A 417064-nucleotide genomic window follows, 5' to 3' on the forward strand; every position below is an offset into this window, starting at 1 on the left:
TTTTACTACCGCAAATGATTTCTTAAAAAGTGTTTTAAAATGAAATCTTATTCCTGATTTATTAAATTGTGACTATGTTAAAGATATGCTCTATTGCTCTCTGTAAATAATGTTAATGTTAATAAAATACAATTAAACTCCTGAAATGCATAAGATTGTTCAAATGAGTCTATTCCTACAGCTACACATTCATGAAGATTATTAAAATCAAAGTATTTCACAGGTTGACTTTTCTTCTGAAGAAATAATTACAACGAGGTATGTACAGTCTTTATTATTTTACATTATATTTTGATTTTATAAATGTACTAAATAACACTTATAAAATATTCCTACTTAATGATGCAGCAGTGGAGCCGTATAATTAGTTATAATAGCAACAAAAAGCTTGGCTGCTTGGAATTCAATCTATTGTTTGTGCCCATCAGTAAGTCGCTCTTTATGGAAGAAATTAATCATGGATTTAACCGAACACACAAATGGAAACTTTCTGTCTTCCACTTCGTTCTCAGTTGTTGTGGTCAGTGGCTCACGTAAGTGCTGTATAACGAAGTATGAGCAATCTTTATGATCGGCCACGTGGCTATAATTTGGAAGAGTAGTTCGCGTTAAGTTACAAAGTTTACTGAGTAAGAGATAGTATTAAAAGATAAAAAGAGAGAATTTTAAAGTTATAGCATGGCTCAGAGTAATTATTAAGATGTTTAGAGGACTTGTTCTTTCATTTCTTTTTGGGACCAGCAAGATTTAAATTACATAGATAATGCATTGGTCTTAATTTCACAATAGAACAACTTTCCTACAACGAGTTTCCCTTGAACTGCTTTCAAAAAGATGGCCTGACCAAAATGTTAACTGGCCATTTGTTTAAAAGAAGCAACACTACTTGGCCCTCTTCAGATAGCAAATGATGTCTAGTGGCATAATTCAGGCAAAATATATAGCTTTAGCTCTAGGACTTCGAAGCTCTATTCATGTATAGCATGGCACCTCAAATCGGACAATCTTAAAACTGTTGTCTGGAGTATTGTCACAAGAGGTCACCTGCTATAAGGTGAGGGTCACTTGCTAAAAAACAGACTGCTTTTTCTTTGATCGCAGTGATTATTGGATTTCTGTTGGCGTGTTCCCGTTCAAATTCTGTCACCAGAAGTGGTGTTCGTGTTTTCTATAGTGCTGAGGAGTGTTGGTGGGAACTCCAGCTATAAGTATTGATTCACAGTAAACCCTCGATTTTGGGATCTCGTTTTAACAGATTTCGCATTTAAGGAACCAAAAAAGTGACACACCAGAGTATATTCTGAGGTGCTCGTGAAATCGAGGAAACTGGGAACTCATGTGTCACGATCAAGTGTCTCAGCGGCCTAAAAGCAATTGAATTACGAACAAACAATTCCAAGCTTCGTAGTGCTAATGTAACGGTCTTTATGCTCACAGCAGGAAAACACTTTGCCTTATTATTGCACTACTTTAAAGCTTTTGAACTACTTAAGCGAGTTGCATTACTTTAAAGTAATACAACACACGCCTGCAGTGCTAATACTGTAGGTTTAAGGAATTCCTGTGTTGATATTTAACCTTATCAAGCTTTATTTATATAATAAATACAAAGTAGCAAACTTAGTTTGTTCAGTACTACTTGCAGACCGAGACTATTATGTCTTACTTGTACAGTTATATTTTATTGATTTCTCGTAGTAAGAGGCTTTTGACCTAATTTGTTCAAATTTCAACTTGATTGAAAACTTAATTTTAGTAAATAACTTAGCTGAATTTCTTAAACATGTAAGTGTTTGTGAAGGACTCGTTACAAATGATAAACTTGTAATATTGTCTTTTCATTAAAGATTTCTTCTGATTTTTGCACTAAGTTAAAATTGCGTTTAGGATTCTTCTGTATTTTCGATTATGGCTTAGAGTTGATGATGTACGAACTTGTATTACCACTGTAGCATGACTCTTGCTTAACTGGCGTATGTAACAAAAAGGAAATTCGTCCCATCAACTAAAAAGGAGTTCTTCATATCCAACTAAGAATGCAGGGCAATGGATGGAAAGACGATATTAATCAATGGTCAACCAAACAGCAGAATTAGCCCAACTTTAGAAAGAAAAACGAACATCAATAGAGAAAGAACCTCAGACGTCACACAGAAAGAAAGAATAAATAAGCAACAAAAGTATTAGAAGAAAGAGAAAATGATAAAGAATCGCTCAAGGCAAGATGATAATGGCGCATATGGGAGAAAAGAAAAAAAAAAAAAAACAATCCTATTACTGCAGTGGAGGCACAATGAGCTCCCAATACATCATGGCAAAGTCCAATTCCTTGAATCAGCAATGTCCATAACTCACCGCTGTATATTAGCTCTTCCATTCTGAACATTCAAACCTTTTTTTTTAAAAGAATGGAACTGTTCCATGTCTTCGGAGAGCCATCTTTAAAAAAAAATTATCTGTCAGTATCTTTAGGAGGTAAAGAATACCAGTTACTAAAAAAATTGTAAGAATTGGTTAAGCAAATATATTTATTAAGAAAGAACATTTTTTAACTTTCCTATTCTCCCATAACTTCATTTTGAAATTTCCAAACTAGCACGCTTTTGAAAAAATGATAATTTCTTCCTTTTAAAGGTGCATTTAATAAAACATTAGCATGATAATAAGATGCATTTTAATAATTCACTTGAAACAACGATCTTGCGAGAATAAATGCTCTGAAATTAATAATTTATACTTTGAACAGTCAAGTGTTTTACTGCTTACTATTTATGCAAGTATTTTCTTTTGTTGTGAGTTTGTTCTTTTTTTTTTTTTTTAATTGGCAGGAAGTGATATAGGGCGACAAGCGGAACTTTTGCTTGCATATTTTCAAAACTTCGGTTTTTATTTGATTGCTCTTGAGTGGTCAATAACAAGAATACGGATGAAGAGAACGAAGAGTTCCGATTAGTACAAATTATCGATTTAAATCAATTCGCTTTGTGAACATCGAAATAAAGATTGAACCACACAAAAGCTAGATTCAACTCTTCTGATATCCAATGAAATGTCCTCGCAGGTATCGCAGCATAAATAGTATTGTCACAAGAGATCACCTGCTATAAGGTGAGGGCCACTTGGGTTTTTCATCCAACAAAGCAAGTAAACCGAGACCGACAGTTTCTTACATTCAATTTGCAGATGCCACGTGGCCTTAGTTTCCTGGCACAAAATGAAAACGAAAACAGCATCCATTCACATACTGAGACTTTTTTCAATAGCTATTGGTCTTGAAGAAATTTTGTAAAGTTTTCACAAATAGAGTTACCATTCTTTTCCTTTCAAATCTTCGGATGAAACATGGCTTCAAAGTAAAGAATACAAAAAGTAAAGATACACTATTTTCGGGGTCAGAATTAAATAATAAGTATCACATTAAATAGTTAAAATTATGAAATTGTTTGTTTATCACATTTTAAATCGTTTGGTCTGTCCTTCCTCTATAAGTGCATAAGTTTCCCCGGTATTACACTATTTCCAGTTGTGGGCTGTTCTTGTCTTTGGGAATTTTTGGCACATCGACTACCCAGGCCACATAGGGAAGGGGGTGGGCAAGGTGATTTGGCATTAGTTGATGCGTCTACTTGGATCTCTTAGTATGCTCCCAGCCGTTAGAGTGTGCGTCACATTTTCTAGCAGGAAATGGGTCTGGGCTACTAAAGTGTTACGATAATTACTAGCCTTTTAAAAAACATTAATTACATTTTTTGTTTTCCTGCTTTGCTTAAGATTGCTGATTGCTTTACCTTCAATGGAGGAGTGCAGTTTGACCCCGTGAGTTATTCCAGGCCTTACAGTCCTCTCTGATAATGAAGGGATTTTACTACTTGCCATTCGTTTCGACTGGAGTGATATGGGTTCCTGGAGGAATTATTAACGGTCTCTACAATCGGAGCTATAGTTAGTCAAACTCATGGGGACCGTGCTCTCTCTGTCTGCCTGAAATTAGGCAAACAGAGACAGTATGGTTCCTATGACTTATTTGGGGCTTTCATCCAGCAAAACATGCAAATCGGTACATGAACACACACTAGATACAGACAAATGTATAAAGCACAATATGGTTTTAGATGTTGATACATCATAACATTGATAAGGAAAATGCCATGCGTGCATCTACTGCCTAGTCTAATAATAATTATGTTAACGGCTCCCAAATGTAACTTATATCCTTATAAATATATATCTGTAGAAGTGCGCTCACGAGCCAATTTGTATTCGCATGGGCAGAATAACGGGGGGGGGGGGGCACCCTCTGCCTCACATCGGCTATATGCAGCCTCAATTAAAGAGAACTTTAGAAATTCCTCGTCGTCGGGAATCGGGCCTCCAAAAAATTGACAAGTGACGAAACCATATACTGTCGCGGAGGACTCTGGTTACTATAAATATCAAATATCACCAGTCAGGAGACTCATGTCGAATACCACCTGGTCGAAAAACTGTCTCATCATGCCCAGTTAGCTATTTAACTACCTCTTCTATATTACTTTTGATCTTTGTTTAGTTGTTTTCTGTTATTTAATGCCACGAATAATGACTCTAAATGATGATAATAATCCGTTTGATAGTACACAATGTGCTGTACACGTACCAGCAGCCGTTCAGCTTTTCATCTTTTATTAAGCTGAAACTGTTCATTCCTCACGACTGAAGGACATATTTCAGTTGTCATTGAGTGTATTTAAATATCCTTATTTCTCAAATTTACCACCTCACATTAAGGAAATGAATAATCTCATATCCAACGTGTCATAATACGTTTATATTTACTCTGTAATTCATTTTAAAATTCATATCAAAAATCACTTACGAATTTTGATATACTTTCGAAATTTTATAATTAAAGTTTCAGGATTCAATGTTTACTCTTTGTGACTATTTCTCGGTTTTTATTATCAGCTTACTTACTCTGTCATTAGGCTTAACTGTAGGAATGTGCATTACTGGGGTAAATTGATTATTACAGTTTTTTTTAAATTAATTATCGACTATCATTCTAGCCGATATCTGAAAATGTCTATTAATTTATCTCCCTAATCTCTTTCAGAACTTACCCTTGGGTTACTTGAGTAACTTTTAATTCTTAATTATCTCTATTATTCTCTCATTATTCTTGGCGATAGAAAAACCACTATCGCAGATTTCTGATACACTTGCGGATAATTAGCACTTAAATCGACATAATATACCTGGCCAGCTCTATAAATCAATACATGCTTTCGCATTAATTTTCTCTTCATTTTGTTTTCTATTTGTCATTTTATATGGTTTAAAAATTACTCTACAAAAAGAACTAAAAATTTCGCATTTTATTTAATTTTTCAACTTCGATTGGTGGCAGAGGGCGCCACTGTCAATATGAATTTTAATTTTTAGTGTATTACATAGTTTGGAAAGAGTACAATTAAAAGTTGCTTTATATTTGATTTCTTTTTATTGTATAGCAACAGATTAAAGATTTATGAAGATTTTTATTTTTTATTTTAAATACAAGGTGCAGCTAAAATGAAACGAGAATCGTTGCTTAATAACGCCTTACTACTGCGCGTGTCAACAACATTCATTTTTACAGGAAAGAATTGTTATTATATTTTTAGTCTCGGTAAAATGATGTTGAAACGTTGGGGATGTTATAGAAAGTGTACGGTGATGAAACCATGAGTCAGCCACGTGTGTACAAATGGCACTGGAAGAAGTTTGCAGTGCAAATTTGGAAAAATTTGCACTGCAAACTGAAAGTGCCTCATCTATTTCTAGTGGCAAATCAGTAGTGAATTAAAAAAAAATGTCCCCAATAAACTGATAGACTGCTTAAGAAGAGTGGAAAAACAATGTTATAAAGAACTGGAAGAACCATTTATGCATAAAATATATGATAATATTAATAACGTTTTTTTTTTTATTAACTGGAGGAACGCAGAGGAATCTTACATATAAATTCAAAGAAATCAGGCGTTTAAAAAATAATAAACAAAAAACTGCAGCATACAACATTTACGACAATAACAAGAAGTGAAATTCAGATAAGATCACGAATTGTAGCATAACTTATCTCACAGTTTAAGACAAATGCGAGTTTGTCCAGAACATTTGTTAATGGATTTTAGAGTGCTATCTTATAGGAAGGCATATTACTCCACTGATCAAAGTCAATGTTTAATGAGTTCATGGTCTTCGGAATGACAGAGGAAAATTCTGCTTGAAAAGGGACCGTTTATTTAATTTTGAGGGCACCTTAGAACACTTCTGGGATTTCTCCAGCCCAACGTAACCCATATATTGATATGGTATCATAAGGTAGAGCAGATAGTAAGGCAAGTGGTGGTCTTTCGTGAATAGGCTTGACGTTGAATTGGTGTATACTTCGAGATCCAGTATTCAAGGTCCCACACTTTTATTGGAGCAGGGGGGGGGGCATATTTCAGCAGCATATAGTAGAAGAGATATTTTCTGTATATTTTGTTATCGGTTCAACAAAGTTGAAGTTCAATCCCAAAAGTAGTTATAGGACCTTGAGTCGCACGTACTGGATCTGATTCTTAAAGATTAAAATTCGGTCTAATAGACGATTATTCTCAGGAATTTGAATTCAAATTAGATTTAAACCAAATTTGCAAACAAATTTCACCTTACATTCACACAGAAGCGAATCTATTAATCAACTCATTTCTTCACCTTTTACAGTGGCCACGCATTAGCAATCACAAAATCGGAACCCATTGAGCATGCAGATCTACGCAAACTGAGTTTAAAAAGAATTAAGGAATGACAATTGGGCGTTTTTTGAAAATGTTCGATAATCATTATCTATTGATTAAGAGACCAGGAGACATAAACAATCGTGTGTATAGTCATTAATATAAAAGTGGCAATAGAGATGCGATAGTGATTCTTAAGAAATTATAGAAGAATAGTCGAAATATAATATATATTTTTTTAAATATAGTTAATATAATATACAACATATTTTAATAAAATTTTAAGTGTCTTTTTATAAATTAAATTATTATAAAGTATATAATACACCAACATTTATATTTAATTTTGATTGCTCCTAAGGCGATTGACTCTAAAAGTCAGCTTTCAATTGGAAGAGCATTTTAATCAGATGGAAGCGATTTAGGAACAAAATTGCTAATTGCCATAGTAACCCAATTGTCTTTGATAGGACAGAATTCATGGGGCAACGCGACGCTACCTCTCGCTAGTGGACGAACCCACCGCTTGGCAGGTATATTGGTACACTACATTCACGTAGACGTTAATTCGATGTCAGTATGGATAAACGTCGTGAGCTAACCGACTTCGAAAGAGGGACGATAGTGGGTGCTCGACGCATGGGCCACTATCACGGAGGTGGTAGAAAAACTGCACTATTCCCGTTAGACAGTATCAAGAGTGCATCGAGAATACGTCGTTTCGGTATAACATCTCATCGTGGACAGCGCTGTGGGTGGTGAATGAACGTCGACGTCTGTCTCGCATTGTTTCAGCCAACCGGAGAGCGACAGTGGCACAAATCACCACCGACTTCAACGAAGAAGGTGCCAGAAACGTCTCCATCAGGCGATCATTAGTCGCAATAGGTTATGGAAGCCGCCGACCCACCAGAGTCCCATTAATAACACCACGACACAGGACTCTACCCCTCAACTGGGCGAAAGAACATCAGCACTGGATCTTGGATGATTGGAAATGGGTCTCCTGGTCCAATGAGTCCCGTTTCCAGTTATTTCGAGCGGACAGGAGGGTGCGTATCTGGCTGAAACTGCAAAGCCATGCACCCGTCATGTCAACAAGGAGCTGTTCCGTCAGGTGGACGGTCGGCAATGGTCTGGGGCGTGTTCAGCTGGCACGCGTTTATACCTCTGCTACTTCTAGACGCATCTCTGAACGGTCCAGGTTACGTGTCAATAATTGCAGACCATCTGCATCCCTTCATGGTCATCGTGTACCCACAAGGCAATGGACTCTTCCAGCAGGATAGTGCGTCTCTCCACAGAGCCCCGATGACTAGAACATTGTTCGAAGAGTATTCCGCAGATTTTATCACCATGGAATGGCCCCGTTCACAGAACATGAACCCTGTGGAGCACCTTCGGGATGTTGTGGAAAGGTCCATTCTAGTTTTGGATCCTCCACCCAGGAATGCGACGGAATTATGAACAGCGTGCAGCAAACATGGATGGAAATATCTGTGGAACGCTTTTGTGAACTAGTGGACTCAATGCCTCGTCGTGTGACCGCTCTTATCTGGGCGAAAGGTGGGCCTTTCCCGTTACTAGGTAGGTATCCCATGATTTCTGTCCACTCAGTGTACATGTAGTGCAAATGCATCATTTTGAATTTTTGACATAACGAAAGAACAAAGCTTTCAAAATGCATTATCCTGTTGAGCATTGGTGAACATTGCGTCAATAAGTCTGGTCACATGAGAAATAATTTTCTTTATCTTCTCCTTTCTTAAAAATGCAGGAAAATACGTTAATTTATTTATTCATTATTATTATTTTTTCATAAAATCGCGTAACACATTTCGCGCAATAATCAAATGACACAAATTTTGAATATAATTTTCTTTTTAAGTTCTCAGTCGCGTTTACCTCCATTCAGTTAATAACTTTAAAGAACTGTTGATACCCAGAAAATATTATCAGTCGCACCATTAACTACAGATCACTTACGCTGCGTTAATTTAAAATAATTACAAGATAAGGAGGCCATCTTTCAAATATAAATTAGTTGTTTGGTTATCCCAAACGACACGTTGTGTACCCACTTAGCGCTGATGGAAGATGACTTATGTACAATCACGTGGCAATCTTTCCAAAGGCGTGTAAATATTAAATTACATTTGCAACATTAATTATAAATCTTTTAAAGTTCATAGAACACATTGAACATTTGTGATTAATTTAGCGCTAAATTTGCCAGCTAAAATTTAAGATTATATCTAAATTTATACTTATAAAGTTAGTTAATAAATTTTTAAGTGCTTTTGGTAGAGTTTCAATGAATTGTTCGAGCGCTAGTCATAAATGATCAGGAAGTAATTTTGTATTGAAGTAATTTCTAGATATTTGGACATTTATAATGAACTTTCTGTAAATTCGCGTGAATACATTAATACAATGTATACACTACTGTGACATTCGTTTTGTTCCTCTGGGGTTAGCATAGAGTGATAGACTGACAAACATACTTAACAGGAAAATGCTAGCTAAATGTAGGTAAATTAAATATTAATGCAACTTCCAGAATGTATTCCGATAAGTCATAGAGATGCTTGTCAAGATTTTGGATGGTAGTTGTTAGAAGAAGTGCAACATGTACAAGTAATTGGAATTTTGTCCTATCGAAATAAGAACCGGGGGGGGGGGGGGGTTCGAGAGTCAGCAGACCCCAACCTTTTCCTTTTAGTTCCTATTTTGTATAGTTTCCAATATTCCTGACCACTGCAGGATGCTCGGACCTTGAGCAGCTGACCTACGTCCTCTCACCCCCACCCCTCCTTCAGCCCTCGTGGGTATTGCAGTTGGTGGAATCGCAGTCCTTCCCATACTGGGCAGAAAAAGACTTGAATTCAATGAGACAAGCAAATTTTATGGGCATAAATTCGATTCCTGGTTGAGACTTTTCGAATTGTCTTTATAGATGCCAAACTCAAGGCCGATGGATACAGTGTATCTGCTTATTTTGCTGTATGCTGCTCGTATCATCAGAAGTTTGAATTGTTCTATAAATTGTACACTGAGTGGACGGAAATCATGAGATACCTAACTATCAACGGGTAGGTCCACATTTCGCCCAGATAAGGGCAGTCACATGGCGAGGCATTGACTCCACTTATTCACGAAAGCGTTCCACGGGTATTTCCATCCATGCTTGCTGCACCGCTGTCCATAATTCCGTCGCATTCCTGAGTGGAGGATCGAAAACTCGAACGGACCTTTCCACAGCATCCCAAAGGTGCTCTACAGGGTTCATGTCCGGTGAACGGGGAGGACATTCCATGGTGATAAAATCTGCGGAATTCTCTTCGAACCATGTTCTAGTCACCACGGCTCTGTGGGGGACGCACTGTCCTGGAAGGGTCCATTGTTCTGTGGGTGCACGATGATCATGAAGGGATGCAGATGGCCTGCAAGGATGGACACGTAATCTGGACCGTTGAAAGCTGCGTCTAGACGTAGCAGAGGTCCCAACGTGTGGCAGCTGAACACGCCCCAGACTATTACCGATCGTCCACCTGCCTGCACAGTTCTTTGTTGACATGATGGGGGCATAGCTTCGTGCGGTTTCCTTCAGATACGCACCCTTCTGTCGCTCGAAATAACTGGAAACGGGACTCATTGGACCAGGAAACCCGTCTCCTGTCATCCAAGGTCCAGTGCCGATGTTCTTTCGCCCAGTTGAGGCGTATAGTCCTGTGTCGTGGTGTTAGCAATGGGACTCTGGTCAACACCATAACCTATTGCGGCTAATAATCGCCTGATGGCCTTGGTGGAGACGTTTCTGGCACCTCACTCGTTGAAGTCGGCGGTGATTTGTGCCACTGTCGCTCTCCGGTTGGCTGAAACAATGCGAGACAGACGTCGACGGCCACGTTCATCCACCACCTTTCTCCAACCACAGCGCTGTCCACGATGAGATGTTATTCCAGAAACGGCGTATTCCCGATACACTCTTGATACTGTCGAACGTGGATAGTACAATTTCTGTATCCCCTGCGCGATAGAGTGATCCATGCGTCGCGCACCCACTATCATCCCTCTTTCAAAGTTGGTTAAGCCACGACGTTTATCCATACTGACATCGAATTACCGTCTACGTGAATGCAGTGTACCTCTATACCTGCGTCGCGTTGCCCAGGAACCAGGTATCCCATGAATTCTGTCCTCTCAGCGTATATCTTCAATAAGCTGAAGAGGTCTGAAACAAAAAGCATCATTAGTACAGTATATAATTTAATAATTTATAATTAAATTTACAGTTTTTCGTGTGTTATATTTTGTTTATGTTATCTTTTATTTATTAAATCCGGAGCTACTTTACTGAACGAAATTATCCAATGAAAGTCAGTTCAGCGAATGGTAGTTAATTATTTGAACGATTCAAAGCTAAATTATTTCAGCGATACAGACAGCAACACTAATTAATTATCTCTGATAATCTACCTACACGAAAACACAACCATCGAAGCAATGCAAAATCCATTGAAACATGTTGCAGAAAAAGCTGATGTGTATGGACATTAATTCTATCACCCAAGAATTTAATAACTTGAAAAATGCAATTCAACGCTTCTAAATTGCAGGAAAAGCTGACGTCGTTCGAGTCATTAAATCACGTGGGTCATTTATGAATACAATTTATAAAGGAACTTAGGCCTAACACGTACTTCCACAACGTCCTGTATATTGTTAATGCCACTTGTTTATAAAATTGTCAACGGAATTTTATAGTTTGGAGTTGTTTATTCATGGAGATTCGCTAATTTATTTATAAAATAAATTAAACAAATAAATAAACCAAGGTTATAAATGCAAAAGTATAATTATTATTACAACTCATTAAAATAAGTTACAACAGAACTTCAGACTTATTATATTAGATAATTATTTTAATCGAATAATTAATTTATTGAATTTATTAATGCAAGAAACTATAAACTTATTATGTGAGAAATATTCAAATTTATTTCAATTTATTGAATTAAAAAACATATCACGCTAGGGTCACCCGGAATATTAATTCATCTACCCAGGTGTATAATGATCCTAATTGCATGTGTTCTCTGGTCGGTTTGCCTGCTTTACTGGACGAAAAGCCCGAGTTTCCGAGATGGGAGGGGGGGGGGGACCTTGCTATCTACGCCTGAGACAGGCTAACTCAGCCACGGAATGAAAAGAGCCCACTCGGCGTGAGAAGGCCAATGACGATTCCACCGTTCATGGCATATAGGTAATCCAAGTTATTGGATTACCTATATGCCATGTTACGTGAGTTCAATCTCAAAATATTTCTAGATGTTAGACGGCAGGCGAAGCAGAGATTTTCCTCTGCCATCCAGTCCGCTCGAATTAGTGACTTTATTTGTGATCTACTGGTATCAAATCCCTGTAGAGTGGTTCCAGGGTCTTGTGGATTCCATACCACTCCTTATCGGGCCACTGGATGAAACCAGAATAACATCATACTGACTGATTGTGTAGAACTTTCCATTATTCTGTCTACCACCTATACACTTAGTGAAGGTTTCTTAGTAAAGATGTATTCTATTTTATGATTTCAATGTAATTAGCATGAAATTATAATCTACATCTAAAATTTGCGCAGTTAATTTATTATAAATGCAAATATCGGGAAACTTCAAATTTCCCAACGTCACGCAATATTTCCTAGGGCAGAATGGTCCAAACCACAGTAAACCTTTATGGAATCATAAGGATTCTTTAAATCTGTACAAAACATCTATATATTTGTGAATGGTCTCAAACTGTTCTCAGTAATTTCTCAGTGGAATGAAAATTGCAGAAGTTAAAGGCAATAAAGCGTTGCTGGATAAGAGATGGTAGCTGTACCCATTTTCTTATCCGGTTAATGAAGGTTGTCTTTATGACTTTAGCCGCTGTCTAATTATTCAGAGTATTTCAGCAGGAACATAAGCATCGTAAACTAAGTTAGCAAACCCTCAGTTGCCCTCCCCCCCCCCCAACCATTCCATGCAGCATAACTCTATAAAGTGTTTTAACTAAATAAATACCTTTTGTATCTAGAAACGTGCCACAGATAGAGATCCTACGTATAAACTTTCCTAATTCGTTAAGGAATTGCCTACGTTAGGGTTTTATGCAGTACTCGTATATGCTGACATGAATACATTCTTTATTTCTATTCTTATAATTTTTTTTCGAAAATAGAATAACTGCTACTTTTATGATACTTTCGTATGTTTTTAAAATATTGTGATTTGCGCACCGAGTTTGCGCTCACGTGACACATGACGTCATGGTTTAATATGGCTCTATTCTATTCTCACGATTTGTTGTGTTCTGCTCGTAGAAATTTGAAAAATAACAAATAAATCATAAACAATAAAATTTCTATCAAAAATTGCATTAAGATTTTTATTTATTATTTAAAAATTTCTAGTTAGTGTTTAATTTTAATAGTTATTTTCTATTTAATAGTTACTGATAGTAATAATGGCGTTTATTTTATTTTTAAAAAGTGTGTTTGTCGTTGTATGAATTTATGTTTTTTTTTTGGTTCTTATATTTGTATTAAGAAAACGAGAATGCTTCATTTTTATAAATGCGATTCTCTGTCGAGTTTGATACAGCAACGAGGATTCTCTACTAATAACCATACGTCTCTGGAGTGGTGCATTCATAAAAAAATTCTATATATTTGGTCAACAGAGAGAATTTGATTGACTTCAGCTTCCATCTATAAAAAAAAAAAAAACAATAATCTTTCAAACAAGCTACTTTAAGTTTAATATACAGTATTATCAGTAAGCAATTTTATGCGGAATGCGTGGCTAGTTTTTCTAATACAGTAAAGGATTTACAATATCTGTTCAATGTTTCTTCATTAAGTGTAAGCATTACTAGAAATAGCGAAATTTTCTTCCGTTTTTGTGTGCGTGGAGTTTATGTTATTTTATCAATAGAAAACCAATGTATATGAGATATCAATAGTTAAACGATGCATAGGATAACGTCCCTATAAAATATGCAAGAAACAAATACGGAAAATTAATGTAAATTTTAGGAGTTTAAAACCGCTGATGTCTTCTCGAAGAGTGAATTCCTTGTTTTTATTTTTATTTATTTTCTTATTATAAAAGTGTCACTCATACTTTGGTGGGTATGAGAGTGCGGTTCTTTAAGCAGGGAGTCGAGCATTAACATTAGTAGAGGCTTATGATGCAAGAAAGCAAGCTTATACAGCATCAGCCAAAAAAACAAACAAACTTCCCATTTCACCCATCCATTCGCTTCAAAACTTTGTCTAGTTTTTCCTTGAATTCGTTTAAGCTATCAACTACAACGGCAGATGAAAGTCTGTTTCAGCAATCAACCACCCGCTGGCTAAAGGAAAATTTCCGCACATCGATTCTACAACTGTCTTTCCTCAATTTGAATTTATGCCACCTCAGGTTCGTAATCTGAGCAAGAGGAAGAATCCCATCAGCATTGAGCCTGCTCAAACTATTCAAGGTCTTATACACTTCAATCAGATCACCGCGAGGTGCCTAGTCTCCAGCCGCTACAATTTGCAGAACTTCAGCCTCTCTTTGTAAGAGGATCCCTTCATTCCCCTCACCAATCTTGTTGCCCTTCTCTGTACTCCTTCTAGCAACTCTACATCCTTCCTAAATGAGGCCTCCAGACCTATACGCAGTACTCAAGGCGTGGCCTGACCATTGCCTTATACAGAGGGACAATCACCTCCTTTTCCCTGCTAGCAAAATTCCTATATATCATTGACAAAACCCCATGACCTGCCCTGGCAGCCTGTCTGCATTGCTCAGAAAACTTCATATCTGCCTGCACAATTACTCCCAGGTCTTTTTCATTTTCTACCACCTTAAGTGTAGTACCACACAGTTGGTACGTTCCTCTGGGGTTACTTCTACCCATATGCAGTACTTTGCATTTGTCAATGTTAAACTTCAGTTGCCACTTCTCAGCCCATCTGCCCAATTTTTTTAGATCCTGTTGCAGTGGTACACTGCCATTACTGTCATTAACAACCCTGCCAACCTTTCTATCATCTGCAAACTTGGACATTAAGTTTGATATACCTTCATCAATACCATTGATAAATAGGCAAAGCGACAATGCATTTGCGCAGTCACTAAGGGTGAATGTTGTTTTGTGTTTCTAATTGTAGTTAATTTTCTGCATTTTCCTTGGCAATTAATAAAATTAGCTTTCTATAATAATAATAAAAAGATTAGGTATCATTAAACAGAAATGTTGCTGATGAAAGTTTTTAAAATAATCTTAAAACACGCGTTTGTTTTATAATTTAATTATACCATCCAACACTTTTTATAATGCCTTTACTAATAAAATTTGAGAAACACAAAAACAATAACTTAGAATTCATATTTATTGTATGCAATTTATCGTCGAATGAGTGTTTAATGAATGCAGCTGTATCATGCGTCTGTTTGTGGGTGGAGAATCATCCGATGTTATTCAAACGCAAATTCAGTTATGGAAAGTGTGTGGGTCTCCACCACCCTACCTGCCAAATAAAAAAAAGAAGCTGTATAACTGAAAAACATTATTTGTCCAAATATTCAGCAATGCAATGCAAAACCCTTCTCCACAAGAAGAGGTACTGGATAAGAATATTTCTGCACACCTATAATTTAATTATAATTACACATAATTAAAACGATGCATTAAAACTACCTTGGTAGTAGGACTGATGTATGTATATTACCCATGCATAAGCAATCTCCTTCATACTCTTAGGCATTTATCCAAGAAATATCTTTCAACTAATACAAATTATAGCAGAAATGCATGCCCACTTTTAAAGTTTCCTGCTTTTTACGGTTTTTAAAACTAGAAAAAGGAAGAAATTAATAGTTTCACCTTTTATATTTTGTGTATAATGCTTTTTTGTTTGTTTGTTTGTTGTTTTTTTTATACTCAGTAGAATTTTTGTTCTTTGAAAATAAAAGTTGCAGAATAAAAACAAAAAAACTTTTTCCCAGAAATTAAAAAGAAAGTTTACACCTGTCAGGTGTAGCACCATCATTTTTGTAACAATAAGGGCGCCACGACGGCCATCATTTTTGTAACAATAAGGGCGTCGCGCACCCACTATCATCCCTCTTTCAAAGTTGGTTAAGCCACGATTGACATCGAATTACCGTCTACATGAATGCAGTGTACCTCTATACCTGCCAAGTTGTGGGTTCGTCCACTAGAAAGAGGGGTGACAGCGTCGCGTTGCCCAGGAACCAGGTATCCCATGAATTCTGTCCTCTCAGCGTATATCTTCAATAAGCTGAAGTGGTCTGTCCTCAATTAATTCTGTCCTGAAATCAATTAAAATCAGGGTTAAATTTATCCAGACTACCCACTTCAGCAATACCAGATTGAAACTTGTTCCAATAATCAACTATCCTCTGGCTGAAAGCATATTTCTGTACACCTATTCTACAACTATCCTTTCTCAATTAAATTTATGCCTATCCCCTTATGTGTGTTGTCTAAGCTAGGGTACACATGCCATAAAAAGGACATCTCAAGTAGCAATCGGTCATGTTACTCGTTATGAGAAGTTGTAATATATTTCTCGATATATTTGCATCTGGAGGGATCAGAGAATCAGATTCCATCCTTCTAACATATTGAAAGGGACAGGTTTGGAAGTGATGATAGGATGCATTCGCTGTATGACTGAGCACCATCTGTTCCTCCAGGAACTATTACAGCTGTAAGGCATCAAGATCCTTGACCAAGACTTTCTTTTAATTGAACAAGGGGCTTGTCCTCACAGAGCTCTCCTAGCGAACTAATACTTTCAGTGGGAAAGTACAGCCAGCAGACTGAATGGCTGGCCAGCTAGAGCTCCAGACCTCAGTCAAATAGCGTATTCCTCAGTTGCTCTAGGCAGGAGAGTGCCAATCACAGGTTCCATTCCAGAAATCGCACTGAGCATGGGTTAGTCCTTATGGGATTGGGAACTGACATCTCACACACTAATTAGAATCGCAATCTTAGCATGAATAATCGAAGTTAAGCCTGTATTGCTACCCATGATTATTATTGTTGTTGTTTTTGATTTTGCGCTAAGGTCGTGGCTGTCAACTATTGGTTTTGTAAATTGCGAGGATTCTATGGTCAGTTTGCTTATTTGCTGTATTAATATCCAAGTTTCGCGAACAAAGGAAACCCATGGTGACAAATGCCCTTATTGGATGTTTATCGACGAGCTATTTTGGTCGCTCAGAATGCCGTCTGTAATATCAAATAGAAATTTGTCCATTCTTTGTGCATTATTAAAGAGCAAACATCAAAACGAATGCTCACTAACTTTTTTGCCAGAAATTCTAATCTAATAAAAGATTTTGATTTATTTATATTGTTTGTGTTTTAGATTTTGAGCACTGATGTGGGTTAAACATGATAACATTTCATCTCCATTGAACCAGAGCAGAGATGGAATTGTTGGAATTCAACAACACTTATCACCCAACTGCAATGAGACTTTTCTTTCAATCGTGTAAAATCTGAAGGCACGAAGGGGCCAACCCTCAGAATTTTAGTGTGACTAGACTTTAAAATAGTTAAAAATAGATTATTATTACATTTTTGGGTTAATTTGGCTCTAACATTATCAGTTTCAAGGTCAATTAAAACTAAAATAAAAATTAAAAACTTTGGCTCTTGTATAAGGCTCTTATTATAATTCACTTTACAGCTTTTTTAATTCAGGATTGGATTATTTTTAATTTTTGTCGAAGCAACGAAGTTCACATGAGGCATCATGTGACCCTTGTTGCTTCGAAATTCTCTGAAGCGATGAATATCGATGTATGCCGTTTCCATCAATTAGAAGCTTTCGAAACTTTCTTCGGGGCCAACCCGAAGAAAGTTTCGAAGAGTGTACCATTTCCAGCTGTGAAGACTGTCTTGGTAGTCTGATGGTCAAGGCCTGCTTTTAGTGATGGCTTTTGTTGAAGAAATCATGAAGAAGGAATGATATTATGACATCCTCGATAAGGCCATTCTTCTAACAAAGATGCAGTTTTATGACGCAGGATCGTAGGATTTTCAACAGAACTACGTCTCCCTCGTGGCACAAAGCTCCGCGCGTGACAGCTTTTGATTTGGGAAGAATAATATGACACCGATAGATTATCCCGATCTGATCTCAATAGACCATTGTGAGACGAAATGAAAAGCGATGTGTAGCCTCGACCCTGAAAACCAACATCACTCCCAATGAATAACTGTTGTGTTTGGTAAATGTTTACTTCTTTCTACCAGTTTAGCTCCATACATGTCATAAATTTCTAGAAGTGTTCCACGAAAACTACATGCTGTTTTATAGCCCAAAGAAGGCCCTGTACCAATTATAAATCTGATAAATCGTTGTCTTTTCTCTTAGTATCGCCATATTGCTAACGTGGTGTACCTTAATTTAACAATATTAACTTGATTCTCCAGTAGAGTTAAAATAAATCCCGTATAAAAATCTTTAAGGATCAGTGAGAGTGAGGCCACACTGTTAGGAAAAAATTCTCATCCCTTTGTTATACTCCTATAATTCTCTCTATTTTCCCTCAATTTTCGATGTCCCATGTCAAAGTTGCACATAAAATACTGAAATCATTCGAAGGCATTTCCCTTGTGTCAACAATTTCACTTCACTTGAAAGATCCCTAGCGATTTCCGTTCACCGTCTACTTCATAGCATTTATTACTAGCTCCCTGGTTGGTGTGATTATTTCTCTTATTGGTGATTAGGGACTGTTCAATTCTCTTAGGTCGCATCCCTGATCATCGCTGTTAAAGACTGTCTTGAAGTGTTCCTTCTATACAAGTAATGTGTTCTTTAAGCGCCTCACCACTGTTGATATGTTTAATGGGTTTCAAACCAGCGATTCTAATTACTCTGCCAATTAGTGTAGAAACCGCGGCTTACACAGTTTCCGATGTTATTTTTGCTAATACTTTCTTTAAGTATTCCCTCGAGATGTTTGGATAAATGATACAACTCAGGATAATATATTTTCTTCGCATTTTCCGCACACTCTTCATGTTTCGAGTTCACTTTAGACTGCAGCCGTTTTATACAGTACAATAGTTACATTATACTTCTTACAACATTATTAATTCACTTGCTGGAATTTCTCTGTTACTCCTGATTACAAGTTGAATCCCTTGTGGTCTATTCCATATAAAGTTTATCTCGTAAAGGCCAAAGAACGTGTAAACATGGATAATTTTTCTCCTGAACTCCATTACTGTTTTTAAGTAATGTCTAATCTTTTTAATTTTAAACAGTAATTAAAATTTAAAGATTTTTTTGTTCTCCCATATCCAGATAGATGAATAGAGGAATTCTACGTTTAGGTTTTGGTTTTGGTTCATACAATACAGGGTATTTCTAAATTACACTGACAAAATTACAGGGGTAGTTTTACGTACCAAAACAAGTAAAAAGGTTCATATAAACATGTTCCCAGGAAAGATTAGGTTAAGTTAGACGTGTGTTAAAATGCCCGGGCATTCTTTTTTTCATGTTCAATGTTTATGTTTATGTTCAAGCTGATGAAGAGACCCTCAGACTCGAAAGCTGCTTTGCTTTGTTTTGTTTAATTTAATTCATTCTATTCATTTACTTTACCTTAATTTGTACTTGTAGTTTCTATTAAAGGTTACCTTATTTGTATCTGCAATTTCATTATATTATTTACTATTTCGGTTCCTCCAGTGGAGAACAATATTCGTACTTCTTGTACTATGGATCCTGGAGCAAGAGGCCAATTTAGTTTTGTTATGTTATATTGTTGAATATATAAATCAGTGTGATTTTAGTGCATATGGGCTTATTGCCCTGGTGGTACGTTTAAGCTGGCGCGTTGAATATGATGATGATGATCTTAACCATGGCTTGACCACATTCTCAGTTTTTTTTTTTAATAAAATGCAAATCCCATTAATCCCAAACCACTGCAGAGCTCGTCGAAACTAGTGCCATGAACATGTGACTTGCAGCTCTGACAAATGGGCTACAGTTGTTCTCTGATGAGTCCCGTTTCAGCCTACAAACAGATTCTAGACTTTATTTCATCTGAAGACAACGAGGAATGCAGTACCATCCTTCCAACATCAGGGAAAGGGACCTGCGCAGAGGTACAGTGAACAGATCCTCGAACCTTATGTGCGACTTTTTAAGGATGCAGTTGGCCTAGAATTTCTTTTCATGCACGACAACGCCACTGCACATTAATTTAATCAATGCATTAATCAAAAAATGTTGATTAATGCATCATATAAATCATCAAGGAAAAAACGTGTCAATTCCAGAACTTGTTCCTGGTGGTCGTCAGAATTATCTTCGCTTCAGAAACAGGTCCACCACGCTCGACGCACCTATCAGCGAAATCGTCATTTGTCTCAGGCTGATGTCCGCATCTTTTATAATTGTTACGTTGATCTCAAGAAACGTTATGCGAAGGCAATTGCTGCCAGGAAGAAAAGGAAACTTGGACAGAATTTGTGTACAACTCTGGTAATGCAGACCCGTGGGTGCTACTTTATAAAATTGTAAGAAATAAATTATTTACACAAGAAGTGTATGGATCGATCGTATACAATGGTCTGGAGACCACTAACTGGACAGATTCTGTAAACATTATTCTAGATAATCTTTTTCTATAGGACAATGTGTGCTCCGACTCTGATTTTCACACTAATATTCGTTCTGCCAGTTCTCTGTATGTTTCTTCAATTAAGACTGAGCCTTTTAGTGCCATCGAGTTGGACACAGCGGTCAAACAAGTGAAAGTTAAGAAATGCCCAGGGATGGACATGCTGGAGAGTACCTTTATTGTACGGCTCGCCAAGATTAAGCCCAGTATACTTCTACAACTTTTCAATAAATGTTTAAATGCTGGGACTTTCCCGGATCTGTGGAAGACTGATTAGCTGATTAGGAAACCAGACAAGCCCCCTCAGGAACCGAGGTCTTATCGGCCTATAGCCTTATTGGCCAACCTTGGTAAGCTATTAGAACGTTTAATTGCCCTGCGATTAAACAACTTGTTATTGGAACGGGGACTAATTGCGCCTAATCAATACGGATTCACTCCTGGAAGGTCCTGGGAGGACGCCCTTGTAGACTTCATTTCTTCAGTTGAACACTCCAGTTTCAAGTATACTCTTGCTATCTTTATTGACTTCGAGGGTGCTTTTTGATTCCCTTTGGTGGGAAAGTGCCCTCGAACGTTTACGTCATGCTGAATGTTCCCAGAAACTTTATCTTCTAATTAAGAGCTATTTCTCTAACAGATTTATCACCGCCAGATCTAAGTACAGACAAATTTTGCGTCAGGTCTTTCGAGGGTGTCCTCAAAGCTCCATTTTGGGACCACTTTTCTGGAATTTTGTTCTGCAAGGTTGGATTACCCGAACCTTTGACAACGTGAAGATCATGGCATATGCGGATGATTTGACAGTCCTTGTTGGTGGCAATTCAAGATCTTCTATTGAAATATCCGCTGAGAAAGTTCTATCTGATCTTCAACAATGGACAGTTAAAAATGAGTTCAAAATTAGTTATACCAAGACAAAATTATGATCCTTGGCTCTAAATTGGACGTTCGTCGACTACCAAAAGTTAAAATAAATGATAGACAAATACCTCTAATAACGGAAATTAAACTTTTGGGAATAACTATTGACAGCAAGTTAAATTTTCTCCCTCATTTATCCAATCTGCGAATTAAGATCAGAAATTTTACCGGAGCTCTTGCCAGAGTTTCTAGAACTGAGTGGGGTCTTTCTAGAAGATGTTTAAGAATCTACTATAACTCTGTCTTTCTCCCTGTGGTTACCTATGCTGCTGGCGCTTGATTCCATAGGGTGCGGACTGTACAATTTCAATCAAAATTGATGTCAATCCAGTGTACAATGTTACTTTGTATTTTGAAGATTTGTCGAACAGTTTCAACACCTGCTTTGCAGGTTTTAGCTGGGACGTTACCACTCGATCTCTAAGTAGTTTTCAGAGGCTTATGTTATAGCTTGAAACGTTAGATTCCCACTCAGATCCTTGGAATTTCTATTAACACTCAAGTCGATGTTAAAGCTGAACGACAAAGAATTTGGCAAGAGTTGATCAATTTGTGGCAGAGTAGGTGGGATGGCACAACACTGGGCAGTGTAAAACGTAGGTTTTTTCCTGAAGTTGACTCTCTTATGGATAAAAAATCTACAATCTAGTTTAGCCTTGACTTATTTACATCCTATTTGATATCAGGACATGGATCATTAAATAAGAAACTGTTTAAATTTCGCTTGTCTCCTACGGAACTCCGTCACTGTGGCGGTGTGAAAGATTGGCAGCACGTGTTGTACTCTTGTCCCTCATACAATGAATTTCGAGTAATTCTACAGAATGCAATTCCCAACTTTTCATCAGGATTGGAAACTAATTTTGTATCAAATGCCACGAGTTACAGCGCCCTTCAGGATTTTGCTAAGGCAACCTTCAATAAAAGGCTTGCAATCCTTTCTGCAATGACTGCACATGCCAATGTTTCAAATTCGCTCAAGGCTCTTCACCTTCACTGCAATGACGTCTATTTTCTCAACAAGATCTACAGTTCTGGACTTGTGCTCTGTGTGTGTTGTTTTTTTTTTTTTTTTGTAGTTGTAGTTGTAGGACACTCTACAAGTGTCCTACAACTACAACTCAATTAGGCGATGAAAATTCCTGTGCTCCTCTTTGCTCAGATGGCTGTTAACTGACTGTGACTTTGTTATTGGTGATTGACTGTGACTTTGCTACTAATGACTGCAAGACTTACTGGATTTAACCTCAACTGTTTATAAGGTTTGTGCCTGCTCTGGGCTAAAATGCTTGTGTAAAGTTTTGTCGGTTGAATGGCACTGTTATCCTTAATTATTTTCTTTGACCTTGTATTTTTTTTTTTTATTTATGTTAATATGCAAAAGATTACTTGCATTGTTTACTTTGAAACCTCAAAGTATCATCTGCGTTTACCTCAATCTGTTGAGGTTATCTTGTGTACAGTATTTAATTTTTGTATAGTTGTATATGTTCATTTTTTTTTTTTTTTTTTTGTTTACTATTTTTGGCTCGTACTTTGTTGGGCACTTGGCGTCCCACTCTTCTGTTGCCGCCGGTTGGTTGTCCGTGGTGTACCTTCCCGTGGTGGTGGCGCGTTTCCGACCTGCTGACTCCGGGTAGCCAAACAGCCAGTTCACTTCTGGCCATTTCTGCAGAATCCTCTAATTTAAAAGTGAAACGAGGCGGAGATGAACTAACGTTCCAGGTGCCGCCCAAGACAAATACATACATACAACGCCACTGCACATAGAGCTCAAGTGGTGGAGGAATATCTCGAAACTGAAGATATCTAAGGGCTCCCGTGGCCAGCACGATCAGCAGACTTAAATCTGATTGAACATGTGCGGGACGCCCATGGGCGTTGTATTGCACGCCTACAGCCAACTCCTCGCTCTCTTATGAGCTATGGTCTGCGCTGGTGGAAGAATGGGTTTTGTTGCCACAGAGTCTTATAGACACCCTTATAACGAGCATGGTTTCCCTCTGCCAGGTCTGTTTAGCCATTGAAGGGGATCATATGACCATATTTTCAACCACCTTGTATCGACTTCTGTAATGTGACCTTTTGATAGTTCTTATTCAACCCCTGTAAATGTCCCTTATACCTGTCCGAAATTTCTCGCTCTCTCCTCATTTCACCGTTATTCTATGGTACACCACCATATCAACTTTTGTCCCTCTTCATCACAAGCCGCACGAGTTACACTGCGTTTTCTACGTGTTCTGTTAATTTTGTTGAGCAATGTATTAAAAGCGTTCTCTTGCATCACTTTTGTAACATATTGTAAAACAACAGCTGTAACTTAGAAAAGGAGCTCTTCTGGAAATAGGTTTGCTTGCCACTTTTTTACTATTTTGGTACACAGAAATGGCTCTATATAACTGATATGCTATTGTCATTAATTCAATAATCACTCAATCCAGAAAAAAAAAAAGCTGTCTATAGAAGATCTCAGAAGAGCCTATGTCATCCCTCTCATCTGCCGCGTTTCGTTTTCGAGGATCTTTCTGATCACTGACAATTTCAATTATAGATGCAGTAACATTTTCTCTTTCTTCCCTCTCCCATTCTGAACACAGTATAAGGGATATACACCTTGACTCGTCAGAAACAGTATTCGATACTCAGACCTCCGAGTGTCTATGTGTTTGGTGACCTTATGATGGAACACTGCATTTTATTTTATTTTTGCTTTTATGTGATGTAATTTCTCACTGTAAAACAGTTAATATTATTTTAATAACTAATAGTTTTAAAAAATATATAGCTCTGAACTTTCTTTTATAAAAATATGTTTTGATATGTATTACCTTCTAGCCATTGATGCTATGTAGGTGTTAATTGAAATAAATAAGAATATTTTACTGCTAATCAGAACCTACACAGTAAGTAACGATAAACATGGCAGAGGGGAAAGTAATCCTAAATGAATAAAATCGATTGATTAATTTCTATTATAATATGCGATTTTAATTTCTTATTTTCTTCATTCGATGTGGTCATTTGCAAACCAGACTACGAAATGCAATGTTATAAATCTACTTGCAATGCTAGTTCCCTCCTCAGGTAGTAACCCAAATCAGCGTTGTGGGGACTTTATAGTAGGGTAGCAAACCTTCATCAGAAATTAAAAAAAAAAACGTTATAAACCACTCTAGCAGTTAACGGAATGAATTTTCCAACTGTCTCACACACACACACACACACACACACGCTCTCCTTTGTCCAGACTATTTTTATTTATGAAAGATTCTTATTTTTACTATACTTTTCTAAGAACGATGAAGTTCATTCGGAAACGTCAGGTTTTTAAGAAAGTGTTTAAAGAAATGTAATTTTCATTAAAAATAAAAGTTTTTTGACTAGAACAAGTGCCCTTCCCTTTCCTCCTCTCTATCGGGATTTACGCACGCCATATGGCAAAATACCAGAACTCACGTACTATGCCTATATATTATTTAGAGTCACCTATTTAATATTACATAGGAGGATTGTCTATACGAGACGGACATCAGGATAAAATGATCAATATTTCACTGCAATTTAGAACATGATTGTTCAGGCAGTTTTGTTCTTTAAAAAAACAAAAAGATAAAAAGGTAGCCTAAATATCTATTGGAAAATGCGTATATTTTATCATAAATTGAATATTTTATCCATGATATCCAAATTTAAGACTCGTCGATTTTCTGATATTGTTCAGTAAGATTATGTGGAGTTAGTTTTCGTTAAAAATTCATATTTTTCTCTCTTGCATTATTAATAACCTATACAAACTATAAATCGTTGCAGTAGCTGGTTCTCAAAATAACAACAAGCGAAACAAACCATGAAAGAAAATTAAACAATAGAAAAATAAAAACCACAAGTGAGACGAAATGTTACTGATAAGTGATGTGATTAATGTAAGAACGAATGTACGAGTGAAAATTCAGTGTAGCAGTATGTCTTCGCTTTTGTATCTTCCAAACATGGTTTATTTTGAAATATTATTATTATTAGCATCAGCACCTGGGTGTGCCAAGCCCATACTCACAGATTGCGAACAAGGAACAGTGACATTAAGAAAGGAAAAGAGACGTCAGTATCTTTGGGTTTGGACTCCGTGTATAGGGTCTTCGATTGAAGTTGTTATTTAGAAAGTTATAAAAAATGGGATCGAGGAGAGGTCGATTACCAAGCTGTTGTCTGTGCTGGTTCTTGGCACAGGCAACCCCTAGCGATAAGTGTTGACTAGCCTAAACAGTTCATGTTTTACGATTTGTTTCTTGCTGTATCATTCAAAAGTCCTCGTGGTTAACACTAGCACAATTCTCTGATACTGTGTGGAAAGATCTGGCCGAGTTAGTCGGTCACAAGCGATGATCAGTTGGCTTTTAATCTCTCAAACTCGTTTTTTTTTTTATTTTTCTTTTTTACCCCGTCCAGCAAACGGACACACCGGCCAGAAAACTCATGCACTTTAAAGAATTATGAGCAACGAGTTTCTTGTTCGGATAACCCGAAATTGAAAAAAATTGTCTTCGTGTCCCTCAATTTTTTTATTTTATATTTTCGTGCCACAAAGTCAATATATTTAACCAAAATATGACAGTTACTTAAAAATATGAAAATAATTACTTTATATAATTACTAACGATTACTATATATGCCATATATCGCATGTTTTTATATGTTATTTTATATTAATATTTATTACTATACTTGGTGAATTTTTACCTATCGTATAGTGGCGCTCTATTTTATATTGTTAATCATTAGGTAGAAATTTATGAACTGTGTTAAGTGTAATTAATTTTTGCTTACTGAAAAGCAATATTTTGAAATACTGTGTGCCCATTTATCAGTAGTAACATAAAGTAATTCCTTCAGGTTAGTTTTATTATTATTTTGATGTTTTCGCATATTATTATTTTGCTGTTTTTTTAATTAGCGAATTTTTATGAGTAACATTCTTTTCTCGCGATTTTCTGATCTTTGTAGCTGATTTCGTTCTTTCAACTTTAAGAAACTGATATTAATAGAGTTATACTTTCAAATACTGAATATACGTACTGCTTCATGAAATAATTACTAATCATTACTGTACTATACTTTGCATATTTAATATTATATTATTTTTTATATCAATATTTATTATAGTTGGTGACTTTTTTGCATATCGTGTGGTGGCGCTGTATTTTTATCGTTTAATTCGTCAGGTAGAATTTTATGAACTGTGCTAGAATTTGAGAAAGTGAGTTGGTATTATTTTTATGTAAGAATAGTGTCTTCATATATTGTACGTTCATTCTATATTATTAATGGTAAAGTAATTCCTTTCAGGTTGGTTGTATTACATGGTTTCTTATTTTGTTATATTTACTTTTTTTTTTTTTTTAATTAGCGAGTCTTAGGGTAAGTAACAATCTTGTATTAACAATATTCGTTGCTATTAGTCGTTCCAGCAATGAGAATTTATACTGATAGCGTTATCCATTCAAACACTGAATTTATGTACTGCTTCGTAACTTCCTTATTGAGTTGTATGTGCAATTGGTTGTTCCACTACTGATCTACATAATGGTTAAACACGCCAGCCTCTGCTTAGCCGACAGCCTAGCAGTAGAAGCATTAGCTTCTGGTTACCCTTGTGAAATTTAGAATTTCACAGAGTGAACATCTAATCGGAAAACGTAGATACGCACCAATGTATTCGGTGATTACCACTGTTCGGTCTAAATGACAGTTTTATTGCTTTATTTTCCAATGCACCGTTAGCCATATTAAGGGAGGCATTTAGGTGGACAGTTACACGAAAACAGAGGCAGCTGAAGTATTTATTGATTGTTGTTAGAGGAAGAATGGCGTTTAAGGCAAAACTAAAAGTGGTTTGTTTCCTTTAATGACATATTCGACTCTTCATTTAATTTGCATCTTTATACGCAACACGATTTTACTTCGATATAAAGGAAAGCAATTTGGTTAGCTGAAACAGTGTTTCCTTTTCAGAATTTAAATGAAAATAAGTAAATATACCCATACATCAATTTTTTTTTTTTATTATTGGAGTTATGCAGCAGTATAGGATATAAGAACACAGAGTTTGTAGTTAATATGCTCACACGGAATGAGCATACAGTCAGCTTGACACGTGATTTTATTGGTTGTTTTGAATGCCGGTTTCGAATTTGTATTATGGGGTGGGGAATAAAAAGGTAGAAGTGGTAAGGAGAAATTAGGAGTTATAATATTTAAAGTCGCATATTGATTTCCGTCGTCTTTGCTATTAGTAGCAAGTGGACTCATAATTATAAATAAATGAATATCCTCCACCTTCAAAGAATTTCTGGAATATCGAAAACCACACTTTTTATATTGTTCCAAGTATTGTATATGCATATTTGGTGTATAGTGCACAAATCTTTGCATATGCTCTGTTTAAAGGGTAACTCAATCAGAAATCACTTTAAAAAAAAAAAAAAAAAAATATATATATATATATATATACACACATACACTGGTGTTTAAAGAAAGTGCATCACCCCGTAAAATTGTAATTGTTGTCCGAATAATGTAAGTATATGGCAATATTTCTTACAGATTGCATCAGATAAGATTGACGCGCGTAGGTGATTTTATTTTTTTTATTTTATTTATTAACACACAACTGTATATACATTCTCAAGTTATCTTAATCAATTTACATACAATATTAATCAATTTATATACAATATTTATATACAGATTTATATACATGCTCTTATTAGATAGTAATTTACTAATACATGCTCTTATATATACTGTAGTCTTTCTGTACATTGATTGTGTGTGTCCTGATATGAAGGGTGGCTCCTAGACACAAGCCCATCTCCACCTTTTACTCCTGAGAAAGCTCAGAACGTCTGCAAGACAGGCCTGAAAAAAAGAGCATTATGTCAGGCCATTTCGCCACCAGGGATTAACTAACACCTGGATCCACCATTCTCTATGTGTGCTGTAATGCACAAATCCTGCACCTACCGGAAGTAGTGCTATACTGGTAGGTGCCAGCAATTCCGCCCCCAAGGCTGCCCAAACTTGGAGGCCAGCGAAAAAAAAAAAAAAAATAATAAAAAATAAAAATAAAAATAAAATAAAAAATAAAAATTTTCCAACTAAGAACAATGTACACTTGTTGAAAAAAAAAAAAAAAGCAACATTATACGATTATTTACATGCAAATAGCAAATACATACACTTACATTAACTTAACACTTAGAAACATTAACATTATCTCCACTTTAGAGTCCATCCACAAATGCAAGCCTGAATTGGGTGTCCAGGAGCAGAAGATCATCTCGCTGTAGACAAGAAACATCCTATAAAGATGACATTACACGAAGTGTTCTGTCGTCAAATGTGCAGCACTTCCCTTAATTGGTATCCTGCAATAGATTTCTTAGCTCCTGTCTTCTTTTAAAAACTTTGGCCGAGAATTCCTGAAGCAAAGCAAAGATGTCCCACCTCTGAACCAAGAGAGGTAAATTATTCTCCGTGAGGTTTGGCAACCTATTTAGTAATTCCTGCTTGTCTGAAGTATACAGTCCGCATTCAAGGATGACATGTCTCCAAGATTCCACCTCACCGCACGAACAGTAGGGGTCAGGTTCTAATCCTCTTTCAAATAGTTTGGCCCTTAAGCCATGTCCAGTGATTAAGTAACTCGTTGTCATGGTGGGAGCAAACCAAGACGACACCCTCCTGTCTATTGCAAAGCTTACGGCTGGAATGAAGCCTCTTGTAATGGTTCCATACTCACTCAAATCCCAACGTTGCTGCCAGCAATTCACAAGCTCGCCCCAAATTCTACGTTTTTCCTCCTTTATGTTGTTATTTGGATTAGAGGTGATATTCAATATTTGTAACGCCCTTCCCTTCTTTAAGTTATATACAATACCTCGGAAAATAATGTGTAAATCCAAGGGGATGGTACCTGCAATAACCTGTAAGGCATTTGTCTACACTGTCCTTGGAGCGCGTATAACTGTAAGCAACATTGTACGTTGCAGGGACAGAAGCTTGGCTTTAGTTGTAACCTTGGTAGCAGCCGCAAACCAAATACCAGCACCATAATCTACAATGGGAAGAAATATCGTCTTGTAGTACAATACCAGAGTTTTTTTGGATAAACCCCATTCCTTGCGGGAAATTCTAACAACTGCAGCTACGAACTTTTTGATTTTTTCATTGATTTTAGTGACATGTACATGAAACCTGAGACGATCATCTAAAGTTAAACCCAGATATTTGGTGTTCTGTACATATGGAATTTGAGTACCATATAGGGTTACCTTTGGCGGCCTTCCATAATCGAAGTGGTGTTTAAACACCATGAAATTGGTCTTGGTGACAGAAATCTTTAGTTTATTCAAACCCGCCCATGCCACTAAATTATTCAAAACTGACTGAATTTTTTGTTCGAGAATTTGTCTTGATCCTCCCTGCACCGCCACCACCAAGTCATCTGCATATGCAACTTTGATGAACTCATCGCTATCCTTCGTGAGCCACTGGTCTAGCACTGCATTCCAAAAGAGAGGTCCCAAGACTGAACCTTGAGGGCATCCTCTTGAAACGGTAGTCGTGTATGATAAATGCTTTGCACATACTCTAATTTGTCGATCCTTAAAGTAAGATCTGAGGACTCTGAACAGGTAGTCATCACACTTTGCCAGTTGCAGTGACCTGAGAGCACTCTCCCACCAAAGGGAATCGAAAGCGCCCTCAAAGTCAATAAAAACAGCAAGAACATATTTGCTGTTTGCCTCCTGAATGTAAGTCAGCAGGGTTGAGATTGCGTCCTCAGTGGAACGTCCTTTTTTGAATCCAAACTGGCAATCAGAGGAGAGATTATGTTCTGTAAATAATTTAAAAATCCTTGGGGCAATCATCCTTTCAAATAATTTGCCAAGATTTGCCAATAAAGAGATTGGCCTGTATGCTCTGGGGTTTGTTTTTGGCTTTCCCGGTTTATGCAAGATTTTTAAGAGCGCAAGCTTCCATTCGAGAGGGAAAAGCCCTTCTAGCAGGCATTTATTAAATAAGTTTAATAAAATCTCAGGGAAGAATTCATAAAATTTTCCAATTACTTGATTCTCAATGAGGTCAATGCCAGGACATTTTTTATGGTTCAATTTAGCTACTGCAGCACCTAGCTCAAGCATATTAAAAATGGCAGTTTCGGTTGTCCCCTTATATTCACGATTAATGCGTCTAATTTCCGCTTGATCAGGGCTGTCCATAAACGGCAAATCTTCCGGAAATAGGCTACTCACTATCCCTTCGACTGTAGATTCCCAGTCCGAAGTTTCTTGATTCTCTCTAATTATCGTGTTGTAAATTTCACCACACAAAAGTTTATTTCTTGAAAGCTTATAGATTATACCCCAAGGGTCAGCATTTCCTGTTTCCTTCACCAGACGTTGCCAACAATTTTGCCTGCTATCAGCAATTGCTTTATGGTACCTCTTCCTCAAGTCTCTGTAATCATTTTTCAAAGCCTGAGTGTCTGCGTCCGATAGATGCCTATTCCTTTGGTATGCTTTTCGTGCTTGTTGAGTTTGTTGTCTCAATTCAGCTAGTGTCGAAGACCACCATGGGACAGAAGTTCTTCCTGTCTGTTTTCTTTTCGTCGAGTAGGCCATCGCTTGATATAAATGATATTGAACCAGAAAAACATTCTTTTGCTGTTAAGGTGTTAATGATTACTTTGTTATCTCCATTAAAAATTGTATTCAGATATTCACGAAACTTGGTCCAGTTCACCCTGTCCATCCGAAAACGCCTTAAATCCCTTATTGTTATATTCACTTGCCTATCCTCCGGTAAAATCGAGAAGGTGATTGCTCGATGGTCACTATTAATTAGATACGGATTGACGTCCCAATTTTGCACCCTATCCACCAGATTAATGGAGGTTAAAGTAGCATCTATATTAGATTCACCATTTGTCGTCGAGAATGTATATGGTTTATTTGGCAAGTTCTTTACACAGAGATTATGATCCAAGATCAGATCAACCAACTGCTCGCCTCGAGCATCAGAAAAGCCGCTGTTCCAAAGTGTAGACTTAGCGTTGAAATCTGCTGTAATTAGTAAGTTTTTAGCTGAAAATCTGCTACATACCCTGTCAAGTCTGTGTAAGGCTGGCTGAATATCTTCTGAGGGAGGAAAATACTGGGAAACCAGATAAAATGACTGGTCCCTGGAGGAAACCAGGATACAAACTGTGGTAGCAGAACATTCACTTGAGATAGTTGTTATTACTAGTTCACTGTTAAAGATAATTATGGCGGCCTTGGGTCGATCGTCACTTGAGGCAATAATCCTTGCCGAAATTGGATATCCTATAACTTTATACGCTGAACCCCCTACCTGAGAAGAGTAATACGGTTCTTGCAAGCATACAATATCAAACCCCAGATCATCAGCAGCTTTCCTAATCTCGTCCGCCGCTGCACGAGATCTTTGCCCATTAATCTGAAGAATTTTTATTTCGCCGTATTGCAGGTTAACACTTGTTGAATCAATTACCGTTGTATTATTCATGTCTGGTTCTTCGGTCTGTCAATTCAACAGCTTTAAGATACTCAGGGCATTTATTATCCCTGACCGAGTGATTACAATCCCTACCTCTACGTTTACAATTAACACACTGTGGTGGTTCCTCCTTGTGAATACAGTCAGAAAAAACATGGCCTCCACCCCCGCAATGGCCACAAGATACAGCTTTATGGGAACAGAACTGCGCACTGTGACCATATCCTAGACATCTGAAGCATTTGCTTACAAGTGTAAACTTACGAAATCTATGTGACGTGAAACCTAGATAAATTTTGTCACTCTGAATCACGTGTCCCATAAGGCGTGGGCTGAAACCAATAACCCAATTGGTCACTCTTGTTCCGGTGCCAGAGTTAAATCTGAATGTAATCTCATTCTTAACTTCCTCCTGGCTAAAACCAAAGTCTTTTAAATTTTTATTAATTAAATCCTCCAAAATATCCTCCTTAGAATATTCCTTCGGGACACCGTAGATCAAAATTGTAGGATCGGACAATCTGGGTTTTTCTATTGATAATCCTGCTTTTTTTAATGCAGAAGCACTTGAGATCTTCTTGGCATCATCAGGATTTGTTGTCTCTAACAACACACCTTTATTTCTCAAAAGACGTACACCCTTGATTTTCATGTCCTTGTGATCTTTTTTAATCACTTCAGTAACTGCCTTCCTGATATCCTGGCTAGACGCCAGGGAAGATTCTGCTGAGGGCCTAAGTATTAGTATGTTTTCGGAATCAGAGATCCCACTTCCGGAATCCATCCTATCTTCACCAGCAATTGGTCTGCCCGAAGAAGCTGCCACCTCCACTGAAGACGTTAGCAGAGGAATCTCTGTTATTTCAGGAGTCTGTCTATTACGCTTTGTCCCACCACGAACAACTTCCGTAAAAGTCTTATGAGGATGTAGATCACGTTGGATCTGTATCATCTTGTCCAAAAGACCTGCTCTGATTTCCAATTCAGATGCTTTGGTCTTAAGTCGTTCATTGTCAATTAAGATTGCGGTGGTAACTGCCTCTAGATCCGCCCATAGACTATGAATGCGGTTAGAGGCAGACTTAGTTATCTTGCTAGAATCCTTTGATAGAAACTCTCCCAGAGCTTTCCTGATTTTGGCAACCGTCGCATATACAATTGAAGCATTCAAAGACCCACCCAGGTCCAATCCCTCTGTTAGAGAAAGATCTTCAGAAGATTCTGTTGGAATCGAGTTACTATCGACAATGACCATCGGCGGCTCAGAAGCCAACGAAACAGAGGGACTCTCCACCACAATGTTTTTATCTCCTCGAGCTTGAGTGATTCTAGGAGTTTTGGGAGTTTTCTTCCCCCTGCATCCCTTTTTTTTTCTTAGATGAATCCGTAGACTCTGATCCAGAAGAATTCTCAATGTCAATATCTTGTGTCAGTATCCTAACTTGGTCATGGTCCAAGTCAGTATCCTAACTTGGTCATGGTCCAAGTCAGTATCCATGTCAGATAAGTGTAGGCAAAAAAAAAAAAAAAAAAACAACCACACGACTATTGTCTATCCTCTTGTTCTAAACTTGTCTTCTCAATCCTAATAGGATACTCATTAGTACCCTAAAGACAGAGTTATATCAATATGTCTATGTTCAATATGTATTTCACTTATCCAGCTGGATGGAAAGTGGAAGGGAAGTTCTGAAATCTTCGAAAAGCAGTGTCTAGATCTCGCGTAGGTGATGACGTAATATTGCATCAGCTGTTACTTTCAGCTATATAAGCACGCCCTGCATGAGTTGCAGTCATTCCTTGCTTGTGTCAGAATGGCGAGTTAACGTGCAGTTGACGCCATGAAGAAATAGTGCTATTTTTGGTTTACGTGAGGAAGGATGTTCTTCCCATCATATTGCTTATAGAATGTATTGTAATCAGTCGACAGTGAGTAGATTTCTTTCCAAACTCAAGAATACTGGTTCTGCCGAACGCAAACGAGTCTATGCCAAAACAGGACTGCGTTTGAAGCGCTTATGCCTTAAAAACCGTAAAGCTTCTTCGTCTAAGCTGAAAAGAGAATGGGAAGAACATACAGGAGTGGTAGTAAATGCAATAACAGTCAGAAGACGCCTCTTCAAAAATGGACTTGTAGCCCGACGTCCTAAGAGGAAGCCCCTCCTTATACAGAAAATGAAAAAGACCGATTAATTTGTGCAAGTAGCATGTCAAATGGACCCCCGAGCAGTGGAAGTCAGTTATTTTCTCGGATGACAAGAATTTCAACCTGCATGGCTCTGATAGGAGAGAGAGAGAGAGAGAGAGAGAGAGAGAGAGATTCGCCGTAGACGTGGTGAAGAATTTCTGCCGATATCCAGACTATGGTGTCTACAGTGAAATTCCCTCCAGTCAAATGATATGTGGGTGCATTTCGTATGGCGGAGTAGGTCACCCACAGTTTATAAAAGATTCTGTAAATGCCAGTGGATACCTGGCTATATTGGAAGGCAAATTGCTGCCAACCATTAGAGACCATTTTAACTTGCCAAGTAACTGCATCTTTCAGGACGACTCAGCTCCTTGTCATCGGACGAAAAGTGTAAGTAGGCACTTCTGTAGTTACTTTAGCTTTATTTTTTATGCATTACAGGTTCGACAGTAACGTGTTTACATTTGTTACAGGTGAAAAAATGGAAGAACGGTCCATTACAACTCAGCTGGCCAGGAAACAGCACGGACCTGAATCCTGTTGGCATCGTGCGGAATCTGTAGTTGCCAGAAAGAAACCAATGACCCTTAGTGAACTTCAGGAAGCCATAATTCGTGTTTGGAACCACGAACTACCAGTTGATTATCTTCAGAAATTGATCTTGTCAATGCCTCGACGGTGTGCTGCTGTCATCAGGGCCAGAGGCGGTTAAACTAAATATTAGTTTGCACCTAGTGAACTTTTCATTTTGTTTTCCATTTAAAATGATAAAACTGAAGCAAGTTTTGAGGGCTTCTAATACCATTTCAGCCATAGTTGTCGTGTTTACCAAAACTGTTGTATAAAGGTTGCAAAGGCTCATTTTGGAATATTTTGAGAGCACCTGTCAAATATTACTTGGCTTTGCCTTAACTATTAATAAATATCTTTTGTTTATATTTCTATTTGCGATGCTAGTCATTAATGTAACATACCATCGTGAAAAAGGGTTAGAAATGTGAAATTCCTAGGTATGCACTTTCTTTGAACACCAGTGTGTGTGTGTGTGTGTGTGTGTGTGTGTGTGTGTATATATATATATATATATATAGCGTAGACGAGAAAGTAAATGCTAATAAAAGCAATATTGTTATAAAGGCTTCGAAATTTTTTGAAAAACAAAAAGCTGTTTCTCAGTTCAAAAACAGTCGAAAGTTTTCTCTCCCATGCGAATGTTTTTGAAATGAATGCATTATGTGGTTCGTTACGTTGTGGGAAAGGAGCATACGCCTGGTGGAGCATATATCATAAGTTTTCTGGCTGCCTTCTGACTATAATCTATTCCTGCCGATAACCGAAGAAAAATTGTGTAATGCTGTCTGATGTTATATTACTTTTATTTCCCGTTAGATTGCAGTACTTTTGAAGTTCGCTTCATCACACACATGCAAATATGCCCACACGATTCATTCTGCGAAGATGAATCGACCTACCTGTTACCAAAGGAACCATTTCCAGCACTTTGTTTTGAGGGAGTTAGCTCATGAGAATGCGAAGTTGGCATATGGGTTAAAGCTGACTCTACGCTGTTGCCTTGGTTACCATGCATTGTTTATTCGAAATCTGTGAAACACGAGAGAAATTTAGCCGTGAGGGGAAAAAACAGTTTTTGGATATTCGAAGAGTGTTTTTAGCTATCATGTGAAAGTATTGAGAGACTGGATTTGATATGAGTTTTAAAAAAAAATCTGCAATGACCTCCAAGATGAATAAGGAAGTTATTCAACTCGTAGGGTGTGTTGCAGCGCCAAAAAAAAAGGTAACTCTGCAATATTCGCTGTTTCTTAAGTTCAATTCATTTAATTTCTTGTATTACTCTTGTTCTTGAGTTTGGAAATCGGTACAGGCAGAGCTGTAATGGGCATACTTTTGGGATAGTCAGTACTTTTTGATTACTTTAAAAACTGAATTCTAGAACCTAAACACTTAGTTTCGTTCAAATATGAATATCCATTTAATACTGTGCTGCGCCATCCCTTACCCCCATTGCCTGCAGATACTGACGTCAGTGCTCCGTGGCATATGGATAGCAAGAGGTTACAAAGTGCGTCCACAGATATGGTTTTTTATTTATTTTATTTTTTTGCTTGCTCCCAGGCCTGGGCAACCTGGGGGCGGGATTATTGGTACCCTCTTGTCTAGCACTTCTACCAGAGGGTACGGGAATTTTGTGCGGTCAGCGCAGACAGTATAGTAGACCCGGGCCCAGCTCCACGTTCATAGGGACGGGCATCGAGTAGCAGTCATCCTGGATGATGACTGCTCCCTGGTAGCTAAGTGGCCTGTGGATAACATAAACCCACACTTACACAAACCTAACACTATACTTTTTCTTTTTTTTTTTCCAAGCTCGTTTACGTAGTACGTATAATAAAGTCAGTGATATTAGGTGGATTTGGACAACTAGGGGCTACTAAAGGCTATAATAAATAAAAAGATATGGTCTATCACGTCTGCATTATTGATTGGTTATTTTGGAGATTTCTGACCCATCGACTACCTTAATGCGTCAATTCATATAGTTCTTGACTTGTACAAAATTAATATAAGATATGGGCCGATCTGCATGTTGTATGGGTTGAAAAATCCAGAATAACTCGGAGGGGGAATTCTAACTTCCCCATCCAAGATCGGCTAATTACAGCTCTTTGAAGAGACCTTTTAGCCATTCTCCAAGGGAATTCGAAATACCACGCCTCTCCAAGCGAGTGACAAATAACGAATTCATTGCGATGTATACTGAGTATACCTACTCTTTTCAAAAAGTGGAGCGCTCCTTTGGTAACAGTATCACGAGTTCGTACCATGTGATACAAAGCAGGTAGATATGTAGATACTGCCTATGTACTTTTCAGTGTGAGAACAGGCAACATGAAAGATTTAAATAACTCTGAACTTAGCATGACACTCAGCGCCATAGCGCTGGTATTAATACCTTGGAAACTGCAACCCTGCTGGAATTTTCACGTATAACATTTCCGTGTGTATTGAGCTTAGTCCAATAACCAACATCCAGCGATCACGTGCCTGTTAATAATTGTAACAGATGTCTGTTACTAATAGGCACCTGTTACTGGCAAAATATGAATACTCGCAGCTGTTGCTCAACTTTTTTTTTTTTTTCTTTTTATCAACGCTGAAAGGATCCATTCTCCACCTTCATACGGAATTGTTTTCAGTGAACACGTAAGTTTTTAAAGGTAAGAAATACATTTGATTGTATGACTATAAATTAGAGCACATTTATTTGGAAGTGTGATCTCAGAGGACAGTCTCCGACGAAAATGTTTAATTAGCGTGGTTCTTTCAAACGTCCTTTTTTGCACAATTTCAGCACATGTTTCGACTACATGGACCACGAACTTCGTAGTTTATGTAGTCGGAATAACTCTGTTCATCTCCCCCCACTCCTCGTCATAATAACTAGTTCCACTTTTTTATGGCTGTAGCAGATCTGAAAGAGTAACTGACAAGTCCACGTTCAAAGAGCATAACTTCTATTTTTATAATCTTTGGACAGTGTTATGGGAAATGTACCGCCTCGACTACGTGAGAGGAGAATTATCGTTTCAACTTGATTGGCACCGTCTGTGTACTACTAATGCAGTTCCGGATGTACTCGCAGATTCCCATAACCGGTATATTTGGATTTTCCAGTGGCATTTGTGGGAGATCTTCCACAAGAATTGTTTTTATCTCAGTTAGGCATCAAGAGTGTAATCATTATTGCTAAGTGGCACAAGTTTTTGAATAGGATCCTTTTCATGGACGAAATATCATTCACAAGGGATGGAACCTTGCACTTGAAAAACGAAAAGCTTTTTTTTTCTTGGTGTCTTTTGGTACGATACATGCTCCAAGACACCGCCAAAATATCGAAATGAAATCCTGCGTGATCAGACGATTGGTATCCCTCCTACGTTACTGCCTAGTTTTAATATCTACCTGCATTTCTTTCGCACAAAACAGTTCTAGCTAGTTGAAGATGACCCACTCTACATTTTAATGGAGTCTGTGATGGGGATACCGTGCATATCACAAAAGCTTGTTTAACGAATACAGGATGATCAACGCAACTTAACTGGATATTGGTAGGTAGAATGAACGGTGGCCACCATTCACTGAGCGCATAAAAGTAAATAAAACACCCCACTAGACGATCTGCTTTATGTTTTTCACATCGCACCACTACATTCTGACTACTTGAATCATACATTGTGTCACTATAGCGCTAAAGTTCGGTACGTTTGAAAGGTCTTTGGCAACTCTACACTTCACTCTGGTTTGTCCTTTAGAGTAGTTCCCGAGAGAATGTATTCTATCAAATTTCCTTAGCTTTAATAATATACTTTCAGAGCACTTTTGTACCACCAGTACCTATCGAATGTGCATGAAATTATGCCATACACTAATCCAGTAAGCATAGCTCGGCAATCAAAAAAATCTTTCAATTACAAGCCTTCCCTATAAATAAAATTACATTAATAAATAAAATACTGCAAAATTCGCCTCATGCTCACTCACTTGTCGGTATTTCAAAGTTAAGAAAATAACAATAAATAAATATTTTTAAAAGTTATCTTTTTGTGCCCATGGTTTTGAGACTCCAGGGGTAAGTGCCATGGCATTCCCAGTCATAGTTACAGATATTTATAGCTGGCTGTACGTCCAGCATTTCACATCGTTAACATTAGCTCTCTTCTCACTCTGTAACCCTTTCCACCATTAAAGTGATCGCTCTCCTTCCACGCCTTTGTGCGAAAAGTTTTGATTCGAATTCTGCCTTTGACGGTAGGAACTTTTATGGATTTTTCCCACACCGTGATCAAGTTAATCGGTCTCAGGCCAGAGTTTCATGGTTTCTTCCCTCAGAAATTCGGATTTTTCATCCTGCAAAACATGCAGTAGAATACACGCAGCTACAAATACACTGGTGTGCGAAACTTAAGGGCCAGTCAAGTTTTCACCTGTAGCTTCTCATAGGAGTAGCCTGGATATGGGAAAAGCATACTAAAGGAACCTTGTGAGGTACAGAATTGATGAAGGAAACAACACCGACACAACAATAGAAACAAAACAGTACAGAGGGACTTTATTCAAAAATGGCAACATAGCACTGGCTGCCATGATACAGATGCATCACTTCCAAAGATGGAACAAAGGGAAGAGGTGGTCCTCAGTAGGAGATATGGCCACCCCTAATGTCGATGCAGGCTTTGCGCCGCCTGTCCATACTTAGAACAATGTTGTTAAGTTATTGCGGTAACATCGTCCATTCCTCTGTCAGTGCCATCTTCAGTTGGTGAACATTTTCTTTTGGGTGTGGACGTGCTGCTAGGCGTCTGCGCAGAGCGTCCCCTATGTGTTCGATGGGATTTAGATCGGCTAAAACGGGCAGGCCAATCCATACGAGCAATGCCCTCACTTTCCAAAAGCATGTCAACAGCTGCAGTGCGATTGGGTGTGTCGTTATCACCCATAAACACGAACTCTGGGCCAATGGTGCCTCGGAACAGACGCACATGGGGAAGGATTATCTCAGTACAGTAAAAAAGTGTAAAATGTATTTAGGGTCAGACGGCACCAGGCGTTTCCCCCCATCTCTGCGTAGTTTACATTGTCAGGGGATACAGTACACTGTAAACGCCAGAGATTTAAAAGTGTGTAGATCTTGGGATGTGTAATGTCATGTACCATTGTTCTTCTGGCCATTTAGCCCTCAGACCTCTGCTGAGGCCCAACGTTGCCCTCATTTCGCCCCGTGGAGACAGATCAGGTAACCAGTAGTTAATTTACTCTGGCATGGCAGGTCCTGCCACCTAGTTTCCTGAGATTTCAGTGGCGAGGACCTAAAAAAAATTTTTTTCGTTCGATTGCGAAAGGAGAGCTCTTGAAGTATGAAAGCCCGAAAAAGTGGACGAGAGTGATTTGGGTAAAGTTAGATTTTGTCGTGTGGGCGTACGCTAGCTTGCAGATAGAGAAGGTGGGGAGACTGAACGCTGGGGGGAGAAAGACAGAAGTATGGGTCGATAGTGAAGGCGACTCCAATCAGATGTCAGTGGGGCATGCCCATGCCCCACCAGAGGGAAGGAGAGGGGTGGCAAGCAGGGGGAAGACAGAGGGACCGTGTCCCCCCTTCCCGACAGTAGCGTGCACCGGTTACAGTACCGCTTTCCAGTATCTGGAGTCGTCCATCCAAGATAATGCCTCCACAGACGAGAACACTTCGCCCGCCATATCGAATCCCTTTCAGTGATGTTTCCGGGGTGATACCGTGTGCCAACTTCTCGCCAGATTATCTGACGTCGAGAATCGCTGAGACTGAATCTACTCATCAGTAAAGAGTACCTTACCTCATTGCGCTGCTGTCCAGTCCTTGTGTTCGATGCACCATTGTAAACGGTGTCTCCGATGGGCAGGTGTTAAAGGGACACAGCGTACTGGTCGTCGGGCAAACAGTCCACCTTTGTAGAGTCGCCTGGCCACAGTAAACTGCGATGTCCTATGTAGCTGGTTTGCAATGGTGTCTGGTGTCGGTCCCTCTTGGGCTGTAGGAGTATATAGTGGTCCTTGGGCGTTGTTTTGCGTGGACGACCACCACTGGTCCTTCGAACAGCTGTGCCTGTCGTTCTGAAGGCCGACCACGCACATGAGAGGATGCTATGGGTGATACCGAACTTTGCAGCCACACTCTTCGACCTTCCTGGAGCTTTCCCAATTATTCGACCCCGTGTAAAGTCATCCAGATATTGTCTACTGGCCATTTCGTTGTCTGTAGCACTGTATGAAACCAATCGAAAGTCTGTAATAATCGTGCGCACCATTCGGTAATTTGCACATAACTGCTGAACTGCTGCTTTTATCTGTTTATGTGAGCTCTCTCATCACGATTCAAATTTTTGCATGTGCACCAGCTTTCTACTGAACGGCCACAGTTATGCAAATCGGCACAGGCTCTTTAGTTTTTTTTTTTGATTTTGTGGTTGACCTTTAGAAATAGTGTTGGTCCTTAAGTTTTGCACACCATTGTATGATCTACTGCGCCTCATGGTCTCAGTTAACTCGGTGGAAATTATAAACAATAATGACATTTATAGAACGTATTTGTTTTTCAGGGCCCGATTGTCACACATTTTTAGTCTTAGCTACTAACAAGACTAGCATTTGTGAATACAGTACGTTTAGGTGAGGGTCTCTGAGAAGCCGTTCCAACTGGAATCTCTTCACTGCCACATTTGTATCTTTCATTGTTAGCGTAGTCAGCTTCTATGCAGAAGATTTCAAACTGCCCAATTGGCTGGCCTCGCCAATTGCAGAGGTTAATAATATATTTTTTTTTCTTCTCTTTCTAATGATAAATCCAGAATTCTGCGATTGACTTTCTTTCAAAAGCCACATCTAAATATACGTTTTCTTATGTTTCACTCTGTATTCCGAATGTCAACAGCCATAGACTTGGAAGACATTTCGATTACAAACTTAGCTTTATAATGATATTAAAGTAACTTACCAGTAAAGTTTCATACTTCTGCTGTGTGGATTCTAAATTTCGGCTTCACCACTTTAAAACCGCTTTTAGTAATCATTGTTAACTCTAGAAGTGGACCATGTTCAGGAAAATTCCAAATAAAACATACATTGTAAACGGAAAATACGCTTAACTGTGAAAAGAGTTAAAAAGATGGAGGCTGATACGATTTGTCTAACTATGACTATCAAAATGACCGTAGGAATAATTAAAGCCTGGAAGGTTTGTGAAGAATAAATTGTGGAAGATTTGTGAAGTCTACTTTCTGGCAGTGTGCTATAGATCATTGGAATGAATTACATGCCACACTGGTCGAGGTTGATAGTTTGGCAGAGTTCAAGCGGAATTGGATAGGCACTTTTGGCGACGGGAAAGTATTGTTGATAGAAATTTTAGTTTATTTTTTGGTAGATGCAGAAAAGGCCTGTTTTGTGAGTTTCAGCGTAGGGTAAAGAAATTGCTGAATTCATTTTAGGTTAATAGTAAACACGACGCAATTTTGTTTATAGATAACAATTGATACCAGAGCTCTGAAGAGAAAATGCTTTGCCGATGGTGGCCCACTTTGATATGAATTGCTAGTTAATAGCTTTGATGTGAGATTTTATTAATCTTATCAAAACTAAAGAACTAAAATGGTCTTGGGCAGGACACATAACTCGAAGACATGATGACAGATGGACTAAGAAAATAACAGAATGGTACCCAAGAGGAGCTAGAAGAAAACCTGGAAGACAAAGGCGGAGATGGATAGATAAAATTCATGAGTTTTTGGGTAGTAAATGGATGGCCAGTGTTCAAAACAGAAGGAACTGGAAAATTGCTGGAGAGGCCTTCATCCTGCAGTGGATTGAAAATGGCTGATGATGATGATGATTTATTAATCGAAGTTGATACCATGGAAATGATCCGTTTTTTAAGTTAGGGGAATTTGATTAATACATTAACAGCAAACACGCATCTCACTAGTTTAGTGGCTATATTATTTTCTATGAATCAATTGGGTAAATTTTTCCAACACCTAATCAAAAAAAAGTGTTTGAGGAATGGTTAGTTAAGTTTTTTTTTTTTTTTTAGAAAAATTCAGTAATGGTTATTAAACTGCAAAATTTAGAATAAAGTTAGTATTTCTCTCTTGTGAATTAACATGGAAAATTTCCTTAACCAGTACTAAAACTGACTTAAAGAAATATTTAGATAAGTTCGGAAGACATTGCGAGATGACAATTTTTCTGTATTATGATTTCCATCCAATGCTCGGTAATCAGTACCATGGCCGGCCATAAGCATATTCTCGAATAGCCTTGAAGGGTGGGGAAAACATCTGGAAGAAAATATATCTGAAAAAAGCACTCGGTTTTTATATTAACAACGATATAAAAAGTGATCCTTCCATGTGGCTTGTAAATCAAACTGAAGCAAAGTAGAAATATTAATAGTAAATTCTAATGCAGTCTCAGTGTATCGAAAACAGATTCCTTTTTCACGCGATAGTGCTAATATCTAATTAAACTTCATAAATTTATTCATACATTCTGCAAGAGCAAATGACACCTAACCAATTTCTCAGTTAAAACTTCAAGAAATGTAGAAAAATTAAAGAGCTTTATTTCCATATAAAATGCAACTAATCTTGCAGATCAAAACGATTCATCACTAGAACGTTGTGCCATCTACCGGCAAATATTTCAAGTACAATGGACATGGTTCGTTTTGATCTTTAAGATTTTTAAAGTTTGTGTTTAAAATTCGAACCGACTAAAATATGAAAGAGGTGTTATTAAAGACTTACTGATGTCGCAATTTTTACTAGAATCTACTATTTAAATTACAGCAGAATTATAAAGTTTTCTCTTTGAGTACTTCGGTAACTTATATTTATATATGTATTTATTTATTTTTATGGTAATCCCAAACTCGAAAGATTGTTGAAATCTATAGTATTCCGATACCGTGTATGGATCGAGAAGATATTTAGTTACGTGGGGCTCAGATTTTTGTAGATTATAATTTTAAGTTGTTTGGAAGGAAATATTCAGCAAGATTGTTCCAGGAAGTGGTTGCTTGGCAAAAAGAAGTTAGTGTTCGGCGATTTTTGAGTTAAACTTATGATTGGATGTTACCTGCTTTGTAAGAAAGAGCTGCACTTGGATGCCAATCCAGAACCGTGCCCATGGAAATATCTATAGAAAAGGCCATCAGCAGAAACTGAACTTCTGTGTGATAGTTTACAGGAGACGGGTCATAAATTTTCAATATCTTCAGCGTTCCATTGTACTCGTACAGGTTTTTTTTTTTTTTTTTTTTTCATGTAAATACCTTATTTTATTCTTCAATAAAAGAATTGTTCTCAAAATTTTCTTTATGGTTTTTGTTAATAACATTTTCACTATGCGATTCTTTATGATGATTATTTGTTTTTGTTATTTGTAATTCTTGCCTTAAAAATTTTACATTTGGGTCATAATTCTGATATTACTATCTTGTTTTTATTGTTTCAGCTGTACTTGAGGTATAAAGTACTTCTCAAGTTTAATATGAGATAACCGGTAAGAGTTAAAGCTATCTTCATTTGTTTACATTGATTTATCTCTTTTTAGGAGATAATTTCACAGTGGTATCTAGAATACATTTTGATATTTCTAGTTTAATTTATCGTTTCTGAATTATTTTTAATTTTCTTCACAATATAATGCGAATTCGTCCATCGTTGCTAATTCAGAACCGTCTGTGCGTGCGCCATATTTTCTTTATTCTTTTGTTTTTTTAAGAAATACAAGCATTGATTCTTTGAGTTATTAAAATTTCTATAGACTGATAGAGGTCATGAAGTAAATATTTTTTCAATAAATGAAACATATTACTGTATTTTATGTTGTAGTAGTTAAATATTTTTATTTGTAATTATCGACTTAAATATTTTTTCTTTATAATTTTTTTAAATATTAATTTCCGTTAATTATAATTGAGAGAGTTGAGATTAGCTATTGTCAGTAGACAAAATGCAATTATTTAAGTAAAAGAAATCACTAAATATCTGTAAATAATATAAAAAAAAAAACAAAACAAAACAAAGTCAGTACAAAATTTTGAAATACAGAAAAAAAAAGGGGGGGGGGGGTATTTTAACCAGATCAGAACAGAATTTTAAACATGCTGAATGAAAAAAATAACGTTCGTATTCAAATTTTCGTAAAATGCTATTCTGAAAGCCAAACTCATACGGTAAGAATTTAAAATGGCATTTCGATAGAGCTTTTGCACGATTTGAAATCAATAATTTAAATATGCTTCTCCGTGTCTTCCACCTTCTAGAACGTCTTCGCAGAACATTTGCTGCATTATTCAGTGATAGTGTATAAACATTTTCAATGAAAGTTTTATTTTACAGCTGTTCTGTGCCAAATATGTACGAATCCTAGAACCCCCCATCACGACACAAAATACTGACGCTTTATAGTCTTAGTTGCTTTGGCGCTTAACACATACTTAATTCCGTCGTTATTAACGGCTTTCCTTCTCTCAAAAAAGAGGTAAAAAAACTGTAAAATTCTCACAAGAGGTTTAAAAATCCTCTTTTGTTATCTAGATCTGAATTCTGCACTTCTGCTAAAGTCGCGATCACTGTGTGATTTCTGGTTTTATGTATGGTGTATATAATTTGCCAATATTTAACATTTCTGTTATCCGTAGTTTGAAAATGGATCTCTAATATCGGACATTTGAAAATTCGCCACCAATTCCCGGGACCGGAGAATAGAGAAAGATAGAGATCAAATTCTGAGGCTGAATTTCCGTCATCAGTTGTAAAACATCTATCATGCATACATGCGTAATATTATACGTTATTCTTCCCAAGAGTCAAACTGTGGTGCTTCAAAGTAAAGTGTTTTTTTTTTTTTTTTTTTTTTTTTTTCCTTTGAGGTGTCAAAACCTCGACGATTGCGTGTATGAGATTGGTAAATAAACTCTTTCTTGCGTTTGAATTTCCTGTTTAGCAAAAACACCGTTTTCAGTGTACCGATAGATCTAGGAAATATTGCAAATAAACATCTGTCGAGGAAAGAAAGGAACAGCTGTCTCCACAAACAAAACTGAGAAAATCTGACACGAATAGAACTGTTCGTTGGTACGCTTACTATGCCACACTGTGTTAGGAGCTTTTGAAATGCAAACATATCAGCCTCCAGATATCTGTTCTTTGTTTTTAAAAGTTCAGCTTTCGTTATTTGTTTACCCATCTGTAAATAATATTCAATGGCATTTGAGCTATTACCTGTGACATGTTTACTACGCTCGCTGCTGACTTCTATATGAAGAAGGAGCGTCTGTCCCAATCAAGTTGGTGATGCGTGGCTATGGGAGTTTCAACAGACTGTGAGTGATTGTTTGGAAACTTATTCGTGTTTTCTCTCTGTCTGTATTGAAAAATTTACATGCATCAACTATGGAGGAGTTTGATAGGAGAACTGAAAGGTATCAAATACTTCTCAAATCTACACTTGAGAGCAAGGTAGACTTGATAAGTTATCATTTTATGATGCCATTCTCCCCCGAACTAAGTGTAAGGATAGATGTTAGTATTGGCAAAATGATGCAAGGAAAATGCTTATTTAGCATCAGCAAAAAAAAAGCTGTATTCCTTCTAATATCCTGTGTAATCCTTTTAATTTATTCGAACTGCTTACTATTACAACTTAGGTGAAGTTTATTCCAGTAATTAAATTGCTCTCTGGCTGAAGAAAAGACCGCAGTCATCATTTTATAATTTAAATTTATGTCCCCCCGTATGTATGTCTGAGAAACAGTAATGGTCGCCTTCAGTATTAATTTATTCTGGTTTAGATCGTATTGTAGTATTAATTTATTAAAGTCTTGAACTTAAATTAGGTCACTACACAGATGCCTAATTCCTAAACGCTGAAATTTTCAGAATCCCAAACTTCCTTGGTAAGAATGCACTTCTACGTTCCGCCTAACCTTGTTGCTGTTCTTTGAATCTTTTCCAATAGATCTACGTTCTTCTTAAAATGAGGTTTCCAAACCTGTAGGCAGTATTCCAGTTGTGGCTTAACCGTTATATTATACACTGGGATAATCACCTCTGTCGCTGCTGGAAAAGTACCTATATTATTATTGGCAGAACTCCATGAGTCGTCTTAGTAGCCTGTCTGCGCTATCCAGCTTCATATTGGCCTTATACAATCCCAAGTTATTTTATTTATTTATTTATTTTGTTTATTATCAGCCCTTCCATGTTACTGCAATGGTTATGATCGCCATTCTTCCACACTGTGTGGAAAAGGCTTGGGTTCGAATCTTGGAATCTCATCTACAAAGGAAGTACTTTTATCGACTTTTCTTTTAATAACGAGGCCGAATTTGTAACTCTCGGACGAGAGTTGCAGGGAATTTTATCTCCCGAAAATTCTGGTTCATTGTCCATCAAACAGGCAAAACAACCGAACAATATACGCCATTAAGGACACAATATATTAGCGTGTCATAGTGTTAACTGTATTGGCGCTTAACGTTTTCATTATCAACTATCTTCAGTTTGGTGCTATCTAAATAATAGCATGCCCTTTTCATTCCATTAACCACTTGCCCACCGACTTTTGCATCAATATCATTAATAAATATTGAAAACAGGGGCCTTATCTTATGAGACCCCACTCATATCCGTCCATGTAGAGCAGCGGTATTGTATAACTACTGTCTCTTGCTTCCTAACTATCCCTTTATCCATAGCAGTAATTTGTCCCTAATGCCAACTGGCATTTAGGGACAGTGTTATAACGTAAACAAATCGTTCATGTGGAATAGTTTACAAAAAATCATGAATTTAATCGTATTTAGCAGTGACAGTCTTGAACCCTGGTCCGCTCAACAAGCGTGTACTATTGCACTCTCGCTCTCGACCAATTGTTGCGTCATGGACATCATATACTTTTTATACTATTTCACTTGAACGATATGTTTACGTTGGAATTTATAAGTGGAATTGCATAATCGCTTTCCTCTTCGTTTCATAAATTTGCCATTCTAATACTATTAAAATTCTTATTTCTTCTGTTCCCAAATAAATAGTTTATTACACTTTGTAAATTCCAAAAAAGAAGGAAAAAAAATTCTAAGCAGAACTTCTTCAATTGAGCCCTTTTCAATCATTTGAAGATGGCTGATGGAAGCACAATTGTTCCTCCTGATAAAACACTTGTATGTACTTAAGTTTCAAATTGTTTTTTTAACAGCACTGGAACTGTAGCTCATATTCGTACAGTTTCGTATGTTTGTTTGTGTCGCGTAGGCTGAAAAACGCGGAACAACTCGCTGGAAAAACTCCTGCTCCTCTGTCTGAAATTGGCTATAAAGGCTTTAGAGATTCCCCAAGTCTTCTGCTAAAATTGAGCCCAGACCATTTCCAAAAGAATGGCAGACGGCGATGTATCATGCCGACTAAGCTGATACGGAGGACAACTGTGAACGTACTGCAACGTAGTTTCGATAGGACTGCCAAACAGAAAAGCTATTAATAGGTAGTGAATAATCTGAATATCCACCTCCCTGTTTCAAGATGGCGGGTTGAAATAAAGATTTTTCTTCTTTCGAAAATACACCAAAAAAAAAAAAAAAAAAAAAATTAACAAGTGCTTCTCAAATCTGCGATCTGGTGTGTCAGAATTTCCGAATAAGACTTCACGTTTCAGATTGCACACAGACTATTCCTGCGAAACTAGCATGATAGATCTGATTAATTAAGAGCTAATCACAAGTAGGGTAATTAAAAATATATTTTATTTTATTTTTTAACATATAATATACACAACAGGCATGCGCCCAGTTAAAGTATATAACAAAGCAGGAAAAGATAACAGAACAAAGATTGTACAAAACAAAAAATAAATAGTAGAATAACGCACTTTGTACAATGAGAGTTCTTCAACAGAACAGTCCAATTCAAGGAAATAAAAAAGGTATTCATGACTTAAAGTTCAGTGCCATGAAGAAAATCGCAGAGAGCAAGTTGTTGCAGGAGACATCATCACATACACACGAATTAATGAGGACATTTTTAACCCAGAAATCATCGGTCAACCAGTCAACCTACTGAAAATAGTTCTGTGAAACTTCTGTTCACAGCCATATCCAAATCAAACTTGTTCATGAGCGCCAATGTTCTTTGAAGGAGTTCCTGGATATTTCTAATCTAGAGTTACCGATGTGGAATGTAGTCTTCTGTCTAATGGCCACCGCTGGAGAGTGAAGATCAACGTGGCATAGAAGATCCGGCAGGAAGGTTGAACCAGCGAAGATATGGTACAACGGTTTGAGATCGAGAACAGTTCGCTGAGTTTCCAAAGATTGAAGCTTGAAGTAGGAACAGAGATTCCGGTAGAAGGTTCTGTGGTAAAACATATACAGTTATTGAGATTCAGTATTCCAGCAGATGACTATTGATTACTAAGACAAGTTTAGTCCAAGGCATAATTTCCAGTTTACCACATTCAAATTCACAATACACACTACTTTTAAACTGCACGTCAATTAAAAAAAAAAATTGCAGAAAATTTCTGTTTTATAGCTTATTATATTGAATGATTCAAGGTAGATTTTTATTATATAATTTTCTACAGATAACATTAACCGAAATTGGATCCTTAGTCTGTCTTCGTGATTCGAAATATTTTATGCAACTTTAGTTTCGTCGTTCGCAAAATCGTGATAGGCATCGCAAAAAAGAATTGCCCTATTCGTAGCCGACCGGTCAGGATACAAGTATATAGCTATTCACGGTGCGTGTTCTAATTCATGATCAGTGGATTATTGATCATGGATTTATGAATGTTATTTATACATTTCAGTAAGAAGAGCTAAGGGAGATGTTTCTGTGAGAAAGTTTCAAATTTAAAAATTATGATGTCGCACGTCCTTAAATCATAGAGAGAGTGAGAGTCAGTCTTGTATTTTGTTAGACAAGTGAAATTATTATTGATATCCGACAAATTTTCGAACCGTGACTGAAACTGCGATATTAGGGTGTCACGGAGGTTGTGTTTTGTTATTAATGCCTGTTCGGGAAGAAAGGGTTTCATCCGGTGTCATTTTCATTCATCTTTGCCTTTCTGTTCCTTTTTGATTCAAATTTCTTTTCCAGTGAGATTTTTTTTGAGAAATGTCAGTAGCCAGGCCTTATCATATTTATTATATGCTGAAGCGTATTCCTGAGTGCTTTCTACACTTTTCGAACTTTAGTCGACTGAAATATGCGAAATTTGTCAAACTTTTCTTTACTGTGCCATAATAGAATGATTAGTAATCGAAATAATAAAATAGTAATTACTAACTGCTATGATTAGATTATATTAATAATTCGAATGAAATTACGATTTTCCATAATCGAATGATATGAATATAAGTGAATGAATTGCTATAATCTAAATAATCGATTTTGCCATCACTACTTAATACTTAGTCCCAAATCACTTGGAATCCAAGTAGTGCCCATTTTGTCTTTGCATTGGAGAGGACTTAAATGTGAATTTCAATATTTGAGTTAAAAGTATTAGTACATATTAGCTACATGATGCAAGGAAGCCCTAAGAATTTGCTGCACCATCCAAAAACAACTCAAGACCTCACGTAGGTAGCAACCAGCTGTCCAACGAATTTCCCAAAGCTATTGGTCTCAATTATCCATTCATGTAACTTATTCTCGTAATCCTCCTACCGTCCAGTATACCTTTTCGCCAGTAATTTGAATTTATGGCCCCTGGTTCTAGTATCATTAATATCCGTGAAAATTTCGCCTTCATTTTACTTTCCTCTCTTAGAGCCTTATAAACCTCCATCGGATTCCTTCTGAGGTGCCTAGTTACCAAGCTTTGTAACCAGCATAATTGAAGCCTTTATGGACGCTCTTTTGCTGATTTTAAGAAGCCTGTCGCCCATCTATGAATCTTTACAAAAGGCTCAATATCTCTCTTTTTATTATTATTATTATTAGGTTTGGTCGCTCATACTTGGACACGGTACTTCAAGTGTGGTATCACCATTGCCTTATACAGTGGGATTATGATCTTGCTGTCTGTACAAGCAGATGCTCGATAAAACACTATGGGCAAGTTACTTTTCAAATATTTGGAGTTGGGTCGCATCAAAAACAAACAGCATACGGATGGAAATATTTATGGCTTGGAAAATCAGTTAAATTTGAAATGTGCAGTTTAAAAGTTAAAAGTTAACTTGCATGGCATGAATATATTGTGTGAAAAACGTTATGTGGGGTGAAAATTCATTTTTTTCTAAATTACACTCGACTTCACGCTATTTGATCAGTTTTAAATGGTTTATTGAATATCCTAAGTAGAAATTTATACAAAAAAACTTGCTACTTCCTATCAAACTCAACTGAATACTGCAGTCTTGTCGATGTTTAGAATCGAACTCTGGGTATCTTTTATGAAGACAAAGTTGAACAAGTACCAGGTCTCCAAGTTTGCTTTCAAGCAAACTTAGAGGAGAAGGCATACGTAAGGGATGTGTCAGTGTGTGTCTTTGGAGACAATTCATTAAAAGTGCAAAAGTTAGGATTATATTCGTTACAATAGTAAAAAGCTAGGATAGAAAATTCATAAAAATATGTAGATTATTAGTGATACACAGTAATATAAAAACTAAATTAGACTTGATAAAATGCTTTGGTCGTTGAATTAGCCAGATGAGAACGAAATTTAATATTCAGTGAGGATCAATAACCATGATGAGGCTTTCATTATTTTCTGGTTCAGTTTTCTTTTTCGTGTCACCAGTGCCACCCATCGATCCATTCATTGTTTATTAAGTCTAATGAATAAAGTTAATTTTAGGTTTTAATTTAATAATTTTGGTTAATTAAAATTCAAATACTGTTTCAATTGGATTATGCAATGAGCCGAAAATAAATTTAATTAACTTTTAAAAGTTATACAACTAATTAGTGCACTTAAAAGATAAATATGCTTCACTGAGTGTTGAGCTTTGAAAGTCCTTAGATGATCAAATCCCATCAAAGCAGTACATACTATGGTCTCATTTTTTTCCAGTTTCTGTTAACATTCGCAATGAGTGTCCTTAATAAGTAATAATGGTGTAAGGTAGAAGATTATTACGGTCCTGTTGAAGATAGTTATAATCTATTACCGAAACACAAATCTACCTAAGCGTTGGAATGTATTGTTTTGTAGAGAAAGGGATACAGAATACTGGTTTCCATACATTCCAGTGATTTGGCTGACATGTTCGTCCAGGAGGAGTAAACAAACAACAGGGTTCGTTATCTTCTCGTATGCATCGATTGCTTTTAATGTTATGCGTCGATGAGGACATTGAAGAGTAAAACATTAGGGTAACGTTTGGAGCATTTGAATCTATCTTTAAAGGATAAGTTCCTGTCTGTATGAAATACGGATCAAGTCCGCGAGTTTACTAATTCGTGAACTTGAGTATTATTCAGATCTAAAAATTTTCATTTCAATTGCGACAAGTGAGAAAAAAGTTAAAGTGAATTTTTTTCATGAAACATGGAAAGAAAATATAAACAAGTGAATAAACAAAAAGGAAAATTTGCAACAAAAACTCTTTTCTTCACAAAAAGACCATTATGAAATAAAAAGTAAATTGAGTAACATCTTATTTTGAGAATATTTTAATTAAAGATCAGATTTTTTCAAGTTATTCCATTTCTCTAGTGTTTTATTAATGCGAAATTAAGAATTCAATTCAATAAATACAGTAAAAGATAAATTTTCCTTCTCAAAGTATAATAAATTTTCTGTTTCTACTATGCAGGATCAGGACGGTTTAAAAGATGGACAAAGAATATTGTTAATTTTAATGACTAATCGGCTATCAGTGTCTGTTTACCAAATATATATTCGGACTGGTGTGAGCAGATTTACTCGAATATCAAGATCAGGTTTTATTTGTATCTTTTGGAGGGTTCTCAAGAACAGAAGTTATAAAAAAAAAAAAAATTCAAATATTGGCAGACTTTGAATTATAGCATTACAAGTCTTGCCATCACAGGAAAAACTTACACGAAATAATTACCGTTCACAGCATTTGATATCAATAATTATCGCATTGAATGATATGATTATATGTATACTGTGAACCCTGTTATGATTTCTCGCACCCGGACTGTAAAAGGCTCCAAATCCCAATAAAGGAGCTCTCACTCCAGACAGGGCCAATTCCTCATTGCTATCCTTTTCTTAAATTAATTGATTTTTTTCTATGATTAATAGAAACAAAGTAAATAACTAATTATCTTGTTACCAATCAATTACTAATTAACTAATGATATACTGTATTAGTTAATGCCCTGTAAAGTTGTTTTATTATGAGGCATACATGGATCTTGATTCAGCGAAGCGTGACCGTAATATCCCACACTTGGCATATACACTGACTGTATTTCATATACCCAGTCTATAAATTCTTTGTCAGGAGCAAATGGCTAATATCTATATTGCGGGAATGTTCAACGCGAAAGTCAAGGTCAAAGAAATTCGTGACATGTAACGGCGTTAATTATCCAATCTGCTCCCTCTTAAGATCGACGCCAACGTTTTACGTCCAACTTCCCGCCGTAGCCGAGTGGTCAGTGGCAGGAGTGCAGTAGCACACGCTCTGAGTAGACTGGGGTTAAAGCCCCTGCTAAATACGGTCGACCTTCCAACCCGCACTGTACCAGCGTGGCAGATTATGGTCCATTTCCCTCAACATGAATCGTTGCGGAGGCTTATATCCTATATTGGATTGATAATGGCTGCAGTTTACCTTTACCTTTGTATCCACCGATCCACTTAAGTTGCTAATATCTTTTTTTTTTTTAATTGTATTCCTGTGGATTTCCTCCTTGGTTTCAAGAGATTATCGTATTACATCTGTTGTGGTGTACCTCTTGTTTTCCAGTGTATTACAATTGATACTAATTCCTTGTGATACATTTTCTTTTTTGTAATACATTGATCACAAGAAAGAAAAATCTAGGTGTTGAAACATTCTAATTACATGCTGGGAAGACAGATGATCCACTACTGATAAAGGATCTATTACCAAAAAATATCTCATGCTATAGCCAGAAGTTTTTTTTTTTTTTTTTTCTTTTTAAACTGATTCACGCCTGGACTTTACACCTCTTTCACACTACAGGACATGGATCACTCAGTACTGAATTGCACCAGTTTAACATATCCAACACCGTATCTTCGTTTTTTTTTTTTTTTTTTTTTTTTTTTTTGACGAACTAGAGGACTCAACTCATATCCTCGTCAACTCTCCTTATACTGATAATCTGAAACTATTAATACCTTAAGTGCCAATTTTTCTCCTGGTAAAGATTAACTTCTCTCTTGTTGAGAAAAGTTCTAACCTCTTCAAGATTTTTCCAAAGCTGTCTTCACTCGAAGGAAATTTCTGCTCGCCAGCACACCTTGTAACCGTTGTTCTAATCATCAAGACTAAGCTCATGAAGCCTTATTTACTCTGTTCCTGCTACAGCTTAGCAACAGATTCACCTGTTCTCCGTTTCCTGTGGCTTCTTATTCTTCAACTACCAGTTTCCTGATCGCTCCAGTTTTGTTGGCACTAATTCCCAGTACGAAATTTTATTTGTTGTGTTGTACTGTTCGTCCTCTACTATTATTCATTTTAACTTTTTAGTCATTTTGTGCTGATAACCATTGGTTGAACCCCCAATGCTACCAGATTGTTGGCATCCATAGGTTTAATGTTACATCCTATATCTGCAAGATATTGAAGTCCTATACAATGTCTTACCATTGTATAGGACTGTAGAGAAGTAGACCTACCCCTCGTGGCATGGACGAATAGCGTTCGTAGTAGCAAAGTGATTAGACGCAAACCTTTCAATATAATGCACACACTACACAAACATTACATGTTGCATACTTCTGGCCCTCTTACAGAGCTTAATATTATTAAGGAGAACTGCAGCAGAGTTGAAGCAATGCTTTGTACCTGCCTTTCATAAAATGCAATACATAGCATCAACTGAATAGGCGAATCCCCTGTGTATTTTCAAAGTCTGAGACACCACGAACAACTTCAAAACTTATTGACTTCTATTAGCAAAAGTATGCTGAAATGTGTGAATGTAACAAGTGAAAACGTATATTTTTCAAGATTAAAAAGAAATCTGTAACTAAAAAATTTTTTTATACGGTAAGTTATAAAAAATCTTCAAATACAGTATATGTTTTTAACTTTTTAATAAAGTTTGCATAGTTTATCTAATCATAAATCATATAAAGGACTATATTTGCCGTACTTCATTTTGAAATTTGAGTTAAAAGGAGGAAATGTTTGTTTTCCACTCTGAAGTTTATCTACTTTAAAATGGTAACATTATTACGTTGACTGTTAAGTATAATATGAATAAAATTTTAACATTGTATCTGTCTACGTTTGCACACTGGTTTCAGGTCTAACTAAATATGCGAAATAGCGGTTGCTGTTAAAATGGAATACATCAACATGACGTAAAACATATATTTTAAGATTCTGGTTTGTATAGTTTATATTTTTTCGATAAGATGGAAGGGGGGGATTTGGTAACCACATTGAACATGAATTTCAGAATTGGGAGCACGGTAGTTACTTATAAGGTTAAAGTTTAGAATTATGTAAAGAGGAGGCAAAACATTTGATAAAGCCAATTTTTCTATAAGCTCGTTTAATTAGATTACAGTATATATAAATATGGCAGAATAAGCATGTTAATCAATGTTAAGTTCAGATTTTATTATTTAAATCTTTACTTTAAACTTAATTATGGTTTCAATTGGAAAAACATCTAATAACATGTCACTGGATGCCATAACTGATGGGGGAATTTTAACTGACAATTCACCTGGGAGTTTGTCTCTTTCCTTTTTATCGCTGTCGCATGCGTGCAGAACTTTCTCTAGCAGATAGTGATATTCTTTTCTGTGTGCTATATGTAGAGCACACAGAAAGTGCAACGACCTCAAATTACAGTTATCGTTAGGCGAGATTGAGTCTTTGAGAGCACGAGTTGATACCCTTGAGAAAAATAAGGCTTGGGGCTGTTCAGATATGAGGGAAGGGAATATTTTTTTATATATATATATAAACTATCATATTAGGGTTAACCTCATCCACACATGTATGATGTCCATAAATTGCGTGTGTTCTCTGGTCGGTTTGTTTTTCTGGACTAAAACCGAGTTTCTGGACGAAAAAAACTTTGTCCTCGTTGAGATAGACTAAATCAGTCACTGAGTGTAAAAAGCACAATTTTCTCGCATCGTATTCACGGGTTTCGATCCCGAGCCTACCCAGAGGATGATGGTTATAACCACTGTGCTAACTGCGAGGACTATAGAAAATACTAATGAACGATGCACTGTTCGCTGTACTAAAAATGAGAATTGTAGAAAAGTAATGTTGAAGTACAGCCGAAGGTAGAAACATGGTGTGTTGTTTTTTTTTTTTTTTTTTAATATTGAAGTACTATATATATATATATATATATATAGGATAAATTTTTCATGGTGTATTATTATTTATACTTGCCATGTAATGGATGGTAGCGTGGTTGTTTGGATAGAGACGTAAAGAAAATTACGTTTTACACGTATATGGCTATGTATCTCCTTTTAGCATAATTAAATTATCTTAACGTTTCCATTAATTTTTTTTCTTCAGAATTTCTTATTTGGCTGCATTTATTTATAACAGAATGTCGTGCATGTGACCTCCGTTTTCCACGTCACAATAACTTGAACCTTTTCCCTTCTTTAACGTTTAAGTTATCAAAATTAAGCATGAATTCATTGCATGAACACTACTTTTTTTTTCTCTCTTAAAAGTCTTACGAAGAGCACAAATTATTACTGATATTCAGTGCTGTTAACACTTGGATTTTTTATGCCTAACACGAATTTCTAATTTAAAAAAAAAATGACGAAGTCGACGTTATAAATAAAAAAATTACGTATCTACTGAAAGATGGTGCAGATGTCCATGCGTAACAATAAACTCCCCATATTCGTTTAACAGATTTTTTTTAAATAACAAAGGTAATTAGTAAAACTATATTGAATGTTATATTTGAGGCACATAGTGAACACGAATGGACAGGGGCGGGCCATCCCGAGGGTGAAGGGGTGACTGCACTCGGGCGTCAACGTTCAAGCGGCACCTGAAACTTACATACACATATGAAGAAAATTTTAAAAGGGGCGCTAAATTTCGATTGGCACCTGGGCGCCACATACCCTAGGAACCCCTAGGGTATTATATTTCGATTCCATTCGCAGAGGCGAATGGAATCGAAATATAATACCATGACATGAAACTATTATGATAATACAAGAAATTAAATGACAAAATGTTATATTAATGTGACTTTGAACTGTGATGTTTTTCAGAAGAGTATCAACGTTTAGCGAAATTTCATGGCTGTTCATGAATCGTTTAGGAGGGTTTGTGAGCCTCGTTTTTTGTATTTGATTTTTGGAAAATAGTTTCCTACATTTATAAGTTTTCCCGATTAGGGATTTTTTAGAGATTGTTTATGGAGAAGATTAGATGGGATGATTTGGTCCCATTCACAAATTCAGAGAATTAACCGAAAAACAAAAATTTAAAGTACTTGGTAGATTTTCTTTCTCTATAACAGGAATGGACAAATCATGGTCGCAAGATACATAGAAATGGTCTACGACCACGTCTTGTCCATCCCTGTTCTATATCAAGAAATTTCGTGATGGTGACTTGTGGGATTCCAGACTGATTTCCGGGGCATAGATAAAAGTGAGGTTAAATGTTTTTAGATAATCGATGATGTTGTTCATTTGTACATTAGCATCTTGGTAAATTTTTAAAAATGGAATTAAATCTAGTTATTGTCTTTTTTTTTTAACCAAGAAAAAAAAATTAGAATATTTTTTCTAATCAATAATACCCTAGTATCTTTGTGCATGCACGAACTACACCATTTCTACAGAGTAGCAATGGTGTAGTTCGTAATACACCATTTTAATAAAAATGAAGGTAACCTTTCTGAAACATTTCTGGAAATGTAAAAATCGAGGTATATATTGGACATTTAGCTGCCCTGCGATTAACAGGTACGACTGTGACACATCAGCATCACTAACTCATTCCCTCTCTTCCCTTTTTTCTGAGCCTTTGCTCTTATCCTGCCTGTGCTAACAGACTAGCTATATTATAAGGGTATCTTGCATAATACGAGTACTTTGATACGCTTGCAGTTGGTACCGCTCTAATACATATCGAATTCTCCCATTGGCTGCTTTAATGAACTTTGTTTAATTAGCCAGATAATGAATCATTAGTGTGTTTTACACGTCATAAAATCCATTCAGCAATTAGCATTATACGAAAATTAATATTTTGAGTATATTAAAACTGTGTACAGACTGCCGGGCATGTTGTGGTAACATAAATGAGTTTCAGAAATGCAGAGTTCTTCCTAACGCTAATTCATTCTTAATATTATGTAAAAATGAGACAGTAGAAAAAAAATCCAAAATAATTCATAAAATATATTTTTCACAGGGGTTCGTGGTCAGTTTCTCATTTCTGATATTTAGCCTTTTCTTTCTTTCTTCCATCATTTATTTAAATTTTTGAGAGAATTGGAACTTACTCGTTGGAACGGTATTCATTTTCTCCTGATGAACTTTAAATCTTTTGGACAGTCGCCCTCTTATTACTTATTTAGAAACTTGCTCCCTATTAATAACATGTACGAATAGGTAAGTAAGGTCTCTTTTTTTTTTTTTTTCCCCTAAATTTAGCAAAGTATAGAAAAGAAATTACGTACTTAATAAGAGAAATGTAGTTTGCGTATTTCTCAACATAATCACGATGAATATGTAAATATTTATTCCAGTTTTTGGTGAGATTTTTGAAACTGTCACTGGTAACACGACTCTAGCAATGTTTATGTAACCTCATTGTTAAGGAAATGATTTCCTGAAAGATGTCGTTTAAGGTGTGACAAAGAAATGGAAATCTGATGCTGTTAAGTCAGGGCAACTGGAGGATGCTGTCAAGTGTTACATCCAGTTTATCTGTTTGATTCAGCTCCTAATGGATGATATCTCAAGCTGTTGAAGGCGGCTCCGTAGCCGGGTGGTCAGGAATACCAGTGCGTAGCACACGCTTCTTGATTAGACCGGGGTTCGAGCCCGTGACCACCAAATACGGAGTATGCGGAAAGGTCAGGGAATGACCACCGCATATCCCCGGAGCAATATGGCCTTAGTTGCTAATGCTCCTAAAACCAAATAACAAACAAACAATCAAGCTGTTGAAACGTCCCAGGCATAAGAAATGTCAAGCATTTGGCTATTGGTTTTTCAGAACCAACCTTTCTTGAACAACTGACATTGCTGAACAGTTTTGCAGACATTGCTGTTTCACCATTCACGGTCATAATTTTTCCGTGGATTTTTGTTAGTTTCTTACATTTAGCCCAACAGAAACAGACATGCTGCTCGCACGTCCTTTGTCTTAGGTTAAGTTTGTGTTAAGCGCCAAAGTAACTAAAGCTGTGAGGTATCATATTGTGTCTTTAATTGCATGTATCCTTCGGTGTGTTTGCTGTTAGCTGAAGTTTGAAAAAAACCCCTGGTTTGCTGACTAAAAACCGAGAAACCCTCTCCGGAGAAAAGTGAATGATTATACTACTGTGCTACTTAGCATTAGTAAAGGCATATAATAGAGGCAGTCAAAAAAAACAAAAAAAACCCCTTTCCATTTGCTTCAAAAGTTCGTCCAGTTCTTCTTGAATTTCTTTAAGCTATCAACTTCCACAACGACAGATGGAAGTTTGTTCAGCCACCTGCTGGCTAAAGGCAAATTTCCGCACATCAGCACTGAGCTTGCTTAAACCATTAAAGGCCTTGCACACCTCAGTCAGATCACCTCGCAGGTGCTTAGTCTCCAGACTCTGCAATCTGTACAACTTAAGCCTTTTTCTTCTTAAGAGCAACCCTTTGTTCCCCTCACCAATCACATTGCCCTTCTCTGTACTCATTCCAGAAGCTCCTCATCCTTCCTAAAATGAGGCCTCCAGACCTGTATACAGTACTCAAGGTGTGGCCTGACCATTGCCTTATACAAAGGTATAATCACCTTTGTATGATAGTATAATCACCTCCTTATCCCTGCTAGAAACATTCCTGCATATCATTGACAAGATACAGTGAGCTACTTTTGCAGACCATCTGCACCGCTCAGAAACTTCATATCTGACTGCACACTTACTCCTAGGTCCTCTTCATTCTCTAACCACCCTGAGTGTGGTACCACACAGTTGATACGTAACTCTGGGGTTACTGCTACTCATATGCAGTACTTTACATTGTCAGTTGCCACCTCTCAGTCCATCTGCTTAACTTTTCTAGATCCTGTTGCAATAACGTATTGTCATTAACAATCCTGCCAACCTTCGCATCGTCTACAAACTTAGAAGTTAATCCTGATATACTTTCATCAATATCATTGATAAATACAGAAAACAACACTGGGCCCAACACCATGAACTAATGTTATTAGTGGGGACTCCACTAATAACATTAGTCCACGAAGAGCCCATTGATTATCACCCTGTGTTCTCCCACTCAACCATCCCTTTATCCATAGCAGCAATTTTCCCCCAATGCCACACTATTCCAATCTGTACAGCAGTCTTCCATGTGCAACAGTATCAAAAGCCTTCCTAAAATCCAAGTACTCTAGTATTAGTAATGGCTGCATGGTGTAAGAAAACCTATGGCTTATGCTGCACCAGCCAAAAAAAAAAAAAAAAAACCCGAATAATTAATAAAAGGAAATTAAACCTATCATCCTATGCGCTTCCCTCACCCGAAGGTACTATCCAGATCACCTTTGAATTTCCCCAAACTGTTAGCTTCTACCACCCATGTAAGCAACTTATTCCAGTAATTTATAACTCGCTGGCTAAAATAAGACTTCCTGCAGTCCAATCTAAACATCTCCCCCTGTAACTTGAATTTGTCTCCTAGTTCTAGCATCATTTATAATTTTGAAAATTTCGTCCTCATTCGTTTTACTGATGCCTCTCAGAACCTTAAACATCTCAATCAAATCTCCTCTAAGGTGTCTAGTTTCCAAACTCTGCAACCCACATATTCGAAGTCTTTCTTCATAAGGACGCCCTTTTTTTGATCTCATCAGGCGAGTTACCCGTCTTTGCACCCTTTCAAGAAGCTCGATGTCTTTCTCTAGGTGCGGTCTCCATACTTGAACACAGTATTCCAAGTGTGGTCTAACAAAAGCCTTATATAATGGGATTATCACGTCCCTATCTCTACTTACAAAAGTTCGATAGATCATCGATAGGACACCATGGGCCTTCCTTGCAACCTATTTACAATGCTCAGAGAATTTCATGTCTGACCGTATCGTAACACCCAAGTCCCTTTCCTCCAGTACTGGGTTTAGTTGAACTCCAAGTGAATAAGTTATTTTGGGATTACTTTTTCCCAGGTGTAATACCTTACACTTTGTTGGTTTAAAGCATAGCTGCCATTTTTCTGACCATTCCTGAAGTCTATCTAGATCTTTCTGAAGAAGCTCAGCTTGACAGTGATCATTAACTACTCTACCAATTTTAACATCATCTGCAAATATTTAGACATCACGCCCATCTATCCCTTCATCAATGTCGTTTATGAAAATTAAAAACAACAGTGGTCCTAATACTGATCCTTGGAGAACCCCACTTCTTACATCAACCCAATCTGAGGAATAGCCATTTATCACAACCCTCTGCCTCCTGCCCTGAAGCCATCCTGCTATCCATCTAAGGATTTTCCCAGTGATTCCAACCTGTTCCAGCTTATAAAGCAACCGCTCATGTGGGACTGAGTCAAAAGCTTTGCTGAAATCTAAATAAGCAATGTCGAAATTATTCCCTAAATACAGCTCGTGAGTGACCCTTTCAAAATAGCGAACCAGATTTGTTAAACATGATTTTCCCTTTACAAAACCATGCTGAGTATCCTTGAATTTCAATTCGATCCAAATGATCCTGAATTCCACCCTTGATCATTGCCTCCATGATTTTCCCTACCACTGAAGTCAGACTGACAGGTCGATAATTTCCCACTTTACTCTTAGAGCCACCCTTATGTATGGGAGATACATTGACCCTTTTCCAATCCAAGGGAATCTCCCCAGAGTCTAGTGATGCTCGCATAATCAGCCTCAATGGTTCAATGCACTCACTTCCCGCCTCCCTTAAGATTATAGGGTATATTCCATCAACTCCAGGAGCCTTACTGGCCTGTTGGCTCGAAAGTTTTTTTTTTCATTAAATAATCTTGCGAAATTCAGTATCATTAATTACATATTTTTCAACTTCGCTCCTACAATTTCCCATTGTCACAAAAGGTTTTCCTTCTGTAAATATCGATGCAAAATAACTGTTGTTAATCTGCAACCGCAGCTGGTATATTTAATACTATCCCCTTTCCCATACGGAGAAAGGTCCGATCTGATTTGTCCTGCTCTTCTTGGCATTTATATATGTGAAGAATTCCTTATCCCCCCCCCCCTCTTTGCTCTGTTTGCTAGCGATTTCTCATAAACTGCCTTTGCCTGTCGAACCTTTTCTGTGGCTCTATTACAGATCATCTTGTAGCTGTTATAGGCTTCAGTATTTTTTATTGCTCTGTAACCTTTCCATGCCACCTTTTTCTAGTAATGTGGTCAAGTAATGGTCAAGTTTTCAAGTAATGTTGTCCAACTTGGACCCCCTCCTCGTGGAGTATTTATTTTTTATTTATTTTTTTTATGGTAAATACGCATTCAAGGCGTCTGTGATTAATGTTTTAAAAGCATACCACAGTTCAATCGCATTCATTCTCTGTGCGATATCTACCCACTTAATAGAGGCCATGTAGCACCTTAAGGCATCGTAATTTACCTTTTCTGAAATTAAAACCCATTCCTTTGCCTTTTATTGCTGCTACCTCTCTCGTCATCATCCACCGTAGAACTCCTTGATCACTTCCTGCTACTGGTTCCTCTACTGTCAGCCCTGTTATATCATCTGATTCATCGGTGATGATGAGATCTAGGATATTCTTTTCTCTAATACTTTCCCTGACATGTTGATACAAATAACAGTCATCTAGTTGATTTAAAAATTGTTCTCCATGTTGAGTTTCTTTCCCATTTTCTCCAATCAATTAGAGGCAAATTGAAATCACCCATAATAAAATATTGACGCTTACTTGCCCATTCCATTTGCATGTAGAGGCTTTCGTCATAATCTTTACAATCACCTGGTCTGTAAATTACTCCTACTCGCATTATACCTTTGTTTCCAACTATCTCACACCATACAGATTCGATACTAGCACGTGAAACGTCTGAATCCGGGAAAGCTATCGTCGCACACAGGCTGCTTCTGATAAGAAGCATTACCCCACCACCCCTTCTATCTACCCTATCCTTCCTAAATACATTATACAAGCCGTACTGAAACTCATCATCCCCAATTTCCGGGTGGCACCACGTTTCCGTAAGCCCTATTATGTCCGCGTCACTTGTTTTAACCAGCAGTTAAAACAAGTATCAAAATTATTCTTCCCCTTTTTTAAGGGGAAGTCTTGTCTGACCAATTTGATTGGATACTATGATGTGGTCACAAAGGAACTGTATGCAAAGAATAATTTTGATATCATATACTTCATAGGCTTAAGTTCTGAAAATTGTAGCAGCTTGACTCTAGGTGTGGCCTGACCATTGCCTTGTATAACGGGATTATCACCTCCCTGTCACTGCTAGCAAAATTCCTATATATCATTGACAAAACTCCATGACCTACCCTGGCAGCCCGTCTACACTGCTCAGCGCAAACGGGCTGCCGGCCAGGTCATGGAGTCTGGTCAATGATATATAGGAATTTTGCTAGCAGGGACAGGGAGGTGATAATCCCGTTATACAAGGCAATGGTCAGGCCACACCTAGAGTACTGTGTACAGGTCTGGAGGCCTCATTTTAGGAAGGATGTAGAGTTGCTAGAACGAGTACAAATAAGAGCAACAAGATTGGTGAGGGGAACAAAGGGGTGCTCTTACCAAGAAAGGCTTAAGTTCTGCAAATTGCAGCGCGTGAAGAGTAGACACCTGCGAGGTGATCTGATTTGAGTTTTATAAGGCCTTGAATATGTTGAGCAAGCTGAATGCTGATGGGATTCTTCGTCTTGCTCAGACTAAGAACCTGAGGGGTCACAGTTTCAAACTGAGAAAGGATAGTTGTAGAATAGATGTGGAAATTTGCCTTTAGCCAGTGGGTAGTTGATTGGTTGAACAGACTTCCATCTTTTGTTGTGGAAGTTGATAGCCTAAATAAATTTAAGCTGAGCTGGATAGGCATTTGGAACGAATGGAGGGATGAAATGGGAGGGTGTTTTTTTTTTTTTTTTTTTTTTGGCTGATGCTGCATAAGCTTGCTTTCTTGCATCGTATGCCTCTACTAATGCAAAGTTCGAATTCGCTCATTTTATTGACGACACTTCTAACATTACTATATAAACAATTAAGACTTGCTGTTCTTGTATATTTAACAACCCTTGAAGTTTTTTAGGCTCTCTTCCCTGACATTAGTAGTAGTAATAGCGGCATGTGATGCAAGAAAGCAAGTGTATGAGCTTATGCAGCATCAGCCAAAAAAAAAAAAAAAAAAAAAATTTACAAAACAATCCCCTCTAAATGTTTGTCCAGTTCCTCCTTAAATTTATTTAACCTATCAATGACAGATGGAAGTTTGTTCCAACAATTAACCACCCTCTAGCTAAAGGCAAATTTCCGCACATCTGCATCTGTCTTTCCTCAGTTTGAATTTATGCCACCTTAGGTTTGTAATCTGAACAAATGGAAGAATCCCATCAGAATTCAGCGTGCTCAACCCATTCAAGGCCTTATACACCTCAATCCGATCACCTCGTAGGTGCATAGTCTCCAGCCGCTGCAATTTGCAGAACTTAAGCTTATGAAGTATATGATATCAAAATTATTCTTTGCATCCAGTTCCTTTTTGACCACATCATAGTATCCAATCAAATTGGTCAGGCAAGACTTCCCCTTAACAAACCCATGCCGTGTCTGAACTATAACTGAAGTCTTGTCTAGATGATCCTGCAGTGCTTCTTTGACAAGTGTCTCCATTACTTGCGCGAGTATCTTTTGTGTACCTATCTATGCGATTGTCTTTTTCTGATATATCACTGTACAGTTATCTTAAAGGAAGTTAATCAGATCAATTTCATCTAATTTGTCACAGCATTCTATAAATGTTCCAAGTTACTTTTTGTACTCAATACCAGATGTAAGTAATCAGTACCCTGGCGAAAAATGCGAGAGAATCCCACGACCTTATTTTTAGGGCATCTAAAAATGTGGTTGCGGAAGCCTCTTCAGCCATAATTCTGTTATTCAGGGATGGTCGCCGCGGAGCATCTACGCCACTTCGCCTTGGTAAATCCGTTCTTGGCCGTACCAGATCTATTTTTTAAATGGTGACCTTGTTTTTCGATGTGACCTCTTTCTTGAACATTAACAGAAGTATATGCCATTTTTTTTTTTTTCAAAACTTAGTGTATCCTATCGCTTTTACAGCATGTGGCAGAATCTCATTGGTTAAGGTGGGAAGAAGTCACTTCTTCATGGCTTTGAGGATGCATGAAACTTTCATTATTGGTCTGAATTGTGTCGTTGAGGTGGTTCCTTGAGTTTTAGGAATGGGTCGAACTATATATTGGTTCGAGGCTGTTGGGAGGCTTTGAATGGTGAGGATGCTATTTATGATTCCCAGGAGCGCATCTATGACGTAAACACTTCTACTCTTTAGGATAGGTTTTTTAGGATTGTATCATATCCGGATTGGTAGGAGGCCATTACTGGCATGGATTAGCTCTTTTTGATATAATTATGGATGTGAAGCACTTACAAAATCCCTCTGGCACTTTGTAAGTGCTTGCAGTCTGATACACCTTGTGGCGTAAATCTTGTCATGGGGTCACGCCGCTCAAACGGGTTGGGTAGTTGGGGAAATCATCCTGCCTCGCCCTGAATGGGGTCTCTCCAGTCTTGGTTATTTTATCGATATATGCTTTTATAGCTTTAGATTTGCTTTATTGAACTTAGCACGAGGCTCTAAGTATGAGATGCTGTCTACTGGGTCTGGTGTGACGTTACAGTTTGTATGAAGCCTTTGGTTATTCTGGAACTCCAGTTTGAGCTGTTGGTTCCACCATGCTTTGCTTCGGCTAGAGATTGACAGTTGAAGCTGCAGTTCGAGCGATAGAATTCATCCAGCAAGTAAGAAAAATGCTGCCCGAGCTGTGGGTCTCATTAATTCAAGGCCTCCTAGGGAAAAATGGAAGCTGCTGTGGATTAAGGAGTTATCACAATTTTCTTAACCGATTTCTGTTGCGTTTGCGACTGGAAGTGAAAAGGCTATTGGTACGTGGATGCATTTGACAGCCAGCCTGGCCTGAAACATGAGTGCTGTTTCAGGCTGGCTGTCAAAGGTGATAGTTTCTGTTGCAAATTATAAGTTTACCGAATTACCTTTTTTTTTTGTTGGTTACTTTTACTGAAGTCTAAATGCTTTGAGTATAATTAGATATACCTGTATGTGTGTATATAATATATCTTCTCATTTGTCTTCTATAAAAAAAAACACGCTGTAAGACTTCGAAGTCTTACACGGGTTTTTAACATAAGAGCTTTCGTGGTGTGAGGTTCAAAAGCCTATGCAAGGCATAGGCTTTTGAACTTGAATCCGTTCTCGTCTACGTTCCAAAGATTGAGGGACACCTCCGTTTGTATATGCAAATATAATCAATATTTGCATATACATGCAATTGTGTGTGTGCAGTCATGTCATAAGGGGATACTCTTTCTAATAAATTTCCCACTGAGTGCATATTTACTATCACTAAACGCGGTGCTTGCATGAAGTAAAGTCTCATTACAATGTTTAAGAAGCTGAAGTCGGTCAATTAGCTGTGACAGCACACTAATTAAAATATTCATATAAAATAATTGATAGAAATGATTCACTTCTCATATCCTGTCCTAACTTTGAAACAGCGTCAAAAACCACCTTGCAGAATGCCTTGCAGCAAACTTTAAAACGTGGTTTAACCTGGCATTAAACGAGCATGCTTTAAGCAATCAGTTTGATAGCGAAATGTTTTGAGACATTAATATACGTCATCTCCGATAGCATTTTGTTTATCTGTTAGCTGTTCAAACCTAACAGCAAGATGTGTACAAAGTTCTTGACCTATTGCGATTGAGCTGTCATAATGTAAGACCTCCGTCGTGCACAAATCAGGTACGCGTTCAAGCAAAACGCAATCAAGAACAGGGAAAACTGACACAATAACTAACTTCGGCGAGAATAATTAAATATAGAAACCATTTGCCATTTTAATGGACACGTTATAGGTTCGTTTAATTATGCAGGTGATGAATCATTAGTAGATTTAACCCGTCATAAATCACTTCGGCAATTAGCATTATTACATGAAAATTAATAGAATTTCTAGCAAGTAATAAAATTGTGTTAGACAGCCAGGCGCGGTGTTAACGGATTAATAATGCGGAAACCGCCTCCCCAACACATAATTCTGTTAAACAATAGTTTTGATAGACGAAGAGAGAACGAAAGAGGAAAATAAGAGATCTCTTGTAAAAATAAATAACTTTCTAATAACGTAATGTCAGTCTATTTAATTTGGTTGTTTAAGTTTAGTAGTTTCGAAATTACAGTTGAAAATAAATCTTTTTGCAAATTTCTAAAAATAACAGAATTTTAACTTGAATTTTATATAGTTCTAATCGACTGATTACTCCGGGAGATATCGTTTGCGATATTTCGACGTTTACTCGCGCATGCGCGCTTCATGAACTGTTCGGTTTCTAGTGACCCGTTATTTCAGCCATGGAGCAGTTTTAAAAGGTGACATTTAGGTATATATTTAAAGGAATATAAATTAAAGATATATAATTTAAATATAAAGGTATATATTTAATGTTAAATATTATTTTATTTAACATTATAAAAACACCCTTTGCCGACGGGATATGTACGCTTAATGGTCATTTTATTAGGCACACCAACCCTTTTCATGAGATGCAGCGTTCCTTCAGTAACAGCGTCACGAGATATAAATTTTATATCCTAGGTATCTGCCCATGTACCTGCTTATTATATCGCATGGTTCGCACCATGCGAAATAAAGCAGGTTCATGTGCAGATACGTATGGATGCTGTATGTATGCAGTTCGGTGGGAGAAACGGGTAAGGCGAAAGATTTATGCGATTGAACGTGGAAAAGTAGTCAGCATCAAAAGCGGGGGAATGAGTATCTCGGAAACTGCAGCCCTGTTGGTGAAGGGTTGAAAATTTCGATACACTCGTGAAACAGGTGTCAACGATGTAAGGTGGTGATGACGGTATTGAGATCTTTGATACTAGTTGGTTGACATTTTGGATGCTAGTGGTTGGCATAGTATTTAGGGTCAGGCGCCACCGGTGGTTTCAGACATCTGCGCCGTATCTACTCTGTGATGGAATGCAGAACTACTACAAAACCAGAAAAAAAGTGTAACATCTGGTTTATGTAGTATTGTGCTTTGTTCTGTTGTTGTCTCTGGCTGCTTGGCAGCAGGGCCCCTAGTGGGACCCTACGTTGTCCGTCACAACCGCTGGGAGGTTGAGCCAGGCTTCCCATAATACTCTGGCTGGTCTCTGCCAGAGTCGCCTGGGGTTCCTGACAGAGGCAATAAAAAAGTTGTTGTTGAGTTTAACGACACATAGGCTGCTAGGGCCATATTGTGTCTTTCTAATGGTGAATATGAAATATTGGCTTATTGTGATAACTATATTTTATGATATATTCCTATACGATTTAGGAAAGTAAATAGTTCTTTTTCATTAGAATCATCTCCCAGAATCTGTAATAAATTTATTGATGACTGTGTATTAGCTTTTGATTTAAGGGTGTTTAAGCAGTTTTTGCTGTGAAGAGAGCATATTGGGGAGTAAGAAGAAGTCAATGTGGAGAACAGTAGTTCGAGTGGAAGGCAGTCCACCCAAAGGTAGGGAATGGAGAAGGGGTTGAAAGTCAGGAGCAGGTGCTCCTGTGTGAGCGCCATGCCCTCTAAGTATCCTGCACTCTGAGGAGTGCTAGCATGAATCCTACCCTTATCGGGTTAGCAGGTCAACTTTCCTTTGAAATCCTGCAACCAGGGTGCTTGCCTTATCCCACCCCAGTCGGGGTTCGAGGGGTGGCGCGTTATTCTGTTCTGTCCTGAGTTCCACAAGTCTAGCTCTTCTAGAATTGAATACCGCCTGGGCGTAGCGTGTTAAGACTAGGTATGTGGCCTCTTCTTGTAGTAAAGTTGACTCCTGATTACAGGAGTTTCCTTGTATCTCTGTGAGGAATTGAAGTCTGGCGTTGTCGTAAGCGAGACGCTCATACATAAGGGGTTCCCCGGATTCCAGATGTTAGTGTTTTTGTCAGAGGTTATCTGGAAATCGTTTCCGAACAGGCGCATTGTTTAATGGAAGCAATATATACGTCTACGAATGGATTCTTCCAACAGAATAATGCGCCAAGTTATAAGGCAAGAATTGTACAGGACTGGTTCTAGGAACATGAGAGTAAATTCATTCTACTGTGGTGGCCTCCCCAGTTACCAGATCTCAATCCAGTTGAGTTCCGGTGGGACGATTAGGCAAGCGAAGGCACATTGCGAGAAATCTTTGGCAAAGAATGCTAAGAAAAACAGCAAGGACTTCTTTACTTATATAAACTCTAAAAGGAAGGGGATGAATCAGATTGGTCCACTTGATAAGGTTGGTTCGACTGTTGACGATCCTGTTCATTAGCTGATAATCTGAATGAGTATTTTGCATATACATTCATACATGAGGAGTTATTAAGTGAGGAAAATGCCAGAAGTTAATCAAACTGTAACAGGGTGCTTAATGATTTTGTACTAACTGAGAGCAAAGTGGAGGAGAAATTGTTGAAGTTAAACATAAGAAAGGCACCTGGGGTGGATGGGTTCTATCCAGTTATATTAAAGGAGGCGACGAATGAAGTAAGCAAACCTTTAGCCATAATTTTGAGAGCTTCCTTGGACTCAGGGGAGGTCCCCATGGACTGGAGATGTGCAAATGTGACCCCAATTCACAAAGGAGGATCAAAGGGCGACACAAGTAATTACAGACCTGTTAGTTTAACTTCAATTCCAAGGAAATTAATGGAGTCACTGGTTAAAGATTCATTGCAGGATCATCTAGACAAGACTGCAGCAATAATTCGGACACAGCATGGGTTTGTTAAGGGAAAGTCTTGTCTGAAAAACTTGATTGGATACTATGATGTGGTTACAAAGGAACTGGATGCAAAACATAATTTTGATATATACTTGGATTTCTGGAAAGCTTTTGACGATGTTGTGCATGGAAGATTACTGTACAAATTGAAGCAGTATGTTATTAAGGGTAAATTGTTACATTGGATAAAGGGATGGTTGAGTGGGAGAAGACAGCATGGTTATCAATGGACGCTGCTCTTCGTGCACTAATGTTATTAGTGAAGTCCCACAGGATTCGGTGTTAGGCACACTGTTGTTTTTTATATTTATCAATGATATTGATGAAAGTACATCAGGCTTAGTGTCGAAGTTTGCAGATAATACGAAGGTTGGCAGAGTTGTTAATGACAGTAATGGTAGTGAGCTACTGCAACAGGATCTAGAAAACTTGGGAAAATGGGCCGAGAAGTGGCAACTGAAGTTTAACATTTGAAAAATGCAAAGTACTGCATATGGGTAGAAGTAACCGCAGAGGCACGTACCAACTGTGTGGTGTACTACACTTAGGGTGGTAGAAAATGAAAAAGACCTGGGAGTGATTGTGCAGTGAGATATGAAGTTTTCTGATCAATGCACACAGGCTGCCAGAGCAGGTCATGGGGTATTGTCAATGATATACAAGAATCTTGCTAGCAGGGAAAAGGAGGTGCTTATCCCTTTGTATAAGGCAATGGTCAAACCATTCCTTGAGTACTGCGTACAGGTCTGGAGGCCTCCTTTTAAGAAGGATGTAGAGTTGCTTGAGCGTGTGCAGAGATGGGCAACAAGATTATGGGGAATGAAGGGGTCCTCTTACCAAGAAAGGTTTAAGTTCTGCAAATTGCAACGGCCGGAGACTAGGCACCTGCGAGGTGATCTGATTTGAGGTGTATAAAGCTTTGAATGGGTTGAGCACGGTGAATTCTGATGGGATTCTTCCGCTTGCTCAGATTACGAACCTGAGGGGGCATAAATTCAGATTGATGAAAGACAGTTGTAGAATAGATGTGCGGAAATTTGCCTTTAGTCAGGGGTTAATTGCAGAAACAAACTTCCATCTGTCGTTGTGGAAGTTTATAGCTTAAATAAATTCAAGGAGAAACTGGACAAACGTTTGGAGAGAATGGTGTGAAATTGTGTTTTTTTTTGGCTGATGCAACATAACCTTATACGCTTGCTTTCTTGCATCACATGCGTCTATTATTACTACTTCTACTACTACCAGCTCTTCGAACTAGAGAACTGCATCCATCCTCCAATTTGCAACAACTGTGGGAAGCAGTTGAAAAAACATGAATCCATATTCCTGTGGCACGCTTTCTAGACCTCTTAAGTCCATGTCACGACGAATCGAGGCTGTTCCGAGGGTTAAAGGGGAGGGGGAGATTTACTTACTATTAGATGGGTAGACCTAATAGTAAGTAAAGAGGAGAGCATAAGTTTTTAACTACAAAGACAGCAGAAAACAAATAATTATACACAATCTAGAGAATTATTTTGTATCAAACAGCAGCAAATATTCGAGCACATTCAAAAGTATACTTTCGACCATGTTTTTTTTTTAATAATATTAAAAGCATAATGCATACTTTTACAGTAACGCAGTACTTGGAGCAAGCAAAATGTTGCTCAGCCCATTTTACTCCATTAATGGATGAAGTACAAGTACGTAACTAGCTCTTGAACCACCAATTACAATCTGGAATTTCGTTTTGTGGGTGACGTTAAAACATGGTGCTGCTTAGCCACGTGGAATACACATCCGAAGAATACACTGCATCCTGTTTTTGATATCCATTAAACACCAGTAGTATCAAAGTTTTAAATATGTTTAATACCTTTTTTAACTTTGATACCATAAGATGGAATAAAAAGGAAAATATATTTTTTAGAATTAATTGATAGAAAAGATAAATGTAATTATTTCGTGATTCAATAAAATATAGTAGTTATTTTAATGTTATAGAGAAGAATGAAAGAAAAGTCTGTATTAAAGCAATTTAGGGGATATCGTGATAAGTTTAGAAATAAACAGTAGTTTGTGATAAGATTTTGACGCAGTTGGAAAGGAGCCAGAATTATTACAAAGGATGATATAATTGAGCTTATAATATTCAATTTTATGGCAGTAATATAGATAACACACACATGAATCTGTCAGAGATTTGATAATCTCTGATAGGTATTACTGATAATGTCAACGTATTTGGTTACAGGCAGAACGAGGTGTTTACTTAGATTGTTCTTCCATTTTAATAGGGCTGTGGAGGTTTGACTATATGTAGCAGTCAATGCAAAAATATGTAGATCAAAGAAATCACAAGGTGACTTCGAGCGTACTTCTTTGATCTTCGATAAAGGATGACATGCGCAGGAACATGTTATAAAGCCGTGTTACCCGACTAGTGCTCAAAGCAGTTGATTATCAGTGGGACGCAGACAGACACTCACGTGCTTCTAGACAAAAGTATAATTATCGGTACGCAACTATCAGGTGATATAGCAGAGACTATTCGTGAACTGACACAACTGCAACCGAAAAATGTAAGGTGATGGAGGAGGTGGCAACAGCTGGAACAAATTATCAAGTGCAATCATCACAAAGAGGTTATGATTGCGGAGGCTGGTGAGGACCTTCATGGAAGTCTATAATCTTGGATACCAACGTAATAAATACTGCTGCGTTGGTGTCAAACTCAGGAGGACTGGAGGAAAGACATGGTCTGATTAATCCCTCTTTACGCTTTTCAGCACATATGGAGGAAATCACAGGAGCACTGGAACTACCAATAGTACGGCCTGCTGGAGAAATGTTCTCCCACACCATTTTAATGATGTAGGAGAATGTTTTCGTGCATATCCTTGGTCTCCTGTTCCCAGGGCCGGACCAGGGTATTTCTGCGCCTAGCGCCTTTTACAAAGGATATATATATATTTTTTTTATTTTAATTTTTTCCTCCCTCATTGTTCTGTTTTTAGCGCTCCTTAAAGAATCGCGCCCCTTAAAGAATGCGGGATTAAGGTAATAAAGAATAAAGAATGCAAATCACGGCAATGCGGGATAAAGAATGCAAATCACGGGCTCTGCTAGTCCGTACCTTAATCCCGCACTGCTTGATCCCACTGGAGGAAGCCATGAACACCATAGCTTATTTAAACATACTGAGTTCACCTGGCAATGTTGCATGTGTACATCTATGGATAGGAAGTAATTTCAAGATGACTGCCCAACCATCTATCTCTCCAAATGTGTGAAAGAGTGGTTTGAGAAACACTAGAGAGATGAAACATCTGCCTTAGCCAACTCAATCCGATATCAGTCTCATTGAGCATCTGTTGGGCGAACTGGTAAGGCTTATTCGTCAGTATAACTACTCTCTCTGCGTCACTGTAACAATTGAAGGTGTTGTTTCTCATGTTCACTGTATGCCGGGTCACGTTGGAGTAGTAATTCGGACCAACAAATCATTGCTCGGATGTCCTACACGATCTTAGTTCATGGTACTGATAAAGAAACTGGCCACACAGTGCAGTTTTAATGATTGCATCATAAATAAGCGATTCAGGTGGTTTAAAAATTGTTGACCTAGTGGCCTTTAAAGGTTTATTGTATATGTTTCTAATGTACTTTAAAAAGTGGAAATCCACATTTAAAAGACCGATGTAAGACTTTCAGTTTGGGTAATTGAATATTAGGTGGCGGCTCTTAAGATTAAAGTGATATTCCTTTATTGACATTAAGATTCAATTTATTCTGGACTAAGCATTCTTGAACAGAATTTAAAGCTTATTGAAGAGTGAAGCAATCAGAGTATTTGTAAACGAAATATGATAACGATTTGAATATCATAGCAAAAAGCATTATTGGAATGCCAGTTGCAGGAAAGAGATTCGACAGATCATTGTTTAATATTGCAAAAAAGAAAAAAAGGGTAAAAATGGACCCAGTGAGGAACATCAGTTCCGACTAGGACGGAATAAAAAGAACAGAACTAACTGAAGCCTGCATATTGTGAGAAAATATTTAAAAAATATTGTATACTAGTTAAGTGGGAAGGAAATACCATAAATTTCCAGTTATCTGAGTAATAAAAATACAATTTTGTAAACAAGTGCCAGAGATAAATTAAATAGTAAGGATTTCATCCTGATCTAAATTAATATGCATAGTGTTAGATAGTTTTCAAACCAGCAATTGTGGACATGAACGAACATTGGAGAGGCTTCCTGCTGGATCTTAAATAAATTTTCTGTTTTAAATCAGGATGACCATATCTAGCCAGAAGTGTTCATAAGAACAGTACCATATTTTGCATATACCATATGGTTTCCAAGCATCATAAGTTGTAACTCTTAACTTGTACCCTGAAAACTTGATTCTGCATTATTTTTACGTTACACTTCATGTTGGAGTGTTGATAGAGGTGTATAAAGCCTTGAATGGTTTAAGCATGCTCAATGCTGATGGGATTCTTCCTCTAGCTCAGAAAAATCACCTGAGAGGGCATAAATTCAAATTGAGGAAAGACAGATGTAGGATAGACGTGCGGAAATTTGCCTTTAGCCAGCGGGTGGTTGGTTGGTGGAACAGACTTCCATCCCTTGTGGTGGAGGTTGATAGCCTAAATAAGTTTAAGGCTCAGCTGGACAGGTATTTTGAACCAACAGAGGGGTGAAGTGGAAGTGGTTTTTTTTTTTTTTTTTGGCTGATGCTGCATAAGCTTGCTTTCTTGCATCAAATGCCTCTGCTAATGCTAATGTTCAGAACACCTCGCGGGTAGAATAGTGGTTATAAACACCGTCCTCCCACACAGAGCGAAAAAGGATCGAGTTCGTATCCTGTGAATGATGCAAAGAAGTTCTTTGGGCTTTTTTATTCCGTGGCTGAGTTGGTCGGCCTCGGGGTTGCATAGTTTTTTACTCCATCAGACACGGGGATTTCATTTAGAAATCAGCAAACCAACCGAAAAATACACCCAATTATATTAAAGGGAGCGGAAAAGGAAGTAAGCAAACACTTGGGCAAAATTATGAGAGCATCCTTTGATTCGGGGGAAGTCCCCACGGATTGGACATGTGTAAATGTGTTCCCAATTCACAAAGGGGGACACAAGTAATTACACACCTGTTCGTTTAACTTCTGTTCCGGGGAAACAATGGAGTCACTGGTTAAAGAAGCATTACAAGATCATCTAGACAAGACTGTAATAATTCAGACACAGCATGGGAAAGTCTTGCCTGACTAATTTTATTATCACATACTTGGATTTCAGGAAAGCTTTTGATACTATTGCACATGGATGACTACGACTACTGCACAGATTGGAGCAATGTGGCATTAAGGGCAAGTTGCTACAATGGATAAAAGGATGGTTGAGTGGGAGAAGACAGAGTGGTAATCAAGGACACTGCTCTTCGCGGACTAATGTTATTAGTGGAGTCCCACAGGGTTCGGTTTTGGGTCCACTGTTGTTTTGTATATTTATCAATGATATTGATGAAGTTATATCAGGCTTAATGTCGAAGTTTTCAGGTGATACAAAGGTTGGCAGGGTTATTAATGACAGTGAGCTACTGCAATAGGATCTAGAAAACTTGGGAAAATGGGTTGAAGTGGCAACTGAAGTTTAACATTGACAAATGCAAAGTTCTGCATATGGGTAGAAGTAACCCCAGAGTAACCTACCAACTGTGTGCTACTCCACTTAGGGTGGTAGAAAATGAAAAACACTTGGGAGTAATTGTGCAGTCAGATCTGAAGTTTTCTGAGCAGTGCAGACAGGCTTCCAGAGCAGGTCATGGGGTCATGTCAATGATATACAGAAATTTTGTTTGATTATCCCTTTGTATAAGGGAAAGGGCAGGCCACGCCTTGAGTACTTCGTCCAGGTCTGGATACTTCATTTTATGATGTAGAGTTGCTAGAACGAGTAGAGAAGAGCAACAAGATTGGTGAGGGGAACGAAGGGAATCCGCTTACCAAGAAGGTCTTAAGTTCTGCAAATTGTAGCGTCTGGAGATTAGGCACCCGCGAGGTGATCTGATTGAGGTGTATAAGGCCTTGAATGGGTTGAGCAGGCTCAATGCTGATGGGATTCTTCCTCTTGCTCAGATTGCTCACCTGAGGGGGCTTTAATTCAAATTGAGGAAAAACAGTTGTAGAATAGATGTGCAGAAATTTGCCTTTAGCCAGCGGACAGTTGGTTGCTGGAACAAACTTCCATCTCTCGTTGTGGAAGTTATAGCTTAAATAAATTCAGGAAACAAGTGAACAAACGTTTAGAGCGAATGGATTGGTGAAATGGGATGGATTGTTTTTTATTTATTTTTTTTTTGCTGATGCTTTCTTGCATCATATGCCTATGCTAATTGTAGATATGATACAGTACTTCAATGCCTATAGTCGCTATGGCGTTTAATATACACGGAACTAAGTATCACCTATCACACATGCTCCTATTGACGGAGCATCACTGACTTTCATGATGCCGTTCTCGAACGAAAATTTCTAGCGAATTTCATGGTTATGCATCTGTTGCCATAAAACCGAACGGTGTATTTGCAAAAACGGATATTTAGTGGCCACCTTGATTAGTTTTTTTTTTTTTAATGAAAACCCAAACACGAAAGGCATTACAACCTATAGTACAAAGGGTACTAGGAAAGTTTTGCAATACAGCTTTGTTTATTTAATTTTTTCAAAGTAATTTCCTCTACATTCAATACACCTCTCCATCCTCCGAAACCAATCTTTAAACCAGTTCTGCCAAGTTTCACTAGGGAGTAAAGCACACTCGTTGTCCCAAGCCCATAGAAGGTCCTCATCACTGGAAAACCGCCTCCCTTTTAGCTTCATTTTCACATGCGGGAACAGTGCAAAGTCGCAGGGAGCAAGGTCTGGACTGTAGGGAGGGTGCTCGAGAAGTTTCAGTCCTGTCGTGGTCAAATATTCGGTGCAGGCTTTGGCGCGGTGAGCTGCAGCATTATCGTGATGGAGGTACCAGGTGTCCATTCTTGACTTTGGCCGCAGGTTCTTCATAGATCCAATGACTTTAGGCAGGCATTGTTCAGTATACCACTTAGCTGTGACTGTCTTCTGCGTGTCCAAAACGACACGTTCCACAATTCCACTCGATTTGAAAAATACAGCTATCATTTTCTTCTTTACAGATCGGGATTTTCTGACAATTACGGGTGTGTCGTCATCATCAAAGACCCAAACTTTGTTTTGAGCCTTGGTCGGCAGATCGTAATAGTACAGCCAAGTCTCGTCACCTGTCACGATGTTGTTCACATACCGAGATTGTCCCTTATCAAACTTTTTTAACATCTCCCGGCACCAAGTCACACGTTGTGTCATCTGCTCTTCAGTCAGTTGATGCGGCACCCAGAGAGAACAAAGTTTCTTCACGTGCAAATGATCTTGCAGAATCGAATGAATTGCTGGTGCATTTAGGCCCAAAGTATCCTCTATCTGTTGGTAGGTCACTCGCCTGTTTTCCTCAAGCATTTTCCTCACAGCAGTAACGTTTTCCTCCGTAACTGACGTTACGGAGGAAAACTCGCTCTGGAGGATTCTGAGAGGCCTTCCCGGCCTCTCAGAATCCTCCAGAGCGAAATTTCCCCTTTGGAATTCTCTATACCACTTGAATATCGTTGTACGATTTGGACAATCATCATCTAGTGCAAGAGTCATTTCTTCTAAGCACTGGTCTATGGTTAAACCACGCAAGAAATTATACCGCAAAACTGTCCCTATCTCATTTCGTGACCACGATGCCATCGCAAGCACTTTACACTCTCACTACTAATGAATAACTGAGCCCATCGACTTGGCGCGGCGGCTACTATGCACGTATGAACATGTCTCAACATGCAGCAACAAGCAGCTTCTTGTGATTCATTGTTGCGTCATATTGCAAAACTTTCCTAGTACCCTTTGTACTTAGTGCCGTGCGTGCGTTGAAAGCTAATAGTTGACAGAATTTTCCAAATATTTGCAAGAATATTAATACACTAATTAATGCTTATGACTTATTAATGTTTATTATAATTTCGTTTAAATAGTTTAATGCCATGAATTTAATAGTTAAAGTAGTCAAGGTTTTGATCCTTTAGCCATTTCTTTTTTTTTTCATTTATTTCCAAAAATTAACCGGACACCCGCATGTTTCAAAGAACATTTTATTGATATATTTCAGTGGCGTCCAACCTTTTTCCTTATGGGGGACCTACTCAAAGTTAGATTTTTTTTTTTTTTTTTCGTGGACTGTACTGAATGATTCGAGAAAAATTAGTGTGCTACATTTTCTGTATCTTGTTACACGTAAAAGGAAGTTTCTGTTTTTATGTTACCGTTTTTTATTTTCATGCAATATATAAAAAAATAAATTCCCAACACTATATTTATTTTTTATTTTATTTTTTTTTTTTCAAAAAAAGTTTATTTTTTTGATTTTATTAAATTATAGAAATGTGACTTTTTTTTAAATGCATTACTTTTGCTTCTAAATGCTCACTTTGGAAAATTTACAACCTGAAAAGAATCACTGCTTTTCAATATTGAGGTGATTAAATAAATATGATACACCTAAAATTGAAATTATTCGAAAATTTTATTAAGTACAATACACAGAGGAAGAATGGGCTCGTCCCACAGGAAGAAGTTATCGTTGATGACTCTATTGTCAGGGAGACTGGGAATATACTATGCAAGAAGGATAGGTGGAACAGGACCAGGGTATGTCTGCCAGGGGCAAAAGTTAATGACTGTACAGCAGATATCATCTTTTAAGGGCACAAAAGGTGATATTGTTGTACACATTGGAACTAATGACATTAAGAGTAAGAGATCTGCAGATTTACTCAACCAGTACAGGTTTAGGTTGAAAAAAAGTCGCGAGTTAGGGTTGAATATGAAAATGTCTATAATTCTACCCAGCCACGATAGTAGGGAGTATATGATGAGAGCCTTGTCGATCAATTCGGACCTGGAGAGATTGTGCAAGGTTAAAGGGGTAGAATATTTTTTTCAGCCTGGTTTGTGCTTGTTGACAGGAGAGACTGCTTCTACAGGGATGAGGTGCACTTAAATAGAAAGGGTGCAAGAATATTTGCTGATGCTATCGAGGCAGTGTTAGGTGGGTCGGAAAATTGCTAGCTTAATGGAGATACAGAATAAAAGGTTAACAGTCGCTTCAGGCAGAGGTAAAAGTGATTCTTGTACTGCTTCTATTAGAATGAGCAGAAACCTGGAAAGCAACGTAATGGAGTCATAGGGCAACAAGTAAATACATGGGCTGTGTTAGGGTAATTAAGAGTAGGAACAGGTGCATGTATACTTGCATGTACACCAATGCTAGGAGTATAGTTAATAAATTTGATGAGCTTGAAGTGCTAGTCAAGACAAAGGCAGATATTGCTGGGATATCAGAGACGTGGTGTCACACAAACATAACAGTGCAGAATTGAAATTTGCGGAGTACAATGTGTACAGAAAGGATAGACAGAACAGGAGGGAGGAGGGGGTATGCTGTTAGTTAAGAAACACATAAAATCTAAGGAAGGGCATCCAATTAATTTTGGTGGACAATGCAATGTTGAGTCTTTATGGTGTGACATTTCGGGTCACTCGAAAAGGAAAAATGAGAGTAGGTGTGTATTATAGGCCTAATGAAGCTAATGGGTATAATGAGCAATTGTGCAGAGAAATAGTGGGCCAGTAAATTAGAATGTCTTATAATGGGGGATTTTAACTTTCCAGATATTGACTGGAACCTGTGATTGGTCACTCGCACATTAGCAAGACGTTTTTGGATTTATTGGATGGCTGATTACTACAGCAGCGTCTTCGAGAGGCAACCAGAGGGAGAAATACTCTTGATCTGATTATTAGCAGAAATCATTCATTGCATTAAGAATTTACAGATAAAAGAACCACTGGGTGAGAGTGATCGCAGTGTACTGATATGGGAATTACTTAAAGATGTAACTACCATCGCCAACTGGGCTAGCCGGGTGGGTAAAGTGCCTGCCAACCCAAAAGTCGCGGGTTCGAATCCCGCCTCGGGCTTGGAGCAAAGTACTGCAAAAAAAACCTTGGGAGGTGCACTATGGCCGCTGGGCCAATAACTACCAAAAAAAAAAAAAAAAAAAAGTAACTACCATCAAGGCTAAAGGAAAGGGCTTTTGCTTTCGAAAAGGTGATTACAGGAGTCTCAGACAGTTTTTTTTAATTCTGTACATTGGGATCAACTGATGATGTCACCAACGTTGAATTCTAAATGGGAAGCCTTCAGGGATTTAATTTTGGAGTTTACTAGGCTTTTCATGCCAACTAAGAAATACTGTTCAAGGTTTAGGCCTAAATGAATGTCAGATGAATTAATGAAGCCCGTGGCAGAGAAGAAAAATGTATGGGTTGCATATAAATTATCAGCTGACACAGAAGCTTATGACAGATATAAGCTTGTCTGTAATCAAGTCACAAAAGAGGTTAGGCAGGCGAAGGCAGATTACGAGAAATCTTTGGCAAAGGATGCAAAGAAAAACAGCAAAGAGTTCTTTACTTATGTAAACTCTAGAAGGAAATGGATGAATCAGATTGGATCACTTAACGTAGATAGATGGGTTGACTATTGATGATCATGCTGAGGAAGCTGATAAACTGAATGAGTATTTTGCATCTACATTCACACATGAGGAGTTATTCAATGAGGGGAATGCCTGAAGTTTATCAAACTTTAACAGGAAGCTCAAGTGATTTTGTAATAACTGAGAGCAAAGTGGAGAAGAAATTCTTGAAGTTAAACATAAGAAAGGCGCCTGGGTTGGATGAAACCTATCCAGTTGTAATAAAGGAGGCAGCAAAGGACGTAAGTAAACCCTTAGCCATAGGGGAGATCCTCAAGGACTGGAAGTGTGCAAATGTATCACCAATTCACAAAAAGGGTTGAAAAAGTGACACCGGTAACTATAGACCTGTTAGTTTAACTGGTGTTCCAGGAAAAATAATGGAGTCGCTGGTTAAAGAAGCATTGCAGGATCATCTAGACAAGACTGCAGTAATAGTTAAGACACAGCATGGGTTTGTTAAATGGAGTCTTGTCTGACCAATTTGATTGGATGCCATGATGTGGTCACAAAGAAGCTGAATGTCAAAAATAATTTTGATATAATATACTTGGGTTTCAGAAAAGCTTTTGATACTGTTCCACATGAACGAGTGCTCTACAAATTGGAGAAGTATGGCATTAAGGGTAAATTGCTAAAGTGGATAAAAGAATGGTTGAGTGGGAGACGACAGAGAGTAGTAATCAATGGGCACTGCTCTTCGTGGACAAATGTTATTAGTGGAGTTCCCCATGGTTCGGTTCTGGGCCCATTGCCGTTTTGTGTATTCATCAATGGGCCCAGAACCGAACCATGGGCCCATTGTCGTTTTGTGTATTCATCAATGATGTCGATGAAGGTGTATTTTAAAATGCACTGCTTGCATGATGTTTGTGGAGAAATCGGGTACGAGACATGATATTGCCATCTGGGATGTCTTTGTGTGTGCGCAATGCAAGGAGTGTAACGAAATGAGGCGACAACTCAGCGTTGTTATGGGCCTATATGAGAGCTTGAAGGACAGGGTGGATACCCTCAAAGGATCTAAATTGAGGGGCCCATCAAGCTCTCAGCTGCCCACATGAACTCCAAAGCTTGCACTTGGTCATCACCAAACACATCGGCAACCCCCAAGGCAGAATGCGCTGGTCCCAGAGGAACTAGTACTTGTGGTGACTATTGTCAGGGAAACGGGGAACATGATTTGTAAAAAGGATAGGGGAAACAGGACCAGGGTATGTCTGCCAGGGGCAAAGGTTGATGACGTTGTAGGGCGGATATCATCTTTTAACGGCACAAAAGGTGACAGTTATACACGTTGACACTATTGATATTAAGAGTAGGAGACCGGCAGAATTACTTAACAAGTACAGGTCACTGTTGAAAAAAAGCCGTGAAATAGGGTTGAATTTGAAAGTGTCTGCAATTCTGCCCAGACGCGATAGGAGGGAGTATATGATGAGAGCCTTGTCGATCAATTTGGCCCTGGAAAGATTGTGCAAGGCTCAAGGGGTAGAATTTTTTTTTCAGCCTGGTCTGTACTTGTTAACAGGAGAGACTGCTTCTACAGGGATGGGATACACTTAAATAGAAAGGGTGCAAGAATATTTGCTGATGCTATCGAGGCAGTGTTAGGTGGGTCGGAAAACTGCTAGCTTGGGGGGATACAAGGACTAATAGATTAACAGTAGCCACTGGCAGAGGTGAACATGATTCTTGCACTGCTTCTATTGGAATGAGCAGAAGCCTGGAAAACAAGGTGCAGGATATTTCAGAGACTGCTGGGAGTCATTTCGGTACATGTAAACACATGGTTGTGTTAAGGTAGCTAAGAATAGGAACAAGTGCATGTATACTTGTGTGTACACCAATGCTAGGAGTTTGGTAAATAACTTTGTTGAGTTTGAGGTATTGCTCAAAGGCGGATATCAGAGACGTGGTGTCACAGAGATATGAGGAATGCAGAACTGGAATTTGGGGAGTGCAATGTGTATAGGAAGGGAGGAGGGGTTATGGTATTATTTAAACACAAAAAATCCAAGGAAATGAAGCCAGTCGACATCGCTAGACAGTGCAATGTCGAGTCACTATATCTTGAAACAGGCCTATGGGGCTGGGAATTTCCATACTATAATAATTAATGATAGACACCAGCCAGGAATTAAACTAAAAATTTACTATACAATGAAATAATATACAATGAAATATGATGCAAATAAAATAAAACACTGATTAAATTATAGTTAAAATCAATAAAATTAATTAAAATAAACTAGATTAAAAGCGATAAAACAATACAATCTGGAGCTTTCGGAGAACTGCCGTCTCCTTCTTCAACAGCATACTACCAGTGCTAAAACACATCCTTAAGTAGCCGGTCCATGGCACTCATGCACGTGATCATCAGACACATGATCTACATTCTCCATGCGCGTATCGGAAATGGAAGTGGCTCGGGAGCGTGTCAAACAGAAACGGTCATCCCTTCTGAGGACAACTGCCTTAAACAGGGGGTGTAAACGGATCCCCCTGTCCCTATTAATAGTATTGTGACTGGATGAACCGATTCGCAAGCTCTCGAGCCACTTGCGTTCCCAAAATCCATGGGCGCGGTCGGTAATGACCGCGTCTTCAGGGGAGATCCGATGCTGCTTTTCCCAGAAATGCTCTGCCACAGCAGAGCATTTCTGGGAAAAGCAGCATCGGAAAAGCAGCATTAAAGGACCGTCTGGGGGAACACACGACCGCTATCAAGACTGCTAACTATGCGAGGTCTGCTGTGGCAGAGCATTTCTGGGAAAAGCAGCATCGGATCTCCCCTGAAGACGCGGTCATTACCGACCGCGCCCATGGATTTTGGGAACGCAAGTGGCTCGAGAGCTTGCGAATCGGTTCATCCAGTCACAATACTATTAATAGGGACAGGGGATCCGTTTACACCCCCTGTTTAAGGCAGTTGTCCTCAGAAGGGATGACCGTTTCTGTTTGACACGCTCCCGAGCCACTTCCATTTCCGATACGCGCATGGAGAATGTAGATCATGTGTCTGATGATCACGTGCATGAGTGCCATGGACCGGCTACTTAAGGATGTGTTTTAGCACTGGTAGTATGCTGTTGAAGAAGGAGACGGCAGTTCTCCGAAAGCTCCAGATTGTATTGTTTTATCGCTTTTAATCTAGTTTATTTTAATTAATTTTATTGATTTTAACTATAATTTAATCAGTGTTTTATTTTATTTGCATCATATTTCATTGTATATTATTTCATTGTATAGTAAATTTTTAGTTTAATTCCTGGCTGGTGTCTATCATTAATTATTATAGAATGTCGAGTCAGTTTGGTGTGACATAAGCATTGGGAGATCAAAATTGAGAGTAGGAGTGTGCTATAGGCCTAATGACTCTGATGAGTATAATAAGAAAATGTACAGGGAAATAGTGGCCCAGTAAATCAGAGTCTTATAATTGGGGGATTTTAATTTTCCAGATATTGACTGGAATTTGTGGGTTGGTCATTCACATGCTAGCAAGGCTTTTGTGGATTTATTGGATGATTGTTTTCTACGTCAGCATGTTCGGGAGGCAACTAGAGGGAGTAATATTCATGATTTGATTATCGGTAGTGATTCTTCATGCATTAAGAATCTGCAGATAAAGGAACCAGTAGGTGGCAGTGATCACAGTGTGCTGAAGTGGGATTTACTCAGAGGTAACTACCATCAGGGGTAAAGGTTATTGCTTTCGTAAAGGCGACTACGATGGTCTGAGACAGTATTTAAATTCCCTACATTGGGACCAACTGATGCTGTTACAAACAGCAAATTCAAAATGGGAAGCATTCAAAGAACTTATCTTGGAAGCTACTAGGCTTTACATACCAACTAAGAAAAAGTTCAAGGTTTAGGCCTAAATGATGTCAGATGAACCAATGAGACACATGGCAGAGAAGAAAAATGCATGGGATACATATAAATCAACACGTGACACAGAAGTCTATGATAGATATAAGCTTGTCTGTAACCAAGTCACAAAGGACGTTAGGCAGGCAAAGGCAGATTATGAGAAATCCTTGGCAAAGGATGCAAAGGAAAACAGTAAAGAGTTCTTTACTTATGTAAACTCTAGAAGGAAGGGGATGAATCAGATAGGTCCCCTTGATATTGATGGTTCAACTGTTGATGATCCTGCTCAGGTAGCTTACAAACTAAATGAATATTTTGCATCGACATTCACACATGAGTTATTCAGCGAGGGGAATGCCAGAGGTGTATTCAACTCTGGCAGTAAGCTAGATAATCTTGTAATAACAGAGTAAAGTGGAGGAGAAATTGTTGAAGATAAACACAAGAAAGGCACCTGGGGTGGATGGGATCTGTCCAGTTATATTAATGGAGGCAGCAAAGGAAGTAAGCAAACCCTTAGCTTCCTTGGACTCAGGGGATATACCCATAGATTGGAGATATGCAAATGTGACCCCAATTCACAAAGGAGGGTCAAAGGCTGACACAAGTAATTATAGACCTGTGAGTTTAACTTCAATTCCAAGGAAATTGATGGAGTCACTGGTTAAAGAAGCACTGCAGGATCATCTAGACAAGAGTTCAGTTATAGCTCGGACACAGCATGGTTTTGTTAAGGAGAAGTCTTGCCTGACCAATTTGATTGGATACTATGATGCAGTCACAAAAGAACTGGATGCAGGGAATAACTTTGATATTATATATCTTGGATCTTAGAAAGGCTTTTGATACTGTTGCACATGGAAGACTGCTGCTCAAATTAGAGCAGTGTGGCATTGGAGGCAAATTGCTGCTATGGATAAAGGGGTGGTTGAGAGGAGAAGACAGAGTGGTAATCAATGGACACTGCTCATTGTGGACTAATGTTATTAGTGGAATCCCTCATAGATCAGTTTTGGGTCTATTATTGTTTTCTGTATTTATAAATAATATTGGTGATGGTATATCAAGCTTAATGTCCAAGTTTGCAGACGATACAAAGGTTGGCAGGGTTGTTAAGGACACTACTGACGCTATGCTGCTGCAACAGGATCTGGAAAGGTTGAGCAGATGGGCTGAGAGGTGGCAAATGAAGTTTAACGTTAACAAATGTAAAGTACTACATATGGGGAAAGAGCAACGTATCAACCCTGTGGTACTACACTGACAGTGGTAGAGAATGAAAAGGACCTGGGGGTAATTGTGCAGGCAGATATAAAGTTCTCTGAGGAGTGTAGACGGGCTGCAAGAGTAGCTCATGGTGTCTTGTCAATGATATCCAGGAATTTTTCTAGCAGGGATAAGGAGGTGATTATTCCCTTGTATAAGGCAATGGTCAGGCCACACCTTGAGTACTGTATACAGGTCTGGAGGCCTCATTTCAAGAAGGCTGTACAGCTGCTGGAACGAGTACAGAGAAGGGCAACAAGATTAGTGAATAGAACAAAGGGTTGCTCTTACGAAGAAAGGCTTAAGGTTTGCAAATTACAGTGTGTGGAGACTAGGCACCAGCGAGGTGATCAGATTGATGTTTATAAGTCTTGAATGGTTTGAGCATGCTCAATGTCGATGGGATTCTTCCTCTTGCTCAGAATAATCACCTGAGAGGGTATAAAATCAAATTGAGGAAAGACAGATGTAGGGTAGATGTGTGGAAATTTTCCTTTAGCCAGCGGGTAGTTGGTTGGTGGAACAGACTTCCATCCCTTGTTGTGGAAGTTGATAGCCTAAATAAATTTAAGGCTCAGCTGGATAGGTATTTCGAACGAACGGAGGGGTGAAGTGGAAGTTTTTCTTTTTTCTTGGCTGATGCTGAATAAGCTTGCTTTCTTGCATCATATGCCTATGTTAATATCAGGATTAATGTCCAAGTTTTCAGATGATACAAAGGTTGCCAGGGTTGATGTTGTTATGGAAGTTTAATAGCATATAAGCTGCTATGGCAATAATGTGCCTATGGCATGGTTGTTAACGACAGTACAGACAGTACAGACAGTATACCACTCCATCTCGATCTAGATAATTTGGATAAATGGGCTGAGAAGTGGCAACTGAAATTTAACATTGACAAATGCAAATTACTGCATATGGGTACCAACCATGTGGTACTACACTCAGGGAAGTGGAAAGTGAAAAAGACCTGGGGGTAATTGTGCAGTCAAATATAAAGTTTTCTGGGCAGTGCAGATGGGCTGCCAGGGCAGGTCATGGCGTCTTGTCAATGATATATAGGAATTTTCCTAGCAGGGACCCGGAGGTGTTATACTTTTGTATAAGACAATGTTCAGGCCACGCCTTGAGTACTTCGTTCAAGTCTGGAGGCCTTATTTTAGGAAGGATGTAGAGTTGCTGGAACGAGTTCAAAGAAGGGCAACAATGTTGGTGAGGGGAACGAAGGGGTGATCTTACCAAAAATGGCTTAAGTTCTGCAAATTGCAGTGCTCAGAGAGTAGGCACCTGCGAGGTGATCTGATTGAGGTGTATGAGGAGTATAATGGGATCAGCAAGCTGAATGCTGATGGGATTGTTCGTCTTGCTCAGACTAAGAACCTGAGGGGGCACAGTTTCAAATCGAAGGATAGTCGTAGAATAGATGTGTGGAAATTTGCCTTTAGCCAGCGGGTAGTTGATTGGTGGAACAGGCTTCCATCTTTTGTTGTGAAGCTAATAGCCTAAATAATTTTAAGGCTGAGCTGGATAAGCATTCGGAATGGATGGAGCGGTGAAATGGGAGGGTTTTTATTTTTTTGGCTGAAGCTGCCTAAGCTTGCTTTCTTGCATTGTATCCATATCCTAATGCTACACAAAAATATTTACTGAACAAAACTTAACATTTAATGAGATGATTGTGGCGGGATATCTTTAAATAATTCTTCAAGATTTTGTTAAATTTGGAATGCCAATTCTGAATACGGAATGAAAGTATCTTTTTAAATATTCATATGATTTCATTCGTGAAAAAATGTTTTCTCGCAAACATATGAACAAAGAAGCCATTTCATGGCATTTTTCTTTTATTTGTGCGAAATCTTCAGATGGGAGGAGAGCCTTGTAAAATTGATGTCGTTTATTTTTGCAGTCTTAATATACTTATTTTTGAACCAGGTTTTGGCTTGAAGATCAATGATTTCAACTTGCAAGCTGGGAATGCAGTTTTCAGCCATAGAAGTAGATGGATTTTAAAACAAGCTTATGACTTTTTCATGGGATCTTACGTCAGGAAATCGGCTTTCAGACTAATCAAAAATTAATTGTAATAACGAGAGGCACAGATTCTTTTACTTTTGTTGGTTTTCCTTTTCCTGTCATAAAAATATAAATTTCATGATGCAGTTTAAAGAAACAATATAAGATTTTGCCACGACTAAGCTATCTCGTTATGTAAAATTACCTGTTTCGTAGCTTCAATTTCTGAAAGGAACTATTGAAACATTTGGTGATTTAAGGCCATGTGATCTTATAAAATTTACCGTTGAAATAACCACATTCATAACGTGTTGGAGATCCAATACTTTCCCACAGAGAGCTTCTTGATGCGCAGTGAATTCCAATCGGAGGTTCAACTCCGATATTTATCGTTTTCTTAGTTATTCTACCCATACGCCCAATGTTTTTACCAATCATATATTTTTTGCATCGTCATTTGTGACTCCTCCCAGGTTTTTAATATTTAATCCTAACTTTTCAATAGATTGGCAAAAATTTTCAAAAATATTTTCTCCTGTAGTTGTTTTGTGCATACTCTGTAGGTTAGCTAAATCTTCAACCGGTACAAAATTATTAATTCCACATATGAAGATAAGGAACTGGGCTCTGTCATTTATACCAGTACTGTCATCCAGTGCCACACTAAAATATTTCATTTGTTTTTTGTTTTCCAAAAGTTGTATGAACAGATTCTTTCCAATATCTGCTACTCTTTGCATAATTGTTTTTCGAGACAAACTAATGTCTTCTATCATTATTCGTTTCTCCGGACAAATTTCTTCCACAACTTCTAACAAACAAAGTTTAACAAATTCACCATCACTGAACGATTTTCTTTCAAAAGTCATCAAATGTGCAACTTGATAACTGGCACTTACAGCAGATAAATTTATTGACTGATACGTTTTCGGTGTGTTTTGTTGTTTTCTTAATTCATTTAGTAACTTTGAACACTTTTCTTTTTGCAACACTCCTTTATATTGATCATAAGATTTATGCTTAGAATCAGTGTCGTTTTAAATTAGGTTCTTTAAACACTGACAGTCTCCTTACACGCCAAGCGCAATGCATTTTCGTCGTACTCAATGAAGAAATAGACTTCGGCTCACCTTTCATTAAAAACACGACACTCCAAATCGACTTTCCTCGTTTGGAACATTTTTAAGGATGATGTTTTTAATTCAATACAATAAACAAGTTATATATGGCTGCACTGGACTACATGCACGCGTTTGATGCAGTCGAGCTCGACGCATGCCTGTGCACGCGGTGGCACGACTCTAAAATTCTGTTTTAGTTCACTTTCCGCGCGGGCCCTATAAAACTTATTCGTGGGCCGTAGGTTGGATACCACTGATATATTTAATAACAGGTAGCCACACTTTTGGCTTTAATTACATACTGTGTTTTCGTGTAGACGCTGAACCAATTTTTGTTATCAGGATGATTGTGTTTTGTCCATACCTCCTTCAACAAAACCGTGCATTCAGCCACTGGTTATGGACTCGTTGGCCTTGTCGGCAGCCGACGTTAGAGTTAATCCCAGTGGTGTTCAAGGCGGTTAAGCTCTGAGGGGATGCTAAACGCTATAGAAACTATGGCAATTACGCGTCAATATGTGTTTGTAAATTGCGTGTTGTATTTGTTTGCTGGAGGCAAACCGTAGTTTCCGGAAGAAACCTTTGCTGAGATCGAATAACTCAGCCATACTCTGAAAGAAGCCCATAAAATTTCCTCTCGTCATTGACGGGATCCAGTAATCTAAAAATGTCTATTTTTGGTGAAAAATAGACATGCCTCAGTCATCTGGTCAGAGGTTTTGAAAAGGTGGCAACTCTATTTCCAAACTAAGGAGATTATTAATTAGTTGTCTGTAGTAGGTAATGTTAATGAACAGGTCTCCCATTTTCAAGCGTTAGACAACCATGATATTTAAAGTCGTGAATATAGTTATTTTCGCTAAAATTAAATAAATGAAATCACAGCAATTCATAAACATTTTTGGTTTTGTTTAGCGGTTTATGGAGACAGCAGTACTTTGTTTGCTAAAATAATCAAGTAAATTTTAAATATTCCGATTTTTATGTTATATACTGATACAAATATAGACCACCGTTTCCTCTGGCACTTTTTCAGCATTCACCAATAGGTGCATAAGTGGGCGCATCCATGTTTATGTGCTGCAGAAATACTAAAAACTAAATGCCATTTATATTTATTACTTATTAGATTTGTATTTATAACCGTTATGAATAATTGCGTTATATAATGTAGTCGTATTCAACGGAACGAGGTGATGGTCCACTCTAAAATTGGCTCTCATTTCTTTGTGATGGGAATGTTGTGTTTTTTTTTTTTTTTTTTTTTTTTTTTTTTTTTCAATGTAGAATCAGTTTTCTTCCATTATTAAGCCATTTTAATATTAACATAGCAAAGTACCCATGCATGCGTATAGCGACGCTGTGTAACTTGCCAAAGGATGACAAAATTGTGCCACAGTAATATTGGCTCAGTTCTCTCTACTTTTTGGTAGTGTTCTTTGCAATAGACAATATTAAAAATAATAATAATAAATCGTGCCATGATAAACTTGAATGATTAGCCGGACTTTTATGGAAAAGCAATGTTCAAAAAAAGTAATAAAAATATATATATATACACAGGGTGATTCACTACCAGTGCGACAAGCTTGCAGGAGGTGTAGGGGGTACAAAGACGAATCGGAATCTCATAGCATTGGAGGGTCCGAAATGCCTTCGTCATGCGGTAGAGGACGTTGAACGGGAGGTCGCGTGAACAGCGATCCCGCTGGAAGTCAGCATTTGCGAACCATATTTGTTGAAGAAACCAATTAGCAAAAGTCCTCCGGAGTGGATAATCCGCAGGCTCCAATGATTGGACGCGTTGCAGATGGTATGAACTCATTTGGTTTGTTGACATTATCCTCCATACAGTGGATTGGGAAATACCTAATCGTTGGCTTATCGCTCGAGTACTCGTACTCGGATTGCCTTCTGCAAGACGTAGGACATTCTCCTCGTTGTCTGGCGTCCTCGTCGTTCGCTCTCGATTCATGGTACCTCTCGTGAAACAACCAGTCCCACGTAACCTTCTGTGCACACGTGCGAAAATCGTATGATGAGGAGCACTCCTGTGCGGGAAACGTTCTTGGTACAAGCGCAGAGCGGCGCGCCTATTACAGTCCGCAGCTCCATACGCGAGGTGCATGTCGGCCAGTTCAACGTTTGAATACTCCTCCATCCTACTGCCTCGGGAACCGGTTCGCAAATGCTGACTTCCAGCGTGATCGCTGTTCACGCGACCTCCCGTTCAACGTCCTCTACCGCATGACGAAGGCATTTCGGACCCTGCAATGCTATGAGATTCCGATTCGTCTTTGTGCCCCCTAGCCGAGTGGGCAGGAGTGGGAGTGTAGTAGCACACGCTCTTTGAGTAGACCGGGGTTCAAGCCCCTGACTGCTGAATACGGTCGATCTGCCAACCCGCACTGGACCAGCGTGGCAGATTATGGTCCATTTCCCTCAGCATGAATTGCTGAGGAGGCTTCCATCCTGCAGTGGGTTGATAATGGCTGCACTTTACTTTTTTTTTTTTTTTTTTTTTTACACCTCCTGCAAGTTTGTCGCACTGGTAGTGAATCACCATATATATATATATATATATATATATATTTTTTTTTTTTTTTTTTTTGGCACTACCAGTTGAAATTATTAGTAGCTACTATTTACAGTAACCCTATGTTTTTCCTTTTACCAAGCGTCTTTATGTAGTACTGTACTGGTAATTTCCATTGCACGTTTTCGAATTACTTTTCATCAGATTTGAAGGGATTTATTTGTTTTTATTTCATTGTAATAAATGTAGGGTGGCGCTACTAGCGAATTGACAAACATGTGATTTGATAACATTATCAACGTGTTTGGCGTGTTTTGTTTCGCTTACTTTGAACGTTTGTGTGTTATATTTTAATTTTTTTTGGTACTAAATAATGTGATTTTTTTTTTTTTTTTTTTTTTTTTTGCTGTTTCCCATCAAGTGTATATTTATTTTTCTTGGTATCATAAGATTTAAAAATAATAATAATAATGACATGCACACGATGGGCTTGTTGGATTTACTTTCACATAGTAGTTTCATCTTTAGGATTAGGAGCCGGTGTATTAATATTTTTTTTATTCTTCTTTAAATTTGAAAATATCAATGCAGCTGTATGGGCTCTGTTTTCTGGTAAGCTAGAGTTTCGTTTTGATTTCGTGTTGTACTTGCATTGCATTCGTGAACTAACGCATAACAAAGTTTCGTTCTTGTCTTGTGTGTGAAACGGTTCGAATTATATATGTTGATATAGTTACAATAAATAACTCGCGTATATATTTAATAATACTGACGTTATTTATTACTCTCAGGTTAGTTAAGTACAAATTTGCCAGTCTTATAGATTTTATAAAGTTTCGATTAAAGAAGCAAAACGGTCATGGTAAAGGATGGCCAATTGGTTTTCGGCTTTGTACGCTTACTATTGCTATGTTAACTGCTATATTGCTATTGCTATGTTAACCAGTTATTGCTACTATTTTATAAATTAAAAAAAATGCAATGTTCAAATCGCGACTGTGATTTTTATTATTGATTGAGCACAGACAGAATTTATATAATGGCCAGCCACATAACAGTGAAGTTTTTAAAACTTCTCCGGGAGTATTAATGAAAATTATGTAGTTTCACGTAGTACTGATTAACAGTGGAAAGCGCCTCAACGGCCTTCGAAAGTTTCCCAACATAGTCGAATAACAAAAAATATGTGAGATCCATTATATGTGCTCTTTATTAATATTTTCTAATGTTTTTATAGACCTTGTTTAAAGTTCCCTTTAATTTAGCTTCAGTTTTGCTACTAAAAATTCAATTAGTTCAACATAGCGAGCTTAAAAATAACATTTCTAAATCATTCACTAGCCATATAATTGTAAATATTTTTCCTGATTAGCATTAGTAGAGGCATATGATGCAAGAAAGCAAGCTTACACAGCATTAGAAACCCCCCCCCCCCCAAATCTTCCCATATCACCCAAAAGTTTATCCAGTTCTTCCTTGAATTTATTTAAGCAATCAACCATCCACTGGCTAAAGGTAAATTTCCACACATCTATTCTAACAACTGTCTTTCCTCAGTTTCAATTTATAACCCTTCAAATGCATAATCTGAGTAAGAGGATCATTCCATCAGCATTGAGCTTGCTCAAAACGTTCAGGGCCTTACACACCTCAATCAGATCACCTTACATGTGCCTAGTCTCGAGACACTGCACTTTGCAGAACTTGAGCCCTTTTTGGTAAGAGCAACCCTTTGTTCCCCTTACCAATCTTGTTGCCCTTTTTTGTACTCATTCCAGCAACTCTACATCCTAAAATGAAGCGGCAAGACCTGTATGCATTACTCAAGGTGTGGCCTATTCATTGCCTTCTACAAAGGGATAATCACCTTATCCTTGCTAGCAAAATTCCTGTATATCTTTGACAAAACTCCATGAGCTGCTTTGGCAGCCTGTCTGCACTGATCAGAAAACTTCATATCTGATTACACAATTTCCTCCAGATCTCTTTCATTCTTCACTACCCTGAGTGTAATACTGCACAGTTGGTACATTACTCTGGGGTTACTGCTACCCATACGCAGTATTTTGCATTTATCAATGTTAAATTTCAGTTGCCACCTCTCAACCTATCTGCCGAACTTTCCTAGATCCAGTTGCAGTACTGTACTGTCATTAACAACTCTGCCAACCTTCGTATCATCTACAAACTTGACATTAGGCCTGATATACCTTCATTAATATCATTGATAAATATACAAAACAACAATGGGCCCAATACCAAACCCTGGGGAACTTCACTAATAATATTTGTCCACAAAGAGCAGTGTCCATTGATTACCACTCTGTCGTCTCCCACTCAACCATCCCTTCATCCATTGTAGCAACTTACCCTTAATGCCATACCTCTCCAATTTGTACAGCAGACTTCCATGTGCAAGAGTATCAAAAGCTTTCCTGAAATCAAAGTATATGATATCAAAATTATTTTTTTGCATCCAGTTCCCTTGTGAGCACATAGTATCCAATCAAATTGGTGCGAAAAGACTTCCCGTTAACAAACCCATGCTGTGTCTGAATTATTACTGCAGTCTTGTCTTGATGATCATGCAATGCTTCTTTAACCAGTGGCTCCATTATTTCCCCCAGAATAGAAGTTAAACTAATTATTTGCGATTATAAATCAAACACAAATAAACTAATTATTTGTATCACCCTTTGATCCCTCTTTGTGAATTGAGGATACATTGCACATCTCCAATCCATAAGGATTTCCCCTGAGAATGCTCTCATAATTATGCCTAAGGGCTTGCTTCCTTTGATATAACTGGATAGATCCCATCCACCCGAGATGCATTTCTTATGTTTAACTTCAACAATTTTCCTTCCACTCTGCTCTCAGTTATTACAAAATCATTTAGTTCTGTATTAGAGTTTAATAAGCTTCTGTTCTCCACTTCCCTATATTATTCCTCGTCTGTTATTGTAGATGTAAAATACTCATTCAGTTTGTCAGCAACCTCCTGAGCAGAATCATTAACAGTCAAACCATTGATATTGAGTGGACTAATCTGATTCATCCCCTGCCTTCTAGAGTTAACATAAGTAAAGAAGTCTTTGCTGTTTTTCTTTGCATCCTTTTGCAAAGATTTCTTGTAATCTGTCTTCATACAAATCATGTTTAGTCTCCGAAGCCAAGTTCCGGTCAAACCTTGCTCATCTCTTCCATTATGCAGTATGACGTGTTTTGAGGTTATGATGGACATTATGGTGAGATACAAGCTTCATTACATTTTGTGGGCAGGTATAGCTCTAAAATGGTGTTCGCAGGCCGGCCACTAGTTAGCACACCGAACCTATCGGTAACTCTCTAGGAGGCTTCCGGATCAGCTAATGTATAATCTTGCTACCTCTATTCTGCCAGATAGTGACTGGACGGAGTCTGAGTAGTGTGTATGTGGGGGCATTGTCGAGGCCACGTTATGTTAAGGATCTGGGTATATTTTTACCATGTGTATGCCATATCCAAAAATTTCATTACTTCATACAGCACTCACTTTTCTTACTATTGAATATAACGTGAAAATTGTCAAACTAATAGAGTAAGCTTATCTGCAAAAAGATCTAAACCTCCCAAACACTTCCTAGTTTGGTCTCAGTTCTAATCTCAACGATGTCCATTTCCACTTGCAGTCTGCCAAACACCATGTACTTTTTCTGACAGAATCTCAGTTATCGGTTGGTTCAACCACTGCTCAGTTGCCCAAATTATTCACTGTATTATTCCTTTAGTCTCAAAAGTGGTACTTGTGCATATGTCCATTCCGATATTCCCTGTCAGAGACTTGGTAATTTGGAATCTCTTCTTTTCAACCTTCTCTGGCTTAAAATCTCTCTACCTCATTCTGTCAAATTCATCTATTGTCTCTACCGTTCTCCCAATTCCACTAATCACTTGGAGCTCTTTCACTTCTTCTTTGCAACTTCACTTTCTCCAGTCCAATTTTCCTTGGTGATTTTAATGTTCACAATTCCAGCTGGCTTCCAATTTCTAGTCACACAGATCCAGCTGGTCGATATGCTGAGGCTTTGGTAATTACTAATGACCTCGCACAGAAATTGTCATTTATCTACCAGAATACCGGACAATCCTAACCATACAGCCAACACGCTTGATCTTTTTTTCACAAACAACCCTTCTAAGTATATGATCGAAGCGAGTGGTCCTTTAGGCACCTCAGATCGCAACTTGGTGATTGTCTCTTCTCCAATGGAGCCTTATCTCATGGCTATTCCCAAACTCGTGTTGTTTGGCATTACAAGAATGCAAAATGGGATGACCTGCAAGATTTCTTCTCCGTGGTCGGATTACTGTTTTAATACTTCTGATGTCAGCATTTGCTCAGATCATGTCAGTGAAATTATTCTTGTAGAAATGGAATCCTTTATTCCACACTGCACTTTAAAATCTCATCCTTTATCTAAACCTTGGTTTTCCAATTATGTGCTAAGGTTGTTTTCATGGAATTTTACGTAACTTGGGAATGACTAATAACATATTGCTACTATATTATTATTGACAAATCTGAATTCCGCGTGATACTTGTTAATGTTTTGTCATTTTGATACATCCTTATTATAATGATTCCTTAGAGATTTAACAGATGTACCGTTTTCAAACTTTTGAATAATTTCAAGTTTTTGTTTAACTGAAAACACAACTCTTTTGTGTTTGCCCATCATTTTTGCGATTTCTAAACGGGGGAAAAAAAAAAAAAAAAATACTATAAAAAAATTACGACATCCCTGACATAAATAACGAAACAAAATTTGTCCTTTTGCGCTGCAATGGAACACAACAATTGACGCGACGCACTAAAACAAACTAAACATTTGGTCTTTTTTTTTGAGTGGCAGGTGTGAAGACAGCAGGGATTGCAAGATAATAGGTACACTAATCTCCCAATGACAACTTATAATGTGGCTTATTTACGACTTGCGAAATATTTGTTTATACCTATTCTAGTTATTACTTGAATTTTATTTTGGTTGATTTTTTTTTTTTTAAATTTGGAGTCTTGAAGTGTCCCGGTTAATCGAGTCTGCTGTATTAGCATCCAACTAAATATAAGGATATATTTAGTTTGATGCTAAATTGCTGCCAATTATATTCACAGATGGTTCACACTAAATTGCCTATGCAATCACTCTGAACCATTCAGCTTTAACAAGTATTCCAAACAGAATGCTGAATTTTCAGATGGGTTAACTGAGATGTCTAGGAACTCCCAACAAGGCTCAGAGAGCCTGGATGGTTGTCAGAGAGCACAGGGGCATTCATGAATCTCATGGGAAGGGGGCCTAGAGTTGGTAGTTTTGCCACCGGTATCTTTTCTTGTGGGAAAACAGTTTTTACAATCCAAGCTCAGTATTGATAAGTCTCTTCATGTAGTGCACTTTGAATCATCAGCTGTTTCAGTGTGATCAATTCTAGATCAGACATGCAAATGATATCCTGCTGATTTCATGCCACCGTATGGAAGACATTCATCTTTTCATCCATACTGCAATGATTTTCCCATATAAAATTTAATCTGGAGTTAAAGTAGAAAAACTTATTTTTCTGGATATGATTCTTGATAGATTTCCAGACTTGATCAATTTATCCCAAACTGATTGACTTTGGTTGTATCCTTTGCTGCTGCTCTTATTATCTTCACAGAGTAAAGGTGGACATCATTAGGTCTTGTAACCTTGAGAGCCATTAGGGTTTGTGAAGTTTTGCTCTTTAAGAATTACAAAACCTTATGTTTTACCATTCATGTTTGTTTTATATAGTTCATTAAATGTTTTATTTTATATTTTTATTAATTAGTCAATGAAAGAATATTTTTTTATCAGCTACTGTGATGTTGACGCTTCTATGAATTGGGGTATTATGACATTAAGGGCAACTTATTACTATAGATGAAGGGTTGGTTTAATGGTAGGAGAATGGCCATTGCTCTTCATTTACTAATATTATGAGTGGAGTCTTGCAGGGTGTTGGACCCTTTTTACTATCTTAATTCTGAGTTTATTAATGATATTGATGTAGGTATTTCAAGTTTAATGTCTAAGTTTACTGATAATACAAAGTTAGCCAGGGTTGTTAATGATATCAATCAGGTTGTCACTGCAATAAGATCCAGATAGTCTATCTGGGCAGACTGAAAAATAGCAATTGGAGTATTAACATTGATTAATGCTTGGTACTGCATTTAGGTAGTGCCCAGCTGGAGTTAGCTTATAATGGAAAATATGGCAGGTAATAGTCTAACATGAAGTTCTCTGGGCAGTGCAGCTGGGACAGCTCATGGAGGTTCTCTCAATGATATACAGGAAGTTTGTCAGTAGGGACAAAAAAGTGATTATCCCTTTGTATAAAATAATGGTAGGCATATAATGAATACTGCAATACATGTTTGGAAAAGCCTTATTTTAGGAAAGAGAGCAGCAATATTGGTTGGAGATGCAAACAGATAGTCCTGCCAAGAAAGACTCATTTTGTTAATAGCAACATGTGGAAACTAGGCATTTGTGTAGAGACCTAATTAAAATTAGGTCTTTATTAATTAGGTCTCTTTAAACCCTTAAGGCTTTAAAAGGGTTGAGAAAACTAAATGCTGAGTCCATCTTTACTCTTTCTCAGGTGAAATACATGCACACAGACATAATTTGAAAATGGCTGGTTGCAGAATTGATGCATGGAAATTTTCTTTCGGCCAAAGAGTAACTAAATGTTTGACCTCCACCTAGTGTTCTGGTGGTAGCATGGGCAGAAATGAACAAAATATACCTTATGATTTCTTTAGCATAATCTTGCTGTACAATGTAATTGCATGTCGGTGATTACAATTCAATATTTTTATTGTGTAGTACCACATGTCATTTCATTAGGTGTATTACCATTTTCAGTGTTGTCAATTTTAAAAAACATATTTAACCTGGCATTTATAACAAAAATAGTGGCAGGACCTGACAGGTGCTCATTTTCTTTGTAATTTTTGGAAATTTTTAAAACATTGTGTTTTATACCTTTTTTATCCTCAGAAAAACAAAAAAAATATTAATTTTTTTGCTAAAATTAGCGAAAACACATATTAGACATAAAATAGAAGCATATGTCTGCTTATTATGTATATAAATATTACTAATAAATTTAAATTTGACACTAGTCTTTATACTATGAAAACAATAATCAATTTTTCAAATACAATTAGGGTAAGACAGTAGATGTTTTACACACACACACATCATTGCTTGTCCAGTACCATGTCATTCTTTAAGCAAAATCAAAATAGTTGCAAAAATGATGGAATGCCTGACAGGTTCTTACAGCCAATTTTTGTGAAAACCACGAGAAAATCACTTCGTAAACTGTTGCAGTAAAAGTTTGACTACATTTAGGAAGGTAGAAAAACTTTCAGATTTTTAATCATTGGTTTATTTAACAGTTAAAAGTAGGAACATTATATTCTAGAACCTCTGAGGGGCTCCATCACTACTGCCCAGTTGATCTTTTGTGGGGTAAACATAGACCTAATTGTCCAGCATCACATATATGTAAGAAGCAACCTGATTATCCTGCTTCATTGCCTTTCTTGGGATAAATATCTTGTTTGTTGGCAAATTTCAGCAGGCTGATCCCTAGGAATTACAGTAGCATGTATCTCTTTTCATGTCTACACTGTTGTGTTATATTTTCAAATAACTGCCAAGAGCTTAATTAGTGCATGCTACCACCTAATCCAGAAATAGCCATTTGGTTAATTTCTTTTCTTTTATAAGAAACAAAACTGTGGTTATTGATCTCTCTCTCATCATTCAGTGTTCACTTTTTCTTTGCTTAATGAGATGTTCACTTGTGTAAGACTTGCATTTTTTTTATAGGTATATTTTCTGCATCTCTGCTACATCTCCATTTGTTATTTAAAAGAAAAAAACTGACTGATTGGTATACTGCAGGACAGGTAGAAAGCATCAAGTTCGTTGGATTAATTATATCTTTAGCATCAGTAGTTGCTATTGGAGTTTATATAGCTCTTGCTGTAATGGGTAAACAAAGTGAGTGTTTGTATATATATATATATATATATATATAACTATATTTGATATAATTGTTAAAAAAGAGTTGTCTTTTTAAAGTAACTTGGGTCTTGCACATCTGCTGCAAACATTATATCAAAAACTTTATTTCTTTTATATATTTTAGTAGGAAGCTCAACATGCTAAGCAGGTAAGTGAACCATGGACAGTCATATGCATAGTCCTGAATAGCTGTGTGTGTAAGGTGGTTGAGGGGGGGGGGGGGTATGGAAGAATTCACAACACAAAATTATAACTTAAGAAATTGCACATCAAAATGGTTAATTGAGTATCAGAAAAGATGACTTCGCTGAGCAGGTATTGAAAACTGAGCAGCTCAGTGAAAACCCTAAACCTGCTACCTACCAAACAAGTTCAGTTTCCTAATAATAATAAAAAGATCTGTTTCAAGTAAGCAAGCAAGCTAAGAGAATTTATTCATGTAACTTGCAAATTTTGAATAAATTCTGTTACCCTAGTTGAACAAATTTTCCTTTATCCTATGCCGAAACTGAAAAACATAACTGGACATGGAGGGAGGTCATCTTTCACCAGTGAATAAAATTTGTTCAAACATTGCACTGGTTTTCTATCTTATGCTTGGCATAGATTTTTTTTAAAAAATTTCAAATATAGCTTGACATAGACTAAATAATATCCACACTGAGGCACTCACTCTCATTGGAGTGACTCAATTTCAATGCAATCACAAGGGAAGATCCTGTCTTTTAAAATTTGGAGAAATCCAAAAGTGCTTGTGGGTTGGGTAGGTTGATGGGCTGTAACTCCTGCTGCAAGTTTGTTAGTGAAAAGTAAACAATTGAATATTTTAGTATACTGTATTTATAAATAAAACTTATAAGAAATTAATGAAACAAAGTGTAGTATGAAATAAAATCTTTTCTTTGAAATATTTATCATATTTGTTTCGATGTTCTTTACTCTTATTTACATAGAGTACTGTGGGATAGGCTATGTTCTGGGTACATGAAGTTCAATATGCCTGTGGATAGTGTCATTTTCTCCAAGTTGGACTAGTGTGGACTCTGTAAAAAATAATGGGGAAGACTAAAGTGACTCTTTGGAGACTGCCTATTTATCCACACAAACTGTCCACACTGAACTGTAACAATACGAGGTGCAGGAATTTTATAGTTGGAGACAATAGAACCTAATAAATAGAGCAACACTGGGACTTAACTCTTACTGAATTTTTGAAACTAATATTGTATAGAGCAGTTAGTAGTAAAATGCAGGGATCATCAAACTACTGTAGAAAGATGATGCAGTATTCTGACAGAATAGCAATTTAATATACAAGGTGCGGAAATAAAGTTTCTGGACTGGTGCAATAAAAAGAACGCAAAGTGAAGGAGCTCAAAAATGTTTCATTTTTATTCAAAGTAATCATCACCTGATTGAATATACTAATTATATCTTTCTAAAAGTTTCTGAAGAGTCAGCAAAGGTGTCCAAAGAGATGTTCAGTTTGCTGGTTTTCTTTATTTCCTCAACATCCTGCAATCTCTCTCCTTTAAGGGCAGCTTTCACCCCTAGAAAGAGTAAGTCCACTGGTGCTAGATCGGGAAAATTGATTGAATGATTGCCATGTTAAATGTCTTCACAAGTGTGGAAACATTCTTGTGCTACAAGAACCAGCTGCCTTTCTCTTGAAATTACTGCTTCACCTGGGAAATGTGCTTCAATTCAAGCAGCAGTGTCTCTCTCTCTCTCTCAGGTACAAATTCCTTGTGATGAATCATACTCTGTCAAAAGCAGGATCGGCATTATATTGTTCCTGAATTTCTGTAAATTAAACTTTTTGGGCCTTAGTGGTGATTCATGTTGACTCCATGCTCTGATGCTTCATCTGTAGGTCATACTGAAACACCCAGTACTCATCTCCAGTGACAATACAGTCAAGGAAATAGGATTATCTTGACAAGTCTGGATGAAGTCTTCGCAAACAAATTTTGAAGACTTTCCTTAATCTGCATGCAGATTTGATGATTTGTCTCCTTATTCATATCCAACTTATCATCCATTGTTCTGAGAGTCAAATGATCTCTTGCCAGTTTCTCAAACTTTTTCAATTCTGTCCTCATTTTGAGAGGTCGACAGATGCCTATTCCTTGGGTCATTGTAAATATCCTAGCATCTATCGAACTGTTTATATCATTTCAAACACACTGCTGTGACTTAATGTTTCATTTTCATAAAGTTTTTAACATTTAATTATTTCTGTTGCAGATTTTCCAGTTTAAAGCAAAATTTGATATTCATTTGTTGCTCCATTGCAAAATCATGACACAGCACTACTGAATAAACTGGTTGTTACTTGAAACACATTGCATACCTAAATCTTGTGTCAAAATTGATTGAAATGTCCCATAAGAAATACTAATTTCACTAGCAGCTTTGCAGATAGTGAAACATCTCCTGATTAGACCACAAACAGGAGCAGTTGAATCATTTGCTGGTAGTGTAATGGTATGGGGAGTATACTTGTGGTGCACAGTGGGCCTCTTCACACCAGTGGAGCAACATTTGGATGCCATGGTTTATCTGGAAATGGCTTCCAACCAGGTGTATTCCTTCATAGCTGCAGTGTGAGAATATGTTGTTCTGATTGTTCAGAAGTAGTTCGAGGAATATGAGTAATTTCATCCTACTGCAGTGGTTTCCGCAGTCATCAGATCTCAATCCAATTGAGCACTTGTGGGATGGGATGGCCCACTCTCTCTTGGGAATAGATTCCTAAGAGGAACCCAACAATGCTAATTAAAATCTTTTTTCCAAACGATTTCATGTATCTCCAGAAAAAAAAGTTGTATTGCTTTTTGAAATTTCTTCATGAAATTTCTTTGCATCCCAAAATTACCATTGACCAAACGAAAGATGTTATTGAATTGTCATCTGACGAAGCATTACATGCTCGTTTCAAGACTACTTGTGAAAACTTTTGGCTTTCTCTTCAAGATGAGTATCCAGAATTATCGAAAATGGTGATACAAAGGTAGCTAACTACCTTTCGTATTTATATATTTACGTGAGGTTTGTTTCTCAAAATAAAAAAAAAAAAAACGTTCCAGAAGATGACATGAGATTAGCAATTTCAAATATTGCATTTAAATAAGGACCAAATATTATCGGTTATCCAGGCTCATCCTTCTCATTAATTGTTTTGTAATTTTTCATTTTTTATTGTTTTTTAATCTTAATTGAAGAATAAGAAGTTGATTGTTTTTGCTGTATTCAATAAAAATATTAAACAATTATTTTGTGTAAATTAAAAAGGAACTTTTTTTTATTCATTTCTCAGCACTCAATTTTCTGCCACATAATTTATAAAATGTCATTTTTTCTTCTCTAAAAATCTTGTCATCCTCCTTTGAGTTTACATTGAGGGGTCGCGTCAATTTTATATTTAATAAAGGGGGTTGTGGCGAAATAAGTTTACACACCTAGTGCTATTCTGAAGGCTTAAGGAGTGACATTATCACAATGTATACATATCATATATTTCAATGCATTGTCTATATAAATATAAATTACATATATGTAAATATTCTTAACATTTCTGCAGTTTCTCTGCATTTATAGATATTTATGTGGTATTGAAGTTTTTATTTTGTGTCAGAGTGTATATGTTTTATTTATTTTGTTTTCCAGCTTTCACAATTGAAAGGCATAGCTACTATATATGTGCATTATTTGCTTATCTGACCTGGATGTTCAGTTTCACTCTTTTCTTCAGTGCCCATCGTTATAAGAGAATTATAGTTGCACGTAATCCAGCACTTTTAAGTGGAGTAACAGTTCATCCGGACTCTGATCCAGAAAGATGATTTTTCCCCCCTCCTGCCATTACCATGTGTTTTTGTAGGTACAAATGGAAGTGAATTGATTAAGCTTCACTGTAATTTGGTAATATGCTATGAATTATCTTCATCACATCTACCCCTTTTGGGAGTTTGACATTCCTTACCATCATTTTTGCAGGGCACCCATGCTCCTGCCAATCTACATTCCTGAAAATTAAGTTTGGTTTTAGAAAAACAAAAATGAATAGTTGATGAATTGTTTTATGCCGTTCATATAGAAGCAGTCCCTTTGTTGGACAGTATTTATCAAGATGAATTCCTTATTTTAGGGACCATTAATCCTCTGAGTTTGAGGTGCAGTGCTCCTGTGTGCTAAATTTTTATTAGACATCCTGGAGAAATTTAACCCTCTACTGGGCATGATAAAAATATAACATTAGCAAGCACGTTGGTGGACTTTTTACACCATTATTAAGTTTGCAATAAAGGTACGAAATAATTCTGAATTCTTCACTTTTTGATGATGCTGGCATTATTTTCTGAACACAACTGTGAAAAATACATTTATATATATATTGAAAATGTAGATTTTAAATTTAAAAAAAAAAAAAAAAACTCTGATGCACTTTACACATGTTTTGATAACTTGTTTATTAAAGCCTGCATGTGAGCATTATCTTTGTTTTTGGTGAGAAAAACATGAAATAAGTAAGAATCAAAAAACCCACATGCTTCAGTGTTGGATAATGGCAAAAATGTAAACATCTGATGCAAAGCATCAGCATTGTTTTTCAGTGCTTACACTTTGCTTGCATCAAATGTTATGATCAAACATGGAGCCAGTGCACTCAGTGACTGGACAAAAAAAAATGCTGATAATCTTAATTTGTTTTATAGTTCTTGATAATTATATGCAAGAGGCTTAATAAAGCCTAAAATATTATTTATTTATTTATTCTTTTTTGGCTGAACTTCAATAACAAAACAATTAATGATACAGATCAAAAGTCAAACCAGTAATGAAGAAATATTAACATAATTAAAATTAACAAAAGTTAACATTTTTATTTTGAAATTTAAGTTGTTCTGGCAGACAATTCACCACCACCGTGCCTGGTAGTGGGTTAAATCTGCATTACTATTTTTACTAGTCAAATCATGTCTTTCATATTATATAAAAATATGCTTCTAAGCAACGTTGAAATACTTTGGTACTTTTGTTGTATATATTGTTTACTTTTTTTTTTTTTAATTATGGTTTGAATATTTTTAATAAACATCTGTGTTTGATGGACAGGCATTGTTACTTAATGCAGAAATTATGCACTTCACAAATTTTCTGTCTGAACAATGGCTGTGGAAATTTCACAAAGAATATTTTTAATAGTGGTTATGCTGAATGAAATTTGAGTTTGGGAAACATGCTCAGATATAAGTAATCTATTTGTTTTTAATTTTAAATGACAATTAAACATTTGATAAAAGTAAATCGTGCTGTGTTATTTAAATCATGGTTTCATATTCAGATTATGACAAATCTGTTTGTGACCTGTATGAGCAGTCTGCATTTTGTGTTCCTTTTCCACATGAATATATGTAGAATTTTGCACAAGGAACAAACATTAAGTTTTGCTTACGACTAGTGAACTTTTATGGAAATAGGCTCTGGGACCAAACAGGCTCATGATGATAAATCTCTCTGAGACAGGAGTGTCCCAGCAGTTCAATAATTGGAAGGGTATCAGTGAGCTAAAAAACAGCTCATAATGGTAAACAATTGACAGACTTACAAAAATAAGTATTTCCCACGGCAGTTGCCATGCTCTTTTTTACTAACTTAATAGGCATCTAAAACACTGCAGCATAGAGTATTCTCTGAGATCTCTTCCTTAGGATATTGTGACTTGATAGTTGGAAACCACTGACTGAAGGTAAAAAATAAATGCACATCAGAGTTCATAAACTTTTTATTATTCTTGTAATGTGATGCGCATTGTTTTACAAGAGTTTTTAATAACCTAACTACCATTGATCAGTTATGGTTATGATGAATATAAGTGTTTTATTTTCTATAAATGCAGATTAGTTAAACCTACAGTACAATCTCAATAAACTACACTTCTTTATACTGCAGTTTTGGATATACCATAGGTATGATTATGTACTTCAAGACATTATTATAAAAACACTAACTTTGTATGCTAAAGAAATACTTATTTTACACTGAAAATTGGAAAAATAAATATCTATATTTGAGGAGTATCCAGTACTCGTTTCTCTCTCTCTCTCTCTCTCTCTCTCTCTCTCTCTCTCAGATATTCATTTTGTGTGTACAATTCTATATTATAAGTTGTAGTAGAGGTTATTTTTCCCACTCACCATGAGTTCATTGCTTCTATAGCCTGTGTTCCAAGGTCACTCTTGTAGATAATCCTTGTTCAACGAGTGATTCTCTTCAATATGCTAGATGTGTGAAAAACAAACTTGGCACGTTGCTGCTGGCTGAGACTAAATCACCAAGCAAGTGAGTTGATGTGCCCCAGGGGAAAATACAGCAACTCACTTGCAGAATACACTTGTTTGGAATTCTGCATAGGCATGTTCAAAATTGCCAACAAGTGTATTCTGCAATTCTTTATAAGAAAATATTGGTATCATCTTTCTACCAAGATGCTAGAAAGTGTAGTATTTGGATAGCAATATTCTTAAAATAATGTACACTTAGGAAACACCAATCTCAAAATAGCTAAAACGAAAAGACTTGAGAGTTATTACACAGCTTGATGTGAAGTTCTCTGAACAGTGTAAACAGGTTGCTAGAAAAGTATAAGAGATTCTGTCAGTGACATACAGGAATTTTTCCAATGGGAATGGAGGTGATTATTCCACTACATAGATTAGGAGCTAGGCTAAATTTTGAATACTACATACATGCTTGGAAATGCCATTTTAGGATAGATGTGGACATGTTGTAAAGGGTGCAGAGAAGAGCAACAAGGTTAAAGGCACGCAAGAGACCTTTTAAATTACTGTTTGGGTGACCTGATTAAAGCTTTAAAGGAGTTGAGTAAACTAAATGTTGAGGACATCTTTCCACTTATTCATGTGACAAACTAAGAGGGTACAAATGTGAATTGTCAAAGGAGATAACTGTAGAACGTATGTCCAGTATTTTCCTTTAGTTACAGTGACTGAGTATTGGAATAAACATGTACCTACTTTTGCAAAGATCAGAAGTTCATCTAAATTTGAAAGATTGGATTGGACAGTGCTGATAATTTAAGTGCCCTTTGTATTTCTCTCAAGTAATCTTCTTCAGTAATAAAGAAACATGGCCTGTTTTCCCCTTCTCTCTCAATAATATCACCACAAATTCAGTATATATACTTAATTTTGAGGACAAAGAGGAAAAAAGTATTCTGGCCATTGTAAAAAAAAAAAAACCTGCCATCACTTAAGATGCACACACGATAGGTTGGGTTTTTTTTTTCCCTTCTGAGTTCTGAAACAATCACTGCTGAAGTCTGGACTGTATGGTGGGTGGTTTAACTCTTGGAATCTGTGGTCTCTTAGAACAGCAGTTGTTTTAAGGGATGTGTACAGGAGCACTGTCATGAAGAAGCAGGACACCTAGTGTTAATTTTCCTCCTTTATGTCTCCTTGTTTTTTTATGTAGCATTCAGTCTGTCAGAATAATTCCTCCCATATCCTAAAAAACGGCGACAATGACCTTCCCAGCAGAGGGCCGAGTCCTGAATTTTTTGGGCAGCAATGACTCATGGTATTTCTTTCCATTGCATGGACCCCTGTTTTGTTTCCAGATCTCAGTAATGACTCAGTGTATTATTACCAGTTACAATTCTTGAAAGAAATGATAGAAACCCTTGTAGACATGTATTGTGCATGTGTAAGTGTTCCTCACAAGTTTGAGCTTTGCACTGTTTTTGAAGGATTTGTCAATACTGGCCCCTCAGAAATATCAGTCATGGACACTTTAATTCCATACTGCATAATTAGGTCTTCATTGTTTTGGCACATTCTGGAGTCACTGCTCCTGAGAGGGGACACCTAACAAAATTAAAAATCTCAGATTTTCAATCTCATTTAAAGCACTTAGACCAAAATTAGTGGTATTCAGAGCATCACCATATACAGCTTTCAGTGGTTGATGAATAACTTTTGTCTATTTACTTCTTTTTGTCAAAAACTTAGTGATGGCTTAATGCTCCACTTTCATGATTTCCCTTGGGTTGGCTGCTTTAAATCTTTTTCCTTCTGTTTCTGTGCAAATAATTTACAGATATTTAAGAGTGTGATAAAACTACAATGTTCTTTTTTAAATTATTATTATATATACAAAGGGTACTAGGAAAGTTTTGCAATATGACGCAACAATGAATCACAGGAAGCTGCTTGTTGCTGCATGTTGAGACATGTTCATACTTGCATAGTAGCTGCCGCGCCAAGTCGATGGGCTCAGTTATTCATTAGTAGTGAGAGTGTAAAGTGCTTGCGATGGCATCGTGGTCACGAAATGAGATAAGGACAGTTTTGCGGTATAATTTCGTGCGTGGTTTAACCATAGACCAGTGCTTAGAAGAAATGACTCTTGCACTAGATGATGATTGTCCACATCGTACAACGATATTCAGGTGGTATAGAGAATTCCAAAGGGGAAATTTCACTCTGGAGGATTCTGAGAGGCTGGGAAGGCCACAAACATCAGTTACGGAGGAAAACGTTACTGCTGTGAGGAAAATGCTTGACGAAAACAAGCAAGTGACCTACCAACAGATAGAGGATACTTTGGGCCTAAATGCACCAGCAATTCGTTCGATTCTGCAAGATCATTTGCACGTAAAGAAACTTTGTTCTCTCTGGGTGCCGCATCAACTGACTGAAGAGCAGATGACACGACGTGTGACAAGGGACAATCTCGGTATGTGAACAACATCGTGACGGGTGACGAGACTTGGCTGTACTATTACGATCTGCCGACCAAGGCTCAAAACAAAGTTTGGGTCATTGATGATGACGACACACCCGTAATTGTCAGAAAATCCCGATCTGTAAAGAAGAAAATGATAGCTGTATTTTTCAAATCGAGTGGAATTGTGGAACGTGTCGTTTTGGACACGCAGAAGACAGTCACAGCTAAGTGGTATACTGAACAATGCCTGCCTAAAGTCATTGGATCTATGAAGAACCTGCGGCCAAAGTCAAGAATGGACACCTGGTACCTCCATCACGAAAATGCTCCAGCTCACCGCGCCAAAGCCTGCACCGAATATTTGACCACGACAGGACTGAAACTTCGAGCACCCTCCCTACAGTCCAGACCTTGCTCCCTGCGACTTTGCACTGTTCCCGCATGTGAAAATGAAGCTAAAAGGGAGGCGGTTTTCCAGTGATGAGGACCTTCTACGGGCTTGGGACAACGAGTGTGCTTTACTCCCTAGTGAAACTTGGCAGAACTGGTTTAAAGATTGGTTTCGGAGGATGGAGAGGTGTATTGAATGTAGAGGAAATTACTTTGAAAAAATTAAATAAAGCTGTATTGCAAAACTTTCCTAGTACCCTTTGTATATATATACGAAGCATATTTATAGCCAAGGTAAATAACTTATTGACACAAATTTTGCACTCTTGGCAGTAACTTCTCTTGCTAGCAACATCCATTAATGTCTTGAATTGAGAAGCCTCCTTAAATGCTATTGACACTTAGATGTAATCCAGACCTAGTTTGCTTCTAATGCCAATTCCTGGACACTTACTTCATGTATGTTAAGTCCAATTGAGTATCTCCATTCAGTAGTTCGCTATCAAATGGTGATATTCATATATGATACTGTACTAGCAAATTTTAAATATATCCGATACATTTTCTATAATTCAAATTTTAGACAGAATAAAAGGAACAAAAATTGTAGCCATGCAAGATATCACATTCCAGCTGCTTTTATTCAATGAATTAATGCAAATAAAGGGTTTGATAATTTTAAAGGTCTTATTTCTTTACTGTGTCATGTAATTATTACATTGCAGTAACAATATAATGCAGAAAAGTAATTTTAATCTTGATATATCCACTGATTATGCTATAAAATATATTAAAAACAAAGTTCAACATAATTTCCCACTTTTTTTTGTAAGTATTTATTAATTTGAGCAGTTTTTACCCTTTTCTTAAAAGTTACCTCAAAACAAAAAAAATCTCTTTCAGCAATAATAAAGTATAGAGATGTATGGTGATTAAGCTTTATTGAGCCTTATGTGTTCTATTTACAGATTATACAATTTCTGTGACGAGTCCATTTATGGAAATTGGACGGAATCATGACACAATGAAACCCACTTATGGCATTTTTCAAGTGACCAATTAAACAGTATAATAGAGGGAAAAGTTTATTTGGTAGGATGTAAATTCATGTTTAGAATTAGTCCATAAAGTATCAAGCAGACAGAAGTCATACATGCCTATTTATAAGATTTTAAAGCAAAAGCCTTTAAAAAAAAGTAGCTATAAAGGGACCATCTGTCCCTTTTTTCTCACATTTAGTTAGATATGTAACACACCTATTGTTTTCACTATGTCCATCCATCTGCATATAACTCTACTTCCAAAAAATATATACAATCTAGTCTTTTACAAAGATATGTAACACCCATCTCGAATTTCAAAATTCTCCCCACCCCTTAATCCTGTATCTCGAGTTATTTACATATAAAAATGAATGCAGTTTTCTGTTTGGATATTACTAGAAAGGAAAAACTCTGATACAAAATTTTCAGAGGTGCATGGTTTTTTTTTTTTTTTTTTTTAAGCATGTTTTAAGCCCAATTCAAATCTACCACCTCCTCCCAGATTCACACTTAAATTTTCTGGTATCCTGGTCCAATCCACCACTAGTTCTCTAGACAGATTTGTCATAAGTTGTTTATTTTGGAATTGACCACTTTATTTGGACTATTGTAAGGAGGTAATCAGGCTACTGAAATCAATGTTTACAACCAGAACAGGTAAAAATGTAGGTCTTTTGACCTAAACCCACCACTGCACGTGTGATCAAGTAAATACAAAATTTCTTGTTATGTGTAAACAATAGTTCCACAAAGGTCTATCCAATAAAAAAGGTTTTTCTGATTGGACAGATTAATTATTGATTTTTCCCCCAACAGAGCTGGGGACAAGTCACATACTGCATAGCAGTCTGTGGTCAATTTTTATCCATTCTTGCAATTTATTTTTGTAAGGATGCATTTCAAGTTATATAATAGAAGATTTCAGGAAACCTTTTCCTTTCGTTAAGGAATAAAACTGTATATATCTCATGTGTAGGAGAAAAATATATAGTGCTAAATATTCTGCACTTGCATAAAATTCTCATAATGAATAAATATTATGTATTCATTATGAGAATTTTATAAAAGAAAGTTGCATGCATATGTAATTTAAAAATAGATGGCACTTTAAAGAATGCCTGAAGTGGGTTTTACTGCAGGTGGCACATCTCACACACGCATACATATATAACGAGAGTATTTATACAGCACAATTGAGTGATTTAAATGCGAAGGTTGGAACGTGATTTCTCCAAAATTTCTTTTCTGATTTTTGGGTAATTGGGATATTTTGCAAGAACCTGCAAAATGTAATATATGTAAATATTTTATTTTTATAACAACATAACTAAAAATAAGAAAAAAAATTGGGTTAAAATAAATATGAATGAAAATTGGATACCTGTTGTTATTCTAGCATGAAAATTGGCTAGCTAGTTATATTCATCATAATTATGTCAGATTTCAACAAGAATGCTGATTTAATAAAGAAAATTTTTATAAGGAGGAACTGCTTAAGGAATTTAGAAAACAGTGTGGAAAATGAAAATCTGAGTGGCTATATGGTGAATAACTGAACAGAATTTTTTTTTTTTTTTTTTTTTGTCATAAATATTTCTCACTGATTAACAGAACCCAGTATTTGTCAGAAATTAAATGTATTAAAAACAAGTTTCACACATGTATTCTTATAAATAATGTTTAATCTATTTATTTGTTACTATTTCCTGTTAATTTTATTCTTGACCTATTTATAAGAGTACACAAAAATGGAAAAATATTCATATATAATATGGGGAGAAAACCAGAAATGAATCAGAACATTTTAAAGGCATAATTATAATAAATTGGAATTGTATATATCTATGTGCAAATAAAAACAAAACAGTAGACATTATTTTAGCAGGATAATATGTCAGTAAATCAAGAAATGGAAATTAGGGTGAATATAAGCACTTCAACCTGCTTGGAGTTCAATCATACTTCCTGCACTACTTCTTCACTGACTATAAAGACGGCAGAACAGGCAATTGTGGTAATTTAATTATATATTTCTTTTAATATTTAAGAGTCTTTACTATTCATGAAATGGAAAATTGACAGTTAACTATTTTAATTTAATAGACAGTGCTAATAGTTAAATAACAGAATTGCTTTGCATAGTAACTTATTTAGTAATCAATTTATAAAAAAAATACAATTACTCACATGCCTGAAATGCTATCCTTATTACACCATCAGCCTCATGTACCAAAACAACTGGTTAATAAACTGGCTCTCCTTTATATGCATGATAATCCCAAACTAAGGTGATTTAAAAAAAATTAAATTCAAAGATAAGGTCTCCTGAGGCCAGTCATAGACTGGGTTTACCCTGAGTATAAGGTTATAGAGTATTAAAATAAAGGATAGGGAATTATATGTTATTAATCTGGCTTCCAGGGTGTTGCTGGATTAGAGATACTATTATATCACTTAAGCTGGATTCTCAAGCAACATTAGGAATTGGCAATCTGTCTGGCAGCTATCCTTGAACTTATTACTGTTATTTTGTTATCTGTGCTAAATAAAATCCTTGAATTTATTTAGACTTCCAACAACCCTTCTTACCACTGGCTGATAGTGATCTTATTTCTACAGGACAGAACCAAGGTCTAGAGCAGAAAAGAAGTTTGCTGCTCCAGGCAAGAAATAAAATCCTCCCCAAGGCAACTAAATATCACCCGTAGAGAAGTTCATCAGAAGCAGTTGCCTCTCCAAATAAGCCCACGCATTTAGACTTCCAACGACAGCAAATGGAAGACTATTTCAACAAACATCTGCCTGCTGGTTAAAGGCAAACTTTTGCACATTTTGAAGTGCCTCTGTTTTAAGGTCTGGGTGATTGCCTAGAAAGTGGGTATGTTGTAGGTCATGGCTGCTGCATGCTCATTTAGAACTTGTTTGTGGTTCCAATACAAATCAAATGTACAGTACATGAGTAAGGAAATTAACAATATCCTACTAGTGGTAATTTGATTTGTATTTGCCTTTTACAGGAAATAACACTTCATCAGATTCTTAGTAAAGTTAGTGGAACCAGCACTGGTTGATATCATATCTCATTTCAAATAAGACTTTTTTTTTTTATCTGCATACAAATGAAACAACTTTGAAGGCTTATAGCTTTTTATTGAAGAATGCAAAAAAAAGATACACACACATCATAGACAGTATGCTTGAATTTCATATGATATATATGCAAACATAACATCTGGGCACATAATGCGATTCCTGTGATGGTTCAACATCACAAACATTCTGTATGTCCGCCATTCATAGCATGGATTAAGTCACAGTGGTATTAAATTTCCCTCCACACAGTCTAGCATATCAGGGGATACAAAGGCCACTGCTGATATGGTGCTGGATAGTCTGAACAGTGTCATGTTCTCTGACAAAGTAACATTTCGTATGTGGATGAGTTAATAAACAGACTTGTTGCATCTGAGGTGTGGAGAATCCACATCTCACCCGTGAGGTTGAAAGAGACAGTCTACAAGTTAACGTTTAGTGGCTTTGTGCATAACAGGATCATGTCATTCTTCTTTGTGTAAAAATCTGTGACAAGCCATCTGTATGTGTATATGCTTCAGCTGTTTGTGGTGCCACAATTACAGGACTGCCAACTTAGCTTCAATATTTCGGGGGGGGGGGGGATTCCTCCTCACTGGTCTCATGATGTCTGAATATCCGAGCACTGGATGGGCAGAGATGGACCTGCTCCTTGGCCACCGCGATTGCCCAATCTTACTCCTACTATTTTATTTTTTCTGGGAGAGTATGTAAAAAGCAAAGTGTATATCACATCAGCAGTAGTTTCTGTATCCCCTGATATGTTAGACAGTGTATGGAGGGAAATTGAATACACTAACATAATATGTCTGCAATGACTATGATCTGTGTGAATATTCCTCTTTTTGCATTCCTCAATAAGAAGGTAAGCTTTCTAAGTTGTTTCATTTATATGTAGACACCCTGTATTAGAGTTCTTGAATACATACCCTCAGGGGTAGCACCATGGCTGCTGTATCCCACACCAGGCGGATTGAGAGGATTCAGATTCTTACCTTTTGGTAAGAGTCGCATGGTTTTTGTCTGGAAACTCGGGTTTTTTATTTCACAAACAAATTGACTGAAGAATACATCCAATTATGGATACAGTATACTAATGCCTCACAGCCTTAATTGCTTTTGGACTTAAGGAATACCTAACTCAATACCTTAAATACACAAACAAGACTACTGTTTATCACACTATATACAGGCAGTTCTTGCTTTACGAGTTTTTTTTTTAAAGTATCAACAAAATCGAAAATATGAACATTAATTGCAAAAAATGAATATTAAACATTCATAAATACAGTGTTTCAAACCACGTGTGAAACTAAACAATACAGTGTACCCCGCGTCATGATATTAATCCGTTACCATCGTAATGTGAACCCAATAACACATTGTTTTTTGGTAATTCAACCTTGGAAGTTCAAATTTTCGCTATAACTATATAACTCCATAATAAAAGGTCATTTTTATAGTGTAAATTGTATTAGTTACCAATTCAAATCATTAAGTGCACTACACTTTCATCGTTATCATATGTTATAAGAACCAATTTTGAACGGCTTTGTGATATTTTTCTAAAGCACATTTCTAGAAGTCACGACCAAAAAACAATTTGCACTTTCCAGTTTATTGGGCTTTTCTGTTACTGCAAGCAATTATAAATGGGTAGTAAACTCTGTTATTACATTTGTGAAAATACCGATAGCTGGAATTGTGTGGGATTTTACGTTATTATGGTGAAATGTGTTTGCTCTTTACTGAAATCTTCAATCGTATAAAAAACAAATAAATTTTCAGAATCTTCTCTTCATTCCTTTTTTTTTTTTTAAGCTTCGTAAACTTGTTACTCCATGCAAATTGTGTTAGTTGCAATTTTTGCATTCCGTTCAAAAATGCTTATGGATGCTATTGAAATTTATAAAGAAAAGAGAAGATTATCTTGGAGATAAACACCTCTTGAAGCATTTCTGAAGAAGACAACTCCTTGTGTAACAAACCAACGAGTGCTGAGCCAATAATGAGTGATCAATGAGTGTGCATTTAGATGATGAAGAATAAACATTCTTTAACATTTGTAAGTCATAAATAATTTCTCTATTATTATAATTTGCTTAATTTTACAGGCTACGTTTTCATTTCTTTGGATAAATCAATCATTGTTTAAACGAACTAATTAGCTAATTTCATTGTTGATGGTGTAACCCCTATTTTTAACATGTCTAGGGGGAAATAAATTCCCGCTTTACGAGTGCATGCTAGGAATGAATTAACTCAAAGTCGAGAAATACCTGTATACTGACACAAATGGAGGAGTTATTTGGTTTTTAGGAGCATTAGCAACTAAGGCCATATTGCTTGGGGAATATGCAGTGGTCATTCCCTGACCTTTCCTTATCCTCCGTATTTGGTGGTGATGGGCTCGAACCCCAGTCTAATCAAGAAGCGTGTGCTACGCACTGCTGCTCCTTCCCACCTGGCTATGGAGGCGCCCCAAATGGGGGATTGAAAAGTTTTTAGCCCCATATAGATCACAATGGTTTTTGTGACAGACAATATTGTCTATCTGTGCTGTGACTCTCCTTATGTGGTCAAAGAAAATTTCAGGTTTTTAACTGTTCTCCTTTAAATTTAGAGGGTGAAGTGTGGAAGGTGAATGATGTTATTTGGTTTTTAGGAGCATTAGCAACTAAGGCCATATTGCTCCAAGGATATGCGGTCGTCATTCCTCTGACCTTTCGCATCCTCCGTATTCGGTGGGTGCGGGCTCGAACCCCGGTCTAATCAAGAAGCGTGTGCTACGCACTGCTGCTCCTGCCTACCGGTGGAAGGTGAATGAAGGAGACTTACTGTATAATCACTGAGTGCCTTCACTTAAAGAGAATGTTGCTGAAAGAAGTTCATGAAGACATGCAGCAAACATGAGAATCTTGTCCTTCATAAAACCAAGTTTCAGAATTTAAGTGTGGATGAGACAGTGTTGAAGATGCATGCTGTGGTGGGAGGCCTGTTTCTGTGTTGGCACCTGCAAATGTGGATGCCATTCATGACCTGATCATACAAGACCGCAGAATAACATTGCAACACATTAAGACAACATTCAACATCTTACATGAGTGGGATCGTGATGTTGGGGTGAATATTTTAGGAATGAAGGTTTCTTTGGGTAGGTCTCTAGAGCAATGAAAACAAACTCAAAAGCAAGAAAGATTAAGGTGTTGTTATGAGATTGTGCAGCAGTTTGAAGATAACGAAGCTCCGTTTTGGGTACAGTTGGTATGTCACTATGGATGAAACATGGGTGCACCACTTCGGCTCTGAAACAAACAAAAAAAAAAAAAAAAAATCAAAACAGTGGAAGCATCCTCTTCTCTCCACCCCTTAAAAGTTTCAAGTGCAGAGGTTAGCTGAGAAAGTCAGGGCATTCATCTTCTGGCATACAGAAGGAGTGATCATAGTTGATTTCTTGGAATGAGGTGCAACGATCAATGCAGGGTATATTATTCTAACCTACTGAAACATTTCCATGAGGAACTTAAGCTCAAGAGGTGCAAATTGGTGAAAGGAATCAAAACGATGCACCAGTGCACACAATTTTTGTGAGTCAGGCAGCATTGTGTGAATGTGGGTTTGAGTTATTACAGAATCTGCCCTAATCAATGGATTTCACTCCATTGGACTATTTTCAATTTCCAAATCTCAAAAAGGACTTGAAAAGTCAGACATTTGTCAGCGATGATGCTGTGATGGATGCAGTCAACAAGGGGTTTGAGTCAAAATTTGAAATTTTTTGAGCAGGTTATGAAAGGTAGTAGATTAGTGTCAGAAAGTGTGTTGAATTAAGGAGTGACTATGTTGAAAAATAAATGGGTTTTCATAAACTTTCCAGTATTCCTTGTATATGAGGCTAAAAACTTTTCAACCTTCCCATGCAAGGTTTTTTTTTTTTTACATGAAGCACACTAATTTGATGTCATTATAATAAGGTTTAACAGTTAAGTCCCTGTACTGAATCGATTTAAAGAAAACTAGATGTTAGCATTAGTAGATGCATATGATGCAAGAAAGCAAGCTTATGCAGCATCAGCCAGAAAAAAAAAAAAAAAAAAAAAAAAACACTTCCACTTCACCCCTCCGTTCTTTCGAAATACCTGTCCAGCTGAGCCTTAAATTTATTTAGGCTATCAAATTTCCGCACATCTATCCTACATCTGTCTTTCCTCAATTTGAATGTATGCCCTCTCAGGTGATTATTCTGAGCAAGAGGAAGAATCCCATCAGCATTGAACATGCTCAAACCATTCAAGGCTTTATACACCTCTATGAGATCACCTCGCCGGTGCCTAGTACCAGACACTGTAATTTGCAAAACTTAAGCCTTTCTTCGTAAGAGTACCCCTTTGTTCGATTCACTAATCTTGTTGCCCTTCTCTGTACTCGTTCCAGCAGCTCTACATCCTTCTTGAAATGAGGCCTCCAGACCTGTATACAGTACTCAAGGTGCGGCCTGACCATTGCCTTATACAAGGGAATAATCACCTCCTTATCCCTGCTAGAAAAATTCCTGTAGATCATTGACAAGACACCATGAGCTACTCTTGCAGCCCATCTGCCTGCACATTACCCCCAGGTCCTTTTCATTCTCTACCACTGTCAGTGTAGTACCACAGAGTTGATACGTTGCTCTGGGGTTGCTGTTTCCCATATGTAGTACTTTACATTTGTCAATGTTAAACTTCATTTGTCACCTCTCAGCCCATCTGCTCAACCTTTCCAGATCCTGTTGCAGCAGCATAGTGTCCTTGACAACCCTGCCAACCTTTGTATCGCCTGCAAACTTGGACATTAAGCTTGATATACCATCATCAATATCATTTATAAATACAGAAAACAATAATGGACCCAACACTGAGCCCTGAGGGACTCCACTAATAACATTAGTCCACGATGAGCAGTGTCCATTGATTACCACTCTGTCTTCTCCCACTCAACCACCCCTTTATCTATAGCAGCAATTTGCCTCCAATACCACACTGCTCCAATTTGTGCAGCAGTCTTCCATGTGCAACAGTATCAAAAGCCTTTCTAAGATCCAAGTATATAATATCAAAGTTATTCCCTGCATCCAGTTCTTTTGTGACTGCATCATAGTATCCAATAAAATTGGTCAGACAAGACTTTCCCTTAACAAAACCATGCTGTGTCTGAGCTATAACTGAAGTCTTGTCTAGATGATCCTGCAGTGCTTCTTTAACCAGTGCCTCCATTAATTTTCCTGGAATAGAAGTTAAACTCACAGGTCTATAATTATTTGTGTCAGTCTTTGATCCTCCTTTGTGAATTGGGGTCACATTTGCACATCTCCAGTCTGTGGGTACCTCCCCTGAATCCAAGGAAGCTCTCATAATTATGGCTAAGGGTTTGCTTACTTCCTTTGCTGCCTCCTTTAATATAACTGGATAGATCCCATCCACCCCAGGTGCCTTTCTTGTGTTTATCTTAAACAATTTCTCCTCCACTTTACTCTCAGTTATTACAAGATTCTCTAGCTTACTGCCATAGTTGAATACACCTCTGGCATTCCCCTCGCTGAATAACTCCTCATGTATGAACGTCGATGCAAAATATTCATTTAGTTTGTTAGCTATCTGAGCAGGATCGTCAACAGTTGACCCATCGATATCAAGTGGACCAATCTGATTCATCCTCTTCCTTCTAGAGTTTACATAAGTAAAGAAATCTTTGCTGGTTTTCTTTGCATCCCTTGCCAAAGATTTCTCGTAATCTGCCTTTGCCTGCCTAACCTCCTTTGTAACTTGGTTACAGATCAACTTGTATCTATCATAGGCTTCTGTGTCACGTGTTAATTTATATGTATCCCATGCATTTTTCTTCTCTGTCATATGTCTCATTAGTTCATCTGACATCCATTTAGGCCTAAACTTTGAACAATATGTGTTAGTTGGTATGTAAAGCCTAGTAGCTTCCATGTTAGATGAATGATGAGGAGCTTTCAATATTTTTCAAAGTAAGTGCCTTGAGCAGCCATACATTTGTGAGATCACCAGTAGAACCATTGAAAACATTTTATTAAATGCATTTGAGCTGACCATCCCCCAATTCCTTTTAATTATCCTCTATAATGTCAAGTTGTCCTTTCAGCACAAGTTTTATTTTGATTAACGAGCAGTAGTCTGGGAATAAAAATCGGGCATGCAGGAGATCAGCTCCACAAGCTCTTGCTTACTAAGAATTCCTTGATTATCAGCACAGAATGTGGCCTGACATGTTGACAGGAACCAGCTCCTATACTAGATAAATTTTTAACTGAGTGGTCCAAACTGTGTGAATGACTGATATACTTGCTACCAAAGAGTGATCAATGTCACTTTGGTTTTTGATTTTTGAAAGCAAAATCTGTTGTGAGCCTACTGATCACATTCCATATATTGTCTTTGTTCATAGATCAATTCCACACTTATGATTAAATCAAGGAGAGACCATCATCAACAACTTGTGAGCTCTCTGCTTACTTCGACGCTGAACAGCTTTGTTTATTAGTCAACCAGTGTGGAATGAAATAGCACTGACCTTTGCCCATATCTTCTGTCATATTTGTATGAATTGTTTCTCTGTTAATGTGAAGTTCTTCCATTGTTCGAAGAGTCAGTCAATGATCAGAGACAATGAATTTGCAAACTTTTCAACTTTTCTGGGGCTTGAAGCATTGGACATCCACAGTTTTGCTGGTCTGGGCAGCAAGTGCCACTAGGGCCATCAACTAATAGTCAAGACATAAGTGATTCAGAGGGGGCTAAAACCTGATAGTGTAACCCTGTCTACAGCATTCATCAAGTTCTAGATCCTCATGTCTTGAAATCTTGCAAACCAGTGATAAAACATGTGACCAAAAGACAGCACTGTTACTGTGTGCTTAGTTTAGCAATTCAAAAGTTTCAGTCACACTTTCCCCCAACTTGAAATAAAATTCAACGTTCACTGTTTGTGCCATTACCTAACACTGAAAATGTCTTGAATAACTGTAACATGACTGCATGTAAATTATTTCCAATATTATATTTTAGAAGGAAGTAGTCATGCAGGTTGGCTGCCATAGCTTGTTGCATAATGGTCTTAATGTGCTTTAACTTGTGTGCAATTAACTCAGTCCTAGAACTTAACTGCCATACCTTATATAATAATGGTAGGTATACATGAAATAATATTAATAATTTACTAATATTATTATCAACGTAGAACATATTGAGTATGAATCAGAGCTGTAATACTATCTAATTAATTTTTAAACTCTTATTGACTATTTCATTCACTTCCTGTCTCTCCAGTAGTATACAATCGATACACACAATTATGGGAGATTTTTTGAATGGCTTGGTACAAAATTACATTAAATATCTACACTAAGGTACTCGGCCCAAAGTTACCATATTTCTTTCCTAAAATATTGCCTTCAAAACAACATCATTCCGAAGTTTGCCAGGGTGAATTTAAATCACTCAAATTAATGATCTGGTATACAACATTTCTTGCGGTGATTGCGACTCGTCTTACCAAGGTTCGACGCGGTTTTCTCTTAATATTCGTGTAAATCAACACGAAGCCTCAGTTCGTGCTTCTCGTTCAGCAGCGTCAGAATTAGCCTTTCATGCCATTAACGAAAAACATACTTTTTTATTTAACGAGGCCAAAATACTTAACGTTCAACGTAATTATACGCGCCTATTAATTGCAGAAACCGTTGAAATTAAATTACACGAGAATTCTGTTAATGTTCAGCGGCCATATTTGATCTCCGATGCGTGGACCTTTACGCGCATCCGCGAAGACATATATTCACTATTTAAGTTGCAGGTTTAGCCTGATTCGGTAATTTTCATTCCTGTGACCACGACAGTCAGTCGAAAAGCATTGTCAGCTTCAGGAAGGAAAATCGTTTTGAATATTTTCGTTAGATTCTTTTAATTGCGTTAATTTGAATTTTAATTGTTTTAAATTGATTTTGAATTGTGTTAAATTGATTATTTAATTATTTATATTTTACTTTAATGTACCAGTAAGTTGTCGTTTTTTCCGTTTTAATTTCTGGAGGGTATCATACGAAAGTGTTCTACGTACTATATTGAGGTAAACTCCTCTTATTAATTTACTAATATTATTATCAACGTAGAACATATTGAGTATTACAGCTCTGATTCATACTATGAAAATAATATAAATTGTTTACTTACAGTATGACAAACATCGATAGCATCAACATAACGCTTTGCTTTCATGTAGTTGAATGCCAGTTTATATCCTATAAAAAGGAAAATAGCATGCATTTTTTTTACTCAAGCTTGTAAAACAATTTTATTCATTTATTTTTTAAATGTGGATCAGTCCTTGTGCATTTTAATTTTGTCACCCTAAAAATAAAATTGATTTCCAGAAAATTATGAATTAACCACGTGTCTCACGCACCATCCTGGCAGTGCATCTCTATTCTAACTGCCATTCAAAGTATTTTAATCTGATGAAGGCTGCCACCCAGCCGAAAGCTAATTCATTTGTCATAATTTTAATGCTCTGTGTAACAAAATAAGATAAATAAATTATGAATCCAGAGCACACAGGCGTGTTTTATTATGAATCCTCTGTAAGTAAGCACAGTAGCTTGCTTACTGAGATTATCTTGCATGCTTCACTTCAAATGCACTGCCTGGTCACTTTAATCTGCAAAAGTTGGAATACATCCTAACCCCCAAAGGGGAATAAAAAAAAAAAAAAAAAAAAAAAAAAAATCACAGAGGATGTCTTTGAAAGGTCTCGTCCAATTTTGGGAGTGAAGGTAAGTATGTCAATAAGTAAGATAAGTAAATTTGAATCATTTGCTACCATCTACTTTTGGTGAGGTAACTGTTCGTAAAGTGAGCTGTTTGGTTGTTTAGTTTATCAGTTGTTGAAGTTACCTGTAAATAGTAAGTGAATCAGTATTCCTTGTTATTTTCAGTCCATGTGTTCTTTTTGTACCTTTACCATGAATTGGTATTCTCATAATGAAAAATGGCAGACATTCATTTCATTTATAAATAGGTGGACAGGAATACCAGTGAAGTTCAGCATCTCTACTGGGAAACATTTTTTTTCAATGACATCCAGTCAAGAATGCTTTTTGCAGCCATCCCTCAGCATCTTTGATAGCTAGGATCCTTTTCAACTGTTACTGCTAATTGGAGAAGAACCAGAACTCTCTGAACACCTACTTTAGAAGAAGAAGATGGAGGACATGATTGAGAAGGATCTTGGAACTAGCATAAGAAATGTAGCTGCAGTATTGGGTATTGCACATTCAACTGTATGGAAAATTCTTTGGGAGCAGCAACTCTACTCATATTGCATGCACAGATTGCATGCCCTCCCATAAGATTATTTTTATCCATGAGTCATTCTCCATTGTCTACTTTTCATGGATAAATTGCTTGCAAGCAATGTCATTATGAATTTTCATAATAATCACTGGTGGGTACAAAAAATGTTGCCGATGTCCTGTTAATTTTATTGTTTTAGGAGAACTAGAAGAGCTGGAAAATGACAAAAAAGCTGATTAACTTTTTTTAACCCTTCAAAATTTAATTAATAACCAGAAAAATTTCTTTCAGAAATATTTGTATACAGCAGTGCTATAAGCTTCTGAAAGGTGTTATTGTGAGAATCAGCACTTAGAAAATAAAGGGGGGGGAAACAACTTATGATTACAGCCACTCCCCAACTTACGTAAGGGTTGCGTTCAGCAGAATTCTACGTAAGTCGGAATTTCCCTAAATGCTTATGCAGCACTCGCGAATTTCATTGAAGCAAAAAAAAAAATGTTCAATGAACATATAAATAGAATTATTTATTCAATTTTTTTATCTCATGTGCAGGAAAAATTACAAAATTACAAAAATTTCAAAATTATAAAAAGAGAGGAGACAGGCATAGCGTCAGCAAGTTTTACCTTTCGAGCATCATTGCCAGAATTAACTCTCCAGCTGATAAGCACGCTGCTGCGGAAGTGAGGGCTGTGGAGATTTTTTTCCAACCCATCACAAAATTTCTCTGCAGCTGCAGAATCAGAACTGGCGACTTCGCTGCACATTTTAAGCATTGGACATCCACAGTTTTGGAAACCAGCACGATGCTTGAACCTATTAAACCACCCGTTGCTTGCCACAAACTTGGCTTGGGGTTTGCCATACTTATCCTTAATATCTTCATAAATACTTCTTGCTTTTGCTTGAATGGCTATTGGATTCAGGGGCGCTTACTTCTGAATCTGATTTTCCATCCATATTATTAATAGCTTTTTCATCTTCGATATAGCACCTGAATGCTGTTTGGTGATCACTACTGATTTTAAATGTGTTGATCCTTTAACATGTTCTTTTATACGTGCACTGTCCCTTAAAATAGTGTTCACCATTGAAGCAGTGAGACCTAATTCTGTGCAATAGATGACAAACTTTATCCTGTTTCATACTTCTTAATTAATCATCTTCATTTCTAAATCAATTTTGTTTCATTTCCTAGCACTGCTAGCACTTGCACTTTCCATTAGTCCCTTTCCCTTCGCCATTGTAATAAGTAAATAGGAATGAAGAGAAGATTCATTTGTTTTTTATATAATTGAAGATTTCAAGTGAAGGGGAACTCATTTTACTATAATAATATAATGTAAAAACCCACAGAATTCCAGTTATCAGTATTATCACAAATGCAATAAGATTGAGTTTACTACCTGTTTACACACACGGCCTCCGTAGCCGAGTGGGCAGGAGCGGGAGTGCAGTAGCACACGCTCTTTGAGTAGACCGGGGTTCAAGCCCCTGCCTGCTGAATACGGTCGATCTGCCAACCCGCACTGGACCAGCGTGGCAGATTATGGTCCATTTTCCTCAGCATGAATTGTTGAGGAGGCTTCCACCCTGCAGTGGGTTGATAATGGCTGCACTTTACTTTTTTTTTTTTTTACCTGTTTACAATAGATTGCACTAACAGAAAAGCCCAATAAACTGGAAAGTACAAATTGTTTTTACTGTTTTATGGTAGTGACCTCCAGAAATGTGTTTTAGAAAAATATCACAAAGGTGTTCAAAATTGATTCTTATAACGGAACATGTGATAATGATGAAAGTGCAGTGCAATTTCCGTTATGAAAATGACCTTTTAGAGAGATAAACTGTTTAGTTATATAGCAAAAATTTCAACTTCTGAGGTCTTGGAACTAATTACCAAAGAAAAACAATGTGTTATTGAGTTCACATTACAATATTTTCATGATTCCTCCATTTATTCCTACGAGATGCGAAATGTAAAGTCAAATTTCTGTAAGTTGCGTATTACGTAAGCCGGGAAATCGCTGTATAATATATTAATGTTATGGGGGTGAGTAGTATTAAGCCAACCAGAAAATAAAATGTGATGAGAAATATCCAAAAGCTACCTTATGCTGTAGAATACCATAAGTATTAATTGATATAGAAAATGGACGCCTTGTGTTCCTTTTGATAAAGGAAAAATGATGGAAAAAGAACTCCAACATCAGTAGCACTCTTTAAAAATTCAAAATTTTTATGTGTAATGCATTCATTTTCTTACATGATGAAAGTATCAGTTCCTAATTTTTTAAGGACCTGATGCTTTCGCCATGTGAGAAAGTAAGCTCTTACTGAAGTGTGCAATATTCAGTGCTAAAAACTTTTAAGGTCTTAGTTCGCAATTTTATTTTTATTAAGTGTGTGCTTCATAACATCTGCTACCTTGGTTGAACATATTTTGATGAAATTTAGTATTGGAAAGCATTAAAAACATTCAGTCTTGGACTATCATTCTACAGAAACCCACTCCACGTTTGAGCATCTGTAACAGTGGATCATAATTTTTAAACAACTGTTCTATTATACATAAAAAAATGTATCTATTTACAGCATGCTGTTTGCTATTTCATTTTTGTTATTTATTTCTAATATAGGTATGCTCATATATTATTTTTTATCTAAAATACTTCGTTAGAATACAGCAGGCTCTCAATCAGGTGTTTTTCAGTTTCCTCTTAGGGTTTTATTTTTTTTTTTTTGCTCTAAAATAAGTGTTAAGTTCTTAAATGGAATTAATACAAGCAATCCTTTCTGTAATCCTTTAAATAAATTTAAAGGATTAGAGAAAGGCACAAATAAAAATCAGTGAAAGATACATAACACATTACATACAATAGAACCTTATAAATCGTGTAGAACAGACTTACTGGAAAGTCATTTTAGGTTGGATTTTTTAAGGAACTGAGGCTATCATCATATAAGAAAGTATTACTTTGGAAAGCCTGTATGGCTCCAGTGGTAGTAAAGTACACAGATCTTCAATTTTTATAGAAAGATTATGTAATGTTCTAGTGAAGCAAGAAATAATTACAACTACTGCAATTATGGCATAATATTCCAATTTTAAAATGCCATGCATTCCTAAGCATTTGTAAATCAGGAATGATTTTCCCACAGTAATGTTATAATGAGGAGGGAATGCATGCCAAAGAAAAGTCAATGACTTATTAATAATTGCACTTTATACAGTACAGTGTTATATCACTGTGAAAACAAAGCTTCGAGTGTAAAAAAGTGCTATATACTCATACATTCCAAGCTTATACTGTACTTCTTAATAAATGAAATTAGCTTAAGACCTGGGTGTCCAAAAAGTGCATTACTGTCTCAGCAAAACAGATATGCAAATGTTGACTTGACTTTTTCCAACTGTGCATTTTTTCCTTCCCTTACAATTTTTTTTTTAATCTTCTGACATGTTTATCTCGTTTGGGAATGCCCTCTAAAAGTCTCACTCAGTGCTCCCACTCATGACTGTCAGCTACTATCAGAGTACAGCATACTGTACTCTACTCCCCCAACTTTCAGTGGCTTAGAATGTGATGTTAAGTAAACTTTTCCAAGGAGAGCAATGCATTATAATTGCCAAGTTCACAATCAAGAATGGCATGCATAATGAAAGTGACAAAGAATTTCTGACGATAACATTCTAAGTTTTTTTTTTTTTTTTATGAAAACCCTAAACACGAGAGGTATTACAACCTATAGTACTTAGTACCATGCATGGGTTGGAGGGTGAGAAGACGAAAGAAGATATTTGTTGACATTAGACTTGAACTTCTGTAGACTGTAATTTTCAGGAAATATGTATGAAGGTTGTTCCAGAAAACGGCAGTTGAATGAACAAACGAGGAAGATGAAAAGTTGGTTCAGTGAGTTTGAAGTTGGACAGTAAATGGATGTTGGCTGGTAGCAGCACGTGTTCTGATTGTTTTGAAAGAGAGAGAGTGAGAATTATAGAAGCCAATTAAGAACAGTACACATGGAAGAAGTATCTGTAGAAAAGGCATACAGCAGAAACAATATATCTATGAAACAGCGAGTGGAAAGACTGTTGGAAATGAGTCACTAATTAACCTAACTGCTCTCTTCTGAATGGAATCTAGAAACCTGAGGGAGGAATTTGGGGCACTGCCCCAAATATGGGAACAATATTCCATGCTAGGGTAGATTTGCGATTTGTACAGAGTGAACAGCTGTTTGGAAGAAAAGTAACGCTGAGAGTGTTACTTTTGGTAATTCGTTCCAAGATCTCGGAAGTTGAGATTTTCGCTATATAACTAAGCTATTTATCTCTCTAAAAGGTCATTTTTATAATGGAAATTGCACTACACTTTCACTGTTATCATATGTTCTGTTATAAGAATCAATTTTGAATGCCTTTGTGATATTTTTCTAAAACACATTTCTGGAAGTCACTACCATAAAACAGTAAAAACAATTTGCACTTTCCGGTTTATAGGGTTTTCTGTTAGCGCAATCTATTATAAACGGGTAGTAAACTATCTTATTGCATTTGTGATAATACCGATAGCTGGAATTGTTTGGGTTTTTATGCTATTATGGTGAAATGTGTTTCCCTTCACTGAAATCATATAAAAAACATAAATAAATTTTCATCATCTCTTTATTCCTATTTACTTATTACAATAGTGAAGGGAAAGGGACTAATGGAAAGTGCAAATGCTGGCAGTGCTAGGAAATTAAACAAAATTAAGAAGTACGAAGCAGGACAAAGTTTGTTGTCTATTGCATGGAATTAGGTCTCGCTGCTTCAATGGTGCATACTATTTTAAGGGACAGTGCACATATAAAAGAACATGTTAAAGGATCAATGCATTTAAAATCAACAGTGATCACAAAAGTGTTCAGGTGTTATATCGAAGATGGAAAAGCTATTAATAACATGGATGGAAAATCAGATTCAGAAGCAAGTGCCCCTGGCTCCAATGGCCATTCAGGCAAAAGCAAGAAGTATTTATGAAGATATTAAGGATAAGTATGGCAAACCCCAAGCCAAGTTTGTGGTAAGCAACAGGTGGTTTAACAGGTTCAAGCATTATGCTGGCTTCCAAAACATTAAAATATGCGGTGAAGTGTTGTTTTCGATTCTGCAGCTGCAGAGAAATTTTGTGATGTGTTGAAAAAAAACCTTCTAAATCTCCTGCAGCAGCGTGCTTATCAGCTGGAAGGTTAATTCTGGCAATGGTGCTCAAAAGGTAAAACTTGCTGACGTTATGCCCGTCTCCTCTCTCTTTTTGTAATTTCATAATTTTGTACACTTTTGCAATTTTTCCTGCACATAAGATAAAAAAATTTAATAATTCTATTTAGATGTTTGTTGACCATTTCTTTTTTGCTTCAATCAAATTCAGCAAGCATAGTTGCGAGTACTGCATATTTAGGGAAATCCCAACACAGAGTTCCGTGGAACGCAACCCTTACATAAATCAGGGAGTGGCTGTATTCGCCATATTTTCATAACTGTTCCATGTGTTAGGCATATATATTTTTTTTTATTAAAATTTTAAAAGAAAACCCTCCAGGCCTTTTCCCATGATTCTTTATATTAAGACAGGTGCACTGGTATCTCACTGTATTAAAACTCTTAACTATTCACCCATTTGAATCCATAAATTTTGAAAATTCTTATATTACAACAGCTAAAGCAGTCGTGTGTATGTGTGTGCAGTGGAAGCCACATAATTCCATCACCTTAAAGTTTATTATTTCTTTAATTCCCTCTATAAGTAAAACTCACCCCAAAACTATTACATCATCATCATTTTGTAATATTAAAGTGGTATTGCACTGTCTTTTTACAAGGCACCTACCACTATTTGTCTTCACTGCCTATTCAGCAACAGTATGGCATATACTCAGTTAACTCCAAGAAGAAAAGCATAATATTGCTCTTGATAGGAAGCAATTTTCTAGTCAACATATAGCTGCAAAGGTTGGCTACAAAACCAGTCTGTTGTGTCAAGGCTGCTCAAAAAGAAAAAACTGCAGCACACATGACACACCTTTGAAGCATCTGTGCCTCCATGATTGTTGTGAAAGTTCTACAGACGTAAAATCCACATGGAAGGAGCATACTAGACAAGACTGCAGCAATAATTCAGACACAGCATGAGTTTGTTAAGGGAAAGTCTTGTCTGACAAATTTGATTGGTTATTATGATGTGGTTACAAAGGAACTGGATGCAAAAAATAATTTTGATATCATATATTTGGATTTCAGGAAAGCTTTTGACACTGTTGCGCATGGAAGACTATTGTACAAATTGGAGCAGAATGGTATTAAGGGTAAGTTGCTACAATGGATAAAAGGATGGTTAAGTGGGAGAAGACAGAGGGTGGTAATCAATGGGTGCTGCTTTTCATGGACTAATGTTATTAGTGGAGTCCCACAGGGTTCGGTGTTGGGTCCACTGTTGTTTTGTATATTTATCAATGATATTGATGAAGGTATATATAAGGCTTAGTGTCGAAGTTTGCAGATGATACAACGGTTGGCAGGGTTGTTAATGACAGTAATGGCAGTGTGCTACTGCAACAGGATCTAGATAATTTGGGCAGATGGGCTAAGAAGTGGCAATTGAAGTTTAACCTTGACAAATGCAAAGTACTGCATATGGGTAGAAGTAACCCCAGAGAAACGTACCAACTGTGTGGTACTACACTTAAGGTGGTAGAAAATGAAAAAGACCTTGGAGTAATTGTGCCGACAGGCTGCCAGGGCAGGTCATGGGGTTTTGTCAATGATATATAGGAATTTTGCTAGCAGGGAAAAGGAGGTGATTGTCCCTCAGTATAATGCAATGGTCAGCCTGCACCTTGAGTACTGCGTACAGGTCTGGAGGCCTCATTTTAGGAAGGATGTAGATTTGCTTGAACGTGTACAGAGAAGGGCAACATGATTGGTGAGGAGAATGAAGGGATCCTCTTACCAAGAGAGGTTTAAGTTCTGCAAATTGCAGTGGATGGAGACTAGGCACCTGCACGGTGATCTGACTGAGGTGTATAAGGCCTTTAATGGGTTGAGCACGCTGAATTCTGATGGGATCCTTCCACTTGTTCAGATTACGAACCTAAGGGGGCATAAATTCAAATTAAGAAAAGGCAGATGTAGAATAGATGTGTGGAAATTTGCCTTTAGCCAGTGGGTGGTTAATTGCTGGAACAAACTTCCATCTGTCGTTGTGGAAGTTGATAGGTTGAATAAATTTAAGGAGGAACTGGACAGGCATTTGGAGAGAATGGTGTGTTTTTTTTTTTTTTTTTGTTTTGTTTTGGCTGATGCTGCATAAGTTAATACACTTTCTTTCTTGCATCACATGCCACTACTACTACTACTACTACTACTACTAGGGTGAATTCAACTGTCTGATGAAGACTTATGATGAGTGGTCTGAAAGCATATCAACTTCATAAGAAGCCGTTATTGACAAAATCTGTGGAAAAAATGACTAACCTGGGCTAAAGAACATGCTAATTGGACAACTGAGAAATGGGAACTTGTAATATTCTCTGACAGATCCAAATTTAACCTCCATAGGCCAGTTTTTAAATACTACATTTGGTGTAGTTCTGAGGCAGCTTATCACCCCTACTGTATTCAATCAACAGTAAAGATTATCTCCATTGGGCCAGATAGTTTGGGGATGCATAAGGAACAAAGGAGTGGGCAGAATATATTTTGTAAATGGCACTGTTAATGGTGACTACTACATAACTTTTAAAACAGACTCTTCTGCTTGTCATCTTTCAAGGAACAGAAAATTGTTTTTTAACATGATTCTACACCTTGCCACACTGCATGTAAGGTTAGTACTACATTACATAATCATTTAATACAATTTCTAATATGCTAATTTTAACTTGTTTCAAATTGACTGTTTTAATCATTTTTTTTTTTTTATCCTAAAGTGAAGTTCATGAAGACTGCAATATCCAGTCCTTACTGTGGCCAGGAAATAGTCCCAATTTGAACCTCACTGACAGCTGTGGAGTGTTATAGGACAGAAAATGGCTGTAAAAAAAGCCATCAAGCAAGATAACATTATTCATGTTTGGTACTATGAACTGAGCAGCAATTATATAGAGAATCTGATGCACTCCATGCCAGCCAGGTGCAAGGCAGTAATTAAAACTCTTGGTGGGCCAACAAAATATTAATATCTGTTATAGAAGACCTAATGATATCACAAGCATATTTGTTGCTGGCATATTTTTTCCCATCATATTGCATAGCGTTAATTTCAAACATAGGTCACAATGAAAAGGAAATTATATGGCTTGCGGTGTATTTCCGTGATTTATGAATAAATAGTTTAAATAATTCTTTAATTTATTTTCTTATCAATAAAATGCATCATCATTTTACATCCTTGTAAAACAAATTTGAGGTTATATATTAATAAGATATAAAGACGTCTGAGATACATGCCAGAACACATAGCAACTTTTTATTTTTTTAGATGCAGAATATGCTTCTGTATCTGTGCAATTTTGAAACTGTGTGCATTTTAGACATGTTAAGGTTTGCTTCTTTGCGCCATTTTGTCACTCCTAATACAGATGTGAAATGAATATGGATTGAATTCCAAATGATAATAATAAAATAAAACTAGTTCTGAATAGTCAGTTTATTACTACTTAAAAGTATTCATACCTATTACAGGATTGCTGTTGTTGGTCTGTTTCCAAGCAAGTTCATAATAATAAGAAGCTTCCTTATAGCTCTGTTCCTTTTCCATAATGTATCCCATATAGTCATAAGCCTTGGTGCAAGACTAAAACAATTACAAAATAAATCTACTTAAAACAATTGTCAAGTTTCCAAAATTTCACATGTCTGTACAGTATGTATGTATACTTCGCTGCCAAAAATGTATGTGATAAGTCAAGAAGCACATACAAAGAAATACATAATTATAAAGCATATCATTCTGTATTAGCACACTTATCCTGCATTTATGTATATATTCAAGAGCACATATCACTGAGAGAGCCTCTGAAGATGTGAAAAATTGGTTGTGTTGAGTAAAAAATTCACACATATGAGAAAGATGACTTGAGGGAAGGTAGATTTACTTAGACAGAATTACCACTATTTGGCAAAGATGGTGGTAATTCGAGGCTACAGGTGAACAAATACATAAATAATACACAAGTAAATGAACTTAATAAATGAATAATAACTTAATAATAAAAGAAATGAACTTGTATGTTAGAACATAATTCTAGTTAAGACACAGCATGGGTTTGTTAAAGGGAGGTCTTGTCTGACCAATTTGATTGGATACTATGATGTGGTCACAAAGGAACTGAATGACTAAAATCATTTTCATATCATATACTTTGATTTCAGGAAAGCTTTCGATACTGTTGCACATGGAAGACTCCTGTACAAACTGGAGAGGTATGGCATTAAGGGTAAGTTGCTACAATGGATAAAGGGATGGTTGAGCAGGAGACGACAAAGAGTGGTAATCAATGGACACTGCTCTTTGTGGACAAATGTTATTAGTGGAGTTCCCCAGGGTTCAGTGTTGAGCCCAGTGTTATTTTGTATATTTATCAATGATATAGATGAAGGTATATCAGGTTTAATGTCCACGTCTGCAGATGATACAATGGTTGGCATGGTTGTTAACGAGTAAAGACAGTATGCTACTCCAACTGGATCTAGACAAGTTGGGCAAATGGGCTGAGAAGTGGCAACTGAAGTTTAACATTGATAAATGCAAAGTACTGCATATGGGTAGCAATAACCGAAGAGAAACATACCAACTGTGTGGTATGTTACTCAGGGAAATGGAAAGTGAAAAAGACCTAGGGGTAATTGTGCAGTCAAATATGAAGTTTGCTGAGCAGTGCAGGCGGGCTGCCAGGGCAGGTTATGGCATCTTGTCAATGAAATATAGGAATTTTGCTAGCAGGGAGGTGATTATCCCGTTATACAAGGCATTGGCTAGGCCACACCTAAAGTACTGTGTATAGGTCTGGAGGCCTCATTTTAGGAAGGATGTAGAGTTGCTAGAACAAGTACAAAGAAGGGCAACAAGATTGGTGAGGGGAACAAAGGGATGCTCTTACCAAGAAAGGTTAAATTCTGCAAATTTGATATTCACCTGCTGGATAGTAGCAGGTACCTACTCTCCAGTGCTTCCATTTCTTAAAAATCCTGCTTAAAATATCCTTCCCATTTCTTAACTCCCCCACCGAGCTTGAGCTGAGGTGCAGCTCTTCTGATTCTTTTTTTTCTTTTAATTAGATCAAAAATGGTTCTTCACTCAAAAAAGATTGTCAACCACTGATATAAAGCAATGGTTTCAAGAAGATTAGTTTGGAAGTGCAAAAGGCTTTTCTTACCAACAAGGCTGGGCCTCTGGAAACTAAGTATCTGCATGGTGCCCTAAATGAAGTGTACAAAGCTTTAAAAGGGTTAAGCAAACTAAATGGTGAGAGCATCTTTACTTTCTCAAATGACACATAAGGTAACATACATTTAAATTAAAAAATTATGATTGCAGAATAGACATTAGTCTAGAAATTTGCATTCAACCAAAGAATTCGAATAAACTTCCACATAGTGTTGCGGCGGTGGGTAGTTTCAACAAATTATTGGAAGAGGCAAATGCAATGGGATTTTTTTTTTTTTTTGGTTGGCGCATGTGCAGCTTATACAGCACTAACAAAAAAAAATCCCATCACATTTGCCTCTTCCTTCCAATAATGGCTGGAAAAAGAGTGAATCTATATAAACACTATACAAGTTGACCATCACTAATCCGGTTCCACTGCTAATTCAGACAATTTCCGTGAACGTAATTTCAAATTTCCCAGGTCGGTGCACCGACCTGCTGCTACTGTTTTGTTGGTGTTGGTTGCAGAATCAGCTGTTGGCACGAAGTCGTAAACACTGGCAAGCCATTCCCACTTGTTTTTCTGCATTTATTATTATAACCTGCTCACATTTAGCCCCAGCCATGGTTCCAATGCATAAAGGAAGTGCCTCTTGGTGGTGTAAATCGCAAACACTGTACATTGTCCATAACAGATAAAGTTGGACTTCAGAAAAAACTCGACAGCGGTGTGTCTGTGAGAAGTTTGACTCTGCTTAATTGTAAATTCCAGCAATTTCTCTCAGTTCCTCTTATTTTAGTAATTTTCTTTTAGCCATTCCTTTTTTTTTTTTTTTTTTTACAACACACTTATACAAACTTGTGGAAAAACACAACACAACATGATGGATAATACAGCGTGCTAACGAACTTGTTTTCACAAAATTTCTAACAAATACTGACAAACTTTTATTGCGATGTTTGAGAGTTTATTTTATCGTAATTAGTTTTATTATTGCAGCGCTCACTGCACGTACAATAAACTAATCACAAACGACCTTCAATTTTTATGCCGTAATAGCTTCGCACGTATGTGGCCGACACATCTTCTCAAGAAATACGTCACATCAGCCACATATATGCAACATAAAAAAAGTCTCTTTTGTTTTTTATATTTTAAGCAAAAATAAACAACAACACTGACATTACAATATTTATTTTAGAATTACTAATCAAATTATTTGCTAAATATTTTTTGGCCTCTGGGAAATTTTTTTCTTAAACTAGCTTGGCAGTCAACGTGTTAAAGGTAGATGGAGGTGGTTAGCTGTTGGGTAAAATGTATGTGCTAAAATAACCACCGGTGTTCCGGCAAACTCACTAATCCGGCACCCCACAGGTCCCAATGCTGCCAGACTAGTAATTGTTGACCTGTATACAAAAGATTAAAACATTAATCCTTTAGAAGGCATGCTTAGTGTACTTCTTAAACACACAAACAAAAAAAACCCTTAAAAATAAAAATATTTGCTGAAATTGTGTCAAATTTGAATTTTTGTATTCTTCCAAGTATGGCATTCACATTTGATCCACATCATTGGAGAAGTATCGCCAGAAAAATAATCTTTTTACACTTCTGTTGCAGCTCTGCTTCTGTAATGATTTTCTGTATGGCTCTGGCTTTAAAACAGATTTCTCTCTTACTATGCATTGATAAGTATTGGAAGTGAGGTGGGTGAGAAATAATTTCTTTTGGGTAACAAGACTGCTGTTACTATTTGCTCTTATTATCCAGCAGAGTGTCAAAATAGAGAATAAAGTTAAAAAGTGCACCATTTTAAATAATTTCTCTGCCCTCCCCCTGCATTTTCCAAAAAAAAAATTGAATGGCATACAGTATACATCACACACCTGCCAAAGGATTAATACAGCTTTTAATATGCTATAAACAGATATTTTCCTTTGTACAGATGTTCAAGTAAAGCAATTTCCTAATAGTTATTATCGTGTCTTATGGTAACCGATAATGCCAATGTTGTATTTTCAAGTTTTCAATAAATATTTAAAATGAAAAGAAAGTAGAGAATGAAATCAACTGCTGTAAAGATCTATTCAAATAAAATAGCTAAAATTGCAAATTTATATTACCTTATTATGTTGTAGAACCTTCTTTAAAAGTTCAGCAGCCATGTCAAATTTTCCTCCCTAAAAATGAAATGATATTCCTATTAAATTTTTGCTAATACTTATGGATTTAATTAATTTATTTTTTAATGGCAAACCCTCATTGTACTTTGGTAATGTGGGAGTGTTGTCAAAATAATGGGTGATGGATGGTTGACACAGGTATACAGTGGTCAAATTACAGTTATCAATTCAAATGAACAATCCTGTGAAAACTAAACATGGCATACTGTATAAAAAACATCTATATGGTGCGGCATAAAGTGGAGTAGGTTGATAAGGTAAAATACACCCTCTACAGGATATATGAAATAAAAATTTAATTAGAACAAATTAGAAATGCTGTGCACTTGCTTGGAGAAGTATATGAAACAGCAGACAGAAATGGGATGTGATAAGGAAAAGACCTAGGCCCTTTTCAAAGAGCTGGGATGCCACACTACAGAGATGTCCTTTCATTTCTGCTGGAATTATCTATTGGCAGTGGATGATGAAGAGTAATGTAGCCACTTAATGGTTTCCAGAAATCATTAATGGTTGCCAACATTCAACGACTCCTAGAGACTGCTGAATTTAGAAACCAGAGGAAATTTCATAACCATCCTTACCAAGTCATGTGAGAGCGAGAGAGAAAAAAAAAACATGCTTCATCAGTTCCTTTTTCTGTACATGCAATGTACAGAAAAAGGAACTGATTGAGCTGAAAGAAACAAGTATGCATAGGATGGAATACTTTTAACAGGAGTTCAGGGAGGCTGCAGGAACTGATATTAGTACATAGGCAATATGCAGGGAGTTGCAGCATGCAAACCAAACATTACAACATGCAATGTACAGAATTGGACAGTGTACAAACCATTGTAACTGGCTCTAGGAATGTTGGAAAGCTGTGCTATGGAGTAATGAATCATGGTGCACAGTTTTCTAATCTAATGACTGTATTTGACCTTGGTGGATATCTGAAGAACGTTGTTTACCAAAGTGTGTCATCCCAACTGAAGTTTAGCGGAGGTGCTATCACTATTTGGGATTGTTTCTCATGGTTTGGGCTTGGACCATTGGTTGTTGTCCCTGGAATAATGAATGCTTCATGGTACATTGACATGTTGGATAATTCTGCTCTTCCTACACTGCGGCAAAAGTATGGGGAGGGCCATTCTCTGTTTTATCATGACAAGTCATCACGCCATACTGCACAGCCTGTAATGATTTGTTTGAACTCATGCAAAAGGATTTTTGGCCTTCCCAGGGCACCAACCTTAACTCCACTGAATACTTTTTTGATGAAATGGAATGTTGGCTTCAGACCAGAACACAATCCTGCAATCAGCAGCTGTATCGACCATTATGTTGCAAGAAAAATTGGACCAAAATTCTTGTTATCAGAAATTGGTTTGGATTCTACTGAGGAGGATACAGTGTGTAATAAAGCTAAAGGTGGGCCAACATGTTATCTTTTATCTGAATAAAAGATTCTTTGAAACATACAGGTATCCAGTTACTTTTTTGATATACAGTCGAACTTCCCTATAACGAATTCTATAAATCCAGCGAAAAAATTCGTTATAGAGAAATTTCGTTATACAGAGAATATCTTTTTTATTAGAAATTGTTATTTAATTAGAAAATGAAAATGAATCTACATTTATTTTTAATGTATTTTATTTCAAAAACACTTATTTAAATTACGCTTACACAATTTTCGCCAGTAAGTATCACAAATTAAAAAAAATCCGTAATTTTCGTTTGCACAGTACAATTAAAAAATGTCTGATTCTCAAAGAAAACCTCACATTTGTTCAGAGCATTAAAAACATTATCAGGAACATTTTCGCAAAACTGTAGACCCATACGAACCGTTTTAAAAGCGTTAATCATTTCTTCACGAGTTGGCTTTTCTACGGGTTGTTCTGATGTGTCTTCAGCGTCATCGTTAATTTCTTCGTGATCATGGTCGTGTCTAACACTGTTCAGCAGTATTTCATCTTCATTTGGATGTTCTGTTGTAGTCAGGTCTTGATCTACATAAACATAACTATCCAGTGTTATTTCATTTTCGATGTTTCCGGACGATTCTAATATTTTCCAAAAGTTTTTCAGTTGTGAAAGGGGCAGTTCATCTTGTTCATCCAGTTGATGTTCGACTTCTGCATTCAATGCAAATCCCGCTTTCGAAAAACAATTTTGAATAGTGTATTCAGTGACATCGTTTGTCCAAACTTTTGCCAGTTCAGAGATGCAATCTCTAAGGTTAATTGTAACTTCCAAGTTTCTATTTTCTGATAACGCATTGACAATCTTCATTATTATTCTCTTTCGATAATGAAATTTAAAATTTTTAATTATGCCTTGGTCCATTGGCTGGAGTTTTGACGTCACGTTTGGTGGTAAAAACAATAACTTCACACTTTTAAGTTTGGCAGAAATACTGGCAGGATGTGCTGGACAGTTGTCAGTTACCAACACGATTTTCCTTTTTTCTTTTGTTATACGCTTGTCTAGTTTTAATATCCAGTCTTCAAAGATATCACTGGTCATCCATGCTTTTTTATTAAAGGTGTAGTCAACTTCCAAAGATTTTGTGCCTCTAAAACATCTTGGGTTTTTTGATTTTCCGATTACTAAAAGTCTTAATTTTTCACTTCCTGTCATATTTGCTCCAACTAGCACAGTGATTCTTTCTTTGCTTTGTTTTCCGCCAAAACATTTATCATCTTTAAAAGCAAGAGTTCTATTCGGTAAACATTTAAAGAATAAACCCATTTCGTCAGCATTAAAAACATCCTTAGGTTCATATTCTTCCAAAATCTTCTTTAAGGTATTGTTCCTCCAACTGTTGCAATCTTCTTCACTTACATTAACACTTTCTCCACAAATAACCTTTTCCACAATTCTGTGGCGCTTCTTAAATTTATCTAGCCACCCAGTGCTCGCATTAAATTCTGTATGTCCCAGGGACTGTGCAAATTTCAGAGCTTGTTGCTTAATTATTGGACCCGATATTGGTATATTCTTTTCACGTATCATTTGCACCCATTTTAGAACAGCTTTATCAACATCTTCGTATATACACAACTTAATTCGCTTCTTGTCTGCTGCTCCTTCAATTGCATTTAAAATTGATTCTCGATTTTTAAAATCGTAGATAAGCTGCTTGCAGGTATGCCATATTTCTCCGCAATATCTTTTTTCTTAAAACCCTGGTCAATATCATGAAGAATCTTTACTTTATCATTAATACTTAAACATTTTCTCTTCGACATTTTTATCCCAAATGTAAAAATCACTGGACTGTAGCTCTTGCCGATACATACACCGCAAACTTCGCTGCGCTGGCCATATAGTGAATTGTTAGTACAGGTACCGCCTACTCAATGACGTTTGCTTGCCAATTCAACAGTATCACGTGACCTTTCCTATCAATCACTTTGAAGAAATATACGACTTTCATTCATATATAAAATTTACGGTTAATGTATGCTGTATGTTACTTTTCAAAAAAAAAAAAAAAAAATACAAGAGCATATAGCCTATGTGATTGATGACAAATTGTTCTAAAAGAACTAAATAAAAAAAAATTTTTTTTCATGAAAACCATCTACTAGGAGTCCAGTTAGATGAGAACGGACATATCATATAATGATTGACAGGAAGGTCACGTGGTACGGTTGAGGTGAGAAGCGAATGTCACTCAGTAGGCGTTCGTTACTAAAAATCGACTATGGCATCATTCTATGTATTGCCGCCGCAGCACGCTAAAGGCTTACCGCAGCGAATTTCGTTTTCCCCTGAGCCAACATCAATTTACAAATCTATCCTATTTATTGTAAAGTTTATGACCACTTTTAAGAAAACCCATTTGGTTTTATAACTGTAACAAAAATGAAACAATGACCTTCCTACGGGCGTCAATGACCACAAGTATTCATTAAAAGAATGATTAATTCCAGATGCTAATGCGTAATTTCGGAGGGAAGGAGGTCGTATATTTTTAAAAATTCGTTATAGAGAGACTAACACTTCGCTATATGGGGTTAATTTTACATGTAATTTCGTTTCAAGGTGCAATGTTCTGCGAAAAAATTCGTAATATAGAGAAATTCGTTAAATAGAAGTTCGTAATAGAGAAGTTCCACTGTATATAGTTTAGTAGCAAGGCTTGAGACCTTCATGATCATATAGTGGTTTTGTTACTTGTTACTCATTTGGAGAGGACTATATTTGAGTCCCTTTGTAGACTGGAGGAATTTCTAACAGATTCTTAAATCGGGGCTGTAGATAGCCGATATCAGTGGATGGAGTAGATTATTTTCCCATTAGTCATTCCAGGTTTTTCAGCCTGAACAATGTGCAAATTGGCCCATGAACACAGATAGCAGATTATAGTCTTAGTCACTGATGCGTCTAAAAACCAACAGCAATGCCTACACAATATACTAGATCAGCATTTCCCATACTGGGATCCATATACCAGTTCCAGAGGGCCTGCAAAACATTCAGAAGGTATCAATTTATTTTCTTAAAAAATATACTGATAGAATCACAATGAATTTCATCATAGAACATTACTTATTTTTGATATGATTAGTATATATAATTGAATACATATTCAGGGAGGCCACAGGAACTGATATTAGTACATGGGCAATATGCAGGGAGTTTTCTAATGTAATTATATAATAATAACTTTATTTATCATCAATTTGCTATACTGGGCAATATGCAGGGAGTTTTCTAATGAAAACTCCCTGCATATTGCCCAGTATAGCAAACTGATGATAAATAAAGTTATTATTATATATCTGTATAAAAATAAGAATAAAGTTGAGTTGTTTGACACATAAAACGTTGCATTTTCTTTTCAGAAAACACAGTACACACACACAAGACATGCATATATATTATTATTTTTTTTATTATTATTATTAGTACACCGGACCGAACCTATTGGTAACACTCTAGGAGGCTTCTGGATCAGCTAGTGTATAATCTGGCTACCTCTACTTTGCCAGATAGTGACTGGAAGGAGTCCGAGTAGTGTGTATGCGGGGAGCATTGTCGAGGCCACGTTATGTCAAGGATCTGGGTGTATTCTTACCGTGTGTACAGCATATCCAAAAATTTCATTACTTCATACAGCATGTCCCACCCACTTTTTCTTACTATTGAATATACCATGAATTGTCAAACTAATAGAGCAAGCTTATCTGCGAAAAGATCTAAACCTCCCAAGGACTTCCTAATTCATTTCACAAATATATGTGGTCTCAATTCTAATCTCAATGATGTCCATTTTCACTTGCAGTCTGCCAAACCCCATGTACTTTTTCTGACAGAATCTCAGTTATCGGTTGATTCAACTACTGCTCATCTCAGATGCCCAAATTATTCGCTGTATGATTCCTTTCGCCTCAAAGGTGGTACTTGTGCATATGTCCTTTCTGATATTCCCTGTCAGAGACTTGGAAAATTGGAATCTCCTCTCTTTGATCTTCACTGGCTTAAAATCTCTCTACCTCATTGTGTCAAATTCATCTATTGTCTCTACCGTTCTCCCAACTCCACTAATCACTTGGAGCTCTTTGACTTCCTCTCTTTGCAACTTGACTTTCTCCAGTCCAACTTTCCTAACAGTGAAGTAATTTTCCTTGGTGATTTTAATGTTCACAACTCCAGCTGGCTTCCGTTTTCTAGTCCACCGACCCAGCTGGTCGAGATGCTGAGGCTTTTGCAATTACTAATGACCTTGCACAGATTGTTCATTTACCTACAAGAATACCGGACAATCCTAATCATACAGCCAATACGCTTGATCTTTTTCTCACAAACAACCTTTCTAAGTATACGGTTGATGTGAGAGGTCCTTTAGGCATTTCAGATCATAACTTGGTGATTGTCTCTTCTCCAATGGAACCTTTATCTCATGGCTATTGCAACCTCGTGTTGTTTGCCATTGCAAGAATGCAAAATGGGATGACCTGCAAGACTTCTTTTCTTCTTTTCCTTGGTCGGATTACTGTTTCAAAACTTCTGATGTCAACGATTGCTCAGATCGTGTCAGTGAAATTATTCTTGTAGGAATGGAATCCTTTATCCCATACTCCACTTTAAAATCTTGTCCTTTAAACAAACCTTGGTTTTCCAATAAATGTGCTAAGGCTGTTTAAGAGAAGAATGTTGCATATCATAATTGGCTTGTTTCTAATTCTCCAGTTTCATTTTCTGCCTACACCAAAGCTCGCAACAACTGTAAAGCAGTTATTAATCAGTCCAAATTAGAGTTTGAACAGGCTAAGAGTAGAAAACTTGCTTCTTGCCCTAATGGTAGCCGAGCATTCTGGTCTCTTGCCAAAGCTATTGGCCACAACTTTTGCCCATCTCTGCTCCCACCTCTGTCCAAACCAGATGTTTCTGTTGCCACTTCAGCCAAAGATAAAGCTGACCTGCTAGCATCCCATTTTTCTTCTAACTCATGTATTAATGATCTTGGTAAAACACCTCCCACCATTCCCAACACACTACATTCAATGCCTCCTGTGGTCTTCCGTCAAAAGGATGTCAGAAGGATTTTGACGAATCTTGATGCTAAGAAAGCTCCAGGTCCCGATGGTATTTCTCCACTTGTTCTCAAAACCTGTGCTCCTGAACTTACTCCTATTCTTTGCCGCCTTTTTTCACTTTCTTATTCCAAAGGTGTTTTTCCTTCTGCTTGGAAATTTGCTCATATCCAGCCAGTTCCTAAAAAGGGTGACAAATCCCTCCCATCCAATTATCGTCCCATTGCAATTACTTCTACTCTTTCTAAAGTAATGGAGAAATCAATTAACCGCCAACTCTTAAACTACCTAGAAACCTTCCATCTGATCAATGATCGCCAGTATGGATTCTGTCAGTGTCGATCCACTGGTGATATTCTGGCTTATGTTACCCATTTATGCACTAATTCAGTGGAAAGGTTTGGTGAAACACAAGTATCGGTTGCTCTTGACATCTGAAAGGCTTTCGATCATGTTTGGCATAAAGGTCTTCTAAACAAGCTTCCGCCAACTGTTTTTAGTAATTGGTTATCCAGTTTTCTCTCTGATCGCTCATAGAGGGCGATGGTAGATGGCTCTCTGTCTTCTAACTTCTTCACTAATGCCGGTGTCCCCCATAGTTCAGTTCTTTACCCCACTAATGACCTTCCATTGACTGGGAATCCTATCCATAGTTTTGCTGATGATAGCACATTGCATTGCACTTTCCACTTTGAGAAACCTTGTCCTACTCAATCAGCTTCAACTTCTCGAAAATCTGCTACCAATTCCTTAAATGCCGATCTTCAGGTAATTCTCCAATGGGGCAAAGACAACTTTGTTGATTTCAACCCTTCTAAAACTCAGTCTTGTCTTATATCTCGCAAAAAGGATTCTTCTGCTCCTAGGCTTATCTTTAGTGACACTCCAATTTCTAGGCAAAATGATATATCTCTTTTGGGGATTACCCTGACTTCTAATCTCTCTTGACACAAGCACATTACAAATATTGCTTCCTCTGCATCTAAAAAACTTGGTTTTCTCTTTCGCTCTCAGTGTTACTTTTCTTCCAACCAGCTGCTCACTCTGTATAAATCGCAAATCCGCCCAGCCATGGAATATTGTTTCCACATCTGGGGTGGTGCCCCCAAAACCTCTCTCAGGCTTCTTGATTCCATTCAGAAGAGGGCAGTTAGGTTAATTAACGATTCATCTCTAACAGAGTCTCTCCACTCACTGTCTCATAGACGTACTGTTTCTGCTGCATGCCTCTTCTACAGATACTTCCATGGGCACAGTTCTTCTGAATTGGCTTCTATAATTCCTGATCTCTCTTTCAAAACAGTCCAAACACGTGCCTCCACCAGCCAACATCCATTTACTGTCCCACTTCAAACTCACAGAACCAACTTGTCATCTTCTTCGTTTATTCATTCAACTGCCGTTTTCTGGAACAACCTTCCTTCATATGTATTTCCTGAAAATTACAGTCTACAGAAGTTAAAGTCCAATGTCACCAAATATCGTCTTTCGTCTTCTCAATCTCCAACCTAAGCACAGTACTAAGTACTATAGGTTCTAATAATTCTTGTGTTTGGGGTTTACATAAAAAAAAAAAAAAAAAAAATAGCCATATGGTGCAAGGAAGCTTGAGGCTTATGCTGCACCAGGCAAAAAAAAAAAAATCTGAATTACCGAGAGAGAGAGAGAGAGAGAGAGAGAGAGTAGGGGTCCACAAACTTGTTTTGATAAATCTCAGTAGTTTGAGAACTGCTGCACTAGATGATAATTATGCTGACAGACAGCATACTATTTTTTTTGATAAAATAATAACTTTTACAAAGTTTCACATTTCCTTACCTGTATATATATGTCAGCCAACAGCAGCCAGGCTTTCTCTAAGTATTCTGCATCCTGTTAAAAAGACAAAATAAAATGAAATGTAGCAAAAAATGTTTAAAACTGTGAAACATATTTTAAGAAACTCATTCCAAAGAAACCTTTACCAGTACGTACCTCCAGTTCACAAGTGAGACCAATACATATTTTTTTTTTTTTACTCAGTGAGTTATCAACCCATCAACAGTCATAGTGGTGATACCTCATTGGTATAAAACACCTCCCCAATGCAAAAAACAAAGTTACCAATCTTCCTTAGCCTTTTAATTAACCCCGGGGGCTCACATCTGGTGAGTATGGGCTTGGCAAACCCAGGGTCCTGAGCTGGATATCATCATTCTTCTCTTTCTTGGTGATTCCTTTCTACTTCTCTCTCTCTCTCTCTCTCTCTCTCTCTCTCTCTCTCTCTCTCTCTCTCTCTCTCTCTCAGGGGGTAACTTGGGAATTTTTTTTTTTTTTTTTTTTGGCTGGTGCAGCATAAGCCTCAGGCTTCCTTGTACCATATGGCCATTAATAATAATAATAATAATAATAATAATAATTCCTTTCTGGATAATCTGAAAATTAGTTGGCTTAGTGAATATCACTCAAATGGCTAGTGAAAAAAGTGTTTAGGGTGGCTCAGTAATTCATATGCTTGCCGGCTTATATGGCTTTTTTTTTTTTTTTTCTGAAAAGGGTGATTTCCTATTCTGATTTATGACTTATAAGGCATTTGGTGTTCTCTTTGGAAGACACTATGAATAATGGTCGAAGAGTAACAACTTTAAAATTGTTGCTGCATATTTTTTAAATAAAATGTTTTGAAGACAATGCTTCTACAGTAATTAACCAAAAAAAAATTTCAAATACTGTCATGCTACAAACTTCTAAAGTTGAGGTGTTGTGAACAGAGAGTAAGCTGAAAAGTAATTTTTTTATTGTATAACTTTTGAAGGAATAGAGATAAATCAAAAGAAAAGAAAGAACATAGTTGTGTTTAATTCAATGTACCATTTTTCTATATATGCCCCACCTAACTTGATACAGTTCATTCAGTGCTTAAAAAGTGCTATTAAAGTAAAATTCTTTTATCTGAGCGCCAACTGTCTCTTCACAGTTGCTTTAACTACTGTCACATCTGTTGCCTTGGAGATGTTCTTTAAGCTTTGGGAATAAAAAGTCTATTGGGGACAAAGCTTCACTCACACAGTTCCTCCTCACCACAGTTGGGTCTTTTTCTGTAAAAGTACATGAGGCCATATGAGAATCATGGGGGGAAAAGAATTTGTAGTTTCACCTCTGGTACAGAGCAGTTATAAGAGAGGATGAAAAGTAGCCATGATGAAGAAATTCAAGAAAGCTGTTATACTAGATGTGAAATTGCATGTAATGGCACAATTTAATGCCAGAGAAAAGGCTGTGGACACAACTGGAGCTTTTGTTTTGGCACCTACAACAGAACCAGTTGTTGCTGTAAAAACAAGGCAAAGTGCTAAAAAAAAATGCAACACCTGTTCCTGTAATGACTTGTAAGTGAAAATACACACTCCAAGCAATGCAGTTAATTGACAAGGCTATGAAGGCTTTTTCTGAAGATGATCCAGACACAGAGAGAAGCTAAAAGGTTGTTATTATTTGGTTTTTAGGAGCATTAGCAACTAAGGCCATACTGTTCCTGGGATATGCGGTGGTCATTCCCTGACCTTTCCGCATCCTCCGTATTTGGTGGGTACGGGCTTGAACCCCGGTCTAATCAAGAAGCGTGTGCTACGCACTGCTGCTCCTGCCCACCTGGCTACGGAGGCGCCGTGCTAAAAGGTGGCACAAGCAGTAGCTGACACTACAAACTGCTACAAAAAAAGCAACTATCTAACTGACCTTAGATAACTTCTTCAAATCAAAATCACGGGGAAGTTAAGTTTTTGATTTATGTATGTTTGTTCACTTCATGGAACCACCAGATGTATGAAAACTCATTTTTTATTTATTTATTTCAGATTAGATTTCTTTCGAAATGTGCACAATATAATATAGTTTAAGGAGTTCTAATGTTATTACAAGAGCCAATTTCAGCTATTTACAATTTTAACATGGGAAAATGGTATCTTAGCATGTGTTGTTTCACTTTGAGTCTTGTTTTTTGGGAACCTAATCCTGACACAAATTGAAGTACTGGTGTACAATTACAAGTCAGTACATGCGCAAAGAAAGAAAGCCAAAAGGATGAATTTTGTAAGTAATGATATAAGCTTACAATGGCCAGAATTTGTCTTCCAGAAAGCTAGTTGTGAATTCTGTGTATCAAAGGAAACAACCTAGGCCAGTGCCGTGCAAACTTATTTCGCTCGTGACCCCCTTTATTAAATATAAAATTGATGCGACCCCTCAATGTAAACCCCGAGGGAGGATGACAAGATTTTTAGAGAAGAAAAATGGCATTTTATAAATTATGTACTACAAAATTTTATTTGAGTACTGAGAAAGGAATAAAAAAAATTGTTTCCTTTTTAATTTACACATTAAAATAATTGTTTAATTTTTTTATTGAATACAGCAAAAACAATGAATCAAATTCTTATTTTTCGGTTAAGATTACAAAACAATAAAAAATGAACAATTACAAAACAAAACAATTAATGGGAAGGATGAGCCTGGATAACCGATAATATTTGGATGCAATATTTGAAAATGCTAATCTCATGTCATCGTCTGTATCAGGTCTGGAACGCTGTTTTGTTTTTATAGCTGTTAATTTTGAGAAATGAATGTCACATAAATATGTAGAGACCCGAGAGTTATCTTTGTATTGCCATTTTTGATAATTTTGGATACTCATCTCGAAGAGAAAGCCACAATTTTTCACAAGTAGTCTTGAAACGAGCGCGTCAGACGACAGGTCGATGGGATCTTCCTTTTTGCTCAATGGTAATTTCGGGACATGAAGAAATTTCAAAAGCAAACGGATCACAAATCCAATACAACTTTTTTTTTCTAGAGATATATTAAATCGTTTGGAAAAATTCTTATTTAGCATTGCTAGGTGGGTGGCAATGACATCCCTAAATTGTAAAATGTCAATATTATTGCTATTAACAAAATCAGAAACACATGGGAACATTTCAGTATTATTTTGCTCAAATTCAGTTTTCCAAATGTTAAGTTTATTTTTGAAAGCTTCTGAGTACTAATATATTTGTTCCCTGTCCTTGTTCAGGCTTAAATTAAACTCATTAAGTTTTTCAAATATATCAACAAGGTAGCCAAGATTTCCAAGCCATTTTTTAATTGTAAACAGTTGAGCAAGGTTCTGATCGGTATTTGATAAAAACAATAAAGCTTCATGTTTGAGGCCAAAAAGACATCGCAACACTTTACCACCGGGCAACCACCTCATTTTTGTATATAAAAGAAGCATTTCATAAGCGGATCCCATTTCATTACAAAGTATAGTGAAATGTCTGCTATTTAAGCTTCTACTTTCAATAAAGTTGGTCACACATACTGCATCTTTCAAAACTTCGTGCAAATCACTTTGCATTTCCTTGGCTACTAATACTTCCCTATGTATAATGCAATGATTAAAAATGATATTTGGAGCAATTTCCTTTACTTTGCCTTTTAAACCATTATTTTCTCCTGTTAATGCAGCCATCAGTACAAATTGCAACACCGTTGTTCCATGTTAGATTATTTCTTTGAAAGAAAATATTTATAACATAAAATCTTCTGGCCCGTCGTTCTTCCTTCCAAAGCTTTGGAAAATAGAAAATTCTCCAAAATATCTTCCTCATAGCAGTATCCAACATATACAATAAGTTGAGCAAGGTTTGAAATATCTGTGGATTCATCTAATTGTATTGCAAAAATTGGACTTTCTTCTCAGTCGATTTAATAAATTGAATTTTATGTTGTCCGATGACTGTAAGACGCCTTGAAACTGTATCTCTGGACAGAGGAATGGTTTTTAAATCATTGTTGTATTTTTCTCCATGCATTACTGAAATTATTTTTATTGCAGCAAGGAGAATGCACTACTGAATTACGAAGAAGAATAAAGATTGCGTGCAACCATAGCCGACGGAACACGGTAAGCAGGGCATAGGGGCACTAACGTCTGGGGGTGCCGAAATTCAAAATTTTTATTATAATAATATTTAATAAAAGTATCTCAAGGGGACCAAATACATTTCTGTCTAGGGGTGCCAAAAACCCTAGCACTGCACCTGCGTGCGACACACTTGCTATGTATTATTTACTGCTCCCGCACATTCTAGGCAATACAGTACAGACAATTTGAGAATTTGTCCTGTAGGAAGCACGAATTAACAGCTAAAGGGATTACCGTAAGGGATTAATTGAGTAGAAGTATCAATACATACTGAGAAGTCACACTAGTCAGCTGCTTTTTGTGTGTCCATAGCCAGTGAACAAATTAAGGCGCAGTGGGCAGTAGGGTTCATTCGTATCTCAGACTTAGTTCGAATAGCAAGGTCTCTACACCTACAGTATTGAAAAAGTAATTTTAGCAACAGATTTTTAGCTTTTATATACACAAAAATAAATTTATTTAAAAATTTCTGCGATCCCTATGGGGGTTACGCCCCACAGTTTGCGCACCACTGACCTAGGCAACACTTACCCTGTGTAGTTTTTCTTAGAGTACATGGGGTGGGAAGCATTTTATTAGTATCAACATGCAAGAATAATGGAAATAAAAAAGTAAATTTTTCTAAATTGTTTTTCCCCCCCCCCCCTCTTTTACTGTGAATATACAGGCACTAGACAAAAAATTAGTCACATGTGGCATTTAGGGCATATAACTGACTGAACACATCTGTCATCTATGCTTATTTGCTTACAGCACTGAAATAAAAGTATAAGGTACAGATATAAACAGCTGTAACTACAAAAGTAACAGCTTCCACCACAAAAGGTGGGGCACAGAAAATATGCTAGTGAGTGACAAAAAGGAGTGGTGGCATTTGGCAGATCAAAAGAATAGCTGTTAAAATAGTTGCTAGTGTTTCAGAAAGAACTTAATAAAGAATTAAAAAAATAGTGAGTCAAAATCAACCAGAAATCAGTGGCAGAATTGTGTTTGAAAGTCTGTGCCAAGCAACCATGATCGGCAACGAATACTGTGTGTAACTTATGAAAAGTGATTTAAAACAAGACAAGAACTGCTGAAAACAGTTCATTAAAGACTCCATTAGCTGATTTCTAACAGAACACTGCAAAGTGAAATGCATAATGTGGGTTCCCCCACCAAAAAAATTAACAGCTGCACATAAAAAAAGTCTGGCTAAAAAGAGCTAAATTTTTAAAGCATAAAAACTAGACTTGATGACTGGAAAGCTGTGATTGGTCTGATGAATCGAAATTTTGTCTATACTCCTAATCTGTGCCTAGCATATTATTATTATTGTTGAGTCGGACATAATAATAATAATAATTATTATTATTATTGTTATTAGCCATATGGTGCAAGGAAGCCTGAGGCTTATGCTGCACCAGCCAAAAAAAAAAAAAAAAATTCTGAGTTACCCTGAGAGAGAGAGAGAGAGAGAAAACAAGAGTCAGAAGCAGAAAAGAATCACCAAGAAGAGAAGAATGATATCTAGCTCAGGACCTTGGGTGTGTCAAGCCCATACTTACTAGATGTGAGCCCCAGGGGTTAATTGTCCCTTTAAAATTCTTTAATCACGTAAAGAATCACGTAATTCTTTAATCACGTAAAGAATTTTAAAGGGACAATTAACCCCTGGGGCTCACATCTAGTAAGTATGGGCTTGACACACCCAAGGTCCTGAGCTAGATATCATTCTTCTCTTCTTGGTGATTCTTTTCTGCTTCTGACTCTTGTTTTCTCTCTCTCTCTCTCTCTCTCTCTCTCTCTCTCTCTCTCTCTCTCTCTCTCTCTCTCTCTCTCAGGGTAACTCAGAATTTTTTTTTTTTTTTTTTTTTGGCTGGTGCAGTATAAGCCTCAGGCTTCCTTGCACCATATGGCTAATAACAATAATAATAATTATTATTATTATTATGTCCGACTCAACAATAATAATAATATGCTAGGCACAGAGTTCAAGCAGAAGCAATGAGGCACTTCATCCAGACTGTACAAAGTGTTGCACAGGATGGTAGTGGGTCAGTGATGCTTTGGTGATGTTTAACTATTATGAAGTGGATCCCCTACTTGAAATACTAACCAGGATGAATTAGGATGGTTGAATAAATACTCTGGATGATCAAATTGTACCTTTTGCTGTAATTTTGAGGGGCACTTGTGATTTTCATACTCTTGTATTCCAGGATGACAACTATCTGGTTTACATGGCTTCTACCATTTTAAACTGACACAGGGAACATGAGAGAATAGTAAAGCATTTACAGTTACCAGCCAAGTCCTCAGATTTAAATCCTATAGAGAATGCACTATCTTGAACAGAAAATGAAGACAACAATAGCATCCACAATACCTGAATGAATTACAGGCTCAGTTGTTCTCAGAATGGCCTAATACTGATATAAATTAGTTAAGAGGTGTAGCTGAATCCTCACCAACAAGAATTCATGAAGTGATTCATGCTAAAAGAGGAGTTACACATTATTAATTGAAAAATTATGTAGGTGACTAATTTTTGTCCAGTGTCTGTATACAGAATCCATTTCTGAACAGATACATAATAACTGTAAAACAGTGGATATTTTTTGATTTCTAGGTTATTAATATAAAATATCTGTATAAATCACCATAGTAAAGTAAAACACAATAGTGAACTCATAATGAAAAACTACAGAAGTAGTGTAAAATTTGATTGTATCTCATATTGTGACTACTTTCACAATGAGTTACCATGTATTGCACTACTTCAAACAAGTAATGCTTCACTAATGGAGAAGACTATTGTTACTTATTCTCAGTGGGGACCACCACCCAGATGGCACAATACAATCAAATCGATGCCTTTACACTACTTCTGTAGTTTTTCATTATGAGTTCACTATGGTTTATTTACACTGATATTTTAGAGTATTTCAAACTCATAATATATTATTCCTTGAGCATTTACACTTTATTTTATCTAGGTTATTAATACACTTACATAAATACATATGCATAAAATAATTAATGAATTGTGCCATCATTATGTAACTGATTTCTGACATTACAGTTAGAACCATGTTGCAGTTTAGCATAGAAAGAACAATAACTGAAATTTATTTCCGATAAATTTCAGTTATTGTTTTTCTATTAATAAATATTGGCAATTAATGCTGATGCCATAATTAAATTGGCTGTATCACAATATGCAGCCTCAAGTGCTACATTAATTAAAGTATCACTTTCTTATTTCTAAACATGAAGTCCCCAACCTCTGTCTCATTTCTGTTGTTGTAGGGTTTAGGTGCATCAGCTTAGACTAGTGTGCTGTTGTGTATTATGTCTGTACAAATGTATGTTCACAGACCAATATGCATGTTGTGTGGGCTAAAAAAATCCAGAAAATGACTCATAGGGGAACCCCAACTCCCTCTGCCTGAGGAACTTTAGAAATTCCTCCAGTCATAGATAGGAATTAAACTCTGAACTATTCAAATGAGTGATAAGTGGAGAAACCAATATACTGTCATGGAGGACTGCCCCATTTCAGAGACTTTATTAAAATTGGGCCAATGCTGCCTTTTGTATGTGTGCGTAGTGTTATCTGACTGTCGGCATCAAGTGATGTCACATTGATTTTTTTTCTTCTTTTTGTTAATTTATCTGCATGTGGGATAATTCATCAGATGTTACACATTTGGTGTAACATCCAAATTACCTCAAATACAGTTTTTCACAAAATTTGAATTAAAAAGATACACAGCACTTTTCATTCTGATATCTAGGGTTAGTTCATTGTTAATCCATTAATACTGCCAATTAATATAATGTCAAAACATGTCTCTGCAGGTAACATAGCCATCACACCATAGAAACTGCACAGTAAAGTTAGTTTCATTACTTTATAGCCACTGTGAGTAGCCAAGATAAGTTATAGTCACCTTGGCTAGGTATTTGCCTGAGAATAAGCTGGTTACTCTTGAAGAACAATGGAAAGAAATCTAGATCTTAACTAACCAGAAAGAGTATACAAAAATTATTCACTACAAATATATATATATATAAAATTATCTTACTCCAAAGCTCCAAATATTTTTAGCCACCCTTTTCAACTGATTTCGAGCTCTTGGTGTTTGTTTCAGAATCATATATGCTGTAGCCATTCCCAATATTGCCCCAACGTGTTCCCGCTGAAAAGTATAAAAAATTTATATTATTACACGCACATTTCACAAAGCAAAACAATTATAATAATTCTATCTACAATACTCAGAAAGTGTAATACATTTATATTTTAGATAATCTCTGATCTCAGATGGTTTAGACTATCATCACATGATGATAGCCTGTATTTACAGAAATGACTATAATTGAAATATACACATCAATATATCACGGCAAACATGTGGGACATTGAAGTATATTTAAACGTTTCAGCCATTATGTTTATGTTTCTACTATGTTACTATTTTGGTTCATTTATAGGATTTACTTCATGTGGATTCTGAGACTGAGTTTTGGACTGCTCCCCTTTAGGTAGTCCACTCATAGTACTTACTTACCCACCAACACAAGTGCTGAAACCATGGTATGGGTAATAATATGGAATCCCAAATAAATAACAATATACTTCTCCTTTTAAAGCAGTGCATTATATTTGAGGTTTTAGTGCAATTCCAAGGCAACTTGCAGTGAAGTTCCTCCAGAATACGAGGTCAATGCATTTGGTGGCAAATTCATTTTGCTCATAGCTACATAGAAAACCAGCTATTGGCTGAACCTGTAGAATTATGTTCCATAATCCTCAAAGCATGAGGCTTTTGCCTTAAATTCACTTGAGTTTTTAACCTACTATATCATCAAGCATCTCATACACCATGGATATTTCTCATCACTAGATTGTCAGGTTGCTCGATCACAACGCCTGCTTACTCACTGGTGAGGGACCAGTAAGCAATGAAGCTGTAGCATGAATAATGGCATGCATTTCAAATAAATAGCAATATACTTCTCTTTTTACATTAGTGCTTTTTTATTTGAGGTGCAATACCAAGGCAACTTGTGGTGAAGTGCATCCATAATATGAGATCAATGTAGTATGCTCATAGCTACATATGAAACTGAGACTAAATATAAGGGTATCCTTATATTCAGATGTACAAATGTATCTCCTATTCAAAAGGTTGGTTCAAAGTGGGGAGTGAATAACTACAGACCTATAAATTTAACTTCTGTGCCAGTAAAAATAATGGACCCAATAGTAAAATATATAATGCAAGGACATCTTGATAGGAGTGGAGCCATTAGACAATGACAGCAGCAGCTGTTAAAGGGAGATCACGCCTCACCAATCTGATTAGATACTATGAGAGTTCCACAAAGGAAATAGATACAAAGAATAATTTTTACATCATATATTTAGATTTTATTAAAGCTGTTGATACTGTACTACATGTCAAATTGTATAAATTGGAGAAATGTGGTATTAGGGTCAAATTACTCCCATGGATAAAGAGATAGATTATAGGAGACAAAGAGTGGTTATAAATGATCACTGCTCTTCATGGACTAATGTGATGACTAGTGTTTCACAGGGGTTGGTGTTGGGTCCCTTACGGTTTTTAATATTTATTAATGATATTTATGTAGTTATTTCAAAGTTTACTGATGATACAAAGGTGGGCACAGTGGTTAATGATGCTAATCAGGGTATGCTCTTCAAGAGGATTTAGATAATTAAGCAGATGGGCTGGAAAATGGCAAATGAGTAGCAACAATGATAAGTAAAAAGTACTGCATTTGGGTTACAGTAATCTCAGAATAACATGCTTTGGGTGGTGCCAAATTCAAGGTAGCAGAATATGAAAAAAAAATTAGGGATAATTGTACAATCACATGAAATTTTCTAGGAAGTGCAAACAAGCTGCTGGAACAGCTCATATGGTTCTGTCAATGACATACAGTAATGTTGCCAGTGGGATCAAAGAGATGATTACTCATTATATAAGGCAATGGTTAGGCCACATCTGGAATATTACCGACAGGTTTGGAATCCTCATTTTAGGAATGACACAGATTTGTTGGAAAGGGTGCAAAGAGGAACAACAAGATTACTTTGGGACACAAAAGGATATTCTTACCAAGGAAGAACTGGAGTTCTGTAAATTGCATTCTTTGGAAACTAGGCATCTGTATGAATGTAATAGGGCTTTAAAAGGTTTGAGTAAACTAAATGCTGATAGCATCTTTACACTTTCTCATGAAACATGCAAGGGAGCATAAATTTAAATTGTTAAAGTTATGGCTGCAGAATGGTTCATATTCAGCCAAAGGGTAATTAATTGTTGGAATAAACCTTCACCTAGTGTTGTGGAGTTGGATAGTTTGGATAAATTTAAGGTTTAAACAAATTACTGAAAGGAATGGGAAAATGAAATCTGCCCCCTGGCTTTTCTTTGTAATCTTTGCTTCCTTTCATTATGTTGCCCATACTAATACTAACCTGTACAATTATGGCAATAAAAGAGTTGACAAATTTCATGATGGAGACAGATTCAAATTAAAGAAAGATAATTGTAGACCACATGTATGAAAACTGCCTTTAATGAATGAGGTGCAATCAACTAGTGGAACAAGTTACCATCTAGATTCATAAATTTATTGAGCTTATATGGATTTAAAGAGGGATTAGATAAATATTTGGAAGTTATAAAACTAGGGTGATACTTTTTTTATATTTTATAGTATCTGATACATTACTTTTGCTTCCTTGCATCATTCTACTATTTTAATATTAATATTAATACTAAAAGAGAATTATAATGCTTACATATCTCTCATCAGTGATAATCTGCATGAAATCATTCAAAACACTTTCAGCCTCTCCTTTCTGTCTCCTTGCCAGTAAAACAAAATTATTCATGATGCGGAAGTCCAGATCATTGCCAACTTTGGGCTTCAGCTCCTATTGAAATATTTTTATTTTAACTATAATGTACACATACAAGTATATGAGAAATAAAATTTTATTTATAAATATAGCCAGTGCCATATTTAAATGATAGCTGTGTTCCTAAAAACCTCTTTATGCTGAACCCTATTTTCTTATATCTTTATTGTATTTTATCTGAAATGGAAACAAGAATCAAAACACGGGTGTGGTATACATTAACAATAAATATAAATTATTAATTATAAAACGAAAATTTGTACTTTAGCTAGCAGAGATAGCCTGGTTTATCAACACACTTTTGAGACAATATGCCAACCATTAAATAGCTAACTTTTTCTGCAGCACACTAGAAAGCAACTAAATAATTTGATAAAAACTAGCATACAACAGGCAGGTAGCCAGTCAGCATTATATTAACTAACAGCTGCTTCCTCGAAGTTTGCAAAACCAAATTTTTTTGAGTTTTGACATTTTAATTTTCAAATAAATCACAAATGTATTTTTTGGAAAAAATTGTGGGTCATGGAACTGTTTTTGTACTCTTGGGAAACCATTTGGTATTCCCTAAGGCAAATCCAGTCTTTTTATTTTAAGGGGGGGGGGGAGATAGCAGGACATGAAAATAAAACATTCAAAACTATATCCACAAATACTTTTATAATATATTATAAATGAGAATAGTGCATAATTTGCCATTATCTTCACGATCAAAGAACGTTCCTTACATATTCTGTGTATTGATTGCACATTTATTTTATTCATCTTTTTTATTCATATAATGCAGGAAAAATCTCAATGTTTTGTATTTTATTTGTTCATGCATTGTAATGCATAGAGAGAAAAAATTTCAATAAAATAACACATTAAATTACAACGATATAAAAATACAATGCATAGACAGTAAATGCAATACAATGAGAGGCTAAAGAATGTGTACAATAAAAATTACTATAAAAATGCTTGAAAAAATTGAACATTTTATTAGATTCAAATTAAGAAACACAGTTAGATGCAGTCAACCTGCTATGCTTCTTGGTGATGTTCTGTACCTGTTTCCAGAAATTTCTCTCACATGGAACTAAATTCACAACTATGCAACATCTGCTTTGGATTAATTCAAGGAACCCAGGGATAAATAATTTTGTTTTCCTTCCACAATTTAGTGGACTTTCACATCTTGACAAAAGAGGCTGTCAAGATGTGCTAAAATGTCACAGTAGAATCACATTTCTGTCAAACTGAGTTGGATTCAGTGTTGGCATTAGCATTAGTTGAGGCATATTATGCAAGAAAGCAAGCTTATACAGCATCAGCCAAAAAAAAAAAAAAAAAAAAAAAAACCTTCCCATCCAGTCCACTCCAAATGTTTGTTTAGTTCAGCCTTAAAATTATTTAAATTATCACCTTCAACAACAACAACAGATGGAAGTCTGTTCCAGCAATCAACTATCCATTGGCTAAAGGCAAACTTCTGCACATCTATTCTACAACCGTCTTTCTTCAATTTGAATCTATGCCCCCTAAGGTTCTTATTCTGAGCAAGTGGAAGTATCCCATCAGCATTGAGCCTGCTCAAACCATTCAAGGACTTATACACCTCAATCAGATCACCTTGCAAGTGCCTAGTCTCCAGATGCTGCAACTTGCAGAACTTAAGCCTTTCTTCATAAGCGCACCCCTTTGTTCCCCCCACCATTCTTGTTGCCCTTCTCTGTACTCATTCTAGCAACTCTATATCCTTCCTAAAACGAGGCCTACAGACCTGTATTACAGTATTCAAGGTGTGGCCTGACCATTGTCTTATACAAAGGGATAATCACCTCCTTGTCTCTGCTATCAAAATTCCTATATATCATTGACAAAACTCCATGACCTACTATGGCTGCCTGTCTGCACTGCTCAGAGAACTTCATATCTGACTGCAAAATTTCTCCAGATCTTTTTCATTCTAAACCTAAAAACCAAATAACAAACAAAACAACAATGGGATGGGCCCAGCACCAAGTCCTGGGGGACTCCACTAATAACATTAGTCCACATAGAGCAGTGTTCATTTATTACCACTCTCTGCTGTCTCCCACTCAACCATCTCTTTATCCATTGCAGTAATGGCATACCGCTCCAATTTGTACAGCAATCTTCCATGTGCAACAGTATCAAAAGCTTTCCTGAAATCCAAGTATATGATATAAAAATTATTTTTAGCACCAGTTCCTTTGTGACCACATCGTAGTATCCAATCAAATTCGTCAGACAAGACTTCCCCTTAACAAACCATGCTGTGTCTGAACTATTGCTGCTGTCTTATCTAGGTGATCCTGTATCACCTCCAGTGACCAGTGACTCCATTATTTTCCCCAGAACAGAAGTTAAACTAATAGGTCTATAATTATTTGTGTCACCCTTTAAATCCCCTTTGTGAATTGGGGGATACATTTGCACATCTTCAGTCCATGGGAACCTCCCCTGACTCTACGGATGCTCTCATAATTATGACTAAGGGTTTTCTTACTTCTGTTGCTGCCTCCTTCATTATAACTGGATAGATTCCATCTTCCCAGGTGCCTTTTTTATGTTTAACTTCAACAATTACTCCTCCACTTTGCTCTCAGTTATCACAAAATCACTTAGCTCCCTGTTAGAGTCTGATAAACATCTGGCATTCCCCTCCTTGAATAACTCCTCGTGTGTGAATGTAGGTGCAAAATACTCATTCAGTTTATCAGCTACTTGAGCAGAATCATCAATAATCGGACCATCTATGTTAAGTGGACCAATCTGATTCATCCCCTTCCTTCTAGAGTTTACATAAGTAAAGAACACTTTGCTGTTTTTCTTTGCGTCCTTTGCTAAAGATTTCTCATAATCTGCCTTCGCCTGCCTAACCTCCTTTGTGATTTCATTACAGACTAGCTTATATTTGTCGTAAGCTTCTGTGTTGCCTGATAATTTATATGCATCCCATACATTTTTCTTCTCTGCTATGAGCCTCATTAATTCATCCAAAATCCATTTAGGCCTAAACCTTAAACAATATTTTTTAGTTGGTATGAAAAGTCTAGTAGCTTCCAAGATTAATTAATTGAATGCTTCCCATTTTGAATTTTCTGTTCATAACATCATCAGTTGGTCCCACCATACAGAATTTAAAAACTGTTTGAGACCTCTGGGATCAACTTTACGAAAACAAAAACCCTTTGCTTTACCCTTGATCGTAGTTACATCTTTAAGTAAATCCCACATCAGTATACTGTGATTACTGTCATCTAGTGGTTCCTTTATCTGCAAAATTCTAATGCATGTATCATCACTGCTGATAATCAGATAAAGGGTATTACTCCCTCTGGTTGCCCCTCGAACATGTTGCTTGAGAAAACAATCCTCCAATAAATTCATAAAAGTCTTGGTAGCATGCGAGTGACCAACGCACAAGTTCCAGTCAATATCTGGAAAGTTAAAATCCCCCATTACAAGACATTCTGATACAGAGAAATAGTGGGCCTTTACTGGCCCACTATTTCTCTGTACAATTGTTCATTGTACTCATCAGAGTCATTAGGCCTTATAACATACTCCTACTCCATTTTCCCTTTCCCAGTGTTTATGTCACACCAAACAGACTCAACATTGCACTGTCCACCCATGTCAACTGGATACACTTCTTTAGATTTTATGTGTTTCTTAACTAACAGCATAACCCCTCCTCCCTTCCTACCCTGTCTGTCCTTTCTGTATACATTGTACTCCCCAAATTCCAATTCTGCACTGCTTATATCTGTGTGACACCACGTCTGATATCCTAACAATATCTGCCTTTGATGTCTTGATCAGCACTTCAAATTCATCAATTTTATTTACTATTCTTCTAGCATTAGTGTACATTCAAGTATACATGCACTTGGAGAAAAATATTGCCAGCATATATTTCTCCTCTGAGTTTTAAACTGTCGTCAGTACGTGGTGCATGGCATCCTCTGTAGAGTTGCCCTGCTTAAAACCATACTGATTGTTACAATGTAAACCTGCCTCTGTGTAGTACTGAGCTAATCTACTATATATTAGTCTTTCATATATTTTCTCTAGTACAGGGAGTTGGGCTATTGGTCTAAATGATTTGGGATCAGTAGGTGGTTTCTCGGGGTTTTTGAGAATTAATCTTAACACAGCTTTTTTCCATATTTTTGGGAATATACCTTCTGTTATACAGTTATTATATAGTGCTATTAATTTTTCTGGTGCTATTTCTGCTAATTTTTTGATAATCTCAACCTCTAAGAGGTCAAAACCTTGGGCATTTATTGTTTTTGGTTTTAGATAGTGCTATTTCTAAGTCTTGTATAGTAAAAAGAGGTTCAATATTGGCATTGTCATATTCAGTGTTTTATTTTATAACATCTAGCTGGGTGGGGGAATGTTCCCCAGTTTCAGTCTGAATAATACTGTCTAGGATGTTATTTACAGAATTCGCCCAACACAGGGTTGGGGTTCCATCTGGTTTGACAGTAGTTTCCAAGACATCTCTTCTTGGCAGCTTGTTGGTCACTATTCTGTAAACAACTCCCCAAGGGTTATTGTTTCCAGTAGTTCCCACCAAGTGCCTCCAGCATTCCTTTTTCTTGTCTCTTATGAGGGCTGTATACTGATTCCTGAGAGTTCTATAAAATCTCTCAGTGCATCCACCTCATTTTGTGGCCAAGATGTTCTGGCTCTTTGAAAATTTCTCCTCGCCTGGTGCACCCTTCTCCTGAGTATAGTCAGTTCAGGGCACCACCAGGGGACTGGCTGTTTTCTCGGCTTTTTTCGTGGGATAGACAGGTTTGCTGTTTTTGTTAAAATGTCTGTCATAGTCAGTGCTTGCTCATTGCTCATCCAGGCTGCAGTTGTCTGATCTAGACCACTCATTTTCCTGTTTTTGCAGCTCAGTTGCTGTATGTTTTGCGAAAATCTGCCAGTTTGCCTTTTTGAGTTTATACATTTTGGTATCCAACAAGGAGTGTTGGGTTATTTGTAATTGCCTGTTTAGTTTGAAGGTGATGGCTCTAAGATCTGATGTGGTCCAGGCTGGCTGGACACATCAGTCTGTAATTTTATAGGCTATTGAATTGGTGGCAAGAGTGACATCAATGTTACTCTCCCACATGGTACTGCTAAAAGTGGTAAGTTATTAGGTTGATTTATCACTTGAAAGGGTGAGGTGGCTATAAAATCTGATAATATCTGGCCATTGTGTGTGCCTGCACTGTCTTCTGTACGGCTATGCCATAAGGCTGACCGGCAGTTGACATCAGCACACACTATGATATTTGCTGTATGTAGCAGGTCTGTGACTGTAAATATTCTATTGTAGGATTTATACCTTTGCCAGGTCTGGAATAAAGTGAGATAACATAGAACTGTCCCACAACACTACTGATATGAGTGCACACACTGCTGCTGGTGAGCAGAGGTGACCCACCTTTGTGACTGTAAGGTGTGTTTTTCACTACTATTGCCGTAGAAGGGACACCCCAGGCGAATTCTATGATTTTGTAGTTTCTTGAGTATCCTTGAACCCTACTCATATGTGTGTATGGTTCTTGGAGTACCAATATGTCTATGTCATTTTCTTCTAATTTGAGCTTGTTCTGATCTACAACAGCTTTTGCTCGTTGAGCATTCAATTGGACGAGATTTAGAGCCCTAGTCACGTTTATATTTTCAATCTGGCCAATAATTGGTCCTAGATTGAATACGTTTTACCATTTTTTTATAGCAGGGGCATTACCCCAGGGGCTCACATCTGGTGAGTATGGGCTTGGCACACCCAGGGTCCTGAGCTGGATATCATCATTTTTCTCTTTCTTGGTGATTTCCTTCTACTTTTCTCTCCCTTTCTCTCTCTCTGGGTCACAGGGTAAATTTTTTTTTTTTTTTTTTTTTTTTTTTGGTTGGTGCAGCATAAGCCTCAGGCTTCCTTGCACCATATCCCTAATAATAATAAGTAACACGTCTTCTTCCGATGGCTGATGGAACACACCAAGGCGAGCAGCAGGCAAATGTTTGTTTATTGCCCGTACGACTCACGGTAAGCTTAACGCGCAATTCAAATCTTTTTCAACTATCGCATAAAAAAAAAAAAAATTGCGTTAACTGGAAATTTGAATTGTGTAAAGTGAAAAGTGGTATAATTTTTCGAATAGCCTTAACTGAAAATCTCGTTAATCGAACTCGCATTATGCGAGGCCTGGCTGTATTTATTTTTCATATCGAGTATTATCTACGAGTTCCGTTTGTATAACTTCCGTATCAAGTTATGTATTAATTATTTATGTTACGTTTGTAATCTAAGTCGCTATATGTATATAGTTAAACGTACAATTTAATTGACAATGAAGTTTAACAAGATTAATAGATTTACTGATTAACTGACAATATTATATTATACACTATACTATACTAAACTTATGCTATCTAGTTCGGGATATAATGCTGTATCATGTAACAACGGCGGTAAGTTACGAACGGTAAACCTATGGACACTTAAATATTAATTAACTTCCAAATCTCGCTGTCTCAATTCAGAATAAACTAAGGATCCTGACTAGATCTATAAGCTACTTATTGAAAATAATTTGATATAACAATTGGTTAATAAATCGGCTAAATATGGTTAAAAAACTTCTCGTTCAGCAGAGCTGCAACTTGAAAACGTGGATTTGATACCCTTACCGATACTAAGTAATACGTACAAAATCTCTATCTAAGTTAAACTTTAAACTAAGTATCATAACTAGGAATATAAAGCTACTCTAGAAAATAAGTTAATATGCCAATTTAAGCTAATAAATCAGCAAAAACTTCTCTGTTCCGGGAGCGGCAATAAGCTGCGTCTGCACAGGCTACTCTCGTTTGCAAAGATAGTTACCACTAGCACTATAGCGATTGCACCGTGCAGAAATACGCTCAAAAACACAAAAATATATATGAACTATCATGGACAAAACTCTTACCTCAAATAAATTCCTTCTCTTCATCTATGGTTACCTTAAGAATTAAGGGATCCATGTTAAGTGCTTGAGGAAAATACATAATCCAGCTGAGTCGTCCTACGATCACCATCTACATCAAGTGGAGCGTCTTGCAAATGTGACTGTTCATCTCCGCGACCACAGGGCCTTATATAGTGAGGCATTCTATCCAGCCAATCTTGGTTGTTCAAGGGCTGCAATAGTGAAGGTGTGGTGGGAATGGTCCAAATAGAAACACAAACAACTCAAAATGCAGGGATGGGGAGACCACTACTGGTTGATAGGCAAATTGAATGGCAGATGGTGCATGTTGTCTGGGATAACAGAAAGCTCATGATTCTTCAATTAATGGCAGACTGCAGCCAGGGTACACAGAGAAATGTTTCTGAGCACACCATCCACAAAGCACATGATGCAAAAAAGCAAGCTTATATAGCATCAGCCAAAAAAAAAAAAAAAAAAAAAAAACATCCTTATTTCACCTGTCCACTCGCTCCAAATGTTTGTCAAGTTCAGCCTTGAATCTATTTAAGCTATCAACTTCTACAAAGACAGATGGAAGTTTGTTCCAGCAATCAACCACCCGCTGGCTAAAGGCAAACTTCCACACATCTATTCTACAACTGTCTTTCCTCAATTTAAATTTATGCCCTCTCAGGTGATTATTTGGAGCAAGAGGAATAATCCCATCAGCATTGAGCATGCTCAAACCATTCAAGGCTTTATACGCCTCGATTAGATCACCTCGCAGGTGCCTAGCCGCCAAACACTGTAATTTGCAAAACTTAAGCCTTTCTTCGTAAGAGCAACCCTTTGTTCCATTCACTAATCTTGTTGCCCTTCTCTGTACCCGTTCCAACAGCTCTACATCCTTCTTAAAATGAAGCCTCCAGACCTGTGTACAGTACTCAAGGTGTGGCCTGAGCATTGCCTTATACAAGGGGATAATCACCTCCTTATCCCTGCTAGAAAAATTCCTATACATCATTGACAAGACACCATGAGCTACTCTCACAGACCATCTGCACTGCTCAGAAAAATTCATGTCTGCCTGCACAATTACCCCCAGGTTTCTCTAGCACTGTCAGTGTAGTACCACAGAGTTGATATGTTACTCTGGAGTTACTGCTTCCCATATGTAGTACTTTACATTTGTCAAGGTTAAACGTCATTTGCCACAACCCTGCCAACCTTCGTATCATCTGCAAACTTGGACATTAAGCCTGACATACCATCATCAATATCATCTATAAATACAGAAAACAATAATGGACCCAACACTGAATCCTCAGGGACTCAACTAATAACATTAGTCCACAGACAGCAGTGTCCATTGATTACCACTCTCTGTCTTCTCCCACTCAACCATCCCTTCATCTATAGCAGCAATTTGCCTCCGATGCCACACTGCCTCAATTTGTGCAGCAGTCTTCCATGTGCAACAGTATCAAAGGCTTTTCTAAGATCCAAATTAGCATTAGCATCAGTAGAGGCATATGATGCAAGAAAGCAAGCTTATGCAGCATCAGAAAAAAAAAAAAAAAACCCACTTCCATTTCATCTCTCCATTCGTTCGAAATACCTGTCCAGCTGAGCCTTAAATTTATTTAGGCTATTAACTTCCACAACAAGGGATGGAAGTCTGTTCCACCAACCAACTACCCGCTGGCTAAAGGCAAATTTCCGCACATCTATCCTACATCTGTCTTTCCTCAATCTGAATTTATGCCCTCTCGGGTGATTATTTTGAGTAAGAGGAAGAATCCCATCGGCACTGAGCATGCTCAAACCATTCAAGGTTTTATACACCTGTATCAGATCACCTCGCCGGTGCCTAGTCTTCAGACACTGTAATTTACAAAACTTAAGCCTTCTTTGTAAGAGCAACCCTTTGTTCCATTCACTAATCTTGTTGTCCTTCTCTGTACTCGTTCCAGCAGCTCTACATCTTTCTTGAAATGAGGCCTCCAGACCTGTACTCAAGGTGTGGCCGGACCATTGCCTTATACAAGGGAATAATCAACTCCTTATCCCTGCTAGAAAAATTCCTGTACATCATTGACAAGACACCATGAGCTAATCTTGCAGCCCATCTGCACTGCTCAGAGAACTTCATATCTGCCAGCACAATTACCCCCAGGTCCTTTTCATTCTCTACCACTGTCAGTGTAGTACCACAGAGTTGATACGTTGCTCTGGGGTTGCTGTTTCCCATATGTAGTACTTTACATTTGTCAATGTTAAACTTCATTTGCCACTTCTCAGCCCATCTGCTTCACCTTTCCAGATCCTGTTGCAGCAGCATAGCATCAGTAGTGTCCTTAACAACTCTGCCAACCTTTGTATCGTCTGCAAACTTGGACATTAAGCTTGATATACCATCATTAATATCATTTATAAATACAGAAAACAATAATGGACCCAACACTTAACTCTGAGGGACTCCACTAATAACATTACTCCACGATGAGCAGTGTCCATTGATTACCACTCTCTGTCTTCTCCCACTCAACCATCCCTTTCCATAGCAGCAATTTGCCTCCAATGCCACACTGCTCCAATTTGTGCAGCAGTCTTCCATGTGCAACAGTATCAAAAGCCTTTCTAAGATCCAAATATATAATATCAAAGTTATTCCCTGCATCCAGATCTTTTGTGACTGCATCATAGTATCCAATCAAATTGGTCAGGCAAGACTTTCCCATAACAAAACCATGCTGTGTCCGAGCTATAACTGAAGTCTTGTCTAGATGATCCTGCAGTGCTTCTTTAACCAGCGCCTCCACTAAATTTCCTGGAACAGAAGTTAAACTCATAGGTCTATAATTATTTGTGTAGGCCTTTGATCCTCCTTTGTGAATTGGGGTCACATTTGCACATCTCGTCTATGGGTACCTCCCCTGAGTCCAAAGAAGCTCTCATAATTATGGTAAGGGTTTGCTTAGTTTCTTTGCTGCCTCCTTTAATATAACTGGATAGATTCCATCCACCCCAAGTGCCTTTTTTATGTTTATCCTCAACAATTTCTCCTTCACTTTCCTCTCAGTTATTACAAAATCATCTAGCTCACTGCCAGAGTTTACTTCACCTCTGGCATTCCCCTTCCTGAATAACTCCTCATGTGTGAATGTAGATGCAAAATACTCGTTTAGTTTGTTAGCCACCTGAGCATTATCCTCAACTGTTGAACCATCAATATCCAGTGGACCAATCTGATTCATCCCTTTCCTTCTAGAGTTTACATAGGTAAAGAACTCTTTTCTGTTTTTCTTTGCATCTTTTGCCAAGGATTTCTCATAATCTGCCTTTGCCTGCGTAATCTCCTTTGTGACTTGGTTACAGAGCAGCTTATATCTATCATAGGCTTCCATGTCACCCATTAATTTATATGTATCCCATGCATTTTTCTTCTCTACCATGTCTCATTAGTTCATGTGACATCCATTTAGGCCTAAACCTTGAACAATATTTCTTAGTTGGTATGTAAAGCCTAGTAGCTTCCAAGATAAGTTCTTTGAATGCTTCCCATTTTGAATTTGCTGTTGGTAACATCATCAGTTGGTCCTACTGTATAGAATTTAAATACTGTCTCAGACAACTGTAGTAGCCTTTACGAAAGCAAAGGCTACTACGATTGTCTGAGCCTTTACGAAAGCAAAAACTCTTCCCTTTATCCCTTATGGTAGTTACCTCTTTAAGTAAATCCCACTTCAGTACACTGTGATCATTGCCGCCTAGTGGTTCCTTTATCTGCAGATTAGTAATGCACGAAGAATCACTACTGATAATCAGATCAAGAGTATTACTCCCTCTAGTTGCCTAGAGGCAACTAGAAGGAGTAATACAAATATATGATATCAAAGTTATTCTTTGCATCCAGTTCCTTTGTGACTATATCATAGTATTCAATCAAATTTCCTCTTAACAAACCCGTGCTGTGTCCGGACTACAACTGAAGGCTTGTCTAGATGATCCTGCAATGCTTCTTTAACCAGTGCCTCCATTAATTTCCCTGGAACAGAAGTTAAACTAACAGATCTGTAATTATCTGTGTCTCCCTTTGTCCTCCTTTGTGGATTGGGGTCACATTTGCACATCTCCAGTCCATGAGTACCTCCCCTGAGTCCAGGGAAGCTCTCATAATTATGGCTAAGGGTTTGTTTACTTCCTTTGCCGCCTCCTTTAATATAACTGGATAGATTTCATCCACCCTACAGGTGCGTATTCGACAGTGAGCATGTGAATAGTTGCAACCAGACTCCGTGGTTGGATGGAAACAGGCTGGCAGCAATGATATCATGGTTTGGGGGATGTTTTCATGGAAATCATTTAACTGCCTCATCTCCATTGAACACACCCTCGCTTCAAGATCCTACTTCGGCATTGTTTCAGAACAAGTTTTGCCCTATGTGGTGCCATGTATTCGAATGGCACTAGACTTTCAACAAGACAATACCCCATGTCACAAGGCTTTCATTGTGCAGGAATATTTTGAGGACCATGTCCAAGCATTTTGTGTGCTTCCCTGGCCACCAAATTCCCCCGACGTCAATCCCACTGAATATTTATTGGGTTGCAGTAGAATGCAGCATTTGCTAGCCAACACTGCGCCCCGATCCACTGGTGAACTCCAGGATGTCCTCCTGTCCAACTGGTCCAGGATAACTGAGGACACCTGCAGTCTCGTGGTGTTGATGCCAACCTGGGTGCAAATGGTAATCATGGAAAAGGCGGCCCAAGTCACTATTAGATAGGTGGTCATAATGTTTTGGCTCATGAGTGTATATGAGGTCTCCACTACATACAGAATGCTATAATACAGAGACAACAAGCTGCTTAGAGGGAGGGTGACTTAATCCCTTTCAAAATACAAAATACTGTCCTTTTTAGGCAAAGTACTTAGCCTAATGATTTTCCTATTATTGGGAGCAAAATCGATGTTAGCTCCATGGAGCCAAAGGTGGATCCGTGAATAACGTCATGTGAAATGAAAAAATACAATTTAAACTTAATAAAATGAGTTTTATTTTATTTGGTATTTTAATTTCACATGACGTTATTCACGAAAAAAATAATAATTGAAACAATTCGAACTATTAACATTGCAAATGAAGACCAAGTCGCTACACGATTGACCATGCATAATAGAGTTTGTAGGTTCTGATGCGAGTTTAAGATTGAATGTTGATTCCATGAAGTCGAGGAATGTGCTTGCTTTTCAACATTAGATTTGTGATTTTGTCAAAATCTTTGAACACGTTTAGTTGATGTAACTTTCAGCATCGTCACAACTTAACTAAGTGAAACACAACTGCACTGCTCGACAAATGTGAAGTAACTGAGCAAAGGATCTTCAGAACAAATGACACCATCCCACTGACACTCAATAACTCTGCTTCATACTGCTTGAAACCAGTTCAAACAGGTTACGGGTGGATAGGCCAACAACAGAACTGCACTGCTTCAGTTTTCTTGGGTGCATGCGTTGTACTTGTTGCGTCACTGCTATTGAGAGTGAAAGTAACCAAGGCGCAACAGCAAATGACCAAAATGTGAACTTTTTAGTTTTTTTGAAAAAAAATGATATTAGAAATCAAAATTTCTAATTTTTTCTTGCATATTCGTCGACTGCATTATATACCTAACAAAATAAGTATAAATTTATTATACTTCTGTCTATTAGTTTTGGAGATATAACAGCAGTTAGGCGTTTCACTTTTTGTGACACTCTGAGCACCCTGGGTACTCAGAGTTTTTTTTTTTTTTGACGTTATTCACATCAAAAAAAAAAAAAAAAACTGTACAAGTGGGACGAATGCTACGGTACAACAGATGAAGCAACCAGTCTTCGGAGTTCCACTTTTCCAGTCTTTTAATTCAAACCATGTCACGAAGGCATCTCAGAGCTCTAACATAGGGCTCTTTATTATGAGTAGCTGTTTGTCTTTCTGAAACATTTCAAAAATGTTATTTATTTTGAAATATAACAAGATGTGAAAACGTGTAGTAGTAGTAGTGGCATGTGATGCAAGAAGGCAAGTGTATGAGCTTATGCAGCATCAGCCAACAAAAAAAAAAAAAAAAAAAAAAAAAATCACACCATTCCCTCCAAATGCCTGTCCAGTTAGTTATTTGGTTTTTAGGAGCATTAGCAACTAAGGCCATATTGCTCCGGGATATGCGGTGGTCGTTCCCTGACATTTTCGCATCCTCCGTATTTGGTGGTGATGGGCTCGAACCCCGGTCTAATCAAGAAGTGCGTGCTACACACTGCTGCTCCTTCCCACCTGGCTACAGAGGCGTCTAAATGCCTGTCCAGTTCCTCCTTAAATTTATTTAACCTATCAACTTCCACAACGACAGATGGAAGTTTGTTCCAACAATTAACCACCCGCTGGCTAAAGGCAAATTTCCGCACATCTATTCTACATCTGTCTTTTCTTAATTTGAATTTATGCCCCCTTAGGTTCGTAATCTGAATAAGTGGAATTATTATTATTATGTCTAAGGTGGTACCTAGACTTCCGTCTATCTCCACCTGATAAGCTGACTGTGTGCAGAACCTCTGCAAAATAGACCTGTATGGAAGGTCTCCTCGTCACCAGGGAGCAGCTGGCACCTGCAGAACCACTCCCCGGTTGCGAAGAGACCCTAATAACCGCCCATATTCACTTGGTACTGGGCCTGGTCTTCTATTTTAAGTGCCTCATGCACAAAAATCCCGCACCCACCGGAAGTAGTGCTAGGTCAGCAATCCCGCTCCCAGGCTGCCCACACCTGAGAGCCAGCAAAAAATAAATAAATAAATAAATAAATAAATAAAATAAAATTATATACATATATACACACACATAATATAAACAAACTAAAAAAAAAACAAAAAAAAAACAGATAAAATGTATATAAGCAAATCTTAATTAGTAATCATTAGATTATTACAATGTCTTCTCCGTTGAAAAACAGTTACACAGAACTCTTGCAGTGCTTGAAATTTATCCTGATTAGCAATAAGTTCACTTTCACAGCCTCTAACTAAATTACCAATCTTCACTTTTAGCCTTTCTCTATGTTCAACATACAAACTACAATCATATAATAAATGACTCCAAGTCTCAGGCTGACCGCAAGTGCATAAAGGAGAGCTGACTAGACCAAAGTAATGTAGTTTAAAATTCAATGACCCATGGCTGGTTAAAATAAACGATGTTACCATAGAAGGAAAAAATCATTTGTTGTTACTATCATAAGTAAATGTAACTGTTGGAATGAACAATCTAGTCACCTCCCAGTTACACTAAGATCCCATCTCTGTTGCCATATGCCAATCAACTGTGTTAGAACATTTTTCTTAGCTTTAGCTATCTCTATAGTGACATCACATGTAATATTCATGAAAGAAACAACTATGCTTTTTTTTAAGTAATAACAAAGGGCCCGATACACAATGTACAAGTCTAGAGGCAAATGCCCGGCCAAAACCTGCATAGCATTCGTTGAGACTGTTCTGCACAAACTAGAAATAACATAAAGCATTGAGTGCTGAATCGATAACAATTTCTGTTTAAATTTAACGTTAGTAACTCTAAAGTACCATACTGATGCTCCGTACGCAACTATGGGTAAGAAGACTGCCTTGTAGTATAAATTTAAACCTTTCCTTTTCAACCCCCAATCTGACCTAGTTAATCGAATTATTGCTGCACTAAATTTTTTAACTTTTATGTGTAAGTAATTTAAATGTGGGAAAAACGATAATCTATCATCAATTCTTATACCTAGATATTTCACCTCAGATACTAGAGGAATCTGCCTCCCCTTAATTAAAGCTTTTGGCAGTCGCGCATAATTTAGTTTCCCCTTAAGAAGCATCATAACAGTTTTAGTTGTAGATATCAACAGTTTATGCAGATCAGCCCATGACACTAGACTTTCTAATACCTGAGCCACTCTTATTTCAAGCACAGACCTGGATTTACCAGTAACACATAAAACCAAATCATCTGCATAAGCAATCTTATGCAGATTTTCAACTGATTGTTCTAGCCATAAATTAAGTACTAAGTTCCAAAAAAGTGGGCCCAATACAGACCCCTGAGGACACCCTCTCGAAAGATTCCTATTAAACTGTAGATGCTTAGCTTTCAGTATAATTTTCCTACCATACAAATAACTCTGTATCGTCCTATACAGTAAGTCTGGACATTGCATACCCCCTTAATGCAGACAGAATACTCTCATGCCACACCATGTCAAAAGCTCCAGTAAAATCTATAAAGATGGCTAACACATACTTATCCTCTACCTGGTTGGTGAAATTCATGAGATCATGAACAAGTGGAAGGATCCCATCAGAATTCAGCGTGCTCAACCCATTCAAGGCCTTATACACCTCAATCAGATCACTGCGCAGGTGCCTAGTCTCTAGCCACTGCAATTTGCAGAACTTAAGCCTCTCTTGGTAAGAGGATTCCCCTCACCAATCTCATTGCCCTTCTCTGTACACGCTCAAGCAAATCTACATCCTTCCTAAAATGAGGCCTCCAGACATGTACACAGTACTCAAGGCGTGGCCTGACCATTGCCTTATACAGAGGGACAATCACCTCCTTTTCCCTGCTAGCAAAATTCCTATATATCATTGACAAAACCCCATGACCTGCCCTGGCAGCCTGTCTGCATTGCTCAGAAAACATCATATCTGACTGCACAATTACTCCCAGGTCTTTTTCATTTTCTACCACCTTAAGTATAGTACCACACAGTTGGTATGTTTCTCTGGGGTTACTTCCACCCATATGCAGTACTTTGCATTTGTCAAGGTTAAACTTCAGTTGCCACTTCTTAGCCCATCTGCCCAAATTATCTAGATTCTGTTGCAGTAGCACACTGCCATTACAGTCATTAATAACCCTTCCAACCTTTGTATCATCTGCAAAGTTTGACACTAAGCCTGATATACCTTCATCAATATCATTGATAAATATACAAAACAGCAGAGGACCCAACACCGAACCCTGTGGGACTCCACTAATAACATTAGTCCATGAAGAGCAGCACCCATTAATTACCTATCTGTTATTTTTGCTATCACTGAAAATAACAGACTGCTAAATGAATGAATAGATTACTTTGTAGTGATATGGATGTAAACACATTATGCTTTTTGTTGACAGTGCACTCTGTTGTCTCAACCTTGAACAATAAGCATAATCCATATACTTTTTGAACAGACCTTGTATATGATACTCTTGATTAAACTGGTTACCTTAAAAGGTAGCCAGTTTAATAAACTGGCCAAAACAACTTCTCTAGATATTTGTTTATCATATTGCTGCAATGCTGGTAGTGCTCCTCTAGAATACACACACAGCACATTCCAGGTTACACTAATAGACACACTCATATGCATGCACACACATACACGCCAAAAATTTCACTGGAAATATGTAAAATTTTACTTTAAAAACAGGAATTAATACTTAGAGCATTTATAAAATATAAGTATAAGCAAAGGTAAATAACCTACATTTAAAAGTTTTTCAGCAGTTTTCACAGCAGACTCTTGGGAATCAGCCCGCTCACTTAGCCTGTAAAGTATTAAAAAATTTGATTCTCAGTGTGTTTTTCAAATAGTCTGTCAGATTATAATATGGCACAATAGCAAAAATCAGACTATTTCATATACATCACATGAAGAATTACACAATATATATAACAAAAGAGACTGAAGGATAATAAACAAGTAAAAATGTTGGAAACAAAGTTGCAAAGTAGAGAGTAATAGAATACATCTTGTGAATTTTTTTGCTCTATATAATAAATTAATGTATACCGATTTTAGAATTTCTAAAACTTTAAAAAAAACCCAGAAAAATAGTGATAAGTATAACAAAATGTTGTCAGAGAGAGAGAGGGAAAAAACTTTTTACAGGATAATACAGGAAAAGCAAACCTAGGAGCTCATCAACTATATAAAATGTAACATTATACAGAGTGACAATTTTAAAGATACATATTTACACAATTAACTCCTAAATGGTGATCATCAAGATGATGTCAGTTAATGGTTATATCATTAAAGCAAGGGTTCTCTTTCCAGTAACAGATAAACAATGCTTCCTAGTGGTAAAAGTTATACTGTCAATTGCAAAGTGACAGATCTCAAACAAATGGAACATTATGGTCCGATGTCCCTGGCATCAGTCCGTAATGTTTGAGGTGTGACAATTTTTTAGAATATGAAATCATGAACTATGCAGAAATCATAGACACTGTAATGGAAATAGCTGGATCTCAGTATGAAGAAGAAATGGTATTAGTAGTGGCAAATGATGCAAGAAAGCAAGTTTATACATCATCAATGAAAAAAAAAATTTCCCATTTCACTTAACTTATCCATCACCTCCAACAGTTTGTCTAGTTCTTCCTTGAATTTATTCAAGCTATCCACTTCCACAACATTAAATGGAAGTTTGTTCTGGCAATTCACCGCCCACTGGCTAAAGGCAAACTTCTGCACATCTAGTCTGAAACCATCCTTCCTCAATTTCAATTTATGCCCCCTCATGAGCATAGTCAGAGGAAGAATGCCATCAGCATTGAGCTTGCTCAATCCATTCAAAGCCTTAAACATCTCAATCAGATCACCTCACAGGTGCCTAGTCTCCAGATGCTGAAATTTACAGAACTGAAGCTTTTCTCGGTAAGAGAACCCCTTTGTTCCCCTCACCAATCTCGTTGCCCTTCTCCATACCCACTCCAGGAGCGCTACATCCTTCCTAAAATGAGGCCTCCAGACCTGTATGCAGAACTCAAGATGTGGCCACAATGTGATTGTGGAGGTGACCCGTGGAATAATCACCTACTTATCCCTGTTAGCAAAATTCCTGTATATCATTGACAAAATCCTATGTGCTGTCCTGGCAGACTGTTTGCACTGCTCAGAGAACTTCACATCTGACTGCACAATTATCCCCACATCTTTGCATTTTCCACTACTCTTAGTATAGTATCACAAAGTTGGTATGTTAATCTGGGATAACTGTCACCCATATGCTGTACCTTGGATTTTTCAATGTTAAACCTGAATTTCCATTTCTCAGAACAACTGTCTAATTTTTCTAGATTTTGTTGCAGTAGAATAATGTCATTATTGTCAATAATTACCCTGCCAACCTTGGTATCATCTGCAAGCTTAGACATTAAGCCTGATACACTTTCATCAGTATCATTAATAAATACAGAAAACAACTATAGCCCAGCACCAAAACCTGAGGGACTCCACTCATAACATTAATCCATAAAGAGCAGTGTCCTCTGTTAATAACATTTTATTTTTCACCCACTCAACACTCCCTTTATCCATAGCAGTAACTTGCCCTTAATGCCACACTGTTCCAATTTGTGCAGCAATCTATTATGTGTAACAGTATTAAAATCTTTCCTGAAATCCATGTATATGATATCAAAATTATTTTTTGCATCCTGTTCCTTTGTGACAGCATCACTGTATCCAATCAAACTGGTCAGACAAGATCGCCTCTTGACAAACCCCATGCTGTGATTGAACTATAACTGCACTACTGTTTAGAAAATCCTGAATTACTTCTTTAACTCCATTATTATCTCTGAAACAGAAGTTAAGCTAACAGGTCTGTAATTCTAGTTTGACCTGACGTGAGTACATTCACACATCTCTAGTCCACAGGGTCTTCCCCTAAATCCAAAGATGCTCTCATAATTATGGATGAGGGTTTGCTTACCTCCTTTGCCACCTCCCTTAATATAATTGGATAGATCACATCCACCCCAGTTGCCTTTCTTACATTTAAATTCAGCAATTCCTCTTCCATTTTCCTCTGTTATTACAAAATTATTTAGCTCACTGTTAGATTTTGATAAACTTCACTTCCATAGAGAATTCCTCATGTATGAATGTAGATGAAAAATACTTATTCAGCTTGTCAGCAACCTGAGCAGGATCATTAACAACTAAAACATAGATATCAGGTGGACCAATGTGATTCATTCCCTTCTTTCTAGTCTTTACATAAGGAAAGAAGTATTTACAATTTTCTTTGTATCTTTTGCCAAAGATTTCTCATAATCTGCCTTATCTTGCCTAATATCCTTTGTTATTCGATTGCAGACTAGTTTATATCTACCATAAGCTTCTGCATTACCTGATAATTTGTGTGTCCCATGCATTTTTCTTCTCTACTATGAGTCTCGTTAGTTCATCCGACATCCATTTAGGCCTAAGCCTTGAACAGTATTTCTTAGTTGGTGTGAAATGCCTTGTAGCTTATATGATTATTTCCTTGAATGCTTCTCATTTAGAATTTGCTGATGGTAACACATCATTTGGTCCCACGGTATAGAATTTAAACACTGCCTGACACCACTATAGTCACCTTTCTGAAAGCAAAAACCCTTCCCTTTATCCTTGATGGTAGTTACATCTGTAATTATACTGCTGATAATCATATCAAGAGTATTATTCTTTCTTGTTGCCTCTATAACATGCTGCTGTAGAAAACACTCATCCAATAAATCCACAAAAGTCTTGCTGGTGTGCAAGTGACCAACCCACAAGTTCCAGTCAATATCTGGAAAGTTAAAATCCCCATTACATTAAAATCCCCATTCTAATTTACTGGCCCACTCTTATTTCTCTATACAGTTATTCATTGTACTCTTCAGAGTCATTAGGCCTATAACACACTTCTACTCTTTTTTTGCTTTCCCAATGCTTATGTAACACCAAACTGATTCAACATTGCACTGGCCACCCATGTCAACTGGATGCACTGCCTAGATTTTATGTGCTTCTTAACTAAGAGCATAATCCCCCCCACCTTGTCTGTCCTTTCTATACACATTGTTTGCCATATTCAAATTCTGCATCCCTTGTATCTGAATAACACTGTGTCTCTGATATCACCACAATGTCTGTATTTGATGACTTGACCAACACTTCAAATTCTTTAAATGTTCAATATTTACTATGCTTCTAGCATTGGTGTACATGTAAGTATACATGCACCTGTTATTACTCAGTTACCCTAACACATAGCCGAGTGGTCAGGAGCGGGAGTGCAGTAGCACATGCTCCTTGAGTAGACCGGGGTTCAATCCCCTGACTGCTAAATATGGTCGATCTGCCAACCCGCACTGGACCAGTGTGGCAGATTATGGTCCATCTCCCTCAACATGAATTGTTGAGGAAGCTTCCATTCTGCAGTGGGTTGATAATGGCTGCAGTTTACAACTTTTTTTTTTTTTACCCTAACACAGCCCATGTATTTTGCTATTCCATGATGACTCACATATGCCTTGAAATCCTCAGCACCTTGCTTTCCAGGCTGTTGCTCATTCAAACAGAAACAGTGCAAGAAACACATTCACCTCTGCCTGTGGCTATTGTTAATCTATTATTCCAAGTATCCTCCCAATCTAACAGAAAAGGCATGTAACAGAAACTGAATTTCTATGAGACAGACAGTGGACAGACTTTGTTAAAGATTGGTCATTAATTAACCAAACGGCCCTATTTTGAATGGAATCTAGTCTCAGAGAGATTTTGGGAGCACTGACCCAGATATGGGAACAATATTCCATGGAAGGTGGTAGGGAGGATTTTCAATTTGTACAGGGCTATTTGGAAAAAAAAGTAACACTGATAGCAAAAGAGATAACGCAGTATTTTAGATGCAGAGGAAGCAATATTTGTAATGTGCTTATGCCAAAAGAGATTAGAAATCAGGGTAATCCCCAACAGAGATATATGATTTTATCTAGAAATCAGAGTGTCATTAAAGATAAGCATAGAAGCAGAAGAATGCTTTTTTGAGACGTAAGACAGGACCTGAGTTTTAGAAGGGTGGAAATGAACTAAGTTATCTTTTCCCAACTGTGGAATTACCTGGAAAACAGCATTTAAGGAATTGGTAGCAGATATTCAAGAAGTTAAGGCTGTTTGTGCAGGGCAAGGTTTTCAAACTGGAAAGTGGAATGCAGTGTGCTATCATCAGCAAAACTATGGATAGGATTTCCGATTAATGGAAGAATGTCATTAATATACAAGAGGAAAAGAGTGGGAGAAAAAAACTGAACTTTGGGGAACACTAGCATTAGTGGAGAAGTTAAAAGACAGAGAGCCATCTACCATCACCTGCAGTGAGCAGTCAGAGAAAACTGGACACCCAATTACACAAAACAGTTGGCAAACCATAAGATGGAAGCTTATTTAGAAGACCTTTATGCCAAACACAATCAAAAGCCTTTGAAATATAAGGAGCAACTGCTTGAGTTTCACTAAATTTTACACTGAATTTGTGCATAGATGGGTAACATAAGCCAGAATATCGTAAGTGAATTGGCTGATAGAATCCATACTGGCAATTGTTAATCAGATGGAAGGTTTCTAGATAGTTTAAGAGTTGGCAGTTAATTGATTTCAACATTACTTTAGAAAGAGTAGAAGAAAGTGCAATGGGATCATAATTGGATGGGAGGGACTTGTAACCCTTTTTAGGAACTGGCTAGATACGAGAAATTTCCAAGCAAAAGGGAAAACATCTTTGGAATAAGGTGGCACAGAACAGAATTAAGTTCAGGAGAACAAGTTTTGAGAACAAGTGGAGAAATATCATCAGTACCTGGAGCCTTAGTGTCAAGATTGGTCAAAATCCTTCTGACATCCTCTTGACAGAAGACCACAGCAAGCATTGAATGGAGGATATTGGAAATGGTAGGAGGTAGTTTACCAAGATCATGAATACACGAGTTGGAAGAAAAATGGGATGCTAGCAGGTCAGTTTTATCTTTGTCTGAAGTGGCAATAGAACCATCTGGTTTTGGCAGAGGTGGGAACAGAGATAGGCAAAGGTTGTGGTCAATAACTCTGGCAAGGGACCAAAATGCTCGATACCATTTGGACAAGTAAAAAGTTTTCTATTCTTAGCCTGTTCGAAATCTAGTTTGGAGCAATTAATAACTGCTTTACAATTGTTGCGAGCTTTGGTGTACACAGAAAATGAACCTGAAGATTTGAATACAAGCGAATTGTGATAAGCAACATTCTTATCTAAGCAACAAATCCAGGACCAAAAATGCAGCCACTGAAAACAGTCTAGATATCATTTTATGTTATATTGAATAAATGCATGATTCAACATCAGATATATGTTTATAAAAAAAAAGTGGATGAACTAGCTGAAAAACACCTTTCATCATCTAAACATAAAAATTACCGATTTTATGTAAATGAATGTACAAGTAGTTTTAAGCGAAAATAAAATTCTTAAGGCACAATGTATACTTTTTCAGATTCCCCGCTTTAACTTTTTAATACATAACATATTTAATATACAAAGAAGTACCATGTTTATACTAATTTATGTAATTTTATTATAACTACTATATCTACTTCATTAGTGTTTAAAATAAAAGTTCCCACATAACTTTTGTAAAATAAAAAAGTGGTGTGCTACTTTTCTTATCACACTTTAATGAAATGTCATAGATATGCTGGACTGAGCAATAACTTCTTAAAACCCTCAAGAAAAAACAATTGTCAGGTCACTACATTCCTGTCTCAAAAATAATATACTATCATTACATACAAAGGTATTGAAAGAACAACATGGCTTTTAAAAGGAGTTTAAAGTATTTTCTAAAATGATTTTAATTTTTTAAATTTTTCAATACTGTATATTATTCTACAATAAAGAAGAAATGAATTATCCATATGGTGAAGTTTCACACAATAAGCTTGTTTTGTGGTATAAAAGAGTTTGGGGTACAGAAGAATAACCGCAGAACAGCATACTGTCACATATAAATGTAATTCTTACTTAAAAAGAAAAATAACACGTGAGGTGCTACAAAGATCACTTCTGAGCCTCTTTCAGTTAATTTATAATGTATAATAGTTGCACAATAGGTAGACTGTGTGGACACTCCACACATGCATGCTATGATAACTTTTGGCATATAGTGCAAACATTAAAATTATGAAAAGCCAGCTTACAGAAGTGGCACTTCAGAGAATGAACTCCGATAGGTATGATCAAAAAGTTCATGAATTGAACTAATATTTGGGAAATAGATCTCTTTTGAAGTAATCTCCTTGACAATGTATACATTGATTTCAATGCTTCTGCAACTTCTGAAAGCATTCCTGACAGGCTTCTTTCGGAACTGCTAATAGTTCCCATGTCATATTCTGAATAATTTCAGAACTTGACACAAGAACTATTAGTAATTCTACAAGAAGTTTGGAGGGGAAAAATCACAGGGAGCTAAATCCAGTGAGTATGGTAGATGATGGAGTATGTCACAAGAAATTCTTGAACAGAAAGTGTTGATTGTGAAGAGATGTTATCACAATGGAAGCACCAATTCCACAAGCAAAAATTTTCTAATATATTTTTTTTTTTTTTTTTTTTTTTTTGACTATGCAGGACAAATTCATAATGAACAATGTCCTGTGGGTCAAAAAATATAAGCATGATCACATTTGACCAAGATTTTCTTGCTTTCATTTGGGCCTTGGAGAAGAGTCTTGAAAGAACTGACATTTGTTTCTCAGTTACATCTATATACCCATGAAACAAACTGCTGCTGCTGCACCACATTGACAGATTTGTTGGTCAAAACATCAAAGGCAGATATTGTTGGGATATCAGAGACGTGGTGTCATAAAGATATAAGGAATGCAGAAATGGAATTTGGGGAGTATAATGTGCACCGGAAGGATAGACAGGATAGGAAGGGAGGAGGGGTTATGCTATTAGTTAAGAAACACAAAATCCAAGCAAGTACAGCCAGTCGACATGGCTGGACAGTGCAGTGTCGAGTCAATTTGGTGTGACATAAGCACTAAGAAATCAAAATTGACAGTAGGAGAGTGCTATAGGCCTAATGACTCTGATGAGTATAATAAACAACTGTACAGGGAAATAGAATGGGGCAATAAATCAGAGTCTTATAATGGGGGGATTTTAATTTCCCAGACATTGAGTGGAATTTGTGGGTTGGTCACTCACACACTAGCAAGGCTTTTGTGGATTTATTGGATGATTGTTTTCTAAAGCAGCATGTTTGGGAGGCAACTAGAGGGAGTAATACCCCTTATCAGATTATCAGTAGTGATTCTTCATGCATTAAGAATCTGCAGATAAAGGAACCACTAGGCGGCAGTGATTAGCATTAGTAGAGGCATATGATGCAAGAAAGCAAGCTTATTCAGCATCAGCCAAAAAAAAAAAAAAAAAAACCCACTCCCATTTCACCCCTCCGTTCGCTCGAAATACCTGTCCAGTTCAGCCTTAAATTTGTTTAGGCTATCAACTTCAACAACAAGTGATGGAAGTCGGTTCCACCAACCAACCACCCGCTGGCCAAAGGCAAATTTCCGCACATCTATCCGACATCCGTCCTTCCTCAATTTGAATTTATGCCCTCTGAGCTGATTATTCTGAGCAAGATGAAGAATCCCATTGGCATTGAGCATGCTCAAACCATTCAAAGCCTTATACACCTCTATCAGATCACCTCGCCGGTGCCTAGTCTCCAGACTCTGTAATTTGCAAAACTTAAGCCTTTCTTCGTAAGAGCAACCCTTTGTTCCATTCACTAATCTTGTTGCCCTTCTCTGTACCCGTTCCAGCAGCTCTACATCCTTCTTGAAATGAGGCCTCCAGACCTGTATACAGTACTCAAGATGTGGCCTAACCATTGCCTTATACAAGGGAATAATCACCTCCTTATCCCTGCTAGAAAAATTCCTGTATATCATTGACAAGACACCATGAGCTACTCTTGCAGCTCGTCTGCACTGCTCAGAGAACTTCATATCTGCCTGCACAATTACCCCCAGGTCCTTTTCATTCTCCACCACTGTCAGTGTAGTACTGCAGAGTTGATACGTTGCTCTGGGGTTACTGTTTCCCATATGTAGTACTTTACATTTGTCAATGCTAAACTTCATTTGCCACCTCTCAGCCCATCTGTTCAACCTTTCCAGATCCTGTTGCAGCAGCATAGCGTCAGTGGTGTCCTTAACAACCCTGCCAACCTTTGTATCATCTGCAAACTTGGACATTAAACTTGATATCCCATCATCAATATCATTCATAAACACCGAAAACAACAACGGACCCAACACTGAACCCTGAGGAACTCCACTAATAACATTAGTCCACGTTGAGCAGTGTCCATTGATTACCACACTCTGTCTTCTGCCACTCAACCATCCCTTTCCATAGCAGCAATTTGCCTCCAATGCCACACTGCTCCAATTTGTGCAGCAGTCTTCCATGTGCAACAGTATCAAAAGCCTTTCTAAGATCCAAATATATAATATCAAAGTTATTCCCTGCATCCAGTTATTTTGTGACTACATCATAGTATCCAATCAAATTGGTCAGGCAAGACCTGCCCTTAACAAAACCATGCTGCGTCTGAGCTATAACTGAATTCTTGTCTAGATGATCCTGCAGTGCTTACCATGAGTAAATCCCACTTCATCAGAATGTGATGAAGTGGGATTTACTCAAAGAGGTAACAACCATCAGGGGTAAAGGGAAGGGTTTTTGCTTTCTTAAAGACAACTACGGAGGTCTGAGACAGTATTTAAATTCTATATAGTGGGACCAACTGATGATGTTATGAACAGCAAATTGAAAATGGGAAGCATTCAAAGAATTAATCTTGGAAGCTACTAGGCTTTTCATACCAACTAAGAAATATTGTTCAACATTTAGGTCTAAATTGATGTCAGATGAACTAATGAGACATGTGGCAGAGAAGAAACATGCATGGGATACATATAAATTAATGGGTGACACAGAAGCCTATGATAGATATAAGCTGATCTGTAACCAAGTCACAAAGGAGGTTAGGCAGGCAAAGGCAGATTGCAAGAAATCTTTGGCAAAGGATGCAAAGAAAAACAGCAAAGAGTTCTTTACTTGTGTAAATTCTAAAAGGAAGGGGATGAATCGGATTGGTCCCTGGATATCGATGGTTTAACTGCTGATGATCCTGCTCAGGTAGCTAACAAACTAAATGAGTATTTTGCATCTACATTCACACATGAGAAGTTATTCAGGGTGGGGAATGCCAGAGGTGAATTAAACTCTGGCAGTGAGCTAGATGATTTTGTAATAACTGAGAGCAAAGTGGAGGAGAAATTGTTGAAACATAAGAAAGGCACCTGGGGTGGATGGGTTCTATCCAGTTATATTCAAGGAGGCAGCAAAGGAAGTAAGCAAACGCTTAGCCATAATTATGAGAGCTTCCTTGGACTCAGGGGAGATAGTCTAGACTGGAGACATGCAAATGTGACCCCAATTCACAAAGGAGGATCAAAGGGGGAGACAGGTAATTACAGACCTGTTAGTTTAACTTCTGTTCCAGGGAAATTAATGGAGGCATTGGTTAAAGAAGCACTGCAGTATCATCTAGACAAGACTTCAGATGGTTTTGTTAAGGGGAAGTCTTGTCTGACCAATTTGATTGGATACTATGATGTGGTCACAAAGGAACTGGATGAAGGAAATAACTTTGATATCATATATTTGTATCTTAGAAAGGCCTTTGATACTGTTGCACATGGAAGACTGCTGCACAAATTGGAGCAGTGTGGCATTGGAGGCAAATTGCTGATATGGATAAAGGGATGGTTGAGTGGGAGAAGACAAAGTGGTAATCAATGGACAATGCTCTTCGTGGACTAATGTTATTAGTGGAGTCCCCCAGGGTTCAGTGTTGGGTCCACTGTTGTTTTCTGTGTTTATTAATGATAGTGATGATGGTATATCAGGCTTAATGTCTCAGTTTGCAGACATTATGAAGGTCAGCAGGGTTCTTAATGACACTAATGACAGTATGCTGCTGAAACAGGATCTAGAAAAGTTGAGCAGATGCGTTGGGAGGAGCAGATGGGTTGGGAGGTGGCAAATGAAGTTCATCGTTGACAAATGTAAAATACTGCATATGGGAAGCAGTAACCTCAGAGTAATGTATCAACTGTGTGGTACTACACTGACAGTGGCAGAGAATGAAAAGGACCTGGGGGTAATTGTGCAAGCAGATATGAAGTTTTCTGAGCAGTGCAGATGGTCTGCAAGGGTAACTCATAGAGTCTTGTCAATGATATACAGGAATTTTTCTAGCAGGGATAAGGAGGCACTTATCCCCTTTTATAAAGCAATCGTCAGACCATACCTTTAGTACTGTATACAGGTCTGGTGGCCTCATTTTAAGAAGGATGTAGAGCTGTTGAAACGAGTACAGAGAAGGGCAACAAGATTAGTGAATGGAACAAAGGGTTGCTCTTACGAAAAAAGGCTTAAGTTTTGCAAATTACAGTGTCTGGAGACTAGGCACCTACATGGTAATCTGATTGAGGTGTATAAAGCCTTGAATGGTTTGAGCATGTTCAATGCTGATGGGATTCTTCCTCTGGCTCAGAATAATTGCCTGAGAGGGCCTAAATTTAAATTGAGGAAAGACAGTTGTAGGATAGATGTGTGGAAGTTTGCCTTTAGCCAGCGTGTGGTTGATTGCTGGAACAAACATTCATCTGTCATGGTAGAAGTTGATAGCTTAAATACATTCAAGGTAGAACTAGAAAAACATCTGAAGTTAGTGGATGGGTGAAATTAGAAGATTTGGGTTTTTTTTTTTTTTTTTGCTGATGCTACATAAGCTTGCTTTCTTGCATCATGTGCCTTTACTAATTCTATTGATTTCGATATGTGAGAACCCACTGCTCTCTGTGATCATCAGTGAGAATATGAATCACAATCTAGGCTAAAACACACCACATTCGCAACTCTTGTGTTAAAACTGATTGATATCTTTTGTAAGAAATACCAGTTTCACTAGCAACTTTGCAGATAGTTATGCATCAATCACCCTCATCATATCCCATTAGGTTTTGAATGGTTTTAATAGTTTTGAAGTTGAAATACAACCAAAGTGAAGATCATCTTCAATGGACAAGTGGCCTTTTTAAACTTTGTAAATCACCGATATGTATTCAAATGACATAAAACATCTCTGAAAGCTGTTTTTACATTTTATGGATTTCTGTTGTCCTTTTTTCTAATTTGAAACAGAATTTGATGCAAATTCACTGCGAAGTAAAATCACTCATTTTAAAATGCGATGAAACACAAAAAACACTTTATATTTAATATGCTAATTCAGACTGATTGCAGATAAATGGATGATTCATGCATTTCTATGTCTAGATGAATCATTTAGTATGTTGCAACAAATTTTGTTTCACTGTGATGCCACAATTTCAAAATATAAAGTCAGCTCCCTGAACTTTTTAATCACACCTTGTATGTTGCTTGTAGTGCAAAGTGAAGGAAAGAAAGTCACTGAAATAAAGCGATTGCAAATTATGCTTGCCTTTTTATAATTCTCCAAAGAAAAATTCATTTTTTTTTTGTTTTGCTTAAGCTGTAGTAAAAGCAAAAATTGTGGTTAGGTTGCAAGAATTACTTACCATTTTCCAACCAAAGCATGATCCCATCCTGTGGTCCTGTGTAAGCAATGTTTGCCTTATCACACTGAATTTTAAAAATTATACTTATAACCTTAGCCTTCATATAATTAAAGTTTAAAAGAAAGAATTTTTATTTAATCTTATAAATATGAAATATTTTAATGTATGCTAATCAACTACTTTTAATTCTTTGTAATTCTGTATGCTAATCAACTACTTTTATGGAAAAACATTGGTAACTACACAGTAGTAATATTTAATAAAAATATTTGAAACCTCTAAATATTAGAATCAACTGAAACTGCAGCCTAAATAAAAATAAAGGGTTTTGTGTTGTTTAAAAAAAAAAAATTATAATTAACTCTTTAAATCTGGCACCCTCAGGGATTGAGAGGCACTGGATTTCAAAAATTCTATGGAATTTAGAATTTAGAAAGGTACACCTAATGATTGAGTAGTTTTATAAGTGCACATTGCAGTAAATATTGCACACAAACAACTGAACTTATTTATATCTGTAAAAGTTTATAATGATTACCTTGATCTTGTCCTTTCATCTGTTCTTGTGAGCAACAGGATTTAAATTGCACGGATAATCCAATGGTTTTAATTCTTACAGCAGAACAAAATTGTCTTTGTAACAAATTGCCCTGGTATTGCACTAATTTCAACAGCCATCATTAGTAATATTATAAACATGGAAAATATTTCATATATCACATGGTAGCTCACACATTGAACAATTCTTTACAACTTTTTTGTCTGTGTACTCTCACTAGAGACCATGTGTTATCTAATGAAAAACAAGTTAGTCATGAAACAGGCTGAAATCATAGCAGTCTCATATTTTAAAGAAACAGCCAATTTGGAAAGGTCATCTTTCCAAATTGGAAAAGCCAGTTTTGGAAAGGCCATCTGTTTGAAAGTAGTGCCAATGCCAGGACAATTCATTGCAAAGGCAAGTTTGTTCTGTTGTGAGAATTAAGATTATTGCATTACCTATCCCAAAAACAGATGAAAGCATGATACAGTCCTGCAAGCATCTTAATAAAGAAAGAAATGACACTCTTTTTTGCATGAATTCTTAAAGACAAATGCAGCTGTTGATGCAAGTACTGCTTTCTTAATATTTCTGGTTTTTAAAATGTTAATTTTTTTTGTAAAATGTGCCAAATCTTAAACAATTGATTGTAGAGTGCCAAATTTTACAGTTTACTGTATTAATAAAACAATTAAATATGTCACATTAATAATGGTGTTATGATATGATGGTTTTGAATATTTTTACTGCTTTTAAAACAGTAAAACTCGTATTTAAATACCAGAATATTCAGCGCATACTGTTTATTTAAAAACTATTTCCATTCTTTAACAAAAAAAAAAGATAATTCATTTTTCTTTAAAATTAAGGATCAATAATTAAGATAAAATATTTCTTTTTATTTCTATTCTATTCTGTTCTTAATTTACTGTTTTGTAAAGCAAATAAATAATTTAGTCTATGTACAGGAAGAAAAGCACAGATTTGTGGCTTTTGACAAGGCAAAACATGTCAAATCAATTTAATCTGTATTTTTATTTCTTTGTAATATTTTCATTAAATAATTAAGACTGAATTAGTTACAATGAAACAATTATGAAATCTAGTTACAATTTAGCAGTGGCTTTTATATCGTTTAATGAGACTTACCTCCTTTTACTGCAAAATTTGATTCATACAGAAAAGTGACAAAATAAAGTTGAAAGAAGAATTAGCATTAGCATTAGTAGAGACATATAATGCAAGAAAGCAAGCTTATACAGTACCAGCCAAAAAAAAAAAAAAAATAAATAAATAAAAAACTTCCCATTTCACCCATCCATTTCGCTGCAAGTTTGTCCAGTTCTTCCTTGAATTTATTTAAGTTATCAACTTCCACAATGACAGATGGAAGTTTATTCCAGCAATCAACCACACTGTCTATTCTACAACTCTTTCCTCAATTTGAATTTAAGCCCCCTCAAATGTGTAATCTCAGAAAGAGGAAAAATTCCATTAGTAATGTGCTTGCTCAAACCATTCAAGGCTTTATACACCTCAATTAGATGTTCTTGCTGATGCCTAGTCTCTAGACACTGCAATTTGCAGAACTTAAGCCTTTCTTGGTAAGAGCCCTTTCTTTAAAAATTAAAAGAAACTTTTGAATTTTCTAGAAAAGTGCACACTTTTGCAGTTCATCACTATTAAAAAATAAAAATTGAAAATACAAAGAAATCAAGAGTCAAAAACAACTGACTTTCATGATGTCCTCAGTTGGTCAAAAGTTGGAAAGTAAGAATTAAATGTCTCTCTTTAACTGCAGATTAAGTCCCATGATGCCTCATTTTATGTGCAAACTGGAAACTTTATGTGATTCAATTGCCATATTTTGTGAAAGTTCAGCAAGCAACTGAATATTAAGAATATTAATTTTACTAAAATTTGTGTTGAATTTACCTGTGGGAAGTGACATTTGGACATTTTAGTGGAATCAAATTATTATTTCTTTAGGGCAAAACAAGTTTAGACAATATTACTAATTAAGAATTACAACTGAACCTGAAATATTTAAACTTAACTTGTGAACTACTTGTTAATACATTTAAAAGCAGTAGAAACTGAATGAAAAACAATAAAATGGTGGTCCCTACACCACGGACCTTCCCTTTGAAGTTCATTATGGGCATAATGCTCTGCAGTAAATGGCATCCCCAGGTATTCTCCACACCCACACTTAACTGTCTAATCTGAAGACTGTAACATAACTCACTACTCCATAAGTCCTTTTCCACTATTTCATGGTCTAAGAAAGAATGAACAATGGACACCACTGCAAATGGTATCTGTTGTAAATCATGGTATGAATAAAATGTAATGCAATCAAATGATATCCCAAATAAAACACTTTGATATCAATAGAAATGTCACATGGTATAAAAGTTGTATTTTATACATCATTAGGTATCTGTTCACTAGTGTGATTTGGGCTTGTGAACAGCAGTAGCTGTAACATGAAAACCTATATTGTGCAGCTCCCTATGGACTGTAAACAAGCTTATGACACTCCTGTGAACATCTAGAGCTCCAACATAACATTTCCAAAGAAGTTATTTGATTCATTCTGCTGCTTTCTTCAGGGATCAGAAATTCCTATCCATCAGTTTGTTTGTTTTTTTTTTTGCTTACTCATCCATTTCTGCACATCTTTATTGCCCCAATCCTATATCTTTTTGGTACATACACTGCTATACATGATTTTGCAAGCTTAAAATATGTGGCTGTCATGTGCAATTACAAATTGCTGAATATGGGAGCTAATGATTAAACCCCTTTGAAACTCAACAAGATCCTTGTTGGAATTCATTTTACACCGGCTCCTGTTTTGTGTACATCTTGTTTGTACTGAAAACTCTCAGTACAAACAAGAGAAGTGTCTGAATAGTTTTGGTAGTGTAGTGTACAAATTCACTAAGAACTGACTGGGTTGCTATGGCATCCTTTAATTACTATAGAAAGTTATACCTAACACAGTTAACTTGATATAAAAAATAAATATGGGAAATCTGAGAACTGTGTTGTCCACTGAATGTATATATCTATATATATATGCTTAACAGTGTGAGCAGAAAACATTCTCTGTAAATTCACCATGTGTCAGATAGCTATTTCAGAATAAAAAAAATTAATAATAAGTACATTCTTTCATTTAACACATGGAGAAGAAGTATTTATTTTTCATTCAAAAAGTGTTCTTCACCATGTAAATCCCATTAAACCAATCTTTTTTTTTTTTTTTTTTTTTGAGATGGTTGTGATAAGTGAGGTTACCACTGAATTACTTCAAATGCAAATAACACCACCCCACCAGGTAACAAATAAGTATTATTTTCAAGATTGAAACAGAATGCAATTCAAATAATTCACATCATATAAAACATTAGAACCTATTTTTATTTTAAAATGCAGAATATGGAATCATTTCTATGAAAAAGTAAGTACTGCTACTACTTTAAAGTAACAGCAATTTTTCACAGGTAACTTACATGTTCATGTTGGATTTATTTTAATGAAAATTTTTCTGGTATCCTTTGATTCAACGTTTCTTTCTGTAAGTAATATTAATTAATCATTCCAGCTTTTTTGGGCATTACACACACACACACAACAGGGTATTTCATAGCATGTGGGCTGTACTTGCAGGATCGATTCAGACCCTGAAAACAGTGAAACAGGACAAACATGCATCTGATTCTGAACAGTTACAGAACTATGGCTGTCTGAATTTAAAAAAATGGCTATGGCATTTTTGATGGTAAAAAACAATAAAAGTAATACGAATGAGCAAACATATACTTAGTATGAATAAACACTTTACTAGATAGGTGTTAGTTTTTTCTTATTATTTTTTACAATTGAAAACTCTATTGCCATTTTTAAAATTCAAACAGTCATAGCTCTCCCATAACTGTTTACAATCTGACAAATGTTTATATAAACCTTTTTTTACTGTTTTCAGGTTGTGAATTGATCCTGTAAGTGCAACCCACATGTTAATAAACAATCTTTATACTGGTAGGACTTTCTTTTTTCCCCATAATAATAATAAATTAGTGGAATGCAAATACAATGAGGGGACGGATGGACCTGAGATTGGCTAAATACAGCCTTCATTGAAGAGTTCTTTAAAAATTTCTCTAGTCATTAACAGAACTGAAGCCCAAATTCCCCAAATGGCTGACTTGTGGTGAAACCATTATACATGCCATAGAGAACTCATTTATCATACTACACGGAAAAATTATAATAGGCATAATACAAAACCCTTCATGACAGGTGATAAATAACTTAACTTCAAAATGATGTTCAAAATTTACATGTCGCATTATATAATATGTATTAATTTAGAATCAACATTTTTCAATGCTAGTTTCATGAGTTCTGGCTGGAAGAACATCAGAATTAAAAGGTTTTCTGGATTCCAGTTTCTAAAAGCTGGCCTTTTTATTAATATAACATGTATCAGTGTTTTAATCATCTTGTATTTTAATCAGTATGCATATTCCTTTGTATCAGTATTTGATTTATTTAACTGGAATATTAATCACAAATGAAATTTTTTTTCTGGGAAATCAGAAATAAATTCATTAGCCACATGGAACTTGGCCAAAAAAAATTATGAAAAGCACATTATGATTTTGAAAAAGATAACATCCCAAATGTGATGTGTAAGGGCATGTATGTTTATCTACATAGTACTGGATTAAAAACTTTTCTTGCTTCATCCTATATCTCACAAATCCAAATTAGTTTTTACACAGTTATTTATTTAATTAGTGTTTTAACATCTGCCTAGTCAGCAAACAATTTCATGTTTATTTTGGGCATAAAATACTTACCTTATGCTTCTTACATGGCTTCTTATAAAATCCACTTTAAAAATATATATTTTTTAATATATATATATATTTGGAAATAAAATCAAATCTTCCAATGTCCCTTTCCCCACTAATATATTCTCTAAATGATTATACACTATTTTTTATTTTCATTTTGATATACTACAAATTAAAAGAAATAAATTTCTGTTAGCATTTAATGGATGCCAGACGAGTAATAGCATCTATGTTTCTTGTGCTTGACTTCCATACTCACATGGTGCCTGTGAGACACCAGTGACGGCTGTCTAATCTTAACGTACAACTTTGGTTTCACCAACTTTGTGGGAACTAAATGTAAACAGATGACAAAAACAACACAAGATATTTATATGGTGTCTGGCAAGCATCACATGAGCACATGTTTTAGGTAACTAATAAAATCTCTTAAAGTACCATATAAGAATTAGTCTAATGGGAGAAATAGCGCAAAAGCTTAATTTTCAGTACTCACCTCAATTGATCTACTTTGTTATATGATGTAAAAGTGGAATAGGATTAAAACTAATTAAGAAATTTGGTTAAAATTAATAAATAGAGATGGAAACATTAAAAGATCTGTGATTAAAAGTAACCCGAGAAGAAGAAGTGCACATCTTATTCCTGGTTGTCTTGTATAAAATATTAAAGTGAAGGTTAAATATGGCCAAACAGCATTTAACCTTCACTTTAATATTTTATACAAGACAACCAGGAATAAGATGTGCACTTCTTTCTTCCCGGGTTACTTTTAATGTTTCCATCTCTATTTATTAATTTTAACCAAATTTCTTAATTAGTTTTAAACCTAATTTTTACACCATATAACCACTTTTACATCATATAACAAAGCAGATCAATTGAGGTGAGGGCCTCCGTAGCCGAGTGGGCAGGAGCGGGAGTGCAGTAGCACACGCTCTTTGAATTAGACCGGGGTTAAAGCCCCTGACTGCTGAATACGGTCGATCTGCCAACCCGCACTGGAACAGCGTGGCAGATTATGGTCCATTTCCCTCAGCATGAATTGTTGAGGAGGCTACCACCCTGCAGTGGGTTGATAATGGCTGCACTTTACTTTTTACCGAAAATTAAGTCTTTATGCTATTTCTCCCATTAGCACATGTTTCAATTCAGGGGATGAGCAACCTTGAAAATTGTAAGGAATATGATAAAGACATTCTGTATTACTATAATCGGTTCCTCTTGTTTATTTTTGTTTGATATTTTGTAACTGAATTTACAAAATCATAATTCAGAATTAAAAGGTTTACAAATAATAATAGTAATAGAGGCATGTGATGCAAAAAAGCAAGCGTATAAAAAAAAAAAAAAAAAATATTCACACAACCATTTCCTCTAACAGTTTGTCCAGTTCCTCCTTGAATTTATTTAAGCTATCAACTTCCACGACAGATGGAAGTTTGTTGCAGCAAGTAACCACCCACTGGCTAAAGGCAAATTTCCACACATCTATTCTATAGCTGTCTTTCCTCAATTTGAATTTATGGCCCCTTAGGTTCATAATCTGAGCAAGCGGAAGAATCCCATCAGAATTCAACGTGCTCAACCCATTCAAGGCCTTATACATCTCAATCAGATCACTCACAGGTGCCTAGTCTCCAGCCACTGCAATTTTCAGAACTTAAGCCTCTCCTGGTAAGAGGACCCCTTCGTTCCCCTCACCAATCTTGTTGCCCTTCTCTGTACACACTCAAGCAAATCTACAACCTTCCTAAAATGAGGCCTCCAGACCTGTACACTGTACTCAAGGTGCGGCCTGACCATTGCCTTATACAAAGGGATAATCACCTCCTTTTCCCTGCTAGCAAAATTCCTGTACATCATTGACAAAACCCCATGACCTGCTCTGGCAGCTTATCTGCATTGCTCAGAAAACAAAATTAAAACAAAAAGGTGTCTCAGAGACACCATGTGAATGTATTTGTTCCACTTAGGGTGTAAGTAGTGGTGGTTTATGTCTTCAGCTGTAGCTGTTGTTGTTTGGGAAATTTTGGCAAACTGATTAATTTAATCAGAGTGCATTAGTTCTTATGGTTGATCACATAATTTCTGTACAAATGTGTGTTAGTCCACTTCTCCCTACTTTATTCTTGCTTTACTTTTTCTCACTTCTAATTATTGGAGAGTCCCTCTGTTGATTCTCCTCTATTCTATCCATTTACCTCCCCAGATCCCAAACTTCTCCCTCTGTATTCCTCCTTTTACACTTCATTTTTTTTTCAGGCACTCTCAGGTGTTATGCCCTGGGCTTGCCCAGTAGGAGATAGTTGATCCTGGCCGCCTCCACATGGTGGGGATGGGGGGTGGGACGTAGTGACCAGGTGTTACTGCTTCTTACCTGCTAAGAGCCAGGCACCGGCTGATAACATAACAACAGAACACATCATAACACTTACACGTCCAACACACTACATACAAATGGCCGGTTTTGGCATAAGCTTCAACACAAAAAGTACAATAGCGGCTTATGGGGGGAACCCTGGGATCCGCCATAACAACACATGAATATCCCTGTAAAAATGTGTCTTCACAGGCCAATCTACATGTGTGAAGGCTGAAAAAAAAAAAAGCTGGAATAGCTCATGGTGGTGGGTTCTACTCCTCCTGTCTGAGACTAGTTAATTACTGCACTGAATGATTAGGCCTTTGAGGATTCCTCCAGTCTATAACAAAATTTAACCCTAGGCAGCTTCCAAACAAGTGGCAAACCCATTATATTATCATGAAGAACAAGTTTCTGCTTTTCAGTTTATGAAACTGACCATTAAATAATGGTCAGTTAAAAAGTTGGTAGTAGATGTGTGTAGTGAGTTCCATCTTCATAAGCTCATACATGAATTTTGAAAAATACATTTTATGAGAAGGTATACTTTCATGAAGTATGCATCTACATATTCATGTTTTATTCATATATTGTAGTTAAGAAAAGTGATTATTTGGGTTATCTTTAATTTCAATGGGCAAATCAAAACAATTGATCCATTACCTGTTACCTTGGTGTACTCTGTACCAAAAAACAGAAATATTTACAATATCTATTAGAATTACATCAGTGTGAATTTTAGTATTTCTACGGAATGGTATTCACTTCCAATCTGCAGTATTAATTATTTTTTATTGGAAAAGTATGGCTGTAGAAAAAATTCTTTATGACACCATGTTCAACAAAAAATACCCTTTCCTATGTTTGGATTTTTTTTTTTTTAACTTGCTACCCTGAGATCTGATCATAAGGTAGTTGGATTTTTTTTTTTTTTTTGGATAACAAGACTGTTGTTACTAATGATGTTTTTGATTTTAATAATCAATATGTAAGTATTAAGAACAAAATTTTAAAGTTTAAATTATTTCTGTCCCTCCCAAATAAAAACTGATTGGTGAATAAAATATACTAGCACCTGCCGATGGATTTGAATTTGAAAAAAACCAGAAAGTGGGTTAAACAGTCACTAAATTAAAACACATGGTTAATCTAAAACACAACTTATAAAAAGAATATGTTTACTCTCAAAACTTAAATGAACACTTACAATTCTTCTGTTCCTGTTGAATCAAATACTTCACCTCCTAAGGTTTCATTATCAGGATTAACACAGATCTCAATCATGTGATAGGTAGCAATCTGTCCCCATTCTGGATCATGTCTGGCCTTATTAAAACATTTCATGGCACCACTAGTGTTGCTTGTGTACCTTTGAAAATATGAAACACATAGTAAAATGTTGTTAATTATTTCTGATGGATGTGTTTGAATTTGAAAGGCATGTTAAACATGTAGGTGTTAGTTATAAAAAAAAAAAAAAAAAAAAAAAAAAAACACTTCTCAGAATGGAAAGTTATTTGTTATTTGGTTTTTAGGAGCATTAGCAACTAAAGCCATATTTCTCCGGGGATATACAGTGGTCATTCCCTGACCTTTCCGCATCCTCCATATTTGGTGGTCATGGGCTCGAACCCCGGTCTAATCAAGAAGCATGTGCTATGCACTGCTGCTCCTGCCCACCTGGCTATGGAGGTGCCGCAGAATGGAAAGTAACAAAAAATTTTTGAAATAACTAACTGCTTAACTGGGCTTTTAATAACTTTTGATAAAGGATTTTTAAAAATATGAATAAATTTGTACAACTACTGGTCATAAATAACAAAGCCCACATGTTTTGGTATAATGTTTCACATCTTCCTCTTGCAGCTTATAACAAAGAAATTAAGAAAATAAAAGCTTATATAGTTTCTCTTTCACACCTGGGGCTACAATTCACTTAGATCAGACTTATTACATCCAAAGTGCTCTCTTCAAGTTGTAGTTCAAGACGATAGCTGGGGCTGGGCTCATGATTGATTGGTAGGGAAAATGTACTGTGCAGGAGTCTGAAGATGCCCAATGTTACACTGTTGTGGTTACACTGCTTTATGGTTGTGATCCTTTCAGACTGATGAACACTGAGCACCAACTCATGTGGCATCATGGCAGAGAAGCAACTATGAGCATAGTGAGCTGCAATTTGTATTCTGTGTTGTGGTGGTGTTAGGGAACTTGAGGTCTGCTGTGGATATTTCTATTTCTAATCAGTCAGGTCAAAAATCTTTACAGCTGACCTCATGAGAAAGAGGGGGAAGAGTGAGCTCTATGTTTCTGTTAATAGCCTGGCCAAGTTGCACAGCTCAGTTCTTAAAATCTCTCCTTCTACTATTCCACAAATTGTTGAGCAGGTTAAACAAATTCCCTTGCTGATACAATGCAAAACAGTGCTGCTTCACTTGCCATCAACGTTTCCTACCCAAACTCAATTTTTTTGTAATTGGGTTATCAACTAAGAGAGAGAGAGAGTGTGTGTGTGCACACGCACGCTTGAACATTAAATATATACAAAATATTTAATTTTGAAATACTACACCAATAAATAATAAACACAAAAATAAACCAATCGGCCATACAAGAGACAGAGAGAACAATAACTCAGCAGTCATATAACTTGTATTACTATACAGATGTTTAGTGAAACAGAATTTAATTATCATCAAAAATAATAATTAAACATTTCTTTGAGTGATTCAGTTCCAAATGTAATTGTTTATTAGTTTGGAAAAGTATATACAGTAAACTTCCATTATAGCGTTTACATCCAAAGTGCTAGACACTAAAAGATACTAAACAGCACTATGAGGACTTCATTTTTTGGGGTTAGTTTTCATATTTCATCAACTTTTAGTAGAAAAAATTGATTTTTAAGTTGTTTTTTTGTTTAACAGTGTATATGAAACAATAGTTGTTATGTAATTTGAAAGCCTGCACACTACTTATGCTTGCTTTTTTTAAAGCACCTTTAACCTTTTTTCTGCATGTAATTAAAGAATGAAATTAAAAGATTTTATTAAATTAAATTAAACACATCTGGAGTATTATAAACATGACAATTGTAATATTAATATAATAATGCTATAGTTTATGAGTTAATTAGCAATTTTTTTGTCAATTTTGAAAATGACTTCCGAACATTTCTTACTGATGCTAATGTTGAATGAATGCACACACAAAAAGATACTGATTGCCGCACCAGGAAGGGAAGTAGATGAATAATGTTCAATTTAAAAAACAAAAAAGCTAAAGTGAATGTGGGAATGCAAAAATAAATGACTAGACAGTTGTAAAGGGTAGCAGTTCTATCTTTAAAGCTTTGAGTTAAATACTGTATGAAATAAACAATGCTACTTGTACCAGAAATGATTCCTTGACTTTAGTTTCTATCATCCTTTCTCAAAACTAAAATAAATAGGAAGGAAGGCTATATGTGCATTTATTTCATCTTGGGACCTTTAAAAATGTGATATAAGCAAAAAACCATTTTAAACAGGAATGCTATAGATATTTAAAAATTGCATGACACTTTGGATTGACCATGGGGGTCAGAAGAAAAATTTTAAAAATGAAATAGTACTACAAGCAAGAGCTTACTGTATTAGATTATAGGCTTTACTTTTAAATTTGATCATGCAGAGTTTGTTAATTATATACATTTAATTAGTCAAGATTAATTAACTGGAACACAAGGTGAGTAAGAGGAATAGCATATAATGCACAAAATAAATACCAAAACATCATTTTGTTATATTCTGCCAACATGGAATGTTTTTTTTTTTCGACATTCCATATGTGAAGAATATAACATACCTTAACTTTTATATCCAGTTTTAAATCTGCACTATTTCATTTTTAATATATATACTTGTATTTCAAGATGACAGTTCACTTAAGAGAATCTATTTAAAAAAATCAATCCCCTTCTCTCTGTTTTCTGATTCACTCCTCCAAATATAAAATATTAATTAAAATTCAATTCTATACCACTCATAAAGTCCTTTGCAATAATTGAAGCCAGGTTCTAATACAGATCTAGATGAATATTCTTCAGCTTTTTGGAGATACTGAGGAACCTCACTGAGCTTACCCAAACGTCTAACAGATTCAATAAACCTTGCTAATGCTCTGTAGTAGTCTGCAATAATAATTAAGAAAAAATTGTTCTACATACTAAATAAAATTTTAACTGTACACTGAAAGAAAACTGTTCTAAAACAGGTGTTTGCAATTTTATGATTACTGCTAAATGGAAATGAGTTAGACTACAATAAAGCTAGGCTAATATCTAACATCACTAATTAACGTTCATCCACTTCAAATTTTAACTATACTTCTAATCTAAATTAAAATTCTCTTTTAATTTACAAGCTTACAGAGTATGTGGACTTTTGCTCTTTTTAACTAAGGTTATCAAAATTTAACACTGAAATTATATACATCACTTCAGGTTTCACTACAGAATATATAAAGCTAAAGACTTCTTTGTTTGTAAAAACAAGTATGACATGATCAATTTGTAGAACTGAGAGTAGACACTGTGAAACTTAAGCAATATTGAAAATAGGGTGAGTTAACCGTAACAGATTGCACAGCACAAATATCAATGATTTTAATATAATAATACATCATCCATCCACTTGAAAATGCAGCTGGCACATTTTACATTTTAATAATCATATATTAAAAAAAGGACAACTGCCAATCAGCCTAATAATGAGACTACGAATTAAATAATTAAACATTACAAAAATGTATTAAATAAAAAGAACATTTATCAAAGGCAACAATTTATATTAAAAAATTGCCCGAAGAAAATATTTTTAGAAGGCTGAAAAATATATTTACTGTTTACATTACATTGACAGTGACTATAAGAGGTACTGAAGTCTATCCTTCTTTGCTCAGATGCTGACATTAAAATATCAGTTGCTTGAGCAAGTGTACTTATTCATCTGTTAGAGTGTCCAAAAAAAAGACCAGAAAAAGTTAATAAAAAACACAGAGGTGGTGTGTTTACCTTAAAACTGGATATTTGTAGAAGACTTAAAAAAAAGATGAAAATCATAACGAACTTATGAAAAAGTATGATCATTGGCTTTTCAATAATTTATGATATAAAAGCAGAATTGGTGACAAGCTTTTGATCATAAGAAGTGTGAAAAGAAGGGTTAGCATACTTGTATAAAGTATGGATGCAAATGAGAGCAATGCCAGTTGGATGAGCATTACCCTTATAGTATAGGTACCCATCACTTAGCCAAGTGGAAAATTCCAACAGATGCCTAATAATTGGGCTTTAGATGCCTAATAGATACCTATTCAAACCCACAAAGAAAATTTTGTATACAAGTTGTGTCATTTTACTGTAAAATTGAAAGATAGGTTTTTATTTACAGATGAGATTAGTTATTAATATTTAGTATAGATCTCAGGCAATTTTCTCTTTAATTAGTGCCAGCCAGAGTAAACCACAGAAATTTAAAAATAATATTGAAGGTCGCTAATTTTCAGCAAGATTAGAAATGGGTGTCAAAAAGTATAAAACTATTGTCACATGATCAGTCTTACAATTTTGCAGGGTTATACATAACTAAACACCATCTTATAATTTTTCTAAAACATTGAATCTAAGGGTGGATTTCAGACTTTCTTTAAAGCCATCAGATATAAGAAAAGGTACAATATCACACAAATCCTAATAAGGCATAAAATGTTACAATAACCATATTTTGTATATGGTTGTTGTAACACAGTTTCTCAATTTGTACTTAAAAAATGTTGTACTGCATTTTTTTTTTTTTGCCATTTATAACATGAAAGAATACTATGATCTACTGGTGAAATTTTTCAGAATTCCCTGATATAGAAAACAGGCTTACAAGTAAATCTATTGTTAATGGATTTACAAGTATATTTAAAAAAGAATAAAAAAAAAAAAAAAAAAAAAAAGACAGTTTAATCACCTGGCTTTCTGTCTAAAAGTTGTTGAAAATGGAACATGGCTGACTCTAAATCAGTTTTGTGAAACATTATGTCTGCCATCATCTATAAAAAAAAAAAAAAAAAAAAAAAAAAAAAAAGGAAAGAAAGAAATTAAACTAGATTTGATATAGAGTACTTCTTCATAAAAATAAGAGTAATAAAATGAAACCTTAATATACTACAAATTGTTATACCAATTTCAAATAAAATATACATGTGCCATGTTACCCCCCGCCCCAAGCTAAATGTAATAAAAAAATGTAGTTTATGACAAATACTAATTTCACAACAGAGGAGAATCAGCTACTTCAGTGGTTTCCAAAGTGTGGGACATGCCCTAGAGAGGAGTTCAAGCAAATATTCATGTTAACAAATTCAATTATTCAAAGAGAATGGGAAGGCAGTGAAATGTTACTAAACTAAGGACAGCACCATTATAAAGTTTGGAAACAACTGAGTTGCTATTTATTCTATTCTGTAGTATATTCAGTTAGAGTAAATATTTATAAACACAGGGCTTACTGAGGCAAACTACTATAGATTCACAATTCCAAACCCCTCCCTGACTTTCTATAAATACAAAAGAAAAAAAAATTAAATAATATATGTATGTATATATACAAAATGTATTTATTGGATCATAAGACACACCCTGTTGGCGCCTCCGTAGCTAGGTGGGAAGGAGCAGCAGTGTATAGCACACGCTTCTTGATTAGACCGGGGTTCAAGCCCGTCACCACCAAATACGGAGGATGCGGAAAGGTCAGGGAATGACCACTGCATATTCCCGGAGCAATATGGCCTTAGATGCTAATGCTCCTAAAAACCAAATAACAAACAAACAAACAAGACACACCCAGGTTTCAGAAGGCCAATTTTTAGAAAAATTATTTTTTTGCATATATCCAAAACACAAAATCACAAGTGCTTACTAAACAAAATATTAGTCTAGTATGAATTTACTCGCAGATTCTCAGAAACTCTGTATAGTCACACTTGTCATTCATTACCAATGTTGTGGTTTGAACTTTCTGTCTTCAGTGTTTGTCATCTTCAGTGCCATGAAGGGCATTACTAATTCCATATTTCATGAAAGACTAAAGTGTCTATAAAGAAGAAGTTCACTGATTTTTTTTGTGATAAAGGATTCATTATAATGAAACATGTGAAAGGCTTCATTCAAATATGCCAGGAAACAATGACATAGCCTAATATGATTAAAAAAACTGCATCCTTTCAATGCACTGATTTTTCCATCTTATTCGTAGTATAGCCCAAATGATGTCTGTGCAGTTTTGTTCACTGTTAAAACATAATGTTTTTTTTTTTTTTTTCTTTCATTTTCTGAATCTACCCAAATATCTGTTTTGTCAGTATTAGTGTAGGGATTGAAAATTTGCCGAATTCATTTACGATTTGCAAGTTACATGTTAGTGTAATATTAGGTTAAGTTAAGATAAATAGACAAATTCTGTATGATCCAGTAAAGTTTTAATAATAAACGATAAATGACATGTAGCTTTCAAGGTTAAATGGACCCCTTCTTCAGCAAAATTCTAAAGTGATAAAGACATTAGAGACAAATTTAACAGATATAGAGTTGTGCATACAGTGATGCGTGCATGATATTAAACATTCAACTACTTAGGATGCTGCTCACTGTTGTTGCACGGACATGTGTGGATTTACTGCCAGCATTTATCCAGTTTCAAGATAGTTTCCTCTAAGATAGGATTTAGCCTTGTGCCCTTGCAGTGATTCATAGTTCTTGAATTGCACGAGATTAAGTTAAGATATTCTCAAGCAGTCCTGGAGTAATTTCAATTAATAAAATCATGCATCAAAGTGACTGACTGGCAAATTATGTCAGTGACCAGAGAGTTACTACTAGAAAAGCAGTCTGCTGACACAGCTAGAGAACAATTAAGTTACATATAAACAATTACCTCTTTCCTCTCAGAAGCAGATGCATACAAAAGTGAGCATCTACTTCTGAGAGGGAAACAGCTACTGTGTTACTGTGATATTTTCAGCAATAGATATTTTTATAAACAGCAGTGAAATCCTTTTCTAAACTAGAAACTGTTTTTAAAATAGCAAAAATTGAACAGAATAATGCAAAGTTGCATGAACTGATGAGCAATTTGTATGTTGCTAAAGTTTGTTATTGGCCACAGTTAGCATTCTCCATAATTATGTGTGGCGCCTCCGTAGCCAGGTGGGAAGGAGCAGCAGTGCGTAGCACACGCTTCTTGATTAGACCGGGGTTCGAGCCCGTCACCACCAAATACGGATGATGCGGAAAGGTCAGGGAATGACCACCACATATCCCGGAGTAATATGGCCTAAGCTGCTAATGCTCCTAAAAACCAAACAAAACAACAACCATAATTATGTTGCAATGTGAAGACATTTCTGTTCAGGACTATTGAGCTGTCTGAGTGCCTAGATGCAAAGAGGAATATGCCATCCCTCCCTCACTATATGAAGGATCCTAATTGCAGTAGTATATTTTCACCCACCTGATGTTTGGACAAAGTTGTCTCCAGACTTCCATGTAACACAATCCATCTTGTGTTGTTCATGACTCAAAGAAGTACATTAGTCTGATTCCAAACAAAACGTAGACCTAATGTTATTTTCTTATGGAAAATAATTTTAATGATGTGGGTTTCACTTACAGAACTATTCCCAGGAATAAATAATCTGTAAAAAAAAAGGAAAAAAAAAAAAAAAATTTTTCTGCAATGCACTTTGGTTCTTTCTTTTAAAGTTCAACTATAGCTTTACATTGCAACTCTATAAACAACTATACCTTCATCAATTCTGTGCAATTCACCTCTATTTTGCAAGCAGTAACATAAACATACCATACAATTTATTTGTTCAGTACCAAAATATTGATACAAATATATTTTATTCTTATTACTAGCTTTGCAGATATAAGCTTCATTTATCTTCAGTATAGCATTAAACACAAATAATTAAATGCAGCATAATGCTAGAATATCTTTGCCCTTCAGCACTCTACAGAGATTTGATTTGATTTGTATTTTATTGGCACATTAGCAACTAAGGCTATAATGTCCCAAGCCTCTACAGAGAAGCACAATAGAGGGATAGAGATGGGGAGGAGCCCTCTGAGGGAAGCACTGTACAGCAAACAGTAAAAAAAAAAAGTATCAAGTGTGATATAGTTACTGTGGATCATAGAAACCAAATTCTATAGAAGCCTGACTATGTGACATTGTTCTCACTGATTTTACATATGTATTTAGGAGGCTCTGATTATGTGACTGTGCTGTACCATGTTGCCTGTTTGTGGTGCTATACTGTAAATTTGTTTTCTTGTAAACATGCCATATTTGGAAGCATGGGAAAATTGAAATGGACTATAAGAAATTGACCATTTTATAGTTTTACTGTTTAAGTAAGGTCCAGTAATGTGTATTATTATAAAAAAAAATGAAATACATTTTATTTACAGATATAATTTGGGTGTTGAAGTTGTCTCCGATACCCATTATATCAAGATTGCACTATATATAATATTAAATAAAATACACTACAATAACTGATAAGTATTACTAATCAAAGATCATAACTAGGGTATGCTTTTATTTTTATAACCATGAAATGATCACTTTCAGCAGAAACTGAAAATAACATCAACTAATATCACCTTTATAAGAGGGAGGAAATGGAGGTGGTCATAATATTCTGTAATGTAGGCACAAGGAAATCAAAACATTCTCCAAAAAAGTTATCCTGTAATTAAAGTATGCTAGAGTTTTAAAGCTCATTCACAATATGTAAAACTTCATTTGTTTATCTATATTATCTAAAGTAGTTGAATAAACCAGACTGTAGGGATGATATTTTTGACTCTGCAGGAATCAGTGCACTAAACTAGTACCAGCATCCTGACAAATTTTACATACAAGCTGATGAACACTGACTACAACTTGTGCAGTGCCTCTGTAGCCAGGTGGGCAGGAACAGCATACCACACGCTTCTTGATTAGATTGGGGTTTGACCCGTGACCACCAAATATGAAGGGTGCGGAAATGACCACCGCATATCCCCGGAGCAATATGGCCTTAGTTGCTAATGCTTCTAAATAACAAACAAACAACTTGTGCAATAACTTCAACTGTCGATACCCAATTTGTCTGCTTTGGATCATTTGATCTAATCTTGTTCTGTCTTCTACTGATGCTGCTGATCCTTAAGAATCACTTCTGAGTAATTCACAAGAACATATAAATTTGCTAAGTGAAAGCATTTATGAAATTTCACTAAATTATATTTAGTGGATTACAGGTAGACACAAAAATAAAAATCCAGACAAATATTGAAGGAAAATCTTGGCCTATTTTGGTGCAAAAGCAATTTTTAAAAGGACTAAAAAGAACAAGAATTTGTGTGCAAAATTTTTCCATTTCTCGATTACAGGAACTTAAAAAGTATGAACTTAAAGCTAACTACAACCATATGGTGGGGGGGGAGGACTGTCGAGGCCACATTATGTCAAGGAGTTGGGCATATTCTTACCATTTACCATGTGTACATTGTATCTAAAAATTTCATTACTTCATACAGCATGCCCTCGCCACATTTTTCTTACTTCTGAATAAACCATGAATAGTCAAACTAATAGAAGAAACTTATCTGTGAAAAGATCTAGACCTTCCAAAAACTTCCTTGTTCATTTCACAAATATACGTGGTCTCAGTTCTAATTTCAATGATATCCAATTCCAATTACAGTCTGCCAAATCTCCAGGTTCATTTCGTGCCCTACATGAAAGCTCACAACATTTGTAAAGCAATTATTAATCAGTCCAAACTAGACTGTGAACAGGCTAACAGTAGAAAACTTGCATCTTGACCAAATTGTAGCTGAGCATTCTCTTACAAAAGATATTGGCCACAACTTCTGCCCATCTCTCCTCCCACCTCTACCAAAATCAGATGGTTCTATTGCCACTATAGACAAAGATTAAGCTGACCTGCTAGCATCCTATTTTACTTCCAACTCATGTAGTGATGATCTTGGTAAACCTACCATTCCCAGCAGCCTCCATTCGATGCCCCGTGTGGTCTTCCATCAAAATAATTCAGAAGGATTTTGATCAATCTTGATGCTAAGAAAGCTCCAGGTCCTGATGGTATTTAGCATTAGTTGAGGAATATGATGCAAGAAAGCAATCTTATATAGCATCAGCCAAAAAAAAAAAAAAAAAAAAAAAAAAAAAAACCTTCCCATTTCACCCATCCATTCACTCCAAATGTTTGTCTAGTTCAGCCTTAAATTTATTTAAGTTATCAACTTCCACAACAACAACAGATGGAAATCAGTTCCAGCAATCAACTACCTGCTCGCTAAAGCCAAAATTCTGCACATCTATTTTACAACTGTCTTTCCTCAATTCGAATCTACGCCCCCTCACGTTCTTAATCTGAGCAAGCAGAAGTATCGCATCAACACTGATGCCTGCTTAAACCATTCAAGGCTTTATACACCTCAATCAGATCACCTCACAGGTGCTTAGTCTCCAGATGCTGCAATTTGCAGAACTTAAGCCTCTCTTGGTAAGAGCAAACCATTCTTCCTCTCAACAATCCTGTTAACCCTTCTCTGTACTCGCTCTAGCAAAGTCTACATCCTTCCTAAAATGAGGTCTCCAGACCTGTACGCAGTACTCAAGGTGTGGCCTGACCATTGTCTTATTCAAGGGGATAATCACCTCTAAATCTCTGCTAGCAAAATTCCTATATATCATTGACAAGACTCCATGACCTGCTTCGGCAGCCCATCTGCACTACTCAGAGAACTTCATATCTAACTGCACAATTGCCCCCAGGTCTTTTTCATTATCCACCACCCTGAATGTAGTACCACATGGTTGGTACATTTCGCTTGGGTTACTGCTACTCACATGCAGAACTTTGCATTTGTCAATGTTAACTTTAGTTGCCACTCCTCAGCCCATCTGCCTAAATGTTGCAGTAGCATACTGTCTTTACTGTCATTAACAATCCTGCCAACCTTTATATCATCTGAAAGTTTGGACAGTAAGCCTGATATACCTTCATCGATATCATTGATAAATATTCAAAACAACAATGGGCCCAGCACCGAACCCTGGAGGACTCCACTAATAACATTAGTCCACGTAGAGCAGTGTCCATTTATTACCACTTTCTGCCATCTCCCACTCAACCATCCCTTTATCCATTGTAGCAACTTGACCTTAATGCCATAATGCTCCAATTTGTAAAACAGTCTTCCATGTGCAACAGTATCAAATGTTTTCCTGAAATCCAAGTATATGATATCAAAATTATTTTTTGCATCCAGTTCCTTTGTGACCAAATCGTAGTATCCAATCAAATTGGTCAGACAATACTTCCCCTTAACAAACCCATGCTGTGTCTGAGCTATTACTGCAGTCTTGTCTAAGTGATCCTGCATTGCTTCTTTTACCAGTCACTCCATTATATTCACCTGAACAGAAGTTAAACTAACAGGTCTGTAATTATTTGTGTCACCCTTTGAACCCCTTTGTGAACTGTGGATACATTTGCACATCTCCAGCCCACGGGGACCTCTCTGAATCTAAAGATGTCTCATAATTATGACTGAGGGTTTGCTAACTTCCCTCGCTGCCTCCTTCAATATAGCTGGATGGATTCCAACCACCCCAGTTGTATTTTTTATGTTTAACTTCAAGAATTTCTCCTCCACTTCGATCTCCGTTATTACAAAATCGTTTAGCTCCATTAGAGTTTAGTAAACTTCTGTCCTCCTGTTCCTTACAGAATTCCTCATGTGTGAGGAATTCTGTAAAGAAGAGGAGGACAGAATTTCTCCTGTGAACAAAGATGCAAAATACTCATTCAGTTGGTCAGCTATCTGAGCAGGATCGTCAATAGTCGAACCACCAACATCAAGTGGACCAATCTGATTCATCCCCTTCCTTCTAGAGTTTACATAAGTAAAGAAATATTTGCTGTTTTTCTTTGCATCCTTTGCTAAGGATTTCTCATAATCAGCCTTCGTTTGCATAACCTCCTTTGTGACTTGATTACAGACTGGCTTATATCTGCCATAGGCTTCTGTGTTACCTGATAATTTATATCCATACCACACATTTTCCTCTCTGCCCCAAGCCTCATTAGTTCATCTGACATCCATTTAGGTATAAATCTTGAACAGTATTTCTTAGTTGGTTTTTTTTTTTATGTGAACCCCAAACACGAGAGGTATTAGAACCTACAGTACTTAGTACTGTGCTTGGGTTGGAGGTTGAGAAGTCGAAAGAAGATATTTGTTGACATTGGACTTGAACTTCTGTAGATTGTAATTTTCAGGAAATACATATGAAAGAAGGTTGCTCCAGAAAACAGCAGTTGAATGAATAAATGAGGAAGATGAAAAGTTGGTTCTGTGGGTTTTAAGTTGGACAGTAAATGGATGTTGGCTGGTGGCACCACGTGTTCGGACTGTTTTGAAAGACAGAGCAGGAATTATAGAAGCCAATTCAGAAGAACAGTGCCCATGGAAGTATCTGTAGAAGAGGCATGCAGCAGAAACAGTGTGTCTATGACAAAGCGAGTGAAGAGACTCTGTTAGAGATGAATCATTAATTAACCTAACTGCCCTCTTCTGAATGGAATCAAGAAGCCTGAGAGAGGTTTTCGGGGCACCACCCCAGATGTGGGAACAATATTCCATGGCAGGGCGGATTTGCGATTTATGCAGAGTGAGCAGCTGTTTGGAAGAAAAGTAACGCCGAGAGCGAAAGAGAAAACCAAGTTATTTAGATGCAGAGGAGCAATATTTGTAATGTGCTTGTGCCAAGAGAGATTAGAAGTCAGGGTAATCCCCAAAAGAGATATATCATTTTGCCTAGAAATCGGAGTGTCACTAAAGGTAAGCATAGGAGCAGAAGAATCCTTTTTGCGAGATATAAGACAAGACTGAGTTTTAGAAGGGTTGAAATCAACTAAGTTGTCTTTGCCCCACTGGAGAATTATATGAAGATTGGCATTTAAGGAATTGGTAGCAGATTTTCGAGAAGTTGAAGCTGATTGAGCAGGACAAGGTTTCTAAAAATGGAAAGTTGAATGCAATGTGCTATCATCAGCAAAACTATGGAGAGGATTTCCAGTCAATGGAAGAAGGTCATTGATATATAGAAGAGGAAAAGAGTGGGGGAAAGGACTAAACCTTGGGGGACAACGGCATTAGTGGAGAAGTTAGAAGACAGAGAGCCATCTACCATCACCCTCAGTGAGCGATCAGAGAGAAAACTTGATAACCAATTATTAAAAACAGTTGGCAAACCATAAGATGGAAACTTGTTTAGAAGACCTTTATGCCAAACACGATCAAAAGCCTTTGAGATGTCAAGAGCAACTACTTGTGTTTTACCGAACCTTTCCATTGAATTAGTCCATAAATGGGTAACATAAGCCAGAATATCACCAGTGGATCGACACTGACGGAATCCATACTGGTGATCGTTGATCAGACGGAAGGTTTCTAGGTAGTTTAAGAGTTGGCGGTTAATTGATTTCTCCACTACTTTAGAAAGAGTAGAAGTAATTGCAATGGGACGATAATTGGATGGGAGGGATTTGTCACCCTTTTTAGGAACTGGCTGGATATGAGCAAATTTCCAAGCAGAAGGAAAAATACCTTTGGAATAAGAAAGTGAAAAAAGGCGGCAAAGAATAGGAGTAAGTTCAGGAGCACAGGTTTTGAGAACAGTTGTTGTTATTTGGTTTTTAGGAGCATTAGCAACTAAGGCCATATTGCTCGGGGATATGCGGTGGTCATTCCCTGACTTTTCCGCATCCGGTGGTGACGGGCTCGAACCCCGGTCTAATCAAGAAGCATGTGCTACGCACTGCTGCTCCTTCCCACCTGGCTACGGAGGCGCCGGTTTTGAGAACAAGTGGAGAAATACCATTGGGACCTGGAGCTTTCTTAGCATCAAGATTCGTCAAAATCCTTCTGATATTCTTTTGACGGAAGACCACAGAAGGCATTGAATGGAGTGTGTTGGGAATGGTGGGAGGTGTTTTACCAATATCATTAATACCTGAGCTGGAAGAAAAATGGGATGCTAGCAGGTCAGCTTTATCTTTGGCTGAAGTGACAACAGAACCATCTAGTTTGGACAGAGGTGGGAGAAGAGATGGGCAAAAGTTGCGGCCAATAGCTTTGGCAAGAGACCAGAATGCTCGGCTACCATTAGGGCAAGAAGCAAGTTTTCTACTCTTAGCCTGTTCAAACTCTAGTTTGGACTGATTAATAACTGCTTTACAATTGTTGCGAGCTTTGGTGTAGGCAGAAAATGAAACTGACGAATTAGAAACAAGCCAATTACGATATGCAACATTCTTCTCTTGGACAGCCTTAGCACATTTATTGGAAAACCAAGGTTTAGATAAAGGATGAGATTTTAAAGTGGAGTGTGGGATAAAGGATTCCATTCCTGCAAGAATAATTTCACTGACACGATCTGAGCAAACATTGACATCAGAAGTTTTGAAACAGTAATCCGACCAAGGAAAAGAAGTCTCGCAGGTCATCCCATTTTGCCTTCTTGTAATGCCAAACAACACGAGGTTGGGAATAGTCATGAGATAAAGGTTCCATTGGAGAAGAGACAATCACCAAGTTGTGATCTGAAGTGCCTAAAGGCCTCTCACTTCAACCGTGTACTGAGAAGGGTTGTTTGTGAGAAAAAGATCAAGCGTATTGGCTGTATGATTAGGATTGTCCGGTATTCTTGTAGGTAAATGAACAATCTGTGCAAGGTCATTAGTAATTGCAAAAGCCTCAGCATCTTGACCTGCTGGGTCAGTGTGACTAGAAAACGGACGCCAGCTAGAGTTGTGAACATTAAAATCACCAAGGAAAATTACCTCACTGTTAGGAAAGTTGGACTGCAGAAAGTCAAGTTGCAAAGAGAAGTCAAAGAGCTCCAAGTGATTAGTGGAGTTGGGAGAATTGTAGAGAGAACAGATGAATTTGACACAATGAGGTAGAGAGATTTGAAGCCAGAGAAGATCAAAGAGGGGAGATTCCAAATTGCCAAGTCTCTGACAGGGAATATCAGAAAGGACATATGCACAAGTACCACCTTTGAGGCGAAAGGAATCATACAGCGAATAATTTGGGCATCTGAGATGAGCAGTAGATGAATCAACCGATAACTGAGATTCTGTCAGAAAAAGTACATGGGGTTTGGCAGACTGCAAGTGGAAATGGACATCGTTGCGTTTAGAATTGAGACCACGTATATTTGTGAAATGAATTAGGAAGTCCTTGGGAGGTTTAGATCTTTTCGCAGATAAGCTTGCTCTATTAGTTTGACAATTCATGGTATATTCAATAGTAAGAAAAAGTGGGTAGGACATGCTGTATGAAGTAATGAAATTTTTGGATATGGCGTACATGTGGTAAGAATATACCCAGATCCTTGACGTAACGTGGCCTCGACAATGCTCCCAGCATACACACTACTCGGACACCCTCCAGTCACTATCTGGCAGAGTAGAGGTTGGTTTGGTTTTTTTTTTTTTTAGGAGCATTAGCAACTAAGGCCATATTGCTCCGGGATATGCGGTGGTCATTCCCTGACCTTTCCGCATCCTCCGTATTTGGTGGTGACGGGTTCGAACCCCGGTCTAATCAAGAAGCGTGTGCTATGCACTGCTGCTCCTTCCCACCTGGCTACAGAGGCGCCAGAGTAGAGGTAGCAAGATTATACACTAGCTGATCCGAAAGCCTCCTAGAGAATTACCAATAGGTTTGGTCCAGTGTACTAACTAGCGGCCGGTTTGCGAACACCGTTTTAGAGCTGTACACTCGAAATGTAAGGAATATTGGATCTCGCCATGGCGTTCATCATAACCTCAAAAGTCATCAATCATACTACATGATGGAAGAGATAGGGAAGGGTTGACCGGAACTTAGCTCTAGAGACTAAACATGGGTTCCACCACTTCAAGCCTCCAATAAGAAAAGTGGTAGTATTTCACCGGTTGATGAGAGTCATCTACCACCTAGTACTGCCTGATAACATAGAGGAGCGGTGTTCCTCCATGTGGTGTGGGCGCCACACCTCGACCCCTGCTTACGTTGGTTCACACCCGGGTGGTCACCCACCATGTACTTGGGCATGGAGGTTATACCCAGGATTACTAACAGTCCCACCATCGTGAAGGTGCAAGCAGAGGATTTGGCTGTCACAGACCGTCCGGACTTCACTGAAATTGGGTCCACTTGACTTTAGTGTCACCCGAATATCAGTTCCATCAGCGTTTTAGACTCCCAGGTAGCAAGTACAGCTTGTCTGGCATATCTGAGAGAATGTCTGTGACAACCTCAAGGACCATGAGGTTGTCCTGTGACAACCTCAAGGACAACCTCAAGTTGGTATGAAAAGCCTAGTAGCCTCCAAGTTTAAGTCAATGAAGGCTTCCTCCATTTAGAATCCACCATTAGTAACATCATCAGTTGATCCCACTGTATAAAATTTAAAAACTGTCTGAGACCATTGTAGTCACCTTTACAAAAACTAAAACCCTTCCCTTTACCCGTGATAGTACTTACATCTTAAAGTAAATTACACATCAGTACACTGTGATCACTGTCACCTAGTGGTTCCTTTATCCACAAATTCTTAATGCATGAATAATCACTGCTGATAATCAGATCTAGAGTATTACTCCCTCTGGTTGCCCATTGAACATGTTGCTGCAGAAAACAATCCTCCAATAAATCCATAAAAATCTTGCTAGTGTGCAAGTGACTAACCCACAAGTTCCAGTCAATATCTGGAAAGTTAAATTCCCCCATTACAAGACATTCTGATTTACTGGCCCACTATTTCTCTGCACAACTTTTCGTTGTACTCATCAGAATCATTAGGCCTATAACACACACACACCTATTCTCATTTTCCCATTCCCAGCGTCACACCAAACTGACTGCACATTACACTGTCCACCCATATCAACTGGATGCACTTCCTTAGATTTAGTGTGTTTCTTAACTAACAGCATAACCCCTCCTCCCTTCCTACCCTGTCTATCCTTTCTGTACACATTGTACTCCCCAAATTCCAATTCTGCACTACTTAAATCTGTGTGACACCATATCTCTGATATCTCAACAATATCAAAGTCTTGATCAGCACTTCAAATTCATCAAATTTATTTACTATACTTCTAGCATTGGTGTACATGCAAGTATACATGCACCTGTTCTTACTCTTAGTTATACATATACACAGCATATGTATTTACTAGTCCCATGATGATTCCTAGCAGTTCTTGAAATCCCCAGCAACCTGCTCTCCAGGCTGCTGCTCATTATAATAGAAGCAGTGCAAGAATCACTTTTGTCTCTGCCTGCGGCTACTGGTAATCTTTTAGTTTTTGAATCCCCCAAGTATTTCACTACTTGTTCTCAAAACCTGTGCTCATGAACTTACTCCTATTCTGTGTCCCCTTTTTTCACTTTCTTGTTCCAAAGGTGTTTTTCCTTCTGCTTGGAAATTTGCTTCTGTCCAGCCAGTTCCTAAGAAGGGAACCAAATCCCTCCGATCCAATTATCATTCCATTGCACTTACTTCTACTCTTTGTAAAGTAATGGAGAAATCAATTAACCACCAACTCGTAAATGATCTAGAAACCTTCCATCTGATCAACAATCACCAGTATGGATTCCATCAGTGTCAATCCACTGGTGATATTCTAGCTTCTGTTACGCATCTATAGACAAATTCACGCTCACTGGTGAAACTGAAGTGGCTGCTCTTGATATTTTAAAGGCTTTTGATCGTATTTGGCATAAAGGGCTTCTAAATAAGTTTCCATCTTTTGGTTTGCCAACTGTTTTTTTGTAATTGGGTATTCAGTTTTCTCTCTAACTGTGGTTAATGATAGATAGCTCACGTCTTCTAACTTCTCCACTAATGCAAGTGTTCCCCAATGTTCAATTCTTACTTTCACTCTTTTCCTCTTTTACTTTAATGACCTTGTTCAATTGACCAGAAATCCTATCCACAGTTTTGCTGATGACTACACACTGCATTTCACCTTCCAGTTTGAGAAATCTTCTCTGCACAAACAGCTTCAAATTCTAGAATATCCAATAAAAATTCCTTAAATGTTGATCTACAATGAGGCAAAGATAACTCAGTTGATTCAAAACTTCTAAAACTCAGTTGTTTGTTTGTTATTTGATTTTTAGGAGCATTAGCAACTAAGGCCATATTGCTCTGGAGATATGCGGTGGTCATTCCCCGACTTTTCCGCAACCTCCGTATTTGGTGGTCACAGGCTCGAACCCCGGTCTAATCAAGAAGCGTGTGCTATGCACTGCTGCTCTTGCCCACCTGGCTACGGAGGCACCTAAAACTCAGTTCTGTCTTATAGCTCATGAAAAGGATTCTTCTGCTCCTATGCTTATCTTCAACGATACTCCTATTTCTAGGCAAGATCATATACAGTGGCGGACAAAACAACTGCATCACCTTAAAAAAAGGTAACATTTTTAGTGAAACGTATAAGATATTGTTTGATTACAGTAATTTTGATTGTCGCAAAGCAAAGGTATTGCATCAGATAATGCCTCTATTGCATCAGATGGTAATTGCAAGGTACTGCAACAGCCATTTCTATAAATACGATATATACACACTCATTTTTGAAGAGGCGCAAGCTTGGCTCCATATGTTCAGCTGACACCAAGAAAAAAAAAGTGTAGCTGTTGCTCTGTCCCAAGAAGGGCTTTCTATGCGTGCCATCACTGATAAACCACGCTACCACCAGTCAACAGTATCCCAGGTGCTGAAATTAGAGCAGTAAACTGGTGATGTGAAGAGAAGACCTGGATCAGGCCGTAAGAGAGTGACTAACGCCTTCCCAAGATCGATATTTGAAATGGCTATGCATTCGCAATTGGCATGCTAGTGCTCCTGATCTAAAACTGGACTTTGAGATGGCCTCTGAAACAAGTGCACAAACTATACAAAGACGGCTTTTGGAATGTGGTCTGCATTCCTATCAGCCCAAGAAGAAGCCTTTGTTGACCCAATAAAATGAGGAAGAAGCAACTTGCTTGGGCTAAAACGCATGTTTCACGAACAAAAGAGCAATCGGACACCGTCATCTTTTCTGATAAATCGAAATTCAACCTGCATGGCTCGGATGAGAAACGATATGTCAGAAAACAAAAATCGGAAGCACACCATTCTGACTACATAACACTGACTGTAAAGTTCCCCGCTGGTCAGATGGCCTGGGGATGCATAATAAGCAAAGGGGTGGGGCAAATTAAGTTTATTAACAGAACAGTGAATGCAGAAACCTACACTGCTACCTTGGATGAGTGCCTGAAACTCATTATTATTAGGAAAGGCGCACTATAACCTCAGCAGCTCGTGCGCCATCACACACACACACACACACACACACACACACACACACACACACACACACACACACACACACACACACACACACACACACACACACTATTAGGGATCACCACACAGACGTCCAAAACCGCATTTTTCAACAGGACTCAGTACCTTGCCACACAGCAAAATTGGTAAGTTTTATGATATTTAAATTTAATGATGAGTTTCTCTTCTTGTTTCACAAGGCTTAAAACAAGAATCTGTTAGCTTATTATAGTATTATCAATTAATGAAAACATTATTAGGTGCCAACTCCGTGTTCTGATGGGTGTCTATGAGAGCTTGAGGTGTAGGGAAAATGCTCTCGAAGAAATTAATGAACGGCCCATCACGCTCAGCTTTCCAGTTCAATGGCAGAGATCACCCCTGTGCATCAGGCAACACACAGGCAGTCTCCAAGGCAGAATGTGCTGGTCCCAAAGGAACTAGTTATTGTTGGTGAATCTATTGTCAAAGAGACAGTGATGTTGTTTGTTGTTGTTATTTAGTTTTTAGGAGCATTAGCAACTTAAGGCCATATTGCTCCGGGATATGCGGTGGTCATTCCCTGACCTTTCCGCATCCTCCGTATTTGGTGGTGACGGGCTCGAACCCCGGTCTAATCAAGAAGCATGTGCTACGCACTGCTGCTCCTTCCCACCTGGCTACGGAGGCGCCAAAGAGACAGTGAATATACTATGCAAGAAGGATAGGTGGAACAGGATCGGGGTCTACCAAGAGCAAAAGTTGATGACGCCATAGAGAAGATATCATCTTTTAAGGGCACAAAAGGTGATATTGTTGTACATGTTGGAACTAATGACCTTAAGAGTAAGAGATCTGCAGATTTACTCAACAAGTACAGTTCAATGTTGAAAAAAAGTTATGAGTTAGGGTTGAATGTGAAAGTGTCTGCAATTCTGCTTAGACACAATAGGAGGAAGTATATGATGAGAGCTTTGTTGATCAATTCGGCCCTAGAGAGATTGTGCAAGGCTCAAGGGATAAAATTTTTTTCAGCCTGGTCTGTGCTTGTTGACAGAAGAGACTGCTTCTACAGGGATGGGATACACTTAAATACAAAGGGTGCAAGAATATTTGCTGATGCTGTCGAGGCAGTGTTAGGTGGGTCAGAAAACTGGTAGCTTGGGTGGATACACAGAGTAAAAGGTTAACAGTGGCCGCAGGCAGAGGCAAAAGTGATTCTTGCACTACTTCTATTAGAATGAGCAGCAGCCTGGAAATCAAGATAATGAAGATTCCCAGGACTGTTAGGAGTCATAGTGGAACAAGTAAATACATGGGCTGTGTTAGGTAAACTAAGAGTAGGAACAGGTGCATGTATACTTGCATGTACACCAATGCTAAGGGTACTCTTAATAAATTTGATGAGCTTGAAGTGCTAGTCAAGACATCAAAGGCAAGATGTGGTGTCACACAGATATAAGCAGTGCAGAATTAGAATTTGGTGGGTACTATGTGTACAGAAAGGACAGACAGGACAGGAAGGGAGGAGGGGTTATGCTATTAGTTAAGAAACACACAATCTAAGGAAATACATCCAATTGATGTTGGTGGACAATGCAATGTTGAGTCTGTTTGGTGTGACATAAGCACTGGGAAAAGAAAAATGAGAGTAGGTGTGTGTTATAGGCCTAATGAATCTGATGAGCATAATGAGAAATTGTGCAGAGAAACAGAGTGGGCCAGTAAATCAGAATGTCTTATAATGGAGGATTTTAACTTTCCAGATATTGACTGGAACTTGTGGGTTGGTCACTCACATACTAGCAAGACGTTTGTGGAATTGTTGGACGACTGTTTTCTACAGCAACATGTTCAGGAGGCTACCAGAGGGAGTAATACTCTTGATCTGATTATCAGCAGTGATTATTCATGCATTAAGAATTTGCAGATAAAGGAACCACTGGGTGACAGTGATCACAGTGTATTGATGTGGAAATTACTTAAAGATGTAACTACCATCAAGGCTAAAGGGAAGGGTTTTTGCTTTTGTAAAGGTGACTACATGGGTCTCAGGCAGTTTTTAAATTCTGTACAGTGGGAACAACTGATGATGTTACCAACATTGAATTCTAAATGAGAAGCCTTCAGGGACTTAATTTTGGAGTCTACGAGCCTTTTCATTCCAACTAAGAAATACTGTTCAAGGTTTAGTCCTAAATGGATATCAGATGAATTAATGAGTCTTGTGGCAGAGAAGAAAAATGTATGGGATGCATATAAAGTATCAGGTGACACAGAAGCCTATGGCAGATATAAGCTGTCTGTAATCAGGTCACAAAGGAGGTTAGGCAGGCGAAGGCAGATTACAAGAAATCTTTGGCAAAGGATGCAAAGAAAAACAGCAAAGAGTTCTTTACTTATGTAAACTCTAGAAGGAAAGGGATGGCTCAGTTTGGACCACTTAACATAGATGGGTTGACTATTGATGATCATGCTGAGGTAGCTGATAAACAATGAGTATTTTGCATCTACATTCATGCATGAGGAGTTATTCAATGAGGGGAATGCCAGACATTTATCAAACTCTAACAGGGAGCTAAGTGATTTTGTAATAACTGAGAGCAAAGTGGAGGAGAAATTGTTGAAGTTAAACATAATGAAGGCACCTAGGGTGGACGGGATCTATTCAGTTATATTAAAGGAGGCAGCAAAGGAAGTAAGCAGGCCCTTGGCCATAATTATGAGAGCTTCACTGGACTTAGGAGAGGTCCCCTTGGACTGGAAGTGTGCAAATGTATCACCAATTCACAAAGGGGTTCACAAAAGGTGAAACAAATAAATATAGACCTGTTTGTTTAACTCTTGTTCCTGGGAAAATAATGGAGTCACTGGTTAAAGAAGCATTGCAAGATCATCTAGAGAAGACTGCAGTAATAGTTAAGACACAGCATGGGTTTGTTAAAGGGAGGTGTTGACCAATTTGATTGGATACTATGATGTGGTCACAGAGGAACTGAATGCCAAAAATAATTTTGATATCATATACTTTGATTTCAGGAAAGCTTTTGATGCTGTTGCACATGGAAGACTTCTGCACAAATTGGAGAGGTATGGCATTAAGGGTAGGTTGTTACAATGGATAAATGGATGGTTGAGTGGGAGACGACAGAGAGCGGTAATCAATGGATACTGCTCTTCATGGACAGATGTTATTAGTGGAGTCCCCAGGGTTCGGCGTTGGGCCCATTGTTCTTTTGTATATTTATCAATGATATCGATAAATATAAATCATATTTATATGATAAATCAAGACAGTATGCTACTCCAATTGGATCTAGATAAGTTGGGCAAATAAGTTGGGAAATGGGCTCAGAAGTGTCAATTGAAGTTTAACATTGACAAATGCACAATTACTGCATAGGGGTAGCAATAACCCAAGAGAAATGTACCAACTCTGTGGTACTACTCTCAAGGAAGTGGAAAGTGAAAAAGACCTGGGGGTAATTGTTTGTTTGTTTGTTATTTGGTTTTTAGGAGCATTAGCAACTAAGGCCATATTGCTCCAGGATATGCGGTGGTCATTCCCTACCTTTCCGCATCCTCCGTATTTGGTGGTGACGGGTTCGAACCCCGGTCTAATCAAGAAGCATGTACTACGCACTGCTGCTCCTTCCCACCTGGCTACGGAGGCGCCGGGGGGTAATTGTGCAGTCAAATAAGAAGTTCAAAAGCAGTGCAGACGGGCTGCCAGGGCAGGTCATGGAATCTTGTCAATGATATATATTAATTTTGCTAGCAGGGACATGGAGGTGATTATCCCGTTATACAAGGCAATGGTCAGGTCACACCTAGAGTACTGTGTACAGGTCTGGAGGTCTCATTTTAGGAAGAATGTAGAGCTGCTGGAACGAGTACAGAAAAGGGCAACAAGATTAGTGAATGGAGCAAAGGGTTGCTCTTATGAAGAAAGGCTTAAGTTCTGCAAATTGCAGTGCCTGGAGAGTAGGCATCTGCAAGGTGATCTGATTGAGGTGTATAAGGCCTTGAATGCTCATGGGATTCTTCCTCTTGCTCAGATTAAGAACCTGAGGGGGGAGGCATAAATTCAAATTGAGGAAAGACAGTTGTAGAATAGATGTGCAGAAATTTGCCTTTTGCCAGCAGGTAGTTGATTGGTGGAACAGACTTTCATCTTTTGTTGTGGACGTTGATAGCCTAAATAAATTTAAGACTGAACTGGACAGGTATTTGGAACAAATGGAGGGGTGAAATGGGAGCGTTTTTTTTTTTTTTTGGCTGATGCTGCATAAGCTTGCTTTCTTGCATCATATGCCTCTACTAATGCTAATGCTAATCTCATAAAACAGTTTTCGTAATTTCTCGGCCAAGATATATATCACTTTTATTTTCATACAGTGTAGATGTCTTCTCAGAATAAAAACTTGTTCACACTACTGAAGGACACTGAGAGGTGCAACACTAACAGCATGGGGAATTCTGGTAACTCTGTGGTAAAGAGACAAATGCACATTGTTCATATTGCCAGTATTCTCATATTTTGTAAGTATACTGGCAATAAATTTGAACCTAGTGTAATTTCAATGATAAATTTTATATTAAAAAGAATATAAATTGACATATTGTACATACCAGAGTAGCTGCATCATTTTCTTTATCTCCTTTAAGCACAGTGGTGCAATAATGACGAGCTGATTCTAAATTATTTGCTGCCATTTCTAATTTAGCTAAGGCTAGAAGTATCTGAAAAATGCAGAATTCTAAATATTTATTCTATTTACATAAAGTTTTCTTCATATACAAAGTAAAGAAATGAGTAGCTTGGCATTTATATTTCTTAACTTTTGTCACCATTTACTCCAAAAGTTTAGATGTCAGTGTAATTCTATTTAGTGGTTTAATTAATGAAATTCATTGAAAAATGTATATTTTGAATTTTTCTTGTATATAATGATTAAGTGAGAGATTAAATTAACATCAGCAAATACTGTTCATGTTTCTTTTCTTGCATAGACAAATGATACAAAATATACTAAGGGATATAAAAATTTATTTTGCATATTCCCTTTGAAAATTAGTATTCCTGAAATTTCTCAGAAGACCTTCAAATTATCTTTACTTATTTCATTGCAAAATTTTATTGTAGAAAAAAAAAAAAAAAAAAAAAAAGAGTAAGTCGAATTAATTAAGAAAAAGTAATTTTTTTTTTTTTTTTTAGCTTACTGACATTCATCATATTCTTCTATGGGTTATGCTGGTTGTTCAGTTTTCAAGATGGAGTCTCAACTGTTTCTCCTAGTCATCTTCTTGTCCTAGTCATCTCCTTTGCAGATGCACTGGGTGTCGGTAAATTTTCAATACCATTCACAAATGAAATGCCTACTCAGCAGATCTTTGTTAAATTCTGTGAAACTTTTATTTAGCAGCAATCACAGATTTTTTTTCCCACACACTAGCATAAAAAACACTTTCTCAGGTTGAGACTCCATTTTAAAAACTGAACGATCAGAGTCACCTATGAAAGAAAATAGCTCCTAACAGATTGAGGGAACACACACACACACACACACACACACACACACACACACACACACACACACACACACACACACACACACACACACACAATATTTGAGACTTGCTTTTCTTTACTTTACTTATCTTTGTGAGATTTTTCATAATTAAATTTTAAAAATTAAGAATATCATTTGCCATCACCCTGTATTATCATAAGCATTTCCGCAGACTTTACAAAGAAATCCTGTAAAGCCCACAGTAATCTAACCATAAGGAACCTAGTTTAACACTCTACTACTACTATATGTTTTTGAGCAGTGTATTATCCAAAAAATTCCCTATATCATTAGAGAGGAAAGTTAAATGTCAATTTATTTCTAAAATATACAGATATCCCCTATCATCATTGTGGTCTGGGATCAGGAACCTCTACAATCAGCAAAACTGTGATCAGCAAATACTTAAACTATTATCAGCTAGTTGGAATGTACTTAATTTTTTTAAATGTAGTATTTACTTAAACTGACAGTGGTGATGCCATGTCTAACACGCCCACAAGTGAAATATATATTTTGCATTAAATGCCAGCACAGGATTAGCACTTCTGATGGAAGAGATGCGAGCACTGTTACTATTTCTGTCTTCTGCTTGGCGTACACTATTGCCATTCTCATCAGACAGTTCATGCTAATGACATGGTAAGTTATATCCCATTCATTTTACGTTACAGTTATTGTAGAAACCAATTTCAGGTCTCAAGTATTATTATTTATTTTATTTATTTTATTTTTTTTTTTGGTTGACAAAACATTAATCTCCATATGTGTAATTTTGAATTTTCACTTAATGATTTTATAAACTTGAAAACGGAAGTGACTAATGGAAGTCTCATGTTTAAAGGTATGTTTTTATAACTTTCTCTTGTTTTGTAATTTTTGCAGTAGTCTGATGGCTAAAGTATTTTGTATTGAACCTGATGCAATAAATGGATATTGACTAATTAATAGATTTATATTTTATGCTTAAAATTTTTTTTTTATTTTTAGAAGAATTAATTAAAGCTTTGCTTTATTGTAAATATCATGGGTAAAAAACATGTGAAATTGTAAATATAAAATCACATTTTTATATTTAACTTTTTCATTAAAAAATAAAAAGAAAAAAATTTATTTAAAAAGTATTTGCAATTCACAAGTAAAAGACCAGTATTGGTATACAATTATAATTAAAAAAAAAAAAAAAAATTCAGGAATAAAGAAAATTTGTTTCTAATTGACCAGGTGGGACCATCCTTGTCATAATCAGGAGCACCAGCAGGTTAAACATGTAATTTTAATGATAAAAACCACAACAGAATGGGCATTTAACCAAATTTTATCCTCAGCCTTTTGGTATAATGAATAGTTTATTCATTTAATATAATGGCAAACACAACAGAGTGTTATTTCTAGTATTTAATAGAATGACACGATTATCTTTTCTTCCATTGTCATAACTGCAGCCTACAGCAAAACTACTTGCACTAATATTTTTTACCCAATGATTAATTAATAATGCTTTTGGCACTGAGCTGTGGTCCAGTGGTTAGCATGTGTGCTCCCAAGTAAGGAGGCTGTGGGTTTGTGCCTGTATGCTGCCACTAAAAAGGATGCACAAGTCCATTGTGAACTGGGGCCAAAAATCTGACTGTCTTTAATTAAACATGTATATAGCCACAATGAATATGTAAATACTTCTTACCGCAGCAAATAAACATAAATTTAAATATAAAACTGAATACACTAATGGTTGAATGAAGCGGCAAAAAAATTTGAAAATAGTTCTGATGAAAAATTCAGCACAAATTATTGTCAAAAGTCAATTATTAACAATAAACAAATAAAACAATTTAACAATTTAAGAAACAAATTGTTATTTGTTATTTGGTTTTTAGGAGCATTAGCAACTAAGGCCATATTGCTCCAGGGATGTGCAGTGGTCATTCTGCATCTTTCTGCATCCTCCGTATTTGGTGGTCACGGGCTCGAACCCCTGTCTAATGCAGAAACAAATGGATACTAGTTTGGTTTCATTATTTGTGCATGTACAACATTGCACCACATATTGAAAATACAGTTAAGGAAGGAATAAAGAAATGGAAACAGGCATTTGCTTAAGGGGAAAAAATTAGCATCACATTTTTATGTTTTCCACATTTCCAAATGATAAGGCTCAAATTCTGTGCTCCCTATAAAGGGAACAATTCAATGATTTCAAATTTCTCTCTCTAGAAAGAAATCATTTTTCACTTGTTTGAAAAAAAAAAAAAAAAAAGAAGTGCATTAGCATCCATAACGTTGTTCAACTTCAGGATGATTTGAAATTGCACATCAGCCTTCACAAAAATTGAATCTACATTGCAATGAGCACGAAAAAAGATTGAACATTAAAAAAAAAATTAACATAATAATATGTAAAAATTAATGGTAAGTTATATCTATTATACTGCACTTCTGAATGTGTAGTATATTAAAATTTTATTAATAGATAACAGAGCTGCAAAGGCAATACATTCAATACGTTCTATGTTATATATCAATTAGTTAAGAAAAGGAGGAATTATCTCTATGATGTCTTGTAGAACACTTCAGTGCTGATACTCTCTATTGTTGAATCAACTATACAAATAGTTTATGCGTATTCCCCATCCTTGTAAACAAAATCAATGATCCAATGAACCACGGAATCGGAGGCCCACTGACCCCAAGCCCAACTCCAAAATACATCGAATCAGCAACCTTAATCTTTGAGTGAGAGAATAAAATACGTCCATATTTTAAAACAATTTAAATGCTTTGAAATCATGAAAAAACATTAAGAAACTAAAGAATTTTGTTACTTCCCTTTAGATCCTTTAGTTTCTTAATGTTTCAGAGTCTTCTCAATGTTTTTATATTTTAATATTTGTTTTCAAAGTGTTAAAAGTATGGATTCATTATTCATTTGGTTTCAAAGCATTTAAATTGTTTTTAAAATACAGACATATTGTATTCTCTCACTCAAACGTTAGAGTTGGTGAATCAGTGTATTTTGGGGTCAGGCTTGGATTTCGTGGGCCTCCAATTCCATGGTGCATTGGATCATTGATTTTGTCTATGAGGGTATGGAATACACATAAACTATTTGTATAGTTGATTCAACAATGGATAGTATCAGCACTGATACTATCCATTGTTGAACATAGAGGTAATTCCTCCTTTTCTTAACTAATTAAAATTTTATACAATACTGTATTTCTCTTAAACAAAATATACTTTCAAGGCAATAAATGGATCTCTACTGGAATGCACAAATACATTCCAGTAAATATCTGCACAAATACATTTACTTTGTAGTCTGTATTGTCATTTTATTTATTTATTATTGATTTTAAAGTCAATATGTAAGTAAAATAAAGTAAATTAAAGTCAATATGTAAGTAAAATAAAGTTGAAATTATTACTGTAAAATAAAGTTGAAATTATTAAATTATTAATGTAATAAATTATTAATTATTACATTATGTGTTATAAAATTGTGTGTGTATGTGTGTGTTTGTTTGTTATAATCAGTTATTACCATACAAATGAGAAAGGGCAATACTCTGGTACACAAGGTAGATATTTCAATGGTATAAGAATCAGCAATAACATAAAACAGATATATGAGGCTATCATAAAATAAAATATAGAATATAATGTTGAAACCAAAGAAAATGTGTCTGTTAAAGTTAAAAATTTAATCTGAGTGAGTTCAAATTTTTGTTTTTTCCTAAACATGTTGTCATAAAGCCAGACAATCAAGGTCAAGTTCACAGGACTAGCTTGATGGAAATATTGACAAGTGAAGAATCAAATATACTAATTCTTGAAAGTTTAGACTGGAGAAATGAAGTGGTTCTAGTTGTCTCAGGTGGAATTTTCTCCTGAGGAAGGTCTAATATGTTGAGGAAGTTACTCTGGCCAGTGATCAGAGACACAAAACAATGGATAACTCTGTGCTGCCAATGAACTGTAACAGTATGATTTCAATTTGTTAGTGCAGTTTTATGTTAAGCTGACACAACAAGGAAATCAGCAGAACTTATTTTATCAAATAATTTATTAAATCCACTGTGTGTGTGTGTGCATCACAAATAAGCAAAACCCACTTTGTGAAAGGAGAAATTGGGGACTAAAAGGAAAATAAAAAAAAAGCTTAAAAAACTATAAGTATGGATTGCAATTAGTGAGAGATATCTGTATCTTCAAAACAGTTTATCTCCACTGCTAGAAATCATAAGATAAATTTTCAGTAGAGATCCATTTAGCAGCCCTAACCAAAAAAAGTCTTTTCTGCACATGTCTATGAAGATGATACCACAAACCTACCCTGCAGATCAACATTTCCTGCAATGTATAAGTTTATATGTGTGTACTTATACATCTTTTTACATGTTTCATGCTGAGTTTAATCACTGAGTTGTCAGAGGCAGCATGAATCATGCTTACACATCCTTACATGAGGAAGAACAAAAATCTCTCAAACAGATGTCTAGGTTTGGAGATTGTTTATTTATTGTGCAGCCCTAGGATAATTTATAGCTTCATGATATAAGAAATATGCTATAAATAAACATAAAAATGTGTTTTGTAGTAGAAAAGATGTCTTTTCTTTTCTACTATATATAAGTACTTTGATTTTTCATAGTATATGTTTATGTAATTTTGAAATTAATTTCATAATAATTAAAAAACATTAAAATTCAGTCTACCTCTGAGTTATTTTCATCGAAACTTAAAGCTTCTTTGTAAAACTGTATTGCAGGTGCATAATCTTTTCTTGAAGTTGCTTGTTCTGCAAGCTGTCGGCATATACTAAAATTTACATAAAATAAACATAAGCTTATCTATTAATTGACATACACGAGTCATTACTGCAAGGACATTAATAAAATCAAACTTCTCACTAAGATTAGGAAAACAAAATACAGATTATAATTTTAGGTAATGTGCACAGTGCATTGCATTTTGAGCATATTTGATTTTTATTTCTGAAATTAATTGAATTTTTTTCTTTTTCTGTGATTAACAGAATTGAAGAGTAAATAGCTAATTATAATAAATAATAATGTTCTTATTCATACGGGCACCTCCATAGCCAGGTGGGCAGGAGCAGTAGTGCACAGCCCACACTTCTTGATTAGATCGGGGTTCGAGCCTGTGACCACCAAATATGGAGGATGTGGAAGGTCAGGGAATGAATACCGTATATCCCCAACCCGGATAAAGGGTGAGGGTTGGCATCAGGAAGGGCATCCGGCTGTAAATTGTTTTGCATGCCAAAACAATAAAAGAAATTAAAAAAAACGCTGACCCCATATAATAATGGGAAAAGGCGAGGACAAAAAAACAAAAAAAAAAAAAAAAATATGTTCCTATTTATACTCTAGAATTATTACAAGGCCAGAGTGAGTCATTAATTATTTTGACAATGAATACAATCATTAACAATATTTAGTGGTCACATGAGCTTGAACCACAGCCCACTCAAACACAAGTGCATTATTGCACTCGTACACTTGTGATAAGAGTGCAGTACTGTATGTCTGTCCTTTGATTATCTTCTTACCAATTAATTAACTAAATAATATACAAAAGTAAATGTTTTTACTGCACTATACTTCACACAATGTAATATTCACTCAACTTTTTGTAATACTTGTTTCTACCTAGATTTTTAATAAAAAATGAAATATAACACATATTTCAGGGTTCTCCTATGATTTAATATGCAGCCAACATCATTGCAATGCTCTTTATTTCATCCAGGATTTTAATAAAAATTGAAATATAATACATATTTCATGTTTCTTCTGTGATTAATATAATAAACAACAACCCTTCATAAAGGAACATTTCACATGTGCAATGCCTGAATTGAGATCTTTTCTGCGCATCCTCCATATTGCCTGCTTGTTCATTCTTCCAATTAGTGCACAGCAAATAAACAATACCCAGTACTTCACATGGGTTACAATATAAAATATAAATGTTTTCTATGTGATATGTATAAAAAAATAATTATTTGCTGCATTTCCATTCATCCAATTTTAATGAAATTTTGAATGGCTTGACAAATCTTTCTAAAAGACACAAATTTTTATGAAATATAAAATATGAAAATTTGTCCACTGGGAGTTGAGTTGTTATATGCAGATTGCAGATGAACAGACATACATGGTGAAAACAACAGGTCCTTTACATATGCAAATGCAACTAAATTGTAGGGGTAAAACAACAGGAAAAATCTTACAATCAGATATTAGACTGAAAAGCCTCAATAAAGCCAAATTATATTGATGATGTTACATCATCAACATAATTTGGACCCAGACCTTTTCAAACAAGTGAAAAGTGGGAATAAAATATTCTGTCAATGAGAAAAAACACAATACCTACATATATAGACAAGAGAATGGTCGAGCAGAGGTGTTGAGTTATATGTAGGAAAGAAAATGCCCACATAAGCACTACACTGTCTGCTTATCTGATTCAGCCCTGCCTGAAAAGTCTCAGTAAGTTTCTCGCATTACTGACAGGATTCAAACCTAGCCCTTTTCAAATGGATTTCAGGTTTCAAATCCACTCAACCATAGAAAATTCCTGATTTTTAAGTACACAGTTTTGCTAAATCAGCTGATATACTGTGAACTGCTGTCATTATTAGATCACCAACTTTGCACACTAAGATGCCTCTGTTAACATGCATGAAATTATGAAATCAACTCTACACAAATTGAAGTGCTTAAAATTTACACTTTTCTCCATCATGTATTTACTACTGTAAATTTAAGAAAATATGTATGCTGCTATTTTGCTATAAAGATAGATAAGAAAAAAAAAGCAATTAATTTTCCCATTCTGGAAAATAATTTGTGAAGCAGCAATTTCTGTTATACAGAAATAGCAAAAAAAAAAAAAAAAAAAAAAATTAATTTGCCCATTCCTGCTAATAATTTGTGAACTACCAAATAACATCACATCATATAATACAGTAAAACCTCATTAATTTGAAATTGAAGGGACCAAAATACATCCGTTTTGATTTAAATGGGTTCAAAGTATATGTACAAATTCAGAACATATTGATATTAATTAATCAAGAGAAATTTTTAGGCACTCTTATTAATGCTGTGCAGGACTTTCATAATTCTCGTTTAAAATAGACAGTCACAAATATTCAGTTAACAGACTAGTTTAGTCAACGTGAGAAAGACAGCTACTATGCTATGAAGAAATTCAGTAAATTTCTAGCAAGTCATAACATGATTGCTGAATTTTGCTTTAGCCACCATTATACAGTTTGATGCACACAAGCTATGCATACAAAGAAGTGAAGTGCTGTTTTGGTCATTGAGTATAATTGTGCATACTTTCGATATACAGAGAGGGAGAGAGAGGAAGGGGGCATCCCTATTTTTGGATATTATCTGCTGTTTAATATTTGTAACCCATTTTTCTTTTTTGCATTATTGCTTTCAGTAAACTTTGTTAAGCATGAATTGCTCTTACTACACAAACCAGTGATCAGCTGATGTCACTTCAGAACAGCTGAGAGTATTAGATAGAAAAATATGTTTGATTGAAGTTCTGGAATTAAATGTTTATTTTTTTTCCTATTTTTGTGCCCATAAATAAATCACTATTCACTGAAAAGATTAACCATGAAAGCAGTGTGAAAGGAAAATATTACACTATACACTAAATCAAATATACAATATCAGTGTAAATACACCATAGTTAACCCATAAATTTTAACTACGTATGTAGTGTAATAGGCATCGTTTTAATTGTATCTCATATTGTGGTTGCCTTCACAACGCGATAGCTGCTATTACATTACTTCAAATAAATAACACTTCTCTAGTAGAGAAGACTGCTGTTATTTATTTTCATCAGATACCACCACCCAGACGATCGTTTCGAAGTAATGCAATAGCAGATATCTTGTTGTGAAGGCAACCACAATATGAGATACAATTAAAACGATGTATGTAGTTCACATTTATGGGTTAACTATGGTGTATTTACACCGATATTATATAGTTAATTACTTAAACTCATAAGGAATTATGCTTTGTGCATTTATTTTTCTAACACATTATAAACAACACCCTTTGGCATCTCTCATATTGTGGAAATAACTTCGCAACTGTGATAGCATGTTGCATTACCAGAGTACCTGCCTGCCCACTGATGACAAAGCCCACTAGCTTCGAAACTATCGTCTGGGTGGTGGTATCCACTGAAAATAAATAACAGCAGTCTTCTCCACTAGAGAAGCATTATTTATTTGAAGTAATGCAATTGCAGCTATCTCGTTGTGAAGGCAACCACAATATGAGATTACAATTAAAACGATGCCTATTACATTACATACGTAGTTCAAGTTTATGGGTTAACTATGGTGTATTTACACTGATATTATATAGTTAATTACTTAAACCCATAAGGAATTATGCCTTGTGCAATTATTTTTCTAATACAAACTAAATCAAATATATACTAAATAAAAAAACATACTATAAAATATTCCAATATAAAAAATACTATATAAAGAAACTATATACTAAAACAAATAATGTATTTAAAAAAAAAAAAAAAAAACGATTTTCAGGATGTTAGAACAGTTCAAATTGAACATACAAGTTTTTATATTTTTTGTCTTTTTAACTTGGCTTGGCAAATTAGTACTGAAAATGAGAGAACAGCACCTGAAGCAGTTTCATGGTTAATCTCTTCTATAAATCAAGACTTAATTTATGCACACAAAAAAATAGACTCAATTTCACCCAACAAAGGTAAAATTTTACAACTGTAATCAAATGCATATTTTTAAAGCTGTACCTACCCATACTGGGCTCTTACTTGTCTGCTTTAGAGTAAGTCAAACTAGTCAACAGTTCACACAAGCATTCTATGACTACTATACATAGTTATAATCACAGAATGGTTGAATGCTATATTATGGAATGATTGGCAGGGCTAGAAAAGAGGTGTCACTTTTTTTTGTTTTTTGCACAAATTACAAGTATTAAACAGCAAAATATACAAAATTATGAATACTCTTTCTTTAGAAGGTATGTGTGAGTAATAAACATGGTACTCGTTTTAATGTACAACTTGTATACATCGAGCTGCGTGACTATTATGGCAGCAAAAATGAAATTTGGTGATTTTCGTTATTACATGAAGAAATTGAAAAAGATTTCACATGCCTCATTGTGAATTCCTTAAGAACTGTTAGCTACTTTTTTTGATCCTCCAATTATTTTTTCCTGAAAGTACATTTATTATCAGTCTCTTAAAATAGAGTGCATACATTCAGACATGAAGATGAATGGTAGCTGTATCAGGAAATCACACATTTTGTATTGTTAGCAATCAGCATTTTTTCTCCCCTCCCAACATTGCAAACAAATTGGATTACATGTGCACCTGCAATGTGAATATACAGTCAGTTTAATTCTCTGTGATTTCTCACACAGTTGTTAGAGAAGCGAATAGAAATATAAAATTTTTATTAGAGAAGAAATATAAAATTGTTGGAGACATGAATAGAAATATAAAATGAACAATACTAAATTTTTGTTATAACAATGTTTGTCAGTAGGGTTTCAGCAGTCTTTTTGAATTATACAAGCGCTATTCATAAGTTGCCAGAACCATTTCAGACTTAAAATTTCACTGTAGATGTATTCTAAATAATCTATACTGCTGGCTTGGAGAATAGTAACAACTGCAAAATACACTGCATTTCAAGTAATCTAATATTCCTTTAATGAAGATATACTGTATTATAATTTAGTGTTGAGTATTTAAGTAAACCTGCTTATCTCCAAGCAGAAAAATTTGAGCTTCCAGATGAAAAAGGCTTGCATCCTCCATTTGAGATGGACTAATTCAGCCTACTTCAGAAAAATCACAGAAAAAATTCCTTGTATGAATGGACTTTTCTAGAACTTTTCCTAAACAGATGGCAATCATGTGTAAAGATGGAAGCCATCTTTACACATGTTTTTCATGTGTAAAGATGGAAGCCATCTTTACACATGAAAAACCAATAGCATTTAATACAGTCTTCACATTTCTAAATACAAATTTCTGTATTAGAATAACATTTGGTGTATATCTTTTACTTACTTCAGAGCAAGTTGCCGCTGTTCTGGTAAGGAATCAGGCTGCTCCGATGGAATCCTTCTCATTACTCTAATAATAAAGGAGTCACATTAATTAATTATATATTACACCAAATTTTAACTTTTTTGTTTAAGATGATATTTAAAATGTTCTTTGTAAAATCAGCTGTGTTAATTTCAGTAATCAATAATGGGTTACACATGTGGTTTTGGTATTTTTTTAAATTTTTTCATATATTACGAACAAATCTTTCAGGATTTTTGAAAAATTAGTAGTGGTATTAGAACTTTAAAAATTAGTATTAGTATTAAATTTTAAAAATTAGTTTTTTTTTTTTTTTTTTTAGGAGCATTAGCAACTAAGGCCATATTGCTCCGTGAATATGCAGTGGTCATTCCTGACCTTTCCACATCCTCCGTATTTGGTGGTGACGGGCTCGAACCCCGGTCTAATCAAGAAGCGTGTGCTACTCACTGCTACTTCTTCCCACCTGGCTACAGAGGCGCCTTTAAAAATTAGTTTACTTTAAAAATTAGCTCACCAGTTCCATAAGGGTTAGGTATCAGTTCGTTCCAATTTTAACTGTTAAGATATGCAAGAATATTAACATAATAACTATTATTATAATTATAGTCAATGATTTCTGTTTATAGCTTACATCCAGATTTGTATTTGCATCAATGTACCTCATGTAAATAAAGCAATAAGATATACAAGGCTATTTATAAAGTAGTTTAACAACTTCGTATGCTGATAATAGTATTACAGATAAAATGAATGGCTATATAGCAGTACGGAAAGACAGCCAAAATAGTGAATTTTTTTTCGAAACAATTAGCAGTTCCATCTGCCACCACCAGAGGCATTGCAGAAGCATCAAGCAAATAGTGGATTTCACCAATGCCTAAAAAAAGTGCACTGCATCTTTTGGTTTGAGGAAACAAGGTAACAAAAATTCACAGACAATTTCACACTTGTTTCACAAAGAATCCTCCCGGCAGAAATTCTGTATATGAGCAGCAACAGAAAACAGGCAGACCAAGTATGAGCAATGAAACAGTGGAGGAAGTGAGATGTACATTACCCAGAAGCCCAAGAAAATCAACAACATGTGCAAGTCATGAACTGGGTCTGCCACAGCCAACCATTTGGAAGGTACTACAGGAACTTAGTACTACAAAATGTACTACAGTCTTACTGTTATTGGGTGGTGCAAACAATCACAAATGAAAAATTTCAAGCATATTGAGATAAACAACCTGTGATTTCTTTTTCCGTGAAAAAAGAAAGGCCCGTAAACTTTCTCCGAACTGCCTTTCAAGCTGTTACAAACACGTTCAAGCAAGCACTCATTGGTTTTTCTGTGCTTCAAACACAAATATTGTGCATGCTGACATAGCCACTAACATGACATGTGGAATGATCACTGAAAACAGCCTATGCTTGACAGGCCCCATTTTTATCAACATGCCTTGCCTGCATTTCCACACTGAAATTGATATGTTTCACTTTGTCTTCATTTGTGATTACTAGCATCACCTGATTGCAACATTAAATTCAAAAAAATTTCAGTCAAATACAACAAAAAGTTACAGATGGCAAATAGATTAAACCTAAAAATAAGTGGAACAGACCCCAGTGCCTATAAACAAAAAAAAAAAAAAAATAGTAATAATATATATGTGTGGAAAAGGTTAATAAAAAAATTTTTACAAAAAAAGTTGGTCTATTTCCTTTTTATGGCAGCTTTTTCTATCAAATAGGGTAGTGCATGGGTTGACATATTCATATCATCAATTAAAATTGAACTATTACTTGAATTTCATATAAAGTTAGTGGCAGTCTGTAACAGTTCCTAGAAAATTTTTTAAAGAGCAGCAATAAGCCACAGTACTTTACATGATCGTGTGAGTAAACAAGATGGCAAGGAAGTTGCATCTCACAATTGAGCAGAAGGCTAAAGTTGTGCTTTTTTCCTGAACTCTTTGGGCTCAAGTAAGAAGTACGATACTTTGTTTATCTCAGCAGAGTATGCCTGTCTAAAGGAACAAAAAAGACCTAGTGCAGCTGGTATTCATTCTTCAGAAAATGTTGTGGCCCTCTGAGTTGCAGTGCAGCATAGTCCAGGAAAGACAGGAAGAAAAGCAGTTCGTGGATTTGAATATTTTGGAAAAATGACTGTGTGCATAGCCTTGTCAAAATCATTGTTTAACTGGACTCTTCCCCAATGAAACTGTTAACTCATAGATATACTCACATGCATGAAATGTTGTCACATTTAAATGTTTCCTAAGTCATCAATTATTACATCAATTATTCATCAATTATTACAAATATTACAAATAATAATATGCTTCAAAATGGTTTAATACCATTTATACAAGGCAGTACTGCACTACACTATGCCACATACAGCTAATGTTGTGTTGAATTTTTTGCACACTGTTTCTGGCACTCGCTCACATATTGTCATGCCATTATCCCAAATGTCACAACTGTGAATATTTTTGACCACCTCTTAGTCTGGATTTTAACCTATGTGACATTTTATTATGTTTCTCAAAAGAGAAATTGCTCTGCAGGACACCTACTGCCACAAATTTGAAGATGTGGAGGTGTATGGCATACACCTCCAAGAACTAGTTTTTGTCATGAGCATATTGAGCATGATAATTCATAACATTTGTAATAATTGATGAATAATTGATGTAATAATTGATGACTTAAGAAACATTTAAATGTGACAACATTTCATGCACCATCCTGTATTATTGATAGCTCTCTTCAGACATCAGCAAGCTCGCATTATGAAGATGCAGAGAAAATTCAGAATGATTGGCAGGTATGATAATACTATTACAAGAATTAGGACATGTCCTTCAGAGTAATAATCAGACATGCAACTAATTTGTAAATGAAAAATAAAAGATATTAATTTTTTTATAAAGATAGACAATAAAGACAGGAACTTTTAAATACTATTTTGAAACTTGCCTGGTTTGTACATCCCATGCACGTTGTAAAGTAGAGATAGCTTTTTCTTCATATTGTGTTTTTGTATAAACTTGTGATAACAAAGAAAGAAATTTTGCTTCCCACTGTAGCCAGGTGAGATCACTTCCTGCAGTTTAAAAATTGAATACAATTTTATAATGTTTTTATTTTCTCATCTCTACTTTTAAAAAACTTTTAATCAAGAAAATTGCACTTAATTCTTTCTCTTAATATTCCTTTATAAATTTGTAGCTATTCTATTTTCTATGATGCATCATAAGTCATATGTCTTTCATTTTCACAAAATGTAACTTCATGGCAGACCTTCGTTGATTGCTCAGGTCACTGAAGAATTCAATAAAACTTGGCTTGAAATTTACTTTGTAATAATATATACAATTTCATGTTATTATTATAATATTAAATGTACATTGATGAAAATTATAATTATTTTCTATAAAGGTGCTGGGTTTATTATACTTTATGAAAAGAACCATTACAAATTTAATTTACCTTGACGCTCAGTTTCCATAGCAGTATTAATTACACTTTCTGCTTCTTTGTACTTTTTCATCCTGAAGAGAAGATGAGCTAAATCATACCTACAAAAAGTTTCAGAATGACTTTAATTAGTTTTAACAGTTTTTAAACAGAACCTGCTTCATTGCACTGAATATTTTTATGAAAAATTATTTTTACATTAAATACACTTTTAAACATATTGCAGACAATTTGTCTTCACAAAAAGGTTAACTATAAATTGTTAAGCCATTAATTAAAATTAGTTCATTACACTAAATCCTCTAAACAGTTTGTAATGCATAAATTATCTATGCACTTCCATAGGCACACTGTATATATAGCCATATATGAGTTATGAACTGAGCCAAAACAAGAGTTACAATAGTTTATGGTATAAATTTAGTGATTTAGACAGATAACTGAAGTAATTAAACATAAATATCTGAAGAATCATAATTAAATATTGTACATATCTGGATAATTTCAATTAAGCTTTCTCTATGTATTTTGTTAAAATTTTCTGTGAACTGACTCCATGTAACACTATTTCAGCTGCCTGAAATAGTTTTTATCTATGTTAATTTATCAACCAGAAATAGTGTGCTAGAGGTGATTAATTTAGAAGCAAGCTAGAATACCAGCAATATAGTATTTTAAATAACTGACAATGATAGAGAAAGATCTTTAGAAGGATTAGATCTTGAGAGTAAAAGAAAAGATAAAATGCTGATTGTGAAATAAGTAGTAGTCTATGGTATTCCATATTAGTTTTAGTGCCAAAGTGATTTTTTTTCCCATCAAGTAATGGTTTAAGCTTCTCGGAACTGCGCGCGTGAATGTATTTTTTTCAAGTATTCTAAGTGAGTTCCAATCTGTTAAAAAAGGAACTTTTATTATTTTTTTTTTATTTTGCCAGAAGATACATATAAGGTTCATACAAATAAAAATGCATATTACAAGCTACATGCACTTTCAGAAATGTTTTGTCCATATCTTGAACTGAGACATTAGCTGTAGTTTAAAGTTTTGTTAAGGAAGAAGCACAGAAAAGATAACTGGCATCCATAACAGCTTTTGACTGTTGGTCAAGTTGTAGACAATAGATATTCTAGTGTAGAATTATTCAGTTTATTAAAATTTAGTTAATCTCTTTATGTATGTCAGCTTCTGTAGGTGAGATCATAATCTGTGCTCTAAAAGAGAAGAAAATGTATTGAAAAAGTTTATTTATTTAAGTTAAGAAAAGCATTTTAAGTTGTTGGTTTTATATCATATGTATATTATATTTGAACATGTTAAATAAATTTTACTTATTATCTAAGAAAAATGGCTTGGTTTTTTATCTTATTAGCGTTAGCATTAGTAGAGGCATATGATGCAAGAAAGCAAGCTTATGCAGCATCAGCCAAAAAAAAAAAAAAAAAAAAAACCCGCTCCCATTTCAACCCTCCGTTTGATCCAAATACCTGTCCAGCTCAGCCTTAAATTTATTTAGGCTATCAACTTCCACAACAAAGGATGGGAGTCTGTTCCACCAACCACCTGCTGGCTAAAGGCAAACTTCCGCACATCTATCCTACATCTGTCTTTCCTCAATTTGAATTTATGCCCTCTCAGGTGATTCTAAGCAAGAGGAAAAATCCGATCAGCATTGAGCATGCTCAAACCATTCAAGGCTTTATACACCTCAATCAGATCACCTTGCAGGTGCCTAGTCTCCATACACTGCAATTTGCAAAACCTAAGCCTTTCTTCATAAGAGCAACCCTTTATTCCATTCACTAATCTTGTTGCCCTTCTCTGTACTCGTTCGAACAGCTCTACATCCTTCTTAAAATGAGACCTCCAGACATGTACACAGTACTCAAGGTGTGGCCTGACCATTACTTTATACAAGGGGACAATCATCTCCTTATCCCTGCTAGAAAAATTCCTGTATATCATTCACAAGACACCATGAGCTACTCTTGCAGACCATCTGCACTGCTCAAAAAACTTCATATCTGCCTGCACAATTACTCCCAGATCCTTTTCGTTCTCTACCACTGTCAGTGTAGTACCACAGAGTTGATACTTTACTCTGGGGTAACTGCTTCCCATATGTAATACTTTACATTTGTCAATGTTAAACTTCATTTTCCACCTCTCAGCCCAAATGCTCAACTTTTCTAGATCCTGTTGCAGCAGCGTACCATCATTAGTGTCCTTAAAAACCCTGCCAACCATCATAACGTCTGCAAACTTGGACATTAAGCTTGATATACCATCATCAATATCATTTATAAATACAGAAAACAACAATGGTCCATTCAGTGTTGGTTGCTTATAGTGGACTAATAACATTAGTCCAAAAAAAGCAGTGTCCATTGATTACCACTCTGTCTTCTCCCATTCAACCATCCCCTTTATCCATAGCAGCAACTTGCCTCCAATGCCACATGGTTCCAATTTGTTCAGCAGTCTTCCATGTGCAACAGTATCAAAAGCCTTTCTAAGATGCAAATATCCAACTTATTCCCTGCATCCAGTTCCTTTGTGACCACATCATAGTATCCAATCAAATTGGTCACGTAAGACTTTCCCTTAACAAAACCATGCTGTGTCCGAGTTATAACTGAAGTCTTGTCTAGATGATCCTGCAGTGCTTCTTTAACCAGTGCCTCTATTAATTTTCCTGGAACAGAAGTTAAACTAACAGGTCTATAATTACTTGTGTCGCCCTTTGATTCTCCTTTGTGAATTGGGGTTACATTTGCACATCATGGGTACCTCCCATGAGTAAAAAGAAGCTCTCATAATTATGGCTAAGGGTTTGGTTACTTCCTTTGCTGCCTCCTTTAAACTGGATAGATCCCGTCCACTCTGGGTGCCTTTTTTGTGTTTATCTTCAACAATTTCTCCTTCACTTTCTTTTCAGTTATTACAAAATCATCTAGCTCACTGCCAGAGTTTAATTCACCTCTGGCATTCCCCTTCCTGAATAACTCCTCATGCGTGAATGTAGATGCAAAATACTCGTTTAGTTTGTTAGCCACCTGAGCGGGATCCTCAACTGTTGAACCATCAATATCCAGTGGACCAATCTGATTCATCCCTTTCCTTCTAGAGTTTACATAGGTAAAGAACTCTTTGCTGTTTTTCTTTGCATCCTTTGCCAAAGATTTCTCAATAATCTGCCTTTGCCTGCCTAACCTCCTTTGTGACTTGGTTACAGACCATAGGTTTCCGTGTCACCCATTAATTTATATGTATCCCATGCATTTGTCTTCTCTGCCATATGTCTCATTAGTTCATCTGACATCCATTTAGGCCTAAACCTTGAACAATATTTCTTAGTTGGTATGTAAAGCCTAGTAGCTTCCAAGATAAGTTCTTTGAATGCTTCTCATTGTGAATTTGCTGTTGATAACATCATCAGTTGGTCCCACCATATAGAATTTAAATACTGTCTCAGACCACCGTAGTTGCCTTTATCAAAGCAAAAACCCTTTCCTTTACCCCTGATGGTAGTTACCACTTTGAGTAAATCCCACCTCAGCACACTGCGATCACTGCCACCTAGTGGTTCCTTGATCTGCAGATTCTTAATGCATAAAGAATCACTACTGATAATCAGATCAAGAGTATTACTCTAGTTGCCTCCTGAACATGCTGATGTAGAAAACAATCATCCAATAAATCCACAAAAGCTTTGCTAGTGTGCGAGTGACCAACCCACAAATTCCAGTCAATATCTGGGAAATTAAAATCCTCCATTATAAGACTCTCTGATTTACTGCCCCACTCTATTTCCCTGTACAGTTTCTTATTATACTCATCAGAGTCATTAGGCCTATAACACACTTCTACTCTCAATTTTGATCTCCCAAGGCTTATGTCACACCAAACTGACTGGACACCTCACTGTCCAGCAATGTCGGCTTGCTTCACTTCCTTGGATTTTGTGTGTTTCTTAACTAATAGCATAACCCCTCCTCCCTTCCTATCCTGTCTATCCTTCCTGTATACATTGTACTCCCCAAATTTCAGTTCTGCATTCCTTATATCGGTGTGACACCACGTCTCTGATATCCCAACAATATCTGCCTTTGATGTTTTGAGCAATACCTCAAATTCATCAAATTTATTTACCAAACTCCTAGCATTGGTGTATACGCAAGTATACATGCACCTGTTCCTATTCTTAGCTATCCTAACATAACCCATGTGTTTACTTGTACCGCAATGACTCCCAGCAGTCTCTGAAATACCCTGCATCTTGTTTTCCAGGCTGCAGCTCATTCCAATAGAAGCAATGCAAGAATCACTTTCACCTCTGCCAGTGGCTAGTGTTAATCTATTAGCCCTTGTATTCCTCCAAGCTAGCAGTTTTCCGACCCACCTAACACTGCCTCGATAGCATCTGCAAATATTCTTGCACCCGTTCTATTTAAGTGTATCCCATCCCTGTAGAAGCAATCTCTCCTGTTAACAAGTAGAGACCAGGCTGAAAAAAATTCTACCCCTTGAGCCATGCACAAATTGATCGACAAGGCTCTCATCATATTTCCTCCTATCGTGTCTGCGCAGAATTGCAGACATTTTCAAATTCAACCCTAACTCATGGCTTTTTTTCAACAGTGACCTGTACTTGTTAAGTAATTCCACCAGTCTCCTACTCTTAATATCACTTGTGCCAATGTGTACAACAATATCATCACCTTTTGTGCCCTGAAAAGATGATATTCGCTCTACAATGTCATCAACCTTTGCCCCTGGCAGAGATACCCTGGTCCTGTTCCACCTATCCTTTTTACATACCATGTTCCCCATTTTCCTGACGATAGAGTCACCAACAACTATTAGTTCCTGTGGTACCAGCGCATTCTGCCTTGGGGGTTGCCGCTGTGTTGCGTGTTGATCAAGTGCAAGCTCTGGCGTTGATGTGGTCAGCTGAGAGCTTGATGGGTCCCTCAATTTAGATCCTTCGAGGGCATCCACCCTGTCCTTCAAGCTCTCATATAGGCCCATAACAATGCTGAGTTGTCGCCTGATTTCCTCACAGCACTCCCATTAGCTTGAGCCTTTTGCTTTGCTGCTCTGGTCTGTCATGATTTCGATTCAATTTCAATAAAATTTCAATTTCAGTACAAAATTATAGCCCTAAAATTGTATTCCGTTATATAACTTCCATATCAAGTTATGTATTAATTAATTATGTTACGTTTGTAAAATCTCGTTTTACATGGAAGCAATACAAATGTAAAATCTCATTTTACATTTTTCATGGAAGGATGCTCATTAGTATTTTGTTTTGTGGAGGTGTAAGCATGGATCCATATGTTCAGTTTGCACCAAGAAAAAAAAAAGTGTAGCTGTTGCTCTGTCCCAGGAAGGGCTTTGCATGCTATCACTGATAAAATAGGCTTCCACCAATCAACAGTATCCCGGGTGCTGAAATTAAAGCATGAAACGGTAATGTGAAGAGAAGACATGGATCAGGCCATAAGAGAGAGAGACTACACCTTCCCAAGGTTAATATTTGAAATGGATTTGCCTTCGTAATCATCATGCTAGTCCTCCTGATCTAAAACTGAACTTTAAGATGGCCTCTAGCATTGAAACAAGTGCACAAACTATGCAAAGATGGCTTCTGGAATGTGGTCAGCATGCCTATCAGCCCAAGAAGAAGCCTTTGTTGATCCAATAAATGAGGTTGTTGTTATTTGGTTTTTAGGAGCATTAGCAACTAAGGCCATATTGCTCCGGGGATATGCGGTGGTCATTACCTGACCTTTCCACATCCTCCGTATTTGGTGGTCACGGGCTCCAACTCCGGTCTAATCAAGAAGCGTGTGCTACGCACTGCTTCTCCTGTCCACCTGGCTACGGAGGCGCCCCAATAAATGAGGAACAAGCGACTAAAACGCATGTTTCATGGACAAAAGGGCATTGGGACACCATCATCTTTTCTGACGAATCGAAATTTAACCTGCATGGTTCGGATAGGAAGTGATATGTCAGAAGACAAAAATCGGAGGCATACCCTTCTGACTGCATAACAACAACTGTAAAGTTCGCTGCCGATCAGATGGTCTGAGGATGCATAACAAGCAATGGGGTGGGGCAAATTAAGTTTATTAACGGAATGGTGAATGCAGAAACCTACACTGCTATCAAGGACGAGTGCCTGAAACCCATTATTAGTGATCACCATACAGACACCAAAACTGCATTTTTTAACAGGACTCAGCACCTTGCCACACAGCAAAATTGGTAAGTTGTATGCTATTTAGATTTAATGATGAGTTTGTCTTCTTGTCTCACAAGGCTTAAAAAATATTTACACCAATGTTTTCCCTCGTTTTTCTCCCTTAAGGTGAAGTCTTACCTCGCAACAGTCTAGATTTGAACCCTATTGAAAACTGCTGGTACATAATGTTGTCTAAAATTGCTCAGAAGAAGCCAACAAGTAAGATTCAGCTGCAGGACAACATTGTAAGGGTGCAGTACCATGAAATTGGGCAATCATATATCAAGAAGTTGATTAACTCTATGCCAGATTGTTGCAAGGCTGTAATTGCAGATCGAGGAGAAAAACAAAATATTGAGGACTTATTTTGCTGATTTACAGTATATAATACTATTATTTTAACTTGTCATTTCAGTTTGTACACATAAATGCAATAAAATGTATGTTTGGTTGTCATGATTGCTATTTGCATGATTTCTCATATTTCCATTAATTATGCATTTTACTCTTTGGGAAGATATTTATGACAATTAGGAATCAGATGGAATCTTTTTATTGGATTTCATTCACAGAGATATATATATATCCCATCTAACAAATGCATTTCGAACATTTCTGCAAAATTCACAAGTGATGCAGTTTTTTTGTCTGCCATTGTACTCTAGCATGACCACAAAGGTTAAAGTTTATAACTAGTAATTTCACAATGAATATTATCATTAAATATACACCGATGAGCCAAAACATTATGACCACCTATCTAATATGATGCTGGTCCTCCACGTGCAGCCAAAACAGCTCGTACCGGCAAGGCATGGATGCTACAAGATTTCTAAATGTGTCTTGTGGTATCTGGTACCAACACGTAACAAGCAGATCATTTAATTCCTGTAAGTTCCGTGGTTGAGGAGCCACAGATCAGAGGCTGTTCCAACACAAACCACACATGCTTGATAGGATTGATGTCTGAGGAATTTGGAGACGAGAGCAATACCTGGAAGTCTTCTTCATGTTAGCATTAGCATTAGTAGAGGCATTTGATGCAAGAAAGCAAGCTTATGCAGCATCAGCCAAAAAAAAAAAAAAAAAAAAAAAAAACACTTCCACTTCACCCCTCTGTTCGTTCAAAATACCTGTCCAGCTGAGCCTTAAACTTATTTAGGCTATCAACCTCCACCACAAGGGATGGAAGTCTGTTCCACCAACCAACCACCTGCTGGCTAAAGGCAAATTTCCGCACGTCTATCCTACATCTGTCTTTCCTCAATTTGAATTTATGCCCTCTCCGGTGATTATTCTGAGCTAGAGGAAGAATCCCATCAGCACTGAGCATGCTTAAACCATTCAAGGCTTTATACACCTCTATCAGATCACCTCGCTGGTGCCTAGTCTCCAGACACTGTAATTTGCAAAACTTAAGCCTTTCTTCGTAAGAGCATCCCTTTGTTCCATTCACTAATCTTGTTGCCCTTCTCTGTACTCGTTCCAGCAGCTCTACATCCTTCTTGAAATGAGGCCTCCAGACCTGTATACAGTACTCTAGGTGTGGCCTGACCATCGCCTTATACAATGGAATAATCACCTCCTTATGTTCCATGAACCAGTCTCAAACAATCCGGGCAGTGTGGCATGGTGCATTATCCTGCTGAAAGACGGAACCACCAGGGAACCATTGCCATGAAAGGGTGTACCTGGTCAGCAATAATGTTTAGGTAAGGGGTAGATGTCAGAGTGACCAGCACATGGATGACTGGACCCAGGGTATCCCAGAGAAACATCACCCAAAGCATGACACCACTGCCATCGGCTTGTTTTCATCCCATGGTGCATCCAGGTGCAAGCACTTCCCCAGGTAAATGATGCACGCATACCCAGCCATCCACATGGTGCAACAGGAAACATGATTCATCACACCAGACGACCTTCTTCCAATCACTCAAGGTCCAGTTTCAATGCTCGCGTGCCCATTGTAGGCTCTGTCGCCGGTGAACTATGGTTAGCATGGGCACTTGAAGTGGCCTGCGCTATGCAGCCCCATTTTCAGCAGGGTTCGATGTACTGTGTGTTGTGACACATTACTCCCATCACTAGCATTCCAATTACTGGCGAGTTGCATCACAGTCGCCTTCTGTTGCCACGTACCATTCGGGAGAGCCTTCTCTCACCTCGAGCATTGATGTGTCATGGTCGTCCAACACCTTGCTGGTGGTTCATGAGTTCCCCCTCCTCAGACCACTTTCAGTAGGTACTAACCACAGTGACTGTGAGCATCCCACCAGTCGTGCCATTTCGGATATGCTCTGACCCAGTCGTCTGGCCATTACAATCTGGCCTTTGTCAAACTCGCTTAAGTCTGCTGCCTTTCCCATCTGAAGAACAAGAGTATCACTGTTTAACGAAGCTCAGTATCAGGTGTTTTTTATACCTTGTCCCGACCTGCACATGTGCCGCAGTTCACCTGCAGTTGCTTCGATTTGCATAATGATTTTCTGGTCATAATGTTTTGGCTTATTGGTATATTTAGTAGTTATGTAGTTATGTAGTAGTTATGTAGCTAACGGCAAAAGCCCTTAGTCATATACACTATATTAACAAAACTCACTTAACATCAACAATGTGTGGGTCCACCTTTGGCCTTAAAGCATTCATTGTCCTTCGAGGCAGAGGCATATTTTCCACAAGTTTTTGGTGACAGGCTTCAGGAACGTTGCATCATCCTTCCTACAAAGCTAACACTAGCTGCATTGTGGAAAGGGGATAAACTGGGCTTGCTCTAAACCGAAATTTCAGTTAAACTCAAAGATGTTTGATAAGGTTAAGGTTAGGACAGTGTGTTGATAAATCCTTTCAACCACTTTGTTCGCTGAAAACCAAATGGATACAAGCTGTGCTTTATGGAATAAAGCTTCATTGTGCTGGAAGCCACAAGAGAAACTTATGTAATATTGCCATAGTGTTGTCAGAGCATAATTCTTCAAATAGACAATAGGTGACAGTTTCAGTCACAACCAATTGATCAAACATGAACCACAAAAATCAACCCTACACCACAACACACTGCCTCCTCCAAACTTCATTGCTGGGAAAACACATGGTGGTAGGCAGCATTCTCTTAACATTCTACACATTCAACATCAAGATTCAGAACACTGTGTAATTTGAATTATCATTTGACAGAATCTGTGTCCACTGTTCTAAATCTGAGGACCACTGAACTTTGCAGCAGACCTAAGCAATAACAGCAACTGTAGTGCAAAGTATGGTTTAGGTGTAACAGCATAACCATGAAAGCTAGGGCTACTTATTGTCACACCTGTGGGCATTTGCAATATATGTCTGTTGATAAGCTGTAATTGCTCTTCTCAAAATCTGACAATCTCTGTCTTACAATTTTTGTGGCCTTGTGGGAACATTTAAATAGATGTGCTTGTCAGTGTGCAGACAAGCAACTGATAGAATATCTGATTATCATATCTCTTTCAAACTCTGTATGTTTGTGATGGCAGCTCATATTAGTTGTTTCACAGGGGTTAATGGGATGACTATTCATGTCATTTGCTTTTTTATAAAGTAATTAGACACAAAACAAAATAATAAGCTATAATTTTTTTGGAACTTTCATATATAGTTTAAACGTTAAGCAATCACTTCATTTGGCACTTCAGCTCATTTATTAAAGCACAAAAAAAAAAAAAAAAACCTAATAAAATCTAAACACTAATCTACAGAAATTCTAATTCTACTTCATCAACTATTTTTTAGCTACTGTAAGTGAAACGATTAGACCAAAATAAATTTACTGGATATTAACCATTAATATTTCAAACATTACCTTAAAACAACTTGGCCTCCAGTTTTGATGGCTGCTTTATAATATGTAACAGCCTGAAAGCAACAGAAATAAAATTTAGTATAATTAATAATTACTAGACTACCATAACTGATAATTCTTTTGATATAGATTCTTAACAATATTATGTAGTAGCAGTAGTAGTAGTGGCATGTGATGCAAGAAAGCAAGTGTATGAGCTTATGCAGCATCAGCCAAAAAAAAAAAAAAAAAATCACAATAAATGTAATAAATGGTAACTAACTAAAGAATTAAAATTATACACAATACATTGGATACACACAAAATTTAATGCACTGACATCTCTAGAATTATAATGCAAATTCTCATTATCAGAATAGCTGTTAGAATTTTCATTATAATTCTTGAAACATAAATGCATTAAAATTTTATGTGCATTCAATACAGTATATTGTGTTAATTCTTAAGTTGGTAATAATTCTTTTATTGACTTATTATTCAAAATTTGCATAATCCAAAATGGAAAGGGCTAATTTCTCTCAATTTAGTAATGCATAATTCTTCCAAAACACGTCAGTTGACAACACCGTATAACAATTTGCGTAAGTGTAACAGCAGTGGTCGTTAGGTTACACTTACACAACTTGTCCATACTGGTTTGTTCATGATGAACCCATTATGACATATTTCCTGTGTGAATGTGTTTCTTATTTCTGAAAATTTGTGGCCGGCCCTCAAGATCCCCAGATTTTACATTGCTGGAATTGTGAGGCATGTTGAAAGGCAAAATGTATAAAAATAATCTCAAAACACTGGAAAAACTGAAAGTCAATATACAGAATGAAATTGTGAACACACATATTCAAATATAACAAAATGTGCCATCAAATACGATGAAAAAAGCCTGTGTATGTATTCAAGTAGAAGGTGGACGTGGAAATTTTCAATATTCATTATTTTTTTATAATTATTTATTATCATCATGGTTCTTATAACAACCTGATTGTGTTTACTTTGTGTTTATAATGATTATAATTACAGTTATAAATTCAAGTAAAGATTAGTATTGCTTGAAAATGCAAAAACATGCTACTTGATATTAGAATAGCATTAGGTCACCGAGGGTACATAGCCAAAATAAATGACAGATCAGTAGTTTTTTGAAGGCTCAGAATGAGACCATAAGTATTTAGAAAAAATTCAGCAGCAGCTACATACACTTTATCCTGATGAATCCAAAATTATTTTTGTTTGCAGACTGCACTAACATTTTGAAAATTCTTGTTTCCATAACTTCAGCTCATGATATAGTACATAGAACCATGGTTCAGTTTTTAAATGTCTGAGAATGACTAAGAAAATGACGATGATTTATGTAAACTACTGAATCTTTCTGACTTCATCAACTTAAATACCACAACAGATTGTCTAGACTCATCAAACTTTCTTTTTCTGAAGCCGTTCTTCTGTCCACTCTCAATAACTAAGCCTGAAAAATGATAACTGTGAGCCAAGCACTTCAATTGGCCTCGCAATCACATAGAATTTGGTTAACTACTTTAAAACATCATGGCTGGGAAATTTTTCCAACCAGAAGTGGATGCAGTTTTGTTAACGCCATCTACATTGAAACATAACAGATGAGTGATTCTTTATTTACTTAATTTTCCAATATATCAAGACATCTTGAACAGCAAGGTGTTTTGGAGGCAGCAAATTATAAATATACCTGTGCTGTCAAAATTAAAAATATCCTTTGCCTTATATTTTTCAAGAATGGACTATAACGAACACAACCAGTCTATTACCTTTCCATTGTTGACTGATACAGACTTTCTTCTGACATTTTGTGAAACTAAGTTATTCCTGTTCTTAAATCTTTGAAACCAGCCACTGCTGCATTTGAATTCATTAATTCAAGGTTGTTGAGTTAAATAACCAGCTCTTTCTCACAAAATTGGACCTGATACTAGAAAATTAGATACACACATTTGTTAGTACCACTCAAAAATTGTTTCAAGCTCTTCATGTTTTGCACCACAAATTTCATTGTTTTTTTTTATCAGTTCTAGCATCATGCACTTAGTCTTTTTTTGGCTTTTTGGTATTGTAGACAAAGAAGGCAAATGGATATCATATTCTTTTGTAGTATCCATTTTACTTTATTCTCTCCTATCGATCTCTTCTATAATTGTCAGTTTAATATCCAAGCTTAATTCTCTCTATTTATGCTTGTCGCTATAAATGCTAGATGGGATGTAACATAAATAGATTTTAAATTAATTTAAAGACAGAAGCTCCAAAAATATATCATCTCGCATCTTTTTAAAAATGGCATAAAAAATTCATTAAAAAAACAAACTCATTGAACACAGCACAACAATTGCAACTGACTTACAACTGGTGTTTTTCACAGTGTATTTATACTGTAGCTACCATAAATTGGCTCTACATAAAAATAAATTAAAAAGTCAGGGCTATCTTTTGGGAAATGCAGTACTGGGTGGTCACATGCATGCTGGTGGTGGGGCAATAATAGGACAACTGTACCAAATTGTACTGTAAATGCTTTTAACTCTGTAATGACCATATAAAATGACAGTATTTATTTCTGATGGGAAAATTAACTAAGTTTTGTGAATATGATTATGGAATAACTTTGATATCATATATTTGGATCTTAGAAAGGCTTTTGATACTGTTGCACATGGAAGACTGCTGCACAAATTGGAGCAGTGTGCATTGGAGGCAAATTGCTGCTAGGGATAAAGGGATGGTTGAGTAGGAGAAGACAGAGAGTGGTAATCAATGGACACTGCTCATTGTGGACTAATGTTATTAGTGGAGTCCCTCAGGGTTTAGTATTGGGTCCATTGTTGTTTTCTGTATTTATAAATGATATTGATGATGATATATCGAGCTTAATGTCCAAGTTTGCAGACGATACGAAGGTTAGCAGGGTTGTTAAGGACACTAATGACAGTATGCTGCTGCAACAGGATCTAGAAAAGTTCAGCAGATGGGCTGAGAGGTGGCAAATGAAGTTTAACATTGACAAATGTAATGTAAACTGTCAGATGAACTGATGAGGCATATGGCAGAGAAGAAACATGCATGGGATACATACAAATTAACACATGACACAGAAGCCTATGATAGATACAAGTTGATCTGTAACCAAGTTACAAAGGAGGTTAGGCAGGAGAAGGCAGATTACGAGAAATCTTTGGCAAGGGATGCAAAGAAAAACAGCAAAGAGTTCTTTACTTATGTAAACTCTAGAAGGAAGGGGATGAATCAGATTGGTCCACTTGATATTGATGGGTCAACTGTTGATGATCCTGCTCAGGTAGCTAACAAACTAAATGAATATTTTGCATCGACATTCATCTGGCTTTCCCCTCGCTAAATAACTCCTCACACATGAGGAGTTATTTAGCGAGGGGAAAGCCAGAGGTGTATTCAACTCTAGCAGTAAGTTAGAGAATCTTGTAATAACTGAGAGTAAAGTGGAGGAGAAATTGTTGAAGATAAACACAAGAAAGGCACCCGAGGCGGATAGGATCTATCCAGTTATATTAAAGGAGGCAGCAGAGGAAGTAAGCAAACCCTTAGCCATAATTATGAGAGCTTCCTTGGACTCAGGGGAGGTACCCACAGACTGGAGATGTGCAAATGTGACCCCAATTCACAAAGGAGGATCAAAGGCTGACACAAGTAATTATAGACCTGTGAGTTTAACTTCTGTTCCAAGAAAAAGTAATGGAGGCACTAGTTAAAGAAGCACTGCAGGATCATTTAGACAAGACTTCAGTTATAGCTCGGACACAGCATGGTTTTGTTAAGGGGAAGTCTTGCCTGAACAATCTGATTGGATACTATGATGCAGTCACAAAGGAACTGGATGCAGGGAATAACTTTGATATTATATACTTGGATCTTAGAAAGGCTTTTGATACTGTTGCACATGGAAGACTGCTGCACAAATTGGAGCAGTGTGACATTGGAGGCAAATTGCTGCTGTGGATAAAGGGGTGGCTGAGGGGGAGAAGACAGACAGTGGTAATCAATGGACACTGCTCGTCATGGACTAATGTTATTAGTGGAGTCCCTCAGGGCTCAGTGTTGGGTCCATTATTGTTTTCTGTATTCATAAATGATATTGATGATGGTATATCAAGCTTAATGTCGAAGTTTGCAGACGATACAAAGGTAGGCAGGGTTGTCAAGGACACTACTGACACTATGCTGCTGCAACAGGATCTGGAAAGGTTGAGCAGATGGGCTGAGAGTGGGGGGGGCAAATGAAGTTTAACATTGACAGATGTAAAGTACTACACATGAGAAACAGCAACCCCAGAGCAACGTATCAACTCTGTGGTACTACACTGACAGTGGTAGAGAATGAAAGGGACCTGGGGGTGGTTGTGCAGGCAGATATGAAGTTCTCTGAGCAGTGCAGACGGGCTGCAAGAGTAGCTCATGGTGTATTGTCAATGATATATAGGAATTTTTCTAGCAAGGATAAGGAGGTGATTATTCCCTTGTATAAGGCAATGGTCAAGCCACACCTAGAGTACTGTATACAGGTCTGGAGGCCTCATTTCAAGAAGGATGTAGAGCTGCTGGAACGAGTACAGAGAAGGGCAACAAGATTAGTGAATGGAACAAAGGGGTGCTCTTACGAAGAAAGGCTTAAGTTTTGCAAATTACAGTGTCTGTAGACTAGGCACCAGCGAGGTGATCTGATAGAGGTGTATAAAGCCTTGAATGGTTTGAGCATGCTCAATGCTGATGGGATTCTTCCTCTCGCTCAGAATAATCACCTGAGAGGGCATAAATTCAAATTGAGGAAAGACAGATGTAGGATAGACGTGCGGAAATTTGCCTTTAGCCAGCAGGTGGTTGGTTGGTGGAACAGACTTCCATCCCTTGTCGTGGAAGTTGATAGCCTAAATAAGTTTAAGGCTCAGCTGGACAGGTATTTTGAACAAACAGAGGGGTGAAGTGGAAGTGGTTTTTTTTTTTTTTTTTTTTGGCTGATGCTGCATAAGCTTGCTTTCTTGCATCAAATGCCTCTACTAATGCTAATGCTAATGCTAAAGTACTACATATGGGAAGCAGCAACCCCAGAGTGATGTATCAACTCTGGTACAACACTGACAGTGGTAGAGAACGAAAAGGATCTGGGGGTAATTGTGCAGGCAGATATGAAGTTTTCTGAGCAGTGCAGACCGTCTGCACTGCTCATAGTGTCTTGTCAATGATATACAGGAATTTTTCTTGCAGGGATAAGGAGGTGATTATCCCCTTATATAAGGCAATGGTCAAGCCACACCTTGAGTACTGTATACAGGTCTGGAGGCCTCATTTTAAGAAGGATGTAGAACTGTTGAAATGAGTACAGAGAAGGGAATAAGATTAGGTGAATGGAACAAAGGGTTGCTCTTACGAAGAAAGGCTTAAGTTTTGCAAATTACAGTGTCTGGAGACTAGGCACCTGCAAGGTGATCTGATTGAGGTGTATAATGCCTTGAATGGTTTGAGCATGCTCAATGCTGATGGAATTCTTCCTCTTGCTCAGAATAATCATTTGAGAGGGAAAAAATTCAAAATGAGAAAAGACAGGTGTAGGATTGATGTGCGGAAGTTTGCCTTTAGCCAGCGGGTGGTTGGTTGGTGGAACAGACTTCCATCCTTTGTTGTGGAAGTTAATAGCCTAAATAAATTTAAGGCTGAACCGGACAGGTACTTGGAACGAATGGATGGGTGAAGCGGAAGCCGTGTTTTTTTTTTTTTTTCCGCTGATGCTGCATAAGCTTGCTTTCTTGCATCATATGCCTCTACTAATGCTAATACTAACAGTGTGCATGACCTAGTGATGCAAGACAGATGAATGACTGTTAGGTGTATAGCTGAGTTTGTAGGCATTTCAGTCAGCAGTGTTGATTCAAGCCTCACGAAATCTTTATAGATGAAAAAGGCAGTGCTCAGTGGGTCCCACAAATGTTGGCAGATGAGCAAAAGGCATGTTGCAAAAGAATGTGCATCACCAATTTGAACATTTTTTGTGAGGATCTACAAAATTTCTGGTCCAAGACTGTTACAATGGATGAACCATGGGTTCATCACTTTGACCCCATATGCAAAAAAACAAAATCTTATGTGGATGCATCCATGTTGCTCTACCATCTGGCAAGGTGATAGTATCAGTCTTTTGCAATGTAGAAGGCATCATCATGATTGACTAACTGGAAAAGGGCACCAGTCACTGGTGCATACTAAATGGTGTGGAAAATTGTGATGTGGAGTGGAAAACTGTGAAAAGGTATCTTGCTTCTTCACGACAATGCACCCAGTCACACCTCCCATATTGACTTTTATTTGTTCTCCAAGCTAAAGGATAACATTCATGGGAACAGATAAGCCTCCTACTCCAAGGTAGTCAGTACTGCCAATACCCAATTTCTTCAATTCATTGTGCATGGTATTTGGGTTGAAATAAGGTTCTGGGCTTGGTTGAATTCAGATGTTATTTGCTGCACACTGGATGTCCTATTTTTCCATACAGTCCTCCTTAGAGTATGATGGCTTTGCTCCTGAAGTATTGTTTTTCTGCCGCATTTATGCCTTTGAGATGGTGGAAGAACTGCTTGTTTTCCAGTTATTAAAATCCTTTGAGATGGATTCTTTTGAGAAACCAGTTATGTCTTTCATTTCTTGAATTATGGCTCCTGCTAAATGTGCACCCACAATAAGGCCTTTTTTCAAAGTTTGATAGATCACATTTCCCCTCATTTTGGCTTCAGATTACTGCAGTCGAACAGTCTGTGCAGTCTTTATACTCAATGGGCAACATTTCATCACCCAACATCACAGTTTTCTTTGCATCTATTTGCACTAATTTTGCCTTTCTTCTGTCAGTGATTGTCTTAATACAAACATAGTCAATCATGATGATGTATTTTTTTGGCTAGTGTGTGTATTACAGATATGAGTAATCATATGATAGTATCTGTAATACAGTAGAATCTCATTAATACAAACTCAGTTTATACAAAATTCTCGTTTGTATGAGAATGGTTTAAAAATTTTCTATTCTAACACTTATAGGAAAGCCATACCATTATGATTCCCTTTTTATTTTTTGTTATAATCCCCAGCCACTGCAATGCATTTCTCCTATGTATGCTCTAATGCTTTGATCCCATTGGGAAAAAATCTTTACTCTTGGTCCTCTGACCATTCACCCACACCCAGAACCTTATTTCAACCCAAATACCATGCACAATGAATTGAAGAAATTGGGTATTGGCAGTTGCCAGCCTATTTGGAAGCCACCTGTTGCGGAGAAAAACAGAAAAATCCATTGAGAGTGGTGCCGAGAACATCATGATTGGACTGTGGACCAATGGAAGAAAGCCATGTGGTCAGACAAATAATGATACACTTTGTTCTGCACTGATGATAGGCAGAGAGTGTGGAAAGAAACTCATGAAGCGATAGACCCTGCTTGCCTTCAAAAATACAACCCAAGCAGCTGGAGATGGTATTACGATATGGGGAATGTTTTGTTGGCATAGACTGGGTCTGCTGATATTGGTGGAGGGTAAAATGTCATCCAAGAAGTACCTGAGTTTTGTATCGGACCTACTGCACCCTGCAATGTTACAATTTTATCCAAAAGGTGATGGCCATTTTATGGATGACAATGCAACAGCACATTGTGCCAGAATTGTGCAAGAATAGTTCAGAGAACATGACATGGATTTCCACCACCTTCCCTGGTCCCCACATTCACCTGATCTCAATCCTATTCAAAAAGTGCAGGATATGCTGGAGAGAGAGAACTATTTGGCAATGAAGTCCTCTTCCTTCAACTTTGTCACAGCTGCATGATACTTTCCAAAAGAGTGGTTACAATTATATCAAAATGCACTAAAACACCTTACAGAATCCATGACGCAGCACATTTGTGATAATTCTGTAATTCGAAACAAAGGGAGTCTGATCTGATACTGAATAAAGGCTAGTATTTTTTTGGCTATTGTGTGTGGTACTATACATTAACTTACATTATACATCATACCATGGATTAACTTATCCAGTAGTACTGTACTATTACTTATATCTGTTGTAGGCTTTGGTACTTTTCATCACTCTGTAACTCATTCATGCATCTTTTTCTATTCTATTAAACTGGTCAGCTCCATGTTGATCCATCTTGGCATGCACCACCCACATCCACCTTGTGTTATATTTTCTTAATGGGATAGTAACTACTTCTTTAAAGGAATTCCACAGTCTCCCTATATTTTCCATCCGTCGAATTAAGAGAGGTCATGTAGCATTTCAGATTATCAGAGTTGCTTTTTCTGAAATTAAAACCCATGCCTTTGCCTTTACAACTGCAACTTCTCACCTTATCATTCAACTCAGAACACCATCTTAAGGGTTCCTCTGCTGTCAGTCTTATGAGTGTTGTCAATAAAATGAATGAGTCTGAACTCCTGGGGAGGATAACTAATGCTAACATAATATGGCTAACAGAAACTTGGTATTCAGAAATACAGGATGATTTCATACAGGATGGGTGATTTCAATTTCCCCCTTATTGATTGGAGCAAGTTGGGGGTGGACTCACCATACAGGACAAAATTTTAAAATAATCTAGGTGATTACTATTTGTAGCAGCACATTAGGAAAATTATCAGGGGGAAGCATATTCTACACCACATCATCACTATTCTGATTCATTTTATTGACAACACTCCTGACATTACTGTATACACATTAGTACTGCATAATACAAGTGTTCTTGTATTATGCAGTACTAATGTTACTTCAGCATTACATGAAAACAACATTAATTTCAGATGCAAACAAATATTACTAAGAAGTCAACATTGGTCTCTAGCCAGAATTCACAAATTTCACAACAATGCAATATCAGTTATATTACATATGTGATATGCAACTCACTGAAAATCAGTTAAAAAAATAAAAAATAAATACACATTTCAGAAAATTATGAAATAAAATAACCTTCTGCTAAGTTTAATATCACACCTCTTGCTTTCTTGGTATATTTCATATATTTGAACCTCCCTCTCTCTCCAGCCTAATTACATAAAAAAACATATACAGTTTTTACAGCGTTTTCAAAACTTTTAATAGTTTTATCTCCATTGCACATTTCACCTCTATTCTGTGTGACTTATTACTCTTCAATGCATGTGCACTGATAAGATGCATGATATATTTCAATTCATTAAACTCAGATTCCCATTCAACTACAATAGCCTACAAATATGCAGACCATCATTTTTAATAAGGTCTGCTACTTTTGATTTTTTAAGGAGTCCTTTTTAAAGAGTATTTTTTAAGGAGTCCCTAAGGTCTGCTATTAATAGTATTGTAACTGCATGATGATAAAAGGTATTCATAAAATTGCCAATGTACAATTTTAATTTAAATGAATTTATTCAATTAAATGTAATTACCATAAATATTTCAAAAAATATAATAATGTAACTTAATTTAGATACACCTTATCATAATGGTGAGTTTTCACAAGGGCTTGACCTATTTTTCTTGCCAACATGCTATCCCGAGGATTTTTCTTCAAAGCTTGCTCGTACACTTCAATGGCTCTTTCTGGCTAAAATTCAACATATGACATTTTAAAAAACATATCAGATAGAAATTTATTTTTTATTATGAGAAAAAAAAAAAAAAAGTTTACTGACAAAAAAAAGAAGATAAAACATTTTAATTTACAAAATGTGTTTGTGGAACGTTATTACCTATTTATTAAGAACAAAAATTAATAGCCTGTGGTATTTTTCAGCATAACTTTGAGATGTACTTTAACTAGCATGTGTTTCTTATTATTATTTTTTTTCCCTGTGGGCTCTTCAACCTGTCAGCAGGCATATTTTGTTTTGCAGCAGAATGTGGGCACGTGGCTTTCATACCTAACTTTCAGAGCTTATAATATGCTCATGAGTAGAAATTTCTTGTTGAAATATTTTTATGGTAAATAGTAGTACATACATTAGAAAAATAAAATATATTCACAATGGCATTGGTTAATTTAAAAGCACAACTTGATTTTCATAACAGAGGTAGCCGCATGGTTTGGTGTATTTCTAAACTAAAATTTTAGAAGTTTATAACATGAGCCAGGATCAGCTTAAGCTGGAAGTCACTGCATCAAGGCAACAGTTCTTAGGGTAGCAAAATTAATTTGGAAAAAAGAAGAGAAATATCTATTCATGGCTTCATTATAAACTAAATATTGCCGTACAAAAACTGTTCTGTGCAATTATTAGGCTGCAGACTAGTTAAAAAAATCTATTAAAATTACAATATGATTTCTTATATTTAGCATAATCACAGTAATATTTATAAGGGAAAAAACTGGAGAAAAATATTCAAAAATAAGAATGTTATAAACATTTTAACATATGTACAATGTACACACACTGAACTGATGTGTACTGTACGACATTTAGTTCTCAGGAATGTTACTCATAGCCTTAGTGATGCTTTTGATTAACTCCTGCAAATGGGGATTGTGCCTAAAAACTCCTCATGGAAAGAAATCTTGTGAGGTTGAATTTGTCAATCAGCGTGACTAATGTCTATTAAAATTCATTCAATTTCCAAGCATAGATTTCAACTGATGGAGGCAGAAACATTGATAGTGTGGATGACACCACCATACTGTTGGAAAAGCCTTCTGGAAATTTGACAATTATTCCAAGACATTATATAGGCACTAGTTTTGGAAATAATTACATATTTTCATCCTCAGAATGACTGAAGGATAGTGTGGATTGCAGCCTGCTTTTATATTATTCTATAATCCAGGTGTCATCATATCACTTGAGAAACATAATACAGAATGGTTGGCTTTACTTCTTAAATTCTTTTTTTTCTGGAATTCATTTTAAAGCAAGTATGCAAAGCATGTTTTTAGAGCCATTCATATGAAATCTCGCTCCTTTCTCTCTCTCTCTCTTTCTCTTTGCCCAAAGTAGTGAGAAGTAACAGTCACTTCACAAAGCCACATACGTGAAGGAAAGGATTAGCATTAGCATTAGTAGAGGCATTTGATGCAAGAAAGCAAGCTTATGCAGCATCAGCCAAAAAAAAAAAAAAAAGCCCACTTCCACTTCACCCCTCTGTTCGTTCAAAATACCTGTCCAGCTGAGCCTTAAACTTATTTAGGCTATCAACCTCCACCACAAGGGATGGAAGTCTGTTCCACCAACCAACCACCCGCTGGCTAAAGGCAAATTTCCGCACGTCTATCCTACATCTGTCTTTCCTCAATTTGAATTTATGCCCTCTCAGGTGATTTTTCTGACTAGAGGAAGAATCCCATCAGCATTGAGCATGCTTAAACCATTCAAGGCTTTATACACCTCTATCAGATCACCTCGCTGGTGCCTAGTCTCCAGACACTGTAATTTGCAAAACTTAAGCCTTTCTTCATAAGAGCACCCCTTCGTTCCATTCACTAATCTTGTTGCCCTTCTCTGTACTCGTTCCAGCAGCTCTACATCCTTCTTGAAATGAGGCCTCCAGACCTGTATACAGTACTCTAGGTGTGGCCTGACCATCGCCTTATACAATGGAATAATCACCTCCTTATCCCTGCTGGAAAAATTCCTGTATATCATTGACAATACTCCATGAGCTACTCTTGTAGCCCGTCTGCACTGCTCAGAGAACTTCATATCTGCCTGCACAACCACCCCTAAGTCCCTTTTATTCTCTAACACTGTCAGTGTAGTACCACAGAGTTGATACGTTGCTCTGGTGTTGCTGTTTCCCATGTGTAGTACTTTACTTTTGTCAATGTTAAACTTCATTTGCCACCTCTCAGCCCATCTGCTCAACCTTTCCAGATCCTGTTGCAGCAGCATAGTGTCCGTAGTGTCCTTGACAACCCTGCCAACCTTTGTATCGTCTGCAAACTTGGACATTAAGCCCGATATACCATCATCAATATCATTTATAAATACAGAAAACAATAATGGACCCAACACTGAGCCCTGAGGGACTCCACTAATAACATCAGTCCACGATGAGCAGTGTCCATTGATTACCACTCTGTCTTCTCCCCCTCAACCACCCCTTTATCCATAGCAGCAATTTGCCTCCAATGTTACACTGCTCCAATTTGTGTAGCAGTCTTCCATGTGCAACAGTATCAAAAGCCTTTCTAAGATCCAAGTATATAATATCAAAGTTATTCCCTACATCCAGTTCTTTTGTGACTGCATCATAGTATCCAATCAAGTTGGTCAGGCAAGACTTCCCCTTAACAAAACCATGCTGTGTCTGAGCTATAACTGAAATCTTGTCTAAATGATCCTGCAGTGCTTCCTGCAGTGCCTCCATTAATTTTCCTGGAACAGAAGTTAAGCTCACAGGTCTATAATTACTTGTGTCAGCCTTTGATCCTCCTTTGTGAATTGGGGTCACATTTGCACTTTTCCAGTCTATGGGTACCTCCCCTGAGTCCAAGGAAGCTCTCATAATTATGGCTAAGGGTTTGCTTACTTCCTTTGCTGCCTCCTTTAATATAACTGGATAGATCCCATCCACCCCGGGTGCCTTTCTTGTGTTTATCTTCAACAGTTTCTCCTCCACTTTACTCCCACTTATTTCAAGATTCTGTAGCTTACTGCTAGAGTTGAATACACCTCTGGCATTCCCCTCGCTGAATAACTCCTCATGTGTGAATGTCGATGCAAAATATTCATTTAGTTTGTTGGCTACCTGAGCAGGATCATCAACACTTGACCCATCAATATCAAGTGGACAAATCTGATTCATCCCCTTCCTTCTAGAGTTTACATAAGTAAAGAACTCTTTGCTGTTTTTCTTTGCATCCCTTGCCAAGGATTTCTCGTAATCTGCCTTCGCCTGCCTAACCTCCTTTGTAACTTGGTTGCATATCAACTTGTATCTATCATAGGCTTCTGTGTCATGTGTTAATTTGTATGTATCCCATGCATTTTTCTTCTCTGCCATATGCCTCATTAGTTCATCTGACATCCATTTTGGCCTAAACCTTGAACAATATTTCTTAGTTGGTATGTAAAGCCTAGTAGCTTCCAAGATAAGTTCTTTGAATGCTTCCCATTTTGAATTTGCTGTTGGTAACATCATCAGTTGGTCCCACTGTATAGAATTTAAATACTGTCTCAGTCCATCGTAGTTGCCTTTACGGAAGCAATAACCCTTCCCTTTACTCCTAATGGTAGTTACCTCTTTGAGTAAATCCCACTTCAGCACACTGTGATCACTGCCACCTAGTGGTTCATTTATCTGCAGATTCTTAATGCATGAAGAATCACTGCTGATAATCAAATCAAGAGTATTACTCCCTCTAGTTGCCTCCCGAACATGCTGAGGTATAAAACAATCATCCAATAAATCCACAAAAGCCCTGCTAGTGTGTGAGTAACCAGCCCCCAAATTCCAGTCAATATCTGGGAAATTAAAATCTCCCATTATAAGACACTCTGATTTACTGGCCCACTCTATTTCCCTGTACAGTTCCTTATTATATTCATCAGAGTCATTAGGCCTATAGCACACTCCTACTCTCAATTTTGATCTCCCAATGCTTATGTCACACCAAACTGACTCCACACTGCACTGTCCAGCGATGTCGACTGGCTTCACTTCCTTGGTTTTTATGTGTTTCTTAACTAATAGCATAACCCCTCCCCCCTTCCTATCCTGTCTATCCTTTCTGTAGACGTTGTACTCCCCAAATTGCAGTTCTGCATCCCTTATATCTGTGTGACACCACGTCTCTGATATCCCAACAATATCTGCCTTCGATGTTTTGAGCAATACCTCAAATTCATCAAATTTATTTAGTAAACTCCTAGCATTGGTATACACGCAAGTATACCTGCATCTCTTTCTATTCTTAGCTACCCTAACACAACCCATGTGTTTACTTGTACCGCAATGGCTCCCAGCAGTCTCTGAAATACCATGCATCTTGTTTTTCTGGCTTCTGCTCATTCTAATAGAAGCAGTGCAAGAATCTCTTTCACCTCTGCCAGTGGCTACTGTCAATCTATTGGTCTTTGTCTCCCCCCAAGCTAGCAGTTTTCCGACCCACCTAACACTGCCTCGATAGCATCAGCAAATATTCTTGCACCCTTTCTATTTAAGTGTATCCCATCCCTGTAGAAGCAATCTCTCCTGTTAACAAGTACAGTCCAGGCTGAAAAAAATTCTACCCCTTGAGCCTTGCACAATCTTTCCAGGGCCGAATTGATCGACAAGGCTCTCATCATGTACTCCCTCCTATCGTGTCTGGGCAGAATTGCAGACACTTTCAAATTCAACCCTAATTCTCGGCTTTTGTTCAACAGTGACCTGTACTTGTTAAGTAATTCTGCCGGTCTCCTACTCTTAATATTATTAGTGCCAACGTGTACAACTATATCACCTTTTGTGCCCTTAAAAGATGATATTCGCTCTACAACGTCATCAACCTTTGCCCCTGGCAGACATACCCTGGTCCTGTTCCACCTATCTTTTTTACAAAGCATGTTCCCCGTTTCCCTGACAATAGAGTCACCAACAACTACTAGTTCCTTCGGGACCAGCACATTCTGCCTTAGGGGTTGTCTCTGTGTCACGCGATGCCCAAGTGCAAGCTCTGGCGTTGATGTGGGCAGCTGAGAGCTTGATGGGCCCCTCAATTTAGTTTCTTCGAGGGCATCCACCCTGTCCTTCAAGCTCTCATATAGGCCCACAAGAACACTGAGTTGTTGCCTGATATCGATACACTCCTTGCATCGCGCACACACAAAGACATCCCCCTTGGCAGTATCATGTCCCGTACCCGATTGCTCTGCAAACATCAAGCAAACAGTGCATTTTATAAGGCTGTGAGTCAGAGGACAACTGCCCCCCTCAGTTCTGCTCTGAGCCACAGCACTTCCATTAGCTTGAGCCTTTTGCTTTGCTGCTCTGGTCTGAGTCATGATTCTATTAATTTATTAATTAATTATGTTATGTTATTAATTATATTACATTTGTAATCTAAGTCGTTATATGTATTTATTTAAACGTACAATTGGATAAGTGACATCAAATAAAACAATTGGACAATAGGATAAGTGACATCAAATAAAATATACCTAAAGAACAATTCAAGAAGTAAATAACAATAACAAAATTGTTAAAGTAAATATAAATTAAAATAAAATTTTAAAAAATTAATGAAAAAATAAAATTTTAAATAAAAAAAAAGTAAATTATTACTTTTTCAACGCAGTGTAATTTGTATTACTTATTATTAACTCCAAAGCCTTCTACATGTTTCTCTCATCTAGATGCTCAACAAATTGCCTGCATATGCTGACATAACACTCGGAAATTTTGCCCTCCTTTTTATTCAGAGAACCATCAGAACTGATGGGTCTGTGAATAAAATAGGGTCAAAACTCTAGCAATATTTTATTCATGTTGGTTGGGAATAGAAACTGGTTTCCTGATAAAGAAATGCAAAAAGCAGATGTCAAGCTACAGGTCAAATCTATCCAAAATCTGGAGTTAATTTAATAAGAAGCATGAAGAAGTTAATAAGAGGCATGCCCCCACCCCTTCCATCTTGTCTATTCTTCCTAAATATGTTACACATATCATAGTGAAACTCATCATCCTTTATTTCTCATTTTATGACAATACTCCTCAAATTACTGTACACACAGTAGAGATGAAGTGTTTTCGTATAATTTACCTGACACCATTTGAAGTTATTTAATCTTGTTTCCTAGCATTAGTTTCCCTTTCATTTGAAACACTGCTACTCTTGCCATACCTTGCCAATATCAGCTGTTACGGTGAAAAACAAGGAGTTTTGAGATGTGTGCAAGCATTACTTTGACCAATATCATCAGATCAACACATAACTATATTACTCCTACCTCCCTAAGTAGAAGTTGCCCTAAACCCTTAGGGTATCTCAATGATATTGGCAAAAATCCTTGCACAGAATATATTTGAAAAAACCACTGTTCAAATATATTCTGTCTCTAGAAAATAGAATCCTTCTACCTACAAGCCACATGCTGATAAAAATTTCTCCTCAAAGTCTCGCAGAGTCCCTAAAGTCTTGAGGTTAATCCATAAGGCTTTCACAGCATATAATCTCTCCTGTCATGCCTAGGCAAAATTACAGACACACAAACATCCTTACTTAACTTGTGGCATTTTTTCAGCATGATCTTATATTTATCCAACAAATTGTCAGTTCATGTGCATCTAATATCATTAGCCCTCACATGAATAATAATGCTCTCTTTATCCTCCACTTAAAATATGACAATCTGTTTGTGATATTATCAACTGTTGCTACTAGTAGACATCCCTGGTTCTAGTCCACCTATCCTTGTTACAAAAAAAAAAAAAAAAAAAGTTACATTTTCCCCTTACAATGGAATCTCCCAATAAAACTAAATTCTCTTGAACCAGAGCAGTGTGCAATTGATTGTTCTGGATCCTGAATTGGGAGTGCATCACCTGGGAGGTCAGGTGATGCACTCCTGACTTCAGTGATTCAAATTTATCTAGTAGTACACAAAGAAAATTTTAATTTGAGATTGACACACGTCATACATTGAGAACAAACAAAAGAATTATCAGTTGAGCTTTCTTTTATTTTCTTCTTTTTTTTTTCTCACAGTCTCCTCTCCTATTACTATATGCACCATGCCACATGCTGTGCAGTCAAGAAAGGCAAATTTTGTGAATTGAACCAAAAAGGAGCCACAAGGTCACCAATCAAAATATCCACTGCAGTGCATAAAGTATTGGAACAGTTCATTTCTTGATGGATCACCATCACCATCAGCCATTTTCAATCTACTGCAAGATGAAGGCCTCTCCAGCAACTTTCCAGTTCCTTCTGTTTTGTGAAATGGCCATCCATTTACTAAGCACAAACTCATAAACTTCATCTATCCATCTCCGCCGTTGTCTTCCAGATTTTCTTGTAGCTCCTCTTGGGTACCATTCTGTTATTTTCTTAGTCGATCTGTCATCATGTCTTCGAGCTATGTGTCCTGCCCAAGACCATTTAAGTTCTTTAGTTTTGATAAGAATGTCCTTTACTTGAGTTTGCTGCCTAATCCATGTATTTCTCTTCTTATCTAACAGTCTGATTCCTAATATAATTCATTCCATTCTTCACTGTGTAGTTCTCAGCTTCTCTTCCATTCTTTTGGTGAGTGCGACAAACTGGGATATTGCTCTTCAGTATTAGCATTAGTAGAGGCATATGATGCAAGCTTATGCAGCATCAGCCAAAAAAAAAAAAAAAAATTTTCACCCCTCCGTTCATTCGAAATACCTGCCCAGCCGAGCCTTAAATTTATTTAGACTATCAACTTCCACAACAAGGGATGGAAGTTTGTTCCACCAACCAACTACCCGCTGGCTAAAGGCAAATTTCCACACATCTATTCTACATCTGTCTTTCCTCAATTTGAATTTATGCCCTCTCAGGTGATTATTCTGAACAAGAGAAAGAATCCCATCGGCATTGAGCATGCTCAAACCATTCAAGGCTTTATACACCTCTATCAGATCACCTCGCTGGTGCCTAGTCTCCAGACACTGTAAATTGAAAAACTTCAGCCTTTCTTTCTAAGAGCAACCCTTTGTTCCATTCACAATCTTGTTGCCCTTCTGTGTACTCATTCCAGCAGCTCTACATCCTTCTTGAAATGAGACCTCCACACCTATATACAGTACTCAAGGTGTGGCCTGATTGCCTTATACAAGGGAATAATCACCTCCTTATCCCTGCTAGAAAAATTCCTGTATATCATTGACAAGACACCATGAGCTACTCTTGCAGCTACGTCTGCACTGCTCAGAGAACTTCATATCTGCCTGCACAATTACCACCAGGTGCTTTTCATTCTCTACCACTGTTGGTGTAGTACCAAAGAGTTGATACGTTGCTCTGGGGTTGCTGTTTCCCATATGTAGTATTTTACATTTGTCAATGTTAAACTTCATTTGCCACCTCTCAGCCCATCAGCTCAACCTTTCCAGATCCTGTTGCAGCAGCATAGCATCAGTAGTGTCCTTAACAACCTTGCCAACCTTTGTATTGGCTGCAAACTTGGACATTAAGTTTGATATACCATCATCAATATCATTTATAAATACAGAAAACAATTATGGACTCAACACTGAACCCTGAGGGACTCCACTAATAACATTAGTCCCCGATGAGCAGTGTCCATTGATTACCACTCTCTGTCTTCTCCTCCTCAACCATCCCTTTATCCATAGCAGCAATTTGCCTCCAATGCCACACTGCTCCAATTTGTGCAGCAGTCTTCCATGTGCAACAGTATCAAAAGCCTTTCTAAGGTCCAAATATATAATATCAAAGTTATTCCCTGCATCCAGTTCTTTTGTGACTGTATCATAGTAACCAATCAAATTGGTCAGGCAAGACTTTCCCTTAACAAACCACGCTGTGTCCGAGTCTTGTCTAGATGATCTTGCAGTGCTTCTTTAACCAGTGCCTTCATTAATTTTCCTGGAACAGAAGTTAAACTCACAGGTCTATAATTACTTGTGTCAGCCTTTGATCCTCCTTTGTGAATTGGGGTCACATTTGCACATCTCAAGTCTATGGGTACCTCCCCTGAGTAGGCGCCTCCGTAGCGAGGTGGGAAGGAGCAGCAGTGCGTAGCACACGCTTTTCGATTATACCGGGGATCGAGCCCGTGATGGGCTCGATGTGGATGTGGAAAGGTCAGGGAATGAGCACCATATATTCCGGAGCAATATGGCCTTAGTTGCTAATGCTCCTAAAAAACAAACATAACATAACATAACCTCCCCTGAGTCCAAGGAAGCTCTCATAATTATGGCTAAGGGTTTGCTTACTTCCTTTGCTGCCTCCTTTAATATAACTGGATAGATCCCATCCACCCCACGTGCCTTTCTTGTGTTTATCTTCAACAATTTAATTGACAGTGAAGTTTAACAAAATTAATAGATTTTACTGATTAATTGACAATATTATATTATATACTGCACTATACTAAGCTTACGCTATCTAGTTCGGGATATAACGTTGTGTCGTATAACAATGGCGGCAAGTTACGAATGGTAAATCTACAGACACTTAAGTATTAATTAACTTCCAAATCTCGCTGTCTCAATTGAGAATAAACTAAGGATCCTGACTAGGTCTATAAGCTACTTATAGAAAATAATTTGATGTAACAATTGGTCAATAAAGCGACTAAATAAGGCTAAAAAAACTTCTCGTTCAGCGAAGCTGCAATTTGTAACACATGGATTTGATATCCTTACGGATACCTTTATGCAATTACAAGCCGAGTAAAGAACAAATACACCAGATCAATCAGAAAATCACAAAATAATGCCACACTACAAAATTTAAATCAAAAGTTTTAGAAAAACAATAATTTCAAATCAATAAATAATAAAGTCCACTTAGTGGCTTTGAACACTTCTGACTCCCAGTAGCCTTGTCAGCAGACTGTTACTATATGAGTATGTGACTATATTTCCTGAATGCTATCCATCCAAAATTTATTCTTCTCTTGACTTCTAGCCATTTATCATTATTACAGCTAATAACTTGTCCCAGATAAGTATATGACTCCACCTTTTTGATTACTGCTCCCTCAATCATTATGACCCTTTCTGTGGCATACTTGTTCATCATTACTTTTATTTTAGTCATATTAATCTTTAGTCCAAAATCCTTACTAACTGTGCATAACTGATTAAGATTTTCCTCTAATTCTTTGGGATCGTGGCTTATGACCACAATTTCATCTGCAAATCGTAAATGGTTTAGGTACTCTCCATTCACATTGACTCCTTTCTGCGACCAGTCTAATCTTCGAAAAGCTTTCTCAAGGGCAGCAGTAAACAGCTTCGGAGATATTGTGTCTCTTTTCTCGATTTTAAATTTCCTAGTCTAATAAAGGAGGTAGCATTCTCATATATTTTCTTCAAAATCATAATATATGGGGTATCTATGCCTTGTCCTTCCAGTGTCCAAAACATTGCCTTACGCTGTATGGAGTCAAATGCCTTTTCATAATCCACAAATGCCAGGTATAATGGTGTTTTTTATTCATTTTTTTTTTTTTTTTGGTAGTTATTGCCGCATCGGCTTCTGTGGCCATAGTGCACCTCCCAAGGTTTTTTGCAGTGCTTTGATCCAAGCCCGAGGCGGGATTCAAACCCACAACCTTTGGGTTGCCAGGCAGGCGCTTAACCCACCCGGCTAGCCCGGTCGGCGATTCTCATCATGTATTCTTTCTAATCTGTTAGTAATGACCCTTGTGAACAACTAAGATGTGGGATAACAAGCTAATTGGTCTATGTGGGATAACAAGCTATGGTCTATAATTTCCAATTTCTGATTTAACTCCTTTCTTATGCAGCAAAACTATGATTGCATTATTCCACTGCTTAGGTGTCACACCTTTTCTATTGCATTTTGTGAAGAGCCTTACCAGTTTTTGTGTTATGTCTCTTCCTCCCAATTTTAAAAACTCTACAGTAACTTCATCTTCCCCCGGGGCTTTCTGATTCTTCATTTTCTTCAACACCTGTTCTACCTCATCAGGAAGAATATCAGGTATGCTGTATGTGTTGCTAATTTGAGATCCATCTTCCCCACTGCTGGCATCATTCCCTCGCACCTTGTATAATTCTCTATAGTAGTCTTCTGCTATTTGAATTATGCCTTCTCTGCTATTTATAAGTGCACCATCACTATTCTTCAGTTTCAGTATAATTTTCTTTCTGTATTACTGCTCATGGCTGCTTATTTAAGTCCTTTGTTTTCCCTTAATGCTTGTTCTACTTTTCTTGTGTTAAATCTTCTTATGTCCTCTCCGAGCCTCTTTCTAATGGCTTTGCATAACTCAGTATACTCAATTTTCTCCTTGTCAGTGTTTATCTTGCTCTTCATTTGTCACCTTCGGTTCATCATAACAAGTGTTTCTTGACTAATTTTTTCTTCTTTTGATTTCTTTTTCCCTGTAGGTTTCTTGGGCTTTATCACTTTCAGAAAGTTGTTTGGGTTTTTTTTTTTTTTTTTTTTTTTTTTTTTTTAAGGAGCATTAGCAACTAAGGACATATTGCTCCGGGATATGCGGTGGTCATTCCCTGACCTTTCTGCAACCTCCATATTTGGTGGTGATGGGCTTGAACCCCAGTCTAATCAAGAAGCATGTGCTACGCACTGCTGCTCCTTCCCACCTGGCTACGGAGGCGCCCTCAGAAAGTTGTAATATTCCTCGTCGATATCTTGGTCCTGAACAGTCTGCAGAAGCTCAAACTTGTTCTTAAGTTCCAGTACATATTGCTTTTTCTCCTCTTCTGTTATCTCAAAGACCTTTGTATTATTTACTCGAGTCAGTTTTTTCCTTTCCTTTCCTTCATCTATATCAAGTGTACATCTTACCATTCTGTGATCACTTCCATTTACCTTATGCAGGACGGTAACACCATTCACGATATATCTTCTGTTAGTGAGGATGAAGTCAATTTCATTAGTTGTTAATCCATTTGGACTCTTCCATGTCCACTTTCTGTTCACCCTTTTCTTGAAAAAAGTGTTCATTATTGACAATCCTTGAGATTCTGCAAATTCCACAAGTCTTCACCTCTTTCATTTCTTTCACCAATTCCAAAATTTCCTATAGTTCCCCTTTCTATGCTATTTTGTCTTTTTCCAACCTTAGCATTGAAGTCCTCCATAATAATAGTGTAGTGGGATTTCTGCTCATCTAGAAGACTTTCAATTTCGGAGTACATGTCTTCAACCTCTTCACCCTGATATTACATTCCAAGTTCAATCTCTCTCATCAAATGTTTGCAATGAGAACTGCCAATGATCTCTCCATGAGTTGAATGAAACCTAACCATCCACACAGAAGCTCCACTGAGAGCGAGTGACCCTTCATCAACCTGCCACTCAAATAAAAACCACATCCCCCCCCCACATGTTTCCCTGTATAAGGATTGATGTAGGTTCTTTGCTCTCCTTCTAATGTGAATTAATGAAATTATGAGCTCTCACTGTGAATTTACTTCCTTGCTACATCCAAAAAAACAATATAAAAGAAGTAGTGGATTCCGTATATTCTTCATATAATGTTCTCATTGTAAAAAAAATCAAACTGCTGGTAATCTCATGTGCATAATTCTCACCACATGGAAAACTTCAAGTAACTATTTTGACAAAGGAAAGCTTGAACCTGATTAAGACTCAATATTTTGTATGGAAGATTTCATTAACATACACCAAACCAAGTAAGCAGGTTTCCCCAAAGTAAAAGGGCATTCAGTGAATAGTTTTGTTTAAGATGACAATACTGGTTGTCATCTGAAATGAACAAAGAAAAGAATCATCAGTTGAGCTATGATTATCAACTAACTTTACCTTTGAATGCATGGCACACATATGCACACTATGCAAGTGATGAACTTGTGATTGCAGGAATCATCTACAGCCATTTCCACCTGAGGCATGATATCCTCGAATGAAGTATTAGACATGGATCTTGTGACAACCATTATTAAGGTAAGAACTAATTAAACTAACAAAAAAAAAAAAAAAAACTAACAAAACATTACAGCAATTAAGCAGTTTTAACTTTATCTACTACTGAACTTAAAAGTTAAACTTACACGATATCAAAAAGAATGCAATTATTTCACAATAAAAAAGCAATAAATTAACACCTTATTAACTTACTTCCTGTATATTCATATAAGCATCTCCAAGCAATAAGTAGGACTGAGGAGTTGGAAACTTCTCTACAACTTCTCTGTAAGAATAAATAATTATAATTAACCATTGCTATTATTTTTTTCTGTTTTATGTCATCCAATCAATGGGCATAAAACAAATAACAATGACTGAGATGGTTTTATGGCTATTTATTTCAGTAGAATGTCACTAACTAAAATTAAGTATATAATCAATAATGACACTAAGGGATAATTTTAAATATAGCAAAAAATTATACTTGTAGGCATAATTTAGGTTAAAATTTAATTATAGAAGAAATTAAAAGAAAATTATGGAATCATTATACCTATTTTAATGGGTATATGAGGCTAAGGCCTGTGTGTTCAAACAAATATTATGAAAGTGCCAGAACATTATATAAAAATATTATGCTAGGAAACAAAAAAATATTAAAAAATGTAATATTGTATTTTATTGCACTGCATTTTATCATTTGTGTCATTGACCAAGAGCCTGAAATTTTTCCATGTTGCATAGAAGAGACTTTGACTAAAGCTTATTCAAAGTTCGAGCTATTGGGTACTCACTCTTTGAAGGTTTAGATGTCACCCAATTAATGTTTACCATGCCACAGTCTGATGGAGAATAACAGTAAGGAGAATCAATCCTGCCTAGCATTCTCTGTTAATGTAAATCTCGTAAATCATATAAGCTTGAATAAGCTTATTGTCTGTCAGGGGCAAAGGTTGATGACATTGTAGGGCAGATATCATCCTTTAAGAGCACAAAGGGTGATATTGTTGTACACGTTGGCACTAATGATATTAAGAGTAGGAGACCGGCAGAATTACTTAACAAGTACAAGATAATGCTGAAAAAAGCCGTGAGCTAGGGTTGAATTTGAAAGTGTCTACAATTCTGCCCAGACATGATAGGAGGGAGTAAATGATGGGAGCCTTGTCGATCAATTCAGCCCTGGAGAAATTGTGCAAGGCTAAAGGGGGTAGAATTTTTCTCAGCCTGGTCTGTTCTTTTTAACAGGAGAGACTGCTTCTACAGGGATGGGATACACTTAAATAGAAAGTGTGCAAGAATATTTGCTGATGCTATTGAGGCAGAGTTAGGTGGGTCGGAAAACTGCTAGCTTGGGAAATACATGGACTAATAGATTAACAGTAGCCGCTGGCAGAGGTAAAAGTGATTCTCGCACTACTTCTATTGAATTGCAATTGAGCAGCAGCCTGAAAAGCAAGGCAATGGACTGCTGGGAGTCATAGTGGAACAAGTAAATACATGGGCTGTGTTAGGGTAACTAAAAATAGAAACAAGTGCATGTATACTTGAATGTACACCAATGCTAGGAGTATAGTCAATAAATTCGATGAGCTTGAAGTGCTAGTCAAGACATCAAAGGCAGATATTGTTGGGATATCAGAGACATGGTGTCACACAGACATAAGCAGTGCAGAACTGGAATTTGGGGAGTACAATGTGTACAGAAAGGATAGACAGGATAGGAAGGGAGGAGGGGTTATGCTGTTAGTTAAGAAACACATAAAATCTAAGGAAGTGCATCCAATTGATGTTAGTGGACAATGCAATTTTGAGTCTGTTTGGTGTGACATAAGCACTGGGAAAGGAAAAATGAGAGTAGGTGTGTGTTATAGGCCTAATGAATCTGATGAGTATAATGAACAATTGTGCAGAGATATAGAGTGGGTCAGTAAATTAGAGTGTCTTATAATGGGGAATTTTAATTTCCCAGATATTGACTGGAATTTGTGGGTTGGTCACTTACACACTAGCAAGGCTTTTGTGGATTTACTGGACGATTATTTTCTACAGCAGCATATTCGGGAGGCAACTAGAGGGAGTAATACTCTTGATCTGATTATCAGTAATGATTCTTCATGCATCAAGAATCTGCAGATAAAGGAACCACTAGGTGGCAGTGATCACAGTGTGCTCAAGTGGGATTTACTCAGAGGTAACTATCATCAAAGGTAAAGGGAAGGGTTTTTGCTTTCGTAAAGGTGACTACGATGGTCTGAGACAGAATTTAATTCTATACGGTAATCTTGGAAGCTACTAGGCTTTTCATACCAACAAAGAAATATTGTTCAAGATTTAGGCCTAAATGGATGTCAGATGAACTAATGAGACATATGGCAGAGAAGATAAATGCATGGGATACATATAAATTAATGGGTGACATGGAAGCCTATGATAGATATAGAGATATAGGCTGGTCTATAACCAAGTCACAAAGGAGGTTAGGCAGGCAAAGGCAGATTATTGAGAAATCTTTGGCAAAGGATGCAAAGAAAAACAGCAAAGAATTCTTTACCTATGTAAACTCTAGAAGGAAAGGGATGAATGAGATTAGTTCACTGGATATTGATGGTTCAACTGTTGATGATCCTACTCAGGTGGCTAACAAACTAAATGAGTATTTTGCATTTACATTTACATGAGGAGTTATTCAGGGAGGAGAATGCCAGAGGTGAATTAAACTCTGGCAGTGAGCTACATGATTTTGTAATAACTGAGAGCAAAGTGGAGGAGAAATTGTTGAAGATAAACATAAAAAAGGCACCCGGGGTGGATGGGATCTTTCCAGTTATATTAAAGGAGGCAGCAAAGGAAGTAAGCAAACCCATAATCACGAGAGCTTCCTTGGACTGGAGATGTGCAAATGTGACCCCAATTCACAAAGGAGGATCAAAGGGGAACACAAGTAATTACAGACCTGTTAGTTTAACTTCTGTTCCAGGAAAATTAATGGAGGCACTGGTTAAAGAAGCACTGCAGGATCATATAGACAAGACTTCAGTTATAACTCGGACACAGCATGATTTTGTTAAGGGGAAATCTTGTCTGACCAATTTTATTGGATACTATGATGTGGTCACAAAGGAACTGGATGCAGGGAATAACTTTGACATCATATATTTGGATCTTAGAAAGGCTTTTGATACTGTTGCACATGGAAGACTGCTGCACAAATTAGAGCAGTGTGGCATTGGAGGCAAAAACCTTCAGACAGCATTGAGTGGGAGAAGACAGAGAGTGGTAATCAATGGACACTGCTCTTCATGGACTAATGTTAAGAACAATGGACCCAGTGTTGGGTCCATTGTTGTTTTCTGTATTTATAAATGACATTGATGATGGTATATCAGGCTTAATGTCCAAGTTTGGAGACAACATGAAGGTTGGCAGGGTTGTTAAGGATCTAGAAAAGTTGAGCAGATGGGCTGAGAGGTGGCAAATGAAGTTTAACATTGACAGATGTAAAGTACTATATATGGGAAGCAGTAACTCCAGAGTAGTATATCAACTCTGTGGTACTAGGCTGACAGTGGTAGAGAATGAAAAGGGCCTGGGGGTAATTTTGCAGGCAGATATGAAGTTTTCTGAGCAGTGCAGACAGTCTGCAAGAGTAACTCATTGTGTCTTGTCAATGATATACAGGAATTTTTCTAGCAGGGATAAGGAGGTGATTATCCCCTTGTATAAGGTAATGGTCAGGCCACACCTTGAGTACTGTATACAAGTCTGGAGGCCTCATTTTAAGAAGGGTGTAGAGCTGTTCGAACGAGTACAGAAAAGGGCAACAAGATTAGTGAATGGAATGAAGAGTTGCTCTTATGAAGAAAGGCTTAAGCTTTGCAGATTACAGTGTCTGGAGACTAGGCACCTGCAAGGTAATCTGATTGAGGTGTATAAAGGCTTGAATGGTTTGAGCATGCTCAATGGTCATGGGATTCTTCCTCTTGCTCAGAATAATCACCTGAGAGGGTATAAATTCAAATTGAGAAAAGACAGTTGTTCAAGTCCAATGTCAACAAATATCTCCTTTTGTCTTCTCAGCTCCCAACCCAAGAATGGTACTAAGTACTATAGGTTCTAATACCTCTCGTGTTTGGGGTTTCCATAAAAAAATAAAATAAAATAAAAGGATAGATGTGCGGAAGTTTGTCTCTAGCAAGCGGGTAGCTGATTTGTGGAACAGACTTCCATCTTTTGTTATGGAAGTTGATAGCCTAAATAAATTTAAGGCTGAGTTGGACCGGTATTTGGAACGAATGGAGGGGTGAAATGGGAGCGTTTTTTTTTTTGACTGATGCTGCATAAGATTGCTTTCTTGCATTGTATGTCTCTACTAATGGCTAATGCTAATATTTTAGTAAAACTCATATTATTATTAATTCCATACATAAATGAAATGATTATGTTTATTAACTGATACCTTTCAAAAAGTCAAAAAATTAAGATAAAGGAAATGTTATTAATAAATAACATTTGGAAATAAATAAGCAAATTTATTTCCAAATTAGAGAAAGAGAGAGAGAGAGAGAGAGAGAGAGAGAGAGAGAGAGAGAGAGAGAGAGAGAGATCAGCTTATTACAATTTACATATGCTCATTTGAAAATATATTATTTCATTACCTGTAACAGCTTGCAAATAATCGTCTGTCTTTTCGATGATTTAAATAAATCTCAGCCATTTTTTCCCTAGCTTGTAAATAATATGCTTGTTCAGGTCCTACATTCCGTAACACACTTAAAGCCTGCTCAATATCGCCTCTAGCCAATGAGAGATCAGCATTTGCAACTGTAATCCTTACTTCTTCGGGGGTACCTTGGAATTCATTAATTGCATCCTGCATTATTTTAGCTGCTTCATGCTAAGGAGATAATATTGCTCATGGGATAAAAATGTAATGAAACAGTTTTAAGTAATATAATATTCCAGTACTACAACAGCTTTTACTGTATAATAGAAATCCAAATTTAGTACAATTAAAGGCTTTTCAAAGGGTAGAGTCAGTATAGCTATTACTAAAAAAATATTTTAGTATAGAAAGACTGATGGCTATGCAGGCCTCTGAGGGCCTGCATAGCCATCAGTCTGTCCAGTGAAGAGGCTAAGATAGAATATGCAATTAATAATAACTTTCATTTACTTAACATTCACAAAATTTTACCTTTTATAGTTTTTTCTTACACTTTATATTTTCTTTTATATATTAGATTAGATATCGATCAGTGCATTTCAACAGGTGTGCCTTTTAGGTAGAAAAAATTTGACTTACTCCATCATACCTCTACATATGACGTAGAAAACCATGTGTGGGGGTTGGCGAGCAAAGGGAGCAGGGGATGGGGCTCTCTAGTTTATTATTATTAATGTTTTGGTTAAAAAGTCCATATCAATTATTATTAATATTTCATAATTAAAATATTAATTATGCAAATAATATATCCAAAATATTAATATTTTGGATATATTATTCATACATAAAAGTCCATATTCATAAATTTCCACATTTGAAGAATGTAACGCACAAATCATAACACAAACTTGATTGAAATTTGGAAGAAAAGTAAATTTCCCATAAAATTATAAAAAGATGCAATTTCCAGAAATCTAGAAAACTAGAATATCTCTGAAAACCCTAAATTTTATCAAAAATATTTGAAGTTATCTGAACATGTTATCAAAACACCTTCAGATAGCATTAAACATTTGTTGCTCGTTGAATGAAGATAAGTTAAAAAAGTTATATGATCTCATTATAACATAACTTACCTGCTGGTCAATCCTACGATGTGAATCAACAAGTTCCAAGTAGAGTGATACCTTATCATTGACACTGACATCATCTTTTATTCTTTTCTGGGCACCTAACATTTAGAGAAAATTAACTTTACACAAATAAATGTCATAACACAAATAAGATATATCTTATTTGTGGAAATGAAATGATAAATTCTATTTGCATATAGAGGAAAATTTTAATTTCCTGCAATTATTAGCTGAAATAATAATAGCAGATACTTGACTTTTATACCACGTAATTTAAGCTTTGAAATGCATTCTAAAAAATTTCAAAAAGCTTAGAGATTCAATAGCTGGGAATAATATGGATCCAGTTAAGAAATTCACCTGAAACCACGGCATATTAAGCTGCTCAGGACATTTCTAAGAAGCTCTTTTCTCTATCAACAGTGTAAAGGGAAAAAGTTTAAATAATAAATTCAGCAAATGAGGAACTTTCTGATAACACTGAACAACAAATTTTGGTTCATATCTTGTTATGGGCATGAAAGTCTACTTTAGAGATTTTGGGGTGTTAAACACGGAAATAGTGCTTAAAATGACAGATTGGCTCTTGTTTTTTCAAAAACAAGAGCCAAACAAGAGGATATTTATACAAGGTATTTTTTATTTATATGGCAGTAAGACATAGCTATGAACATACCTGTATCAAACATGGGACATTTTTGCCTTTTGCTTGTATTCAGCTTCAGGAACATCCCTTTGCACCATCCAACAATAATCGGCTAACATAGCGGCACTCCATTTGCTTTTGTATCTTTGTTCCATCGCTGCGATGTCTTGATGGAAGCACTCATCCATATTCATCACTGACGGCACCAGTTTGATGGGAAGAAATCCAGGTGTGAGTGCAAGAAATGCATCTTCAGTGACATGTTGCACCCCAATTTTTCGTAAGAAGTAATGAGATCTTCCACAAGCTGCCTGTAGTTTCCGGCTTTAACATTTCCTAGCCTAGAAAACCAGTCGAAACATTTCAAAAGGCTTTCCACACTGATTTCTCCCTATCACTAAGGACACATTTCAATTGTTCGTCTTTGAAAAGTTGCCTTATTTGTGGACAAGTGAAAATGCCTGCCTTAATCTTATTTGTACTAAGTCTTGGGAATTTCTCTTGCAAATATATGAATACAGGACTGTTCACTTCCAAAGCCTTTGCGAAATGTTTTGTGAGCCCCAGTTTGATGTGGAGTGGTGGAAGCTAAACCTTATTTGGATCTGCCAGAGGTTCAAATGCTACATTCTTCATTCCAGGCATTACTGATTTTCATTGAGGCCAACTTCTCTTCTTGTAGTTCATATCCTTGGCACAACTATCCCACTTGCAGAGAAAGCAACATTTTAAAATAAAAGTCTTAATAAAATGGCAATTACCTTTAAATCACCACATATCTGCCACCCATACTTCTGATAGTGTACATCTAAGAGGATGTTCTCCATGTTTGTGTATGTTTATTTTTTGTGGATAGCATACACCAGATATTGAAAGTACACAGCCTTAAGGTTAACACACAGCCTTGGCAGCAATGGTGACTATTTATAGATGCTTAAAAGTGTCTATAAATAGTCACTATTCTCCAGGAATGTGCCTCATGTTCATTGCTGCCATTAGACCATCGACATCCTTACAAACAGTCAGTTCACCTTCTGTTTGATAGAATTTATCATAATCTTTATTTCGAGAACAAAATGTCACTTTCACAGAATAATCTAGAATAGCGGCTCCCAAACTACTGAGATCTGCAGACCCTATATATATATATATATATATAAAAACACATATCACTTGATACTAGACATATATCCCATATTTACGATGGGATATATGTCTGCATTTCATCCCATGTATTTGGAATTGATTACCAAACAGCTTTTGAGTTTTTCATTTTGTTCATAAAATACAATTAAACTCCAGTAAAATACTATTGGACAAAGATTATTACCAAATGCAATGGTTCTGCCAGAACCACTGCTTTCAGTTCATAAATTTAAGAGTTCAAAGATTTCAGGTAGTTAACATTTATGATTAAAATGAATGATTACAGTGAAACAAGCATATTCAGTTCTGAAGAAAAGATTTCGAGTTCAAATAAGGTAACAAAATAGAGACCATCTTGGTTGTGTTCCTATATCTTCAGTGAAAATAAAAACATATTTTATTAAAAAAAAAACACACTGCACAGTTATATACATAACAACTGAAAATCCAATATCCTAAAAATGAAAATCAAATCAGTAAGTCAAATGGGAGACTTTCACATGAAATGCTGCAAGTCTGTACCACTGACCTATATACATCACACACCAAGTAAAATTCAAGATACAAACTACAGTCACTTTACATAATCCCTGTTAACTGCTGCTAATTAGCAGCAATTAACAGAGATTATGTAATAGTAATAGTAATAGTGGCATGTGATGCAAGAAAGCAAGTGTATGAGCTTATGCAGCATCAGCCACAAAAAAAAAAAAAAAAAAAAATCACACCATTCCCTCCAAATGCCTGTCCAGTACCTCCTTAAATTTATTTAACCTATCAACTTCCACAACGACAGATGGAAGTTTGTTCCAGCAATTAACCACACACTGGCTAAAAGCAAATTTCCGCATATCTTTTCTACATCTGTCTTTTCTTAATTTGAATTTATGCTCCCTTAGGTTCGCAATCTGAACAAGTGGAAGGATCCCATCAGAATTCAGCGTGCTCAACCCATTCAAGGCCTTATATACCTCAATCAATCACCACGCAGGTGCCTAGTCTCCAGCCACTGCAATTTGCAGAACTTAAGCCTCTCTTGGTAAGAGGATCCATTCATTCCCCTCACCAATCTTGTTGCCCTTCTCTGTATACTCTCAAGCAAATCTACATCGTTCCTAAAATGAGAACTCCAGACCTGTACACAGTACTCAAGGCATGGCATGACCATTGCCTTATACAGAGGAACAATCACTTCCTTTTCCCTGCTAGCAAAATTCCTATATATCATTGACAAAACCCCATGACCTGCCCTGGCAGCCTGTCTGCATTGCTTAGAAAACTTCATATCTGACTACACAATTACTCCCAGGTCTTTTTCATTTTCTACCACCTTAAGTGTAGTACCACACAGTTGGTACATTTCTCTGGGGTTACTTCTACCCATATGCAGTACTTTGCATTTGTCAAGTTTAAACTTCAGTTGCCACTTCTTAGCCTATCTGCCCAAATTATCTAGATCCTGTTGCAGTAGCACACTGCCATTACTGTCATTAACAACCCTGCCAACCTTTGTATCATCTGCAAACTTCGACACTAAGCCTGATATACCTTCATCAATATCATTGATAAATATACAAAACAACAGAGGTGTAGATTTACTTGAGTGTGTACAGAGAAGGGCAACAGATTGGTGAGGGGAATGAAGGGATCCTCTTACCAAGAGAGGCTTAAGTTCTGCAAATTGCAGTGGCTGGAGACTAGGCACCTGCGCAGTGATCTGATTGAAGTGTATAAGGCCTTGATAGGGTTGAGCATGCTGAATTCTAATGGGATCCTTCCACTTGTTCAGATTACGAACCTAAGGGGGCATAAATTCAAATTAAGAAAAGACAGATGTAGAATAGATGTGCAGAAATTTGCCTTTAGCCAGCGGGTGGTTAATTGCTGGAACAAACTTCCATCTGTCGTTGTGGAAGTTGATAGGTTGAATAAATTTAAGGAGGAACTGGACAGGCATTTGGAGGGGAATGGTGTGATTTTTTTTTTTTTGGCTGATGCTGCATAAGCTCATACACCTGCTTTCTTGCATCACATGCCACTACTACTACTACTACTATTACAACAGAGGACCCAACACTGAACCCTGTGGGACTCCACTAATAACATTAGTCCACGAAGAGCCGCACCCATTAATTACCACCCTCTTGTCTTCTCTCACTCAACCATCCTTTTATCCATTGTAGCAACCTACCCTTAATACCATTCTGCTCCAATTTGTCCAATAGTCTTCCATGCACAACAGTGTCAAAAGCTTTCCTAAAATCCAAATATATGAGATCAAAATTATTTTTTGCATCCAGTTCCTTTGTAATCACATCATAATATCCTATGAAATTTGTCAGACAAGACTTTCCCTTAACAACCCCATGCTGTGTCTGAATTATTGCTGCAGTCTTGTCTAGATGCTCTCATAATTATGGCTAAGGGTTTGCTTAGTTGCTTTGCCACCTCCTTTAATATAACTGGATAGATCCCATCCACCCCAGGTGCCTTTCTTATGTTTAACTTCAACAATTTCTCCTCCTGCTAAATATGCCATAGCGCCAACTTGAGTTTCCTTTTTAGTCTCATGGAACTGATATCTGTGTTATGGCAATTTCCTCAAGGTAGTTATAATTACATACATACATAGATACAATTAACAGGGACTATATAGAGAAGTGACTGTAGTCACTTCTCTATATGTATCATCAGAAGTGGCAGCACCAATATTTATAAACATAGGCAAGCAAGATCACATATGCCATGGTGTGAACTTGAGTTTCTTTTTTGGTCTCATGAAACTGGCATTTGTGTTATGCCAATTTCCTCAGGATACATACATACAATTAACAGGAATTATGTAGAGAAGTAACTGTAGGTTGCATTATCAGAAGTGACTGGCAGCACCATTATTCATAAACCAGAGGTAAGCAAGATTGCATATGCCATAGTGCCAACTTGAGTTTCTTTTTTGGTTGTTGTTGTTGCTGCTGCTGCGATGGTGTTTTACGACACATAGGCTCCCAGGGCCATATTGTGTCTTTCAAATAGTTAGTACAAAATATTAACTTTATTGTAATAGGTGTTAAATTTTATGATATATACCTATACAGTTTAGCTAGGTAAACAGTTCTGTTTTATTAGGATCATCTCCGAGAATCTGCATTAATGAAAATGATGACTGTGCATTAGCAAATGATTTAATTATTTTTTTGGTCTCATGTAACTGACATTTGTGTCATGCCAATTTCCTCAAGATATGTACAATTTCAGCCATGTCTGATTAGTCTGCAGCAACTAAATTTTCTGTGTACCCACTGACATGCCATTAACCTTTTGAATTTAGGGTATCCATTAATAAGTACTGAAACAAGTTGGAGTGATGGGAGAACTCAAGTGGAAGAAAGCTTCCCATCTTGGGTTGTTATTTTTGGAGGATTTTCTTGACACATCAATTACTCTGATCACATTGCACAAATTTCTATATTATCTGTCATATTTGTATTAACCATTATAGTTGTATAAACATGTATTCACGTCTGGTTTGCATGTTGTGCAGGCTGCAAAATCCAGAATAACTCATGGTTAAATCCTACTTCTCTATCTGAGATTAACCACTCATAAGTACCACCATGACTGAAATGGAATTTAAGAATTCTCACAGCTCTGATGGGATTCAAACTCAAACTTAAATGAATGACAAATGGCAAACCTGCTATATTGTCATGTAGGACAGTAAAGTGAGCTATGGTATGGAAATGAGCATAACCATCTATTTTTTTGAAAGTTTAGGTGCTATCTCAGGTTCTTATGGTCCAATTTTGATGATTTTCAATAACCCATAACAATATCTTTTCATGTAACATGCCAAAAGAACAGTCCGGTATAATTAATATGCAGAAACATCATGTGACAACTTGAATTACTGAGAACAGAAAGTTCTCTACAAAACAATTAGAAGCGTTCCAGTTTTTTTGTAATACAATAAACTTTCATACATCCGACTGTCCAATAAATGGTTTTTATGCAATATTAATCCGTTTTTAATCTAGATATGAACAGAAAATCTATCAATGTTTAAATATTATTATTATGTTATTCAATGCAAATCTCATTAGTTTAATGTTATTGTTGTTTCCTAAGTGGCCAACAGCACTGCTCACACAGCCTCAGTACTATTAAAGGAGTTTGAAAACCATTATGAAAGAATGCAGTGGTTGTATTCTCACAGGCGTTTACACATCACGGTAATCAGCAGTCCGTTACACAAAGTATTATTTTTACTAGTGAAATATTTGTTTATGTGCCATAATGTGTATCCCATCTACTACGAATATGAAACGTGTAGCTGTAATGATCAGAGATGAATTTATGCCTAGACAATAAGACAAATTACAGGCTCTAGACAGTAAGACAGTCTAGGGCCTGTAATTTGGTAGGGTCTGTGACAATTTCCAGCCCAGATTCTGTTGCATTAATTACATTACATTTTGGGGAGGAAACAAAAGCCTTTCTTAAATAACAACTGTTTTGAGTATCATTTTAAATTTTCTCACACTTCCTCTACAAAACCTGTATACAGATATTTTATCTGGTTCGTCCCAAATTTATAAATGCATCCCTGCTAACAGTAATCTAAAAATTAGAGATACAGCAATTAAGCTATTTGAAAAAGGTATACAACAAGAAAACGCCTGAGAGAATGCAACCACTGCATTCTTTCATAATGGTTTTCAAACTCCTTTAAAAGAATGCACAATCCAGTAGCACATCTGAAAAAATTTTTGAGGGTGGGGACTGAGGATCTGAGAGCTGCTTTGACCCAGAGAAAATTACTCAATAGTTTTGTTTTATCATTTTGCTCAAAGTGACTTTGGAGGTGAATGAAATTCAGCAGCCACCCTTCCTGGGTGTGCATCTGTAGAATCTATGATATTAAGGCACAGAAACAAGACAATGAGGTTTATTGTCTCTGATACTAAAGAGACATTAGATAAATGGCAAAGGCTATGCAAACTATAGCCAAAAAACTTGAACTTGGTTTTATATGAATATAAAGCTCAAACTTTCAGAAGGCACTCTGATCTCTGCTCCAATCCTAACAGAGAATGCAAGGAGTTTTTCAATCATAATACAGTGTTTAAATGGAATTTTATTATTTGAAGAATTAATAATTAATTTTTGGTTGATTGTAAGTTGGGGTTAATCCACAGATAGTATCAGGCTATAGGTAAATGTAACTTCTCCTATATCCAGATTTTTCATCTTTTCTGCCCTGTTTAGAGCCTGATGGAGCCAGATAAACAAAAGTTTATTGTACAATATGTGAAAAATTAAGACTATTGCCAGAGTGGAGTTTAGAAAATGGATGAAAACAGACTTCAGTGAGATCAGAAATAAGTTAAATGCATATATATGAAATAAATCTGCAAGCTTTATAAATTTTAATCAGTCAGCAGTTGAGTGTTCAATTCTGCTTTTCATGATTCAGTTCAAAGTTGAAAGGGATATCCTATATGCATGGAGATGTTGCAGAACAGTAGTATCACAGATATTATGGCATTTTCAGTGATGAGCAAGTCCAAGATAGTGTAATAAAGTGTTGTTTCTAAGAGTGGAGTGTGTTTCTTCGGCATATGGAAACAATATACAACAGAGTTATCAGGACAGATGCATATGATACTTGGTGCAGCCAAAGAAACTGGATTTCAGTTTTGGGTCTGCCTATACGATTATTTTATAATTTTCATGTTTTGCAAGGTTTAAAAATGATCTAGTAGAATGCTGATATCACACAAATGGATTCCAAACAGACTGCTAACAGCAAATAAAAGACTTATGAGAAAGGTATAAAAACCCAGTGTACAAATGGAATAATTGCCTAAATTGTACTGGAATTTTTTTTTTTTAAAATAAAGTACCAGTTACTGAGTTATTAATAGAAAAAAAAAATTCCCATTTTCATTTTACTCACCTTTTTAGCTAGCCCCAGATACTATCTGAAGCTTAACATTAGATTTGGTATGGTGTAAACTCTAGCAAACCAATTTGTGAAATCATTCTTAAGTTATATCCTCAAATGGAAGGGATCGTAGGTCTACATGTGAGGCCCATCATATCTTCAAAAGACCACTCACACAATACAAGGAGTTTAGAAATGAAAGAAATTCTACTCTGGAGGGCCAAAAATTGTTGTGGCTACTTCATTCCAGCAATAAGCAAAAAAAATGGATAATGGAACTCATCTAATCTCCCTGTGAGCACCATTTCAATTCTCCCTTACACCAGTTGTCATCTCCATTTTAGTGAGATTGTGCTACAAAACAAGGAAGGTAGCCACTTGTCAATTTTTGTAAATTGAAAAACAGCTATATTACAGTACGTTGGAACTTAACCATACAGAATGAAAACTGAAGCATCATGATACCATAAGTTGACACATTTATCAAACTGAATATAATCAAGGATGTTATTGTCTATAATTACACAAGACCCTATTATCATAAGCATGATAATGGTACCAACTGCAATTTTGCTTTACTGCGGTTTCATTTTTACTCTACAGTTTTGCTGATCAGTTTCCTGTTCTATTAAACACAAACTGCACTGCTTTCCTGCACAAACAACTATTTCATAAATTTACTTACCTGTAGCAAAGGTCTGGCTGAAAAATTGTGAGACCTAATGAAAAGCACATATGCAGGCTAAAATTTACTATTAAGTGTGAAAACTTAATAGTAAATTTTATTAGAATTTAAAAAAATTCAAACTTACTATTTCAGAGACCAAGTGCAAGGCTTGGCATATCACACCTTCATCAAGGTAGTTCTTCCTGTAATACATCTTGGTTCATAATTTCAATAAAACTACTTTTCTTCACTACTACATTTTAAAAATATTAGTGAAAGCATGTCTCCTTCTGAGTGAGAGTTGTAGCATTTGAAGATGAGGGGAAAAAAAAAAAAAAAAAAAAAAAAAAAGAGCGACAGTGTTTACTCAATTGCACAAATATTTGGTTAATGACTCAATAATTCGTCATACTAAAATGACTGAGAATTAAATTAATAGTGTCCTCATTTTGATGAAGTTTCTAGCATTAAGATTATAAATATAAGTAGGCATGCCTTATTTTGATTACTGAGAGAGTTAAACACTTGCAGTATTTTGTTTATATATAACTTACATTGCTAATTGGATTGGAAAAGTGCCAATGTAACTCCAATAAATAAGGGCAGTTCTAAGAGTGAAGTGGGAAATTACTGGCCGGTTAGTCTAACTTCAGTAGTAGGGAAAATCATGGAGATAATGATCAAGGGTGGAATTCGGGATCATTTAGATAGAAATGGAATTCTGAAGGATACTCAGCATGGTTTTGTAAAGGGAAAGTCATGTTTATCTAATCTAGTTAGCTATTTTGACAGGGTCACTCAAGAGCTGGACTTAGGGAATAATTTTGACACTGTTTATTTGGAGTTCAGCAAAGCATTTGGCTCAGTCCCACAGGAGCGGTTACTTTATAAGCTGGAACAGGTTGGAATCACAGGGAAAATTCTTAGACGGATAGCTGGATGGCTTCAGGGCAGGAAGTAGAAGGTTGTGATAAATGGTTATTCCTCAGATTGGGTTGATGTAAGAAGTGGAGTTCCCCAAGGATCAGTATTAGGACCACTGTTGTTTTTGATTTTCATAAATGACATCGATGAAGGGATAGAGGTTATGATGTCTAAATTTGCAGATGATGTAAAGCTTGGTAGAGTTAATGATCGCTGCCAAGCAGAGCTTCTTCAGAATGACCTAGATAGACTTCAGGGATGATCAGAGAAATGGCAGCAATGCTTTAATCCACCAAAGAGTAAGGTATTGCACCCGAGGAACAGTAACCCCAAAATAACTTATACACTTGGCGGAGTTGAACTAAAGTGGTTAGTGGTTGGGTATTATGATACGGTCAGACATAAAGTTCTCCGAGCATTGTAGACTGGTTGCAAGGAAGGCCAATGATGTCCTATCGATGATTTATCAAACAATTGCTAGTAGAGATAAGGATGTCATAATCCCATTATATAAGGCTATTGTTAGACCACACTTGGAATACTGTGTTCAAGTATGGAGGATGCACCTAAAAAAAAAAGAACATTGTGCTTCTTGAAAGAGTCCAAAGACTCTTTACTCGCCTGGTGAGCTCAGCAAAAGGGCATCTGTATGTGGAAAGACTTAGAATATGTGGGTGTCACAGCTTGGAAACTAGGCACCTTAGAGGAGACTTGATAGAAGTGTTCAAGATTCTGAAAGGCATAAGTAAAATGAAGGAGGACAAAATTTTCATGGTTATAAATGATTCTATAATAAGGGCAATAATTTCAATTTACAGGAGGGAGATGTTTAGACTGGATTGCAGGAAGTTTTATTTTAGCCAGTGAGTTATAAATTACTGGAATAAGTTACCTACGTGGGTGGTTAAGGCTGACAGTTTGGGGAAAATTCAAAAGTCAGCTGGATAATTACCCACGGGAGGAGGGAAATGCATAGGTTGTCCATTTCCTTTTCTTTTATTAATTATTATTTTTTTTTTTTATTTCTCTTATTATCATTTTATTTTTATTCTTATTATTTTATTTTATTTTTATTATTTTATTTTATTTATTTTTTGTAATTTAGTTTTTTATTTTATTATTATTTTTTTTGACTGGTGCAGCATAAGCCATAGGTTTCCTTGCGCCATGTAGCCATTGCTAATACTAATATGAATGGTTCTTATTTCTATTGTTTAAAAATTTGCATTTCTATATTTTTCAATATTCTGAAAATGTACCATTCTCATTTCTTTAAGCACAACAGTCACCCCATAAGTAATGCCTCTTTGGCCATAAAATTGTAGACAACAGATATAAAGTTGAAATTTATATCATTCATTAAACAAACACTGGAAAGAATGCATATTTAATTATACACATCCATATCCACCTTTTTATTAATACATTTTTTCCATCATTCTTTCCAACTCATATACACCGTGGTAAAAGGATAGACCCTTTTATTACGCCTTATTACTCAAAAATTTTTTTCCATCTCTTCATATGTCCAAATAGAAAAATATCAGACAGATCAAAGCCTAGACTATGTGCAGAATGAGGCAAAACCCTAGGTCTGCAATTTTCATCTGAGTCATAAGAACAGTGTGTATGTGGCCTGGAATTATCATGGTGCAATATGGTTTTATGTTCCTGTTAGCGCCTTTCTTTTATAGCCCTATTAGGCTTATCAAGTGTTGGTATTATCTTTCCTTATTCATAGTTGGCCCTTTCTCTAAAAAATCAACCAAAATTGGAACTTATCATTCCCAAAACACTATGACCATAATTTTTTGTGATGATCTAGCAATTCCAGATTTTTCCTTCATTGGAGATGACAGACATGGCCACTTCATAGACTGGTGTTTACAATAAGGGTCATAATGGAAGGTCCAGGTATCGTTACCTGTTAAGAGACCTTTAAAAAAATTCCTCGAAAATTACTGCATTCCTACAATGGGCTTTGGCAAGTCTCTTGCCCAGAGAATTCCATTTCTCTTGTTAACAGCTTGGGTATACATTTTCAGCATATTTTCATATAATCATATGTGTCTAAAAGGTTTTAGCACATTTCTCTTTGAATAACCTAGAGCTTGCACAATTGCATATGTGGTTATTGTTCCATCTTTCTGAACCATTGCATCCAAAATCCAAGATTTTTGGATGAAATCGTTTTCTTCAATGCCTACAGAATTTGGCCTTCTGCTCCTTGGCTAGTCATAAACGTCAATGATTCTTTCTTTAAAATGTGCAAGCCATCTGTGAACTGTGCATACATCAACAATCTTGAAGATATACTTTCCTCAATTTTTCATGAATCCAGAATTTGAGTTGCCTCCTGACTTGAAAAGAAACTCTATCACCAACAACTGAAGGAAATGAACACCAGTTTGACTGTTCATTACTTCAGATCTGTAATAGACAGAAACTTATTTTAGTATGTTTATATTATATAAAACTTTGTGATGCCAATTCAATTATAAAGAATGTTGTCTAAGAGGCAACAGTTATGGACTCACCCTTGTATTTTTCATTAGCAAATCTGTTACTCTCCAACCCCTACAATTATTAAGGGATATCTGAGAGATACATTGTTACTTTCTGGAAGATCATACACTTGTCTTTAGCGCTTCAGTTATTCCCTTCTCCATCCTTTTATCTAAATTATTTTTTTTTAATTCATTTTTAACTTTTAGTCAAATTTACAAATAACCCCATCTCTCTCTCTCTCTCTATAAATATAGAACCACCCCTTTCTAGGATATTTTCGTAATGTCATCATATGCATTCAATTCAAAATATGGTCAGACAATAGTTTACATATTACATACCTACTATAAAATAAATAGTGGCACTATGTTTATAATAATAAGAGGTCTTTGCTTTGATGTATTAAATGACCTTTTCTAATGATGAATAATAAGTTTATTTACTTGATGGTTTCATCCCTGCCATAATCATTCCAGTTTGCAATGATTTGATTGCATCCTCAATTTGATCTTGTTGTTTCAATATGCGAGCTTTAATGAGATGAAACTGAGGTCTTTCACGTACCTAATGGGTAAGAGAAAATCTGCATAAAAACATCAGTGATAATCATTTGTGAATTATTACTTAATTATTCCTTCTCAAATGTAGAATAATAATTAAGTACAAGCTTATCAAATAAGCAAATGAATATGTAACTCATGTTTTGAATCTAAATTGCTCTTCCGCTACTACCCATTAAATATTAAAAGTAATATCAAATGCAATTTTAGGAAAATTAAATTCTATTTTAGGCTTTCTTGATATAAATATCATAACTTTACAAATTGCTATCATTTTTTTTTTTATACACTGAAATTTATAAATAACAGATAAATACAATTTCACAGCTAGAAACTGTAACAATATTGTTATTACAATATTATAGTATTGCTGTAATATTACAATATCACTGTTACAATATTAAGATATTGGTACAAGATACAAGCTGTTACAATATTACAGCACATGTTGAGTATACTTTATAATAACTATAAAGTAACTATAATAATATCTTATATGTTTCACTACAAATGTTACTTTTTTTAAGGTGATGCAGTTTTTTTGTCCGCCATTATATGAATTCAGAAAATCAATGTGACACGTCTCTTTTATCACTTCAGTATCTCACTCTGATACATTTAATCAGTGGAATGGAAGTGAAAACAGTGAATCTAGCAGTGAAACTAATCACTTTTTTGTTGTAGTTCCTGTGGGATGTGATTTTTGAATAAATAAATATATTAATTAAAATTAATTAAAGCCAGCTAGTGCAATTTTCAAGCAACTATGTCTAGAATGCATACAGGAAGTAAGCTAGCTTTCTCCATGGTTTTCTCTGTGGCCTGGTATTGGAAAGATATCATGAATAAGTATATAAATAAATCACTGGAAAGAAGAAAGAAAAAATGGCAAAAATCACAGAGTTGTGTTAAGTTATAGGTAAGCATAAGTCAACTATGACATGAAGATTAGTATACAGTCAATAATAAAAACAGTTTACTGGTCTATAAGATGAAAAATTAGTTTCTGGGTAAGAAAATCCTACACCTGATGAACGCTAACTTGGCCACTACTTGAAAATCTCTTCCTACCATCCACCCTGAACTGGTGATGGGAATCAAACCCAGACCATTCCAAATAAGAGAGACAGCAGCATCATTATACTGCCACAGAAGAGAATTGTAGAAATATTTCTTTAAACTAAAACAGCAGTTCTGATTCTAAAATTTCAAACAATAATAAATGTTTCAAATCTGAAACAAAAATTAAGTATTTTAGAAAATCTGGCACCTATAAACTTATAATTAAAATATTTGCTCCTAACCAACTAACAGATGTATCCTGGCAACTAAAAAACAAAACACAAGAAAAAAATAAAAATAATATATATATATATATATATATATATAGTAAAAAAATTTAAATTAAAATATCCATAATAACACTGACACACTGATTAATTTTTAATTGGAGAAGTATAACTGTAAAAAATCATTAAAGTTCTATGTTTGTGTAAAAAGTGCTCCATGTGCCCACTCATTAATTTTCTATAGCATTTCAATTTCTCTTCGATTTTAACCATATCATAACCAAGAATTAGCCATATAGTACATGGAAAATATTTTTTGATAACAAGACTGCCATTACTAATGATATCATTTGTTTCTATCATACGGGAATTTTATTTCTATCAATATACAGCATCTTTATCCTGACAAAGGCTGGTAACACAGCCTTTGTCAGAATGAAGGGGGAAAAAAAAAAAAAAATGTAAGGACATCATTTAAAACCATTATTTGCTTTTGCCTTTTTTTCCATAAAAACTGATTGGTGACCAGTGTACTGTGACTCACATGCAACTGAAAAAAATATATTTTTTGTCGTATATAGTAGAAAATTAAAAAGGAAATTTGTAATGTAATTTCATGACAGATAGTGAAATTAATCAAGGGGATTGAATTTTGAATCTGCTCCACTATTTCACAGAATGCATACTAGAAATTACCAAATGATAAGAGGCATATGGAGTTCATTTAATGTAAAAGTAATTTCTGTAACACAAGATGATTGATAAATCCAATTTGTCAATCATCTTGCATTAACCTATATAAAATCAATGAAAGCCTAAATATATATGTTCTCCTTTCTGATTCCTGAGTTTCCATTAAATAAATTCACACTTATAAATTGCAAAATAAAAATTCAGATGATCAGGCACTCTTACATCAAAGCTATAACTAAGGGACATTTCCAAAGCTTGATTGGCACTCTGCACATTTCCTTGATGGAGTAAGATCTGTGCCAAGAGCAAACGAGCATCTGAGTAAGCAGCATCTTGATCCAGACAATGTTGAAGAATTGCTTGAGCTACCGGAATATCACCTGTAAAAGAATTTTACAAAAAAATTAAAAATATATATATTTTTTTTCACATTCTAAAATTATTCTTTTCACAGAAGAATAATTTCAGCCTTTTGCTGTGAAGTGTAACTATATTATTATATCAGTCACTGCATATTATTCTACTTGTATTAAAAGGTAAATTTTTCCTACTGGACCAGACTTATGGGACATTATATGTACAAGGTATAGCAAGTTCCCAGACTGGTGCAATTAAAAGAACACAAAGTGAAAGAGCTCACAAATGGTTTTATTTTTATTCAAAGTAATTACCACTTGACTGCACCTATTACACTATTCAAAAATTTCTGAAAAGAGTCAATAAAGACACCGAAAAAGACCTGAGAGGAAACCTGATTCACATTGATAAGGCTCTGAGAGGGATTAGTAAAGTGAATGAAGGTGGAATTTCCACTGTTATAAAGAATTCCAGAACTAGGCACCATAACTTCAAAATACAGGGGAAGAAGTTTAGACTAGATTGTAGGAGGCTTTATTTTAGCTAGCGAGTCATTGATTACTAGAATAAGTTGTATTCACAGATAGTTGGGACAGTTTGAAGAAATTCAAAGATCAACTGGATAATTACCTATGTGAGGAGGAAAGCATATAATTTGTATTTTCTTATCTACTTTTTTTTCACCAATGCAGCAAAAGCCTGCTAATACTAATACAATTATCAGGGAATCTGCCATTTCGAACATTAAACAAATCAACACATTACTGAACTGACAAATACACTAATCAGCCAATGCAATAGATCTGAATAATGGTGGCCCATATGCAGTGAAAAATTATGCTATAATAGATCCGAGCAATCACACTGCAACACCAGACCACTGACACAAATAAGAATTTGTGTTAAATAAGAATAAATACAAAGAAAATTAAACTAAAGATGGCAGTACAAGCGGCACATTAGCATCATGACTCACTACTAATCATGTAACATGCAAATAAATAAATAAATAAATAAGAATATAATGAACAAAATAAAAACAGGAACAGAAATCAGTATAGTTCTCCCCTTCCTTCTTTTGTTGCTGTAGTTACGTACTGGTTTACTTTATATTTGCTACTTACTTGGAAGAAAGAAAACTGGGAAAAGAAAGAAAATCAGTATAGTTTTCCTCCCTTCCTTCTTATGTACTGATTTATTTTCTATTTGCTACTTACTTGGCTTGCCACAATTGGCATATTCTTATTTTATATTCTAATTATGTTTCTACAACATAATTAGACTACGACATGCAGTAGGTAATTCTTTGCAGCCACTGATGTTTGCTATACTGATTTTCTTTCTTTTTCCCATTTATATTCTTATTTATTTTTGTTACATGGTTAGCAGTGAGTCATGATGCTAATCTGCTACTCATACTGCCCATCTATAGTTTACTTTTGTTTCCTAAGCAACACATTCCTAACAAGCAAAGCACTTAAAGCCATGAAAAATTAACCAAAAACATGTGGACACAAATATAAATATACCCACAAAACACAGCCACTGTTTTGTGGGAAATTTTAATTCAATTAAAGAAGATTAGGTTAATATCCCAAAAGTAGAGAATGAGAACTGTTGTCACAAGTATGGACAAGTTCTTCCCACTTTTCTAACTTAACAAGTTAAGTTAGAAAAGTGGGAAGAGCTTCGGGTTTATATAATGGCACACATAGACGATCACCTCAAGTTCTTTTAAATTCTTAAGTCCTTCAAGTTTTTTGTTCATTGTAAATCATATATATTTTATGCATTAGTAGACATTAAAAATAATTCATTGCACTGAATGTTTTGATATAAAAGCATGAAAGAAGGGCTTGAAAACTATGAGGATAAACTGTAAATGCCCTTTATTAAGGTTGGGAGTAAAATAAATGTAAAACTCTTGCTGATGCCAACCAAACAGGAAATTAATATTGAAAAAGTCAACCAAAACAGTATGTGGCTCTATGTCAACTTAAAATTTGACAAAACGATAATTTTATGGAAATAAAACAAAGTTCAGCTATATATATAAAGTACTTGTAAAATAATAAGAGGAATTACACCAGGAGGAAAACTGCAATTAGAAAGCTCTACTCTTACCTTAGAAATCTTCAATTGCCTATCACTAATGTAACAGGAATACCTCCCATCCATGCGTGGGTAAACAAAGTACGGGCAGTACTATGTAAGTGTACATGCACATGCAGACTCAAAAAGTATTGGAGAAGTTTGAATCTGAAGCTTGTGCATACCTGGTTTTTTTCTAACAAGATTACAAAAAACATATATTGGAAACTTCATGCGACAGGTTAACACCTTCCCCAATTTTTCATTACGTGAAATTTCAATATCATTAATTACATATTTTTCAACTCCACTCCCATAATTTCTCATTGACTTAAAGGGTTTTTCTTCTGTAAATATCGGTGCAAAGTAATTGTTGAGTTCATCTGCAACATCAGCTCGGGTATCTAATACTATCCCAAGTCCATTACATAAAAGTCCGATCTGGTTTCTCCTTCTCTTCTTTGCATTTATATATGTGAAGAATTTTTTATCCCTACTTGTTTGCTCTCTTTGCCAGCGATTTCTCATAATCTGCCTTTGCCAACCTGACCTCTTCTATGGCACTATTACAGATTAACAGCTGTTATAGGCTTCAGTACTTTTTATTGCTCTGTAACTTTTCCATGCTGTCTTTTTCTGCTCAAGTAATCTAGCAATTTCATTATTCATCTAACTTAGAAGCCTCTTCATGGGACATTTTTTTAAAGGTGTATATGCATTCAGGGTTTCTGTGATTAATGTTTTAAAGGTATAACATAATTCAGTTGTATTCACTCTCTGTGAGATATCTATCCAGTTAATAGAGGCTATGTAGCATCTTGAGCCATAATTTCCTTTCCTGAAATTATAACCCATTCCTTTGCCTTTAACTACTGGTACCTCTTTCTTCATCATTCACAGAAGAGCACTGTGATCACTTCCTGCTACTGGTTCCTGTATGTTAGCCCTTTTATGTCATCTGGTTCATGGGTGATGATCAAGTCTAGAATATTCTTTTCTCTAGTACTGTCCCTGACATGTTGATACAAATAAGTCATCTAGTTGATTTAAAAATTTTGTCCCCCATGTCGAGTTTCCTTCCCATTTGCTTGAGGCAAATTAAAATCGCCCATAATAAGACATTCACGCTTACTTGCCCATCCACATTTGCATGTGGAGACTCTCACATCTGGTGTGTATGGGCTTGGCAAACCCAGGGTCCTGAGCTGGATATCATCATTCTTCTCCTTCTTGCTTTCTTGGTGATTCCCTTCTACTTCTGACTCTCTCTCTCTCTCTCAGGGTAACGCAGGAAGTTTTTTTTTTTTTTTTTTTTGGCTGGTGCAGCATAAGCCTCAGGCTTCCTTGCACTATATGGCTAATAATAATAGTAATAGTAATAGTTTACCTCAATATAGCATGTAGAACTCGGCATTTTCATCCTTAGCCACACATGTATATAGCATTATAAAACCCTTTAGACAGGTAATACAATTTGGGATTAAAAACTACAATACATTATTTAATAATCTTAGACTGTAGACTTGGCAACAATGACAATTTATTCTCACTAGATGTTACCTCGTTATATATGAATGTAAACGCTGAATACACATTAGATATTATTTGGGATATGTTAAATAAAAACTCGATACTGATTAATTATACGAAGCTACCTATGAAGGAAATTTTTCACTTAATTAAACTGTTAGTTGAGGCCAACTATATCACCTTTCAAGACAAGGTGTACAAACAAATTTTTGGATTGCCAATGGGTTTGAGCCTGAGCGGCTTAATGTCAGAGATTTATCTCTCAACGATTGAGCATATACGTTTGACACCTTTTCGACCCCGTATCACATACTATGGGGCACCTCCGTAGCCAGGTGGGCAGGAGCAGCAGTGCGTAGCTCACGCTTCTTGATTAGACCGGGGTTTGAGCCCGTGACCACCAAATATGGAGGATGCAGAAAGGTTAGGGAATGACCACCGCATATCCCCGGAGCAATATGGCCTTAGTTGCTAATGCTCCTAAAAACCAAATAACAATAACAACATACTATGGGAGGTATTTAGACGATGTTCTAGTTATTACTGATAGTAGTACTATCCAAGACATTTTACATTCGTTTAATAATATTCATTCTAGACTCGAATTTACACTGGAAAGGGAGGATACAGATACAAAGTCATTAAACTTTCTAAATTTCACGCTTACTCGGGACTCGAATAAAATCCAATTTAGCATCTATCGAAAACCTACAAACACCGGTATGCTTCTACATTATAATAGCTATCACCTGTTCACCTACAAAAGATCGATTATCTTTAAATCAATTTCTAAATGCCTATAAATATTCAACAACAGAATCTGCTTTGGGCTCAGAAATACAAATATTAACTAGCAGGTTCTTAAACAGGGGTTATACCTTGCCACAATAAACCGAATTAGGGTACAAGCTAAGGATAGGATACAAAATACTACACCAACCAACAATAGTAATATCAAAAAATACTTTGTTTCTATCACATAGGTTGAATAGTGGCACAAACAGCTTAATAGGTTCTTTAAAGATACCGAATTTAAAATTGTGGCCAGGCCAATACGGAAATTACACACTATACTGAACAATCACTCGGTTCTTTCCGCGTTCGAAACACAAATTAATGATCTGGTATACATTTCTTGTGGTGATTGCGACTCGTCTTACCAAGGTTCGACGCGATTTTCTCTAAATATTCATGTAAATAAACATGAAGCCTCAGTTCATGCTTCTCGTTCAGCAGCGTCAGAATTAGCCTTTCGTGCCATTAACGAAAAACATACTTTTTTATTTAACAAGGCCAAAATACTTAATGTTCAATGTAATTATATGTGACTATTAGTTGCAGAAACTGTAGAAATTAAATTACACGAGAATTCTGTTAATGTTTGGCAGCCATATTTGATCTCCGATGCATGGAACTTTAATGCACGAAGATAAATAATCATTATTTAAGTTTCAGGTTCAACCCTATTCAGTAATTTTCATTCCTGTGATCACGACATACGGTTGAAAAGCATTGTCAGCTTCAGGAAGGAAAATCGTTTTGAATATTTTCGTTAGATTGATTTTTAATTGTTTTAAATTGATTTGAATTGTGTTAAATTGGTTTTTAATTATTTATTTTTTACTCTAATGTAAGTTTTCGATTTTTTCGTTTTAATTTCTGGAGAGTATCATACGGAAGTGTTCTATGTACTATATTGAGGTAAACTCCTCTTATTATTTTACAAATATGTAAAATGTAGAATGTACTGAGTATTACAGCTCTGATTCATACTATATATAAAGTACACAGAATAACTGGAAAAATTCAGTTCCTTGCTCGGTTGAGAAGTTATCAAAACACTGTGTTCCTCCTTCATCCACCATAGTACCTCATAGCTTCCCCCAGAAGAGATGGAGTATTGGCAGCCAAATTTGTCATTCTACTTTTCTCCAAGTATTTATATTTCTCTTATATATATGATGCACAACTTCAATCCCCATTTCATTAGGTGGATTTTATTTAGATGACTGAATTGAGAAAAAGAATAAATCATTCTCTATATTCACCATTTCAGTTTGTGATATATTCAGACTAGCAGAGGAGATATTCACTTCTGAAATTCCTTCCAGTCATTATATGTACTTTGTTTTGTGATCATTTTAAGCTAGTAAAGGAAACTACCATATCACTGATATTTTTGTATTTTTCACTTCTGAAATTTCTTCTAGGCATCCATGTTTTTTATATACAGGCAGACTGTATTTTATTTCCTTAAAATTATCATTACTGTTATCAAATTTTCACTCTGAAAAATTTGATAACAGGAAGACACACCGTCTTGACTGACTTTGGCAATCATTCCTTTTTGGTTGGTGTCAGCAGGAATTTTACATAGATTTTCCGACTTAATTTCCAACTTCACTTCCGACTTTAATAAAGGGAAAAGAAAGAAAGCATTTATATTATAAGTCACTAATTCTAACACTAATGTTATAAACAAGTGGACTGTTTATAGCAATATTCTTATGTTTTTCTTGATTTGATCCATACATTTATGGGTGTGGGTAGTGCATTAGCAGGGGTGGATGGGGGTAGTACTGGTACAAAAAATTTGTCATTGTACTACTATATATGCATGGGGGCATACTAAAATCTTGAGCCACATCTTCAAAAAACACTTGTTTTTTTTTGTTTAAGCAAATACCGTTGGTACTAACTTTACTCCCTCTTCAATGGTATTTACAACTGGGCACAATGAACACATTATCCCAAAGAATTAGCATTGGCAGAAGCATATGATGCAAGAAAGTAAGCTTATATAGCAAGCTCATACAGAATGGCTTCATTAGTTACACCCTAAACTTAAAGTAAGGTTTACTCATTCCTACACTACACATTCAGCATTTTCACAGTTTTTTTAAAATCAAATACATTTTATGCATTAATGGATTTAGAAAATAACTTGTACTGAATTTTTTTGTCACAAAGTTAGAGCTTCATCAGGTACCTTAGATCAAAGGAGGGGTAAAAAACTTTTTCATACTGCAGATCATACAAAATGCTAAATGCTGGTTGCAGTTAATTTAAAAATTGGTTGTGGATCACTTTTTTTTTTTTTATGGAACCCCCAAACACAAGAGGTATTAGAACATATAGTATTTAGTACCGTGCATGGGTCAGAGGTTGAGAAGATGAAAGACGCTATCTCTTGACATTAGACTTGAACTTCTGTAGATTGTAATTTTCAGGAAATACATATGAAGGAAGGTTGTTCCAGAAAATGGAAGTAGAATGAACAAATGAGGAAGAACAAAAGTTGGTTCTGTGAGCTTGAAGTTGGACAGTAAAAGAATGTTGACTGGTTGCAGCACATGTTTGGACTGCTTTGAAAGAGAGAGCGGGAATTATAGAAGCAATTCAGAAGAACAGTACTCATGGAAGTATCTAGTAGAAAAGGCATGCAGCAGAAACAGGACATCTATGAGACAGAGAGTGGAGGGACTCTGTTAGAGATGAGTCATTAATTAACCTAACTGCCCTCTTTTGAATGGAATCTAGAAGCCTGAGAGATTTTGTGGGCACTGCCCTAGATGTGTGAACAATATTTCATGGTAGGGCAGATGTGCGATTTGTACAGAGTGAACAGCTGTTTGGAAGAAAAGAAACATCAAGAATAAAAGATTATTTATTTATTATATTGTATATTTCTATGATATTTACATTTATATATTTCTTTACTATTTCTGTAATTATAATAATTCATTTGATTTCCTATTTTTTGTCATATTTCACATTCAGGGGAAAGCAACACCACAAAATAAGTTTCCTCACTCTGTACCTGGCATGTCTAGTAATTAAGCTCTGACTGTTATTTTAAACAGTGATTTCTATGTACACAGAGATCATTTTGAGGTGATAATTATTGAACTGCTATTATCTTTGCAGCTCAAGGAACATTTGTTTATGTTCAGTGAAATTCTACAAAAAAACTTAATTTAAACTGATTCTAAACAAATGAGGCATATAGCTTGCTGCTTACTTCAACAAATATTTGTCACACTTTGAATTAGCTGCAAGTTTTTTCTTTTTGCTAAAACAAGTTGCATTGTAAAAGATGTAGGTTTCAAAACAGTCTAAACAAGAAAATTTATACTAAAACTCATGATATTCGACATTAACAAAGTCTATTATTCATTTGTTTCAAATAATAATGCAGATTAAAATTAAAAAATTCTAAGCAGTCATCTTCAGCAGAGACAAAATCAGGTATTTTTATTTTCATTTAATATCAGGAAACAAGGAAGGGTGCCGTGTACAGATTCCACTGTATATTAAAAAGAAATTTTCACCCAGTTACTAACAGGCAAAGGAGTATGTATCTAAACTAGATAACAGGATGACAATCAATACTAGGGTAACAATAAAAGAGCTATAATCATAACTGCTACCAATCAAGTTATTTTCTTTTTTTTTTTTTACTCTTATCCAATTCATACCATTGGCTTCATTTTAAAAATATTCTTTAATATTTACTAGTTTTTAAAAAATAATGAAAACTATCTGCAGAAAATACAGCTATAGGCAGTATATGGGTCTCAGTTTTCTCCACAACTACACTAAGTTAAGCAGTTATCAAATTTGTTCAAGTCAACTGAATTTTTTTTTCTTATTTATTTTCTTCACATATCATTTTGCTTTGAATTAATTTTTAATCAAAGTAGGCAAAGGAGTATGTATCTAAAAAAAGAAAGCGGATTAAAAAAGAAATAAGCAAAACAACATTTGAAATAAATGCCTGTAGAACAACATTAAGGAGGTTCATTTTTTAAAACAAATAATTAACATCCATTATTCATTTAATGAGTTTTATTACTTCTTTTAAGAATGGATAAAATTTAAGGCTAAGGTAAAGAAAGCCTGCATGAGAAGCATGCAAAAGTTCGATGAAATTTACCGGTAAAAGTACTTTGCCATAATGGCATTTGTATTGTTGTTTGATCGGTAAACAGATGGCGGGTGTTATTGGTCAGGAGTAGAAGTTGAATCCCACGGGAGCTTAAAACCCTCCCAAAGTAAGGGGGGGGGGTAACCTGACCTTTTTTCTTTAGAATCACTAACTGAATCACAAACAGTCATATTGGAAGTTCTGTCGTTGTAAAAAATGTTCGTAACATAGTTTCACCGATAAACCTTTTCGAAGTTTGCCGTGCTTCTTGTGTGGGCTTCGTTTGCCTTTTTTTTTTTCTTAATAAACAATTTACCCACTAGTTCACCAGTGATTCTAAAGAAAAAAGGTCAGGTTACCTCCACCACTTTGGGAGGGTTTCAATCTCCCACGGGATTCAATTTCTACTCCTGACCGATAACACCCACTGTATGTTTACTGAGCGAACAACAATACAAATGACGTTATGGCAAATTACTTTTACCGGTAAATTTCATCGAACTTTTGTGTGCTCCTCATGCAGGCTTTCTTTACCTTCACCAAATTTAAACTGCATTTATATTTTCCCATTAATAAAAAAAATTAACATATCTAGACAACAATCACATTACAATTATTACTAATTTAAATGAGTAGTAAAAACAAAAAAGGCATTTCTTACCAGCTAAGTATCTTAACTTGGCCATTAAAAATGAAGCTTCCATAAAACCTGGACAGGCTCGTGTTATAGGTTGTAAAACTGCCTGGCTACGCTTCAGAGCAGGGGGTAATGGTTGTCCAGAGCCCACTGGCTGTAAATGATATCCACAGAAAAAGAACTTTCAGTATTTTAGATTTTGCCATCACATCTATTACACAAGGTGTTATTAAACTGAGATAACAACAATAAATACATAATAAGTTAAGTAATGTGTGCACTGCATCGTATTTCAGGTGTGTTAAATTATCAAATAATATATTTCGGGAGTTAAAAACTCCTGAGATATGTTATTTGGAGTAAAAAGTATACTGCAATTTCAACATCAAATTTGGTGCAGTGGTAAATAGTGTGGCAGCTCTAAATTTCCTACACAAACTGTGGTATGAATCAAAATATTGTCTAGATGTCTGCCTCATAAATAGGGTGAGCTATATTGAAACCCTGTGAAAAAGAAGAAAATTTGCATTAACAAATGCTTTGTAATTGCATTATGATATTATTAGTTTGGGCAAACTGAATTTTGCATCTATATTCACACATGAGGAATTCTGTAGGGAAGTGGAGGCCAGAAGCTTATCAAACTCTGACAACCAATGATTTTGTAATAACTGAGAGCAAAGTGGAGGAGAAATTGTTGAAGTTAAACATAAGAAAGGCAACTGCAGTGGATGGGATTTATCCATTTATATTAAAGGAGGCAGCAAAGGAAGTAAGCAGGCCTTCAGCCATGATTATGAGGGCATTCTTGGATTCAGGGCAGGTTCCACAGACTGGAGATGTGCAAATGTATCCCCAATTTAGAAAGGTGGATCGGAAGGTGATGAGTAATTACAGACCTGTTAGTTTAACGTCTGTTACGGGAAAAATAATGGAGTTACTGGTTACAGAAGCACTGCGGGATCATCTGGACAAGATTACAGTTATAGTTCAGATGCAGCGTGGGCTTGTTAAAAGGGAAGCCTTGTCTGACCAATTTGATTGGATACTATGATGTGGTCACAAAGGAACTAGAGGGAAAAAAATAATTTTGATATCATATACTTGGATTTTAGAAAAGCTTCAGATACTGCTGCACATGGAAGGCTACTGTACAAGTTGGAGCTATGGATAAAAGGATGGTTGAGTGGAAGAAGGCAGAGTGTGGTAATCAATGGACACTGCTCTTCATGGACTAATGTCCATGAAGAGCAGTGTACCCCAAGGGTCCATGCGATGTACCCCAAGGGAACATGTTGGGCCCATTGTTGTTTTCTGTATTTATCAATGATATTAATGAAGGTATATTAGACTTAATGTCCAAGTTTGCAGACAATATAAAGGTTAGTAAGGTTGTTAATGATAGTAAGGATGGAACACTACTGTAACAGGATGTGGAAATGTTGAGCAGATGAGCTGAGAGGTGGCAACTGAAGTTTAACATTGACAATTACAAAGTGTGCATATGGGTAGCAGTAACCCCAGAGTAACATACCAACTGTATGGTTGTTGTTGTTTTTGATTTTAGGAGCATTAGCAACTAAGACAGGTCTGGAGGCCTCATTTTAGGAAGGATGTAGATTTGCTTGAGCGTGTACAGAGAAGAGCAACACGATTGGTGAGGGGAATGAAGGGATTCTCTTACCAAGAGAGGCTTAAGTTCTGCAAATTGCAGTGGCTGGAGACTAGGCACCTGCGCGGTGATCTGATTGAGGTCTATAAGGCCTTGAATGGGTTGAGCACGCTGAATTCTGATGGGATCCTTCCACTTGTTCAGATTACCAACCTACGGGGACATAAGTTCAAATTAAGGAAGGACAGATGTAGAATAGATGTGCGGAAATTTGCCTTTAGCCAGCGGGCGGTTAATTGCTGGAACAAACTTCCATCTGTCGTTGTAGAAGTTGATAGGTTAAATAAATTTAAGGAGGAACTGGACAGGCATTTGGAGGGAATGGTGTGATTTTTTTTTTTTTTTTTTTGGCTGATGCTGCATAAGCTCCTACACTTGCTTTCTTGCATCATGTGCCACTACTACTACTACTACTACTACTACTAAGACCATATTGCTCCGGGGATATGTGGTGGTCATTCCCTGACCTTTCTGCATCCTCCGTATTTGGTGGTCACGGGCTCGAACCCTGGTCTAATCAAGAAGCGTGTGCTACGCACTGCTGCTCCTGCCCACCTGGCTACAGAGGCCCCTCAACTGTATGGTACTACACTCACAATAATGGAGAATGAAAAAGACCTGGGTGTAATTGTGCAGTCAGATATGAAGTTTTCTGCGCATCGCAGACAAGCTGCAAGAGTAGGGTCTTGTCAATGATACATAGGAATTTTTCAAGAAGGGATAAGGAAGTGATTGTCCCCTTGTATAAGGCAATGGTCAGGCCACACCTTGAGTACTGGATATAGGTCTGGGGGACCTCATTTTAAGAAGGATATAGAGCTGCTGGTATGAGTATACGGAAAAAGGCAACAAGATTAGTGAGTTGAACAATGGGTTGCTGTTACCAAGAAAGGCTTAAGTTCTGCAAATCACTTAAGAGACTAGGCACCTTCAAGGTGATCTGATTGACGCGTATGAAGCCTTCAATGGTTTGAGCAAGCTCAATGCTGATAAGATTCTTCCTCTTGCTCAAATTCTGTACCTGAGGGTCATAAATTAAAATTGAGCAAAGACAGTTGTAGAACAGATGTGTGGAAATTTGCCCTTAGCCAGAGGGTGGTTGATTTTTTGGAACAAACTTCGATCTGTCAGTGTGAAAGTTGGCAGCTTAAATAAATTCAAGCTGAACCAGACAAACCTTTTTTAAGATGTTAATATGTTTCTAAGATGTATACCTTATTATGTTATACCCAGTATTTATAGAAGGTATTGTTTAGAAGGCAATGCAAATGCCAATATGCACTGTTATGTGATTTTAGTGTGCAGTGTTGTGCATATAATTCTGATGTTCCACCACCGGGTGAGTCATGTGTAAACTGTTTATAGAAACCATGAAGTTAAAAATGTGCAATATGTACTCACCGTTAAACATTATACACTGCTTTCTTCTTATTCTAAATATCAAAATATATACAGGCAAGTATTTCTAGATTCTGATTCTGAATAAATGTAATTTGTGTCATCTAAATTGTGAAGAGTATGATGTGAGTCTCTAAATGCAGATGGAATAGGCTAGCAGGTGTGAATGTCTTATTATGAGTGACTTTAATCTGCTCCAGACTGATTGAAATAGGTGAGAGGAAAACTCACCATGGGGAAATTTTTTTTAAATTTTTCTATTATTTTTAATTTTTTAATTTTTTTTAAAATAACTAGATGATTACTATTTGTACCAGCACTTTAGTGAAAGTACTAGAGGTGAGAATATGCTTGACCTCATCATTACTAAAGAATCAAACAACATCACACGTCTTAAAGTACAGGAACCACTGTCAGGAAATGATCATGCAATCGTGAGGTGGAAGATGAAGAAAGATGCTGCAGTAGTTAAAGGCAAAGGGAAGAGTTTTAATTTCAGAAGAGGCAGCTTTGACAGTTTAAGATGCTATATGGCATCTATGAATTGGGCAGATTGCTGAGGGAGAGTGAATATGAATTATGGAATAATTTTAAAGCAAAAATTGCAGAAGCCATGCATACATACATACCATTAAGAAAATATTGCAGGAAGAGGATGCTGAAATGGATGACTGCAAAGCTGGCCAGTCAAATAGAGCAGAAAAAAAGATAGCATGGAATAGTTACAGAGCAATGAAAACTACTGAAGCATACAAGAGGTATAAGTTGATCTGTAATAGTACCACAAATAAGGTTAGGGAGGCCAAGGCTGTGCAGGAAAAAGCATTGGCTAAGAGAGCAAAGAATGGGGACAGGGAATTTTTCATGTATGTGAATACAATGAAAAGAAAGCTAATCAGATCAGCCCTTGTGAACTGGGTGTGGGAAAGTCTTAGATAACCCAGCTGATGTTGCAGATGAATTGAATACATACTTTTCATTGGTCTTTACTGATGAAAGAGCCTTCGTGCTGAGAAGAGGCAGTGCGATTGTGGCTAAGCCATATGAAATTGGTAGTTTCATAATTACAGATGATTGTTTATTAAAAAAAACTTCTGAGCATAAAGGCAAGTAAGGCTCCTGGAGTTGATGGCATATACCTGGTAGTTCTGAGGGAGACCGCCAACAAGTGTATTGGACCACTGAGGTTAATTATGAGGGAATCTTTGGACTCGGGGAAGATTCCTTTGGATTGGAGAAGTGCCAATGTATTGTCAATACATAAAGGTGGTTCAAGTTCTAAGAGTGAAGTTGTTAACTACAGACTGGTTAGTCTGACTTCAGTGGTAGGAAAAATCTTAGAGGTAATGATTAAGAGTGCAATTCAAAAACATTTAGACAGATATGCATTCTGTAGAACATACAACATGGCTTTGTTAAGGGAAAATCATGTTTAAACTAACTTAGTAAGCTATTTTGACACAGTTACTCATGAGCTAGATTTAGGGAATAATTTTGCCATAGTTTATTTGGATTTTAGCAAAGCATTTGACTCAGCGAGAGATTGATGAGAGGTTACTGTATAAGCTTGAACAAATTGGAATTACTAGTAAGATTCTAAGATGTATTGCTGGGTGGCTGTAGGACAGAAGGCAGAGGGTTGTGATTAATGGTGTAACGTCAGGTGTGGGAACCCTCAGGAATCAGTCCTTGGACTACTGTTTTTTCTCATTTTCATAAATGACATTGACATAGAGGTAGAAGGCATGATGTCAAAATTTGCAGATGACAAAGTTTTTGTTTGTTTGTTATTTGGTTTTTAGGAGCATTAGCAACTAAGGCCATATTGCTCCGGGGATATGCAGTGGTCATTCCCTGACCTTTCTGCATCCTCCGTATTTGGTGATTATGGGCTCGAACCCCGGTCTAATCAAGAAGCATGTGCTACGCACTGCTGCTCCTGCACACCTGGCTACGGAGGCACCATCAGATGACAAAGACTGGCTGAGCCATTAACAATCAGGACGACTTGAACAGTGCCTTCCCTGATCATCTTCAAAGATGATCAGAGAAGTGGCAGCTATGTTTTAATGCTGCTAAATGCAAGGTCTTACTTACACTTGGGGAATAGCAACCCCCAAATAGATTATACATTTGGTGGGGTTGAACTAAAAACAGTGGAGGAGGAAAGGAATCTGGGAGTTATGATATGGGCAGATATGAAGTTTTCTGAACAGCGTAAACAGGCAGCCAGGAAAGTCCACGGTGTCCTATCAGTGATTTATTAAATGTTATCCTGTAAAAATAGGGAGGTCGTAATCCCACTGTATAAGGCAATTGTAAGACCACATTTGGAATACTGTGTTCAAGTATAGAAACCTCATCTGAAAAAAGACATTGAGCTTCTTGAAAGGGTCCAAAGACAGGCAACTCAAATGGTGAGACTGGCAAAAGGACAACCATACAAGGAAAGACTCCAATTGTGGGCTACAGAACTTGGCAACGAGGCACCTCAGGGGTATTCTGATTGAGGTTTACAATGTTTTGAGAAGGATTATTACAATGAATGAAGGTGAATTATCGCTGCTATAAAGAATTCCAGAAATAAGGGCCATTCAAATTATAGGGGTTGAAGTTTAGATTAGATTGTAGGAAGTTTTCTTTTAGCCAATGAGTGGTTGATTGCTGATACAATTTGCACTCATAGATAGTTAAGGCTGACAGTCTGAATAAATTCAAAGGTCAACTAGACAGTTACCTGTGTGAGGAGGGAAGGATATAATTTGTATTTTCTTATCTACTTGGTGTTTTTTTTTTTTTGTCAGTGCAGCAAAAACCTGTGACTTCATTGCACTATATGGCAAATACTATTACTATTAATGTCTCGGTCTTTGTGTTAAGAATAAGAAGCAATGGTTAAGCATTAGTACTTAGTAATGATATGCTAGATAATTTTGGCCAAAATGCCACAAAAATTACACACACACAAAAAAAAAAAGAAAATTGTTCAGCAAACAATTCAGTTCTGTTTGATAGTAGTGAAAAAAAGTTACACAGCTCAAGTTATATACGAACGTAAAGAGACAAAGAAATTATTGCAAAGTGCAATTTTTGCAAGTCATTCAAAGTTATGTAAATAGCCTGGATAGTTTTTTTGCATATGAGGTTTGGTTGCATTTAGTGAATATTAGTAGTGGCAGAGTGATCCAAGGAAGCAAACACTGCCCATTTCATTTGCATATCCCTTCTAATAAGTTGTCCAATTCTTTAAATTATGAAACTATTCACTTCCACAACACCAAATGGAAATTTATTCCAACAATCAATTACTCTCTGGCTGAAAAAAAACATTTTCACACATCTGTCTTACAGCCATCCTTTCCAATTTAAATTATATGTCCTCTTATGTGTGTTGTTCAAGAAAGAGCAAGGATGTCGTGAGCATTTAGTTTATTCAATCCAATTAAAGCCTTAAACAGTTCAATCAGGTCTCCTCACAGGTTCCTAGTTTCCAGATGCTGCAACTTGCAGAAACAAAATCTTTTGTAGTAAAAATACCTTACTAATCTTGCTACTCTCCTCTGTGACTGCTCCCACAGATCCATATGCAGTACTCAAGATGTGGCCTGACTATTGCCTTATACAATGGGAATCACCTTCTTGTCCCTGCTACCTGTATATCATTGACAGAACTCCATAACCTATCTGAGCAGCCCATCTGTACTGCTCAGAGAACCTCCACTGGACTGTACAATTACACCCCTAGATCTTTTTCATTCTCCACTACCTTGAGTGTGGTACTACCCAAATGGTATGTTATTTGTGATTATTATTACCCAAACAAAGTTCCTTGCATCTGATAAATGTTCCATTTATCAATGTTAAACCTTAATTGCTAATCTTCTCAGGCTATCTGCCTAATTTATCCAGGTCTTGTTGGAGTGGTATACCTGATTATTATCATCAACCACCCCGTAAATCTTTGTATCATCAGAAATTTAGATATTAAATTTGATATACTTTCATCAATATTGTTAATAAATACTGAAAACAGTAAGGGCCCAACACTGCACTATCAGGGAGACTACACTAATAACATTAGTCAGCTAAACACAAGAAGAAGAAAAACTTCTCTGCCAAAAATCTGCAGTATGATGATAAGCTAACTGCCAATGCATTCTTGTGTAGCTATCGCAGCATGCTACAGCCTTTGCCACAGTGCCGATTGTTTTCTTCATCTTGTATTTAGCACATTAGTCTATGAAGAGCAGTGACCATTTATAACCAATCTCTGTTTTCTGCCATCCAACCATCCCTTTATCTACAGCAGTAACTTGCCCCACACAATGCTTCAATTTGTATATGTGATGTGAAACAGTATCAAAAGCTTTACTGAAATCTAAATACACGATGTTAAAAATTATTTTTCATATCCTCTTTTCACATCGTTTGTAACTACCTCATATTATTAAACTGCATTGGTCAGACAATACCCATGGTGTGATTGCTGTATAATTGCTTTCCTGTCAACATAATCCTAAATTACTTATTTAACCATTGAACTCCATTACCTTTCCTAACAGAGAAGTCAAGCTTATAGGTCCATAATTACTCACCTTGCCCTTTAATCCCTCTTTGTGTATAGAAGAGATATATGCATATCTCCAGTCTCTAGGTCCCTCCCTTGAATCCAAGAACGCTCTCATAATTCTGGCCAGGGGTTTGTTTACTTCTTTTGCTGTTTCTTTTAATATAATTATACACCTCTCATCAACCCGGGTACTGTATTTACTTTTAGCTTCAACAATTTCTCTTCCTCTCAGTTATTATAAAATCATTTAGCTCCCATTTAGTATTGGATACATTTCTGGTGTCCCCATCCCTAAAAACGTCATGTGTGAATGTAGATGCAAAATATTTATTCAGTTTGTCAGCAACCTGAACAAGATCATCAACAGTTATGCAATTTGAATCCAGTGTACCAACATAGTTTATCCCTTTCTTTCTAGTGTTAATCTAAGTCTAAACCTTGAGCAATATCTTTTATTTAGCACAAAAAGCTTAGTAGCTTCTACAATTATCTCCACTAACACTTTCCATTTAGAATGTTAACATCAGTTAGTTCCAATGAAAAGAATTTAAAAATGGTTTGAAACCACTGCAATCACTTGTTCAAAAGCAAAATCCCTCCCCTTTCCCATTGAAAGTAGTTATATCTTTAAATAAATTTCAAATCAATAGTGACTGCTTTATCTGAAGATTCATAATACATGAAGAGTCACTGCTGATAATCATATCAAGAGAATTGTTTTCTCTTATTGCCTCTCAATCATGCTGGTATAGAAAAGAGTCATCCAATATGTTAAAAGATAAAACAGCAAAATATGGGGCACCGAAAATTTGACTATTTTCTGTAAGACATCAATATATTCTGATAAAAAATATAAAAAAAACCTGGGTATGAATACCATTTTCATGCTGACATGTGGTTGGGCTTCTTTTTTTTTTTTTTTTCACTAAGGCTGTAAACTGTAGAATGTTATTAGAAACCTGTCATACACTTCATTTTATTATTGAATGAGATGAACAGTGCTGCTGACTATAGTAGGAGCAGGCAACATACTGAACAGATAGAGAAATGGCAATTTTGGAGGACATGCTGATGGTCAGTAGTTGGTTAAGAATTTGTGCCACCAAGATTTATCTTCACTTTATCTAGGTGGAAATTTATCTTCATCTGACTTTTTGCTTTGGAGTTATTAAAAATATAATGGGTATGGAAACAATGCTCACCCATTAGAACTTTAACAATTAACAATTCTTTAACTTTAACAATTCCATTTAATAGTTAAATGGAAGGAAGACAGTATTTGACCAGCTTATGTTTGTGTCTAAGTCTAAGTGTTTACCTATCAATTTGTGTAAAACACTGGGAACAGTTAAAAATAAATAGTACAAGAACATTTCTAATCATTTAAGAGAAAATTACATAACACCTATGTAATTACTCAATGATATTGTGGTCTGGCTGCTGTATTATGCAACTTTTTTTTTTTTTTTTAATGTTATTACAGAAATAGCTCAGCAAATGAAAAAGATAGCAACTGGTAGTTGCACTAACTATCCTGTTATACTTCCTGATAGGACTTGCACTGTATTCCAAAGGAGAGATGCTGAAATTACTTTAAAAGGAGGATTCAACTCCATATTAAGTAATATCTTTGTTGCCATAAATGTAAGAGAATTGTTAAATAATTTAATAATGATAAGAATGAATTACATTTCACGCACAATCATTTTTTATAATTAATAACTGTTGCTTAAATGGTATGCAAATATAATGTAATGGTATAAAAATATAATTAAATAAAAATGAATAATTATTAATTTTATTTAAATATATTTATGTACCATTAAATAGTATATTTTATATCAGGGGTGAGCAACCTTTGGCCTGTGATTGCACGTAATTTGGCCAATGGTCATTTTCAAAATATATATATTAAACAACCTGCTGTTTATAACATATTTTGAACCCCTGTTTTATATGATATATTTATATATATGTTTTATATATATATATATATATATATATATATATATATATATATATATTAATAGATATATATAAATATATATATATCTATTAATCTTGATAAACTTTATTGTCAATTAAATTGTATTTTTAACTCTATAAATATATATAACGATTAATCGTAACAAATAATTAATACATAACTATAGTGGTACACGTGATACGGAAGTTGTATAAAGGGAACACTAGATACCGAAAAAAAAAAAAAAAAAAAAAAATTAATATATATATCCATATATATATATATATATATAATATAACTTAAGGATTTAATTTTTGTTTTAAATTTTATTGAATTACATTGGAATCATGACTCTAACCAGAGCAGCAAAGCAAAAGGCTCAAGCTAATGGGAGTGCTGTGGTTCAGGGGAGAACTGAGGGGGCCAGTTGCCCTCTGAATCACAGTCTATTAAAATGCACTGTTTGCTTGATGTTTGCGGAGCAGTTGGGTACGGGACATGATACTGCCAAGGGGGATGTCTTTGTGTGTGCACGATGTAAGGAGTGCAAGGAAATCAGGCGACAACTCAGCGTTGTTATGGGCCTTTATGAGAGCTTGAAGGACAGGGTGGATGCCCTCGAAGGAAATAAATTGAGGGGCCCATCAAGCTCTCAGCTGCCCACATCAACGCCAGAGCTTGCACTTGGTCATCAGGCAACACAGAAGCAGCCCGCTAGGCAGAATGCGCTGGTCCCACAGGAACTAGTAGTTGTTGGTGACTCTATTGTCAGGGAAACGGGGAACATGCTTTGTAAAAAGGATAGGTGGAATAGGACCAGGGTATGTCTGCCAGGGGCAAAGGTTGATGACATTGTAGAGCGGATATCATCTTTTAAGGGCACAAAAGGTGATATAGTTGTACACGTTGGCACGAATGATATTAAGAGTAGGAGACCGGCGGAATTACTTAGCAAGTACAGGTCACTGCTGAAAAAAAGCCGTGAATTAGGGTTGAACTTGAAAGTGTCTGCAATTCTGCCCAGACACGATAGGAGGGAGTATATGATGAGAGCCTTGTCGATCAATTCGGCCCTGGAGGGATTGTGCAGGGCTCAAGGGGTAGAATTTTTTTCAGCCTGGACTGTACTTGTTAACAGGAGAGATTGCTTCTACAGGGATGGGATACACTTAAATAGAAAGGGTGCAAGAATTTTTGCTGATGCTGTCGAGGCAGTGTTAGGTGGGTCGGAAAACTGCTAGTTGGGGGGGATACAAGGACTAATAGATTAACAGTAGCCACTGGCAGAGGTGGAAGTGATTCTTGCACTGCTTCTATTGAAATGAGCAGAAGTCTGAAAAACAAGATGCAGGATATTTCAGAGACTGCTGGTAGTCATTGCGTTACAAGTAAACACATGGGTTGTGTTAGGGTAGCTAAGAATAGAAACAGGTGCATGTATACCTGCGTGTACACCAATGCTAGGAGTTTGGTAAATAAATTTGATGAATTTGAGGTATTGCTCAAAACATCAAAGGCAGATATTGTTGGGATATCAGAGACGTGGTGTCACACAGATATAAGTAATGCGGAACTGGAATTTGGGGAATACAATGTGTATAGAAAGGATAGACAGGACAGGAGGGGAGGGGAGGAGGGGTTATGCTATTAATTAAGAAACACATAAAGTCCAAGGAAGTGAAGCCAGTCGACATCGATGGACAGGGCAGTGCCGAATCAGTTTGGTGTGACATAAGCATAGGGAAATCAAAATTGAGAGTAGGAGTGTGCTATAGGCCTAATGACTCTGATGAGTATAATAAGATATTGTACAGGGAAATAGAGTGGGCCAGTAAATCAGAGAGTCTTATAATGGGGGATTTTAATTTCCCAGATATTGACTGGAATTTGTGGGTTGGTCACTCGCACACTAGCAAGGCTTTTGTGGATTTATTGGATGATTGTTTTCTACACCAGCATGTTCGTGAGGCAACAAGAGGGAGCAATACTCTTGATCTGATTATCAGTAGTGACTCTTCATGCATTAAGAACCTGCAGATAAATGAACCACTAGGTGGCAGTGATCACAGTGTGTTGAAGTGGGATTTACTCAAGGAGGTAACTACCATCAGAGGTAAAGGGAAGGGTTTTTGTTTTCGTAAAGGCGACTATGATGGTCTGAGACAGTATTTAAATTCTATACAGTGGGACCAACTGATGATGTTACCAACAGCAAACTCAAAATGGGAAGCATTCAAGGAACTAATCTTGGAGGCTACCAGGCTTTACATACCAACTAAGAAATATTGTTCAAGGTTTAGGCCTAAATGGTTGTCAGATGAACTAATGAGACATGTGGCAGAGAAGAAAAATGCATGGGATACATATAAATTAATGGGTGACATGGAAGCCTATGATAGATATAAGTTGGTCTGTAACCAAGTCACAAAGGAGATTAGGCAGGCAAAGGCAGACTACGAAAAATCCTTGGCAAAGGATGCAAAGAAAAACAGAAAAGAGTTCTTTACATACTTGAACTCGAGAAGGAAAGGGATGAATCAGATTGGTCCACTGGATATTGATGGTTCAACAGTTGAGGATCCTGCTCAGGTGGCTAACAATCTAAACGAGTATTTTGCATCTACATTCACGCATGAGGAGTTATTCAGGAAGGAGAATGATGTAGGTAAAGTAAACATTGGCAGTGAGCTGGATGATTTTGTAATAACTGAGAGGAAAGTGGAGGAGAGATTGTTGAGGATAAACATAAAAAAGGCACCTGGGGTGGATGGGATCTATCCAGTTATATTAAAGGAGGCAGCAAAGGAAGTATGCAAACCCCTAGCCATAATTATGAGAGCTTCTTTGGACTCAGGGGAGGTACCCATAGACTGGAGATGTGCAAATGTAACCCCAATTCACAAAGGAGGATCAAAGGCTGACACAAGTAATTATAGACCTGTTAGTTTAACTTCTGTTCCAGGTAAATTAATGGAGGCACTGGTTAAAGAAGCACTGCAGGATCATCTAGACAAGAATTCAGTTATAGCTCAGACGCAGCATGGTTTTGTTAAGGGCAGGTCTTGCCTGACCAATTTGATTGGATACTATGATGTAGTCACAAAAGAACTGGATGCAGGGAATAACTTTGATATTATATATTTGGATCTTAGAAAGGCTTTTGATACTGTTGCACATGGAAGACTGCTGCACAAATTGGAGCAGTGTGGCATTGGAGGCAAATTGCTGCTATGGATAAGGGGATGGTTGAGTGGCAGAAGACAGAGAGTGGTAATCAATGGACACTGCTCAACGTGGACTAATGTTATTAGTGGAGTTCCTCAAGGTTCAGTGTTGGGTCCGTTGTTGTTTTCGGTGTTTATGAATGATATTGATGATGGGATATCAAGTTTAATGTCCAAGTTTGCAGATGATACAAAGGTTGGCAGGGTCGTCAAGGACACTACTGACGCTATGCTGCTGCAACAGGATCTGGAAAGGTTGAACAGATGGGCTGAGAGGTGGCAAATGAAGTTTAACATTGACAAATGTAAAGTACTGCATATGGGAAACAGTAACCCCAGAGCAACGTATCAACTCTGCGGTACCACACTGACAGTGGTGGAGAATGAAAAGGACCTGGGGGTAATTGTGCAGGGAGATATGAAGTTCTCTGAGCAGTGCAGACGAGCTGCAAGAGTAGCTCATGGTGTCTTGTCAATGATATACAGGAATTTTTCTAGCAGGGATAAGGAGGTGATTATTCCCTTGTATAAGGCAATGGTTAGGCCACATCTTGAGTACTGTATACAGGTCTGGAGGCCTCATTTCAAGAAGGATGTAGAGCTGCTGGAACGGGTACAGAGAAGGGCAACAAGATTAGTAAATGGAACAAAGGGTTGCTCTTACGAAGAAAGGCTTAAGTTTTGCAAATTACAGAGTCTGGAGACTAGGCACCGGCGAGGTGATCTGATAGAGGTGTATAAGGCCTTGAATGGTTTGAGCATGCTCAATGCCAATGGGATTCTTCATCTTTCTCAGAATAATCACCTCAGAGGGCATAAATTCAAATTGAGGAAGGACGGATGTCGGATAGATGTGCGGAAATTTGCCTTTGGCCAGCGGGTGGTTGGTTGGTGGAACCGACTTCCATCACTTGTTGTTGAAGTTGATAGCCTAAACAAATTTAAAGCTCAACTGGACAGGTATTTCGAACGAACGGAGGGGTGAAATGGGAGAGGGTTTTTTTTTTTTTTTTTTTTTTTTCGGGCTGATGCTGAATAAGCTTGCTTTCTTGCATCGTATGCCTCTACTAATGCTAATGCTAATGCTAATATGTTTATAAAATATATATAAATATATGATATATTTATATATGTTTTATATTTTTTCATTAAATAGATATTTTATATGATATATTTATATCTATATTTTTTCATTAAATAGATATTTTATATGATATATTTATATCTATATTTTTTCATTAAATAGATGTATTAGAAAATTTAATTAAAATCTAGTGACTATAACCTAAGTTACATTAAAAATAAATAAGTAAATACACCGATGAGCCAAATTGACCAGCAAGTCTGGATAAAAGGGTGATTGAGGGGGAGAAGACAGAGAGTGGTAACCAATGGAATTATTGTTTATTAGTGGTAATTATTGTTTTCTGTATTTATAAATGATATAGATGATGGTATATCAAGCTTAATGTCCAAGTTTGCAGACGATACAAAGGTTGGCAGGGTTGTTAAGGACACTACTGATGCTATGCTGCTGCAACAGGATCTGGAAAGGTTGAGCAGATGGGCTGAGAGGTGGCAAATGAAGTTTAACATTGACAAATGTAAAGTACTACATATGGGAAACAGCAACCGCAGAGCAATGTATTAACTCTGTGGTACTACACTGACAGTGGTAGAGAATGAAAAGGACCTGGGGGTAATTGTGCAGGCAGATATGAAGTTCTCTGAGCAGTGCAGGCAGATATGAAGTTCTCTGAGCAATGCAGACAGGCTGCAAGAGTAGCTCATGGTGTCTTGTCAATGATATACAGGAATTTTTCTAGCAGGGATAAGGAGATGATTATCCCCTTGTATAAGGTAATGGTCAGGCCACACCTTGAGTACTGTATACAGGTCTGGAGGCCTCATTTTAAGAAGGGTGTAGAGCTGCTGGAACGAGTACAGAGAAGGGCAACAAGATTAGTGAATGGAACAAAGGGTTGCTCTTATGAAGAAAGGCTTAAGTTTTGCAAATTACAGTGTCTGGAGACTAGGTACTGGCGCGGTGATCTGACAGAGGTGTGTAAAGCCTTGAATGGTTTGAGCATGCTCAATGCTGATGGGATTCTTCCTCTTGCTCAGAATAATCACCTGAGAGGGCATAAATTCAGATTGAGGAAAGACAGATGTAGGATAGATGTGTGGAAATTTGCCTTTAGCCAGCGGGTAGTTTGGTTGGTGGAACAGACTTCCATCCCTTGTTGTGGAAGTTGACAGCCTAAACAAATTCAAGGCTCAGCTGGACAGGTATTTCGAATGAACGAAGGGGTGAAGTGGAAGTGGGGGTTTTTTTTTTTTTTTTTTGGCTGATGCTGCATAAGCTTGCTTTCTTGCATCATATGCCTCTGCTAATGCTAAGTCGTTATGCAAATCGAAGCAACTGCAGGTGAACTAGAGAGCGTGCGAAGGTCAGACAAGGCATAAAAAACACCTGATAATGAGCTCCGTTAATCAGTGTTATGTGGTACCTTCTGTTGCCACGTACCATCCGGGTACGTGGCAACAGAAGGGCCAACTGTGGCACAACTCGCCAGTAATTGGAATGTTGGTAATGGGAGTAATGTGTCACAACACACAGGACATCGAACCGAAGACAAGACTGAAAATGGGGATGTGTAGCCACAGGCCACTCCATGTGCCCATGCTAACCACGGTTCACTGGTGACAGTGCCTACAATAGGCATGCAAGCATCAAAACTGGACCTTGAGTGATTGGAAGAAGGTCATCTGGTCTGATGAATCGTTTCCTGTTGCACCATGTGGACGGCAAAGTACGTGTGCGTCGTTTACCTGGGAGACTGATGGTGCCTGGAAGCACCATGAGACGAAAACAAGCCAGTGGCAGCAGTGTCATGCTTTGGGTGATGTTCTGCTGGGATACCCTGGTTCCAGTCATCCATGTGCCGGGCACTCTGACATCTACCACCTACCTAAATATCATTGCTGACACCCTTTCATAGCAACGGCCTTCCCCCTGGTGGTGCCATGTTTCTGCAGGATAATGTGCCATGCCACACCGCCTGGATTGTTCGAAACTGGTTCATGGAACATGAAGAAGACTTCTAGGTTTTTTTTGTTTTTTTTTTATGAAAACCCCAAACACGAGAGGTATTAGAACCTATAGTACTTAGTACCGTGCTTGGGTTGGTGGTTGAGAAGATGAAAGAAGGTACTTGTTGACTTTATACTTGAACTTCTGAAGACTGCAATTTTCTGGAAATACATATGAAGGAAGGTTGTTCCAGAAAACGGCAGTTGAATGAATAAACAAGGAACATGAAAAGTTGGTTCTGTTAGTTTGAAATTGGACAGTAAATGGATGTTGGCTGGTGGCAGCAAGTGTTCAGACTGTTTTAAAAGAAAGAGAAAGTGGGAATTATAGAAGCCAATTCAGAAGAACAGTGCCCATTGAAGGATCTATAGAAAAGGCATGCAACAGAAACTGAATGTCTATGAGACAGAGTGAAGAAACTGTTAGAGATGAGGTAATTAAATTAATTAACCCAACTGCCCTCTTTTAAATGGAATCTAGAAGCCTGAGAGAAATGCATTGGGAGCACCGCCGCCAGATGTGGGAACAATGTTTCATACAAATTTGAGATTTGTATACAGTGAACAGCTGTTTGGAAGAAAAGTAACGCCGAGAGAAAAAGAGAAAACCAAGTTTTTTAGATGCAGAGGAAGCAATATTTGCAATGTGCTTGTGCCAAGTGAGATTAGAAGTCAGGGTAATCCCCAAAAGAGATATATCATATTGCCTAGAAATTGGAGTGTCACCAAAGATAAGCATACGAGCTGAAGAATCCTTTTTACGAGATATAAGACAAGACTGAGTTTTAGAAGGATTGAAATCAACTAAGATGTCTTTGCCCCACTGAAGAATTACCTGGAGATCAGCATTTAAGGAATTGGTAGCATATATTCAAGAAGTTGAAGCTGATTGAGCAGGGCAAGGTTTCTCAAACTGGAAAGTGGAATGCAATGTGCTATCATTGGCAAAACTATCGATAGGATTTCCAGTCAATGGAAGAAGGTCATTAATATACAAGAGGAAAAGATTGGGGAAAATTACTGAATCTTGGGGAACACCAGCATTAGTGGAGAAGTTAGAAGACAGAGAGCCATCTACCATCACCTTCAGTAAGTGATCAGAGAGAAAACTGGATAACCAATTACAAAAAACAGTTGGCAAACCATAAGATGGAAGATTGTTTAGAAGACCTTTATGCCAAATAAAATCAAAAGCCTTTGAGATGTCAAGACCAACTACTTGTGTTTCACCAAACTTTCCATTGAATTTACCTATAAATTGGTAACATAAGCCAGAATTTCACCAGTGGAATGACACTGACAGAATCCATACTAGCGATCGTTGATCAGAAGGAAGGTTTCTAGGTAGTTTAAGAGTTGGTGGTTAATTGATTTCTCCAGTACTTTAGAAAGAGTAGAAGTAATTGCAATGGGACAATAATTAGATGAGAGGGATTTGTCACCCTTTTTAAGAACTGGCTGGATATGAGCAAATTTCCAAGCAGAAGAAAAAACATCTTTGGAATAAGAAAGTGAAAAAAGGCGGCAAAGAACACTAGTAAATTCAGGAGCACATGTTTTGAGAAATACCATCAGGACCTGGAGGTTTCTGAGCATCAAGTTTTGTCAAAATCCTTCTGACATCCTTTTGACGGAAGACCACAGGAGGCATTGAATGGAGTGTGTTGGGAATGGTGGGAGGTGCTTTACCAAGATCATTAATACATGAGTTGAAAGAAAAATGGGCTGCTAGCAGGTCTGCTTTATCCTTAGCTGAAGTGACAACTGAACCATCTGGTTTTGACAGAGGTGGGAGCAGAGATGGGCAAAAATAGCTGCCAATTACTTTAGAAATTACTTCAGTTTGGACTGATTAATAACTGTTTTACAATTGTTGCGTGCTTTGGTGTAGGCAAAAAATGAAACTGAAGAATTGGAAACAAGCCAATTACGGTGTAAACCTTGGTTTTCCAAAGGTTTGGATAAAGGATGAGATTTTAAAGTGGAGTGTGGAATAAAGGATTCCAATCCTACAAGAATAATTTCACTGACACAATCTGAGCAGGTGTTGACACCCTCAGTGAGCAATCAGAGAGAAAACTGGATAACCACTTACAAAAAACAGTTGGCACACCATAAGATAGAAGCTTGTTTAGAAGACCTTTATGCCCAAATACTATTGAAAGCCTTTGAGATGTCAAGAGCAACTGCTTATGTTTCACTGAACTTTTCCATAAATGGGTAACATAAGCCAGAATATCACCAGTGGATCGACACTGATGGAATCCATACCGGCGATCACTGATCAGATGGAAGGTTTCTAGGTAGTTTAAGAGTTGGCGGTTAATTGATTTCTCCATTACTTTAGAAAGAGAAGTAATTTCGATGGGAGGGATTTGTCACCCTTTTTAGGAACTGGCTGGATACGAGCAAATTTTGGAAGCAGAAGGAAAAGCACAATTGGAATAAGAAAGTTAAAAAAGGCGGCAAAGAACAGGAGTAAGTTCAGGAGCACAGTTTTGAGAACAAGTGGAGAAATATCATTAGGACCTGGAGCTTTCTGAGCATTAAGTTTCATCCAAATCCTTCTCACAGAAGACCATAGGAGGTATTGAATGAAGCATGTTGGGAGGTGTTTTACCAAGTTCATTAATACATGAGTTGGAAGAAAATGGGATACTAGTAGGTCAGCTTTATTCTTGGCTGAAGTGACAACAGAACCATCTGGTTTTGACAGAGGTGGACAAAAGTTGCGGCCAATAGCTTCGGTAAGAGACCAGAATGCTCAGCTACCATTAGGACAAGAAGCAAGATTTCTACTCTTAGCCTGTTCAAAATCTAGTTTAGACTGATTAATAACTGCTTTACAATTGTTGTGAGCTTTGGTGTAGGCAGAAAATTAACCTGAAGAATTGGAAACAAGCGAATTACAATATGCAATGTTCTTCTCTTGAACAGCCTTAGCACATTTATTGGAAAACCAAGGTTTATTTAAAGGACAAGATTTTTAAGTGGAGTATGGGATAAAGGATTCCATTCCTGCAGGAATAATTTCACTGACACGATCTGAGCAATCGTTGACATCAGAAGTTTTGAAACAGTAATCCGACCAAGGAAAAGAAGAAAAGAAGTCTTGCAGGTCATCCCATTTTGCATTCTTGTAATGCCAAACAACACGAGGTTGGGAATAGCCATGAGATAAAGGTTCCATTGGAGAAAAGACAATCACCAAGTTGTGATCTGAGGTACCTAAAGGACCACTCACTTCGACCATGTACTTAGAAGGGTTGTTTGTGAGAAAAAGATCAAGCGTGTTGGCTGTATGGTTAGGATTGTCTGGTATTCTTGTAGGCTAATGAACAATCTGTGCAAGGTCATCAGTAATTGCAAAAGCCTCAGCATCTCGATCAGCTGGGTCGGTGTGACTAGAGAATGGAAGCCAGCTGGAGTTGTGAATTTTAAAATCACCAAGGAAAATTACCTCACTGCTAGGAAAGTTGGACTGAAGAAAGTCAGGTTGCAAAGAGGGTAAGTCGAAGAGCTCCAAGTGATTAGTGGAGTTGGGAGAACAATAGACACAACAGATGAATTTGACAGACTGAGGTAGAGAGATTTTAAGCCAGAGAAGACTGAAAAGAGGTGATTCCAAATTACTAAGTCTCTGACAGGGAATATCAGAATGGACATATGCACAAGTACCACATTTGAGGCGAAAAGAATTATACAGCTAATAATTTGGGCAACTAAGATGAGCAGTACTTGAATCAACCAATAACTGAGATTCTCTCAGAAAAAGTACATGGGGTTTGGCAGACTGCAAGTGGAAATGGACATCGTTGAGATTAGAACTGAGACCATGTATATATTTGTGAAATGAACTAGGAAATGTTTGAGAGGTTTAGATCTTTTTGCAGATAAGCTTACTCTATTAGTTTGACAATTCATGGTGTATTCAATAGTAATAAAAAGTGGGGAGGGGGCATGCTGTATGAAGTAATGAAATTTTTGGATATGGCGTACATGTGGTAAGAATATACCCAGATACTTGACATAATATGGCCTCCACAATGCCCCCCAGCTTACACACTACTTGGACTCCCTCCAGTCACTATCTGGCAAAGTAGAGGTAGCAAAATTATACACTAACTGATCCAGAAGTCTCCTGGTGAGTTACCAATAGGTTTGGTCCGGTGTACTAACTAGCGGCCGACCTGCAAACACCGTTTTAGAGCTGTACCCCCGAAATGTAAGGAAGATTGGATCTTGCCGTAATGTCCATCATAACCTCAAAAGTCATCAGTCATACTGCATGATGGAAGAGATGGGAAGGATTGATCGGAACTTAGCTCTGGAGACTAACCATGGGTTCCACCACTTCAAGCTTCCAATAAGCAAAGTGGTGGTATTTCACCGGTTGATGAGAGTCATCTACCACCTAGTATTGCCTGGTAACACAGAGGGGTGGCATTCCTCCATGTGATTTGGGTGGCACACCTCAACCCCTGCTTCCATTGGTTCACACCTGGGTGGCCACCCACAGTGTGCTTGCACATGGAGGGTTATACCCAGGATTAATAACCGTTCCGCCATCATGAAGGTGCAAGCAGAGGATTTGGCTGTCACAGACCATCTGAACTTCACAAAAATTGGGTCCACTTGACTTGAGTGTCACCCGAGTATCAGTTCCATCAGCGTTTTAGATTCCCAGCTAACAAGTACAGCTTGTCTGGCATATCTGAGAGAATGTCTGCAACAATCTGAAGGACCATTGCCCTGGCCTCCAAATTCCCCAGACATCAATCCCATTGAGCATCTGTGGTTTGTGTTGGAACATTTGTGTTGGAACAGCAATTCCGATCTGTGGCATCTCAACCATGGACCTTACAGGGGTTAAATGATCTGCTGGTTACATGTTAGTACCAGATACCACAAGACACATTTAGAAATCTTGTAGCATCCATGCCTCACTAGGTACAAGCTGTTTTGGCTGCACGTGGAGGACCAAGATCATATTAGGTAGGTGGTCATAATGTTTTGGCTCATCAGTGTAAATAACTCATTATATGAATTTAAAAAATCCGTAGGATTTCAATTTGTCCAATTTTAATAAAATTTCAAATGATTAAATAAATGTGTCATGAAATTTAATGAAAATCAATTGAATATAACCTCAGATATGATTTAAAAATATACAATAAATAAACAACCCAATATACGGATTTCTATTTGTGTAATTTTAACAAAATTTCACAAATTTCTTGGTGCTATTGTTGCTATTTGGTTTTTAGGAGCATTAGCAACTAAGGCCATATTAGTCCGGGGATATGTGGTGGTCATTCCAACCTTTCCGCATCCTCCGTATTTGGTGGTCACAGGCTCGAACCCCGGTCTAATCAAGAAGCATGTGCTACGCACTGCCGCTCCTGCCCACCTGGCTACGGAGGCGCCAATTTCTTGGTGAATGTTTCTAAGAGTCAAATATAAAATTTCACGAAACTCTATTCACTGGGGGTAGCATTTTTACATGTGGATAGACAGATACACCAAAACTAACAAGTGCTTATGCATTTGCAAATGTGCCTAAAAATTGATGAACATACATTTTTGTTACCACAGTGTACACGAATAGCTGTGTTATTTCCGCCACACCACATTAAATGGTAGTGTAGCAAACAAAAAACAATGATGTGATGAGGTAAGGTTTGTTGCTTCTTAGGAATGAAATGAGAATCATAAAAAAAATTGTTCATCCAGTACTGGATTAACAATGGCTAGTGATAATGATTACTAGAGAAACGTTTCTTAGCTTTCTGATTTAAATGTTTATAGGAAGGAGAGAAAACAATTTAACCATAAAGCAACTTTTAAATTTAAAAAAATAATAAAAATAATTACCTGATCAGGAACATAATGCATGTACAGCTTCACAACAAGAATCAGGAAGTCTGGGTTCAGTAATAATAGATGCTGAATTCCAAGAGGTAAACCCTGTAAAACAATTATATCATTATTTTGGGTGTTATTAAATTAAAATATTTATTATTACTACTGATGTATGTGATAAGTTCAGCATTTAACCCTTCAGAGGTCATGTGAACCTAAACTTTGTGAAAACTAAATGTACCAAGATCAAAATGACTCTAGTATGTTTAGTTCTGTCTCTCTCTCCCCACCACCACTAGCACCATGGACAAAAAAAAAAAAAAAAAAAAAAAGATCACATGGTCACCCTATGAGATTGGATTTTCAGGTCATTTTAACTACCTGCTTTATGAAACCTAAATCTTTGACATTCATGCTGACAAGTTAAACATTTAATATGAAAATGTGTTGCAATGTTGATAACAATGCTGGTATATTGGTATGTATGTCTTCTTCTTCCAGTCACATAGCTCCCTGAGGAGCTGTTGTGGCCACCAACAAATTCCTTCAACTGCATCGATCGTGTGCTATATGAACAGCATCGCAAAGTGTCATGCCCAGAAGTTCAGTGATCCCATCCTTCCACCTAGTTGCAGGTCTTCCTCTGCACCTCTTCCCCTCGGTTTTTCCTTCCATTATATTCTTCAACAGAAAGTTTTCCCTTCTTACTATACGACCAAAAAACTTGAGTTTTCTTTTGTTGATACTAAGAAGAATTTTAGGCCTGCCAATTTTATTCAATACCCACTCATTTGTTTTTCGATCCAAGTAAGAAATACGCAGTATTCTCCTGTAACACCACATTTCAAATGCCTCAATTTTCTTCCTGTCAACTCTTTTCAGATTCCATCATTCACATCCATAAGTGGTAACTGGAAAAATTAACGAATCAATGATTCTCAGCTTCGTCTTTAGGGGCAGATCATGATCTCTCCATAATTTTATCAGATCAGCAACCAACATTTTAGCAATTGCCTGTCATCTCTTTACATCGTTTGCGCAGTAACTATTTTTATTTATTCTTGACCTAAGTAATCAAATTCATCAACTTCTTCGATATCTTGCCTATTAACCTTCACTTTACTGGAACTGAGGTTATCACCAATCACCATAATTATGTATGTACGTAGTGCAAATATTTAATTACTTTGTAATATCGTACCACATTATGACCTAATACTATGATTTTTATATACTCAAAATACTTGTTATAATTTTATTCATGCAATTGTATTATTGTCCAGAATATAGAGACAAACCATCTTGCTTAGCATCTTAATACTATATGAAAACTGAAGAAAAAGTAAGCATTCCCAAGCATATTAAAATTTTAAAATTTTCAAAAATTACAGGAATTACAAAAATTTCTCCCCAATAAGAGGTTTGCTAGCTATAGATTTGAGATAACGCAGTTTTATATTTGTATACTAAACTTTTACAATCCACTTTTTCTTTTTTCTTTTTTTTTTTAACATATATGCAGTTTGGTCTGGTCTCCTTAAATAATATAAAATAACTAATTGCTCTGTGGATCACATGAGTGGATAGTGCCACCTTTAGGTAGTCTGGGATCCCGGAACACATTTTTTTAGATGCCCTAAAAATAAGATTGCAGGCAGTGTCTCCCACAATTTTTGGAACTCTAGCCTAACTGTACCACTGGATCCTCGAGAAATCTGCCTTTCTATATCATGAGGGAATAGAGGGAATGAAGTCGTTTATGTTGTATCCTCTAAATCAGGGGTCCCCAAACTTTTAGAGAAGTGGGTCACATATGAATTTTTGGAATATTTGGCAGGCCAGAGAAAATTACAAATCATTGAAAACTATTTATGCAGAGAAATAAATTTTATATCTATGTTATCTACAGATTCAAAAATAAATCGAAGGATATGTAATATAAATTATACCAGTTTTTTTATATCAAATTTTAATTATTACTTATTTATTGTACTAATCCCAAAAATAGTTAGTAAAACAACAAAAGTATAATTAATGCGATTAATGGTGGTTGTAGAGTGTGACTGTCTCACACTCTATCGGGTTTTAAAGTACTAGTTCCAATTCTTAAAAAGTCGTAAATGCAGATCAGTTAGACGTGATCATATTTTTGATTTTACATATTTCATTTTTGAAAAGGTCTGCTCACATATATATGGACTTCAAAAATTGATGCAACCTTTCTTGAAATTAAAAAAACAGACCTTGTGTGTTGGGTTGCATTATATCATCAAAGTTTCTTGCGACAACCGACTAACTGGTTAAAATAAATTTATTAAAATAAAAATGATATATACATAAGATAAAACAGAAATAAAATAAGATAAAAGCATTAAAATACAACAAGATAAAAGAGTTAAAATATATATAATAAAAGCGTTAAAATACATAGATAGTAGCTTTCGAAGCGAAGTGCCTCTTCATCAGCTAGTGTGTAAATGGTGTACTTCAGTATATATCGATAGTCAGCTGGGCATGATCATGTATCACGAGTCTGGTGCTGGTAAAGCAGAATTACGTACACATGATGATCGTCACATGTACGTAATTCACGTGTATATCATGTGTACGTAAGTCTTTCTTGAAATATTTTTAAATTTTGGATAATCCGACTCAGAATATCCAATTGAATCCAGTTGAATAAAATTAAATTAGATTTTTAAATATTGTCTTCAGTGCATCATTAGCCTGAAGATCTACCAACTCCAATTGTAATTTCTCATCAACGTCGCTGACGGGTACATCAAATGGATTTCGTAAAAGTTCAAACACCTTTCAATTATTTTTAAAACAGGAAAATCTATCTGTAAAATTTTCCTGCAACAAAGTAAAATTTTGAAAAAAAATTTCACAACTAGGCATATTTTTAGATAAATTATCGCGACATGGAAAATGTGAAAAATTATTCCGAAGTAGTTGACTTTTAAATAACTCCAGTTTTGTTTCAAATGCTTTGACATTATAATATATATAATTCATTGAAAAGTTTGTCTCATCTTTTTAGTTTCATATTAAGAAAATTCAACTGTTCACATATATTTGTTAAAAAGGCAAGATTCCACAACCATTTGAGACTTGACAGTTCCGGAACAGTTTAAATTTTTTGTTCATAAATAGATCTATTTTGATCCTAAGTTCAAAAAATGCTTCAACATGTTACTGCGACTCAACCATCGTACTTCAGTGTTGTACAACAAATCAGCATGTTCAGCCTCAATTGTTTCAAGAAAATTTTTGAATTGCCGATGATTCAGACCAGTCTTGCGAATAAAATTTACAGTTGTATTACAGTTGACATGATTGAATGCCCAAAAATTTTCCACATAAAGACTGCTGGTGAATGCAGGTGAAAAAACCATTGCAATGAAATTGCAATGGTTTTTTAATATTTTTACTGAAGATTATTTATGAAGCTGACCCATGAACCCAATTTTAGTATTGACCATATTTTTAGCACCATCCATCATAACCGCTGATAGCAAATCCCAATTCAATTTGAGGCCTTCAACTGCTTCTGACACACTCAAAAATATATTTTCACCTGTTGTATTCTTTCAAGTTTTTTAATGCAACTAGTTCTTCAGTTATTTCAAAACTTTGATTTACACCTCGGATATAAATTAGTAATTGAGCTGTATGGCTTGTACCTTCACTCTTATTAACTGCTATTGAATAATGTGTGAATTCATGAATTTTTTCTACGAGTTGATTTTGAACATTGGCTCCTAAATCTTCAATTCTTCTTGTTACAGTTGATGAAGATAAACTTAGACACAAAATTCTTTACTTTCTCAGGACATACTTCTGCAATTGCCAAACATATTTGTTTTACAAATTCTCCATCCGTAAAGGCCCTTCCTTCTTCAGCAATTATTTGGGAGGCCCAAAAACTAGCTCTAACTGTAGATAAATTTTGATGAGTAAATCTTCTGTTGTTGACTGAAAAGTTTGGGTTAGTTCTTGGAGTTTCTTCTGCTGCAAAGCCCTTGAAATTTATCATAATTTGAGGCAAGTTTTGTGGTGTAGTGACATTTCAAATTATATTCCTTGAACACTGACAAGGTATCATTGCAAATAAAATGCTTAATCAGTGCAAAAAAGTAATTAATTGGCCACCACTCATTAAAAATGCAACACTCAGCATCAACTTTTCTTTTTTTGACATCAACTTCATGATTTTTATGGGGTCACTGGAATAAAAAAAAAGTACTTTTAAATTTTGAAGTAAGCACTGATGTCTCTTAAAATTTTAGGAAATATTTTAACATAAATTTATTTACAAATTTGAAATAATTTTTAAGGTTTATTACAAAAAAATTTAGACAGTTGATTTTTAGCAAATTGTTTCCACTGATTTTCATGACAGGGAATGCGATTTTAATTACTACCACAAATGTAACATCAGATAAAAACAGTACCTACTTTCCTGACTACAAAACATGACACGAACTTGTTGTTTTCACCCAGATTTTCATAAAACTATTTGTTAAGGCTACCAAAGTTGGTTGCGCTCGCAAAGCATTCAATCAATAGAACACTTCTGTATTTTCTCTTAGTGGTTTATTAAACGAAACATATATACAAGATTCTAACAAAATGTTCAACTTAGAACTTAACAAGTGAACTGCTAACTTAGTACTAAAGAAAAATAAGCAGAAAGTAACCCCCACTACGAAAGGGTCAGGTCTCTGTGGAGGGATGCAATAGTCACCCAAGCAAAGATAAGGGATTAGGAAATCCATAATTGCTGTCTCTAACGACTAATGCTATTTAATGACAGGGTCAGGATTAAAGGATTATCTTAACAGTGTTTCAAAGAATAGCTTTGAGTGGAAACAGAATTAATATCTAACACTAAGCTGACGACACAGAGGAGTCAACACTATTAATCAACCAATGAATGCTAAAATAATCTGCAAAATGTGTTTTTCATAAATTTTATTGTGATGTAATATAAACATTAAATTTTATGATCTAAGTGAAATATCCACGGGCCAGATAAAATTCTTGCGTGGGCCAGATCCGGCCCACAGACCATAGTTTGGGGACCCCTGCTCTAAATGATGTACTCCTTGGTATCACATATATCAAGGGTCACCAATAAATTTCCTTTGCACTCCAGATCCTTTTTTTGAATGAAATTAATAAAACATCAAGTAATATTATGGTAACATATTTTTATTTCCTTTTATTTTAGAACAGAAAGAAAGGTGCATTCCATGGAACATATGATGAATTTTTCAAGTCCCACGTCAAATTAAGGGAACTTACAAAAATGCACAACTAAAATAATTACTTTATGTGCAAATTATTGACTTACGTTCAGATTACTCAAGGTCTAGGTGTGGTCTGCCAATTGGTGACCCCTGATATATGCAACATCATACATGGATGTGTCCCTGCCTCCCTGTAAATTTTCCTCTTTCTAACTAATGTTTATGTTTTCCCTGGACATATTTTGGCCTTGTTTTTGAAATGCTTTAAAAGTTTACCTGTTTGACATATGTTTTTATTAAGTATCTTTATTAAGTTTACATGTTTGTTATATATTAATGTATATTAACATTTATTTTAGCCTTTATTATAATTCTAAATTCAATAAGTGCTAAAAATTAATATATATATAGATAAATGTATTTGATCAGTGTATTGTGTAGGGTTGCTGACCTGTCAAGTGTACTTACAATAGAATAAATTGAGAATGCCTGCAAAGTAAAAGCAGATTACCTGAAATTAAATAAGATTAAGATTAACATAAAAATAATAAAATAACAAAAATGTACATCCTCCACATGATTCCCAGTACATAATCAATAATTAATATAAAAAAATAAAAATCAAATTAATACATATGCCAGTAGCATGGCTAAAATTGTAGAGCGAAAAATTAACATAAAATTAAATCAACGGGGAAGGGAAAAGTAAAGGTAGCAAGACTGAATCTGTAGCCAAAAGTCTCCAAATAATTTAGAAGTTCAATTAAACCCAATTAATATTAAATCCATTTTAAATTTAAAATATAAAGCCAATTAAGTAATAATTTAGCAGCAACCCCCCCTTGTAGGGTACCAGTTCCAAGAGACATGAAATATCACCAAAACGGGACTAAAATGAACTACTAAAATAAAACAAAGTAACAAAATAATAGACTGACCATTATGCCCCATATCAACAGAGGACTACCAGGCCAATAATGGTCATGGAATCACTGCATTTCAATCGCTAGACAAATCGTCGCAAAGGTGAACAGATCGATTACAATCGATTATGTACTGGGCATCATGTGGACGATGTGCATTTTGCTGCGTCTAATGATAGCTTTATATTTATTTATTTATTTTCTTATTTCATTTCATTCTAACTTTTAAAGGTATTATTCAAATATAAATCAGGTGGTAGTAGTTGGTTTTACGTGCTAAAGCTGCGCCTATACCGCCATCTTTATTTTATTTTCTTTTTTCGGTCTATATAAGCTGGTTAGGCTTACATTATGTCGGTGGTGTGGCTCTGGTCTGTTCTATAGTTTATTTCTCACTGCATAAGGACCACCGCTATGCAAATCTCTGCATTTGTAGATCAATCGGGGGATGAAGGGGTGGTTCGATCCTTCGATCGGTTCGCCTTTGCAATGATTTGTCTAGCAATTGAAATGCAGTGATTCCATGACCATTATTGGCCTCGTGGTCCTCTGTCGATATGGGGAATAATGGTCAGTCTATTATTTTGTTACTTTGTTTTATTTTAGTAGTTCATTTTAGTCCCGTTTTGGTGATATTTCACGTCTCTTGGAACAGGTACCTAACAAGGGGGGGGGGGTGATAAATTATTACATAATTGGCTTTATATTTAAAATTTAAAATGGATTTAATATTAATTGGGTTTAATTAAACTTCTAAATTATTTGGAGACTTTCGGCTACAGATTCAGTCTTGTTACCATTACTTTTCCCTTCCCTGTTGATTTAATTTTATGTTAATTTTTCACTCTACAGTTTTAGCCATGCTACTGGCGTATGTATTAATTTTATTTTTATTTTTTTATATTAATTATCGATTATGTACTGGGCATCATGTGGATGATGTGCATTTTGCTGCCTCTAATGATAGCTTTATATTTATTTATTTATTTTCTTATTTCATTTCATTCTAACTTTTAAAGCTATTATTCAAATATATATATATATATATATCTGGTTCCATCATCTTGTTGTTATCTTGTTTTTCTTATTGTATTGTTAATCTGATCATCATTTTTATGTTGTATAAAAGAAAAATAAAAAAAACTATGCTTTTTTTTTTTTTTTTTTTTTTTTTTTATAGGCATAATAATTGTTTTTCTCCTAATTCCCTATCTTCTATACGAGTTCAATCTTACCAACTGCAGTTTGCCAAATGCAGTACTTTTTAGGAACACATCCCTTACGGGTGGCAAGAGATTCTTATATACTATTTTTTTTAAAATAGTATATAGGAATACACTTAATTTTGCAAACTGGATTATTGACTGCTATTATTGAGATTGTGTGCATAACTTCTTCACACAATCTCAATAATAGCAGTCAATAATCCATTTTGTAAAATTAACTGTTCTCTTGTACAAAAACAATATGAAAAAAGTACTATAATGGGTGAATAAACATTCTCATCTTTCATTTTATTTTGCAGGAAAAATAGCTATAAAGATCATGTTTCTATTTTTTTCCCCTCATCTCATTTTATAATATTATCTGATGATGGTATTACTATATTTCATTTTATAACATTATCTGATGATGGTATTACTATATTTCATTTTATAATATTATCTGATGATGGTATTACTAGATTTCATTTTATAATATTATCTGATGATGGTATTACTATATTTCATTTTATAATATTATCTGATGATGGTATTACTGTATTTCATTTTATAATATTATCTGATGATGGTATTACTGTATTTCATTTTATAATATTATCTGATGATGGTATTACTGTATTTCATTTTATAATATTATCTGATGATGGTATTACTATATTTCATTTTATAATATTATCTGATGATGGTATTACTAGATTTCATTTTATAATATTATCTGATGATGGTATTACTAGATTTCATTTTATAATATTATCTGATGATGGTATTACTAGATTTCATTTTATAATATTATCTGATGATGGTATTACTGTATTTCATTTTATAATATTATCTGATGATGGTATTACTGTATTTCATTTTATAATATTATCTGATGATGGTATTACTGTATTTCATTTTATAATATTATCTGATGATGGTATTACTGTATTTCATTTTATAATATTATCTGATGATGGTATTACTGTATTTCATTTTATAATAATATCTAATGATCCAATTTTTTTTTTTTTTTTTTGTTGTTGATTTGCTTAATGTTGAAAACCATTGATACAGTTATTAAATGCAGACATTTGCTCTGTGAACCAATGTAAAAAAAAAAGAAATTTATAAAAAAAAAAACAGTCAGCAAACCTCAAAAGCTGTAAAATGAATGTCAATGCATTCATTCAAGTAACCCATAACTTCATCTGGTCTTTTGCCTTGTTTCTGAGCCAGCATTCCACAAAGGAAAAGAAGTTCCTGAAATTAAAAAATAACAAAATAAAATAAATATATAAATTAGAATCAGTTTTAAGAATTAGCTGTACTGTGAATAAAAAGAATAATTTTAAAATAACTCCATTAAAACTCAAGGAGACAATTACATAACAGACTACAAATAACTGCAGTCTGTTAACTAAATTGTCCTCAGTATAATGGCTACATCTCAGTTAGCCAGTTTCAACCAAAGGTCTTCGTAGATTTTTTCAAAATTTATTCTTCGCATTAATTCCTGAACACAGCACAACTAGCCCTACAAATACTAACATAAAATAACAATTATACACATATTATATAATTAGATGCTTTCAAAAAGTGCATCATTTGAAGGGGACCGAATTTCAGATGTTTAAGATTTCCTGATTCCAAGCTTCCAATCAGATATATGAATACTTTATTACATAATAAAGTATTCATAAAAGTTATATGAGTTACTTTATTATGTAATTTGTTTAGGGCAATAGCCTCAGGTTACAAAGATGTTAACTAATGTATAGGTTTGTGCTATAGCATCATCTTTATACGTAGCCAACTACTAAGTAGTTACAAAACTGGCATCATTTAAGTATATCTCATATTGTAAATGCCTTCACAATGAGTTGCCATGGTATTGCACTACCTCTAACAAATACTACTACCTCTAATAAGTAACACTTCTCTAACAGAGAAGGCTACTGTTACTTATTCTCAGCAGATACCACCACCCAGATGGCACCAATTCAAAGCTTATTGGCTTTCATCAGTGGGTGGGCAGGTCCACTGGTGTTGTAATGATGACAACCTAGTTGCAAAGTATAACTCCACAATATGAGAGATGCCTGATGGTGTACAGTAATTGAAAATTACATAATTTGTTTAGGACAATAGCCTCAGGTTACGAAGAAGTTAACTAATGTATAGGTTTGTGCTATAGCATGTTTATACGTAGCCAACTACTAAGTAGTTACAAAATTGGCATCATTTAAGTATATCTCATATTATGAATGCCTTCACGAGTTGTCATAGTACTGCTTGTCGTGAAGGCATTCACAGTATGAGATATACTTAAATGATGCCAATTTTGTAACTACTTAGTAGTTAGCTACGTATAAACATGATGCTATAGCACAAACCTGTATAAACATGATGCTATAGCACAAACCTGTATAAACATGATGCTATAGCACAAACCTATACGTTAGTTACTTCTTTATGTTAATTACATACTCTATTGCATTAATTACCAATTTTTAATAAAATGAAGTCTAAACTGGTTACATCTGCACACTTTTCAAGGGTTCTTGTATGGAAACTTGAGAGAACTGAGTAGAAAGAGCCAGAAAAACTGGCATGTGTGTGTCATCAGGTGACTAAAATGGTCCGACTTAAATAGATACACAGAATGCATCAGAATAGTAAAAATATGAAAAGGTATAATTTAACTTGTGTATATAGCAATATCAGTAGTATAGTAAAATAAAAATGAATGAATTGGAACTATTGGATACACTGATGAATGATAACATAATAGAGGTAAATGGGCCATAGCACCAGGTACCATCCTGTGACAGAGGATGCTGAATTTCATTATGGCAACAAATATATACATGAGAGAATGGTAGGGGAGGATGAGGAAGGAAATGTTAAGCTTCCTGTCAAAAACAACTTGAATAATATCCTTTCCAGATATTGAACAAACCCTGGTGGATATTGAGTCAGTGGTGTGAGGTAGTGATAAATAAAAATAAGAGTGGGATGCGTTACAAACAAAATGCCTGTGAAGAATATGATAAGTGTCTTTATAGACAACTTCAGGCAAGTTAAGCGTGAGTGTCTTGTTAAGGGAGATTAACTTTCCACTTATTGTTTGGAACTTGTGGACTTGTGTTCACACAGAAGCAATATGTTTTTAGAACTGACCAGATACCATTCTCAATATGATTCTCACCAATAACCCAAACAGCATCATGAATATGGAAGTACAGGAAGTGGCCACAGTGTCGAAAAATTGATTGTCTAAAGAGATTTTGATAGTTAAAGGAAAAAAAGTAAGGGATTAAATTTCATGTAGAGGGGATTAAAGTGAACTATTGTACTTACTGGACTCTAGTCAATGAGAAAATACATGTACATAGTTGAATACAAATTAATGTGGAAAATTTTTAAAGGATTCAAGCTGGAAGTTAAAAACTCATATCTATTAATAGGTACCACAAAAGGAAGACACCAAAATAGATGGTGAGGAAGCAGATGGGTTTGAGAAAACAAAAGTAGTATACAATGAATGGCTACAGATTGTCAGGAGATACTGATTCACATAACAAGTGATTGGAATGTGTGCCGACAACCTAAGCAAGTGAAACACTTTGTGAGAACTGTGAACTGCTTAAATTTGTGAGAAGTCCAGCCCAAGTATTAGCATTAGAAGAGGCACATGATACAAGAAAGCAAGCTTATCCAGCATCAGCCAAAAAAAAAAAAAAAAAAAAAAACACTTCCCATTTCACCACCCATTCGCTCCAAATGTTTGTCTAGTTCTGCCTTGAATTTATTTAAGGCAGAACTGACTAAAGGCAAATATTTGCACATCTATTCTACAACTGGCTTTCCTCAATTTGAATTTATGTCCCCTCAGGCAATTAATCTGGGCAAGAGGTAGAATCCCATCAGCATTGAGCATTCTCAAACCATTCAAGGCTTTATACACCTCAATCAGATCACCTCGCAGGTGCCTAGTCTCCAGACACTGCAGTTTGCAAAACTTAAGCCTTTCTTCGTAAGAGCAACCCTTTGTTCCATTCACCAATCTTGTTTCCCTTCTCTGTACTTGTTCCAGCAACTCTACATCCTTCCTAAAATGTGGCCTCCACATCCTGTATACAGTACTTAGGTGTGGCCTGACCATTATCTCATTTAAGGGGATAATCACATCCTTTTCCCAGCTAGAAAAATGCCTGTATATCATTGACAAGACACCACGAGCTACTCTTGCAGACCATCTGCACAGCTCAAAAAACTTCATATCTACTGCACAATTATCCACAGGTCGTTTTCATTGTCTACTACACCCAGTGAAGTACCACACAGTTGATATGTTACTCTGGGGTTACTACTACCAATACGCAGTACTTGACATTTGTCAATGTTAAACTTCAGTTGCCACCTCTCAGCCCATCTGCTCAACTTTTCTAAAACCTGTTGCAGTAGTGTACTGTCATTAACAACCCTGCCAACCTTCGTGTCGTCTGCAAACTTAGACATTAAGCCTGATATGCCAAACAATAGATGTTTTACATCAGTTCCATCAGTTTCAGTGTGAGAACCTACCAGAAGTTATTACAAAAGAAGGAATTAATGTTTAGTGGTTATTGGTTGGGGAACTAACAAGCGTACAAGGAAGCTTGAAACATAACAAATTATCCCAAATCATGCTTGGCATTTTAAATTTCTCATAGCAATGCTGAGTGTGAGAAAATATTCTGCCACGTTAGAAAAACAAAAATTGAGTTAAAATGTAGTGTGGACTTTAAAAAAAATCTCCTGTTTTGGCTCAAAAACCTCTTTTTGGTGAGGCTTTGAATATCTCGGCATTATAAATGCCGAGATATTCAATGGGAACTTGTGCACCACAGCGTCATTTCCTTTGTGATCACATCGTAGTATTCAATAAATTGGTCAGACAAGACTTTCCCTTAACAAACCCATGCTGTGTCTATAACTGCAGTCTTTCTAGACGATCCTGCATCGCTTCCTTAACCATTGACTACATTATTTTCCCTGGAACAGAAGTTAGACTAACAGGTCTGTAATTGCCTGTGTCACCCTTTGTGAATTGGGGTAATATCTGCACATCTCCAGTCCATGGGTACTTCTTCTGAGTCCAAGGAAGCTCTCATAATTATAGCTAAGGGTTTGTTTACTTCCTTTGCTGCCTCCTTTAATATAACTGGATAGATCCAATCCACCCCAAGTGCCTTTCTTATATATATTCATCTTCAACAATTTCTCCTCCACTTTGCTCTGAGTTATTACAAAATCATTAGCTCACTGCCAGAGTTTAATACACCTCTGGCATTCCGCCCTCTTGCATTTACATATGTAAATGTAAATGCAAAATACTCATTCAGTTTTTTAGCTACCTGAGCAGGATCATCAACAGTTGAACCATCGATATCAAGTGGACCAATCTGATTCATCCCCTTCCTTCTAGAGTTTTATAAATAAAGAACTCTTTTTCTTTGCATCCTTTGCCAAAGATTTCTCGTAATCTGCTTTTGCCTGCTTAACCTCCTTTGTGACTATATTACAGACAGGCTTATATCTACCACAGGCTTTTGTGTCATCTGTTAATTTATGTATCCCATGCATTTTTCTTCTCTGCCACATGTCTCATTAGGACTAAACCTTGAATGATATTTCTTAGTTGGTATGAAAAGCCTAGTAGCTTCCAAGATTAATTCTTTGAATGCTTCCCATTTAGAATTTCTGTTGGTAACATCATCAGTGGGTCCCACTGTATAGAATTTAAAAACTGTCTCAGACCACCATAGTCACCCTTACGAAAGCAAAAACCCTTCCCTTTACCCCTGATGGTAGTTACCTCTTTGAGTAAATCCCACATCAGCACACTGTGATCACTGCTACCTAGTGGTTCCTTTATCTGCAGATTCTTCTTAATGCATTAAGAATCACTACTGATAATCAGATTAAGAGTGCTACTCCCTCTATTTGCCTCCTGAACATGCTGCTATAGAAAACAATCATCCAATAAATTCACAAAAGCCTTGTTAGTGTGTGGGTGACCACCCTACTAGTTCCAATGAATATCTGGGAAATTAAAATCCCCATTATAAGACAATCTGATTTACTGGCTCACTCTATTTCTCTGTTCAGCTGTTCATTATACTCATCAGAGTCATTTGGACTATAACACAATCCCACTCTCAATTTTGCTTTCCCAGTGCTTATATCACACCAAACTGACTCAACATGGCACTGTCCAACAATGTCAACTGGCTGCACTTCCTTAGATTTTGTGTTTCTTAACTAATAGCATAACCCCCTCCTCCCTTCCTGTACACATTGTACTCCCCAAATTCCAATTCTGAATTTGTTATATCTGTGTAACTCCATGTCTCTAATATTCCAACAATATCTGCCTTTGACCAACACCTCAAATTCATCAAATTTATTTACCAAGCTCCTAGCATTAGTGTACCTGCAAGTATACATGCACCTGATCCTATTGTTAGTTACTCTAACACAGCCCATGTATTTACTTGTTCTGCGATGACTCCCAGCAGTCTCTGAAATCCCCCGCACCTTGTTTTCAGCCTGCTACTCATTACAACAGAAGCAGTGCAAGAATCACTTTTGCCTCTGCCTGCAGCTACTGTTAATCTTTTAGTGTGTGAATCTGCCAAGCTAGCATTTTTCGACCCACCTAACGCTGCCTTGATAGCATCAGCAAATATTCTTGCACTCTTTTTATTTAAGTATCCCACCCCTGTAGAAGCAGTGTCTCCTGTTAACAAGCACAGACCAGGCTGAGAAAAATTCTAACCCTTGAGTCTTGCACAGTCTCTCCAGGGCCGAATTGATTGACAAGGCTCTCAATCATATACTCCCTCCTATTGTCTCTGGACAGAATTGCAGACACTTTCGTTTGTTTGTTATTTGGTTTTTAGGAGCATTAGCAACTAAGGCCATGTTGCTCCGGGATATGCGGTGGTCATTCCCTGACCTTTCCGCATCCTCCGTATTTGGTGGTGACGGGCTCGAACCCTGGTCTAATCAAGAAGCGTGTACTACGCACTGCTGCTCCTTCCCACCTGGCTACGGAGACGCCAGACACTTTCAAATTTAACCCTAACTCACGACTTTTTTTCACCATTTGTATGAGCTTAACGATAACTATGATTGACAATTAAATTAATTTTATTTTACAAATGTTTCACTTTTCCTTAAAAATTGTTTAATCTTGAGAAACTTTTTCATTGTGATTTTGAAATTTAAAAATTTCTGCACCATAAGTTCTGTTTTTCATTTCTGAAAATCTACACTTTACTGTTATGCTTAACTTAATATTTTGATATTTACTTTTTATTTAAAAAACTCACTGAGGTCATGCCTGTAGATTTTTGGATTTCTTTCAGTAATTCTAACTGTTGTCCTGCCAGTTCTAATTGACCTTCCAATATCTGGCAAAATATTACTCCTGAAAAATAAAATAACAATCTTGTAAAAATTAATTTTTTCAACTGGTAATTAATTAAAAATAAAAAAAGGAAGCCATGAAAAATACCTTTCTTTTTTATGATAAATTAATAGCTATTTATAAATAAAGACTGATAAATAATAAATAAATAAAATAACTATTTATTTCAAAGTTTTTTCCCTCTACCAACACCACTCCTCTTAAGAAAGAAATGTTAGTAGAGATTACCTCAACTACCACTCATCTCATTTGTCCAAATTACTCGTACTATACTTCCTTTTGCTTTGGTACTTGCACATATGTCCACATTCATATAATTTTTCACAGACTTCCTAATCTGGAATCTCCTTTTTTCATTTCCTTTGCCTCAAAATCTTTTTACAACATTCTGTTAAATTCATTTATTGCCTTTAACCACTCCCTTGACTTAACAAATCACTTAGAACTTAATTTTTTTTAAATTTTACTTTCTCCAAATTAACTTTACTAATAGTGAAGTTTTCTTTAGTAATTTTAATGTTCACAACTCCAGCTGACTTTGGTTTCACAGCTGTAGACTCAGCTGAACTACTGTTTCCCAAAAAAATGTGCTGAGGCTGTTCAAGGTAAGAATATGGCATACTTCAGTCCAGGATGGAGTTGGCTTTTCAGAATTAGATGGATGCTTTATTTACATAAATCCAAGAGGATGGACCACATTCCCAGTAACATCAGTATAGGCAATCACAGCAGCTCAGAATTGGGTAGATAGTATCCATATGCATTTCTCCCTCCATTCCCAACTCTGCTTATATGTAAATCTCTAGTTTCATATTCTGCCTGAATTAAATCTCATAACAGCTATACAAGTTATTAATAAATTCAAACTTGATTTAAAAAAGACTAAGAGTAGGAACTTATCACTTCTCCAAATGGTAACCAAGTCTTTTGGTCTCTTGCCAAAGCCACTGACTGCAGCTTCTGTCTGTCCATACCTTCACATCTCACCTCTTCCCTACTCTAGCACTGATTATCTTAATAATTATTCTCCTACTATATTGAACTCTTTTCCCATTCAATGCCCACCCTGTTCTTCCAAAAGAAAGAGATCAGAAGAATCCTGAACAATTTTGATGTCAAGAAGTCTCCAGATCCTGATGGCATTTCTCCACTTGTCCTTGTGCCCTAGACTTAACTCCTATTTTGTGTAACTATTTTACTCTTATTTCACTGATGTCCTTTCCCCCATTAAAATTTGCTCATATCCAGCAGTTCTTAAAAGAAAGTGTAGCAAATCCTTCTCTTCCAATTATCCTAATACCCAATTACCTTAATTCTTTCGAAAGTAATGAAGATATATATAAACTACCAACTCTTACATTATCTTGAAACCTTCCATTTGATTAATAATTGTAAATATAGACTCAATCAGTATCTATCCACTGGTGATATCTTTGCTTATGTTCCACAGAAAGGTCTACAGAAACTCAAGCAGTTACTCTCAACATTTCTAAGGCTTTCAATTGTGTTTGTCATAAAGGTTTTCTTCACAAGCTTCCATCTTATGGCTTGCTGTCTGTTTTTTTTTTTTGCAACTGAATACCCCAGTTTTCTTTCCAACCACTCATTGATTATGATGGCAGATGGCACTTTGTCTTCTGACTTCTCAATTAATGCTGCAGTTTCCCAAAGGTTCTGTTTTTTTACCTACTTTATTTCTTCTTCTTGCTCTATACCGGGGTCGGCAAACTTTTTTCGGAAAGGGCCAGATCGTAAAATTTTTAGGCTCGGCGGGCCAGGTAGCAACCTCGAAGATATTTACATGGGTAATTCTACTCATAGAGCAACAAAAAAAAACAGGTTCAAAATCTTTTTATTAGGAAGTGATATTTTACATAATATTTATACACATACTGACACTTACAAAAAATGAATAAAATATTTCCATTTATTAATAAACATATTATAGAACTGGTTAAATTTTGAACTAATGTGATGAATGTAATTGTTTTTTCTGAGATAATATTTCATCATACTGAAGTTCGAAGTTAGTTCCTATCATTAAAGTTGTTTGCAAATGGTCATCTGTTAATAATGATCTGTATTGCGATTTTACATTTTCATTTTTGAAAATGTCTTTTCACATTGGTAAGTACTCCCAAATACAGATATAAATCCCTGTGCATATGATTTTAATTGACCGTATTTATCTTCCGAAAGATATTTATAGAATTGGGTACCTTTAGCATATCATCATTTTTCAGATCATTCACTTCCAATTGAAGGTCTGATGGAAGCTCCTCAATTGTACCAGCTAAATGGATTTTGAAATATGGAAATATCTTTTGCACTTGCATCAAGATCCGAAAAATGCTGTTGTAACTGTAGTTTAAGTTCAGAAAATATATCTGCTGCGAATTTTTTTGGGAATGGGGATTTCGCTAATATTTGAAATTTTTTACAGCATGGAAAATGGTCAAACTTGGTTAATGTGATTTGTATTTCAAACAATACAAATTTTTGAGGATATGACTTTACGATAGAATACATTTCACATATGAGCACTGTTTTCCCCTGTAATTAAGTTAAATTCGTTAAGATATCCCACGATATCTGTAGCAAATGCTAATTTCCATAGCCATTCATTGTTAGATATAGTGTGGGCAATTTTTCTCATTTAGAAAAATTTCTATTGCTTCTCTGAGTTCGAAAAATCTTAATAAAACTTTTCCATTGCTGAGCCATTGAACTGCTGTATGGTAAGGCAAATCAGGATATTCAGCTTCAATCTCTAATAAAAAATCACGAAACTGATGATGGTTAAGTCCATGAGAGCGAATAAAGTTAACCGCTGGCACAACTAGTTGAATAACACATGACAGATTGAGGTGTTTCCCACAAAGAGCCTGCTGGTGAATAATACAATGAATTACCAGAGGTTTTGAACATTTAGCTTCTTCACAAGCTTTAAAAATTTGTCCAACTAATCCTTTCCCCGTTCCACACATATTTTTACTACCATCAGTTGTGACACATTTTAACTGATTCCACTGCAAATTGTACTGTGTTAGCGTTTTCTCGATTTCCTTGAAGATATCTTCGCCTGTAGTTATTCCATGCAGACTATTCATAGAAGCTAATTCTTCAGTAACCTCAAACTCAGTATTGACTCCTTGAATAAACAGCGACAATTGGGCAGTATCAGTAATGTCTGTAGACTCATTAAGAGCCAACGAAAACCACTTGAAATTTTCAATTGACTCTTGATGTGGCTCCCGATGTCCTCAACTCTTCTAACAGTTGTTCCCGCAGAAAGACTGACAGATCGAAACAAATCCATTTTCTCTGGACACATTTCTTCGGCTGCCACAAGAAAACATGATTTAATTAATCCACCATCGGTAAATAGTTTCCCTTTCTTGGCTAATAAATGAGCTATTCGTAAGCTTACTTTAGTTACTACTTCATTATCATTTTTTATTTTAATGAATAAATTGCGTTATGATGATGCATTACGTTTTAAACTTTCCAATTTTAGCTTCCGTTGATTTTCTTTGAGTTTTGAATTGTGCCGTGTGCTTAGTTTGGTAATGACGACGTATATTGTACTTTTTTCGCACAGCTATTGTGTCATTACATAATAAACATGATACTTTGTCATTTACTTCTATGATAAAATAATTCACACTCCATTCAGCTTTAAAAGCACGACATTCGAAGTCCACTTTTCTCTTCATATTTGGTCTTGAGGGTGACATGGAAACAGTGGGTAATAAATAAAAGGGAAAAAAAAGATTGCAGAGCGCCGTGACAGACAATACCACGTGCGCCGCTAAAGCAAAACTGAGAGAAGTGCTGGCAACACTTGTTCTATGGTAGATGACAGAATGCGAATATACGACGCCAGTAGTGCCATGTGCAGTCATTATTCTCAACTCGGCTATTGCAGCACATAATTTGATTTATTTAAAAATTTTTTCATGTAAAAAACGATATTAACCCGCAGGCTGGATTAAAAAGAGGGGGCTGGCCAGATTTGGCCCGCAGGCCGTAGTTTGCCGACCCCTGCTCTATACAAACAATTAAAACTTTTAAAATATCTACCATCAGTTCCTTAAATGCTGATTTCCAAGTAATTAACTTCAGTCTTCCTAAAGGTCAATCATCTCTTATTCCTCACAAAAAAGAATCACTGTGCCCATAATCACTTCAACAACACTGAGATTTCTAGACAAGCTTGCATATGAATACTAGGTAAACTCTGACTTCTAACCTTTCTTGGCATAAGAATGACACAAATACTGCTTTCCCTGCATGCTCCTGACTCCATATAAATCTGCTCTACCAAGGAATAATTTTCCCATATCTGGGGTGGTGTCCCAAAACCTTAATTAAATTACTAGATGCCATTAAAAAGAGAGCAGTCAGATTAATAAATAATTCCTCACTTGCATTTCATTCCAGCCCTTGTCGCACACATTGTTTCTGCTTAATGCCTTTTCTACAGGCACTTTTCTTCTGAATTAGCATGTGTAATTCCACATCTTTCTTTCAAACCAGTTTGAATACATGCATCATCTATTAAAAATCCAGTCACAGTTCAATTTCAAGCTCCCAAAATTAACTATTTCTTTTCTTCATTTTTCCCTTCTACTTCTTTTCTTTGGAGCAACTCCTCATCCCTTTACATGTTTCCTGAAAATTACAATCTATAGAAATTCAAGTTCAATATCAACAAATATTCTTTGTCTTCTCAAACCCAAACATGTTAACAGAATACTAGGTTAGTTTTCGTTAGTTTTGGTGATTGAAAACCTTTCGTGTTTGGAATCACCGTTAAAAAAAAATAAGTATTGATATTTTGGGGTACTGTCCTTAAAAGTGAGATTAATTAAATTTTGAAGCAAACCTCAATTTTCAATAATCATTACATTCTAAATTTGTTACACTCTAAACTAATCAAGATCAAGTAGTTTAGAGCTTATTAACTTTAGCAGCCTTACCAAAGATATAATAACTAAAAATTAATGTACAGGCATACCTCGGTTAACGTTACCTCTGATAACGAAGCCTCGATATAACGAAGTCCGCAATTTCAAGCCCCATTTAACATAAAAAAAATTCCGATTTAAGACCAATGCCCGACAATCATTCGATTGGTGACTGACGGCAACTCGTTACGTATTCCCGAGTGCTCCTAAGCTGCGGGCGTGTCTGTTATAATAGTTTTGCGTGTCAATCGCATAATTTAGTTGTTGTTTACATGATTGACGTTGTTTCAGTGTGGCACATTGCAATAATCGACGTAGGTTCTTTGTAGCATTACATAACGTAGATTTTGTAAATTTTAATAGAAATATTTTTGTTTTAGTTAATTAAAATGTCAGAATCAAAGAAAAGAAAAGCAATTTCTTTGGAAACTAAACTAAATATCGTACGACGTGTTGAAAGCGGCGAAAGAAAATCCGATGTGGCACATTCTTTAGGATTAGCGCAATCAACTTTAACAACCATACTAAGTCAATCAGAAAAAATAAAACAGTCTGCTCAGAATTGTACAGATGTTACAGCAGCAAAATTAACTCGCTTAAGGAATCCAATTTTAGAAAAAATGGAGAAAATGTTAAGTTTGTGGATAGATGATATGTCACAACGTCATATGCCTTTAAGTCAAATGGTGATTCAAGAAAAAGCATTATTTTTGTTTAATCACCTGAAATCTAAACAAACTGAAGAAATTACGGAAACCTTTGGGGCTTATCGTGGTTGGTTCGAGAAATTTAAAAAACGGGCCAGGATTCATAGTGTAAAATTAACAGGAGAAGCTGCAAGTGCAGATGTTGAAGCTGCAAATAAGTTTCCAGAAAAACTAAAGGAAATAATTGAACGTGAAAATTTTTCACCAAATTTGGTGTTCAATGTTGACGAAAGCAGTTTGTTCTGGAAACGGCTACCAACAAAAAGCTTCATTTCTATTGAAGAAAAATCAGCTGCTGGGTTCAAAGCAGCCAAAGACCGTTTAACGCTACTCTTTGGATCAAATGCCTCTGGCGATTATAAATTAAAATTGTTATTAGTTTACCATTCAGAAAATCTGAGGGCGTTAAAAGGTAACATAAAAATGAATTTACCTGTAATATGGAAAGCAAATAGAAAAGCGTGGGTTACCAAGGAGTTATTTACTGATTGGTTTGTTAACCACTTTTGTCCTGGAGTAAAACGGTATTGTCAAAAAAACAACTTTGAAGAAAAAGCTCTTTTGTTGTTAGACAATGCTCCGGGACATCCTATTGATCTTAACATGTTGGACACATGCATTCCTGTCAAAGTTGTGTTTCTTCCAGCAAACACAACTTCCCTGATTCAACCATTGGATCAGGGAGTAATAGCATCATTTAAAGCTTATTATCTGTGTCGAATTTTAAGCAATTTAACTGAACTAGAGGATAAAGAGGAAATGACAGTTAAAACTTTTTGGAAAAACTACACCATTAAAAACGCAATTGAAAACATTGATAGTTCTTGGAAAAAAGTCACTAAGAAATGCTTAAATGGAGTTTGGCGCAAAATATGGCCAGAAGTTGTACTAGAAGAAGAAAATAACATCCAAGAAATTAGAAATGAAGTTATCCAGATGGCTCAATCAATAGGTTTCGAAAATGTCGATGAAGAGGATGTTAGAAATTTATTGAATGCAGAAGATGATGGTTTTTCAGTGGAAGATTTAGAAAACCATGTTAGCAACGAAGACAAAGATAATGAAGGCGAAGTTAAAGAAGTTCCTGCTGAAAAAGTGTTAACAACCAAAGATTTAAAAAGGTGCTTAAATGACATTGAAAACGTTTTAAATTTTTTTAGTGAAAATGATCCTGATTTAGGAAGAAGTGTTATAGTTAAGTGATCAGTGTTAAATGCAATAACTCCATATAGGCAATTGTTAAATGAAAAAGAAAAAAAGCATAAACAATCAACTTTAACCTCATATTTTAAAATGTGATTTCACTTTGTATGTAAGTTGACTGTTTATTTAATAAAACTTTTCTTTGTTCGAAAAAAAGCTTTTCATTTTCTTTACGTAGGAACTTATCCCTATTCTGGCCATAGTATTTTTACCTCTGAAAACGAAGTTTCGCTTAACGAAGTAATTTCGTGGAACGCATCCTATTCGTTAATCGAGGTATGCCTGTATTTTACATTTGTCACTACAAGTAAGTCAAATTAACAAAAGTTCATTAGGAAAGACAAATCTTTTCACACAATGCATTGCTCTCTCAATGTTATGCTAGAACCAAGAATGATATCTATAATTTAATTGTACTAGAAGAATACAGTTACAGGGGAATTAAAATAATAAAACTGACTGTATTAGCCAATGGTCTGCTTAGTTATTGTATTAATGAGAACAACAAACTTACAAATGCTGTATTGTTCCCCCCCAATCTGGATATAGCATTAAATCATTTTATAAGATACTGAGAATCATAAGTAATGACTGCTTATCCTATGATGATTTTGAAAAAAGATAATGCGTCATTTGATATCTATACATGTATAAAGGCCTTTCCAAACTCAGTAGATTTGGAGGTGATCTGCTTCAGTTTGGTTCACTTAAAAAAAAAAGAGGTTGCTAGAAGTATAAACAATGTCCTATTCTATGTATTACCCATTTTTTAAAAGAAACCTTTTCTGAACTGTTAATTATTTTCAAATAATGAAACTATGTTTTTACATATGAAAACTTTTGAACGTATTAGCCAAATCATAAAGTGGCGTCGTATCGAAGGTCACTTTATAAATCAGACTAATGAAATATACACTGTGGTTCGAAACAAAAGAAAGCCAACTGAAATTAAAAAAAAAAAAAAAAAAGTAACTACATTTTCTATTACCTTTTCTTTTAAGCACTTCCTATGTTATAAGCATAAAACTAGCCTCTAAACAATTTGTGTATTTGATATTTTTAAGTGATTAAGAGGTTAAAAAAAAAAAAAATGAGCAGCTATATTACCAATCAAGGCAGAAATACTACTTTCATCCAACTTGGTGGCATTACGGTAGATTTTAACTGCATCTCTGAGCTTTCCTTGTAAAAGGCACTGGTAACCCATTTCTGTCAAATAGTCAACATTGGAAGAATCTAGACTTGCTGCCTTCTCAGCTAGTGTGTAAGTATTTTGAAGAACAGATATATTACGACCACACTATACAATTAAAATTAAAAATATATTAAAATAACACAAAATAAAATGTATATTAAAATATCACAAAATTAAAAATACGTATCGTTAATTCAGAAAGTATATAGGGATTATATGACATCTAACTGCAATGATGGCATATAAATAAAAATAATTTTTCTGTTTATACTCCCGGGACAACCACACAGTCACTGAATGAAATATTTAAAACTTTGTAATAAGTCTTTTTTTTTTTTTTTCTTTTAAAGATTACATATTTTGTTAAAGATAAACAGCTATGGAAAATACTGAATGAAAAATATCTGGAATAAGTAACAATCTTGGATACAGGTGAACTCAAGTAATGTGGGAGATATTTCTTAGAAAAGGCAGCATTACTTGATTTCGCAATGCTTACTTATTTAAACAATAGTGATTATATATTATCAGTGCTTCCCAGCCTATGGTCCACACACCACAAGTGTGTCCTTGGAATCAGTAGTGAGTTGTGAATATTTTAATAATGGGCTCGCACTTTTGCCTCCTTTTCAGGGGGAGTACCCACAGAGTAAATCTGATCAGTCACGGAAGTGATGTCATCCGCGGCATCTTCCAGAGGCGCTTCCCACGCTCACACCACTAATCTGTGTGGAGCACTCACTAGTAGTATGATTAGAGTGCGTGATGCATTTTTTGTGACCAGTACGATATCTCGAGTTCTAACTTTTTAGAATTTTTTAATAGTATGAAGTCACAATCATACTTCCTGCAGTTACTACTGCAGTAAGTATGATCGCAAGTATTTGTCATATGACTGTAACAACACAAAGATTTGTCAACAATTTCTTTTTTCGGCTCACATTTTCGCATACGCAGCTGTTTGGGGTACCTTACTTTCCATTGTTAGGTGCCCCGAACAGCTGCGTATGTCGTTTCAACTAAGATCAGGTGCCTCAAATATAAATATAATATAAAATATACGAGTTTGTTTATATCAATTTTAATTATTACTTATTTATTGTACTAATCACAAAAATACAGTCAGTAATACAACAAAATTCCTCCAACAAAATTAATTATTACTTATTTATTGTACTAATCACAAAAATATATCTAGTAAAACAAAATTGATAGGTGGAATAGGACCAGGGTATGTCTGCCAGGGGCAAAGGTTGATGACGTTGTAGAGCGGATATCATCTTTTAAGGGCACAAAAGGTGATATAGTTGTACACGTTGGCACTAATGATATTAAGAGTAGGAGACCGGCGGAATTACTTAGCAAGTACAGGTCACTGTTGAAAAAAAGCCGTGAATTAGGGTTGAACTTGAAAGTGTCTGCAATTCTGCCCAGACACGATAGGAGGGAGTATATGATGAGAGCCTTGTCGATCAATTTGGCCCTGGAGGGATTGTGCAAGGCTCAAGGGGTAGAATTTTTTTCAGCCTGGACTGTACTTGTTAACAGGAGAGATTGCTTCTACAGGGATGGGATACACTTAAATAGAAAGGGTGCAAGAATTTTTGCTGATGCTGTCGAGGCAGTGTTAGGTGGGTCAGAAAACTGCTAGTTGGGGGGGATACAAGGACTAATAGATTAACAGTAGCCAGTGGCAGAGGTGGAAGTGATTCTTGCACTGCTTCTATTGAAACGAGCAGAAGTCTGAAAAACAAGATGCAGGATATTTCAGAGACTGCTGGTAGTCATTGCGGTACAAGTAAACACATGGGTTGTGTTAGGGTAGCTAAGAATAGAAACAGGTGCATGTATACCTGCGTGTACACCAATGCTAGGAGTTTGGTAAATAAATTTGATGAATTTGAGGTATTGCTCAAAACATCAAAGGCAGATATTGTTGGGATATCAGAGACGTGGTGTCACACAGATATAAGTAATGCGGAACTGGAATTTGGGGAATACAATGTGTATAGAAAGGATAGACAGGGGAGGAGGGGTTATGCTATTAATTAAGAACCACATAAAGTCCAAGGAAGTGAAGCCAGTCGACATCGATGGACAGGGCAGTGTCGAGTCAGTTTGGTGTGACATAAGCATAGGGAAATCAAAATTGAGAGTAGGAGTGTACTATAGGCCTAATGACTCTGATGAGTATAATAAGATATTGTACAGGGAAATAGAGTGGGCCAGTAAATCAGAGAGTCTTATAATGGGGGACTTTAATTTCCCAGATATTGACTGGAATTTGTGGGTTGGTCACTCGCACACTAGCAAGGCTTTTGTGGATTTATTGGATGATTGTTTTCTACATCAGCATGTTCGTGAGGCAACAAGAGGGAGCAATACTCTTGATCTGATTATCAGTAGTGATTCTTCATGCATTAAGAACCTGCAGATAAATGAACCACTAGGTGGCAGTGATCACAGTGTGTTGAAGTGGGATTTACTCAAGGAGGTAACTACCATCAGAGGTAAAGGGAAGGGTTTTTGTTTTCGTAAAGGCGACTATGATGGTCTGAGACAGTATTTAAATTCTATACAGTGGGACCAACTGATGATGTTACCAACAGCAAACTCAAAATGGGAAGCATTCAAGGAACTAATCTTGGAGGGTACCAGGCTTTACATACCAACTAAGAAATATTGTTCAAGGTTTAGGCCTAAATGGTTGTCAGATGAACTAATGAGACATGTGGCAGAGAAGAAAAATGCATGGGATACATACAAATTAATGGGTGACATGGAAGCCTATGATAGATATAAGTTGGTCTGTAACCAAGTCACAAAGGAGATTAGGCAGGCAAAGGCAGACTACGAAAAATCCTTGGCAAAGGATGCAAAGAAAAACAGAAAAGAGTTCTTTACATACTTGAACTCGAAAAGGAAAGGGATGAATCAGATTGGTCCACTGGATATTGATGGTTCAACAGTTGAGGATCCTGCTCAGGTGGCTAACAATCTAAACGAGTATTTTGCATCTACATTCACGCATGAGGAGTTATTCAGGAAGGAGAATGATGTAGGTAAAGTAAACATTGGCAGTGAGCTGGATGATTTTGTAATAACTGAGAGGAAAGTGGAGGAGAGATTGTTGAGGATAAACATAAAAAAGGCACCTGGGGTGGATGGGATCTATCCAGTTATATTAAAGGAGGCAGCAAAGGAAGTATGCAAACCCCTAGCCATAATTATGAGAGCTTCTTTGGACTCAGGGGAGGTGCCCATAGACTGGAGATGTGCAAATGTAACCCCAATTCACAAAGGAGGATCAAAGGCTGACACAAGTAATTATAGACCTGTTAGTTTAACTTCTGTTCCAGGTAAATTAATGGAGGCACTGGTTAAAGAAGCACTGCAGGATCATCTAGACAAGAATTCAGTTATAGCTCAGATGCAGCATGGTTTTGTTAAGGGCAGGTCTTGCCTGACCAATTTGATTGGATACTATGATGTAGTCACAAAAGAACTGGATGCAGGGAATAACTTTGATATTATATATTTGGATCTTAGAAAGGCTTTTGATACTGTTGCACATGGAAGACTGCTGCACAAATTGGAGCAGTGTGGCATTGGAGGCAAATTGCTGCTATGGATAAGGGGATGGTTGAGTGGCAGAAGACAGAGAGTGGTAATCAATGGACACTGCTCAACGTGGACTAATGTTATTAGTGGAGTTCCTCAAGGTTCAGTGTTGGGTCCGTTGTTGTTTTCGGTGTTTATGAATGATATTGATGATGGGATATCAAGTTTAATGTCCAAGTTTGCAGATGATACAAAGGTTGGCAGGGTCGTTAAGGACAATACTGACGCTATGCTGCTGCAACAGGATCTGGAAAGGTTGAACAGATGGGCTGAGAGGTGGCAAATGAGGTTTAACATCGACAAATGTAAAGTGCTGCATATGGGAAACAGTAACCCCAGAGCAACGTATCAACTCTGCGGTACTACACTGACAGTGGTGGAGAATGAAAAGGACCTGGGGGTAATTGTGCAGGCAGATATGAAGTTCTCTGAGCAGTGCAGACGAGCTGCAAGAGTAGCTCATGGTGTCTTGTCAATGATATACAGGAATTTTTCTAGCAGGGATAAGGAGGTGATTATTCCCTTGTATAAGGCAATGGTAAGGCCACATCTTGAGTACTGTATACAGGTCTGGAGGCCTCATTTCAAGAAGGATGTAGAGCTGCTGGAACGGGTACAGAGAAGGGCAACAAGATTAGTAAATGGAACAAAGGGTTGCTCTTACGAAGAAAGGCTTAAGTTTTGCAAATTACAGAGTTTGGAGACTAGGCACCGGCGAGGTGATCTGATAGAGGTGTATAAGGCTTTGAATGGTTTGAGCATGCTCAATGCCAATGGGATTCTTCATCTTTCTCAGAATAATCACCTCAGAGGGCATAAATTCAAATTGAGGAAGGACGGATGTCGGATAGATGTGCGGAAATTTGCCTTTGGCCAGCGGGTGGTTGGTTGGTGGAACCGACTTCCATCACTTGTTGTTGAAGTTGATAGCCTAAACAAATTTAAAGCTCAACTGGACAGGGATTTCGAACGAACGGAGGGGTGAAATGGGAGTGGTTTTTTTTTTTTTTTTTTTTTTGGCTGATGCTGAATAAGCTTGCTTTCTTGCATCATATGCCTCTGCTAATGCTAATGCTAAAATTAATTATTACTTTTTTATTGTACTAATCACAAAAATACAGCTAGTAATACAACAAAATTATAATTAATGCGATGAATGTAGTTGTAGAGTGCGACTGAGTTTCATAATAGCAGGTTTTAAAGTACTAGTTCCAATTTTTAAAAAAGTCATGTAAATGTAGATCAGTTAGTCCTGATCGTAATTTTGATTTTACATATTTTATTTTTGAAAAGGTCTGCTCACATATACATGTACTTCTGAAAACTGATGCAACCTTTCTTGCAAAATTTTTAATTTTTGTATAATCTGATTCAGATAATGTTGAATAAAATTGAATTAGATTTTCATTTTTAAATATTGTCTTCAGTGCATCACTACATTGAAAATCTACCAACTGCGAATAAAATTTACTGTTGATATTACAGTTGACATGACTGAACCTATAACCAAAAATTTTTCGCACAAAGACTGCTGGTGAATTATACAATGAAATTGCATTGTTTTTTTATATCTTTACTCTCAAGTTATTTATGAAGCTAACCCATGAACCTAATTGCTTCTGACACACTCAAAAATATATTTTCACCTGTTGTATCTTTCAAGTTTTTTAATGCAACTAGTTCTTTAGTTACTTCAAAATTTTGATTTACACCTCGGATATAAATTAGTAATAGAACTGTATGGCTTGTATCTTCACTCTCATCAATTGCTATTGAAAAATGTGTGAATTCACAAACGTTTTCTATGGGTTGATTTTAAACATTGGTTCCGAAATCTTTAATTCTTCTCATTACAGTTGATGAAAATAAATTTACAGACACAAAATTCTTTACTTTCTCGGCACTGATGTATCTTATTAGGCTGTTTGCCTAATAAGCTACATTATTATAATATAAAACTATATTATTAATTATAATAGTTTAATAAGGCGATGTTTCGGGTATCTTACTGATACCCATCATCAGACCATGCTGTGGGGAAAATAGAAAGGGCTAAAAATTTGAATATTTTAGGATATTACAGTTACAATTACCAATAATACAATTGCAATTACCAATATTACAATTTGAAAATTACAATTCTAAAGTATTAAGTTTTGAATTGCTGTTACAATAGAAAACAGGAAATCTAAGGTAATACAAAGAGATTAAGTTCATACCTGCCCACAGCCTCATCTTGCCAATGCTACCAGAAAATATGTGCATACAGTTTCTGGTAGCAGTAGTGGAAGCCTAGGGTGACCTTTGCTCTTATACTCTGCACATCAGGGCTGGTGTGCAGGCTGGCAAGGGATTAGTAAATCCCTAATTACTGTCTCAAATGCCTATTGCTATTTAATGACAGGGTCAAGATTAACAGATTATTTTAACAATGTTTCAAAGAATAGCTTTTAATGGAAATAACTGAATTAATATCTAACAAGACTAAGCTGACAACACAGAGGCATCAACACTATTAATCAACCAACGAATGTTAAAATAATCTGTAAAATGTGTTTTTCATAAATTTTATTGTGATCGAATGTAAACATTAATTTTTATGATCTAATTGAAATATCCACGGGTTGGATAAAATTCTTTTGTGGGCTGTAGTTTGGGCATCCATGGTCTATAGGGTAGTCTGACTGGCCTAAGGGTGGTCTGACCATACCAAGGTCAGACCACACTCAGACTGCAATGATAACAGAAAATTGGGAGAACTGATTTGCCAAGACTAACACAATAAGACCTGGGAAACGTACAAAGGTTGGAATATACTTTAATGCACTGAAAATATACTTGGTATACAGAAAATTGTGTACCAAGTGGATTCCATGAATATCAATGCCAGTTCACAAGGATGAGAGAGTATAGGCTTGTGCCAATCTTCTGGAATCATATGACACCAAGGATGATAACTTTCATGAAGATGAGACCTAGTTAAGCTACTGTGAACTAGAGTCAAAGTGGCAGTCTACAGAGTGGCAACGCAAGAATTCACCAATAAAGAAGAAATTCAAGGAATAAATTCTCAAATATCAGCTAATCCGTTTTTTTGGGGCAAGCAAGGGGTTATCCTGGTGAATGTCCAGGATAGGAACACACAATCAATTCTGACTGCTATGTTGACACACTGAATAAACTGAAGACACAAACTGCAAAAGTGAGGCTAGAGAAAAAAGACAAAAATTTCCCCTTCAGCATGTCAGTGTCAGACCCTATACCAGAATCCTTGTCAGGATTCTGGTATAGGGTCTGACACTGACATGCTGTTATGGGGTCTGGTATGAGGTCTGAATTCAGGTTGCACTTAGATTTTCATCTTTTCATCCTATGAAGGATGGCCTTCACGGAGAACACCAATAATGATGCTTTCACTTCTTGATGGCCACAGTGAAAGCATTCACTGTGGCCATCAAGAAGTGGCTCTTGGGAGGTATTAGTTTTCGAGCAACCCTCACATATTCAAAATAAAATAATAAGCTATTGGAATATAATTAATATAACAAGTTAGTACAGGTAATGACAGAAGAAACAACACATATATTTAAGTAAAATAATCATACTTACTACGCGTGAAAATAATTGGGCGGTTTCATGATATAAAAAACAGTTCCTTGGTTCCTGAATATCAAGTGTCTGAATTAATTCTGATATTTTCTGTGCAGCCTGAAACATAACAAATAATAAAATAAATAGTTATATGCAAATTTTCATATAAGAGACTGTTTTGGAGACAGAAATGGTGTAATACAGTGTAATACTACTGCAATACACACACCACTATATGTGTTTCTACATATGTAACTCCCTTCAGTTTGTGATTAGAGTTCAAGACTCACATTTGATTCGTGGACCATGATAGTATAAAATATTTTATTTATACCCTACTGAATAGGACTGCTTCTAGTCCCTGAAAGTAACTAATAATAACTGTGTAACAAAAATGAGCACACTATCATGTACATATACCAGCAAGTAGAAGTCTATTCTAAAGCAATACACAAATTGTTTGACAACATATTCACTGTCCTTTCCATTTTAGATGAGCAGAGTAGCATGCCTGACATAAAGATGGTCCATCTACATACAAATCTAATTCATCAGTGCTTTTTCTTCATGTGGAAAACTAAAGCTTCCCTATGTCAGATTAAATAGGAAAGGGGCGTTTCAAGAATTCATATAAGAGCTGGTTTATTGTGTGAATCAGCCACTTATACAAGCTATAATTCTGCCTGCAATGCAAGAAACTGCTTCTTCTATAAGTGCTTCTACTTCTATACTTATTCTTACTACTTCTATAAGTGCAAATGTAGCATGCTTCTGGTAGTATAAAAGGCAGTACCAGGTTTAAATATTAAGAAGTGCAAGCATACTAAAAACCATAGAATTAGATGAGAAAACACTTATGGAGAATTCCTGACATTTTCATTATGACTCTGAAATTAGAGTTTCTTGAATATGAATTTTATGTAATACACTATATACATTATAGGCATATAATAAAACTAAATTTTAAAATTGATAATGATGGTTTTTCATTCTAAATATTAATAAAAAAAACAAATATTGTTATATGACAGAAATTACCTGAAGGTAATCACTTTCTCTACATAAAGAATAAATTATAAGCAAACGTTGTGCTTCAAAACAGCCTGAATCTTGATGCAAAGCTCTGAAATAAAAATCAAAAATTAGGTTTCTTTTTAACCATGTATTTTTAATGATAAACAAAAATTGCTCAGATACAATAGCAATTACTGCTGTTCTGGTTCACAAAACACCATAAATGTATAAGATATATGAAAAGTTAATCCATTTAATATCATAACTTTCAAATGCAGATAATACATATAAATTTTGATCTGATAACAACTTTGTTCTATAATAAATATTTGTTCATTAATTTTTTATTTGAAATACAATTTAATAACATATTTGATTGTTTTATAATTTTTAAACAGAATAATTGATATCAGTTACTATTTCCTTAAACATAAAGAAACTTAAAAAAAAAAAAAAACAGAAATTGCTGTTACACTTTAAAATATCCTGTATCTATTCCTTTTATTCCCATAAATATTGCACAGTTGTAAATTTTGACACATTCATATAGGCAAAGACTGTAAGGAATAAAGAAATTTGCATTTCTGATACTACTCAATTTTTCTATCCTAATTCTCTCATTTGAAAAACAGATATTATTTATTTATTTATAGCTGTCTAATAAAGGCTAAATGTATCCTTCGAAATGGGAAACTGTCTTATTCAAACAAAAAAGAAAAGAAAAGAAAACCATGTATGCACAGAATTACAATCATCGATCAATTGCTCACCTTGAATGCCAACACTCATTTGAGTGTCGGCATTCGAGGTGAGGGGACACGCTTCGTCAGGACTCCTCAGTTAAGTGGACTGGATTACTGTTGATTAGTGCTTGTAAATATTTGATTTATTTAGATATTGTTGGATTATTTTGTTATAGGTTTTCCTGTAACAGTTTGATTTTAATAATATTATAGATATAATTTTTTTAAAGTTAACTTTCATTGATATTTAGCTAATTTTATAATGGCAGTTATGAGATCTGCCTTAAACACATCACAGGGTATCGTGACTCACTCGGAAATAGCCGATGGCGATTTATAGGTGAGTCATGATTTAATCCATTGTGGAACCTGTGGAATGTTTTCCAAGGTCGACCTGGTGACTAATCATAGCTCACCTGGGGATTCTTTTCTTTGTGATCAATGTAAGGAGTGCACCGATCTTAAATTACAATTTGGTGCACTGATGGAACAATTTGAGTCTCTGAAAAAATGGGTGTTTGCCCTCAAGAATAATGCATCTGGGAGCTCGTCAGGGACTCACAACTCCAGCAATCTACCAAGGGATGCACACCTGAATCAGGCCTCAAAACAGAAAAACCAAGTGCAAACTACTCTGGTTAAAAAGGACATTGCTTTATTAGAAGACTCCATTGTCAGGGAAACAGGGAATATTTTTTGTAACAAGGATAGGTGGAGTAGAACCAGGGTATGTCTGCCGGGAGCAACTGTTAATGATGTCACCAACAGATTGTCAGATTTTAAGGGGGAGTAAAGAGAATATTATTATTCATGTGGGGACTAATGACATTACACGTACACAATCTGACGATTTGTTGGAAAAATACAGGACCATGCTGAGGAAATGCCGCAAGCCTAGGCCACAACGTCTATGTGTCTGCAATTCTGCCCAGACACGATAGGAGGGATTATATGTTAAAAGCCTTATGCATTAACTCAAGACTTGAAACTTGAAGGACTCTGCAAGGCTTTAGGGGGGAAATTTCTATCAGCGTGGCCCACACTTGTAGGTAGAAGGAGGAATGTTTTGTAGAGACGGGATACACTTAAACAAAGGTGGTGCAAAAGTTTTTGTCAGTATTATTGAGGATACCTTTAAAGGTTCAGGGAAACTGCTAGTTAGGGGGGGGGATGTAGGTAATACTGACACGCGTTTATCTGATAATATTGGTCAAAGTAACTCTTGTACATACCTCAAGAGTTCTTATCTGTTACCCCAACTGTATATATTATCTAGATGTTCTGGGGGCAGAAACGTTTCAAGTGAGCGGGTAGCTAATGCCAGGGAAGAGAGCCTAAAAAACTTCAAGGGTTGTGTTAGGGTTGTTAAATATACAAGTTAGTTAGTTAGTTATTTGGTTTTTAGGAGCATTAGCAACCAAGGCCATATTGCTCCGGGATATGCGGTGGTCATTCCCTGACCTCTCCACATCCTCTGTATTTGGTGGTGATGGGCTCGAACCCCGGTCTAATCAAGAAGCATGTGCTATGCACTGCTGCTCCTTCCCACCTGGCTACGGAGGCGCCGTTAAATATACAAGAACAGTAAGTCTTAATTGTTTATACAGTAATGTTAGAAGTGTCGTCAACAAAATGAGCGAATTCGAACTGCTGGTTAAAACAAGTAACGCGGACATAATAGGGCTTATGGAGACGTCGTGTCACCCGGAAATTGGGGATGATGAGTTTCAGTACAGCTTGTATAATGTATTTAGGAAGGATAGGGTAGATAGAAGGGGTGGTGTGGTAATGCTTCTTATCAGAAGCAGCCTGAGTGCGATGATAAGCTTTCCCGGATTCAGACATTTCACATGCTAGTATAGAATCTGTATGGTGTGAGATAGTTGGAAACAAAGGTATAATGCGAGTAGGAGTAATCTACAGACCAGGTGATTGTGAAGATTATGATGAAAGCCTCTACATGCAAATGGAATGGGCAAGCAAGTGTCAATGTCTTATTATGGGTGATTTCAATTTGCCTCTAATTGATTAGAGTAAATGTGAAGGAAACTCGACATGGGGAACAAAATTTTTAAATCAACTAGATGACTGTTATTTGTTTCAACATGTCAGGGAAAGTACTATAGAAAAGAATATCCTAGACCTCATCATCACCCATGAATCAGATGACATAACAGGGCTCACAGTAGAGGAACCAGTAGCAGGAAGTGATCACGGAGTTCTATGGTGGATGATGATGAGAGAGGTAGCAGCAGTAAAAGGCAAAGGAATGGGTTTTAATTTCAGAAAAGGAAATTACGATGCCTTAGGGTACTACATGGCCTCTATTAACTGTGTAGATATCGCGCAGAGAACGAATACAATTGAACTGTGGTATGCTTTTAAAACATTAATCACAGACGCCTTGAATGCGTATTTACCATTAAAAAAATACTCCACGAGGAGGGTTCCAAGTTGGATGAATAGTGAAGTTGCCACATTACTTGAGCAGAAAAAGGTGGCATGGAAAGGTTACAGAGCAATAAAAAATACTGAAACCTATAAAAGCTACAAGATGATCTGTAATAGAGCCACAGAAAAGGTTCGACAGGCAAAGGCAGTTTATTTATGAGAAATCACTAGCAAACAGAGCAAAGAGGGGGAATAAGGAATTCACATATATAAATGCAAAGACGAGCAGGACAAACCAGATCGGACCTTTACGTAAGGGAAAGTGATTAGTATTAAATACACCAGCTGCCATTGCAGATGAACTCAACAGTTATTTTGCATCGATATTTACAAATGAAAAACCTTTTGTGGCAATGGGAAATTGTGGGAGCGAAGTTGAAAAATATGTAATTAATGATATTGAAATTTCGAAGATTAGTTAATGAAAAAACTTTCGAGCCTACAGGCCAGTAAGGCTCCTGGAATTGATGGAATATACCCTATAATCTTAAGGGAGGCGGCAAGTGAGTGCATTGAACCATTGAGGCTAATTATGCGAGCATCACTAGACTCTAGGGAGAGTCCCTTGGATTGAAAAAGTGCCAATGTATCTCCCATACATAAGGGTGGCTCTAAGAGTGAAGTGGGAAATTATCGACCTGCCAGTCTGACTTCAATGGTAGGGAAAATCATGGAGGCAATGATCAAGGGTGGAATTCAGGATCATTCGGATAGAATTGAAATTCTCAAGGATACTCAGCATGGTTTTGTAATGGGAAAATCGTGTTTAACAAATCTGGTTCGCTATTTTGAAAGAGTCACTCACGAGCTGGATTTACGGAATAATTTCTACATTGTTTATTTAGATTTCAGTAAAGCTTTTGACTCAGTCCGACATGAGTGGTTGCTTTATAAGCTGGAACAGGTTGGAATCACTGGGAAAATCCTTAGATGGATAGCAGGATGGCTTCAGGGCAGGAGGCAGAGGGTTGTGATAAATGGCTATTCCTCAGATTGGATTGATGTGAGAAGTGGGGTTCCCCAAGGATCGGTATTAGGACCACTGTTGTTTTTAATTTTCATAAACAACATCGATGAAGGGATAGAGGGCGTGATGTCAAAATTTGCAGAGTAGTTAATCATCACTGTAAAGCTGAGCTTCTTCAGAGAAACCTAGATAGACTTCGGGATTGGTCAGAAAAATGGAAGCTATGCTTTAATCCAACAAAGTGTAAGGTATTACACCTGGGAAACAGTAATCCCAAAATAACTTAATCACTTGGTGGAGTTCAACTAAACCCAGTACTGGAGGAAAGGGACTTGGGTGTTACGATATGGTCAGACATGGAATTCTCTGAGCATTATAAACAGGTTGCAAGGAAGGCCCATGGTGTCCTATCGATAATCTATCGAACTTTTGCAAGTAGAGATAGGGACGTGATAATCCCATTATATAAGGCTCTTGTTAGACCATACTTGTAATACTGTGTTCAAGTATGGAGACTGCACCTAAAGAAAGACATCGAGCTTCTTGAACGGGTGCAAAGATGGGTAACTCGCCTGATGAAATCGGCAAAAGGGCATTCTTATGAAGAAAGACTTCGAATATATGGGTTGCAGAGTTTGGAAACTAAACACCTTAGAGGATATTTGATTGAGGTGTTTAAGGCTCTGAGAGGTATCAGTAAAATGAATGAGAACGAAATTTTCAAGATTATAAATGATGCTAGAACTAGGGGACATAAATTCAAATTACAGGGGGAGATGTTTAGATTGGACTGCAGGAAGTTTTATTTTAGCCAGCGAGTTATAAATTACTGGAATAAGTTACTTGGATGGGTGGTAGTGGCTGACAGTTTGGGGAAATTCAAAGGTGATCTGGATAGTACCTTCGGGTGAGGGAAGCGCATAGGATGATAGGTTTAATTTCCTTTTTTTTATTAATTATTATTATTTATTTATTTTTTTTTTTATCATTGTTTTATTCGGGTTTTTTTTTTTTTTTTGGCTGGTGCAGCATAAGCCATAGGCTTTCTTGCAACATGCAGCCATTACTAATACTAATACTTGTACTTCATATAAAGTGATTTTGACAAACATCAAATCATGTAAATGGCTTTCTTCTTTTATTAGAATCAATACAAAAATTTAGCTATGATAAATTATTTCATATTTACAATACAACTTAATAAAGAATTATTAAGTTCCAGTTGGAAAGTAAAAATCATGTAAAGGTAATAAAATGTTTTTATTTTTAAGATAAACCCAAAAATCACCTTTTTAGCTGTTCATTAATAGCATTTTAAAATGGACAATTTCATGTGTTTCTGTTGTCATGAAGTTGTTGTTGTTTGTTTGTTATTTGGTTTTTAGGAGCATTAGCAACTAAGGCCATATTGCTCCGGGAATATGCGGTGGTCATTCTCTTGACCTTTCCGCATCCTCCGTATTTGGTGGTGACGGGCTCAAACCCCGGTCTAATCAAGAAGCATGTGCTACACACTGCTGCTCCTTCCCACCTGGCTACGGAGGCGGCTGTTGTCATGAAAATTCTTGTTATATCCAAAATTATGAATTTTTTAAAATTACAATATACATATTATATCAATGTTATATTAATTTTATTAATATAATTTTATTATATTAATGTTAACTAATGTGGCATAAAATATCAAAATTATTTATAACAATTTCTTTTGCATTAAATTTCAAAAAGTAAAAAACAGACCTCACATATATTTTCAAATTAAATGGTTTATTAATTGTTAACCAGAGGTGGGAAAGAGGATTTTCTACACAAGCACGTTCAGTTAACTAAATAAAAATGAAACTGATGTCAACATTTCATCCACTCTGGAATTTCATTCTCAAGGCAATTTGCTATACTACAGAAGCAACCGGACTCTTCTAAGAAAGATTGTAAACTGAGGTTCAATTAACTAAAAAACTGCAAATGAGTGAAATCAATTGCAAATTTAATCAGTTAACTGATTAACTATTTATTTCACAAATATATGTGGGGGCTGAGTTTTTATCTTTTGAAATTTAATTGTTCATTTCCACATATCACAGAACATATTACATAATTTCTTTTTCAAATTTTAGAAATTTATTGAAGAATCATATGCATAAAATATAGTGATGATGATATATACCTATATGCAGTGTCAAGTGCTTGGTCCCAATCTTGTAGGGCAAGCTGCATCTTCATTTTTTCTACAAGTGCTGGGTTATAATTAGGAAAAAGGACAACTGCTTGATTAAGAAGATCTAAAGCTCTTGTATAGTTTTTCATCTTCTCATAACATTTTGCTCTGCCAAACATGGCATCAGGATCACTGCTAAAATGTAACATAAATAAAGCAATGATTCAACAGCAGTATAACTAGATGAAAACATGTGATTGCTATATTATAATTGGAAACAGCTAACAAAGTTCATCTTTCAGTATTTGAACTGGAAAAATGATGCAAAGAGGCAACTTATGTGTCACAACATTAGCAAGAAAAATAAGAGAAAAAAACCAATAAAGTAACTCATTTTCACACCTTCATTCACTTCATTTAGCTGTTCTTTAAAAATATTTACCCTGCTCTTCTTTATATTTAAATACACTTTCTACCTCTACAAGATTAGGTAGGGGTTAATTCCAACAGTTCCTCTGGATAAAGGCAGATTTTCCCAATCTATTCTATAATTATCCTTTCTTAATTAAAATTATTCTCCTCAAGAAAATCATCTAAGAAAGAATACTATGTACCCTTCACATTTGACTTACTAAACTCTTTTAAAGTCTTAAATGCCAATCAGATCACTATGGATATGTTTGGTTTCCATATATGGATATTTTGGTTTCCAGCAAAACTTACAGAACTGAAGTTTTGCTGGGTATGAACACTCCTTTGTGTCCACTACTAATCTTCTATTTATACTTTGGCACAACCACACAGATTAGAAGAGTTAACCTTTTGTTAGCAATATCATCAATAAACTACATTTTAATCATGTGGATTCAAATCACAGCAGAAAAGACAATACAACTGTTGTTAAACTTTCACTTCAAAATCTGGCAGTTTCTGGTTCTAAGATTGCTAGATTTGGAAAGTTTGTTCTGTATTTATTTATTGTTTATTCTTAATTTCTCTTATAAAATTTCCTGGTTGTAATTATGGTGTACTACATCAAGAACTATTTTCTTTATTTTTTACTACAGTGGCAACACTAATTTTACAATAAAAAAAAAGTACTGTAATGGATTGTATCGTATATGCATGTGTAGTATACGTTAAATATGTAACTGTTGAAAGTATTTTAATTCTTGTTCATTTTCCTTTTAAAACATCACATCTTGTGAAGTTGACTTTGTTTATAAAAGCTAGTAAGAGTGAGATTTGAGTTCATAAATCAAATCTGACATGACAAAATTTCTCATTTAGGATATCAGAGGTTCGAAAATTGGGAAATTGTTGTCTTGAAGAAATAATAAGTCATATACAGGAAAGCGTTAGGGGACTGTGTGAAGAGACAGCTACATAATGGTGACAAAGTAGCACATCATTCATTGGCATTTTTGTTTGTGCACCTTCAACGATAGCATAATGCAGGCATGAAAAACTGCATTTGGTGCTGTGTTAACTTCGTGCACAGCTATGGAAAGGTTGGCAATTTTCTTACTGCATCTCTCACACAACCAGGATGATGTAGCTAAAGTTAGCTCTGGTTAGTTTTTATTAATCATGACTGACAGCTGGATATCTCCTGTTCACCTCTTGTCAACTTTCACTAATCACAACTAACTCATGGGCACCTTCCATTCCAGCTGCATGTTCAAAAGAACATGATACAAAATGCTGAAAATTAATGATCTTGTCATGATTTTTAAGGAGGGGGGGGAGAAATTGGCTTTTAGAACATTTTTAAAACTCTTTACTAAAAGGATACACTTTAATATCAGATAAAAAAAAAAAAAAAACAATAACATAGCTAAATGCTATACAAAAATGAAGGTGTAGAACAGGGATGGGCAACTTTTTTTGTCAGCGGGCCGAATGAAATTTTCGCATCATGATGCGGGCCGGAATAGATTGAACGATTTAATAAAAAAAATCAGAACCTAAAAAATGTTATATTACTTGAATTACTAAATTATTAATGTATTTTTAAAAAAAATATCTGCATGTCCAATTATCATTGAAAATGCGGCATTCGGCATCAATTTTTCTTTTTTTTTTAATTGGCTCATTTTATGGGCTATAAATTATATTAAATTAAAAATTGTAATAATTAGTAAAGGCATAAAACATAAAATATCTCACACCAATATTATTTTTTTCAATAAGAAGTCAAACCCAAAGGAACTTCGTTCGATCGATGCTACAATAATAATTAGGAAATAACTCTTTGACGCTGTGTAGAATCACTTGGTTACTGTTGTACTCTCTGCGATTCCCGATTGAACCGAATTAAGCCGAACGTTTACGGCGAGTGTAGTCAGGTATGGATTTTCTATATTTATGCATTTACCAAGGGGGCCAGATTCAACATCGTCGCGGGCTGGATGTGGCCCGCGGGCCAACTGTTGCCCACCCCTGGTGTTGAACATACAATTCACTGATGGCAATATGAAGAAAAATTTGTGGAAAAGGCTGGCTATTGCTTATATTTGAAGATCAGTAGTTAGAAAGAGCAACAGTAATACAATACAAGTAATACTTTGTCAAGAATCAATACATTTTAATATAAAATAAAATAACAGTTAAAAAGCAAACTCTACATCAAAGATTCAGGATTCCAAGTTTACCAAAGGAGCTGGATCCCAATGCTTCCTATGCACTGTCGCTACCAATATTACTAATGAGTTACCCATTTTCACAATAGTAGTCTTACTTTTCCCCGCCTAACTATCTTAATGAAACTGTCATGTCTGGTTAGTTTAGGAAAATGGGGATAAGTTAATAAAATTTTATTTCTAATTTGCAGTTAAAAAGAGGACAATATGCTCATTTGGCAGCATAATAATTCATGAAACTAAGAAATGCCACTGATTGCAGTGTTCCATGCCTACATCTCACTATTGATGAACTTACTGAAAATGCCAATGAGGGATACGCCAATGCTATCAGTGCATACTCATCTCTTTGCACAGTCCTCCAAAAACCTTCCTACAGTTTATTATAGAAACATTTTTGCCAGTGGAACATATCTTCCATATAACATCTGTAGGTCACCAGGTTAGTTGGCCCTCACATTCACTGTATCTCTTGAAGAATGCATTCACAACAAATATCAAGGACTTACCATACCTGAAAGAGAAAGTGCATGAACAATACTTTTATATCGTGAATAATCCAAAGTTAGTTAAAAAGCCATTGCATTCTACCTTAAACATTTTGAATCCAGCTCCATAAAGGGAAAACAAGGAATAGTATTTGATCATCAATATTATAACAGCTTCAAGAGTATAGTCAACATGTTCAGAAAGAAGAACTATACTGATAAGGCATTGAATCAATCCAATACAGATCTTGGCCAATGACAACAAGAGAAGGAACAATTGGTATCAAAATTTCATTAGCTAAAGATAAAATTAAGATTAAAATTCAATTTAATTCTATGGTTTCAAGTCTTCATAACCCAGTCTCTTCTCACTGATTGATAATTAATATGTTGCCCTTTAGCCATAGGCCTTGCCATATAAATAGCTCACCAGCACTTTGCATCCTTATACAGCAGTCTGAATTTGAGAACTAAGGAGCGAGAGCTGTTACCAGATATGTTCTATCAGATTCCAAGTACTGCAAAATTAATTAATTATTTAATTATATTTCATGATTTGCATAAAATGATCTTTTATAATTTTTAACAAAGTTTAATGCTACTATCATATGGTCACATATTAATTTGTCCTCTTTTACTCATTTATATTTCAGTTCACGTAATTGGCCTGATGATAAGATCTGCAAAATGTCAGGGATTCTGACATTCTGCATCAAATTTAATATAATCAGGTTCATAAGCTCATAATAAACTAACTTTGAATTATTCATGGTATATGGGTGTGTTATTACATAATTAATCCATGGATAATCATCATGTATCATCATTCCGAAATTAAATTAAAAACTCTCATCCTCTGGAAAAACTGAAACAAAATGTTCAAAGCATTCAAAACTGTTTTCACTATAAAGCAGCACATCATTGCACCTCTGGAATAACATTCATTTATGTTGTCAAGGATAGTTGTTTAACACTTCAAAGCAATAAAATAACTTACAACTAATCAATTTTTCATATAAATTCTGTGATGTTCACAGAGTTCACAACATAAGGTGGAAGAAAATTCGAATATTTCCAGTCCTGTAATTGAAAGTTCAGTGCCCAAGATTAGTTCTTCACCTGGGAAGGTGCACATTTTGAGTCCTCTCTGACAGTGTTATTTACATAAATCTTTAGCATGTCAGATGAGATTTTAGGTCAGACAAGTCCAATCTAACATTTTAAAAATTAAGATCACAATTTCTAAGATAGATATTTTTGAATGATAAGACTAAGTGATCACAATCAGTAAAAATAAGCGAGATCAAGTGAAGACCTTCCACGAAGTGATTAGCTCCTCTAAGAACTGACTCAAAGAGATATGAATCCTAAATAGAAAGTTAACAAAGATAACTGTAGCTGGAATACCCTAACAAACTCAATACTTTCTGAACAGTTCTCAGATGGAAAGTGAAATATAGTCTGCTATTAACAATGACACTAAGGTCCTTTACAGATGTAACTGAAGTGATAACAGAAGAAGAATGAATGTAATGATAACATTTCTTCCAATTTATTTCAAAACAATTTGTGGAAGACCGATGAAGAATTTTATTCATGTCACGCTGGCTGGTATTATAATGAACAACATTTTAAATTTTTAAATCACCACTAAACAGGACTGAAAAATGCAGGCAGATTTTCACTAATATCATTGAAAAAAAATGCTCAATGGCAGCAGCTCAAGGTTAGAGTTTTGAGGTATGCATTTATTGGGATAACCCAACTTGACAGAAGCATGGATTTTGGGGTCTTCCATTAAGCAGGTAACTGGAAAGCCAGTTAATGATGGTGCTTGCAAGACTTGAAGCAATTAATTTTTGACAAGATTCTTATGTGAAATAGTATCAAATATTTAGAAATGTCAAAGTAGCTAAGATCTATCAGCATGCTTTAATGGAAATTCAGTCAGTGGTGCCATCAAACAAGTAGGTTAAACAAGAATGAATTGCCAGAAAATCCATGTTGAAAAATGTTGTGAATGATGTACAGTTCTTTAATACGGTCTAAAAAATGTTCTGTTCCTGAATTATTCACATCAACACCACAGTTTTTTGTAGACTGCAGCAACCTTGATTATACTAATGTACCCATCTCTCCCAGCTTCTTCTAAGAAACTGAGAGAGGTGGGCACATTAGCATACCCAAGGTGGTTCCTGGTCAAATCAGAAACAAAGTTGGAAGTTGTGTGCACATAAACTGGACAGGAAGTAATTATTAAAATAGGTGGCAATTTCAGAATCAAATATTAAGGGTGCACTCCTCCTCAACTGTCTTAGGAAGTAGGCCCACAGAAGCATGATAAAAGGCAATGTGTGCTACCATGAATATGGTGCATATATAAGCATTCATCATGCTGACTGGCATGATGAATTCTTATATATATACCTAACAATAAGCTCATGATTGACAATTTATTGAGTTCTATGATTTTTGCCTTATCCCCTACAAAAACATACATGGTAAAGATAAAACTTACTTGTTCGTTACTTCAAAATATTGCAATACATTCTTGGTTGGACTCTTGTTATTCATTATTTCTATCCAGCCTTTAAGAACAGATCCCTGAAATATTTTATTAGGTTGGGTCTGTTAAATTCCAAACACCACTTAAACATAGAGAAATCATAGTTTTTTTTAAAGAAATGTAAGAAATATTAAATAAATCTAAAAGAGATCTAAAAACTCAACCACAGTAGTAATACATATGCTAAGACTGAAAGTAAGTTTTATTAAAAATGACACAAAGGTGCATTTTTAAATTTACCTCTTTTGAATAAGGGGCTATTTTCAACATTCTATCCACATATTCTTTACTTTTATCATATCGACCAGCTAAAAACAGGAATAAACCTCCATAATACAGTCCCTATAAAGTAAAAAATATATATAATAAAAAATAAATTATCTCAAAACCTTAACTAGCTGATTTTACAGTTGAAGAGTAAATTTTCACTTGAATAAAGTATGAAATTTCATTTATCTCACTGTGATTTTTTGGGTTTGTCCAAATTTTAACAATAATACCCCTGTGATAAACAGATCATTGAATGATTAATTTACAAATTAAAATACACTTAACAATTTAGATTAAACAATTTAAAATACCTTGTGAAAACTAATATAAAATTGTTAAATTTATTCAACACATTGATACTATGCAGAGAAGCAAATTTCTAGGCCTGTTAATAAATGTGGTTCATATAATAACAAAAAATCAGTTTACTCTTTCTCCTGCTTGTTTCCTATTTTCTTTGAGTTTTGCATCAAGGTGAAGGACAGCATCTCTATCTGAAAAATATCAAGATTTTCAAGATTAATTTTCCAGTGACTGTGGCTTCACTGTATTTTTTATTACAACTTTACTATACACTAACTATGAACTTTTGGGAATCACAGAATGTCCAAAAAAACACTATCTGTCTGGCTCCTTTTGTGCTACAACACACTGCCAGCAAAAAAACTACAAAGTAGTCTATCAGATACCACCTGCATCTCTGTGCTCAAAGTTAGTTAACAGTTAATAATATAATAGTTCCAATATCAATTTATCAATATCAATAATACATCAGAACCACACTAATAAATTAATCTTAATTACAATTTATTTATTTTTACTGAATTGTGTGAAGGATTATCCATTAGAACACAGTAATAAGCATTACATTAAAAGATCTATACCAATCTCTTGAAAACAAAACACCTAATCACATGAAAAACAAAATCACTTTTTTTTTTTTTTTTTGTGCCTTATATACCAGTTTGTTGGGTGGCATGTACTGGGAGAGATCCCATAACGCCATGTAACTGGGTTGGAAGTTTTTCTATTCATCACTTAGACTTGATACATTATTCATCAATTGGCATAAGTTAGAAATTTTCCATACCAGTTGGCATAATTTTGCTAACAGAGGCTATGGTGAGAGGCCATCTGATGAGAGACAAGTAGGCCCTGAAGTGGCTGTCAGGATGACATCTTATATTTTAAATAAACAGTGGATTAACTTTTTGGTGAAGGCTGAAGCAACCTTATATTAAATCAATAACGACAATTTTGGCTGATTCATGGATAACAGTGTTATCTCTACCACTGTTATCCATGATTAGTCATGGATAAGTCTCTCCAGTGACAGATACTGAGTGCAGAAATACTTATAATTCACAAACTAGTTAGTTAGTTATTTGGTTTTTAGGAGCATTAGCAACTAAGGCCATATTGCTCCGGGAATATGCAGTGGTCATTCCCTGACCTTTCTGCATCCTCCGTACTTGGTGGTGGCAGGCTCGAACCCCGGTCTAATCAAGAAGCGTGTGCTACGCACTGCTGCTCCTTCCCACCTGGCTACGGAGGTGCCTAATTCGCAAACTATTTCAATTCTTACATTGAAATATAACCTTGCACTATTAAGAAATAATCTGGAATTACTATTACCCAAAAGTAAAACCTACAACTTTTCAGACCAACTAAATATTTTATCTATATCCTGTTGAAGCTATATGCATTGGTTGTAATTATTTAACACCTTCCCAATCTATGTATCATCAGCCAACTTTGACAATAAGCCAGTTGTGCTTTCATCAGTCATTAACAAACGTCAAAAAACAACAAGGAACCCAGAACCAAATCCAGTGAAACTCCACTTGAGATCTCAGTCCGCTCAGAGCAATAACCATTTATAAACACCCTTTGTCTCCTATCATTTAACCAACTTTCCTAACAATGTTCTAACTCTTCTGGTTTATACAAAAGGCACATAAATTAAATTTACAGTCAATAATTACACATTTCATCCTTGGAACCCTGTTGTAAATTGGAGAGACATTTGCATATCTCCAATCTACTGGGACTTCATCGGAGTTCAGAGATGCATAGATTATAATATACAGAGGGTTTGCCGATACATCCTGCTGCTTCCTTTAATATCACCTCAATATCCATCAACTTTTGGAACATTTACAGTGATCACATAATTGTTTAGTTCCCAATACCCATTATTTGGGTCAACAGTATTATCATTTAAATACTAATGCAAAAAACTTATTTAGCCATCAGCCATCTAATCAAAGATGTTACCAAAGCTATCTTGTAGTACTAGAATGGTTCAGTCCCTTTCTTCAAGTATTCACATGCAAAAAAAAATAAAAAATCCTTTATTACTGCATTCTGTTTTTTTTTTTTTTTTTTGCCAACATATTTTCAAAGTCTGTCTTAGTATTTCTTACTCCCTAACTTTAATTACAGATTAGTTTATATTAGTCATAATTTTCAGTATCCCTTCATAATTTATATTCATCCCATGCAACTTTCTTTTCTGTTGCTGATTTTATCAGCCATCACTTTGGTCTAGATCTAGAACAATAATGTTTAAAAGTATAAAAAGATAAGTGCTTCCAGAATTACTTCTCTTAGCATGTCTCATTTAGCAGTTGACCTTGTTAGATTCATCATCAGAAGCACACCCCAAATCTCATTTTTGCTTTACCATTGCTTATGTTGTACCATACTAACTTGACAGTTCTCATCTGTTGGGTATATTCTTCTTGAATCAATGTATTTGACAGTTGAAAGCATAAGCACCCACCCCCTTCTGGCATGTCTGCCTTTCCTACATATATAGGGTTTTTCCATATTCAAAACCCTATATCCAATATATCAGAATGATACCAAGTTTCTGATATTCCTGTTATGTCAACATTAGTTGATTTAACTAGATTTATTAATTATATTTCTAGCATTAGTATAAAATCATGTGAGAATTTGTCTTTTCATTTTCTTTGTAATCCTAACACATCTCATGCAGCTGCTTATGGAAAATACTTTTTCTAAGAATTTTCCAATTGGGTATTTAGTTCTAGCACTCTCTCTCTCTCTCTCTCTCTCTCTACAACCATTCAGTGGTTCTCCATCACATTCACATAGTCTTACAGCCAGGGTCAGCTGTTGGAGTCATAATGTTGTAAAAATACTCAGCAGGTGCTGGATTTCTATTACTAATTTGTAAAAAAAAGTTGTGGTTATTTTACTTTTCTAATGCAGTGATATCCTCTCTACCTATTTATTTATCACTTAATTCAGTTCCATCAACTTCTGGAACTGAATTCCAGAAAATTCTGGCACTTTAAAACCCAAATTGGATAACACTGACCAATCTCCTCCTTTGATTTTTGAAGCTATTTTCATGCTACCATCTATTAAAACTGTCTACTATTAGTTGGAACATAAATAAGAGATGGCAACATACTGGAAGATTTCAAGATAATATGTATGGTAATAGATACATTATTTGAAATGAACTTAAAGAATGTAAATATATGTATATACTCCCCAGAGCCCATGCATAAAACACATAAATTTATACATATACTGTACCCCAGAAAGGATTAAGGGAGAAAGGGGGGGGAAGATTATCAGAGTTCTAAACCCTTCAAAAACTATTTTATTTTTATTTACTAACTGTGTTTTCAGTAAACAAAGCAGAACTTTGTTATTATGGATTCACCTAACAATTAGTCATAATATGCCAAATGATGTCATGACTGATGGCCTTTTTGCCTGCACTCAATGTCACGTGTGTTCTAATTTTTTGCTAGCTGAGAGAGAGAGTCATTTCTTTGTGCAAGATGCCAAAAGTGCCCCACACTGAATTCAATTTGACATACTGTTAAGAAGTGATTGAATCTGTGAGGAAGTGAGTTAATGCCATGAAGCAAATTCAGTCTGGGGTGGGCTCAGATGCTGTAACAAACAATTTATCAGCTCATAATAGTATTAGTAGGAGCATAGTAATATATTGGAGAATAATGAATTAAAGCTTAAATGATAAAATGGTTACAAAATATAAAGCCATGTAGAACAAGTTTCATAAGATAAGAAAAAATGTTCTTGTGTCTGCAATTCTGCCCAGGCATGACAGTAAGGATTTCATGGTAAAAGCTCTGTGGATTAACTCTATGCAAGGGAAGAAATTTTTTTCAAAATGGCTGGCCTTAATTAGTAGATAGAATTTATTTTGTAAAGACAGTACCCATTTAAATAGAGGAAGAGCAAAGGTTTTTGCTAATGCCATTGAGTAGGTATTAACTGTTCAGAGGGAACTGCTAGTTTTGGGAAGTTGGTCCATGATCGTCTCAGGTCAGTGGCATGAGACAAAATTACACTCATATCCTTTATAATAGTGCTTGTGTGCAAATAGTAATTACCCTACACATTAAAAAGGAAATTGTAACAGAAGCAAAATCGACCAGCAATCTAAGACCACATGAAAAAATCCATTTAAGTAACTACACAGTGTGCATCGGGGTTTTCAAAAGCAATATAGTACAAAACTTAATTTGGCTATACAGTAATGACAAGAGTATTATAAACAAATTAAGTGAACTTGAGCTTTGGACCAAATCAAATAATGCTGATGTAATTGGGCTTACTAAGACATGGTGCCACACAGAAATACAGAATAAAAAAATTTCATTTCAGTGAACATTGTGTGCTCATGAGAGACAAGGAGAGATGGGGGAATGATATTTCTGATGAAAAGCTGCCTGAAGGCAGAAAGAATGTTTCAAATCAAATCAAGGTAACAGGGAGATTGAGTCAGTGTGGTATGAAATGATTTGCGTAAAGTGAAGATGACATTAGTGGTAATATCATCCAATATTACACGCCAAATGACTACAGAGTATAACAAAAATCCCTTTAGGTATATTGAATGGGTAAGTACAACTGTCTGATAATGAGCAACAACTTCAATTTGCCTCTTAAAGACTGGAAAATGCAGACCGGAAATAGATTATATGATAATCTATTTCCGGTCTGCATTTTCCAGTCTTTAAGAGGCAATTATGAGAGCTTCCTTGGACTCAGGGGAGGTACCCATAGACTTGAAATGTGCAAATGTGACCCCAATTCACAAAGGAGGATTAAAGGCTGACACAAGTAATTATAGGCCTGTGAGCTTAACTTCTGTTCCAGGAAAATTAATGGAGGCACTGGTTAAAGAAGCACTGCAGGATCATTTAGACAAGACTTCAGTTATAGCTCGGACACAGCATGGTTTTGTTAAGGGGAAGTCTTGCCTGACCAATTTGATTGGATACTATGATGCAGTTACAAAAGAACTGGATGCAGGGAATAGCTTTGATATTATATACTTGGATCTTAGAAAGGCTTTTGATACTGTTGCACATGGAAGACTGCTACACAAATTGGAGCAGTGTGACATTGGAGGAAAATTGCTGCTATGGATAAAGGGGTGGTTGAGGGGGAGAAGACAGAGAGTGGTAATCAATGGACACTGCTCGTCGTGGACTAATGTTATTAGTGGAGTCCCTCAGGGCTCAGTGTTGGGTCCATTATTGTTTTCTGTATTTATAAATGATATTGATGATGGTATATCAAGCTTAATGTCCAAGTTTGCAGACGATACAAAGGTTGGCAGGGTTGTCAAGGACACTACTGACACTATGCTGCTGCAACAGGATCTGGAAAGGTTGAGCAGATGGGCTGAGAGGTGGCAAATGAAGTTTAACATTGACAAATGTAAAGTACTACACATGGTAAACAGCAACCCCAGAGCAACGTATCAACTCTGTGGTACTACACTGACAGTGGTAGAGAATGAAAGGGACTTGGGGGTGGTTGTGCAGGCAGATATGAAGTTCTCTGAGCAGTGCAGACGGGCTGCAAGAGTAGCTCATGGTGTATTGTCAATGATATACAGGAATTTTTCCAGCAGGGATAAGGAGGTGATTATTCCATTGTATAAGGCAATGGTCAGGCCACACCTAGAGTACTGTATACAGGTCTGGAGGCCTCATTTCAAGAAGGATGTAGAGCTGCTGGAACGAGTATTGAGAAGGGCAACAAGATTAGTGAATGGAACAAAGGGGGTGCTCTTACGAAGAAAGGCTTAAGTTTTGCAAATTACAGTGTCTGGAGACTAGGCACCAGCGAGGTGACCTGATAGAGGTGTATAAAGCCTTGAATGGTCTGAGCATGCTCAATGCTGATGGGATTCTCCCTCTAGCTCAGAATAATCACCTGAGAGGGCATAAATTCAAATTGAGGAAAGACAGATGTAGGATAGACATGCGGAAATTTGCCTTTAGCCAGCGGGTGGTTGGTTGGTGGAACAGACTTCCATCCCTTGTCGTGGAGGTTGATAGCCTAAATAAGTTTAGGGCTCAGCTGGACAGGTATTTTGAACGAACAGAGGGGTGAAGTGGAAGTGGGTTTTTTTTTTTGGCTGATGCTGCATAAGCTTGCTTTCTTGCATCAAATGACTCTGCTAATGCTAATAACAGTCTTTTTTAAAAGAGAGAGAGAGAGAGAGAGACAGTACAAGCAAGTTCTAATATCCCAGATCTAGTTGTCATTAAGGAACCCAACTTAATCAAAAACTTAACACTAGGCAAACCAATAGCAAGCAGTGATCACAACACTATAATATTGGTTGTATATAAAGAAACATGTAATCTAAGGTAAAGGGAAGAGCTTCAAATTCAAGAGAGGGGACTACTACGGAATGAGATATTTGCTGGGCTCATTTAACTGGAGAGACTACTATTTCCTGTTGGATACAAATATGCTATGGGATATATTCAAGGAAGTTAACCTTGAAGCCATAAATGTATTTGTGGCAACAGTCGAATTCTGTAAACGTAAGATTCAAAAATTAAATTTGATGAATCTGAAGTGCTGGTCAAGACATAAAAAGCAGATATTGTTGAGAAATCAGAGACATGGTGTCACACAGATATAAACAGTTTAGAAATGGAATTTGGGGAGTACAATGTGTACAGAAAGGATTGACAGGGTAGGAAGGGAGGTCATGCTGTTAGTTAAGAAACACACAAAATCTAAGGAAGTGAATCCAGTTGACGCTGGCAGACAGTGCAATGTTGAGTCAGTTTGGTGTGACATAAGCACTGGGAAAGGGAAAATGGGAGGAGTGTGTTATAGGCCTAATGACTCTGGTGAGTACACTGAACAATTATGCAGAGAAGTAAGAGTGGGCCAGTAAATCAGAATGTCTTGTAATGGGGGATTTTAACTTTCCAGATATTGACTGGAACTTGTGGGTTGGTGATTTGCATGCTAGCAAGGCTTTTGTGGATTTATTGGATGATTGTTTTCAACAGCAACATGTTCGGGGGAAACCAGAGGTAGTAATACTCTTTATCTGATTATCAGCAGTGATTAATCATGCATTAAGAATTTGCTGATAAAGGAACCACTGGGTGAGAGTGAGCACAGTGTGCTGATGTGGGATTTACTTAAAGATGTAACTACCATCAAAAGGGTAAAAGGAATGGTTTTTGCTTTCGTAAAGGTGATTACAATGGTCTCAGACAGTTTTTAATTTCTATACAGTGGGATCAACTGATGATGTTAAAAACAGCAAATTTAAATGGGAAGCCTTCAAGGAATTAATCTTGGAAGCTACTAGGCTTTTCATACCAACTAATAAATACTGTTCAAGATTTAGACCTAAATGGATGTCAGATTAACTAATGAGCTTTGTGGTAGAGAAGAAAAATGCATGGGATGCATATAAATTATCAGGTGACAGAGAAGTCTATGGTAATCTGTAATCATAAGAAGCCTATGGTAACCTGTAATCATAAGATATCTACCTGTAATCTGACAGTCTCTAATCAAGTCACAAGGGAGGTTAGGCAGGTGAAGGCTGATTATGAGAAATTCTTGGCAAAGAAAAACAATAGACATTTACTTATGTAAACTCTAGAAGAAAGGGGATGACGCACATTGGTCCACTTGATATTGATGGTCTGACTGTGATGATCCTGCTCACATAGCTGCCAAACTAAATGAGTATTTTGCATCTACATTCACACATGAGGAATTCTGTAAGGAAGGGGAGGACAGAAGTTTACTAAACTCTAACAGGGAGCTAAATGATTTTGTAATAACAGAGATCAAAGTGGAGGAGAAATTGAACATAAAAAAGGCACCTGGGGGGATGGAATGTATACTGTTATATTGAAGGAGGTAGCGAGGGAAGTAAGCAACCACATAATTATTAGAGCATACTTAGATTCAGGAGAGGTCCCCATGGACTGGAGATGTGCAAATGTATCCCCAATTCACAAAGGGTGTTCAAAGGGTGACACAAATAATCATACACCTGTTAGTTTAACTTCTGTTCCGGGGAAAATAATGGAGTCACCAGTTAAAGAAGCATTGAAGAATCATCTGGACAAGACTGTAGTAATAATTCAGGCAGAGCATGGGTTTGTTAAGAGGAGGTTTTGTCTGACTAATTTGATTGGATACTATGATGTGGTCACAAAAGAACTGGATACAAAAAATAATTTTGATATCATATACTTGGATTTCAGGAAAGCTTTTGATACTGTTGTTGTTGAGTTTAGAGACACATAGGCTGGATGTCACGAACACTTCTGATACTGTTGCACATACTGTACAAATTGGAGAGGTGTGGCATTGAGGGCACGTTGCTACATGGATAAAGGGATGGTTGAGTGGGAGAAGGCAGAGAGTGGTAATAAATGGACACTGTTCTACGTTGACTAATGTTATTAGTAGAGTTCCCCATGGTTCAGTGCTGGCCAACTCATTTTGTGTATTTATTAATGACATCGATGAAGGTATATCAGGCCTAATGTCCAAGTTTGCAGATGATACAAAGGTTGGCAGGGTTGTTAATAATAATCCAACAGGATCTAGAAAAGTTAGGCAGATGGGCTGAGAAGTGGCAACTGAAGTTTAACATTGACAAATGCAAAGTAAGGGGTAGCAGTAACCTAAGAGAAATGTACCAACTGCATGGTACTACACTCAGGGAGGCGGAGAATGAAAAAGACCTGGGGTAATTGTGCAGTCGGATATGAAGTTCTCTGAGCAGTGCAGACGAGCTGCCAGAGCAGGTCATGGAATTTTGTCAGTGATATATAGGAATTTTGCTAGCAGAGACAGGGAGGTAATTATACCTCTGTATAAGGCAATGGTCAGGCCACACCTTGAGGCCTCATTGTAGGAAGAATGTAGAGTTGCTAGAACGAGTACAGAGAAGGACAAGATTGGTGAGAGGAACAAAGGAGTTCTCTTACCAGGAGAGGCTTAAATTCTGTAAGTTACAGAATCTGGAGACTAGGCATCAGCGGGGTGATCTGATTGAGGTGTACAACACCTTGAATGGTTTCAGCAGGCTCAATGTTGATGGGGTACTTCCACTTGCTCAGATTAAGAACCTGAGGGGGCATAGATTCAAACTGAGGAAAATTTCCCATTTCACCGGATGGGTGAAATGGGAAATTTTTTTTTTTTAATTTATTATTATTTTTTAAATTTAATTTATTATTTTTTTTGGCTGATGCTTTATAAGCTTGCTTTCTTGCATCATATGCCTCAACTAATGCTAATTTCTCATCTTTAAATATAAGTGCCTTATCTGGTAACAACTTAAAAAAAAAGTCCAGGTCCAGTTTCATCATCACTGAAAATATTGTTCCAGTTATACCTCAACAAAATATTTTTTAAATGATTCTCCTTTCACTGCTTTGTAGCTTCAATGTTGATGGCTGCACTTCTGTTGCATATACTTTTTTGAAAGACAGCTCATGATGAGTAAATTTCTGGAACCATCCATCTCAACACGTGAAATCTCCAATATTCAACTGATGCACAAATGATTCAGCCTTAGTTTTTAAAATACTTCTGTCTATAGGAACATTTTTACATGTATCATCATAAGCCATTCCAAGAGTACCTTTTCAAGATCTGGATACTTTGCCTTTTGTGCTCCAACCCTGCCTGGTGCAGCAGAATTCTCTAAAGCTTTAAACCTTTCTTTGATCTCTCAGAATGGTAAACACTACAGTATGTATGATGTATTTAGGAAAGATAGGGAAGACAGAAGTTGACCGGGCTAGCCAGGTGGGTAAAGTGCCTGCCTGGAGACCCAAAGGTCATGGGTTTGAATCGCACCTCGGGCTTGGATCAGAGTAAAATACAAAAAACTTTGGGAGCTGCATTATGGCCACAGAAGCCAATGCACCAACAACTAACAAAAAAAAAAAAAAAAAAAAAGAAGACAGAAAGGGTGGATGGATCATGCTTCTTATCAAAAGCAATCTGAGTGCAAAAAGAGCTTTTGCTGAGTCTGAAGTTACATCTGCCAGCAAAGAATCTTTGTGGTGTGAGTTAATTGGAAGCAAAGGAACAATGACAGTGGGAGTAATCTACAGACCAGAAGAATATGACAAGAGTCTTTACATGCAGATGGAATGAGCAAGCAAGCATGAATGTTTTCTTATGGGTGACTTTAATCTGTTCCAGATTGACTGGAATAAGTGGGAGGGAAGCTCACCATGGGGAAATTTTTTTAAAATAAATTAGATTATTATTTGTACCAGCATGTTAGAGAGAGAGAGTACTAGGGGTGAGAATAATCTTGACCTCATCATTACTAATGAATCAGATGACACCAAAGGACTTAAAGTTGAGGAACCATTGTCAGGAAGTGATCATGCAATCGTCAGTTGGAAGATAAAGAAAGATGTTGCAGTAATTAAAGGTAAAGGTATGGTTTTAACTTCAAAAGAGGGGACTTTGACAGTTTAAGGTGCTATGTCGCATCTGTGAATTAGGTGGATTGCTGAGGGATGGTGAATATTTGAATTACAGAATACCTTTAAAGCAAAAATCATGGAAGCCATGAACGCATACATACCGTTAAGAAAATATTGCAGGAAGAGGATGCAGAAATGGATGACTGTAGAACTAGCTGGACAAATAGAACAGAAAAAGATAGAATGGGACAGCAACAGAGCTTTAAAAAGTACTGAAGCCTACAACAGGTTCAAATTAATCTGTAATAGTACAAAAAATAGGGTCAGGTAGGCCAAGGTTGTAGGTGAGAAAGCACTGGCTAAGGGAGAAAAGAATGGGGCCAAGGAATTTTTCATAAGAAAGCTAATCAGATCGGACCCTTGTGCACTGGGTGTGGGAAAGTCTTAGATAACCCAGCTGATGTTGCGGATGAATTGAATAGGTACTTTGCATTGGTTTTTACTGACAAAAGGCCCTTCATGCTGAGAAGAGGCTGTGCAAGTGAGGCTGAGCCATATGAAATTAGTGATGTCATCATTACAGATGATTGTTTATTAGGAAACTTTTGAGCACGAAGGCAAGAGTTTAGGGAACAATTTCAACATAGTTTATTTGGATTTTAGCAAAGCATTTGACTCACTCCCTCATGAGAGGGACTATATAACTTTGAATATATAGTCCTATAACACATATAATGTGTTATAAGCCAAATGAGTACAACGAACAATTGTACAAAGAAAAAGAATGGGCAAGCAAATCAGACTGTGTTCTAATGGGGGATTTTAACTTCCCAGATATTGACTGGAACTTGTGGGTTGGTCACGCGCACACAAGTAGCAAGACTTTTGTGGCTTTATTGGATGATTCTTTTCTGCAGCAGCATGTTCAAGAGGGAACCAGAGGGGTTAATACTCTTGATCTGGTTATCAGCAGTGATTATTCGTCTAAAAGAATTTGCAAATAAAACCACTAGGTGGCAGTAATCACAGTATACTGATGTGGGATTAACTTAAAGATATAATTACCATCAGGGGTAAAAGGAAGGATTTTTGCCTCCGTAAAGGTGACTACATGGTCTCAGACAGTTTTTAAATTCTGTACAGTGAGACCAACTAAAGATGTCACCAACAGCAAATTCTAAGTGGGAAGAATTCAAGAAACTAATCGTGAAAGCTACTAGGCTTATCATACCGATTAAGAAATATTGTTCAAGGTTTAGGCCTAAATGGATGTCAGATGAACTAATGAGACTCGTGGCAGAGAAGAAAAATGCATGGGATGCACATAAATTATCAGGTGATACAGAAGCCTATGGCAGATATCAGCTAGTCTGTAATCAAGTCAGAAAAGAAGGTTAGGCAAGCGAAGGCAGATTACAAGAAATCTTTGGCAAAGGATGCTAAGAAAATCAGAAAAGGGCTTCTTTACTTATATAAATTCTAGAAGGAAGAGGATGAATCAGATTGATCCACTTGATATCGATGGTTTGACTATCGACGATCCTGCTCAGATAGCTGATAATCTGAATGCATATTTTGCATCTACATTCACACATGAGGAGCTATTCAAGGAAGGGAATACCAGAAGTTTATCAAAGTGTAACAGGGTGCTTAATGATTTTGTAATAACTGAGAGCAAAGTAGAGGAGAAATTGTTGAAGCTAAACATAAGAAAGGCATCTGGGGTGGATGGAATCTATCCAGTTATATTAAAGGAGACAGCAAAGGAAGTAAGCAAACCCTTAGCAATAATTATGAGAACATCCTTGGATTCAGGGGAAGTCCCCATGGACTGGAGATGTGCAAATGTATCCCCAATTCACAAAGGCGGAGCTAAGGGTGACTTGAGTAATTACAGACCAGTTAGTTTAACTTCTGTTGGGGAGAAAATAATGGACTCACTTGTTAAAGATGCATTACAGGATCATCTAGACAAGACTGCAGTAATAATTCAGACACAGCATGGGTTTGTTAAGGGAAAGTCTTGTCTGACAAACTGATTGGATACTATGATGTGGTTACAAAGGAACTGGATGCAAAAAATAATTTTGATATCATAAACTTGGATTTCAGGAAAGCTTTTGATGCTGTTGCATATGGAAGGCTACTATACAAATTGGAGCAGTATGGCATTGAGGATAAGTTGCTACAATGGATAAAAGGATGGTTGAGTGGGAGAAAACAGACATTGGTAATCAGTGGACGCTGCTCTTCGTGGACTAATGTTATTAGTGGAGTCCCCCAGGGTTCGATGTTGGGCCCACTGTTGTTTATGAAGTACATCGGGCTTAATGTCAAAGTCTGTAGATGATACAAAGGTTGGAAGGGTTGTTAATAACAGTAATGGCAGTGTGCTGCTGCAACAGGATCTAGAAAATTTGGGCAGATGGGCTGAGAAGTAGAAACTGAAGTTTAACATTTACCAATGCAAAGTACTGCATATGGGTAGAAGTAACCCCAGAGAAACATACCAACTGTTTGGTACTAAACTTAGGGTGGTAGAAAATGAAAAAGATCTGGGAGTAATCATGCAATCAGATATGATGTTCTCTGAGCAACGCAGACAGGCTGCCAGAGCAGGTCATGGGGTATTGTCAATGATATACAGGAATTTTGTTAGTAGGGAAAAGGTGGTGATTATCCCTTTATATCCTATAAAGTGGTCAGGCCACATCTTGGGTATTGCGTACAGATCTGGAGGCCTTATTTTAGGAAGGATATAGAGTTTCTAGAACAAGTACAGAGAAAGGCAACAAGATTGGTGAGGGGAACGAAGGAGTCTTCTCACCAAGAAAGGCTTAAGTTCTGCAAACTGCGGAAGCTGGAGACTAGCACCTGCGAGGTGATCTGATTGAAGTGTATAAGGCCTTGAATGGGTTGAGCACGCTGAATTCTGATGGGATTCTTCCACTTGCTCAGTTTACGAACCTAAGGAAGCATAAATTCAAATTGAGGAAAGACAGTTGTAGAACAGCTGTGCAGAAATTTGCCTTTAGCCAGCGGGTGGCTAATTGCTGGAACAAACTTCCATCTGTCATTGTGGAAGTTGATAGGTTAAATAAATTGAAGGAGGCACTGGATGTATGAAATTGATTTTTTTTGGCTGATGTTACATAAGCTCATGCACTCGTTTTCTTGCATCACATACCTCCATTACTACTACTACTACTAATAGGTTGGGATTACTGGTAAGATTCTAAGGTGGTCTGCTGGGTGGCTGCAAGGCAGAAGGCAGAGGGTTATGTTTAATGGACATTCTTCAGATTGGTGTAATGTCAGGAATGGGGTCCATCAAGGATCGGTTCTTGGACGACTGTCGTTCCTCTTTTTTTATAAATGACATCAATGAAGGGATAAAAGGAATGATGTCAAAATTTTCAGATGATGTAAAGATTGGCAGTGTTGTTAAATAATCAGTGCCAAGGAACGCTCCTTCAGTATGACTTCAACAAACTTCAAAGATTGGCAGAGAAGTGGCAGCTATGTTTTAATGCTGCTAAATGCAAGGTCTTACAATTGGGGAATAGCAACCCACAAATAAATTATACACTTGGTGGGGTTTAATTAAAAACAGTGGAGGAGGAAAGGGATCTAGCAGTTACAATATGGGCAGATATAAAGTTTTCTGAACAGTGTAAACAGGCAGCCAGGAAAGGCCATGGTGTCCTATCGATGATTTATTGAATGTTATCCTGTAGAAACAGGGAGGTCATAATCCCACTGAATAAGACAAATGTAAGACTCCATCTGGAATACTGTATTCAAATATGGAGACCTCATCTGAAGGCATTGAGCTTCTTGAACAGGTCCAAAAATGGGCAACTTAAATGATAAGATTGGCAAAATGATAACCATATGGGAAAAGACTCTAATTATGGGCGCTACAGACCTTGGCAACCAGGCACCTCAGAGGTGAGGTGTCCTGGTTGAAGTTTATAAGGCTCTGAGAGGGATTAGTAAAATGAATCAAGCTGGAATTCTCATTGTAATTTGAATTTATGGGCCCAGAACTAGGTGTCATAAATTCAAATTACAGGAGTTGAGGTTTAGATTAGATTGTAGGAAGTTTTCCTTTAGCCAGCAAGTCGTTGATTGCTGGAACAAGTTGCTTTCGCAGGTAGTTGAGGCTGACAGTTTGAATAAATTCAAAGGTCAAACAGATTCAAAGGTCAAACCTGTGTGAGGAGGGAAGCATATATATAATTTGTAGTTTCTTATCTACTTGGGTTTTTCTTTTTCCCAGTGCAGTAAAAGCCTGTGACTTCCTTGCACTATATGGTGAATACTATTACTAAACAATGTACTCATAGGAATGCTGAACTGCTTGGTAATGTCAGTCTTAGAATACATACCATTATATACAGCTCGTAAAATCTTAATTTTGTCATTGAATAAGTTAAGAATATGACACGAACCTGAATGAGTTTTGGCATGACTAAGTGGGCATATTTACTTACATATACATATATGGCATTACTTATTTATATATATGGCATATATCTTAAAATAATAAAACTATAAGTAATGCCTAAGAATCAAATTCTAATAAATTTAGTTTCTAATTTTCAGTACATATTTTAATATTTGCTTTTTCAAGTCTCAAAAACCAGAAGGTATATGCTATTCCCTTTAAAAAATCCAGAGGGTATAAGGCATATACACTCTCCACTACAGCCCTCTATACATAATGTATAATGAAATGAACTTCTAGTTTAGTTAACTTCATTGTACCAACGAATGATTTCTTACAGTCAGCCTGCAATCTTCTTATTTGCTTCAATAAATGAAGTAATTGATATTGTAATAAAAAAAATTAAAAACAAGACAGAATGGGGAAAATTTCTGGGTCTTTCTTTGTCTTTCAAGGTCATTAGAATGAATGTAAAATAGTATTATACTTGTGAAAAATTTGCTAAGACCTATCATATAGGTCATTAAAACATACTGGGATGTTGAAAAGATGGTTGCTATAAAGAGCTTTGACTGTATTATAAATATTCGGTTTAATTTTATTTTTATTATTATATCTTTTTTTTTTTTTTTTTTTTTTTTGACTGATGAAGATACAATTCACCTCCATGCATCATCTGGCCTTACTAATTCTAATATATTGTACATTATTTAAAAAACAAAACACATACCAATCACTGTGCACTTCCGATGAGCATATGTTAGTGCTAAAATACTTCCTAACATTACATCTCTATTATCCTGTATAGTATCGAGCTCTCTAATGCCTTCTTGAACTTTACCTGGTTAAAAGAATAAAACTCTTTTGAGAACAGCTATATATATATATATATATATATATATATATATCATAAAGATTAATGGGAAAAAAGGAGAATGAAAAAGGACCTCATGACCATAATAGTATAATAAGTAGGTGAATAAATAAAGGTAAGAGAATAGATAGATAATAGATAAATTGAGAGTGAAGGAAAGAGAGATTACAGAAGTACACAGAGAGAGAGAGAGAGAAAAAAAAAAACTGTGCAGGAAGAGAGAAGAAAAAATTAGGATAAAGAATTAGAAGAAAAATTAAGAGAAAATATTCTTATACATATAAAGAAATAAGCCAATAATATATATTAGATACATACATGATTGCTGTTGTTTTGGTTTTTAAGAGCATTAGCAACTAAGGCCATACTGCTCCGGGGATATACGGTGGTCATTTCCTGACCTTTCCACATCCTCCGTATTTGGTGGTCACTGGCTCGAATCCCGGTCTGATCAAGAAGCGTGGGCTACACACTGCTGCTCCTGCCCACGGAGGTGCCTTTCAAGCATCAACCACTAGAATCACAAGAATTGCCCAACAAGACAACAATAGTGTCCTCTGTTTCTAACAAAGTACATGCCATGGCAAAGTAGGACTATATCAAAAAATAGTAAAATAAAAATTGTAATAATTATAAAAATGTAAAGTAAAAATTAATTAGGTTATAAAGGAGGATATAAAGACAGCCAGCATGAAATTTAAGGTTGACATGACACAGGAACCGAAAAAAGAAAAAGAAAAAATGAAAATAAAGTTAAAGCTAAAACAAAAATTACTAAAAACAATAATACTGAAAATAAAAGCTATTGTTATGCGTAGACAAAAGCATTTGGCTTATTTCTTTATATGTATAATAATTTTTTTCTTCATTTTTCTTCTTCTCTCTTCTTGCACAGGTTTTTTTTTTTTTTTTTTTTTTGCTCTCTACATACTTCTGTAATCTCTCTTTCTCCTTCACTCTCAACTATTCTTACCTGTACTACTTTTCTTACTTATATTACTTTAATTTAGTCTCTTACCTTTATTTATTCACATACTTATATATATATATATACATACACACATTTCTACTTCATGAATTAGGCAAGTGGAACATTTGAAAACTTCTAGCTCTTTATCTGCATTAAATATTTCTGCATAATGGAAATGAAAATTCAATTAGAATTTTAAAAACCAAAGGGTCAAAAAATGTATCATATAGTTACTTAAATATCAATAATTATATTTAAATCACCTTAAATCCATCACAACTGAGTTTGGGCAGTTTTGTATTCAAACTCAGTTCATCTGAAAATGACTCCCCACATTTCAGTAGATTTTAAATTTACTCTGTTTGTATTTGGAAACAATAAAAACAAAACTGCACATTTCCAGTAATCAATAGTGTATGTTATATCACAATCAAATTCCTTTATAATATTACAGGATTGCAGGAGGATATTTCGATGCAGTTTTTGAAATTAAATAAAATTTATATGTTAAGGTCACATACTCAGCCTCGGTCTTCGGCGAGTAAAAAAGATTCCTCTGATATCAAAATCGAAATGTATGGCATACAAATCAAATTTTATTTGAAATTCTTAAAGGGTAGACAGTTTCTTCTTTCTTTGCAGCACATTTCTCATTTAACCAATGTGTACTGGTTAAATTGATTGAATTAAATTGGTTAAATTAATTGAAGTGTTGAAGGCTTTAAATGGATTGAGTACACTAAATGGTGATAGCACAAATAAGAGGGTATAAATTTAAATAAAAGAAGGGCAGTTGCAAAATAAATACACAAACTTTGCTTTCAGCCTGAGAGTAACTGACTTGTTGTAAAACTACTATGTGGCATTGTGGAAGTGGCTAGTTTGAATGTTACCATTTCATAGGTAACATTTTTCCTAGATACTGTGTTTTTTGTTTGGATCTGTGAATAAGGGTATTAAGGGCCTTAATGAGCCCAAGGAAAGTTTTTGTTGGTAACTTCTTACAGTAGTTTTAACTCCTTAGGTAGAAAAAGCAGATATATTAGATATGCAGACCAATTAGAATATGACAGACCAAATCAACGAGTAATGTTGATTTAGCATTGGCATTAAATTTATTTAGGATATCAACTTCTACAACACAGGATGGAAGTTTGTTCCACCAACCAACTACCCGCTGGCTAAAGGCAAACTTCCGCACATCTATCCTACATCTGTCTTTCCTCAATTTGAATTTATGCCCTCTCAGGTGATTATTCTGAGCAAGAGGAAGAATCCCATCAGCATTGAGCATGCTCAAACCATTCAAGGCTTTATACACCTCAATCAGATCACCTCGCAGGTGCCTAGTCTCCAGACACTGTAATTTGCAAACTTAAGCCTTTCTTCGTAAGAGCAACCCTTTGTTCTATTCACTAATCTTGTTGCCCTTCTCTGTACTCATTCCAGCAGCTCTACATCCTTCTTAAAATGAGGCCTCCAGACCTGTATACAGTACTCAAGGCATGGCCTGACCATTGCCTTATACAAGGGCATAATTACCTCATTTATCCCTGCTAGATAATGTTTTATTAAATGCAAACATTTAAAAGACATATACCTTTTTCACATGATAGTAACTCTATAGAAAAGGTTACGACATTTCTGAAACATCAAGGCTTTTAAGAAAGCATTCATTTTGCTAATAGCATAATATTTTAATAGGAGGGCTGTTCAATAATGAATGATCAGAAGCCGACCAGGCTAGCCGGGTGGGTAAAGTACCTGCCTAGCAACCCAAAGGTTGCGGGTTCGAATCTCGCCTCGGACTTGGATCAAAGTACTGCAAAAACCTTGGGAGGTGCATTATGGCCACAGAAGCCGATGCGCCAACAACTACCAAAAAAAAAAAAAGAATGATCAGAATTTTTTTTTTCACAACATACCTTTATTAATCATCTATATTTTGATGGTCCTTTTCAAAGTAGTCCCCATTTGATGAAATGTACTTCCTCCAACATTTCTGCCATTCTTCAAAAACATGATGGAAGCCATTTTCTGACAAGTGTTTGAGAATCGCCTCCGATGTCTTTACAACTTCTGACAACTGGAAACATTTTCTTTGTGGCTACTTCTTTAACTTGGGAAATAAAAAAAATGGCAGGGTGTGAGGTCAGGGCTGTAGGGCAGATGAGGAACACATTTAACATTAATTCTGGATAAGTACTCGATGACAGTATCAGCCAAGTGAGGTCTCACATTGTCTTGATGCAGCATCCATCCACCTGTATGCAGTTGTGGTCATTTATGACAAATGTGATCCCACAAAGAGTGCAGTATAGTTCTGTAATAAGGTACCATAACAGTTGTATGACATGGCTGGCACAATATGCTGATAAACCATTCCTTAAATATCAATAAAGAAATGACCATAACCTTTCCAGCAAAAGCCACAACTTTTACTTTTTATGGTGTTTGCAATAATGCAGACTTCCAAGCAGAGCTTTATTGATTACTCTCAGTCAAAATGACGAGGCCATATCTCATCCACCATTATCACCTTGTGCAGAACCTCACCATCTTCAGTACCCATCCATTGCAGCTCCTGACAAAACTCTATGCAAACTTGCTGTTGCTCAGATGTGAGCAGTCTTGGAACCAGGTGTGCACAAACAAGTGTCATATGCAAAAGGTCATGGATAATACCATGTGTGCATGCTTCCTACTGATATTCTCAACATCTCTGCCAGTTGCCTAACTGTTATACCATATCTTCTCTCATGATTACAGAAGCAGTGTTTATGGTTTCTGTGGTGATGCCAGTGGTTGGAGCTCCAGGCCTGCCGATGTTTGTGATTGAATTATGTCCATCTTTAAACATTTTAAACCACCTGCAAGCTGTGCTATTTGGGAGCAGAGATTCGCCATAAGCCTCTTTTAACATTTCATATGCGTCAGCTGATGTTTTCTTGAGATGAAAACAAAATCTGAGAGCAGCATACTGTTCCTCATATGTCACATCCATTGTTATGTAGGCATAACTGAAAATGCATAAACTTGACCGGCTGCCAAAGTCACACCATGCACACAAGTCAACTGTGCAGTTGCTATGTGATGCACTTTGGTTTGATCTTAAATTCAGCAGCTCAGCTAGAAATAGCAAGCAGTATAGTTGTTCATGAAAATTTATGATCATTCTTTATTAAAGAGCCCTCATAATATATTCTTTTCAATCAACTACTTTCATTAGAAAATTAAGATAAATTTCAGAACAAAATTTTTAAAACATTACTTTTGAATTAAAGTATATGATAAAACTTACCTGATAATATTAAAGAAACACCATAATAAAATCTGTACACAGGATCACCAGTATATTTTTTTAGCCCATCTGCTGCAGCTCGCTGCATAGAATTGTAGAATTTTTCTCTACAGTAGTAATGGATTTTGGCCTGAATTTTTAAAGAGAAATAATAAAAATATATAAATAAATATATAAGTTACAAAAGACAGTACTACTGCAAATACATTACAAGTTTTTTGTAACAACCACTATATAAAACTTAATTAATAGCAAAACTTCTATAAAAGTAACTTACCACTATGTCTATATACTTTATATTTGCATATGGAAAAGGAATTAAAAAATAAATGGGTAAATCTCATAAATTACTAAACGCATTCCTAATAAATTATCAACAGGAAACGAAGAATGAAAATGTGCACCAAAATAAAATTAAAACAGAAAGCTGGGTAACACAATTAAAACACTAATGGCAAAAGCAGCCCACAATTTTCAGTTTCACACTTCATTGTTTGCAATTCTAAGGGTAGGTAGAACAGAATACGGAGTATTATAAAAAGGAGTCTAATCCCTTACAGTTGGAAGTAATAAATTCCAGAATTTCTGATTGGCTGGAATAATAAATTACAGAATGAATATAACCAAGGCATCCAAAATTGCATTTATATATCTTTGTAATTAAAGGTATATACCTGCAGCTGTGTTCAACTGCAGTTTGTGGACTGTAATGTGGACACATGATGATAATTCTGTACAACAGATATCACTTCAGGAAACCAAGATAGTGGTAGTAAACCAGCATGTTTGGAAGGCCAAGGGGAGGCCATATCTAACAGACACAGAACTCTACCTCCATTAGGTATGGCCTCTCTGGTATACCAATACAATGATGAAGTCAATCAACAGATAAGTCGGGGGCCATTTCATCCATAGAGCTATTTGTGCTGGCTTACCATCAGCCATGGAAATGTCAAAAATCTCGTAATCATTCAAATAAAAAGCTAGTAATCACTGAACCTGCTGTTATTTCCTATTTCTGCCTTATCAATTTGCATTTCTTTCCCTATTTAATATAGCTTGTATATATATTGGTCACACTAGAAATCAATGGATGTGGTTCAGGAACATTTGGAAAACTTCATCCTTCTTTCTTGCTCAGTCAACTTCCAGATCTTTAATGCGCATTCATGCCCAATAAATTATTAAACAAGCATTCATATTTTCAACTGTGTGTGTGTGTGTGTGTGTGTGTGTGTGTGTGTCAAATGGGGACCTAGGAATCCAGACAACTTGTATCTAACAGGACTGTTTCTTTCTTGGTAATTAAACATCCTGCTGTCTTAAGCTAGGGGTTTCAAATGAGCAGGGAGTTCCTTCACATGGAGCAGCCATGTAAGCAGCCCTAAGTGTTATGCATTCTCCGAGTTTAAAACTAGCATAGCAAAAATTATAGTTTGACAATGACTTTTGAAAATATTCATTTTTAATAATATTTTAGTAATAATATTAGATTTTATTGTACTGCTTTCTCATGATGCTTTACGTATCTTCCTCAGTATTTTACAATGTTATTATAACATTATAATAACATTGTTAAATGTTACATTTTATTATAGATATAACATATATGTTAGTATATTTATTGGTAGCAATAACCCCAGAGTAGCATACCAACTGTGTTGTACTACACTCAGGTATTGGAGAATGAAAAAGATGTGGAAGTAATTGTGCAGTGAGATATGAAGTTTTCAGAGCAGTGCAAGCAGGCTTCCAGAAGAGCTGATGGGGTGTAAGATATAAATCTTACAAATATAAGGCAATTAGAATTTATGGGAAGATTTTTGAGATTAGGGAATAAATTATTCTTTGGTATGGTAAGTCTTTGATATGGAAAGGGAATTTTTGACATTTAAGAGATGCATATATGGCAAGAATACAGGATTTAGAAATAAGAGGTTATAGATGTGTAACTGAATAGCAGTCAAATAGAAGAGAAGTAAATGCAGATGTGTGGAAAAGGGATGAACTGAGAGTAAACAAAGACAGTGGACTGTAATAAGGAAGGAGTGGCCATTTGCAAACAGGTGAGAAAGGTTTACTAGAAGCAGAACAATGGGACAGTGAAATGCAGGTGATTAAGAAACATTTGATGTACACAGCATCTGGACATAAGTTCTGGCAGGCTGGCATTTGTGTCGGAAAAGACAGAGTCACTGTGGTGGACTTTTTGGTAAGTTGAAAACATTTTGCAAATGTGAAAACACGAAAACAGCTATCTTTGGAAACGATCGGCAAACATAAAAGGTCTATGCTGCCCTGGGAAATAAACAAGAAAATTACAGGTAAAAGGCTTGGTTTGCACATGGGGGATAAGGGTTATGGTAATTTTTTTTTAACAAATAGGAAAGAGGGAATGGTTAGGTGAATTTTTTGGATTGGTAGAGAGTCCTGTAGGAGGAGGTTCAAATGATGGAGAAAAGGTTGGGGGTTATCAGTGTGGAACGAAAGGGGGAAGTGGCTGAAAAAGTGATCGCGGAGACAGAGTGGGAAAAGTAAGTCGGAAAGTGCAGAAATGTAGGGAGTGCAATGGGGCCCGAGACAGTGAGGGGGGAAATAGTTAAGAGTAGCAAAGAAAAGGGAAGGCTAAGTACGATAAGCAAAGAGTTATGAAAGATGGCTAAGTGAACCAGGAAAGGTAACAACCTCTTTGGGAAAAATACATTTGAGGGATCTGTAGTAAAAGAGTTGCATTAAAGCAGGAAATCCAGGAGATCAAGGATGCCAGACCTAAGCAGCCAAGAGTTCCAGAAAATTATCTGAAGCAGAGTTAGGAGAAATCAAATGAAGGAAATCAAAAAGGAAAGCTCTAGACAACAGCCTAGAGAGTCTAAGATGAAAGCCTGAAACTTCTCTAGAGAAGAGAAGAATATAGACGCAGGTGACCGATATATTAAGTATATTCTAAGTTAACAAGAAGGACTGTTAGTAAAATAGAAGGGTAATTAATGAAAGGGGGTAGTACTAGAAAGTAAAGTTTGAAAGATAAATTATCTTTGAGGTAGCTATACTAACAGAGTTTATTAAGTTAGAAAGGGATTAGTGTATAATGCAAGGGAAACGAAGGAATGAATAATAGAGAGAAAGAGTCCAGATAAAAAAGATTAAAGAGATGGAGAATAGGATAGTTACTAGGTTAAGAAAGGTATTAGTGAGAAAGTGATAGAAATATTATGTATAGGGCAATATTAAGAGAGTTTTGAGTGTATAATGTGTTAGAAGGGAAATAAAGATTCTGGATATGTTTTAAATGATGGATAAATATGATATACAAGCAAAGCTGAATATAGTGTTTTAATTAATGAAAATTTGTGTATAAGTAGTTTATCTGAAGGATTAGTAACAAGGAGAGGAATTAGAATACTGAAGATTTGTCTACAAGTATATTGTAAGTGTAGTGAGAATAAGAGTTGAATGATGAATATGGCATTTTGAATATTACTATATGAAACAGTATTGTATCCAGGAGTAAAGAAAAAGAGGTAAAGTGAAGGTATTATGCTGTGTGTGTGTGTCTGTATATATATATATATATATATATATATGTAACAAAATTCATGTTTTATTTCCACTTTGAGTCTTGTTATTCTGAGTAACACACACACCTGACTAGCTTAAAATTTGCTCTCCCACAATTTGGCGAGAGAATTCTGGAAAACAATTAAGGGGAAAGTGTAGAAATTACCATCATGATCCTGAGAATCTTCAGTGAGATATACAGTGTACAGAAGTCAGGTAGCAAAAAGTGGGCATTGGAAGTGTGAGGGTGTGCCTAAAAATATAAATAAGATTTCCAAGGGGAAGGTAATAAAAAGTTAAAGTATAAAACTCCTCCCCAACCCCACAGGGGTCATGACCATGATATATTGGAACTTTGCTAGCATGATTAAGGAGGTGATTATCCCTTTGCATAAGGCAATGGTCAGGCCACACCTTGAGTACAGCATACAGGTCTGGAGGCCTCATTTTAGGAAGGATGTAGAGCTGCTGGAATGAGTAGCGAAAGGTAACAAGATTGGTGAGGGGAACAAAAGAGTGCTCTTACCAAAGAAAGCTTAAGTTCTGAAAATTGCAACTCTGGAGACCAGGCATCTGCGAGGTGCTCTGATCGAGGTGTTTAAGGCTTTGAATGGTTTAAGCAGGCTCAATGCTGATGGGATTCTTCCTCTTGCTCAGATTATGCATTTTAGGGGGCAAAAATTCAAATTGAGGAAAGACAATTGTAGAATAGATGTGTGGAAATTTTCCTTTAGCCAGCGAGTGGTTGATTGTTGGAACAAACTTCCATATGTCATTGTGGAAGTTGATAGCTTAAATATATTCAAGGAAGAACTGGACAAATTTTTGGAGCAATGGTGAAATGGGAAGGGTTTTTTTTTTTTTTTCCCTGATACTGTATAAGCTTGCTTTCTTGCATCATATGCCACTACTAATGCTAATATGGTTATAATTTAATTATGAAATGCAAAAAATGAAACTATAAACAAGTGCTGATAAAAATAACAATAATAATTAATTAAATTGTATTTGTGGTTAGCAACTGTTCGGTGCAGCCTTCTATCTGTTTTGGCTCCTAGTCAAAAAAAAAAAAAAGGCTGAATGCTCTTTTCGTAAAATTAGTCACACTGAACGTTTTTTTTACATTAAATTTTTTTACCCCAGTTAAGCCACTGGTAATGGCTATCTGGACGATTTTCCCCATCGATAGTGCCTAACGTTCGAATAATAAAATGTATGAAGCTGACTTTTCCGGGTATCCTCTTTTATTATGGCAATATTTGAATCCAAAGTACATAATTTTAAATAATTTTCATTCTACACACCTGCAAGATGATTTCTGATTCCGACATTCTTCTGAGCGCTAAAAATATGATAATTAATTAAATATATTATCTAGTAGAAAAAAACATGCTATCGATTTTTACTACGCAGCTGACTGTAGCAAAATCATGAAAAAATTTCTTGGTTTCTGAAAGTCTATCTATATTACTCATAAGTTCAACAAAATATTTTATAACGACGTTTACACGTAACCCAAATACCACAGAGAAACTCTGTGCTTGCTACAAGACAGACGTTACCAAGATACCACTATAGGAAATATTAGTGCCGCCATCTATATCAATGGTTTTGTTTCCTGATTTTTTTTTTTTTTTTTTTTTTTTTTGATAGGCATACGGATTATTATAACTTTGCCATATGGTGCAAGGAAGCCTGAGGCTTATGCTGCACCAGCCAAAAAAAAAAAAAAAAAAAAAAAAACATTTCTGAAGTACCCAGAGAGAGAGAGAGAGAGAGTCAGAAGTAAAAGGGAATCACCAAGAAAAAGAAGTGTGATGATATCCAGCTCAGGACCCAAGCCCATACTCACCAGATCTGAGCCCCTGGAGTTAAGCGACACAATTAAGCAGTTCATTCTTCCTATAAAAACCCTCGTGTGTAGCACAGATGGTATAATCACGTCCTCCCTACACTGAGTAGAAAACACCTGAGTTCGAATCCCGTGAATGACGCGAAGATGTTTTATGGAACTTTTTTTGCAACGAGGCTGAGTTAGTCGGTCTCGGTTTTTCGTTGAACAAACAAGAAATTTACCACAGCACACATACAATTTACAGATGTATTACGGAGAAATATGATCTGTGGTTGTATGGTCTAAGTCTCATAAGACTTAGACCATACAACAACAACAACATGCTTAAATTCTGCAAATTGCAGCGTCTGGAGACTAGGCACCTGCGAGGTATCTGATTGAGATGTATAAGGCCTTGAATGGATTGAGCAGGCTCAATGCTGATCGGATTCTTCTTCTTGCTCAGATTACGAACCTGTGGGGGCATAAATTCAAATTGAGGAAGGACAGTCTTAAAATCGATGTTCAGAAATTTGCCTTTAGCCAGCAGGTGATTGACTGCTGGAACAAACTTCCATCTGTCGTTGTGGAAGTTCATAGCTTAAACAAATTCAAGGAAGAACTGGACAAACTTTTAGAGAGATTGGATATGTGAAATGGGAATTTTTTTTTTTTGGTTTATACTGTATAAGCTTGCTTTCTTGCATCATAAGCCTCTACTAATACTAACCTTCTTTACATATTTAACCACTTAACACAATAACCACTTTACATATTCCTTTCTCACGTAATATAGAAAAATTTTTGATCATTCCTATCTGAGATTTAGTTGCCAAAACAACAGGGCCGGATTTACATATAAGCTAAACAAGCTACAGCTTAGGGCCACACATTACAAGGGGCCTAAATACCATCTTAAAAAAATCCTTTTTTAATATTCCCACAGGTGACAATATTAAAAAAGGTTATAGCTTAGGGTTACAACAAGTTTAAATCCGGCCCTGCAAAACAACTAAGAATAAGAGATGTCAGAGTATTGTATCTGTAAATGGTGTGCATTCTACGGTCAGTTTCCCTGTTTTGGTTGAAAACAGGAAAACTGACCGTATGTGAAAAGTAAGCAAACAAACCAAAGTAGTTGGTCTTGGGTGATATTTACATGGCTAAAAACTGTATAAATATCACCCAAGACCAACCTACTTTAGGAACGAAAAATTATTATATTAGGGTTACCCGTAATTGATTAAATAAACCCGTATTTGTATCTGTAAATTGCGTGTGTTCTCTGGTCGATTTTCCGGTTTTTCTGGACAAAAAAACCCCAGTTTCTGGGGTTAAAAATCTTGCTATCTACGCCTGAGACCGACTAACTCAGTCACGGAATGAAAAAAAGCCATTAATTAACGTTCCTCGCGTCATCGACGGGATTCAAATCTGGGCCTTTTCCGCCCGGTGTGGGGAGGACAGTGACAATACCACTGTGCTGCTCGCGCAGACCAGTTACTTTGGGAACAAAACAGCGTGATAATAACTATTCTTCCCTTTTTCACGGGATTCAGGGTGCCCCGGGACACCGATTGTAACTACTATGCTACTCGTCAGTCTTTGGGAGAAGTATAGTGGCAATAATCACTGTTCTTCTCACAACGGGTGGTAAAGGGCCGGGTTCGAATCCTGTCAACGACGTGACGTGACACTAGGAACGTTTATGGGTATTTTTTCACTCACCTGGTGGCTGAGTTAGTCAGTCTCAGACGAGGATAACAAGGTTTCCTCTGCTAGAATCTAAAGTTTTTCGTCCAACAAAACAGACAAACCAACCAGAGAGCATTTTTTCCTCTTATCTCACTGTTTATATGAAAGTATGAATATGATCACTTATCAATAATCATAATTTCAGATAAATATTAATTAAATTTTTAATTAATAAAATTTCTTAATTAAATCCAATATTAGCACAAATAACCTTAATGTTCAAAACAGTGTAACTAGTATTAATTCAAGATTTCTTTCACCAAGAGAAGAGATTTGAAACCTTGTGTAGGAAGGATAAATACCGTTTCCATCAGTACCGTTACAGTCAGTACTGAAAAAAAACTTTCGTACTTGTCAATGCTATACACTGCTAATTAACCCCAACAGAGAAAAAATTTATACATGTCATTCTGCCAAAATGATAGAAACTACACCTCTGTTTCTTTTAGAAGCCCTCAACGGTAGCACAGTTATTAGAATAGCCGTCCTCCCGACACCTGGTGCAAAAGACCAGAGTTCGAGTCCGGTCGATGACGTGAGGGAGTTTTAAGGGCCTTTTTCACAACGTGGCTGAGTTAGTCGGTTTCAAGCGAGGGTAGCATGATTGTTTCTCCCGGAAACGCTGGTTTTTCTTCCAGAAAACAGAACATCGACAACAGAACACAAGCAATTTAAAGACAGCATATACGGAGCAATACGGCCTCAGTCGGTGATGCTCCTGAAACCCTAATACAACAACAACAATAGCAACATATTTTAGGACGTTTGCAGGGAAAAGTTCCTTGCAGACGTCCTAAAAGATATACAGAAAAGATAGTTTCAGAGGCGTAGCTAGGTTTTTACTCCTTTGACAAATTCATGGCTGCGCGCCTTTTTTATGATAATTGGTAAAATCATAATAAATAATAATAAGTACAGTCGGGCCTCTGTTTAACGAACTTCGTTATAGCGAAATTTTCTATTTAGCGGAATTTTTTTGAATTCCCTTTGGCAAATACATTTAAAATAGTTCCCATAGAACGAAGAAGATTTTCCATATAACGATGGTTTACGAGAGACTTGACTGAAGATGCATTGTTCACACATCTGCACTTCAAGCAATTTAGGCAATAGTGCTGCTGCTAATGCTAAGCACGAATCAAGACTGAAAGAGCCATCTGCAACTTAGTGGTACCCATAAAACCTATCCAACTACTTGTCTCAGATACCGAGAAGTCAAGCTGGTCAATTGCTTTCTCTGTATATTTCTTCAATTTCTTTCTATATCTTTCCATAGCCAGTTGACAAATCAAGGTGTATTCCACATTCGGACAATAGGTCCCGGTTTGTTGGGCTTTTGTTGTTTTATTTAAATTAGGAATCACGATATTCACGATTACATATTTATATAGCAAGCACAAAAACACTATATACACATTATTTATAAATTCTAACTTATTCATTATCGTAGAACGTACAGAATGCGTTAATTACGAACTGCTATGCTTTCGAGCATGTGCTGATGGAGCGGTAACCTGTTGGACCCTTCAAAATTACGTTCTGGATAACAAATAGATCTATGCTACTATCCAGTGTGTACTCATATTTAAGGATGCGTGCAGACTTGAATCACTTTCTGAAAACACACTATTTGGCGAAAATGAATTTTATTTTCAACCCACCCTTTGCTCTCATCCTGATGCGAGGTCATCAGGATGAGAGGCGCCATTTCGTCAGCTACCCTCGGGTGTGGAAATAGCTTGGCACGGAACTCATTTGGCCTGTCAGTGGCATCCTTCTGATACTAGCTCCCTTGACACCTGCTCCAATGCCTATTCAGATAGCGTACCTGAATTGCATTTTGAACTGGAAGCAGAATGGATCAATTTGGTGAACAAATGACTAGCGTAACTTAGCGCCGTCGCCTCAGCAACCGTTCTTGTAGTTTTTTCAGTGATGAGGATAGCAAAATGAGCTCTTGTATATGTTGTAATGCGTTTGAAAAGCATACACAAACAGATGTACAGTGATTGGTATTCGCGTTATAATCTTGAAAGTAGCGATATCTTTAATAGATAAGAATGATGCACGTTGGATGTACTTAATCTGATAAATTTCCTTTTATATCAGCCTTTTGCGCTCCTTTCAGACATATCGGTAGACCTACTCCATGCCAGAAGAACATTCCCCATGGAATTAATACAGTCTTCATAGGTTGTAGCAGGAGGGACAGATGATGTGCCTATTTCCTTATGCAGTTGCCTTTTCAGGTTAATTCTGATAGCCAGTAGCGTAGCTACCCTTTTTCGGACCCGGAGGCAAAGAACATGTTCGGGCCCCTACTTAATTACTGAAAAATTGCAAAAACAGGAGACAGCCAAAGACGCCGGGCCTCTAAAGTGCCCGGGCCCGGAGGCAATTGCCTTGCCTGCCTACATGGTAGCTACGCTACTGCTGCTAGCACAAAAAAAGTATTGCGTAGTCTAATCTATATTCTACTAGATTATTCCTAGTACTGTGCTTAAACAAGTAGCATAGTATGAAAAATTCTGAATCTCCAGATGTCATAATGTATTGTTCTAGCAGATATGGGATAATCTCAGCCTAGATCAAAAGTTCCCCATAACTATTGGACAGTAGATCAATTATTCGACTTGACAGCACTATTGTAAAGCTCTCCGGTTTACTCCTGTATTATCCTCTTTCTACAAAGCTAACTCTTCTGCAGGCGAATGCTTCCTTTTTCAACTGCTTCTTATAAATTTTGATATTGTAGTCTTTAACAATTTCGTGACGTCTGTAGTTCTATTGCAGCCCCAAGTTCTTATATAGTAACAATAAGCCCTTTTTGAAAGTCGGTTATATCACGCATTTTCTAATCCCGACATAGAGTTTTGGTGCTGGCCATGCTCATGGTATCAAAGCTTGCAAGTGATCATACCTTTCCTCTTGCATATCATTGACCGGAAATCCTATTCACATTTTTGCTGATGATAGCACATTGCATTCCACCTTCCAGTTTGAGAAACCTTGCCCTACATAAACAGCTTCAACTTCTCGAATATCCACTACCAACTCCTTAAATGCGGATCTCCAGGTAACTCTCCAGTGGGGCAGAGATAACTTAATTTCAATCAAGTAAGATAACTTAATTTCAAAACTTAATGTTAATTTCAATCCTTCGAAAACTCGGTCCTATCTATATCTCGCAAAAACGGTTCTTCTACTCCTAAACTTATTTTTCTTCGATGAATTCAGATTGATAGACAAGATCACATATCACCATTAGGAATTATACTGACTTGTAATCTCTCTCTCTCTCTCTCTCTCTCTCTCTCTCTCTCTCTCTCTCTCTCTCTCTCTCTCTCTCTCTCTCTCTCTCTCTCTGCATTAGCATTAGCATTAGCAAGGGCATACGATGCAAGAAAGCAAGCTTATATAGCATCAGCCCAGAATAAAAAACACACACCCCCTCCCCCTCCTCATTTCACCCATCCACTCGCTCCAGATGTTTCTCTAGTTCTGCCTTGAATCCGTTTAAGCTATCAACTTCTACAACGACAGATGGAAGTTTATTCCAGCAATCTGTGGCCAGTCCATTAGACTGGCCATAAGACACCTTCTCCCGTTCAACCATCCCTTTATCCATAGCAGCAATTTCCCTACAATGCCACACTGCTCCACTTTGTGCAGCAGTCTTCCATATGCAACAGTATCAAAAGCCTTTCTAAGATCCAAATATATGATATCAAAGTTATTCCCTGTGTCCAGTTGCTTTGTGACCACATCATAGTATCCAATCAAATTGGTCAGGCAAGGCTTTCCCTTAACAAAACCATGCTGTGTCCGAGCTATAACTGAAATCTTGTCTAGATGATCCTGAAGTGTTTCTTTAACCAGTGCCTCCATTAATTTTGCTGGAACAGAAGTTAAACTAACAGGTCCATAATTACTTGTGTCGCCCTTTGATCCTCCTTTGTAAATTGGGGTCACATTTGCACATCTCCAGTCCATGGGTACCTCCCATGAGTCCAAAGAAGCTCTCATAATTATGGCTAAGGGTTTGCTTACTTCCTTTGTTGCCTCCTTTAATATAACTGGATATATCCCGTCTACCCCAGGTGCCTTTTTTATGTTTATCTTCAACAATTTCTCCTCCACTTTCCTCTCAGTTATTCCAAATCATCCAGCTAACTGTCAGAGTTTAACTCACCTCTGGCATTCCCCTTCCTCAATAACTCCTCATGGGTGAATGTAGATGCAAAATGTTCATTTAGTTTGTTAGCCACCTGAGCAGGATTATCAACAATTGAACCATCAATATCCAGTGGACCAATTTGATTCAATCCTTTCCTTCTAGAGTTTACATAGGTTAAGAACTCTTTGTTGTTTTTCTTTGCATCGTCTGCCAAGGACTTCTCATAATCTCCCTTTGCCTGCCTAATCTCCTTTGTGACTTGGTTGCAGACCAGCTTATATCTATCATAGGCTTCTGTGCCACGTGTTAATTTATATGTATCCCATGCATTTTTCTTCTCTGCCATATGTCTCATTAGTTCATCTGACATCCATTTAGGCCTAAACCTTGAACAATATTTCTTAGTTGGTATGTAGAGCCTAGTAGCTTCCAAGATAAATTCTTTGAATGCTCCCATTTTGAATTTGCTGTTGGTAACATCATCAGTTAGCCCCACCGTATAGAATTAAATACCGTCTCAGACCACTGTAGTCACCTTTACGAAAACAAAAACCCTTCCCTTAACCCCTGATGGTAGTTACCTCTTTGAGTAAATCCCACTTCAGCCCACTGTGATCACTGCCATCTAGTGGTTCCTTTATCTGCAGATTCTTAATGCATGAAGAATCACTACTGATAATGAGATCAAGAGTATTACTCTGTCTAGTTGCCTCCCGAACATTAGCATTAGCATTAGTAGAGGCATTTGATGCAAGAAAGCAAGCTTACGCAGCATCAGCCAAAAAAAAAAAAAAAAAAACCACTTCCACTTCACCTCTCTGTTCGTTCCAAATACCTGTCCAGCTGAGCCTTAAACTTATTTAGGCTATCAATCTCCACCACAAGGGATGGAAGTCTGTTCCACAAACCAACCACCCGCTGGCTAAAGGCAAATTTCCTCACGTCTATCCTACATCTGTCTTTCCTCAATTTGAATTTATGCCCTCTCAGGTGATTTTTCTGAGCTAGAGGAAGAATCCCATCAGCATTGAGCATGCTTAAACCATTCAAGGCTTTATACACCTCTATCAGATCATCTCGCTGGTGCCTAGTCTCCAGACACTGTAATTTGCAAAACTTAAGCCTTTCTTCGTAAGAGCACCCCTTCGTTCCATTCACTAATCTTGTTGCCCTTCTCTGTACTCGTTCCAGAAGCTCTACATCCTTCTTGAAATGAGGCCTCCAGACCTGTATACAGTACTCTAGGTGTGGCCTGACCATTGCCTTATACAATGGAATAATCACCTCCTTATCCCTGCTGGAAAAATTCCTGTATATCATTGACAATACTCCATGAGCTACCCTTGCAGCCCGTCTGCACTGCTCAGAGAACTTCATATCTGCCTGCACAACCACCCCCAAGTCCCTTTCATTCTCTACCACTGTCAGTGTAGTACCACAGAGTTGATACGTTGCTCTGGGGTTGCTGTTTCCCATGTGTAGTACTTTACATTTGTCAATGTTAAACTTCATTTGCCACCTCTCAGCCCAACTGCTCAACCTTTCCAGATCCTGTTGCAGCAGCATAGTGTCAGTAGTGTCCTGACAACCCTGCCAACCTTTGTATCATCTGCAAACTTGGACATTAAGCTTGATATACCATCATCAATATCATTTATAAATACAGAAAACAATAATGGACCCAACACTGAGCCCTGAGGGACTCCACTAATAACATTAGTCCACGATGAGCAGTGTCCATTGATGAATGACGAACATGCTGCTGTAGAAAGCAATAATCGAATAAATCCACAAAAACCTTGCTAGTGTGTGAGTGACCAAAGCACAAATTCCAGTCAATATCTGGGAAATTAAAATCCCCCATTACAAGACTCTCTGATTTACTGGCCCACTCTATTTCCCTTTACAGTTCCTCATTATACTCATCAGAGTCATTATGCCTATAACACACTCCTTTTGATCTCTGAATTCCTTTTGAACTCGACACTGCACTGTCCAGCGATGTCGACTGGCTTCAATTCCTTGGATTTTATGTTTCTTGACTAATAGTATAGCCCCTCCAACCTTCCTATCTTGCCTATCCTTCCTGTACACATTCTACTCCCCAAATTCCAGTTCTACATTCCTTATATCTGTGTGACACCACGTCTCTGATATCCCAACGATATATCCTGCATCTTGTTTTCTAGGCTGCTGCTCATTCCAATAGAAGCAGTGCAAGAATCGCTTTCACCTCTGCCAGTGGCTACTGTTAATCTATTAGTCCTTGTATCCCCCAAGCTAGCAGTTTTCCGACCCACCTAACACTGCCTTGATAGCATCAGCAAATATTCTTGAACCCTTTCTATTTAAGTGAACCCCATCCCAGTAGAAGCAGTCTCTCCTGTTAACAAGTACAGACCAGGCTGAAAAAAATTCTACCCCCTTGAGCCTTGCACAATCTTTCCAGGGCCGAATTGATCGACAAGGCTCTCATCATATACTCCCTCCTATCGTGTCTGGGCAGAATTGCAGACATTTTCAAATTCAACCCTAATTCTTGACCTTTTTTCAACAGTGATCTGTACTTGTTAAGTAATTCTGCCGGTCTCCTATTCTCAATATCATTAGTGCCAACGTGTACAACTATCACTTTTTGTGCCTTAAAAGATGATATACGCTGTACAACGTCATCAACCTTTGCCCCTGGCAGACATACCCTGGTCCTGTTCTACCTATCCCTTTTACATAGCATGGTCCCCGTTTCCCTGACAATAGAGTCACCAACAACTACTAGTTCCTATTGGACCAGTGCATTCTGCCTTGGGGGTTGCGTGATGATCAAGTGCAAGCTCTGGCGTTGATGTGGGCAGCTGAGAGCTTGTTGGGCCCCTCAATTTAGATCCTTCGAGGGCATCCAACCTGTCCTTCAAGCTCTCATATAGGCCCATAACAATGCTGAGTTGTCGCCTCATTTCCTCACACTCCTTACATCGCGCGCACACAAAGACATCCCCTTTGGCAATATCATGTCCCGTACCTGATTGCTCCACAAACATCAAGCAAGCAGTGCATTTTAAGAGAAGAAAGTAACCATCTTGAGCAGCAGGATAATGCGCCGGTGCACAAAGTCCGAATCACTATGGAATGATTCCAGGAACATGACAATGACTTTTCTTTGCAGCAGTGGCCCGCTCACTCCACGTATCTCAATCCTATTGAACATCTTTGGGATGAGCTGGAAAGGGCTGTTCGCTGCAGGCCTACACCTCCGTCGAATCTCAAGGAACTGCGTGACACACATGTCTGCATAGTACTCCATTCCTGCACAACGTTTTCAGCATCTTGTTCAATCCATGCCTAGAAGAATTCAGGCTGTTTTGAAGGCTAAAGGAGGCTCAACAAGCTACTAGATAGGTGTACCTAATAAAGTTACAGCACAGTGTATAAGCTTGCTTCCTTGAATCATTTTCTACCACTAATACAGTACTAATAATTAAATTGATATGTGTGTGGGAAGTGTGTGGGAAGTGTGTGGGGGGGGATTGATTCTAAAATGTAATGCAGCAATTTTAAAGTTGCCTTTAAATGTATCAAGATGATTCGTTAACACCTTTGAAGAATATGTGCTTTAATTATTAAAATTAAACCTGACTATTGGTAACTTATGAACCGCTCGGATGGCCCGGTGGTTGCAATTCCTGTCCTTCCATACCATGTGGTGTGGAAAACGCCTAGTTCGAATTTTGTGAAAACGGAAGTAATTTTTATTATTTTATTTTATTATTATTTTATTTATTTATTTTTTTTTTTTTTTTTTCCGCACCGTAGCCGATTCACTCTTCTTGGGCGAGTGCACCCCGCTCCTTTCTCTCTCCCGCAACTCGGTTATGTTTAATAAACAAACAAAAATAAATAAATAAATAATAGGATTTTTCATTCAAGAAAACAAACAAACCAGGTGGTACACGGTGTGTGAAATAATAAAATAGTAAGTAAAACAAATATTAGTAAAATCTTGTTGCAAGGTGAGTAGCCACAACTTTTTTTTGTTGTTGTTTTAACCTTAAAAACAGTCTTCTTTTGAGGGTTGTGTTTATACTGTATATGCATATTAGAAAGTACAGTAATTAAGTTTGCCTTGCAGTAATAGCAAACAATACATATTTACCACATATTATATATTACATGTATATATACTTATTACTTTGTATGGTTGATGGATTTTGTTTATTACGCATAATATAAGCCAAATTCCTTCAAACAGTTTAATTTGTTTTAATGTTTATTGAACTATTTCCTGTTAAATTGATTTCATGTGGTGCATAATGCATTTGCTTTAAGAGACTACCATGTTTCCATCAAAATATGCTTTTAGAAACCTCACTGGGAAGTGAACTACGCAAGAAAATTCTGGAAATGCATGTCTATAACAGCAATCTGACATTTGATCTGATGTAACGTAATGGCGTATAATAACAGTAAGTGCACGGAAAGTTATGCATACAATATTACATATCAGAAACTGCCAAAACTCTAAAAGACATATATTTACAATCGCTCATTTATTTACCATAAAATGGAAAGCTCCTCGATACTAAGCGTTCCCATTTTTCTGCGCACTTTCTGTTTCTTCTATCGATTGAATTCGGCCTTATCCATCCACAGCGCAGGACAGTTATCGATCCAGCAGAAACAGTGACAGCGACTTGCAACGAAAAACAATACGGTTAGTACAATCAGGAAGAGAGGTTTGTTCTCTTTAAGCAACCGTAAAATAAAAGACAATGGCAGCGTGGTTACAACTAGTTCGTGTCACCGTAATGTTTCTAATGGTCCTCACAACTACAGCCGGAGGTTTGCCCCGAGGTAAATATATTAAGTTAGATTATCTGTCTTGTTCTATTCTTTTATGTTTTGTATTAGATTGTGGAAATAGCGACAGTGTTGAGAAATAGCTTAACAGTCAATATAAAGCGAATGATGACAATAATAAAATAGTTTTTACGAAATAGGTTACTCTTCTTTCCCCTTTTACTAAGATGTAAGCAATTGCATTTCGTGCAAGGCTAATCATCATTATTCTTAAAGGAGTTTTATACAATCAGTGCTAAGCTGTATTCATGGAATCGAGCTACATCCATTGTTATATAGTAATGTTATTTTCTTAAGTTTGCATGATTTTGATACTTAAAAAAAATACTGTAACAAATCATGAAGAACAGCGAACCGGGCGGTCCAAGTTATTATTATTATTATTATTAGCGGCTTTAGAACATTTTCGTTGGTACTGCCCAAATGTAGAGTAATATGTGCCCCATGTGTGGGCTTGGCACACCCAGGGTCCTGAGCTGGATATCATCATTCTTCCTTTTTTTTTTTTTTTTTTGTGATTTCCTCCTACTTCTCTCTCTCTCTCTCTCTCTCTCTCTCTCTCTCTCTCTCTCTCTCTCTCTCTCTCTCTCTGTACTAATTTTTTTTTTTTTTTTTTTTGCTGGTGCAGCTTACGCCTCAGGCTTCCTTGCACAATAATAATAATAATAATAATATCTATACGATTTCATAAAATATTTGTAATTGGCGTAGCTGTAAACTTCTCTTACCAAAAGATGTGGCCGTCTAGGATAATAAACAGAAAATTTATGTTATTATTGTGGAGTTCAAAAAAGTTCTTCAAAAGAGCCTGATTCCATTACTCAGTTATGATCAGTGGAAGATTAGACCAGTACCTACAGGGCAGGGAGGGAGGGATCTGGAAAAAAAATTAAATAATGACGTCTGAACAATTGAAGTTTTTTTTTTTTATTATTAAAAAAGGTATAACTACACAGAATTGGTATTACGTTGCGAGGAACTGGGCTTTTTCTTCATCAGGCATCAGCCAAAAATAAAAAAAAATATATATATATATATATATATATCAGAGTATTCATACTATTCCTACAACGTAACTATCCAGTTCCTCTCTAAACTTAGTCAGACCTACTGCTTCTGTCATTCTGGGAGGCAACTTATTCGATTGTTCGACAACCCGCTGTCCATAACTAACCTAATAAGATCCAGTCCTGAAATTTTCTCAAATTTTATATTTGTGCCCTCTTGTTCTTGACTCGTCAACGAGGGAGAGCAGACTTTCCATATTCATTTTCGTCAACCGCTTCAGCGCCTTACACACCTCAGTTAAATCTTCCGTTAGATGTCTAGTTGTCGGCCCGCACCTTTTAAGCCGATTTGCACTCATCACTAATCTGGCCGTCCTTCTTTGAACCCTCTCTAGAAGTTTTTTTTTTTTTTTTTTTTTTTTTTTTTAGGTGTAGTCTCCAAAACTGAATCCCAAACATTTTAAATGGAGTCGAACCATCTTCTTGTATATAGGGATAACACTGCCCTGCTCCCTACTAGAAAAGGTTCTGTAAATCACAGACAGAACACCATATATATTCTTAGCTGCCTGTTTACAGGAGAGTAGGAATATACAGAATATGGTGTGGCTGAATCGCAACACCTAAGTCTTTTTCATCCTGAACCGAAATTTGAAAGGAAGTGGGTAGCATCATGTTTTATTTTATTATTATTATTATTATTTTATTTGCCTGTCGTTGTGTTTGCTTGTATTCTTTTGTTTAGATAATTGCTGGAACCGTAGAGCCAGCAGCTGTTCCAAGGCAGTTGTTGAGATAAAAACGATTACGTAGACCAGCAGTTCTGAAACTTTTTTTCTACTGCAGAACCCTTTTATAAATAAAATTTCAACGGAACCTTCATAAAAAGTCCCTTTAATACATTGGTTTCTAATTACTATTTTTAATTACTATGGTTCGTCAGAATTCAAAAAATTAAAATTAAATTTTTATACAAAAAATTCAGAAATATTAACAAAGTAATAAAGAAAAATTATAACGCGATTTTATATTTACATAGTTTAACTTTAAATTCAATATTCGATTACCTGCTTCCAGGTAAATTTAACTTATATTAATGGAATAAAAATGTTCTATAGCAAGTTAGTTAATTCACTGAGTGGACAGAAATCATGGGATATCTACCTAGTAACGCGTAGGCCCACCTTTCGCCCGGATAAGAGCAGTCATAAAGGCGAGGCACTGAGTTCACTAGTTCACGAAAGCGTTCCACAGGTATTTCCATCCATGCTTGCTGCACCGCTGTTCATAATTCCGTCTCATTCCACAGCATCCCAAAGATGCTCCACATGTTTCATGTCCAGTGAACGGGGAGTCCATTCCATGGTGGTAAAATCTGCGGAATGCTTTTTTCGAACCATGTTCTAGTCACCACGGCTCTGTGGGGCGATGCATTGTCCTGCTGGAAGAGTCCATTACCCTGTGGGTGCACGATGACCATGAAGGGATGCAGATGGTCTGCAAGGATGGACACGTAATCTGAACCATTCAGAGATGCATCTAAACGTACCAGAGGTCCCAACATGTGCCAGTTGAATACTCCCCAGACCATCACCGACTGCCCACCTGCCTGAACAGTTCCTTGTTGACATGGCGGGTTCATAGCTTTGTGCGGTTTCCTCCAGGCACGCACCCTCCGTGGGCTCGAAATAACTAGAAACGGGACTCATCGGACCAGGCGACTCGTCTCCAATCATCCAAGGTCCAGTGCCGATGTTCTTTTGCCCAATTTAGGCGTAGAGTCCTGTGTCGTGGTGTTAGCAATGGGACTTTGGTGGGTCGGCGGCTCCCATAGCCTATTGCGGCAGCTAATGATCGCCTGATGGTCTTGGTGGAGACCATCAGGCTTTTTTTTTTTTTTTTTGTGGAATCAGACACCCTAACACAAAATACATCGCTAGGAAAGTTACTCCATGAGAAATACTTTTTTTTTTTTTTGTTAGTTGTTGGCGCATCGGCTTCTGTGGCCATAATGCACCTCCCAAAGTTGTTTTTATTATTTATTTTATTTTTTTTTTTTTTTGCATTTTACTGTGATCCAAGTCCGAGGCGGGATTCGAACCCGCGACCTTTGGGTTGTCCAGGCAGGCACTTTACTCACCTGGCTAACCCGGTCGGCATGAGAAATACTCTTTGCATCATTTTCATTTATGAATTTCAGCATAATACGATTCAAGTTACATATTGGTGCAAATGAGTGCACCAAAAAAAATTGAAATAAGTTCAGAAATAATATTGTTATTTTTGAACTCAGTTCAAATGTACATTTACGAATTTCAACTTTTTCTAAACTTAGTAAATGCAAAACATGTATTTTGTTATTAAGTTGTCCCAAAATATGAATATGTGAAAATTTGTTAAGTGAAACCACACTAAATGCTACGTACGTGTAATTGCATCCACCGATATACAGTGGTGGACAAAAAAACTGCATCACCTTAAAAAGAGTAACATTTATAGTCAAACGTATAAGATATTATTTGATTACAGTCATTTTGTTTGTCGCAAAGCAAATTTATTGCATCAGATAACGCTTCTATTGCATCAGACAGTAATTGCAAGGTTGATTGCATCAACCGTTTCTATGAATACGGCGTTAGAAGGGTATACACGCTCATTAGTATCCTCTTTTGCGAAGGTGTAAGAATGGCCCATATGTTCAGTTGACACTAAGAAAAAAAAGTGTAGCTGTTGCTCTGTCCCAGAAAGGCATTTCTACGCATGATATCGCTGATAAAATAGGCTGCCACCAGTCAACAGTATCCCGGGTGCTGAAATTAAAGCGTGAAACCGGTGAAGTGAAGAGAAAACCTGGATCATGCCGTAAGAGAGTGACTACGCCTTCCCAAGATCGATATTTGAAACGGCTACGCCTTCGTAATCGCCATGCTAGTGCTCCTGATCTATTTGAGATGGCCTCTGGTGTTGAAACAAATGCACGAATTATCCAAAGACGGCTTTCGCAATGTGGTCTACATGCCTATCGGCCCAAGAAGAAGCCTTTGTTGCCCCAACAAATGAGGAAGAAGCGACTTGCTTGGGCTAAAACGCTGTTTCACGGACAAAAGCAATGGTACATCGTCATCTTTTCTGACGAATCGAAATTCAACCTGCATGTGGACATGTGTTGTGTCTTACGCAAGGCGGCCCCTAAACGTTATTTTATATCCGCTATGGTTCTCTGTGATGATATACAATACTCTATACAATGGCCAGATATGTGTGTGTGTGTGTGTGTGTGTGTGTGTGTGTGTGTGTGTGTGTGTGTGTGTGTGTGTGTGTGTGTGTGTGTGTGTGTGTGTGTGTCTACCAGGAAACAGCGATCACCAGGAAGGCTGCTTCCCAGTACCCGTCCACGCCACGAGGAGGCGGGCCCAACTATACACGAACTAAACTAAATGTAATATTTCAAGCACCCATAGGAATAAGCGCAAGTCATATGGGTGCGGCAGTCTCCTATAATCACGTACGGTGGTGATTACCACAAAGAATCCCGCATCCACTGCAGAAAGTGCAATAGCAATGGATGCCAGCAGTTCCCGTACCCAGGAAGCCCAAATCTGGGTACAAGCAGTTTAAAATCCCGTCTCTAATAAACTGGAGACCCGCGAAGACTAGCAAAAAAATTAATGGACAAAATATTATTACGTTTCTAAAAATAAATAAATAAAATAAGGGAAAAAATAAATAATAATAAATAAAAAATAATAATAAATTAGATAAAATGTAAAAATAATAATAATTATTAAAAAAAATAGCTTTGTTGAGTATAGAAGTTAGCTCAGCAATCCACGTCGTCTGTTGAAAACCTGTGTGGCAAATTCCTGTAGAGCTGAAAAGACATTTTGATTTTCAATATCTTTCATTTCCAGGAGAGAAATTATGCACTGTACTAGATAATGTTTGTCTTAAATCTTGGTAAACTGGGCAGAAGAATAAGACATGACTCCAGTCTTCAGAGGCGCCGCAGAAACAGGTATCTGTCGTAGATAGATTGAATTGAAGAAGACGAGCATTCAAAGAACCGTGACCAGTTAGAATGTATGAAGTAACAAGGCTTGGGTAGAACCAAAACTGATTACTTTTTAAGGCAGTGAATTGAACACCAGGTATAAAACATCTGGTCACTGCTCCTTTGGTCGAGGAATTCCATCTCACTTGCCATCTTTTATGAAGCTCAGTCCAACATTTCGCTTTTTCATTCTTAGGATCGGCAGTGGGATCACAGGTCAAATCGGAAAAAGTTTAGAGGATATCCATTACGATATCCTCTTAACTTTAACTACACTGCACTTGGAGGAGTGCCTGAAACCCGTTATTAGGATCACCACACAGACATCTATTTAGATTTAATGATGAGGTTGTTATCTTGTCTCACAAGGCTTAAAACATACTTACACCAATGATTTCCCTCGTTTTTCTCCCTTAAGGTGCAGTCATACCTCAGAAATGCTGGCATTAGAGTGTTGGACTGGCCCTTCAACAGTTCAGATTTGAACCCTATTGAAAATTGCTGGTACATAATGTCATCTGAAATTGCTCAGAAAAAAACAACAAATAAGATTCAAATAGATATTTATTTAAAGTATACCCAGTATAAAATAAAATAAAATAAAATATTTCAGTAGCTTTCGGAACTCGTGTCCCTTCGTCAACTGACAAATTTGAATACATTACAAGCAAAGTGTGGCACGTTACTCATTCGTCATTGTTGTAGCACGGACGTGTGCTGCCTTGCGCCAGTGATCATCCATCAATAAAACGGTTGTCTCCAGGATTGGATGTATACGCATGCCTTTCTGGCGATTTAATGCCTTAGGGTTGTTCATTATGTTTAGTGACTCTAGCCATAGGCGGTGGCGAAAGTGTCGCGCGTGGTCCACTATCTCAAAGTCGCGCTTGGGGTCAAGATCGTGGTTGGTAGCCCAAAAATGTTCTGCAAGCGCGGACTGGTCAGTTTCGGCAAGCCGGATTGCTCTGTCGTGTTCCGTGAGGCGATCCTGGAGACGTCTCGATGTCTCACCTACGTAGCAACTGTTACAGGCCCTACAGGTGATACGGTACACTACATTGCTGCGTAAGACAGGTGTGACAGGGGTCTTCACACTGGAGACAAGTGAACGTAGGTTCCTACCTGGTAATTGTACACATTTGATGTTGTAACTTCTCAGGATCTTCGAGATACGACCTGACACTCCTGGATAGTACGGAATGTAGGCGGATGATATGCCGACTTGCTTCGGAGGTCTTGGGTTGGAAGTAAGTTCTTGTGCCTGTAACAAGCATCTGTTTAGTACATGGGATGGATAACCGCATCTGGTTAGGTCCGCCTTCACACGGGAGATCTCGTTACGTCTAATTGTGTCGGTGCTGGAATGGCTCCAGGCCCTGGAGAACAGGGTGCGGGCAGTGCTATTGAGATGGCTTGGAGCGTGGCCGGACCCGTAGTTGGTGAATTGACCGCACCACATGGGTTTGCGGTATACTGAGGTCTCTAGATGTGGGCCTACGCGATGCACTAGCACGTCCAGAAACGGGAGCGAACCGTCCACCTCTGATTCTACGGTAAACTTGATGAAATTGGATAGAGAGTTGAGGTATTCTAGTAGTACGGTTTCAGAACCACGTAGTATTATGGTAAAAATATCGTCGACATATCTACACCACGTTGTAATAGGTGTAGGTGGGTTCTGGTGTATCTGCTTCTCCAGATCTTCCATGGCGATGTTAGCTACTACGGAACTGACAGGGGCACCCATAGCAGTGCCATGTACTTGTTTGTAGAGTGAGTCTTCAAAGGTGAAGATGCTGCTAGAGAGGCATAGGTTGAGGGCGGTACAGATGTCATCAGTGGATAGTGACGTCCTGGATTGGAGGCTTAAGTCGCTCTCAAGGAGCCTTCTGGCGCAGTGCACGGCCTGTTGGACGGGAATCGAGGTGAATAAAGAAACCACGTCAAATGATGCCATGACAGAGTTATCAGGGATTGAAATGTCCTTAATGGTGTTAATGAATTCACTGCTGTTTTTAACGGTGTGAGATGTATTACCTATAAGAGGCGAGAGGAGGCTCGCGATGTGTTTGGACAGTTCATACGTTGGGGCACTGCAGCAAGACACTATAGGTCTGAGAGGAATACCCGGTTTATGGATCTTTGGTAATCCGTAGAATTGCGGTAGTTAGCAGCCAGTAGCACGCAGAAGATGGTGAGTCGCGGTCGGAATCTTCTTATCTTTAAGCCATGCGTGGACTTGTCCACGCATGGCTTAAAGGGTAATAAAAGAAGTTTAAAATGGGTAAACAGATTTTCAAATCAAATTTGATAGGTAGGAATGTAGAAAAAGGCTCTGAAGCAGCTTTATTTATTTATTTTTTTTACTTCATTAGTATTTTGACTGAACTGGCCCTGATCCTAGCGCTGCCGGCTTGGTAGCGCTAGGATCAGGAAATAACTGCTAGGGAATAACGAACAAATTGCTCATTGTTGTTACTAATAATTATCATAGATTACTCCAACAAAAACGTTGCCCCTACAATAATGCGCAGTTTACAAGTGTTCATTATTTGTTGAATACAAATTGTTTTTATAGAAAGTGTCTACAAAATATGAAACAGATTCCGGAAAATATAGTCCCAAAATGAAACAGAAGAATGCTATCAATGAAAAGAAGCAAAGGAATGTTTAACTGGATTGCTTGCGAGCAAACTTTGAGGCAATCAAATCCAATCACAACCATTGGTGGAAGGCTAATCGGAACTTCTCCTGTGCAATTTCATGACGTCTCCATTTGTGTTTCTGTGTGTAACGCGGTCCCGTAGCAAAGTGCATGACGGGCCCACCTTGTCTTTGTATATTATAAAGGCATATCAGGCTTAATGTCTAAGTTTGCAGATTATAGAAAGTTTGGGTGATTAATGACAGTAGTCAGGAGATGCTACAGCAACAATATCTGATAAAATTAGGCAGATTAGCTGAGAAGTGGCAATTGAAGTTTAACATTGAAAAATGCAAGGTACTACATATGGGTAATGGTAATCCCAGAGTAACGTACCAACTGTCTGGTATCATACTCAAGGTTATAGAGAACAGAAAAGATCTAGGAATAATTTGGCAGTCAGACAGGAAGTTCTTTGAACAGATGTAGACAGACTGCTAGGACAGCTCGTGGGGTTTTGTCGATGATATACAGGAATTTTTCTAGCAGGGATATTTTTATAGCAGGTATTATTCTTCTGTATGACGCAATGGCCATACTTGAATGCTGCTTACAGTTCAAGAAGCGTAATTTTAGGAAAGATGTCGATCTGTTACAGAGAAGAGCAATGAGATTAGTGAGCGGAGCAAAAGAGGGTGCTCCTACCATGAAAGATTTCAGTTCAGCAAATCGCAGCGCCTGGAGACTAGGCACCTGCGAGGAGATCTGATTGAAATGTTTAAGGCTTTGAATGGATTGAATAAGCTGAATGTTGATGGAATCCTTCCGCTTACTCAGACGATCCTCATAAGGGGGAATAAATTTAAAGTGAGGAAGGATGGTTGCAGGATAGATGTGTGGAAATTTTGCTGTCAGCCAAAGGGTAGTTGATTGTTGGAACAAGCTTCCATCTGGTGTTGTGGAGGTGGATAATTTGAATAAATTTAAGAAAGAATTTGATAAATTGTTTTTTGGCTGATTTTGTATGAGCTTGATTCCTTGCATAATTTGCCACTACTGATATGTGTTTTCTGTGTGCCCACATGTAGGCGCGAGGATTAAAGAGTAGCAAGTCAATTATACAGTATAATAAATGGATGATATAAAATAAAAACATTATTTTAAATTTTTATATTTTTTTTGCCGAATATTAAAATGAATTTAATACTAAGGTCTCAGGTGGGCTCCTGGACGCGTTATGGAACCTAATCCCACCTTCTTGTCGGACCTGGGCAATCGGTTCTAGAGGATTCTGATGAGAATATATATATATATTTGGCTGGTCGGAGAAAATTCCTAATTAGTGAAAATTACATTCTCTGCATAACTTTAGTGTTGTGCAGAGAAACAAAATTTATACCTACCTATATCTACAGATTCAAAAATAAATCGATAGATATGTAATATAAAATGCACCAGTTTGTTTATATCAAATTTTAATTATTACTTATTTATTGTACTAATCACAAAAATACAGTTAGTAATACAACAAAATTATAATTAATGTGATGAATGTGGTTGGAAAGTGCGACTAAGTTTCGTAATATCGGGTTTTAAAGTACTAGTTCCAATTCTTAAACAGTCATGTAAATGCGAGTCAGTTAGACGTGATCGTATTTTTAATTTTACATATTTCATTTTTGAAAAGGTCTGCTCACATATACATGTACTTCCAAAAATTGATGTAACCTTTCTTGCAAAAATTGATTTTTGGATAATCTGACTCTGAGTGTTGAACAAAATTTTCAGTGGAAAAATTACAACTAGGTATATTTTTAGATAAATTATCGCAACATGGAAAATGTGAAAAATTATTCCGAACTAGTTGACTTTTAAATAACTCCAGTTTTGTTTGAAATGCGTTGACATTATAATACAATTCATTGACAAGTTTGTCCCGTCCTTGTAGTTCCATATTAAGAAAATTCAGATGTTCACATATATCTGTTAAAAAGGCAAGATGTTCCACAACCATTTGGGATCTGACAGTTCCAGAACAGATTTCAATTTTTCGTTCATAAATAGATTTCGATCCTAAGTTCAAAATATTGCTTCAACACGTACCGCGACTCAGCCATCGTACTTCAGTGTAGTACAACAAACACCATATTCAGCCTAAATAGTTTGAAGAAAATTTTGATTTGCCAATGATTCAGACCAGTCTTGCGTATAAAATTTACTGTTGATATTACAGTTGACATGACAAAGACTGCTGATGAATTATACAATGAAATTGTATTGGTTTTTTAATATTTTTACTCAAGATATTTTTGAAGCTGATCCATGAAACATCAGGATTGGTGTGCAGGGTGGCAAGGGATTGGGAAATTCCTAATTACTGTTTTTAACGCCTATTGCTATTTAGTGACAGTGTCAAGATTAACGGATTATTTTAACGATTTTTCAAAGAATAGCTTTGAGCGGAAATAACAGAATTAATATCTGACAAGACTAAGCTGACGACACAGAGGTGTCAACACTATTAATCAACCGACAAATGTTAAAATAATCCGTAAAATGTATTTTTTTTTTCATAAATTTAATTGTGATCTAATATAAACATTAATGTTTACGATCTAATTGAAATATCCGCGGGCCGTAGTTTGGGAACCCCTGATTTAGATGATGCAAAGAACTTTGGAGACATTTTCAAATGAAGCTTTGTGAACTGGTTTTACATCTTGCGCACTTTAGGGATACGACACCGAAGCCTCTTTAATATGTGAGACTGTTAACATCGTGGCTCAGCTCCATTGCTTGAATTATCTTTCCTCTAATTCAAAAGGCCCAAATAATTCCATGTTCGGGAAAAGAACAGAAAAATAGAGCAATTCGTGCGAAGTTAATTTTGAGATGGAATGTAATCTGGGTTAGACTGGCTCTTGGAAACCTCGGCCCCTTTTAGGGTTTTAAGGCCACTGGCATACTCACTTGCAGATACAAAGTTGCTTTTTTTTTAAACTCTTTTCTCGCAGAAGCCAATTATTTCCAAATCTTTTTGAAGGCAGTGTTCACTCCTTAATAATTTTTAGAGTAATTTATATTCATATAAATGTATTTTCATAAGCCGATTTTATGCTATGTGGGCTGAAAAACTCGGAATAACTCACCGGAGGGAAATTACTTCCTCCGCATAAGTTCGGCTAACTACAGCCTCGATTGAAGAAGACTTTACAAATTCCTGCAGTCGTCCACAGTAATGGAACCTACACCTCTCCTAACAAGTGACAAACAGCAAAGCCACTGTACTATCACGGAGGACCACTCACATCTGTAGTTAGCTCGATGTACAAGCCTCTATATCCATTTGCAAGTAAAGCCGCCTTGATGGTATCTAATTAAATTTCTTTTCCATCAGCCCTTCACTTTTTCAGTGGTTCGCCACTCCGTTGATGTACTATCGAAGCTGAATTAAAAACATAGCGGATCCTTCGACCATTTTTCTTTTTAGCCCATGAAAATTTTTTCCACATAATTGCTTAAAGTGTTCTGCAAACTTTACTGTACTTCCGTCACGTAGTACTTGCCCTAGATTTTACTGGTGCAGTCTTTGCAACCCAGCACTCTACACATTCTGCTTGGCTTCGTTCCAGCTCACGATGATGTTCCCTTTTGTCCCTTTTTTTTGTGTGTTTTAAGGCTTCTGCGTATCATTGTTCACAAAACTTGACGATGTAAGTAATGGCAATAGAAGGCGAAACCTCGAGTTTCTTTTTGATGAAGGATAGATCGTCGTGCTGGTTTCAAAGATAAATTTCAAGCGTCGTATACTTGATGGCCATAAAAAATGTCTAGTGGATGTTTTTCCACATATCTGAGTGTGTGTTACTTCATAGGAAGTGCACGTCCAAATATTAATATCCTGCATTGTTGGTCACGTGGCCTATAATTTAACATCATCCACCTTGCCTTGTTGAGGGGAGCATTCTTCTCAACACCACAGTTTTTATGATTGCTAGTGTTCATATAGTACATCGTGCGAGCATGTTTTCTTCTTTGGCATTTGATCAAACTTCTTTTAAAACTTTATAATGCAATTCTTTTTTCACGTTATCGTGGTAATAAAAGTAAATGTCATTAAATTTTAAAATGTAATTTTAATAAAATTTTTTAAGAATACTAATTGCAGCATCTTTTTCAACACTTCAAAAACTGTCGGCGAAGCGTTTTTATAATGTTTGGGTTTTTATGTTTAATGCGAAAGGGTTAAGCGTGCCTGTGGAGAATATTTCATTCGCCGAATTTCTATTTGCGTTTTCAACAGTAATAAACTTTATGGTGCAACTTAATTTCTTATTATTGTTACCATGCAAAGAGTTGCAAAACAAACAAAATTAAAAACATAATAAAGTAAACTAAAAAGATTAGGAAAAATTTGCCTGAGACTGAACTGGTACGTACTTTCAGTGTGAGATAGTTCCAAATCTTGGGACCATGTCAGTTCTTTCAGAGGCAAGCTTTATGTAGTGGAGGATTTATTCGGATCGGAAATAAATCAAGGGCTGCCTGCATTGAGCATTAGTTACAAATTCTTGCGCGTGACTGCGCATCACCAGAAGGGATGTTGTTTCTCCAGGGCAGAAGTTGATTAATATTGACTCGCAGTTATATTTCGAAAGGCCAGGAAATTTTCTTCGCTCTGTGAAAGTGAAAGGCTAACTTTGGATGAGATAGAATGAAATGCAGCAGCAATGAGTGAGCGGCAGGTTCAATTACTGATTAGGACTTAACTTTAGCTTGATGTTATTCAAGGACTCGTTAATTTATTAGGACTACATTTCCACTAACTTCATGGAAGCGTGAGCAGGATAACTAGCATAGAGGGAAGAGGTAGAATGATCAGTGTCAGAACCTAAATTCAGGTACAGTAATAAAAAAACAAAATAACATTAAGAAATGTATGAAAAATAATATTTTTCTTCTTGAAGAGAATGCCTGTATTACCCCCAAGATAAGAAGAGAAAGGTGTGATTGGGAAAGGATGCAAAATCAGTTAGAACGTTAGGCCGTATGCTTGGCAAAGCAGACTGGTTCTAAGACAGTCGTGAGCAATTCTCAACTGGCATGATTCCCAAAAATGGGTGTGTCCGTTTATCCGAGTAGCCATTTTAAATATTATTCATTTATTAAATTACGCAATGACCGTGTATCAGCAAATAAAATATCATTTAGGGCACACTTCACTCTTGGAGATTAAGGCGGTAGATTGGGGAGTCTTAAATGTGCAATCTGCTGTTATTTAGGAATGTTTCTGAATAACAGCTCTAGTCTAGGCCCGAAATAATCTTCATTACTTGGGCAAGACTCGGTATTACCGCCCCTCGATCCTTAAAAAGAAACCAGAAAATATAGTTTAAAGTTTCCTTCTCTAAGTTTCCCCTAAAACACGTTCGTCTGTGGCTTCTGCTAATATCGCATATTCCTCGGATAATTTTTTCAACGCTTCTAAAACCCTAAAAGGTACAAGACAGAGGCAAGTGCAGAAACTGTATTAAAATATTCCAAGCTCACACTTAGGAAAATGAAAATTGATAAATATCTTTTAAAAATTTCGGGATTTATCCTTTTATTCTTTATCATTTGATTCTTCCGGCATCCTTTACACAACCTAATGCTGATTTTATCGAAACTATTAGTGCATTTTTAGAAACTGGTTTTATGTACTTTAATAGAAAATGAATAATATTAAGAGATATATGAAAAAAAATATTCGCTTATTAGATTTTTGTGTTACTTGGAAATTGTTAGATAACTCACAAAATATCAATGTGATATATAACAATTTCATAATAGATATTGCTCAAAATATATAAGCACTGTGGGTAAAGCAAAAAATTTGCATTTGTTTAATTATGTCCGATATTTGGCTCATTATCTTTAATAATAATCCACATGAATAAATTAAGGAAGATATTACATAATCGTGGTGGTTGAGGTAGGGAGGGATACTTCCTCTTTTAATTCAGCTACCTGGAAATTATTTTTTGTCCAAAATCATCGTACATGCAGTTTAAAAGCATCCACCCACTTAGGCAGTGTTCACATTTCAAGCAATTTCAGATGAATTTTACATTGCGCGAGATCGAGGGGAAACCTCTGTATAACTTTAAATTAAATCCTTTGACACGAAGGTAGTGACTAGTTCGACTTGAAATATTCACACTTACTCCACAAAATTCTTTTACAGCTCAATATTTATGTTGATTTTTTAGGCTTAACTCTTCCACTTTTCTATTCCTTTCCCCGAATAGTAGTAGTAGTTTCTCAATGAGGAAACCTAACATGAACAGGATTATCGGGAGTTTCACATTCTCAAGATGAAATGTGGACTTCCATTTTCCTGTCATGGCTGAATTTGTATACAGACATTCTCGTAAAATGTAATGGGTTGTAAAGAATGCTGTTAAGCTTGCTTAAAAAAGCATTTTCCTGGCTTCTTTTTATGGGTGCTTTTATTGGTCGCTCAGTAAAGGGTGACATTTTAATTAATGGCATGCAGTGTTCCGGACGTGAAATGGACAACGAAAAATTGAAAAAGGAAAGCAAAATAATTAAGGAAAGGACACCTTATATGAGCAAGTGAATTTTGTTCCCAATAGAACAGCATGTTCACTAGAAAATATTTTACATTATTTTAAATGCACTATTGCATTTTGATTAAGGAGATCTGAAAAACTTAACGAATTTAGGGCAAAAGACCTTATTCCTACTAAGGTAGTGTTTAAATACTTTTTACTTCGTTTTCAGTGAGGCTGGAAATATATATATATATATATATATATATTTTTTTTTTTTTCTTTCTTTCATGCTTCTTTAAAAAACATACCATTGAAATCTCATTTGTAGTAGTCAACATTGCGGACACACTTGGATTAGTTATGACGAAACTATCCTGTATAACAAATAAATATTTTCTGCACTTTGGTCAACATCCCAGGGGCTCACATCTGGTGAGCATGTGCTTAGAACACCCAGGGTCCTGAGCTGGATATCATCATTCTTCTCTCTCTCTCTCAGGGTAACTGGGGAATTTTTCTTTGGCTGGTGCAGCATAAGTCTGGCTTCCTTGCACCATAGGGATAATAATAAGAGTCAGACCATAATGGCCGAACAGCAGAAAGGGTGCAAGGAGCAATTAACCATAGATGCCGCAGTTATGGAGCAAGCCTTCAAGAAGCACCGCAACCTATACACTGCCTACATCAATTACAGCAAGGCCTTGTACTCCGTACATCATAGCTGGCTAATAGATACCCTGAAGATCTACAGGGTCAATCCGATAGTGACAAACTTCCTAGGAGCAACAATGGCGAAATGGAGTACCACCATTAAGGTCGAGAACATCAGAACCAGGCCAGTCCCCATTAGAAGAGGAATCTTTCAGGGAGATGCTCTGAGCCCACTATGGATCTGTCTAGCACTCAACCCGCTATCCGCCATGCTCAACGGCAGCAAGTATGGATATAACCTCAAAGAAGGAAGAAAGAACCTGTATACCCTCACCCACCTGATGTACATGGATGATATCAAGCTCTACGCGGCAACCGAGAAGCAACTCCAGCAACTACTCCTGATCACCGAAGAATTCAGCAAGGCCACCAGGATGGAATTTGGTCTAGAAAGGAAATCGAGAAGTGCCTGACCGAAAAATATCATCAGAGACTCAGAAGCTTGCTGAAAGCAAAATTGAACGGAGGAAACACAGTTAAAGCCATAAACAGCTATGCAGCTCCAGTAATAACGTACACATTCGGAGTCATAGATTGGACTAACACCGAGCTAGAAGATATCATGCGAAAGACAAGGACAATGATGACCAAGAGTTGCCAACACCACCCGAAGTCAGCAGTGGAGAGAATAACAATACCTCGGAAAGAGGGAGGAAGGGGCCTGATAGACCTGACAGAAAACAGCGATAGTTAACCTGAAAGATTACTTCGAGAACAACACAGCACCACTCCACCAGGCCATAAGGAAGATAGATAAGTGGTATACCCCACTCAACCTAAGCGAGGAAACCCCTCGCGCCCGAACGGTACAAGAAACGAAGATAGAAAGGTGGGCAAAGAAGACACTCCATGACAGACACTACAATGACCATCAAGATCACATCGATAACACTGCTTCCAATGCATAGCTCACAAGCGGGACGCTCTTCCCCGAGACTAAAGGATTCATGCTGGCCATCCAAGACCAGGTAATCAACACCAGAAACTATAGAAAATACATCTCAAAGGAGTCCGGAATGTCAGATGACACATGTCGACGATGCCACCTAGCCTCAGAAACGATCCAACACATCACCGCGGGGTACAAGGTGATCACCCAGACTGAGTACACTCATAGACACGCCCAGGTAGCAAGGATAATACATCAGAAGCCATCGAGGAAATACCAGTTGGCCAAAGAAAGTGTACCATACTACAAGTACGAACCCCAGGCAGTACTAGAGACCCGAACCCACAAGCTGTACTGGGACCACGCCATAATAACGGATAAGACCATCCCGCACAACAGGACATAACCCTTGTGGACAAGATGGAAAAGGCTACCTACCTGATGACATAGCGGTGCCGAAACTAGCAATGTCCAGAAAACCCATGAGGGAAAAATTAGGAAGTACACAAACCTGAGACATGAGATGGAGATGTGGCATATGCAAGAAGTATCAACCATCCTAATCATCGTGTCAACAACCGGTATGGTACGCAAGACTCTGCATAGCAGCGTAGCAGCAGTAGGTCTCCCAGAGAACACCTACAAGGAACTCCAGAAAGTCGCAATCCTGAACACCTGTAGGATAGTCAGATTTCCTCGACCGACAGTAACACCAGACATTACAACCACCCTGCGTATTTGGTAGCAGTACCCGTCACGGAGTGGAACCCCCCCCCCAATCAGGGGGAAATAATTTAAGAGCAACAACAACAATAATAATAATAATTTGTGTAATTATAACCCCCCCTCCTGAAGTTGTAAGCTGTTCTGGAAAGCAATGCGTGAAACACATTGCATACAAATTTGTTACTGAAATGTGTACAGTAATTTTATTAAATAACTGTAGTTTATTTACTTAACTTATGAAACAAAATTCATAATATTGTGGATTTATTTTTTATATTTCAGGCTCTTATAGAGTGCCACCGGAAAATGCCGAAAATGAAGATGTAAGTGGTTTCGAACAACTCTCTTATTTATTTGTTAATGGAGATTATTAGCATGCCACAGTAAGTTAATGTAGCCATTTTCCAAAATTCTTCTAAATTATCGGATTCCTAAATAATATGTGAACTTGTATTATTTAGGAATTAGAAAATAAATTTTTCTAATTTTTACAAGCTGCACTGTAGATATTGAAATAATATTCCATAAATACATGCAAAAAAGGGGGGGGGGGGGGGAAACCTTGTTCGTTTTGAGATGGTTAAAGATGCTGCTTGGGCTGCCTTCGCTTTAACCTCAGTAACTTAAACCTTGCTTGAACGGTATTTTTACGAAACTGAACAGGCACCAGTTGCCTATATTATAGCGATAGTGCCTATGTTATAGGGCCTATGGTTAGCCTATGTTATAGGCCCTATAACATAGGCTAACCTTAAAACGAATAGTCCGAATGACAAGCCACACTCTTAGAGGAAGACTATTTAAAGGGACGAAAACGATTTCGCGCAGCTAGTATTTGAAACATGTTAAAGCTCTCCCAGTTGAAGTGTAGCGTTGTGAAAATCAACAAGAACAGATTCTCGTGAACTTTGAATATCTTGGTATTCTGTTCAATAAATGCTTTAACTGGATTTGAAAATGTTCCCATACAAGATTATAGTGCTACTGTCACAACTTGTGGTATTTTTTTTTTTTTGGCCACATCTGAGTGCAGATTTCAACCCATGTGACTTTTTCTGTTGGGTTTCTTGAAAGAGTTGTTCCTACTGAACAACTACTCTACCTTCTGCTACACTCATGGATTTGAGAGCCATGAATGTTCAGTTGTGTCGCGAAATTTAGGAAGACATACTTGAAATATTTAGTATAGACCTGCGGCGAATAAGGCTATGAGGCGTTAGTATATTAGGTTTGTAACTGCGCGTATTCGTCAATCGGTTTGCTGAAAAAAATCCGAGTTTCAGGAAAAATCCATATATTTATGGGCTTATATCTATGAAAATAAGTCCATAAAAATTCTTCGCCTCATTGACGGGATTCGAACTCAAGTGTTTCCACCCGTTGTGGGAGCATCGCGATTATGACCAATGTGCTTCCGCGAGGTCGACGCAGAGCGTGTGTTATCGCGTCATTACAGACTTTGGTGAACGCCTTCAGCAACTTGTTTGTCAAAATGGTAAACATATTGAACATGTGGTAAGATAAGAATGTTTTCCAATGCTCACGAAAATTTAAAACATTTTGTAAATATTAATGACTAAATGAGTTTCTTAAGAAACATTTAAATGTGCCAGGATTTGGTGTGCCATCCTGTATGTCGCTCAAATATAATACCCATTAATGCTCACGGCGTGTTAGACGTAAATAAATTCCAAGTGCATTGTCTTGAGAAGCTCATGTTCACGGATCGAAGGAAATTCTTGTGGAAATTCCTTCAGCTCCGCCTCAGATAGACATCAAGTGAAACGGCCTTTAGAAATTCTTCCAGTTTTCTACAAGATTTGAACTCAGGCCTCTCCAAACGAATGAGAAACAAAGAAATACTATATTGTCACCGAAGTGCTAATTTCTTGGGATCATTATAATTAATTGCTTTGCCAATTTAATATCTTTTGTGGAGCGAGGTATTATATTTTTCCGTTTTAACATGCAGATATAGCCCGCATGTTTTAGACTATAATTTAGTGACTCTAAAGGCATGAATGTAGCTCTTTAGAGTTATATTAAATTAGTCTGAATAGTCTAAGAATATTTTGCCTTCGTGAGAGGATTATTACTATTAATATCGTATTATTATTAGTAGTGGCATGTGATGCAAGAAAGCAAGCTTATAAAGCATCAGCCAGGAAAAAAAAAAAAAAAAAAAAAACCTTCTCACATCATCTGTCCACCCCTTCCAATAATTTGTCTAGTTCTTCCTTGAATTTATTCAAACTATTCACTTCCAGTACAACAGATGGATGTTTGTTCCAACAATGAACAACCCTCTAGCCGAAGGCAAACCACATCTGTCCTGCAACATTTTGCCTCAGTTTGAATTTATGCTTCCTCACGTGTGTAGTCTAATCAAGAGGGAGAATGCCATCAGCATTGAGCATTCTCAATCCATTCAAAGCCTTAAACATCTCAATCAGATCATCGCGCAGGTGCCTAGTCTCCAGACGCCGCAATTTGCACAACTGAAGCCTTTCTTGGTAAAAGCACCAATCCTGTTGCCCTTCTCTGCACTTTCCAGCAGATCTATATCCTTCCTAAAATGAGGCCTTCGGAACTTTATTCTTGTTATTCGTTTAGGAGAGTCCGGGTTCTAATCCCATCAGAAACTAGACAAAGTTTTAAAGGCCTCTTCAATTGAGACTGTATCTAGCCAGTCTCTGGTAAAGGGAGTAGGATCTCCCTCATCTATTATTTCGGTTTTCAGTATGTGCAACATTCAAATTGGTCCCAGTACGCGCACGCACGTGCGTGTACATACATCATACACGATAGACCATATGAAAGAGCATATAAGAACTGACAGCACTACAAAAAGTAGTCGATGCGCCACATAATAACAACATCCAGATTCATTAGAATCTAGCTGTTGTTAGTACTGTACTGCAAAATATTTTAGTTTCCAGTACCAACAACATTGTTTATCCAGTTATATGGTTTTATAACGAATCTATAAAATTTAACACTCATTCGTCGTTTTGGTGGTTTCATAAATGCTATAATAAAAACATCCATCAGGTAGAGATTTTAAAGATCGTCCTAAACGCTATTATTAATTTAATACACTAATATGCAAAAGTTAAGGAAGTCAGCAAGGTTCAGAAGGGTTGATAACTTTCTGGAAAGCGGAGATATCCAGAGAATGGAACAGTGCCTGATCATTTTTTTTAAATAAAAAAGCTTTTAATGTAAAAGCAAGCAATTTTTATAAGTTGTGAAAAGGTATTTGTTGTTGACTAAACATTACTAAAATTATATTAAATTTTTAGACATTACTAAAATTAAATTAAAGGAAACATTTATACTGTGTTTAGTGATGAAAGTTAAGTTTATTTTCTGTACTGTCCTGAGAGGTCACAAAGCCCTTGCATCTAGTTTCTGGTGTCAATATGGAATCCTATCTTCAGGGTAACTTAAGAAGGTGATTAACTCCAAGTCCACTTGAGTGTAGCTGCCACACTTCATGCTATGAATTTATCCCATTTTTTAAGTTAGCCAAACAGTAGAACTCGATAGTGAATCTAGCAAATGTTGCTATTTGCATATGAATATTTAGTGATTTGATGATTGGTAAGGACTTTGGTAATCTCACAGGACATAGCAAACAAACTTCACTTTCATTTCATTTGAATGAACTTTTTATTATTCTTGAGTAATATCTTGTCCTGGTATACATGTTTTTCTTTTTTGATAACCAACCCGACCTTTTGTTTTTAGTTATGTTATTCTTTGCTGATGAGAACATTTTAAAAAAATGTATTTCAAGTCTAGATGTAATGGCGGTGGGTAGTTTTGATATTTTTTAATATAAAACAATATTTAGATATTCAACTAATTAGTTTATACTTTCTGTTTTAATTTATTGATTTATACTTTTTGTTTTAATGTATTGGTTTATACTTGCTGTTTAAATTTATTGATTTATACGTTCTGTTTTCTATTTTTCATGAATTTATAACTCCAAAGAAAGTCAATGAGCCATTGTCTGGATACCATATCCGTCCTCCACCATATCCTCCGGATGAAGATAAAGGCTACCCAAACCTGTTCATCCAGAAAACCTCCTTTCTTCTCTCAGAGGCCTTGAATATTCTGCAGAGAGTTCAGAATGTAAAAGAAAGAAGGTGGCTCGAAGATTTCATTCAGAGACTTGGTGGGCTAACTGAAGATTTGAAAAGAGAGAATAAATTACTATCTGTAACTTCTTCAGCAGCACCATCTGGTGGAATTACATTTGACTACAGTTTACCTTCATCACAAGAAAACTTTGATAATCAGAAGGAAAATTATCTGGTCCAACAACTTAGGGCAACTGCTAATCAAAGCAGAAGACCATCTTCGGAAAGAGAGTCAGCCGAAGCCAGTGGACTATCCTCTCATAATAATGTGAGTATTCTGTAATAAAATATTCAATAGATATTTGGTAATCAGATAATATTATATTAGTTTTTATGATATTAACGATTATATTGTGGTTATCACTAAACACGTAGAGGATTCTATCTCAAGCTACTTGTTTTGTTCATCTGTACTCTAATGATATTGCTAACTACACTGCTCGACAAAATTAACAGCACAAATAAAAAACGTGGTGTAACTCGTGCAGCTTGCGATGAAGCGGGACAAAATTAGGTACAGTTCTGTTCTCTAATGAGTCCCGTTTTACCCTACAAAACAGATTCTAGACATTATTTCATCTGGAGACACGAGGAATGCGGTACCATCCCTTCAACATCAGAGAAAGGGACACTTATAGTGGAGGCGACATTCTCACGTGGGGCGGAATAATGATCAATGGCCGAACCCTTTTTATGTTTCTGATAGGGGTACCGTAACTGCGCAGAGGTACCGAGAACAGATCCTGAGACCCTGTGTGCAACTTTTTAGGGGTGCGGTTGGCCCAGATTTTCTTTTCATGCATGACAACGCCACTACACCTCTAGCTGAAGTTGTGGAGAAATACCTTGAAACTGAAGATAACCAACGACTACCGTGGCCAGCACGATCACAAGACTTAAATCCTATCGAACATGTGTGGGACGCCCTTGAACGTCGCATTGCACGCCGACAGCGAACTCCACGGTCACTTGGTGAGCTAAGGTCTACGCTGGTGGAATAATGGGATTTGTTGCCAGGGAATCTTATAGACACCCTTACATCGAACATGGTTCTCCGCTGTCCGGCCTGTTTAGCCGTTGGAGGAGATCATACGACATACAGAGGTCATGTGACTATATTTTCGAGAATTGTATCGACTTCTGTAATGTGACCTTTCCGGTAATTCTTATACAACCCTTATAAAAGTCCCTTTAACCTGTCCGAAGTTTCTTCCCTTCTCCTCATTTCATCGTTATTCTATGTACACCACCACACCAAATTTTGCCCCCCTTCATCGCAAGCTGCACGAGTTACACCACGTTTTCTACGTGTTCTGTTAATTTTGTCGAGCAGTGTATATGCAAGGGATCACCCACACAGGTACTTGCTTCGGCAGTACATATACTAAAATTGGAACAATACAGAGAAGATTAGCATGGTCCTGTGCAAGGATGACATCCACACAGTGTCTCCTCAGAAAAATCATTTGATTGAAATATCATCACCTTAAAAAAATTCTCTTTATTTTGTCAAACTGAGATGTTTCTCAGTGCGGAGGATTCTTCACGAGCAGCACTTACATTCTTATTTTTTTATTTTATTTTATTTTTTTTTTTGATTTGGTAGTTGTTGGCGCATCGGCTTCTGTGGCCATATTGCACCTCCCAAGGTTTTTGCAGTACTTTGATCCAAGCCCGAGGCGGGAATCGAACCCGCGACCTTTGGGTTGCCGGGCAGGTACTTTACCCAC

General features: G+C 36.6%; 3 protein-coding genes and 1 non-coding gene across 5 annotated transcripts in view; 3 read left to right on the forward strand and 1 right to left on the reverse strand.

Annotated features, from left to right (window-relative positions):
- The first annotated feature begins 92122 nt into the window (after positions 1-92122).
- On the forward strand, positions 92123-103849 carry LOC150075218 (heme transporter hrg-1-like). Its single transcript, XM_090388402.1, has 3 exons — positions 92123-92264; positions 99563-99736; positions 103430-103849. Exons 1-3 carry the CDS (start codon positions 92123-92125, stop codon positions 103603-103605), a joined length of 492 nt encoding a protein of 163 aa, XP_090244528.1. The 3' UTR covers positions 103606-103849.
- A 7219-nt stretch (positions 103850-111068) lies between these two features.
- On the reverse strand, positions 111069-383354 carry LOC150075219 (tetratricopeptide repeat protein 21B-like). 2 transcript variants are annotated; one of them, XM_090389256.1, is made up of 37 exons: positions 383283-383354; positions 378421-378550; positions 374006-374116; positions 358501-358565; positions 358042-358143; positions 357754-357839; positions 352115-352300; positions 345811-345895; positions 344791-344889; positions 337473-337665; positions 329388-329485; positions 323161-323268; positions 314638-314730; positions 292865-292994; positions 283521-283678; positions 281200-281320; positions 268925-269019; positions 267781-268019; positions 263333-263405; positions 250058-250168; positions 240529-240581; positions 230456-230544; positions 229943-230069; positions 226952-227017; positions 221521-221623; positions 215865-215975; positions 196740-196821; positions 194761-194911; positions 191948-192109; positions 170961-171021; positions 154305-154439; positions 151552-151665; positions 143353-143406; positions 134942-134998; positions 131119-131239; positions 121275-121342; positions 111069-111224 (listed from the first exon to the last, which is right to left on the reverse strand). In XM_090389256.1, exons 1-37 carry the CDS (start codon positions 383307-383309, stop codon positions 111147-111149), a joined length of 3942 nt encoding a protein of 1313 aa, XP_090245382.1. In that variant the 5' UTR covers positions 383310-383354; the 3' UTR covers positions 111069-111146. The 2 variants fall into 2 exon arrangements, with proteins under 2 accessions (XP_090245382.1, XP_090245383.1); XM_090389257.1 differs by lacking the exon at positions 121275-121342.
- Positions 383355-394421: 11067 nt separating this feature from the next.
- LOC150075220 (uncharacterized) overlaps positions 394422-417064 on the forward strand; it is a 27344-nt gene continuing 4701 nt past the window's right edge. Inside the window, exons 1-3 of the mRNA XM_090388403.1 lie at positions 394422-394592; positions 411466-411506; positions 415183-415602. Coding sequence (XP_090244529.1) covers positions 394511-394592; positions 411466-411506; positions 415183-415602 — 543 coding nt within the window. The 5' untranslated portion in view covers positions 394422-394510. The remainder of the gene's footprint in view (positions 394593-411465; positions 411507-415182; positions 415603-417064) is intronic.
- On the forward strand, positions 416695-416801 carry LOC150075221 (U6 spliceosomal RNA). The gene has a single exon (XR_016547938.1). It is a non-coding gene; the product is annotated as a U6 spliceosomal RNA (small nuclear RNA).

Source organism: Mastigoproctus giganteus, chromosome 14 (genome assembly GCF_048544385.1).
Source record: "Mastigoproctus giganteus isolate SK-2022 chromosome 14, ASM4854438v1, whole genome shotgun sequence".
In the NCBI taxonomy this organism is placed as follows: domain Eukaryota; kingdom Metazoa; phylum Arthropoda; class Arachnida; order Uropygi; family Thelyphonidae; genus Mastigoproctus; species Mastigoproctus giganteus.

Coding starts and splice junctions, on each gene's coding strand:
- LOC150075218 (XM_090388402.1), top strand. CDS start 92,123: ATGACATGCACACGATGGGCTTGTTGGATTTACTTTCACATAGTAGTT. Junction 92,265..99,562: donor TGTATGGGCTCTGTTTTCTG/GTAAGCTAGAGT, acceptor TTTTTTTTATAG/GTATATTTTCTGCATCTCTG. Junction 99,737..103,429: donor TGCTGTAATGGGTAAACAAA/GTGAGTGTTTGT, acceptor TTTGTTTTCCAG/CTTTCACAATTGAAAGGCAT.
- LOC150075219 (XM_090389256.1), bottom strand. CDS start 383,309: ATGTCGGAATCAGAAATCATCTTGCAG. Junction 358,144..358,500: donor GGAAACAAGCAGGAGAAAGA/GTAAACTGATTT, acceptor TTTACTTTATAG/GGACTGTATTATGGAGGTTT. Junction 250,169..263,332: donor CTTATATGAATATACAGGAA/GTAAGTTAATAA, acceptor GTTGAATTTTAG/CCAGAAAGAGCCATTGAAGT.